This window comes from Giraffa tippelskirchi, chromosome 4 (genome assembly GCF_054371585.1).
Source record: "Giraffa tippelskirchi isolate mGirTip1 chromosome 4, T2T-mGirTip1v1.2.pri, whole genome shotgun sequence".
In the NCBI taxonomy this organism is placed as follows: Eukaryota; Metazoa; Chordata; class Mammalia; order Artiodactyla; family Giraffidae; genus Giraffa; species Giraffa tippelskirchi.
Genome location: NC_137278.1, coordinates 121,715,837 through 122,292,552, shown reverse-complemented (window position 1 = coordinate 122,292,552; position 576,716 = coordinate 121,715,837). Strand labels below are relative to the sequence as shown.

General features: G+C 37.9%; 5 long non-coding RNA genes across 8 annotated transcripts; 2 read left to right on the top strand and 3 right to left on the bottom strand.

Moving 5' to 3' along the window:
* The first annotated feature begins 77,409 nt into the window (after nucleotides 1–77,409).
* LOC145546658 (uncharacterized) lies at nucleotides 77,410–106,752 on the top strand. The gene is made up of 3 exons (XR_014083129.1): nucleotides 77,410–77,537; nucleotides 78,244–78,376; nucleotides 105,333–106,752. It is a non-coding gene; the product is annotated as an uncharacterized LOC145546658 (long non-coding RNA).
* A 17,531-nt stretch (nucleotides 106,753–124,283) lies between these two features.
* LOC145546656 (uncharacterized) lies at nucleotides 124,284–211,391 on the bottom strand. Its single transcript, XR_014083126.1, has 4 exons — nucleotides 211,129–211,391; nucleotides 185,018–185,116; nucleotides 124,480–124,560; nucleotides 124,284–124,383 (listed from the first exon to the last, which is right to left on the bottom strand). It is a non-coding gene; the product is annotated as an uncharacterized LOC145546656 (long non-coding RNA).
* Nucleotides 211,169–450,930, top strand: LOC145546654 (uncharacterized). 3 transcript variants are annotated; one of them, XR_014083123.1, is made up of 7 exons: nucleotides 211,497–211,796; nucleotides 311,970–312,027; nucleotides 317,284–317,331; nucleotides 323,243–323,254; nucleotides 323,460–323,645; nucleotides 324,027–324,133; nucleotides 325,765–326,031. It is a non-coding gene; the product is annotated as an uncharacterized LOC145546654 (long non-coding RNA). The 3 variants fall into 3 exon arrangements; XR_014083125.1 differs by lacking the exons at nucleotides 311,970–312,027; nucleotides 317,284–317,331; nucleotides 323,243–323,254; ... (1 more) ...; nucleotides 324,027–324,133; nucleotides 325,765–326,031 and adding exons at nucleotides 211,169–211,449; nucleotides 447,943–448,057; nucleotides 448,326–450,930 and having other exon boundaries at nucleotides 211,721–211,796; XR_014083124.1 differs by lacking the exons at nucleotides 311,970–312,027; nucleotides 317,284–317,331; nucleotides 323,243–323,254; ... (1 more) ...; nucleotides 324,027–324,133; nucleotides 325,765–326,031 and adding exons at nucleotides 247,703–247,868; nucleotides 249,883–251,302 and having other exon boundaries at nucleotides 211,492–211,796.
* LOC145546657 (uncharacterized) lies at nucleotides 276,155–311,586 on the bottom strand. Of its 2 annotated transcripts, none has more exons than XR_014083128.1 (3): nucleotides 311,457–311,586; nucleotides 290,077–290,881; nucleotides 276,155–276,334 (listed from the first exon to the last, which is right to left on the bottom strand). It is a non-coding gene; the product is annotated as an uncharacterized LOC145546657 (long non-coding RNA). The 2 variants fall into 2 exon arrangements; XR_014083127.1 differs by lacking the exons at nucleotides 276,155–276,334; nucleotides 311,457–311,586 and adding exons at nucleotides 283,857–284,019; nucleotides 291,805–295,249.
* Nucleotides 434,813–441,426, bottom strand: LOC145503588 (uncharacterized). The gene is made up of 3 exons (XR_014051578.1): nucleotides 441,176–441,426; nucleotides 437,460–439,548; nucleotides 434,813–435,789 (listed from the first exon to the last, which is right to left on the bottom strand). It is a non-coding gene; the product is annotated as an uncharacterized LOC145503588 (long non-coding RNA).
* Nucleotides 450,931–576,716: the final 125,786 nt, after the last annotated feature.

Sequence of the window (576,716 nt, the reverse complement as noted above, 5' to 3'; positions counted from 1 at the left end):
ATGTTTCTAAAAAGGCTATAAATTGTTTTAACTGCTATAATAACATTTAAGTTTGCCCACTGTATCACGGATTTTGTTATCAATAAAGCAGAGATGGAGGGAATCCAGGTCATGACAAAAAGAAAGATGGGTGAGGGAAGCACATTTCTTCAAGCTTAGAATATTATGAGAATAGGAAAGGAGACAGTGATAGGGTAGGCAGATAGAAACATGTGCCTGACCTTCATAAATATGTCAGATAGATTGATGGGGAACCTAGAACAAAAAGATGAGCTTTCTACTCAAAACCCTACCAGGTAGGCTTGCAAAAGCCAAACCTATGGGATGATGGTCCAGCACAGCCAAGAAAAGTGTTCAGATAGATGAGAATTAAGCATCGTTTCTGGATCTGCACAGACTGCATGTACCATAGATACGTCCTGCTTGACTAAGACGAAGTAGAGGTCTTCAGATGGTCAGTAGGCTGGAACACAGAGACAAAAATGTAGAAACTTTGTGTCAGAAACAAACAGTGAAGACTCCAGACTCCAGTGATAAGAATCAGTATGATGCCTGAAAATAAGATACTTCACTGGGCTTCCCTGGTGGCTCAGATAGTAAAGAATCCACCAGCAATGCAAGGAGCCTGGGCTCAACCTCAGCATTGGGAAGATCCCCTGGAGAAGAAATGGCGACCCACTCCAGTATTCTTGCCTGGAGAATTCCATGGACAGGGGAGTCTGGTGGGCTAAAATTCAGAGTTGCAAAGAGTTGGACACGACTGAGCAATTAACACTTTCAGTGGTCATTAGTCAGACTAGATTGATTCACTACATGAAGTAGTAAAGAGGATATGGAAGGACATTAGCATCCCATTACTGCTGTAACAAATGATCACAAACAATGGCCTAAGCAATAGAAATACATTGTCTTACAGTTTTGAAAGTCAGACAACCAAAGTGGATCTTACTGAGCTAAAATCAAGGTATCGAAAGGGCTACATAACCCTGGAGGTGTTAGGTGAGGATACATTTCCTTGCCTATTACAGCTTAAAGAGACTGAGCACATTCTTTGATTCATGGTCCCCTGCTATCTTTAGGGATTTTTCACCCTACATCACTTGGACACTGACTCTCCTGCCTCTCTTTCACTTATGAGGACCCTTACAATTATAATGAATCCACCTAGATAATCCTGGATAATCTATTTTAAATCAGCTGATCAGCTCAGTTTAGTTCAGTTGCTCAGTTGTGTCCGACTCTGAGACCCCATGGACTGCAGCACGCCAGGGTTCCCTGTCCCTCACTAACTCCCGGTGTTTGTTCAAATTCATGTCCATTGAGTTGGTGATGCCATCCAACCATCTCATTCTCTGTCGTCCCCTTCTCGTCCCGCCTTCAGTCTTTCCCAGCATCAGGGTCTTTAGCAATGAGTCAGTTCTTCCCATCAGGTGGCCAAAGTATTGGAGTTTCAGCTTCAGCATCAAATCAGCTGATAAGCAAGCTTAATTCAATCTGCAATCTTAATTCTTATTCTGTAACTGAGTACATTCATAGGTTCTCTGTATTATGGGTATTTTGGGGGGCAGGAGAATTATCAGAGCTGTTTTTTTTTTTTTAAATCTTTATAAACCAACCTACATACCCAGGCACCATCTTGAAGAGAAACAGGGAAATGTGGAGGTAATGTAAAAGATAGACTTCCTCAAGAAGAGAAATGCCATTGATTGCCTTATTGAGAATTTCTTTCCCCCTTTGCTCCTCGCTGCAGCCACTTCCACTTTCCAATCCCTTTCCAACAGAATAGAGCCTCTTGGGGAAGCTTAGATCAATTACAAAAACAAAGCAGCTCATCTTCCTTTCACATAAGAGGAGTGTGAGTTAAAATTTTGAATCTGCAGCATTAGTTATAACTAATCACAATAATTCCCCCTAATAATAAACTTCTAAAACATAACAGGTTTACTTGACACCACACAGACTCTTCAATAAGAAATTCAAGCATTATTACTTGACAGAGGAGGCTCTCAGGTGCTAACAGACTCTCCAATAAAACTAAATAACAGAAGAGTTTGAAGAGAGGACAAGAACTCTGAGTCCCTGGCCTCTAAGCTCAGTGTTACTGTCCTGAGCAAAGGAGTTAAACTAATTTTCCCAGAACTTATTATATATACTTATAACAGGTGGTCCTGTTCAATTTTCAGGAAACCTGTCACTTTGTTTACCAGATCTAAACAACAGAGATGGAAAATTAAACATTAACCAAATACATAGCACAGTGCCTAGGCCTTCCATAGATACTTACTTGAACGTATATATGAAACTAATAAGTAGAGAAAAGTAATTGAAGAGCTAAGTACAACCTAAGATAATGTCAAAAGAGGTGCACTTCAAGAAAAAAAATAGAGGTACTGGCAGTTTTCTGAAGTTATTGTGGATAGAAAGTTAAAAAAGAAAAAGTAGTTCAGAAAATAAACTAGAGAGAAAATTTCAAAGTACTAAATCCAAAGAGTGGCACTGAACTGTGAAATTAAGAAGAAAAATTTCCAGCAGCACATAAAAGAGTCAAAGTGGTAGTAATGGGGCCTTATTATCACCCGGGTTTGTACTTGAGTACATTAACGTGATGGAAAGGTAGCTGCAGCATATCTGTGATGCTGGTACAGGGAAAAGATAGAGTGCCACTTCCTTTAATTGGTAAATTAAAGGCAAAAAGGAAAACAGTGTTATCCATTTTTAACCACTTTCTTTCACTGCACAAGGACTTTTACTCGAGTAGCAATCCATCAAGAGAGAGAAAATAGGACCCAGATTCTTAAAGACTGCCAAGGTAAATAATAGCCACAGAGAAAGATACTTAAAATCATGTTACAATTAATGAATCTTAAATCAAATTAAAAGCATTCTAAACTGTGATGAGAGAATAAAAGTATATTCTAGTACCTGTGAGATGCATAACAAAAATAACAAGTTTTCCTAAGTCCCACTTGTTAGTAATCCTCTGCAGTGACTTGAAAGATGTGAGTTGATTTTCAGAAGACCTCATGCGGAAGCCATTGCAGAAAGCGTTATCCGGTCTTAATTTAATTACTCTTTGAGCAAATACAATTTATGAGTACTCCAGAGCTCTCCAAAGATGGTCCTTACTCAGGACCACTTTTTACTTACAATGTAGCCTTAGTGGTTTTATTCACATATCACTATACTCATTTTCTAATTTTTGCTTTTTCATACCAAAACTTTAGTTGACAAGACATCACTGCTACAGTTACCCTATGATCTTTTTATTAATACAATTTGACCATGTGATGAAAAGATATTCTGGAGGTTTATGATTTTTCTGAAAAGAATAAAGTTATATAAAATGTTTGGAGATTTTTTACTTACCCAGAGAATTATCATATGTAAGAGATATTCAAGTTGAAAATATTGTAATAAACACAAACTGATTTAGTATTATTTGTTTAGAAAAAAAACCTAACATTTTTTGTTCTCATGGTATTTGCAAGTATACATTGATATCTAATAATATCTAATATTTTGTATAAGAGCATTAAGTACATTATCAAATGCACACACACATGCATACATACACACAGGTGGAGTGTTGTCAAGGAAGGTTTATGAGAAGAGAATGCTTGAGCAAAAACTTGAAGAAAGTGAGTGCCTGAGCCAGGTGGATATATGGGATAAGTGCCCTACATGCAAAAGGAAAGATATGCAAAATTCCTATTCGAAATTGGTGCTCAAGAAATGAATAACTTCTTAGCTGTTTAGCCAGCTCAATTCAAGCAATAACTAGCTCAATTCAATCTTTTGACAAGTCCCTCAACCTTTAAGTTTGCTTGCTATAAGTAATAGGCACTGACTCTTTTCTGTTTCTTAATGATGCTATGAGAATCAACTCTATGACATGTAAAGCACATGTAGTGGGAGCAGTCAGAAAAAATATCACCCACTTCCTACATCCTTTCTATTAGAGTAATTCTTTAATCAAGATGAGTGTCTTTTTCCTCAACCAGAGAATAGCCATTAATGTCATCAGTATAGACTTTAATTCTAGGAGCAATTATATGCATTACACAACTTGAAATCCTCTGCCTACATTTACCTAGAAAGGTTATTTTATATATAACAGTAATTATAGTAAGACTGTCTTTTATACCCCTTTGATTGATGAAATAATAAAAAAGTAAAATGCAACAACACCAAATGTTAGCAAGGATGTGAGCAACTGAGACTATCTTACACTTAATTGTTGTAACAATTCTCTCTGAAAGACTATCATTTCTCCCTTTTATTCATAGGGAACTGAAGCACAAAATGGTAGGTAACTTGGCCAGTGTCACATAGCTAATAAATTGGGGCACTAGAATTTAAACCAGAGAGTTTGAGCTTTCAAAGAGTCACAAACAACCCTTGGTAAATGTGTTTATATTAAAATTCTCACAGGGTCGAGCAGCACCAGCATCACCTGGAAATTAGAAATGCAAGTTCTTGAACCTCACCCTAGATCTACCCAATCAGAAACTCTGGGACTGAGTTTAGCAAATGTACTTAAAGCAAGCCCTCAATGTGTGAAATTGCACAGTCTGCACAATCTGCAGTCCTATAGATGCCACTAATGGGAAACTAAGAGAAAATTAGAATGTATCTTTCCCCACTGTTTTCACTTCAGTTGAAACCTGATGCTACTTGACTCACACTTTTAAATTGTGTAAGCTGCAGAAAAGTTTCAAGAACAAATGTATCTACTTGGGAATAAAGTAAAGTTTTTATGGTGAGAGGGCAGAATTTTCTAGAGAGCGAAACTTGAGAAAGAGGATACATGGAGAATGTGTTAAACTGAAGCTAGGAGACTCAGATTAACATAAAGATGAGATTCCCTTCCCTCCTATGAATTTCAATCCATAGATCTGTTAAAAATTAATAAGCAGAAACCTCAATTAAATATAGTTGGAAAACCAAAAGGGAGGGTGCTCTTCCTCTAGCAGAGCCCAACAGGAAGGAGAGACAGAAGAGAGATTCTTCTTTCCTAGCAAGGACTCAGCCAATGAAAAGCAAGGACTCTATTTGCTATAGCTTTTATAACATTTTTTCTCTATATAAAGTACTTCTTTCTCTTACTTTGTGAGGATATGCACCTGACTCACCATGGATGCAGACCCAAAACTGTAATTCTCTGCTGATCCCCAATAAACCCATTATTTTTGCTGGAGAAATATCTGGCAGCATGTTTCAGGACAGCAGATCTTTTTTTGTAGGAGATTTAAGGAAAACCACATTAGTGCAAATCAATACCTTATCCTATGAACCATAAACATTTCGGAATTAAACTATTTTTTTCAATAAAGAAATGTGCATTTACGAGTTGAATCTGATCTGGCAATGTTGTAAATTTTGTGGAAACAATGTGGTGAAGAAAAAGAGTATTGGAACTTCACAATCCATCCCCCCTACTCTTATTCCATAAGTTTCTAAAGACATTGCCCACTGAGTGTGCTAAGGTGTGGAGTCCTACATAATGAAATGTGGTACTGAAAGTGAGATCAAGTTTAGAGAAAGGTCTATGAACCCAGTAAAGCATTCAGGTAAGGACACACACCAGGGAATAAATTCAACTATTGTATTGTTCCCATGAGTTATAGAATGCTGGAGTGGATTTCCCATTTGTGTTTAGTTTTATGTAGCATTACACCAGCAGAGTTAGGTTCGGAGGGTTCGCATGGGCATGGACTGTGTGGAAAAAAAGAAAAATAAAAAGGAATTTTATTCATGAGAGATTTCTGTTATTCAACAATTGTGAAAATTTTCAAAGTGGGGGGCTCATAACTTAATCTCTCTGCTTTCAGCCACATTACTGTTTTATTTGTGTATTTATTTTTGTTGTTATTTTTAATGGCTAAGATATGAATGAGAAGGACAAAGGCTTTCTATCACCGTAACCTCACTTAGTACCCATTTAGATAAATACATTTTAAATAGATTTACAGTGAAAATATTTAGCAGATAATTCTGTCCAAGATAAGCATTCTTTCTTCTCTCCAACCTTTGCAAACACTTAAGTGTATTAACAGGGCCTGGATAAGATTCTGTCCGAAGAGATAGTGGTTCAAAAACAAAACAAAACAAAACTGTCTTCTAGAATTATTCCCACTTTGCCTTGGGCACCTGCTAGCTTCAATTTGTGCCTACTGCAATCCCTTTCCCAATACAGATTTATCTAGTTAATATGATTGTTTAAATGTGAGTGAAAGTCCTTGCATCCTTTTGAAAATATGGTATGATTATACATAATTTGTACAAAAACCTTGGGTTAGGGTTGATTTGGCAATGCTATCTTCAGGCTTTTATTCTCTCCTAACTAATGTAGGGAAGAGGAGCATTTTGTGTCTTACTGTTTATTTGCTACTTTAAAATTATTCTCTTCCCTATGAAATTTTATTATCTCTTAAGAGTGTTCCTTTGACTTTTTTCCTGAATGTTTATTGAGTGTTAGCCAAACATGTCTATCATATTACTAAGATAGATATGATTCAAATGGATGATTTGCTAAAGACCATGCAGCCTGAAAATGCTAAAGATGGATTCTAGAGCCAAGATCAGGATGGCACATTCTGTAGTCCTCTTTATTATATCACACCACCTCTTGGATGAAAAAAAACAAAACCAAAAAATTAGTACTGATATCAAAACACATTTTAGGATCCCAAAGACCAATAATAAGGTAAATTAGCCTTTGTGTCATGAAAGTAAGCTATAACATTTCCATTTTTGGCCACTTTTTTGATGACCTAGTTACCAATTTGTGTCCTAAGCAGGGCTATACAATTTCTCACTCATGATGAATCTTGTGACTTGACCTACCGTGTATGAGACAGTAGGAAGAGAGAAGTTGGTTTATGAAGTTTCATGTTTCTTTCCTTGAAAACATGTTTATCTAATGGGTATATTCTGTAATTGATTGATCCTGTAATATTTATTGTTAGTTAGAAGGTAAACATTTATAGGAAAGAAAATGTAGAGTGATGCAATCAACCTCTAGATAAGTAGACTTGGATTATAATCTTGACTCAACTTCGTAGCTCTGTGAACTTGGGAAAGACCTTCAGATTCTTCATTTGTAAAGAACTTGAAAAATATACCATTATCTGCCTATTACATGGTTAAAATGGGGTTATATAAAATAGCTGAAAAATGGACTATACATTTAAAGAATTAACATGACTTTAAAAAATACCACTCTGCCACTGTTTAGGATGGACTAGGTTCTTTCTGCTTTTTAAAAGTTATATATTATCCTAAAGCATACAAAAATGGTAATAAAAACCCACATGTAAAAAACCTCGTACCTACTATGCAGCTAATATTTCATACACAAACATAGATAAAACACAATTTTAGCCTCTTGCATATCCTTCCTTATCTAATTATTTTCTCTTATTCTCTGAAAAAAAAAAAACATTGTCATGAAGCAGAGTACATCGTGAGAAACGCTGGGCTGGAAGAAGCACAGCTGGAATCAAGATTGCCAGGAAAAATATCAATAACCTCAGATATGCAGATGATACTACCCTTATGACAAAAAGCGAAGAAGAACTAAAGAGCCTCTTGATGAAGGTGAGAGAGGAGAGTGAAAAGTTGGCTTAAAGCTCAACGTTCAGAAAACTAAGATCATGGCATCTGGTCCCATCACTGCATGGGAAATAGATGCGGAAACAGTGGAAACAGTGTCAGACTCTATTTTGGGGGGCTCCACAATCACTGCAGATGGTGATTGCAGCCATGAAATTAAAAGAAACTTTCTCCTTGGAAGGAAAGTTATGACCAACCTAGATAGCATATTAAAAAGCAGAGACATTACTTTGCCAGCAAAGGTCCATCTAGTCAAGGCTATGGTTTTTCCAGTAGTCATGTATGGATGTGAGAGTTGTACTGTGAAGAAAGCTGAGCACCAAAGAATTGATGCTTTTGAACTGTGGTGTTGGAGAAGACTCTTGAGAGTCTCTTGGACTGCAAGGAGATCCAACCAGTCCATCCTAAAGGAGATCAGTCCTGGGTGTTCATTGGAAGGACTGATGTTGAAGCTGAAACTCCAATACTTTGACCACCTCATGCGAAGAGTTGACTCATTGGAAAAGATCCTGATGCTGGGAAGGATTGAGGGCAGGAGGAGAAGGGGACAACAGAGGATAGGATGGCTGGATGGTATCACCTACTTGATAGACATGAGTTTGGGTACACTCCAGGAGTTGGTGATGGACAGGCAGGCCTGGTGTGCTGCAATTCATGGGGTCGCAAAGAGTCGGACACGACTGAGCAACTGAAGTGAACTGAACTGGAGGATCTCACCCCAGTACAGGTTCTCAAACTCTTACTAATATGTATAAGCATCATTTCAGTGTCATGCTATTACAATTAATGTTATGATAAACCTTGTACAATGCACACAGCAAAAGTTTCCCTAAATCTTGCTAGTCCATGGATTAGCAGCTTTGACCTCAACAGGGCGCTTGTTCTCAGGCCGCACTCCAGGCTTTATAAACAGAACCCGCATTGCTCCATTGGAAAAATATGCAGATGCACAATAGAGCTTGAGAAGAACTGTTTTAGGGTATATAAAAAGGAGTGTAATTGTTGAGAACATGTACTCCTTCAAAAACTTTATTCAGTTGAGTTCAGTTGCGCAGCCATGTCCGACTCTTTACGACCCCATGAACCGCAGCACGCCAGGCCTCCCTGTCCATCACCAACTCCTGAAGTTTACTCAAACACATGTCCATTGAGTTGGTAATGCCATCCAACCGTCTCATCCTCTGTCGTTCCCTTCTCCACTTGGCTTCAATCTTTCCCAGCATCAGGATCAGGGTCTTTTCAAATGAGTCATATCTTCGCATCAGGTGACCAAAGTATTGGAGTTTCAGCTTCAGTATCAGTCCTTCCAATGAAAATTCAGGACTGATCTTCTTTAGGATGGACTGGTTGGATCTCCTTGCAGTCCAAGGGACTCGCAAGAGTCTTCAACACCACAGTTCAAAAGCATCAATTCTTCAGTGCTCAGCTTTCTTTATAATCCAACTCTCACATCCATACATGACTACTGGAAAAACCATACCTTTGACTAGACAGACCTTTGTTGGCAAAGTAATGTCTCTGCTTTTTAATATGCTATCTAGGTTGGTCATAACTTTCCTTCCAAGGAGAAAGTTTCTTTTAATTTCATGGCTGCAATCACCATCTGCAGTGATTGTGGAGCCCCCCCAAAAATAGTCAGCCACTGTTTCCACTGTTTCCCCATCTATTTCCCATGCAGTGATGGGACCAGATGCCATGACCTTAGTTTTCTGAATGCTGAGTTTTAACCCAACTTTTTCACTCTCCTCTCTCACTTTCATCAAGAGGTTCTTTAGTTCTTCTTCGCTTTTTGCCATAAGGGTGGTGTCATCTGCATATCTGAGGTTATTGATATTTCTCCTGGTAATCATGATTACAGCTTGTGCTTCATCCAGTCCGGCATTTCTCATGATGTACTCTGCATATAATTTAAATAAGCAGGATGACAATATAGAGCCTTGACGTACTCCATTCCCTATTTGGAGCCAGTCTGTTTTTCCATGTCCAGTTCTAATTGTTGCTTCTTGACCTGCATACAGATTTCTCAGGAGGCAGGTCAGGTGGCTTGGTATTCCCATCTCTTGAAGAATTTTCCTCAGTTTGTTGTGATCCACACAGTCAAAGGCTTTGGTATAGTCAATAAAGCAGAAGTAGACATTTTTCTGCAACTCTCTTGCTTTTTCGACGATCCAACGAATGTTGGCAATTTGTCCTCTGGTTCCTCTGCCTTTTCTAAATCCAGCTTGAACATCTGGAAGTTCATGGTTCATGTACTGTTGAAGCCTGGGTTGAAGAATTTTGAGCATTACTTTGCTAGTGTGTGAGATGAGTGCAATTTTGTGGTAGTTTGAGCATTCTCTGGCATTGCCTTTCTTTGGGATTGGAACTTTATTAGTACTTTATTAGATATTCCAAATTGTTCTCCAAAGTGGTTATATAAAATAAAATCCCACCAGAAGTCAGATTTCTAAATTTTTACCAGGCAGCTGGATATGAAATATTATGTCATTATTGTTTGATTTATATTTCCCTATTTCTCCTGAGTTTGAGCACGTCTTTACAACTCTGTTGCCCATTGGTGCCTTCTGTGAATTCCCTAGTCATTTCCTGTGCCAAAGATTCTGTTTTTTCCTGTTTGTATTTTGTTCTTTTATGTCATGTCCAAGCATCCTAAGGCAGCCTTTTTATCTTTACTTTCCCTTTCCTTCATCCTTCCTTCTCTCTCTTTGCTAGAAGAGGTTGCAGGGTATGGAGGTTGCTCAACTATTCCAGTTGTCATGATATCAGATGTGAACATTCATTACTAAAACACTTCATTATTATCTTCTTGGGCCAAGACAAAATAATAGAAGAATAACAACAAAAACAATTTTAACTTGTCTGTATGTGAAAAGAACAGAATTTGAAGACAGTCCTGCCTGATCAAGGTCTGTGCTCAAAAGCTCTTTCAATTTCCAATTATTTCTTGAGATCAAAGCATTATGATTATGTTATAGCTGAAATCTACCACTTTTTCCTCTCTTTAACATATAGTATGTTAATATCTAATAATGTATAATATGTATATTATATACATGTTTAATAGACTATATATAATATATAGCATATATTGCATTTATATATAATTCATGTAACAGTATAATCTTTTTATAACATCAATGGATAGCAAGGTTAACCTCTGAGTTAGCCTTCAATAATGAGCAGGTATGAGTTCTAAAGCAATTCAAAATGTTGTTATACCATTATCCTTCCACTAATATTTTAAAAAATTATTATAGGAACATCAGCAGCATCTGATTAATAAATAATATTGTTTATTTGCTTGTAATTGTTTTACTAAGCCATTCCCCTGAAAATTCTGATTCTGTAGGTCTGGGCTGGAGCCTAGATAACTGTAGATATCTGAAGTTGTACAGACATAGACATAAGTGTTTTTTCAAAAGCAAGTTTGGGGAGAAATTTTTCACTTCTTAGGTCATAGATATATCTGCTCCCTCTCACCTGAATAAGCATAATTCAAAACATGTGTAGGATCAGTGCAGTGAGGCATATGTTTTGGAAAGAACATTTTGGTCGATTTTGCTAAGGGAGGACATATCCTCCAGGTCTCAAGGGGTTATCTTCTAGGCAAATGTCAAGGCAATCCCAACTAGGACCCATTTAAACACTGCACAGCTTACTGCCCTGTCTCACAACACTGATCAAGTGTCCAAAGTGCTGACTCTGTTTATGAGCCACCCACTCTCCCTGCATAGCTGCCATTTCTCTTATCTCTGTGTGACCTCTAAGCCAACTGCAGATGAGGGAGGGATTCAAGGCAGAAGCAGATCTGGGCTCTACCAGGTCTCCTGGCAATAGTCTGAGCTGGGTTCACCCTTTTCGCTTCAACTTTACTCTCGGTCCACGTGGCAATTTTAAGTTCTAACATCCTGGCTACAGTCTCTGCACATCTGTAAACTTGTGCCTTATTTTTCATTTCAAAGTTATGAGATTCCTATTTTGGAAAATAAGGATAATTGAAAAAGCAGTGAATTTGATTTGATGTGACAGAAGAAAGCAATTGGAGAGGATATTATAACTACTCAAGCTTGCAGGAACTTTTTTATTGCCAGTGAAGAACTTTCTCAATTTGGACAAAGACACAAGCATGATGTGTTCTTGATAAGTGCTTTTCTTTCCAAAAATCTAAAAATAGTTTACAATTAGCCTGTCATGCATTTATAAGGGTGCTGGTAAATGCTGCATTCCTTCAGGATAAAAGAAAAGGTGGTGAGAAAAGAAACACACACAAGTTGAAGAAGAGAGGATTTCCAGGTATAGAGCCCCATACCCATTAATTGAGCAGTAAATATCCATTCAGTAACAAACAAAATAAAACACAGTACTGGCTGCTGAAAGAATGAACGATAGGGAATGTAAGATAGTAATGGTTTGATACATAGGTTGTTAAAAGAATCGAAGGAATACACATGAAAGCGTGTAGAACAGAGCTGGATACACAAAAAAAGCTATCAGTAAACGTCTGTCATTTTCATTAATTATTTTCCTTTAAGAAACTAAAGATAAACATATGCAAAGATACCTAATAGTAATATACTCCAATACTAGAAGAAAGTTTTATATATGTTAATTCTTTTTTGCATCCCTAGCAACTAACTTGGGAGGGATCAATAACGTACAGGATTCAGCTGCAGACAGCATATATTAACTACAGATCAATGCAAGAGGCAGTAAATATATAAAACAATGGTTAATTTTTCCCCAAATCACAGGGAACATTTAGCAATGTTTGGAAATATTTTAGGTTGCCATCACTTGGAGGGAAGGGGTTACCACTGGTTTCTGGTAGGTAGAGGCTAGGGATGCTGCTACACACTGTACAATGCACAGGACAGCGCCCACCCCCAACCCTCTGCCCAGTTAAGAATCATTAGGTCCAAAAGGCCAACAGTGGCAAGGAGTCTAAAGACTTTGGGCCTCAAGATTAGGAGACATGTATTTCAGACACAAGAGAAAAATAGGGGAGAGGGAAATTCTAATATAAAAAGCAATAATAAAAGAATTAAAAGCCCACAAGAGGAGTTCAGGGAACAGTGTAAAGCACACTTTGGATTGTATGTCCCCATCTCCTGTAATTACAAGTGTGCATTTCTCCTCCACATTCCTTTTGTGCTCTGGATCATTCAACAGAGCATCTAGTCATGTGACTCTGATCCAGGAATCCACTCCCACAATCAATTCTGTTTACCTTCAAGAAACTACAGTTTCTCCTCTTGGTTTGCCTGTCTGTAACAAATACAACTCTCGAGTTCTTTAAGACAATTTCATTCTCTAGTCCCCATGCTTTGCTTAATGTAGACATATGAAGAACTCCCTTACTCTTTAATACCTATTTCACTCGACAAGGGGAGAAGCACTTTACATTTCTCTGAGATGTCCAAATGTCCATTAAACCCATTTCAATAAGTCACCTGAAACTAAGTGTAGAAACGAGGATGATTATCAGATCTTAAGGAATTTCCATTTTCAGCCGTATACATTAATATGAAGCAAAATATATTAGGCATATGTCATCTCAAGCCATTATCAGAGACACATTCTTTAATCAGTCATTTCTTTGAGTATATGTGTTTTCTCTGTCAAGTGGTAAAAAAAGTGAGACCTTGTTCCTACATTTTGAGTTCTCACTTGTAAGAATTTCATTAAAAAAATATCAAATGTTTGAGCACATTTCTTCCATTACTAGGATCTTATTACTATCTTATTTTCCCCTTCATGTCCAAATATTAAAGAATACACTTAAAGACAAAGACAGTGCTTGAGGAAAAACCAAATTAATTAATAAAACTTAAGGAGTGAGGATTAGAGGGTATTTTCACGATTAATACACCTCTGGTTATCAATGTTTGGTTTTAATTCAACTAAAAAAATGACATTTTTCGTATGTCTTGCTATTTTAAACATTCTAGTAATTTTGTGCATATCTGATAGAGAAACCAGAACCACAAAATTGAAAGAATATGAAAAAAAAAACAACCTAGCAGCTGCCCAATATAATAACCCTGAAGCAAAGAGGTTGGTCAGGAGTGCAATTCTTTTGTTTACTTTTAATTTCCTTCTAGCTTTTAAAAATATATCTTGTGTTCAGATAAATGCTACATCAAAGCAGTCATAATAAATAATTAGAGTGTTATCAAAGACCATTTTGTTCTTCCAGCTGCCGGACCTGTTTTATTTACGTAGTATTGTGAAGTGATTCAAAAACAGCTGCTATTTTATGTGAGCTATTCCATGATTTGATTTGAAATGCTTTCCTCAAATATAACCAATGTCATTTTAAGAGCAATGACAGACTCATGCAAAACAGTTTGTGGACTGTCGTGCATCTCAAAAGGAAAATAACTGTGATCGATGGATGAATGTTGTGAATGGAAATGTATGGTTTCCAAAGGGAAGTGTTAGCTTAAAATTGCATGGTCTCGGGGTGTGTGTGTGAATGGCACAACTGAGGAAAATGTGCACAGGTCAGACACCTAGAAGACTTTCTGGGAAATTCATCCTGTCTAGGAACAGACAGTTCACATGCTAATTTAATTTACCTTGTCTCTGGAGTCAGCTATTCTCCCACACCATGTAACAACAGAAATAGTAAGATGCGTGTGTAAATTCTCCTGTATAGAAGTTAACATAAGCAGGACAGGCAAGATGAGGAAGAGAAAAACAAAAAACAACAGAAAAAGTAAAGCGCACCAGCACAAGAAAATGAGTAAGGCAAAGAAAAAAGAAAAAAAGGAATAAAAGAAAATAAGGAGGAGAGGAAAGGAAACAATATTACCCCAACTGCCTCATTTTTCCCCCTACTCATGGCCATTGAGTTCCTTTTAATTTCTTTGTTAATATGGGTGCCTGGGTTTCTTTGTTGATATGGGTGCCTGGTTGTTTGATTTTCTATTCCCTACACCATAGAAATACTTCTTGTTTCTCTCAGAGAGAGGGACACAAGTTGAGTAGTACTATAGGATTTTTAATTAGAGCTAAAATATGCTATGAGGTAATGTAACAGGAATGACCAAGGCACCTCAGGATGTCACTTATTAATTAGGAAATTTATCTACTTATTGATGCCCCAACTCAAACTCCTTTAGTGAAGCGAAATTCAAGCTATGTTCCAGAGGTCTAATAAATATTTTTTTCCCCAATCAGCTTGTCACAAATTTATTATTGATATCACTTAGGAAATCACAACTCTGTCTATGTCAACAACTTCTTGCCACCTACGTATTTTTTCAGATTCTTTCAAGATATTTTATCTTTGGGAGATATAATGCACAGAATACATAAACTGCTAAGTTTTTTCATGTCATAAAATCATATTGAATGATGTGTTTAATATAACCTTAAAGATATAAGTCCATAATAAATAAATCATAATTTTTTTCAGTTCATGATTATTACTAAGTGCCTGTGTTTGATTTTTCTATTCTTTGTTGATGTATAACGTATATTTATTTAAGATATATACTTAAATAGAATGCCCATGAGTAGAGATTTGGTTAATTAAATTCTGAAAAGTACATTAAATGGAATATTATATACCTATTAAAAAGACTGAATTACTACATTTGATAAAGGCTTCAGAAAGAACAACAAAAAAGAGATGGAGAAACTGGAAACCATAAACTAAATGAAATGGGAGCATTGAATATGAAATAGAAAAAGTGAAACAAACTAGAAAAAAGATCATAATGTAATTCAGTCGTGTTTTAACATGGCTGCTCATTAGAATCACATCTGGAGTTTGGAGGAAAAAAAGAAAACCTAGACATTTGTATTTAATGTTCAAAATTCTCCAAGCCAGGCTTCAGCAGTACGTGAACCGTGAACTTCCAGATGTTCAAGCTGGTATAAGAAAGGGCAGAGGAACCAGAGATCAAATTGTCAACATCCGCTGGATCATTGAAGAAGCAAGAGAATTCCAGAAAAACATCTATTTCTGCTTTATTGACTATGCCAAAGCCTTTGCCTGTGTGGATCACAATAAACTGTGGAAAATTCTGAGAGAGATGGGAATAGCAGACCAATTGACCTGCCTCTTGAGAAACCTGTATACAGGTCAGGAAGAAACAGTTAGAACTGGACATGGAACAACAGACTGGTTCCAAATGGGAAAAGGAGTACATCAGGCTGCATATTGTCACCCTGCTTATTTAACTTATATGCAGAGTACATCATGAGAAACACTGGGCTGAATGAAGCACAAGCTGGAATCAAGATTGCTGGGGGAAATATCAATAACCTCAGATATGCAAATGATACCACCCTTATGGCAGAAAGTGAAGAAGAACTAAAGAGCCTCTAGATGAAAGTGAAAGAGGAGAGTGAAGAAGTTGGCTTAAAGCTCAACATTCAGAAAACTAAGATCATGGCATCTGGTCCCATCACTTCATGGGAAATTGATGGGGAAACAGTGGAAACAGTGGCTGACTATTTTTTGGGGCTCCAAAATCAGTGCAGATGGTGACTGCAGCCATGAAATTAAAAGACGCTTACTCCTTGGAAGGAAAGTTATGACCAACCTAGATAGCATATTAAAAAGCAGAGGCATTACTTTGCCACCAAAGGTCTGTCTAATCAAGGATATGGTATTTCCAGTAGTCATGTATGGATGTGAGAGTTAAACTATAAAGAAAGCTTAACACCAAAGAATTGATGCTTTTGAACTGTGGTGTTGGAGAAGACTCTTGAGAGTCCCTTGGACTGCAAGGAGATCCAAACAGTCCATCCTAAAGGAGATCAGTCCTGGGTGTTCATTGGAAGGACTGATGTTGAAGCTGAAACTCCAATACTTTGGCCAGCTGGTGTGAAGAGCCGACTCTTTTGGAAAGACCCTGACGCTGGGAAATATTGAAGGTGGGAGGAGAAGGGGACGGCAGAGGATGAGATGGTTTGATGGCATCACTGACTCAATGGACTTGAGTTTGAGTAAACTCCAGGAATTGGTGATGGACAGGGAGGCCTGGTGTGCTGCAGTCCATGGGGTCGGACATGACTGAGTGACTGAACTGAACTGAACTGAACTGAATCACAACAGTAAAAGACATTTGTCAGTTTCCACAGTCAATAGCCAGACAAAAAATAAAAGATTATTACAACTGCAAGCCATAATGGAAACTTGATTAACCTAACACTATAACATATTACGTACAATTTGGGGAGTTAAGTAGGCTGATGTGGTAAGTAGAAAGTGCATACATGTACATGTTTTCATTTTACTCAGCCAGTCTATGTCTTTTTTTGGTGCAATTAATCCATTTACATTTAATGTAATTGGGGGCTTCCCTGATAGCCCAGGTGGTAAAGAATCTGTCTGCAATGCAGGAGACCCCGGTTCAATTCCTGGGTCGGGAAGATCCACTGGAGAAGGGAAAGGCTACCCACTCCAGTATTCTGGCCTGCAGAACTCCATAATATAGTCCATGGTGTCACAAAGAGTTGGACATGACTGAGTGACTTTCCCTTTACTTCATGATCCTATTCCATCTTCTTTATTGTTTTGATTTTTTTTTAAACAAAATATTTTACTTCTCTATAGAAGGTCCTTTTGCATTTGTTGTAAAGCTGGTTTGGTGGTGCTAAATCTCTTAATATTTGCTTGTCTGTAAAGTTTTTTATTTCTCTGTCATATCTGAACAATATTCTTCCTGGGTAGAGTATTCTTGATTGTAGGTTCTTCCCTTTCATCAGTTTAAATATCATGTCATTCCCTTCTGGTTTGTAGAGTTTCTGTTGAGAAATTAGCTGATAACCTTAAGAGAGTTCCCTTATATGTTATTTGTTGTTTTTTCCCTTGTTGCTTTTAATATTTTATCTTTGTCTTTAATTTTTGCCAGTTTGATTACTACGTGTCTTGGTGCATTCCTCCTTGGGTTTATCCTACCCTTGAGGCTTGCTGGGCTTGCTCGACTTGGTTGACAATTTCCTACCCCATGTTAGGGAAGTTTTCAGCTATTATCTCTTCAAATATTTTCTTGGATACTCTCTCTCTCACGTCTCCTTCTAGGACCCCTACAATGCAAATGTTGGTGCATTTAATTCTGTCCCAGAGGTCTCTTAGGCTGTCTTCATTTTTTTTTTCTCAATCTTTTTTCTATAATCTGTTTTGTGGCAATGACTTACACCATTCTGTCTTCCAGGTCACTTGTCCATTCTTCTGCCTCAATTATTCTGCTATTGATTCTTTGCAGTGTATTGTTCAGCTCTATTCTTTAAATTTTCTAGGTCTTTGGTAAACATTTCTTACTTCGTCTCCATTTTTTTACTAAGATCCTGGATCATGTTCACTATGTCTATTCTGCATTCTTTTTCTGGAAGTTTGCCTAAAAGCTTTTGTATAGACACACACACACATATAAATAGTATGTATAATACAATATATATTTTAGAAAACTTAGTAGTTTTTGCTTCTCAAAAATGTTCATGACATTTTGGTTCCACTTGTTTGACTAAGTATGAATAGCATGCTAGATTTCTAATTTACATTCATTCAAAACTTTGATACAGTTGCATTTATTCTGGCATTTAGTATTACTGCTAAAAGTCTAGAAAGCTTATTATTTTAGTAATTCAAAACAATTGAATGAGGCTTGAAAGTTCTAATCCAATTCTGAGAATATAAAGAAATACTATGCTGTTAAAAACAGGAAATTGACATGTGAGAGAGTACTATTGACTAAATTAGAAATTTTGTTCAAATTTCACAAAATTTTATGCTAGTGTCTATTTTCTGTTTTCACACCTTATTCAAGATTCCACACTGTATATAGTTGCACTGAGCAGCTTCAGCTCCATGCAATAAATTCTGATAAATTCTCTTTTCATTTTTATTCTGTTACAAATATTTTCGAATATTCCTTGCAATGGCATCTTAGACACATCTGTCATTTAAAAGTGGGCATTTAACTTCCAAATACATGGGTTTTTAAAGTATATTTGATATTATTTCTCATTTAAATGCCTTCTTCTCTGCAATAACCATCTGTGTTTTTTTCACTCTTCTAAATTTATTGAGGTTTTCAATGGCTAGGTCAAAGATTTCTCTTGATAAATGTCACATGACACATGAAAATATGTGGATTATTTTCAAATATTTTTGATATTGATTTTTAACATAACTCCACAGTGATAAGAGAACAAACTCTGTATGATTTCAGGAAATTTAGACCTGAAATCTTTGCACATTGTTTTATGTCCTTAGATATGTTCCAGGTCTCTTGGTTTATAGTCTATGGGAACTTGAATAGAATTAGTATCCTATTATTGTATGAAAATTTTATGAATATTAACTATGTTGAATTGACCTGTAATGCTTTTCAGATCTACTACATCCTTCTACTTTTCTGTCTATTCATTCTATTAATTTTTGAGAGTTTGATATTGAAATTCCAACTAAAAATCTTAATTTATCTACTTAAAAAATAATTGTAATAGAGAGAGGATCTATATGTAACCTTATTCTGTATTCTCCAAATCTCATTTAAATGTTATCATACATTCATAATTTTAAAAAAATGACATTAATATTTGGAATACTAAAAAAAAAGAGAGAGACCGAATTCAATCCTTATGCGGTGCTGTGGTGAAATCAGAGTAGCATACCTAACATTTCTGCATTAGTTTTTAAAAAGAAAAGCAAAGAAAAAAATCAAGATGAATGCATTTCTATGAATGTTTTTGTAAACAAAAAGGAATATAAATGAACTCAAGTTAGTCCTGGAGCATCAAGGAAGAATAAAAAAGAGAAATTCAGCTTTTTATTTATCAATTCAGTTCCGTTCAGTCACTCAGTCATGTTCACTCTTTGCAACCCCATGGACTGCAGCACGCCAGGCTTCCACTTGCTCGAACTCATGTCCATTGAGTCTGTGGTGCCATCCAATCATTTCATCATCTGTCGTCCCCTTCTCCTCCTGCTTTCAGTCTTTCCCAACATCAATGTGTTTTCAAATGAATCGGTTCTTTGCATCAGGTGGCCAATGTATTGGAGATTCAGCGTCAGCCCTTCCAATGAATATTCAGGACTAATTTCCTTTAGGATTGACTGGTTTGATCTCCTTGCAGTCCAAGGGACTCTCAAGAGTCTTCTCCAACACCACAGTTCAAAAGCATCAATTTTCTGGCACTCAGCTTTCTTTATAGCCCAACTCTCACATGCATACATGACTACTGGAAAAACCATTGCTTTGACTAGATGGACTTTGTTGATAAAGTAATGTCTCTGCTTTGTAATGTGCTTTCTAGATTGGTCATAGCTTTTCTTCCAAGAAGCAAGCATCTTTTAATTTCATGGCTGCAGTCACCATGTTCACTGACTTTGGAGCCCCCCAAAAATAAAATCTCTCACTGTTTCCATTGTTTCTCCATCTATTTGCAGTAAAGTGATGGGACCGGATGCCATGATCTTAGTTTTTTGAATGTTGAGTTTTAAGCCAGGTTTATCACTCTCCTCTTTCACTTTCATCAAGAGACTCTTTAGTTCTTCACTTTCTACTATAACGGTGGTGCCATCTGCATATCTGAGATTAATGATATTTCTCCTGGCAATCTTGATTCCAACTTGTGCTTCATCCAGTCTGGCACTTCACATGATGTCCTCTGCATATAAGTTAAATAAGCAGGGTGACAATATACAGCCTTGACATACTCCTTTCCCAATTTGGAACCAGTCTGTTGTTCCATGTCTGGTTCTACTGTTGCTTCTTGACCTGCATACAGATTTCTCAGGAGGAAGGTAAGGTGGCCTGGTATTCCAATCCCTTCAAGAATTTTCGAATTTGCTGTGATCCACACAGTCAAAGGCTTCGGCATAGTCAATAAAGCAGAAGTAGATGTTTTTCTGGAATTTTCTTGCTTTCTCAATGATCCAAAATATGTTGGCAATTTGATCTCTGGTTCCTCTGCCTTTTCTAAATCCAGCTCGAACATGTGGAAGTTCTTGGTTCACGTACTATTGAAGCCTGGCTTGGAAAATTTTGTGCATTACTTTACTAGCGTGTGAGATGAGTGTAATTATGTGGTAGTTTGAACATTCCTTGGCATTGTCTTTCTTTGGGATTGGACTGAAAATTGACCTTTTCCCATCCTGTGGCCACTGCCGAGTTTTCCAAATTTGCTGGCATATTGAGGGCAGCACGTTCAGAGCATCATCTTTTAGGATTCTAAATAGGTCAATTGGAATTCCATCACCTCCACTAGCTTTGTTCATAGTGATGCTTCCTAAGGCCGACTTGACTTCACATTCCTGGTTGTCTGGCTCTAGATGAATTATTTTATTTAAAGAACTGTTCGATTTTAGTTACCATTATCATGTGCTGTAGTTTTATTTTTATAGTTTTAAAAACAATAAAGTTTAAACAATTGAATAGACTATGTTTTAATAAATTTGTTGGTGTTTCTTCAATATATTTCAGTAGTGTAATTAAATAGTAAAATATGGAAATTATATTAAGACCATAAATATATACTTTTGCCTAACATAACACATTAGAATAATTTAGTTAATACTAAAGAGTGTTAGCATCTTGTATTTACAATTAAGGTTTTTAAATTTACTGTTTGCAAAGAAAATGCAAAGTGTATTATACGCTATCTCATTTACTACTTACAACAAGCCTAAAAGCACTCCATTTTTAAAAATTAGAGAGCTAAGGCAGAGGCCAATTTCTGGGTTAAAAAAAATTGGATTTCTTAAACCAGCAATGACAAATGCTGCTTTGTTAAAATAAAAGAGCAGTTTAATTAGTTATTGTCTCAAGGTCCAATTATATACCTTATGAATTTCAATGCAATAATTTTATTCTTCTGTTTTTCAAAAATATAACACTCATATGATTTCATGATGTTTTTGTATGCTTTCTCAAATAACAAACCAATTTGCAAAATTAAAACTTTTATATATAATGATACATTAGGTGGTATTTTAAAATCTGACCAAAAATAGTGAAAAGTAAAGAATTAGAATAAATGAGTTAATCATCATATCACTTAAATTTGAAGAATTCACTGATATTGAGAGCATAATCATGATCTTCACACACATGAGTGCATACTAATATTCATTTAATAAAATATTTTCTCATAGTATATATTAGTTAACGGCCACCAGGTAGATGAAAAGATGCTCAGCATCACTAATTATCAGTGAAATACAAAGCAAAATCACATCAAAATGTCAGTTCTCATTTGTTAAGAAGGTCATTAAAAACAACAACAGAAATGAAACAAAAAAGCAGAAAGTAACAAGTGTTGGCAAACACATTGAGAAACTGGAATTCTTATGTACAGCTATGTACGCTCAGTTGCTAAGTCGTGTCCAACTTTTCTCAACTCATGAACTGTAGCCTGCCAGACTCCTCTGTCCATGGAGTTTTCCAGGCAAGAATACTGGAGTGGATTGTCATTTCCTCCTCCAGAGGATCTTCCTCATCAAGGGATAAAACCCATCTCCTGCATTGGTAGGCAGATTCTTTACCACTGTGCTACCTAAGAAACTGATTTTGAAAAGCGATTTTGGACCCCAAGAAAATAAAATCTGCCACTGTGTCCAATTTTTCCCCCTTTTATTTGCCATGAAGTGATGGGACCAGATGCCATGTTGTTAGTTTTTTGAATGTTGAGTTTTAAGCCACCTTTCTCACTGTCCTCTTTAACCTTTATCATTAAAGTGGTATCATCTGCATATCTGAGGTTGTTGATATTTCTCCTGGCAATCTTGATTCTAGCTTGTGATTCATCCAGGCCACCATTTTGCATGGTGTACTCTGCATGTAAGTTAAATAAGCAGTATGACAATATACTACCTTGTCATATTCCTCTCCCACTTTTGAACCAGTCAATTGTTTTCCTTTTTAACCTTTACCTAATAGAACTCACAACCTGGACACGGCTTATCATTGCAACTGAAATAATACTTTGAAAGTGTCAAGTAGAAACCATCCATTTTCTCTTAAAATTTGCTTAGATAAAATCATCTCTTTGAATCCCAAATATAAGAGAATTGCTTCATACTTGTCACCATAATCCAAATCCTCATCATGAACAACTTTAATATGCATATAATATACATGACATTACAAAGAGAAGTTAGAGTAATATGTAGTTCTGTCCTACTATAACTTCTTTTAATAAATATCTTATCAAAGTACTGATTGCTTTTCTCCAAAGCTGCTTTATGTGTTCAATTTTGTTGAAAATATTGTGTTTTTTCCAAGTAACTTTCTATAATTATCCTCCACTGAATTAGTAATACCAAAGGAAACTATTTTACTTGGTCTTCAGGTTTAAAGTGTCTTGTTTTGCCTTCTTAATGTGAAAGAGAGCTTTTCCAGGTGCCAAATAAACTCAATTTGTAAGGCTCTAATGATATGTCATTCTGAAGATATTACAGGAAAATGCCTGAGGTTCCTTTTAATATCTCCCTCATCCCTCTGGATGATCATCCTTAATGTCATCACTCTGGGATTTATCACTTTGATAATGCTGCTCAGATTATTTTTCTTCAGATTTTCAATTTCTGTTCTTTTAATCTATGTGATTAAGAATTTGGCAAACACTAAGTGGATAATACTCCAGGAAAATCATCTGTAAAAAATACCATTTTCACAGATTTCTAATACATAAATTATAATTGTTTACTGATTAAGAAATCCTGAGCAATGATCATTGTAGTTAACATTATCAAATAAGCTGATATCTATCATTGATAAATAAAATAATGCATTATGCTCACACTGACACTTTTTTTTTATTACCTAGTGGTTGTTTTGTTTATTTAATAATATCCTTAGATGCTTTGGGACATCAGCATGTTACTAAAAACAATTAGACTTGAGAGTAAAATTCTAAGAACAGGATAAAATTCTGGCAAAGGCTTAGACATCAGCTAAATTAAAGAGTATTTAAAATTCAAAACACAAATGGTGACATTAGAACAGTTCACTCATTAGCCAATTGCTGATGGACTGTGATCACAAACATATGGTAAGCCTATCAAATTGCATACCTACAGGTTTATAAGGATATTATTAGTTATATATTGATCTTTTCACTTAATCTAGTATTAGGTATAAACTGAAATTCTAACACTATTCACTAAGGAAATTGCCCAGTTGGTATCTATTTTATTATTTAATGTCCGTAATATCTTCTGAACTTTCAAATTTTGTATTTTGTAGGACAACAGTGTTTTTACTCTAGGCTACAACTATTGGAGACATTGGCCTACTTTCAAAAACCTATTTTAGAGAAATGTTAAAAAGATTTTTAAAAACTCTTAGGGAAGACAATGTCATCAAGCTTTAATGAGAATTGAGCTATCTCTGGTTGGAACAATCTAGGTCATAGCCAGACCTTAATTGTTAATAACTTACACTCTATAAAAGCACAATGCACTTATCCAGAACTTTCCTACACAGCCTCTCATTTTATATCCGTGACAACTGGGAAAGAATCTTCTTTAGGAGATAAATATCCTCGAGGCAAGCAGAGTAACTTGCCCAAAGTTAAGCAATAAATTTGAAAACTTGGAACCTAAGTCTCCTGAAAAAATCATGCACCAAATTATAAGAGATATCAGATGAGAACACAGGTCCCCTGATCCCAGGTGTAATGCATGATCTAAGAAAATAGATTACCGTTAGACATTCACTGAACCTGTCACTATGGTTCAAAATGTGCAATAAAGTTTGGAGATAAAATAGTGATGAAAACAGAATTTGACATGAATTAAATAACTGCATGAACCAATGTCAATTTACAACCCGATCCAAGTGTTAAGAAGGACAGGACTAGGGTCTCGATAGAGGCAGAGAAGATTGTGAGGATGACTTATCCTGAATCTGTACAACAGAACACCAAAAAATGAAGGTGAGATGGATGGGAGGCAGAAGAATTTATTCCAGAGGGGAAACAGCATGTGCAAATATTCTGGGGCAGGAAAGGACATAGATGATTTGAGGGACTAAAAGTCCAGGATCACTGAAGTGCAGGGAAAAGAGGAAGAAAAGTTTGAGATGAATCTGAAGAAGTTGAGATCACTCATGCAGGGTTTTGTAGGCAATGTCAAAGATTTAAATCTTTCTCCTCGGGGTAATAGGAATGCATTGTGGAGTATAGTAGAAACTGGCCAACTGATACATGACACGATTTGCATTTTAAAAATGTAACTCAGGCTGTAATGTCAAGAATAAATATGGCAATATCAAGCATGGATTTGGGAGATCGTTTAACAGGCCATTCTACTTATCTACATGAGATATGACAGAGGCTGAGACAGAAAAGATTTTGATGGCAATAAAAAAAGCGACCATATGTAAACATTTGCTAATTTTTAAGAAACTTACTGTTAACAGGACTTGGTAATGCTTTGGACACTTAAGTGAGAAAAAAAGAGGTACCAACAGTAAGTATGAAGTTTTTTGTTACTGAGTAGATAGTAAATGGGCTTCCCTAGTGGTTCAGATGCTAAAGAGGCTGCCTGCAATGCAGAAGACCTGGGTTCGATTCCTGGGTCAGGAAGATCCCCTGGAGAAGGAAATGACTACTCACTCCAGTATTCTTGCCTGGAGAATTCCATGGACAAAGGAGCCTGGTGGACTACAATCCATGGGGTCACAAAGAGTCAGACACAACTGAATGACTAATACACACACACACACACACAGATAGTAAATAGGAGTGATTAGATTAATAAGATTAATACAACTGTTCAGCTGCATGTATGTATTTGTGAAAGGAAGCAAGCCAGCTGGGCCAAGCATAACAGTAGCTAACATTCATAAACCTCTGTGTGTAAGCACTAATCCAAAACTTTATTATTCCTTTGGTTCTACCAGCAATTTTATAGAGTTGGTACTATTATGCCCACTTTAAGTGAGGAAACTGAGGCACAGAAATTTGAATATCTTGCTCAAGGATACACAGTTAATAAAAGATGGAGCTGGAATTTGAAATCAAGCAGTCAGTTCTAGACTAAGTTCTCTGAACCACTACATACACAGTAACCTCATTATCAGAGTAATTTATCTCTGTTGCCAATTCCTGATATCAGCTGTGGAAATAGATGAGCATGATTCTTCCAGTGAAACAGGGTATTCTATGCTAAAAGCCTGTATTGATGTAAAAGTAAAAAATAGATTTATCCGAGCTCAGTATTAGGCCTAATGAGTCTGCCAGACTACATAGTCACACATTTTCTAGTACAGATAAACTTCTCACATGTTGAATACATTGTTGTCATTAGTCTTCATCAGGCAATTCAATTCAAGTCATTTTGGTTCTCCTAGTTTCCCTGACTTGTTCAAATATATATATGTGTGTGTATATATATATATATATATTACAATGAGCTCAAATCTTCAATGATGGCTTCACAGTAACAGTTTCAAATTGCATCAGACAATACTCTACATTCTTCTCTCTGGTATCTTATGTCTTGTTGGCACACATCAATCTGCATGTTCAGTGGGAAGAACTGTAGTGATAAAAAAAAAAAAGGCAAAGGACTCATTTGCTCTCTGATATACTCTATATAGAGGCTTCCCTTGTGGCTCAGCTGATAAAGAATCTGCCTGCAATGGGGGAGACCTGGGTTTGATCCCTGGGTTGGGAAGATCTCCTAGAGAAGGGAAAGGCTACTCACTCCAGTATTCTGGCCTGGAGAATTTCATGAACTGTATAGTCCACGGGATCACAAAGAGTCGGACATGACTGAGCGACTTTCACTTTCAAACTCTATGTAGAGAACTATACATAAAACTTACAAAATCTAGCAGAGGAAAAAAATGATACCTTAATTTAGCATTTGAATTGTAAAACTATTTTGGAGGAGTCTCTTTCTCTTCTTTCTTCCTTTCCATCTTCCATTTCCCCTTCCTCCTTCTTCATCAATATTCTTTAGATAAAAGGGGGAAGAAAGAAACTTTCATATTCAAGATGACCACAGATTTATCCTCCTGCAAGCAGAAATGTCCTGCTTTTGTCACTGTCAAAACTAAGTGTTCTGATTGCAGGAGAAAAACTTGTATTGTATGAAGACAACATGTGATTGGGGAGTAACAATATAGAGAGCATTGAATGTATCTTTGTGAATGGAAAACTAGCCATTTTTTCAACGAAGAGTTTGAATTTCAATAGGAAATCCTTACTCATTTTTAATCATCAAATCAAAATTTTAAAAAACTTCTTTTAAAATCTACTTTGAGAAATATAATAGCATTTGTTGCTTTGTAACCTACTAGGTGCCACTTGCTTTCAATATAAAAGCATTTAAATACAAAAGTGATTTAAATATATTATAACAGTTAATCCTCAGGTTATATTATTACTCTTTATTTTTAAAAATGAAACAATTAAAACTCAAGAAAAGCCAAGTATCTAGTGCACAGACAGAAAGATGGAACTAGAAATCAAAAGCAGTGCCAACACTGTCTATGAAACTGTTTCCTATACACTTATAAGATGAGAGAGTTAAAACTTTTCCATATGCACTCATTTCTAACATGTCATTCTACACTTTCACAGTATTGAGTCTATTGAATAGGTTTAAAATTAAGATGCATCTTGTTATTGATTTCAAAAGAAATTTTGCAGTTACCAAGTTTAAGGGAACATGACTTTCAGGTCATCGCCTGTGCATGATATTGGCTATATTTCACATATATTAATTCAATTAAATTATTTGCACTATGGAATGACATAGATTGCAATTTAACTTAAAATTGTAATTTAACTACCAGTGAAAATATCTTTCAAAAGATTGCATTATGATGTACCTTTAAAATGAGAAGTTACTGGGTTCACAAAGATTGCCTGACACACTTCTATAATCTCATAGTTTTAGAGATTTCTTTTGAATTAAGAAACCTCTAAAACTATGAGATTATAGAAGTTCAAATCAAAGAAACAACTGACATGCATCATGAAAAGCTATCACTTATGCATTGAATATCTATCTGCCTAAAGCTGACTTAAAAGAGAAATTGTCTCCAAAGGTGCCTAATCCAATTGAAGAAAGTATAAATGTATCAAATATGACAGAGAGATGGATCTTAGGTTTTCTTTAACATGACTTTAAAGTAAAGCTATGACTGTGAATTTGGCAGAGAAGGATATGAGTATATATTTAAGGGCTCATATGTAGGAGATACACCTTTCAGTATGGAAAGCTAACAGTATTGAGTAAATGTATAGACAGCAACTTGAGAGCCAAGAAACCTTTCTGAAAGTTTGCCTTTAGTGATCTCCTAAAGCTTTGCCTATGGTTTCTTACAAGACAATTTGACTCTGTAAATAGAAACTTGATTTTTGACAACTGTATATGTAAAGATGATTGTCTTTTACATGACTGACTTTCAGAACTCAGTAACTTTCATAAACGATTATAACTCAAAAACCTTCACTGAATCTGACATGCCCAGAGCTTAGTGTTCCTTCCTGTACCTGAAAACTGTGATCTAGGAGAAGAATACAAATAGCAAAGCTAAGACAGTGTTTTTCTCTGTCTCTTATTCCTCCATAAAAGTGAATGTATTCAGAAAGGTTTTGATAGATTGCAAACGTGTCACAAATTCAATCAAGTGTTTTTAGGTACCAAATAGGCACAAAGGAGCACAATAAATAGCTGTTAGACAAAAGAGAATGATGGACACCATGTGGAAAGGGATTATGTAAAGGGGGCTGATGCTACTCAGCATCACATAACTGTGGTTAGGGCCAAGATTGGGACCCACTGATGACATATTTCCTGCTTTATTGCTTATATATTTTTCCTCAATACTCCAAAGAATTCAGCAAACTTTATATTAAATACTCTGATCTTTTGTTGGCTCAACTAAACAAACAAAAACACTCTCCATGTCATTAAACAAAAAATGTACCTACCAGACAACGTTGGGACTTCTGCCACTTAATGATACACAGTGTAGAATTTGGGGGTAAAATTCTACAGTTAATTAGTTTTGGGAAAACAAAGTAAAGATGACACTGCTAAGAGGCAGAGTTGGAAGGCTGGGCACAAAGAGAAATTCTGCATATCTCAAGCTTTGGTTTAGGGTTTGGAGTGTCCTGAGACATGGAGGAGGACCATGTCAAAATTGTCAGAAAAAGAGACAAGTGAAGGAATCAAGAGAAGAGCCTAGAGTAGACTTATAAATGTAGAATCAGATGCTTGGGGAGAAAGCCTACAAAGGCAATGAGTAAAAATGTCACCACAATATCTGAGACAAAAAAAGTGAAGATCGTTTGTCATCCTTAATATTAAACATCCACAAATGTTTATAAAACTAGAGTTTAGAAAAGTCTCTGGATTGTATTAAGTACAATTATGTCAGGCAAAACTGCTAAGGAGAAAAGGGCACCACTAATTCACTGACTGGGATGCCCCCATTCTACTCTAACACACATTTATGAAAATGAATCATTATGCTGAGTATTTTGCTGTTAAATTAAGTAGGCTTGGCATGCTGCCTCTGGGGAGAAAGTAAACCCTGAAGTTTACTTAACCTTATTTCTCCTCTTGATTCTATTCTGCTCAGACTAATTTACCTTCCTCCTGAAGAGTTCCTTATCTTCACTGTCTGAGTATTCCCCTGATACACCTTTGAAAACAGGCAATAAATGTATCAATTCTATGTGGCTCTGATTCCTCTTACTATCTCATGTTTCATTCAGAATAAAGTTATTGTTTAATATCATTTATAACAATAAAGAGAGCATCCTGATGGTTTCCAGATGTTAGTAGCATTTTAAAAAAAGTTGCTTCAAACACTACAATTACAGACACTAGAAATAAAGCTAATTTCCACAAAGCTACAATAAATATCTCTATTCTGTTTTCTTTTCTAAAATAAAATTTCGTTATAAAAAAAATGCTTGCTAAATCATAAAGTATTCAACTTGTATTTAACTATAGGAAGTAAGAAATGAAATTCTCCTTAAGTTTGTCTACCCAGACTTCAACCACCCCACCCCTCACATCTAGATAACCACTATTAACACCTTATAATATCTCCTTCAAGGATACATGTTATTTTCTTTGTATGCATTACATATATGTAGATGATAAACAGGTCAGTAGGTTGATGGAACAATAGGTTGATGTTTGCAAACTAAATAGCATCATCTCCTACATTCTGTTTCATTATTTTCAAATCTTAATAACATCGACACAGACATTCTCTTTCTAATTAATAAAGTTTGCACAGTATTCTATTATATGGATGTTCCATTGATTTAACCAACTCACTGTTGGTAGAAAACTATTTAACATTTAACTTTTTTCCCTTCAAAACGGGAGATGAAAGGAAGAAACTTTAAAGTACGATTGAATTTTAAACCTCAATTTAAAAAAAAATTATGATTATAGTCATTTTTTAAAGCACTTGTCTGTTTTTTAAACTGTTTTTATACTCTCAGTTAAATTATTGGATGGATGCCTTGAAAAGTCGAAGTGATCAGTAATGCAAATTTGTCATAAAACGCCTATTTCCTTGGCATAAATTAATGAGTATATCTTCATTTGTTTGTTTTTTTCTCAAATATTTATTATCAAATTCAACAAGAATCTATATTAAATAAAGACCAATGAATGAATAATTTGATCCCAGATGAGAAAAAATGGATATTAACATTGAGTATCTTGGCTGAGAAGTAATTTACAAAATAATAATGACTGTTCTCCAAGCATTATGGTGGGAAACCAGAAAAGGAAGCAGATAATTATAATCTTAAAGTTAATCCTATTTTATTAATTTAAGATGATTTTGGGAAGAAAAAAAGTACAGTGCTTCTTTTTAAAATTAATTTTTGTTAGAGCTTAATATTCTACTGTTAAAATTCAAAAACAAAACAAAAAAACCCTCATGCCTCCTCTTCAGTCTTTGCATTCGAATATCTTCCATTAACTTGGTTTGGTTTGTAATATCTGTAACTGACCAGTATATAGGGGAAGAATGTGAAAAATAAAACCAACTTTCTTCCAACATGGTGGATTTAGCATTCTATGTCTATTGAACTGAACTTTGCACCTTAAAATTTAATTGACTGTAGCAAAATAGTGTTTCTTCAAAGAAAAAAAAATCCATCCAGCTTCAAAACTTTGTATGGCAAAACTAATACAATATTGTAAAGTAAAAAATAGATAAATAAATAAATTAAAAAAAAAATGTTTTAACCATAAAAGCTTTGTTATTCAACTATACATTTAAACCATAGAGGACCAGTTATATTACAAAAATTATATGATCCCTTCATGAAAGCAGATGACCTCAAATATTAAAAATTTTGCTGAAAAGCAATATATATGAAATATAGCATATGAAATAGAAATATAAAAAATATGTATTTAAAAGCTTTTCAATTATGTATTTAATGATCCACAGTCATAGTCTGTGTTTTACTACTATTATTCTTTTCTTAAAATTAGAGTAACTAAGCAATCAAAACAAATAAATAAATAAATATATATACAGAGAATGGAGCATAGACAGAACTGTCCAGGGAATTAAATGCTTCATATTTATGTATCAATAAATTCAAAAGAGATGACAGACAAATGGAAAGTGTAAAGCTATAAAGTATAAAAAAGCATAAGAGAAAACCTTTGGCATTAAGATCTAGTGAAAGAATTCTTACACATGACATCAAAGCATAATAGTACATAAAATTAAAAGGTTTTAAATTGAGCTTTATCAAAATTAAAAACTTTTGATGCATAAAAGTTCCTATTACAGAAATGAAAAGATACAGAAGAGGAAAAAGTATTTATAAAACACATATCTGACAAAGGACTGGTATCTAGAATACCTAAGAACTCTGAAACTTGAGCAATAAAAAAAAAACCAAACAATCCAACTGGGAAAAAAGGGAAAGACATAAAGAGCTATTTTACCAAAAGAAACATTCAGATAATAAAGAACTACTTGAAAAGATGTTCCACATCTTAGTCACTAGTAAAATTCAACTTAAAGGGGCAATGAGTAACCACAACTCATGTATCACAATGACTTAAACAAAAAATAATGAAAATACCAAATGCTGGTCAGAATGAAGAGAGACTGGATCTTTTATTCATTGCTGATGGGAGTGTAAAATAATAAATTCACTCTATTTTTTTAAAAAAACAAAACATGCAATTGCCATAGTACCTTGAAATATGCATACCTATCCCGGAGAAATAAACACTTGCATTCACACAAAAACCTAACACAAATGTTTACAGCAGCATTATTCATAATAGCTCAAATTTAACAACAATCCAGATGCTCTTCAATGAGGGGATAGTTGAATGAACTGTGGAAACTCAGTATCAGGCAGTACCATTCAACAATAAAAACGGAGGAACCTAGACAGCTCTCCATAGACTTATGCTGAGTTAATCTCTATAGGTTACATACTGTACAAGTCCTCTCGTATAAAATTCCTGAAATGACAAATTTATAGAAATGGAGAACGTATTGCTGGTTACTAGGGATGAAGGAGGGAGAGAAGTAAGTGGCTCTAAAAGAACCATTGTGAAGGATCTTCATGCTAATGAAAATATTCTAAATCATGACTGTATCACTGTCAATACACTGGTTCTGTATTGTATTATTGTTTTGCAAGATATCATTGGGAAAAACTGGGGAAAGAGTACATGAGATTTTTTTCTGTATTATTCCTTCCCACTGCACTACAATTATCTCAAAATGAAGTTTAATATACAGTAAATGATGCTTTTAGAATTATATCTGATACACAGCTTGGCTTAGCAGTATATTAGCTTATGACAGCTACTCTAAACAACTTCAAACTACAAATTTAATAGACTGCTGAAATTCAGAAAACCAATACATGATTGTTATTCTGTCCTATTAGTTGAACTTGAAATTTTGATTATTTCTGTCATTAGAAATAATGCTAGTTCAGTATTTTTGGAGAATGGTATCTTGTTAACTAAAATTGATACTAGGGAAATTCCCACTTACTTTAATTTAAACAAGAATCATTTTTTTCACATTATATCCCAGTGGTTCTTCTGCTAAAAGGAACATAACTTTGATGTGACCTTTATGTTTTTTGGTCTAGTGTGGACTCACGTAGTGGTCTCATATAAACTTCTGATGCATTAAACCTATACAACTCCAAATAGCCTACCCCTATGATCTTTAAAAAGACTTCTATTTATTGGAAGGTTTTTCACCAGGATGAAAAATTAACGTATTGAAATACAGTTAATTTTTATATTTCATCTCTAAGAAAACAAGAAAAGGTATGTTCCTAGGGAAAAATATCACACACACACACACACACACACACACACACATTAAAGAACTTTTGATGAGAATATTTTGGGACAATAAAGTTAATTCTAAATTATCAAAAATAGAACTAGTTATAAGCATTTTAATTAAAATAATACTTATTAACATATACTCTGAATCAAATCATGTTAATTAGTATAATCTCCTTTTTCCTTGAGTTTTTAAAGATAACAATCCTTATCAGTTTTAGAGATTAAAAAAAAAAATTTAGACAGGTTATATAACTTACTTTGTCCACAGCAGCATAGTAGTGATACAAATAATCACTAAAATCATTGATAAATTAATATGTCTAATATTAAGTGTTTTGTTTTCAAACTGTGGTTTTGGAGAAAGCTCTTGAGAGTCCTTGGACAGCAAGGAGATCCAACCAGTCCATCCTAAAGGAAATCAGTCCTGAATATTCACTGGAAGGACTGATGCTGAGGCTGAAACTCCAATACTTTGGCCACTTGATGTGAAGATCTGACTCACTGGAAAAGACCCTGATGCTGGGAAAGATTGAAGGCAAGAGGAGAAGGGGACAACAGAGGATGAGATGGTTAGATGGCATCACCAACTAAATGGACATGAGTTTGAGTAAGCTCCGGGAATTAGTGATGGGCAGGGAACCTTGACATGCTGCATTTCCTGGGGTCGCAAAGAGTCAGACATGACAGAGCGACTGAACTGAATATTAAGTGCTTTATTTTCAATTTAAACATTCAAAAAAACTTATGTGATAAAAACTACTATTAAAAAAACTTATGTGATAAAAACTACTATTATTTTTTAATTTTAACAGATGAGAGACTTTAACTTATACATGATCTTGCAACTGATATGTGATAGTGTCAGGATTCAGTTCATTTAGCCAAAAATTCTAAAGCCTAACTCATTTGATCAACATTTTCTACTAAAAAGTGGCAGATCCAGAATTCACTTCTCCTTGCTCAGGGAAGGATTAATTCCCATTTAGATACACAGACACACACACACACACCCCTACCTCATCTAAATACATGGGATATTTTTGTGCTTCAAATCTATTCATCTCATTCTAATATGCTCCTGATAGAAAAAGTTTCAATCTTATTTATGTAAATTTTCGTATTAATAGTTGTGTTTGTTAGCCTACGCTGCCTTACCAAATACCATAGAATGTGTACCATAATCTTTTTAAAGTATGTTTCACAATTATAGAGGCTAGAAAATCCAATATTAAGGTGTGGACAGAGTAGATTTCATTCTAAGGCCTCCTCTCTTGGTTTATAGATTGCTACCATTTCATCGTGTGTTCATTTGACCTCTTCTTTGTGGGCACACAGGGACAGAGTGAGCAAGCTCTCTGGTTTTCTTTCTACAAGGATGCTTATCTCATCATGAGAACACCTCTCTCATGACCTCATCTGACTCTAATTATCCCCTCAAAATCATGTCTCCAAATACCATCACACTTGGGGTTAGTGCTTCAACATATGAATTTTGGAGGGACAAAAACATTCATTTCATAAAAATAGTTTATTCTTACTCATGTTTGAAACATACAAAAGACCAAAAAGTATGTAAATTTGAAAAAAAAACTAAAATTGCATTCTTCCAAATTCTACTCCTAAGATATTTTTTCTTTTTAATCTGACAAACACATAGGCTTCAGATTAAAAATCATATGGAATTGCATTAACACAGCATTCAGTTTCAGAAAAATTCTTCAACTGAAAATCAAAATTGTAAAATAGCCCAAATAAAATTTTTTTGTTTCTAGCCAAGATAGGAAAACGCGCCCTCATTTAACAATTTGAAAAATGGATTAAATCTATAAAACACTTATTGTCATGCATTTGACAACAGGCAGTTTAGGCCTGTGATTCCTGAATAAACAGAAACAAAAAAATTGATCCATATGGTTACACCAGCTTATTGCTTCCATGAAATATTCATGATGTAATGCAGGAAACAATAGGACAAACAGTGAGGCATTCTTTCTGCCTTGAGTGACAAATCACATTTCACAGGGACCAAAGTGTCTAAAAGGAGAAGGCTTCAGAGAAAGAATTACAGAAAAAGGCAGAGAAATCCTAGCAAGTTATTGGCAGAGTACTCAACTATATACATTTGAGGAAAAAAAAAAAAATCTAAAGCCAGAAAAAGAACCACCTAGAAAAAGCAGGTGGTTCTTTTTCTGGCTTTAGATTTACATGCTAGTAAAGTAATGCACAAAATTCTCCAAGCCAGGCTTCAGCAATATGTGAACCGTGAACTTCCAGATGTTCAAGCTGGTTTTAGAAAAGGCAGAGGAACCAGAGATCAAATTGCCAATATCCGCTGGATCATCGAAAAAGCAAGAGAGTTCCAGAAAAACATCTATTTCTGCTTTATTGACTATGCCAAAGCCTTTGACTGTGTGGATCACAATAAACTGTGGAAAATTCTGAGAGAGATGGGAATACCAGACCATCTGACCTGTCTCTTGAGAAACCTGTATGCAGGTCAGGAAGCAACAGTTAGAACTGGACATGGAACAACAGACTGGTTCCAAATAGGAAAAGGAGTCTGTCAAGGCTGTATATTGTCACCCTGCTTATTTAACTTATATGCAGAGTACATCATGAGAAACGCTGGGCTGGAAGAAGCAGAAGCTGGAATCAAGATTGCCGGGAGAAATATCAGTAATCTCACATATGCGGATGACACCACCCTTATGGCAGAAAGTGAAGAAGAACTAAAGAGCCTCTTGATGAAGGTGAAGGAGGAGAGTGAAAAACTTGGCTTAAAGCTCAACGTTCAGAAAACTAAGATCATGGCATCTGGTCCCATCACTTCATGGCAAATAGATGGGGAAACAGTGGAAACAGTGTCAGACTTTATTTTTGGGGGCTCCAGAATCACTGCAGATGGTGACTGCAGCCATGAAATTAAAAGACGCTTACTCCTTGGAAGAAAGGTTATGGCCAACCTAGATAGCATATTTAAAAGCAGAGACATTACTTTGCCAACAAAAGTCCGTCTAGTCAAGGCTATGGTTTTTCCAGTGGTCATGTATGAATGTGAGAGTTGGACGGTGAAGAAAGCTGAGTGCTGAAGAATTGATGCTTTTGAACTGTGGTGTTGGAGAAGACTCGTGAGAGTCCCTTGGACTGCAAGGAGATCCAATCAATCCATCCTAAAGGAGATCAATCCTGGGTGTTCATTGGAAGGACTGATGTTGAAGCTGAAACTCCAATACTTTGGCCACCTCATGCGAAGAGTTGACTCGTTGGAAAAGACCCTAATTCTGGGTAGGATTGGGGGCAGGAGGAGAAGGGGATGATAGAGGATAAGATGGTTGGATGGCATCACCGACTCGATGGACATGGGTTTGGGTGGACTCCGGGAGTTGGTGATAGACAGAGAGGCCTGGCGTGCTGCAATTCATGGGGTCGCAAAGAGTCGGACATGACTGAGCGACTGAACTGAACTGAACTGAACTGAAATTTGGAAAGAAAGAAGTTACTAATGATATTGTGAGCTGTGGTAGTTACATAGCCTGTGATGGATATATACTAGTCTCAATGTAAATAGCAGCAACGTGTCTTTTAGAAGTATAATAACCTCCTAAGAGGATAATAAGCATGATGTTATGTGACTTCTTTTCCTCTTTTTTACATGCTGTCTTTTCTTTGCCAGGGGCTTGTCTTACCAAACTTTAAAGTTACTGACCCTTGAGTATAGTTCTGTTCTGACAGTATCAGCCAAGTCTCCTGTACTGACATTTTATGCTATTCTATTCTCTCTTTGCCAAACTGCATTTAGTAATGTTACAACTCATTGATGACACAAGAAACTGTTTTCTTGCCTACTCATCAATTCTCTTGAGATAATGATAATTCATAATTGAAGTCAGGAATTCCATTACATTTACTGCTAATGCCAGCAAGTACTGTATATTTCTTTTAAGTAGATGAAGCAAAGAGTTAGACGTTAGTAACTGATAATGCTTCAATAATACATTATACAAGAGAATTCACTATATCTCTCTAAATAATGGACATGATGCATGGAAGCTGTCATATCTGACTCTTTGCAACCCCGTGGGTTGTAGCCTGCCAGGCTCCTCTTGTCCGTGGAATTTTCCAGGCAAGCATACTGGAGTGAGTTGCCATTTCCTACTCCAGAGGATCTTCCTAATTCAGGGTTTGAACCTGCACCTGTTTCATCTCCTGCATTGGTAGGGAGATTCTTTACCACTTGTGCCACCTGGGAAGCCCAGTGGACATGGTATCTATGTGCAAACATGAGTTCAAAATTATCACTTTCATTTGCTGCAAGGCAATGTGACATATGTGAAGGAACCAACTGGAGAAGGTAAAACAGATGTCAAACAATGATAAACTCCAATATACACCCCACAGAATTGCAGGAAAACTGTCATAACTTTGAGTCTTCAACTGTAAAAGTTATGTTTGCAAAATCATTTTTATTCCCCAGTGCTTCAAATTATGCTGCTATGATTTTGTTGCATAAAGTGCTTCATTATTTTAGGCTGCAACAGGATAGAAATAACAATAAATTTCTCTAAGCAGGACAAAACAGTTGCTGTTCATAGTGAAAAATAATAGTTAGGGGTCTGTAGGGCAATCAAAACTAAAGTGATTGGCTAATTTGCATTATGTGTATACACAGGCTCTGTCGTATTTCTTTTTTAAAAAATTAATATATTTATTTTAATTAGAGGCCAATTACTTTGCAATATTGTGGTCTTTGCCATACATTGACATGGATAAGCCATGGGTGTACATTTGTCACCCATCCCAAACCTCCCTCCCACCTCCCTTCCCTTCCCATCCCTCTGGGTTATCCTAGTGCACTGGCTTTGAGTGCCTTGTTTCATGGATTGAACTTAGACTGGTCATCTATTTCACATATGGTAATATACATGTTTCAATGCTGTTCTCTCAGATCATCCCACCCTCATCTTCTCCCACAGAGTCCAAAAGTCTGTTCTTTATATCTGTGTCTCTTTTGATGTCTCGCATATATGGTCTTCATTACCATTTTTCTAAATTCCATATATAGGCATTAATATACTGTATTGGTGTTTTTCTTTCTGACTTGCTTCACTCTCTATAATAGGCTCCAGTTTCATCCACCTCATTAAAACTGACTCAAATGTGTTCTTTTTAATAGCAGAGTAATATTCCATTATGTGTATGTACCACAACTTTCTTAACCATTCATCTGCCAATGAATATCTAGGCTGCTTCCATGTCCAAGCTATTGTAAATGGTGCTGCGTTGAACACTGGGGTACATGTGTCCCTTTCAGTTCTGGTTTCAGTGTGTATGCCCAGCAGTGGGATTGCTGGGTCATATGGCAGTTCTATTTCCAGGGTTTTAAGAAATCTCCACACTGTTCTCCATAGTGGCTGTACTAGTTTGCATTCCCACCAACAGTGTAAGAGGATCCCCTTTTCCACACACCCTCTACAGAATTTACTGTTTGTAGACTTTTTGATAGCAACCATTCTGACCAGTGTGAGATAGTATCTTATTGTGGTTTTGATTTGCATTTCTCGGATAATGAGTGATGTTGAGCATCTTTTCATGTGTTTGTTAGCCATCTGTATGTCTTCTTTAGAGAAATGTCTGTTTAGTTCTTTGGCCCATTTTTTGATTAGGTTCATTTATTTTTCTGGTATTGAGCTGCATGAGCTGCTTGTATATTTTTGAGATTAATTCTTTGTCAGTTGCTTCATTTGCTGTTATTTTCTCCCATTCTGAAGGCTGTCTTTTCACCTTGTTTGTAGTTTTCTTGGTTGTGCAAAAGCTTTTAAGTTTAATTAGGTCCCATTTGTTTATTTGTGCTTTTATTTCCATTACTCTGGGTGGTGGGTCATAGAGGATCCTGCTGTGATTTATGTCAGAGAGTGTTTTGCCTATGTTTTCCTCTAGGAGTTTTAAAGTTTCTGGTTTTACATTTAGATCTTTAATCCATTTTGAGTTTATTTTTGTGTGGGTGTTAGAAAGTGTTCTGATTTCATTCTTTTACCAGGTGGTTGACCAATTTTTCCAGCACCACTTGTTAAAGAGGTTGTCTTTTCTCCATTGTATATTTTTGCCTTCTTTGTCGAAGATAAGGTGTCCATAAGAGCATGGATTTATCTCTGAGCTTTCTATTTTGTTCCATTGTTCTATATTTCTGTCTTTGTGTCAGTAACATACTGTTTTGATGACTGTAGCTTTGTAGTATAGTCTGAAGTCAAGCAAGTTGATTCCTCCAGTTCCATTCTTCTTTCTTAAGATTGCTTTGGCTATTTGAGGTTTTTTTGTATTTCCATACAAAAAAGAAAATACAGGCCAATATCACTGATGAATATAGATATTGTAAGTATTTCTAAGAAGATTATTATTTTTAAATTTAGTTTCACAAAGCCAGCATTAAGATATTTCAGCTGCATATGAAATAGAGATAAATTTTTACCAAATTAAGATTGGACACAAAGAATGATAATCTTATGTAAATATGCGGTAGCCTACAAAAAATGTTAATAGCCTAGTGTTGCATACTATTTGGGTATAGACTGTCTAATTATGTGAAATATAGAGTTACTATTTTTTTAATATATACATATTCAATTTTTCAATCTGTATGACCATAGGATGGTTAACTACTCATGGATTATGATTATTGAATTCGATCAATCTTGAATTGGTCTGTTCTTCGGTTTGAATACTAAAGATTTCATATCAGTACAAATCTCCTGCATAATTTGTTTTTTTATTTCATTGTTATTGTCATCAAGGGAATGACAAAGCCCACAATATTATATTATGCTTATGTCTAAAATCACCCAAATACTTTCTAGTTCTTACAGCTTAGTTTCACACAGTTGAAAGCTATTTATTTTTACTAACAAAAGTAGTACTTAATTGCTACAGAATATTTAGAAAGCACAGAAATTTGTAAAAAAATTTTAAAGAACAAATAAAATAAGGTACCATTTCAAAATTTATACAAAATACTATTAACATTTTTCTGTACTTCTTCTGTTCTTACACACATAGTGACACACAAATATACACATACAAATAGAATAAAGGATTCATGTGCACAAACTCACTCTATAATATTGGAATGGAATGGCTCATCCAGTGTCAATATATTTAGGAAATTAGAGGCTCTAGGAGATGGGTCAGTGTAAATGAGATAAACTTGGCTTTATATGATATTCTAATATCTGGTAGTGCTAATCCTTCCACTGTCTTGTTGCTGTTTTCTCTCTTTCTCAGATTCATGTATAGGTTATAGAATTTAGTGTATTTATACTTGAGATGGGGATTACCAGTTGGCTCAGTGGTAAAGAATCCTCCTGCCAAAGTAGGAGACATAAGAGATGCGGGTTGGATCCCTGGGTCAGGAAGATCCCCTGGAGGAGGAAATGGCAATCCACTCCAATATTCTTGCTTGGAAAATTCCATGAACAGAGGAGTCTGGCCATGGGCTCACAATGAGTTTGACACAACTGAGCATGTATGGATGCATACTTGAGATACAGACTTTATTTGCTTGTTTACCATGTGTGCTCTGATACCTGTATCCATGCCTGGTAGAAATTAGTTGCTCAAATATGTATTGAACGTTCTCATGCATTTTCGAATATTTACTGAAAAATAATCTCAAATAGACGTTTTTCTTCAGAGATGCTTGCTGCTGCTAAGTCGCTTCAGTCGTGTCCGACTCTGTGCGACCCCGTAGACGGCAGCCCACCAGGCTCCGCCGTCCCTGGGATTCTCCAGGCAAGAGTACTGGAGTGGGTTGCCATTTCCTTCTCCAGTGCATGAAAGGGAAAAGTGAAAGTGAAGTCGCTCAGTCGTGTCCAACTCTTAGCGACCCCATGGACTGTAGCCTACCAGGCTTCTCCGTCCATGGGATTTTCCAGGCAAGAGTACTGGAGTGGGGTGCCATTGCCTTCTCCGTCAGGGATGCTTAGAAAATCAGAAACAGCACAGAGAATTCAGCTGTTTGGATTCATCTAGGATTGGAAATTTTCCATATTAGTGTTTCAGAATGAAAGCATATCAAGGGAAAAAAACCCAATATTTGCAATAATTTATCATATTGATGATAACTCTAAGCGGATACACACACAACACAGGTACACACTGCACACAGGGGAGATAAGAGGAGGCTGACACAGAGATGATGTGCTGGACTGACAGTCTACTGAGGATAAGGAACCCCTGAGATAGAGGTACTTGAGCCACTAAGGAACTAAGAGAGCAGAGAATTAAATGGCTAGTTAGGTTGAAATCAGTCAGGATAACAGTAGAGGGTTGAATGGAAAGAGCAAAGTTGATGTGAAGAGGGATGCTTTGGGACAGATACTAATATCTTTGCTAAATAGAGAATACTTAGGTGTTCAGGACATTAGTATGACAAGAAGGAAGAAAGGAGGAAAAGCTAGTGGTGAATCACAAATAATAAAAGGATACAAACAAGAAAGAAGGAGTAATAAATTGGAAGTCACTGTCTGATAGGCTGCAGAGGGAAGGAACCCCTAGGACAAAAGTCAGATATCCACTTAGTCAGAGAAATAAAGAGTCTTAAAAAGTGAGACTAAAGATAATTAATAACTTCAGTTCAGTTCAGTCGCTCAGTCATGTCCGACTCTCTGTGACCCCATGGACTGCAGCACGCCAGGCTTCCTTGTCCATCACCAACTCCCAGAGCTTGCTCAAACTCATATCCATCAAGTTGGTGATGACATTCAACCATCTCATCCTCAGTCATCCCCTTCTCCTCCTGCCTTCAATTATGAATTCCCTTCAAGCCATAAGGGAAGCCCATTAATAACTTACTGACCTCAAATCAGGATTTCATTCTGTTTTTTAATATAATTTGATAATTTTTGCTGGGTAAAAGAACAATGATAAGAATTATGGGAAGATGCATGGAATTTCTAGTTCCCCATTTATGTAATTATTTACAGATAATATTTATATGCACAAGCCCATAAGTAAATAAGTTGATATGAAAGCAAACATAAAATTTGCCAAAAATAACAGTGAGTTTACAATATAGGACTTTTGCTACTGAAGGAATTCACACCATCGTCCAGTCCTCTCTGCCAGAAAAATGTTTGGCTGAGCAAGAAATAAACATCTATCACTGGTGAGGGAGTAAGTTGTTAAAAGTCTCAATTACCTAAACATCAGCACAGCCTTTCATGTAGCAACTGTCTCACATCTGCCTTCTTTTGTGCTTGTCTTCTTACTTCCTTTTTTTATATCCCTAAAGAAAACTAAAACAACAAAAAACATACTTCCATGTGTATGTGCTAAGTCGTTCTAGTCATGTCCAACTCTATGATCCTATGGACCATACCCCACCAGACATCTCTCTCCATGGGAATCTCCAAGCTAGAATACTGGAGTGGGTTGTCATGCCCTTAACCAGGGCATCTTCCCCACCCAGGGATAGAACTCAGGTCTCCTGAAATGCACACAGATTCTTTACCATCTGAGCCACCAGGGAAGCACAGTGAACAACAATCCTTTAGAAGGTAAACGGCAGAAAGTGAAGAGGAACTAAAGAGTCTCTTGATGAAGGTGAAAGAGGAGAGTGAAAAAGCACACTTAAAACTCAACATTCGAAAAACTAAGATCATGGCATCAGGTCCCATCACTTCATGGCAAATAGATGGGGAAAAAGTGAAAACTGTCAGATTTCATTTTCCTGGGCTCCAAAATCACTGCAGACAGTGACTGCAGCCATGAAATTAAAAGATTCTTGCTCCTTGGAGAAAAAACTATGACAAACCTAGACAGCATATTAAATAGCAGAGACATCACTTTTGACGACAAAGGTCCATATAGTCAAAGCTATGATTTTTCCACTAGTGATGTATGGCTGTGAGAGTTGGATCATAAAGAAGCTGAGTGCTGAAGAACTGATGCTTTTGAACTGCAGTGCTGGAGAAGACTCTTTGAAAGTCCCTTGGACAACATGGAGATCAAACTAGTCAATCCTAAAGGAAATCAACTCTGAATATTCATTGGAAGGACTGATACTGAGGCTCCAATACTTTGCCCACCTGATACAAAGGACCAACTCATTGGAAAAGACACTGTTGCTGGGAAAGACAGAGCAAGAGGAGAGTGGGCGACAGAGGATGAGATGTTGGATGGCATCACTGACTCAATGGACTTGAGTCTGAGCAATCTCAGGGAGATAGTGAAGGACAGGGAAGCTTGGCGTGCTACAGTTCATGGGATCACAAAGAGCTGGACATGACTGAGCAACTGAACAGCCACATAAGTTGAACACTTTCAAGTTAGGCTGAACAAAGCATTTGATTGTGGTTAGTAATCATGTAGCGGTAGGGGGCTAGTCAGAATGGTAATAAAGAAAGAAGTAATAACGTTTCTCTATGTTTAGAATCAAACCAAATCTTGTGGATTCTCAGTTTCAGACCAAATTTAAATTGTCTTGTGGAGTTTGTTTACCCTTGGGCACATATGACTTCCTGTTTCTCCAGGGTAAAAACAAGCTTTTCACAGATCTAAAATAATCTCATAAGGCTTGGGGAACAGTTTTCCTCTTACAAAATATTTTGGTGAGTTAAGGGAATCAGAATTGTAAAAATAAATATTAAATTTTGTGTCCAATAGCATGAATTTTATGAGATTACAAAATTTATGCAAAATTTATCTCAAAAACTGATGAAAGGATTCTGAAATGAATCCTAAGCATGCATATGCAACATTTCTAACATATTTGATTTCTAACTTTCAGTATATATATTTTAAATATTCAGGAATGACATCTAGCACCCTTTTTTAGAAGTACACCATAAGATAACATGTCTGTCTTATTCATCAGTTCATTCCAGGGATTAGTACACTGCTTGACCAATTGTAGAAATTCACTGATTTTTTCCACTATTATAAAAACCGTGGGCTAATTTTATCTGTAGAAATATATCATTTATCCTTATACTCATTTATTTTAACAAACGGCGTTGGGACAATTGGATATCTATACGCAAAAGAATGAGTTAGACTATGACCTCACAACAAATACACAAATCAATTTAAAATGTATTCAGGAAGTTCAAAAGAGAGGGGACATATATATACCTATGAAAGATTCATGTTGATGTTTGGCAGAAATCAACAAAATTTTGTGAAGCAATTATCCTTCAAGTAAAAAATAAATAATTAAAAAAAATAAAATGCATTCCAAGACCTGAAAGTAAGAGCTAAAACTATAACACCCCTAGAAGAAAACATAGGTGTATATCTTCCTGTTCTTGGTTTAAGCAATTTTTTTGATATGAGACCAGAAGCATAAGCAAGCAAACAGAGAAAAATAAATTTAACTTCTAGCAATAACAAAATCTTTCATGCTGCAAAGAACACCATCAAGACATGAAAGTCAACCCACAGAATTGTACAATTTAAGCAGCTGAAATGTATGCTATATACATTATATTTTAATAAAGCTGTTAAACATATGAAATATAGATCAATTTAGAAAAAAAAGTGAAAGACCTGAACAGTAAATACTATAAAACATTTCCAAAAGAATAAAAGGGTTTCTAAACAAATGAAGCAATATTCGTAGATTGGAAGATTGAATATTGTTAAGATGTTAGATGTTCTCTGCTAATTGATCTATAGCCTCAAAGAGATTCTAAGTAAAACCTGATTAAGTTTTGTATGTTTGTTTTGGTAAAGACTGGCAAGTTTATTTTAAAATTCATGGGGAAAAGCAGAGGGACTAGAATAGCCAAACAACTTTGTAAAAGAATACAATGGAGAACTAAGATGACTTCAAGATTTACTGTAAAGTTACAGTTACTAAAAAATCATAGTCACAAAGAGATAGAATGTTTTTAGACAGAATAGATATAGAGATATACTTACACATAGATAGCTATTTTATTTTTTAAAGAGTGTAAATGAAATTTATTGGAGAAGGCATTGTCTTTTTAACAAATTGAGATATCTATATGAAAACAATTTAACCCATAACCTGTTATATGATAATTAACTTAAAATGGATAACTGACATAAATGTGGAATCTAAAATTATGTAATAATAAGAGAGAATAGAATATAACATCAAAAACATGATCTGTAAGAGAAAAACTTGATGAAATGGATTACCAAATTAAGACCTTCTGTTCTTTGAAAGATACAGATAGGGAAAAATATTTAGAAATCACATAACTGATAAAAAATTATGTCTGCAATATATAAAGAAAACTAAAGACACAATAATAAAAAATTTTAATAGACAAAATTTTCTATTCAACTTCTAGGTGGAACAATGGGAAAAAAATGGTTGCATATGTTTGAGAAAGGACTTTTTTAGTAATCTTAATTGAAACTTCATTCATGATTTCTCCCAAACTAGAAAAAAATTAAAATATCTACCAACATGAGAATGCATTAACAAATGGTGATATCTTTATCCAGTAGAGTTCTATGATTCAAAATAAATATATAAACAAGTTACTGATATATACGATGACTTAGATGAATCTCACAAATACAAAAAAGCACATAAAAGAATAATGATTAATGACTATGTGGAGTTCAAGCATCAGGAAGACTCACTGAAGTTATATAAATGTAAATATAACCTTCATAGCTGACTACTGAAAGGAAATGCATCACAAAGAAATTTTCTCAGGTCATGGAAGATTTTTATAACAGCTATCATGGTTCCAATTTAAATATCATATGACTAAAAGACCCAAACTCTTTATAAAACCTCTTTTAAAGATATAAGAATATACAGAAAAATGAGAACAATTTGCAATGCTAACAGTTAAGATTGTTAAAAGAGCTGGAGAAAATTTTCATCAGCTGTAAGCTAATGATACTGGATAGATAAAACCAGTCTGGTTTATTAAGCGACACATTCTAAAGTAGTGAAGCCATAACTGCCAAAAAACTACTATTTTCTTCTCTAACAGATATCCTTTTGGTTGAAAAATCCAAGGATTATTGCTAACTAGAATAGTGAATGCTTGTAAAGAAACAATTTACTCATTGGTATCATACTTTTCCACCATTAATAGAAATTCTAGAAATGAAAATTCTATAACCTAAGTTTCAGTCCTGGCCAAATTGAAATTTATATCAAATGACAGTACCAGTTTAAATAAATATCCAAATAAACTTCTAAAATACATAAGTCTCATAAATTGTGAAATTCATCTTGAAAAACATTGCTGTGTGAGACACACCAACACATCAATAGATGTGTCATATTAGGAAATCAAGTAGAGGAAGATTTTATTAAGAAAGATTTGTGGTGTAGCAATTAATAAGCAAGGTAAATAGAGAGTTAAGCCTAACAAAATGTGTATAAACATTGTTGCAAAGCCAAATACTGTCCAAAGTAATTCATAACCACTAGAACTTTAGGGTAAAATCATACTTGGAAAATGAATATTTAACTTCTAAAACAATATAACAAAAATGGAGTACTTGTACAAGTGTGTGGACATTTACACTATGTGCTCATGTGTGTGTTACAGGCAGAGCGAAAGAGAAGGTGTACTTCAGGAAGTGAGAAAACTAAGGAACATCAACTTTATCAACTCAAACAGGAGTAATCTAATATACTTGGACATGAATATTCAGTAAGTATGTACAGAAGAGTAAAATTTTCTCCTCAAAGAATACAAAACACGAAATCAAAAACATGAGAAAGTTTTCTCTTAAGAAGAAAGGTTGTGATTAAAGAAAAATTATAAAACAACCTTTGGACCTTTAGTTTTTTTTTTTTTTTCAAATGAAGTATAATTACAAGGCCTCATCTCCCAGAAGATTAAGGTGGACATTAAAGGCTCAATTCAGAATATCTTTTGTCATATTCTTTTTTTTTTCTTCATGGATTATTATCTTTTCTCTGTTTCCTGGAACATAGGATGCAGAAAAAAAATATCTTTCTCATATTTATTAAAAACATTGTCTTTATCATTTTAAAATAAAATATGAATATAGTCATGTCAAGTGTTGTGAAATATGTTTTTAATAATACGTAACATCATAAACTACAGGCAATGTAAGCTAAAATAAAAGCTTATTATTTAGTTCCGTGTTTTTTAAACTTATAATAAATTTATGAAAAATTATAGATTTTTCTTTCTGACTTCCCCTGAGTATTTGTTCCCTAGCCATACACACTATAAATACAAATTTCTAAAGTTGATGAAGAAATTTAGTCCACTGAATCTCTCCTTCTTAGCTGAATAGATTAAATTTATATGTGCCTCTGGCTCCAATACTGGCCATAACAAGGTAACTACCAATGGACAATTAGCCTTCCTTTCATACATAACTATAAACCTGCATGAGTATGAGGTAACTGTTAGCAGTCACGAAACAATGGGCAGCAAAAGACTAAATTGTTGAGAGAAATGAAACTCAAGGTGAATCACCCTGGGACCTTTACAAAGGGATAAAGTAGGCAATCCAAAGGGAAATCAACCCTGAATATTCATTGGAAGAACTGATGCTGAAGCTGAAGCTCCAATACTTGGGTCACCTGATGTGAAGAACTGACTCATTGGAAAAGACTCTGATGCTGGGAAAGATTGAAGGAGGGAGGAGAAGGGGGTGACAGAGGATGAGATGGTTGGATGGCATCACCGACTCAATGAACATGAGTTTGTGCAAACTCCAGGAGATGGTGAAGGACAGGGAAACCTGGCATGCTTCAGTCCATTGGGTCGCAAAGAGTCAGACACAGCCGAGCCACTGAACAACAAGTTCTTAATGATTGCGCAAGAAGACAGAGACCAAGCAAAGGACAATGAATTGTGGAGCTGAGGAGGCTCCACAGAATCAGAATTCTGTCCTGCTGAGGCAGCTGTAATCTATGAGAAATGGCACCAGAGAAAAATGGAGCAATATGTAAGTGGGGTAATACATCAAGATAAAGTGGAGTTTATCCAGGAAAGCAAGGTTGGTTTAATATTCTAATGTTAAAATTGATTATATTAACAGAATAAAAGAAAAAAAATTATTTTTTCAACTCAATAGATGCAAAAAATATACTTAAAAATAGCATCTATTCATGATAAGAAAAACTTATGGGAAACTAGAAATAAAATGGAACTTCTGGAAACTGATAACGAGCATGTATTAAAAACCTACAGTTAACATTATGCTTAATGGCAAACTATTGAATGCTCTCCCTCTAAGATAGGAAACAAGGCAACCTTACTCCTCAGTGTTTACTAAAGAAAAATACAAAGGCCCACAAAGTCCCATGAGCATTAATGTTTATGACATTTTATTTATACTAGACAAAAACTGGAAACAGCCCAAGTGCCCGTCAATAGGGAAGTGGATAAAGAAATTGTGGTATACTCATAAAGAGGGATAATACCCATCAATAAAGAGCAATTAACTCTGATAACAACATGGATGGATCTCAGAAACATTATGCTAAGTGAACGGAGGCAGATATAAGAAAAGCGTATTTTTGTATAATTTCCTTTAGATGACATTCTGAAATAGTTAAAGCTAACTCATACTGAGAAAAAGTAATTCTATGGTTGCTTAGTGACAAAGATGAAGGGGAGCCTGTTTGCAAAGTGTCTGCTGGGAATTTTCCTGAGTGATAGAAATGTTGTATATGTCGACTTAGGTAGTGATTACATGAAGCCATACATTTGTCACAACTAATTCAGTTCTATACTAAAAATGTATGCTTTCCATTGTAAGTAAATTATACCTAGATAAAGTTAACGAGAAAAAATAAATATAAAACTTGTGCTTTTTTGCAATATTTTGAACTTAAACATAACAACTTGGTTTATTTTACCTTGACACAATCATCATAAGAAATGGAAGCAGTCATACTTTTTAACCTAGTGGCTCATGGAGAGATTTTTGGGTCAGGCAGACACAGTTCTGCCCAATAATTATTGGGTATCTTTCATCTGCCTAGAATCATGCAAGAAACCCAGGACATAATAATGCACAGGACACAGTGTCCCCAGGAGCACAAAGTCTAATGAAGAACTAGGACATTAGGACATTCAGTCAGTAATTGAAACTTACTAAGATGCAGTTTCTACTAAAGCAAACTGAGGATATTAATACTTATTCCCCTTGATGCTCTAAGGATACTACTGCTACTACCAAGTCGCTTCAGTCGTGTCCGACTCTGTGCGACCCCATAGACGGCAGCCCACCAGGCTCCGCCGTCCCTGGGATTCTCCAGGCAAGAACACTGGAGTGGGTTGCCATTTCTTCTCCAAGGATAAAAGTAGGTAAAATACATAAATCAGTAGTTCTACATAATAACAAAGACTCAATAAATTACAGTTTGAAAAAATTACTGGAAAAAATAAAAGCAAACAAAATAAAGCCCATATGACAAAAGGAATAATAAAAATTTATTTTAAAATTGTAGAACAGTGTAAAAATAAGGGTATAAAACATGAGACAAGAAACACTGACACAAGTAGATGGGCATAATCTTTTAAAACTTCCACAGTAGAGTATATTACTATCATGCTATATAAACTTATGGAGACTATAAAATAGTAGAAATTTCCTAATTCAATTTGCTAAGCTGGTATGACTCTGAAACTAAAACCTGATTAAGATAGAGTACAAAAGAATAAACAATAGTATATATTGACCTATAAGTATAGATGTATTCATTGTAAGTAAATTATTAGCAAATCAATTCCAACAGTACGGTAAAACAGTAGAACTTGCTGAGGGAGAGTTTATTCTGGGAACAGAAGGCCAGTTCAACATTAGGAAATCCACTAATGCTTTTCTTGACATTAATAATTTAAAGAAGGAAAAAAAACTTATGATCATCTCTAAAGATTTCAAAAAAAAGCAAATCATAAAATTCAACATTCATTTTGGTTTTTAAAAGCTGTTAGTAAATTAGAAGTTATTCAAAATTATAACCACCACTACTTTAAGTGATATTATTTTATGCCTAGAAAACCTAACATAATCTCTTGAAAGATATCCAGAATACTGAGTATTCCATTACAAATATCTATGTATATGATAAATATGTCCTTGGAAATTATTGGTTATTTTCTGTGCCAACTGCTACTTTCCAGAAAAAATAATTAAAGGACAAGATATAAAAATTGGGGGGTTTCCCCAAATATGGAGACTTATATAAAGAAAACTGAAAAACCTTATTTAGAAACTTATAGAAATGAAGAAAAGAGAAAAATAATATTACAATGCTGAATATTTTCCAAATTAATTATTCTTCCTGAAATTACTGCTTTTCATGTACTACATACTAATTCCTAACATTGTTTTCTTTTTTTTTTTCTTTTAATTGGAGGCTAATTACTTTACAATATCGTGGTGGGTTTTGCCATACATTGACATGAATCAGCCATGGGTGTTTTCTATTAATAGTTCTTCCATAGGCAACATCTATGTAGCTTTTAATACCAAGGACAAATTTCTCCCCTTCCTAAATTTTTCACTGAAGTCTGTTATTCTGTTCTTTGGCCTTCCACAGCTCTTTTCCTAGACAACTTAAATTGCTGCTGATTTTTTGTTGACAATTTTACGTGCTTGATATTCTCTGTTAACCAAGGTCATTAAAAAAGCCTGCGATATGGTTGGCACAGACATTGAATACTTTTTTGCTGATTAAATATTTAGTTCATAAATCCATGTAAAAGCATTTTGAATTATTGGTGGGCAGCTTCTAACTTCAATTATTTCTGGAAATATGTGAAGTACAAACAGATTATATTCTGTATAGTTAAATGAGAATACTTTCAAATATTTGCTTTCAATTTTAAATGTGTAGATTTCTTATAAAGAATCTCTGGGTAGATGCAAAATGTATTCATCTAACCAATGCAGAAAGCCTCAACATGTGCACCAAATGAAGCCTCAGTTTCCCCAGTCATGGAATTCAACATATCCTTTTATTTCTCTTCACAAAAGCTCCATTTTCTCCCTATAGTTGCAGATTTCTGAGAATGCTCTGCCATCTTCCTTTGCTCACATCCAAGTTCACCTGAAGCCTAGGTAGACAATTATCTACATGCTGAGTCTTCCCACCTCAGTGCCTCTCTGCCTCTTACCTGGAGGATTCTTCTGATACTAGGGGAGCTTGTTGCAGGGGCATCTGAAGGTCCTGGGTCAACTGTCAATCAATGTTGCAGCCCTCCTCAGCCTGCCATGGGAAGCCCTCCAAGGGAAAGTCCAAATTCTCTCTCCCACTCTCTCTTTTAGCTAGATTTGCAAAGTTATCACATCAAAAATGTCTTTGACCAATATAAGCTTACTTTTTATCAGCCTAATTGAAATGTGTGACATTAAATCCATTGAAAACATAAAACTGAGGCTAGAATAGTACACTCTGTTAACCAACTTTCTGCCCACATGTAGACTATAGCATGCTAAAGAATTACATTTGGCTTATATCAATGAAGAAGAAAACAGTCTAAAGTCCTTACATTCCTATATATATGTTGCATGTATGTGTATACAGTTACACAAAAATCTTAAAGACTAAGTCCAAGAGTCAGTTTTAATGTGTTAGCTTGATTTGAGGCATCTTGTCATATTTTTTATATTTAACCTAAAATCTCAGAATAATTTCATCCAAAGTATTTTAAATTTATGACAATACATTTTGCATTTGATGAAAACACATTTCTGAATGGTGTCAAAAATAGCTATCAATTTTCTTTTCAATAGAGTGCAAAACAAACATTCCTAACTCTATTCTTGAAGATTCTTTGCCAGTTTCCTCATTGAATTTTTTTCTTTTGCCCAGTCAATTAATATTGACAATGTGCCACCAATAGAGTTCTTACTATTACAAATGCTTCTACTATCTGGCAGAATTCAATACACCTACTGCTTCTTAGAATTAAATCTGCCTCCCCATTTATGAATAGCAAAATATTCTTTCTGAAGTTTACAATGCTCTTTAAACCTAGGTGTCAGAATTACTCTTTGACATTCAGAAGTATCACAGAGTAAACAAAGCTTTTATATTTCTGCTTAAATGGTCATATATTTTGAAAATTTTCTACTTAGACTGATATCAGGTAAAGCAATAATAAATTTAACTGTAAAAAAAAGCCACTAGACTAATTAGTTTGAAAGAACAGAAAATACTCTTCTTTATTAGTAAATTGTTAAAGTCATGGACTACAAAGCTTCACTAAAATTTGGGTGAATTATTTTGTAGCTGCAGCAGGTTATCTGTAGTTTTTCACTTTTTTTCTTCATCTAAATCATAATATCTATTGAGTACTTAGTTTCAAATCCTTCTCAAAAATGGGATCAATACAATGTCACACTAAATTCAGGAAGATTTTCTTATTAGTAACTATTTTTTTTTCTATGTAATTTCTAATAAAAGAACATTAAAATATGAGAAGCTGGAAAATTAATGGATACTACTAAGAGAATTATTCTTAAGTACCAAGGATGTTCTCTTGGTTTTCTCTTGTATCAGACTATGTATCCTTCATGTGAGCTATTCTTTCTTGAGAGCTGTTCCCTTGGATTTCCTCTTTTCTCATATACTATTAGAACGATATGAAGACGATGGTCTCCATACTAAGAAAACAAGCCAGACAAGCCAGACAAGCCAGGATAGCCTTTTAAGAAAAAAAAAAATTAAAGAGGAAAGTTGCTGAAACTTTTTTATCACTAGAGAGCAGACTTCCTTTTTTGTATTATTATAATCCTTCACCTATAGTTACTGTATTATATAAGATGCCCTGAAGTGAAAACTAGAATATGGGTTTAGACAAGTACCAGTCTACTCAGCCTGAGCCTAACCCCAGCTTTATGTGACAGCTATAAAAGAAGTCCAGTCTGGTTCACCAGAGCAAGAGACCACACAGATATTTGAAAGGCAAAGCCAAAGCCATAGAGCAATGTTCTAAAAACAAAGCCATTTGTCAGAATTGCCTACAGACCCTTTTCAAAAACCCAGAATCTTAAATTTGTTCTAGCAAATTAGGTCTTCTGAGAATTGGACAAAAGCAGCTCAATCAAAAAAAACAAAACAAAACAAAACCAACATTGAAAATGATTCAGGTATGCAGGCAGGATGAGGATAACTGGTCTATTTATAAAGAATATACATTTTCACTAAATGATGTTTTTCCATAAAACCCCCATGGAAGTTTCTATATAAAATATTCTTGAACCTGATATGATAGTAGGTATTTGAATGAAATTCTATGATAAAATAGAATTTGATTTTAATAAACTTTTGTGCAGCTGGTTGGCTTTAATATCTACCTATAATTATCATGCTATAATATACTCACAAGGTCTGGATACCAAATATTGAATCTAACCTCACTGATTGAATTACAAAATATAAAAAAATGAAAAAATGAACTCTAAGACACCATATAATTTTAAATTATATTCTATTTTCTGTGGATGCTTTTAATGTAATAGTTGCATTATTTTTAAGTAAAGAATAAATTAATTTTATTGAAATTTAACCCAATTTTTATGATGATTCATGATGTCATTTCAAATATCCTTTAACCCTTTCTTTTCATTTAGGATGAATTTTTGTTGTCAGCATCCACTGTATTTGTATTTAAAATTTTTACCTTGTGACTCTCCTTAATTAGGAGAGTCAACAGTAACAATGATAAAGATAACATATAATTTATTATCAAAATTGTGGCATTATTTATATTTATGCCAGGACCACTATGCTGGACAACAGGGACATGCAGTTACCCAACAAGTGGTCCTAAACAAATGCCTAAATCCCTAAAGAGAGTACCTATCTTAGTTTTTTAAAAATAAGTAGAAAAATCTTTTTTGAAGCAAATAAGTACTCTTAATATGTTTTCCTTAATATTAATAATTGAATATTGATTTTTCAAAGTCTGTTATTGTTCATTAAATAGGTGGTAGCAGTAACATATAGGTTAGACACAACTTTTCCTGATGTCACCAATCCTTTTATATTTTTGTTAGTTGTTTTCTTACTGACAGTGGCCAAAAAGGACACTCTCTACCCTCACTGGGGGAAAGTGTGTGTACACATCTTAGACCAGAGTTACACAGGCTTTTATTAGCAAGTTTTCAGCTGAGAAATTTACAATACCATATGTAAATAGATAGCCAATGGGAATTTCCTGTATGACTCAGGGAACTCAAACAGGGGCTCTGTGACCGGCTGAAGGGTGGGGTGGGGAGGGGGATGGGAAGGAGGTCCGGGAGGGAGGGGACATGGCTATACCTATGGCTGATTCTTGTTGATGTATGACAGAAAATCACAAAATTCTGTAAAGCAATTATCCTTCAATTAAAAATCTAAAAAAATAAAATGAAAAAAAAGCAAAGAAATATGCTGAATTCACTAGTCCAATTAAAAAAAAAAAAAAAAACTTCTGACAAACTTTGAAATAGCTGCCAGTTCTTGCTAAGATCTTTCAGACCACTGTAAGCCATTCATCTCTGAAAATTTCTTCAGCTTGGTCAAGGAAAGAATGTGACATCTAAAGTCATTTTTATTTTCACATATTGGGAAGAAAGTATCTATATCAGACACAGACATATATTACTTGATAGATTCCATCTTAGCATTGGCTATTCCTATAAAAATACATATTTTTGGACATTTTAAACACCGTTATCATGACTTCAACCAGTTTTTCAAAATAACTTTACAGAACCAGAAGTTGAGTCTTTACTCTCTACTGATCTCCATGTGCTTACAAAGTAAATCATAATATTTATTTTTTTCCAAAGATATTGAGGATGGAAAGGTGTCTGGTAACATCCAGACAAAGTCCTCTAGGGCTGGAAAGATGTTTAAGAACCAAGGGGTAGAGGCCTTAAGACCTAAAATAAAAAATGCCTGACTAGCCCAGCCATGCTCCTGGAGGCAAATCCACAAACCTCAGTCTGACACAGATCTTGAAGCCTGTCACCCAGCCCCAGCCCCTCTCAACCACACTCCTTCAGAAGTGATTTTGATGTCCCAGCACCCAGAGGGAGACATGTCCTAATGTGCCTCCAGAGGCAGCTTCATTGACATTAGCCTGATTGTGAATCCTGAAGTAACCGTGTGGCCCAACAGCAATCCTGCTCAGCCATGGTCTGGGGACAGTCCTGCCCAACCAGGAGCCTGGCAGGAGGCACACCCATCCATGTCGTAGGGGACAGGCTTTCAGAATTGTTCTCAGCAATGGATTCTGAAGCAGCCCTGTGACTTCGTTCTAGTCCTCAGCTGTTGTCAGGGGCTACCTCTGCCCAGCAATTTATACTTAAGATCACACCCAGAGAGAGCTGCACACATCCTTGTGCCTGGTAACAAGCCCACCATCTGTGAACCTTAAAGCATACCATTGTTCTAGTGCCAGCACTACTGACCAAGGTTTTAGAGGGAGTCCAAGGACAAACACAATGCTTGCGAGCCCAAACCTCTGGTAACAGGCCTGTAAATACATATCCTACTACAGGCCCAGCAGCAGTTACATGACTGGCTGCAACCCAGGTCTACCATGATTGGAAATAGTGCCATCATCCTGGAACTTGACAGAAGAAATCTACTTGCTAACACCAGTAGGTAAACACAGGAAGATGTATTCACTTCTTCAGGTGTGCAAAGCAACACAAGGCTACAAGTATCATGAAGAAAAAAGTGAATGTGACACCACCAAAAGACACTAGCAAAGATGTAGTAACCAACCCTAAATTTAAAAAATTAAAATATGTGGAAAATTTAAAAATATTTAGAAAACAAGCATGACATTCCTGAACAACTAATGAATCAAAAAAGAAATCAAAAAGAAAAACCAAAAGCATCTTGAGACGAACAAATGGAAACACTGCATACCAAAACTTATAGGATGCAGTTAAAGCAGTTCTAAGAGAGAAGTTTTTGGTGATAAATACCTAAATTAGGAAAAAATAAAGACAGCAAACGAACAACCCAGTGTAAAACCTCAAAAAACAAGAAAAAATTAAAAAATTGAGCCCAAAGTTAACAGAAAAATTATTACAGTGAAGATTGGGGCAGAAAAAAATGAAACAGAGACCAGAAAATCACTAGAAAAGACCAATGAAACTAAGGATTTTTTAAGATAAACAGAATAGACGATTTTTAGCTAGACTAAGAGAAAATGCGAGGGCACTGAAATAAAATTAAAATTTAAGAAGAAACTTACAAATGATGTAGAGAAATGCCAAAAATCATTATATGACAACACATTTGATAACCAAGAAGAATGGATAAATTTTTAGAAACCTACACCTCCAAAACTGAATCATGAATAAATAGACACTCTGAATAGACTAATAACAGGGAGTTTGAAGAAATAGTCAAAATCTCTCAAAAATAAGAAGTCCAAGAACAAAAGGCTTCCTAGGTGAATTTGACCAAATATTTAAAGAATAATTAATGACAATCCTTTCAAATTATTCCAAAAATCAGAGGGAAACACTTTCAAGTTCATTTTACGAGGTCAGAATTATCCTCTAACAAAGCCGGATAAAGACACTACAAGAAAAGTATAAGCTAATATCTCTGATGACTATAGATGCAAAAATTTTCAAAAAACCACTAGCAAATTCAATTCAACAGCACATTGAAAGTATCATACACCATGATAAATAGGATTTATCAAATTACACGAATCAATAAAAGTGGTATACCATATTAAAAAAGAATAAAAACCATATGATAACCTCAGCAGATACATGTATGCATACTAAGTCACTTCTGTGATGTCTGACACTTTGCAACACTATGGACTGTAGCCCACCAGGCTCCTCTGTCCATGGGATTCTCCAAGCAAAAATACTGGAGTGGGTTGCCATGCCCTCCTCCAGGGGATCTTCCCAACCCAGGGATTGAATCAGAGTCTCTTAAGTCTTCTGCATTGGCAGACAAGTTCTTTACCACTAGTGCCACGTGGAAAGCCCTCAGTAGATGCAAAAAAGCATTTGACAAAATACAACATTCTCTTGAGATTAAACAAAAAAAAAACTCTCAACAAATTAAGTACTGAAGAAATGTACCACATATAATAAAGGCCATGTATGATAAGCCCATAGCTAACATTGCAATCAATGGTGAAGAGCTGAAAGTTCTTCCTCTAATATCAGCAACAAGACAAGGATGCCCACTCTCACCACTTCAATTCAAATACAGTACTGGAGGTTCTGCACATAGCAATTAGCATGACGAAGAAATAAAAGTTATCTGAAGAAGTTAAATCGTCTGTTTGCAGTTGATGACATCTTATTTGTGAAAGTGAAAGTGTTAGTTGCTCAGTACTGCCTGACTCTTTGCAACCCCATGGACTGTAGCTCACCAGGTTCCTCTGTTCACGATTTTCCAGGCAAGAATACTCATGTGGGTAGCCATTCTCTTCTCCAGGACATCTTCCTGACCCAGGAATTGAACTGGTTTCTCCCACATTGCAGGCAGATTCTTTACTGTCTGAGCCACCAGGGAAGCCCCAAGAATACTGGAGTGTGTAGCTATTCCCTTTTCCAGGGGATCTTCTCCACCTGGGGATCATACCTGAGTCTCCCACATTGCAGGAAGATTCTTCATTGAGCGAAAACCCTAAAACCACCATCAAAATACTGTTAGAACTAATAAGCAAATTCAGTATAGTCACAGGATACAAAATCAACATACAAGAATCAGTTGCATTTCTATACATTAATAGTTAAATATCTAAAAAAGAAATTAAGAAAATAATTACAATAACATCAAAAAGAATAAAACATTTAGAAATAAATTCAACCAAGGAGGTAAAAAATCTGTACACTAAAACCATAACACATTGATGAAAGAAACTGAAAGATAAATGGAAAGATATTCATCTTCATTGATTAAACAAATTAATATTTAAATGCCCATACTACTCAAATCAATCACAGATTGCTTCACAGAATTCTCCATTAAAAATTTAAATGGCACTTTTCACAGAAATAGACAAATGAACCCTAAAATTTGTATAGTACCATAAAATACCTTGAATAATCAAAGCAATCTTGACAAAGAGCTAGAGGCATCACATTTCTAGATTTTAAGCTATATTATAAAGTTATAGTAATCTAAATTGTATGGTACTGGCATAGGAGACTTCCCAGGTGGCCCTAGTGGTAAAGAACTCCCCTGCCAATGCAGGACACATAAGAGAGGTGGGTTCAATCCCTGGACTGGGAAGATACCCCGGAGGAGGGTATGGCAACACACTTCAGTATTCTTGCCTGGAGAATCCCTATGGACAGGGCAGCCTAGTTGGCTACAGTCCATAGCGTCACATAGAGTTTGACATGACTGAAGCAACTTAGCATGCAGCACACACTGGCATAAAAATAACCACACAGATCAGTAGACCAGAATAGATAGCCCAGAAATGAACCCAAACAAATACGATCTGCTCATCTTTGACACAGACACCAGCACCAACAACAAAAAATTCACTAAAACAAACAAACAAAGAAACAACTGAGTACCTGAGAAGAGAGAGGATCCAGAAGATGAGTGAGAAAAGAGGTGATTCTATTCACAATGCGACCCCACTCACCCATAACTCCCAGCAGAAACTGAGAAGTTCTTTATCCTTATGCTGAAGCTGAAAACTTTAATACTTTGGCCACCTGATGCTAAGAACTGACTCACTGGAAAAGACCTGATGCTAGGAAAGACTGAAGGCAGGAGGAGAAGGGGACGACAGAGGATGAGATGGTTGGATGGCACCACCCACTCAGTGGACATGAGTTTGAACAAGCTCCAGGAGTTGGTGATGGACAGGGAAGCCTGGCACGCTGTAGTCCATGGGATTGCAGAGTCGGACACGACTGAGTGACTGAGCTGAACTTTATCCTTAAACTTTCTTTCTGGCAGCATCCATCTCTGTCTCATGCTAAGTGTTTTGAATCAAGGCCAGAGATCAGCTTGCCACTGTTGTTGGGCAGAAAGGCAAAGAGAAATTATTTCTGAGGAAAAGAGGAAACTTAACAATTTTATTTATCTTTAAATTCAAGATTTTAAAGATTTGTGCCTTCCTTGTGTTAGAAGAAAATCTGCTCTTACTGTGCTAAGTGTTAAGACTCTGTATAAAATTGTCCAGTATGTTTGCCAATTTTATGCTAAGAAACAAGCCATTTTCATTTTGGAACTTATTAATGAATTCTGAAAGGTGTTTGAACTTGTATACACAATTTTAAAACCACATAATTTGGATTGCTGATGTATGAAAGAATCAAAGAAAAGAAAATTATCTCGAACTGAAAGCTTAACTACTATGCTTCAAACTGGATGTACTTTTTAATCAGAAACTCTAATGGATCTTTGACAATAATGTTAGGAATAAAGTTGCTTTAACACAGGAGGGTACCTGCTAAATGAAAGAGAACACAGTTAATTGCATGCTAATTGCTTTATATACAGTACCTGAAACATGGTATTAGTCATTATGGATGATGACAGATGGGTCATAATGCTTTTGCTCACTTTAGCACTGCAATTGCCAAGCAGGATTCAATTAATTTCTACATTTCCATATGAATGTTCTCATTTATAGCATTTAATAAACTTTTCCTTTTATCTGATTTTATATGTTGTTTACCTCCTGCAAATAATACATTGGGAGGAGATAATCAATTGAAAATAAATGGTAAAAAAATATTCTGGAAAATAGTATTTCCTCAAGTGGACAGATAAATGAAGTTTAGCTCTGATCTACTCTACTTAAATTCAAGTATTCCAAGATGAAGCCAATTAAAGTGGGTGGTTCACATTGTTTCATCTTAATTCTCCCTCTTTTGGTGAATTCCATGACCCTAATTGATCAATAGCAACTTTTTAATGAGTTATTTCTTGGAAGATACAGATTAGTGTCCTATGGCAGGCTCTCAATGTCACATTCTCTGGTATTATTCTCTTGCAAAGACAAGAAACAATAAGAATTATGACCAGCCTGAATAAATAATAAATGCCAAAAAGCAAAAAGTGACTGCTACAGTTCACAATCTTTTGCAAACATTATTTCTCAAAACTAAACTACGAGGCAAATAAAGATCATTATCTTTATGTTATCACTGGATCATTGAAGCTCAGAAAAGTGGTAACTTGACTTGTCCAAAGTCATACAACCCACAGTGAATGAAAATAAAATCAGAGCACATAGCCTTTGGCTACTGTTTCAGGATATTTTCCTTACACATCATTTAATCTTTATTAATTTTTAAATTGCATTCTATAGCAAAAAATAATTTGACAAAAAGGAAAAAGGGATGGGCTAATATTTGTTTCAATAGGCACTATTCCATGCTGGTTACGGGAATATTTCCCTTGAAAATTTTTTAAAATCGCATCCCTATGAGATACAAATTTAGAAAGCACATTTAACATAAGATCAAACAACTCATTTCCCTTTTAATTCTATAATTTTACATGTCAAACTTACTAGATAAACCTTAGAAACCCTTTTCCTTTGTTTACTAATTTCCAAAATAATGAGTTGATTCCTTTGCATCTTCCAGAGGCGACTAATATGATATTTTCTTGCTTTTCCTTTTTTTTTTTTAAATATGAACTCATAGATTTAAATTTTATTTAGGTGCCTTAACTAATTGCAGTTATTATCCATACTATTGATTCTCAAAATGACCCAAATGAGCACTATAGTTGTTCATTGCTTGTATTAGTCCAATAGGATATGTCTATATGTTTATCTATAGCATTTACCTATCTAACTACAGAGATTTATTATAAGGAATTGGCTTACACAATTATGGAACCTGAAAAGTCCTATGATTTGCTGCCTGCAAGCTGGAGGTCCAAGAAAGATGATGGTGTAATTCGGTCCAAGTCCACAGGCCTAAGGACCAGGGGAGCTGATGGTATAAATCCAATTGTGAGAGCAAAAGATGAGATGAGATGTTTCAGTGCAAGAAGTAAGACATAAAAAAAGGGACAAATTCCTCCTTCCTCTGTCTTTTGCCTTGTGGCTATTGTTCAATCGCTAAGTAATGTCCAGCTCTTTGTGACCCCATGAACTGGAGCTCCCCAGGCTTCCCTGTCCTTCACTATCTCCCAGAGTTTGCTTAAACTCATGTCCATTGAGTCAGTGATGCCATCCAACCATCTCATCCGCTGTTGTCCCCTTCTCCTCCTGCCCTCAATCTTTCCCAGCATCAGGGTCTTGTCCAATGAGTCAGTTCTTCGCATCAGGTGGCCAAAGTACTGGAGCTTCAGCTTCAGCATCAGTCCTTCCAGTGAATATTCAGGGTTGGTTTCCTTTAGGACTGAGTGGTTTGATCTCCTTGCAGGCCAAGGGCCTCTTAAGAGTCCTCCAGCACAACTTGAAAGTATCAGTTCTTCGGAGCTCAGCCTTCTTTATGGCCCTCACCTCTTTATACCTCTCATCTCTGTACAGTCTTTTGCCTTATGATTACTTAACATACTTATGGTTTCAAAGTCTAATCAACAAAAGAATGTATACTTAATGAAGTCTGACTAGTATCTTATTAACTAAGCATTTTTAAAATTATAAGCATATAATGTAAGGTAACAGATGATACACATGTGGAGATAATGCTTGTGAATCTTATATAAGCAACAGCATAGTATACACACACTTCTCCAAATTGTTTTATTCACTTAATAATATCCTTAGTGGTATTTAAAGAGATTCCTCACTCCCATTTATAGTGCATGCATGTATCATAGCTTATTCAAACTGATTGAAAGGAGTGTGTCAATATTTCCTTGCTCAGTTGTGCTAGTAAATAGACACATGTAACAATCCTATTTTGAGAAGGCCATGGTGGCCAAGAATTCATATCCATAATGGATAAGGATCTAAATCATATTAGCAGGAAAGCCACTAAAAGCATATTCTGATATGTTAATGCCCTTCATGGGTCTGCTGCCTCATCTTTACCACCATGAAAATCATTCTCCGAGTCCAATATTCTCTTATACTAATATGCCTGTGAGAAGTCACACTTTGGATTGTTTAGCTTTTGGAGGACATACAAATTTTCCTTTGACTTCTAGCAACCATGCATTGGTAGACACAATATTCTCCTTCAACAATATGTGATTCAGTAACAAATTATTGATTGATTCAATCATCCATACTTTTTCATCTCCTTTTACATTCTTTGCCTATTTTTGTTGTTATTATGTATTTCTGGCAGTTAAGTTTGATCTCAAGATCACTGATGCAGTTTAGGGAATTGTGGTACTACCCTCTTTAATTTTTGTTAATCTCCCTTTTTTTCATCTTCCTCATTCTTTTCATATTCCTCATTCTTTTTATCTCCCTCATTCTTCAGTTCTGTTCAGTTCAGTCACTCAGTTGTGTCTGACTCTTTGCAACCCCATGGACTGAAGCACACCAGGCTTCCTTGTCCATCACCAACTCCTGGAGCTTACTAAAATTCATGTCCATTGAGCTGATGGTGCCCTCCAACCATCTCATCCTCCACTGTCCCCTTCTCCTCCTGCCCGCAATCTTTCCCAGCACCAGGGTCTTTTCAAATGAGTTGGCTCTACGCATCAGGTGGCCAAAGTATTGGAGATTCAGCTTCAGCATCAGTCCTTCCAATGAATATTCAGGACTGATTTCCTTTAGGTTGGACTGGTTGGATCTCCTTGGAGTCCAAGGGACACTCAAGAGTCTTCTCCAACACCACAGTTCAAAAGCATCAATTCTTCCGTGCTCAGCTTTCTTTATAGTCCAACTCTTACATCCATACATGACTATTGGAAAAGCCATAGCCTTGACTAGACGGACCTTTGTTGGCAATGTCTCTGCTTTTTGATATGCTGTCTAGGTTGGTCATAGCTTTTCTTCCAAGGAGCAAGTGTCTTTTAATTTTATGGCTGCAGTCACCATCTGTAGTGATTTTGGAGCCCCTCAAAATAAAGTCTGTCACTGTCCATTGTTTCCCCATCTATTTTCCATGAAGTGATGGGACCAGATGCAATGATCTTAATTTTATGAATGTTCTACTTATGTTTCATCCTTTGCATCTTGGTTCTGGATCCTTTGGGGCTAGTTATTTAACCATTTCCAGTAACAGTATCTGCACTGGAAATAAAAGGTTGAGAACTATGTTATAGACTCATGGGAGGATTAGAAATTGTAAAAAGGAAGGTGCCAGAACAATGCTAAACATACTTGACTTTCAATATACATTATCTTCATCTCCAGTCACTAAATTCACTATAAGACTGAAATAAGTATATATATATATATATTTTTGACAAATGTAAATTTTAAAATAATAAAAATTGAGTGGATCAGGTCACACCATTCTAGTTTTAATGTTCTGTTTCCGTGTTTTATATTTGAAATAAGAAAAGAGAGGGGAATAGTTTTTTACTAATGATTTTATCACTATCAATAATAACAAATTTAAATTTATTTAGCACCTAAAATGACACATTGCCAAGTACTTTAAGGTCATATATCTAAATTATTATGTTTAACAATAAAAAACTAAATGTGCATGGCACTTTACAAATTACTTTTGTTTAACTTGCCTCATTCTTTAATTCTAAAATAGTGTATGAGGACATTACATAAACCACTTGGCAAAAAGTATTTTTTCAAAATGATAAAACTGTATCTCACAAATGCAGCTAGTAAAAGGCAGATCTTGGATTTTAATCTAAGTGTTTTGGCTCTGAATCTTATTCTCTTTCCATTCCACTTTGTAATTTTGAATTGTGCTGGATACTCTTCAAGCCCTTTGCATCTGCAGAGGCAATTTATTTTCCCCACACTATCTCTACTTTTACACCATCACCCTCAGCTTGAAGTATGGAGGGAATCACTGAGCCCTGTTCCAGGAATCCAGTTCAGTTTTGCCATCTTTCCAGTGTCCTGCCCTCTATTCCACTGGTTTACAAACTCTCTAAGCCTCTTGCCTTGAGGTCACTTAAGAGCACTTCCTTTGTGTTTCTGTCATAGTTTAACAAGTTGTTCCCATATTTGCACTTGGCTTTGGTATTTCTGCTTTATCTCCAAAGACCTGCCCTAACACTTTTGACTTGTTCTGGTTTTCTCTAAGACTTCTCCTGAGACTTCAAAAATTTAATAATGCATTCCTGATGATGCAAATGACCAAAATTGGTATTCACTATCACAAGCGGCTGAGCAAGCGTAGACAGAAAAATTTATAGGACCTAGGAGGAAAGCAAAGCTGGAAAAACAGAATTAACCAAATTGAGACTGATACTCAAAAGGCAAAGTTTTACATCTTTATACACTTCACTCAGTTTATATCATTAAGAAAGTGAGAGAATATTCAATAGTTAAGTTTTCCAATAAGCCACAGGAGAAGACTCAGGACTTACAAAGCAGTTTACAAAGCTAAATTCCTGATTTGAGATCTACCAATGGTAATAACAATGAAGCTCGAAAATAACTGCAGTTTGGAATGGTCCTTTCACCATGCTTCCTGTTCATTATTGCCAAGTTTTTCTAACTATGGTCTGTAGGACTAAACCCTACAGAGCCATTCTGAATTCTAATGTTTTCTTGGATTGCAGCTACTTCCTTCTTTGACAGTGTTTCCAGTATTCCTCAGCAGAGTGCACAATAGTTAGGCAATGAAAATTTTCACAACCAGAGTCTGCCCCAACCATGCACATATTTCTAATATTTAAAGATTACTCATGATTAGGATTTCAAAACTTTGACATGAAAGAATTGCCAAAATGATATCTAAAATCCAGAGGTAATAAACCAAAAATTCAGAACAGTTTTAAAGATTTATTAGCCTGAAAATATGACATTAACTTCACTTATGGATAATACCAAGAACATAATCCTGGGAATTGAAAAAATATATAAGAAAAATTGTCTATTTTGTTTGTGTTAATTTCAAAATAAGGTCAGGTGGTGGAACTTAAAGCTGACATTTAAGTCATAATTCATCTTATCATATTCTAGGTTTTTTATTTAGCAAAAAATATTTAACTTGTCTGAGCTTCAACTCCCTTTTTCAGAATCTGAATAAATCTCTTCTAATTTCCAGGGATAGGGAGATAATTAAATAAAATATATAAACATCTCTAGAAAAATGTATGGATGTGAGAGTTGAAACACAAAGGCTAAGTGCCAAAGAATTGATGCTTTTGATATGTGGTGCTGGGGAAGACTTCAGAGTTTCTTGGACAGCGAGGAGATCAAACCAGTAAACCTTGAAAGAAATCAACCCTGAATAGACATTGGAAGGACTGATGCTGAAGCTGAAGCTCTAATACTTTTGGCCAGCTGATGTAAAAAGCTAACTCATTTGGAAAGGCCCTGATGCTGGGAAAGATCAAGAGTAGGAGAAGAAGGGGTTGACAGAGAATGAGATGGTTGGATGGATCATGGACTGAATGGACAGAAGTCTGAGCAAACTCCGGAGATAGTGAAGGACAAAGAAGCATGGTATGCTGTAGTACAAGGGGTCGCAAAGAGTTGGATATGACTTAGTAGCTAAACAGCAGCAAAGTGAATAAGAAATAGACAACAGTAATAGAAAAGGAAAGATATACCCATCTGAATGCAGAGCTCCAAAGAATAGCAAGGAGAGCAAATGCAGTAAGATTAGATGTCAATTACAGGAGAAACACAATTAAAAACTCCAACATATGGAGGCTGAACAACACACTGCTGAATAACCAACAAACCACAGAAGAAATCAAAAAAGAAATCAAAATATGCATAGAAATGAACGATAATGAAAACACAACAACCCAAAACCTATGGGACATGGTAAAAGCAGTGCTAAGCGGAAGATTCATAGCAATACAGGCTCACCTCAAGAAACAAGAAAAAAGCCAAATAAATAACCTAACTCTACACCTAAAGCAACTAGAAAAGGAAGAAATGAAGAACCCCAGGGTTAGTAGAAGGAAAGAAATCTTGAAAATTAGGGCAGAAATAAATACAAAAGAAACAAAAGAGACCATAGCAAAAATCAACAAAGCCAAAAGCTGGTTCTTTGAGAAGATAAATAAAATTAACAAGCCATTAGCCAGACTCATCAAGAAACAAAGGGAGAAGAATCAAATCAACAAAATTAGAAATGAAAACGGAGAGATCACAACAGACAACACAGAAATACAAAGGATCATAAGAGACTATTATCAGCAACTATATGTAAATAAAATGGACAACTTGGAAGAAATGGATAAATTCTTAGAAAAGTACGACTTCCCAAAACTGAACCAGGAAGAAATAGAAAATCTCAACAGACCCATCACAAGCACGGAAATGGAAACTGTAATCAGAAATCTTCCAGCAAACAAAAGCCCAGGACCAGATGGCTTCACAGCTGAATTCTACCAAAACTTTAGAGAAGAGCTAATATCTATCCTACCAAAAGTCTTCCAGAAAATTTCAGAAGAAGGTAAACTTCCAAACTCATTCTATGAGGCCACCATCACCCTAATACCAAAACCTGACAAAGATGCCACAAAAAAAGAAAACTACAGGCCAATATCACTGATGAACATAGATGCAAAAATCCTTAACAAAATCCTAGCAAACAGAATCCAACAACATATTAAAAAGATCATACATCATGACCAAGTGGGCTTTATCCCAGGGATGCAAGGATTCTTCAATATCTGCAAATCAATCAATGTAATACACCACATAAACAAATTGAAAAACAAAAACCATATGATTATTTCAATAGATGCAGAGAAAGCCTTTGATGAAATTCAATATCCATTTATGATAAAAACCCTCCAAAAAGCAGGAATAGAAGGAACATACCTCAACATAATAAAAGCTATATATGACAAACCCACAGCAAACATTATCCTCAATGGTGAAAAACTGAAAGAATTTCCCCTAAAGTCAGGGTGCCCACTCTCACCACCACTATTCAACATAGTTTTGGAAGTTTTGGCCACAGCAATCAGAGCAGAAAAGAAATAAAGGGAATCCAGATTGGAAAAGAAATAGAACTCTCACTGTTTGCAGATGACATGATCCTCTACATAGAAAACTCTAAAGACTCCACCAGAAAATTACTAGAGCTCATCGATGAATATAGTAAAGTTGCAGGATATAAAATTAACACACAGAAATCCCTTGCATTCCTATAAACAATGAGAAAACAGAAAGAGAAATTAAGGAAACAATTCCATTCACCATCTCAATGAAAAGAATAAAATACTTAGGAATATATCTACCTAAAGAAACAAAAGACCTATATATATAAAACTATAAAACACTGGTGAAAGAAATCAAAGAGGACACAAATAGATGGAGAAATATATCGTGTTCATGGATCGGAAGAATCAATACAGTGAAAATGAGTATACTACCCAGAGCAATCTATAGATTCAATGCAATCCCTATCAAGCTACCAACAGTATTCTTCAGAGAATGAGAACAAATAATTTCACAATTTGTATGGAAATACAAAAAACCTTGAATAGCCAAAGCAATCTTGAGAAAGAAGAATGGAACTGAAGGAATCAACCTGCCTGACCTCAGGCTCTACTACAAAGCCACAGTTATCAAAACAGTATGGTACTGGCACAAGGACAGAAATATAGATCAATAGAACAAAATAGAAAGTCCAGAGATAAATTCACGCACCTATGGACACCTTCTCTTTGACAAAGGAGGCAAGAATATACAATGGAGAAACGACAATCTCTTAAACAAGTGGTGCTGGGACAACTGGCCAACCACTTGTAAAAGAATGAAACTAGAACACTTTCTCGCACCATACACAAAAATAAACTCAAAATGGATTAAAGATCTAAATGTAAGACCAGAAACTATAAAACTCCTAGAGGAAAACATAGGCAAAACACTCTCTGACATAAACCACAGCAGGATCCTCTATGACCCACCTTCCAGACTATTGGAAATAAAAGCAAAAATAAACAAATGGGACGTAATTAAACTTAAAAGCTTTTGCACAACAAAGGAAACTCTAAGCAAGGTGAAAAGACAGCCTTCAGAATGGGAAAAAATAATAGCATACAAAGCAACGGACAAACAATTAATCTCAAAAATACACAAGCAACTCCTGCAGCTCAATCCCAGAAAAATAAATGACCCAATCAAAAAGTGGGCCAAAGAACTGTATAGACACTTCTCCAAAGAAGACATACAGATGGCTAACAAACACATGAAAAGATGCTCAACATCACTCATTATCAGAGAAATGCAAATCAAAACCACAATGAGGTACCATTTTACTCCTGTCAGAATGGCTGCTATTCAAAAGACTACAAGCAATAAATGCTGGAGAGGGTGTGGAGAAAAGGGAACGCTCTTACACTGTTGGTGGTAATGCAAACTAGGACAGCCACTATGGAGAACAGTGTGGAGATTCCTCAAGAAACTGGAAATAGAACTGCCATATGACCCAGCAATCCCACTGCTGGTCATACACACTGAGGAAACCAGAATTGAAAGAGACACGTGTACCCCAATGTTCATTGCAGCACTGTTTATAATAGCCAGGACATGGAAGCAACCTAGATGTCCATCAGCAGACAAATGGATAAGGAAGCTATGGTACATATCCACAATGGAATATTACTCAGCCATTAAAATGAATACATTCGAATCAATTCTAATGAGGTGGATGAAACTGGAGCCTATTATACAGAGTGAAGTAAGCCAGAAAGAACAACAGCAATACAGTATACTAACACATATATATGGTATTTAGTTAATCGGTAAAGATAACCCTGTATGTGAGACATCAAAAGAGACACAGATAAATAGAACAGTATTATGGACTCTATGGGAGAGGGCGAGGGCAGGATGATATGGGAGAATGGCATTGAAGCATGTAAATTATCATATGTGAAATGAATCGCTAGTCCAGGTTCGATGCATGATACAAGGTGCTTGGGGCTGGTGCACCGGGATGACCCGGAGGGATAGGATGGGGAGGGAAGTAGGAGGGGGGTTCTGGAAGGGGAACACATGTACACCCATGGTGGATTCATGTCAATGTATGGCGAAACATATACAATATTGTAAAGTTAAAAAATAGATAAATAAACTAATAATAATAATAAATAAAAAACCTTTGCAAGTGAACAATGCAAAGAAATAGAGGAAAACAATAGAATGGGAAAGACTAGAGATCTCTTCAAGAAAATTAGAGATACCAAGGAAATATGTCATGCAAAGATCGGCACAATAAAGGACAGAAACAGTATGGACCTAACAGAAGCAGAAGATATTAAGAAGAGGTGGCAAGAATACACAGAAGAATTATACAAAAAAGATCTTCATGACCCAGATAACCACGATGGTGTGATCACTCACCTAGAACCAGACATCTTGGAGTGCAAAGTCACGTGGGCTTTAGGAAGCATCACTACAAACAAAGCTAGGGGAGGTGATGGAATTCCAGTTGAGCTATTTCAAATCCTAAAAGATGATGCTGTGAAAGTGCTGCACTCAATATGCCAGTAAATTTGGAAAACTCAGCAGTGGCCACAGGACTGGAAAAGGTCAGCTTTCATTCCAATCCCAAAGAAAGCAATGCCAAAGAATGTTGAAAATATTGCACAATTGCACTCATCTCACATGCTAGCAAAGTAATGCTCAAAGTTCTCCATGCCAGGCTTCAATAGTATATGAACCGAGAACTCCCAGATGTATAAGCTTGATATAGAAAAGGCAGAGGAACCAGAGATCAAATTGCCAACATCCATTGGACCATTGAAAAAGCAAGAGAGTTCCAGAAAAAACATCTGCTTCTGCTTCATTGACTGCACTAAAGCCTTTTACTGTGTGAATCACAACAAACTAGGGAACATTCTGAAAGAGATGGGAATACCAGACCACCTTACCTGCCTCCTGCAAAACCTGTATGCAGGTCAAGAATCAACAGTTAGAACTGGACATAGAACAATGGACTGGTTCCACATTGGGAAACAAGTACATCAAGGCTATATAATGTCACCCTGCTTATTTAGCTTATATACAGACTATATCATGTGAAATGCCAGACTAGATGAAGCACAAGCTGGAATCAAGATTGCCAGGAGAAATATCAATAACCTCAGATATGCAGATGACATATCTGATATGCAGATCACCCTCATGGCAGAAAGTGAAAAGAAACTAAAGAGCCTTTTTATGAAGGTGAAAGAGGAGAGTGAAAATGGCTTAAAACTTATCATTCAAAAAACTAAGATCATGGCATTTGGTCCCATCACTTCATGGCAAATAGATGGGGAAACAATGCAAACAGTGACAGACTTTATTTTCTTGTGCTCCAAAAATCACTGCAGATGGTTACTGCAGCCATAAAATTAAAAGATGCTTGCTCCTTCGAAGAAAAGCTATGACAAACCTAGACAACATATTAAGTGGAAGAAAGTGAAGTCACTCAGTTGTGTCCGACTCTTTGTGACCCCATGGACTGTATCCTACCAGGCTTCTCTGCCCATGGGATTCTCCAGGCAAGAATACTGGATTGGGTTGCCATTTCCTTCTCCAGGGGATCTTCCCGACCCAGGGATTGAATCCAAGTCTCCCGCATTGCAGGCAGACGCTTTACCCTCTTAGCCACCAGGGAAGTCCCAGACAACATATTAAAATCAGAGATATTACTTTGCAACAAAGGTCTGTCTAATCAAAGCTATGGTTTTTCCAGTAGTCATCTATGGATGTGAGAGTTGGACCATAAAGAAGACTGAGCACCAAAAAATTGTTATTTTTGAACTGTGCTGTTGGAGAAGACTCTTGAGAGTCCTTTGGTCTTCAAGGAGATCAAAGCAGTCAATCATAATGGAAATCAATTCTGAACATTCATTGGAAGGACTGATGCTGAAGCTGAAGCTCCAATACTTTGGCCACCTGATGTGAAGAGTCAACTCATTAGAAAAGACCCTAATGCTGGGAAAGATTGAAAGCAGGAGGAGAAGGAGGCAACGGAGCACAAGATGGTTGGATGGCATCACTGACTCAATGGACATGAGTTTGAGCATGCTCCAGGAGATGGTGAAGGACAGGGAAGCCTGGTGTGCTGCTGTCCATGGGGTTGTGAAGAGTCGGACACAACTGAGCAACTGAACAGCAACCAAAAAGAATAATGGTTTGGTTTATTTTAAGTAATGTTTGCAGTAATATTACATGTGCAATGTATTATAGCTACATATTCAAGCAAATTTGGCATAAGTCCTTATTTTTTATTGTCTCTCTCTTAACTCCCATGCCTTTTGTATATGTCTTACAGCATTTACCATTCCGTGGCTTATATTACTGTTATTTATGTAACAAATACATCTTAACTCCCATGCCTTTTGTATATGTGTTACAGCATTTACCATTCTGTGCCTTATGTTACTGTTATTTATGTAACAAATACATCTTAGTTAAGACATTGAAAGGGACAAAAAAGTATTACTGAATGTCTGTATGTATTTGCTGGGCTGTCATAACAAAGTACCAAATATTGGGCAGCTTAAACAATAGAAACTTCGTGTCTCCCAGTTGTGGAGGCTAAAAGTCTGAGAGAGAAAGGTGTGGGTAGGGTTGGTTCTTTCTGACAGCTCTGAGGATGGATCTGTTCCAGGTCTCTCTCCTTGGCTTATAAAGACTGTCTTCTCTCTGTGTCTTCACAGCATCTTCCATTTGTCTGTGTTTCTGTCCACATTTCTCTGTCTTATAAGGATAACAGTCATACTGGATTAGGGTAACTGTAATGACTTCACTTTAACTTATTTACCTGTGTAAAGACTATATCTTCAAATAAGATCAAATTCTGAGGTACTGAGTGTTAGGGATTAAACATGTGAACAGGGGGCATGGTGCATAATTCAACTCATAGCTGCTCTCTCACTGAAAGCTGGATATTTTCTATAGAAGTCTTCTTCGGGTTATTTGACCCAACAGGGGCCTGCATCTTTCATTGTCTTTGATAATTTACAACTTGAGATAGACATAGACATTAACTTGAGGTCTGATAGTGACACAAATGGTTCCTGTTGATAGAAATGGAATAAGTTTGGTCTTTTTTTATATATAGATTTATTTTAGTTGGAGGCTAATTACTTTGCAATATTATAGTGGTTTTTGCCATACATTGATATGAATCAGCCATGGGTGTACATGTGTTCCCCATCCTGAACCCCCCTCCCACCTCCCTCCCCATCCCACCCTTCTGGGTCATCCCAATGCACCAGCCCTGATCACCCATCTCATGCATTGAACCTGGACTGGTGATCTGTTTCACATATGATAATATACATGTTTCAATGCTATTCTCTCAGATCATCTCACCCTTGCCTTCTCCCACAGAGTCCAAAAGACTGTTCTATACATCTGTGTTTGGTCTTTTGAAGATTAAACTGATTTACACCTTCATATAAAGAGACCTGTGTGTCTGTGTGCTAAGATGCTTCAGCTGTGTCTAATTCTTTATGAACTCATGGACTGTAGCCTGCCAGGCTCCTCTGGGATTATCCAGGCAAAAACACTGGAGTGAGTTGCCATGCCCTCCTCCAGGGGATATTTCCAACCCAGGAATTGAAACAATGTCTTATATGTCTCCTGCATGGGCAGATGGGTTCTTTACCCCTAGCATCACCTGGGAAGCTTAGGTGAACTGCAGCACACCAGGCTTCCCTGTCCTTCACCATATCCAAGGGTTTGCTCAAACTCACGTCCACTGACTCAGTGATGCCACCCAACTATCTCATCCTTTGTTGTCCCCTTCTCCTCTTGTCTTCAATCTTTCTCAGAATCAGGGTCTTTTCCAAATAGTCAGCTCTTCACATCAGATGACCAAAACTTTGGAGCTTCAGCTTTAGCATCAGTCCTTCCAATGAATATTCAGGACTGATTTCCTTTAAGATTCACTGGTTTTATCTCCATGCTTCCCAAGTTACTTTCAAGAGTCTTTTCCAGCACCTCAGTTGGAAATTTGGTGCTCAGTCTTCTTATGGTCCAATTCTCACATCCGTACATGACTACTGGAATAACCATTGCCTTGGCAACATGGACCTTTGTCGGCAAAGTGATGTCTCTGCTCTTTAACATGTGTCCAGGTTTGTCATAGCTTTTCTTCCAAGGAGCAGGTGTCTTTTAATGCTGTGGCTGCAGTCACCATTCACAGTAATTTTTGAGCCTAAGAAAAGAAAATCTATCACTTTTTCCACTCCCCCCATCTATTTCCAAAAGAAATATATCTGTAACATTTAATCATTCAATTAGGCTGTAAGCACCTGAGAATAGTAACTAGGGGTGTCAGAAACCTTCTGAACCAGTAGTCAGGTAACATAATCCTCACACTGTCGTGCAATGTATTAGATTTAAGTGCAAAGGGCCAGGTCTCTTATCACCTCAGTCTTTACATAAGTACAGTGGAAGGATCCAACTCTACGATCATTATTATCCTTTCATTTTGGAATATTCATTATAGTACATGAGACACTTAGCCAGCTAAAGGTTTTTACTGGAATGGTCATTCATCCCAATTTTTGGTTCACAAATAGAAGTAAATAGCCTTTTGTAATAGGAGAATTCCTAGAGATAACTCAATGTATGGTCATGGATTCAGGTACTTGTCCAAAGTGAAACAGCCTATTTCCCTACCTCTTTATGAAGGATTGGGGGCAGGAGGAGAAGGGGACGACAGAGGATGAGATGGCTGGATGGCATCACTGACTCGATGGACATGGGTTTGGGTAGACTCTGGGAGTTGGTGATGGACAGGGAGGCCTGGCGTGCTGCAATTCATGGGGTCACAAAGAGTCAGACACGACTGAGTGACTGAACTGAACTTATATATGTATGCTCCAGATCACACTCCTTAGCTACTAATGCCATACATGTTCAACAGGCAGGGTTAAAGTGGCCTAAGGATTAGGCTGGGAGATGCATGTTACAGCTTCGTAAGTGAGGTTTAATTCTGCCATCTCTGACACTGAGGAAAACAGAGCTGAGACAGCTCCAAAAACAAAGTCTCAAAACAACAGCTGGTATCTTCAGATCTCACTACCCAGAAGAGTAGATAATAGTAAATAACATTTACTGTGCACTTACATGCTAAGTTCTTTACATATATTGACTCATACAGGCTTCTCAGGAGACTCTGTGACGTACACAGTGAGGTATTATTTTCACTTTATGTCTTCAGAAACTAAAAAAGAACAAGTCAAGTAACTCCCCCAAGGCCACTCTCCACTCAACTAACAGAAGAGCCACGGTTCAAACCCACACGGTCCATCTCCAGAACTTCCCTCCCAGTGATGATGTTCTCATTTTCTAAAATAAGGAGGCCAACTTATTACTCTGTTAATCTTAAACAACTCTACATCTTGACCTGTCTAGACACACATGCAGTTGCTGTTATTAAATAGTATCTACACTATAAACAGAAAAGTTCGAATGTATTACAAATGTGGACTCGTGTTTTATAGCTCCATTTGAAACTACACTGTGTTGTCTGACACATCCTCATAGTGTATTACTCTAAGTCAGCACTAGCTCCTCATGTGGTACATTATATCACATTGTTATATACATTGCTATATGTATAATACATCCCATATATATTAGTTACATTTTATATATTATTAAGAGGTTTAATTCCAAATGCACATTCACCTACACATTCATGCACACATATTCTCTCTTTTACACACATACACATTCACACAAACACACCTACACATTTCCTTGTGCTACTCCTTCTTTAAGGACTTTCAAAGTATACTGGTAGAATATTGAGTATTTCCTGATTGTGGCTTTAAATTATTCCCCTGGCTTGGCCAAACACTGAGAAGGTAGGTATCTATTCCTTCTGGGAACCCCCCAGTGTATTAAAAAGAACATTATTAGAGAATTTAAAGTAGAATTTTGCACACCTGCTTGAAATCACTGAATGCCTGATGGGTTTGATAATTTGCTACAATGGCTCACAGAGTTTAGGGAAACATTTACTGACATTTATCAGTTTATTGTAAAGGATGTTACAAAGGACACAAATGAATAGTGTGATAGAGAGGTACATGGAGCAAGGTCTGGAAGGGTCCCGGATACAGGAGCTTCTCTCTTCTCCACATAAGGTGGGATGTACCAGCAGATGAATGTGTTCACCAACACGGACGCTCTCAGCACTCCACTGTTTAGAGTTTCTATGGAGGCCTAATTATATAGACATGATTAAATCATTGGCAATTAGCCAATACCTCAGTCTCCAGCCTCTTTCCTCTCCCCAGAGGCTGGAGGGTGGAGTTGAAAGTTCCAACCCTCTAACTGTACCTTTGTCTTTCTGGTGACCAGCCCCAATCCTGAACCTATCTAAGGACCCCAGGTACTAGCCATCTCATTAGCATTCAAAAACACTCTTGTCAATCCAAAGATTCCTAGGGTCTTAGAAGTCCTGTGCCAGGACCCAGGGAAAAAGAAAAAGTTATATATTTCTTGCTGCTGCTGCTGCTAAGTCGCTTCAGTCATGTCCAACTCTATGCGACCCCATAGACGGTAGCCCACCAGGCTCCCCTGTCCCTGGGATTCTCCAGGCAAGAACACTGGAGTGGGTTGCCATTTCCTTCTCCAATGCATGAAAGTGAAAGTGAAGTCGCTCAGTCGTGTCCGACTCTTTGCGACCCCATGGACTGCAGCCTACCAGGCTCCTCCGTCCATGGGGTTTCCCAGGCAAGAGTACTGGAGTGGGCTGCCATTGCCTTCTCCGACTTACTATGTCACAATCATCACAGTGGGCAAATAAATTTAGTATATGTGGAGCTAAAAGGGATTTTGTCTATTATGGAGAATCCATTCATACTCAAGGACTTGTGAACAAAGAATCATTTATTCAAGATTTTGAAGAGAAGAGAGATAAGGAGTACACATAACACACATTTTACTCAGAAAAGAATTTCTGTACAGTCACCTACTAGATGTAGCACATGCCCCAACTCTCCAAGTCTTTCTCTTTCCTTTCCAAAATTATTTAGGTCTTTTCAACTTCTGATTCCAAATTTAGATTCCCTGAATCCACTATCTCATACACTATGGAAGAATTGTTGCTGATAGTAATAAATATAAAGATTCTGTTTGCTGTAAGCAAACAAAAGATGGGCTTTCCTGGTGGCTCAGTGATAAAGAATTCGACTGCAATGAAGGAGATGCGGGTTCAATCCCTGGGTCAGAATAATACTCTGGAGAAGAAAATGGCAACCCACTCTAATATTCTTGCCTGGGAAATTCCATGGACAGGGGAGCTTAGCGGACTATAGTCTATGGGGTCGTAAAAGAGGGCTACAGTCCATGGGATCACAAAAGAGTCATGACAACAAACAATAGGTAATCCATTTATTACTATTTAAAACTTCCTAAAAGTGACATAAATAACTATACATTTTAAAATTATGTTATCTATATATCAAATACATAAGAAGGATGAATAATCCTGTAAGAGGCAGACTGCTGAACAGGAACTAAAAATGCAAATGTATAGGGAAACAAGAACTTGCTCTGTATAAAATTTTCAGCATATTTTGGGCATCTATATATGCTAAGACTAAACTATCTCATCTCCCAGGAAACTTTCTTATTCTCCATTCAATACTCTACAAACTCCTTAATTCTAGAGAACATATCTCCAAAGATCTGGCAGAATCAAAATTTCAAAAATGTGGACCCCATAATTTTGAAGATTAAAAAAGATGATATCTTGTAGGAAGTGAACACTCAATAAATGTTAATTATGATTATCATTCTTGCAGTCCGGTCTACTTTCCTTCATGCACAGAGGATGTGGGGGCAGGACTAGGAGGGTAAGAGGAAAGGTTATTAGATCTCTCTCTGTAGGATAATCTCCAGACAGACATGTGACTGATTTCACTTCCTACTATGAAGGACAACCCAAGGAGAAGTTGCCTAACCTAGCCATAACTCAGGGTAGACTGAGGATAGCAGTGCATCATTTCTGACCAAATCCCAAAGACAAAAAAAAAAAAAAAGTCAGAATGAAGCAAGCAACATGTCCAAGAAACAAGCCTAGAAGCCAATTCTGTGAATTGGAAGCATTTTAACTGAAAGTAAAGCCAAGCCCAGATGAGAAAATGGACACAAAGCAAGCAAGGCTGTCATGGGAGCCATCATGGAAGGGAAGAGAGAAAGAGAAAATAAACATTAATTCCAGATGCAGGTAGGGGCTTCTGCATGGTAAAGATAGAAATGGGTAATAGTCAACAGTTAATAACTTTCAAATTCAGTCTCACATTCTAGAGTAAACATGAAATCTGTTTGTTAAATTGATAAGTATTTAGTAACTGTGATCCATCTCAGTCAAAATGTAGCTGCATGCGTAGGATAGGGGGAGTGAGTAACTGCATTAGGAGAACAAAATTACGTTGCTTAGTTTGGCAATTCAGAGCTTCAGTAATTAAACCAAACCTCATCTCTTGTCAAACTGGTAAAGTGAAAGTGAAAGTCGGTCATGTCTGACTCTTTGTGACCCCATAGAATGTATAGTCCGTAGAATTCTCCAGGCCAGAATACTGGAGTGGGTAGCCAGTATTCTCCAGGGGATCTTCCCAACCCAGGGATCGAACCCAGGTCTCCTGCATTGCAGATGGATTCTTTACCAGCTGAGCCACAAGGGAAGCCCCAAACAGGTAAAAGAAACACCATTTTCTGGTGACAGTTCCAGTTTGAATTGACATTTAAGTAATGATGTGAACCTAAGTTCCCATGGGTACCTTGTCAGGTATTCCCAGATATTTAATCTGCTTCCACAGTCACTAAATAGATGAAATAAATAATATTGATGCCTGTTTTTCTGTCAACTTTCCATTACTCACAAAGAATGTGCTAAATAAATGTACTGTTAAAGTAAAAAAAAAAAAAAAAAAAGGAAAAACAAAAACTAGTTGCTTTCCTTCTTTCTGCCCCAAAGTAACCATATTTGAATGTTTTTTGATCCTGAGGTTTAATCCTGGTGATCTCTCCATTGTCTGGTATTCTTCTAGAATGAGTCCAGCAGCTTGCCCATAAGTAATTACCCAGTATGTTCATTACTGGGCTCCCCTACTGGCTCCAATGGTAAAGAATCTACCTGCTAAGCAGCAGACCTGGGTTTAATCCCTGCGTCAGGAAGGTCCCCTGGAGAAGTAAGTGGCAACACACTCCAGTATTCTTGCCTGGAGAATTCCATGGACAGGGGAGCCTGATGGGCTACAATCCATAGGGTCACAAATAGTCAGACACAACGGGGCGACTAACACACACTCGTGTTCATTATCATAGATAAAGATCTCTGATGCTTATTTTTAAAAATAACATCCAAGTATGGCCAAAGCTGTATTTGCTCTCTCTTTACAGCACCAGAAATGTTAATGATTGCCTGAAATACATCCAACTAAAGTGGCATTCATAGCAATGCTGCCTTGTCATCTATGTGATTCCAAGGTTTGGGGCAAGATCAGATCTCCTGTTTAGTCCTCTTCCTCAGTGGGTAGGTAAACTCCTAGGCTGGTAATTTCTCCTCATTTCTGACCTGTGGGTGGGTTGTCTCTTTAAATATCTTCTTCATGGAGCTTAAGCTCAAAGTTCTGGTTCTGGATGAAGCTCCGGGTGCTGGACTAGGCAATCAGACTGATTTAGAATTCTCCAACCACACAGGATAAAGACAAGGAAAACTCAATACACTGCCCACAGATAAAACAGGAAATGTAAGGCAAGTATATGATCCACCAAATGCTCAATGGTAGTAACTGGGAAGAGATGGAAAATTCACGTGAGCATCCAGGTTTAGAATGTAGCTTTGGAGTGCAGGACCTCACAATTTTTCTGAATCTGGAAAAATGAGGTTTGAGTTCTCATCTATGATTTGAAAAAACACCATGAGAAGTATCAGGTAAGTTTGAGCAAATGTGGTTGATTGGGTAACAATGAAGTTAAGACCACCCAAAGGTAAATTTTTGTGCTAGAGAAGCTCCAGCCAAGATTCTTCATATAATAATTGTTACCTGACAGAGTTGTATTACACACAATGATCAGAGCAGCACCTTTTCACAAATGATTTCTAAAAGTTGTATACACCCTATGAGAAAAAAAAAAAAACAATAAAGAGTGCTCATATTTTTAAGTGAGGTTTCAAGTTATTCAAAGACCAGTGCTTAAAAAAAATGACAGTTTGGAAACTTTTGTCCTCATTTTATGTTTCTGGTTACATGGCATGCGGGATCTTAGTTCCCCAGCCCGGGACTGAACCTATGTCCTCTGCAGGGGGACAGAGGCTTAATCACTGGACTGCCAGGGAAGTCCACGGAAATTTCTCTCTTTAAAACTGTCCTTAGTCCAAAGACTGTTCTCTTTGTCTGTGTCTTGATTCCTGCCCTGCACATAGGCTCATCCATACCATTTTTCTAGATTACATACATATGTTAATACATGATATTTGTTTTTCTCTGACTTACTTCACTCCGTATAATAGGCTCTACATTCATTCACTTCACTAGAACTGACTCAAGGAAGGAGCGGGTGGGATGAGTGAAGAAAGTAGTATTGAAACATATACATTACCATATTACCATATGTAAAATGGATAGCTAGTGGGAAGTTGCTGTACAACACAGGGAGCTCAACATGGCACTCTGTGACACCTAGAAGGGTGGGATCGGGTAATGGGGAGGTTCCAGAAGGAGGGGACATGGTATACTTATGGCTGGTTCACGCTGCTGCGTGGCAGAAGACAACACAATACTGTAAAGCAATTATGCCCCAATTAAAAGCAAATTTTAAAAAACCGTCCTTTCCTGTCACTGAATTTTGCTATTCTATATGTTAAAAACCAATATGCAGAAATTACACCATTTATAACACATGCACATACACACACACATTTTGGGAGACTTTTTCAGTGGAACTTAAAGATAGGCACCCCAGGTCTCCATTTATGGAGATAACTCAAAAGACTAAATTCTCTGTTTCTTGATAAACCAGGATCCAACTCATGTTTTTAATTTATACAGATAGATGCTACCATTGCTTTTCCATCTGCTGAATTCAGGGAAAAGCCCACACCTTTTTAATCCATTGTAGTTAAATTCATTAAAAATCATAGAAGCAAACTTCATTAAATAACATTTTTCACCTACTCATAAAAATCACCAGTTATTCCTTTTCTTTTTAATTCAACTGTGCTTGAAAACTCCAGTTCAAATTATCCTACACAGTTGGGTAGGTCATGGTTACCAATTTGCATATAGATGACTTTGTTTAAAAAATGGGCTTGACACAGCCTATGAAACAGCAAAGTAGGGAGCAGGGTACTGTCCAGATTGATTTTCCTGAAGGGCTTAGGGAATTATACCTGCAACAATAACTCATGCAGGCAACAAGAAGCCTTGGAAAAAAAAAAAAAGGCTATATTTTTTGAGTAAACAAATTATATATATATTACAGTTATAAAAATGTCTTAGCACATATGTTCAAAATTCTTAGTCATAAAATCTAACTGAAAAAGTCTTTTACTATTTACCAAGCGGCATTTGCGTGTTATTTTCACAAAGGAGAAAAAAGATCCTAAATGTTCTGTGTTTTATCTTTGCTGTGGGTCACAAAAGACAGGTAAAACCTATACTTCTGATTTTAGATTATTTTACAATGAATGCTGGATTAATATGTCATTTAAGAAAAATCCTGACCTGAAGAATGCAGCTTATTTTGTCTGGCCATCCTGGAAAACAGTACTTTACCAGCAGTTTTCATTTTCACCTGGCTCAGATATTCATCTAAATACTCCTTGATATGCTCTGAGTTTTTATCTGTTTATTAGTTTTAAAGCAGCTTATTTACATATCATATAATTCACTCACTCTAAATGTACTATTCAATGATTTGTGGTAAGTTTACAGAGTTGTGCAGTCATTACCACCATCTAATTTTAGACCATTTCCTAGACTCCAAAACTAAACATTGTGTCCATTTGTAGTCACTCCTCATTTTCACACTCAGCCCCAAACAACCACTAATCTGTCTTCTGTCTCTATAGATGTGCTCTTTCTGGATAATTCATATAAATGGAATCATATAACATGTGGCATTTTGTATCTGGCTTTTGATGGGTTCATTGATGGTGGCTTTTAAATAACAGTAAAAGTATTAATTGAGAATAATTCAGCAGTCCTCTCTGTCCTGTGTTCCATTCATTTAGTATATACATATATATGCAAAGTGAAAGTGAAAGTTGCTCAGCCGTGTCCAACTTTTTGCAACCCATGTATAGTCGATATATAGTCCCATGGATCGTCCTCATGTACGGTCTGGAATTCTCCAGGCCAGAATACTGGAGTGGGTAGCCTTTCCCTTCTCCAGGGGATCTTCCCAACCCAGGAATTGAACCAGGGTCTGCTGCATTGCAGGCAGATTCTTTACCAACTGAGCTATCAGGGAAGCCCTGTACATATATTTATATATATATGTAAAGAGCCAAATGAAGATAAAAACGCATTATTAGCCAAAGATTTTCAGTTGGGACACAGGGATAAAATTCATATTGTGGTGTGGACTGTCTCTCCATTCTCATCCCCAGGCAAGAGAGTAGATCCTTTGGACCTTCCAAGTTGAGCTAACAAAAGAAAACTCTGGCTCTTTCATATGTCCCAGTTTTCGTGAAGACTCCAAAGTGGTAAAGAGGATGCATGACACCACCAGCATCCCTCACAAAATTCAGAATGCGCAAGCAGTCATCTAGGTTAGGGGAGCCAGCAGAGCTAGCTCACAGCAAAAGCATGCTTTCAGAACCCAGTTAACAGTCCAGAGGCAGATTTCTGATGCAAGACAAAGCCAGCAGATAGAGAAAGAAAGCATTAAAGAAAGAGAAATACATTATTTCAGCCACATGTTTGTAATCCACAGTCTGGAATGTTAACCACATTTGGGAAAATTTTTGTGACATCACACCTCCCACATTCAGGGCAGAAAGCTGTTTCTGCATTAGCCTGTGTGTCACACAGTAGAATCTGACCCTCTCCTATCTTTGAAAAGTGTGGACAATTGCCATGGTGGTGCTCCCAGTCTCCACGACTTACTCGAAGCTCCTTTCTTGTTTTGCTGTCTCCCCACACAGCAAAACAACATCATTTCAATATTCACCTTTAAGTTTTTCATTTCTGGCTTACAACTTGAACTGACCCTTAACTCCATTTAGAAGCCAGGCACTCCATAATTAAAACAGGAGAAAAGAGTTTTTAGGCTGAATGTCTTAAATTCTATGGCTGCTGTATCTTCTACTGCCATTCTCATTAAGATCACAAGTTATTATCAGACAATGTGTGTATATTTTACCATAGACAGTGGCTATTATCATAGAGCTTCCCTTATAAAGTCACTGAGGGGTAATTACCTAAACAAATTCCCTCACATTAGCTCTCTACACATTTCTTGGTCTTAGTTTGATGTTAGTACTCAATGAGCCTATGCCTTCAGAGACCATTGAGATCTTTGCTATATTTTTTCTCAAAACTTACCTCTTCTTCACCAGTTAGTTCTCTTAAGCTTGTATAATCTTTACTACTACTCTTCTGTTATTCCAAATTCTAACTGCTGTAGGAAAATAGTTAACTTTGTCCTGACTTATGGATACAGGAGGAATAATGGAAAAACTAGAAGTCTAGATATCAAAGCAAAGTCTGCTCATTATTTCTCTTTTGCTTTTATGACCAAGGTTGGCCCTAGGAAATCCTTGGAGAAATGAACCTGCTATTCTATACTAAGTTTCCTAAGAGAGATTCCTAATCTGAGGAAAGAAATTCTCTCTCTCTCACTGCTCCAGACAAGATCCTGGACAAAGCTTTCTGGACCATTTTGAAGAGACCTCTTGCTAAACACAACGTTAAACTTCTGTCTGGGGACACAATAGAAGCTGTACACCTAACACCTAGTAGCCCAGTCTTCAAAACCAGCATGCTGTGCTTAGTCGCTCAGTCATGTCTGACTCTTTGTGACCCCATAGACTGCAGCCCACCAGGCTCCTCTGTCCATGGGATTCTCCAGGAAAGAATACTGGAGTGAGTTGCCATGCCCTGCTCCAGGGGATCTTACCAACCCAGGGATCAAACCCAGGTCTCCTGCATTGTAGGCAGATTCTTTACCCTCTGAGACACCAGAGAAACCCAAGAATACTGGAGTAGGTAACCTATCCCTTCTCTGGGGATCTTCCTGACCCAGGAATCAAACCACAGTCTCCTGCGTTGCAGGCAGATTCTTTATCAGCTGAGCTACCAGGGAAACCAGCATGCATCAGTTAAAACCAATTTCCCAGCCAATGGGAACCAACCCCACTGCAACTAAATGAAGTCTATCCATCCTCCCATGGAATAATTTGTTCCGCAAATAGTAATCCTTATTTTTATTCTAAAAGATACCTACCTTGTGCACCATGTGTTAAAATGGGAGGCACTGATTATTCCTCCCACAAATTCTAGTCAGTTGAAAGACCACAGAAACATTGCCGAGGGGTAAGTTTACAATATCTTCTTTAGGTGGAGAATATGGAATAAGGAGAGCTGAAATATGCTCGGGTCTGTTAGACTGAAGCTCAGTTTTCTCACTTGCTTTACAGAGAATGGAAATAAGATAAGACCTTATATAGCCTAGGAGAGAGGCAACAATACCAAGAGAGCAAAAAAGATAGATTTAGGAGGACGCTACACGTGAGCCATAATCTTTAACAGAAAAATGAAGTTGGATAAATTACCTCTAATGGAAGGAGTAAGTGAGAAAACAGAGAAAAAGACTCTACCTCTCTCTGTTTTCTCAATAGCCTAGGAGGTTTGTGGGAAATTTTCTTATGTAATGGTTAAAATAATATGAGAAGAGAAAAAATAGGATAATTCTTAGATTCTTTGGAATGAAAACCTCATGCCACCCACCTTACTTTATGAATAATTAAGTGTGAAGTTTAAAAAGTGTACCATGGCAATTATGAACATGGGCTCTTGAGCTGCACTATTCAAAGTCTACTTCTGTCACCTACCATTTGAACAGCCTCAGATAAATCATTTAAACGCTTTCATTTTTTCTGTAATAAAAGGTGATGATAGGGTCTACTTTATAGATACTAAGTTCACAAAAAATATTTAACAAAATTCTTCAGTGTCAGTTATGATTATTATTATATGTGACAAGCATAAAACTATATAATATTACTAATTAATTTTACATTAAAGAATTAGAATAGCTCTCAGCAGTCTCTCTCATCTAGGATAATTATGCCCCCTTTATCATCAACTGTTGCTAATCAGATCTTATTTTTATTTATTTATAATTGCTAGCCTTTGCATCTTTACTTGGCCCATGTCATTACAAAGAATACTTGCTTCTTCCAAATGCTCTGCAAAGTATCTTTGCTGAGCTTCCCTAGAAATAGATTTATAGCTCTATTTCTTGGTAAGTTTCTATATTTCTACCATACTATAATACCAAAAGGAATTTTTATAGCCATGATGCTTTAGTCAGGAAAAATTATGTGCAGATCAATACTCTTGAGGAGAGGATTCCCATTTGAGTAGAGTCATGGTTTCCATGATTCTTTCTGCATGCTACTGTCAAAAATAGTTTCTCTAACAACATAAGTTTTTAACTTAACTCTGCCACGCCTGCTACATAACCCAGTAGTTTTCAAATACTATCTTAGGTCAGCTATAGTAGAATTACCTGGGGCAAGTTTCCAAAATGTCAAATTCCTTAGTTCTTACTTCCAAAGATTCAAACAAGGCTGGAGTGAAGAGGAAAAGTGCCTATGTTCTGTGTATTTAAATTATACTTCAAACATAATTGGTGACAGTGTTTGTAAGACATGTAAAAAGGCTAATTTCTCTATCATACAAAAAATACAGAAAAGGCTAACAATATGAAAGAAAATGGGTCAAGAAGATGAACAGATGGCACACACATGTGCACACACACAAATGGCCAACAAATATATGAAGAAATGCTCAACCTTATTCATAATTAAAGAAACACAAGTATAACCAGGAACAAGATGCCAATTTTCACAGTCAAGATGGGCCAATATTACAGTTGGAGATTACTTCAGTAAATGTATGTGTAGTGCATCAGTAACTTTCAATTCTCCCTGGTGGGAATTCAGATTAATCCAAAAAACTCTAAAAATCAATTGCAACGTCTTATCAAAATTTTAGGGCTTCCCTGGTGCCTTAGGCAGTAAAGAATCAGCCTGCAATTCAGGAGAGGCAGGTTGGATCCCTGGGTAGGGAAGATCCCCTGGAAAGGGGAATGGCAATCCATTCCAGTGCTCTTGCCTGGAGAATTCCATGGACAGAGGAGCCTGGCAGGCTGCAGTCCACAGGGTCACAAAGAGTCAGACATAACTGAGCGACTAACACTTTCACTTTCATCAAAATTTTAAAAGCATATATCGTTGGAAGCAACAATCTACCTACTCTAATACAACCCTTAAATACATTCAGAATAGTATGGGAAAATAAATATGTAAGGATAAAGATTAATAATAGAATGACATTTGAGTTTTCTATATAAGAGCAAAACAAACACAACACCCATCCCCAGGGAAACAAGAAAAACTAATAGAGACCTGGTTAAATGAACTATGCTTTCACATACTTGCATATGCCAGACCCAATGAAAAGACAAGTGGATCTGTGTGTGATAATATCACACCTCCAAATGATTATTGGGAGGAAATAAAGAAAGTACAAAATAGAATGCATAGGCTGATCTTATTTGTGGTGGTGTATATCTCATGGAGCATGTATCTCCAATACTTTGGCCAACCGATACGAACAGCCGACTCATTGGAAAAGACCCTGGTGCTGGGAAAGGCTGAAGGCAGAAGGAGAAGAAGGCGACAGAGGATGAGATGGTTGGATAGCATCACTGATGCAATGGACATGAACTTGAGCAAACTCTGGGAGATAGTGAGGAACAGGGAAGCCAGGCATGCTGCAGCCCATGGGGTCACAAAGAGTTGGACACAACTTGGCAACTGAAAAACAATATCTCATACACTTCTGGAGCCCTTACATGTTACACTATGGAAATATTTAGTTTAGTTTAGCTTAGCTTTTAATTTCTAAGAATTTTCTCCTGGTGAATTTGGTCTGTTGTCAGATTTGGAAATAACTATTACAGTATCCAAATTGAGTAAATACTACATTGCTTCAGTTAATCACACATCTGGTTAACACAGAGTTATCTCACTGGGCTGCTAAAAGATTAAATAAGATAATAAATGAGAAAACACTTTGATTCTAAGAGGCTCTTGATGAAGGTGAAAGAAGAGAGTGAAAAGGCTGGCTTAAAACTCAACATTCAAAAAACTAAGATCATGGCATCTGGTCCCATCACTTCATGGCAAATAGATGGGGAAAAAATGGAAACAATGGTAGATTTTATTTTCTTCGACTCCAAAATCACTGCAGCCATGAAATTAGCCATGAAATTAAAAGATGCTTGCTCCTTGTAATAAAAGCTATGACAAACCTCAACAGCATATTGAAAAGTAGAAACATCACTTTGCCAACAAAGGTCCAAATAGTCAAAGCTGTGCTTTCCCAGGCTTCCCTGATGGCTCAGTTGGTAAAGAATCTGCCTGCAATGCAGGCAGAGTTCAATCCTGGTGTTGGGAAGATCCCCTAGAGAAAGAAATAGCAACCCACTCCAGTAATTTTGCCTGGGAAATCTCATAGACAGTGGAGCCTGGCAGGCTACAGTCTATGGGGTCACAAGAGTCAGACATGACTGAGTGACTAAATCACCATGGTTTTCCAGTGGTCATGTACGGATGTGAGAGTTGGACCCAAAAGAAGGCTGAGCACCAAAGAATTGATGCTTTTGATTGGTGATGCTGGAGAAGACTCTTGACAGTCCCCTGGACAGCAAGGAGATCAAACCAGTCAATCCTGAAGGAAATCAATCCTGAATATTCATTGGAAGGATTGATGCCGAAGCTGAAGCTACAATACTTTGGTCACCTGATGGGAAGAGCTGGCTGATTAGAAAAGACCCTGATGCTGGGAAAGATTGAGGGCAAGAGGAGAACGGAACGACAGAGGATGAGATGGTCGGATGGCATCACCAAATCGATGGACCTGAGTTTGAGCAAGCTCCAGGAGATAGCAAAGGTCAGGAAAGCCTGACATGTTGCAGTCCTGGGATCGCAGAGTTGGCCACAGCTTAGTGACTCAACAACAACAAAGCATTGTGTAAATTATTTTTATCACATTCAAGATTGGTTTAACATCTTAATCATTACTATACTGACTACAAACAGAGACATACAGCTAAATAACACAAATGACATGACCTTGAGATATTTACACTCTAAACATGTAAAGAAAAAAAAGCGGGACACACTATACCACCACTACAAAAGAGGCATGCAAAAATTACCATGTGAGCATGGTTTGTTGCACAAAAGAAATACTTAACACAGAATGTTAAAATTTCCTCAGGCAAATAAAAGAAAAGAGGACATTTACAGGAAAGGAAAGATACCAATCAATGAGTATATGAATGCATGAGAACATGACTTACTCAGAAAAATGTGAATAATTCTATGTAGTGGACATATGGAAGGTACTATTAATTTTTCATCAAATTTTTTATTAAATAAAATACACTTGACAGTACTGGCCACATTCTGATCTTTGTGATAATGCTGGAAATACTTTCATATCCTACTGTGCATGTTGATATGCCTGTGTCAAAGAAGCAAAAGGACTGATCAAGCCTGGGGTTAGGATGGTGAGTAAATCAGCATTTCATGAAATTACAACCTAGCTTCTGAGGAGCTTTTAATTTGTTTTCTATACAAATCTATTACAGGAAAACCAATGACTATATTTGTTACATGCTTATGCTTATGTTATTGTACAGCTAGTCATCTGGACACAATGAGCAGTAGAGAATAATTACCAAAAAACAGACAGAGCATTGTGGGGAAAGACAATGCTAATGGGTGGAATATTTGTGAGTCTAATTATATTTGTAAGTAAAAAGTATTTTCCATCTTCTTTTTTGGCCCATTAGAAAACGTTTTGACATTGAAAAAAATACTCTCATAATGTAATTCATTTTTGCTTGGAACATTTTGTATTTCCAATTCACATAAATGATTATTTCCTTCCTTCCCCTGCTCTCTCCTCCTCTTATTTTGGCATTGTTAGTACTGCTGTTAAATATTTGGTCATGAATATCTGTTTTGTGGCTGGAGTCAACAGGAAAGCTACTTTTTCATTTAATAGTGTTATGTATAAACTTTGAAAGTCACTGGAGAATTCTTAATTTTGGCTTACTTTGTCAAAACAGCTCACTACTTGAGTGACTCCAGGTTTGCACTTTGGTAAGTCGGATCCAATCTGCAGGTTGAGACTCATGACTATTCTTTCTTTCTAGACTAGAACAGACATTCAATGGTTCTTAGTCAAACTGTAATATATTTCCAAAATACATTTCCAAATTTTCATGACAGAAAAATCGTACTAACATGTATGACACATTGCCAGCATTACTAATATTGTGTGCCCTCTTTCGACAGGAAAATGTTTACATTATATACATTCTATAATAGCAATGCTACATGATGTTTAGTTATGTTGACCAATACACTGCTACTGCTTTGAAAAATGAGGCTACTGCCAGTAGGACTAAAGATATTCAGTCTTGACCTTTCATTTTTAAATTTTTAATATTTTTTTCATTTATCATTCCCTTCATATTAAAAAAATGGTTCTAATTGTTCTCTTTCAGTTATCTACCTTCCTATATATTGAGAAACAAGAAAATGAACTAAAGTTTAGTAAAACTTTTCCAGAAAGTCCTATTAATAAAACAAATTCTCTTTTAAGTTATATGTCTCTTCCTCTCTCTCTGATATCACTCTTCAGTAACAAAACTCAAATAATTCTGCATTAAAATTTTCCCATTTCATACTAATTTGTATTTGAACCAACCTTTATTTTGGATATCAAAGATTTGTATTATTACTGAAGATACAATTGGTAGTCATTCCAGGTTTGCTTTTTTCAGATTTTCCATGAACTTCATGCTTTGTTTTGAGGTATAGAATTCTGTTTTAGTAAAACGGAGTATGTTTCTCTTCTTTTAGAATATCATCTAAAAGGTTTTAAATATAAGTTTAAAACTAGTGCTACTATTGAGAGCTGAGTACTTTTTCTATAAGGTAATCTACATTATAGAAGGTGAGATACTAGTTGGTTGGAACTAAATTCTGCTTCTTCGTAAACATACAAATTCCATACTCACTTTCCATCTTTTTTTTTTTTTCCTGGCCAAGAATAATTTATTTATTTCTCCCCAAAATAACCTGAGAAGGTTGTTCATTGCTGGTATGAGGGATTGATGTCATTGGAGATCCAGACTGCCTTCCATTTCTGTTCCTCTGCGACCCCTAGGGGCTTGTTCCAAATTGAACATGGCTTCTCATGGCACCCACATTTCAGCCTGTGAGACGGAGAAAATCAAGAGCGGAGGGAGACAAAGCCTTGTAAGAGATAATCTGGAAGTTGCATCAATAACTTCTGCTTAAATCTCATTGTCCAGAGTCTAATCACAGGACTACAGCTAATCGCAAGGGAGGCTTATAAATAGAATCTTTATCTAGTTAGCCATGTAACCAGCTAAAGCTTCAGTTACTAAAGAAGAAAGTGATAAGAAATATTATGCAGACTCTCCACATCCAAAAATATTATCTTTAGTATCGAACAGGTGACAGTATTCCAGGTGCTTAGAAGATCTCATTTGATTTCCACGACTCTGCAAAGCACACATTTAATAGATAAGGAATCTGATACTCAGAGAGATTAAATGACTTTCCCAAGCTTACACAAGAGTTATACGACCAGGGATCGAGTGATACTCTATCTAAATCTAAATAAAATCTGTGATCTTCCAAGAATGACACCGTGTCCCTCAAATAAATGTAGGGGTGGCAATCTGCTTGGTAAACTCCATTGTCCAATATCCATTTCTAGTATATTGTGATATTAAAGAATTAAAAGTAGAATAGAAGAAATGTGATTCTTTTACTACTAGGGTAAAAAACACAACTCTATTTTTTTTCACTATTTTAAAGTCCTTAATGAGGTGCTTAAGATTCAGGGACAATGTATTTCAGCTTTTTCTTGCACTCCAGAGAACCTAGCATTATACTAAACACCAATCAGGCAATCAACATAAACTCTTCACAATCATATGAACCAAATGCCTATGATGACTGTCATTTTTCTCACTGTTAATGATGCCAGCATGCAGGAGGATATGAACTTGACTATCAGCTCTTTGAGGGAATTTGTACCTAATTTATCTTTGCAATTCCAGTGATTAATACATCTGGCCCTTTGTATGGACTCAATATTTGTTCCAGGAACTGAATTGGATATCAAAGATTCAGACAAAGGGGAAAGAATGTAGTTACTTATTCAAAGTATTGTGAAAAAAACTTTAATAGGTATATTTCTGACAACTTTGCAAAAATATATTACACTTTTAAAACTGAACAATGTTCTTAATTTTGTTTGCTGAGTCATTGGTAGTGTTCATTATATTTATTCAATATGTATTTTATAAGAGGGTAAATTTCACGTATTCCAAGTATTTTGTTTGTTTTCTTTTGGTTTTGAAATAAAATTAATATTTGGTTTAATATGTTTTTTGATTATAGAAAAATATACTTTTGCTTTCCTTGACAACTGTATATAATAGTAATGATATATTTCCCCTGCCTCTGCATTTTGCTGATGATTTTTCAAAAGTGTAATATCTTCTTATCAAACAATGACTAATGACTGAAAACTAACCAAATTCAAAAACATAATTATTATTTAACATCTCATGAAATATCCAAGAAAAAAGCACCATAAAGAAGATATAACGAGTGGAGACAATCTAGTGTTTTTCTGTATGATAATTCATTATTTATCTTATGTATTTTGTTTGTATTCTATTTAACTGTCCTTTCAAATTTAGTCATACATTAAATGACTAAAAAGAAGAGAGATAGTATTATAAATCTGTCCAAACTAATAGAATGTACAACACTAGGGGTGAATTCTCATGCAAACTATAGACTTTGAGTAACAACAATATGTCAGTGTAGGTTCATCTATTGTTAACAAATGTACTACTCTGGAGAGGATTGTTGATAATGGCAGAAGTTATAGATGCAGGGTGGAGAAGGAGACATATGGGAAATCTCTGTATCTTATCCTTCTCCTCAATTTTTTTCTGTGAACCTCAAGCTCATCTAAAAAATTCTTTATTAAAAAGAAGAAGCAAAGTCCAGAGTAGGAGTTATAAGTTCCAAATTCTATGTTCAACTCTGCTGTTAGTTTACAGGGTATTGTTTACAAGTCATATAAGCTCCAGATCTCTGTTTCCTTATCTGCAAAATGATTATTGTATTAGTATTCTACTGCTGTGTAATAAATTATTGCACACACACATACTTGTATCTCCCTCCTAGTTTCTGTAAGTCAAAAATCTCATCATAGCTTAGCTAGTTCCTCTGTTCAGGATCTCAATAGGCTACAGTAATGGTGTCGGGTGGGCTGTATTCACTTCTGCAGGCTTGACCAGAGAAGAAGCTGCTTAAAAGGTCATTGTGATGGTGAATAGAATTTATTTCCTTATGGTTGTGTGACTGAGGGATCTGTCTTTGTATTGGCTGTTGATTGGAGGGTTGTTCAGAAACTGTCCACGGTTTTTTGACCATGTGACCTTTACCACAGGCAGTTCACAACGTGGTTGTTGGCTTCTTCCAGGACAACTGAACAGTTTCTCTCTCTGGCTGGCTAAGACGTCATCAGATAACTAAATGTAGTCATGAATCTGACATCTCATCACCCTTCTCATTTTCTATTTCATAGAGGCAAGTCACAGGTTGCACCCTTTTCAAGGAGAGAGGACCATACAAGGGTATTATTCACTGAGAGTCACCTGATGACATATCTGACACAAAGATATTGAACCAGATAATCTTTTAGATTTTCTTCCAGCTATACCATTTTATGATTATTGAGGGAATACTGAGAATCCTTTGGTTCTCATTTTTTAAGTCACAGCCTCTGAACTCCCAAGGTTCAGAAAAATCTCTGATTCCTTCCAGCTCATGAGCCAGAGTACATAACATTTTTCATGGGACCAAAATATAAGCAGAAATTACTATTCAAAAGAGCCAGTGGCTATAAGATGATAAGAACAACCCAAGCCAAAGCATCCTGAGAAAAGCCAAGGGAAGGAAGCTTTTGATGACAAGAGAGGTCAAATGGGAGACCAGGAGCAAAAATTGAGATAAAGGTCATAAAAAACAAGAGCAAAGTTAAGTAAAGGGTAAATCAAAATGAGTGAGGGCTTAGAGGGTGAGAAGGGTATTTTGAGTGAGCTCTATGACATCAACTGCATGTTGATGAAGGACCGGAAACAAGGCTTATGTCAGCTTAAATTGGTGACTCTCAATTTTGACCACACATGGTTGTTGTTCAGTCATTCAGTCATGTCTGACTCTTTGTGATCCCATGTACCACAGCACGCCAGGCTTCCCTGTCCTTCACCATCTCCCAGAGCTTGCTCAAACTCATGTCCATTGGGTCAGTCATTGATGCGATCCAACCATCTCATCCTCTGCCGTCCCCTTCTCCTCCTGCCTTCAATTTTTCCCAGCATCAGGGTCTTTTCTAATGAGTCAGCTCTTTGCATCAGGTGGCCAAAGTATTGGAGCTTCAGCTTCAGCATCAATCCTTCCAATGAAAATTCAGGATTGATTTCCTTTAGGATTGACTGGTTTGATCTCCCTCTAGTCCAACGGATTCTCAAGAGTCGTCTCCAACACCACAGTTCAAAAGGATCAAAAGTTCAAAAAGTCAAAGCTCAACTTTGACTGCACATTACACTTTCCTAAAGGATTATATAAGTATCCAAATGTGCAAGTCACTTCCTGGTCATATTAAGTCAGAATCTCTGAGGAAGGACCCGGCTCTCAATATTTTTTAAAGCTCTCTAGTAACTTCAATGTGAAGCCAAGGTTGAAAATCAACTATCTCCTCTCACTATTCAAAATGTGGTTGGAGGGCCAATCAGCAAGATTGGCATATCTGACAATGGTCTTATTAGATATGCAGATACTTATTACTTTCTCCAGGCTTCCCAAGTGGCTCTAGTGGTAAAGAACCCACCTGCCAATGCTGGAAACAAAAAGACACCAGTTCCATCGCTGAGTCAGGAAGATACCTGGGAGGAAGGCATGCAACCCACTCTACTCTTCTTGACTGGAAAATCCCATGGACTGAGGAGCTTGGCAGGCTTACAGTCCATAGGGTTGCAAAGAGTGAGACATGACTGAAGCAACTTAGCATGCACACACGAATTACCTTCTCCAGACCTACTGAATATGAATCTACACTTTTATAAGATACTCAGGTGATCCATATGTGACTAATCCAGTTAAAGATTTAGGGCAAGGAACAGTACCTATATCTAGCATTCCACATGATTTTTCCTCCATAAAATTTTCATAGACTCTTTCAGCCCATTTTTTGACAATTTGAGTAAATAATGAGTAAATGAATGGGTTGTGCAAAATGTACTACTTAAAAAAGGCAGAAAAATGTGAGGCTCTTTTTTTTTTTTTAAGGATTATACTAGTTTGTTTAGAACAAAGATAGATATTTGACTTTCTTATGCCAACTCTGATTGGTTGGAAATGACTGCCTGGAGAACTCTTATTGAGAAATAAGAGTCTAACATCTCTTTGGCTGAGAAGAGTACCCTGACAGATTAACTACGTCTCGGGGAATGATGGCTGTTGTACTGCATATTTGCTGAACTTGCTCTAGATTTTCTTATGGAATTATAACTCTCATGACAGAGCCCACCCATTCTGAAGACACCTGACTAGAATTAAAGAGATATGGTCCTGCAACACATCTGTACTGATTAACTCATTCATTCTTTCATAAATTTTTTCATCTACTGCTTCAATAAAAAGTTACCCTGTACAAGTTTTATGTTGCAGATACTCACCGTGCTGGGTGTCAGATTTTTGTGGCATTAGAATGACCTCACCCTTCAATATAAACATGCCACAGATCTCTGAAATTCCATGAGCAAAGCAGCCTCACATTGCCATCAATCATGCTCAAGACCAATGAGGGAACTGGTTTCACCAGAAGGTCTTGATTATTCCACATGTCAGAGAGATGCTTAGCAGGAATCACACACATGATGTTTCAATTCAAACAGCTTCCTGCTGAATTTTAGAGAACTGCAGAGTCAGGTTAGCTTCATTCTGATCTTCAGAAAATCCTTTTTATGAAAATTTAGTTTAAGCACAGGTTAGAAATAGTTAATCCATAAGGAATATATCGTAAGTTACTAAGCTGTTCTATAACAAATTTTTCAGGAAAAAAAGGATGGTTATCTCATCTTTTTAACACTAAGAAAGTAAAATGCTGGTAGGTGGCTATCTTTAAAGCCCCATGTGAGGGAGATTTTCCACTTTTATTCCTTTCAGTAATAAAGAGCTGCTGGAAGCACTATAGAAATGTTGTTTTTCAGTGACTGTGCCAATATACCTAGGCTTTCTTTCAAGCAGTGAGTGATTCCTTTGAATTATGTCTCAGCCAAAAATAGCGTTACTCATAAAATGCATGAATACCTTCCAGCTCATAATTGCCAAGTTCCGGTTTTGGATTTTAGTCATCAAGCCTAAGCTCCTTTTATTTTCTTGAAATCTCATGTTGATACAGCTTTTTTTTTCCCTATTTTTCCTTCCCAGCAGCAACCACCCCATTCTTCCTTTATTAGCTTTGGATAACACACACACACACACACACAGAGAAGGTACACGGAATTGCATTATCCATCACAGAGGATTACACACAAAGATTGTCTCATGTGATGAGCCATTGCTGAACATAAGGCTTCGATTTGAATGAAATGCTTTCTCATCACATTAAAAAAAAATCCATTGGCAGTTACTGATAAGCTCAGAATTATTTCTGTAGAAAAATCAGTTTCAATTCAAGATAAATATATAGAGACTGACAAGTAATTAAGCAGGAGGTTTTTTTTGTTTGTTTTTGGTGCTACTTGTCAGATATTTGAGGAAGATATTTTAGGAAAACTGCTTTTGGTAAACAGAAAAATTATACTGGCATTTTCCTCTGCCATTCTGAACTTTAATACCTTTTTTCTGAAGCATACAAACGATGTAGTTATTAAGTACAGTATTGGAAATTTTAAAAATTGAGAAAATTACAAATATTCAGTAAATAATTTGCACTCAGATGAACAAAATACTTTTAACTTATAAAATAAGAAAATTGAACTCCTTTAGAACAGTAAAATTTCATCAGACATAGCTGATTTTCACAGTAAAAATGCTGCATTCTTTTAATCAAAACAAAGAGCTCAGTCAACATTCAGTATACTTTCATGTACAAAATTAATAGTGTTCATACATGGAGAAAATGGTCACCTGCTGTGTTCATTAATGGACTATCCAGTTCCTAGCAACATAAATTTCTCTACCTTCCAGCCTCAAATTCATATGCATTACCATATTAGAAAAACTTCAGTGGGAGATGTTGGACCAGACAGAATACCATGAGGATACCAGAAAATTAGAAGGAGGTGAAAACTAATAGAAGCATCAGTAAATTTCCAATTTTCTCCAAAGCTGGTTCTGAGTTGTTGTTGTTGTTGTTGTTTAGTCACTAAGTCCTGTCTGACTCTTTTGCGACCCATGGCCTGTAGCCCACCAGGTGCCCATGGATTTCCCAGGCAAGAATACTGGAGTGGGTTACCATTTCTTTCTCCAGGGGATCTTCCTCACTCAGGGCTCGAACCTGAGTCTCCTGCATTGCAGGCAGATTTTTTCCACTGAGCCACCGGGAAGCCCATTCTGAGTAACATACATCATTTGTTATATACAGAAAAGAAAGTAAATTTAGAAAAAAGAACATTAAGATAGTACAGATTAATTGTAGATATATCATCGATCCATAAGAAATACATGCTTTTTCTTTTTTTTTTTTTTTTTTAATTTTTTTCAGTAACTTTATTTTTTTTTTTTTTTATAAATTTATTTATTTTACTTGGGGGCTAATTACTTTACAATATTGTAATAGTTTTTGCCATACATTGACAAGAATCAGCCATGGGTTTACATGTGTTTACATGCTTTTTCTTAAAAAATCTACAGTGCCAAACAAATTGAAGTTGAAAAGATCCTACAGTTATGTTTTTTCCAGACATTTGGCTTTCTATACATTCAGTTGTATTTAAGTGTCAGAATATTTGTTATATTTATAATATTTAGGATGAAAATTTTCTTTTCCTCTTCTTACACATGCTGAGATATTATTCTGCTGTTCAAGTTAAGCAGACAGGTATCCAAAGGCAAGTGCACACTATTTATTATTGTAATGTGAAACCCCTAGCTGCAGTGAAGCCAATGATACAGTACTTTTTCTCTCCTAAAAGCCTAGACTAAAGGACTCCCTTCCCCCACTCCCAACCAGTCCTCTTATCTTGGCTCTCCAGCTCTTCATAGATGTTAAAAGAAGTATACAAAGCATAGAAAAAGGCATCCCAATGGAAAAGAAAAAGGCATTCCTTGAAACCAAAATTATTCATATTTTGGTCTTTTCAGAACAGGAAAAGAAACATAAATAAACTGTCATAACTGTCTAATGATAGAGAATTAAGAGATAGAAAAAGAGTGAATATCTCTCCTTACCAAAACATATATTATATGAAAGTATAACACAAAAGCAGCAGATTCTAAGGAAGAGTAAGAATTATACTCTCAGCAGTTTTAGCATTTTACTTAATAGTGTGCTTGATCTTAACCCACAGTGGTTGCTCCTTTTTTAGAGGGTTTAATTTCCTATCAAAGTTAAAGTGTGTTATTAACATCTCCAAAATATGCTGCACTTAATGCCCAGACAAATGATTCGGACATATAGGCTAAGCAGGAGACTGTACTGTTTTTAACCGAAGCTGCACTACACAAATTAGCACAAGTGACCATGAAAACATCAGGTTGGTGCAAAAGTAACTGAGGTTTCAGACTTTGAATTTTAAATAGTTATAACTAGGCTCAGCCTATTAATGAAAATAGGAACCATTATAATCAACACAATTTTGCCAATGAGAAATAAGTTTGTTTATTCTTGTAGCATAAAAATCTGTGCTTCAGGATCAAATGAACTCTTGGAAAGCATTTTCTGCATCCTGCTGGTTGTGGAAGCATTCTCCCTGCAAAATTGTTGTTGAGATGCTTGAAGAAGTGGTAGCTGGTTGGTGAGAGGTCAGGTGAATATGAAGGATGAGGCAAAACTTCATAGTCCAATTCATTCAATTTTTGAATCATTGGTTGTGTGACATGAGGTTGGGCATTGTCACGGAGAAGAATTAGGCCCTTTCTGTTGATCAGTGCTGGCTGCGGGCATTTCAGTTTTCAGTGCATCTCACTGATTTGCTGAGCATACTTTTCAGATATAATAGTTTTGCCTAGATTCAGAAAGCTGCAGTGCATCAGACCAGAAGCAGACCACCAACAGTGACCATGACCTTTTTTTGGTGCAAGCTTGGCTTTGGGAAGAGCTTTGGAACTTCTTCTTGGTCCAACCACTGAGCTAGTCATCGCCAGTTATCATATAAAATCCACTTTTTGTCACATGTTACATGCCACGATCCAATTGAAAAATGGTTTGTTGTTGCATATAGTAAGAGAAAATGACACTTCAAAATGACAATTTTTTTTCCCATTTTTGCTGGGCTCATGAGATACCCAATTATTGAGCTTTTTCAGTTTTCCAATTTGGTTCAAATCCCAAATGACCATAGAATAGTCCACATCAAGTTCACGGACAACTTCTCGTGTAGTTTTAAGAGGATCAGCTTCGATGATGCTCTCAATTGGTCATTGTCAACTTTCAATAGCCGGCCACTATGCTCATCTTCAAGGCTCTCCTCTCCTTTGTAAAACTTCTTGAACCACCACTGCACTCTATGTTCCTTATGAGTACCTGGAGCAAATGTCTTGTTAATGTTGCAAGTTGTCTCTGCTGCTTTATGACCCATTTTGAACTAGAATAAAAAAAATTGCTAGAATTTGCTTTTTGTCTAGCACCATTTCCATAGTCTAAAAAATATATAAAATACATAGCAAGCAATAAGCCATTAGCAAAAAAAAAAGAGCAATAAATGTAGATTAAAATTATGTATAACATAACCGCATTTAAGAATGTATTCCAATATCAAATGGCAAATATCAACAATGCAAACACTGAAATTTCCTTTGCACCAACCTGATATCTAATAACAAATTGCTAACACAGCACCACCAAATATGTAATTTGTCTTCCTTACAGTCTTTTCTTGTGATAAGGAATTCTTATTCTTCCTAACTGGATGGCTGAATGGATGGATGGATGAAGCATGTATTATAGATTAGAATGTGCTGATTTACCTAGACATGCTTCCAGAATGAAGTCAACTAATTTGAATCTAGACTAGGGCTAACTTAGAAGACTACACCTAACTCAGCTTACTCAGATTCCTAAAGATGCTGTAGAATTCAAAATACTGTGAGGCCTACAAAGATAAGATTTGATCAGAACAGCTAAAACACATCCCACCTGTACAAACAGTTTCCCAAAGCTCAGGACCTTTCCAAAGTAATTTGGCAGACATTCTGTTTATAGCAGAATTTTTAATAGCATTCCAGAACAATTATTTCAAATGAGTTTTTTTTAATTGAACATTAGAAGAAGAGAGGAATACATTTACTTTAATGCAGTGTTTGACTCCAAATCTTTTCAGTGACTTCTGTTTCATTTCATCTGGCTCCTGTATACTGGAGTGGCAAAATACTAATTTGAGCAGAATCAGTTTTTTTCTTATGATATAAAATGCTATGGCAAGAAGATGTGCCAAAACAATTGAGACACTAACCAGACTGTTAAACTCTTATTTTGAAATAATGTATTTGGCGTGACCTACTCCCTGTTGCAAGTAACTATAGCTTTCAGAAGTTTCCTTTAATAATCTTGACACTTTCTTTTAACTCTTATCTATTTTAGCTACTCAGCAAAAATAAGTAAGGATGCTTATACTAAATAAAGAACTAGAGCCACTAGCCCTCCACAGCACATCATTTATCCTTCTTGGAAATTCAGGATAAGGATTAGGGTCTCAGGAAAGATAGATAATGTAGAAGAGTACACGTCAGGTTGTGGAACAGGGAAGCTGTAAAGATATCACGTTGGTTATGAGATCTGACAAGGCAGGAAATTTAAAACATAAAGTATACAGATTCTAAATGTTTTCTTGACACAGCTGAATTAAAATATAGTGCTTTCATTCAACAGAGTATTTTATATTGATTATTCAGTATAAGAAACAGCTCCAAAGAAACAGTGATGGTCAAATACATAACAGATTTTGGGTGGGGGGGGCACTATGCCACTGGGCTTGTGGGATGTAGGATCTTAGTTCAGATGAGGAATTTAATGCAAGCCCTTGGCAGTGAAAGCATGGAGTCCTAACCAATGAACTGCCAGGGAATTCCCACACAATAGATTTTCATTCAAAGTTCTTCTCTGATGAGCATTTATTAAATACCCATTATGTAAGACACTGCTTTAGATGAATCAAGGCAAAGCAGAAACCAAGATTTGTTGTGTTAAAACTTTTACCTAAAAAGCATCATAGCTTTGTACATGAATCATCACTAAGCTTTATTCTGATTCTGTTAGTATTAAAGGTATGTTAGTTTTCTATTGCTGCTGTAACAACTAGAATCTAGTGGGTTAAGGGCTTCCCCGGTGGCTTAGCAGTAAAGAATCTGCCTGCAGTGCAGGAGATACAGGCAACAAAAGTTTGATCCCTGGGTCAGGTAGATGCCTTGGAGGAGGGCATGGCTACCCACTTCAGTATTTTTACCTGGAGAATCCCATGGACAGGGGAGCCTAGTGGACTACAGTCCATACGGCCGCAAAGAGTAGACCACGACTGAAATGACTTTGCACACACACACTCACAGCGGGTTAAACATCGTAAATGCATTACCTTACAATTCCATAGGTCAAAAACCTAACAAGAGTCTCACTGGGCTAAATTCAAGGTTTCAGCAGAGTTACATTACTTTTTGGAGACTCGAGGGGAAAAAAAAATTTCCTTCAATTATAGGACTAGGATCCCTGAGTGCCTAATAGGTATCAGCTAAGGGTACTTGCCAGCTTCTAGAGACCACCCACATTATTTTGTTCATGGCCACTTTCCTTCATTTTCAAAGTCAGTAACAATAGGTGGATTCCTTCTCAGTTCACATCTCCTGATCTACTCTTCTACTTTCTTCCTTTTGAGTGGCCCATGTGATTAAATTAGCCCTGCCTAGAGAATCGATGATAATTTCCCCATCCCAAAGTCCTTAACTTAATCATATCAGCAAAGACTCTTTTGTCCAGTAAGAAAATATTCACAGGTTTAGGTCACTAGGTGTCAGATTCTGCCTAACACAAAAAGCACTGTAAGATAGATGCTTTCCCAAACATCCTGAGGCATTCTTCTTGGAGAACATGTATTAGCACACCAACAAAATTTTAATTTTTTTAGAGACTAAATTTAATTAAATTGAGTTTTTAAAAATTTATCCTCGTAAAATGTGATATGTTTCTGATGAAAAAGATTTTGCAAGTAAAAAAAATTCATTTCCTCTGCCCATGACCTTTATCCCATCATAGATCCTAATTATTCTTTAATACCTGGCTCAAATACTGTCAACTTACTTTTTAAAAGATTTCTTAAGCAATATAATTATGAATATAGGGGAATTTTAAACTGGGAAAATGTTATATGAAACTTTTATTTTTAAAGTGTGACTAAAATAGACAATTTTCCAGAGAATGTAATTGATCCAAATATAAAATATAGGATTGCTGAAAAAAACTATTTCCAAAAAGACATGGGGCCTACATGATTTAGAGATTATTTATTTTAGTGCTAAATTGGAAGAAAATGGAAAGCTACTCAACTTATTTTATGACACGTACATATTCATGGATTCCAAATATGACAAAAATATACCCCTCCCCCCCAGTACTAATCAGTTCAGGCTGCTATAACAAAAATGCCATAAAGCAGGTGGTTTAAACAGCATTTATTTCTCACAGTTCTAGAGGCTACTAAGTCTAGAATACAAAGCACAGGCAGATGGTGTCTGATGTCTCTCACGTCTCTTTCTATAAGAGCACTAATCCTATTTCTCTTGTCTCCACTCTCACGAGTTCCCAGACTCCACTTCCTGATACCATCACCATACAACTGGGGGGTTCGGATTTAAGTATATGAATTTTAGGGGACATACCCATTCAATCCATAACTCATCTTCAAAAGATATAGCCAAATCTCACATATGAATACAAATGCTAAAATACTAGCACCTCAACTCCATCACTATACTGTAAGACTACTGTGAACAAGTACAGTAAAAATAAAAGGATGTTTAAATTTTAGAATAATAATTAGTCATCTTAATAAGTAAAAAGGTAAAAAGAATGCAATTGTTTCAATAGATTATTAAAATTTATTAATCAAACTTCTGTTTATTCTTCTAATAAACTAATACATCTTTCTTAAACTTATCAGCTTCAAACTTAATGTTGGAATGAAAAACTAGGGTGATAATACAGAGTTAATTAACCACATTATTTTCTCCCAGGGGTCCAGGTATATGCAAGATGAAATTTACTTGCTTTCCAATGTTAATGCATTCCCATGAGTGTCAGAAATAAGTTAAAGATGTCTACATCTATCAGTAATGACTTAGCATTGCTCTGGTTGCTTTATTCAATTAAATAACATAGAGGGAAATGATTATATGTAAGTTCTGTCAGTTGTTTTACTTGGTTGGAGTTTACAGTAGCCCTAAGAGCAAGAACAATTTTTCAATTGTGTTGATTTTTACTTAAATTATATTTTTTCAAGAGGAGTTAAAATTGCTGCATTTGTTTATTGTTTACAGTTGACATCTGAACAATGAAGATTTGAACTGTTTGGATCCACTTTATATGTATAAATAATTTTCAGTAGTAAACATGGCATTAGGCTATATTAAGAAAAAAAGAATCAATTTAAAAAGTAGAAGGAAAATTATAAATGTACATCAATTCAATTAGATAAAAGTTTTTAAGCACTAACTTTTTATTTTAAAAATTGTCTGAGGTTTAGAATTCAAAACTTCAGTTCAGTTCAGTCGCTCAGTCGTGTCCGACTATTTGCGACCCCATGAATCGCAGTTCACCAGGCCTCCCTGTCCATCACCAGCTCCCGGAGTTTACCCAAACTCATGTCCATTGAGTCGGTGATGCCACCCAGCCATCTCATCCTCTGTCATCCCCTTATCCTCCTGCCCCCAATCCTTCCCAGCATCAGGGTCTTTTCCAATGAGTCAGCTCTTTGCATGAGGTGGCCAAAGTATTGGAGTTTCAGCTTCAACATCAGTCCTTCCAATGAACACACAGGATGGACTAGTTGGATCTTCTTGCAGTCCAAGGGACTCTCAAGAGTCTTCTCCAACACCACAGTTCAAAAGCATCAATTCTTCGACACTGAGCTTTCTTCACAGTCCAACTCTCACATCCATACATGACTACTGAAAAAACCATAGCCTTGACTAGACGGACCTTTGTTGGCAAAGTAATGTCTCTGCTTTTAAATATGCTATCTAGGTTGGTCATAACTTTCCTTCCAAGGAGTAAGTGTCTTTTAACTTCATGGCTGCAATCACCATCTGCAGTAATTAGAAGCCCCCCAAAATACAGTCTGACACTGTTTCCACTTTTTCCCCATCTATTTCCCAAGAAGCAATGGGACCAGATGCCATGATCTTAGTTTTCTGAACGTTGAGCTTTAAGCCAACTTTTAACTCTCCTTTCTCACTTTCATCAAGAGACTCTTTAGTTCTTCTTCACTTTCTGCCATAAGGGTGGTGTCATCTGCATATCTGAGGTTGTTGCTATTTCTCCTGGCAATCTTGATTCCAGCTTGTGCTTCTTCCTGCCCAGCGTTTCTCATGATGTACTCTGCATATAAGTTAAATAAGCAGGGTGACAATATACAGCCTGATGTACTCCTTTTCCTATTTGGAACCAGTCTGTTGTTCCATGTCCAGTTCGAACTGTTGCTTCCTGACCTGCATACAGGTTTCTCAAAAGGCAGGTCAGGTGGTCTGGTATTCCCATCTCTTTCAGAATTTTCCACAGTATTGTGATCCACACCGTCAAAGGCTTTGGCATAGTCAATAAAGCAGAAATAGATGTTTTTCTGGAACTCTCTTGCTTTTTCGATGATCCAGCGGATGATGGCAACTTGATCTCTGGTTCCTCTGCCTTTTCTAAAACCAGCTTGAACATCTGAAGTTCACGGTTCACATATTGCTGAAGCCTGGCTTGGAGAATTTTGAGCATTACTTTACTAGCGTGTGAGATGAGTGCAACTGTGCAGTAGTTTGAGCATTCTTTGGCATTGCCTTTCTCTGGGATTAGAATGAAAACTGACCTTTTCCAGTCCTGTGGCCACTGCTGAGTTTTCCAAATTTGCTGGCATATCGAGTGCAGCACTTTCACAGCATCATCTTTTAGGATTTGAAATAGCTCAACTGGAATTCCATCACCTCCACTAGCTTTGTTCGTAGTGATGCTTTCTAAGGCCCACTTGACTTCACATTCCAGGATGTCTGGCTCTAGGTGAATGATCACACCAACGTGATTATCTGGGTCATGAAGATCTTTTTTGTACAATTCTTCTGTGTATTCTTGCCACTTCTTCTTAATATCTTCTGCTTCTGTTAGGTACATGTCATTTCTGTCCTTTATCGAACCCATCTTTGCATGAAATGTTCCCTTGGTACCTGTAATTTTCTTAAAGAGATCTTTAGTCTTTCCCATTCTGTTGTTTTCCTCTATTTCTTTGCATTGATCGTTGAGGAAGGCTTTCTTTTCTCTCCTTGCTATTCTTTGGAACTCTGCATTCAAATGGGAATATCTTTCCTTTTCTCCTTTGCTTTTCGCTTCTCTTCTTTTCACAGCTATTTGTAAGGCCTCCTCAGACAGCCATTTTGCTTTTGCTACAAACTAGTTTTTTCTCAGATTTTTGAGAATTGTTTGAGATGTCTCTTCATTTGTCAGCCTGTGTATGGCTTCCTTGCCTAAAAGATCTAATTCAATCTGATTCAATTCCTTAAGCAAAGAGTAAATTAATTACTTAAGGAAATAGCATGAGTCAGTTTTAGGAATTTTCTATTAGTTATGTTTTTCATAGCAGATGCCAATATATTAGGTAGAATATATTATAGCAGATCTAATAAAATTAATCATTGCATTCTTAAGACTTATTCTGCTTTGCATTTATGATGTAAAAAAGCAGCGGGGTACCTGCAGCTCATTCTTTTCAACATATCACAACACACCAACACCTACATCCACCAATGAATTATTATCACTATAAACTTATATAATTTTAATTCCAATGTGTATTATTGTGAGGCTACAAAGCAGGGGCAAGCACCCAATTTAGGGGCAACAGTAGAGGCAGCAGTGATACAATGCAGATAGAGAGGATAAGAAGAAAAGGAGAAAACTATAGCAGGAGGGAGGAAGGACTGAGCTGGAGAAGAAACACTGTTAAGTATTTAAACTCAAGCAAAATGACCAAGGGAGAAATGGACTAATGAAGACCGGTGCTCATCAGACTGGGAATAAAGTAATGACTCAATAAGCTTCCCAGGTGGTGCTAGTTGTAAAGAACCTGCTTGAAAATGCAGCAGATATAAGATGCAGTTTCGGTCCCTGGGTCGGGAAGATCCCCTGGAGGATGGCATGGCAACCCACTCCAGTATTCTTGCCTGTAGAATCCCATGGACAGAGGAGGCTGATGGGCTACAGTCCATAGGGTCGCAAAGGGTTGGACACAATTGAAGCGACTTATTAGCACGTATGTATCTTCGTGCATGCAATAACTCAAACGGGAACACTGCAGCAGAGTTAAAATTGTAGCGCAGGTAATTCCTGAGCCATAAGATCCTGATGTAAAAAAATGCTTATGTACCTCTTGCTTGAGGCTCTGGTTGGTTTTACGGACCTAGGAACAAAGTGAAATATTCTTGGCTTTGAAGAAAAGAGAGATATAAACCTGGGAAATTAATACTCTTTTGTATTTGTGAATTTAAAGATATATACCACCAGAACCTGGAGTTCCTATATCAGGTCGTCTTCAATTTCCTTTTTTAGAAAAGCTAAACAAATAAACAAATGAATAGTCCACTGAAGGTATTTCACTAAGAAATTTTGCATTCAGCATAAGTATTCTTATACATATCTTTCTGTCTTTTTACACAGTTCATAGGATTCTCACTCAAATATAAGAGGATCCTCCTCTAGTGGATCACATTTTCTCAGAACTCTCCACTATGATCCGTCTGTCTTGAATTTCCAGATGTTCAAATTGAGTTTAGAAGAGAGGAACCAAAGATCAAATTACCAACATTCACTGGGTCATAGAGAAAGCAAGGGAATTTCAGAAAAACATCTACCTCTGTTTCATTGACTATAATAAAGCCTTTGACTGTGTGGATCATAACAAACTGTGGAAAACCCTTAAAGGGATGGTAATATCAGACCATCTGACCTGTCTCCTAAGAAACCTGCATGCCACTCAAGAAGCAACAGAACTTTGTAATGGAACAACTGACTGGCTCAGGATTGAGCAAGGAGTAGGACAAGGCTGTTTATTGTCATTCTGTTCATTTAACTTACATGTAGGGCACATCACACAAAATGCCAGGCTGGAGGAGTTACAAACTGGATTCAAGATTGCCAGGAGAGATATCAACAACTTCAGCTATGCAGATGATACCACTCTAATGGCAGAAAGTGAAGAGGAACTAAAGATCCTCTTGATGAGGGTGAAGGAGGAGAGTGAAAAAGCCAGCTTAAAACTCAATATTAAAAAAAAAAAAACTAAGATCATGGCATCTGGTCCCATCACTTCATGGCAAATAGAAGGTGAAAAGGTAGAAGCAGTGGCAGATTTCCTCTTCTTGGGCTCTAAAATCACTGTGGGTGGTGATGGCAGCCATGAAATTAGAAGACAATTGCTTCTTGGCAGGAAAGTTATGGCAAACCTAGACAGAGTGTTAAAAAGCAAAGACATCACTTAGCCAACAAAGATTCATAGTCAAGACTATGGTCTTTCCGGTAGTCATGGACAGATAAGAGAGCAAGAACATAAAGAAGGCAGAGCACTGAGAAATTGATGCTTTCAAATTGTGGTGCTGGAGAAGACTCTTGAGAGTCCCTTGAACTGCAAGGAGATCAAACCAGTCAATCCTAAAGAAAATCAACCCTTAATACTCATTGGAAGGACTGATGCTGAAGCTGAAGCTCCAATACTTTGGCCACCTATGTGAAGAGTGAACTCATTGGGAAAGACCCTTCTGGGAAAAATTGAAGGCAGAAGGAGAAGAGGGCAACAGAGGATGAGATGGTTGTAAGGCATCATGGATTCAATGAACTTGGGCAAACTCCAAGAGATGGTGAGGGACATGGAAGCCTGGTGAGCTGCAGTCCATGGATTCGCGAGGAGCTGGAAATGACTGAGTGACTGAACAACAGCAACAATAAATACTTACACTTTCTCAATGGGAACAATATTTCCCTCAAGGGAGCAAAACACAGTTCTTTGGGCTGAAAAGTCTTAAGTCTTTTTATGTGTAAAGCACAGATACATATACAATACAGGCATAGATTTAAAGTATAACTGTGATGTTAAATTTTTATTGTATGGTGCTATAGACTGAATATTTACACCCCTACCCCCATTCATATGTTGAAACACCCAATTCCCAGCAGGGATAGTATTTGAAGGTGGGGCTCTGGGGAGGCCATTAGGTCATAAGGGTGGAATGGAGATTTTATAAGAGAGACCCTAGATCCCTAGATATCTTTTCTGATTCTTGTGAGGTTACAGTCACAGGAAGCAGATTCTCACCAGGTATCAAATCTACTGGAGCACTGATCTTGGAATTCACATCCTCAAGACTTGTGAGAAATAAATTTTTGTTGTTTATAAGCTATCTGGTATAGGGGTGTTAGAGAAGCATGAAAAAAATCTAGACATGGATACGGTAAAGAAAAAATAATGTCTTAAAAAGTTCTTTGTGAAGGTTAGAGTGAAAAATAGACTGAGAAGACATATGAATTACTTCCTGGGGTTATATACATAAGAAAATTAGGTAAGATCATATAATAAATGAGTATGAGTACAAAATAGTACACTTTAAAATGAAATGGTAGCTTTAAAATGAAATTAAGAGCTAATAATAGACTGTTTGAAATATATTTTCATTAAATTATGTATTTAAAATGATAACTACCTACCAAAATTCCTGCTATAGATACAGTGATTTGTACTTTATTCAATGTCATAATAACAGCTTAATAAGCATTATTCTCTTATCTAGAAGATGAAATTTTAGTATACAAATAAACTTCTCAGAAATACTTAATTTCACCTTCTTAAGATAAGCACCCTATTATATCTTCTCTATTCAAGGATAATACAAAGATATCAGTCTATATATTGATCGCAACTTCTACTTTTAAATGGTGTGCGCTAAGTCACTCAATCGTGTCCAACTCTTTGCAACCCTAAGAACTGTGGCCTGCTAGGCTCCTCTGTCCATAGGATTTCCCAGGCAAGAATACTGGAGTGGGTTGCCATTTCCTCCTCCAGGGGTCTTCCCAGCCCAGGGATGGAACCTGTGTCTCCTGCATTTGCAGGAGGATTCTTTACCACTGAGCCACCTGAGAAGCCCATTTTTAAATCTATGTGACATTATTTTATTTACAAGTCTTCTATGTCTGGCTGTTGCATTCCCCTGTTGTGCCTGCCTCCACTCCCTCAAAATTCTAATCCATGCCTGATGTTCCTTTTACATGCCTCTTAAGTCGCTTCAGTCGTGTCTGACTCTTGGCGACTGTATGGACTGTAGCCCGCTAGGCTCTTCTGTCCATGGGATTCTTTAGGCAAGAATACTGGAGTGGGTTGCCATGCCCTTCTCCAGTTTACATAGGTTACCCTAATTTAAACTTTCAAAGGGAAAAAAGAAATCTTTTGAAAAACAAATCCACTAGATCAAAGAAGAGCAATATCTCAGAAAAACGAATGATTTTTCTCTTGTTGCCCTACAAGTAGTAGCTGGCCTTCTGTAAAGAATCGATGAAGGAAAATAAATTTCTGGTTTGCATGCTTTCAGAGTAGATGCCTGATGGCAGTTTTCCCTAAGCTTTTCTGCATTCAACAGACTTTCTGAGCTGAATACTTATGTAAGCCAAAACTTATTCCAATGAAGGGTGGTTCACAAAATAAAAGTAAAGATCAGTTGTCTTGCTAATTAAGAGAGCAAGAAAATCAATAAAATGATGACATTTATATTCTCTTTATTTACTAGCGGTGTCTATTCCAAATGAAGCCTTGGCTCTTATGAATAAAAGTAAATCATTTTGGCAGAATGTACCTTTCTCCTAAAGGAAGAGAGGGAGAAGGAGTGGGGAGAGAGGGAAGGTGGGAAGGAGGCAGGGAAGAGTGTAACTTCTAGAAGATGGTTGCAACTGCAGATTGTGAATAACTATAAACTTTTCATTAAGAAGTTCCTTAAATCAATTAAAGAACAATTTAACTCAATCCCATACTTGGAAACCGCATTTGACTCAATCTAACAAGATTAATAAAAGAACATTCAACTTTTTGTCATTTATAACACATTCACAAATTAATATGCATTCCTAGCTTGGAAAATGTGACCATTACTATCATAAAATGATTAAACAAATATGGAGGGAAATAGGAAAAATAAAGTGATGAAAGGGTTTCCATCAGTCAAAAAAACAAAAAACAATGCTTTATTGATTTTTTATCTTCCTCCAATTTGGAGTAGAGTGGGACTAAATTCTAAGAATTTTTTACTTTGATTCTTTTCCAGACTACCTGAAATGGGCTTCCTTAAACAAAAGCTCATGATTTTTTACAGGCCTCATTATCATAAGATGATTTTGTTGTTTTTAAGCAGCAGGAAAAGAAGAAAATAACCAATTTGGGGGAAGTAACTGTTTTCACACAAATCTGGACTCTATTGAGGCTTTCCTTTCCAATATATTAAATCTTTTGGCCACAAAATAACATGATTATTGTATTAACGTTACCTAACCAAGAATTCTAGGTCAAAAGTAGCTATTTTACAGAATTTGCTTCTTTAGATTTATTTTAGAAGTGCATTTTGCCAAGTGCTCTGACATCCCCAAGTTCAGATGCATAGCAATAATTCTTAAATGGTTAGAAACAAAATCCAACCTAAATTTCATTTTATTTTCAAGAGTCCAGTCACTTGTTGGTGATGAAGGAAAGTATGGAAAAGAAAGCAAAAATATAAAGAAAAAATACCCCATGTTTTCTTCCCAGTCAATCCTAAAGGAAATCAACCCTGAATATCCATTGGAAGAACTGATGCTGAAGCTGAAGCTCCAATACTTTGGCCACCTGATGCTAAAAATCGATTCACTGGAAAAGACTGATGCTGGGAAAGATTAACGACAGGAAGAAAAGGGGCCAACAGAGGATGGCATCACTGACTCAATGGACATGAGTTTCAGCAAACTCTGGGAGATAGTGAAGGACAGGGAGGCCTGGTGTCCTGCAGTCCATGGATCACAGAGTCAAACATGACTTAGCGACTGAAGAACAACAATCAATAAGTAGCAATAATATTAATACAAATGACCAATAAACGTGTAAAATGTTCATCTTCCTTCATCAATAAGAAAAAATATGGAAGTTAAGCTATAGTGACAAAGATTTTAGTGAAAAAAAAATGAAATGATAGACAAAAGTCATCACAAAATCTCTGCATGGTAGATTTTTCTTTATCATTTTTCATAATTTCCAAGATTTCTAAAAACAATATATGCGCTTTAGAAATTATAAAAAAGCAAATATTAAAAAATATAATCCATTCCTACTGCATAAAATAAGACTGTACAAAATATCTCATATTTCTACTTACCATTCAAAGGTATCTACTGATCAGTTTTTATACTTCTGATCATTTTACTATTTATTATCATAATTAAAAAAACATTTTGGAGTTTGTTCTGTAAGCTCAATGTTACATCTTTTTTTCTTTGATATGAATATCTTCCTCATACAATTTCTTCCCCGAGTATTTAGATTAGACTATATGAGATTTCTGGCTATCTCATAGCCGTAAGTTAAAATGATTAAATATCAGCAATGTCATATGGTTCAAATGAGTAGTTGTAACCTAAATCATAGTGAGAGCCACAAGTAAAAGAAAGCAATAGCCCTTTCTAGAACAATATATATTTTATTTTTTATGTTTACCTACAGAAATATCATAGATGTTTAAACATGAAAACATTTAAAACAAATAGACACCAAAGTTCTATACCCATTCATTTCCAGAGTTTTGTTGCTTCAGAGGAAACCTTGGAAAGTCAGTTACATAACCATGGATGAAACCTTGTTCTGTGACCATGGTAGTGTGGCTTCATGTCAAAACTGAAGTTCAAATGCTGGTCAGGGATATGGCAAAGATCCAAGCTACATTGAGGATGTCACTTTCAGTCATTGCTATGTCTCAGTGACTGGGTGCAACCACAACATGTCTGCACTCTGTAAATAAAACTGAATTCGGCTAATCGGCAAAGCTAACCAGAAACATAGTATAGAGTACTCAGTAGTTTATCTCTTTAGGATCATTTGAGGGGTGCCAAAAGCCCAGTATTCAAAAATAGCTTTCCTGTGTTTGTCTAACTTCGCCATTATTGTTGACTCCTTTCTTTTTGTTTTTTAAACTGTTTAGTCTGTGGTACTTTAAAATATAAATATCACTGAGGGTAACACATTAAGACAGAAGTTAAGTGCTACCTCTTTTCTTTAAAAAAGGCAAACAAGGACATGAGTCATCAGAAAAAAAGTAGGTACAAAGTTCACAAAGGGGAGGTAGATCATTAATGATCAATTTGTTTCCTACACAATTTTCCCTAATGACTGTTGCCTTACATTTCATTCAGTGATAAACCATTTGATCTTAGATTTTAGAAGCCCAGACAACACCCAAATAATATTTGGGTTATATTCCAGAAAGATCTCTGACTGAACTCAGAGTGTATCATATAGAAATCCTAAACTACTCCTAACTGTGGTAATATTAGAAATCCTTATGGTATATATTGTTAAGGCTCCTTGCCTAGTCCATACTTTTCCATATTTCACAACTGCCCCTTTACATGCAGCTGGAGTCTAGCAATATGCCTGCATTTCATATCTTACACACCATTTTACAGCCAACTGAACCAATGATAGATCACCATTGATAGGCCAAAGAAGGATTCATTAGAATCTTTCTTCTAGGAATATAAAACTGGCATTTAGTCAGGTTAGTTAATCTCTGACAGTGGAAGAGCTAATGTAAGCTCAGGAAGTGTATCCTGACCAAGACTGGGATACCTTGGGAGAAATAAAGACAATCAACAAAGGGAGACATACAGAGAAAAATAGACGAGAGGCTATGTGGTTCCCAAGACTGATTAAGACAAAGTCCCCTTTGGTGGATTTCTAGTTCCTGATTCCAGCACTTCATCAACGGTGCTTTACTGTACTTTGAGACTATGGATCCCATGGGTACCATTGATACCTTACAATATATTTCCACTTAACTATTAAGTTAACTTGAGGATATGGTTAATAACTGAAGCTACAACAACAAAATCAGCAGAACAATACTAGCAAACATCATAGAGTACCTTTAAACATCAGGTAGTACTCAAATCTGTAAGATTTTCTATTTTACCTTCACAATGACCCTCCAGAATATGTCAGGACCATCCCCAAATTCATATCTGGCAGCATCAGAGTATGAGCTCAAGCACATGACAATGGCTATATAGTGTTTAACTATAGAGTGTATGCAGAGTTCCATACAGTATAGCATCAGGCCATCTGTATCTGATTCAAGTGTCATTAAAACAAAAGAACAACAAAAATAACAACAAAAACAGTTCCTTGGCCTAGACATGTCTACAGAATTACAATTCCTAGAAGGTAGAAATTTATAGTTATTTCAATAATTTTTATGCATATTTTGAAAACCAATGATCTAACCAGAAGATATGGGTTGAGGGCTGCTATCAGGGTTTTGGTGGCAGTATCAATAAATATTGCTTTTGAATTGCAGTGCTGGAGAAGATTCTTGAAAGGCCCTTGACAGCAAGGAGATCAAACCAGTTAAGTCTAAAGGACATCAACCTTGAATATTCATTGGAAGGATTGATGCTGAAGCTGAAGCTTCATTACTTTGGCCACTTGATGCGAAGAGCCAACTCATTGGAAAAGACCCTGAAGCTGGGAAAGATTGAAGGCAAAAGAAGGGATTGAAGGCAAAAGCAGAGGATAAAATGGTTGCATAGCATCACCAACTCAAAGGACATGAATTTGAGCAAACTCTGGGAGACAGTGGGTGACAGAGGAGCCTTGTGTGCTATAGTCCATGGGGTCACAAAGAGTTGGACATGACTTAGTGACTCAACAACAACAACAATCAATCAATAAGTATCGGTGTCAGAAGTGGGTGTAGGTTTAGGGGAGGGTGTAGGGTTAGGGGAGAGCAACAATACACAGTGGATGAAGGATTTCACTTCCATTGCAACCTCCTTGGTTCTTCAGTATCATTTGATATGCTATCACAGAACCTAATTTGGGGGAATTCAAAGTATGGGAAAAAAGTGGTGGGCTCACCAATGAAAGGAATTTAGACTGTCCTGGGGGCCAATGTCAGTTGTCTAAATCTTCAGTCCCAATAGAAGCATACAAATTCAGTTTTGAGAAATCATAACCTAGAAAAACAAGGGACTTCAAAGTAATAATTTCCTATATCGTAACATTCCATTCTGAACATGGACACCATGCACATTTTCCTTCTCAAATACATAATTGTGATTTTCTTTTTTTTCACAACCACAGGGATTTTCCGACACACTTATCATTTGTGCAGATGGAACCATTTCTTTCCTAAAGAGTGGGAAGTCTTTCCTGTCATATTTTATTGGTTCTTCTGGTCATTAAATTTGACAGGCTACAAATCCCCTGTTTACCATTAAACAGACTGTGAATAACAAGATAGTATTAAGCATTTCTGGCACACAGATTGCAGTTGAACAATCAATAGGACCATCATTCCAGGAAAATTATTGCTGTAATTGAAAGGGAGGGATGATCATCAAGAAGAATTGCATGTTCCCTTTATATGTGAATTTAGGGGGGGGAAGCTTAAAAATAAAAAATAGGACAGTTCACAGTTGCAAACATTTTGATTAATAATAATGATAAAGGAAGGCAGGAAATAAATGGCTGGGACTGAGACAGAAGATGGGGCCTATCTTCAGGATATTATTTTCTCAACAGTATAAAGGCATGGGAAACATTACATCTAATATAATAGCACTACTTAATCTTAAGATCAAATGCACAAATCACTCATTAATTAAAAAAAATTGTATATTGTAGTGTTTATCTATAAATGAGTTGATTATATTTTTAGAAATCATGGAAAATGTGTAGACGCTGATGTCATTGTACTTTGGCTTTACTAAGGATGCTTATTGTGAACAAAGTTGTTTCCTCCCTTGGCTCCGACACTAGACTACTGCGCCCTCCCACACCAGCCACCTACTGACTCCCTCCCTGAGACACAAACACTCTAGATCATAAGGAAAATATGTTTCTAAAGATTTAAATCTGCTGTCTTTATTGCAGACAAAATTAGGTTCTTAACTAAGAAATTTCAAAATCCTCTGTATTTTTCCTACATGGCTCCTCTTATGAATGGAATGAAAAAATTATTTATAATTATTAATTTCATGCTTGTGTCTGTTTTACATGAGCTCCATGAGCGTGAAAACTTTGCTTTTGATTTTGTTTTTTTCACCTCAACAACTATGAACCCTAGTCCATTGAACAATGCCAGGAATCTGGGAATTAACAAGTATGTGTAAGTGCATTGTGTAAATGTGTGTATATATGTATGTATATAAATATATTATTTTGAATGATGCATTCTCATCTGACAATCTTTTACTCACTGTCACTGGATGCTTTTGACTTAAAAAGATGTGATGACCTTTTTTAATAGTTCACTTAATTTAGCTTATTCAAATATTTATGGGAGCCAGAAGATTTCTATTTTCTCTCCAATACACAAAAATACATGGATTTAAACACACCCCCCCAAAAATAAGTCCATTTTAAGTTTGTTAGGGCACAGTGCTCTAACTCTTTCAGTCTTTATTATTATCCATATCTCAGTGACCCTAAGAAATCCCAAACCTTTGTGTTTTTGTTTCCTTGTTTTAAATTACTTTTCTTTTGAATAAGCTCTGTCTCTTCCCTTAAGGCCAACTCCCAATGTTTCCAGTGTAGCTCCTAGGCCTGTGTCTATCTCCCTACAGAATCACAATATCTTAAGAACAGAGGTTTTATCAGGCACCCCAGAGAACACTAACACACACTTGCAGAGTCATTACTGAATGGTCAAGGCAGAGTGTATGGAAAGGGGACAATATTTACAATTAGTATTTCCAATACTGACATTCTTTCATGTTGTTTTCCTACTTACCTTATTTGTCAATGGCCACAGGATACTGGATAGGTAGGAGAGTGCACTTCACAAACGAGTTTCGCAAAGTTTTCCATGTTTCCTTGCTCAGAAGCTTTGATTTCTGTTAAGCCATGTGTAGTTCCATTAAGCCATCATTCACCACACAGAGTATCCCTTGGGATGTCCATTACTTGGGGTCAAAGTTGTGAATCAGAGGGCTGGGTACATGGTTTGAATTAAATGCCACATCTAGACATTTCAGTGGGATTAAACCATAGAAGAAGAAGACAGCAAGAAATGACAACTCTTCCTTTGGTAATCACTTAAAATTTCTTAGCATTCTACCAAGTATATATTAAAAAGTCTATCAAAGAACATAATGAAGTTAATAAGTGTATGGACATATTTATTTTACTTGTATATGACTTCCCTGGTGGCACAGATGGTAAAGCATCTGCCTACAATGCAGGAGACCCGGGTTCGATCCCTGGGTTGGGAAGATCCCCTGGAGAAGGAAATGGCAACCCACTCCAGTACTCTTGCCTGGAAAATCCCATGGATGGAGGAGCCTGGTAGGCTACAGTCCAGGGGGTCACAAAGAGTCGGACACAACTGAGCAACTTCTCTCACTTAATTATAATTGAAAAAATTCAGAAATATTTTAACCACTTTCTGTCAAAAAAATTCAAAATGATTGTCCTCCAGTAGCTTAAAAAAGAGGAGATAAAGGAGAAAGGTAAAATTAAGTAGCACTTTGAAAACAAGTAAGAGATAAATGATAGAGAGAGAAGACATAAAAAGGAAAACTACTGAATAAAAAATATACTACATTGTATGACTGACAGAAAATAGAGAGAAACAAAAAGCATAGTCCCAGTTTTATGAGAAAAGTAAATCTCTACAAAACTTTGGCATGAGATTAGAGTTACGAAGCACTTTAATTAAAAACTCTGTAAACACAGAATAGAGGCATATTTTAACGTGAAGATTCAAGGAGAAGTCACAACTCGTTTCTCGGCTTCATGGGGTTTTCAAGCCAGAAAGTGATGATTCCAAGATTTCTAGAATCTTGCAATAATCATAGAATAGAGGAAAGATAAAATCTCACCTTTCTTCTCTAATGAAGTTTACAGATTCTCATTGTTCAAAGATGGAAGCCTCCCTGCTCTTCTTGGGCCTGACACAGAATATATTATTCAGGGACATGCATGCCCATACACAAAATTCATGGTAAGAAACTGTTATTTTCTAATTGATGCTAGCTGAAGAAAGAATTTTAGTCCTTTAAGGGCAATGAAAAAGTCTCCTTTATTACAGTGCCCCAGAGCATTCATGATATAGAGGTGAGTTAGCATATACTTATTGGACAATCAAATTTAAGTCAAATAAACTGCTTTTTCTATGACTTAACATCATTTATTCCCTCAGAATTTCAGAAATCTCAGGTCAGCCATTCTCCAGCAACCAACCTACAACTGAGGTGCCATAGAAGGACATCTGTCTATACTTCGCTTTTCCGAAAATAAAAATCATGACAATGCCTAGGGTAAATTATCCAGACTCCATTTTGATAGTCTATATTGTTTTAATTCGGAAAATCTATTCCAGTGGACTTGAGTTAATAAACATTTTGAGCTGTTGTTACCTTACATTCCACATTATTTGGCTAATGAGTGGTCATTTTTTCACCCAACACACGTAGAGGGTTCACTGATGGCAGCTTTAATGTACTTTATCTAGGTTAATGTCAATAAACATCCTGAAAAGTATAAATTCTCATCATTCATTTTCAGATAAAGAAACTGAAATTAAGTGTTTTCAAGTTAGAGTCTGCTAGTAACATTTCCAGTTATTTTTCTTCTTTTTTATTGAGGAGAATACTGATGTTGGTTTTGGAAAAATTCCCACCTAAACACCATTTTTCAGACTCCTGTACTGATATGGATAGTCACGCAATAATATTTCTGGACGATAAAATATAAGTGGATTTATTTGGAAGGATTTTTGGGAAAGCACCTTAAAATAGGAAATGGATTCATTCAATACCGCAGGTATCCTCTTTGCCCTTGGGACATTTCCCTTACTCCCCGCCAGAAATGAAGAGCTCTGGCAACCATCTTGAGCTGGCTATGAGGGAAAAGCCAAGAAAATCAGCCTGACTTCCCTGAGACTTCAGACTACCTACTTCTGAATTTCTTGCTTTGAGGCAGTAATGTAACACCTATGTCACTTAAACCACTGTTCTAGGATTTTCTGTTACGTGCAGCTGAACTCTGTCCTTAAATTTTACATCCAGTGATAAGCTAAAGGTTCTATAGCTATAAAATAATGTAACTTCTTCTGATTTCATATTCAATAAAGAAAACTAAGAGTAGAATTTCTCAATGCTAAAACAGCCAGTCAAAGTATTGATCATATTTAAGGGCTTACATGCAGGGTTAGAATTACCCTTTAGACATTGGTGTCCCACGATGCAAAAACATTTTCCTACTGCACTCCTTGTTTGTATTCAAGCATTCATCAAGTATTATTAAAAACTTATTAGCAACAGATAATATGTTCCAAGGACTAAAAATGTGACCACTACCAAGACGCTTACAGTCTAGTTTGATGGATATCTCAAATAATTAAGTGAAGAATTATTGTAATTGTGATCAATGCTATAAAAATAATGTTACTGTGATAAAACATAATAAAGAAATCTATTCTAGTCTATTGTATCAGAGAAGGCTTTGGAGATGTTAAAAAATAAACTGAGGCACATTAAAATTTTCAGGAGTTTATTTGAGCAAACATCAATTCTAACTGGGTAGTATCAAACCAAAACTGGTTAGGAGCATTCTGCCAACAGAAGCTAGGGTAAAAATTGTTATGGAGAAGATGCAGAAACAAAGCAAGACAATTATTTGATTGATTATACCTTAGTGTTAGTCACTCAGTCGTGTCCAACTCTTTGTGACCCCATGGACTGTAAGGCAGGCTCTTCTGTCCATGGGGTTCTCCAGGCAAGAATACCGAAGTAGGTTGTCATTCCCTTCTCCAGGGGTTATAGCTTAAACCGTTGCCTTAGTTAAGAAAATATGTTTGGCTGTTTGTGACTGTTCTTAGGTTTAGATTTCTTCACCTTGAGATATTTTCAGGAATTTACTCTGTTTTAGGTTTTAGTTTGATTATTTAGATACTAGGGCACTAGAGCTACATTAGTCTCCAATGGCCTTTTCAGCTGAATTACTTTAATAGTGAGAGTGTAACATTTGTGCCGACTTCTGAGAAATAAATGTTTATGAGCCAAGTGACTAGAGAGAGAAAATATTCAGGCATGAGAAATAGTATGTGTAAAAGTCCTGAGATTTAATAAAGGTAGGGAGAAGTGGTTCACAGTTAAAATGGAGAAACAGGCTACAATATAGGACCTTTTAGGAGATTCTGAGATTTTACACTTTATCACAAAAAATATTGGAAACCATGGAACACTATGGAGGTGGGTCATAACCAAACGACTTTTGGGATAAAAAGGAAAACACCCTAACTGAAGTATTTAAACAAATGGTTTGGAGCAAGACAAGAGGAACCCGTACAATTCGTTAAGATATTATTATTATTGTAGTAGTTCAAGCAAAAAATAACCATGGTGAATTAAATACAATGGTAACAGAAGAGTGGAAAAGTAGACAGATTTTATACATATTGGGGAGGAAGTTGCTTCTGGATACAATGGCTAATTGGATAGTAGAGGGCTAAGAATGAAGATAGGAGTGACTTCCTTCTTAGTGGGTATTGTCATAAAATATCAAGATAGAGATTGCAGGAGAAGGAAAGATTTTTATGGGAAAGAGCTTTAATCCAGTGTTGAGTTTGAGGAATGTGTAACACATGCAAACATAGATATTGAGGAAGCAGTTGATAAAAAGCGCGAGAAGTCTGCGGTGGTGTTCTAACTGGATGTGACCACATAGAATGAACAACATTATATATGTTTACTGACACACTTACTTCTTTTGTTAGAAGCCCCTTGTACTATCAGTTAGCAGGGTTTCACTAATGAGAATTAGGGAGAGCATTGTATCTTCATCCATCCTACCAGTTTTGCATAATGCTCCCTCTCTTGATAATTCCAAACATGTACTTAACAAGCTAACTCTCAGAAAGCACTTTCATCTTTGAGCATTGTATCCACCTCCTATAATCTCTTACATAATTGTTAGAAGAATCACACCAGCAATTTGATGAACACATAAATGTTCCAGGAACTGCTGCATTCTTTGTATATGTAATTCCTAACCATCTGAACAGTTCCATGAAGAAATATTTCCAACACCATTTTTTTAAATTTTCACCCTGCTTATTTAACTTACATGAAAAAGAACGTGCATATATGTATAACTGAATCACTGTGGTACAGTAGAAATTAACACCAACATTGTAAGTCAACTACACTTAAATAAAATGATTTAAAAAAAAAAAGAAAAAAAAAAGCCAAGGGTGTCAGTAGGTGCATTATTAGTAATGTTTATTCTGGTTACTTACTTAGCCTGCATTTCCTGGATTTTCCTACTTTAAACATACAATTCTTCCTTAAAGAATTAAGCTGAGAAGATACTTTGAGTCCATGAAAATGTCATGACCCCTCAACTCTCCCTCAGCATTCACCATATATTCAGCCAATGACGAATTTTGGCTGAATTATTTATGACAATGATGGCTGCCATATGGCACTTTTCTGTCAATCTGTCTACATTTGTGAGTTGGCATTATACTGCAAAATAAGAGCTTTCCCTTCCTCCAATCTATTTTATATCTAATCAGAATCAGTATAAACTCATGGATTTTTAAATTTTTTTAAATTTGTAAAACTCAGCAGTGGCCACAGGACTGGAAAAAGTCAGTTTTCTTTCCAATCCCAAAGAAAGGCAATGCCAAAGAATGCTCAAACTACCGCACAATTGCACTCATCTCCACACTAGTAAAGTAATGCTTAAAATTCTCCAAGCCAGGCTTCAGCAATACATGAACCATGAACTTCCAGATGTTCAAGCTGGTTTTAAAAAAGGCAGAGGAACCAGAGATCAAATTGCCAACATCTGCTGGATCATCGAAAAAGTAAGAGAGTTCCAGAAAAATATCTATTTCTGCTCTCTTGACTATGCCAAAGCCTTTGACTGTGTGGATCACAATAAACTGTGGAAAATTCTGAAAGAAATGGGAATACCAGACCACCTGACCTGCCTCTTGAGAAACCTGCATGCAGGTCAGGAAGCAAGAGTTAGAACTGGACATGGAACAACAGACTGGTTCCAAATAGGAAAAGGAGTACGTCAAGGCTCTATATTGTTATCCTGCTTATTTAACTTATATGCAGAGTACATCATGAGAAACACTGGGCTGGAGGAAGCACAAGCTGGAATCAAGATTGCCGGGAGAAATATCAATGATCTCAGATACGCAGATGACATCACCCTTATGGCCGAAAGTGAAGAAGAACTAAAGAGCCTCTTGATGAAAGTGAAAGAGGAGAGTGAAAAAGTTGGCTTAAATCTCAACGTTCAGAAAACTAAGATCATGGCATCCGGTCCCATCTCTTCATGGCAAATAGATGGGGAAACATTGGAAACAGGGGCTGACTTTATTTTTCTGGGCTCCAAAATCACTGCAGTTGGTGATTGCAGCCATAAAATTAACAGACACTTACTCCTTGGAAGGAAAGTTATGACCAATCTAGATAGCATATTAAAAAGCAGAGACATTACTTTGCCAACAAAAGTACATCTAGTCAAGGCTATGGTTTTTCCAGTGGTCATGTATGGATGTGAGAGTTGGATGGTGAAGAAAGCGGAGCATTGAAGAATTGATGCTTCTGAACTGTAGTGTTGGAGAAGACTCTTGAGAGTCCCTTGGACTGCAAGGAGATACAACCAGTCCATCCTAAAGGAGATCAGTCCTGCGTGTTCATTGGAAGGACTGATGCTGAAGCTGAAACTCTAATGCTTTGGCCACCTGATGCAAAGAGCTAACTCATTTGAAAAGAGCCTGATGCTGGGAAAGATTGAGGGCAGGAGGAGAAGGGGATGACAGAGGATGAGATGGTTGGATGGCATCACCGACTCAATGGACATGGGTTTGGGTGGACTCCAGGAGTTGGTGATGGACAGGGAGGCCTGGTGTGCTGCGGTTCATGGGGTTGCAAAGGGTCAGACACGACTGAACGACTGAACTGGATTATTGTTGTAAAATGTGGGGTTTAAAACCCTCAATCCTCTGTTTATGGTTACTTATGGCACTTCTAATGTGATATAAACTCCATCTCAGAGACTCATTTTTTGCTAGGTAGTCTGCAAAATTTAATTTTAAAGATGTTTTTAACATAATGTCCTCCAGAATTAAATATGATTAGCTTTTGGATAAAAGACTGCTTTGGAATACCCAAAGCTTCCACCTATTGGGATGGATACTTTGAGCATGGTTGCTGAGTGAAAGAGTGAATTTAGTCAGAAATATACAATATAAACTTTGTGCAGAACATTCTTAGTGTATCTAAGTCTTAACCTTGGTTCTTCATTTTTTTAACTTATTTTTGTTTTAGTTGAAAGAAAATTATTTTACAATATTGTGCTGTTTTTTTGCCACATACATCAACATGAATTACCCATGGGTGTACATGTGTCCCACCATCCTGAACCCCCCTCCCACCTCCCTCTCCACCCCATCCCTCTCGGTTGTCCCAGAGAACCAGTTTTGAATGCCCTGCTTCATGTATCCAACACCATTTTGCAGGTAAGGAAATGGAGACTCACAGAGGCACATTGATCAAGATATTCCTAGGGTGAGTGGGAAGCTTGTCTTCCTTCCATCCTCAGTCTCTCAGACTCCTACGGTGTCCCTATCTGTTCCCACTGAGGAGCTGATAAAAAATGTTCCATGGTAGTGATGGAAACAAGTACCAGCTCTTAAATTAGCCCCAAATACTACATGCAAATATTCCACAAGTGTTTCAGAGAGTGTTGAGTTTCTTTCCTGAGGAAAGTTATATTTAGAGATAAGATATGGGTGATGTTCAGAATGTAACGGCAAGACTAAATTTTATATTTACTCCCTTTGTTTACCTTATAAGGGAGATGAACAACAGAGGCCTCAGTTGTATTACTTTAAAAACTAGTTTTTCAAAATAGGCCTAAAAAGTCCGTCTGTTTTAATAAAGATCTCAGTATGATAGTAACTTAAGAGTAGCTGTGATGAATGGCAACTTAATTTCTACAGAAACAGAAAAATGCTTTGTGCATAGTATGATACCTAGGTCATGATTCAGTGCTTACTGCCTTCAAAAATTTGGCATATTAATGAGACAGGTGCGTGAGGTGAAGAGAAACATCCTTTAAACTTCATCTTGATTTTACCCCAATCATTTCACTTTTGGGGGGGGGCAAAGTCTTACTCTGATTTTGTTCATTTTTCACAAATGATACAGCCGACAATGAATGCAATCTTTCCTTAGCAGATTCTTTAAGCACATAATATAAATTAATGATGCAAACTATATATTTTAAAAACATTCTAAGCAGTGTAGAGTAGAAATAGAAATACTCTCATATGCCTTGAGCATATTTATTTTCATTCAAACATGTTTCTTGTACACTGTTTTATATGATAAAATAGATCTTCAAAATGACATTTTAATAATTTTATTTTAAATACTTAAAAATAAAATTCCTTTAAAAACAAAATCTACTAGTTTCCCCTGAATAAAAATTAAAAATTTGAAAAACATGTAAAGATATTAATTTTTAATAGCTATATTTACTTCCAGGCTCTTTTCATTTCTTGACTATGATTATAAGATACATACAGTTTGTGTTTTGATAGTCTAGTGTTGTAGTGTGATAGTTTTAAGTAATTTTTTTGCTTGTGAAAAGTACCAAATCATATTGTGAATTAGCTTTGGAGCCTCTTATCAGTTCAACATGCTTCTGAGAAAATTCACAATATATGAACTTGAAATTAGATTAACAATTTGATCAGTGCCTGCAGCACTGAGGCAGGGATTCTAGGAGATCCCCTGGAATGATACAAACCATTAAGTCCATTATCTTCCCACAAGTCTAGTCTAAAGTCCTCCAGAATCAAGGATCCTCTTTTCCTTCTATCTCAAGTAAGCATGTCTTACTGGCAGACTCTACCTCAGAGCCATTCAAGGAAAGAGATTCTGGGAAAAGTATTTCTGTGAGAATGTGGTTTGATGCAAGGTTAACAGCAGACTTCCTAGCATATTATCTTACAGAGAAGTTGAAGAGGCTGAAGACCTCTGTTTCCATTTTAAAACATTATTACTTCTTCTTGTCTGTAGATACTCCCGGCGCTCTGAAGTTCTAAAAGAAAGGAACTTACATTTGGATTCTACCAAAAGCAATGACTAGGGTGGAGACTGAACACAGTCTAGGCCTGGATCTCTTCCTTTGCTATCTTCATTTACTTTCTAGGTATTCCAACATAGATGGGTGGCTTGAATTATCATCTACAATGACAGCTCCCAAATCTATATTTCTAGCCTGGAACTCTTCCTTCCTATCATTAAAAAAAAAAAATATTTCCATAATCCAACCAATGCTCATCTCCATGCCTACCACCTTAATCTAAGATAAACATAATAAACTATCTACTTCTTAACTAGATTCCCAGCTCTGGACTTTAGCCTTTTATATTCAACAAAGTAGACAGAGTATATATAGGTGATTATTTTAAAATGACATGTTATATCACTCCTCTGCCCCAAAACATTTAGTACCTTCCTTTCTTGAAAAACAAACAAAACAACAACAACACCCCCCAAAATAACAACAAACAAAGGCAATATCCCACAAGGTCCTTGGATATCTGGCAATCATTTTCTTCCTGACCTCATTTTCTATTACTCTCACAGGCATTTCCTTTGCTTCAGTCCCACTGACTAAATTTACTATTTCTCTGCTACATCATTCATCCCTATCATAGTCCTTGAACTTGCTTTTCCCTCTGTTTCAAGTACTTATTTAACTCTTCAATTGTTACCTTTGCAATAAGGCCTTTCCTGACCTCTGTGTATTAATAATATCTCACCCAACCATGCCACTCCCTCCCTCTCTATACTTAAATTACTGACAAATGCCGACATGTAGAATGTATTTATTTGTTTTTGTCTTTTCCCTCCACTGGATTTGAAGTTCCATGAGGGTGAGAACTGTAACTCACTGCTACATCCATAAAACAAAGAACAGAGTCCAGCATTTTGTATTGAATAAATACTGGATAAGTAATTGGTGAATAAATAAATAAATAAAATCTGAGTAGTATAGAGAAATGGTGACAGATAAATGTGATCATCAAGCATTTGAGTTTAACCATAATGGGTAAGTGCTCTGTAATATCTACAAAGAAGATTATCTACTGCATAGTGAAGCTCATTTATGTGAAATGAGAACCAGCAATTCTTACTTAATTTGGTATGTAGTCAGTTGCTTCTCGGAAAAGGCAATGGCACCCCACTCCAGTACTCTTGCCTGGAAAATCCCATGGACGGAGGAGCCTGGTAGGCTACAGTCCACGGGGTCGCTAAGAGTCGGACACGACTGAAGCTACTTAGCAGCAGTTAGCAGCAGTTGCTTCTATTTTATTTCATTCTATATTAACATAATATGATCTCTGGCTGTGGACAAGTCTTTCTTCATATAATGGCACAAAAGCTCCAGGTTCTGTAGAAAAATGAGAAGATTATGCCATTTTTGATTTTCGAAATAAATATTACCAAAACAAAGAATTTACTTATTTTATGATAACTGGAGACTTACTGTGAACTGATATTTCACTGGCTTTGCAACCACATTTCAGTTCAGTTCAGTCGCTCAGTCGTGTCCTGCCTCTTGAGAAATCTGTATGCAGGTCAGGAAGCAACAGTTAGAACTGGACATGGAATAACAGACTGGTTCCAAATCGGGAAAGGAGTACGTCAAGGCTGTATATCGTCACTCTGCTTTGCAACCATATCTCCCAACATTTTCCACTGACAGTTTCTACTTGAGTTTCCTTTCTTCCTCCTCCTAGACTTTGCACATTGTCTTCCCTCTGCCTGAATGGTCTTCCAGCATTGATGTGCTTATAAAGTTTTTCTCTGCTTCTGAAACTCATATGAAGTGCCAATTCCCTAACCAACCTCTCCTTGACTCACATAGGTAGATCAAGGTGCTAATTCTTATGCTCTTATTGCACCACAAACACAGATCTTGAAGGAAGATCTGTATATATATATATATATATATATATATATATATATATATATATATAAAATAGATATCACTAGTGCCTTTGATACAGCCTTACCAGAATATATACTTACTTAATAAGTAAGTATAATATACTTACTAACTTGAATGAGTGAATAAAAGCATATAGAGAAGACAAACTGGCATCCAAAGAGTGGGAGTTCCTGAATTCTCACATTTAGTATTGTAATCAGACTCTTCTATATCCCAGAGACTCAGAGACATAAAATTCTGCACTGAGGGGAAAAAAGCATTACTCTTTGTAATGTCATATACCTTGAACTCTAAGGGATAGAAGATATATAAATTCATAATTTAGAGACATTAAACTAGAAAATGCCTCATTCAAGTAATATGCTTTATTTTTACCCAATAAAAATTTTATAATACATATTAGTATCTATAAATTTCCTTTCCAGAAAACTAATGAACATAGTAAAGTTTAATCACTCATTTATATACATGCAGGGCTTTCTTGTTTGTTTTTTTTTTTTAAGTGAGATTTTGCTTCTTAAATCTAGAAGAAAGAAGAAAAAAAATGCTCATTCTTAAGTCCATCACCTTGAAAACTTACTCCCTCTCAGTTCTTACTGGCAGGTGAATATTTCTTCTTTGCCAAGTGAGTCACTTGAAATGGGAACATTACTTTATTACAACCTACTTGGGTCAAGTTAATTTGAAGAAAATGTAAGAAAGAAAGAAAAAAGTTGCTATACCATATGAATACAGAAAAGTATATGCAAAAGTTATATAAACGAACAGCATTGAAACAAATTCTTTAAATAATGAAAAAAATTTGATAGACCCTACTAACTTTAGTATTTAAAATGTATACTGCTAAAATGGCTGCTTCTCTAAAAACTATCTGAAATGCCAAGAAGCTGGAAAGCTAAATATGAGTTTGAGGGTTTTAACAATATGTCCACAAATTCTTTGATATTCCTCTCCTTGAGAACTGGAGCTTAGCTCCCTCCTCTTCTACTGTAAGATAGTGGGATTTTGATGTTGTTTGTTGTCCAGTTGCTAAGTCATGTCTGATTCTTTGCCACCCATCTGCCTTCCCTGTCCTCACTATCTCCTGGAGTTGCTCAAATTCACGTCCACTGAGTCAGTGATGCCATTAGTTAGGTAGTTTATCTGCTCAGTCATGTCTGACTCTTTGAGACCCCATGGACTGCAACATGTCAGGCTTCCCTGTCCATCACCAACTCCTGGAGCTTGCTCAAACTCATGTCCATTTTGTCAGTGATGCTATCCAACCATCACATCCTCTGCATCCCCTTCTCCTCCTACCTTCAGTCTTTTCCAGAATCAGGGTCTTTTCCAATGAGCCAGTTCTTTGCATCAGGTGGCCAAAGTATGGGAATTTCAGCTTCAGCATCAGTTCTTACAATGAATATTCAGGACTGATTTCCTTTGGGATTGACTGGTTGGATCTCCTTGCTGTCCAAGGGACTCTCAAGAGTCTTCTCCAACACCACAGTCCAAAAGCATCAATTCTTTGGTGCTCAGCTTTCTATATAGTCCAACTCTCACATTCATACATGATTACTGGAAAAACCATAGCTTTGACTAGACGGACCTTGGTCGACAAAGCAATGTCTCTGCTTTTTAATATGCTGTCTAGGTTTGTCATAGCTTTTCTTTCAAGGAGGAAGCATATTTTAATTTCATGGCTTCAGTCACCATCTGCAGTGATTTTTGAGCCCCCCAAAAATAAAGTCTGTCACTGTTTCCATTGCTTCCCCAACTATTTGACACAAAGTGATGGGACTGGATGCCATGATCTTAACTTTCTGAATGTTCAGTTTTAAGCCAATTTTTTCACTCTACTCTTTCACTTTCATCAAGAGGCTCTTTAGTTCTTCTTCACTTTCTGCCATAAGGATGGTGTCATCTGCATATCTGAGGTTATTGATATTTCTCCCTGCAATCTTGATTCCAGCTTGTGCTTCATCCAGCCTGACATTTCACATATTGTACTCTGTATATAAGTTAAATAAGCAGGGTGACAATATACAGCCTTGATGTACTCCTTTCCCAATTTGGAATCAGTCTGTTTCTCCATGTCCAGTTCTAACTTTTGCTTCTTCATCTGTATATAGATTTCACCGGAGGCAGGTCAGGTAGTCTTGTATTCCCATCTCTTCAAGAATTTTCCACAGTTTGTTGTGATCCACACAGTGAAAGGCTTGGGCATAGTCAATAAAGCAGAAGTAGATGTTTTTCTGGAACTCTGTTGCTTTTTTGATGATACAATGGATGTTGGCAATTTGATCTCTGGTCCCTGTGCCTTTTCTAAATTCAGCTTGAACATCTGGAACTGTCAACACCGTTCACAGTTCACGGTGACTGGCCATTGAGCCATCTCAACCTCTGCTGCCCTTTCTCCTCTTGCCTTCAATCTTTTCCAAAATCAGGATCTTTTCTAATGAGTAGGCTCTTCGCATCAGGTGGGCAAAGTATTGGAGCTTCAGCTTCAGCATCAGTCCTTCCAGTGAATATTCAGGGTTGATTTCCTTTAGGACTGACTAATTTGATCTCCTTGCAGTCCAAGGGACTCTCAGAGTGTTCTCTAGCACTACTATTCAAAAGCGGAATAGACTTACCCATACACTACTGGCGGAGGGTGGGGGGGAGAAGCAAAAACAACCAAAAAACCAAAAACTATAGATAGATGGGCATCACTTCCAATATTAGGTTATACAAGGATTTGAGCTGATATTTTATGCACAGTCAGCCTCAGATCTCTGTGTATCTGTGTCTCTGTCTCTCTCTGATAAGGCTTATGCTGGATCTGTAACTGGCTTTGGAGGGTGTGTGTGCGTGCTCAGCCACTCTGAGCAACCCCTACTCTGCAACCCCATGGACTGTAACCAACAAGGCTCCTCTAGCCATGGAATTTTTCAGGCAAGAATACTGGAGTGGATTGGCATTTTCTCCTCCAGGGGATCTTCTGGACCCAGGGATTGAACTCTGCATCTCCTGCATTGGCAGGCAGATTCTTTACCACTGAGACACCAGGGAAGTCCTTGGATAGTATGCACAACTTAACAAATATTAGCATGTTGAATTTAGAAACATATTAAAAGGATTCTCCATCACTATAAAAAAATTCACCCTTGGGATGATGCAAGGATGGTTCAAGATATGCAAATTTAGAAATGAGATATACCACATTAAAAGAATGAGATAAAAATTACATGATCATCTCAATAGATGTACAATAAACATTGGACAAAATACAACATCCTTTCATGATAAAAACCCTTAACAGACAGGTATAGAAGAAACATACCTCATGCCTCATAATAAAAGCCTAATATGACAAACCTATATCTAATGTTCAACAGTAGAAAACTGCCAGCTTTTCCTCTAAGATCAGTAGAAAGACAAGGATACTCATTCTTACCACTCTAATTTAATACAGTATTGGAAGTCTTAGTTAGAGTAAATAGGAAAGACAAAGAAATAACAGTCATCCACATCAGAAAGGAAGAAGTAAAATTCATTATTTATAAATGATACAATTTTATATATAGAAAATCCCAAAAGCTCAACAAAAAACTTTTGTAACGAATTAATTCAGTAAAGTTGCAGGATATAAAATCAACATGCAGGAATCAGTTGCATTTGTATACACTAACAATGAAACATCTGAAAAAAGAACTAAAGAAAACTATTCCATTCACAATAGTGTAAAAAACAGTAAAATACTTCGGAATGAATTCAACCAAGAAAATAAAAGATCTGTACACATGTAAACCCATGGCTGATTCATGTCAATGTATGGCAAAAACCACTACAATATTGTAAAGTAATTAGCTCCCAACTAAAATAAATAAATTTATTTAAAAAAAAATCTGTACAATAAAAACTACAATACTTTTTGAAAGAAAGCAAATAAATAAATGGAATGACATCTTGTGTTCATGGGTCAAAAGAAAAAATATATTCTTGTTATAATACATGTTCATTATCTGAGAGTTTCTGTGGATCAGAACCCTCTGCTGAGGGTTTCATGAAGTGCAATGAGGCTGAGCTGAATTTCTTTTCTGGAGCTTAGGGTACTCTTCCAAGCTGCTAGTTATGAGAATTAATTTCCTTGTAGCTACAGAATTTCATAGTGGCTTGCTTTTATTAAGGTCAGCAGGAGAGACTGTTTAACCTCTAGATTCATTGTTAAAAGGGTTCACCTAAATAGACAGGCCCATCCAGGATAATTCCCATTGATGAATTTAAAGTCAATATAAAAAAATCTTTAACTGCATCTGAAAATTCCTTTCACTTTTGCCATTTGCTATTGATTAGGAGGACTATATAAAGGTATAGATACCAGGAGTCAGAAATCATGAGGGCTTATCTTAAAATTCTGCCTCCAGAGACCGTATATCAGAACAATGCACCTAAGCTGTTCTTTTTCCTAACTCACATGAAAAAATTTATATGAGAAATTTTATATGAGAAAATTAATGTTTGTTGTATTAAGTGGCTAAGTTTGGGGCTGTTTCATTACATAGCCATAGGTAACTAATACAGTTAAAACGTGTGAATTACATTCAGGGAAATAGTATACAATATCATCCTCTTCTTGATTCAGAAATCCCAGTTTTGCCCACAGTGGATATTGAAAAAGTACTATATTAAGATAGAATATAATCTTTATGTTTCACACAAAGACCTTACTGGAAAAATAGCACAAAGAATCAGAATATAATCTTTGTACTCAAAAACTAATTTTGGAAATTGATACAGAATTGGCACTAACTCAAAGTTGTCCTTTTAAAAAGCCTTAATATACTAATACCATCTTGAGGTCAAAGTAGACCTTGAGGCAGAATAATCATACAGCCAAATCAAGTTACCAAAAATTTCTTACTAACACATCAGTAATTAAAATTCTTTCATACTGAAAAGTATAAAATACTTTCTTTTCATTGAAAATGAATGCCCATTAAATGAAGTTCTGTTTTGTAACAAATGGTATTAAAATAGTTTCTATAAGATGTATTATGTAACATTTCTTATCACTTAATAATGGTAACTACTAAGAGTAGTGGCATGTGATATGTGTTTTATGTAAAATAATGATCTCAGTAAACATGAAACTGAAAGTTAATGAAAATAAGTCTAACCTTAAATTCTCAAAGATGATTTCTGTATAATCTCTCTTTTCCAGTATTTAACTGCTCTTCTTGAGGTTAGTTTCATTGTGTGTGAATTAATTATGTATTACTCAAAAATTATCAATTATATGTAGATCATCTTGCTTTTGGGGCTTCCCGGTGGTGCTAGTGTTAAATAACCTGCCTGCCAAAGTAGGAGAGCAAGAGACACATCCCCAGGTCTGGAAGATCCCCTTGAAAGGAGGGCATGGCAATTCACTCCAGTATTCTTGCCTGGAGAATCCCATAGACAGAGGAGCCTGGGAGGCTACAGTCCATAGGGTCACAGAGAGTTGAACATGAATGAAGCAACTTAGCACACATGCATTCATCTTGTTTTTCAAACACTTGTTACTTAATTTGCCATTTATATAATTTTATTAGTATCCTAGAACATCAGTTTTAATTAAAACAATTAATTCAAAGGGATAAAATTAAAAAATAGCTATTACCTCTGTGTTTGGGGGAAAAGCCTCAAAAGCTAGAGAAGACAGCTCTGCTTTAGTGAGATCATTTATATCAGTCAAATAGATGGTGGAATTTATCTACTATTTCAAAAGTGGGGACAGTTGAGGAACTAAGAAATATATATAGGAATGTGGATTGTGAGTTCAATTACACTTCGTCTTTATTATTTTGGAGAATTTTCAGTACAGTAGTGATGTCTTTATTCATATATAAGAATAAACATGTTTAAGTCAAAAGTAAAGTAATTTTGGTCTCTTTGCCTTTGGCTTATTATATAGATTACCATTTTGCAACACTAAGAATAATGAAGAGCTGATCCCATGTGCAATCCTACATTCTATCTTCATGGCCAGCAGCACAGCTTCAAAGGAGAAATGATGAAAACAAGAGAGCAGGAAAAAAGAGTAAGCAATCAAAATTCCTTCCCTGAGGAGAAAGAAGCCTCTGATAGCCAACTGGTGATAAGGCAATTTATGGATATAAGGATTCCAGAAAGTAATTTTATAATATCGCCTTAAAATAATAAAGCTCTAGAAACAGGGGACTTAGGGCAATGTTACATGAAGGAATGAGCTTCAGAAAAGCACTTCTATACCCATTCTTTTGTTTCTCCTTCCTAAGTTCCCAGTGAGTGACTAAGGCAGGAGATATCTCTGCTTATTGCAGATGAGAAAATTGCGTATCGGGAACATCATTACTGGTTCAAGTTTCTCTGGCTATTAAATGGTAGATCTAGGAATGAAATCCAAGGCTTAGGACTAGTTTTCTGAGTTTTTTCCACTAGGAAATATTGCCTTGACTCATCCATTGACGACATCTTTAAAACTGAATCTCCATAAATTAGTAAGAGCCCAAAAATCTTAATTTCAAAAAAGAATATTAGAATTTTATAACTCTCAGACTCATAGAAATCCCATAGAGTTTAAGAGACTTAGCCTTGATGATACTTTGATCAAGAGCTTTGCATGATAGGTTTTAGCACTTTATAATGAGAATAATCTTATTATGTAAGAAAGGTCCGTCTAGTCAAAGCTATGTTTTTTTCCAGTAGTCATGTATGGATGTGAGAATTGGACCATAAAGAAGGTTGAGTGTTGAAGAATTGCTGCTTTTGAACTGTGGTGTTGGAGAAGACTCTTGAGAGTCCCCTGGGCTTGTGTGTTGGACCTATTTTAGAACTCTCATTTTTATATTCCACCTAACTAAGAGTCTCCTTTCCCTGCCACTCATCCCACTATAATCAAGGATGATATTTTACTTAAAAATTGAGATAGAAATTGAATGAAAAAATTGAATTTATAGAATGCTCTGACTCCCTCCAAATATCATACGTAAGATAATTTTGCCTTCCACATTGGGCTGTGGTTGAATTTCTACTATTTGTTCTTCCTTGCCCTTGTCTCCAGATTTCTTATGTAATAAAAATGTATGTATATCTCACCTGTTTGCCTTAAAACACTAATTTGGTTTAACAGTTGCAAATGGTTTTTTTTGAAATATTAAGGAAATATTTTTTTCTTTTATCAATAGACTTTATTTTTTGGAGCAGCTTTAGGTTTACAAAAATTAAAGATAGTACAGAAAATTTCTATACACCCCCTTGTTACTTCCTCACAGTTCACACTATATTAACATCTTGCATTAGTGTAGTATATTTGTTACAGCTGATAAACCAAAACTGAAACATCATCATTAACTAAATTCCACAGTTCACATTTGGCTTCCTTCTTTGTGTTATAGTTCTACAGATTTTAACAAATTCAGACATCATGCACCCACCGTTACGGGTTGGGGGGGATATTTCTGCCCTAAAATTCCCCTGTGCTTCACCTAGTTAACTCTTCCCTCTCCCCCTGAACTCCTGAAAACAACTAATCTTTTTACTACCTTTCTAATTTTGACTTTTATAGAATGTTAAATACTGAGAATCACATAGTATGTAGCCATTTCAACTGAATTCTTATGTTAAACAATATGCAATTTAAGGTTCCTATATGTCTTTTTGTGGCTTGATAGCACATTTTTATGGTATGCAGATGACACCACCCTTATGGCAGAAAGTGAAGAAGAACTAAAGAGCCTCTTGATGAAAGTGAAAGAGGAGAGTGAAAAAGTTGGCTTAAAGCTCAACATTCAGAAAACTAAGATCATGGCATCTGGTCCCATCTCTTCATGGCAAATAGATGGGGAAACAGTGGCTGGGCTCCAAAATCACTGCAGATGGTGATTGCAGCCATGAAATTAAAAGACGCTTACTCCTTGGAAGGAAAGTTATGACCCACCTAGACAGCATATTAAAAAGCAGAGACATTACTTTGCCAACAAAGGTCCGTCTAGTCAAGGCTATGGTTTTTCCAGTGGTCATGTATGGATGGGAGAGTTGGACTATAAAGAAAAACGAGCCCCGAAGAATTGATGCTTTTGAACTGTGGTGTTGGAGAAGACTCTTGAGAGTCCCTTGGACTGCAAGGAGATCCAACCAGTCCATCTAAAGGAGATCGCTCCTGGGTATTCATTGGAAGGACTGATGTTGAAGCTGAAACTCCAATACTTCGGCCACCTGATGCCAAGAGCTGACTCATTGGACAAGACCCTGATGCTGGGAAAGATTGATGGCAGGAAAAGGGGATGACAGAAGATGAGATGGTTAGATGGCATCACCGGCTCAATGGACATGGGTTTGGGTAAACTCCGGGAGTTGGTCATGGACAGGGAGGCCTGGCATGCTGCGGTTCATGGGGTTGCAAAGAGTCAGACACGACTGAGCGACTGAACTGAACTGAAGATTTTATTGCATAGATACTTCAGTTTGTTTATCCATTCACCTTTTGAAGGACATCCTGGTTGCTTCCAGTGTTGTACATTTATGAAATCAGCATTCATATACAGGTTTTTGGGTGGACGTAAGTTTTCAATTTATTTGGGTAAACATCTAGAAATGTGACTGCTGGACCGTATGGTAAGATGATATTTAGCTCTGTAAGAAACACAAACTGTTCTTCAAAATGGCTATACCATTTCACATTCCCACCATCAATGAATGAAAGTTACTGTTGATCTCCATTCTCACTAACATTTGGTATTGTCAGGTTTTCTTTTTTTTGCATGTTGGCCATTTTAATAGCTGTCAATTTTTTTTTTAATGTTTTCTTTTATATTATTTGTTTCTCTTTAAGTTTCACAGCTCATTGAAATAATAGGCTGTATTCCTGCTAAGTTAAAATCAAACTTAAGCTTTACATGTGTCTAATTTTTAAAATCCATGAATATAGAAACTGCAATAAGTTTGATAATAAATCTAAATGAGGTAGGAATGAAATACAACAAAACTCTTTCAAATCCACAATATTATGCAATCTGAACTTAGAAGAGACAATAAATATTACCAGTTTGAAGGAGATATTTATGTATTATGTTATTTCTACTATGAAGAACAAGCCATGCCCAGCCTGAACATAAGAAAGAGGAGGAATGAATGCATATAATTTCATCTTTTTAGAATCCATTTCAAAGCCACTAAAGTTATTTTTGCTGAGATGCAAGCAAGGTTTCAGATACCTGTAAAGCACGTGATTTATTTTCAGTAAGAAAAAGGTGATAAGTAGCTTACTAATGGTGTACATAGATTTCTTCATAAGGAAAGGCTTAGAGAAGAGATAATTTCCATTTTAATAATTTAGATATTTCTTGAATAAGAACACATTATGTGGATTCACACCACACTTTGGAGAAAGAAACAATCAGGAGTTTGATGGGAGTCCATAGAAAGCAAAAACATAAACAATAACTAGTGTTTTCTTCTCCTAAGGGGTGGAGGATGACACTTGAAAAGAGGATGAATTTTACAGACTGGTGGACTTAGGATCGAAAGATCTGCTATCTGGTACATAGCATATGCCCAGGAGTTTTGCAGAGGCTTTGAGGTAGCTACCATAAGTTGCAGGTTGTGGTTTACATGAAGCAGATTCTTAGAGATTCCTAGAGACAGAGTTCAGTATACATGACGTTTATTAGGAAGTGTCTGGGAGTAACAGCTGTGGAAGAAAACAGAAAGAAGCAAGATTGAGTAGAGGGAACGGAGGGTTGCCAGGCCAACCCAACAGCACCAGCCAAACCCCTGGGAGTTCTAAATCTGGAAAAGCCCTCGAGAGTTGCTTCCCTTTAGGCTGAATAGACTAAGATTTTCTACCCTTAGCTCCATCAGTCTTTGGATGTGAACCACCATAGAAGGGCATGATCTTGGGGAAAATGGATCTCTGTAGCTGACAAATATCAAGACACATTCAAGTAAATCCTAGATGTCAAAACATATTTTTCCCTGCCTCCATCAACTAATAGCAGTTTTACCTCCTCCTGATGAACGATCATTTACCAGATGCTTGCCAATCTGTACAGAAGGAGACTAAAATACCCAGGCAGTTTTATAGTTTAATAAGCCTAGTTCTTTGTCCTATAGCTGGAAAAACCCCTCTTTTGGAACAGAGATTTTTAACCATGCAGAGACCAGACTTGTGAAAATGGGATAGCCAAATTCTCCCGTAGACTCATTGGGGATGATGATAATTGAAGCCATTCCTTGTTCTAGTATTAAGTTTCCAAGTCCACATAACTCTCTATTGGGGGCAGAGCACCATAAAAAAAAAATATTTTGACTCCAGGTGTACACAAAAAATATGGAGGATGGTGTCCCATCACCAAAGGGTTGACTATGAGCTCTGTGTACTTTAATCTGGGTCATACAAAATGTGATATAAACAGTGAGCCCCATGATGGGAAGCTCACTATTTTGCTGTAAAGTGGCTATTTATTGGGAAACAATATTATAAAGGATCCAGTGCTAGTAGATCAAAGATTATCTAATATTTTTGAGAGTGCTATGAGGCTGAGCAGACAAGAAAGGCAAGCTCATGTAGAAAATATGTGTCTATACTATTGGAATGGATGTCTGTCGCCTCTAGATTCAAAAAGACCAAACCAAGTGGCAATTGGGTTCCTTGAGAAATGGTACCTTACTAGAAGATCAGCACTGATCTTTGTTGCTGGCAGTTTGGACGTCTGGCACTGGCAGGAGCTGTATCAGTCTTGGTAAGTGGGAGCTCACCAATTTTTGTCAATCTGTTAACAGTCTCTTATCTCTGCCACTGTGGTTACTTCCTTCACGTACCCCTTATGCCATTGCTGGGGTGCTCAGTTGCTTCAGTCTTGTCCGACTCTGCGACCCTGTGGACTGTAGCCTTCCAGGCTCCTCTGTCCATGGGATTCTCCAGGCAAATATACTAGAGTGGGTTGCCATGCCCTCCTTCAGGGGATCTTCCCGAGCTGGGGATTGGACTCGCGTCTGCCTGTGTCTTCTGTTTCGCAGGTGGATTCTTTACCCACCGAGCCACCTGGGAAGCCCACTGCTGGGGTGACCAATGTCAAAATCTATCTGACATCAACTGGCTAAGTCATTTTGTCCTCTTCACTTTTTAATACTTCTTCTGTGGTGAATAATGTCTAGTTAACATGTAATTCTAAGATATTCACACTGTGTTCATTCTCTCATCTATCCATCCATCCACATTTCTCTATCTCACATCCCATTGTCCCTATTCTTCCCATCTTTCTTCTTCCAGTTCATTACCTTTTACTGATGTGTAGTTTTCTATTGTATGTACAGTCTTTTCTTTTTTTCTTGAATGACTACTGGGGTTGTTTCTAGTTTGGGGAGATTATAAATAAAGCTTGTATAAATAAAGCTTGTACCTTTCACATGCGTGGTTTTGTGTGAACATAAGTTTTCATTTCTCTTGGGGGGAAAAATCTGTCTTTTTAATAAACTGTGCTGGATCAATTGGATATCTGCAGCAAAAATAAATAAATAAAATTGACTTTTCTCTTACCATACACAAATATTAATTACTAGTAATATGTAGATTGCAGTGAGGGAGACCTGGGTTCATTCCCTGAGTTGAGAAGATCCCCTGGAGAGGGCATGGCAGCCCACTCCAGTATTCTTGCCTGGAGAATCCTTGTGGACATAGGAGCCCGGTGGGCTATAGTCCATGGGGTTGCAAAGAGTCAGATATGATTGAGCAACTAAACATACACAGAATGTAGACTTGTTGTGAAATATTTATCAAGCAGGGTATAAAAATCATTAACCATAAAGGAATATTTTATTAAACTGAATATATTTAAAAAATTGTATTTATCAAAAACACTATTAAGTAAAAAAAAAAAGTTTCAGAGGGAAGAAATATATAACACAAATGACCAACAGAGGGCTCCTATTCAGGCTTTATATATTCTTTTTAATCAATTAGAAAATTCAGAGAGCTTAACTGGGGGTTGGTGGCAAAGAGACAGTGGGGAATGGACAAGAAAGTTGACCAGCAACATTGTTGTCTTCAGAGTGTGCCTAGTGGGTGTGTGTGTGCACGTGTTAATACATCTCTTCCCTGCCTCCCCGGTTTTGTTGAGAATCAGTTTCCTAAAGTCTTGCTGTCTGCTTGCTGTCCTCCCTCTCTCTCTGTTGAGAGAGAGAGGTGGTTACCTGATTAGGAAGTTTGGAAGAACGAGGCTTACATAACATAGTCCTTTCCTCTCTTGAAAGAAGGTAAGGAAAAGGGATATTAATTATTTAGCATTGTTGAGATCCAAATAGCATATATAAACTCTCATATGGAATTTTAAGTTCATACAATTTTAATTAGTTATTTTCTTAAATGTTGTTGTTATATTCTAAGTTTGATATTAGAAATACATTCACTTGCTACCTTCTCTGTGTCAAAAATGTTTTTTCCTCAAGTTTTCACTTCTTAGTATTTTTCTTAAAGGGCTCACTGAGGCCTTTCATGTTCTTTAGTCTGATATCTTAGGAAAAATGAAGCACTGGAGGAAAAAGAGAAGGAAAGGAGAGTAGAAAATATTAGTAACACTGTCTGCTTATTAAGTGCTTTTTATGTGTCTAGCACTTAGTGCTTTACATGTTCCGGATTTAATTCTCACGACAAACTCACTTTATAGGTAAGGAAACCTAAGATAATAGAAATTAAACAAGTTGCCTAACACCACAAAGCTTCATTTGTGTAAACTTCCATGTCATTTTCTGACTATTTTTTACCCCGATCTTTCCATCTCTTGTTGTATGGTACTCTCATTTTTTTCTACACATTTCCTGTCTCATGTAATCAATTATTAATCTCTTTAAAACACAGATTATTTCTCATTTCAATCTCTAAACAATGCTCTGGATACATTAGATGTCCCATCAATGTTTGCTGCTTATGACATAAGAGCTCATAACAAAAGAGACCATAAGACATCATTGTACAAGTTCTGGGGATAAAATAGAGAATTTAGTCTCTATGTCATGTAAGCTGTACAAGGCTATGTTATCTATAAATAAAATGTGTAGTGAAGTTTTTTTTAAAGACTTTAAAGTTGGGGATCTAGCTCTACTGCTTACTGGCTGTGAGACATGGAACAAATCCTCAGCCTCTCAGAGATTTTGTTTACTCTTCTCAAAAAGGAGTCACATCTCCCTAAAAGGGTTATGAAGAGTTAATAATAGCCTGGGCAGACTGAAGGCTATAATAAGATGATACTATCAATTTACATTAGTCATTTGATAATACTATATGATATACATGTAGAATGTGATATACAAGGTGCACAATATCTACATGCAGAATATGATACACAATATACATAATATTGAGCTTTCCCGGTGGCTCAGACAGTAAAGAATCTGCCTGCAATTCAGGACACCTGGGTTCGAGCCCTGGGTTGGGAAGATCCCCCGGAGAAGGGAATGGCAACCCACTCCAGTATTCCTTCCTGGAGAATTCCATGGACAAAGGAGCCTGGCAGGCTACAATCTACGTGATCGGAAAAAATTGGACATGACTAAGCAACTTTCACATGTATAATACGCTACACATATAAAACAGATAATAAGGATAGCACAGGAAACTATACTCAATATTTGGTAATAAAAACCTATATGGGAAAAGAATCTGAAAAATAAGAAATTATGTATAACTGATTCACTTTGCTGTACACCTGAAACTAACACAGTATTATAAATCAACTATACTCCAATAAAATTTTTAAAAAATAAAATATATGCTGCATCATTTATAATATCATAGAGTGTTATACTGTCATTTTATAACATCTGTTAATTTTTTGGTCATAGCCCAGGGTGAGCTCTCAATAAATATCAAGCATTATTCTCTAGACAGAGAAAATGTTAATATTGCCACTGATGTGAAGTTGCTGTCTCTTTCCTCTGTCTTCTTTATTTCCCTCCCTATCTGTCACTTCTGTCCTGAGGCATATATCCGAGGCGTATGTCCTGTCAGAAGTATGAAATATTAATCAACTCCCTGAATTGAAAGTTTTTCGTAGAACTTTTTTTCCACCTAACTTTCCAAGCCCCAGTGAATACCTTTTTCTTTCTCAACCTTAATCCTAGACTAAAGATTCTTGAGTTCAAGGTGGCAAATTGTTGGGTGGTAGGGTCCATATTAGGTCATCTTCAGGTCCCTGAAGCAGCATAGATTATAGCATGTGCATTCAGTACATGATTGAGAATGCTTATTGGTTGGAACTTAACTTTATCATAGAACACACTCACCTACATTACCTTTTTCGGCCTTTCACAAAACTCTTTATGTCTAATGTAATTGTATCTTCCTGAAGGCAAACTTGTAAAAGAAGATACTCTCTCCATTGAAATTCTTTGAGTAACACAAAAACCTTTTTTAAAAAAATATGCTTGTGATTTTAGAAGATTCAAAGAAGATATGAAATAAAACCCCCAAAGCTCCCATGATACCCCCTTTATCAGTGCAAGAAATAATTCTCATGTATAGTTCCAGAAACTAGCTACACAAACACAAATACACACCAGTCTCACACATCTTCATACTCTCTGTACACACACTTATCCACACACTATAATTTGTACATTTATACATTTATTCATTTTAAACACATAAAGTATATACTACTCATACTTTCCTGCAACTTAAATATCTGAAATAATTATAATTAAAATAATTGTGTATTAGACACAGAATCGACATTATTTACTTTCCTTGTGTTCACAGAATTTCTTGAATGGGCATTCTATAACATATGGTGGAATTTTCTTATTAGCAAAGATTTCATCCCTCTTCCTTTTTTCATTATAAACAGTGCTGCACTGAATATGGTTTACTTTATTATTGCCAACTTGGGTCAGCATTAATATAACCACAGGGGGCATACAACAAATGGACATGGTTCAGTTAAATAAAAAAGCTTTTGTATTTTAATAGGGATTTTTTCCCCCAAAGTTTGACTGGTTTATATCCCCAACAAAAGTGTATGTGAATGTCAGTTTTATAGTTGATTAAAAAATGACAACCTATTACACTGCTATCTTTTGTGTATGAGTGTGTAGTTCTGTATGAGTGAAGCTGATCATTTTTTCCATTGCTTTTATATTGTTAATGGTATATGAATGCAACTGTACTTTGCATTCCCAAATTTTTCCTGCCATAATACATGCACTCTAAAACAGTAGCAGTCTTGTGTGAAAGGAGAGAGCTTAACACACTAACATATACACAGTAGCTTTTTAATGTTTTGCCTCACCATCTTTTCTGCATCCTTAAAAACAATTGAGACCCCAAAGTGTGGTGCTGAAGACTCTTGAGAGTCCTTTGGATGGCAAGGAGATCCAACCAGTCCATCCTAAAGGAAATCAGTCCTGAATATTCAGTGGAAGGACTGATGTTGAAGCTCCAATACTTTGGCCACCTGATGCGAAGAACTGACTCCTCGGAAAAGACCCTGATTCTGGGAAAGACAAGGCAAGAGAAGGGGACGACAGAGGATGAGATGGTTGGATGGCATCACCAACTCAAAGGACGTGAGTTAGAGTAAGCTCCAGGAGATAGCGAAGGACAGGAAAGCCTGGCGAACTATAGTCCATGGGGTTGAAAAAGATTCAGACACAACTTAGTGACTGAACAACAACAATGTAGTGCATGTGTTTATGTGGGTTATATCTAGTGATATTTAACACATGAAAAATTAACACTAAAATGTATTTGAGATTATTTAATATAATCTGAAACCCTTCATAAGTTAATGAGTAAGTGATTTTCATGAAAAGTAATAATAGCTTAAAAATAGAAAATAGCTAAATTCTAGTGTCTGCTTCTGATCTAATTTATTATGATATCAAATATGTAGCCTCTGGAAAACTCCATGATACTCTGGTGAGATAAAGACGGTTAAAAGGGCAAATAAAGACCGAGTAGTATTACAAAAGAAGTCTTTAACTTTGTGTCCCTGAAAACGTCTCTGTGTACCAAAAGATACATGGACTGTACTTTGAGAATCACTTTATCAGAAGAATTTCTGTCCTAAGAAATAAGCAAGGATATCCTGTTTGCTCTTTATGTCCTTTGAGCTTGAGTGCCCAGGCTTCAACAATCAGCTAATCACTAACACTGAAAACACCACCAAGATATCAAGAATTGATTTATTAAAACTTTTTTCCTCTTTGGCTTGATAGTTATAGAAAAATAAATCCTCTGCTCTGGTAAGTCTATTCCAGAAAATGTGGGGCTTAAGAAAGTTTCAAAATTGAAGCTAACTCCACACGTGCTTCATTATTTGATTTCTGTATCTTCAATTATAATTATGTCTAGTGATTAAATCTGATATTTACTGTGCCTGGGCTCAATTTATTATATTAAAAAGTTTTTCTTTTTTTTTCTGACAAGAATGATAGTTCAATTTCCGTATGAGAATATGCGCTAACAAGCTTTTCCCCAAACTGTTTGATCTGTTTCCTTATTGCTATTCAGAGCCCTGTACTATCATTTTCTTTTATCGCCTTACTTTATTACATTCACAAATAAAATCTGCACACATTCATAAATGTCATTTCATACATGTGAACTTCTCTTTTGTCTGCCTCTTTCAACTTTTTATCCTCTTAATCTTTCATGGCATTTCCCTTCCCAATAGCCCCAAGTAATTAATTTATTCTTCATGTTTATTTTCATGTTCCATAATAATATACCTCCTATAAACACATACACTTAAAAGTACAATTTTTTCCAAAAAATATTATCATAATATCGACATCTTTCTGTATTTTCCTTTTGTTTCACTCTGTAATTATCCATGGGGAATACCAACAAAAGAATGAGTATATTTTTAATTAATCATTCTTAAGGGTTGCATAACATTTTAAGTTTATTCAACCATTTTATTATCTTGTTATGGGCATTGTCATTGCTGCTAATTAGTTTTTAATTAATTAATTATTTTTACTATTTTACATCCTTGCCATCCTGAACAATGCTGAAATACCAATACATATCCTTGATGACATATATACTAGCACTTTCATTTTTACAGGAATAAAAGGACAGAATCGCAAAGTGGAACTGCTGGGTTAATAGGTTTATAAGTTAAAAAAATTAATAGAAGTTGCAGATTGTTTTTTCAGAAGGGATGTAGAATTCACACTTCCATCATCAAGGCATAAGAATATCCTTACACTTGTTAAAAGTGCAAAATTTTACACTTACTAAATTTTAAAAGTCTGACTAGTATAAAATAATTTCTTATTATATTACTTAGGATTTTGAATGTATTTTTATAAACTTTGATGAATTTTTGAAGAGTTCTTTGCAAAAAATCTACTTAAACTTTTTTGCATACTTTCCTATGAGTTTTTATAACAGGATTTCACATAGGATTCTTCTTGCATAGAGCTTTAGCTGTGACTGCAGTTTTGAGAACAGTAGGTGCTATTCTCACATTTCAAATCAAAAGGCCAACTTTTCTATACAGGTCTTAAAAAGGAGGTATCAGAAACTGGTTTTTCAATAAACAGTAAACCATCATCCACATCGAGGATCTATACAAAGAGCTAAAACTGTATCAAAAGTTCAACAGATTAGCAATAGAGGACATTGCAAATATTAGAGAAAAAGTGCTTCCCCTTCCCTAAAGCCAAGCAAGGAAGCTTTGATAATGGTTAAACACATATCGCCTGGAATTTGAGGGATATGGAGATCAGCATGTGACTCACACTAACAAGTGTGAAGCAGAGAGACTGGCTAGAATGGCATGCCCCTGCTGGGCAGAACAGAGACAACAATGGAATTTCCTACAAGCTAGATTAGATCCCTGTGTCAGAAATCCAGTCTGCAGCTATTTTAAAAGATGAAAATAGCTAAACTGAGGATGGGTCATGAGGAGCCACAATATGGCCTGGGAAACCCTTGACTGCCTAAGATGGGACAAAACCAGCATCAGGTCCAAAAATAAGCAACACAATGTCCCTCAAGAGAAAAAGCTGCCATTTGAACATCTGTCTCTCCCAGATGTGCCAACACAAGACACAACTGTTCAACTTGTCTTGCCCCTTAGCCCTACTCCTGCCCTGTGCTTCAATCCTGCTGCTGCTAAGTCGCTTCAGTTGTGTCCTTCTCTGTGTCGCCCCATAGACGGCAACCCACCAGGCTCTCCCATTCCTGGGATTCTCCAGGCAAGAACACTGGAGTGGGTTGCCATTTCCTTCTCCAATGCATGAAAGTGAAAAGTGAAAGTGAATTTGCTCAGTCGTGTCCAACCCTTCGCGACCCCGTGGACTGTAGCCTACCAGGCTCCTCTATCCATGGGATTCTCCAGGCAAAAGCACTGGAGTGGGTTGCCATTTCCTTCTCTAGCTTCCAGTTTTTAAGGAGGACCTTAAAAAAAGTTTTGGCTCCAGTTTCATCCACCTCAATAGAACTGATTTGAATGTATTCTTTTTAATGGCTGAGTAATATTCCATTGTGTATATGTACCACAGCTTCTTTATCCATTCATCTGCTGATGGGCATCTAGGCTGCTTCCATGTCCTGATTATTATAAACAGTGCTGCGATGAACATTGGGGTACATGTGTCTCTTTCAATTTTGGTTTCCTCAGTGTGTATGCCCAGCAGTGGGATTGCTGGGTCATATGGCAGTACTTTTTCCAGTTTTTTGAGGAATCTCCACACCAATACAGTATACTAACACATACATATGATATTTAGTCAATCAGTAAAGATAACCCTGTATGCGAGACATCAAAAGAGACACAGATAAATAGAACAATATTATGAACTCTATAGGAGAGGGCAAGGGTGGGACGATATGGGAGAATGGCATTGAAGCATGTAAATTATCATACATGAAATGAATCGCCAGTCCAGGTTTGATGCATGATAAAGGGTGCTCGGGGCTGGTGCACTGGGATGACCTGGAGGAATGGGATGGGGACGGAGGTGGAAGGGGGGCTCTGGAAGGGGAAAACATGTACACCCATGGTGGATTCATGTCAATGTATGGCAAAACAAATACAATATTGTAAAGTTAAAAAATATAAAATAAACTTAATTAATAAAAGAAAAAAAAAACCAGTTTTCGGAGTAGGGGAAGTGGAAAGGAGCAGACAGGAGCACACAGGCAAGGTGAACACATACAGAAAAGATGATCACACTCCTATACTGGTTTCCTTAGAAGAGGTTTTTTTTCTGACTTTTCTGGATGATTGCTGATTTACTTTACTTTTCATTATTTATTATTATTATTTTTACTATTATTTTGTATTTCATTATTATTGTTTTTCATTATCATTATGGCTATATCTTTATAGTGAAATAGTGGTAGATAAATATGATTTAGATAAATGCAAGATTTTATACTGCTCTAATTTTTAGCTTGGATAATAGTTTCCTAAGAATTTACTACATTATACATAAATAATTGAATTAATTAAGTGACTAAGATAATAGAGGGTCATAACAGAGGTTGACAATATATATGACCCAAATCCAAAAATAATGAAAAGTATCTGCTTATAATACACTACATTTGAATCTTTACTGATATGCCACTCTTTTTTTCCTGTGCAGTAGCTATCTATTTTTATGTAAGAAATACTGTTTCATTTCTAATACTTTATCATGTTTTAATATGCACCAGATAAGTCCTCCTTCATCAATCTCATTCAATATAGGCAGTCCATATTTTACATAATACTGTGCTAATTGTAAAGCATGCAGCTAAAGCTGTATTCTCAAAATGCACAACTTCTCAGTTACCAAGAAACTATGCAAAGTAAGGACACAGTTCCGATATATACAAGTTTGAGTTAATACTACACAATGCAGAGTAGAAATACCTGTATTCCTCCAGCTTCCATCCATACAATCCGTTAGATAAATTTTGAAATGTATCAAGTTAAAAAATGAAGTATTAATATAAAATTTATAGATTAATTGGGAAATAATAGCCATATCTCAACACTGTATCAGAACTATTTTAACAAATAAAAAATAATTAGTAAAGTTGCCAGTTCTAAAACAAAAATACATAACATAATATTTGAGGCTATGTCAAATATAAAACTCTATCTGATGGAACTGGAAGTTAAACTTCAACAATCGACAGAGGTTTTTTCTCTGCTGTTGGGCAGAGGCATCTTCTAACCATTATAATCTGATCAGCATGCTTCTTAACTGATCTGGAATGTTCAAGGCATAGAAACAGATTTCAAGTAATAGATCTTGATTTGTATGGGACAAAGGACTTCATGGGAAAATATCTGAGTGGAAAACAAGTCTGATAGAGCAGCATAGCCTGAATTGGAAAGAACAATAATGTTTTCAGGGTGAGTATGAGAACTGGGATCACCACCCCCTAACACTGCTCCTGGGGAGGCCTCTATGTCTAAGGAAGAGAATGATGTAGGAACATGGAAGACTCTATCAGAGGCCCAACCTACTCACTATGAGAAAACAAGTGAAAAGACTAGACACATAAAGAAAAAACATCTTTTTCCTGGATGGTCAGAGGAAAAAAAATAAACATCAAAAATGAAGATTGTGTGGGGCAATACTTACAGTTACATGACCAAGAACCCTTGAGCAACAGAGGTCAGGGCTGACCTGACACTGGAAAAGAAGTTCTCCATAGCTGCAAGAAAAAAGCTCTGTTCACATCAGAATTTTGCCTCTCCAAGGACTTCCAGAAGAAATTACTCAGGAAAATTGGAAAAGGGAAATAATCTGCACTTGTAAATCAGTTCAGTTCAGTCGCTTAGTTGTGTCCGACTCTTTGCGACCCCATGAATTGCAGGACGCTAGGCCTCCCTGTCCATCACCAACTCCTGGAGTCCACCCAAACCCATGTCCATCGATTCAGTGATGCCATCCAGCCATCTCATCCTTTGTCGTCCCCTTCTCCTCCTGCCCCCAATCCTACCCAGAATTAGGGTCTTTTCCAATGAGTCAACCCTTCGCATGAGGTGGCCAAAGTATTGGAGTTTCAGCTTCAACATCAGTCCTTCCAATGAACACCCAGGATTGATCTCCTTTAGGATAGACTGATTGGATCTCCTTGCAGTCCAAGGGACTCTCAAAAGTCTTCTCCAACACCTCAGTTCAAAAGCATCAATTCTGCGGTGCTCAGCTTTCTTCACCGTCCAACTCTCACATCCATACATGACTACTGGAAAAACCATAGGCTTGACTAGATGGACTTTTGTTGGCAAAGTAATGTCTCTGCTTTTAAATATGCTATCTAGGTTGGCCATAACCTTTCTTCCAAGGAGTAAGCGTCTTTTAATTTCATGGCTGCAATCACCATCTGCACTGATTTTGGAGCCCCCCAAAATAAAGTCTGACACTGTTTCCACTGTTTCCCCATCTATTTCCCATGAAGTGATGGGACCAGATGCCATGATCTTAGTTTTCTGAACGTTGAGCTTTAAGCCAACTTTTTCACTCTCCTCTTTCACTTTCATCAAGAGGCTCTTTAGTTCTTCTTCACTTTCTGCCATAAGGGTGGTGTCATCCGCATATCTGAGGTTACTGATATTTCTCCCGGCAATCTTGATTCCAGCTTGTGTTTCTTCCAGCCCAGCACTTCTCATGATGTACTCTGCATATAAGTTAAATATGCAGGGTGACAATATACAGCCTTGACGTACTCCTTTTCCTATTTGGAACTAGTCTGTTGTTTTGTTGATTTGTAAATCAAGAAAGTACAAATTTAGAGATTTGAGTTCTGGCATATCGCTATAAAGGAGCAACTAGGAACCATATGGATGACCCAAAAATCTATAGCTTTCCCAGATGTGATATGATAGTATTATGCTAAATTAACCAGAATGTTCTTGTTCCTCTGCCTTCTTTAACACCAGTGGCAACATTTCCCTCAAGGAATATTTGGCAATGTCTGGAGACAGTTTTGTTTGTCACACATGAGGGTGGGTGCTAGTGGCATCTAGCGGGTAGCGGACAGTGGTGCTTCTGTATATGGTAAAATACAGAGGACATCCTCTCACAACAAAGAATTATCTAGTCCCAAATGACATTAGTATCAAGGCTGAGAGATCCTAGTTTAAGATATTTATTTCTTCACTGTCCCAGCCTCCTTAGTCTACAACCTCAGTACAGTATTTGTGTTATGTCACTTTTAAGTGACATTCTGCAAGTGTCAAACATAAAACAGAAATTGTGATTATTTCATTTCTTCCTATTTATGTTAATATACACCACTTCTCACTAACACTTTCTCGTGCTTGTGAATATATTTGTGTCACTCTCCTAGGTTAATCCATGACAGATACATACTATCTTTAAAAACTTGGCCATCCATCAACTCTGAAAAAAATAAACAAAACTCATGTGAAAAGCAAACTGGTTGCAATTATAGCTTCATCCAGTCCCCTGGCAAATATCTGTAATGCTGATATAGTACTTCTGATAAGTGTTTCCTCAAATGCATCTCTTCAGCAGCATTACAAATAATAGCTGAAAGAAATGGGTCTTTCCAGTTTCATTAACTGTAGTTGGAGAGTATTTTAAATTAAATTTATTGCTAGAATATTTGTAATGCCCAAACATTTGATATGTATAACTTGTATATTCCTCTGCTACAGTCCTGGGTGTTCATTGGAAGGACTGATGTTGAAGCTGAAACTCCAATACTTTGGCCACCTGATGCGAAGAGCTGACTCATTGGGAAAGACCCTGATGCTGGGAAAGATTGAGGGCAGGAGGAGAAGGGGACGACAGAGGATGAGATGGTTGGATGGCATCACCGACTCAATGGACATGGGTTTGGGTGGACTCCGGGAGTTGGTGATTGACAGGGAGGCCTGGCATGCTTGCAGTTCATGGGGTCGCAATGAGTCAAACACGACTGAGCGACTGAACTGAACTGAACTGAGGTACCATGCTAAAAAGGATTAACAGATAGGCATGCCATTAAAAATAGGATTGTTGTTTTTTTCTTTTTTCTGAAACTCCAATTAAAGAAGAGAAGCAATTAAATAGCTGTTAGGAGAAGCTGCCTGGAAAGCTATCTCCCCCAGTTGCAGATTGTTATCTATATATAGCTATCTGGGTTCAGGCTCTGTGAAAAGAGCAAGTTTTAATATCTCAACTATCTTCCTGGTAAGAGATGAAGAATCATAGTTTACGCTTAGTATGAAGAGTATGACCTTGAAATGTTTTTGCTCATGCATCAAGACTCCGTTCATGCATAAGTATGCCAAGAGAGTATTAAAGGTAGCTGTTTTTGTCTTCCTTGACTGGTGGGTGTTATTACCCAAATCAAGCACATTAAACATATTGTGGAGGAGATAGGAAAAGAAACGAACCTTTAAGTATGTTTTTATTTTTAACTTGGCAGTCTTCTAACAGGGAATCATTTTTTCTTTTGATGAGCAAAGGATGGTCAGTATCAGTTATTTGTCAGAATATGAGTTGAAAAGAACATATGACAGGCACTTGATTTTGAAAGCAACTCTGTTTGTGAAAAATAAAAATCTTTTTACAATGAAAACTTTTTTATACCATAGATAAGATTACTCTATTCAGATACTGCTGCTGCTGCTGCTGCTGCGTCGCTTCAGTCGTGTCCTACTCTGTGCAACCCCATAGATGGCAGCCCACCTGGCTCCCCTGTCCCTGAGATTCTCCAGGCAAGAACACTGGAGTGGGTTGCCATTTCCTTCTCCAACGCATGAAAGTGAAAAGTGAAAGTGAAATTGCTCAGTTGTGTCTGACTCTTAGCGACCCCATGGACTGCAGCCTACCAGGCTCCTCCGTCCATGGGATTTTCCAGGCAAGAGTATTGGAGTGGGGTGCCATTGCCTTCTCCCTATTCAGATACTACATAATGTCAAAGCATTCAAAAGATTGCTGGAATTTATGGCAGAAATGCAACAGCTTTTGAGTAATGAAAAACTCTTTGCTTACATGATAGAGAGCAAACTAAAAGACAAGAGTAATCTCATGAATTTGGCAAAATAAATGCCTTTAATTTTATCTAGATACTCATAAATTATTTGACACAATATCAAGTTAATCATTCTGTTTACAGGAAGATGATGTTTTAAATACAAGGGAACTTTTTTTTCCTTCCTAGTAAAATGCAAGATAAGAGAACAATCTTTCTATTGTGCTGCAGTGGAATGATTAGAATAAGAAAATACATATACCACTGAAAAAGAATCTAACTTTTATTTTCTGAAGAAAATAAACAAAAATGAGGCTATTAATTCTACCAAAGTTTGTTTCTCCTGATGACTTGAGATTTCAAAGTATATTGGAAAAACTTGACTTTGGTCTAGGATTCTGGCTGGCATTCAGACTCTCCTAATATTGTGAAATCTTATGAGACAGTGTAAACTAATAAGAGATTAAATGTATTCCCATTATGCAATTGTAAGGCCATTAATTAATAGCTGATTTTGTAACTAAAACTCACTTTTCCCACCCAGACTCTATTTAGAGTAGAAACTCTACGTCATGTAAAACCAGTCCAGGGATACTGGGGCCCTGACTGCCCCTTCCTTGGCTTATCTGTAGGATGAAAGTTTTGTGCCTCGTTGTGACAATGAGAAAGCCCAAAGTAAATTTAAAATGGCTAAGAGGATATCTAGCATATGAATCTGATATAGGATCTGTCATGTTCTATGACTGGTTTGAAGCAGGCGAAAATTCAGAAATTTGTAGTTGCCCAGTTCAGAAGAGTTGAGACAATTGGTGTAGCAGTAGAAGCCTGGGCTTGCAATAAAGAAGCTTCAACAGTATGATGCCCTTGAGATTAGACTTCATGGACAATGTCAGAAAAACTTTAGGGATATTTGCCATTACAACTTTAAGTTAGCTAAATTCTCAGAGACTGCAAGCACAGATATGCAGATTAATGAATTAAGACTAATCTACCTGATGGTAGCTGAGGTGAGCTGAGAAATACAGGCCAGAAAGCATAACAAAGCTCCACCTCTCTGAGACCAGAATGTATTTAACCTTCCTCTGTATCCAGACACTATTTCAGAAAGGACCAGGGAAGCAAAGACAGACTGCTAAAAGGAAAGAAAGAGACCTGATGAGGAGTGAGGGCTCTAAAGTAACTTAAGGAAGTTTTTTTAAACATTAAGAAACTGAAATATTTTTAGCTGTCAAGTTTATTATTTTTTCTGCAAAAAAAGAGTCCGATGAATGTGTCATCAGTTACAGAAAAATTAATGCTTTGTTTTTGTAGGCAAACTGCTACACAAAATTTAAATATTTTATATGTAAAATTTTACCCAGTTTTAATTCATAAAAATCATATTCCATTTTACTAAAACTATTTTACTAAAACTATTTAATCACTGCAGATGGTGACTGCAGCCATGAAATTAAAAGATGCTTGCTCCTTGGAAGAAAAGCTATGACCAACCTGGACGGCATATTAAAAAGCAGAGACATTACTTTGCCAACAAAGGTCTGTCTAGCCAAAGCTACGGTTTTTCCAGTAGTCATGTATAGATGTGAAAGTAGGACTATAAAGAAAGCTGAGTGCCAAAGAATTGATGCTTTTGAACTGTGGTGTTGGAGAAGACTCTTGAGAGTCCGTTGGACTGCAAGGAGATCCAACCAGTCCATCCTAAAGGAAATCAGTCCTGAATATTCACTGGAAGGCCTGATGCTGAAGCTGAAACTCCAATACTTTGGCCACCTGATGCAAAGAGCTGCCTCACTGGAAAAGACCCTGATGCTGGGAAAGATTGAAGGCGGGAGGGGAAGGGCACAACAGAGGATGAGATGGTTGGATGGCATCACTGATGCGATGGACATGTTTGAGTAAGCTCTGGGAGTTGGTGATGGACAGGGAAGCCTGGCGAAATTCAGACCATGGGGTCACAAAGAGTCAGATATGACTGAGCGACTGAACTGAAGTGATTTTAATAAATGCCTTTCACATCTCTTGGCAAAGAAGTTTCTTCTGCCTCTCTTTAGTCTGAATTTCTACATTAGAATCTTTAATTGAATTAAATTTGCTCTTATTTAAGATTCATTTTTTTCCTAAACACCTGACCAATTGTTCCACCTTTTTGCACTAAATAACTCAACCCTGATTCACTGATTAATGCTTCTACTTTATTATATATTAAATTACCTAAAATAATTTATTTTTTGTCAAATTACCTATTTATATTTTCATACTGATTTAATAACTATAGTTTCAGAATATGTTTTAATATCTAAGATGGCTAATCGCATTCAACATTGTTCTTTTCCCTTGTACTTAGATACTTGGATATTTTCTACTTTTTCTCATGTAGATAAATTCTGAAATCATCTTGTCAAGATTTAAAAGGAAAACATCAATGTCATTTTCACAGAAATTGGATTAAATTGGTGCATTAATTACTGTTGTTCATCTGCAATGTGGCGTATCTCTACATTTATGTATTTTCCACATGTGTCTGAGTAATGTATTTATTGATTTGTGTGTTGTTTGCACATACAGGTCACACTAAGTTGTTTTTTTTTTTTAAAAGATAATAGTTATATTCCTTCTCATTTATTTTCTGTTGTATTTGTACTGGTACATAGGAACTGTATTAACTTGCTGTATATTTTTTATATACATAGTCATATACAGAGCTCTTAACAGTTTTAACAGTTTTATGAGTGAATTGTTTTCACTTTTCAGTTGGTTCATGTATTTTACTTAGAATCACTTCCTAGTTTACACTAGACTTGCCCTGTTTTCTTTCTCTCCCAGAGCAAAAATCAATGCTGCTTCTGCCTGCCTTAATGATAGGGTACATTTTTAGCTTGCAGTCATAGTGCTTTCTTCTCCATGGACCTCAAGGATGACAGTGTGCATTGGAACAAAACAAACAATGTCATAAATATGTATTCCTTATACATATTAAGTGTACTGGTTAACATTATCTGTGCTTGAAAAAATCAATTAAATGAGATTATATATTCTAGCAGTGCCTGACAACCATAAACTATAATTTGTGGTATCAGAACAAGTGATGAAATACACAAACAGCCTACGTCCTGGTCAAAGACTCTATTGCTTCCAACAGATCAGCTACTGCTTGTAACTCGAAGACTTACGATAACTTCTTTTGAGAGTAAACCAGGTCCAGGTATTCCAGGTAGCCTCAGCATCTGGAAGGAGCCAGCCAATATCTCCTTAATTTGATCTACCTGAGTAGGAGTAGGTACTCTGGGAGAACTTAATCCTTTTAGAGGAAATATTATTTTTTCTTGACCTCATAATTACCAAACAGATACTCTTAACTAGGTAAGAATTCCTCCTGCTGCAATATTTGAATGCAGGGGGAAGACCATTCAGAGAAATAGGAGAAAGGTGTATGTTATCACTTTTTCTGTGCAGGTTCTCTGGAATCAGATTCAGGGGTTCTGCCTATTTAGGTGAGCCCTGTCTCCACTATGCTGAAGGCATCAGAAGCTTTCTGTGGTTACCATCCCTAGGACTCTATTGTTACAGAGTTCCCCACAGGGTTGTTGTCAGTTGCCTTTCCTTTGTTCCTGCCTTTTATCGCAGAGCCATTGACCTGATGCTGCTTTAGCTGAGATAAAATAACTATACATGTAGATATTCACAGGGGTCTGAGTGGGAGGCTTGACATCATAGTAACTTGGAAAAAAAGATAAAAGGTGGAGCTGGAAAACAGCAGCGCACACAAGCTGCAACTTTATTTGGAGTTGCTATAGTTGAACAACAAAGGAACCAGGTTGACTCATTTGGTTTCAATTGTACTGGAGCGATGGGGTTATTTTAGTGTGTGTCCTAGCTCTTCTTTCCAGAGCATCAAATAGAAATGGATTGGTTCAAGCCCTAGTGAATACATTTGGTTCATAATACAGTTTGCCTTTAAATCAAATTTATAGTTGCCTAAAATAGACTCTCCAACTGTGCAGAAGTCATATAAGTAGCAGTTGGAATGATAAGAGTACATTTGCCATTCATTCAAAAGCACATAAGTTGCTAAAGATATACTTTTCAATTGTTCTCTATCCTACTGAGACTATTGTTAAGGATTCAGTTTCTTCTCAATTACACTAAAATGATGCACTTTTGTCTGCTGCTGTTTTGAATCCCTATTATCTCTAAATGTGTTTCCCTTTAATACTAAAAGGTATCAAGTAAACACCAGAGAGCTCAAAAGGTTATTGTTTCTTTCCCTTTCTGACATCTTCCCCCTTACCTTTTTTTTTTCTCTTCTTTTTCTGATGAGTCACAGGTATTGTTGTTGTTTTAGTCGCTCAGCAGACCCCATGGACTATATAGCCCATCTGGCTCCTCTGTCCATGGGATTTTCGTTTCATTCTTCCATAGCAATGGTTGTCAGCTGGAGAAATTTTGCTCATAGGGGACATTTGGCAATATTTGGATGTACTCTTTAGTTGTCACAACTGTATGAGGGTTGCTACTGGGTAAAGGTCAGAAATGTCTCTAAACATTCTACATTGCATGGCACACCCCCCACAGCAGAGATTTATTCACTGCATGTGCCAATAGGGTCAAAAACCCCTAAAAGAAATAAGATTGATCAGGATTAACTTTTATATGATTTTTAGAGATGGTGAATTCACATATTTTTACTATATGACTTTTGAATTTAAATAGGGGGGTTAGTGCCCACAGAGGACTTCTACAGACAGAACTTTCCATGAAGTCATTTTTGTTGTTCAGTTGCTAAGTCATGTCTTACTCTTTTGCGACCCCATGGACTGTAGCTTGCCAGGCTCTTGTGTCCATGGGATTTCCCAGGCAAGAATACTAGAGTGGATTAATGAATCATTAAAATTCTTACTTTTTTATTAAATCCATCGTTAGATTTATCTCAAGGTCTGAGTTTACTTTTTTATTTCATAGTGTCCTCTTATATATCCACTGATGTGTCTAACTAAAAGATTTTCTTCTGATAGAAAAATAGCACTAAAATTCCTTGAAATTACATTTATCTGGCAAGGGTAATATTTAAAACAATTCTAAGTTTTGAATGTTTCTGAAAATAATACATATTTATGTATATTTTAATTCTGTTAATGTAAAATAAGACTAATAAAAGCTATCCAGTTAATTTCATATATTTTTCTAGTTACACTTGAATTTCATTCTTGGTTTTAATATTTTTACTTTTCACTCTCAGTTTTTACAAAGGTTCAGACAACAAATTTCAGTCTTTGAAATTTTAAATAAAACTTACCTACTGTTACAGACTGAATGTATCACTCCTGTAAGTTGTATGTTGAAGCCCTAATCCCCAGTATGATGGTATTTGGAGATGAGGCTTTTGGGAGGTAATTGGGTCATGAGATTGGAGCCCTCTTGATGGGGTTAGTGACCTTGTAAGAAGAGACAAGAGAGAACTTGCTTGTTTTCTCTCTCTCTCTGTCTCTCAGTCTTTCTCTGTGTGTCTGTCTCCATCTCTCTATATGCATTTTAGAAACAGTTTGTCAATCAGGTTGTATCAGAGACCAGAAAAGAATGCAAAAATAGATCAGCGGACAACAAAAAACCAATATGATAATGCAGAACCAGCATAAGGAAAGAGATGCTAACCCAGAGGTGAATATCACGGTTATTTCCTTAATCATTCTAAAACCATTCTTGACTAAGAAACTCCCTCAGGAAGGGTTAGTGCTTTATCCAGAATAATCTCATATATCAATACAGTATTATCAATTAATTTTTAAATTCACAAGTGTCTACTCAGTGTTGAACATGTTCCAAACAATGATCTGGATGCTGAGGGTCCAAAATGAAGATATTAATAGATATATTTCTTGCTCCTTCAGTTTACATTTTGTTTTAATTATACTTGCTAGACATATGAATTATTTAACAAACTAGATAGAGTTTCTCTCTTAGTTTGAGATGTCATTCTCAACTAAATTTTGTGTTTACATCTTAAATAGAAAAAAAAAAACTTTAAGTGTTGGATAGGGGAAAAAGTGAACAGTGTGGACCTTGCTGATTTTTCATAGTCACTACTACCCTAAGTGGATAAAACTGCTCAAAATAGTTCCTAAAATGACATCATTTCATTGGGATATGCTCCTAGATGGAAGGACACAAATACAGCTTCTTGTTTTTTGGAGGTTTCTTTTTGTTCTTGCAGTACTTCAATCATTATAAAAAAAAAAAAAAATACATCTAAGTAACTGAAACAAAAATAGGTATAGTCAGGTTTGGATGTAAAAGAAAAAGAGAATACATAAAGATAGCTAAGTTATTGACAGTACTATTGAAAGATGGTTTAAAAATTTTCCCATCCTTTTAAGATTTAGTTTTAGGTTTAATATAGTTGGTTTGAGTACCAAAATATTTTGTAGACCCTGCAGTTCCAGTGTGCTATATTGAAATGGAAGTTTGGGGTATATTACAGTTTCAAATATATATCAAGAAGTAACACTACACCCTTGGGCTACCCAGGTGGCTCAGCAGTAAAGAATCTGCCTGCAATGCAGGAGCCGCGGGTTCGATGCCTGGATCGGGACTATCCCCTGGAAGAGGGAATGGCAACCCACTCCAGTATTCTTGCCTGGAGAATCCCATGGACAGAGGAGTCAGGTGGGCTACAGTCCACAGGGTTGCAGAGTTGGATGTGACTGAAGTGACTAAGCACACACCAACACTGACCTTTCAGAATCAACAAATCAATGCCAACAAAGTAGCACAAAGGGGAAAAATGGAAAAAGGAGGAGCTTGGAAAGATAAACATAGAAGAGGGAAGAGACTAGAAAGCTGCCAAGAAGGGAAGACTTTCCTTTTCCAACCTCAACCATCTTTCCATCTGTAGCAGGATCTGGATGTGACATATTGCTTTTTGTAACTTAATCACATTAAACCTATTGTGCTTTGCATAATAATCATTCCATAAATGAAGATGTTGTTTAAGGTAAAAGAAATATGAATTAAGCCGTGAAACTGATTTAACATTCTTGAAATCATCAGGAGCCTTTGCTAGAAGTCATCGTTGATTTTACATGGCCAGAGGGAAAGAAAACAATAAAGGATCAAGAATTTGTAATCAATAATATAATAATAATAAGTGAATAGTAAGATAATAGCAATTGTTGATTTCTCTCAAAAGGGGACTTGGGATACTTGGGGGCAGGGGAAAAGACAGAACAAGTCATCATACATTCAAAGAGATTATTTGATAAATTTATTTATTCTTCCTATGGTAATATCGACAGACATAATCACATGAGCTCTGAAAAGTAAGTGAAATAATTCAGTTCAGTAAAACTATACTAACTGAAATAGATATGTTAGAAATATAGAACTACATTTTGTAAGAAGCATCCATGTCTGTAGGAATTTTGGAGTGGTTTAAACAAACCAGTGTATAAGGTGTGTATAGATGTGCACAGCTCTACTGTTGAATTGCTATCTTGCTGGAAGCTCAGCCTATAGTATTGCATCCTCTCAGTAATTCACAGTTTTTAGGATGCAGCTGCCCAAACTAATGAAAGTATAGGATTTGGATAAAAACCAAGATTCTCTTTCCAGCTGTGCCTCCCTGACCCATCTGGAAAATGCAAAAATGGTCCTTCTTTATAAAGCACTTTGCGGCCTGACCCTTCTCTGTCTTTTCTTTCTCACTAGTTGAACATCAGTACATTTACACATTGATGGATAACAATGCCGTTAAGAAGTAAACTCCAACTAGTGAGCCCAGAAATAATTAAGATCATGGAAAAGTATGAAGCATTGAGGCTGACTTCCTAAAATCACAACCCAAAATAACTTCTGTTACTACCCACATGAGCTTCCAGACTATTCTGTCTGCCCTCCTATTGCTGACCTTTTTTCCTAAGAATGTGAGGAGCCAGGGGTTCCAGAATTGAGAAAGACTGTGGGAATGGGGGAAGGGAAATAAACTTTTGGTCAAAAGACAAATGGGGATTGATGCCTGGGTCTCAGATGAGGGTGTGGGAAGCAAGTAGAGTTCAAAAATTGAGTCTAAATGGAAAGTGGAGTCCAGAGCCAGGTATCAAGAAAAGTCTCAGGAAAAGAACAAATAAGGCAGTCAAGGCAGGTGTGGCAGGCAAAGCACAGACAGATTCCTGAACACAGTGGGATACACAGCACTGAGCCCTTTATAATGTGCCACAGTTAAGCCTGTGGATGGAGTGGGAAGCATGAAGCTGAGCTGTTTTTCACAGCTCTAAATATTCAACTGTGGGCTTCCCAGGTGGCTCTGTGGTAAAGAATCTGCCTGCCAGTGCAGGAGATGTGGGTTCAATCTTTGGGTAGGGAAGATCCCCTGGGAGTAGAAAATGGCAACCTACTCCAGTATTCTTGCCTGGAAAATTCTATGGACAAAGGAGCCCAGGAGGAATTGCAAAGAGTCAGACATGACTGAGTACTCACGCCGAAATATTTAATTGACTCCTTAGATATGAAAGCTTTAGAAATACAAGGTAGAAATAAAATAAGTGTTTCACAGAAAATGGCAATATGAAAAGAAATCTAATTTTCTCATAGAAAAACAAGGAATGTGCACCTTTAAATGCAAAAATACATGAAGTCTCTGAATTAGTCCAACTTTAATAAGTCAAAACGTTATCTGGCCTAAATCTCTCCCAGAGTTTATGGACACTGAAATGGATTTATCATTCTAGGGAATCCTGTTCCTCTTCCACCAGTGTAAATAAAGCCTGTTATTGTTAAAGCCTGCTTATCCTGTGGTGGTTTTATTAATCAGGATAAACTAGGTTATTCTTTGGTAATGAATTAACCCTGAAATATCAGTTACTGAACACAGCAAGTGCATATTTCTTTCTCATACTATATATGCAAGGTAAGTCAACAGATCAGCAGTTTTGTTTCAAATAATCACATGATGTAAGGAGAGGTTAATAGGATCCTCCAGTCAGAGTAGAGCTGGTAGTCATGATAGGGAAAAAAAATCAGATTAAAATCGTATTCATATACATGTCATTGGTCAGAGCTGGTCAACTGGTCTACCTAAAAGAGGGTGGGATGAATAATCTCCCCTCAACATGAATGGAAAGGAAAATTGGGTGTTTTGTATACTAGTGATGTTTACCACATCTGGTATCATAAAATAATCATACAGTTCTGGAAAATCACCTTCGTGAAGAAAAGAAAGGAACATAAGAGGAAGAAAAACCTAGGAATACAGATGTAATCAAGAAAGAACAACTGAAAGATTTGAATAGTAATCTGAAATTAGGGTATTTCAGATACTTCATAAATGTGCAATTTCTGTACACTTGAGGTTTCCCTCAAACATGAAAAAAAATATTGCTTGGACCTATTAAAGGTAAAATATATTTTTTAAAAAACATAGATGGAATTCTGCTTTCTGAGGCCTCGTAAGATCAAAGAGAGGCTAATAGAGAAGCTAATGTCTAGTTGGAGCACACTGCTGAGGTTTCTTGACCAGTAGGTAACTGATGTGACATGTGTTTGGAGGACTATAAAACCTGAAAGAATGAGCCTCATTCTTATCTCGTAATAAGTAAAACCAAATAAACCTTGAGAAAGGTGAAGGTACGAAATCTAAAAGGCAAACATGAATGATTTTTAGGTCTGTACAGGACTGTATTCTCCTTAGAGTTGTCAAGAAGGAAAGGGCCTGGGGGAGCCAAGAGTAATTATGTTGAAAGGATAACACACTTGGGATTCAGAGGAAAAGAGAAGATTTACAGAGAAGACCAGGAAGCCTCATCTGAGAAGAAATAGCAATCCCACTGGGCAATTGGGAATCTACTGAGCTTGGGATTCTGAAGAGCTTGATCTAGACTATAGACTTGGCAGGTCTCACTTTCAAAGTGAATGAGTCAGGATGGGGATTCTTAGGCTGACAGCTCCATTTGCATTTTATTGTAGACTAGAAAATCCAGCATTAGTATTACTTTTAAGAATTTCTCCAGCTTTTAATCATCCATATTGTTTGGAATTTTAAAAATATCTTTATTCCCTTCTATGTTTGCAGTTAAATCATTAAGGCTCCCAAATAAGGCTCTGTGTTTCAGAAAGTATAGCTGGGGAGGTGTTAAAAATCAGGCTGAATGGCAGTCAGTGACAATCTGGAATAATAGTAAATAAACAAGATGCTATAGGCCATGGAAGCAAAGAGAAGATGAGAGGGTCAGTCTATGGTGTAAGTAGAGCCTGATAGGAGGCTTTGGCCTGCCTTATGATGACTGATTCAATTTAGGTGGCAAAGGTTACTGGGATTTCCATTTCTTCATACAAAATCATTCACAGCTTCTTCAAGTTATAGCAAGATTACAAGGTAGAGAGAGTAACTCAGGACCTGAGTCTGTTCTCATCATAAATATTAGCATACATCACAGACATTCTAAGCATACTTTCTATTCCAGTATCCAAGCCACTGATCCAAATGTTAATTGGCCCAAGAAGTAACCTCTATGGAATGCCATTTGTTGTGTCTTTCCAGGCTGACACTGAACCACTGATAGTATCTGTCAGGATGAGACACTTCAACCAGCTGTCACTTCTCAAAGCACTTTCACGCACAGTTGTTGATGAGGAATTAAGACTGTAACAGCAGGGACAGTAAGGATTAGGTTTGACAGTTCACTCAGACAAGTGCATAGGTCAACTTTGTCCAAATCAGGATGGCTTTCTATTTTAAAAGCGGATGATTTCAGTTAATAAAATTTAATTTAAAAAGAGCTGAAGATAAAGAAATGTGGAAGGCATTTGAATGACAAAACAGAAGAGCACATAGGATTGCTGATCAATGCTTTCCAATAAAAAAAAAAAATACAAAACAGAAACAAAGGTTTCAATGATTAACACAGAATTAGAGGGTAAGAAAAAAAATGCTTGTAAAATAAGAATATCAGGCCAGCTTTTTGCCAAGGTTCAAAAGAATATAGGACAGAAACAAGGGCTTCACTATATTCCTAGAAAAAGGAAATGTTAAGAAGGAATGAGACAGATACCTTGTTTTACAATCATAGTGAAATCATGCTTCTTAAAATGACTGTTGAGATTTTCTTCAATAGAATGTTTATTTTTTTCTAGCTTCCTAGAAATATGGTTTTATGACTGAAACAGATGTGCTATTTAGCTCTTTCTCCTTGACCTTTTCACAAGTATCCTAATTCTAATCAGGTAGTGAACAGCTGTTAAAATAAATCTGCCCTTGAGCTTTGCAGAGAGTGATGAGGCTTCATTCACTGCAGCTTCATCCCTTGCATCACGGTTTAGGTCAGAGATTATAAACTCAGTAATCCAGAGGATATGACAAACACTCTGATGATACTGAGAAAAAAGCCAGTCTAACTGCCCTCTTCCCACAGGGGGTGGGAGAGACAGGAGGTGGGCGCTGAGGTTAGGAGGCCACATTAGCAGCGAGCATATTGAGTCTTCAGATTATCTGGAGACAGCAGACTTGGTGTTTTGGGACTGGTACACACAACTTTCAGCCCCGTCGATTCTAGCATTTGTGCTGTGGGTTGGAGCCCCAGGCTGTGTCCTCATGTCCTCAACCTGGCACTTCCAACGTGAAGAGCATCTAATGCAAAACTGACAGAGTAGATCAGGACAGCTACTCACTTACCCAGTCTGGTAAAGCAATCTCTTTAAAAGTTGATGTTTGTCTTTAGACCAGGAGTATATGCAGCCATGAAGTGTGCTTGGTAATTCTCCCATTGAGTATAAAAAGATAACTGAATTTACTATTTTTAATCTCAGTATTTTAAAATGATATTTTCTGTGCATTTTAAAATATATGTGACAGACTAGACTGAAGCAACCGAGCACACAGCACAATATACTAGAACATGGGATTGAATATAAAATAACAAATAAGTAAAGAAAAGGAGAAAAGGAAAGATAAATCAATCTGAATGCAAAAGTCCAAAGAATAGCAAGGAGAGATAAGAAAGCCTCCCTCAGTGAACAATGCAAAGAAAAAGAGGAAAACAATAGAATGAGAAAGACTAGAGATCTCTTCAAGAAAATCAGAAATACCAAAGGAACATTTAATGTAAATATAGGCACAATAAAGGACAGAAATGGCATGGATGTAACAGAAGCAACAGATATTAAGAAGTGGCAAGAATACACAGAAGAACTATACAAAAAAGATCTTAATTACACGGATAACCATGATGGTGTGATCACTCACCTAAAGCGAGACACACTGGAGTGTGTGGTCAAGTGGGCCTTAGGAAGTATCACTACAAACAAAGCTAACGAAGGTGATGGAATTCCAGCTGAGTCATTTCAAATCCTAAAAGATGATGCTGTGCAAGTGTTGCACTCAATATGCCAGCACATTTGGAAAACTCAGCAGTGGCCACAAGACTGGAAAACGTCAGTTTTCATTCCAATCCCAAAGAAAGGCAATGCCAAAATTGTTCAAACTACCACACAATTGCACTCATTTCACATGCTAGCAAGGTCATGATCAAAATTCTCCAAGCCAGGCTTCAATAGTATGTGAATCATGAAATTTCAGATATTTAAGCTGGATTTAGAAAAGGTAGAGGAACCAGAAACCAAATGACCAAATCCGTTGGATCACAGAAAAAGCAAGAGAATTCCAGAAAAACATCTACTTCTGCTTCATTGACTATGCTACAGCCTTTGACTGTGTGAATCACGACAAACTATGGAAAATTCTAAGAGAGGGAAATATGAGACCACCTTACCTGCCTCCTGAGAAACCTATACGCATGTCAAGAAGCAATGCTTAGAACTGAACATGGAACAAGACTGGTTCAAAATTGGGAAAGAAATGCATCAAGGCTGTATATTGTCACTCTGTTTATTTAACTTATATGCAGATAACCTCAAGCAAAATGCCAAGTTGGATGAAGCACAAGCAGAAACCAAGATTGTTGGGAGAAATACCAATAACTTCAGATATGCAGATGACACTACCCTTATCGCAGAAAGCGAAGAGGAATTAAAGAGCCTCTTGATGAAAGTGAAAGAGGAGAGTGAAAAAGCTGGCTTAAAACCCAACATTCAAAAAACTAAGATCGTGCTCTCCAGTCCCATCACTTCATGGCATATAGATGGGGAAACAATGGAAACAGTGAAAAAACTCTATTTTCTTGGGTTCCAAAATCTCTGCAGACAGTGACTGCAGCGATGAAATTAAGATGCTTGCTCCTTGAAAGAAACTTTGACAGTGCTTTAACAAGCAGAGACGTTACTTTGCCTACAAAGATCCATCTTGTCAAAGCCATGGTTTTTCCAGTAGCCATGTATGGATGTGAGAGTTGGACCATAGAGAAGGCTGAGTACCAAAGAACTGATGCTTTTGAACTTTGGTGTTGGAGAAGACTCTTGAGTATCCCTTGGACTGCAAGGAGATCCAATCAGTCCATCATGAAGGAAATCAGTCCTGAATATTCATTGGAAGGACTGATGCTGAAGCTGAAGGTCCAATACTTTGGCCACCTGATGCAAAGAGCCAACTCACTGGAAAAGACCTTGATGCTAGAAAAGACTGAAGGCAGGAGAAGAGTATGACAGAGGATGAGATGGTTGGATGGCATCACCAACAAAATGGACATGAGTTTGAGCAAAATCCAGGAGATGGTGAAGGACAGTGAAGCCTGGTGTGCTGCAGTTCATGGGGCTGCAAAGATTCAGACATGACTGAGTGACTGAACAATAAAGAAATCCACATAAATGGAGCTATATGCTCATTGTGTGTGTGTGTGTGTGTGTGTGTGTGTGTGTGTGTGTGTGTGTGCATGCAAGGGCACATGCGCGTGCATGTTCAGCTGCTCAGTCATGTCCTATTTTTTGTGACCCCATGGACTGTAGCCCACCAGGACCCCTGTCCATGGGATTATCTCAGAAAGAATACTGGAGTGGGTTTCCATTTCTTCCTCCAGGGGATCTTCTGATCCAGGGATGGAACCTGAATTTCTTGTGGCTCCTGCATTGGAAGCCAAGTTATTTACTACTGAGCCACTTGGGAAGCTGGGCTACTATAACAAAACACCATAAAGTGGGTGGCTTATAAACACCAAACATTTCTTTCTCATAGTAATGGAGGCTGGAACATCAAGATTCGTCATCTCGTGAGGGCCAGCCTCTTAGTAGTCCATTTTTTTGTTAAAAGCTTACATGTGGCATAAAGGATCTCTTTCATAAACACACTAATTCCATTGCCCTAATGACCCCAAAACTCTACCTTCTAAATATTGTCACCCTGGAGTTCATAATTTCAACATATGAATTTGGGGGCCACACAAATATTCAGGTCAAAACACATTTAATTTTTTTTTTTTTTTTTTTTTACTGGTAGTGGCACATATAAACAAGAAGTGTTACAGACCACTGTTCTAGGTTACTCCCCTCCCCCAGCCAAATGTTCACAGGAAACAAAGTACATTGGCAAGGCACCACTTCACAGTAACTTTCTAAAAGTTACTTAGAATAAACTTTTTGACTTAGAATACTGATCAGACTGATGTCACTATAGACCATAGAGAAGGAAAAATAAGGGAAGAGAGAAATGAGAAATAAAGTTTCTTTCCTCAGGTAACATCTCTCTTCAATAATAAACACTTAAATAAAAGACCCAGACTGTTGACCTTCCTTATCCTTACATCCATGGCGTACGATACAAACTTTGGTGTGAACCATGTAACTCTGGTGAATAATGTGGTAAACCCAAGGAATAAAATTCAGACCAAGGGTACCACCTTGGGGAGGGTTTGTTTAGCGAGTGGAGGATACCAGGCACAGAAATTCAGGAAGATGTAGCTGTAGAGTGTGGTCATCAGGTAGTTTTCTTGTAAGGTATAGGATGGTAAACAGAGGACACTGACCTCACAAACAAAAACTGAGAGATCAAATTCAAGACCATGGTTTGTAAACAGGTGGTCCATGGCCAAATCCAGCCTATAGACCTGATTTGGTCATGTCTAAATTTTGAATTTGTTGTAAACATTTAAAACTTGGGAGATTTCACACCAAAAAATATCCATATTTATGTCTTCTCTTGATAAATGAAAAATCTGACAACACATGGGACCACATGCTTGAACTCATCTCCATGAGTTGGAGATGAAGTATGTTGCTTATGGAGAAAGAGCAGAATCTCTTACTTTTATTTCACCCCCTGAAAATGGCTGTTTCAGACATCTATGTTTATTCCATTGTTCTCAGTTCAGAGAAAGCAACAACACAGAATGCTGAGAGAAGTTAGGAAAGCAACCAGGAAACTCTGAATGATCAGCTCCTTGTTATATGTCCTCACCCTGCCCCACTGCCTACCACTTGCCAGATAATGCTCTAGGAATCAGGGATGGGAAGACTCAAAAGAAAACAGAAAAGATGAGGTGCCTCTTCCAACTGAACTTCTTTCTATTCTAGCTGAAAGAACTGGAAAATAAGTCATTAAGTATCAGTTATCAGTGACAATAATATCTGAAATATTTTGAATGCTTTATGGACCAGTCACTGCTCTTTCTCTTATATGCTTTGTGTTTTTTTACACATATTAATTCCCACAGAAACTCCATGAAAAGGAAATAATTGCATCCTATTTTTTAAATAGGAAATTGAGTCATGGAGACAAGCAAACTGCATGAAGTCCCACAGCTAGTAATGGGGAAGTAAGAATGGGTCACAGCAGTCTGGCTTCAGAGGTGCGGCATTTAACCCCATATCACACCGTTAAGTGCTAAGCAGAGTGTTAAAATAGGCTGATGTGACAGAGAGAGATTTGGCAGCTACTTTAGATTTGAAAGTTAAGAAAAGCCATTTTAGGAAATGACATTTAAACTGAGATCTGAAGGATACAACCATGCAAAAACTTCAGAAGTAGACTAAGGGGACGATTAGTGTAAATGACTAAATTTGGAAAGAGCTTGGTTTATTAAGAATCTGATACAAGTTGACCAGTCTGCTGCAGCTTGATGTGAGAGTGAGAATGACAGAGAAAACTACAGAGATCAAGTTGAAGAGGAAAGCACAGATCATTCCCCAAGATAGGCAATTTAGATTTTATTCCAGTTGGAAGTCACTGAAGGATTATAGGTTGAGAGATGACATAATCTGATTTACATTGGAAAAACATGGCCATGTTCACGTTTACCTAAGCAAGGTGTTTATAAACTGATCTTAATGTATGTTTCTAGCTTCTTCTCCCATTCTTTCTCCTCCATGCATGCTGTGCTTTAACACCAGCGTTCAAGTAGCTAATGTTATGCTGGAAAACTGATTTAATGGGAACAAAATCCTGATTTGCAGCATTTGTTCATTTCTGTGGTGTAAATACTTTCATGATAGAAGATTTTATTTATTTATTTATTTATTTTAATTGGAGGCTAATTACTTTGCAATATTTTAGTGGTTTTGCCATACATTGACATGGATCCACCATGGGTGTACATGTGTTCCCCATCCTGAACCCCCCTCCTACCTCCCTCCCCATCCCACCCCTCTGGGTCATCCCAGTGCATTAGCCCCGAGCACCCTGTCTCATGCATAGAACCTGGACTGGCAATTCATTTCTCATATGGTAATATACATGTTTCAATGCCATTCTCCCTATTCATCACACCCTCACCCTCTCCCACAAGGTCTGGGTCATATGGCAGTTCTTTTTCCAGTTTTTTAAGGAATCTCCACACTGTTCTCCATAGTGGCTATACTAGTTTGCATTCCCACCAACAGTGTAAGAGGGTTCCCTGTTCTCCACACCCTCTCCAGCATTTATTGCTTGTAGACTTTTGGATAGCAGACATTCTGACTGGCAAGAAATGGTACCTCACTGTGGTTTTGATTTGCATTTCTCTGATAATGAGTGATGTTGAGCATCTTTTCATGTGTTTGTTAGCCATCTGTATGTCTTCTTTGGAGAAATGACTGTTTAGTTCTTTGGCCCATTTTTTGATTGGGTCGTTTATTTTTCTGGAATTCAGCTGCAGGAGTTGCTTGTATATTTTTGAAATTAATTCTTTGTCTGTTGCTTCATTTGCTGTTATTTTCTCCCATTCTGAAGGCTGTCTTTTCACCTTGCTTAGAGTTTCCTTCGTTGTGCAAAAGCTTTTAAATTTAATTAGGTCCCATTTGTTTATTTTTGCTTTTATTTCCAATATTCTGGGAGGTGGGTCATAGAGGATCCTGCTGTGGTTTATGTCGGAGAGTGTTTTGCCTATGTTTTCCTCTAGGAGTTTTATAGTTTCTGGTCTTACATTTAGATCTTTAATTCATTTTGAGTTTATTTTTGTGTATGGTGTTAGAAAGTGTTCTAGTTTTATTCTTTTGCAAGTGGTTGACCAGTTTTCCCAGCACCACTTGTTAAAGAGATTGTCTTCTCTCCATTGTATATTCTTGCCTCCTTTGTCGAAGATAAGGTGTCCATAAGTGCGTGGATTTATCTCTGGGCTTTCTATTTTGTTCCACTGATCTATATTTCTGTCTTTGTGCCAGTACCATACTGTCTTGATGACTGTGGCTTTGTTGTAGAGCCTGAAGTCTGGCAGGTTGATTCCTCCTGTTCCATTCTTCTTTCTCAAGAATGCTTTGGCTATTCAAGGTTTTTTGTATTTCCATACAAATTGTGAAATTATTTGTTCTAGTTCTGTGAAAAATATCATTGGTAGCTTGATAGGGATTGCATTGAATCTATAGATTGCTTTGGTAGTATACTCATTTTCACTATATTGATTCTTCCAATCCATGAACATGGAATATTTCTCCATCTGTTTGTGTCCTCTTTGATTTCTTTCATCAGTGTTTTATAGGTGTCTATATATAGGTCTTTTTTTTCTTTAGGTAGATGTATTCCTAAGTATTTTATTCTTTTTGTTGCAATGGTGAATGGAACTGTTTCTTTAATTTCTCTTCCTGTTGTCTCATTGTTAGTGTATAGGAATGCAAGGGATTTCTGTGTGTTAATTTTATATCCTGCAACTTTACTATATTCATTGATTAGCTCTAGTAATTTTCTGGTGGAGTCTTTAGGGTTTTCTATGTAGAGGATCATGATAAATTATCAATAATTTAACAACCAGCTTGAAACCTTCCTAAATGTTTAACTATCAGCTTTTGAGAGCTGGTTCCAGCTGGCTTCAACATGGCTATATCCCAAATATCTTCACCTGAAACTCATCAGGCCCTTATATGTATGCCTTTCTGTTCTCTCTGATCATACAATTTAACCACTGTAGAGCTGTGTAGCACCGCTAGTTTCAGATGGACTCAGATTCAAATCTCAGCTTTATAAATCAGCCACATGGTCTCAGGAAAAGTTTAATTTCTCTACACCTGTGCTATCCCATTTATAACTTGGGAGTCATAATAGCCCTAACCTAAGGTGTTGTTACAAGAATCAAATAAAATTAATTGAAAGCTTTTAGCAAAGTATCTGGAGTATTAGATTATGTACTTTAAAAGCAATTTTAATTTATTTATCTACTTACCCACCATAGGCCTTAGCTAGGAGTTGGGAAAAGCTATGATGTTTGACAAGTGTACCCTTCAATATCTTGTCTTTTGAGAGCTAGGTCTCCTGCATGGCTCTAAGATGCTTTCCAGGATTCACACAAGAATCTTTTTCTCTTATGTGGTAAAGAAATTACTCAATGATATAAGACATATTTTACATATAACATAAAAATAAATAGCAGCTGAAAGTACTAACATCTTTTTTATAGTAAGGTTTCGATGGCAGGAAAGACTTCAATACTCTGGTTGCAGAAGCATCTTGCCATTGAATTGTATCTTGATATCGAGTAATTTGTGATTTTTTTCTGTAGAGGCAGACATTTGAGGTAGATAATTTAGCCTTAGCTTCCACCTGCCAATTTTTATCCACTAGAATCCTGTGAACACCTAATTTAGTGTTTAGTTGTATCAACACCAAGAACAGCTTTATTCAATGACTATTAAAAATGTAGGTTCTAGTGACAGCTTGGTTCTACGTTTGTGACCCGAAGTCTCAAACTCTCTGAGATTTAACATTAGAATGAATTCAGAGTCTATATCTGCTCTAAAATTCATTGAGTCTACCTACTGAAATATTTATAAATTTCAAAAGCACCTTCAAAGCCAACAGGAAAAATACTTTTGGCATCATTCTCATGAGATTAACATAAATAAACCTAGGTCTCTATAGCAAATCAAGCAGAATATTGAGGCAATTGTATGAGTAATTCAAAAACAAAATAAAATAAAGCAAAATAAGAACTTGTAGCTCTAAAGGTATGAGAATATGCTTAATTTACAGTCCTATTCAAAAATCACTAAAATGCAGTGCAGAGATCCCATATCAAATACCAGCTTAAAGGAATGTTATAGGTCAATATCAAGTAAAAAACATGTAAAGGCAATCCAGGTGCACTTGCTTGTTTCCTCATCAAATTTACAAAGATACTTGAAAATTACTAGAACTAAAGAAATCAGATGAGATGACTCTATCAGTCCTTTAAACGTATGATGCCTTAATCAATATATTTATGAGCCTAAACTCTGAAAGAGTGCTTGTCCCAAAATATGTATCTTATGCACCCCAATTTAATATTTAAGATCAAAGATTGACATCAGTATGTTCTAAATTATCTTGATATACTGCCAACTCATTTAAGGGAACCATTTTGTTAGCTCCTGAAAGCTAATACGCAGGCTATAATGCACTCTGAGCAGTGTAACCAATGAGGCTACTGCCATTTGAAACGCTAAAGTGGTTGAGTATCACTCATTAACAATGCAAGGCCTGAGTCCAAAAGAGATTTTGGCCTACTATTAAGCATTTTATATCAACTAGTGAATAATCACCATGAATAACACCAAAGAATTTTATCCCAAATACATATTTCAGGTGAAAATAAATAATAAGTCACCAACATTGCTTGTTATCTCCAAGCCCTAATTCAGATAAATTACAAACAGAGATTTTCAGGCATGGCTTAACAGCTCTGATGATATTTCCAGATTTGCATTATGAGATATATGCAATTTATATTATCAATCACATTTTTGTTGACTGAACTTTGCATACCTATGATCAGTTCAGGATAAGACTTACCAAAATTGAAACAGTGAAAAAGCTAATCTGAAAAGGCTATGTACTATATGATGCCAAACATATGACATCCTAGAAAAGGCAAAACTATGGAGACTGTGAAAATACTAGTGGTTGCCAGGGGTTAGGAGGGAGGGAAGGATGAACAGGCAGAGCATAGAGGATTTTTAGGGCAATGGAACTCCTCTGTTTGATACTATAATGACGGATAATGTCATTACACATTTGGATAAACCCACAGAATGTGCAACACCCATGTAAACAATGGGCTTTGGGTGATTATGCTGTGTCATGTAGATCCATCAACTGTAACAAATGTGTCATGGTGGGAGATCCTGATAATGGGGAAAGCTATGCATGCATGGGAGGAGAAAGAAATTGCACATTTTTGTGGCCAATGGCAACACACTCCCATATTCTTCCCTGGGGAATTCCATGGACATAGGAGCCTGGTGGGATACAGTTTATGGGGTTGCAAAAGAGTCGGACATGACAACAATGAAACAACAACAACAAGGCATGTATGGGAGCAGAGGGTCTATAGGAAATCTCTATACTTTGTTTTGCTGTGAATCTAAAACTGCTCTAAAAAGTCATGTCTTTGCAAAATAAAAATTGAAATAGAATGTTCACTTCAGTTCAGTTCAGTTGCTTAGTCATGTCCGAGTTTTGCGACCCCATGGACTGCAGCACACCAGACCTCCCTGTCCAAAACCAGCTCCTGGAGTCTACTCAAACACATGTCCATTGAGTCGGTGATGCCATCCAACCATCTCATCCTCTGTCGTCCCCTTCTCCTCCCTCCTCCAATCTTTCCCAGCATCAGGGTCTTTTTAAGAGTCAGTTCTTCACATCCGGTCGCCAAAGTACTGGAGCTTCAGCTTCAGCATCAGGCCTTCCAATGAATATTCAGGACTGATTTCCTTCAGAATGGACTGGTTGGCTCTCCTTGCCATCCAAGGGACACTCAAGAGTCTTCTCCAACACCACAATTCAAAAGCATCAATTCTTCAGCACTCAGCTTTCTTCACTGTCCATCTCTCACATTCAAACATGACTACTGGAAAAACCATAGCTTTGATTAGATGGACCTTTGTTGGCAAAGTCAAGTCTCTGTTTTTTAATATGCTACCTAGATTAGTCATAAATTTTCTTCCAAGGAGCAAGCATCTTTTAATGTCATGGCTGCAATCACCATCTGCAGTGATTCTGGAGCCCCAAAAAGATAAAGTCTCTCACTGTTCCCATTGTTTCCATCTATTTGCCATGAAGCGATGGGACCAGATGCCATGATCTTAGTTTTCTGAATGTTGAGCTTTAAGCCAACTTTTTCACTCTCTTTCACTTTCATCAAGAGGCTATTTAGTTCTTTGTTTTCTGCCATAACTGTGGTGTCATCTGCATATCTGAGGTTATTGATATTTCTCCTGGCAATCTTGATTCCAGCTTGTGCTTCATCCAGTCCAGCGTTTCTCATGATATACTCTGCATATAAGTTAAATACGAGGGGTGACAATATACAGCCTTAATGTACCCCTTTCCCGATTTGGAACCAGTCTTTGTTCCATGTCCAGTTCTAACTGTTGCTTCTTGACCTGCATACAGATTTCTCAAGAGGCAGGTCAGGTGTTCCCATCTCTTTAAGAATTGTGGTTATCCACACAGCCAAAGGCATTGGCATAGTCAATAAAGCAGAAGTAGATGTTTTTCTGGAACTCTTTTGCTTTTTCAATGAGCCAGTGGATGTTGGCAATTTGATCTCTGGTTCCTCTGCCTTTTCTACATCCAGCTTGAACATCTGGAAGTTCACAGTTCACATACTATTGAAGGCTGGCTTGGAGAATTTTGAGCATTACTTTGCTAGTGTGTGAGATGAGTGCAATTGTGCGGTAGTTTGAGCGTTCCTTGGCATTGCCTTTCTTTGGGATTGGGGTGAAAACGGAGCTTTTCCAGTCCTGTGCCCACTGCTGAGTTTTCCAAATGAGCTCGCATATTGAGTGCAGCACTTTCACAGCATCATCTTTGAGGATTTGAAATACCTCAACTGGAATTCCATCACCTCCACTAGCTTTGTTCGTAGTGATGCTTCCTAAGACCCATTTGACTTCACATTCCAGGATGTCTGGCTCTAAGTGAGTGATCACACCTTGATTATCTGGGTCATGAAGATCATTTTTGCATAGTTCTTCTGTATATTCTTGCCACCTCTTCTTAATATCTTCTGCTTCTGTTAGGTCCATACCATTTCTGTCCTTTATAGAATGTTAAAAAGATTTAAAATTTTAACATCTTGAATGTTGAAAAAATATGTGTCCATAAAATGGGGACAATTTGATAAATCTCTCACCCATATTATTTCACTTGCATTATTTGCTCGATTCTATAAATTCTACAAAAACAAGTTAACTTTTAGGTTTCCTGAAACTTCCTATATTTTCCAGGACAGCATCTTCACAATCTCAACTGAGTCTGATAATTTTAGAAAATTGGTTCATAAGTTAAGTACTCATCTTATCCTACGTGCGTAGCAATTAGGATGCCATGAAGTCCTTTACATAAATCCAAAATACACAACTGCATCTGCAACATGTTCCCACCTGGATTCCCAAAAAGGGAGAACTTACTTTAAAAAAAAAATTTTTTTTTAAACAATGAAATCTGGATACTCTAAAGATCAACCAAGGCAGTTAAATGATTCATGATGCTGGATAAAACTGCTAAATATGGCTGGCTTGTTTCTCTATACAGAAAAGTTCACCAGAGGCCAAGAAAGGCTACCCTCATATACTCAGGTATTTTTTCACAAGAGAGTGAAAAAAACCTATCTATCCCATGGAAATGCTCAAATTGGCCCTGGAGTAAGCACTGAATCCCGATGGATTTCACACTGAGAAGGTAATATCTACTACCACAGGCCTTTGAAGAGGCCCCAGCTGTGCCTGTTGCCATGGGTGAACCGGAAAACCTGCATTACCCAGGGTTTCCGGTGGTTTGACATTCTCCCCTCAGGCTTCCCTGGAGAGGTGGCCACAGTGTGAGTCAGCTGTAAGCCAAAACCAGGCCTTCCTCAGTCCAAAGGGGACGACTGAGGGGAAAGGACTGAATGTTTGCTAACACAACTGCCATCTGCCACTGTTAAGTCTGATGGTGACAGAGTGCACGTTAATGCCAGATAGACAAAAAGCACTCACCATCTGTTCACTGCCCTGAAATAAAATTAACTAGGTCATCTAGATTTGGAAGCCTATCTGGAATTGTTGACATCTATTCCAAACATTGGGGATGGAAAGTTTACCCCAACTTACATCATTCAAGTTACCCAGAGAAGTATTTTTACTCTAAACCTTCTAGTGGAGAAGGTACAGTTAATAGATCAGATGTTAACAACAATTTACGTGTAAACAATATATAAGGGATTTTGTAGCCCCTACATTACTATATATGTAAGCAATAGTATTACAAATTGCTATCCAACTGAAAACTTCTAAAAGGAAAAATGTGTAATAAATTTCAAAAAGAGGGTGCCACATTTATGTGGACTTTAGTCCTTCTTGACCAGTGAATGAGACACAAATTTCCAGACAGTCAAACTAAAAAGGGAGAAATAAAGAGCTATATTTTAATCTTTCCAATTACTAACAAATTTGAACAGTGGCAACAGAACCTAGGATATGACTGAAAGGGTAGTGAAATATATTCTTTTTTCCCAGGAGAAGCAAGAAAAAGCTTTGGTTCAATTTCTCTACAGGAAAACCTGCCCCTAATCTCCCTACTCAGGCTCTCTCACTTTCCAAATAAACTCATCATTTTTCCCTCATTTCTCTCAGACTAGTATTGGTCTCAGCCAGTATTGGTCTAGAAGTGAATTTCAGCTATGACACAGGAGAGAATCAAAGAAAATAGAATAAATAATTGCTTTCAAATCTTTATACCAGTCCTACCCTGAAATATGGTTCTATTACAGAAAACCTTAACAGATTTTATTTTCAAGAGTCAATTTAAATTAACTTAGAGGAAAAGTTACTGCTTTTAAGAGTTTATGGACATCAATAACAGGAAATAACACAGTTCACTTAGACAACCTGTAATGTGCTGACTTGAAATAAATCCAGTGGTGCAATTTGTAGATCCCAAGAGATTCAGTTTTAAAATGGGCTTTTGTGAGTCAGATTACTGACCAAGCTCAGTTATTTGCGAAGTCTATAAGCAAACATTTCTCCAGCCTCTTACTTAAGCCTTAAGCTTTTAAGAATTTGAATAGAATATATTTCCAACCAATTACAAAGGATATAATGAGTGATCAGCATTGGATTTAGAGCTCTGGAAAGGCAAAGGAGTATTTAATACTATCCCCTGTGTTCATATAGGTTAGATAAACAAGACACAAAGATGCATATTAATTATGCATTAAAAATATGCATTAAAATATAACAAAATTACCAATGTGTATGAAATGTGCCAAAGAAAAGGCACTCTGACACTATAATCTAAAGAAGATCCCTACTTGTTCTCTCACATACCACTTTATACTGTTTTCATAGCTTCAATCACTTTCTGTATATATTATTTACTTATAGGATCCCTTAATATCTATTTCTCTATCCCAACCCCACACCTACAAGCTATATGAGACTGGGCTGCATATAGTTGTGCTAGTGTGCCATATGTGCTCAGTTGTATCCGACTCTTTGTGACCCTCATGGACTGTAGGCTGCCAGGCTCCTCTTGCCATGGAATTTTCAGGCAAGAATACTGGAGTGGGTTGCCATTTCCTCCTCCACTTATCTTCCTGACCCAGGGATCGAACCCAGGTCTCCTGTGTCTCCTGCATTGCAGGTGGATTCTTTATTGCTAAGCCACCAGGAAATGTGTCCAATTATATTCCTTGCTTTATGCTTAGTGCCTAAACCGGTGTCTGAGACATAGTAGGTGGTAACTAAATATCTGTTGAATTCATTTTGAAATACACTGTATTCACAGTCTACTGGGAGATAATGGAAAGCCAACAGATCAGTGTTACATTCTTTCCCTCACTGATTGATCTATTTAAGTAGTGTTTACTGAATCCCTGCTATATCAACACAGTCCTTAGAGATGCAGCTAGGTTAGTGAATAAATACATGATTACTGACCACATAGAACTCACAGTGCAGGGGATCATTATTAGATAATAATATCATCAAATTAAATAATTACAGGTAAATATATAATTGTAAAATGTAAGATCACCATGAAGTAAAAGTTGTAACAGATTTGGTTTATTCTTAGGGGTCAGAGAATGAAGAAGGAATGAGTCATATAAATAAGCAGGAGAATTATGATTTTACAAATGAGAGAGATCGCTGAGGCCAGCCAGGAAGGAATAAAATTTATTTCATGGAAATTTCACAGAAAAGTAGAGCTAGTGCTGGGTATTGATTCCTCCTATCCTTCAAGACATAATTATGTGTACAGTAGCATCCAATAGTGCTTACAGTTAACATGTCAACTACATCTGTATGATGTACTTCTCAAGATCCTTTATTTTCAAATAACTCAGACCTGAGTCTTTCGGTTTTGAAATTTTGTTTTATTTGTTCCTTTTCAAATTAAATATATTAACATTGTGCCATCTTCGTTTTTGCGACTATTCAATATATATTACAAAGTATTTTACTTTAAGAAGCATCAAGATTCAGCATTTCTATTTTCAAGAAATTAACTCCACATCTCTTAACAAAACGCCGGAAGTGATAACAGCAGCAAAATAGATGGGAGAGATAAGTACAGTTACTTGAACCCAACTGTTTCCAAATAAACAACTTTTTAAATTTTTCAAGAAGAGAATATATGTCTTAAAAAAATATATCAGGTACCTATGAGTGACGACAGAACCGTTACTCTATGAAGGATGTTGCTTTAATATAGATTTGTTAAATATTTGGGGGAGGAAAATATTTCCATGCAAGAGCTACCAATGTATAGAGTTGCTATTATAATTTTAAAAGGCAGCATGCTATAAACTACCAAAACAGCAAATAAACTGATTGTGTTTATTCTGAAGACAGGCGCACACCCTATCAAAGCCAATAAAAGTGGACAATGATCATGAATCCAGTTCCAAAGCTGAGACACAGAGTGCTTGGGTTGTGGCAGTTATTATTTCCTGAATAAGACTTTATGCCGGATTCAAAATTCACTCTGCCTGACTCTCAGCCAAGAAAGGAAGTAGCGTGGGTGACCAAGTTTAACACTTGCTCTGGGGATTTCTCTCTAGCCAAAGCTAAAAGGAGACTATAATTGGGTAGCCAGGCCTGTCTTTAGCACATTCTGTATTTAGGCAGCTTACCTAAGCCCATTAGACAGCAAAATCACTCTGCCCTATGCCCCTACAGACTTCCAAAAGAAAAAACTATGAGGGGGCTGGGGGTTGGCTCAGCCAAGATAAAAAGGGATGAGGGGGAAGTGAGAGGAGAAGGAAAAGGGGCCTGATCTGTGTCTGTAGGCATGGAAATAAAACAAACGAGTGAAAACTCCAGTTCCACTGTTCACTGGCTGGGATCATTTACTATCTGAGCCACCAGGGAAGCCCAATATTAATTAAATTACACCCCCAATCTGAACCTCAGGTTCCTTAGTTGAAGAGTGTGCGTAGTTAGTAACTGCTTCACAGAGTGGTTTACAGTGGCTGGCAGATAGGAAACAATAAATGTTAGTTTTTGTTGCCACTGCTATTTTTACTTCTGTAATGCCATCTTTGAAGAGGGAAAAGGCATAACCTATAGCTGGATTTTAAAGTTGCCCTGTTTCTTTTTGCCACCTCTAAACCTCTCCCTACCTCATTTAACCTTCACTCATTTGTATAATTCAGGTAAGAAGCAAAGGAGCTATTTGGCATAGAAAAAGGTTGATCAACCTGCCCTAGGACTAATAGCTGTTTCCAATCAGATAGTTGCCAGGCATGCCCAGAACTATTTTTTTTTCTTTCAAAAGTAATTTGAGTAGGTCACTTGGGGGAGGCAAATTAAAAGAATCTTTTTAACTAAGTCAAACCTCAGCTCCAGATAATTTTAATACATTTTTGTAAAGTGCTCTTGAAAGCACTTGCAGCTAAAATGCCTCATACCAGAAAAAGAAAAAAGTTAAAGAAAAAAAAGAAAACAAGTGAACAGTGCAGCTTGAAAATTGATTGTAGCACTGCATTTCAGAAATAAAAATAATGTAGATACACAATTTCCTTCAAAAAAGCATTCTGGATATTGGACACCAAGGCATATGCTTCTAACAAATGGGGGAATTTTATTATTCCCTATGGAAGTGACAAGACACATAAAGATATTTTCTTTTTTTGGGGGGGGGGGTATCAGTGTACTAAGCTTCCAGGGAACTTTTCTAACAAGATATTTTAAAGTGAAAAACCATATTTACTTTTCAGAAAAATTTTTTTTTCCTCTGGCAAATGAGAATAAAATACTGGTCCTACAAAATACCAAAGAAGAAAGGAAAATAACTTTTACCTTAAGAGAAAGAATGAAAATCTGCAATGAGGAGGGACGCAGTGAGAGTTCAAATCTTCATCAAGTCATTTTGAATTCATCAGATAATGGGGAAAATGACTTTAATTGTTAACATCAACCTTCCTGATTTTTCTGTAACTTTTTGAAAAGACCCGTTTCATAGTGGAATGTCTCTTTACTAACTTTTCTCAACTGATGGTATGTATTGAAAAAGATTCCTTTTGGTATTCATACAGCTTAATATCCTTCACAAGGTCTCAGGTATTGACCAACAGAGACTAGATGTCTTCCCTAATCCTCTCTACTTGGAATTGTTACCCTATAGCCTTCTCTACGGAGAAGGCAATGGCACCCCACTCCAGTCCTCTTGTCTGGAAAATCCCATGGATGGAGGGGCCTGGTAGGCTGCAGTCCATGGGGTCACGAAGAGTCGGACACGACTGAGGGACTTCACTTTCACTTTTCCCATTCATGCATTGGAGAAGGAAATGGCAACCCACTCCAGTGCTCTTGCTTGGAGAATCCCAGGGACGGGGGAGCCTGGTGGGCTGCCGTCTATGGGGTCGCACAGAGTCAGACACGACTGAAGCGACTTAGCAGCAGCAGCAGCAGCCTTCTCTACTTCACAATACACATCCATGTGTGATAGGAACAAACACTATCCTATGTTACTCTTATACTTGATGCATATATTCATCTACTCATCCTGTCTTATTGCACACCTACTATGTTCCAAGTGTTGCACATAGTACGTAGAAGGTGGTTGTAGAAATAGAAATAATAAGAAAACAGTGTACTGATCATGATATATTTCAATTGTAGTACCAGCAGGACTTACATTTTTATGGTGACCAACAGAGTCATCAAGAATGACCTCTAGGTATCTTTCGTGAGGAGTAAATGGTAGTCTCATAAATTCAGATGGAGAAGTTAGATAGGAATAGATCAGAGCATTTAACGAAATCAAAAGTTCTATTTGGAGTCTGGATTTTTATGTTTGTCCAGTGGTCAGTTGAAGGTGATATGCAATTAGAAAGACTACTAAGGAGCCTATGGGATGGCTAGGGTTAGAAAGATAAATTTGAGGGTCACCTGTTTACAGGTAACATTAAAATCCATGAGATAGCAAGTAGAGAATTAGAGAAGGAAAGGAGGAGGATTCAGAGTTATGCCCTGGGACACTCCAACATTATAGAAAAAGGATGTAGCAAAGGAGAATAAAAAAGAGAAGGCAGTAAAGAAGATAAGCAAGAAAGTGGTGTCCAAAAAATCAGTTAAACAAAGTATATCAAAAAGGTTCACTATGTCAAATTCTGGTTGCCGAGAGATGGACTAAGAAGATGGGTACAGACTTGGCCTTTGGGTATCATTGGATTTGACAAGATGGGAATTGCTAGAAATCTTGAGGAAAGTGTTCTCAGTGGAATGGTGTATGCCTCTTAATCAAACTGCTTCATTATGGCCATGATACAGATTAGACCATGAGTGCATGGAATGCAGAACATGAGTCTTATTCATCTCTGTATTCCTAGAACTTAGCACAGTGTCTGACCTATACTAGATCTTTAATAAATATATATTGAATACTGACATCTGGCTTTGATCAGTGCTTTATTTTCTGTTGTCTGTGACAGATAGTATACCTCTAAAAGTCAGAAAAAGTATCCCTGCATTTATCCCTGAATTATGTTTTACACTTTCCTAGTACATTTACAAATGTGATTTGATGCTTAATAAAATGTTTATAATGGAAAAGGAAAAATATAATGGCTGAAGTAGTGAGTTAGAGAAAGTATTAGCATCCCTATGAAGAATAGACAGGAGACCAGATTAATGAAGACTGTGCAGGTTTTAGGGCTCCCCAGGTGGTGCTAGTGGCAAAGAACCAGTCTGTCAATGCAGGAGACTTAAGAGACTCAGGTTCAATCCCTGGGTCTGAAAGATCTCCTGGAGGCATGGCAATCCGCTCCAGTATTCCTGCCTGGGAAATCTCATGGACAGAGGAGCCTGGTGGGCTGCAGTCCACAGGGTAGCAAAGAGTTGGACAAAACTGAAGCGACTTAGCTCACAAGCACTTGCAGGTTTTAATGATCACAAATTCTTTGGCACTTCTCTCTCGAAAGACAAGCCTAATTCCCCTCCCTTTTAATATGAATTGATCTTAGTTATTTGCTTCTAACAAATAGATGGCTGAGGAAGTATTACTAGTTGACTTCCAAGACTGAGAGACAGCTGCTGTCTGGCTAGCTCTTTCAGGACTCGCACTTTAAGCATTGACTTGCCATGGTCACCTTACACTTCCATGTTGGAGATACCACATGAAGAGCACCTAGAGAGAGAGAGAGCGAGAGAGACAGTGAGAAGCTCAACTGCTCCCAGACTACGTGTCAGACGTAAGAGAGGAAACCTTCAAAATGAGTCCAGCTCCAGCTACTGTCTCACTACAATGGTGCAGAAGATTCTGAGTGAGAACCACTACCCTGAGTCTAGTCAATCCCTGAAATCATGAGTGATAATAATAACTGTTTAATGCCATTAAGACTAGGTTGTTTTGCTACACAGCAATGAATAATGAAACAGACAGCATTTTTATTCAACCAGGAAAGAAATAGGCTCAAATAGCAAAACAGAAAAAGATACTTTGTGATCAGCCTTAAAAATGTGCATGAAAGAGAGAGGATTAGAAGAGCTGCTTGAATGATCCCTATTACTTTTGACTGAGAAAACAAATTTAAGACCTGAACAAAAGACTCGGCAATATTTTAAAATAGGTCAGACCTCAAAGGCCAATGAAATGAAAATAAATGAAATGAATACATGAGTACACAAATTATTTCTCTAGTCTGTGATGCTATTAATGCCTATAGATGGCAAAGGAGGCATTCCTCTGGGCTGAGCTGCTGTTCATGGATAGTTATTTGATCTCATGGCACTAGTGTGATAGCAGACAAGCAACACAAGAAGTATTTGTTGATCAAGTCAACAGGGTGCTGTTGAAGTAGAAGTTCTCTTGTCTTCTCTTTTTCTGCTCATGGCACATTTCTAGTTCATTATCTAAAAAGCTTTCATATAGTAAGGAATGCACTGTGTTCTAGAAGCCCAGAACTATGAGTTTGTTGCTGTTCATTCCCCTTGAATCTTAGGAACAGCAAGTTGAGGAAATGTTAACACATGAGCATCTTCCTTATTATCACAATGAAGTTTCACATAAGCTGTGTCACCTGGAACCAAGACTGAATTCTAGATTTATGATGTCTTGTTTGCCATGGTTATATAATCCAAATGCATAACACTTATAAATCACCTTGTTAAAAAAAAAAAAAAAAAAAAAAAAGCTACTTCTGAGCTTTTATTTCCCTCTCCATTGCACCACTGGTCTGATTCGAGAGAGGCTGCAGTGAAGGCCCCCAGTCTACAACCTATCACACCTTTATCTGATAGTCCTCAACCCATCCTAGATAAGGCTCCAACACTTTTATCCCATGGAAAGCAGTTTCACCTCCTTTTTATACTGCCATTTATGCCATGTACTCTTCTGAACCAGAAAGACTTCTCCCTCCTCACGTTTTCCCATAGGTCTTCCTTCTCCATCTACTTGAAATTCAAATAGTTATCTCCTTAGATAAGTTGCATTCTAACATCTCATTTTTATTTTCATGTCTTGAATACACTGAACAAGGCCTTAATGTGGCATTCTGCTGTGCTTATTTTCTATTATTTGATACAAGAAAAACACCAATACAGTATACTAACGCATTATATGGAATTTAGAAAGATGGTAATGATAACCCTATATGTGAGAAAGATCATAAACTTTTTGAGGACAAAGTCAAGGCCTGTTGAATCTCTTCTTGAGAAAGAGCAATACAGCACCACATCAAAACAAGTATTTGATAATGATTACTTAGGAATGATCATGGTTATCCATCCTTTCCAATTAAAAAAACAAACAAAACTAAATCACTATATTGAGTCCTTCCTCATACTGTTTTACACTCCTCCTTCTTGCCAATATTTAAATTTCTTCAATTAATTTCAAGTCCCAAACTTTAGTCTGCTTCTAAAGAGTCTTTGCTACATAAGATACAGTATAGCCCTGTTAAACTGTTTCTCCTTTGCCTTTTTATACAAAATGAATGTGGCCATATAAGAAGAAATAAAACTCCACAGGGAACCAAAGAAAGAAACTAATCAGCCCTACTTAATGACCTAAAGGAAGGGACAAGAAAATCAGGGATAAAACAAAGCTCCCCCACGAGCCCAAACACATCCTAGGTTATACTAGCTGTTGGGAAATGTCACCGCTTCAGCTAAAAAATAGTAATATGGGGAATCCATTTTACGCTTTGTGTTAAGTCCACTGCTGTTTCTCATTCCCGGGACTCAGTCACTGAGCCACTGGCCTTTATTAGAGGGACATGTGGCTTTGGATAGCACTTTTGGGCATATGTGTTTGCCTTCTAACTGCTGGCCATTAGATAGCTTGGTGGACTATGGCAAACAAACAGAATTGTTTTCCACCAATTCTGTTTTCAGCAAAGAATTATTTTTAATTCCCCTGTCTTGTGTGTTGCCAAAATTCTTAAAATACTGTTCATGGAGATTTTTTTTTTGTTACCCGCCTTGGAGCCCAGAAGTAGGAATCGAGCCAATGCAGCTGGTGTAACTTGGCTGACTCTCACAGATAATTCAGTGTTTGAACAGTCTTCCTTTTTTTTTTTAATGTTGTTATTATTTTGGAAAATTCTGGAGTAAATGCTTATGGATATAAAGTGTAAAGGTTGAGGGACTAGCTGCTGCTATATAGGCTAAAAGTCTCCTATTTGTCTTTCCTATAGGGACTTCATCAAGCTGGGCACACACACACACACACACACACACACACACACACACACACACACTCACATCACAGCTCTTTCTTCAAATGCTATTCCAAATGTGCCCCTGTGCTTCAGAGACAGGCTTGTCAGGGGAGGGAAAAGAAGAGGGGATATACTCTTTTTACTTTATCTTTTTTTTAATGAGACTTTATGTCATGAATATAAACATATCAAACCCAACACCAACATGTTAAAAACAGGGAAATCTTAGGAGTGAAAATACTCATTCAGAAGTTTCAACACAAATCCTAGTGATACTTAGGACAGAAAAACTGATTTTATACTAGGCTTTACTTCTGCTAAATTCTGGTACCACATTTACTACTTACAAAGGAACTACATTTTATAGCTGACAGTATATTATACCAACATGGCACAAACATAATATTAATCTCTCTGATCTACATTCCAATTTGGATTCTTCCATGAAATATGATGTAATAATAATTGCAGCTATTAGTTGAGGGCTTACCGAATTGTGCTGTGTGTGTTACTTGGCTTAACTCATTTAACCCTCTCAATAAATGAATGAAAAAAAGGTGCAATTACTATGCTGATTTTACCAATAAGGAAACTGCAACCTAAAGAGTTTAAGTGATTTAACTAAGAACTCACAGAAAGTAGCAGAGCTGGGGTTTGAGCCTAGCCATCTATTTCCAGAGCCTGCATCAGAAACACTACATTCTGCCACCTTTCCAAAGAAGGGATGGGATGAATCACTGCTAAGATACAGGGATCTGCACACTACTGGCGTGCACACAGAAGAGTGTTTTGCTTTTAGACATTATCTATTAAGTATGTCACAATGAAAAGAGCTCAAGAAACTGACTACTTAGCTATGCTATGAATTCCTTTCCTCCTAAAGGAAGACTGCCTATTTATTTTGCTTTCTCTTCGGACTGGCTAAACTGATAATAAACAAAAGAAAGTGGTATGAATGACTTGTAATTATTTGATGTGTATCCCTTCCCTGATTCATGTATGTTTCATCAGAAACCATCAGTGCCTTAAGCTCAAGGGCTGAGTAATGTGAGAAACTGCCATATCAGAATTAATTGCAGAACTCAATCTTAGTTGGGAGGTTATTTCACCACTATTCAAATACATCTTTCTCTAAGCTACCATCTACTCCACCTATGCAAATAATTAGCTAAATTTTGAGACAAATCATTAAAATTTCCTGGGAACTGCAGATTTTAGAATTTCCAAACATTTTTGTTTTTTATTTCTTTAATAACTCACAGTGTTAAATATAAAACAAGCTGAAGTACCCTCTCTCATTTATTTCTAGAATGGTGTAACACTCCCTTCTAATGCCCCCTAAATTCTAACAACATGCTACTTACATGAATAAAGCTGTTTTCAAAACTTAAAAAGCTGTAAGCTCCAAGCAGGAAAAAAAAGGCAGCATTTTAATAACAAAACATGCTCATACTAGCTAGAAAGTCTAGTACTGCACCAAATTTTCCAGGCCATTTGGAAGTGAAAAGAAAGGCATTATGAGATAATATTGCCAATGTGAAATGGCTTACATGGCTGGAAAATATAATGATGTACTCTATTTTGAGGGTCTTAAAGGTATTTTTTAAAGGGTATTTAAAAATAACACCAACAGGTCTCTCCCTAAAATGAATTAGTCATGTTCCTATCAGGAGGCAAGCTGTCTCTGAACCTTATGAATATAACTTGTGCAAATACAACATAAAAACAAAGGCAGGAGAAGGAATGGATCAAATTTTAGGCAGGAAAAAATGCAGAGCTATGTTCCAAATATGTAGCCTCCTCCAATATGGACTATTTTGTACATGTTGTTATTGCAAAAGCCATTAATGCTACGATATGTCCTGGAATTTACGTGTCAGATAATAAACACTCAAGTTGGAACTGGAAATAACGATACATCATGAAATCATCATGATATGACACTAAAACATTAGTGGACACATCATGAAATAATCACAATTTGCACTGAATCTCTCATTTTGCAAAGGACTTGGCAAAACATGACTCAACATAACGCTGTTTCTCAGGGGGACCTTGGGAAAACAACTGGAGTGAGCAACAGAGAAAGGGTTACAACATTCATTTATATGCATGTGGAGTGTCTTAGGATGATAATTAAAATCTCACATTTTTCTGGTTTTTAGTCAGCAACTTTGCACTCATCTAATATAAAACATAAGTGGAAAAATTTCACCCATGTTCATAAAAAGCAAATATCTTGAAGTACTTGAAGAACTCAAGCACAGTATATTAGTGCAGGCGTGTTTCAAAAATAACCACTGAACCATTCCCATTACTGGGAGGACTGCTGCACTCTATAATTATGTTTGACAGTTTTTTTTTTTTCAGCTCTTTTCTCCTCCAAATTATCTGAATTTGAGTGAAAGCTAGAGGGCTATCTTGAAAGTTGATGGAAAAAAAATATAAATGTGCTCTTCTAAGGTATCAAACCTGATGTGGCAAAAGCATGGGACTCTGGTAAACATGAAAAACAATGTCATAAGCAAAGAAATATTGCGTGAAGTAGTAAATAAGCCTTTAGTAAATAAGACCTCCTCATTGACACTGATGTTCTCAACTTAAAGCTATTTATTTAACCAATGCCTGTTATCTCCAGCAAATATTCATTCGACCAATCTTTGGAAAATTGTTATGTGGTGAGCACTATATGCAAAGAACTAAAGATAAAGTCTCTTGTACTTGAAATGTCCCTTCTACTGTAGAGACCAATATATACTACTTAATAAAATATAGCATCACATTGTTCATCAAAATTTTTAAAAATTTGGTGAAATAATCATAATTGCTTATAATACAATTCTCCAAATTATGTTCATATGTGTTCTTCTTGTATTCAGTGAATCTCTAGTGAGTTAAATTTTAATAACTTTTAGTTTAAGAACATTATTACCTATTTATTCATCTGCTGATATTTGATAAAGTTTCTGCCTCACATATTCCCTTGGCTCTTGGAGAATACTATCTCTGTTGCAGAAACAAAAATTTTAAATACTTTAAAATACCATTCCCATTATTATTCCTTACCCGTAGGTAGAGACAATAAGGAATAGAGGTATTAACACAATATATAGGAAGCAGAGAGTACTGAGAAGGGAATATACAAGCATGTCACAAACTAAAAAACATGCAGTTCATCTCCTAGCATATTTGCTGAGAATCAAATGGAGACATTCACAACATCAAGCAATATCACATGTATGAGTGAAATTTACATTCTGCAAATGAAAATATTTCATTTTCATTTAGACTTCAGGGTCTACATTTCAGATCAAGTTGTAATTTTTCCGTCTAGATAGTTCATTAAAGATTAAAAATATGTTTTTAAACTGTGCTTGTCCTTTCCTCACGTATCTAGGGTTTATTATTCCAGTCATAACACTGCAAAGACTTCTAAATTCTCTAGCACATGTATTTTGGGTATGTGGGGACAGATTTATTTCCTACAGCTTAATTTTTCTCAGTTCAGTTTTTCCCCTATATTTTTTTAAATTTATTTTTTACTTTTATTTAAAAAGTCACTAAGTATACATTAAAAAACAAAAATGGGAGGTCAAATAATTTCCTTATATTTTTAATGTTTTGGGTGAAGTAAATAAAAAACAATATATACTTGTCAGTGTGTAATGATAACAGTTATTATTTACTGAGCACTTACTCCACAAAGCTCCTTCCCATGTCTGATGTTTCCTTCCTGTGGTGGTGGCAGAATAATATAACTTTGAGTCTCTCTCTGAGTGTTTCTCTCACTGTATCCCTAGGAAGAAGTGGGGGGGGGTAGTCACTTATGAGACTGTAAATCTGGAAGGAATAATTGGCATACCCAGCTCAACCCCTTTCTCTGAGGCCTGAGCCACGGGCAGAGAGCACATGACCATCCTGCTGAGAGCATGTGACTGCAGTGAGGGATGCCTGAGGCGGGATGGATAAATAGGCCTCATTCTGGAGCTTGGTTAAAGAGTTTAGTTCACATATGCCTTCTAGCCTGGGCTTTATAATTAACATAGAAACTATTCTGACCTCTATCTTTTTTTTTATTTACTTGATTTTCTTAGCCACGACATCAAATATGAGGTTGCTGAGTCCACAGCTAAATAATACCCCTCTTCTCTGGCTGGATTCAAAGCTAGTTGAGAACCCCGCGCCAGACACAGAGCCAAGTGTGTTATACACATGATCCCTGTTTATTCCTCACAACAGCATGATAATGACTGCTCCCATTTTGAAGAGGAGGAAACTCAAGTTAGGACAAGTTAACACAATTATCCAAGACTGCAGTGATGGAGCTGGGCTGCACACCCAGCTTCAACTCTGGGGCTGTAAACCTAACCATTATGCTATATGACTATACTGAAATTCCCACTAGAATAAAATTAGTAGAACCAAAGAATGAATCAATGTGCAACTTTTCATCCAGAGTCAGGCATCACAAAATAATAGATGGCATTATTAAAGAGGACACCATCAGAAGCAAGCAGCGATTGCAAGTAGAATGACTGACCACTACTTTGATTATAGTAGTCAACAACTTGTCCTGCCTTTGGGTTACAAGTCAGTATTCTGGCTACTTTTCCAAGATTTAAAAAACAGCAAGTTCAAAATGCCAACTGTTTTGTCAGCCCTAAAGCACAGTCCAGGTAGAAGGCAGAAATAAAATAACCTGTAAGGCATTTCAGCCAGGTGAGTGACAGGGCTTAAATCTGCACATCATTTCATCTACTAGTTCTCTTGTCTATTTCTTATAAGATATCTTCCAATCACATAAGGAGATCAGACCTGGAACCAGGGAGACTGAATATTCTTGCTAGTCCATTCTCTGCCAGAATGGCAAAACACTAGCTTAGCTACTTTAAGCAAACAAAAACACGTTTGGCAAAGACTTACGAATTTGAATTACTTTAATTCCCAAAATAACTTGATACCATTTTACTTCTCTTCTTTCCTTTCTACCTGCTTATTTATATCTGGTACACTAGAATATTCTTCCCCAAATAAACTATCTTATTAGAAAGAAAAACCAAGAACTTCCTCCTTTTTTACCACCATCTTTTCTTTGTCAGTTCTCAATAATTTGTGGTCATCTTAAATAACATAAATAAGAAGTCCCTTTGATGCTGATGGAGTCTCAGTTTACCCCAAATCACTCTCTGTTGTTTATTTTTTCTCTTTGGCTGATTTGTTATAGATGATTAAACTAAATTTGTAAGCCTTAGAAGTAAAGAGGAGCTGAACTGGAACAGACGAAAAAAAATTCCTAAGTGTGTGTAATTTGCCATAGGAAATGATGCATGGGTAAGGATGATTAAAATAGTCACAAGGAAACTGGCACAACAGCAGCTAATACTGTTAAAATAACTACATAGTAATATGCAGCTCTTGTTGAGAGCTAAAACTATTCCTGGAAAATTCATTTTTCATTCAGTATCCTTAGATTCAAAAACCTTTATAGTGGGATTTTATTTGTTTATTTAACATGGGTTAAGTGCATCATCAAATGTTTTGAATATTTCATATAGATTAAATGATGTTTCTGGGTTTTTTCTAAAAGAAGGTTTGTCAACTTTTTAAAAGTCTATTTCACTGCAAAGAGTAACTAGAATAAAATATTCTCTTGAGAAGGTATCAACGATTATTCCAAATAACTTTTTATGAAAAACACAAAATTGGGGGAATGTAGGAAAGAGGGGAATAAAATATCAATCTCATTATAATGTCCAAGAAGTCACTTAGTCGTGTCCACCTCCTGGCGACGCCATGGATCATAGCTACCAGGCTCCTCCATCCATGGGATTTCCCAGGCAAGAATACTGGAGTGGGTTGCTATTTCCTTCTCCAGATGATCTTCCCGACCCATGGATCAAACCTGGGTCTTCTGCATTGTAGGTAGATTCTTTATTGTATAAGCTACCAAGGAAGCCCTAAGATTATCTTTTATTTATTGATAAACACTATAAAATCTAGTCTTCCACTAAAGTGTGAACTCAATTAACATATTGGGTCAAGTGGTTTACAAATCTTCATTTCATGTTTCAAATTAGTTGCACATCACTTTATTTTATAAGTGATGTCTTAGGTTGGTTTCCCTGGGAAACAGATATTGCGACTCTCAGTCATGCACCTACAGGAGTTCACTGCGGAGGACTGGGGAACAATACCTGTAAGCGAGTTTGGGGAGCAGGGTTAGGCAGAGTGTTAGTCATATGTATGACCCACAATACAGTTGCCGCAGAGATTCATTCTCCCTGAGAGTTCTGGCAATAGGATGATCCTTCGGAGATGTTTCACAAGGAGACAAGGAGGTTGAGTTTTTGTAGTCACCCTTCCCTGTTCATTTCTACACTGAACAATCATTGGAGGCAAACACCACCTGTTCAAGAGAGTTCCTTTTGGCTGAGGGTAGTTCTCAGAGAGGGTCTCAGTAACCAATACTCCAAGCTGCTGAGAAAATAAATGCCTTGCCACCAAAGGGAGATCCAAGCAAAGCACTACACGATCTATACCACCAGAGAATGACTGAAAAAAGAGATGGGATAATTTGATTCATTTTAGAAATGCCACATTTTCAACCAAATTTGGATTGGAATTGTGGATGGTAGCGTAATACTATAGTTTTCAAGTGGGTGTTCCTTATATATTTAAAAAGTAACATAATATGTTGACATTTTTTATACTTTTGTCTAGAATAATGCTCAGGGTCTTCAGTAGGGAATTTATAGCACAAGGACCAGATGTGGCTTTGTGCTACTATTTTATACTGAAAGCATTGCCCATTCACTTCACCAATGCTGCATTTCAAAAATTTCTATTACTTCTATTGAGCACTTACTATGTGACAGGATCATGACAGGAATGGGAATAAGAACAATAAAAGACAGTTCTGTTTCCTGGAGCTCACTGGCTACTGAAACAGAACACAACCGAACAATACAAGCGCCTTGCTAGAGGTGTCTTACGGTGCTATTGCTGGTAAGAACTATCTAAACCACAACAGATCTGTATTTATCCATGTAACCTTAGGTGAGGTATGGTAAGGCCAGGTGCAGACACAGAAAGAAAACCAGCAAAGAGTTTTCTAGCTTTGCTATATGCACAGTTTCCTGGGGAGAACACAGCATGCCACTCAGGGTCACTCAGGGAAAGGACCTGGACTCGTCACATGGCAGGAGGAAGAAGATGAAAGAGCAGAGCAAAGCAGTTATTCTTAGGACTGGGTCATCTGACTAACTCCAGAGAACTCTTGGAAATGGGGGTTGTCCTTGGTTGTCGGGTACTTGGTCTTAGAGCAATTATGGTGTGTGTATAGTAGCTCAATAAGGAAGATGGCTGGGAATGTGGCCTTAATCAGCTTTTCAAGAAGGCAAACTGACTGGCATCTACAGGCCCTCAAAACTGGGTCAAGGCAGTATTTAAAAAATATGTATATATTATGGCATGATTTGGGATGAGGGAGATCTTAGGGATGATAGTTTCCCAGAAAGTCTCACAGAAGCTGAGCTTTGAAGGGATGTTAGTGTGCCTCCTCATTGCGCGAGACAGGTTTACAATATTCATCATCTACTAGGAGACACAATAATGATGTAGACATTAGTTAAAATTTAACCTCTTAATTGTAAAGAAGGATACAGATGTAAGATATCAGTATTAATGCTAAAATAAAACACTTGCTCTTTTATTTTGAAAGACTTCTGCAATTTTTCTACAAAATTAGTTGATGTGATCAGCTGTAATGTTTGACACTAACGATTGATATAAAAGAACTAAAATGTATGAATAAGTATTCAGTTTCTCCATTGTTTATTTACCTAGGCAAAGAACTCTGTAACAATACTGATGTGAAATTAAAATTAAAATGAAAACTTCGCTGTTATTACATTATTGGAAAGATGGCCGGCCATTGATAAAACCATCAAAAATTAACAGGATCACCATTTCTTCCTGCTCCCTCATATAGCAAACCCTAGTCATTATTCTGCATTCTCTATATCCACCGATAACATTTTCTTCCAAAATATTCAATTCTCTTTGTTTGTCTTTTCCTCTTGTTCTGTCTCTCTTTCTATTCCTCCTCTACTCTGTTTACTTCTATTGTCACATATTGATTCAATCTTCATAAAATCTGTCAAATTAAAACCCTTACCTTGGTTTTGCCCTTCTGTGTCTCTATAATATAGATCCTATAAGCCTCCTAATCAGTTTCCTGCCTTATTCTGTCTCCTCTAAAATCCATGCCATATGTGGCCTGGATAAACGTGTTAACTGACAGACTGCCACATTTCAAAAAACTTAGATGGCTTCTGTTTGAGGGATCTCCAAAGAGAATCCAATTTACTGGCATTAAAAAAGAAACCATTAGAATGCCTACTTATTTTTGTCTGAAGACACTTAGAAATATTAAATGCAACTAATTTTAAATTCCATTATTCACAATATCCCAACATGATCCTAAAAAACCTTGTGATAGGGTTCAGATGACACCTCATACCTTCATTTACTTCAGCACATTGCAGAGTACATGGGGGTATGTAATATGCAGTTATTCTTTTTTCAATGACCAATAGCAGCCTCTTTAAAACAGTTTGTAATGAGGTTAAAGGGGCTATGAAAATTATATATATAATACAAATGTTTGTTGGCTATTTCACGCCAGAGCATTTGAAAGAGGTACAGGACTTCCCTGGTGGTACAGTGGATGGGAGGTCTGCCTGCCAATGCACGCAGGCAATCCCTGATCTGAGAAGATTCTGCATGCCACAGAAACTAAAGCCCATGTACCACAACTACTGAGACTGTGTCCTGCAACTACAGAAGCCCACTTGGCTACAGCCCCTGCTCCACAACAAAAGAAGCACAATAAGAAGTCTGTGCACCACAAAGAAGAGTAGCCCACTTACTGCAACTAGAGAAAGCAACCCACTTACTGCAACTAGAGAAAGCCCATGCAGAGCAGTGAAGACCTAGCACAACCAAACATAAACAGATAAATAAATACAAAGAAAAACAGAAAGAATACTTTTTAAAAAGAGGCACAAAATTTAAGGAATATATATATGTAGCTTTCTTTTATAAAGAAGACTCATTTCCAAATAGATTACTCCTCTTTTCAGAAGTTGTTGCCCATTAGATATTGAAGGAATAAATATACTTAATACATCCCCCAAGGTAAAGTTCATGAATTAACAATGAGTGAGAAAGCAACTCCTGTTCAAAACAACGCATACTATGTAGAGGGCATTTTGAAAATGGATACTTGAAAATATCTGCCCACATATGATTTTCATTGCTAGAAAAAACTGTCCTATTTGCAAAAATTTAAACAGCAGAAAAATGATATTCTTACGTGTTAAAATGCATTCAAAATTCAAAACTGCATTAGGCTTACAACTATTATTTATAGAATAAGAATAAAACACCTTCTTAAAAACTGGGAAGAAGAAATGGTTAGTATTATGAAAGATGGAAATTTACTTCCCAATTCAACAAAAATCTCTACAAAATTGATGAATAGCATTTATTATGATTATAATGATTTAATAAGCCTAGAAAATGGCATGCTTTTCCACTGCTCTCTAGATTACTTTGTGAGATTTTCAACTTCAGCAGTGGTTAAAACTAAATAGAAGCAAATTTAACAGAAAGCCAGATTTTTTAATAACTCCAGAGAACTCTTGGAAATTGGGGTTGTCCTTGGCTATCTGATAACTTGGTCTTAGAGCAATTACGGTGTGTACAGTAGTTCAATAAGGGAGATGGCTGGGAATGTAGCCTTAATCAGCTTTCTAAGAAGGCAAACTTACTGGCATCTACAGGCCCTCAAAACTTGGTCAAGTCAGTATTTAAAAAAAAAAAAAGTTACAGCATGATTTGGGATGAGGGAGATCTTAGGAATGACAATTTCCCAGAAAGTCTCACATAAAAAGTATCACATAAAAAGTCAGCTCAAGATTTTATAAGCAATGAAGAAAATTCATTCATATTGTTCTCACTTAGAACTGCTTATTTATAGAATAAGAATAAAACACCTTCTGAAAAACTGGGAAGAATAGATAGTATTATGAAAGATGGAAATTTACTTCCTAATTCAACAAAAATTATATTTAATGATGTAATAAAACACGAATAATATTTTGCGATAAAATGGGTCATATATGACTAATAAATAAAATAAAACAATGCATAAGGTTATTTAAATATTGATCTTATGTAGTGACATATGTATATACATAGCTGCATGCTTAACTTTTTTTTTTTTTGCTGATGAGGTTCAAAATTTAACAAGTTTTAGGTTAAATTTTGGTTTCTAAGTCTTTACACTACTGATATTTTGGGGCTCAGATGGTAAAGAATCTGACTTCAATGTATAAGACCCAGGTTCGATCCCTGGGTCGAGTCAGGAAGATTCCCTGGAGAAGAGAATGGCAACCCACTCCAGTATTCTTGCTTGAAGAATCCCATAGACAGAGGAGTTTGGCAGGCCACAGTCCATAGGGTTGCAAACAGTTGGACACAACTGAGAGACTAACACCTTCACTTCACTTAAAATCTTTGTTGTAGGGAGGGCACTATCTTTTGCCTACTAAGATGTTTAGCAGCATCCCTGGTCTCTACCTACTAGGTAACTATAGCACACACTCACACAGTTATAATGCAAAATGTTTTCAGATATTGTCAAATATCTTCTGAAGGGCCAAGTTAAAAAACACCAGTCTATAGCATAAGCCCAACATTAGAGTCTTACACTATCTTAACCCAGCCTATATTTTTGATCTTATCCTCTAATATCTATATTTCTAACATTATCTTCTACAACTTTGCTCTCTTGTCATTCTCATCCCTTTCCCATCCCTTACTAGTTATATCAATCCTGCCCTTCATTATTTACCTCTATGTTTTTGCTCATAGCAGGAGTGATTTTTCCCTGATTTCTTTATGGACATATCTTACTCATTCTTTAAAATCTGTCTTGAATTATGCCTCCTTTCTAGGTTTCCTTTAAATTCTCATGTTATAGTGAACCTGCTCTTTGAGTACAAAATACACCTCTATTTTAGTTTTTATTATAAGCTCTCTTGTGGGGCTTCCCTGGTAGCTTAGATGGTAAAGAATCTGCCTGCAATGCAGGAGACCCAGGTTCGATCCCTGAGTCGGGAAGATCCCCTGGAGAAGGAAATGGCAATCCACTCCAGCATTCTCGCCTGGAGAATTCCATGGACAGAGGAGCCTGGTGGGCTACAGTCCATGGGGTCACAGTCAGACAAGACGGAGCAACTAACACTTTCACTCTTGTTTCTCTCTCTTTGGTATTTTTCTTTCTTCTAAAACTCGCTCTAGACTTTTGTAAAAATTGTGTACAAATTAAAATAATTGCTAATACTATTTGTAGTGTGATTATTCATTAATGAAGGACAATGAGGGACTACAACGCAGACTTTGAGAAGAAAATGACAGAACTCTACGTCATGAGAATGTGTTCAAAATATATTGCTAACTGAAAAGTGTAACTCATAGAATACTACATACATTATGATTCCTTTGAGGGAAAAATACATAAACATTATGCTTATACATGCAGGAAAATTTTACAATAAGATACACAAGTAACTATAACAATGGTTCCTTCAGGGAAGTGAGAAATGAGGACTTACTTCTAACATTATCTTTATGCAGAATTTGGATTTTTATCATAAATATGAAATACTTTTAAAATTCAAAAAGTAATTACAAAACTGATGTGCTGCCAGCCACACAAAGAGGCTAGATCAAAAAATAATTTAAAAGTTACAATTTTCAGTGTACTTTTAATGGTTTACTTGCACATTTCTTGTAGAAATTTACTTCCCTGGAAGACTAAATTCCTGAAGGGATGAAGTTAGCCACCAGCTGTGCATGATATGGTACCCATTTTTAGGACTGTGACCTTTTTACACTGCCCTTCTCTCAGGCTTATCTTACCTGAGTCTTGTTATTTTGACAAAAGCTGTTTCTAGATCACTACTGGTCAGTAGTCAATAATAGTACAGTCCCCTGGCGGAATAGTTCTCTACAGATATCCAGAGAGATAAACTTAAATTCTTATCACAGAGAAGCAAGGATATTTCTTGGAAGCAAGGGTAAAAGTTTAACATTCAAGTTAAAACCTTTGTTTTCTGGTTTTAGGCATAAGAAAAGAAAAAAATTAATCAAGAAGATGGTCTGGCTTTTCTAAGGTCTTCTTTGTTACCTGAACTAGGTTACCTCACCAGATCTATGAGGTTATTAACCGAACCTAAAGGGCACTTAGAGTCCTCTGCTTCAACTTTTTAAAATAAAAGAAAATAAAAGGCAATGATTCAGCTATGTCTGCTGCAGGGATGCAGCTAGTTCCCAGCTCTTATTTTTCCATGCCACGGCTAATTAAATTGGTCAATGGTTCATAGTCTTGGTCACAAACTTCTCAACTGCCTGCTCTGTGTATTTGGGGTGGGAGAGATTACTGAGCTGCCTTTCAGGATTAGTAATGGAAATACTGAGTGCTATGGCCCCAAAGAATCTTATATGAAAATTTCAAGTAATATGGAAAAAAAAAAATTAGGAGAACTTTCAAAGACATACATAATGAAAAGCTACTTGAAAAACCCATTTCAGGAGCAAGAACATTTTTGCTGATTTTTACTGCAAATTGCCACAGATAACAGAGTTGGACTATAAAGAAATCTGAGCGCTGAAGAATTGATGCTTTTGAACTGTGGTGTTGGAGAAGACTCTTGACAGTCCTTTGGACTGCAAGGAGATCCAACCAGTCCATCCTAAAGGAAATCAGTTCTGAATATTCATTGGAAGGACTGAGGCTGAAGCTGAAGGTACAATACTTTGGCCACCTGAAGCAAAGAACTGACTCATTGGAAAAGACCCTGATGCTGGGAAAGATTGAAGGTGAGAGAAGGGGACGATGGAGGATGAGATGGTTGGATGGCATCACCAACTTGATGGACATGAGTTTTAGCAAGCTCTGGGAGTTGGTGATAGACAGGGAAGCCTGGTGTGCTACATCCATGGGTTTGCAAAGAGTCAGACACTACTGAGACACTGAACTGAACTGAACATGGTAATTACATATGCTTAAAATAGTCTAATTCTGAGTCATTCACTGAGGATTAAAGAAAAGACGATAGTGAAAAAAAATCTATTTGAAAATCTTGTATAGAAATCCTCAAAGTAGCATCCCAACTTTTCCTAGAGGAGTCCTTCTTTGTTCAGGATCATCTGATTGAAAAGCTGAGTTTTCTAAGTATCTGTTTGATTTCTTAGAGGAATCATGAATCTTTAACTTATTAAAAGACCACAAGCTTAGAACAAATATAGGAAGTTATGAGATAGAGTATTAAAGGAGCATAGATATTTAGAGGGCATGATCATATTTTTATAAAAAAGTAAAATTGTGACTTAGAACGTATGAACACAGAAGTAAGTGGAGGAATAAACAGAATGTGGAAGACAGTGCCAGGGAAATGTCTAGGAGGAGCCATTAGGAATACTGCAAAAGCAGAATTCAGAGAGCATCTTATTAGGACCCTGATTCAAAAATCTTTCTTTTTAATTCAGCACAAAGACAAAAACAAACTTTGAGACCAGATTAAGGTCCATGTTCCTATTAAGAGTTACAAGCATTGCCAGGCATTTAGTACTTGTGCAATCGGTGTTTACTGCATTTAAGCAATACAGGCTGATAAAAGCAATGACCAATTGTTATTGCAAACAGCCTGGTATTCCAGGAATTTCCTGACCTAGAGGGCAGAGGTCTTCCATCTTTTGACACTCTCTTCTCTTAACTGGAAAACATGGCATTTCTTCCACAGTGGAGAGGGAAACAAGGAAAGTGGCTTTTCTTATCAGCTTCCCCTTCTCCCTTCTATTTAGGAAATAAAAACACTTGAAAAAAAATTTAAATGGAAGCCCTTTCACACAGCTATGAATTCTAAGAAAGCAGAACGTTGTATTTAGAAAGAAATTTTGGTTCTCTTTGACTACCCTTAAAGGAATTAAGAAAATGCCTATTTACTCCTGACAGTGACTACAGCCATGAAATTAAGACTCTTGCTCCTTGGAAGAAAAGCTATGACAATCTAGACAGAGTATTGAAAAGCAGAGACATCACTTTGCCAACAATGGTTTGTCTAGTCCAAGCTATGATTTTTCCAGCAGTCATGTATGGATGTGACAGTTCTACCGTAAAGAAGACCAAGGAATTGATGTTTCCAATTTGGTGCTAAAGAAGACTCTTGAGAGTCCCTTGGACAGCAAGGAGAACAAACCAGTTAATCCTAACAGAAATGAACCCTGAATATTCACTGGATGGACTGATGCTGAAGCTCCAATACTTTGCCAACTTGCTGTGAAGAGCCAACTCACCAGAAAAGACCCTGATGTTGGGAAAGATTGAAAGGAGAAGGAGGCAGCAGAGGACGAGATGGTTAGATAGCATCATGAACTAAATGGACATGAATTTGAGCAAACTTCAGGAGACAGTGGAGGACAGAGGAGCCTGGCACGCTACAGTCCATAGGGTCTCAAAGAGTTGGACTTGTTACAATTTAGAGACTGATCAACAACAATCTATTTCTATATCCCTACTAGCTGTAAGCATGAGAGGGAGGTTAGGGAGGAAAATCTCTGTCTGTTTACTATTGTAGTTTCATAGTTTTAGAACATAGAAAATAAATATCTATTTGTAGAATGAATGGATAAGTATTTAGATACTGAAATGCTTATAATATTCTGAAAGAGATGGGAATACCAGATCACCTGACCAGCCTCTTGAGAAACCTGCATGCAGGTCAGGAAGCAACAGTTAGAACTGGACATGGAACAACAGACTGGTTCCAAATAGGAAAAGGAGTACATCAAGGCTGTATCTTGTCACCCTGCTTATTTAACTTATATGAAGAGTACATCATGAGAAATGCTGGGCTGGATGAAGCACAAGCTGGAATCAAGATTGCCAGGAGAAATATCAATAACCTCAGATATGCAGATGACACCACCCTTATGGCAGAAAGTGAAGAAGAACTAAAGAGCCTCTTGATGAAAGTGAAAGAGGAGAGTGAAAAAGTTGGCTTAAAGCTCAGCATTCAGAAAGCTAAGATCATGGCATCCAGTCACTTCATGGCAAATAGATGGGGAAACAGTGGCTGACTTTATTTTTCTGGGCTCCAAAATCACTGCAGATGGTGATTGCAGCCATGAAATTAAAAGACACTTACTCCTCGGAAGGAAAGTTATGACCAACCTAGACAGCATATTAAAAAGCAGAAACACTACTTTGTCAACAAAGGTCCATCTAGTTAAAGCTATGGTTTTTCCAGTAGTCATGTACAGAATATGAGAGTTGGAGTATAAAGAAAGCTGAGCACTGAAAAACTGATGCTTTTGAACTGTGGTGTTGGAGAAGACTCTTGAGAGTCCCTTGGACTGCAAGGTGATACAACCAGTCCATCCTAAAGGAGATCAGTCCTGGGTGTTCATTAAAGGACTGAGGTTGAGGCTGAAACTCCAATACTTTGGCCACCTGATGCAAAGAAATGACTCATTTGAAAAGACCTTGATGCTGGGAAAGATTGAGGGCAGGAGGAGAAGGGGATGACAGAGGATAAGATAGTTGGATGGCATCACCAACACAATGAACATGAGTTTGGGTGGGCTCTGGGATTTGGTGATGGACAGGGAGGCCTGGAGTGCTGCAGTTCATGAGGTCGCAAAGAGTCGGACATGACTGAGCAACTGAACTGAACTGATGCTTATAGCAATTCCCAGAATGCTGGTAGCTATGTGGAAAGTAAAACCGTTGTCTTTGAAGATAAAACACTGGCTCATATTCAATACAAATACAATCCTAATGTAGATTTTGATTAAAGGAATAAGTTCAAGATCTTTAAGACTATGTGAAAAAATCTAATCTTTATGAAACGGTAAGTTGTTATACAGTCATTGGGGTTTGTACTGCATATAGTATCAAATATAGCAAAATCCTCAAATTTATTCTGGATCAACAAAAATTGAGAATCTAGAATATGCAAGTTACCTATTGTATATTTGTCAAGGTTCAGAAGAGGAACAAATCCAATAGGAGGTATATCAAGGGATTTCATATAATGAAATGGCTTACATGACTGTGTGGGCTAATACCTAGATAAGGCTGAAATCTGAATCACAGGCTCTTCAGCATGTGGTGGAGTTTCTATCCACATGTAGAATTGCTTCTTTAGTGAAGCCTCAGCTCTGCTCTTAAGTCCTTTCAACTTAGTGAATTAGAACCACATATTATTTACGATAATCTCTCTTTCATACATAAAGTCATGAACTTTAATCATATCTACAAAATACCTTCACAGAAATATATGGGTTGGTGTTTGGCTGAAAACTGTGCATGACAACCTAATGGAGTTAACACATAAAACTGATATGGTAATTTATTTAGGGGAAAGCAAAATATGCCTCTTCTTTTTCAAGAAGTTCATTAAAAACATAATAAGATATCTCCTGTTCATTACAGCACTATTTACAATAGCCAAGACATGGAAGCAACATAAATGTCCATTGACAGATGCATGAATAAAGGATATGATACACACACACACACACACACACACACACACACACGATGGAATATTATTCACCAATAAAAAAGAAAGAAATGCTATTTGAAGCAACATGGATGAGCTGTGAAGTCACTCAGTTATGTCCAACTCTTTGCAACCCCATGGACTGTAGTGTGCCAGGCTCCTCCATCCATGGGATTTTCCAGGCAAGAATACCAGAGTGGGTTGCCATTTTCTTCTCCAGGGAATCTTCCCAACCCAGGGATTAAAGCTGGGTCTCCCACACTGCAGGCAGACTCTTTACCATCTGAGCCACCAGAGATCATCATACTAAATCAAGTAAGCCAGACAGAGAAAGGTAAATAACATATGATAACACTTACATGTGCACTCTGGAAAAAAAGAAGATACATGTGAACTTATTTCCAAATCAGAAACAAACTCACAGATATGAAAAACATATGGTTACTAAAAGGGAAAGAGAGGTGAGGAGAGGGATAAATTAGGAGTTTGGAATTAACATTCACACTCTACTGATGTAAAATAGATAACTCACAAGGACCTACTGAGGGAACTATACTCAATATTTTGTAATAATCTACAAAGGAAGAGAATCTGAAGAAGAATATATATATATAAAGAATATATATATATATAATATACTGAATAAATAACTGTATAACTGAATTGCTATGGTAAATACTTGAAAGTAATGATACCGTAAACCAACTATACTTCAGTAAAAAAATTAAAAATAGAAAAAAGATATCTCTTTAAACATAAAACAGCATGCGGCTACTTCCTCTAGAAAAAATTTAACTGAAATGCTGCAGGGAAACTCAGGATACAGGATCTCAAGACTGAGATGGCATGTGGGTAGCAGGATTGAGACCTCAGTGCTACTTTCGCTAATAACTATATAACTTTGAAATAGTCATTTAATCATTTTTGAACCTCAAAATGATTCTTAAATGAGGATCATGTGCATGCCCTGCTTAACGTACAACAGTTTTTAAAAATTAAATGTGAAAATGGAAGTGAAAACAATAAATAAAACTTTATAATATTTATGTCATGTGACACTTTCTCTAAACTTTGATATTACAGTAAATTGAATAATGGCTTTCAAAGATGTTTACCTTCTAATTCCCAGAACCTGTGACTATGTGGTTACTTTAAATGGCAAAAGATGTGATTAAAATTAAAAATCTTGTGATGGGGAGATTATCCTCATGGGCCCTGTAGTCACAAGGGTTCTTATAAGAAGGAGGCAGGAGACAGAGGAAAACAGAAATGATGTGATGAAGAAAGCAGAGGAAGATGAGGAGATACAATGTCAGAAGCCAAGGTTCAGCAAGAGTGATCTGATTGCTTGCTGGAAGGGTACCAAGAGCCCAGGCTTGTGAGTGGTCTTTCTAAGCCAGAAAAGGCAAGGAAAACATTCTTTACTACAGCCTCTTGAAGGGACATGACCTTGCTAACACCTTGACTTCAGTCAATGAAATCCAGCTTGAACTTCTTGCCTCCAAATTGGAAGACAAATGTGTGTGTTTTGAGCTATGCAGGTCTGTAGCAATTTGTTAGAACATCAGTAGGAAACTAGTATAGATATACTGTCTGGAAGGTATTTACTGTATAAGAGAATGCTGCTTGTCTCCAGTGTCCATTCTCTCCTTTGTCCATCTTTAGCTTAGAAAACATTTAGAATAAAGATTAAATTTCCTTTCAAGCTAGGATGGCAGATAACTAAGTTGCTGCCTGTGCTACATAAGGGGAAAAGGGGTAAGCAGCTTCTAAAAAACAACCTTGAAGAAACAGGTCTTTCCTTCATCTCTCCTTTCTCCTTCCTGCTGGCTGTAATTAAGACATGATGAATGAAGCTACACTGACACTCTGACCTTGAGACGGAAGCTAATACTGAGGACAGCAGAGTAAAAATAGAAAAAGCCAGGGTCCCTAACTGTGGAGTCACCATATTAACTCTTGACCAAGTATTCAGTATTTTGTATGAGAATTTTGTCTTGTTTAAACCTCATTATTTTGACTTTTCACTTTCAGCAAGACAATTTTGCCTACTATTGATATATTCATATTTCTAAATTAACTAGGTATTTCTTCTGCATGAATAATAAAAGTGTTAGGTAACCTGCGTACCCATTAAAGGCTAAGTAGAGTTTCATTAAATGAAGATATTAGAGGATAGAATACCAATAGAAAAAAGACCGTAACTAAAACAACAGAATCCAAAACTATATACTTCCTTTTTCAAATACAAATAGGCTGGTATATTTTAAATAAAAGATAAATTTACTGATCTTAACTATTCACCATGTGCACAACCACATCCCTATTACTATTTCTTTAAATAATCACGATCCATCAATAAATACTGGGTTTTTAACACTGCAAGGATATTTAGTCTACTGGGTATTTAAAGAAGTAGTCTCTCTGCTTAGAATCTTATTTTGTAAATCAAAAGATTTTAATGCAGATAAGCTTATAAAAATATGCAACCATTTTATTTTGGCATCATGTTACAGAGACATACATTTAAGATTCTTTTATAAGTAAATAAAGCCAATAAAAATAGCATAATCTTCAACTCACATATCTGAGTAAGCAGAGATAGTGACAGTCAACTGGAAGAGATCAGTCAAATTTATGCAAAACTATACTTTCATTAATTGGTCTTGACATGCTGATTTGCTCATTAAATGAAATTTTTCACTATTATTGATATTCATTATTATTATATCCTTTAGTAAGGAGTATGCCTGGTGTCAATACAACCCATTTAACAAAGTCTGTGAAGTATTTAATAACTGACAGGAAAAAATAAAGCACTTCTGGTGAATGACTCTTAATAGCTCTCCCATTCCATCAATGGACTGGACATTGACATGAACAGACAATGTGATGGGATTGAACCAGCCAATCAGTAATTTCAGAATAGCAAGATTATTTCATTTTCTCTTGAAAAGGCACACTGATTTAGCAATTACAATTCTGTAACAATATTGAAAAAGTGCTAATATCCAGAGCTAAATAACTAGTAGATTATACTCTAAATATCAACCTCATGTTTGTGTTTTGAGAAATATTCAGATAATTCCCTCCAAACAAGCTGAAAGGGGAAGAAGCGTATTTCTACTACTGCATATTCTCTTTTGGATTTTTTAAAAGAATCCTTAGATAAAAAACCAACTGAGTCAAAAGATAAGTAAGGGATAAAGAAAAAGTAAAGTATGACCTGTGAAATATTTATATAGAAAAAATTAAACAAGAACAGAAGAAAAAATATGATTATACATATTTTACAAATACAAAGCAATTGCCACTTATATTGGAAATTTTACTAGAAATCCTAATCAGCACAAGGCAACAAAAAAGTAAACTAAAAGTAAAATAACTAGATATAAGAAAACAAAGCCATTGCTATTCAAAGTTAATATGATTATTTACAGAGAAAAGGAAATGAATGTACAGATAAATAAGAATAGAGTTTAGCAAGTGTTCTAGATACAGAAATTAAATGCAATTTTATACACTATCAACAAATATTTAGAAAAGGTATATTTAAAAGATATCTAAAATAGCACAGAAAAGAAAATTCCTAGAAATGGGCAAAACTTTTATAGGGAAAATATATAAAATATTGTTGAAAAATAAAAAAACAATCTAAATAAATACTGAAATAAGTCATGTTTATGAATTTGGAGACTTAATACCATGAAGATCACTGGAGAGTGACAGAAAATTTAAATCATATCTGGTAAGAAAAGTGGTTATAGCACATAATTTTAAAATCAATTCCTAGTGAATAAAGATTTCACGGTTAAGTAAAAAATTATAAAATTTTAGGATACAAGGTAAAAGAATAACTTTTTTTTACATCAGGGAATAGAAAGATATTTTAACAACATACAAAGAAAGGCAAATCACAAAAAAAAAAGTGATAAATTTTGAACTTGATAAATATAAAGCTTTCTTTTAAAAAGACAAAATTTTGAAAAAGGCATTAAAAAACTGACGATAGTACTGAAATGAATGAAATTAATATTAAATAATACATGAAACAATTAAGTATTTGTATTAAAAAATACTGGGTAGAAAAAGCAAGTCACGGAGAATTGTTCCATATTATTCTTATTATATATAATTTAAGAACAAAGAAAACTACTTGCATGTTAGTTTGATTGGCTGATTGCAACAAAGGTCACAAATTCTTCCCATCTCTATCTGCACACCCTTTTGTAATGTGACTGTGCAGCTGATCTTTTCAAGGCAGAGATTCTATTTTTCTCTACTCCTTGGATTTTTGACTTGGTGACATGACTTACTTTGGTCAGTGGACATTAGCAAATGTGACGCAATCGGAGACTTGAAAATCTTTTTTACTTTGACACTTGTTCTCCTACTGCTCTTGGAACTTCTTACCACCACATGAACAAGTAGGGGTTAGCCTGGTCTTTGATAAGAGACATGTGATCCAGGATCCCAGCTGAAAAGAACCTATTATCAGATAGGTGAATGAGACCATCCTGGACAATCCAGCCCTAGCAGAGCCATCAGACAACCGCAGGTGAGATGACCCAGAACAGAAAGGCAGAGCCTTTTCAAGGAACTGCCTAGCCAACTCAGAGAATCACAAGAAATGGTGCACATTTATTATTTTAAGCCACTACATTTTGGGATTTGCTGGTGTTCTGTAGCAAAACTAACATATTGTTATTCCAACTTGTGGTAAAATTATAAATAAAAGAGAACAATAAATTCAAATGATCTCTATCTCTGAAGAGAATGTGGATATGACGAACTGGAAAATTGATAAAGGAACTTCAAAATTAATGATAATGTTCTCTTTCTTAAACTAAATAGTGTGTACTTTGTTTCCTTTTTTCATCCTTTACAGATATTTTATACATATTCTCTTTTAACTAGTTAACATAATAGTTAATAATCATAAAACGCTCATAAGGATTGGCTCTTTTGAAGTCGCTTTACTTTATAAAATCATTATGTGTAATAATATTATAGAACCAGTGCTGAAACACACCTAGAGGTTACCTATTAAACCAGACAAAATTCTGGTGACTAGTAGATTAAATCACCTAGTCCCCTAAATTAACATGCTTTAAAACCTTATGTCCGTTTATGCAAATCATGTTCCTGGTCACTGTCTTCTTTAGCTCAATCTTCAGATTAAATACCATTTCCAAAGCACTCATTATTTGTTCATGAGGACATTTCTTTCTATTAGACAGAAACATTCTTCTATCTACTCTCTTTGACTAGTATTTCTAGGAACCCATTTGGATTTTGAATTTTGCCTGGTCCATGTATCCTTTGGTTTCCAAATACCAAAGAACTATCCAAACCCTAGTTTTTAAAAGAACAATATTTCATGCAAAGTATTCATGAAAGAATTATCTTTACATGTTAATGACAAAATATCTACTACTTTGGTAACAAGTCTTTGAATAAATGTTTGATTTTCCAGGAAAAACACACCAACTTGTGGATTACACAATAACAAAGTATCACTGTCATAACCAGACAGACCTTCACGTTCTCTCCCATGGAAGGGGCACTCTGAATTTCAGAAATGAACAGAGATAGACCCTCTCGTGGTATAATGACTATTAGATAATTCTTATCCAACAGAAGCAAGGATCAGCTTTAAGAGTAAAACCCAAAACACCAATGATATGTAAGGATCACACAGTAACACATGTAAATAAGTTATTTTATCATGATAAGAAATAAGATATTCATGCTTGTACCTTTGCAGTCTCTGAACTATTCATGAACCTGGGATGATGAGACCCAAAATTTACAAGATTCTTCTGTTTATCTCGAAATATGCAAAGACATTATGTATTTGACATAAAGTGATCTCATTATTAAAGAAAAGAACAAGGGAGAATCCTCAGGAGCAATTTTTGATTTTACTACTCTGGCTGGCTATTTACCTCTAAAGTGGCTCAAGATCTCTGTATTTCACAACGTTATCATTATCACCAAAAATTCATTAACGTACAGTGTTCCTATACCTGTAATTCAATTGGTGATCTTTTTATAAATTTACATAATAACTGCCAGCTTCAATATTGTAGTAAATTATTTTCAACTGTATAAAATGGGAGATCTCAGTGATGTGGGAAGTTTTCATTCTGAACTAATCTACTGAATGACCTCTCTTCTGTGCTTAGTATCCTCATGTGGCCTTTAGGACTGCAGCTTCCTAAATTCCTACCAGAATTTGAGCCACTCAAGATATACTACATGCTTTAGACACTCCCTCCTACTTTTAAGGAACAAGAGAGGGACAGATAAAAGGATGGAGGAAGAAGAATGATAGATAGATAGGTAGATAGACATTAATAGAGTTAAATAGATGATAGATTTATAAAGATATTGATAACATGAAACTAGAGATACTAATAATATAAGGTCATTTCAAAGAGACCATTTTAAATGATAAACATATAAAATAAAAAAAATAATTTATTTTTCTTATCCATCCATTCATTTATTCAAACTCTTATTATTTACCAATTGTTACGGAAGAATCTGGGGATATATAAATAAGTTTGTGTCCCCACAGAAACTATCATAGGAATGACAGAGCTGTAAGTAATTACAGTTCCATGGGTTACACACTGTAGTAGCAGTATGTCCAGGAATGAAGGTATCACAAAAGAGGGAAAAATCAATTGTGCACAGGATGGAGAAAAAGAAAAAGAAGCAGAGATTTCACAGAGAGATATGTAAGCTAAACCTGGAAGGCAGGATGTAATTTGGAGGGGTAAATTCTAATGAATCTTCATTCTTTGACTCAACAATTATTTATTAAAGCACCTTTAAGGTGCTAAACACTGTGGTAGGTACCTGAGGTGTAAAAGAAACAAAAAAATAGTTCCTAAAATCAAGGAACTTGTAATGTGTGTTGAGAAAGAGGTCCATAAATAAGGAATGAAATTGTAAAATTCAGGACAATATATTTTACACACATGATTAAAAAAAGAACCACAAAGAACAACAATTCTGTCTCTGAGAGGGGGCTGGGAAAAACTTTCCAGAGGAGGTGACATGTGAGACTGTAAAATTCCTCATAAAAGTTTTTTGTCCATATTATTTTAATGTATATAATTTAGGGATAAAACTTATATTTATAGTGTTCACACATTCACCACCTCAATGTCTCTAAAATGTAATTATAGTCCTATGTGTATTTTCAGAAATAAAAATATCTTCACCTTCATTCTTTTCTAATACCATGTCATTCCGCCTGCTTTACAGAGTTTTTTTTAAAGTAGTTTGTGTCAGGCTGTGATATTTTTTAAAAGTCTTTAGATTTGCTAATATCCGCTGTTCTTGAATAGCAAATGTGTTCTTTCTTTAGTAATAGGGAACTGTGTAAAGTTTTAAAACAATTTTCTAAAGAATGGGTAGTATAGTATTTCTTATGACATAAATATTGGTAATAAAACTACAGAAGGGTTTAATATAGCAGACAATTTAGTAAATCTAGATGTTGATTATGAAACCTAGATCATATAAGCTTTGTTTTAAATTCTGGTGATAGGCATGCTTGATGTAAGGAACTAGATATTAATTTTTTCCTTGGAAGTTCTGCAAATGAGTCCAAATACATTTTAATTCAACAAGCATTGACTGATCATTCATTGTAATCAAGGTATTACAAAACATCAAATCATTAACAAATATGATTGCTTCTTAAGATGTACACCTCAATATTTAAAATAAAACACATATGTGAATGGGTTAATACAGTTAATTTTAAAATCACTACAAAGAAGAAAAGAAGAGCTTATGTCCAAAGTGAAGAATGTGAAAGTATCATAAAGGAAAAGATTTCAGTGCTAGGTCCAATAGATAGATGGTGGTGGTAGTACTTAACAGTTGGGGAAAAAAAAAAAAAATCACATAAGCAAAGTCTTTGAGTTAAGAAAGAGCAGAATTCAACCAGGAAACACTAAAGAGTTCAATTTGATCAGATTATACTTCTGAATCATCAAAATTTCTATTTCCCATAACCAACTGGTTATAGATGTCTGAAGTTATAAAAGATTATATGACTGTATGCAGGTTCAGTATGAAAAAGTGCCAAGAGTAATTAGCCATGCTGCTATGAATGAGGAAGAGAAGAATGGCAGCTCAGGGCCCATGTGTTTGCTAATTAGGGAACAAGATATCTATCAGAGGCATAGTGAGAGGTAAGGATAGACAGTTAAAGTAACTCAAGCTCGGAATCCAAAGGGCCTTAAATTGCAAGCCAAGGGGTTTGTGTTTTATTCTTCTTTCAAACTTTAATTAGAGAAATAATGTAAAGCTTGTTGTAAAGCATTTTTAAAGCCCAAAAGTATGTATAGAAAAGTGAAAACCTCCTCCTCAATACTAAATTGGTATATATTCTTCCAATTTTTATACATACACATACAAATGGGTGTAAAAATATATACTGCATAAAAACTGTCTCAATACAAAAATAGATTCCCATTACACATATAATTCTACAACTTGTCTTTTTATGTATACATCATTTCCTTAAAGTGTATAAAGATGTATTTTATCTTTTTTAACTGCAATATAACATTTTATTGTATAGTATATTACTGACCTATCCTTTAGCTAGTTGGAAGCCATTGAAATGTTTCAGTGGGAAAAGGAAATGATTATAAAGTTTTAAAAATCTGAAAAAAGTTGAGATGATAAGTTTCTAAAAGAGAAATAAGAGACAGAGAAAGCATTTAGATTATTACAAAATTTTAAGTAAGCTCTAATAATGAGAATTTGATGTAAGACTAACTACAAGAATGTTTCAGATAATGTAATTAAAAGAGTTGATAATTATCCTGGTTTATCAAGTGAGAATAAGAAAGATCAAAAAAAGGAAAGGCTCAATGGGGATGATTGAGGAGATCAGGAAGCTGTCTGCAGAGAAAAGTAACAGAAGGAAGGGAAATATTTATTAGAGAATGGTCTCCTCTTTCATCCCTGTTTTCTAGCCTCCCATCTTGTCAGTTGCCAAGTTTCATCAATCTGATCACAGTAGTATTTCCCCAATGCGCCCTATTTTCTCTCTCCCTGCCATCACTATCCCCATTAATGCCCCCATTTTCTGCCTCTCAGCACTCGTCTCCCTCTAAATCACCCACAGTGCTGTTGGATTAATTTTACTGTGAGTCAAAAGTCAAGATGGTTCAGCTGGGTAACGCTTACTAACATGCTAGACATCTGCTACATGCTGGGCACTCTGTCTGCCTTTAATATAAGGTTGTTTGTCATGGAATCCACACAGAAAGCCACTTTTTGGTTTTGTGACTTTGGTGAGACTATTTAACCTCAAAGTTAAAGAGTCAGTTTCCTCATCTGTAAAATGGGGGCAACGGTATCTGCTTCATCCATCTGCTGCATGAAAGGTATTAACAAATGTCATTCATTTAGTATGATGATGCTGCATAGTAAACATTGGGAAGGTCAGCTTTCACCAGCAAGAGTTCTCAAGCATACCTCAAACTGCCTCTATATACTGCCCAACTTCACAACTTTCTTGTCCATTATATGTTTCTTTATATAACCCAGGCTTTCACATCTCACTGCCTTAACTCATCAGAGAAGGCAATGGCAACCCACTCCAGTACTCTTGCCTGGAAAATCCCATAGATGGAGGACCCTGGTAGGCTGCAGTCCATGGGGTCGCGAAGAGTTGGACATGACTGAAGCGTCTTAGCAGCAGCAGCCTTAACCCATACTGTTCTCTTTAACTAGAATGCCTCCCTTGACCTCTCTATTTCCATACTTGTACATTTTCCTCACGCTTAAAGGTCCCAGTCACATGAAAACATTCTGTGATTTTTTTCCCATCTCTCACCTGGCTCTATTGCCACAGCACTGTATATGTAGACTTCCCTGGTGGCTCAGATGGTAAACATCTGCCTACAATGCGGGAGACCCAGGTTCGATCCCTGGGTTGGGAAGATCCCCTGGAGAAGGAAATGGCAACCCACTCCAGTACTCTTGTCTGGAAAATCCCAGGGACAGAGGATCCTGGTAGGTTACAGTCCATGGGGTCGCAAAGAGTCGGACACGACTGAGCCAACTTCACTTTTTCACTTTATAACATTTTTCTCTTGAATTTTTTATACATATTTTTATTTATATGCCTTATGCACATGGCTTACACTTATAAGGTATATACATCTTCACTTATAGGCTCTGAGCTTTTATAAAAGTTGGGGGCAGGATAAATTATTTCTTTATAAAACCTAAAATGATAATTTTACATGATAGATACAACATAAACATTTGTTGAAGTCTACACTAGATGATTTATTTTTGTCCCTCCAAACATCATCCCACTGTCTGCACTGGCAAGCTGATCCATGGATCCCATCAGTAAACAATGGAGAGGAACAGGCAAAGGGTGAGAGAGGGATTAGGTTCTGGCCTGCTCATCTTAGAGTCATCTTGAGTTGGCTGAACTGTTCCACTCACTCAAGCTGGCCAATTCTACAGAAACTTCCTTTTTCAAAACCCAGTAGCTGCTCTATTCAGTTGTCCCTTTGGGCCTAAACACTAGCCCTGAGCTACCCTGCAGCTCCTACATTTGTAGAGTTCCTTGAAACACTTGTCTTTGAATTATTCTGCGTTATGCCCTTTTTTCCCCTTTTTTTCTTGCTGGGGTCATCTGCTGAAAACTTGGGAAATTTTTAAAGGAAATAAGATTTGGGAAAGAAACTCCTTAAGTTCTGTACCATCAATCAAGTAACAGGGAAAGTCTTTAGCCTGAAAAAGATAATAGTGTGGTTGAAGGTTGGAGGGAATTGAAAAAGGATTTGAACAACTGCTGAAGAAAATGCTTTGGGAAGTGAGTTAATGGAGAATAAAAAGATAGCAGAACAACATGGAGGGCCTAATTGCACAGAACTCAATTGGCAAGCTCGCCTGAATTTCTCCAGCAGTGCTTCACAGAACAAGATCAAGAGTTGTTAAAACAAAACAAGACAAAACAAAACACAAGTGATAGGGTTTGATTAAATCGGGAATGATGGGAGATTAAAGAATCATGGAATCAAAATGTAATAAGAAAGGTCATAGCCAAGACCAAGGTAGAAGTCTGAAGCGAGATAAGCAAAGCCAAGAAAAGGTTAATGGGTGATCTTTCATTTAGGGTTCATTTGGAGGAAACATCAATTAGACTAATTGTGTAACATAAGTGATGGCAAAAGACACACTGTGTTTTTTAAAATTTTACAGCCAGATACAACTCTGCTTACTTGCCATATAACTTGCATGCCAATAGTCAGGCTGCTTGTAATTTAAATTACCTTTTAAGATAATAGGATTTGGATAATGTACTTGTTATTATTCAGAAATTCCTCTTTGGGCTCCCTCTGAAAAACTGATTTCACAAACGTATATTCACTTTCTGAAATTTGAATATTTAAAACTTCCTTTTCATTTTGCTTCAGTTCTTACTTTGCATCCAAGAATTTGCACTTCTGACAAATAGAGAAGAACAAGAATTTAGACCTTGATGTAAAACAAGCACAAGGGGAAAGAGAAAAAAGGAGAAGAAACGCAAAATAATCACATTAAGGAAAACAATCAAGTTCTTGATCGCAATATGAAAGCAGGAGAAACTGCTGTGCTAACTCAGAAACTCCACACAAAGGTTGCCAGGGGAACGATACTTGCACATTTCCTGGTTCTCAAAAATGCACCCATGTAATGTTTGTGTCTGTCTCTCTTCTTTCCTTTCTGAAAATCTCAACTGAAAATCTCCTCCAAGCTTGTGAATTCTTTGTTATTCACCTCGTAAATTCATTCTTTAGAGCTCACATCACAGAGTCCACTAAGTTGGCAACATAAAAAGGCATTGATTTTTTTTTCTTCTTCAAAAGTTATCAGTGTCACTTGCAATGAAAATTTCTGCTCTCCCTGGAGCCTCTAAAAATAGCAAAGTGCAAATTGGTTTTGCCTCCAACTATTTTTCATTTTGTTTAATCTTCCTACTTTTAGATTATAAGTTCCTCCAGGGCAGGCACTAGATCTACAAATTTATGTAATTCCCCACAGAAATTAAAACAGATATAATCCTAGAGTGGGAAGTAGATAACTCTTTTCAGCTAGTATTACATATAAGATTTAAAAAGTAGTTTTGGAAATTGTGAATTGGTTTTTCAATTTGTTAAAATTAACTCAGGTCTTAGGTATTTACCATCAGTAAATAATCCCATCTAAGGAAAAGGCAGGGGAGGGAAAAGTGTTTTTCTTCCATAGGGGGTGGTATGAGATGCTCCTATCCTGGTTCAAAACCTCTGGAGGCAGACTGGAAGGGAATGGCCATTTCTACTGCTTATTCTAGCCATTGTCTCTCAGTGGTGAACGCTGCCCTTCGCTTGTGTGATAAAACAAACCAAATGGATTAGTCATGAATAACTTTACGACTATAGTTAGGAATTTATTAAGACTAATATCAAATCATAAACTAAGAATTGGTCCTAGGCATTTACTGTTTATGAAAAGAAAATGAATTTTTATAAGACAAATATAATATTTTTAATATGAAATTCTTATAAGACAAATATAAATTAATTGACATGCGAAATATAGACACATGGATTTTTAAAATATTAATTAAAACATTTATACAAATTCACCATAATTAGTGCGTATATAAAGAAGATCTATTTACTTTCCAGAAGCTTAAAATACATTTTTTTATTTCTCATGGAAGAAAAGTATTTACTCTTTCTATATTATCCTAGTCTCAGCTGGTTTATACATGGAATTCCAATTTTAGATACGGCTAAAACAAGACAACAGGCCCAAAATGGAGTTACTCATGCTAGGCCCAAACAGACTGGGCTTAATCACACTTTTGGTTCTCCCAGAAATGGAACCTTAAACCAGTCAGTGAGGAACCAGCTGGTCAACACCAGTGGGGTCATCTGCCTAAAAGACCCCTGCCAACCCCTGAAAGAAAGTAATTTTGCATTAACCAACTGTTTCCCGGCCTAGTGTATTTTCATTTCTTCTCCCTTCTATTTTAGTGTTTCATTTCAAACAGCTTCCGGAACTCCTTTATATCTGCTAGACTCGACGCTAGATTCAAATTGATTTTTTGCTCAAATAAACTCTTGAAATGTTTAGTTGTGCCTCAGTTTACCTTTTAACGGTTCTATATGTAAATGTAAGAATCGGGAACCGAAGGAGACTCCGTGGGTCCCATGAGCAACCAGCAACCAGATATGGCACCTGCTGAGCCCGGAACTCTGGGCATCTCCCGCCTCAGAAAGAGATGAGTCTGGCGGAGCCTCAGCGGATTTTATCTTAGGAGCTTTCAGCGTTCATTTGAGAATTTCTTTTCCAGGCCGGATTTGGAAACAGCCAGAGTTGGAGCGGGTCCGACTTAGAAACCAGACCGGGTCTAAGTTTGGACCAGTGCGACTTAGAAAGCCGACCGGGTCAAGGGTCGGACCACAGACAGGTAAGAAACTAGATTGGTTCTGGCCCTGACTGGTTCCGGCTTAAGCCAGAGTAGGCCCAGCGTAAGATACAGTTTTGGTTTGAGGCCGAGCAAGCATGTTAACTTTACTGAAGATAATCCTGAATTACAGCGGCCACAACAGAGAACTTGTAACCTGGGTTAGTTTACGTGCTTAGGAGGCGCCTAAAAGAAAAAGGGGTCTCAGCTGAACACTCAATATAAAGCATAGAGGAAAAACGATTTTCCCTCCTCTTCAATTTCTCATGACCAGAATGAGACCTGCCGGCACACCCCGCTGGCTCCAGAGTCTGCAGCATCCTGAGGAAACTGACAGAAGCCCGCAAACAGTAAGAATTCTTATCAAAGTCAGCTCTTCTAGGGCTCTAGATATCTATAGTGCCTGGTTCAAAGAGGAAGGGAGAATTTCATGTTGTCTTTTTCTTTGAGATTAGCAGACAAAAAACATGTGTAAGAATTAAATCTTTGAATCGCTACTTGTGAATTTGCTTTCGGATACCCATTGGTTGCTGAACCATTCTATCCCAAGGACAATTACGCATTCTTTTCTTTTTTTAAAATTTTTATTGAAGTATAGTTAATTTACAATGTGGTTAATTCCTGTATGTTCTTTTTAAATATTCTTTTCCATTATGATTTATCATAGAATTTTTTTAAATTGTAGGATAATTGTTTTATAATGTTGTGTTAGTTTCTACTGTACAACAACATGAATCAGCTGTGAAAAGTGAAAAGGTAAGTGTTAGTCGCTCAGTTGTCTCAGACTCTTTGCAGGCCTATGGACTGGAGCCCACCAGGCTCCTCTGTCCATGGGATTCTCCAGGCAAGAATATTGCAGTGAGTAGCCATTCCCTTCTCCAGGTGATCTTCCCTACCCAGGGATCCAACCCTGTCTCCTGTAGGCGAATTCTTTACTGTCTGAGCTACCAGGGAAGCCCCTGACTCCCTAATATAGTCAAAGGAGTACAACTAATTGACTCCTTAATATAGCCAAATCAATACTAGTTTGACCCACCCTTAGATAGTGGTTTGAGAGACAAGTCAAAGTCTCAAGTCATCGTTTTTATACTTAGTTCTATTGCAAAATGGCTGCTCAACGGTAAGATAGGAGCAAAAAGACATCACTGTTCTCAGTACCTGATTTTCTAACTACCCTACCCCCCCAGTGTTAAAACTTATACCAGTTGAAATTTACATGCATTTATCATCATACAGTATTTGATTTTACTAAGAACCAAATCCCAGTTTTGGTTGGGATTTGGTTAATGTAACATACAGGAAAGATCACAGACTTTGGGATAAATCAGAGGTTCACTTTCTAGATAAGTTAGTGTGGGCAGGTTACTCTTTGAGAATCAGTTATATCATCTGAAAAAATTGGAAATAATGTAACATCCATCACCATAAATAGATATAATGTTTTTCATGTGATGAAAACTTTCATGTAATATAGTATTAACCATAATCACCATGCTGTACAGAACATCCCCTTGATTTATTTATTTTATAACTGCAAGTTTGTACCTTTTGACCCCTTTACTTATTTCACCCACCTACCCACCCATTTTTCTGGCAACCGCCTATTTGTTCTATAAGCTAAAGGTTTGTTTGTTGTTTTGGGTTTTTTTTTTTAAGATTTCATATGGTATTTGTAAGATTATATGGCATTTGTCTTTCTCTGTTTGACATTTCTTTTAGTGTAATACTCTCAAGGTCCATCCATGGTGTTGCAAATGGCAAAATTTCATTCTTATTGTATGAGTGAATAATATTCACTTATTTCATCTGTGAGAAACAGAATTCAAATTCAACTGTTCTTTTATAAACTAGTGATTTTGTATTATTATACCTATCATATGGATAAAATCTTAAAATGAAATCTGTAAGATGTGTTTCTGTGTGTCTATGTATGTCTATGTGTGATTTTTTTCTACTTCCATTTGCATCACCAAAATTAATTTGTAAAGAGGTCTATTTAATTGGCTTAAAGACAAGCATTTATGTAACTCAACTATACTCTCAAAAATGTAGAAACTAACCCAAATATTTTTCAAATTCATGTAATCTAGGATAATCTTCAGAAAATAAAAGCTAGTTTGTTTGTTGATTTAATTAAACCAGACATGACTTTAGAGTTACCAGCATTAAAAATAGAACTTTTATTCTAAATAAGTTTACTAAAAGTCAAATAAGCTCACATTGTCTCCGTTACAAAATTTGCCAGTAAGAAAGATAAAGTGGTGGATAACTGTTTAACATCTTATCAGATTTTCATAAGTAAACATAGCTGTTAGGAACAAGTAAATTAAATAAATTTAACTAAATTTATAAATGAACTATTCAACAATAATTATGCCTTTTGGTATGTTTACTTAAAAATAGTTTCCAAAGTCTTTTTGGTAACTTGAAATCTTAAAGTGATACTCAGATAAGTTGAATGACGGATAGTAATTGAATATCTAGATTATTTCCAAATAAGATAAATACTAAAATATTAACTGAACATAGATATATCTACTTTTGATTTCCTTTTTATATAGGAAATAAGATATTTGAGTTTATTGTTGAACATATTTTTTGCCACATTGGAAAATTTACTATGAGGAAGAATATACATTATAAAATGTATTTATGTTTGGTAGTGCACATAATACTGTAAAAGACAACCCTCATTTGCTTATGTCTTAGTTTTTTCTAGCGATTAAGGATTCTAAGGCTTAAGACTTATAATCAATATATGTAATGAAGACTGTTTAAAATGGGGGAAAGAAAACAATAGTGTATCAAAAGTAGGTAAGAAAAGTAGAATAATTGATTGTTCCAGAATGAGAATAAAAAAAGAGTAAGGAACAAAGGACAAAATCTGAACAGATGTGAAAAAGCTATAGAAGGTTTGTGGGAAAGGAATCTTGGGAAAGGAATCATGTGTGGTCAAGCTGATGAATATGTGTGGTCAAGCTGACTAATATTGAAGTGGATTTATTTAAGTTTTTAAAAAAATGCATATTCATTTTGAAAGTACACTGGTCCAAAATTAGAATTGACCTGACTCTTGAGAAACCTGTGTGCAGGTCAGGAAGCAACAGTTAGAACTGGACATGGAACAACAGACTGGTTCCAAACAGGGAAAGGAGTACATCAAGGCTCTATATTGTCATCCTGCTTATTTAACTTATATGCAGAGTACATCATGAGAAATGCTGGGCTGGAGGAAGCACAAGCTGGAATCAAGATTGCTGGGAGAAATATCAATAACCTCAGATATGCAGATGACACCACCCTTATGGCAGAAAGTGAAGAAGACCCAAAGAGCCTCTTGATGAAAGTGAAAGAGGAGAGTGAAAAGGTTGGCTTAAAGCTCAACGTTCAGAAACCCAAGATCATGGCATCCAGTCCCATCACTTCATGGCAAATTGATGGGGAAACAGTAGAAACAGTGGCTGACTTTATTTTTCTGGGCTCCAAAATCACTGGAGATGGTGATTACAGCCATGAAATTAAAAGACGCTTACTCCTTGGAAGGACAGTTATCACCAACCTATACAGCATATTAAAAAGCAGAGACATTACTTTGCCAACAAAAGTCTGTCTAGTCAAGGCTATGGTTTTTCCAGTGGTCATGTATGGATGAGAGAGTTGGACTATAAAGAAAGCTGAGCACCGAAGAATTGATGCTTTTGAACTGTGATGTTGGAGAAGACTCTTGAGAGGCCCTTGGACTGCAAGGAGATCCAACCAGTCCATCCTAAAGGAGATCAGTCCTGGGTGTTCATTGGAAGGACTGATATTGAAGCTGAAACTCCAATACTTTGGCCACCTGATGAGAAGAGCTGACTCATTTGAAAAGACCCTGATGCTGGGAAAGATTGAGGACAGGAGGAGAAGGGGACGATACAGGATGAGATGGCTGAATGGCATCATTGACTCAATGAAAATGGGTTTGGGTGGACTCCGGGAGTTGGTGATGGACAGGGAGGCCTGGCGTGCTGCGGTTCATAGGGTCGCAAAGAGTCAGACATGACTGAGCGACTGAACTGAACTGAACTGTACTTGGTTTACAGTATGTGTTTCAGGTATCCAACATGGTGATTCAATATTTATACATTATACTCCCATTTAAAGTTATTGCAAAACAATGGCTATATGTCCCTGTGCCATACAATGTAGCCTGTTGCTTATTTATTTTATACATAGCAATTTTTAACCTCATAATTCCCTATCCTTATCGTGCCACTCTCCCCTTCTTTTTCCCCACTGGTAATCCCTAGTTTCTTCTCTATATCTGTAAGTATGTTTCTTATATTCATTTGTTTTATTTTTTAGATTCCACATATAAGCTATAGAGTATTTCTCTTTCTCTGATATATTTCACTAAGCATAATACCCTCCAGATCTATCTATATTGTTACAAATAGTAACAACCTTGCCAACAATTGTTATTTGTAGATTCTTTGATAATAACCATTTTGACAGGTGTAAGGTGGTATCTCATTGTGGTTTTGATTTGCCTTTCTCTGATCATTAGTGATGTTGAGCATCTTTTCATGTTCCTGTTGGCCATCTGTATATCTTCTTTGGAAAATGTCTGTTCAGGTCTTCTGCCCATTTTTTAATCAGATTGTGTTTTTGAGTTATATGGGCTACTTATATATTTTGGATATTAACCTCTTATTGATCATATCATTCTCAAATATTTTCCTCAGTTCAATAGATTGTCTTTTCATTTTGTTGGTGGTTTGTTTTGCTGTGCAAAAGTTTTAAGTTTAATTAGGTCCCATTGAGAAGAATACATTTTTATTAGAGTATTGGTCTGCTCTTTGTCTTTATCAGGTTTTGCATTACTTTAGAAAACCTGGTCTTTTCAATATTTCAAGAGCTAAATTCTGTTTACAACTATGTAATCTTTATTTGCCTTTAAAATTATCTATTGCCACTTTAGTAAAATAGATAATTGTTATTTCATAATAATCTGTGACCCTGTTCATTCAAATGCTCAAACCTTTTGATGTTTTGACAACTTCTCAAAATCAAATTTTAAATGGAGTGAGTATTTTTCACCTCAAATTAACTTTGAAATTTCCCAGTGGGCCCCTGGAGAATGTCACACAATTTGCCTCTCTCCTTGTAAAAGAGAGATGCTAAGTTAGAAATGTTGTATTTATTTGGTATGTTAAATGACACAAGAAGAATTGTCAATAAGTGATGATGTGTTCTTATGTATTTGTATTTATATTTGTATGTTTGCAGGTCACCAATAAAAGTGGTCTAGAAATTATATGAAATTTCTAAAAATCTGATGTATTCTGATATATTCTCAATCACCATTCCAGTTATTATCTTAACATATTGCTTGTCACAGAAATAATCAAATTTCATTGTCAGTTCTATTACAATGTATTCATTAAATCTTTGACCATGGACATTCTTAAGTCTTTGTCATCTGCAGAATGTTGTCCTTTTACTCGAATGCTTTTGCAAAAGTAAGACTTATGGAAAGAACTCTACCAAGCACTTTTAACCAATGACACCGCTGCCAAATTATGAGTTGAAACTTCACAACTGAAGACGTACGTTCCACCTGACATTTGGTCTTGTACAAATGCTAGAAGCCTCAATATCAAATTGCCTAGGAAAAAGTAGCTGACATTGAGTTAGACTATTTCCTCTCAAGACTTTCTTTCCATTTCTCCTTCCCTCTCTGACCATCCTTTTCCTAATTTGTTTGCCATAAAACTCTTAATAATTCTTTTGTTCACCTTTTTTTCTTCCTCTGGCCTAGAAAAATAATGTCACCGTTCACATCTCAGGCTATTGTAAGGCTATAGGTAATCCAACCCCCAAATGACATTTGGGTCTGCCACAATACTAGTGATCCTGTAGTTCTTCCCATCACAAGCTTCTCCCTAGTTTCCAAAGTCTCCGTTTCTCTGGAACAAACTCAGCTTCCTCTCTATCATGTCAAACTCCTAATCCTTATGGTCCATTCCCCTGTCTCTGGTTAAAAACTCAAACTAACAGAACCTTGCATTCAGGCTGTGGACAAAGAGGGGATCACCAGGCAAGAGTAACCAGAATAAAACCACCAGTGCAGTCTTAGAGCCTTACACTTTACTGACCTCCACGGCTGTCACCTTTCCAGTCCTGAGACACAGACTCAAACGAGAATTACCATGAAGCATAGATGTTTCAAAATTAGTTTCCTTTGACAGATCTCTACTGTCTTGGCTAGGAGTAAGTACAAATGAAGCTGTAATAAGGAATCTCTCTCTCATTTTTGAATATATTGCAGAATCTTCTGGTAAAGCTGTAGATCCCTGATAAAAATCCCTAGACTCTCTGGCCAAAGTTATTATTGATAATAGGATAGCGCCTGACAATCAGATATCTTTGATCAGAGCAAGGAGGTGTTTGAACTATGGTCAGCACTATGCTGCACTTGGACTGAAACTTCTGGGGAAATTGAGACTCAGCTACATAATCCGCCTGCAATGCGGAAGACCTGGGTTTGATCCCTGGGTTGGGAAGATACCCTGGAGAAGGGAACGGCTACCCACTCCATTATTCTGGCCTGGAGAATTGCATGGTAAGAGGAGCCTGGCAGACTACAGTCCATGGGTCTCAAAAGTTGAACACGACTGACTGACTTTCACTTTCTTTCACTTTACGTAAGATTACTGAACAAGTCAGCTGGCTTAAGCAAGTGATTCCTTCATTGGGGTCTTTCTTTGATTTAATCTAATAGTTTAAGTCTTAGGGACCATGGTTCTGAAGTACACTCCAGAAACTGAGACTTATTCTGCTTATAATCATCACAGTAGTCTTCCTGATGTGCTCTATTTTCTCAAAAGCTTTAAATGCATATTTGCAGCAACTCACCCCAAGCAAATAGTCTCCCTAAGACTAGAACATTAGGGGGAAAAAAAAGAGAGAGAGAGAGAATGACCAACTTATAGAATGTGAACTCAGCATCATGGTCTGTGAATGCCACACAGAGATTCAACAAAAACTAAGAATGCCAGAGTAAAGAGTAAAGTAACTTAAAGTACTGAGTAAATGCTCAGTAACTTTAGCTGAGAGTAAAGTTAACCCCTTAAAAGTTGATCATATCTCTGAGACTGAGAGGCTGATAAAAAGGGGAGAATTTTTAAAAACAAGACAAGTGATGCAAAATAGAATTCCTTTTGTTAAATCCCACATCACCAAACGAGGCTCTAATTATACTTTAAATTCTCCCAGAAATAGCATTTTAAACTAGTCAGTCAGAAGTTGCCTGATTAGCACTAGTTAGGTCATCTGTGTAACAGGTCCTTGCTATCCCTAAAGGAAGGTAGCTTTGCAGTAACCAACCCTTTGCCTGATATAAATTCCTTGTTCCTGTTCCCTTCTGCCTGTAAAAGTCTTTAATTGTGTACAGCTCCTTAGAGTTCCTTTTTATCTGCTAGATTAGATGCTGCTTGATTCAAGTTTATTTCTGCTCAAATAAACTCTTAAAATCTTTAATATGCTTTAGTTTATCTTCTAACAATACTATTGTTAAAGAAAAAATTATCCTGACACTTGTAAAAGTAGCAAGAAAGGCTTTGTTCAAGGCTATTTCAATAGATGTCAAGACTATTGTAACAGGGGAGAGAAATCAAGCTCAACACCAAATATAGCAGAGACAGATGGGGATTTATAGTCAACAGCAGAGTGAGAGGGTTAGTGGATGGAAAATTACTGAGAGGAAACATCGAGGGCAGGGGAATTCTTGCTAACCTGACTTAACAGAATTCTTATGGAAGGCAAGCTAGGATTATCAGATATCAGTCATGGGAGATAAGGAATTTGATCATATATTGAAGGTGGTAGGAGTCTCATTAAACTGATTTAAGCAGGAATTTAGCTACCACTAGACTATACAGCCGGAGAAGGCAATGGCACCCCTCTCCAGTACTCTTGCCTGGAAAATCCCATGGACGGAGGAGCCTGGTAGGCTACAGTCCATGGGGTTGCTAAGAGTCGGACGACTGAGCGACTTCACTTTCACTTTTCCCTTTCATGCACTGGAGAAGGAAACGGCAACCCACTCCAGTATTCTTGCCTGGAGAATCCCAGGGACGGCGGAGCCTGGTGGGCTGCCGTCTATGGGGTCGCACAGAGTCGGACACGACTGAAGCGACTTAGCAGCAGCAGCAGCAGCAGCAGCAGACTATACAGCCAAAGACAACACCCAAAGTCGAGGCCTTGTTGAGAAGAGGGCTCAGAGGTGTTTGTCTAAAGTTTGATTAAAACGAGTGTCACTACACTGATGCTGCTTTGCTAAATTGTTAAGAGTCAGAGTATCTTCAAGTCAACTTGCATGATTGTAAAGGCAACCATGCATGATGTACCAGGAAGCCCTCTGATGATTTTGAGACTCAGCCCTCCCACTTACCTTCTTGGGTGGCTAGGGTATGTCACTTTTCTGCTCATGGCCAGTTTCCTCATCTGTAAAATAGGAAAATATCTGCATTAATGGACTCTTTGTGTAGCAGATAAGATGACTTATTGAAAATGCCTTGAAAACTCTAATTTCCTATGCAAGTGAAAGGTACTTTTATTGTCAAGAATGCCTGACTCTTCCTTATACCAGTGAATCAAGTCACTACTAGCCTGATGCCATCCATACCACAAATTTAAGGAGCTGCTACCTGCCGTAACTCCCTCTGTATTTTGTTAATGACTGTATTGCAGCCTTTATGATTTTGTCTTGCAATTATCTAGTTACACAGCTTTTCATTCCACAGCTCTTTCCCAAGACAGGCAGCTTACGTCATTCTTCTTTGTGTTCTTGGTTCCTGTGGCACATATTTCAGCTTCAATGAGTCTTTGCTGAAAAGACAAATACTTATTTCTTGGTTCCAAGAACATCTACTAAGAGTTCTTTGTTTCTCTGGTTTTCCTAAAGCAGCATCCTCCAGTAACCACAGAAATTCTCTTCCTGGTTCTCCTTTTATATTAGCAGACTAGAGTGAAATCACGTATTGCATAGAGTTTGTATTCAAGAAGAGCATGTTAAACAAAAATCATATGTAGTCAAAATTGTCTTTGAAAAAGGCCTTGAGTAGCCCTTTGTTTCTCTTTTGCAACCTCTTTCATTAGGTCACTGAAAGCAAAATAAATAAATAAATAAATAAAATGAAAGAGAATTTCCCATGAAATCTTTTAAGTAAGCAAAGCTATTTATTTCTGTAAGTTAAATGTATATATGCTGTTGTTGTCTTGTACTGTTGGGTCCTACCTAGTTCCCCTCCTCTGATTTTTCTCTTCATCTCAGCTGGAACCTTGTCATTCTTGTTTTCATTTCAAACCTACAATAGTTTCTGTCAAAGGCAAGAGAACTCAATGTTATGGTTCACTATGTGGGCAACTAGTAGCAAATTGTTGTCCCAACTAATTTAGCCAGACCCTGATTATTGGTCCCAATTACATTAATGAATTTTTACTTTCTTCCCAAGGCCACATTCTCTGCCTCAAGCTTCATGAATTAACTGCATCCCTGCCTTTCCCTTGATGCATCAACTTCTGTGTGAGGAACTGCCCAGGACCCTGTTCCTCTGGGAGGTGGCAGTGGACTTACAATTGCTAATCACCTCTTCCTCATAAAGGAAGTTACCTTTACCTACATTGTCAACAAACCCATCAAGTGCCACTTCTTAAGTTGTAAATGGTTCTCTCAGCCTCAAGCCCAACAGCTGGGTCCAGGTCCTCATTTTCCTATCATGCTACTGTGAATCTCATCATCATATCATGAATCTAACTCAACTGAAGCTCAGATGATAGAGTGACTTTTTAGAGAGACCAGATTATATTGACAACCACCACTCATATAGTATAAACAGGACTAAACCTTTTACACAAGAATTGTGTATTAAACAATAGCAGATTTCCTCACACATCAACTGTCTGGTGGATCTTCTTTTTATGAAAGTGAATAACCAAAAATTTGTCTTCAAAGCATTAATTCTTTGAGTCATAAAGAGATATTTTAATTAGGGAACAGAATCCAACATTGGATTTAACTCATAACCTTCCGGTATACTCAAAAGGTGTTCCCGAACGGTCTCTCTGTTAGGAGAAGATGAGGTGGAATGACAGCCAGACTGTAGTCACTATGAGATCTGTTGAAGAAAAGAGATTAATTTCAAAGTCTGACTCACAGATATGAGATTGATGGCCTTCAGTTTGTAATTTTTATGTACCATATCTGTACTTGTAGAAGAATCGTCATGTGAAAACAATGACTTATCAAGCAATTTAATTTTCTGTTTTCTTGGAGAGTTTCCAGCAGTGTATGATTTTTTTAAGAAATACATATATACACATATGTACTGCCCTGTTATCTTGAATTAAATTTTAAAAGTGTTGGAAGTAGGCTACAAAATCAGATCCAAGAATGAGGTGATGGTGAAATTTTAGACTTATATGACAGACCAAAATGAGAATTGGCTCATTTGTGTAGTTTCAGTCTCGGAACACCTGAGCTATGATAAGAAATATGCCTTATTTTACACAAGAACATGATTTGAATTAATTCTTTCCTACTGCCTGTTTCTCCTGCAGGCAGTTTCAATACATTTGACCCAACTGCACAAACATAGCAGAATCATTGAGTCTTTATAGGCTCTTGGTTGTGTAAAGAAGCAACAATAAAAATCAAAGTGAGCTTAAAGAATGTCATGTGAAAGACTGGCCACATGTTGAAAGGTATTTGCTTTTTTCAATTCAAAACCATTACTTCTAAGGGGGAAAAAAAATTGAGACTCAAAAAACATGATTGTATTTCCATTGATGTCTCATTATTACTAAGAGTCCTGTGTACTCCTAACATTCACTACTTTGTTGTATGAGTTCATGGAACAGTATAAACACTTTGATGCTTAACTCAGGCTCTTATCAACCATATGCATGCCTTTCTAGTCTGATCTGTTATCAACAAAGAAATTGAGAAACAAAGGATTCAATAACTAAATTTAATTAATTTATCAAATAGGTTCAAAACGTGTATAGTTAGAGGTATTTGGTAGCAGATTTATTCTGTGCACTTTATAAACACAGAAAAACAGCATTGTTCAGGAAGTAAAAGGTTGAGCAATGTATTTTCTGAGGTAATGGTTCAAAGGGGCCTGGGTCAGAGGAGAGGAAAAAAAACAACAAAGATTATGTACAGCATGATTTTTCCTTGAAGCCCTTTTCAACTTTTTACAAATCGTGACAATACTTTACTAATCTGCTTTCCTGATTCTGTGGTCTTAGCTTTTAAGTCATACACTTAGAGAATAAAATATATATATATATATATATATATATTCTACTGTTCTCAATCTTGAGAAAAATTCTGTTGCAAGTTTACTGAAGTTGTTGTAGCCACGCGTTTTGGGAAACAAACTCACTCAGGAGGACAATGCAGGTAGTGGAGTGCAGTTTATTACACCGATGGGCCCAAGGCAGAGTCTTCTCTTAGCCAAGGACCCCGACCAGCATTTGTGAAAATCTTTTATACCCCATGTGTACGTGTCCGAACTCACCACCCCAAATTCCTTGAGACTTACATAAACAAAGGAAGGGTAAATACAATCACAATAATCTCATCATTTATGTGTTATGTGTTCAAACAGTTAAACAATTGGCCAATAATCAATAAGCCCAAGGTTACACTCCAATAGGTACAGAAAAATTTATGGCCTGTCCAGAGACAGGGGTGATTAGTGTATGTTTTCTCTTAGGCGATGAGTAATCTGGATATGATCTTCAAGGTTCCCCTGTCCGGCGGGGGTCTTATTCTTTTATTGCCATTTCCATAGGCACTAAGCACAGAGTTTAGAGTTCATTAGAGAGGTGGCCAAGCATGATCAGCATAAACAGGCCTAAGATGGAGTCCAGGTCCTATGAATTCCCTCTTCAAAGTCATTGGTATTTTGATGCAGATCAGATAAGACTGTATGTTCCTCATGAAGATGCAGTGTGAAAGCACAACATGTACAAACTCATATTAAGAAAGAGTTATCTATTATCTATTGATATAGTTATCTATCTGAAGAAAACTGGGCTTTCACAAACATCAAAACAGGAAGACAATGGTATAAAAGTAACCTAAGAGTCAATCACGTTTACTGGGGGAAAAATGCCTTCTACTGTTACCACTATCAGCCCACTAGAATTAACAACAACAAAAAAAGGTTGGTTTTTGTGTGTGTGTGTGTGTGTTTTCCTGTGAATACTGTTGACAAGGGGAAGAAAGCTTGTTCAGTTTGTCTAAGATTAGCTTTTTCCTTTTTGTTTTAATTGCCTGAGAATCAACCATCATTTCATTTCTGGATTCATTCCACTAATTTATAGCCTAGAAGCACACACTGGGCTTAATTCATGGAGAGCTAAGCTAATCTCCCATCTGAGCTCTCTTAACCTCATAATTCAAATTCACCCAATGATGGGGAAATTTAAAGGACAATTATTTTCTCTTTATTTCTATGATTTTATGCCTATAAATTCTCTTCATATTTCTTACATGATTTCATAAATTATATATAACTTCCAAATTGGTTTATAATTTACCGCACTCTTGCAAATAAAGTCATTTGCTTAAAAGTCCCTCAAAATGACATATATTAGACTAGTTGTAAAAGAATTTGAGAGGCATGGGGTTGTTTTAAATCACCTGTGCCTTGCCTGGGATAATAGAGAAAGTAAAACAACAATAAAGAGAGACCAGGAGAGATAGCAAGTGGAAGATTTCAAGAACTACTTTTCCTTTCAATGACTTTTTTCTTATGATTATTTTACACACACACATAATCTGCAAAAATTCACAACTCTTCTCAGTAACACAGTCCCCCAACTCCACCTCCATAACCCCTGTGCTGCCTGTGTCCATTTTGCCTCTGAGAGATGTCTTAAATTTGAAAACTGTGATTGCTTAGTATTTGCCTTACAATTCTCAAGAAATTTTCAAGTTCAATACTATTTCTTTTTTTTTTTTTATAAATTTATTTATTTTAGTTATGGCTGATTCAAAACACATGTAAACCAATACTATTTCTTTAAGAGTGAGAAATGGAGTATTTCCTGCCGTTATTAGTCAATAAGAATGTCACAGTCATTGGTTGATTCCAGCCTTTCCATTGTGAATTCCTGAGCCCTAAGGGCACTCAGGGTGGAGGAGAATACCTTACATTTCTGGCAGCCATGTGGCTGCACCCACTCCTTACTGTGAGCACTGGGGGAACTCAGGATGTGAGAAACGCAGGATATTGGCCCCAGACAGCTGAGATGCATATGGAAGTAATAATTTCAGTGAGCCCAGACTCTTGCATCTTCCCATACATGGAAAAGCACTAAATTCCTTAACTTGGGATATCTGGTTTTCTTTCATTAACAATAATCTTTTTGGTGTTCAGTCTACCTGCCCTTTGTTGCAAGACTTCTGTATAACCTGGGTCCTCCCCTCACCTCCTTGGAGCAGTTCTCCCAGAGTTATTTGAGATGCTGTCTCCCAGGCTTAAGTACTAAAACTTTTCACTGAATAAAACGTAACTCTCAACTCTTAGGTTATAACCATTTTTTACGTCAATAAGAGCATGTCATCAATTCCAGAATGTGACTGTATACAAATGACCCTAAACTAGTTCTTGATTTACAAGATTTATATTTCTATATAACAGAGAGACTATATTTTCTAACACCTTTTCTATAGTCATCCCTAACCATCTGGATTTTCTAATACTCTATTTTAGAAGCAGTAAGATTATTAGATACTAGCTATGTAAACATATGTTTAGAATATGACAGTTTTATATAATAAGTTTAATCAAATCTATAAATTGAATATATTAGTAACTGCAATTAATATTACAAAATCCCCACAGTTCAGTTGACATATGGCTCCCATTGATTAGAGCTTATCTTATATCAATAAAGAATGAAACTCATTTAGCCAAAAGTTTTGGCAATATATGTCTACAGTAAGAATGGCTCAATTTTTACATAATTATATAATCCTGTATAAATGAATGAAAAAGCAATTTGAGTTTTATTTTTGAAGCTTTTGCCCTTTTATACACAAGAAAGTTAATTCAATGGTTAATAAATACAAAAAATAATTATTATTCATTCAAGATTGTCTATATAGCTCATCATCTTTATAAAGATACATCAGCCATCAATATATTTCAAAGCTATCACAGACAAAATTACTTAAAAAAAAGTTTCCTTGCTAACTAAAGTTAATACTAAATTACTTGTTATTGAAGTGGTAGAGAAACTAAGTCTTTGGTGAAATAAATTCAAATATTTTGATATCTAAATAATAAGTCAGATTGACTTCAAGGACAAGGACAGGGTATAAATCCTAATTGTCTGTTTTAGGGCAATTTTTCTTTTAATATTGTGCTTTTGTAGTTTTCATCTGTCAAAGTAACTTATGATCTGTAAATTGTCAGCATAAACATGTTAGCAATTCTTTGCAAGTTATTTATGAAAACTTTGGACAAGTTATTGTACAGATGTGAATTCAGATACCTTATGATAAGCCATAGAATTTTTAACATAGAAGTGGCATTTAAGATGGTATATTACATATGATCTTTGCTTCCAGGGTCAAAATTCGCTTATGCCTTTCAGTTGCATTCTTGTATTGCAGAGATCAGAAAGCTAAAAATTTTCCTGATTCTCAGGGAGCTCCCCAGTGGCTTAATGTTTAGGATTCTGGGCTTTTGATGTCAGGGCCCAGGTTCAATTCCTGGTCAGGAAACTAAGATCCTACAAGCCACATGATGTGGCCAAAAAAAAATTCCCGATTTCCCTATAGCCATCACTCTAAATGGGATTTAATTTTATATATTCAGATGCACTGGTGCAAGTTTTGAATTGATTTTGTGTTCAGTGTGTGTTCAATCTCTCAATTGTGTCTGACTCATTGCAATCCCATGGACTGTAGCCCACAGAGCTCCTTGGTCCATGGAATTTTCCAAGCAAGGATACTGGAGTGAGTTGTTACTTTCTCCTCCAAGGAATCTTCCCAGTCCAGAGATCAAACCCACGTCTCTTGTGTTTCCTGCATTGGCAGGCAGATTGTTTACTACTGCTCCACCTGGGAAGCAGAGGCACTGATGTAAGATTTGAATTTAATTCAGAACTGAGTTATTTAGAACAAAAGGGAAGACATCCATTTTCAGGTGTAGACTATAGTAAATGTAACATTTCATAATAACTTTACCAATGGCTGAAAAATTTGACTTCAAGCCTTCTTAAACTTAGTGATGGTAGTGAGACGCTGGAACTGATAGTTGTAGAAGTGATGTCTTAGCTACACCAGGAACAGCATTCTGCTCATAGCAGAGTTGCTGCTCCTATAATGGTGTGGTTCTGTAAGTTTTAATTTCTACCGCAGAGTCATTCTTCCCAGAGAACACAGGTTTAGGGAGTCTTTGTCCAACTCAGACACACCTAGAAAATCTGGTCAGGTGTTGCAAAATGACACATGTGAGCTACAGCCCGGTCAAAGTTGCCTGTTAAAACAAATAAAGAAACTAAGCTCAGAGAGGTTAAGGACCTGTCCTTGGGTCACATGACAGGAAATTGCTGTAAGAGAAATTCAAATTTAGTATGGCTCAGGCCAGAAGCAGAGAAGGCGATGGCATCCCACTCCAGTACTCTTGCCTGGAAAACCCCATGGACGGAGGAGCCTGGTAGGCTGCAGTCCATGGGGTCATGAAGAGTCCAACATGACTGAGCGACTTCTCTTTCACTTTTCACTTTCATGCATTGGAGAAAGAAATGACAACCCACTCCAGCATTCTTGCCTGGAGAATCCCAGGGACGGGGGAGCCTGTTGGGCTGCCATCTGTGGGGTTGCACAGAGTCGGACATGACTGAAGCAACTTAGCAGCAGCAGCAGCAGGCCAGAAGGCAGTAGTACATCAACACTAGTGGTTAAAATATTGAAATATTTCTGTAATGATTGGTAAATAGGCACTGCTTTGAGTCCCCTGTATGCCCCTGACCCTTCTCTTAGGACCCAGGGGACTTTCTAACCAGCTAGAATTGAATAAATAATGCCCAGTACAGCAGAGGTCATTAGAATTTTAGCCATTTCTGCTTCTATGGCTTGTACCATCTAAAATTGCTAAATATTTGTATTTTTCACTCCTGGGTATAACTCGGCAGGCAGGTGCTTTCTACCACACCAGGTTATGTCTTTTCTTAATACTTCATTGAATTCAACAGAATACTTAGATTTCAAACTGCAATAGCGCAATGTTTTTTCTTACCTCTGCTTAGAACAATAATGCCATTACTGTTTGTGGAGGAGGGAGACACTTGGCAATCCTCTTGTCATCAAAGGTAGCTTATCCAAAGATGTCAATCTATAAAATTTTATTTTTGACAGGTGGATAGCAGTCATATAGCTCTGGTGAAATGCTTAACAAACTGAAAAATGAATTTGAGAGGAAAGCCAATTATCTTGGCACTAATAACAGATACAGAGTATAGTCCTGAATACATAAGATTTTATAATTTTCAGATTTGTAAAGAGTCAAGAGAAAATAAGCTAAAGGCCATTAAGCTATTCAGTGCTATGCAGCTGAGTTATTTTACTTCAGGAAGCACTAGGCGTTATGACACAATTCTTTACATTATACCTCTTGGCACCTGGGTTTGACAGCTGCATTTAGCAATAAATGTACAGAATAACTCTCTTCCTACTGTTGCTTTTGTTATCATAAATTACTCCCAAATTGTGAAAATGTAAAATTCCCCAGACTTTCTAGGCCCTTGATCAATAATGAGTGAGTCATTACACAAATACTGCTGGGATGACCAGCCTTTGTCCGAGAAGTGGAAGATAGATTTTTCTATCTTTCCTGGCACCTAATTCGGCTGTAAAATAAATGTGTCATAATTTATTTAAAGTTCAGGGAAAAGAGAAAGCCCAAGAGTTCCTGAAGTGTAGTGTACTTACCTCATGGAAAAATTATAACTGGTGGATAACTGCTGCTACTGATTTTAAAAAGTAATACTAAACATGATAGCATAATGGATGAGAGTAGAAGCTGGAGAAGCCATACAATTCTCAAAACAAAATACAAGTGTTCCCATCTCTAGGTTTCACGGTTTTATTAGGAGAACTAAAGAAAGAGTCAGAACAAAAACGTTTTTTTAAATATTAATATAGTTGAAAAATAATGCTTGATATTTACATAAGCATGGCAAAAATGAAAATGCACATTTATTCCACTCTGTCCTAAAACCCTGTTAATATAAAGAGTATAAGTAAAAATAAAGGGTGCTGCCCTCATAATCAAAAAGAATGGGGAAAGAGAAAATAGAAAAAGTTGATAATAAAAATTTAGATGATGGAAATAGGAACTAACTTAGCAGAGTGATGAAAACTGAAACTACGTACTTACATTTATCATTTACTAAATATAACATTTATTGCCAGGTGGTGCAGTGGTAAAGAATCTGCCTGCCAATGCAGGAGACACAAGAGATGCAGGTTCTGTCCTTGGGTTGAGAATATTCCCTGGAATAGGAAATGGCAACCCACTCCAGTATTCTTGACTGGGAAATCCTATGGACAGAGAAGAGCCTAGCAGGCTACAGTCCATGGGGTCGCAAAGAGCTGGACATGACTGAGCATCTGAGCACACAAATATTTATTGAGCACCTACTATGTGCTAGGCCCTGTTGAGGGAGAAGCAATAAAGCAGTGAATTAAAAAGGCAAAATTATGCCCTTATGGAACTTAGATAGAAGAAGCTGCTGAGAAGAAAGTTGATTTGTATTGCAAAACCATAGAGAAGCTGAAAACAAATTTAGGGCATAGAGTGACCCTGTGGCACTGAAAGTGTAAGTGGGGGAAGGTGCTAAAAGTAAGGGGAGAGAGAAAAAGTCAATTTAAGGGACAATTCAATTATTAGATTCTTTCTCCTACTCAACATAACTAGTGTCTTGTATCAACCTTCTAAGTGTAAGAAATATGTCTCCTGCTTCCCTTCCATCTTCCAAACTTTGAGCAAAACGATTCGTGCTATCAGTGCCAACAGAGAACCATATCAAGTAGGGCATTCTGGGAAACGTAATTTCAGTGTAAGTTGATACATTACCAAGTCACAAAGAGAAAGGTTTGAGATTCAGAAAATAGGGGACCCAGAAAGGAGTGAGGAAATAGTAGTTTGAGGATAATAAAGGGACATCCAAGGAAAAAACAACTGAGTAGAATGCCTAGAAATAAATCAACCCAGATTGGAGCAAGAGGCAGAGGGCTTCAAGAAATATGGATTTAAGAAAAATATGAATTCAAGTGAACTGATTAACTCAGGTGTTTGTTTATAATCAAAAGTGTTTTTAAGTTCTTGTTGGAGCACAATTAAAACTACAGGAAAAAGAATAAACGTACAAGAAACAAAGTGTAATCATAATATTCTGCACTGCTCAGCTGTTAACATTATTTGTATCACTATAATCCTCTCTTCATTGAGTGGTTATTCAACAAAAATTAAGAAAAAATATATGGAGAGATAAGGAAAAGTAGTATTAGAAAATGAAAACAGTTGTATTCATGGTAGGGAGTCAGAATATAGCATGTAAGCTCTTTTAATTAATAGACTTTAAGAATAGGGGTTCAGTCCCTGGGTTGGTAAGATCCTCTGAAGAAGGGAATGGATACCCACTCCAGTATTCTTTCCTAGAGAATCCAAGGACAGAGGAGCCTGATGGGCTACAGTCCACGGGGTCACAAAGAGTCAGACACATTGAGCAACTAATACTTTCACTTTACATTGACAAAAAATTGAGCTTATAGTACAGAATTCTCAAGAATCTCTCACACACACATACAGTTTCCTCTGTTATTCATATATCACTTTAGTATATGTGTTACAATTAATGGACCAGTACTGATGATCATTACTAACTGAAGTCCATAGTATAAAATTGACGCTTTGTGTTAGACAGTCCTGTGGGTGAAGGAAGAGGGTAAAATGTGTAATGTCAAGTATCTGCCATTACAATATCATAAGAATGGTTTTCCTATGCTAAAATACCCCCTATATTTCACTTTTTTATCTCTTTCTCTATCACCCAAACCTCTGACAATCACTTCTATGTATATTGTCTTTATATTTTTGACTCTTTTAGAATGTCAAATAGTTGGAATCATACAATAGTCAGCCTGTTCAGACTGGCTTCTTTCACTTAGCAATATGCATTTAAGTTTTCTCCATGCCTTTTTGTTGTTTAATAGCTCACTGATTTCTTTTTTATCACCAATTAATATTTCATTGTAGGCATATACCATAGTTTCTTCATTCATTTACCTATGAAATGACATTTTGGTTGCTTCTCATTTGAGGTAACTGTGAGTAAGCTGCTATAAACATTTATGTACAAATTCTTATATGGACATAAGCTTTCAACTCATAAGGATAAATACCTAGGAGAATGATTGCTGTGTAATATGTTAAGATTATGTTTAGATTTGAAAGAAACTGCCAAACTTTTCTAGAGTGGCTGGACAATTTGCATTCCTACCAGCAATGCATGAGACCTCCTGTTACTCTGCATCCTTACCAGCACTGGCTATTGTGATATTTTGAATTTTAACCATTTTAGTACGTGAGTAGTCATATCCAATTGCTGCTTTAATTTGCAGATCCCTTATGACATGATGCTGAATGTCTTCATATGCTTAGTTGCTATCTGTGTATCTTCTTCAGTGAGATATCACCTCACATCTTTTCCCCATTCTTAAATTAGATTGTTTTCTTATTGTTGAGTTTTAAGAGTTTTTTTTAATTATTTTAGAGGTAAGTCCTTTATCAGGCATGTGTTTTGCAAATATTTTCTCTCAATCTGTTGCTCATATTTTATTTTTCTGAATGGTGCCTTTTATAGAGCAGAAGTTTTTAATTTTAATACAGTCTAACATACATTTTTTTTCTTCAAGGATTATACTTATAGTGTTGTATCTAAAAAATCAAGTTCACCTAAATTTTCTCCTTTTGTTTTCTAGAAGCTTCATAGTTTTTGTTTTGCATTTAGTTTCCTGATCCTTTTGGATTTAATTTTTGTTAAAGATTAAAGTCTGTCTGGATTCTTTTTTTTTTCTTTAATGTGGATATCCAATTATTCTGGCTCATTTGTTGAAAAAAGTTGTTCTTTCTTCATCTAATTGCTTCATTCCTGTGTCAAAGATCAATTGACTATATTTGTGTGGGTCTATTTCTAGTCTCTCTTTTCTCTTCTGCTGATCTATTTGTTCATTCTTCTCCAGTGACATGCTGTTTTGAATGTTGTTTAGTCACTAAGTTATGTCTTTTTTTTTTTTTTTTTTTTTTATATTACTCTTCTACTACCAGAGGCTCTAGGCTTCTCCCTCCAAAATTTTAAACCATGAGCAGGTCGCCATATAATCTCTACAACATCCTTTTTTTTTTTTTTTTTTTTTTTATACATTTATTTATTTTAGTTGGGGGCTAATTACTTTACAATATTGTAATAGTTTTTGCCATACATTGACATGAATCAGCCATGGGTTTACATGTGTTCCCCTTCCTGGACCCCCCACCCACCTCCCTCCCCATCCCATCCTTCTGGATCATCCCATTGCCCCGGCCCTGAGCCCTTGTCACATGCATCGAACATGGAATGGTGTTCTGTTTCACATATGATAATATACATGTTTCAATGCTATTCTCCCAGAACGTCCCACCCTCACCTTCTCCCTCAGAGTCCATAAAATTGTTCCATGCATCTGTGTCTCTTATTCTGTCTCGCATATAGGGTTATCGTTACCATCTTTCAAATTCCATATATATGCATTAGTATACTGTATTGTTGTTTTTCTTTCTGGCTTACTTCACGCTGTATAATGGGCTCCAGTTTCATCCATCTCAGTAGAACTGATTCAAATGTATTTTTTTTTAATGGCTGAGTAATATTCCATTGTGTATATGTACCACAGCTTCCTTATCCATTCGTCTGCTGATGGACATCTAGGTTGCTTCCATGTCCTGGCTATTGTAAACAGTGCTGCGATGAACATTGGGGTACACGCGTCTCTTTCAATTCTGGTTTCCTCGGTGTATATGCCCAGCAGTGGGATTGCTGGGTCATATGGCAGTTCTATTCCCAGTTTTTTAAGGAATCTCCACACTGTTCTCCATAGTGGCTGTACTAGTTTGCATTCCCACCAACAGTGTAAGAGGGTTCCCTTTTCTCCACACCCTCTCCAGCATTTATTGCTTGTAGACTTTTGGATAGCAGCCATTCTGACTGGTGTGAAATGATACCTCATTGTGGTTTTGATTTGCATTTCTCTAATAATGAGTGATGTTGAGCATCTTTTCATGTGTTTGTTAGCCATCTGTATGTCTTCTTTGGAGAAATGTCTGTTTAGTTCTTTGGCCCATTTTTTGATTGGGTCGTTTATTTTTCGGGAATTCAGCTGCAGAAGTTGCTTGTATATTTTTGAGATTAATTGTTTGTCTGTTGCTTCATTTGCTATTATTTTCTCCCATTCTGAAGGCTGTCTTTTCACCTTGTTTATAGTTTCCTTTGTTGTGCAAAAGCTTTTAATTTTAATTAGGTCCCATTTGTTTATTTTTGCTTTTATTTCCAATATTCTGGGAGGTGGGTCATGGAGGATCCTGCTGTGATTTATGTCGGAGAGTGTTTTGCCTATGTTTTCCTCTAGGAGTTTTATTGTTTCTGGTCTTACGTTTAGATCTTTAATCCATTTTGAGTTTATTTTTGTGTACGGTGTTAGGAAGTGTTCTAGTTTCATTCTTTTACAAGTGGTTGACCAGTTTTCCCAGCACCACTTGTTAAAGAGATTGTCTTTTCTCCATTGTATATTCTTGCCTCCTTTGTCGAAGATAAGGTGTCCATAGGTGCGTGGGTTTATCTCTGGGCTTTCTATTTTGTTCCATTGATCTATATTTCTATCTTTGTGCCAGTACCATACTGTCTTGATGACTGTGGCTTTGTAGTAGAGCCTGAAGTCAGGCAGGTTGATTCCTCCAGTTCCATTCTTCTTCCTCAAGATTGCTTTGGCTATTCGAGGTTTCTTACATTTCCATACAAATTGTGAGATGATTTGTTCTAGTTCTGTGAAAAATACCATTGGTAGCTTGATAGGGATTGCATTGAATCTATAGATTGCTTTGGGTAGTATACTCATTTTCACTATATTAATTCTTCCAATCCATGAACACGGTATATTTCTCCATCTGTTTGTGTCCTCTTTGATTTCTTTCATCAGTGTTTTATAGTTTTCTATATATAAGTCTTTTGTTTCTTTAGGTAGATATATTCGTAAGTATTTTATTCTTTTTGTTGCAATGGTGAATGGTATTGTTTCCTTAATTTCTCTTTCTGTTTTCTCAATATTGGAGTATAGGAATGCAAGGGATTTCTGTGTGTTAATTTTATATCCTGCAACTTTACTATATTCATTGATCAACTCTAGTAATTTTCTAGTAGAGTCTTTAGGGTTTTCTATGTAGAGGATCATGTCATCTGCAAACAGTGAGAGGTTTACTTCTTCTTTTCCTATCTGTATTCCTTTTATTTCTTTTTCAGCTCTGATTGCTGTGGCCAAAACTTCCAAAACTATGTTGAATAGTAGTGGTGAAAGTAGGCATCCTTGCCTTGTTCCTGACTTTAGGGGAAATGCGTTCAATTTTTCACCATTGAGGATGTTTGCTGTGGGTTTGTCATATATAGCTTTTATTATGTTGAGATATGTTCCTTCTATTCCTGCTTTCTGGAGGGTTTTAATCATAAATGGATGCTGAATTTTGTCAAAGGCTTTTTCTGCATCTATTGAGATAACCATATGGTTTTTTTTCTTTCAATTTGTTAATGTGGTGTATTACATTGATTGATTTGCGGATGTTAAAAAAACCTTGCATTCCTGGGATAAAGCCCACTTGGTCATGATGTATGATCTTTTTAATATGATGTTGGATTCTGTTTGCTAGAATTTTATTAAGGATTTTTGCATCTATGTTCATCAGTGATATTGGCCTGTAGTTTTCCTTTTTTGTGACATCTTTGTCTGGTTTTGGAATTAGGGTGATGGTGGCCTCATAGAATGAGTTTGTAAGTTTACCATCTTCTGCAATTTTCTGGAAGAGTTTGAGTAGGATAGGTGTTAGCTCTTCTCTAAATTTTTGGTAGAATTCCGCTGTGAAGCCGTTTGGTCCTGGGCTTTTGTTTGCTGGAAGATTTCTGATTACAGTTTCGATTTCCGTGCTTGTGATGGGTCTGTTAAGATCTTCTATTTCTTCATGGTTCAGTTTTGGAAAGTTATACTTTTCTAAGAATTTGTCCATTTCTTCCAAGTTGTCCCTTTTATTGGCATATAGCTGTTGGTAGTAGTCTCTTATGATCCTTTGTATTTCTGTGGAGTCTGTTGTGATCTCTCCATTTTCATTTCTAATTTTGTTGATCTGATTCTTCTCCCTTTGTTTCTTGATGAGTCTGGCTAATGGCTTATCAATTTTGTTTATCTTCTCGAAAAACCAGCTTTTAGTTTTGTTGATTTTTGCTATGGTCTCTTTTGTTTCTTTTGCATTTATTTCTGCCCTAATTTTTAAGATTTCTTTCCTTCTACTGACCCTGGGGTTTTTCATTTCTTCCTTCTCTAGTTGCTTTAGGTGTAGAGTTAGTTGATTTATTTGATTTTTTTCTTGTTTCTTGAGGTACGCCTGTATTGCTATGAACCTTCCCCTTAGTATTGCTTTTACAGTGTCCCATAGGTTTTGGGTTGTCGTGTTTTCATTTTCATTCGTTTCTATGCATAATTTGATTTCTTTTTTGATTTCTTCTGTGATTTGTTGGTTATTCAGAAGCGTGTTGTTTAGCCTCCATATGTTGGAACTTTTAATAGTTTTTTTCCTGTAATTGAGGTCTAATCTTACTGCATTGTGGTCAGAGAAGATGGCTGGGATGATTTCAATTTTTTTGAATTTACCAAGGCTAGATTTATGGCCCAGGATGTGATCTATCCTGGAGAAAAGTTCCATGTGCACTTGAGAAAAAGGTAAAATTGATTGTTTTGGGGTGGAAAGTCCTGTAAATATCAATTAAATCTAATTTGTCTATTATATCATTTAAAGTTTGTGTTTCCTTGTTAATTTTCTGTTTAGTTGATCTATCCATATGCGTGAGTGGAGTATTTAAGTCTCCCACTATTATTGTGTTATTGTTAATTTCCCCTTTCATACTTGTTAGTATTTGCCTTATATATTGTGGTGCTCCTATGTTGGGTGCATATATATTTATGATTGTTACGTCTTCTTCCTGAATTGATCCTTTGATCTTTATGTAGTGTCCTTCTTTGTCCCTTTCCACATCCTTTATTTTAAAGTCTATTTTATCTGAAATGAGTATTGCGACTCCTGCTTTCTTTTGGTCTCCGTTTGCATGGAATATGTTTTTCCATCCTTTCACTTTCAGCCTGTGTGTGTCTCTAGTTTTGAGGTGGGTCTCTTGTAGACAGCATATATAGGGGTCTTGTTTTTGTATCCATTCAGTAACCCTTTGTCTTTTGGTTGGGGCATTCAACCCATTTACATTTAAGGTAATTATTGATAAGTATGATCCCGTTGCCAATTACTTTGTTGTTTTGAGTTCGTGTTGAAACATCCTTTCTGTGTTTCCTGTTTAGAGAAGATCCTTTAGCATTTGCTGGAGAGCTGGTTTGGTGGTGCTGAATTCCCTCAGCTCTTGCTTGTCTGTAAAGCTTTTGAATTCTCCTTCATATCTGAATGAGATCCTTGCTGGGTACAGTAATCTGGGTTGTAGATTATTCTCTTTCATTACTTTAAGTATGTCCTGCCATTCCCTTCTAGCCTGAAGGGTTTCTATTGAAAGATCAGCTGTTATCCTTATGGGGATCCCCTTGTGTGTTATTTGTTGTTTTTCCCTTGCTGCTTTTAATATTTGTTCTTTGTGTTTGATCTTTGTTAATTTGATTAATATGTGTCTTGGGGTGTTTCGCCTTGGGTTTATCCTGTTTGGAACTCTCTGGGTTTCTTGGACTTCTGTGACTATTTCTTTCCTCATTTTAGGGAAATTCTCAACTATTATCTCCTCGAGTATTTTTTCATGGCCTTTCCTTTTATCTTCTTCTTCTGGGACTCCTATGATTCGAATGTTGGGGCGTTTCATATTGTCCCAGAGGTCCCGGAGGTTTTCCTCATTTCTTTTGATTCTTTTTTCCTCTCTGCTTCGTTTATTTCCATCATTCTATCTTCTACCTCACTTATCCTATCTTCTGCCTCCGTTATTCTACTGTTGGTTCCCTCCAGAGTGTCTTTTATCTCCTTTATTTCATTATTCATTCTATATTGATTCCTTTTTATTTCTTCTAAGTCCTTGATAAACGTTTCTTGCATCTTCTCAATCTTTGTCTCCAGGCTATTTATCTGTAACTCCATTTTGCTTTCAAGATTTTGGATCATTTTTATTATCCTTATTCTAAATTCTTTTTCAGATAGATTCCCTATCTCCTCCTCTTTTGTTTGGCTTTGTGGGCATTTCTCATTTTCCTTTACTTGCTGAGTATTTCTCTGCCTTTTCATCTTGTTTAGATTGCTGTGTTAGGCATGGCCCTTCTGTATTCTGGTAGTATGAAGTTCCTCTTTGTTGTGGAGGTTCCTCACTGCGGTTGGGGTTGGACAGGTGGCTTGTCAAGGCTTCCTGGTTGGGGGAGCTTGTGTCGGTGTTCTGGTGGGTGGAGCTGGATTTCTGCTCTCTAGAGTGTAATGGAGTGACCAGTATTAATTTTTGAGATGTCTATGGATTTGGTGTGCCTCTGGGCAGCCTGTATATTGATGCTCAGGTCTATGTTCCTGCGTTGCTGGAGAATTTGCTTGGTATGTCTTGCTCTGGAACTTATTGTCTCTTGGGTGGAGCTTGGTTTCAGTGAATTTATGGAGGCTATTGGATGGTCTCTTATTAATTAATGTTTCCCCTGGCTTTCAGTCTTATTCTTGCAGTAGCCTCAAGACTTCTGCTTCCATACAGCCTCAATAATAAAACTTTTAGGTTAATGGTGAAAAGATTCTCCACAGTGAGGGATACCCAGAAAGGTTCACTGAGTTACATGGAGAGATGAGGTGGGGGGGCTGGGTTGAGGTGACCAGGAGGGGAAGAGGGGAATTCAAATGTGGAGAGAGCAATCTAGCCAGTAAGCACTTCCCTCTGTGCTTTCCACAGTTTGGAACCCTCAGAGTGATTCACAGAGATACATAGAGAGGGGGGAGGAAGGTAACAGAGGTGAGCATGAGTAGAAAGGGAGGAATTAAGAGGGGAGAGAGAGATCTGGGCAGTATCCTGTTCCTGAAGTGTTCTCTGGTACCCAGAACACCCTCAGAGATTCACAGAATTGGGTTGAGAAGAGAAGGAGGAGGGTGGGAGATAGAGGTTCCCTGAGGGAGAAGAAAGAGCATCAATAGGGGGAGAGAGTGATCAGGCCAGTGATCACACTCCTGAGTAAAAATGGGTCCTAAAGATTGGGTTCTTAAATGTACAAAATTGATATCAAATATGTAAAACAAAGATTAAAAATCTAGAGTAGAGGTTAGACTCTTATAAAACTTACAATCTAAAAAAAAAAAAAAAGAAAAAAAGGAAACAGTGTAAAAAGAAAAAAAACAGTAAAACAGTAAAAAAAGAAACAGTAAAAAAATGTAGAACAGGAAAAAAACATTAAAAAAAAGAAAACACAAAAGGTATAAGATATATGTATGTAGTTTGCTTCAAAAATAGGGTTTTTTTTTTTTTGCAAGTTAATAGTGGGTTATGAAAATGAAAGTTAAAGGTGTAATAGAGGACTTGAAGAAAAAGGAAAGAAGAGAAAAAAAAATTTTTTTTTAATTAAAAAAAAATTAAAAAAAAAAAATAATAATAGTAAAAAATATATATATCCCGGACTTTCTCTGGAGCTGTTGTGAGCAGTGTGGGATCTGCTCAGTTTTAGATAGATCCTTATTCCTGCTTATACTTTTCAAGATCTATAGGTCCTTTTCAATGCAGTCGGTATTAACTACAGGGATCTTAATCTGTTGGCTTGTCCCTTCCAAAGCGCTTCCCTCTGTTTATTTGGCTTCTGTTTGGAGATCTCTTCAGTATCTAATTTCCGCCCTGCAACAAAGCGGTGGAGGTGATCTCTTTAGGTTCGCTTGTTCAATCGTGCTGTGGGGAGGAAGGAACACTGCAATTCTGGCGTGTGTGTGGTAAGCTCGCAGTGTCTCGGCCGCACTGGGTTCGCCCCCGCTCACGGCGTGTGTGCTTTCCCCGTCTACCCTGCTCAGGCTTCAGGTTACTCGGCCGGGGAGCGGGCCCTGAGCTGCGTGCACTTCCCAGGTCTAAGCCGCTCAGGTTCAGGCTCCCGGTTACTCCACAAAGGCGCAGACTCGGTTTCGCCCGCGGCTTGTGCCGTTCCCGGTCGGAGCTGCCCAGGCGGCCAGGAGTTTGGCGAGGGCGCTCTCCCCTGTTGGGGCGGTACGGCTTATCACCTCCCTGGTCCCCGCCTCGGTTTACGGGCGCGCCCGGCTCCGGTGTGCTTTGTGTCGGTTCTGGGGAGCTGGTCTCTGGCTGCGACCCTCCCGGCGGCTGTCGACCCTCCGGGATCTCAGGCAGTCTTTGCTTAGAAACTGGGAGCCTGTTTGCAGTTTGGTAGGGGGTGCCCTCTCTGGAGCCGAGTTTGCCCCTTTCCGGCTCTGGCGGGCCCCGCCTGCCCGCTGTGTCCGGCGGGGGATGGGGCGGTCCGCAGCCGGCTAGCTTTCCTCTGGTATCGCTCAGTCCTTTGTTCTGTGAGCGGGCCGGCAGTGCCTTAGAGTTGGGCTTTTCGCGGGATAGTTCTCTCTCTCTCTCTCTCTCTCGCTGTCCCACAGTTTAGGTTACTATCTCACGTTAGCTCCCTCAGATTGCCCTCCGGGCACTCGGGCCCGGTCCTTACCCTAGGCAATGCCGCCCGCTCCTCTCCGTTCAGCCCCCACTTGCTGGTGGCGGATGATGCGAGCGTCTGGGGTTCTTTGCTGGGAGTTGCTTTAGGCACGTAATCTGTGGATTTTATTTATTTTTTCCTCCCAGTTACGTTGCCCTCCGAGATAAAAAATACTCTCCCACACCCGCCGGTGAGAGGGTTTCCTGGTGCTTGGAAATTCCTCCTCTTTTACGACTCCCTCCCCGGGACGGGTCTCCGTCCCTAACTCTTTTGTCTCTCTTTTTATCTCTTATAATTTCTCCTACCTCTTTTGAAGATAATGCGCAGTTTTTGTGGAAGCCTGACGTCCTCAGCCAGCCTTCAGAAGTAGTTTTGTGAAGTTTGGTCAGCGTTCAGATGTTCTTTCGATAAATTTGTGGAGGAGAGAGTGGTCTCCCCGTCCTATTCCTCCGCCATCTTAGCCCCGCCTCCTAAGTTATGTCTTTAAAGTTAACTCTTTGCGACCCCGATGGACTCCTCCAGGCTCCTCTGTCCATGGTATTTTTCAGGCAAGAATACCGAATGGGTTGCCATTTCCTTCTCCAGAGGATCTTCCCAACCCAGGGATCAAGCCCACATTATCTGCATTGCAGGCAGATTCTTTACTGCTGAGCCACCAGGGAAACCCACTGTCCTGATTACTATAGCTTTAAAGTAAGTCTTTAAATTCAGTGATATCATTCCTTCAATTTTGTTCTTTAGTATTGTGTTGGCTATCCAGGATCTTTTATCTTTTCAAATAAATTTTATAAGCAATGTGTTATATTCAAAATAACACATTGGCATTTTGATTGGGACTGCAATGAATCTGTAAATCAAGTTGAGAATAGACATCTCAACAATATTACCCTCTTACCCATGAACATGGAACATCTCTCCATTTATTTTGATCTTCTTTGATTTCTTTCATCAACGATTTGTAGTTTTTCTCAAACATAGTTCCTGTACATTTTTTGTTAGACTTATGTCTAACTATTTCATTTTATAATGCTACTGTGAATGCTATTATATTTTAAATTTCAGATTCCAATTTTTGTCAATTTTAAATTTCAGATTCCAATTTTTGTATATTGGATAGCATTTGACTTTTGTATGTTTGTGTTCTACAAACTTTCTATAATAGTTTATTAGTTTCAAAGATTTTGTCTTTTTGGTCAACTCTGAGATTTCTGTGTATATAATTATGTCATCACCTAACAAATGCAATTTTATTTCTGCCTTCCCAATCTATATACACTTTGTTTCTTTTCCTTATGTTGTTGCATTCTAGTACAGTTCTGAATAGGAGTGCTAATAAGGGACATCCTTGCCTTATTTCTGATTTTAAGGGAAAAGCGACCTTCACCACAGAAGGAAGTCAGAATATAATGTATAAAAATCTTAAAGGCCATAAGTAGACTGTTACACAAGTTATTTTAAAATATAGAGTTAAGTATCAGATAAAACTGTCAAAAATAGTTTGCCACTGTGGAGTGGAATATTGATAATGAGGAGTGATGAAGGGGCCTGTTATTTATTACCTTATCTTCTATACTTTTTGACTTGCAAAACATATGTTACTATGAGTATTTTAATAATTTTCTTCAAAAATAATATGAGTAATTTTGATGAGGCCTATTTTGGAACCTAACTAGGGACAACTTATGTAAATCAGTTAATAGTTTTTGGCACACAGAAAGAAACCACTGAATGATATTAACTGAAAAGAAATTTTTGATGATTTTAATAGCAATCATATTAGTGTTACTTTCATAATAGAGTATTCATAGAGAATACCAACTGAAACAAAATTGATAAATTTAGTTGAAATTCATGAATGGATTTTAAAGGACTGATGGTAGGTAGGTGGTAACTGGTTACTTAACAAATCTGTATAGACAATAGACAAACTTACAAAAGATTCATTCATTTGATTTGGTTATGAAAGTCTTACCTTACTGGAGTAGGTGAGCATTATCTTCTGATAGGCAGAAGAGGAAAAAAAAATTGGATTAAATATTGTTTGTTTTTTCTCTCTGTTCATTGGTCCAAAAAAGAGAAATGCAAAGAATCTGTGAAGAGTGAATTATTTTGACAGTCTCTCTGGACACATCTTTTTAGTTCTTTCCAAATAATATTTAATTAAATGTTATTTCTGCAATGCTAAAAATTTAATTCATGTCCTTCTCCTTTCTTCTTTCCATTTTTCTCATTGGATAGTGAATCAATATAAAGTCAATGTTTTAAAAATGTAAGATCAGTATAATTCAACACACACCTTTCTCCCATCTAAAAACTGTATCCTTCCAAGAGAAGTCTTTTCTTCTCACAAAAAGTGATATGCACTTTAGACTCTATGTATCAGTCATAAAACACATCTTTTTTTTTCCCACTTCGGTGATAAGAATTGAATATGAGGACTTTAGCTTTAAAAAGTAAGGCAGACTAGACACTGAAAGACCATCCTTCTATTGGAACTAGGTCCTTGATAAAACGTCAGTACACTTTGAGGTATGCAATAAATGAAAGAAAATTTCTAGACACCTCTCAGATTCTCCATCTTAAACATACTACCTCCTACCGCTTTGAGAGGAAAAAAAAAAAAAAGACTACAGAAACAAGGGCAGGGAGCCCTGAAAAGTGAGGCATCAAAGGGTGATCTTTCTAGAAGGAAAACTATACTCTCAGACTGTGTTTCTTTTTTGTGCTGCATAACATACTACCACAAATTTAATGACTTAGAGCAAAATACATTTACTCTCTCACTGTTTCTGTGAATTGAGAGTCTTAGATTAGCTGAGTCCTCTGCAAGGTTGTAATCAACAAGGTCCAGGTTCTCTAGAAGCTAATTGGAGAGGGTTTGTTTCCAGGTTCACTAATGTTGGAAAAACTCATTTTCTTGCAATTATGAGACTCATAACAGCTTCTTTCTTCAAGATCAGCAAGGAGAGCAAGATTTTAGAACAAGTCAGCTAAGATAATGAAGTCTTATATAATGTAATATAATGATAGGAATGGCATACAGTCACCTTTGCCATATTATGTTGGTTGGAAAAAAGTTACAGATTGTGCCCATACTCAAGGAGAGGGAATTATACAAGGACATGTACACCAGGAGGTGGGATCATGGTGGTCATCTTAAAATCTGTCCACCATAAGACCTATTGATCAGGATTCTAAGGACAATGGAATGGACAAGGGTGGAACTTGAAATTCCTTCATTTGGCCAACAATACCAGTCAGTTTAATTCAGTTGCTCAGTCCTGTCCAACTCTTGGGCTCCAAAAATCACTGCAGATGGTGACTGCAGCCATGTAATTAAAAGACACTTGCTCCTTAGAAGAAAAGCTCTGACCAACCTCGTCAGCATATTAAAAAGCAGCACACCAGGCTTCCCTGTCCATCACCAACTCTTGGAGCTTGTTCCAGCTCATGTCCATTGAGTCAGTGATGTCATCCAGCCATATCATCCTCTGTCATCCCATTCTCCTCCTGCCTAGAGTCTTTCCCAGCATCAGGGTCTTTTCCAGTGAGTCAGTTCTTCTCATCAGGTGGCCAAAGTATTGGAGTTTCAGCTTCAGCATCAGTCCTTCCAGTGAACATTCAGGATGTATTTCCTTCAGGATTGACTGGTTGGATCTCCTTGCAGTCCAAGGGACCCCTCAAGAGTCTTCTCCAACACCACAGTTCAAAAGCATCAATTCTTTGGAGCACAGCTTTCTTTATAGTCCAACTCTCACATCTATACATGACCACTGGAAAAACCATATCTTTGACTAGACAGACCTGTGTCAGTAAAGTAATGTCTCTGCTTTTTAATATGCTGATGAGGTTGGCCATAGCTTTTGTTCCAAGGAGCAAGCGTCTTTTAATTTCAGGGCTGCAGTCAACATCTGCGGTGATTTTGGAGCCCAAGAAAATAAAGTCTCTTACTGTTTCCATTGTTTCCCCATCTATTAGCCATGAAGTGATGGGACTGGAAGCCATGATCTTAGTTTTCCAAAAGTTGAGTTTTAAGCCAACTTTTGCACTCTCCTCTTTCACTTTCATCAAGAGGCTCTTTAGTTCCTCTTTACTTTCTGCTATAAGGGTGGTGTCATCTGCATATCTGAGGTTATTGATATTTCTCCCTGAAGTATTGATTCGAGCTTGTGCTTCATCCAGCCTGGCATTTCACACAATGTCCTCTGCATATAAGTTAAATAAGCAAGGTGACAATATACAGCCTTGATGTACTCCTTTCCCAATTTGGAGCCAGCAACTCCAAAGAGCATAAAAAGATCATCAACTGTCTAACACTATACAACTTCTTGTAAGGAAACATGGAAAGAGGTATGCAAGTCTTTTCAGATGTTTAACTATATAAGAATCATCATATTGGTCCCAAAGAGCTTATACTAATTTATACATCAAAGCCATCTCTTGATGATAACTTCTCAATTTACGCTTCCAGAATTCATACATAATATAATCAGTGAAACCTGAGTTTATTGTAACAAATGCAAAGAAATACATAAGGAAGTAAAGTGAATGAGATTCTGCAAAGTTAACAGTTATGCTCCCATAGCATTGAATTATTGAAATTATCAGAAATAGTTTATAAACTATAAACTAAATATTGCAAAAATAAGATTTTATTTTAAAATAACTTACGAAAAAATAGCAAGCCATATTGTAAAAAATAAATAAATTTTTCATGAAAAATTATCGAAGTCAGAGAATCAGGTAAAGAGTTAAAAAGCAGATTAGGTACCACTAAGAGTACCTAAAAGAGAGAATTAAAATACATTGAAAAATAAATTAAAAGAAGACACACAAACTAATGCATGAAAAGGAAAGAAGATGAGAGATATATATTTTTTAAATGACCTTAACAATGGGGAAAACAGAATGAGATAGTATAAGGTATACTTTACCAGAGTCTCAGGATGAAAAGGTGGATAGTATGAAAGAAAAGTTATATTTGGAGAGATAAAAGCTGTGATTTTTCTCAGATCTGAGGAAACAGTCTACAAAGGCAAGAGATGAAATTAATCTAAAGTAGAATAATAAATAAAATGAAATAATAAATATCAATAAATAAAATGAAACACACCTACATCCATTGTAGTAAAACTTCAAAATACCAAGGTGATTTTAAAACTTATATAGAATAGCAAAGGCCTGAGAGGAGCCAAGACATTACTCAAGATGAAGAACAAAACAAGACTGTTGCTCTACCGTGTATTAAGTCTTGTTATAATGCTATTTTAATTAAGGTGGTGGTGTAGTTTTGTTGGAAAGGGACTGGTGGAACATGCACACACATACACTCACACACAAAGAGAGAGCCCCCAAATAGAGCCACACACATATGAAAACACAGGGTATGACAGAAATAACCTTGCACACTATGAGGAAATGAAGGAATAATTTAATAAGTGATGCATTTATCAATTTGGATAAAGTTAAGTTGCACCTTGACCACACACCACACAGAAAAATGTATGCCGGATGGCTATGTCCTTAAATGTAAGAGGTGAAGCATTAAATTTTTGATGAGAATTGTATGAGGACAACTTCTGATTTGGGGGTAGGAAATTATTTAAAACACTGGACATAGGAAATAAGATTGATAAATTTTGCTGTATTAAAAATTAAGAAATTCTGTTTATAAAAAGGCACCATGAAGAAAGTGCACATCAACCCAATGTTGTATATAGTATTTATAATTTATGTATTTAGGGTCACAAAGAGTCTGACATTACTTAGCAACTGAACAACAACATATGTAACCAATAATGAAATGGTATCTAAAGGAGAAATAACACAGCTCATTAAGAAAACATAAAGTAATCCAAGGAAAAATGGCAAAAAACAGTAGTAGAGATATCACAAAAGAGAAAACATGAAGAGACAATACACATATAAAATTATATGATCTTATGATCACAGCAGTGCAAATTAAGTCACAGTAAATTATCATTTTGTACTACTTTTTTGGCCACAAAATAAGTCTGCCAAGGATCAGAGATTGAAATATAAATTTATAGAAGCACATTGGAAATAATTTAGTCCTGTCTTAGATGATTGAATATAAAATCCCTACCATCTGGCAATTTTATTCAAGGTATCAATCTGGGAAAATTCTTGCATTTATGTACCAATAGATTTTTTACAAAAAAGTCATAACATCATCATTCATAATAGAAATATGAAATGAAAATGACATAAATGTTCATCAACATGAAAATGTATCAATTATAGCATGTTCACTCAATGGAAAATTATACAACAGCACATCAGTGATGCTTAAAAGTATAATTTTAGGTTAAAAAGTCAGTCATAAGAGAAAACTAGACATAATGATTCCATTTTTGTAAAGCTCAAAACCAAGCAAAAACAGAATATTATTTAGTAATGTGTGTGTTACTAATCACAATGATGATAATAATGATTAACAAATAAGATTGTCACAGTGCTTATCATATGCAAGGCCTCTTTTTGCATGCTACAAATGTATTAGCCAGTATCATTCTTATATGAGATAGATACTGTTATCAATAATTATCCCCAAAATAATAATTTGGAAACTGAGGTAAAAGGGGTTAATGTAGACCAAGAGTCAGCATTCTTAACCATTATGCTATACTACACAGAAGTGATAACTAGATGTATGTAAAGCAGGGAGATGGGATGGGGAGGAGCACACAGTTTGATGCAAAAGTATTGGTAACATTTAAGTTTTTGGTCCAATGCTGAGTGATAGGCACACATTTTAATATTTTCTACCCTAACATTCATATATATTATACATATTGTGCTTTCAAATGTATACAAATGTTTTTGAAAGAATAGAATTTGATGATCATTAGGCCATCACCTGACTATTTGCTTCCAGTATCTTATTAAATTTAGCCATCTGCTTTGCCCTACGATTCTACTTACCAGTGGGTTTCTTGTGAAAGAAAGTGAAAGTGAAATCGCTCAGTAGTGTCCGACTCTTTGGGACCCCATGGACTATAGCCTACCAGGCGCCTCAGTCAATGGAATTTTCCAGGCAAGAATACTGGAGTGGGTTGCCATTTCCTTCTCCAGAAGATCTTCCCAACCCAGAGATTTAACCCTGGTCTCCTGCATTGTAGGCAGACGCTTTACTGTCTGAGCTGCCAGGGAAGTCTGCCAGGGTCTCTTGTAAGCATCACCAATTCTGTACTTTGCAGTACCAAGCATTGTCCTAAACATTTTATATGCCTTCTTTCTCTTATTGTTCACAATAATCTCATGATGTAGGTATTTTTATCAGTATTGTTCCAATTTTACTGTTAAAAAAAGGAAAAAAATGTATAGAAGAAAGTCAAGTAACTTAATCAAAGTCACACAGCTAGGTAGTACCAAAGCCAGATCTTTATCCATCCTACCATAAAATCTGTTTTTATGAGCACAGATTATTCTGATCTACCTAAAGCAGAATAGTAAATTAATTACAAAATAGACTTGTCCAAAGTTACATACATGAATTTTTTGTTAGCTATTACTAAGCCAGTGGTTTCTAAGCATCATTTTATTTACCCTTTGTTCAAGGCAATGGCACCCCACTCCAGTACTCTTGCCTGGAAAATCCCATGGACGGAGGAGCCTGGTAGGCTACAGTCCATGGGGTCTCGAAGAGTCAGACATGACTGAGCGACTTCACTTTCCCTTTCCACTTTCATGCATTGGAGAAGAAAATGGCAACCCACTCCAGTGTTCTTGCCTGGAGAATCCCAGGGACGGGGGAGCCTGGTGGGCTGCCGTCTATGGGGTCACACAGAGTCGGACATGACTGAAGCGACTTAGCAGCAAGGTAAATTTATATACATTTACAGAAGTCCAGTATATAAAATAGATAAAAACAAAACTTCTCTGGTTGGAGTAGATGAAAACCCACCTATATTGATTTTCAGAAGCTCTGCCAAATCTATTTGTAAAACTTACAACAGTTTTTAGACAATTGAGTGTTGGTGATAGATTGGATTGTTGTGTCCCTTTCTATTATAGAAATGTATATACATGCTCTTTGCCAATATATTTAGGCATACCTAGCTTTAATGTAGACAGAATATGTTTTCCTTCCTTGTCTGTCATGCTCCTTATCTGTCACTGTTGAACTTGGCCATGTGGCTTACCTTTGCCAATAGAATAGTAGCAAATGTGACATAAGAAAGACTTTAAATACTGCTGTGTACTCTGGCTTGGATTCTTGTGTTTCTGCCATAGCAATAAGAAGAGCATGCTCTGAATAACTATTTGTTCTACAATGAAATATGTGGAATAAACCCAACCTGACCTGCAGATGAACTCACTGAGCCTGATTAAGCCCAACCAGGAACAGTCAAAATTCACTTGACCCACAGACATAGAAACAAAAAAAATGTTTGCTACGGTAAGCCACTGAGATTTAGGGATTGTTTGTCATATAGCATTATGACAGTAAAAGCTGCCTAACACAATAAGTGTATTGTAATTCAGAAAATAGTATTAACAAAAGCATAGAAGTATAAAATATAGCAAGCTCTTCAGCATTTAAAACACTTCCATGAGAGTCAGTACCATGCAGTGAAAGAATAGCCTCCAGTGTCTGGCAGACTTGGTTGAAGGCTGAAATTACTGAGTATCTGGACCTCAGATTCCACATCTGACAGTTGGACACATGGGTTTGGTGTGTGTGTGTGTGTGTGTGTGTGTGTGTGTGTATACATATATATGTGTGTATATATATATATGTAGTTTAGAGCATGTAGACATTTAACAAATGATGGTTTATTATTGTATCATCATTATTAAGTAATGGAGACACAAGAACCTCTTTCCAAAAGAGCATCTTGAGAACAGAGATATATTACTCTATTTTATCCCCATTTTTGTTCCAAGCAAAAGAGAGTAACAGAGCCACTGTATCTATGACACATACTTAAAATTCAATGTTAGGAAAAAACCCAAACTGTGCCCCAATAACTTGAGAACTTTGTCCTGTTTCTTATTTTCCTGAGAGTAATGCCAGCAGAGGAAAGGGCTTGTTTATTAAACTGTGAACCCACAGTGCCTATTTGACAACAAACATTTAACTTTCCATTTCCTTATTGTTAAAGATTCTGAAGATGCATGAAGTTTCATGTCAAAAATTTACTTATCTATTATGCACCACTAAATTTGTGTGGTGTTCTACATTTGAACTCATCTTCTACAACACAGAATCTTTTGAAAAATATCTCTTTTTTTCCATGGCCTTCATGATACAATGACTCACTCCCTTGTGGGTGGTAGGTAACTCGGCCCTCGGTCACTGAGTGAATGATTTGGAAAGCTTCTGTGGCTGAACGTATTTGAGTTAAATGATGCAGTAGGAAAGATGGGGGTCATGGAAAGAGCATGGCACTGCAGATTGTCAAATGATGCGTGACAGCCTTCTGGAATGTGGTGCAGATGGAAAGGCTGTGAATATGTTTCAGGTACTGCAGAAATTAGAACAAGCAGAAATCCACACAGGTTCCCCCTGGACATTGGGATCTGGTGTCAGTGTTCTTAGAAATACAGATGGTATTACAATACACCTAATAGCCTTAACTCTGACCATCTGGACCCTAAAGAGACTGCTTGCTTGGATTCCCTAATCAGTGACCATGTTTTACTGCATGGGAAGCAATTAGACATAATGTTTCTGTGCTTTTATTTTTAACTGATAACCTTGGCATTCCTATTTTCTTTCTGTGAAGTGATCCCTCCACCCCTGTCATTTCTAACCCTCTCTGCTCTGAGCTGATTGGGACACCTGATTCCAAGTAATTCTACTCTGTCCCTCATTCATCATATGGGAACAAATTTGTAGATGGGGACTCTGAGCAGCTCCCATCCTCCAAGATAAGGTGATATGCTCATAAATAATTTGGTTCTGTCAACAAGCAGCAGAAGAAACATCGGACATGAGCTTTTAACGTTGTCTTTGTTGCATGACTTAAGAGGAAGGCACTACCTCTCTGAGCTGCGGCAAAGCCAGTGCAAAGCAATCACTCAAGATACAATCCCATTGGAGTGGCAGGGTAATTCTTGGTGGTATTGATTTGTGTTTTTCTCTCGTGCCTGTTTTAAAAGAGTACCCAGGCCCCCATGTTCATGTTTGCCTCAGGAGAACTTCATGTTATCAGGTTTTATAGCTGAGGCTGCTGGGTTTTACTCCTACAACTGAGTTTCTGGAAAAACTACTAGTGAGCAATTTAAAGAGCAGCGGGGAATTAAAAAAAAAAGCACTGGTTAAATTCTGTTCCCCTAAAAGATGTATTGAAGCCCTACCTCTCAATACTTATGAATGTAATCTAATTTAGAACCTTTGCAGTAATCAAATTAAGGTGAGGTCATACTGGATTAGGATGGGCATTAAATCTAATGATTAATGTCCTTAGGAAAAGGCTATGTAAGAAGATGCAGACACATACAGGGAGAACACCGTATGAAAAGGAGGCAAAAACTGTAGAGATACAGCTGCAAGTCAAGGGACACCAAGGATTGCCAGCAACCACCAGGAGAATCACAGGACAAATTCTCCCAGCCTCCAGAAGAAACCTAGCTTGCTGACACCTGGATCACAGACTTCTAGCCTCCAAATTTGTGAGAGAAAACATTTTTTTGTTGTTTCAAGCATCCTAAATCATCTGCAGTGTCTAAAATTTATCATTTTCCTTGTACTCAGTTACCAAAAGCTAGTTAAGATTAAGTAGGAACGTCTTAAGTATCTTACTGACATAACATGGTACATTTCAACAAGAAGACCTCTATCAGGTTTCTTACTATGAAAAATAATGATCAAAAAATACATTTTATAATTGTTGTACTTGAGTTCATAGTTTGTTCCTGTCTCTACATTTTCTTTTTCTTTTTTTTTAACCAGCACAGTTAGTGGGGTGGAAAGGATATGGCCCTAGAGAAACACCCTTCCTAAGCATCATCCTGCAAGTTCACTTTTTTCTTGGCCTACCTGTACTTTCAGAATGATTTGCAGTTAGATTTTCTATGATGATCTGCATTTGATTTTCTCAGATGGAATCCATGACCTGAGACTAATACAGTCATTCCACTGAGGTAGATAGGACTCTTAACAAGATTAGGAGAATCATGGCTAATCTAGTCCTTGGCTAGTAAGGTTGGCAGAAAGTTAGGAAGAAAGATCATTTGCATGTGGTAAGGGATAATGAGGATCAGAAAATACATTGGGTTCCAAACTTATTGCATAAATGCCAAAGTATTACAGGTAGGTAACCCATGGCCAAGAAGAGTCCTATAGAGAAGATGTAGATTGAGGGAGATAAAATTATTATTAAATCCCAGGATTCTACATAATCTCATTTCTGCATCCTGTGATTATTCCTATTATGTGAAGTATCTATGAGTTGGATGGCAGCAACTCATTAAGAAGAACCAACCTGGCTTAATAAATAAGACTTTGGAAGATATGTCATTCAGTTACATAAAAGAGTTTTTCATTTCACCTAAAGTTACCTTCTTGAACTTTGCAGGTGCAAATGATAGTAGATTGTACATTGAGCACTCATTATTGACACAGATGGCTTATTTTTAGCAAAGCAGCTCCCAGAATACTTTACAGCACCTACACACAGAAAGAAATCTACATCTTAAAAAATACAGCGAGGCTGTCAATTTGAACATGTAGTTGCATAATAAACTCTATCAAGAACTTATTTCAGAAAATAGGGCTATATCCCAAGAACTTTTCCTTGATGCTTTCGTGTAGACCATTTTGACAAATCACTTCTCCCCAGAGATGTTTTTATTAATATAAAATGCATAAAATACTTTAAGCATTTACCTGGTATATTTGTCCAATAATTATGAGGAATTTAATATTTATAATATTATTTCCCAGGGAAAAAAGAGACTGAAATTCTTAGAAATATTTAGAATGTGATACTTTATATCATGACAGTCTAATCAGAAAAAATTAAATTTAAATGGAGAAGGAATTGACTACCCACTCCAGTATTCCTGCCTGGGAAATCCCATGGAAGAGGGGCCTGGCAAAAAGAATGAAATTAGAACACTTTCTAACACCATACACAACAATAAACTCAAAATGGATTAAAGATCTAAACGTAAGACCAGAAACTATAAAACTCCTAGAGGAAAACATAGGCAAAACACTCTCCGACATAAATCACAGCAGGATCCTCCATGACTCACCTCCCAGAATATTGGAAATAAAAGCAAAAATAAACAAATGGGACCTAATTAAAATTAAAAGCTTTTGCACAACAAAGGAAACTATAAGCAAGGTGAAAAGACAGCCTTCAGAATGGGAGAAAATAATAGCAAACGAAGCAATGGACAAACAATTAATCTCAAAAATATACAAGCAACTCCTGCAGCTCAATTCCAGAAAAATAAACGACCCAATCAAAAAATGGGCCAAAGAACTAAACAGACATTTCTCCAAAGAAGACATACAGATGGCTAACAAACACATGAAAAGATGCTCAACATCACTCATTATTTAGAGAAATGCAAATCAAAACCACAATGAGGTACCATTTCACACCAGTCAGAATGGCTGCTATCCAAAAGTCTACAAGCAATAAATGCTGGAGAGGGTGTGGAGAAAAGGGAACCCTCTTACACTGTTGGTGGGAATGTAAACTAGTACAGCCGCTATGGAGAACAGTGTGGAGATTCCTTAAAAAACTGGGAATAGAGCTGCCATATGACCCAGCAATCCCACTGCTGGGCATACACACTGAGGAAACCAGAATTGAAAGAGACGCGTGTACCCCAATGTTCATCGCAATACTGTTTACAATAGCCAGGACATGTAAGCAACCTAGATGTCCATCAGCAGACAAATGGATAAGGAAGCTATGGTACATATACACAATGGAATATTACTCAGCCATTAAAAAAAATACATTTGAATCAGTTCTATTGAGATGGATGAAACTGGAGCCCATTATACAGCGTGAAGTAAGCCAGAAAGAAAAACACCAATACAGTATACTAATGCATATATATGGAATTTGAAAGATGGTAACGATAATCCTATATGTGAGACAGAATAAGAGACACAGATGCATAGAACAGTCTTATGGACTCTGAGGGAGAAGGTGAGGGTGGGACATTCTGGGAGAATAGCATTGAAACATGTATATTATCATATGTGAAACAGAACACCATTCCAGACTTGATGCATGAGACAAATGCTCAGGGCCGGGGCAATGGGATGACCCGGAGGGATGGGATGGGGAGGGTGGTGGGAGGGGGGTTCAGGATGGGGAACACATGTAAACCCATGGCTGATTCATGTCATTGTATGGCAAAAACCACTACAATATTGTAAAGTAATTAGCCCCCAACTAAAATAATAAATTTATTAAAAAAAAAAGTAATAGCATCAAGTGGTTGCAGTAGTTGTAGAATTGAGGACATATGGACAATTTATTTCCCTTTAATATGGTTATTATCCATAATTTAAAATAAATATTACAATATATGCTGAAAAATATAAAATGCTTGTGATATTATCTTGGTCAAAATATGCATATTTTATACAATTTTTAGTGTGTAAACATATGAAAAATGAATGAAATTATTGTAAATAATGTAAAACTTTAAAAGCAAGGAGGATTTAGTTCACTTTAATCTTGTTTGAAATTATCTATTAAACAAGAAATTATCAGTGATGAATACATTACAGTTCAGACTTTAAGATTTTATGTCATGAATAAAAATTCAGTAATGATCCAAAAAAAAAAAAAAAGAGGGGCCTGGCAGGCTACAATCCATGAGGTCACAAAAAAGTCGGACACGACTTAGTGACTAAACAACAACACCACAAAGGAGAATCAGTTGAATTTGTTTAAAGTCATACTGATTTTTCTTATTTGAAGATTTCTTAGATCTTTTTTTTTTTTTACCACGTTCAAACTATGTGCAAATAAATGGTAAATGAAAGCCTAAGAAGCAATGTCTTTAATGTATTTCTTAGCATTCTTTTCAGTAACCCATACGCTGCACCAACCTGATCTTCATAAACAATGACACCTAGCATATATGAGGTCCTCTAGAGTACAGTTGTACAACTTATACAAAAATACCTTTCAAAAATACATATGGAATTGATCTCTTCCCTTTATATCTGCCTTGGAATATTCTACAAAGACTAAATTCTAAAGATGTCTTTCCCATCCTTCTCTGAAAGGAAAATCCAGCTCATAAAAGAGAACCCAACTTAAGTTGTCATTTTTCTGTTTTCACAAAACACACATTGAGTTTTGTTGTAGAGATTTCTTAGAACACCTCTTGACATTTTCAGAAATTCTGTCCTTACACATTCAGACAGAGGTCAGATTCTCCTGGTCCTAATTCTCAATGTTTGGCATCTTAAGGCTTCAGTTAATGTCCATCTCTTTCAAGATTGCTAGGTGAAATGAGTCAAGATTTTGCAGTTAGGAATAAGAGTTCCCACTTAATTTTCACTCAATGTGTTATTAAAATCTAAGCTACTGTAACAAAACCACCTCAAAATACAATAGTTAAAATACATAGCTATTTATTTTTCCATGTTGTAACAGTTCAAGAGGGTAAGCAGATTCTATTCCATAATGTTATCTGGGGACCCAGGCTGGTACAGCATTTCTTCTGTCTCCAACAAGTGGCCTCCAAGCGTGCCTTATTCATGATTCTTTATACCATGAAAATCAATGTGAATCCAGTTCTGTCTATCCAGTGCAAAAGGGGAAACAGAAACTGTCCAAGATCACCAATATTTTTTTTAATGAGGTATAATTTGTATACATCACTTACATTCACTTTTCACCAAGGAAAATTGATTTATGGATCTGCACAACTGCTTAGCAGGCTGTTAAATAGTCTTTCAAGACAGCCATGAAGGAAGATATTATTAGGAAAAGCTAAGAGTTTGCACACTGAGAAGTTCATAGCAACAATATTTATAATAGCCAAGAAATGGAAGCAACTTAAGTGTCCATCAACAGGTGAACGTATAAAAAAGAAATTCTCCATAATTTAAAACAACATCTTCTGCCAACAATTGTGAATAACTTAGCCAGAAATCTATCTGGGGGTCTGGATCACCCATATAAGGTCTAAATGTCTTACTTCTGATGCTTGAATATGTACCGCTTTATGATAGAATTAAATTTTCTACGAGATTCAATTTTCCATGACCATCCTGTTATCTTCAAACAAGATATTAATTGCCTTACCTCTTTGTTAGTGCCAAGTACTATAAAGAAATACACCATAACATTAAAGGCTAAAAATACATAGTAGTTCACTGAAGGTACTGATTTCTGTTCATTCTCTAAACTTGTTAATTTAAGTTATAAGGGCAACCTATTGATGCATGTGCTTGATTTCCATAAAGTACGAACAAAACTAGAGGAGGTGGTGGAATTCTAGTTGAGCTATTTCAAACCCTAAAAGATGATGCTGTGAAAGTGCTGCACTCAATATGCCAACAAATTTGGAAAACTCAGCAGTGGCCACAGGACTGGAAAAGGTCAGTTTTCATTCCAGTCTCAAAGAAAGGCAATGCCAAAGAATGCTCAAACTACCGCACAATTGCACTCATCTCACACACTGGTAAAGTAATGCTCAAAATTCTCCAAGCCAGGCTTCAATAGTACTTGAACTGAGAACTTCCAGATGTTCAAGCTGGATTTAGAAAAGGCAGAGGAACCAGAGATCAAATTGCCAACATCCATTGGATCATAGAAAAAGCAAGAGAGTTCCATTAAAACTTCTACTTCTGCTTTATTGCCTATGCCAAAGCCTTTGACTGTGTGGATCACAACAAACTGAAAAACTCTGAAAGAGATGGGAATACCAGATCATTTGACCTGCTTCCTGAGAAATCTATATGCAGGTCCAGAAGCAGCAGTTAGAACTGGACATGGAACATCAGACTGGTTCCAAATAGGAAAAGGAATATGTCCAGGCTGTATATTGTCACTTTGCTTATTTAACTTATATGCAGAATACATCATGAGAAATGCCAGATGGATGAAGCACAAGCTGGAATCAAGATTGCCGGGAGAAATATCAATAACCTCAGATATGCAGATGACATCACCTTAATGGCAGAACACAAAGAAGAACTAAAGAGCCTCTTGATGAAACTGAAAGAGGAGAGTGAAAAAGTTGACTTAAAACTCAACATTCAGAAAGCTAAGATCATGGCATCTGGTCCCATCACTTCATGGGAAATAGATGGGGAAACAACGGAAACAGTGACAGACTTTATTTTGGGCGCTCCAAAATCACTTCAGATGGTGACTGCAGCCATGAAATTAAAAGACACTTGCTCCTTGAAAGAAAAGTATGACCATCCTAGACAGCTTATTAAAAAGCAGAGACATTACTTTGCAACAAAGGTCCATCTGGTTAAAGCTTTGGTTTTTTTCAGTACTCATGTATGGGTATGAGAGTTGGACTATAAAGAAAGCTGAGCACTGAAGAATTGATGCTTTTGAACTGTAGTGTTGGAGAAGACTCTTGAGAGTCCCGTGGACAGCAAGAAGATCCAACCAGTCCATCCTAAAGAAAATCAGTCCTGAACATTCATTGGAAGGACCGATGCTGAAGCTGAAACCCCAATACTTTGGCCACCTGTTGTGAAGTGACTTTTTGGAAAAGACCCTGATGCTGGGGAATATTGAAGGTGAGAGGAGAAGGGGATGGGCGCAGCAGAGGATGAGATGGTTTGATGACCATCACCAACTCAACAGACATGAGTTGAGCAGGCTCCAGGAGTTGTTGATGGACAGGGAATCCTGGTGTGCTGCAGTCCGTGGGGTCACAAAGAGTCAGACACGACTGAGCAACTGAACTGAACTGAACAGCCTTCTCAGATCTGATCTTAGTCATAATTATGGAAATAAATGCTATTAAACATGACAGACTGTATACTTTTCTCTGGGTATTGCCTGATACTTTCAGGAAAACAAAGACCACAACTTCTGGTGGTGAGATAGTAGCTTCACTTAAAACATTAGACTAAAATTCATGTGGGAAGAACAGATTATGTCTGATTCTTGTTTGTACCCCAGAATGCTGCATAGCACCTGATACCTTATAAGTACTCAAAAAGTGTTTTTTTAAAACTGTGCTAGACTCAAGGTGGGGGCTTGGCTGGTGGCTCAGTAGTAAAGAATTCACCTGCAGGTTTGATCCTAGGGTTAGAGAGATCCCCTGGAGGAGGAAATGGCAACCCACTCCAGTATTATTGCCTGGAGAATCCCATGGACAGAGGAGCCTGGTGGACTACAGTCCCATGGGGTCGCAAAGAGTTGGACAGGACTGAGCAACTAAACAATAACAAGACTCAGGGTAGTTGTGATAGGCAGACTAATGCCCATCCACCCAAATGAAGATATCTATGTCCTAATCCCTGGAGTCCATAAATGTGTTAGATTGCATCCTAATGTATGACCTAAAATAGGAAACATTGTCCTAGATTATCTGGAAAGTGCCAGTATAATTGCAAAATAGAGATGAAGGAGACAAAAGAGTCAGAATCAGAGAGATAGCATTCTGAGAAAGATAATGCCTCTGCTGACTGTGAAGAAAGAAGAGAGCCTGGAGCCAAGGCAGGGGGACAATCACTAGAAAGAAGCTAGAGAAGGTAAGAGAACAGATTCTTGTCTAGAAACTCAGGCAAGAAGCACATCTCTGGTAACGTCTTCATTTTAGCCCAGTGCAACCCATGTTGGACTTATGACCTCCAAACTATAAGATGATAAATGTGTGTGTGTGTGTGTGTTTTCAGGCATAAAGTTTGTGGTAATTTGTTACAGCAGCAGTGTGGAGCTAACACATAACAGAATGTTACAGGGCTATCCTTTGAGGTTATATTGTGTGTGCTAAGTCCCTTCAGTAGTGTCTAACTCTTTGCGACCCCATGGACTGTAGCTCGCCAGGCTCCTGTGTCCATGGAATTTTCCAGGCAAGAATACTGGAGTGGGTTGCCATTTCTTCCTCAAGGGCATCTTCCTGACCCAATGATTGAACCCATATCTCTTTTGTCTCCAGGCAGGTTCTTTACCACTAGCGCCACCTGGGCCCAGATTTAAATGTGGGGTCAGCCATCATCTACTTGTGTGACTTGGAAGCCACCTAACTCTCCAAGTTTCAGTTTTCTCAAGTGTCAAATAGGATAATTGTCCTTAACCACACAGGGCTTTTATAAGAATTAAATAAAGCACTTAAAACAGTGTCTGGCACAACCTGTTTTTTAAAACGTTTGCTATTTTTATCATTGTTTTGTAATTATCATAATGTTATTTTAGTAAGGCCAGCTATTTCACCCCCACCTACCCACCTCATCTCCAGCTTCATTCGTGAAGAATTTGAAAAGGCTTACAGAAAATATATATGAGGGATTAATAGAAAGCAAAAATTAAGACCTTATGAAATACAAATTATAGTGTAAGCACCAGGAACTAAAAACCAAAACTCTTGTACTGAATTATCCTCCCTAGTTGTTGTGGTTAGGTTCATGTCTCATAGAGAAACCTGTTCATAAATAACTAGAATGGAGAAAAAGTGACATGAATCATTTAAGGCTTGAACAGTGTACTTTGACAATTGTCACCTAGGTAGATCATGGCCAAGTTTCAGGAAAGTAGAGGTAATTAGAGTGGGCCTGAGAAAATTATCAGGATTTAAATAAGTGGACAATGGAAAATAACAGAGAAACAGACATAAAGAGCAGATCCTTTCCATAGAACCCATCAACAGCATACCTCAACACAGCTCTCAGCAAGCTTACTCTTTTCTAAACAAAACCACCCACATCACACTCTATCCCACCTCTCACATATCTTCCCAAATGTACGCTTAGTCATTCAGACTGACTCTCATCTAAATTCCTTTTCACTCTCCCCAGCTGTATATAAATATTTCCTCAACTACAAGGCTTCCTGTTGCACCCTGCTCCTCCTCAGGCGTGCTTGCCTTGAAAGGTTGAATACTTGCCTGCTCAGGAAATCAATCAGCGTTGCTGTATCCCTTTGTTCAGAAAAGTGGACTTCCTCAAACCTTGTAGTAAGTCCCTTCAACCATAATTCTCTAACCCTTCAATCATAATTCTTATAAAAGAAGTGGCAGCATCTTCCTGGACTTAGCAGTTGTGATAAAATATACCCCTCTCAAAATTACTGAGAACCTTCTCTTAGAATGTGAAAGAGCAGACTACTGAATACAGAAATCTTGACCCTTTAAGGTTATAAAAATTGCCTACAAGAAACTTTGACTGCATGATACTTAGGTTATGGAAAATGCACCTACCTTCCAAAGTATCAGGCCTTCTTGATAGTTGAGTTAAATAAAGCCTAGATTCTGGATAATTTCAGAGTGATTATTCTGAGGTCCGGTAACACATATAATAAGAACATGTGAGACATTTAAATTTAGCCCCAAAGTGACCTGGAAACAGTAAGTTTTAATGTTTGTTTTACTCTTGGCAAGAAAAAGGAAAAACACAAACACACACACACACACAGTAATTTCAAATAGTCCTGCTTGAAGTGTTACAGTCAATTTATGCATTCAAGAACTATTTCTTGAGCTTTTACTTCAAGAGAATTTGAATCATAAAAGTTAGAAAAATACAAAATCATTCATTCTTATACAAATGAGTTCTCAATCTACTAGTGAGGTAGAACCATGAAAAATTTACAGCAGACAGGTGCAAGATCACAGCTAGAAACAAACTGTAACAAGTAGGGAAAAGTAGGAACCATGGAGTAAGGTGCTCTTGACGGACCAGGGAAACAAATTTTTTTTTTTTCAGAAGTAATAATTGACTATTTTTGTGGGAGGGGATTCTTTGCCCCTTTATATTTTCTCCTCTACCCATGCATGTGTGTGTGCTCATGAGCAAGGGAAAAAAATCATGGCCAAGCTTCCATCTTTCTTTACCCATGTCTTGGCAGCTTTTAAAGAAAAGAACTGTTAACCTTAGTAATCAAATTCCAGAATATTCACTGGAACCTGCATTCTAATGCAACAGTTCCTGAGTTATAAAAGGCATGAGACCATACTCCTAGCCTACTCTTTCTTCCATTTCGTTTCTCTCACTTTCTGCTCCTATGAGGTCAGCATGGGAACATGACCGCTCTCATTCAGACAACTATGCTGATAGTTCAGATATTCTAGAGTCTAGAAATGAAGTCAGAAGCCCCTTTTATTCTAAACTCAAGCTATGTGCTATGTCACAAGTCACCAGAGATGATGGATAGTGGAACAATAGAGGGTAATTTCCCAGAAATCAAGATAATATTTCCCCATTTGGCTATAATTCCTTGTTCTCTCACTTTCTAATACAGAACTTCAAGGAGGAGGATGAGTAGGTGTTTGGATTCAGGGACAAAAACCACCCCAAACTCCATTGTCAAAAACAGCTTGAGCTGAGTCTTAAATGAAAAGTAGGATTTTCTAAGCAAGGGGTAGGAGGTGGGGGTGGGAGGTAGCTGGAACCGGCAGCATATGGAGAGCATTTGAGAGCTGAGCAAATGGCATCAGCCAGACTGTGATACAACTTCAAGACCATGGAGAAGAGCAAAAGATAGCAAGGCTGGATAGGCCTGAGTCCACGTCAAGAAGATCTGATTGTTATGCTAATATGTTTGGAATTTATTCTGTAGGCTATCGGAAGCAATTGAAGGAATTTAAACTGAAGAAAAAGATAATAAACCAGTCTCTTGAAAAAAGTATCTTTGACAGCCATAAGAATAATCAGTAGGAGAAAAATGAGAGCAGCTAGGAAATAACTGTGATAATCTAGGTAAAAGAGAGCAGTGATGCTATGGACTGAACGTATTCTCCCAAAATTCATATGTTGGAATTCAAATATCCAATATGATGGTTTTTGAGATGGGATATTTGGGAGGTAGTAAAGTCTTAAGGTTAGAGCCTGCATGAATGAAATTAGCCCCTATAAGAAAAGGCATGAGAGAGGTGTTCTGTCTGTGTCAGGTGAGGATAAAGCAAGAAGGTAACTGTCTGCAAGCAGGAAGAGAGTTCTCAGTAGGAACTTGCTCTTGGACTTCCCAGCCTCCAGAACGCTGAGAAATAAATTTCTGTTATTCAGGCCAACCGGTCATTGGTATTTTGTAGCAGCCTGAGCAAATTAAGAAGAGTGGCAAGGGAGGAAAGAATGGAATTATCTAAGTATCTGATGTGTAATGAGAGTCAATTGATCTGGGCACTTCAAACCCATTCACTTTTTATTCCTCAAAAAAACGCTGTAAAGAGAGAATCACTCTCATTTTGACATAAGGAGAGTCAGGATTAGAACCCATGTCTGCTTCATTTCAACTCACTGTCTTTTCACACAGACCTATCTTTCATGCTGGAGGGAATGAAGAAAATAATATAGACAAAAGAAATTAGGAGGTCAAAATAATGGAAAAATGAATGATACAGTAGAGATAGAATAAAGGAGGAGCCTTTGATTTGTGACTGAGACAATAAAATGAATGCTGCTTCTCATGGAAAAACCAAGGGGAGATGCCCAGTGTAGTTGGAAGCTGATATGGAGACCACCAGAGAGGCCTGTGCTAGAATGTACACATCACACAGAGGAAGGAAAAGCAGAGAGAATGAGAGAAATATGAGTACAGATGAAGTATCCGTCAAGATCCACTCAGGAGACAGAATACACACCAATTGGTTGTTTGTTCATTTGTGGTTATTGTTTTTTGACAGAAAGAAATTAATGTAAAGATTTTTTAATTAGTGTTGAGGAAGCTATCAAAGTGGAAAAATATAGTAATATTGAAGAAGCAAAAGCACAAAGTACCTACCAGCCCTAGGACAGGGAGAATAGGAGAAGTGGGGATTATTAAAATCTAAAAGCTTAAAGAAGGGGTCTTGAGGAACTACTTCTCAGACCTGTGAGGAGGGGTATGTTTGGTGTCCCCAAGACTACCCTCATTCTACATGATTCACTAGAAGGACTCACAGGACTCAGAAAGCTGTTATACTCAGTTATGGTTTATTAAAGCAAAGTGATAGGGATTAAAATTGATAAAAAGGAAAAAGTGCATGAGGAGAAATCCCTGATAAAAACAGATACACATTTCCAGGTGTTCTCTCTGTGTAGAGCCACATAAATACAATAATTCAGGCATGATTGTCAATATCTGTGAGGTGGTGACAACCAGAGAAACTCACCTCACCTTGGGGTTATTGGATTACAGGTTATTGGGAGTATTTAGCAGGTTTAATAATGCACCTCTATAAGTTATGTCCAACGCCTAATTGGTACTTGTGAACTTGGCCTTATTTGTAAATAGGGTACTTGTAGATGTAATTAAGACTTCCAGGATAATACAATATTAGATTTAAAACAGGTTCTAAAACCAATTACTGGTGTCATTATAAGAAAAGGAGGGGGAACAGGGACACAAGAAAGAAGGCCATGTGAAGACAGAAGAAGGATTCCTCCCTGGTGCCTTCAGAGGGACCATGGTCCTGATTTCAGCATCTTGATTTCAGACTTCTGACCTCCAGAATTGTGAGAGAACCAGCTTCTACTGTTTTAAGCCACCAAGTTTGTGGTAATATTTTTTTTCAACAGCCCAAGGAAGCCCTCACAGATTTTGGCACCAAGAAGTGGGGCATTTGCTACTGTAGCAGATAGCTAAAAATGTTGCTTTGAGATATGGTAATGGGTAAATATTGGAAAAATGTTGAGGTACATGATTTTCAGTTCAGTTCAGTCGCTCAGTCATGTCTGACCCTTTGCGACCCCATGAATCGCAGCACGCCAGGCCTCCCTGTCCATCACCAACTCCCGGAGTTTACCCAAACCCATGTCCATCGAGTCAGTGATGCCATCCAACCATCTCATCCTCTGTCGTCCCCTTCTCCTCCTGCCCCCAATCCTTCCCAGCATTAGGGTCTTTCCCAGTGAGTCAACTCTTCGCATGAGGTGGCCAAAGTATTGGAGTTTCAGCTTCAACATCAGTCCTTCCAATGAACACCCAGGACTGATCTCCTTTAGGATGGACTGGTTGGATCTCCTTGCAGTCCAAGGGACTCTCAAGAGTCTTCTCCAACACCACAGTTCAAAAGCATCAATACTTCAGCACTCAGCTTTCTTCACCGTCCAACTCTCACATCCATACATGACCACTGGAAAAACCATAGCCTTGACTAGACGGACTTTTGTTGGCAAAGTAATGTCTCGGCTTTTAAATATGCTATCTAGGTTGGTCATAAGCTTCCTTCCAAGGAGTAAGCGTCTTTTAATTTCATGGCTGCAGTCACCATCTGCAGTGATTTTGGAGCTCCAAAAAATAAAGTCTGACACTGTTTCCACTATTTCCCCATCTATTTGCCATGAAGTGATGGGACCAGATGCCATGATCTTAGTTTTCTGAACATTGAGATTTAAGCCAACTTTTTCACTCTTCTCTTTCACTATCCTCAAGAGGCTTTAGTTCTTCTTCACTTTCTGCCATAAGGGTGGTGTCATCTGCATATCTGAGGTTATTGATATTTCTCCCGGCAATCTTGATTCCAGCTTGTGCTTCCTCCAGCCCAGTGTTTCTCATGATATACTCTGCATATAAGTTAAATAAGCAGGGTGACAATATACAGCCTTGACATACTCCTTTTCCTATTTGGAACCAGTCTGTTGTTCCATGTCCAGTTCTAACTGTTGCTTCCTGACCTGCATACAGGTTTCTCAAGAGACAGGTCAGATGGTCTGGTATTCCCATCTCTTTCAGAATTTTCCACAGTTTATTGTGATCCACACAGTCAAAGGCTTTGGCATAGTCAATAAAGCAGAAATAGATATTTTTCTGGAACTCTCTTGCTTTTTTGATGATCCAGTGGATGTTGGCAATTTGATCTCTGGTTCCTCTGCCTTTTCTAAAACCAGCTTGAACATCTGGAAGGTCACGGTTCACGTATTGCTGAAGCCTGGTTTGGAGAATTTTGAGCATTACTTTACTAGCGTGTGAGATGAGTGCAATTGTGCGGTAGTTTGAGCATTCTTTGGCATTGCCTTTCTTTGGGATTGGAATGAAAACTGACATACATATTTCCACCAACTTTCTCTTTAAAGAATTTTAGACATGATTTTAAAAGTCTGCAGTTCTTTAAAGAGAAAGTTGGTGGAAATATGTATATTATAAATGATTCTGATGAGAGCTCAGAATGTGAGGAGCATACAGTGTTTCTATCATGTTAAAGAATACATATATGGTCATGAACATAATATTACTGGAAATATGAGCTTTGGAGCTGTTTCTGGTGAGATCGCAGGAGGAAATGAAGAACTTGGTATTGGAAACTGGAGGAAAGGTGATCCTTAAACAATGTGGCAGAAAATGTAGCTGAACTGTGTGTGTTTTGCTGTTGAGTGAAATACAGGACTGATAAGCAGTGAACTCGAGTATTTAGCTGAGTAAATTTCCAACAAGGTGTTGAAGACACAGTCTGATTTCTCCTTGCTGCTTAAAGTAAAATGCAACAGGAAGAAGAAAAATTGAGAAGGGAACTTTGAAGCAAACAAAAAAAGCACTTGATGATTTGGAAAATCCTCAGCCTGTCCAGACTATAAAAGATGCTAAAGTGTGCTCTGGAGACAGAACCAAGGGTATGGGTGGACATAGTTCTGCTAAGGAGATTAAGGGTGGGACTGACGTATCCAATCAAGCAACTGAGCAGAAGTCAGGCATAGAGACAGAATCATACAGGAAAGATCTGTGGAAGAACCTCCTGTCTCATGGTGTAGATCCCCTGACTCACATAGGACAGCCATGGTTTTTGAGAATGCTGTATCACCAAAACCACTTTCAGCCTGGAATGAAGGGGACAGAGATGAAATGAAATGAAGAAAGACTATCAGATTTCTGGAATTCCACAGGGGAAACAGACTGGTAATCTTCCTGGGATGCAAATGTGATATCCTTCAAGAAAACAGAAAAATGACTTAAAGGGCAGAGCCACTGTCCTGATGGGACTGCCAAGGGCCAAGGACTGAGTCAGCCTTTTTCTGCTCAAGGGAGACTGCTTGATTAATGCTGGTGTCTCGAACTCAAAGAAGAGCTCTAGGCCTCTGAGAAAAGGGTAACTGCCAATTGGTGCTAGAATCCCAGTGGGGGGCATATACAGGATTATTGTATTCATTTCTATTGCTGTGTAACAGAGTACCACAAAATGAACACTTAAACCAGCACCCATGTATTAGTGTGCAGTTCTCTAGGATTAAAGTATCTGCTCAGAAGGCTGTGAGGCCAGAGCTGCTATTTCATCTGAGGCTCCAGGTTGCCTTTCAGGTTCATTGATTGCTGTTAGAATTCTGTCTCTTGCAGTCCCAGGATGGAGGTTCCTGTTGCCTTACTGTCAAATGTGAGACATTCTCAGCTCCTTGGGACTGCTTTCATTCTTCACCACATGACCCCTTCATCTTCAAGACCATCAACAGAGAATCACCATTGCGTTAACTCCTTTTTCAGCTTCTAATCTTTCATGCCGGGAAGGCCATGTCACGCTTTGAAAGGTTCACCTGATTAAGCCAGGTCCAACAGTAGTCTCTCTGTTTTAACGGTGACCAATTTGATCGAAAAAGCAAGAGAGTTCCAGAAAAACATCTATTTCTGCTTTATTGACTATGCCAAAGCCTTTGACTGTGTGGATCACAATAAACTGTGGAAAATTCTGAAAGAGATGGGAATACCAGACCATCTGACCTGTCTCTTGAGAAACCTGTATGCAGGTCAGGAAGCAACAGTTAGAACTGGACATGGAACAACAGACTGGTTCCAAATAGGAAAAGGAGTACATCAAGGTTGTATATTGTCACCCTGCTTATTTAACTTATAAGCAGGGTACATCATGAGAAACGCTGGGCTGGAGGAAGCACAAGCTGGAATCAAGATTGCCAGGAGAAATATCAATAACCTCAGATATGCAGATGACACCACCCTTATGGCAGAAAGTGAAGAAGAACTAAAGAGCCTCTTGAGGAAAATGAAAGAGGAGAGTGAAAAAGTTGGCTTAAAGCTCAACGTTCAGAAAACTAAGATCATGGCATCTGGTCCCATCACTTCATGGCAAATAGATAGGGAAACAGTGGAAACAGTGTCAGACTTTATTTTTTGGAGCTCCAAAATCACTGCAGATGGTGACTGCAGCCATGAAATTAAAAGACGCTTACTCCTTGGAAGGAAGCTTATGACCAACCTAGATAGCATATTTAAAAGCCGAGACATTACTTTGCCAACAAAGGTCCGTCTAGTCAAGGCTATGGTTTTTCCAGTGGTCATGTATGGATGTGAGAGTTGGACGATGAAGAAAGCTGAGTGCTGAAGAATTGATGCTTTTGAACTGTGGTGTTGGAGAAGACTCTTGAGAGTCCCTTGGACTGCAAGGAGATCCAACCAGTCCATCCTAAAGGAGATCAGTCCTGGGTGTTCATTGGAAGGACTGATGTTGAAGCTGAAACTCCAATACTTTGGCCACCTCATGCGAAGAGTTGACTCACTGGAAAAGACCCTAATGCTGGGGAGGATTGGGGACAGGAGGAGAAGGGGACGACAGAGGATGAGATGGTTGGATGGCATCACTGACTCGATGGACATGGGTTTGGGTAAACTCCGGGAGTTGGTGATGGACAAGGGAGGCCTGGTGTGCTGCGATTCATGGGGTCGCAAAGAGTCAGACACGACTGAGCGACTGAACTGAACTGAACTGAATTTGGAACCATAATTATTTTTTCAGAATCCCTTCACAGCAGTACCTAGATTAGTATTTGCTTGAACAACTGGGAGAAAGTGTGTGTACATCAGGGGATGGAAATTTAGAGGCCAGCTTAGAATTCTGCCATCCACACGGGAAGTATTAGAATAACTGCCAAGAGCTGTTTCTGTGAGGAACCAAAACTGCTAAGTGAATAAGCTGTATTGCTGAGAGACCCTGGGAAGAACAAGAAATCGGAAAGTAAAGAGCAACAAGAAGCAAACAGGCAGAGGAATCAAAGTGAAAGAAGCTAGTCGCTTCCCCTCAACACTAGCCTTCTAATCTTACCTCGTGCCCCCTACCGGCGGAGCCAAAATGTGCCTTGCAAAGCGCTGACCCCTCCCAGGTATAGTAGGGTGGGTGTGAAGCTGAGAGACATTTATGTAATAATTTAATGACTGTCCCAGATGGTACTGCAGGACGCATCAGCACTATTTGCCCAGATGGAGAGAGGCTGAAGGGCAAGGAAGGCAGGATATGCAGGGCCAGCTGGGTGTGGGGGAGTGCCAAAGGAACATCTAGAGGGCTAGAACAAGAACCAGGCTGTTTGGGAGAATCACTGTTGCCCAGAGATATCAATCAGTTAGAGATACCAAGGGAACATTTCATGTGAAGATGAGCACAGTAAAGGAAAGAAATGGTATAGACCTAACAGAAGCAGAAGATATTAAGAAGAGGTGGCAAGAATACAAAGAACTAGGCAAAAAAGATCGTCATGACCCAGATAACCATGATGATGTGATCACTCACCTAGAGCCAGACATCCTGGAATGGGAAGTCAAGTGGGCCTTAGGAAGCATCACTATGAACAAAGCTAGTGGAGGTGATGGAATTCCAGTTGAGCTATTTAAAATCCTCAAAGATGATGCTGTGAAAGTGCTGCACTCAATATGTCAGCAAATTTGGAAAACTCAGCAGTGGCCACAGGACTGGAAAAGGTCAATTTTCATTCCAGTTTCTAAGAAAGGCAATGCCAAAGAATGTTCAAACTACCACACAATTGCACTCATCTCACACACTAGCCAAGTAATGCTCAAAATTCTCCAAGCCAGGCTCCAACAGTGCATGAACCAAGATCTTCCAAATGTTCAAGCTGGTTTTAGAAAAGGCAGAGGAACCAGAGATCAAATTGCCAACATCCACTGGATCATCGAAAAAGCAAGAGAGTTTCAGAAAAACATCTACTTCTGCTTCATTGACTATGCTAAAGCCTATGATGTGTGGATCACAACAAACTGTGGAAAATTCTTAAAGAGATGGGACTACCAGACCACCTGACCTTCCTCCTGAGAAACCTGTATGCAGGTCAAGAAGCAACAGTTAGAATTGGACATGGAACAACAAACTGGTTGCAAATTGGGAAAGGAGTATGTCAAGGCTGTATATTGTCACCTTGCTTATTTAACTTATATGCAGAGGACATCATGCAAAATGCCAGACTGGATGAAGCACAAGCTAGAATCAAGATTGCAGGGAGATATATCAATAACTTCAGATAGGCAGATGGCACCACCCTTATGGCAGAAAGTGAAGAGAGACTAAAGAGCCTCTTGATGAAAGTGAAAGAGGAGAGTGAAAAAGCTGACTTAAAACTCAACATTCAGAAAATGAAGAGCATGGCATTTGGTCCCATCACTTCATGGCAAATAGATGGGAAAACAGTGGACACAGTGACAGACTTTATTTTCTTGGGCTCCAAAATCACCACAGATGGTGACTGCAGCCCTGAAATTAAAATATGCTTGCTCCTTGAATAAAAGCTATGGCCAACCTCATCAGCAAATTAAAAAGCAGAGACATTACTTTACTGACACAGGTCTGTCTAGTCAAAGATATGGTTTTTCCAGTAGTTATATATGGATGTGAGAGTTGGACCATAAAGAAAGCTGAGCTCCAAAGAATTGACTCTTTTGGACTATAGTATCGGTTAAGAGTCTTGAGGATCCCTTGGACTGCAAGGAGATCAAACCAGTCAATCCTAAGAGAATCAGTCCTGAATATTCATTCGAAATACTGATGCTAAAGCTGAAGCGCCAATACTTGGGCCTCCTGATGTGAAGAGCTGATTCACTGGAAAAGACCCTGATGCTGGGAAAGATTGAAGGCGGGAAGAGAAGGGGATGACAGATGAGATGGTTGGATGGCATCACCGACTCAATGGACATGAGTTTGAGCAAGCTCTGGGAGTTGGTGATGGACAGGGAAGCCTGGCGTGTTGCAGTCCATGGGGTCACAAAGAGTCAGACACGACTGAGTGACTGAACTGAACTGATCCTATTACCCAAACATCAGGGAACTCTTGTTGATCTAGATGTGTTTTAACTATTTTTTTCTGTTGCTGTAATGATCCAAAGTAAGCCTAATTATCATGTTACAATGGAAATAATGTGGAATGTTTCCCTTAGATTTTCAGATGACTTCATGGTAGAAGGATAATGTGTTTGTTTATGTTTCTGTGTAAGAGATTCAAATGAGATGGATGGCCTCTGAATGATCTGTACAAAACTACAAGGGAATGTAAGAAGTTGTGACAGAGATTAAGAGACGCTAGAAGCAGACAGAAATGTTCATTCCCAAATTTGTTAGGAGGTAATGAAGCTCGCTTTTTTGGAGGATGACAAATTGCCTTTAATTTTATTTTATATAATAGTTTAAGGCAATAGTTTTTGAATTTCAGACAAATTGTTATTTTTTTCAGAGGTTAATATATTTTCCAGAAAGCAATTAGGGCAGAGAGAGAAGTTTTGAGAAGGAAATTGAGAGACATAAGATAATATCTAGGGAAGAGTACCATCATTCAATACTTACTACTTATTCAATTTTTTTAATTATATGCTTAACTAGGAATAAAAGCACAAGACAAACAAAAAAGCTTTGCACAGCCTACTTTTAATTCTAGAAATTAAATTTTATTTATTTATTTATTTATTTATTTTTTATAAATTTATTTATTTTAGTTGGGGGCTAATTACTTTACAATATTGTAATAGTTTTTGCCATACAAAATTTTAAATTTTAAAATGTACATATGATAGTGTCACATTTTCCTGGAGTTTAATGAATTCCTACTCTCTAGAACTTCTGGACACATGCAAGTAGAAACTCAGAAATTTATGTCCGCATAATCCTCTTCTTAACTGAAGAGGAGGTGATTTTTTAAGATAGTAATGTGATCTCTGATTATGTAATCTCTCTTGCAAGGAACAAGTGCTGTAGGGATGAAAACCTACCATTAGATGACTGACTAGAAAGAAAGATTTTAGAAGAAAAGTCAGCCACAGATTAATCAAAAATGTGATTAACATTTTAGATTTCTTATGAAGATTGTTAGAAATCAAAAAATTGAAGGTTCTCATACTGCTTCTTTAATCTGCCCTTCAACCTTACATTGTAGCCTGCTCCTTTTTCCAACAAGAATTAATTGATGCTAGCCATAGTAGCTTCTCTGCTCTTTCTAAATGCACCTAACAAGTTCCTTCCTCGGGGCCTTTGCATCTGCTTTTATAGATGCCTGGAGCATTCCCTGAGTTCAAAGCTCTATGTAAATGGAGCTTATGACACTTACAGCACTTATCTGGTAATTCTATGTAAAATAGTCATCCCACTTCTATGCCCATCTCATCTTTCTTCATTGCTTTACCTGCTTTATTCTTCATATTCAGTCCCCAAGCTATAGCATAGCTATTCATCTGTTTTTCTCTTCACTCTGAAGTGAAGGATCTAAGTGAGTAGGAACCTTTCTGTTTAGTTTATTGTTGTATCCCTAGAACCTAAAGCAATGCTTGACTTTGAAAAACCTTTCACTAAATATTTGTTGAAAATTGTTCACCTAATCATATTATTTTTTGGCCTGTTTCAGTCTTTATTTTCCCAGGATCAAATGTAATGCCTTGATGATTATAACAAGAATAGTTCATACTTATTAAGGTCTTACAGCGGAGAAAGCGCTGGATGAAGCACTTTACAAATGTCTCAGTCCCCAGAAGCCTGTGAAGCAAGTATTAGCATCCCCATTGTATGTGTGTGCTCAGTCACGTCCAATTCTTTGCAACCCTATGAACCAAAGCCTGCCAGGCTCCTCTGTCCATGGGATTTTTCAGGCAAAAATACTGGAGTGGGTTGCCATTTCTTTCACCAGGGGATCTTCCCAAACCAGGTATTGAACCCAGGTCTCCTGCACTGGCAGGCAGATTCTTTGCCACTGAACTACCTGGAAAGCCCTCTGCATTGTATTGATAAGCAAACAAAGCCAGAGAGAGATGGATTCACTTGCCCAAGATCACTGCAACTTGCACAAAACTAAATCAGGATCTCGGCCCAGATCTGGCTGACTCTCACCACTTACTTGGGGTACTCTTGCAGCTGAACTGAATTCTATAAAAAAAATAAACAAATTCAACAACTTCCATGTTCTTTGAAGCTGTATGCTATCCTACAGTGATATGCTCCCTTTTACTTCTTCCCTCAGGGCCTTTGGTAGTCGATGTAGCACATTTGTTTGATTTAAAAGGAGCACCCTCTAGGTGGACCAGTTCGAAAAAGCTGTCTTCACGGGTCAGCCCAGACCTAGGAGCAGAAAATGCTTTTGTTCAAAGAGAAGGGTTCCTGTTTTCTTCAGGCCGGCCCAGTCTCTCTCTAAGAAACATGACTTGGTTAGTGGCACTTTAGATTTCAGCACCCACGTGCCTCTAGATTGATGCTTGTTTACCCAGCACAAATGCACAACTTCCCTTGTCTTCTGCATTTTTTCCCCTTGCTTACTCTGCAGTACCTACATTTATGTTTCTGTTTTTCCCTTGAATGCTCCAAGCATAGTCCATTCTAGGTCCTGTGCATTTGCTACTCCCTTTGTTTGAGAAGTCTCTTTCCCCAGATATTCTGATAACTCATTTGGGCTCTATGAAAATAACACTTTTCAAAGAAGTCTCTGACTATCTTATATAAAAATGACACACTGTTATTATTTTTTGCATGATGCCACTGCATTTTTTTCTTCATACCACTATCGACCTGATACTAGATATTAAGAATACATCTAATTTTGGGGGCAGAGGGAGAAGATGACATTCCCATATTGTTTTGTCTGAGGAGCCACTTCTAGTAGCTCATTTTTCTTTGTGAATTGAAGTTTTTACCTTATCTATACAGTAAGTCTTTGAGGTAATTTTACCTTCAGTTGTTGCAAGTATATCATCTGTGTTGTAAGTTGACCTCATTCTTTACTCATTTGCCTTGGACAGTTGAAATAAAGCAAATGCTGTCTCTGTCATAAGTGCAATGTATTTGAATCTAAGATATGTATATATTGTAGAATCAGTTCAGTTCAGTTCAGTCACTCAGTCCTGTCCGACTCTTTGCAACCCCATGGACTGAAACATGCCAGGCTTCCCTGTCCATCATCAACTCCCAGAGCTGGCTCAAACTCATGTCCATTGAGTCGGTGATGCCATCCAACCATCTCAGCCCTTGTCGTCCTCTTCTCCTCCCGCCTTCAATCTTTCCCAAAATCAGGGTCTTTTCTAGTGAGTCAGTTCTTCGCATCAGGTGGCTAAAGTACTGGAGTTTCAACTTCAGTATCAGTCTTTCCAATGGATATTCAGGAATGATTTCTTTTAGGATTGACTGGTTTGATCTCCTTGCAGTCCAAGGGACCCTCAAGAGTCTTTTCTGACACCACTGTTCAAAAGCATCAGTTCTTTGGTGCTCAGCCTTCTTTATAGTCCAACTCGCACATCCATACACAACTACTGGAAAAACCATAGCTTGACTAGACAGACCTTTGTTGGCAAAGCAATGTCTCTGCTTTTTAATAAGCTGTCTAGGTTGGTCTTAGATTTTCTAACAAGGAGCAAGTGTCTTTTAATTTCATGGCTGCACTCACCATCTGCAGTGATTTTGGAGCCCAAGAAAATAAAATCTGTCACTGTTTCCATTGTTTCCACATCTATTTGCCATGAAGTGATAGGGCCAGTCAAGGCTGTATATTGTCACCTTGCTTACTTAACTTATATGCAGAGTACATCATGAGAAACGCTGGGCTGGAAGAAGCGCAAGCTGGAATCAAGATTGCCAGCAGACATATCAATAAACTCAGATATGCAGATGACACCACCCTTATGGCAGAAAGTGAAGAAGAACTAAAAAGCCTCTTGATGAAAGTGAGAGAGGAGAGTGAAAAAGTTGGCTTAAAGCTCAACATTCAGAAAACTAAGATCATGGCATCTGGTCCCATCACTTCATGGGAAATGGATGGGGAAACAGTGAGAACAGTGTCAGACTTTATTTTTTGGGCTCCAAAATCACTGCAGATGGTAATTGCAGCCATGAAATTAAAAGACGCTTACTCTTTGGAAGGAAAGTTATGACTAACCTAGATAGCATATTAAAAAGCAGAGACATTACTTTGCCAACAAAGGTCCATCTAGTCAAGGCTATGGTTTTTCCAGTGGTCATGTATGGATGTGAGAGTTGGGCTGTGAAGAAAGCTGAGCATCGAAGAATTGATGCTTTTGAACTGTGGTGTTGGAGAAGACTCTTGAGAGTCCCTAGGACTGCAAGAAGATCCAACCAGTCCATCCTAAAGGAGATCAGTCCTGGGTGTTCATTGAAAGGACTGATGTTGGAGCTGAAACTCCAATACTTTGGCCACCTCATGCGAAGAGTTGACTCATTGGAAAAGACCCTGATACTGTGAAGGATTGGGGCCAGAAGGAGAAGGGGACGACAGAGGATGAGATGGCTGGGTGGCATCACTGACTCGATGGACATGAGTTTGGGTGAACTCCAGGAGTTGGTGATGGACAGGGAGGCCTGGCGTGCTGCAATTCATGGGATCGCAAAGAGTCGGACACAACTGAGTGACTGAACTGAACTGAACTGATAGGACCAGATGCCATGATCTTCTTTTTTTGAATGTTGAGTTTTAAGCCAGCTTTTTCACTCTCCTCTTTCACTTTCATTAAGAGGCTCTTTAGTCTCTCTTTACTTTCTACCATAAGGGTGGTGTCGTCTGCATATCTGAGGTTATTGATATTTCTCCTGACAGTCTTGATTCGAGCTTGTGCTTCATCTAGTCCAGGGTTTCTCATGAAGTATTCTGTAGACGAGTTAAATAAGCAGGGTGACAATATACAGCCTTGACATACTCCTTTCTCAATTTGGAACCTGTTCATTGTTCCATGTCCAGTTCTTACGGTTGCTTCCTGATCTGCATACAGATTTCTCAGGAAGCAGGTAAGGTGGTCTGGTATTTCCATCACTTGAAGAATTTTCCACAGTTTGTCATGATCCACACAGTCAAAGACTTTGGCATAGTCAATGAAGCAGAAGTAGATGTTTTTCTGAAACTTTCTTGCTGTTTCTATGATCCAATGGCTGTTGGAAATTTGATCTCTAGTTCCTCGGCCTTTTCTAAATCCAACTTGAGCATCTGGAAGATCTCGGTTCACCTACTGATGGAGCCTGGCTTGGAGAATTTTGAGCATTACTTTGCTAATGTGTGAGATGAATGCAATTGTATGATAGTTTGAACATTCTTTGGCATTGCCTTACTTTGGGATTGGAATCAAAACTGACCTTTTCCAGTCCTTTGGCCACTGCTGAGTTTTCCAAATTTGCTGGCATATCGAGTTTAGCACTTTCACAGCATCATCTTTTAAGATTTGAAATAGCATTTTCGAATATACTTAGTTAATTTTAATGTCAACTTGTAAACACAAAATTTTAAATACTCATCAGTGACTTTTGAATAACTCATTTTAATTTCTCCACACTTTTAAGAATATGAATTTTCAAAGTTTTAATAAGAATAAGTGAGGAAACAAATGAGTAGAACATAGTAAATGAACAATAAATGTGAGTCCTGACTTTGTTCCCCAAGACCCCCCCACACACACACACACATACATACACTGAGACCATAATATATACTTCCATTTCATTATCACAGACTATTTTTCAGGAAAGGCTGGCTTTTTTGCCTCAATGATTACAAGTCTGTGGTTAAAGTAAATGAATAAAAGCAGATATGTTGTAAATTAAGCTCATAGTTTTATTTCTTAGTATTTATCCTGAAGTTACCAGTTCTATAATTCTTAATCTCTCAATTGCCAACATCTTTGACCCCATTGCTTATAGGTTTTCCTATATTTTTGTGAGAACACATAAATAGGTCTTTCAGAATTTCATAAAAGCCATTCTTATTTCTCACACAACAGTGGAAGGAAGTTAAATTTAGTTCAAAATAATTTAAGCAAAATATAAAAAAACATATGGCAGTTTATTTGCTGCCTAGCACATATCTGTGTCCAGTGTAACTGAAAAGATAAAAACTCACATTTTCATAGTTTTGTCGCTATAACAAGTGTGACCAGAATAATTTTTTTCTTTTTAAATATAATGTAGCTTTTTCAATGATTTCAAATTATGAGAAAAATATGCAGAATGAAGATTTGTGAAAATTTCTAGAAAAATATCAAGTATTCTTTAAGAGCTAAAAATATTTTGCAGCTGGTGATGGGCGTTTAAATGCTATTATTTCTCTTAAGTTTTCTGCAATCAAAATCTCTTTGGTTAGCCAATTTTGCATAAATGTCAGTTAGTCAATACTTTGATGATCTTTTAATTATTTAGAACTAAAATGAGGTTATGACCTCTGATGCATCCAGTATAGACTTTGTTATTTTCTGTAGTATATGCTATGATGCTAGTGCATTACAGACTATAAACATGAATTTTAAAGAGGAAACTTGGCAGGGGGAAAGATGAATGGGAAAAAAAGCATGGCTTATAGTAGAATATAATTACAGAATTTTCATTTACTCCATGGGTTAAAATTTATTCTCCTAAGATCAGCTATTACAAGTCTTTATGAGAATTTTCCCTTTGCACATAAATATCAATACTTCACTCTACTTTGTTACCATGAATAGTAAAGCCAAAACTTACAAATTATGTCTTGGTAGACAAGAGTTAAAGCCTATTATAGCACATATTTACTGGAGCTGAGACAAATAACTTGGGATGCAAACAGAGGATCTTGGTCTCCACTGCAGATACAAACCAAACCAGATATTTCTTTTTGTTTCTTGACACAAAGATAAAGAAAAGCTGCATTTCATTTCAGACATCCAATAAGTGAAATTCTTATTTTAATGTTTTAGAATTATACATGTATTATATATTATATATTGAATAGAAAGCATATGCAGTAGGCTCCCCCCACCCCACCCCTGTTAATTGGTGGGGAATACATTCCAAGAGACCCAGTGGATGCCTGAAACTGTGGGTAGTACTAAACTCTGATTTTCATTCATGTTTCCACTCACAAGTTTAATGCTTTTTTTCCATCTTAGCACTTCTCATGCACTGTGGCTGTAACTTCTGCAGTTTGAGGTGCAACCACACAACTAGCACAGATTTCTTTTTCTTTTACACAGTTTCACATACAGAAGATTTGTTCCTAACCTAGACCTTTGCAACTCAGCATAGGATATTTTTATTTGTCTATTAATAGAGAACTTTCATCTCTTCTCTCCAAGGGAGCATTTTCTGACTTCTCTTTGGCACATCCAAACTGTCAGCATCACTACTCTTGTGCTTTGGGGCCATTATTTTGTAAACCTGAACACAAGCACTGAGATACTGTGACAGTTGACGTGATAAGTGACTAAGGTGGAATAAGCTGGACAAAGGGATGATTCATGTCCCAGGAAGGGGAGTATTCTTGCCTGAGAATCCCATGGGCAGAGGAGCCTAGTGGGCTGTATATAGTCCATAGGGTCACAAAGAGTTGGACATGAGTAAAGCAACTGAGCATGCATGCACGCATGTATATTATATAATTTTATATATGTATTAAACTTCTGTAATATAAGACACCCCAAAACAGAGTGGCTTAAATATGATAGATTTTTATTTTATCTCACATAGTAGTCGCAGAGCTGGCAGGGTAGTTTAGTTCCCCGAGGTTTTCAGGGACAAAGTCCCTCTATCTTGTGGCTTCTTTATCATCATGGACATTGTCTTTAAATGCAGAGTGGAAGCTGACAGCCTTCAAATTCCTGTTCTTCCCTATGGGAGGAAAAAGAGAAGGTCTAGGAGAAAAACACCATATCTTTAAGAAGATTAATTGAAAGTTGTACACATTAGTTATGCATTCACATATTAATGGCAGTTGCCAGCCTCACCCAGCTGCAAAGCTGACTGAAACATGTCTGTAGCGCAGTGGTCATGTGGCACTTGGCACCATATCAGCAGTCTGCATTTCCCCCTTTTCTTTTGGTAATACTTGAAAGATTTTATTGCCAGCACTTAACCAATCACAATCACAATGACCAGATATTCTATCATATATATATTTCAGCTATCAAAGAATAGAAGTGTCCTTACTGCTCAACTCCTGTAGATTTTACTTTCATAGATACTTTTACACTGAAACAGTAAGTACTTCTTATGAATGTACATACCTACCCTTACCTTTTCAATGAATAGTAATTGAGTGCTAAGTGGATCCTGGCATCAGATACTGAACTAGGATAAAGGAGTGAATGTTACAGACATAGTTCCAGCTTTCATGAAATTAATACCAATGGGTGGCATGAGATAATCAAGAAACAAAAAAATCTAGAATAATTGAAACCAACACCTATATGGTTGAGGAGTCCAGCTCTAGGCCAAAATCCTGAATGTGATCTTCTAAGCCCAACTATAGGCAATCTGAAAGACTTTACCCAGTAGGCTTCATGGGGGAAAGTTGCCCTCCCACATCAAGACTTGGTACAAAGACACTGCACTGCAGTCTCTGGAGGGTGTTGCAGTCAAGGATACAGCCTCCCCTGGTGGCCATGTTCTTCCATATATCTGTGTTCTTAGCCCAGGAGCCTCCATTCCAGAGCCTGCTTAGCGAGGGAGCATCAACCACAGCCTTTCTCAGGTGTCTATTGCGATCATCTCATGGACGTGAGGGGAGGAAGGGGGAGGCTTAAAGATACTTTTTTCCACTCTGACACACTAAGTTGGACATAACTTAGAGAGTAAAACAGCTGTGAAAGCAACATTATAGAGCCAAGGAATGGCTCTCTGAGGATGTGACTTTTAGCTAAGATATGAATAACAGGAAGAAACAGAGACTGAGAAGATACAGAAGAAAAAATTCCAGGCTGAGGGAAGTAGAAAAGGCCTTTACCAGAACAATCTGGTGTGCTCTGTGCACTGCAGGCGAGGGGTGGGTCTGGAGCCTGCCTGGGAGCACGCAGTAGAGGGTGGGGGACGAGTTGGAGAGTTGAGAGGTTACCGATTACAGGGCTTTGAAGGTCATTGGTGAGAATTTGGTTTTATTCTAAGTATAATGGGAAATCATCAGTTTACAAAGGGAATCTATGACATATCTATTTTTTTACAAAATTACACTGTCTTCTGTGAGTACATACATTTAATAGAGAAAAATTCAAGTAGGGACATCAATGAGATTAATTAGGAAGAGGGAAAGAGAAGGTGCACATTTCAGTCAGAAGAAAGCCATGCACAAAGGCAAAAAGTTGATAAAAAAGCATGGGGACCAAAAGAAGGTACAAGTCCTAAAGAATGACTAAATTATTGGGTGCAAGTTGGTGGGCAGCTAGTCAGAGAGACTGAGAAATTTGTCTGCATGCATCCAAACCTTCCCCAGGCCTTGATAAGAAGTCTGGACTGAGAACAATGATAGCACATCAATATTTAAAAGAAAAGTAAAGGTTTTTCTTTTACCAAACCAAATCTACCCCTTAGAAAGGGATAGATGAAACAAGAATGTACGGGCAAAAGGTAGGTCATACCCCTAATTCTGCAGCCATCCTCCAGGCAACTCCTTATGAATAGGGCATTACCATCCCTTGCCCAGAATACCTGAAAGTGCTCATGACCATAGACTGGCAAGTTTGTTCCACTGACGGAACCACAGAATCTTGACCTAGTTGGCAGGATATTCAGTTCAGTTCAGTCACTCAGTCGTGTCTGGCTCATTGTGACCCCATGGATTACAGCACGTCAGGCCTCCCTGTCCATCACCAACTACCAGAGTTTACGCAAACTCATATCCATTGAGCTGGTGATGGCATCCAACCATCTCATGCTCTGTCATCCCCTTCTGTTCCCACCTTCAATCTTTCCCAGCATCAGGGTCTTTTCAAATGAGTCACTTGTTTGCATCAGGTGTCCAAAGTATTGATTGGGGCTTCAACTTCAACATCAGTTCTTCCAATGAATATTTAGGACTGATCTCTTTTAGGATGGACTGGTTGAATATCCTTGCTGTCCAAGGGACTCTTGAGGCTTCTCCAACACCACAGTTCAAAAGCGTCAATTCTTCAGCCCTCAGCTTTCTTTATACTCCCAACTCTCAAATCCATACGTGACTACTGGAAAAACCACAGCCTTGACTAGACAGGCCTTTGCTGGCAAAGTAATGTCTCTGCTTTTCAATATGCTGTCTAAGTTGGTCATAGCTTTTCTTCCAAGGAGCAAGCATCTTTTAATTTCATGGCTGCAGTCACCATCTGCAGTGATTTTGGAGCCCAAAAAAGTAAAATCTGTCACTGTTTCCCGTATTTCCCTATCTATTTGCCATGAAGATGGGACCAGATGCCATGATCTTAGTTTTCTGAATGTTAAGTTTAAAGTCAACTTTTTCACTCTCCTCTTTCAGTTTCATCAAGAGGATTTTTAGTTCTTCACTTTCTCCCATAAGGATGGTGTCATCTGCATATCTGAGGTTATTGATATTTCTCCCGGCAGTCTTGATTCCAGCTTGTGCTTCATCTAGTCCAGCATTTCTCATGATGTACTCGGCATATAAGTTAAATAAGCAGGGTGACAATATACAGCCTTGACGGACTCCTTTCCCATTTTGGAACCAGTTCATTGTTCCATGTCCAGTTCTAACTGTTGCTTCTTGACCTGCATACAGATATCTCAGGAGGCAGGTCAGGTGATCTGGTATTTCCATCTCTTTAAGAATTTTCTACAATTTGTTGTGATCCACACAGTCAAAGTTTTTAGCATAGTCAATGAAGCAGAAGTAGATGTTTTTCTGGAGCTCTCTTGCTTTTTTGATGATCCAATGGATGGTGGCAACTTGATCTCTGGTTCCTTTGCCTATTCTGTATCCAGCTTGAACATCTGGAAGTTCACGGTTCACGTACTATTGAAGCCTGGCTTGGAGAATTTTGAGCATTACTTTGCTAGTGTGTGACATGAGTGCACTTGTGTGGTAGTTTGATCATTCTTTGGCATTGCCTTTCTTTGGGATTAGAATGAAAACTGACCTTAACCAGTCCTGTGGCCACTGCTGAATTTTCCACATTTGCTGGCATATTGAGTGCTGTACTTTCACAGCATCATCTTTTAGGATTTGAAATAGCTTGGCTGGAATTCCATCACCTCCACTAGCTTTGTTTGTAGTGATGCTTCCTAAGGCCCACTTGACTTCCCATTCCAGGATGTCTGGCTCAAGGTGAGTGATCACACCGTTATGATTATCTGGGTCATGAAGATTTTCTTGTATAGTTCTTCTGTGTATTCTTGCCACCTCTTCTTAATATCTTCTGCTTCTGTTAGGTCCATACCATTTTTATCCTTTATTCTGCCCATTTTGCATGAAACGTTACCTTGGTATCTCTCATTTTCTTGAAGAGATTTCTAGCCTTCCCCATTCTATTGTTGTCCTCTATTTCTTTCTATTGATCCCCGAGGAAGGCTTTCTTATCTCTCCTTGCTATTCTTTGGAACTCTGCATTCAAAAGTATATATCTTTCCTTTTCTCCTTTGCCTTTTGCTTGTCTCTTTTCACAGCTGTTTGTAATTCCTCCTCAGACAGCCATTTTGCCTTTTTGCATTTCTTTTTCTTGGGGATGGTCTTGATCCCTGCCTCCTATACAGTGTCACAAACCTCCATCCATAGTTCTTCAGGCACTCTATCAGATCTAATCCCTTGAATCTATTTGTCACTTCCACTGTATAATCATAAGGGATTTGATTTAGGTCATACCTGAATGGTCTAGTGGTTTTCCCTACTTTCTTTAATTTTAGTCTCAATTTGGCAATAAGGAGTTCATGATCTGAGCCACAGTTAGCTCCCAGTCTTGTTTTTGCTGACTGCATAGAGCTTCTCCATCTTTGGCTGCTAAGAATATAATCAGTCTGATTTTGGTAATGACCATCTGGTGATGTCCATGTGTAGAGTCTTCTCTTGTGTTGTTGGAAGAGGGTATTTGCTATGACCAGTGCGTTCTCTTGGCAAAACTCTCTTAGCCTTTGCCCTGCTTCATTCTGTACTCCAAGGCCAAATTTTCCCATTGCTTTAGGTATTTCTTGACCTCCTTATTTTGCATTCCAGTCCCCTATAATGAAAAGGACATCTTTTTTGGGTGTTAGTTCTACAAGGTCTTGTAAGTCTTCATAGAACCGTTCAATTTCAGCTTTTTCAGCATTACTGGTCGGAGCATAGACTTGGATTACCGTGATATTGAATGGTTTGCCTTAGAAACGAACAAAGATTCTTCTGTCGTTTTTGAGATTGCATCCAAGTACTGCATTTCGGACTCTTTGTTGACTATGATGGCTACTCCATTTCTTCTAAGGGATTCTTGCCCACCGTAGTAGATATAATGGTCATCTGAGTTAAATTCACCCATTCCAGTCCATTTTAGTTCACTGGTTCCTAGAATATCGACGTTCCCTCTTGCCATCTCCTGTTTGACCACTTCCAGTTTGCCTTGATTCATGGACCTAACATTCCAGGTTCCTGTGCAATATTGCTCTTTACAGCATCAGACTTCACTTCCATCTTCAGTCACATCCAGAACTGGTTGTTGTTTTTGCTTTGGCTCTGTCGTTTCATTCTTTCCGGAGTTAGTTCTCCACTGATCTCCAGTAGCATTTTGGGCACCTACTGACCTGGGCATTTCATCTTTCAGTGTCCTCTTTTTGCCTTTTCAAACTGTTCATGGGGTTCTCAAGGCAAGAATACTGAAGTGGTTTGCCATCCCCTTTTCCAGTGAACCATGTTTTGTCAGAACTCTCCACCAAGACCTGTCATAGTTTCATTGAGTTAAACAAGGCTGTGGTCCATGTGACCAGATTGGTTAGTTTTCTGTGATTGTGGTTTTTAGTCTATCTGCCCTCTGATGGAGAAGAACAAGAGGCTTATGGAAGCTTCCTGATGGAAGAGACTGACTGAGGGGGAAACTGGGTCTTGTTCTGATGGGCGAGGCCATGCTCAGTAAATCTTTAATCCAATTTTCTGTTGATGGGCGGGGCTGTGTTCCCTCCCTGTTATTTGACCTGAGGCCAAACTATGTTGGAGGTAATACAGATAATGGTGACCTCCTTCAAAAGGTCCCATGCAAGCAGTGCTGCACTCAGTGCCCCCAGCCCTGCAGCAGGCCACCGCCGACCCACGCCTCAGCCAGAGACTCACAGACAAGTCCGGACCAGTCTCTTGTGGGGTCACTGCTCCTTTCTCCTGGGTCCTTGTGCACACAAGGTTCTGTTTGTTTCATCTCAGATTCTATTTCCCAGTCCTGTGTAAGTTCTGGCAGCTCACCTGCCAGAATGGCGACCTGCTCCAAGAGGGCTTATGCTATACCCAGGTCTGCTGCACCCAGAGCCCCTGCCCCTGCAGCAGGCCACTGCTGACCCGTACCTTCTCAGGAGACACCCAAACACAGTTCTGTCTCTGTCTCTGTGGGGTCTCTGGGTCATGGTGCACACAAGGTATGTTTGAGCCCTCTGAGCATCCCTGGCAGGTATGGGGTTTGATTCTAAACGCAGTTTCGCCCCTCCTACCATCTTGCTGGGGTTTCTCCTTTGCCATCGGACGTGGGATATCTCCTCAAAGTTGCTCCAGCAGGATATTAAAGGTTGGTATACCATGTACCTGACTGGCCTTAAACCCAGTCTGGCTTTCCTGAGGCAAACTTTGCCTCCTTCTGCCTGCAGAATTTCAGATTTATTTCTAAATCCTGCTTTGTTTGTGTAGGCCCTAAAGTAAGATCTCTGTCTTGATTTTCCAATTACATTTGCTTCGCCTGCTGAGACAGAAGTGTTGTATACTCCAGGAAGCAAGGAAGGAGTCTGGCTGCTGACCTTTGTTTCAAAGGGCTATATATTCTGCAGATGAATATCCCTGTTTTTGTCAAAAGAACTTCTTCAAAAACCACTGTGAAATAACAATAACAACATTTCCTCATTTCCCATATCTACTCAACACTTGGATACTCTGGTGACTTTGTACTCTTCAACCAATAATCAATCTCTATACAGCCCTAGATCCCTATAAGCATGCCCATCATTCCCTCTCCCAATGACCTAGCATTTTATTTACTTTTTTTTTTCCATGGGAAAGCACTTTATTTTAAATATAGCAGTGTGTACATGTCAATCCCAAACTCCCACTCTATCTCCCCAACCTTTACCTTCTGGTAACCATAAATTCATTCTCTAAGTCTATGAGCTTGTTCTGTTTTGTAAGTTCATTGGTATCATTTTTTGTTTGATTTTGCATATAAATGATATCGTATGATATCTCTTTGTTTGATTTACTGCACTTACCACCCATCTGGATAGTGGGTGAATAGTCATATGGATAGTCCATCTATCTTGTCACAGATGGCATTATTTCACTCTTTTTAATGGAGTACTATTATATTGTATATGTGTACCACATCTTCTCTTAGCATTTTAAACAGCCATACTTCTCAATCCATTTTATTAACCTGGTAGCTTTGGGGAATATAGTTCTAAAATAGGTCCAATCTCTTTCCCTTTAACCAAGAACCCATTACATTTCCTGGACATTTTATGACTTTCAGTTACCACAGACTTTGTTATTGCTGACTAGTTTATGTTTACATACTCTAAAATAATCAGCATTTCCATCTAACCATATGAAAAATATCAAACAAATCCCAGTTAAGAGATATTTTTCAAACTACCAAAATCAGTACTCCTCAGTACTGTCAAAATCATTAAAAATAAGGAAAAAAAAAATTTCAAAAACTGGTTACAACCAAGAGAATCCTAAAGAGGAAGATGTGTTGTGGTATCCCAGATGGAATTCTAAAACAAAAAAAGGACTTTAGGGAAAAACTGAGGAAATGTGAGTAAAGAATGAGCTTTAGTTAAATAATAATTATCAATATCAGTCCATTGTGACAAATGAACTGAACTTATATAAAATGTTAATTAGAGGAAAACTAGATGTAGGGTATGTGGAAATTCTCTGTACTAGCTTTATAATACTTCAGTGATCTGAAACTGTTTTGAAATTAAAATGTATTTTAAAATAAGCAATGTAATAGTACAATGGCTATATATTTTGCTTTATTCTAGAAAGTATGCTCCTTGCCATAACTTTTCAAACTTATTTTATTATTTCTTTGGTTAAATTCAATTCCCTTGTTTCTTTTAAAGATACATAAAAATCTCCCCCTTTTTCCTGAGCACATTGATGAGGTTATTTAAGGTCAGGTTGTGTCTATAAATATTAGGACTGGCCTCATTTCAGGTTGAGAGGAGAAGCTTCATTTGGAGTTGAAAGGCGAACACTTAAAATCATTTTTAATTATTTATTACTGCAGTTTCTGATTCTTCCTTTTGTATATCGATTTACATGAGCATAAGCAAACTTCTTGAATGCTTTATAAAGGTTTTATTATACTTCCTTTCTCTATCTTCAAAATGCATCTTCTCAATTGACCCATTTTCCATCATCTAAGCACCTGTAGAGAGAAGATAATATTCTCACCTTTGGCATTGATGATAATGGAGCATATGGCAGACTTAGGAAAAATAGAAGCTCCACCACTTAGTAGCTTTCAACCTTGAACAAGCTCTGCTGCTTAACTTCCTCCATTACTAAAGCAGAAATAACACTAGTAATGAGCTCATATATATGATAAGGATTAAATGAGATAGTGTATTTAAAATGTTTAGAACCCACCACATGAATTCTCAATAAATGGTAGCTATTGTTTTTAGGGCTGTGGTTTCCTATGAGCCCATATGTGACAGAGAAGGCAAATCACTCATCGTCAAGCAGTAAAACATAAAAGTCCAGTTCCTCCTAAGACTGGCAGAACAAAATGAGAAAATACAGTAAAAGGTTTATATACATAAATATGGGAATTATGAGCAAAGTCAAGGAAGCAGATGGGAGGATAGAACAGCCTGGCTTTTGCTACAGCTTTATAATGTCCCTGCAATGCATGATGACTATTACCAGGTCAGCTACCTTTTATAAATAGGTCACCAAAGTGGTGGTTTTAATTTAAGAGAATTTCATTATTGTTGAGAACTACTCTGACCTCTGGGGGAAACAAAAAGAAGAAAAGGAAATGTCATTACCGTTTGTTGCTGTTTAGTCAGTAAGTCATATCCAACTCTTTTGTGACCCCAGGCCCAGGCCCAGGCGCCTCTATCCATGGGATCTCCCAGGCAACAATACTGGAGTGGGGTGCCATTTCATTCTCCAGGGTATCTTCCCAACCCAGAGATCAAACGCACATCTCCTGCATTGGCATACACACACACACACACACACACACACACATTCTTTTTCATACTCTTTTTCCATTATGGCTTATCACTGGATATTGAGTATGGTTCCCTGTGCTATACACTAGGACCTACTAGTGTTTATCTACTCTATTAATATATGTAACAGCTTACATCTGCTAATCCCACTCTATTCTTCCCCTCTCCTCCCTGATCTCTCCCCTTTATCGAAACTGAAGTTATCTCTGGAGACCACTCACAAAAATAAGTAAATAAGTATTTGTTGAATAAATTTATCCTTGGGAGGCAACCAGTAACTGTCTTTTTATTAACACTGTGTGTATGACATGCATTCTATGTGTCTCAACATTTTTTATTATTCACTACAATCCAATAAGATAAATTTGCATCATCTTCCTTTTAGAAAGATAGAGTAAAACAAGAGATCCTATAGCATGTCCAAAGTCACTCAGCTAGGAAATATGATGGGATGCCAGGTCTCTCTAAGTCCAGATCAATATTGAAATTAATATTCCTTGTGCAGGCACTAGAGTCACAATAGTGCATAAGATACCGCCCCTTCCCTCACGGAGCTGAGAGTCCAGTGAGGAATACAGGTGGTGTAGGTGAAGTGCAAGTGCTGTGGGATCACACAGGCAGAGGCTCTAACCCAGAGACAGATGTTCAGCATTCATAGCTCACATCAAAGCACATTTTCTCACTTGGTTCAGATACGTGTGGTCCTTAGCAGCAAAGATTGTATCTTATCCTTGAGTTATGGGGCAGAAGAGACAGTGGTTTAGCATACCTGCTTTAGAAAGAATGCAGTAGGCTATAGCTGCAGCAGGTTTGGTGGCACTTAGAATAGTGTCTGTCACATAAATATGTTTGACTCCTCCCTCTTCACAGGGCTTCCCTGGTGGCTCAGATGGTAAGGAATCCTCCTGCAATACGGGAGATCTGGGTTTGATCCCTGGGTTGGGAAGATCCCCTGGAGGAGGGAATGGCTACTCACTCCAGTATTCTGGCCTGAAGAATCCCATGGACAGAGGAGCCTGGCAGGCTACAGTCCATGGAGTCGCAAAGAGTTGGACACGACTGAGTGACTTTCACTTCTCTTCACAGTCAGCACTATGCCTAACTATGTAGGCCCTCAATCAATGTTGTTAAGTCATTGGAGTGGTTGTGGAAACTCTGACTTTATTTTAGACAACACTGTAAATAAACTAAACTCAGACACAATGGGGAAAAAAAGCCAATTTGGCATAAAAAGAATAAATAAGTAAACCAATAAATAAATAAGTACTCTCTTCTGCCAGAGCAGCAGGTAGGTATGAAAATTTAGACAAGTGCCAGAAGCATATGCATGGCAGAGTTTTATCAAGAAGTCAGCCAGTCTTCTTTCAATTTCTGTATCTGTGCTTCTATCCCTTCTGCTCCTTCACGACCATCTTACTTCTCCTCAGCTTTTGGAATTATCCAGAAAATTCCCTGTCCCTTTGGCAAGGATAGTGTGGGGTGGTAATTGTTGTTCTCCACTGAGTCAAATCATAGCCTTGGATACAGGCAAAAAGTTCCAGACGTGCTGGCCCATGATTTAGGTTTCCATGAATATTTACCTATGGCTAATTGTCTCTTAACTTCTCAGAGGAACAGATCCTTTTATTCTGACTAATTTTATTCTCCTAATATGCACTACAATAAAAAGGATCAAGAGAAGTAAAACATAATATGGGAACTATAATTGAGATAAGATCTATCTGGATTTTATAGTTTGATTAGAATAGCAAGTGTCAGAAAACTCAAAAAAGTTGCTTGCAAGATTAACCCTAAAGCTTGTTATTTTAATATTTTCCCAGTGAAGAAATGAGAAAGCATGTTAACACTATCACTATGATAACAATCTAAAATTTTCAAATAAACCTAAAGATAATAGTAGAAATGAGGGAATTCCCTGGTGGTCTAGTGGTTAGGACTGGGTTCATTTCCTGGTTGGGGAACTAAGATCTTACAAGCTATGTGGTGCTGCTGAAAAAAAAATATTTTTAAGGAAAAAACGTGCTTTCCTTTCTAGAATGACCCAAACTCTAATTTCATGTCTGAGACTCATAAAACAAATCATAATGGATTCATTTAGCACGATTACACAGTGCAGTTCAATTCTTCAAATGGAATTTTGTTCTGTGGTAATTTTGTTCCAGAGCACTATATCATTAAAGTGAAATATTAATGATATTTTTATTACAATTGTCAAGAAAATTATGGACAGGATTCCAAAAACATAAAAGCTTATAGTTGTTTTAGAAACCTACATTTTTAAAATGTGCTATTCAAAGACATTCAGCTTCTTAAGAAAATAATTATAATGACTCTCATTTATCATGGGTATTTATTATTCCAAAATTACATAAATGCTAGGCTGAACCAAAGAGCAGCAGTGAAAGAATTTATATGAAAGATTAATTAGAATTAGAGTATTTCCCTTTAGAACAATTCTATAGGAACTCAGTGTGTTGGTGTTCATTTTAATTAGAATTTGTATTTCTTTTAAAAAAGTAATACTTTTTTCACAACTATATCTGCCCTGAGAAAAAGATACTTTCAAATCACAGTTCTTTGGGGAATATTAAAGTAGTGTTTTTGACTTCCAAAATGACTATGTGCAACCTAAACCACGAAAATGTGTCTTGTTTTAAATTCCCATGGACAAAATTAGTTTGAGTCCTGAACCACTGTTTCCTGTGGAAAATACTAGCCCACTACTGGGAATAAGTTTTCCTCTAAAAACTCGCTGATATTATAGAACAATTTTGACAACATTGCTGCTAGTAGCAAAGAGTTTTGGTTGTTCTTTATTAATTTTTATGTCAGTATAAAGTTCAATAAACTCTATCAATTTAGATTTTGAACAAAATTCTTTGAGGAACACATTTCTGTAAAAATAGATTAGGAAATAAAAAATAGATTAAGGAAAGTTTGTAACAGATATTTCTTTTCTATCTTTATATTTCTTTCTGAAAAAAAAAATAACAGATTAATGTAGTCTGGAGATTTAATAGGTAGGCGTTAATCATTGTAAAAGCTTCTCTCCAGGAGAGAAAGTTGATGTAGAACCTCAATGAAAAACATATACTTATCGATAAAGTCAAAGTTTGTTAATTTAGATATCCTTGACTTATCCAGAGTTCTTTCATCTGATAGTACCAAGTTCATAATATAGTTGGAATTGGTAAGGGAAAAAATTGAGTATCTTGGATGTCACAAAATTTTTTTATTTAATGTCACATATTGCATTCAAAGGGGGATCATCTTAGGGCTTTAATTATAGTGTTCTTTATTTTCAAACTGAGGTTAACTCATCTTGATTTTCATATTATCCAGGCTAAGGAGAATCTAGAAGATAATGAGTGTTGTCCAGGGTGGCAAAAAAGAGAGAGACTATAAAAATAAATCCTAAACTAAAAAAAAAAAAACTGCAATGGATGACCCAATTATTGTAGACATTGTCTGTTCATGAAAATATCAACTTTGGGTTGAATTGTGTAATATGGTATCAGAAAATTATAAAAAAAAAAAAAACACTTAATAAGTCCGTTGAAGATTAACATGATGTGATATCCTGAGATGGCTAAGTTCCCCTAATATTTGACCCTCCTGAAGGTAACACTTCAAACCCTAGACAAAAGATATTTTATAAAAATAGCCTGGAAGCATTGAAGAAGGTTATAAAACAAGCAGATTCTAGAGGAAATTTGAACTTGGAAGAATGGATCATAGGAAGTGAGTTGCCTATTGTTATATTTATTTTTTAAATTCCAGTGGGAAGCATGCAGTCTTTCTGGTCTGAAGTTTTAGACTACAGAATTTGAGGCAAAAAATGATCTTGAAAAATGAGGAGATAATCCCAGAAAAGAGGGCTCTAGATGGGTGGAGTTTCAAATTTTGTTTATAAATTTATTTATTATCTGACTGACCAATGAGCTGTGTGTGCACAAGATAGCTTCAAAGCAGTCCAAAACTTTCTTTAAAAATGAACTGATGGAGGAGAGGATGAGATGTATGGAAAGAGTAACATGGAAACTTACAGTACCATATGTAAAATAGATAGCCAACAGGAATTTGCTGTATGGCTCAGGAAACTCAAACAGAGGCTCTGTATCAACCTAGAGGGGTGGGATGGGGAGCAAGATGGGAGGGAGGTTCAAAAGGGAGGGCATATATGTATACCTATGCCTGATTCATTCTGAAGTTTGACAGAAAACAACAAAATTCTGTAAAGCAGTTATCCTTCAATAAAAAAAATTTTAAAAATAAACTGAAATTTGAGCTGTAATCTACAAAATCAAGTTTTTATCCTAATAAACTAAACGCCCACAAAGACGAAATCCTTAAAACTCTCTGGAAGAATAAGTTAAAAAATTAGAAGTTTCCATAATATGACAGTCACGTTGTCTAAGTTTGCATGTGCATCAGTTGCTCAGTTGTATCTTGACTCTTTGTGACCCCGTGGACTAGTAGCCCACCAGGCTCCTCTGTCCATGAGATTTCCTAGGCAAAAATACTGGAGTGGGTTACCCTTTCCTTCTCCAGGGGATTTTCCCAACCAAGGGATTCAACCCGCGTCTCCTGTGTCTCCTGCCTCAAAGGTAGATTTTTTACCTGCTAAGACATCAGGGAAGCCCCCAAATTATTTGAAATCAGATGATCTGGAAAAATATCCATTTTCAAAAGGAAAGACAATCAATAGCAACCCTGAGGTGACTTAAGTTTTAGAATTTTTAAAAATTATTATTGGAGTATAGTTGATTTGCAAAGTTGTGTTAGTTTCATTAGTTCCAGGCATACAGAAAAGTGAATGTTATGCATATACATTTTTATCCTCTCTTTGTTAGATATTTTCTCATATGGAATGTTATAGAATGTTGAGTAGAGTTCCCTGCAGGATTTTAGAATCATAAGGTAAGGTATATTAAGCAGCTCCTATAACTCTGCTCAGTGAGACAAAAGAAAATATGCTTGTAATGATGAAATCTCTGAGGAGAAATAGAAATCATATTAAAAATGCAAATTCTAGAACTGAAAAGCTATATCTGAAATAAAATATTAACTGAAGGGAATTAATAGAATAAAGAAGGCAGAAAAGTTAGTGACTATGAAGACAGACCAAAGAAAATATTCACCTGAAGAATACAAAAGGAAACATTAAAAAAGGAAATTTTTGTTCAGTTGCTCAATGGTGTCTGACTTTTGCGACCCCATGGACTGCAACACTCCAGGCTTACCTGTCCTTCACCATCTCCAGAGCATGTTCAAGCTCATGTCCATTGAGTCAGTGATGCCATCCAACCATCTCATCCTCTGTCATCCCCTTCTCCTCCTACCTTTAATCTTGCCCAGCATCAGGGTCTTTTCCAATGAAGTTCTTTGCATCAGGTGGCCAAAGTATCGGAGCTTCAGCTTCAACTTCAGTCCTTCCAATGAATTTTCAGGATTGATTTCCTTTAGGATTGACTGGTTTGATCTCCTTGCAGTCCAAGGGACTCTCAAGAGTCTTCTGCAACACCACAGCACAAAAGCATCAATTCTTCGGCATTCAGCCTTCTTTATGGTCCAATTCTCACATCCATACATGACTACTGGAAAAGCCATAGTTTTGACTAGATGGACATTTGTTGGCAAAGTAATGTCTCTGCTTTTTAATATGCTGTCTAGGTTGTTCATAGCTTTTCTTCCAAGGAGCAAGTGTCTTTTAATTTCATGCCTGCAGTCACCATTCGCAGTGATTTTGGAGCCCAAGAAAATAAGATCTGTCACTGTTTCCACTGTTTCTCCATCTATTTGCCATGAGGTGATGGGACCGGATGCCCATCTGGTGGGCATGCCCATGATCTTTGTTTTTTTGAATGTTGAGTTTTAAGCCAGCTTCTTCACTCTCCTCTTTCACCTTCATCAAGAGGCTCTTCAGTTCCTCTTCACTTTCTCCCATAAGGGTGGTGTCATCTGCATATCTAAGGCTATTGGTATTTCTCCTGGCAATCTTGATTCCAGCTTGTGCTTCATCCAGTTAGGCATTTCACATGATGTACTCTATAAGTTAAATATAAGTGAAAAAAAAATAAGTTAAATAGTAAGTTAAATAAATAAATAAATAAGTTAAATAAATCATGGCAGATTTTTAAAGTTGAAGAATCATGGCAGAAATAAAAGAATGTGACAAAACAATATTTGAAGGTAGAGTAAGTAAAATTTCTGAATCTTGGAGAAAAAACATAAACTTACACATTAAGAAATTCAACAAATCACAAGCAGGAAAAATACAAAGAAAATCAGGAACAAGTATGCTGATAATGATAACTAAAGATAAACAGAATATCTTGAAAATAATTAGAAGAAAATAACAGTGTGCATTCAGAGAAGCAACTATGAAAAATTACTAGATTCTTTTGAAAAACTGTAGAGGCCAGAAGAAAATGAAATAAATATCTTTAATGTGATAATTTTGGGGGAAGGCAGTCCAAAATTATTTACCAAGAAATAATATTCTTCAAAAATTGATAGTAAAGGCATTTTCATATGAAAGAAAGCAAAAAAAAAAAAAAAAGTTACCAGAAGACTTATACTGTAGAAAATACAGATTTCAAGCTAAAAGAAAATGATTCCAGATGGAAATTTGGATTGTCAATAAGAAGTAAAGAACAGCAAAAGTGTTAAATGTCTACAAAATTTTAAAGGACATTTTTCTTTTAACATCTTTAACTATGTACATCTATTTAAAGCAAAATCATAAAACTGTTTTGTGTTCATAATGTATGCAGGCAGCTATAACATAAACAAGGATGGAAGAAAATGAACTCTCAAAACTGCAAGTGTTCTATACTTCTTCCAGAATTGTTACAATATTAGTTTTCAGTAGACTGAGAAAAATTTGTCAATTGCAATATTTTGTTGTTGTTATTGTTCAGTCACTACGTTGCATCCAACCATTTGCAACTGCATGGACTATAGCATACCAGGCTCCTCTGTCTTCCACTATCTCCTGGAGTTTGCTCAAATTCATGTCCATTGAGTCAGTAATGCCGTCCAACCATCTCATCCTCTGGCAGCCCATTCTCCTTTTGCCTGCACTCTTCCCCAGCATCAGGGTCTTTTCCAGTGAGTGGACAATACTTAGAGCAACCACTAAAACAATAACCTAACAAGTTATAGCTAAGCAAGGCAATGTAGTTCAAAAAATAATGAATAACAAAGAAGGAAGCAAAGGTTCATATGCACTTAAAATAGATCAACCTAAATCAAATCATAATCAATAATTGCATTAAACGATTATGGAATAAGCACCTCAATTAAAAAGCAGAAATTGTTGGCGTAGATCAAAATAGAAAGAGCCAAGTAACTGCTGTCAATAAGAGATGCACTTTAAATATAAATACAGATAAAATTAAATTTAATCATTGGCAAAAGATATACCCTGAAAACAATAAGTATAAGATAGTTATTTTGGCTGAAAAGATATCAGGCAGTATAAGCTTCAAAATAAAAGAGTATTATCAGAGGAAACGGAGAAGGCAATGGCACCCCACTCCAGTACTCTTGCCTGGAAAATCCCATGGATGGAGGAGCCTGGTAGGCTACAGTCCATGGGGTCGCTAAGAGTCGGACACGACTGAGCGACTTTCCTTTCACTTTTTCCTTTCATGCACTGGAGAAGGAAATGGCAACCCACTCCAGTATTCTTGCCTGGAGAATCCCAGGGACGGTGGAGCCTGGTGGGCTGCCGTCTATGGGGTCGCACAGAGTCGGACACGACTGAAGCGACTTAGCAGCAGCAGCAGCATCAGAGGAAAAAAAGGCCCCATCATAATAATGAAATGGTCATTTCATCAAGGAGGTAACCATTACAAATAAGATAGTACTTAATAATGGAGCTTAAAAATGTACAAAAATAAAATGAACAGAATGAAAATGAGAAATAAATAATTCAACACTGTTGGAGATTTGAACAATCCTCTCTCAACAATTGATAAAAGAACAAAGACAATCAGTAAATACATAGAGGATTTGAATTAGTCCATTAACCAGATTGACCTACTTGTTATTTTTAAACACTGTACATACCTTAGAATTGTAGAATATAGAATATACCTTCTTTTCAAATGCACATGGTTCAAATGTTGAGATAGAAACATGTTGGATCGTTAAAGGGAGTCTCATTAGATACAAAACGATTGAATTTGTAGGATATGTTTTTTGACCACAATGGAATTAAATGCAGAATAAATAATAAAATCTAGAATTACCTCAAATACATTGAAACTGAAAAATTCTGCTTTGGGGGTTGGACTCCAGTTTCAGAGTTTTTTAAAAGCTCCTCACATGATCCTAATTGGCCAGGGAGCTAGTGATGGCCTAGGAGCTTGAATGAATGAGGGAAAGAAGGATGGCTTTCACTCGTCATGTGAGTGAAGTTGACAGTGATGTAAGTAAGTAAACTAATTCTCTCTATTCCTAATTAACTCCTCATCCAAGCTTTACATAAATATAAGTTGTAAGGCAAAATTATCACAAGAACTTTCTTGGTGGTTTAGTGCCTAAGACTCTGTACTCCCAATGCAGGGGACCCAGATTGATCCCTGATCAGGGAACTAGGTCCCACATACTGCAACTAAGAGTTCACATGCTGAAACTAAAGATCCTGCACGCCACAACTAAGATCTGGTGCAGCCAAATAAATAAACACTTTTTAAAAACAAAGCAAAATCGTCATAGATATCCATGACTCCTTTTTAGAAGTTTCCATTTTTAAATAAAGGAAAATCCAACATTTCTGTCATTTGTCATGAATGAACGTTTCATAAATATTTTTCTTCCTAATACTCTTATTCCATTTGTAGTTACTTGATAATATTACATTTTATTTTTTACTAATTTTTAATTAAAAAGTAAAAACAACAATAACCCTTATCCTGTTAGGTTAAAGAAAATCTATGAAATTCATTTCAATTAGTTCTCACTTCCTTAATGTAAATGAAATGTCTGTATAGAAAATCTTGATTTTAAAAGGAAGTGTCCTAAAATTAAAAAAATAAATATATTTTAAAAAGAGCCTCCCCCCATCTTACTAATAGACTCATTAGAGAGAACGGAGAGACTCCCCTTTGGTGGCTTAATGAATACGTCACCATGATGGGGAAGCACACATGGCAAGGAACTGTAGATGAGCTCTTAAGAACTACAGGTGGCCTCTAGTTGTTGGGCAAGAAATAAAAAAGGAAACAATGAACGTTCTCAGTCCAGCGTCAGCAAACAGTTGATTAATACCAGTAGCCATGGCAGTTTGGAAGAGGACCCTGAACTTCTGGTAGGAAAGCAACCCTAGTCAACACCAAGAATGCAACTTTGTGAGAAGCTAAGGATCCAACTAAGCTATGCTCAGTCTCCCGATCCACAGAAACAGTGAGAAAGTAAATGCAATGCCACAAAAGAAAAAACACTTCCAAATAATCCACTGGTCAAAGAAGGAATCAAAAAGAAAATTATAAAATGTTTTGAATGTAAGGATAACAACAGAAGTGCAGCTTATTGAAAGTTGAGAGATGCAGCTAAAACAGTGATTAGAGAAATTCATAACTAACAATAGAAAAAAAATTTAAAAATTGATTATTTAAGAAGACCTGGAAAATTGACAGACTCCTACCTAGAGTAATCAAGGAAAAAGAAGGAAAATCCATTTCTATATAAAGAATAAAAAACAAGGACCAACACTGCAGATTCTACAGAAATTAAAAGAAAGATAAGAGTAATATAAACACCTTTATGGCAACAAATTAAACAATTAGATCAAACAGGCAATTATCTGAATAATAAAACTTATCCAAAGTGACAAAATATGAAACAAAATCTGATATCTATTTATTTGTATTTATAAATAGATAAATAGATATCTATTTATATCTGTTTATATTTATCCCTATATCTGTTAAAAAGATTGAATTTTTATCAAAAATTCCCCTACAAAGAAAATTTCAGTCTTAGGTGCTTTAAATGTTGAATTCTATCATACATTTAAGAAAGAAATATCAATTTTACACAGACACTATCAAGCGATAGAAAAGGTTATACTTTTCAGCAAAGACATAATGAAAATGAAAGTTCTTTCCTTAACCAATATCCCTTCATGAACAGATGCACAAGCACTTAGTAAAATGGTAGCAGTTGAGTGTGAAGCATATGAAAGGAGACTGTATCATCACCAAGTATAGTTTATTCCAAGAACGTAAATTTAACATTCACCCATTTAATTTACCTTGTTAATATATTAAGAGAAAAAAAAGACACGATTTTCTCAATAAGGCAGAAAAAATCATGCATCCATGATAAAGATTATTAATGATTAAAGAGTGAATGTTGTCTTCTTAGGTTTGGTTGTTGTTCATTTGTTAACTCATGTCCGACTCTTTGCGGCCTATGGACTGCAGCACACCAGGTTCCTCTGTCCTTCACTGTCTCCTGGAGTTGGCTCAAACTCACGTCCATTGAGTCAGTGATGCCATCTCGTCCTCTGTCCTCCCCCTCTCCTCTTGCCCTGGATCTTTCCCAGCATCAGGGTATTTTCCAGTGAGTCGACTCTTCTCATCAGGTGGCAGAAGTATGGAGCTTCAGCTTCAGCATCAGTCCTTCCAATGAATATTCAGGATTGATTTCCTTTAGGATTGACTGGTTTGAGCTCCTTACTATACAAGAGATTCTCAAGAGTCTTCTCCAGCACCACAATTTGAAAGCATCAGTTCATCAGCGCTCAGCCTTCTTTATGGTCCATCTCTCACATCCATACATGACTACTGGAAAAACCATAGCTTTGAATATACGGACCTTTGTTAGCAATGCAAAAATGCCTGCCCTCATCACTTATATTTGACATGATACTGGAAATCCTAATAATTGCAATCTGGTGGTGATAAAATTAAAGTCATAAATATTAGAAAAATATTTAATGGCACCATATATAGTTTGGCATAGAAACAGAACCATATGGTATGTATTCTTGGTGTAAGGCTTGTATGATAATGTTTCGATGTTCCTTCATGTTGATATATGTATCAGTTATTTGTTCCTTTTGATTATTGATAGGTATTCCATCAAATTAATACCTACCATTTGTTTATCATTATCCTATTAATGGATAGCACCTAGCTATTTCTAGATACTTAGCTATTGTGAATAAGATTGTTATAATTGTTGGACATATCTTTTTATGAACATATTTTTTTATTTCATTCTTTTGTGACTGGACCTCTTTATAGGTTAAATATGTTAGTTTTTTTAAACAATTTTATTTATTTTTGGCTATGGTGGGTCTTCATTGCTGCATGGTCCTTTTCTCTACTTGAGGCAAACGGGGGCTACTCTTCATTGCAGTGTGCAGGCTTCTTGTTGTAGAGCACTGGCTTCAGGGCACTTGGGGTTCAGTAGTTGTGGAGTGTGGATTCAGTAGTCACAGATCCTGTGCTCTGGAGCATAGGCTCAATAGTTATGGCACACGAGCTTAGTTGCTCCATGGAATGTGGAATTTTCCCCCACCAGAGGTCAAACCCATGTCTCCTCTATTGGGAGGAGGATTCTTTACCACTGAACCACCAGGGAAGCCCCTATGTTTAGTTTTATATGAAATCTTTTACCAAAATTTGTGGTAGCATTTTAAAGCAAAAGTGTGTGAGATTTCAATCTGCTCCAAAATCTCACCAATCTTTGGAGTTGTCAGACCTTTTAATTTGTTGCTACTTTTGTGGACGTGTAAGAGTACCTCATTGTAGTTTCATTTTTCTTCCATGAATTATGTAGAGCACTTTTTCATGCGTTTCTGGACCATTTGTTTATCTTCTTTGGTTAAGTCCCCAGCAGACTTTTCTGTAAAATTGATGAACTGTACAAAGGCCTGAAATTTCCACAGCAATCTTAAAAATGTAAATAAGATATTATAATGTAGTGTAACGTACTTAATGATAAATGTAACTAATGTATTGTGGAGAACAATTAGAAAATTTGCTTCTGGGTGGGTGAAGCTAGAGAATGAAACCTGAGGAATTGAAACCTGAGGAAACTTTCAAGGAAATGGGAATATTCTAGAATTTAATAGGTGTTTGAGTTACATAGGTGCATACATTAGTGAAAACTTAGCTAATGTACCCTTGAGATTTGTGCATTCTGTTGTAGATAAATTTTACCGTAAAAGAGAAATAAACTATAAAATAGATAATGATATATATACTGAAGTATTTGATGGAGAGTGTACTGATGTCTGCAATTTACTTTGAAGTGAATCACATATAAGATGCCTTAATAGTTTGGTGGAAGGAGGAATAGATGGAACAATACATGCTTTAGCTCCTGTCATAGCATTAATAATAAAAGCTATGTGTTATATATAGGGCTAGGTACTGAATTCCTACAAAATTCTTTAAACATTGCTATGCATTTAAAATTTTTCATAATAAACTTTTGGGAAACAAAGAGGACCAGAAGTGGAATAATACATTTTTGAAATATTTCAAATAAAAATAGAAATAAAATTAATTTTGGCACTTAAAGAGCAGCCATTTTACATCTCTGAAAATTCAATTTATAGAATAACTTCTTTTCCTTTATTTCTGAATAAGTAAAAGCTATTCTTTATTAAATAGAGAATCTTTCTAAGGAAATCTTTCTTATCTTCAACTCACTGAAGCATTTTCATAAATAGATTAATTCCAAAATGGCTTTCATTCAGTTCAGTTCAGTTCAGTTGCTCAGTCGTGTCCGACTCTTCGCGACCCCATGAATTGCAGCACGCCAGGCCTCTCTGTCCATCACCAACTCCCGGAGTCTACCCAAACCCATGTCCATCGAGTCGGTGATGCCATCCAACCATCTCATCCTCTGTCATCCCCTTCTCCTCCCGCCCTCAATCCTACCCAGCATTAGGGTCTTTTCCAATGAGTCAACCCTTCGCATGAGGTGCCCAAAGTATTGGAGTTTCAGCTTCAACATCAGACCTTCCAATGAACACCCAGGACTGATCTCTTTTAGGATGCATTGATTGGATCTCCTTGCAGTCCAAGGGACTCTCAAGAGTCTTCTCCAACACCACAGTTCAAAAGCATCAATTCTTCGGCGCTCAGCTTTCTTCACCGTCCAACTCTCACATCCATACATGACCACTGGAAAAACCATAGCCTTGACTAGACAGACTTTTGTTGGCAAAGTAATGTCTCTGCTTTTAAATATTCTATCTATGTTGGCCATAACCTTCCTTCCAAGGAGTAAGCGTCTTTTAATTTCATGGCTGCAATCGCCATCAGCAGTGATTTTGGAGCCCCAAAAAATAAAGTCTGACACTGTTTCCACTGTTTCCCCATCTATTTCCCATGAAATGATGGGACCAGATGCCATGATCTTAGTTTTCTGAATGTTGAGCTTTAAGCCAACTTTTTCACTCTCCTCTTTCACCTTCATCAAGAGGCTCTTTAGTTCTTCTTCACTTTCTGCCATAAGGGTGGTGTCATCCGCATATCTGAAGTTATTGATATTTCTCCCAGCAATCTTGATTCCAGCTTGTGTTTCTTCCAGCCCAGCATTTCTCATGATGTACTCTGCATAGAAGTTAAATAAGCAGGGTGACAATATACAGCCTTGACGTACTCCTTTTCCTATTTGGAACCAATCTGTTGTTCCATATCCAGTTCTAACTGTTGCTTCCTGACCTGCATACAGGTTTCTCAAGAGACGGGTCAGATGGTCTGGTATTCCCATCTCTTTCAGAATTTTCCACAGTTTATTGTGATCCACACAGTCAAAGGCTTTGGCATAGTCAAAAAAGCAGAAATAGATGTTTTTCTGGAACTCTCTTGCTTTTTCGATGATCCAGCGGATATTGGCAATTTGATCTCTGTTTCCTCTGCCTTTTCTAAAACCAGCTTGAACATCTGGAAGTTCACGGTTCACATATTGCTGAAGCCTGGCTTGGAGAATTTTGAGCATTACTTTACTAGCATGTGAGATGAGTGCAATTGTGCGGTAGTTTGAGCATTCTTTGGCATTGCCTTTCTTTGGCATTGGAACGAAGACTGACCTCTTCCAGTCCTGTGGCCACTACTGAGTTTTCCAGATTTGCTGGCATATCGAGTGCAGCACTTTCACAGCATCACCTTTGAGGATTTGAAATAGCTCAACTGGAATTCCAGCACCTCCACTAGCTTTGTTCGTAGTGATGCTTTCTAAGGCCCACTTGACGTCACATTCCAGGATGTCTGGCTCCAGGTGAGTGATCACACCATCGTGATTATCTGGGTCATGAAGATCTTTTTTGTACAGTTCTTCTGTGTATTCTTGCCACCTCTTCTTAATATCTTCTGCTTCTGTTATGTCCCTACCATTTCTGTCCTTTATCGAGCCCATCTTTGCATGAAATGTTCCTTTGGTATCTCTAATTTTCTTGAAGAGATCTCTAGTCTTTCCCAATATGTTGTTTTCCTCTATTTCTTTGCACTGATTGTTGAGGAAGGCTTTCTTATCTCTCCTTGCTATTCTTTGGAACTCTGCATTCAGATGGGAATATCTTTCCTTTTTTCCTTTGCTTTTCGCTTCTCTTCTCTTTGGCTTTCATTACAGAATGGCATATGTATGTTGTCCTACACTGTTCTCATTAAAACATTTAAAAATATATAAAGATACTTTATATGTCTATAGAATCTTTACTGGTGTTCTATTTTTAAAACTGATAATGGTTATTTTTGCCTACTCCTTTTTTCTTTGCAAATCTTGCTTGATTTTAGCAATTTGTTAATCTTTTCAAAGAATTGAATATTTGCTTTTTTGTACTCTCTGATATGCACTTGCTTTTTATTTCATCAATTTATTCCTTTATTGTTATTTTCTTCTGTTTTTTGTGGGGAAGGTAGTTATCTTTTCTTGTTTTTTTCCCGCACTTCTTGGAATGGACACTTAATGTATTTTAGACCTTTCTTTTTTCTCTTATATCTACATTTAGGTCTATAAGTTCCTTTAAACTGTATCTCGCTTGTTCTGATGTAAAATTTTAATTTATTTCAGTTCAAAGTATTCCACTGATCCCCTCTTTGCCCGGTGGATTTCTTAAAATTATATTTCCTGATTTTCAAAATCATCCACTGTGGTCAGAGCACATACTTCATTTAATTTTAGGACTTCAAAAATTCTTGAAACTTACACTTTATTGCTCAGCCTTTTAAAAAATCTTGAATATTTATTTCAGCAAAGTCAAAAGTTAAATACTAGTTTAATCCCTATGCCACACAATATGGACTTCCCTGATGACTGAAATGGTAAAGAATCTGCCTCTGGTGCAGGAGACCCCAGTTCAGTCCCTGGGTTGGGAAGATCCACTGGTGGAGGGCATGGCAACCTACTCCAGAATTCTTGCCTGGAGAATCCAATGGACAGAGAACCCTGGCAAGCCACAGCCCATGGGGTCACAATGAGTCAGACACAACTGAAGCAACGTAGCACACACTAACACCACACAATACAAAGATCCTGGAATATTTTAAAGATGATCAATTCCCTGTATACTTACATAATATTTTTAATATTTTTATTTCCTTTTTTATCCTATGTGAAAGTGTTAGTTGCTCAGTCATGTCCAACTCTTTGTGACCTGGTAGACTATAGCCTGCCAGGCTCTTCTGCCCATGAAATTCTCCAGGCAAAAATACTGGAGTGAGTAGCCATTCTCTTCTCTAGGGGATCTTTCCAATCCAGGAATCAAGCTTGAGTCTCCCACATTGCAGGCAGATTCTTTACCATCTGAGCCACCAGGGAAGCCCCTAAATACTAAAGATTATTTCATGTTTTATGTTAGCATTGTAGATTAAGGTTAGTTACATATTAGCCTTTTATTTTGTCACCATTTATTTCATTTCTGGTTGTCATTTTGGGCTTTTATTCTTTGTGAATTTATATTCTTTTTAAAAAAATTAAGACAAGGGATTGGTAGGGAAGTCTTTCTGTTTTATTCACCTGAAGGTATAATATCTGCCATGCTTTTGGCAGGCAAACATTCCATACACAGAACACAAGAAGCACTAGCCATTAAGTGATGAGATTTATAAAGTTGATTTGGTTATAATCAGAAGCATTATGAAAAGTTTATCAATAGACCCCAGTGAATAAAAACATAAACAATAGAATGTGTGACAAAACATTCACAATACATGTGACCAACAGTAAACTAATACCCAAAGTATATTTTTAGGTGCCTGGGTTTACCTCTGGACTTTCTATTTTACTCCATTTATCTATATTTCTCTTTTTGTGCTAGTACCATACTGTCTGGTTACTGTAACTTTGCAGTATAGTCTGAAGTCAGGGAGCCTGATTCCTCTATCTCTGTTTCTCTTTTGATCTGAGAACATGGAATATTTCTCCATCTGTTTGTGACGTTTTGATTTATTTCATCAGTATCTTATAGTTTTCCGAGTACAGGTCTTTTGCCTCCTTAGGTAGATTTATTCCTAGAACTTTTATTCTTTTTGTTGCAATGGTAAATGAGATTGTTTCCTTAATTTCTCATTCTGATCTTTCATTGTTAGTGAATAGAAATGCTAGAGATTTATGTATATTAATTTCATATCCTGCAACTTGATCAAATTAGTTGATGAGCTCTAATAGTTTTCTTACTGCACCTTTAGTTTCTACATGTAGCATCATATCATCTGCAAACTTTTAAAACAGAAAAATGCCAGCAAATCAGGAAGACAGAGACTTCCGGAAGACACAAGAGCACTTTCCAAGAGCATAGGAAATATTGTTGCATCTCATTTGGCATCAAGGAAATACAAATTAAAATCACAAAGAGATACAACTAAACTCCAGAGAAATAGTGAAAATTTAAAGAGTGACAGTGGTAACTAATGGCTGCCTATGATTTGGAACAATTTAAAAACTTCTACAACCTTGTGATTTGTGCAATTATCTGTATGTGAGTTTTACTCAAATATAATTAGTTATTTTAAAATCCCTAGGAAAGCAATTATTCTCCAATTAAAGCAATGAATCTTTTAAAAGTGCATAGGGAATTCGCTGGTGGTCCTGTGGGGTAGCGCTCCAAGCTTCCACTGCTAAAGACAGAGTTTGATCCTGGATGGGGAGCTAAAATCTCTCAAACCACACAGTGTGGACACCCCTCAAAAAAAAAAAAAAAAAAAAACCATAATAACATTTTAACATAACTACCAAAAGATAGAAATACTGTGTACATCTTTACATGCACAGTTTTGGAGGTGACAAATAGGGTTAGATGGGGCATGAGGGTGGAGTCCTGGTCTGATGAGATTAGTGACTTTATAAGAAGAGGGGATGTGCTTGTGTGTGTGTGTATTCTAAACTCTGAGGGAGACAAATAATATAATGATATTAAGAAAATTAATCAACCAGATAGTATTTGGAGGGGGGAAGAAAAATTCTGATTTACATTTTACTTTAAATACTAAAATTAATTCCAAATGGATTAGAGTTATAAAAATGGAGAAGAGGGAGAAAATATGTAAGTTCCTCAAGAAAAAGATGAATAATTTTTTCTCTAACCCAAGATTGAAGAAAATCTTTTGAACCATAATTCAAACCCAGAAGAAAAATAGGATTAATTGAAAAAATCTACAGTTTATTTTTATTGCCCTTGAAGGAAGAAAAACAAAGCAAAAACAAAATAATTAAATAAGAAAAAGCTTTGTATAACTTGTGCCACAAACAAAGCACTAATAACCCATTTAAGAAAGCTCCAGAATTAAGCAGAGGTAGATTTTTTTTTTTTTAATTCCCTTGCTTATTCTATGATCTAGTGGATGTTGGCAATTTGATCTCTGGTTTCTCTGCCTTTTTTGAATCCAGCTTGAACATCTGAAAGTTCACAGTTCACGTACTGTTGAAGCCTGGCTTGGAGAATTTTGAGCATTACTTTGCTAGCATGAGAGATGAGTGCACTTGTGCGGTAGTTTCAGCAATCTTCGGCATTGCCTTTCTTTGAGATTGGAATGAAAACTGACCTTCACCAGTCCTGTGGCCACTATTGAGTTTTCCAAATTTGCTGGCATATTGAGTGCAGCACTTTCACAGCATCATCTTTTAGGATTTGGAATAACTCAGCTGAAATCCCATCACCTTCACTAGCTTTGTTTGTAGTAATGCTTCCAGGGCCCACTTTACTTCCCACTCCAGGATATCTGGCTCTAGGTCAGTGACCACACCATCGTGGTTATCTGGGTCATTAAAACCTTTTTGGATAGTTCTACTGTGTATTCTTGCCACCTCTTCTTAATATCTTCTGCTTCTGTTATCTCCATACTGTTTCTGTCCTTTATTGTGCACATCTTTGCATAAAATGTTCCCTTGATATCTCTAATTTTCTTGAAGAGATTTCTAAGTCTGTCCCATCCTATTTTTTTCCTCTATTTCTTTGCATTGTCCACTTAAGAAGACTTTCTTATCTCTCCATGCTATTCTATGAAGAAAAGATAAATAAATAGCATGATATAAATAAGGGGAAAAGATATTGACATGAATTTCAAAGAAGATGAAAATGATTCTTAATCATCTGAAAAAGTTGTCAATTCATAACAGAAAAATACAAATTGAACTATGTCTTATTTTCTATTTGTCAACCATCAGATCAGCAAAAATCCAACTTAAAAATCTGAGTTGGCCATGGGAAGACAGTCATTGGCATCCATTTTTAATAAGAATATAAAATATGAAAACCTCTGTAGAAAAAAAATTTGATATATTTAGCTTAAATAGTTGGTTTTAAGAATTTTAGGAATCAGTGACCTAAAGTGGACTGGAATGGGTTAATTTAACTCAGATGACCATTATATATACTACTGTGGTCAAGAATCCCTTAGGAGAAATAGAGTAGCCATCATAGTCAACAAAAGAGTGCAAAATGAAGTACTTGGATACAATCTCAAAAACAACAGAATGATCTCTGTTCATTTCCAAGGCAAACCATTCAATACCATGGTAATCCAAGTCTATGTCCTGAGCAGTAATGCTGAAGAAGCTGAAGTTGAACGGTTCTATGAAGACCTACAAGACCTTCCAGAACTCAGTTCAGTTCAGTCGCTCAGTCATGTCCAACGCTTTGCGACCCCATGAATTGCAGCACGCCGGGCCTCTCTGTCCATCACCAACTCCCGGAGTCTACCCAAACCCATGTCCATCGAGTCAGTGATGCCATCCAATCATCTCATCCTCTATCGTCCCCTTCTCCTCCTGCCCTCAATCCTACCCAGCATTAGGGTCTTTTCCAATGAGTCAACTCTTTGCATGAGGTGGCCAAAGAATTGGAGTTTCAGCTTCAACATCAGACCTTCCAATGAACACCCAGGATTGATCTCCTCTAGGATGGATTGATTGGATCTCTTTTCAGTCCAAGGGACTCTCAAGAGTCTTCTCCGACACCACAGTTCAAAAGCATCAATTCTGCAGCGCTCAGCTTTCTTCACCGACCAACTCTCACATCCATACATGACCATTGGAAAAACCATAGCCTAGACTAGACAGACTTTTGTTGGCAAAGTAATGTCTCTGCTTTTAAATATGCTATTTAGGTTGGTCATAACCTTCCTTCCAAGGAGTAAGCATCTTTTAATTTCATGGCTGCAATCACCATCAGCAGTGATTTTGGAGCCCCCCAAAATAAAGTCAGTCACTGTTCCCACTGTTTCCCCATCTATTTCCCATGAAGTGATGGGACCAGATGCCATGATCTCAGTTTTTTGAATGTTGAGCTTTAAGCCAACTTTTTCACTCTCCTCTTTCACTTTCATCAAGAGGCTCTTTAGTTCTTCACTTTCTGCCATAAGGGTGGTGTCATCTGCATATCTGAGGTTATTGATATTTCTCCCGGCAATCTTGATTCCAGCTTGTGTTTCTTCCAGCCCAGCATTTCTCATGATGTACTCTGCATAGAAGTTAAATAAGCAGGGTGACAATATACAGCCTTGACGTACTCCTTTTCCTATTTGGAAGCAGTCTGTTGTTCCATGTCCAGTTCTAACTGTTGCTTCCTGACCTGCATACAGGTTTCTCAAGAGACAGGTCAGATGGTCTGGTATTCCCATCTCTTTCAGAATTTTCCACAGTTTATTGTGATCCACACAGTCAAAGGCTTTGGCCTAGTCAAAAAAGCAGAAATAGATGTTTTTCTGTAGCTCTCTTGCTTTTTCGATGATCCAGTGGATATTGGCAATTTGAACTCTGGTTCCTCTGCCTTTTTAAAAACCAGCTTGAACATCTGGAAGTTCACCATTCACGTATTGCTGAAGCCTGGCTTGGAGAATTTTGAGCATTACTTTACTAGCATGTGAGATGAGTGCAATTGTGCGGTAGTTTGAGCATTCTTTGGCATTGCCTTTCTTTGGCATTGGAACGAAGACTGACCTCTTCCAGTCCTGTGGCCACTGCTGAGTTTTCCAGATTTGCTGGCATATCGAGTGCAGCACTTTCACAGCATCACCTTTGAGGATTTGAAATAGCTCAACTGGAATTCCATCACCTCCACTAGCTTTGTTCGTAGTGATGCTTTCTAAGGCCCACTTGACTTCACATTCCAGGATGTCTGGCTCTAGGTGAGTGATCACACCATTGTGATTATCTGGGTCATGAAGATCTTTTTTGTACAGTTCTTTTTCTAGAACTAACACCCCCAAAAAGATGTCCTCTTCATTATAGGGGACTGGAATGCAAAAGTAGGAAGTCAAGAAACACCTGGAGTAACAGACAAATTTGGCCTTGGAGTACAGAATGAAGCAGGGCAAAGGCTAATAGAATTTTGCCAAGAGAACGCACTGGTCATAGCAAACACCCTCTTCCAACAACACAAGAGAAGACTCTACACATGGACATCACCAGATGGTCAATACTGAAATCAGATTGATTATATTCTTTGCAGCCAAAGATGGAGAAGCTCTATACAGTCAGCAAAAACAAGACTGGGAGCTCTCTGGCTCAGATCATGAACTCCCTATTGCCAAATTCAGACCTAAATTGAAGAAAGTGGGGAAAACCACTAGACCATTCAGATATGACCTAAATCAAATCCCTTACAATTATACAGTGGAAGTGACAAATAGATTCAAGGGATTAGATCTGATAGACAGAGTGCCTGAAGAATTATGGACAGAGCTTCCTGACATTGTACAGGAGACAGGGATCAAGACCATCCCCAAGAAAAAGAAATGCAAAAAGAAAAAATGGCTGTCTGAGGAGGCCTTGCAAATAGCTGTGTAAAGAAGAGAAGTGAAAGGCAAAAGATGAAAAGGAAAGATATACTCATTTGAATGCAGAGTTACAAACAATAGCAAGGAGAGACAAGAATGGCTTCCTCTGTGATCAGTGCAAAGAAATACAGGAAAACAATAGAATGGGAAAGACTAGTGATCTCTTCAAGAAAATGAGAGATATAAAGGAAATTTTCATGCAAAGATGGGCACAATAAAGGACAGAAATGGTATGGGCCTAACGGAAGCAGAAGACATTCAGAAGAGGTGGTAGGAATATACAGAAGAACTATACAAAAAAGATCTTCACAACCCAGGTAATCATGATGGTGTGATCACTCACCTAGAGTCAGACATCCTGGAATGCAAAGTCAAGTGGGCCTTAGGAAGCATCACTACGAACAAAGCTGGTGGAGGTGATGGAGTTACAGTTGAGCTATTTCAAATCCTAAATATGATGCTGTGAAAGTGCTGCACTCAGTATGCCAGCAAATTTGGAAAATTAAGTAGTGACCACAGGACTGGTTAAGGTCAATTTTCATTCCAATCCCAAAGAAAGGCAATGCCAAAGAATGCTCAAACTACCGCACAAGTGCCCTCATCTCACATGCTAGCAAAGTCATGCTCAAAATTCTCCAAGCCAGGCTTCAACAGTCCATGAACCATGAACTTCCAGATGTTCAAGCTAGGTTTAGTATAGGTAGAGGAACCAGAAATCAAATTGCCAACATCCGTTGGATCATCGAAAAAGTAAGAGAGTTCCAGAAAAATATCTGTTTCTGCTTTATTAACTATGCCAAAGTCTTTGACTGTGTGGATCACAATAAACTGTGGAAAATTCTTAAAGAGATGGGAATTCCAGACCATCTGACCTGCCTCCTGAGAAATCTGTTTGCTGGTCAGGAAGCAACAGTTAGAACTGGACATGGAACAACAGACTGTTTCCAAATAGGAAAAGGAGTACATCAAGGCTGTATATTGTCACCCTGCTTATTTAACTTCTATGTAGAGTACATCATGAGAAATCCTGGGCTGGAAGAAGCACAAGCTGGAATCAAGATTGCCGGGAGAAATATCGATAACCACAGATATGCAGGTGACACCACCCTTTCTTCACAGAAAGCAAAGAAGAACTAAAGAGCCTCTTGATGAAAGTGAGAGAGGAGAGTGAAGAAGTTGGCTTAAAAATCAACATTCAGAAAACTGAGATCATGGCATCTGGTCCCATCTCTTCATGGCAAATAGATAGGGAAACAGTGGAAACAGTGACATTATTTTGGGGGGCTCCAAAATCACTGCAGATGGTGACTACAGCCATGAAATTAAAAGACGCTTGCTCCTTGAAAGAAAAGTTGTGACCAACCTTGACAGCATATTAAAAAGCAGAGACATTGCTTTGCCAACAAAAGTCTGTCTAGTCAAAACTATGGTTTTTCCAGTATTCATATATTGATGTGAATGTTAGACTATAAAGAAAGCTGGGCTCCTTAGAATTAGTGGTTTTGAACTGTGGTGTTGGGGAAGTCTCTTGAGAGTCCCTTGGACTGCAATGAGATCAAACCAGTCCATCCTGAAGGAAATCAGTCCTTAATATTCATTGGAAGGACTAATGCTGAAGCCGAAACTCCAATACTTTGGCCACCTGATGGGAAAAAGTGACTCATTTGAAAAGACCCTGATGCTAGGAAAGATTGAAGGCAGGAGGAGAAGGGGACGACAGAGGATGAAATGGTTGCATGGCATCACCGACTCAATGGACATGAGTTTCAGTAAGCTCCAGGAGTTGGTTATGGACAGAGAGGCCCACCATGCTGCAGTCCATGGGACTGCAAAGAGTCGGACACGACTGAGCGACTAAATTGACTGACTGACCTAGTTGGTAGTATTTGATTATGCACTTTCACCCCACCATCTGAACACAAGAAAAAAAAAAAGAAAGAAAAGAAAAAACAGTTACTGATTGTGGAATTTTTTTAAGAGTAGAATTTGGAGACAATCCAAATGTCCATTAGTCGAGAATTGGCTGAATAAATGACATTCACTCAATAATATCCTATACCACAGTAAAAAGTAATGAGGTCATTCTTTATTCCCTGATAAGACATGATCTTCAGGGTTCATGATTAAGTAAAAGACCAAAAATCTAGATGCAGAGCAGTGTATACAGTTTGCTACCTTTTTTGAAAGAAAGTAAGGAAATGCAGCTTTCTGTGTATAAGTGTCGCTTATATTTGCAAAGGGATTTCTTACAAGAAAAACCCCAAACTGAAATGATTACATGTAGGGTCAAGACATAATAATGGTGAGGAATAGTAATGAAGAGTTCTCTTAACATACCTTGCTACATAATTCTATTTTGGAATTTAGAAAATATTGACATCTTCCAAAAGTAATATAAATAAAAACAAACACTGAAAATTGAAAACAGATAGAAATAAATGAACTTAACCATCTATCAAGTTGATGTTATAACCATATCAAGAGAAGAATTATTTTATATGACTTGGAAACATGTATTTTGATTTCAGACCCTTGGCAGTATCAATGCTGCAAATAAATAGAGCTATTAAAAAAAACTCACTTCACTAGTTTTGATATAGTTTTATATGTAGCAGGATCAAGTTAATAAGTGACTATACTGTTAGGAATGTTGCTAAGAGCTAAGATCTTCAGAATATTGAAAATAATCAGTAGAGAACTGACTGAATAAATAATTTATTAATTATAAATAAATAAGTACAATGTATTTCTAATTAGTTTATTATAATTATTCATTAAACATGGATTACTCTTAAAAACACAGTATTGAGTGAATAAAAACTCAAGCCTCAAAAGATGTAGATGGTAAAGTGACATTTTTATAAAACTTGAAAATAATTATAATGAAATATACATAGGTAGGCTCTGAGATGGGCTTCCCTGGTAACTCAGACAGTAAAGAATCTGCCTGCAATGCAATGCAGGAGACCACAGTTCAATTCCTGGGTTGGAAAGTTCCCCTGAAGAAAGGATAGGCTACCCACTCCAGTATTCTTGGGTTTTGCTGATGGCTCAGGTGGTAGATAATTTGCCTGCAATGCAGGAGACCTGGGTTTGATCCCTGGGTTGCCAAGATCTCCTGGATTTTTGCCTGGAGAATCCCATGGACAGAGGAGCCTGGCAGACCACAGTCCATGGTGTTGCAAAGAATCAGACACGACTCAGCAACTAAGCACAGCATGTTACAGGCTCTGAGATAGCCCTCCTCCTTCACCTCCTGGTGTTCATGCTCCTGTAATATCCTCCCTTAAGTAGGGGCTGAATTTGCTGACCTGCGTCTCATAAATAGAAGACAGCTGAGGTGATGGGATTTCAATTCTGAGCCTAGGTTACATAAAATCTATGGCTTCTGTCTTGGGCTCTTGCTCAAATTTTCTCACCTGCTTGTTATGAGTTGCATCATCTCCCCTGCGAAAAAACTGATGGCCTAATCTCCAGTATCTCAGAATGCTGTCTCTTTCAGAAATAGGGTCATTGTAGATATAATTAGCCAAGATGAGGTCATACTGGAGTAGGATGAGCCCCTAATCCAATATGACCAGTGTCCTTATAAAATGATGGTCATGTGAAAATAGAGAAGAACACGATGTGATGGTGAGGGCAGAGACTGTAGTTATGTAGCTGCAAGCCAAGGAGCACCAAAGTTTGCCAGCAAGCCACCAGAAGCCAGGAAGAAGGAAGGAGTCCTCTTCAGTTTTAGAGAAAGCAGGGTCCTTCCAACACCTTGAACTTGAACTTCCAGAATTGTGAGAGAATACATTTCTGTTTTATGGCACCAAGTTTGTGGTATTTTGTTACAGGAGCCCTAGGAAACAAATATGTTTGCTCTGATTTTTGACCCACAGATATGGAGATAATAAAAGGTTGCTATTTATTTTTAGGGTAATTAAAAAATTTGCTATGTAATCCCCTGAAGGAGGAAATGGCAACCCATTCCAGTATTCTTGCCTGGGAAATCCCATAGACAGAGGAGCCTGGCAGGCTACAGTCCATGGGGTCCCAAAGAGTCAGACATGACTTAACAACTTCACCACCACCACTACCACAATTGTACACATGCTGTTTTAGACTATATAAATATGTGACCATTCTAAGAAGATTCGATTTGGGAATGGGTGGGATCTGGACACTCTGAGAGAAAATGCAGTAAGAAACACATAAAACATCTTGTAGAAAGAACAGTCTGACCTTTACATTGCCATTGCCACTGAGATAAATAGACATAAACACATTTTGTATCCTTGCATCATTTACTCTGCATTCACAATCCTAGAAAGCTTCCAATGGGCAAAGTTAAATTGTTTCCCCACCACTGACTGTATCAGGGAATTAGGGCAAAAATCTTGACCTTTAGATTTCTAAGGGGACTGAGTGGGATGTATCTGGATTTACCATCATATAAAAGCTATTCACGTTTGGGGTAGGGTCATTACTCCCAAAGAAACTGAGTTATATTGGCATGGGGCAAAGATTTCAGGGACCCTCAATCCAACATATAAATGTCCTCTAAAAGAAAGTGTTTGAAGAAATAACAAAAATGGGTTGATACCATGATAGATGAAAAATCCCAACTGTCAAAACAGAGAAGTAGCTCAGTGAACTGACAAGCCACATTCTATGGGCCTGTTTTGAATTCTTCCTCAAATTCCTTTCACTGGAATTCTAGGTGTGGCATTCATCAATTCACGTCTTAAGGAAGAGGAATGGCAAAAGGAAAGCTTCACTCAAACTACCCTATGCACTCTTTTCTTAAACCATCTTAAAATGCTTTTGCTTAACTACTAAAAAATTTTATTGATCCCTATTTTTATTCTCTTTCTCTCCCTCTCTCTCTCTCACATACATGCATACACACACACACAAACACACACAGACACACACAGGCAGAACTGATTACACACAGCAGTTCAACAAAAAGTAATCAGACTTGTAATGCACACACCACTCCCAACTTAATAAAACATTGCACTCAAACACATTGTAGATCATTTGTTTTTCATCTATTTTTCAGAGAGAGGACAGCATGATTGTGCTCACCTCATTATAGGAGAGTGAATCTTCTGCCTTTAATAATTACTGCTTTAAAGTTTGTTGGTTTTTTTTCCCCCCAATTTGGAGTATGTGTGTGTGTGTACATGCACATGCATGCTTTTTATAACAATTAAATAGCTAAGCAATTAAGCAGTTAAATAAATAATAGAAGAAAAAGGAAGATAACATGGTTAAACCACTCTCATAAAACTTATTACTGGTTACTTTTCTCAAGTTAATGTACCACAAGCTTATAAACTCCTGATGCATTGCTGAAAACGGCATTCTAATGAAGTAGTACGCACCCCACATCGGTATGTTCCGCAGGCAGCTGCTGCCTTGCAATTCTGTAACTGACGTTATAGATGTTAATATCCTAAACCAGTCTTTAAAGGCTTCTCTGCTTGCATGTCAGCTGCCCAGCTCAGGGAAAGGACCGTGTCCAGCACTCTGGCAGCACAAGTGGATTTGTCAGTTCCGGTGTTCTCTGCCGAAGTCTGTACACACACACTGCGCTTTTCCAGCACTTTGCTCTGGATCTTCCATCCCTTGAAGGCTACCATAGTTCCGATCATTACAAAAGTACCAAGGGAATGCACTAGCCCTCTGGAATTGCAGATATCTAGCAGAATCACACTCCCCAGAGAGCTGCTTATTGAAGTGACATGAGACAAAATCCAAAGCCTGAGTATTTCGTTGCAGAGGGGTATTAGTCTTGGCCCTTTTATTCATTGGTCCTCTCATTTTTAATCTGCACTAACTAAAATATAAATGTTTTTAAAAGTGGTAAAATATTCATAGCCTTCTATATTTTACAGGTTGTCATCTGCAAGATGTTTCAAGAAGAAATTCCAAAACCCTATGAAGCAATCCAAAGTAGGGAGTGCATGGGGGAACTATGTTCAGGGAACTTATTTTAGGGGCAAACGCCTCACTTAAATAGTTTAAACTTTTAGAAAATGGATGAAAAACTAGTCAGCCTAACTGAACAGAGAACTTTTGTTCAGTATCTTTGAAAAAGACAGAGTAATACTCATTGTTTTGTTCTTTTCTCAGATGTAGCAGTCTCTTTAAAGTCAACATACCCTCAACCAGGGGCTTCCCTCGTGGCTCAATGGTTAAGAATATGCCTGCCAATGCAGAAGATGCAGGTTCAGTCCCTGGGTCGGGAAGATCCCCTGGAGAAGGAAATGGCAACCCACTCCAGTAGTCTTGCCTGGGAAATCCACTGACAGAGGAACCTGGCAGACTACAGTCCATGGGGTTGCAAGAGTCAGACATAACTAAAAACAAAACAAAAACCCAACCCAACAAATAAGCAGGTATTTCTTTCATGTTCCCTCAAACCTATAAGTCCTATTAACTTACTATCTCAGTCATAGAATCGACATCTCTTCAGTCATCTAAGTTGAAAATCTTAAATCTAGAAAGTCAGCACAAAAAAAGAAAAAATTGTCCTCCATCTCCTTATCACAATGATCATCGAGTTTTGTCAATTACACTCCCTTTGGGTGCTTCACTCTCTTTCCATCTATCACTGTCAGAGCTTTCGTTCAGGCCCCTCTCAGGTTTGCTGGATTGTAATAATACCTCCACCCTCCAAAAGCATCACTTTGCTTCCAGTCTCTACTCTGTACAATAATTCATCCTCTACATTGCTCTCAGTTATTTCTTCTGAAAAACAGAAACAAACCTGTCACTCTCTTGAAATTCTTACCATAGTAATCACACCTCTTCATTCTTCAGCTCCAGGCTGGTTGTTGTTCAGTTGCTAAGTCATGTCCAACTCTTGAGACCCCCAGGCTCCCCTGTCCTTTACTGTCTCTCCCGGAGTTTGCTCAGATTCATGTTTATTGAGTCAGTGATGCTTTCTCCAAAATTCCCAAAATAGGACCAGTGAAATAGGAAAATGTAGATCATGTCTCCACATATGCTATGATCTTTTCTACAGATTGGTTCATCACTTTTTCCTCTTTTGTGATTTCCTTTCCCACCTTTTCATCTGTCTTCATTAAGGCTCTCTGTTGTTGGAACATAGAGACACATTAACTCTAGCTTAATTAAAGGAGATAAAGTGGGGTCTCACAAGGCACCAAAAATGGAATTTGGAAAATTATAAAGAAACATAGTAGAGAACAATTAGCAGATAACAGTTCTTGCTGTCTCTCTCCCTCTCTTTCTCTCCTGCTTTCCTTTCCATTCTTTTTATCTCTTCCTCTTGTAAAATCTTCACTGTTTCTTTACACCTAGACCAGCCTTTTCTGCCTCTCTATGTCAACAAAGGTCCATCTAGTCAAGGCTATGGTTTTTCCAGTAGTCATGTATGGATGTGAGAGTTGGACTGTGAAGAAAGCTGAGTGCCAAAGAATTGATGCTTTTGAACTGTGGTGTTGGAGAAGACTCTTGAGAGTCCCTTGGACTGAAAGGATATCCAACCAGTCCATCCTAAACGAGATCAGTCCTGGGTGTTCATTGGAAAGACTGATGTTGAATCTGAAACTCCAATACGTTGGCCACGTCATGCAAAGAGTTGGCTCATTGGAAAAGACCCTGATGCTGGGAAGGATTGGGGGCAGGAGGAGAAGGGGATGACAGAGGATGAGATGGCTGGATGGCATCACTAACTCGATGGACATGGGTTTAGGTAGACTCTGGGAGTTGGTGATGGACAGGGAGGCCTGATGTGCTGCGATTCATGGGGTCACAAAGAGGTGGACATGACTGAGCGACTGAACTGAACTGAACTGATGAACGTGGAAAGATCATAGAGAGATCATCACCGTCACCTTAAACTCTAAGTTAACTTGTCCTAACAGGTCCAGCACCTGCTGCTAACTGCCAGGAAGTTTAAAGTCTCAGCTATAAATCTCAGGGAGAGAGAAACTGGTTGACCATCTTGGATCAGGATATCAATTCAAATCCAATCAAGTGTGATTGGTGGGCTGAAGCAAAGACCTGATTTGTTTTGCTTTCCTCTAATAAGTATCTCTCCCAACAGCAAAAAGAGGAAATCAGTTTAACAGAAGGAAACTATGATTTAAATCAGAAACTTCAGTATTTACTGTATTCTACTTCTGAATTCATATAGCTTTTTGGCCCAGTTTGAATGCACTCCATTGGCCAATCTTGCCCAGATCCATGAACCAAATTTACTCACTCCTGGATACTGTGCCTCTGTCATACAGTTTACTTCATTTATTCTTATTACATACTTTTGCTTATGTATCTATCTTTTCCAACCATGTGATTCATCTTTGTGTCCCCTGTAGTACTTAGACTAATACCATTAGATGGTTGTGTGCATGCTATAACTGGCACTCAGAAAGACTAAATGAAGAAAACCATTATTTCTTCCTTTGACTAATTTTTTTTGGTCTCTGAACATGTATCATGCACCCGTTTATTACTTCAGAAATTATTAAGCACATATTATCTTTCAAGCAGTGTGCTAGACACCATATACATGATGATGAACAAAATAGAATTGCCCATGTGAATCTCTCTCTGTTATAAAGCTAAGTAGTCAAGCAGGTAAATATAAAGCTATAAATTATGATTAGTGCTATCAGAAAATGTGTGTTTTATGTCAGTATAATGAGGAAACCTAATTTAAACTGAATAGTCAGGGAATTCCTCTCTGAGTAAGTAACCTGTCATCTGTCTAGAAATCTTCCAGGTGAATAGTTCTGGGGGGAGAAAGGGGAAGATTTTGTCAGGAAAAGGACAGCAGATATGAGAGTCCCAAAGTGGGAAGGAATTTGATGTGTCTCAAGAATGGCAGAAGGTCAGTATGCCCAGAGTCTTCAGCAGTCAGATGAAAGGAGCAAACTGGCTGAAGAGATATGCCAAAGTCAGCTTATAGACAGGACAGTGGTTAGTGTTTGATCTTGAGAGAAATGGAGTGCTTTCAACAGGGCAGGGTCACGATTCAAGTTTGAATTCTTAAAAGAACACTCTAAATGCAGGTTGGACAATGGATGAGAAAGAGGAGACTGCAAAAATGGAAGCAAAAGTTCACTAAGACAAATGACACATGCATTTAAACTCTTTGAAGGCATCTTTCCCTACTTATTAACCTAGACAGCATATTAAAAAGAGACATTACTTTGCTGACAAAAGTCTGTCTAGTCCAAGCTGTGGTTTTTCCAGTAGTCATGTGTGGATGTGAGAGTTGGACTATAAAGAGAGCTGAGTACTGAAGAACTGATGCTTTTGAACTGTGGTGTTGGAGAAGACTCTTGAGAGTCCCTTGGAATGCAAGGAGATCAAACCAGTCCATACTGAAGGAAATCAGTCCTGAGTGTTCATTGGAAGGACTGATGCTGAAGCTGAAGCTCTAATACTTTGGCCACCTGATGCGAAGAACTGACTCATTGGAAAAGACCTTGATGCTGGGAAAGATTGAAGACAGAAAGAGAAGGGGCCGACAGAGGATAAGGTCATTGGATGGCATCACCAACTCAATGGACATGAGTTTGAGCAAGCTCTGGGAGTTGGCAATGGACAGGAAAGCCTGATGTGCTGCAGTCCACGGAGTTCCAAAGAGTCAGACACAACTGAGCGACTGAACTGAACTGAACTGAACTTCCCTACTTATACTGCCAAATTTCTCTTTCTGCCTTCACCTTAAGGAGTGTTACTCTCTCAATGACTTCCTTTCTGCCATCTCTGTGGCTGAGCCATGGATTCCTGACATTTTTGTGTCTTTCTTCCATCTTCTCCTAAGCCAATCTTCTGTCCTCTTCCAATGACCACTCCTATATTTCTCTCTTTTTGGAATTTCAGTCAGCCTCAGTTTAGTCAAAATCCTTTTATTGATTCATATAATTTTATGAATTGTGACAGACTCGAAGTATGAGTGGTCACTGGAATTATTTAGGAAGCTTCTTCAAAATTTTGATTTCTTAGCCTTACTTCCAAAACTCCCAATTAGCAGGCACATGGGAGTCTTAGATGTTTATATTTTTGAAAGTTCCCCTGAGCAAAACTGATGATCATCTGTGTTTGGAAACATTTGTTATTAGACTGTTATCCAATTCATATCATAATGGCTTGGTTATAAAAATCATCTCTTAAAGTTTCCAGAGGTCACTTAAGAGGCCTATTGAAATTTCAGCATTTGAAGTAATAATCCAATCATTTGCCAATGACTTGTCCAAGACTGGCAATGTTCTTTTCTTGTGACAACAGCTCCCCTGTTATATGCCTGTCCTCAATGACAGAGAGTTATATCTTAGATGTAGAATTACATGGAGGATTTCTCTGGATTCTGCAGCCACATTTTATTAACAATTTGATACTAGTTGCATATGATCCTAGTAGTAGCAATAAACATTTTGATGCTGTGTCATAATAGGAAAAAAAATTACTGTTTTTTTTTTTTATTACCTCACTCACTTAAAAAGGTTAAGATATCAGCTCATGTGAGAGAACTGAAAACTATAAGCTTATGTGATCTGCCTATGAGAAAAAACAAGAGCAAATTCAAAAACTCTGAGCTCCCAAATTTCCAGTCTTCTGTTTCTCACCCAGAGCCATACTACCTCCCACATTGCACATGTTGTAAACTTTATGTGGCCCATCTGTTAAAGAGTTTATTTTCCAAATTTGCAGGGCCTTGGCACTTCTTGACCAAGTATCAGAACTAAGTGTGACATGCATTTTTTTTTACCTTTTTAATAATTTTGAATTGCAAGGACACTGGTGTTATAAAGGATCTGGGAAACAGAGGAAGTAAGCTTTATATACAGAAGCAGTACAACAGGGTTAAACGTCATGGCTTAGACAAAGGTATACTTAACACCCACCATAATGACAGCAGTAGCAATGCTAAGGGGTATATTGAATTTCCAGGTTCAGTTGTGGGCTGAATGTGGGCACAGTTTGGCATTTGAAATTAGGCAGATTCAGACCATGATGTTTTCTCACAGTTAATATAGAGACCATAGATAATAATTATGTTGCTGAGCTTACAGAGAATCTTTACAACTGATCCTCTATTAAACTGGCAAAACAAGAGGATAATGTCTCCAGCACTAACAAGTTGGCAGGGAAGTAGCTGGCAACTCCTCCCACTAATATCCCATCTGTGCGAACCCTCAGTATGATCCAGGAGATTGTTTCCCCACACAGGTTGTGCCTGCAGTCTAATCAAGAAAGAGCAAGACCGACCGAGCAGAGGTATCTTTACTGTTTTTGCAAGTCACTGCCATCGGAGGGGGGGCAGTGCATGGGATTAAACACTAATGCTGTTATGTCATTCTAAGGAGAAGTATCTATGTGGGCATATTGACAGGGAAATAACCATTTCTAAGTGCTGACTTGTCCCAGTGACATAAAAGTCACAGAACAAGAACAGTTTCTAACCAGGATTCATTTGAGAAAAACCTTTTGTTTCTTTTCATGGAGACTTGGAAAACCACTTTTGTTTAAAAATATCTTTTCTGTTGATTGCTAACACAGTCCGCGGTACTTTCCCAGCCTTGACTCTCCTCCAGCATCCTGGGTCGGTTGGCTCAGATTTTGCTCTAAAAGTGCAGAGGGGAAGGGAGAAAGGCTTGTGAAAGCAAAGGGGAGGGCACAGACCAGCTGTGGCAAATCCTGATTCTCACCCCTGAAGTGATGTGTGTCATCATACCCTTCCGATGCCACCCAAGAAATAGTCCCTGGGCATTCCAGGCAGAAATAGCATCTGCCTCCTCTGATCTTCTAAGCATTCATTTAATATTCCGTGTGTACAGCTCAGTTTTAAAAATATTGAACTGTACAGCCTGTTTTTCCTTTTGTATGATCCACAGTGCCTCGAACAGGGGCCTCATCTAACACGCTTTGTATCATGACTAAATAAGGGAATTCTAAGCTGTCCTCATTGAAGGCCATAACAGGGAACCATCATCAGGTTACTCACCAATGAGGAGTATCACCCATGCCTCAACTCCACCTCGGTGGACCCTGTGGATAGTAGGTAGTGAGAGCTAATACTTTGATGTTTTTATGTGCTGAGCTGGTTCCAAACAACTTTGTTTAAATCATTTAGTTATTACAATAGGAAGTAGCTATTATTATTTCCATGTTACATATTAAAAATAACTAAGGTCCCAAAGACTGGAACTTCTCAGGATTTTACAAACTAATACTGGAAATGTTGAGACACGAACTTGAGTGATCTGTCTTCAAAGTTCAAGTTCTCAAACACTATACTACTGCCTCTGGATGGGATTCCTAAATGTTTATAAGGGACATGAATATACCATATTTGCATCATCCCTGAGACCTCAAGTATGACAGAAATTTAGAGGAGGCAATAAAGCTTTTAATCATTTGCTTTCTCATGTGCTCTTGTGTGTTCTGCTTCATGGAATTCACTTTGAATACATGTTAGGAGTTTGAAGAAGTCTGGGAAGTTACTTCCTTCCATCTTCTCTTCATCAATTCATACCCATACTCCTACCCTACATTTATTCACTCCCCTTCTTCTCCACCAAAACAAGGGAGAGACAAAGAATTATAAAATATTAATGCTACCAGAGACATAAGCAAATACCAAGGAAATTCTTCCCTCTCTGGAAGGTTCCATCATTACCTGATTCATCAAGCAACTCTTGTTCATCCAAACATGGTTTTGGCGAGGTGTTTCTTTACCTGTAGGCAGCTTAAGTGCCTCCCACAGTTCTTTGTTCATAGCTACATCATACTGATTATCTTTTTAGAAGCCTGTTATTTATTTGCACTCAAATCTCCCCTCCTAAGCTGTAAAATCCTTGAGAATAAAGACTAGGTCTTTTATTAATTTAATATTCCTAGCTCTCTGCATTATAGCAGACACTTAAAATGGATGTTCTGAATGAATTAATGAATCCAATTCAAAGTCCTCATTTTATACAGGAGGAAACTGCAGTGCAGGTGGAAATGTAAAGTGACTGCTCACGATCATATAACTACTCAGTGGAAAAGCTGACTTCAGGTCGGCTGCACTTTCCATTATGAATGCCAACTGTTCTCCCTCAGCCTGAATCAAACCTGACCTCCTTAATACCTGAAAACAATAGCCCAGCACTAACAGCTATCTCCTTTGAATCTTAGAATGCTTATAATCTATAACACTCACTTAGCTATTCTGCTACTGCCCTGGATTTTCCCCTAGGTGTGCATGTCTGTGTTTACTCTTCCCTGCCTGGATGATAATTATTTGAATGTTAAGAATGTACCTTTTTTAAAATTTTCACAATGTTTTGATTGTTTGGGTATTTGCACTTGGAAAAGAGGAATTAATCATCTCATCTACTCTCACTGGTTCTATCATCACTTCTAGCTACAGCACCAGGCACATGCTCAAATTCCAGACTTCTGTTTCCAAATATGTATATAGTTCTACATCTCTGTATCTCCCCTACAACCTTCAGAACACTCCTCTGGACAGCTCTCAATGGTCACAAAACCAAAATGAGACCATTCTGAGATTGGGTTAAATGGGCTTCTTGTTTTCCCTTGGAAGATCTCTTGGAATGGCAGAGGATAATTATCCTGGATAAAAACTTTTTTGTTGTGCAACTTACAGAGATTCTTCAGAATATCTTTAAGGAGGGTGTCTGCAAGTGCAGGAAACTCTCTGGGCTTGGAGGAGTCAGATCTCAAAAGCTGTCAGGAAGCAAAGCAGTTATTTTGCCAGTTTCCCATTCTCATTCTCTCTCCTCTTCCCCTCTCCCTCCCTTCTTCCTTCCCTCTTTCTCAATCTCTCTCTCTCTCTTTACCCCCCTTTCTACCTTAAGGAACATGTGGTCTTTCATCTGCATGGCTGCTTTATCATTCTCTTTCCAGATCTTCTGTCTTTGTTTGTCTACATGTATACAGGACAGTCATTGCCCTATATCTCCCAAGTACACTCTTTCAAGTTATAGGCATCTCTGAATCCCACTTCCAAGGTCATTAAAGAGCCAGTACTGTACCAACTTGGGTCAGGCATTCACCCCCACCACCATGATCTGTTCAGCCCAGGCATCATGGTCATGTGCAATAGACGTGAGTTTATATCATCTGATATGACCTCGGCAGGACACCATGGAGAAATAAAGAGATGAGAAAAAGGGAAATTTTACTTTTAAAAACTTAATAGTAAGCTGCAGATCAAGACTAAGCAACTTTTTTATGACCTCTATTATCTTTGCTGAAATCAAGAAATACAGAAAGTATCTTCATTATTTGGTCAGAAAAAATGGAGGAACAACTGTCATTATCTTCCACAATATTTCACCATTACCCACATCTCAAAGATTCTATCAATGCCCTCTCTTCTATCTAAAGTAAACTCCTTTACTTAGGATGGAGAAAATTAGAGAAAAGTTTCAAGACCTCTTCAAGATCCCTGTAACACCTTAAGATACGGCCACCTAGGATGTGACCCCCAGCTTCTAGGGTTCAACACTATTATTGTATCTTTAAACATCACACCAGCATCCCAAGCAAATAGGTAAATGAAGAGACTAAGAAAGAACCACTACCTCTCTTTTAAGGATACTTATTCGAGATTCCATGAAGCAATTCATTATCTCATTAGTCAGATTTTGTCACAAGATCACACTGAGCTGCAAAAAGATTGAAGATATGTAATCTTTTAAATGAGCTTAATTATATCTAGCTAAGGAATCCATTCATCTATTAAAAAATAAGGGAAGAATATTTTATAACTTATTAATAATCTGCCATAGACTTTAGTTCCTGCCCTCAATCTGTTTCACTTGTTTATAGATTTTGATCCTGATCATTTTTTCCTGTCTCTTTCAAAGTGTATCCTACCCTTGAATATTGTGATCCTCAACTATGTTTACACCCCTTCCTTTCTGATTATTTTTCTAACTTTTCTACTTTCTTCAATTCCTCAATTTCTTTCTACCCTCCAAGTGTCCCTAGGACTCTGTCTTTTCTTCTTTGTATCTGCTTTCATCCACCCCTATCGTTTTAACTATCAACACTATATTTTCTAGCTCTTTGTCTCTCTTCTAACTTCTAGGAGCATATTTAGGTTAATTACTAATCACTTTTAATTGATTATCCCACCAATTAAAAACTCCAAAAATCTAGTGAAGTCTAAGAAAACAATTAAAAATGTGATCGAGAGAAATTTCAGCAGGGAAATTCTGACTCCCCCCATCAGATAAGGTCGCTCATTACACACCTTCATTCTGCCTTGAAGTTCTTCATCAGGCTTAGAACAGTTGTGAAAGCTTTACTTGTTTTAATTGTGCAATGATTTTTTCAATGTTTGTGCTTCCTACTAACATACTAGATCTTGAAAATAAGAAAGATATCTGTCTTATCATTAAACTATATTTCCAGTGATTCACACAGTATCTTCCCTGTAATATTCATTCAGAAAAACAAATAGACAATCAAATGAATAAATAAAAATATCATTTGGTCTACTTCCCAAAGTCCTCATGGGGCAACATTACCTTGGTCCTTAATGTATTCCTTGAGTTTTTAAATAGACTACCGGTTTAGTGCTCTCAGGTAGAATCAACTCCCACAGTCACTGTGTCTGTATACCAAATAATTTTCAAAGATGGATACAAATACCATAGTATATGGAAGAGCTGTGTCATCTAGTCAAGGTTAGGAGACCTACATAAGAAGCCTGGTTACATTCAGAAAGTTCTTTGATGACCACAGAATCAGAACAAGGGGGCACAGTCAGAGTCAATATTTAGTGTACCCAGGCCCAGATATGCTGACATATACATCCTCATAATAAGGATAACTTTGATGATGGGATAAACATGTTGTCTTATACTTCTTCTCCCTTCCATACTTCTTAAGAGATTTGAGTCTGGAAAAAAAAAAAAAGGAATATTGTTATCTCTCCTTTGGGCATTGTTATAAGGATTAATAAAAATATTTAGCACAATTTCTCACACTGAATAAGCACTCGATAATTGTAAATTATTACCCCCCCCCACCCAGTCTTCCATGGGTATAGAAGATTGATTCCATCAATCTCTTTTTTAATTAACCTATTTCTTTAGATATGTAAAGTTAAATCTCAATCCAGTTGGTTAGGGAATCCATTTTTATATCTCTGTTCTAAAACATTATGTGTTGACTTAACTTTCAGAGACTCTTGTTACCTAAAACTCAGATATCTAGACCTCATCAACTTACTATACCAAAAAAGTCATAATGATAGTGATAATAATTTACACTTCCTAGTTCCTATCTCCATCCACTAATGACAGACCTCCATCTCCCAAGAGAGCTCCCTCTATCCACCCAAATACTTCTAAAAGTCCCCAGAGTCAGTCTCACAAGGGCTCAATCAGTATTTCTGCTGCAATGAGTATTTTTCCTTTTCAACTATCCTCTTGCTGTTTTCCTTTGTTTGTGGTCTTAGCTTGCCCTCTCTCTAGCAATAATCGACTTAGCCCAGCAACAAGACTGAGGAATAAACCCCATCATGTCCACCATTTCTCTTTTCCAAGTGCACTTTCACCATCATCTTTCTTCCTCTTGAGCCAAAACCCCTGAAAGCTCTCATACTTATCAACACATACACATGGACCTCAGATGATCAGAGAATAATCCCAACTGCTGCCCTGTAATCTCAGTCCCTGCTTAGATTCAGTCAGGACATCCTATTGACTAAACTATATTCTTTTTTAAGTTGTTATATCCTACAACAATGTAGGTTCTATCTACCTATAATTTACTCTCAAATAACTTCTCATTCTGTGGTCTATATTTCTGATAATGGTACCAGGCTCAAAAAACTCAGAGTAGTCTCACGTCCTCTCTTTTGTTTCTCACAGTCAATTCTAATTACTGCAAACTTTGGGCTTCCCTGGTGGTTTAGTTGGTAAAGAATCCTCCTGCAATGTAGGAGACCCAGGTTTGATCCCTGGGTGGAGAAGATAGCATGGAGAAGAAAATGGCAACCCACTCTAGTATTCTTGCCTGAAAAATCCCATGGACAGAGGATGGTGAGCCACTGTCCATGGGGTCATAAAGAGTCTGACAAGACTTAGTGACTAAACCACCACTACTGCAGATTTTACCTCCACAAACTCTCCTGTTTTTATCTCCTTCTTTCTCAATCTCACAGGTGCCAGCCAAGGTGAACCATTATTTACTCTTGCCTGGATTGCTGTTTGTCTTTTTGCCTCTCACCTTACCTCCCATCTACACAACAATTTTCTGATCTACAGAGTTTGAATACTGGACTAAATCTTGCAGCTCTACAAGCCATTGAGTCATGAAAATCAAGTTAAACTATCCAGACATTTGTCTACAATTTATGGCATTGTTTCCTTCCATTTTAGGTAAATGCAATGAACTAGGTCAGGATTTTTCCAGTTCAGATTGAAAACAAATTTTTAGAAACCAAGCTCTACTTCCTTTTTAAAAACCAAAAGTAAATGTTCCAGATTTCAAATATAGAAATTACAGAGATGTACACCAATCAGTGGGACTGCTACAGGACTGCTTTTATCTTAAATAGAAGAAAGGTAAGCCTGAGAAATTGTTGAAATTATCCATAACAAACTATGGGCAACTGCCATAGTATCGAAGCAAAAGTAGCGTGCATGGCATACTTGCACAAAATATAAACCCCATGAAAGCAACATGGTATCTGTCTTGTATCCTCGGTGTCTAGACATAGAGCCTTGTACATATTTATTAGATAATTATTTATTTAATAGATAAATGAATGAGTATCTTTCCAAAGCACAATTCCAATATTTGATAATACTTATAAATTGAAAGTTTCTTGAGAGCATGGGCAGCATCCTGTTTGTTTTTCTATACCTAGCAAAACACTATGCAGTACTTTTCACTGACCACACATTCAGAAGGATTGAAATTATTGATTTTTTAAACATTTCTAGTGCATTCCTGCATGTCACCAAAGTAAGTATTGCTCTCAACATGGCAATACATAAAAGAATCTGAAAATGGAAGAACAAGCCATAGAGGAACTTGTGAAGCCTTTAAGGTAAGGATTTCTCGATAAATTCCTTTACAATCAGGCCAGAAACTTTGTTAAACGCGTGAAGTCACTCAGGGAGAAGCAGGCAGTCCCTCTCCGTAGGAATACCCATTAAGAAGGGAAGTAGTAGCTTCTAAGCTTTGTCCATACCATCTTCAAACTTTTTACCACTCCACTGATAAACTTTAAAACAAAGAAAAATAGCCCTTCTTTTTCTCAACAAAAATAGGAAAATTATTGGTGAAAAGATGTTTGCCAAAATTAGAGTCAGATGACACAGTACTCTTTACCTGAGTGCTTTGAGGAAGTTCATATACATTTCAGAATTCAAATGTCATGTCTATCAAATGGGCTGATAACACTAACCCTATCCTCCAAAAACCTTTGATCAGAGAATAAAAGAAAATCATGTATGTTAAAGTGCTTTTTAAAACATGAAATAGATAAAGAAGGCATGGTGTGTATGTGTATGTATATATATGTACACATATCAGTTCAGTTCAGTTGCTCAGTCGTGTCCAACTCTTTGCAACCCCATGATAGCAGCATGCCAGGCCTCCCTGTCCATCACCAGCTTCCAGAGTTTACTCAAACTGATGTCCATTGAGTCTGTAATGCCATCCAACATCTCATCCTCTGTCGTCCCCTTCTCCTCCCACCTTCATTCTTTACCAGCATCAGGGTCTTTTCAAATGAGTCAGCTCTTCGCATCAGGTGGCCAAAGTATTGGAGTTTCAGCTTCAACATCAGTCCTTCCAATGAATATTCAGGACTGATTTCCTTTAGGATGGACTAGTTGGATCTCCTTGCAGTCCAAGGGACTCTCAAGAGTCTTCTCCAACACCATAGTTCAAAAGCATCAGTTCTTCGGCACTCAGCTTTCTTTATAGTCCAACTGTCACATTCATACATGACTACTGGAAAAACCATAGCGTTGACTAGATGAACCTTTGTTGGCATACATACATATATATATTATACATTGGAATGTTATTCAGCCATAAAAAATGAAATTTTGCCATTTGTGAAAACTCTGGTGCATCTGGGGGTTATTATACTTAGTGCAACATCAGACAGAGAAAGACAAATACTGTGTGTTTTCATTTATATGTATATGTAGAATCTATAAAATAAAGCAAATGAATAACAAAATAGAAACTAATTCACAGATACAGAGAACAAACTGGTGGTTACCAGTGGAGAGGGGGAGCAGAGGGACAAGATAGGTGGAGGATTAAGGGTTACAGACTACCTGGTATAAAATAAAATAGTTACAAGGATGTAATAAACAACCCAAGGAATATAGCCAGTATTTTATAATAACTTTATATGGAGTATAGTCTATGAAAATATTGAATCATATTATACTCATGAAGCTAATATTGTAAGTAAATTGTACTTCAATTGAAAAAAATATGAAATGAGACACGTTAGGTATTATAATTGCTTCTGCTGCTTTTGTTATTGTTTTATATCTCGGGAACTCTGGTTTGAATTATGGGGATACTTGAATATCAGTAATCTGGTTGAATTATGAGGATACCTAAATACCAATAATCACCTGAATATACAACCCAAAGGTGTAGTTTCTTAATATTGTTACAAAGAATGCTGTAATCATGAAATTCTCTAAACAGATATTCATCTTGGAACACACTATATCCACATAATTCCAGGTGCAAATTCAAAAGCATTTGAATGGAGTAGAGGTATTTAAGATTATTTTAATTTAATGAAGCAAGAAAAAATATCAAAAAAAAATACTTTGGTATCGCACAGAAGGAAAAAAATGAGAAGAGAAATGAGTTAAACATCTTGGATACTGGACACTTCCAATTTTATTAAATGGAAAAAAAATCCAATCTCACACTGTCTTGATTATCCCAAATAAAATAATATCGCATTCTGGTTTTATTATTTAAAACTCAACCCCCTACTCCAAGACTAGTTTCTTATTCATCTGCTTCAATCTGCCATTCTTTATCTCTACTAGTGCTTTCCCTCTGTCCTTTTATGTTTGATGATTTCACTAGTTCATATGTAGTTCAAAGTTTTATTGTCTTTTATTTCTTGCTTAAAAGTTTTTTTCTTCATGCTGTCTTATCTTTATATCAGTTGTTCCATTTTCTTTTACTACCCATCATTTTTAATTTCCACTGCTTTTGATCTGCTCTTTAGTTCTCTCCATTTCATTTGCAGGCTGTTCTGGTGTGTCTGCCTTCTACTGATGTTTCCTCTGTTGTTTCTCCCTTTTTTCTCTTTCCCAATCCTACCCGTCTTACTTTTTATTATTATTATTTTTTAAAACATGGGTGGGTGGCCTTAAAATACTGCAGGAACGATTTGTTTCTAAGATATTTAGGGGGGATAAAACCACAGCAAACATTTATTCTAATGAGTCTGTTTCCCCGAGTGGGTGGGGGCAGATGGTTGACTCAAATCACTAGGTGGCAGTAGTCCAGACAGGATTCTCATCCGCTGCCTGTACCTCTCCCCCTTCTTCCTTAATGTTTGTGTCCTGTACATGGATTTTTATTCAAAAATTCATTCGGTTCTCTGCAGCCTCAACTTTTGAAATCTAGGACATGTCACATCAGTTCTCAAAAATAACATAACTTAACACTTACAGGTTTATCAATGCTGATTTGACCCTAAACTGGGAAGAAGATGGTTTGGTTGATGGGCTTTATTTGCATGGGAAAAAAAAGAAGTAAATTTAAAGAACTTAATATATAAATGTGACAAATGTATAAAATTCCAAATACCAGTCCCAATGTTTTGTTTGTGAAGTAAAATGTTTTATGAGCATTTCATACAAACATACCTTTCAAGATCTTTCTTGATTATTAGGTAATTTAAATAAGCTATTTTGTGTTCTGTTGACTATGTAGTGCTCACCTGCTGCTTTTTCTCTACCCTATGCCTTTTTCTTCTGCAACCTGACCCTGCTCTATTTATTTACTAACTAGGAAATTTTAGACTCATTATGAAACCTCACTGCGCCTTAGTTTTCCCATCTGTAAAATGGGAATATTAATGATATATACCTAATGGAGTTATTTAAAGTTTGAATGTGTTAATATGTACAATATTTAGAACAATAAGTGGCATATAGTAATTTTTTGATGATACCTACTATTTATTCAAGATTTCCTTAGCCTACCTGTTATTTTTAAGTATTAGATCAGGGAATAAAGGTTAATTGGGAACTGTTCTTTGTAACTTATAAAAAATCAAATATGGAGTGGGTTGCCATTCCCTTCTCCAGGGGGATAATAATTACAATACAGTCCATGGTAAAGGTGATGGGGGAGGAATTCTCTGGAATGAAATAGGATTGAGTGACTTAGTGTTGGGTTCAGGAAGTAGAGAGGGAAATCCTGCCAAATAATGGTATATGTCAGTTGAAACCCAAGAATGAGAAAGTTTGACTGGATGAATTGTTGGAAAGAGAAGGTTGAGAAAAGTGTTCCTCTTAGGAAAAGAATGAACATATTCCCTTCCTGCAAATATGACTAAGAAGGTAACACTAGCTTTACTTGAGAATTAGGCATTCTTTTCTTAATGCTCCTAGGGATCTGTGAATAATTCATTCTGATTCTCTATAAAGCAAAAGCGAAGAAGTTATTTCAAGGGCCAAGAAGAAACTGTTATATAGCCTGAACTACTGAAGTGTGACTGTGAAATAATGAAACAGATTTTTAAACAAAATGTGGCATGAATCTTTTCTCAGATAATATTCCGATCTCCTCCTATAAAATGCTACTAAATTTGAATAAGGAATGCATTTATTAATTATATTTTCCAACAGTGGTGATGGATTTATACTGAGTCATCAATTATCCCGTCCTTTGGGTCAATTGTATGAATTTGCAAATCAGCTTGATATGGAGTGGGAGAAGGGCACAATCTGGAGCTGGGCACAAAATGAAGCCACTGAACATAAGAGCAATAAAAATCTTAATTATTGTTTTCTTTACAATCAACTGACCTTAGGTTTTGCTCACTGAAATGAGAACACCAAAAATGGGAGCTGGAGGAAATGAGTTCCCCATAATTTCTAGCCCCAGAAAGATGTAGTCTTGATTTCCCAAATGGATGAAACAAACTTCCTATAGAATGCAAAACCTGAACTGGTTTTGCTCTTTTTAAAAATCAAACAGCAGAAATGTGGAACAACAGAAATGCGCTTAACCATTCAGAAATTGAGTCAGGAGAAAAACCTACATATCCTCACAGGAAACATATTTCTGAGAGGCAGAGAATTGTGGACACTTTGTGTGGTGAAATATCTAAGAAGAGCCCCAGGGGTCTGTGTGTGGATGTAAAGTGATTAAATTGTGCACTTACTGTAATTGCTTTATACCATTTAGTCAAGTTGTGATTCAAATGGCAGCCATGCCATCTGAGCAGGAAAAGGGTCAAGTGTATTCCTAGTTCTGGGTGTGTCCTTCCAGTCTTCAACTCTTCCTTTTATGTTCCTCCTTTCATGCAAAACCCTTTTTATTAACCTATCAAACTTGAAAATACCAGCATTCATGCTTCTCTTCTCTCTCTCTCTGTCTCTTTCTCTCTCTGTCTTTCTGTCTGTCTGTCTGTCTGTCTCTCTCTCTCTCCCCCTTAGGACCCAGATTTAGACTAAAGATAGTCAGGGACCATAAGTAGCTCTTTCCTGAACTAGAGCAATGAAGGACTTCAGGTAATTGTGGGTGGGTGAGATGAATTTGAGAGAATGTTCCCCCAGCCCCTGCCTACCAGTAGGTATATGGTTCCCATAAGGCACTTCACATCCTGAAGGTTAGCTGTCGGCAACTACTGAAGAATTTTCCCCACATAAAAAATTTGCCAACCAAGAGTCTCATCCATAAGCAAAGCCCCCTTTCAGTAATCTTAATTCAGTAAATATTTCCACACTTCCTCTTCCTCTTCCTCCTCCTGTTTGGATTGTGGAAAACCCTTTCACCTCTTTTGAGCAATTTGTGCCACCTTATTTTTCAGGAATTTCCTGGAATGGAGAGTGAGTGGTTAGTGATGCTTCGCTTTTTTTAGATTTCCCCATCATACTGTGTAATATCATGAAGTTATAAGACTGATGCAGTTAGCAGAGATTCTTCTCTCATTCCATAAGCCTGATCATAGTATTTGTACTTCAAAAAGAAACTTATCAACACCAATCATTCCCTTTTGATTGATTTTCATTTTTTTATTCCTAATTTGTTACAGTACTGCATGTTCTTTATGTCTCATAAGCTCACATATCATTAAATATTCTACAATGCCCACCAATAGCACAATGATACATATGTATTATTTCATCCATTTCCCCACCCTTATCCATTCTTCCATTAGTATTTAATTTTACCCTTATTATTTAAAATAAACCCGTTCATCTATTCCTTGTCTTTTTCCCACTTGAGTTACTGACATTGGGATGCATACACATGACTTCTTTTCCTATAAGTTTCCACTCAGCTTGACTTTGAACATATCATTTTTTTTACCTTGCTTGGCTAACTACGTAACTCCGTCAATGATCACCCTTCTACTTTTTCATACCCTCAGTCCAGTCACTTAGAATCTAAAAACTGTTTGGCATTTTCCTATCCATTGCAGCTCCACATCAAAGCCCTTGTAAACTTGTCCATCTTGGAAAGGAATCAAGGAAAATTCCAAACCAGTAGAGTATATTAGAGGAAAAGTTGTATATATACACACATATATATATGTATATATATATGTATGTATGTATTTAATTATATATATAGATATAGATATATATAATGAGAACGTTTTATATATATATAATGAGAATGTTATCTTATGATGTAATCAAAACATTTCTAAAACATCATATATTGGATGTGGGATGTGGCAATTCAAAGATAAATGGCGAAGGGTAGCAAGGTAATGTGCATTTGCTATGTGTGTATATGATGCTGTATATTGGAAACTAAAGGCTAACACATCTGCGCTTAATATGTTGAAGTTTTTCAATAATAGACAACCCACTGTATACAAGTTAATCCACTACCTGGGAAAATCAATGTCTATCTCATGCAATCTGCTGCCTTGTAATAGCAGTTACATTCCAAAGGAGGTTTGAACTTAGGTATTTGACCTTTTTGTCCCACTCTAGGTTTTTAGAAACCACACTTTTACGATCATGATTTTTACCTTGATCCTCTTTCTTCATGTTGTATAGTAACATGAGGCTTTTAGTATGACTCATCAAATAGTAAATATAGCATCTTAGTAAACTGCAGTTTTTTTACCCTCTGAGATAGGACAAAGACAATGAAAATGGTCATTGAATCACGCTTGGCTCTGAAGGAAAGCTGTCTTCATATTTACTGGGAATTACACTATACTTCCTTCATATTTTCAATATTAATTGAAATATTAATATTGAAATAACTTATAACACTTCAAATTTTATCCCAGATCCTAAATTAACTGAAATTAAAAATTGTCTTTAATCCCAAACCTCCAGACTCTATTTCAAGCAGAAATTTCAGGACAGATATGGTCTTCTAGTGGAGGAGGAAATGACAACCCACTCCAGTATTCTCACCTGGAAAATCCCAGAGACAGAGGAGCCTAACGGCCTATAGTCTATGGGGTTGCAGAGATGGCTTCCAGGAAGTCAACTGTGTTCAAGAGCAGACCTAAACTAGGGAGCTATTCTGGGATTGAATTCCGAGAGTCATTCCAGCTCTCTTCCTTTTGCCCAGCCTCCTCCTCACCCTCTCAATCAGCCTCAAGGATTCTGAAACCTGACCAAGCAGTTCTAGTCACAGCGAGCTCATCCTTGAGCTATGGGGAGAGAAACTAGCTTCTCTGGGCCCTCACCCCATGGCATTTGACTGGCAGCAGAGTTTCCAAGAATAACTATTTTCTGTGGTTTTCTCAATCCCTACTCCCTAGGGAAACCAGGAAGTATAAACTTTTTTGGTACTAAGGTTCAAACATCAGCAAAATGTTTACTTTGAATTTTAGCCAGCATCTTATTTCATCCAAATAAATTCCCAAATCTCAATTTACACAAACCAAAATGTCCACCAGACAGATCAGTACATTTCTATTCTGTAACATTAATAGGAAAAGAAATAATTAAAAGAAGGCTAAGTGACCTTCAGAAAGAGTATTCTGTTGAGTGGCAGATGGGGCAAGTTAAAGCTGAAAGCTAGTACCTCAGTCTCAGATTAAAGCATTATTTTGAGTCACAGTTGATGTTTATTAATAGCAAAGGGAGCTTCTTTGAAATTTAAGAAGGAAACAGAGTATCTCTGAAAATTCATTTGTAATGGAAAATGAACAGCAGGCAGAAACAGGCTTTCCCTAATGGCAGAAAGCAAAGAGGAACTAAAAAGCCTCTTAATAAAGGGGAAAGAGGAAAGTGAAAAAGATGCCTTAAAACTCAACATTCAAAAAACTAACATTATGGCATCTAGTCCCATCACTTCATGGCATATAGATGGGGAAAAAATGGAAACAGTGAAAGACTTTATTTTCTCAGGCTCCAAAATCACTGTAGACGGTGACTGCAACCATGAAATTAAAAGATGTTTGCTCCTTGGAAGAAAAGCTATGACCAACCTAGACAGTTTATTAAAAAGCAGAGAAATTACTTTGCCAACAAACGTCTGTATAGTCACAGCTATGATTTTTCCAGTAGTCATGTATGGATGTGAGAGTTGGACTATAAAGAAAGCTAAGCACTGAAGAATTGATGCTTTTTGAACTGTTGGAGATGACTCTTGAGAGTCCCTTGGACTGCAAGGAGATCAAAGCTATCCATCCGAAAGGAAATCAGTCCTGAATATTCACTGGAAGGACTGATGCTGAAGCTGAAGCTCCAGTACTTTCGCCACCTGATGCGAAGAGCCAACTCATTAGAAAAGACCATGATACCAGGAAAGATTGAAAGCAGGAGGAGAAGGGGATGACTGAGGATGAAATGGTTGGATGGCATCACCAACTCAATGGACATAAGATTGAGCAAGCTCCAGGAGATGGTGAAGGACAGGGAAGCCTGGCATGCTGTAGTCCATGGGGTCACAAATAGACACAGCTGAACAACAACAGCAACACATGAACAGCAGGGCAGAGCACTAAGCAATACATTCAGAGCATTATTCAACCCCAACGTGTAAATAATCTTTTTGAGGAAATTGTTTTCACTACTGGAGTCAAAATTAGAGGTATAAACAGAACACTTATGAGTATCTCCATGAACTTGAAATTTGTCATAATTCTTTTGGTTCCTGATTAAACAGCCTAAGCTTTCACCTGTCATATAGTCAGGAAGAGCATAGGATAGCAGGAAGGAGCACAAACTCTGGGGCCAAGATGGTTCCATATCCTCCTAATTTACTGGTATGATCTGGAGAAGCATAGAAAGATTAGGTACTTTTCTCCAGATTACACAGTTACAGTCAAGATGGAATGGCCTCGTTTCCAAACCTAAGCAGTTTCGCTGAACTGAAATCATGCAGTCTGTCAGCAAGACCATCCCTGCTTCAGAAACTTTGAAGGAGAATCCATCCCAGCTTACTCCAGCTTCCAGTGACTACCAGCACTTTGGCTGGTGGCCGCTTTATCTGAGATCCTAACATCAGTTCATCTTCCCTGTGTGTGTGTGTGTGTGTGTGCGCACACGCGCGTGTGTGAAATCTCCCTCTGGATCCTCTTAGTAGAATACATATGGTAGCATTTATGGTCCACCTGGATGATTCAGGATAATCTAACCGTCTCAAGATCCCCTCCTAACACAGAGGCATAAAGTCATTATTCACGTTCCCAACAATAGACATGTCTGCCCATCTGTCCTACTGATCACAGGGTCATACACAATATTTACAGCCTAGGGAAAAATGTGCATCTGCCTGCACTTCTATCTTAGGAAAAAGAGATTTTCCACTTCCTCAAAAATTATTAACCCATCCAAAGATACCTAAGGTTATCTTCAGCTTTTCTCTCACTAAGGCAAAGAAAGGAAAAAAAAAAAAAAACTTTGTGAGACTTATGGACATTGGGAGAAGGGAAGAGAGGGTGAGATGTATGGAGAGAGTAACATGGAAACTTACATTACCATATGTAAAATAGATAGCCAACTTGAATTTGCTGTATGGCTCAGGGAATTCAAACAGGGGCTCTGTATCAACCTAGAGGGGTGGGATGGGGAGGGAGATGGGAGGGAGGTTCAAAAGAGAGGGGACAATAAATGCTGGAGAGGGTGTGGAGAAAAGGGAACCCTCTTACACTGTTGGTGGGAATGCAAACTAGTACAGCCACTATGGAGAACAATGTGGAGATTCCTTAAAAAACTGGGAATAGAACTGCCATATGACCCAGCAATCCCACTGCTGGGCATATACACCGAGGAAACCAGAATTGAAAGAGACGCGTGTACCCCAATGTTCATCGCAGCACTGTTTACAATAGCCAGGACATGGAAGCAACCTAGATGTCCATCAGCAGACGAATGGATAAGGAAGCTGTGGTACATATACACAATGGAATATTACTCAGCCATTAAAAAAAAATACATTTGAATCAGTTCTACTGAGATGGATGAAACTGGAGCCCATTATACAGCGTGAAGTAAGCCAGAAAGAAAAACAACAATACAGTATACTAATGCATATATATGGAATTTGAAAGATGGTAACGATAACCCTATATGCGAGACAGAATAAGAGACACAGATGCATGGAACAATTTTATGGACTCTGAGGGAGAAGGCGAGGGTGGGACGTTCTGGGAGAATAGCATTGAAACATGTATATTATCATATGTGAAACAGAACACCATTCCATGTTCGATGCATGAGACAAGGGCTCAGGGCCGGGGCAATGGGATGATCCAGAAGGATGGGATGGGGAGGGAGGTGGGTGGGGGGTCCAGGAGGGGGAACACATGTAAACCCATGGCTGATTCATGTCAATGTATGGCAAAAACTATTGCAATGTTGTGAAGTGATTGGCCCCCAACTAAAATAAATAAATTTATAAAAAAAAAAAAAAAAAGAGAGGGGATATATGTATACCTATAGCTGATTCATGTTGAGGTTTGACAGAAAACAAGAAAGTTCTGTAAAGCAATTCTCCTTCAACAAAAAAATAAATTAAAAAAAAACTTTCTGCAATGCCAAAACAAATAGGTTCTAATCCGTGCAGTGAGGTAGTGTGAAAATCAGAGAGCAGACTATAGAGATCAGCCTATCCTTCACTTTGATATATTTGAAGATAATTTTCCTCTTGTTCCCCATTGCAGTATACAGAAATTTAGTCCCCTACCTTCATGGTCAATGTGCTTTTTGTTCTAGGCGTGTCCATTTAGTTTATGTTATGATTCGCATACTTGGCTGTTAGAAAGAGAACCCAGAGGGTTGGGGTTCAGAGTCCTGCTCAGCATTTTCCTAGCCATGTAGTCATGGACAAATTACAAAATCTCTTCTCCATACTTGTCTCTGATTAGTAAAATAAAATATCTACTTATTGTCTATTATGAAGATTAAAAAAATTACTAAAGTGCTTAGAATGGTGTCTAACACCTACTAAGCTCACAGTAAATTTTAGCCATTACTGTCTTCTTTCCCTTCTTTGTTCTTTCCATGTAGAAATCTCTCATGCAGTCATCCCCCTCATTCACCGAAGTCTTTGGCACATGGTTCTCAGGCTGCCTTTCTACTTCATGGCCTGGAGCCACGACAGATGATTTTCCCATCCTCAGTGAAGACTTGTTTCCAAGCTTTTAAATCTCTGGGGGTGAATTTACCTTGAAACTAATGAAACTGAAGCTTCAAGGTCATCCCTCATTTGCATATGCCCTGTCCAAGGCTTTAGTGGCTACCTTGTCATTTGTATTCTGTATTTTTAAAGATGATCCTCCCCCAGTGGTATAAAGTCTAGGTCCCATAGGACCTGAATCCATGCCTGCTTTTCCCAGTGATTTTCTGCATCTCGATCACGTTCTCCAGTGGCCACTCTGGTAACTGGGAGCAGCCTAGCCTATACCTGCATTGAAATTGCCTTACCCTGACCATATTACCCTAGTTCTTCCAGCTTTCTATCTAGAGATAAAATCAGTTTTTGACCACATAATTGTTTTGATATTCATAAGTTAGTAGTTATGTTTTCTTAGGTATTATAGAATTATGTGATTTTGTATTTTTTAATCCACAGATAATGTAAAAACTCAATTATTCTCATAAGTAAGTGTATGCTAAGTTGCTTCAGTCACGTACGACTCTTTGCAGCCCTATGGACTGTTGCCTGCCAGGCTACTGTGTCCACGGGATTCTCCAGGCAGCAATACTGGAGTGGGTTGCCATGCCCTTCTCCAGTGGGTCTTCCCAATCAGGGATCAAACCCGCATCTCTTATGTCTCCTGCATTGGCAGGTGGATTCTTTACCACTAGCACCACCTGGGAAGCTCATTATCATACGTAATATACTCTAAAATATTTCAAACATGAAAAATCAACCCTTATGCTCGAATAATTGGGGAACCTTTCACTGAAGTTATTAAAGTCAAGATACAAACCAGGTACTCACTTTGAACTGTAGATCATCAATTTCCAATGTCTCTATTTATATTTTAGGAATTTTCCTTGCCATGTTGGTGGTCAGTGGAGTTATATTCACAAGAAAATTATGTTCAAGAGCCTCTATATCCACAAAAATTACCCAGTGTCACCTATCTCTAAGAGCTTTGGGTCAGAAAGGCAAAAAGATAGCTCATATTTTTGTCTATTTTCTTGCCTTGGCCCCAAACCTAATATTTCAGAATCTTAACCTTCAAAAAATCTAAATTCAAATGTTAGCAAGGAAGATAAAAGGTGACTGATGTTTAATGAGCATCAGAGATTTGTCTGCATTTCTTTGATTGTTCTAGATAAAGTATTAATAAGGAGGTAGTACAATGTTAGTCTTCAGAATTCACACTGCTGAATTTTAAATTCCTGACCTGCCAATCACCAGTTGTGAGACCAAAGTCAAATTAACCAATCTTTCCTTGCTTCAGCTTTCTCATTTGTAAAGTAAGGATATTATAGTATCTACATCATGGAAATATTTTGAGGTTTAATAAATAAATTAAGATGTGAAATAGTACCTGACTCATACAAAATGCTGTAAATGTTCACTATTTTTATTGCCATATGTCATTTAGATAAGCAGGCCATTTGTCAGAGTAGAGAAACATTTCTAATGGTACTAAAATTTTGTGTAGGTTTTTACTATGATCACATTTTTATCTTAGATTTTACCTTCAATGTAGATTAGGATTTTTTTCTCCTGAAATAAATCATGAATCATATGAAATAAATCATAAATCATATGAAATAAATCATAAATCATATGGGAGGACAGAGGACCTTATGGTCTTGCTATCTAAACTTTAATGATATAACTTATGAAATAAAATTTCTGATTGAATTGTCTTTGAAATATGAATTTACACATGGAATATAAGCCATGAACTTCAAAGACTAAGAGTACATTCAAAACTGTGTGCCTTGCCACAGAAGAATGTTTTTGGAAGGAGTATTCCCTCATCAAACATTTATTAAGGATGACACTGATAAAATTAAGTTAAAATATTAATAAAAATACTCTTGTGAGCTTGCAGTCTAGTAATATTAATATATAAAGTTAACTAAACACACCTTTAGAATAGTGTGTGATTGAACATATAGGGTTTTAGAGTATTTGAGCTTAAAGTTTCTCTTAATTACAAACAAGCCATGTTACCTATATTAGACAGCTTTACCATTTGTTTTCATGATTGTCTTCATTTTGGACTCTTTGTTTCCTAATGAATTTACCTTTTTGCCATCACTACCTGAGACCAAGCAAATATGTTCCATTCTGTTCCCTTGATGAAGTTTTAGTGTCAAAAAGTTAATATACTGGTTTATTTGCTCCTTAAAAGAAATTAAATACAGAAGGATTCAATACTACTTAATGTAAGTATATAACCCAGAGTCCTGTTAAAACATAATTAAACCCGTATGTCCTCCTTACCAAATCAGCACCCAGGATGATTGGTGTGAACTTAAATCAGATACATGGCAAATTCTGCTCCCGAGATAGGGACTGTCTTTCAATCAGTCAAAGCACTGTCCCTTGCATTTTGACACCAAAAGTGGAAAGTCAGAGAACACAGTTGGTTAGGTCTTTGAAGGCTACTGATAAAGTAGAAGTGTCTCATCTGAGTCATTTCTCTGTGCTGTGTCAAGAAATTGAGGATATTTCCAAAGGTGCTAAAGGATGTGGAAGTCATTCTCTCACCCACTAGGTGTGGATGCAACAGTGTCTGGCTGATGCTTCACTAGGTGAGGCTGGGTTCTGATGCAGCATAAGTAAAGTTCAAGCAATGCAATTGCTTGGGTAGGACCAAATTCAACCCCATGTCAGGATCACAGCACTCAGTAGTACCTCTCTCTATTTCCCAAGGGTAGAAATCAAAGCGACTGGTAGAATGCAGGCATTGAGGGTGGGAGAGCAGGAATGTGGAAGTAACGATCTCCCCTTTATAGTCACAGAGGAGTCTATAAGAGAAATGTATGTGAAATGAATTATACATCTCAACCTCCTTTACTCTTATCTGGAATAAATACACTGCTTTGTCATACTGCTGCCTGAGGCTAATCCTCCACCCTCCCAGTCTTCTCAGCCTGAGTACCTTTGAAGCCAGGATTTAAAACCCTAAAAATAGAAGCAGAATTACTGGTTGCAAACTGCTGAGGAAGGGGCGGGCATGGGGCAGGATGTACAGTGGCATGAGGAGGGATGAATGGGGAGGGACAATGTCAATTTTTAAGAGAAATGGTAAACTCTAATCTAGAACAGTATTTGAATAAATCACATTTCCTGTCAGAAATTTTGTGGATTTTCACAATTAGAAATTACATGCAGTCAATATGAGTCTTTATTTATAAGATGTCCTATTCTGTTCCACCAATTGAAATCATCTCTGAATCACAGCCCAAGCAGGCTTACAATATCCATCCACCAATTCTGCTGACTCATTTCTTGCCTGGGTTTTCTGGTTGACATCCCCACTCAGTCTACACTTCTAGGATTGCATATACCATCAAGAAGGATAATCACTGCCATGGAGACAGGGTCTGGCAAGGCACCACATGCCTGTTGAACAGACAAGCCTTATACATGCTTTTATACATCCAGACCTTCTAGGTTAGCATAGCACAGCAAAGGCTAATAAATATATTTTAATAATTACATTTGATACTAGGTCTGGAATTGAGAGTGAATGAGATTCTTATGGGTACCTGAGGTCTTAGGGCTATTCACAAATATTTATTTCCACATCCTGTCAGTTACTATTAGGGAGGTACTGCTTCATCCTGATGAACTCAAATGTGGCCATGTGGTTTTCTTTGGCCAGTGAATGGATGTTACGGATGTCATTTCCAATCAGAAGCTTTAAGAGACACCATACATATTGTCACATGTTCTATTGCCTCTCCCGCAGTAATTGGCAGTGTTTCAGAGGAGAGGCTGAGTCACCAACAAAAAGGACAACAGTGTGGGAACAGAGACCACAGTCAACTCTCAGTGGAGACCAATAAACCTCTGTTTTAAGGGAGTGATGTTTGAGGGGTGTTCGTTACTGCAATGTAACCTCACCTATCCAAACTGATACATACCATACATTGCTTCTGGGTTACTAAGTTGTTAAATATCATGGTATTCCACTTTTAAATATATCTTTTAAGGAGTCTTATTTTCACTGAATGTCTTCAAAGTAATTTTACACATCTTAAAAGCAGTCAAAGGAAATGAAAGTTAAATCTAAATCTAATGAAGTCCTGGCAGAGTAAGAAACACGGCTCAAAGCCTCCGCTGTCCACCAGCTTCTATTATATGAATGTTTTCATAAGAAAAAGATTTTTCCAGAAAAATTAAGCACAGTCTTCCCTTTGAATCTTCACTAGGGCAAAAGCAAATTTGGTACACATCAAGTGTTGGAAAATAAAGCTTATTCTTAGTTCATCAACAGTAGTCTAAATGATATTATTAAGCTGAGATAAATAAACACAAATGTTTTTGAAAACAGAAAAGGTGACTACACAGAGAGTTCCATCTCCACCTTAATGACACCGTAGCACAAACAATTCAACACTCCAAGGTATTCCAATGTAATAACAACTTATTAATATATAACAACTTTTCTTTTAATCCTAATGGGATTATTACTCTAATCATTTCCTTTGTCATTAATTGAAATATTTTTCATCTGTTTGCATTTTTTCTCCTGGGTCTATTTTATTTTCAAATTCATTATATTGCAATTTCCTTGTGAAAGTGTTAATAAAGTTAAACAAACATCACCTATTCATTTGCCAACTATGACTTAAAACTTGAAATTGGTCAATGGTAAATATGTTTGTTTCTCCAAAAACAAAAGACTAATTTCAAAATCCCATTCGAAGTTGCATAACTTAACTCCATAGCATTCGAACTTCGTTTATGTAAGTTAAGAATAACAACCCTACCTAATCAAGGTCTCCCTAGCAATAGAGCCAAGAGCAATAGGCATCTTCAATGTAGCAGAACTTTCCACCTATTCCTTAGGGTAGATATTCTCCTAGAAATTCACAGAGAAAGGTAAAGACTGGATATTCCTTAGTGACACAGACTGTTGTCACTCAGTCATATCCGACTCTCTGCAACCCCATGAACTGTAGCCCACCAGGCTCCTCTGTCCATGGGATTTTCCAGGCAAGAATACTGGAGTGGGGTGCCTAGAGCCAGCTATTTTGAAATAGTAAAAACAAAATTGGAGTGTGTGTTACACTGTATATCTCCCGTACACCAGTTGCCTGGTCTCTGTGGAACATAGTCAAACATTTTTACAGTAATGGTGACTTCTCTGTTTGTGGGTCCAAAGACAACTAGCAAGACCTTCCACTCATTTTTTTTTCCAGCTAAGATTGCTACCAAGAAAAAAAAAATAAAGATAGAGCTACAGTACTTAGCATTTTACAACTGTTTTTCACATTTTTAAAAAAATATTAAATGAGTGACTCCTATGTGATTGTCAATGTACTAGTCTTTAAGAATCTAATGATAAGTAGAATCTACACTGACCCTGTCCTGGAGAAACATACATTGTAGTGAGCAAGACAATCAAATCAATAACAATATAAAAGATGGTAATATAGAGTATTCCAGAATAACAAGAACATATAGTATAAACAACTAGTCTTGCACAAGAAGGAAAGCAGAGGGAAATGCAGAAGACTTCTAACATATTACCACCAGAAATGAAATTAGCCATGCAAAAGCATGCAAGCATATCTCAGGGTGTTGGGAGCTAGAGAAAGTACCCCTCAGCACATGATTCTGACCAGAATCTTTGGAAAACTAAAGTGGGCCTACTCTGTGCACACGAAAAGCCCTGTCCCATTTTTGGCTCCACAGCTCTAAAAGCATCAGAAATGAAACTAAGGAATGGAGAGAAGGAAGCAGAGGACCATCAAGTCAGAAAGGAAAGGATCAGAAAGAATTGTGGAAGCAATATAAAAATGCACTAGCCTATTTTCTTGGGCTCCAAAATCACAGCAGATGGTGGCTGCTGACATGAAATTAAAAGGCGCTTGCTCCTTGGAAGAAAAGCTATGACAAACCTAGACAGCATATTAAAAAGCAAAGACATTACTTTGTCAACAAAGGTCTGTATAGTTAAAGCTATGGTTTTTCCAGTAGTCACGTATGGATGTGAGAGTTGGACTATAAAGAAAGCTGAGTGCTGAAGAATTGATGCTTTTGAACTGTGGGTGCTGGAGAAGACTCTTGAGAGTCCCTTGGATTGCAAGGAGATCAAACCAGTCCATCCTAAAGGAAATCAGTCCTGAATATTCATTGGAAGGACTGATGCTGAAGCTGAAGCTCCAATACTTTGGCCACCTGATGCAAAGAACTGACTCATTGGAAAAGACCCTGATGCTGGGAAAGATTGAAGGCAGGAGGAGAAGAGGATGACAGAGGATGAGATGGTTGGATAGCATCACTGACTTGATGAACGTGAGTTTGAGCAAGCTCTGGGAGTTGGTGATGGACAGGGAAGCCTGGCGTACTGCTGTACATGGGGTCGCAAAGAGTCGGACACAACTGAGCAACTGAACTGAACTGAGGAGTCAGGTGAGCTAGGCACTGGGTATTATGACTGTAATCTATAGCCCAGCCAACATACTCACTCCTGTGATTAGCCTTCTAGATGCATTAAGTCATTCAGCTGTCACTGTAAAGCATTAAGGATATCACAGACACCCCACTCCAGTACTCTTGCCTGGAAAATCCCATGGACAGAGGAGCCTGGTAGGCTACAGTCCATGGGGCCGCGAAGAGTCGGACTCGACTGAGTAACTTCACTTTCACTTTTCACTTTCATGCATCGGAGAAGGAAATGGCAACCCACTTCAGTGTTCTTGCCTGGAGAATCCCAGGGACGGCGGAGCCTGGTGGGCTGCCATCTATGGGGTCGCACAGAGTCGGACACGACTGAGGTGACTTAGCAGTAGCAGTATCCCATCTTAAAGATAAGTAAAATGAAGCTTAAATAGGGTAATAAGTTATCTATTTCTGCCTCCCAGTCCTGAACTCTGAACCACTAAGCCACTGCCCTTTCAAATTAGTTTCACATACAAAGAGTTTTTTGAATGCCAGTGTCCAAGCTCACTCAGACCAACTAAATCAAATTCTCTGGGATAGGACTCAGAAATGAGCATTGTTTTAAGCTTTGACTCTAACGTGCAAAGAAAATTGAGAACCATTGTGGCCTTTGCTTTTGAGCCACCAGGGAAGCCCTTCTAAGCCACTAGATGGATTTAAAAATATATACATTTTTTTTTCCACTCAGGTTCTTATCAATAAAGCAAAGAACTAAGACTAGATTATTCCTGAGGTCCCTTTCAAGTCATTCTTCAGTTCTGTACAAAGAAATTCCTATTTAAAAAATGTTTCCAAAAGGTTTAAAAAATGAGTAAGGGACTGAACGACAACAACAAGGGAATTTTTGACCTAAGTAGGCCATTAATTACATAGACCTCATCTTGTCAATAGCTAAAATCTTGATGTATATTTATGAATCATCAAAATCCAGAGTCTTCCTTAGCAAATAATCCCCTCTCTCCAGCCTTAGTCCCCGTCAGCCACTGATCTCTGTCACTCTGGTTTTGCCTTTTCTAGCATTTCATGTAAGTGGAATCATATAGCATGATTTTATGGCTTACTTTTCCCACTGAACATAGTGCTTTGAGATCCAACCATGTTGCTGCATATTTTAATAGTTTCTTTTTATTGCCAAGTAGTATTTCACTGTATGGATTTACCATAATCTAATTAGCTAACCACTAGTTCATGGGCATTTAATTGGTTTCTGGTATTTGATTATTTTGAATAAGGTTTCTCTGAACATTCATGTACAAATGTTTGTATAGACATATAGTTTCACTTTGTTTTGGTCATATGTTAAATGTGTGCTTGACTTTCTGACTAACCATCCTCTAAAATGGTAAACTTCGGGAGTTGGTGATGGACAGGGAGGCCTGGTGTGCTGCGATTCATGGGGTCACAAAGAGTCGGACACAACTGAGCAACTGAACTGAACTGAACTGAAAATGGCTGTAAAAAACTTGCACTGTTACCAGCTATGAGAGTTTCCATTGTCCACATGCTTAGCGTGTACTGTCGTCATTCTTTTTAATTTTAACAATTTTTAATTCTGGTTTTAATTTGCACTTTCCTAATAACTAATGATACTGAATAAATTTCTATGTGCTTACAAAAAAAAAAATTCAACGTCTTCCAGTATAATGATAATTCCACCATTGGAATGCAGTAAGTGAGCGAGCTAATCACTCCAGCACTATCTTCTGTGATGAATTAGAGAAGACAGGAAGAACTGAAAGTCAATTCCAGTTAGTGATCTTAGATAATATACAAGCCATTGCAGTACCAATTATGTAAAATTATGATGCTTATTATTTTTAAAATTAGTATGCAGCCTATATGCTTTTTCTTCCCAGAAGATCCCTCTAATGTGCAGTTTCAGAGAACTGCTAAATTGATACAGCTATGAAACAGAGCTGAATGTTTGAGGAGGGAGAAGCAGAAGCTGGGACCTAGTAATAAGAAAGGGCCTGCTAAGATGAATAGAACATTTTTGCATGTTTAGCGAAGCGGTCCAAAGAAGAAGAGAATGAAAAAAAGAGTATATAAGCTAGAGATAAGTGAGACAGAACTCCATGTGGATTTATAATTTGGAAAATAATAAATTAATGTCTCCAGGGGTACTGATTAAGCCCATGGGAGAGAAAAGTAAAAATAAAAAATCTAGTTTTAAGAACCGAAGAGGAGACTGAATAATAAGCTGAAAGGAGTGCAGCACTGTGCAATTTTTATTGTTTCAAATTTCCTGCAAGCTTAAGAGCCATGCCATGGCACCATGTTCAGTTGCTTAATGATGGGGCAGAAAAAAAAAAAACTGTTCATAAAAAAAAATTCAGGCTCTGTTAGTCTCAATAAAACAATAATTGAGCTTTTAGGCATAATTAAATGCAATCTCACTAGTTAAAAAATAGCCACAACTGTCTATGAGGCTTATTCATACAAAATGTGTCTGAAGTTGACCTGAACTTTGGATTGCATGTACCTTAGTCATGGGTATTGAGATGTTGAATCGCTAATAAACAGCTTCTGATGTTTTGAATGTTTCCTGTGAATGTTGCTTTTTCAGCAGCAAACTTCGAAAGGCATTAGGGAGTCAACCACATTCCTCATCATTTGAGCTCAAAGTTATAAGTCAGTATACCCTCTTGCTTCCTAAACAACAGTCTATGTACATATGCACAATGGATGAGTGTGGTGTAAAGCTTGGTCCACCTCACCTCACCTCATAGTAGCTTTGCAAGTCACATTTTCACCAGCCCCTCAGGCTAACATGCAAAGAGAAGAGGCATGGGAAAGATAATATATAAAAGTCATTAAATAGGTAGAAAAAGGAAAAGGAAGACAGAAAAGAAGAAGAAGGAGAGGGAGAAGAAGTCGAAAGGATATAGAAGTAAAAGTAAGTATGTGATAAGGGGTGAACAGATGCAAATATCCCTGAACTAAATTTGGTAAGAATCTAGTTCAGTTCAGCAAGTATCTACTGAGTACTAATCAAGTAGCAGACCCTGTTGGACAGATCTAGAGATAACAACATACACGATCCAGTTCATTCTTTAAGGAGCTCACAGCCCCTTGAGGTAGGTAAATACACAGGTCTTTATGCGTGTGTACGTACGTGTGTGTGTGTGTGTGTGTGTATAAATAGTAACGTTTTTAATATCAATTGACAAACTATTTACTATGTACCAGACATCATCCTAGGAGCCTAGCATGCAAATATCAATGTAGTCTCAGAAGTTCTGTACTAGCAGTAAGAGTAAAATACCATAGGAATGCAGAGAAAAGAGGGATGACTTCAATAATGAGGTTATAGAAGGCTTCAGAAGTGTCAGCATCACAAGCCTGGGGGCCAATGCTTTACACTTACCAGCTATGTGACTTTGAACAAATTTCAAAGTCACCATCTCCCTCCACAATATTATTAGAAGAAACAGATTATTTTTATCCTATGACAACTCTAATAATAGTGTATGCACATTCAAATTCACAGATTAAAACTATTGGAAAAACAATCCTTCTCACTCCACTATCCACAAGGGTAACTCAATCAGATTTTTTCAAATTTTAGTCTGTAATTAAGACAGTCTATGCTGATCACATTTCTAGATGAAGTTTAAGACCAAAAGAATATGTGAAAGAAATCGAGTACCTGCTCTTTGCCCATCAAATACAGTGATGACAGGTCAAAGGGACATAATTAGTCTGGACACAGTACCCTAATGGTCACTGTCATAGCTGTCCACTCCCACACTATTTATGGCACACTGAGATGAGTGAATTCAAAATTCTTCATTTTGTGCAGGCATAGGACGCTGAACCTGTTATCTAACCTAACTCCTTCCATTAACAGACAAGAAAACTGAAAAAGTAGAATGATATTCCCAAATTACAGAACTTGTTAATATCTCATGTAAGTAGTTCAACTCAGGCAAGAGAATGCTTAGATTTTGACAGGGGGTGAAAAATGGTGAGGTTGTATAGGTATGCCTGTTTCTGTTCTGGGGGAAGATGGGGTGATACTGAAGACAGAATAGAAGAGGGTTACTAAGGAAAAAGTAGCAAATGACGGGAGAACTCATTAGCCCCCCCCGCCCACACACACACACACACTTAGTATTCAACATCCATAACCCATCCATTACTTTGGTACATTAAAGGAAATAGTCCAGAGGAAATAACTCTTATGCCAGGCTTTAAATTTAACAGTTTGCTTTTCTATCTTAACAACTCAGTTTCTTCTGTATGGCTGACATGTTACCAGTTCATGACTAAATAACTAATAAACAACTGCAGACAAGTAAACCTCAAGGGGCCTCCAAGGCACAGCTTGGATGTTAGTGTTAGTAAGTCTAGTCTCAAAGTAGAACTGGCAATCTCAAAAGAAAACTGAACATTCACATCTCCACCCATTGTTTTGCTAATCCTAACCACCACCTTATAATGCAGAACGGAATCTGGGCATGTTTATCTTGGTTGAATGTTTAAAATAATGGCTGAATATGACTCAGAATGCTCTATTTTATCTACTAGAGTTCAGTCTAATAATTGCCTCCAATCAAACCAGCTCTTTAACAACACTAATACTAGAAAATTATTTGTCAGTGTGCCTTCCCTCTTGTTTGGTTATGTATTAACAGCTCCTTACCAGTAGATCCTAGCTTATTCTGTATATGATGACAGAGGGGAGAATCAAAGGGAAATTAAGGAATCCCAGTTCCACTAGGATTCAACATAAAGGATACAATAATTTACTTGTTGATTAATATGGTTGTTCATTTCTCCCATCATGTGATATTCAAAAATGATCTGTGTGTGTGTATGTATATGTATGTATATGAACTGAAAGTGAGGGAAAGACAATAGAGAGATGGTAATGGTAGAACTAGGAGAAGGCAATGGCACCCCACTCCAGTACTCTTGCCTGAAAAATCCCATGGACAGAGGAGCCTGGTAGGCTACAGTCCATGGGGTCGCTAAGAGTCGGACACGACTGAGAGACTTCACTTTCACTTTTCCCTTTTATGCACTGGAGAAGGAAATGGCAACCCACTCCAGTGTTCTTGCCTGGAGAATCCCAGGGACGGCAGAGCCTGGTGGGCTGCCGTCATTGGGGTTGCACAGAGTCGGACACAACTGAAGCGACTTAGCAGCAGCAGCAGCAGCAATGGTAGACCTTAGAAGTACTGTCTTGAAAGGTGTGTCTCAAACCATGAAAGTGATAAAACTTGGCCACCTCACACCCATTTCTAAATGGGTTGAATGAAGTCCAAAATCCTCTATGACTTTACCTGCACAAAATGGACAAATGAACTAATGAGAGTTAACGCTTATTGCCTCCCAGATTATCAACCTCTTTTACATCTAATGCTTTATCCATTTATAATTAACCAGTGACTTCGAAAATGCTGTCCACTTACTTTTGCAGATGTTTCACTATCTCAATAGATGATAAACTCCTTCAAGTCATAGTCTATATCTGCTCTGCTTTTGCTGCTATTTTTTATTACTACTTTGTCCCTTGGCCCACTCGCTGCCCCACCACAACCACTCATAGTCACAGCACCTAGAACGTGAGCAGACTCAATAAATATCCATGGCCTGAACCTAAGTTGTAGCATTTTTTCCCTAATTTTTATATTCACATTTTCTTCCCTGTGTCTTATAGCCTCAGAGTTGTTTTTTTTAATCCAGTTCTGCTGTCTCAATAACTGTTCTGATTGACTCCACTCTTTATCAAAATGTACAATCAGAAAAATCTTTACCTTTCATTCCTAATTATATTCTAAAAAAGAATCCTTAATTTCTAAACTGATTTTCCTTTTACCCTTAGCCTTATAAAATTTTTATTATTTGAGAATACAGTGAAAAAACACTGGACTAGGAGTAAAAGAACATTAGTCTTGTCTCTGTCTTCTTGGTGCTAGAGTAGTCTCAGTAAGTGGTTACTATATTCATGGACTGATACATGAATTAGTTAACTGAGTGAATGAGTATCACAATTTATTAATCTACCTATGACAAATCACATGGTCTTTTGGAAACTTGGTTCCCTCATCTATATAATAAAAGTGTTATAATCTATAATCTTAAAATTAAGAGAAATAATACAAAAGAAATGAAACCATTATCTCAGAGAGAGATCTATATGCCTCATTCATCACAACATAATTCACAGTAGCCAAGGTATAGAAGTAATCTAAGCATCTGCCAAAAGATGAATGGATAAAGAAAACACGCATCCATACACAAGGGAATATTATTCAGCATTTTAAAAAAAGGAAATCCTGTCATTTACAACAATATGGATGAACCTGCAAAGTGAAATAAGCCAGACAGAGAGACAAATACTGCATGGTAACACTTACATGTAGAATCTTAAAAATAAAAGTTGAACTCATAGAAACAGAGAGTAAAAAAAGTAGTTGCCAGGAGCTGTGGAGTGAGGAAAATAATGCAGAGAAACAAACTTTCAGTTATAAGGTGAATAAGGTCTGAGGATCTAATGTACAGCATGGTGACTGTAGTTGATGACACTGTATTGTTTAATATTTGCTAAGAAAATTAGAACTTAAATATTCTCAATAACAAAAACAAAAATTATTATATGAGATAATGAATGTGTCAGGCAATTCAAAGAGAATAATCTTTTCACAGTGTATACATACATCAAATCATCACATTGTGCACCTTAAGTATCTTGTGCTTAGTTGCTCAGTCATGTCTGATTCCCTGGGAGTTCATGGGCTGTAGCCCACCAAGATCCTCTATGCATGGAATTCTCCAGGCAAGAATACTAGAGCAAGTTGCCATTTCCTCCTCCAGAGGATCTTCCCAATCCAGGGATCAAACTCACCTCTCTTGCGTTTCCTGCATTGGCAGGCAGATTCTTTACTACTAGTGCCAACTGGGAAGCCCTTAAAAATGTTACAACTGTATTTGTCAGTTATGCCTCAATTTTTAAAAACAGTACATATTTTAAAAAGTAAGAGAAATATTAGGTACTTACACTGTGCCGGGTATTTTAAAATACATAAAGAGCTGCAAATATACAGATAACGAATCTAGAGACAGTTTAGCCATTACCACCCTAACCCTAACCCTAGCCCCATTTTGTATGGGTAGAAAACTGAAATTCACTGAAACTATGTAACTAGCTGAAAGTCACACTGTGAGAAAGTGGCAGAACTGATTTTTTAATCTCAGATCTATGTGTCTCCAACATCAGTGTTCTGACTCCTCTGTCACACTACTTCACTTTATTTTCCTAAATTCTCTATCTCTGTAAGAACTCCATCTTGCCAGTCTGTAGCTAATTTGGATAAAGAATGCCCTAAATCTTAGTAACTTCAGATGCTTGTCAGTGTCTTTAAAGAAGGCATGCCATTCAGAAGAGATAGGGGCTCTGTCCTATAATTAACAGACCAAAGAAATAGTTGTGTTACAAGGGACACAAATAGGTATCTCAATTTAAAAAAACAAAAATTACATACCTTCTCAATGGTCATTCACGGTGTATATTTTGAAGTCCTTTGTTGAATGACATTTAAAACTCTGCAGACTAATACACCATGTTTCAAGACATGCAAACAGAGCCTTCCCTTTTTCTCTCCCTGGTTTACTGAAAGTTCAATTATTCTAATAGTCTGACATGTATCTGGATTTTCAAGTAATCTCTTAAGAGTGCCCTGCACCCATTTTGCTGTGCTCTGAAGCTACCCATTTCTGTCTGCTAAAAGAGTGCAGTTCAGCAACTTCATTTATTTTAATGTTTTCTTCAATCTACAAACCAGAAGTTAGTGACAAGAGGGTAATTTAGACTGCAAATTCCTTAATCTTTTCTGCCTCTGCCCAACAAAATGTAGCTTTAAAAAAATGGTGGCATTATTTTATACTTTAAGGAAAGGGCTCTATATGCCCCAGTTATAACATTGTGATGATTTCATCATCATTTTCCAGACTTTGTTCACAAGCTTGCATATTTTCCTTTTTATCACAGGGAGTTTAGTAACAGAAGGGAACCCTATTCTACTTCCTCAAAGAGGTGATCTCATGCAAAACTATAACAAATTCCTTAAGATTTTCTATTAAAAATCTGTCTTAAATGATAAGTGTTCATTATTGAAGGTTTTGTGGTCAGTTATCAGGAAATTACCCCAAAGCATAAGCCCAGGTATCTAAAACAAAACTGTTCCTGCTCTGGTCATCCTTCCCATTTGCCTCAGTCTTAGCCATCAGCAACTATACTTAGATTATGGATGTTTGGAATGATGATCCAAGGACTTTGTAAGATCAGAATCATCAAGAAAGTCCAGGTGGCATTTAAAAATCATCCTCCTAATGACAGGAAAGCTAACTAGCATATTTTAGAATGCCTATTTAATAACAAAGATTGAAATAAAATATAGTCGTAGAACTCTTAACCAGAAATCCAACTAAATAGAACAACCCATTTACCAGGAAGTCTGGTTAATCATATATTCTAGTGCATTTTGTACTTGAATTTACAAGGTCAGGAATATACAGCTCTTTCCCCAAAGTTAATTTTGGGTTGATTCATGTATAAACAGGTATTACAGGAAAACCAGGCCAAGTGTTCCTGCAGAAAGTCGGTGGATTTTTGTGGCTGTTCTTCCCACATGGTGGGAGGCAGGAGGGGATGAAGGATAAAAGGAGGCATAAAGGCCTCTGGGGTCAGATGCCATGTTGCATCAAGGTTCAGTTCCCACTGTTCCACTTATTCAACCTGACTTCATCACAGCAGAGAACACAATGCCATTCGCCAGATGTAAATATTCCCTCTTGGAGCTGTCAGACATTTTTGGTGGTTCACCAGTCTGACCTTCAAAATCATGTACATGACATTTATCTCAAGCCTAAAAGTTTTATGCCAGAGAATTTAAATGGTGTGAGCATAGAAATAGCAGGTTCTTACAACACAGTTCAAATTTTTAAGAAAAACAATAACAACCAAACTTTGTCCCTTCATTCCTAAATCCTGGCAAGAGAAGGGAAGATAGAAAATATTGTCTTGTTTCCCATTGTTATTTCATGACATCAAATTATACAATTGAAAATTGAAGCTAGAGTACTAAATAATTAAAATGAATTTATCTTTTCAAGAAAAATTATATAAGATTTAGTTTTTCACCATTTCAAATGAGGTAGGTTTTTTCTGTGTTTTCCATTTATTTTGTGTTCTAAAAGGCATCTGAAAAACTCAGTCATAAAAGTGAAGTATTTAGTGATATTTTTTTCTAAGTACCTTGTGTTATAATAGTCAAAGCTGTCCGTTGTTCTTTTCTTTACAGAACCGTGAATTCTGAGTTAGCCTGTAAATAAGACAGACAGTTTTCCCTTAAGTGGTTCCATTCTGAGATAATAGGTACATTTTGTAAAAGTAAGCAATATAATACATTTGGCAAAAAAGAGAGAGAGAAAAGGAAAGAAAAAGACAAATTTACCTATACCTCAAGTAGTTACAGTTCAGCTCTCCTGGAAATTTCTCCTACTAGTTTGTCCTTCTCCAACTCAGATTTGTCCTTCTTTAACTATGATTATACTTTCAAACAGGTCAACAGTAGACACATAAGAATTTTCTAATGTTTCGTAATGGTTCATATGTGCTATCTCCCTAAGCAGCCACATCTTAAGAAAGAATTCTTGTCTTTGTCTCCCTTTGCATCTCCCACAGTACTCGGCTGGTAAATATTTAAGAAGCACTTGCTGATTTATTACTTGCTCAAAACTGCACAGCTACAGACACACAAGAAAATTGTTCTACAACAGAAGTGGGGGCTTTTTTGTCATATGACAAAAATAATCCATCCAAAGAAAAAGGTTCAAAGGCTAAGCGTGAATCTAAGGTATACTTCTCCAGACACTAAAAAAACTGTCACAGTGTTCTCTGTAGAGTCAAAAACAATGAGGTTTTAGTGACACTTGTGCTTAACACCTGCAGGCCCATCCCACTAAGTGGGCCAGAGAATAAAGCAATTATCCAGGTGACTCATGGAAATAAGCCATTTTTAGCTGAAATAACTAAGCCGTTCAGGCTAAAGTAGGCTGTTACCTGGGTCATTCAGGCAAAAGCAGGTTGGTTTAAATTTTCTGGGAGTAGAAGGCGGCGTGGAGGCCAACAGAACTGAAAGATCAGCCAGGAGCTCTCCCACAGCCCTGGAATTGCTGCTTATGGTGTGACAGGCAGGCTTAAGGAACTACTGGGAAGGGGAAGGAACTTACATTTTTGTGATCTCATACTCTACTGCATGCATACACCAATGTAGTCTTAATATAAAATCAGGAGCTTCGGGTCTTAAGAAACCTTTTACCATCATTGATTGGTGGGAAGAGAAACACTTGATGGTACAGATCCTGACTCTTCAAGCACTGAAAAAGCACTTCCCAGACATCAGTTCATCTAACAATAGATTCTGACGTCAAAACCATAGTAATGTTCCTGGTCCATGTAGAAATAACACTGAAGATCTGTGTCATTCACGCTGTACACAATACTGTTTCCTGGCCATGTCACCTGAAGCACCTGAGTCCTTTACTCATTCTACCAAAGGAGTGATCAACGCCTGCCACCTGGGTGCTAGCCCAGAGCTCCCCCATCTGACGTCTGCCCAAGAGCTTTGTTGAAAAGCTACTTCTCTCCATGTCCAGTCTATTTCCAGCCAGAGCCAGGAATCATTTTGCTTTTTTGGCTCTTTGTAGTTTCATTGCTTCTACCTGTGTCTCAGTGGCATGTTCCATGTTTTATTTGCCTATTCTGCTCACTGCAGCTCTAAAACCATAGGCCCTGCCAAAGAAAGTATTGTAAGCCATTGTGTTTTTCAGACCACAGCAAGCTCAACTTCAGTGAAAATGGACAGAGAGTGATGAAACAGCGTGGAGTACAATAGATAAGATGCCCCAAGGAGTAAGGACATCATACAACCTCCAGGGACATTTCTTAGCCATAGATTAGTTTACCTGTAATCCCCGTGAGCATTAGTGGTTCACAGTCCAGCCAGTCCTCTATACCTGTCATATCACATAGGATCGGAGGGCTGCCTGGACTACAAACCCAAAACATTTTTTTTTTTAATTCAGAAAATTTTAAAAAGCAAAACTTTTTTAACTGCACCCCAGCAACTATCTACATGGAAGTTACATTTGTATTAGATATTATAATCTAGAGTTGATTTAAAGTATGTGGGAGAATATGAGTAGGTTATAAGCAAATGCTATGCCATTTTACATAAGGGAATTGACCCAAGGAGGGGTTGTGGAACCACATTAATCCTTAGTGAAGACTGTTTAGACTCTGGAATCAGGTTAGGCAGGTGTAGAATTCTAGTTCTTCTATTTACTGATGGAATGACTTTAGAAAAGTTGCTTTAGTCTCTGTAAATCTCAATTTCTTCATCTCCAATATAAGAGCATAAATATTAAACTAGCCTTACATAGTTGTTAAATCAGACAATACCTATAAAGCACTTAGCACAGGAATGGCAAAAATAATAATAATAATAATAAGCTTTCTAATATAGTAGCTGTTTGATCACTGTCATCATCATTTTCTTCTGCTGCTTTAGGGATTGTCCAACCTACTGCTCTTCATGAGTGATGCTTATTCCCTAGACCATCTCAAAGTGAAACATGATTAATATCTTTCCTTCTTTCATAATCCCACATTAGATTCATGGAATGATTGACATTTTCTAAGATATTTAACCAACATTTAATATTAAGAAAGCCAGGAATGAATTGCCTTCCACATATTGCATGGGTTTTCATGTTTTTGGTATTTTGGTTCCCTTAAACATGGTCATAACCATTCATGAATTTGTATAGCTGGGCTTAGACTGAGGAAAGAGGCATCTTCAAAGAGAAGAAAAAAACGAAGGCAAGTTGTATTGAACACTTAGTTCATGAATCAGGGTTCTAGGGATTTGAGCTCAGGTTTTCAGAATGAGATAGAAGAGAATAAATTATAGCTGGTGACAGCAGAGAAGAAAGGAATCCTGATGCGCTAGACATAATGGCCATATTTCTTAAAACAAGAGTTAATCATGTCTTTGTCTAAAAAGCACCAGTGTACCTAACATGCAAGAGAATATTTATAACAAAACTGTCCTGGAAAATCTGGACTTAGTGGTTACTATCAGCTAGGACAAGTCTTGGACAGTCCTTCATATATATTAGAATTTGGACTATTTGTTTCAAATCTAGTATGAAATGCCTTTTTATAGGACCTCCCTGTCTAATAGTGAATACCTGTCTGCCTTGGACTGAACAAAATATCCAAGTAGCATTATCAGCCTTTGGAAATTTCACTTCTCCCTTAGAACTGAAAAATCTCTGATACATGTTTTTTGGGTTTTGTAAGTATTTCCAGACATTTTGAAATACTCACCTCAATTTCATCCCAGTTACATATCACTTTTTTATTAAAAAAAAAAAATTCTTGGGTTCCATTTCTGATATTTGATGTTTGGTCACTGATAAGAGATCTAGCATCTCTAAATCCCAAAGTGACAGGTAACTAAATTCAGCAGATTTGCTATTTATAAATCCTTACCCATCACAGTGGGTTAATGGTTCAAGTTAAGGAGAATGTGGTCCTTCAATTACATACAAATTATCTTCTTTGCTATCTGCAAATCAAATTAAAATTAAATTAAATTGAAAAATGTATGTCTTCAGTAAGGAAAAAAACATCCTGAAGAAAAATTACTTCCATCATTAATAGTATGTTTTATTAAAATTCCATTAAGTTGCCTTGTTTATATTATCACTTTCCTCTGTGAAGTTTCTCAAAGACTCCTTTCCTTTCTGTTGAGTCCATGATGACCAGCATGATTTATCTATCCCCTTCCTATCTCTACAAACTTACTTTGTGCCCTTCTCCCCTGTTTGCCTTTCTCTAACCATGAAAGCCTTCATTCAGTCTTCCAAAGGTCTACATCCCTTCCTACCCCAGGCCCTTTGCATGTGCAGATCATCTCAACTTGTGTGCTCTTATTTCTCATCAGCCCCCTACCGCCACTGTTTGTTTATTGCAAATGCTCCCACCTCAATATACTCATCCTTCACAGTACTGCTGCTGCTCAGTTGTATCCAGCTGTTTGCAAACTCCTGGACTATAGCCCTCCAGGCTCCTCTGTCTATGGAATTTTCCAGACAAGAATACTGGATTCGTATGTCATTTCCCACTCCCAAGGATCTTCCTGACCTAAGGATTCAATCCACGTCTCTTGTGTCTCTTGCATTAGCAGGTAGATTCTTCACCACTCACCACCTGGAAAGCCCATCCTTCATAGAACATGCTTATAATTGTAATTAATTCATTATTGGAGTGCTGTCTCTTTCCCGGCTGGATTTAATTTCCATGAGAATAGACACTGTAGCCTTCTTATCATAGCTCTATCTATCTTAATAAGAAAGCACACAGAATAGGTGCTCGCTAAAAGTTGGCTGCTAGAATAAATACTACAGATTTTAGAAAAACTTCTCAAGTTATCACTTTATAGCTTCTTCCTGGCTTAACTAACAATGTTATAGGTCTTCCTAGAAGCTGGCAATCTTCTGTAGGTTCTATAAAACTACTCAGAAAGCAGTTAATGTCAATAGTCATTTTTTTAAGTCCCTAAGGAAATTAACAGTTTATAGTGGGCAGAAATGCCTTTACTCATATCTGCCTAAGATGAAAGTACCTAGTCTTTTCATTAAAATTCCTTTCCCATTTGTCTGTTAATTTCAACTAGAATTCTTTCCTAACCAAGCCTTTTGTAGATAAAAAGATTTTCTCTTGAACCATATGGTTACATCTTTATCTTCAAAAGGAAAATGCTAACAACTAAAAACCTGATTCTTTATCAAATTCTTATCCATTTTCCCTCTTTCATTCTTTTTAATTAGTGTGATGTCACTGATCAACTCTAGTGTCCCAGCAAACGCTGCAGACCAAGAACAGAAACTACTCTGCAATTGTCCAAATTATAGTGAACATCAGATAAAAGGTTTGCTATCTCCTGTTCTCTATTTTCAGGAGCCATAAATAACCCAGCACAAGCAGAGCTCCCCTCTGCAAACAACACAATACATCCTGGAATTTTGAATAGAGGGAGAGCAGTCCTGCAGTTTCAGTAATACAAGTGGAAGGCAAATAAATTATCTTCTAAGCAATCCAAGTTGACCAGAACACCACGACCAGCCAAGCCCCATCTTGTGCTCTGTGTTTCCTCCAGAAATGTCTTAGTATACAGTGCTGCCACTATTTGCTGTCCATGTGTGATTAACACTAAAATAGAGAGGTGAAACAGCATTTCTATTGGTGTTTGTAAGGCTTGTTAATAATTCACACAGTAATCAAATAATTCTCAAGCTGGCATGTCCTGAGATTTAAGACACAAGACCCATTGAAATAAAGACAATAGAAAAGTTATCTGACTGTCCAAAGGGAGGAAGGCTGATACTGGTTTCCTTTGAGCGGTCCTGTGATTAAATGAAGGCTGCAGCACGAGTGTCCTCGGGCCTTGGAGAGGATTAGCTCAGGGAGCAGTATAGTTTACCCAGGATCAGCTGCCAAAATGTGAACTTGGACGGGGCTCCACTTCCCTTATGACAGTAAAGAATGGAAAGTCTGGTCACACTGGAGATTCAGTTAAACTTGATTCAGATATTTAGGCTATGACTACCAGGATGCAGCGCGGTTGAAATAGAGTTAATTTGACTAATGTGTTCCCTCTGGCCCCTGGACCTCATCCCTCCCCGCCACAACACACACATACAACCTTTAAAGTTGACCATCTCCTTCCTTTGCAGTCCTCTTTGAGTCCATCTCATGCCCTCAACTCTAGTTAACTCCTCGTCCTCTGTGTTCCCACAGGATCCTGTGCTAACCTCTGCCAAATGACTCACCATTTGGTTTTAATTACCTATTTGTTTGGTTTTTTTTTAACCTTAATAAGACCCACGAGCTGCTTAATGGCAAGAATCTTGTTTTATTTCTCCGTGTATTCCCAGCACCTAGTTCTGTTCCTGGCCAATAATTATTTGATAAACTAATGAATTAAGGAGTTATACTAAAAGATTCCCTGTGACTAAAAGGAGTCACAAAATGCAAGAACCAAGGAAAATCTTTATCTCTTTACTGTTATTCTGAAATACACAGACTAAAAGTACCAACTCTGAGATTTCCAGAACTGTCCTCAGAGAGAGTGCAATGGCTGAGGAGCACCACAGTTGGCTATGTGCAGTGACAAGTTAGAAATTATGAGGAAAATCTTGTATCCAGAATACTGGCCCCACTTCAACTTAACTTTTTGAGGATGCGGTCACTTCTCTCTAATCCTGGTATGGGAAAGCCTGCTCCCCTGTAAACAATAGGCCTGCCATATCGAGGAGACAGAAAATGCGTCCTTCTTCCTCACAGTGGTCCTCCTGCCTTGTTCCACCAAATTTACTGCTTCTTTGAAGCCCTCCATCTAATGAGCTTGCTCTCTTACTCACGCCCTCCATCATCTATTGATATCCATTGCTCCATCCGATATTGATTGAGAATATTGAAACTTGGCGTATAGTTTTTCTCTTCCTCTAATTCCCCACCCATTATCTTAGGCAACTCCACTACCCACACTAAAAAGTCATTTTAACTTCTTATTCCTTGACCTCCTCTGATCCAGTGTTTGTATCTAAGTACCAGAGTCTCAGTTCTTCAGTTCACTTACCCCACTGGCTGTTTTCTCCTGTGTAGGGCACTGATTAGAAAGGGGGAGGATGGATGAAGACAGGGGTTTGACTTAGGCTGAGAACCCTAAGCAAAAGAGAAATTGTGACCCATGTAACATGGTAACTCATCTTGGACAAGCAAGAGCAAGACAGTAAGGATGAATCCACAATATCAAGCACAACAAAGGAAAGTAAAGTTAGTCTGATGGGTAGAATCTAGAATCAAAGTGTTTAGCACTCTCATAGCTGCCTAAAAGGACCCTGTAGTTATTGGTTCATCTTTCCCTCACATTTCCCCATCTTATCCTCATCTCCACCTTTGGAAACAAGCCTGACTCTGCCAGATCTGTTCCAGGTCTTGTGTAGTGCAAATGAAAGGAAAGAAAGTTCTGAGGAGACTAGAGAAGGGAAGGAATGAATTGACATAGTCAGGAGCTGTGCTTAGTCACTCAGTTGTGTCCAACTCTGTGTGACCCTATTGACTGTAGCCTTCCAGGCTCCTCTGTCCATGGGATTCTCTAGGCAAGAATACTAGAGTGGGTTGCCCTGCCCTCCTCTAGGGGATCTTACCAACCCAGGGATCAAACCCACGTCTCCCACATTGCAGGCAGATTCTTTACTGTCTGAGTCACCAGGGAAACCCAGTCAGGAGCTGGGGCAGAGTAATAGGAGGACATCATCAGGACAGGCTCCCCAGGACTGGAGTAATACAGGGAAGAATGGGACCTGGAAATAGGGGGCTCTGACTATACAATTACAAAGGAAAGAAAACAACTCCAAAATTAGATCCCATTTATACCTTCCAAGAAACACAAATGGAATTCCTTAGTGTGTGTGTATGTGTGTACTCACACATGTGTGCATCTGTGCATGTGCATGTGAGTTATCACATAAGTTATAGTCTCAATTGAATTACTTTGGAATTCAATGTGAGTGGTTGATAATAAGACAGTGGACCAACTGAGCAAGGACATTTAGGATGCCTAGAATTCTATGAATGCTACTGACTAGCCCCTGAGTGAGCAGAGAGCTGTGGAGGCACAGAACCAAGATGGGCAGCCTTGAACTCCCACTACTGCCAGTGTGCAGAGTGCCAATTCCTAACCCGGATCAACCCAACCATCTGTTTCTGTGGGCTTGCTCCCAAGCTACCAAATGCAATCGGAGGAAATTGGCTCTAAAACCAATTTATAATGTTCGAGCTCAGCTGGACTGTCAGTGCTGCTCAGCAATTCTTTTACTTACCCATGATTGGTTCCCTTTCTCATTCTCAATAGCAGCTGTGCCAATATCTTATCATTCTTTTTCAGGGCTCCAATCCATACTCTCCATTCATATGTGCATTCAGCAGTCATTTATTGAGCATTTACTATAATCCAAACACTTTCTAGGGGCTTGTGGAAAACAAAAAATGGTCACAAATTCATTGAAGTTTCTCTCCCTCTAAAATATGGGGCCAATTTTCCTACCCTGTTGTGCTATTTGATCTGCTTTGGTGACTAGAATAGAGCAGAAATAATGTTGAAGTACTTTCAGACCAGATCTCAAGAGTCCCTGCAGCTTCCTCTCACCCTCCTGGAACTCTGAGACCACCATGCTCTGAAAAGCCCTAATCTAGTCTCTGTGAGGTTGAAAGACCACAAGGATAGAAACACCTCCTCAGTTCAGCCATCACAGCTCAGCCCAGCTACCAGCCAGCCCACCAACTGAAGGCAGCTATGAGGAAGCCCCTCTGGTCTTTCTCCATTTCCTTCTCTCGATGCTTGAAAGAAGCCAGTTGTTGCCAGATTTCATCTCTTTCATGTAATGATCGTGGCAGCTGATAGTAGCCAACGCACACTCACTTTGATTGTTCAAATCTGCCTCCAACCTGCTCTTCTGTAGCAATCTACTCCACTATTCGCCACATTTATCAAGCCTGTGTATGGTCCAGGGCTCTGGATTGCTCATTATTTTCTAGAGATGCCCTATTTGTATGTTCACAGAGCCCTTGCCTTTGCTTATCATTGATGATTAGAACTCTAGATGTATTTTCAAGGTTCTGCTTAAGTATATTTTTTTGTGAAGTCCACAACCTTATCCATCCAAAAACTGTGTCAGAGTAAGTGTCTTCTTCCTCTGTTGTCCCAGAGTAGTTTTTTGAATCCTAGTAGAATGCTACAGTGTTTTTTTTCTTTTTTATACAGAGTGAAGTAAGTCAGAAAGAGAAAGACAAATATTGTGTATTAACGCATGCATATGAAATCTAAAAAGATGGTACTGATGAACCTGTTTGCAGCAGCAATGAAAACGCAGACATAGAGAACAGACTTGTGGACACAGTGGGAAAAGGAGAGGGTGAGACAAATTGAGAGAATAGCATGGAAACATATATATTCAGTTCAGTTCAGTTCAGTCACTCAGTCGTGTCCGACTCTTTGCAACCCCATGAACCGCAGCACGCCAAGCCTCCCTGTCCATCACCAACTCCCGGAGTTTACCCAAACTCATGTCCATTGAGTCAGTGATGCCATCCAACCATCTCATCCTCTGTCGTCCCCTTCCTGCCCTCAATCTTTCCCAGCATCAGGCTCTTTTCAAATGAGTCAGCTCTTCACATATATATTACATAATATATATGTAATTACATATGTAAAATAGATAGCCAGTGAGAACTTGCTGTGTGAAACAGGGAGACCAACCTAGTGCTCTGTAACATTGTTTTATAGTCATAGTTTATATATTTTTGTCACCCAGTCTGCATATTAACCTTTAGTTACTAGAGAATGGTAATTTGGGATCACAGATCTCCGGTATGTAATATAGAACACAGTGGGGCTTAATGTTTATTATAATTAACCATATATATACAAAGCTAACAGTATTCTAGTCAGTTGAATAATTCTGTGCACTCACATCTCACCAATCATCACTGCCAAGTTAAGTATACAACAGTCTCCTGTGATAGTAACTCAACCAGAATGACCAAACTAGCCATGGGACAATCAGATCATTTTACACCGAGAATGCCATTTTAATTTGTTCAGAGCATTGAAAGGGAGAAGTTCTTAATACACAGATTGCATAAAAGATACAATGCACTCTGTTTCCAAAGAGCAGGCACTTTATTTTCTTCTTGCCACCAAGAGAAGACTCATTATCTAATTTTGTGCATCAGTCTTAAAGTTGTTTATAAATACAGACCATTACTTTAAAAGGACAATTTTTGGTAGCTGTTTAGAACTACCTCATTTAAATGCATGAAATCCTGAAAATGTAATACATTTTCAATTCATGAAATCATTGAAAAATGCACAGAAGCATAGAAAAATTGATATCTCTTAGAAGATTCTAGTTCACACTGCTTTATATTTCTGCTCATAGCACAAAGCTCTTGAGAAACATATAATCTTATTTTGTGAAGGTGACAGATATGTATGTAAAATATTCTATTACATGCCTTTTATTTTCCACTCATATTTATTTTTATGATATTTCAAATCTTAAGCATTTCACATATGCTTTTTGGTGGTGTTTTTACATTTTTTTCCCCCTTAGATTTGTGGCTTGTTAAAGCTAGAACGAACCTGAAGTCATATAGCCCAATTCCTTTATTGTACTGAAATTCAGGAAGGTCAAGTGGCTTACCCAAGTTTACAGAGTAAGAAAATGATGAGGTCTCCAGAGCCCTCTAAAAATGGAAGCAATATAGAAAAACTAACGTTTAACGAAGTTGTTATAGAATCTCTGAATTCCACTCTCAGATGAATTAGACATTTTTTCATTTGTAAGAGATTGGAGAGAAAATGTAATCCTGCTTTTTCTAAACTGACAGAGTGCAACACAATGCATATCAACTATAATTCTACCAGAGAATCTGTAACTTTAAAAATTCCTCTTCTTGGTCAGTCTGATTAGAGGTTTGTTTTATATTTCAACACAGTTTGCTTATACACACACACGCATGTGCACACATATTCAGTAGCCTAGCTTTAACTGGAAGATGCCTACTTAACTAATGTGTATGCCTAACCTACAGTAATGAAAATCTTACCATGCCTGAATCCCTCAGATGCATCAGTCACTTTTTTCGTGGTGATTTAATTGCTTCCTTCCATTTAATTACTTTGCGGATTAACTGTGGCAAATGTATTCCAATAATAGGTTAATTTACAAAGAGCAGGAAGCTTTCCTCACAGTCCCAGGGGAAATTTAGCACTTCCGACTGTAATTCTGCAATGCAGATCTCATGTTTCTTTTAGCCCTTAAGCCGTGTGTGTCACCTTACTTGTTTGGGTGTAAAAAAAATGTCATGGGATGCACTGTTTACATGCTAGCATTTGTACACAATTTCTGGCAGGAGAAAAGATGGCTCTTCTTAATCCAAGCCATACAGGAAGCCGTTTCTTTCCAAATCAAGTCGTTAATGCTAAACAAGCAAACCATGCAGCCAAGACAAAAATCAATTTGCAAAAAAGGGAAGCTTTTTTTTCAGACACTCCAGCAGTCACTGGGGAATGATGCTTTTACAGATCTAATGCTTGAGAGTATTACAGCATTAAGTTAGATTGATCCTATTTTTCTAGTTGGATTTATTTTATTTGAGAGTCAAGGTGATTAGTAGTACTGAATACTACCAGCATTGTTTTCACTACAGAAGAAATACTTTTCCTTCTGAATAATAACCATAGAATTCAGTCCAGTGACCTTTATTTGACCTTTGGGGCACTTGTATCTGGGCATCTTCCAATGGCTAGAGGCTCCGTAACAGTGGTCCCCAAACTCTGTCACACATTAGAATCGCCTGAAGAGCTTTTAAAAATCCAAATGCCCAAGCTACACCAGTCCCAATTAAATAAAAATATCTGCTGAGTGCAGCCAAGCACTAGTACTTTTTAGGTCTTTTTTTTTAATTTATTTTTTATTGAGGTATAGCTAATTTACAATGTTGTGTTAATTTCTGCTGAGAAGCAAAGTGACTCCGTTATGCATATGTGTGTATTCTTTTTTATATTATTTTTCATTATGGTTTTCCCATAATAAATGGTTTATCCCAGGATATTGAATATAGTTCCCTGTGCTATACAGTAGGACCTTGTTGTTATCCTATTTATATGTAATAGTTTGAGTTTGCATTTGCTAACCTCAACCTCCCAATCCCATTAGAATTTTTAACAAATCTTTAGATGATTGCAAACAGCAGAAAAGTTTGGAAACTACCATTCCATGATATTTCTGACTCACATTTCTTTCCAGTAAATAAAGTCTCAGAACAAATTTGTGTGTGGAATTTCCTTCTCTGTCCTGACTTCTACTTTTGTAAAAACAAGAAATCTTAAAGATGTATGTAGTTGGAGGGTATGTTTATTAAAATAGAGGAAAATTAATGTTCATATTATGAGCTAGGAAACAGTTTATATCCTTAGATATACCTATTTTAATTTATGAATCTATTTTAAAGATAAAATATGCAGATATGTGTACATAGATGTACATGCAATGTTAAATATAACTTTAAAATATTTAAATAGATGTTTTTACTAAGGTATCATAACTTAATGAATTATGAAGCAACTACATGGAAAACATTGTGCTTTCATTCAATATTTTAATTAAATAATAAAATCTTTCCAATACGTTGAGTATAAAAGTTTGACCCAGATGTATATATCCATATATAAAAATATTCTCTATATATCAAATATATGTCCATATATGTGCATAAAATATTTGAAAGTATGTACATGGACAACTATGCCTAAATGCAAAAGGATAGGTCTGGAAGGTCACACCTTAAACTGCAAACAGTGTTTACTCTGGACAGGTTAGTAGGGCTGGGTGAAGGAAGACTTTCTCTTTGTATTGTATTTGTTTGTGTTTTTACAAAGTTATGATGTGTATCATTAAAATTTTAAAATTAAACAGAATTTAAAAAACAGAAAAGTAAACTCTCATATATATATATATATATATATGGAGAAAAAAAGTTCAACAAAATGTAAATATATCTGATTTAGCCATGTTGGATGGCATCACCAACTCGATGGACATGTTTGAGCAAGTTCTGGGAGTTGGTGATGAACAGGGAAGCCTGGTGTGCTGCAGTCCATGCGGTCACAAAGAGTCAGACACAACTGAGTGACTGACCTGAACTGAACTGAGCCATACGTGCGGGTTTTTTTTTTTCCCTTTGATACACTTTCTAGGAATTCTTCCCCACTGTTTACTAAACATCTAGTATAGTTAGAAAAATTAAAAATGTTACACCTTAGGAATAGATCATTAGAAAATTGATTCTCAGATTTGACAGGATTCATTCACATTGCAAAGACATTCTCACCTTGCTGGACAGGTGAGGAATGATATTTGTATCTCACTTAGTTTTTACACTAACAAGTTTAAAAGCCCTTTAGAAAGCACTATTCAGACCTTGCTTACTCCATCATTTCATATTGTCTTTAACCTATTTCAAGGTGCCTTTAACAGAGCAGTCACTCTGTGTGCTTAGCAGTTTAAAAAAGAGGAGGGAAACTTCTAACTTCATTTTGATAACAAGAGATATCAACATGTTTCAGATCATCTAGATAGTCCCACAGCTGAAGCTTAAAGTTCTTCACATGGGGAAAATCGTAACTAACACAAGTGCCCACCAAAAAAGGAAAGTGTAAATTATACCATAGCTGTTTAACAAGGAAACTAAATGAACAGTAATCTACATGTGAACTAAGTGGGGTAAATGAAGAACAGCAAACACGGAGGGTAAAAATCAGAGAAATCGGGCAAAAGAAGGTCTAGAAACTTTTAAGACAAGTAAAGTAATTCATTTGGAACTTATTGGTATAATTTCTATCAACGAAACTTGATTTTGAAGACTTTGTCAATGAGGCTGGTTTGAGGAGGTAAAAGTCCTTTGGTTTGTTTGCAAATTGACCTAAAACTTGCAAAGAAGGAAGGGATAAAATTAGCCAAGAAGTCAAACAACACCCACCCCTCAGTCTGTAGCAGAGATTTGCAAATTCCTGAAAGTTACTAAGGATGAAGATTGGATTTAGTGAGAAAATATAAACAAAAGGTTAGAGAAAAAATATTATATCAAAAAGCAGATGAATCTTTAGGGCCTAAACTGGCTTAATGTGCATGCCCTTTTTGCTCAACTAGAAATCCCAAGAAAACTGATCACTGAATCCTATGTCCCCAAGTAACTTATCTTCACTAATGATCTGAATGCACACAATATTTCTGGTTTTTGGCCATATTGCATGGCTTGAGGATCAGTCTTATTTCCCCAACCAAGAATCGAACCCAGGCCATGGCAGTGTGAGAGCGCCTAGTCCTAACCACTGGACCACCAGGGAATTCCCGTGAATGTAAATAAAAATAATTAAATATATAAGGCACAGTCTACTGCCATAATGTCTGCTATAATTAAACAACCCAGAAAATATTAGTGACTCAACACCATGGAAATGATTTCCTTGTTCAAGGGTAGGTTCAATGCAGGATCAAGGCAGGAGCTAGAAGGATGGCCTTCCAACCAGTGATTCAGGGCCCCAGACTCCTGTCATCTTACAGCCAAATCCTCTCCTGCAGCCTAGAAATATTTGACTTCCACTAATAAACAGTGAAAGAGTAGGCGGAGAAGAAAAAGACATCACTTCTGCTCATGTTCCATTAGCAAGAACTGAACACAAGTTTTCCCTGAGGTACAGCTGCCTCCTGGGCAGGCACATCCTAGCTACACTGCCTTGTTAAAGAAGGGGAGCACAGATCTTTGAATGTCAGTGAGGCAAGTCGTCTGGACCACAAATGCTTCTTCAAATATCAGTGATGGTCTTATCAGAGGTCCACTTCTCAATGGCCTAATCTAAACATATTTCCAGTTGTACCTATTTGCTCTAGCTTATAATTGTTCTCCAGATAGAACAAATATGCATTTTTCTAGTTCCCAACTGGACAATCAGAGCAGGGACAACCGTTTCTCAAACTTTTAAAAAATTCTTTCCTGCTCAAAATTCTGAAAGAGCAACAGTTATGCTCAACTAATGGTGACGCTGGATAAACTCCATTAATTTCCTTCTTCAGCCCAGTCTGAGAGACACGGAGCAGCCTCTGTTTTCTCTCATACCGCCCATAGGTTCTGAATGAATTATTAGGGTACTTTCACTTTGTAAGACAAACTAATAGCTCCTAAGTAATAAGCCAACCTAGTTTTAAGGTAGGTAGATTTTAAGTTTAATTTAGACTCTTTCCATTGTCATTTATGTCTTATCCTCTTCATCTCATCTTTCTCTGATGCAACACTTGCTTCTTTCAGCATTTTACTCCCCTTCTCATCAATTTTTTTTGAAGATTGTACATTTTTTAATCTCTTTCATGGCAGACTCATGTGTCACCAGGGTTAGTTGTTACATTTAACTAATATTTTGCAATAAATGATATATGGTTAATGAAAAGCCATTTACTTCATTTCCAAAATTCTGAACTGGCGTCTATATCTCGCTTTGTGGAATTATTAACCTAGTATGGTGATTTACATTCTTTATATTTTAATAAAAATAACATCTGCATTTAAGTTTTTCCTTAATTATAATAATCTCACCAGTCATTTCGTACTTGTAGAAATAGGCTTTGTAATTGTTCCTTTCCTCTCCATTACTGCCCATAAGTCAGATGCTACCTGTCACAAATCCCCAATAAACATGAACATGCCCCCAGGGACTGCTGCTGGGCAAAGAGAGTAGAAATGGATCTGGGCAGACCCATTACTGTTACTGTAAAAACACATGCCCTCCTGAGAGTGAGTCACATATTAAGACCAGTCTGTTTTTGTGTCTTTATTCTTATAGCCTAGATGAATCTGGTGTAACTTTATTATAATAATGTGAACCCTGTTGTCTAAGTCCATTATCATACAGTGTTGTTAAGATAGAATTCCTTTGGTGGTATGGAAAATATCTAAAAATATTGTATTTGAATGGTGACCAAAAAATATACAAAATAGTTTTCTATTTTTGTAAGTCAGCCAACTGTTCTTTATTATGATCCCTCCCATTCCTTACTAGTAGCTAAGAAAATTCAATACCTAGATGTTTCTTTGATCTACTTTGCCTTATGTCTTCTAGCCAGAGCTACAAGCTTTTCTCAATTGTGTCTGAGAAAGAGGAAAAGAAAGAGAAAAACTGTGATCTGTACACGTGCTCTTAAGTGGCACAATCAAAGCTTTGGTACTGCTTTGCTTTCTTTATTATAGAACTCAGTAACAGATCTATTATGTCTTTTAATATACCCGTAATATACCCCTATCCAAAGCCAGGGGGGCTTCCCTGATAGCTCACATGGTAAAGGATCCGCCTACAATGCAGGAGACCTGGGTTTAATTCCTGGGTCAAGAAGATCCCTTGGAGAAGGGAATGGCAACCCACTCCAGTATTCTTGCCTGGAAAATCCCATGGACAGAGGAGCCTGGCAGGCTATAGCCCATGGGGTCACAAAGAGTTGGACATGACTAGCAACTAACTGGTTCACGCATTCATCCAAAGCCATGTTATAGTCATTATTTACTACAGTATTCTTAAAAGTTGTCCCCATTAACAAATGTGTAATCGTCACCTCTGATGTGTAAGGCATTGGGTTAGGTAACTGAGTGGCAATGGGGTATGGAGAAGATAAAACTTCATTATTTTAGCAACCTGAATTTTAAGGTTAACAGTGAATGTGTAATCTGAACATTGTCCTACCTATTAAAATAAATGCAGCTGCAAGAAATCTTGATTCTTCAAGGCCTTTGCTATCTATCGCCTTCTTATCAAGGCCACCAATCCTGATGTCCTTGATCGATTACAGAGTTTCAGGGTTTGAGGTTGAAATTACCTCTAACTTGAAGCACTCGAATAAGACCTCACAGTCTTACCAAACTTTTCTTATCTTAATCTAAAATCATATATCAGTTCAGTCACTCAGTCATGACTGACTCTTTGTGACCCCATGAACCGCAGCACACCAGGCCTCCCTGTCCATCACCAACTCCCAGAATCCACCCAAACCCATGTCCATTGAGTCGGTGATGCCATCCAGCCATCTCATCCTCAGTCGTCCCCTTCTCCTCCTGCCCTCAATCTTTCCCAGCATCAGAGTCTTTTCAAATGAGTCAGCTCTTTGCATCAGGTGGCCAAAGTATTGAAGTTTCAGCTTCAGCATCAGTCCTTCCAATGAATATTCAGAAAATCATATATAACTGCATCTATATAATTTTGTTCAAGCTATTCCACATAGAGCCCTCTTTTCTGTGGTTCTCCAGCTTCAGGATATATATATCATGAGGAGTTTCAGTCTGGTTAAATTGTAGAAATATCATCTTTTCTGACCTATTTATATAGACTGCAATGACACTGTAGTATAAGTCTCTATTCTTATCAGCAGTAGAGTATTAGCCACTCATAACACTAATAAACATTTTTGCTAAATATAAAATCAGTTCTGTTATCATGCAGTTAGAGCCATCACTTTATAGATTCATTCGCTGGGTAGAACATTTCCGGGGACTGCTGTTTATTGCTGATAAATATAGCTTGCTTATTTAAGCTCTTTACCTTTTTCTAACCCTGCTGAGAGATCTTCTGAAGCAGGAAGCTTTAGAATGACATAGGTAGGTAATGTGCTGAAAGCATCGGACAACCTCTTATTGGAGGCACCATGATCAGATAATAAAGCAACCAGCGTAACTCAAGGTCAAATGATCCTTAATCTAAAAACAATCTCTAAATGACATAAGAAGGGCTTTAACCTTAACATCCACTGCATTTGAGGCCTTATTTTATCTCCCTGCAAAGTCAATAATATGAGAATCATAAACCGAGCAGGATTGCAAATCCTCTTATCCTACCTGCTAGAAATCAAGCAAGTGGGGAAAAGCATTGTTTCACTAATGCAAAGAAATTAAAAAAATAGTTCATAAGATGATTGTTTAATATAAGCAGTGGTCAAATAATGTTATTTGATGGGAATTTTTTTCTCTGCTTGCTTCCTGAGTTCACTATTTAACATTGTAGAAAGTCATTCTGTTGAAAAAAAGTCAAAGATATGCAAAAATAAAATTAGGCTTATTAATCATTTTGTAATTAGACAACTTGAAAAAACTTTTTATTCAAAGAGAATCTTAACTCTACCATATACCTTGTGTATTCAGAATCTAATACAGAAATTAAATTCAACAATTCATGTTTCTATATTGAGTTTTATGCTTCGGAATGCTTATATTCATACTTATTCCTACAGCAAAAGGGATGAAGCAGTCATTTGGATAGTTTTTTAATCGGATTTTAGTTTTATTTTGTTAGAGAAAAGATTTGTGGAGTAACGCTTCTGAAACTTTAATAGGCACGCAAGTCACCTGGAAACCTTGTTAAAATGCAGGTTCTAATTCAGCAGGTTTGGGGTGGGCCTGAGATTTGGCAGTTCTAACAAGCAACTGTGTTATGTGGGTGCTCAGTCGCTTCAATTGTGTCCAACTCTTTGCCACCCTATAGACTGTAGCCCACCAGGCTCCTCTGTCCATGGGATTCTCCAGGCAAGAATACTGGAGCGGGTTGCCATGCCCTCCTCCAGGGGATCTTCCTGACACAGGAATTGAACTCGTGTCTCCTTTGTCTAGGGGTGCCAATTCTGATAGTCCAAGGCTCATGCTTTGAGTGGTAAGATCACAGAATTTTGTGTTATTACTGCACAATATTCAAAGAGAAGGTGAAAGGAGACTAAAAGTGAAGATGGATTTTCTGGAAGTTCGCATTCTTTGCTTTCCTTTGCATGCATAGATATGCCTAACATGTTTTAAAAAGCAAACAGAGTACATGTTTTACCCTTTGTAAAACATAATACAAATGCAGAATTAGCACTATTATGATGTATACTAAACTTTGTATCAACATCTAAAGCACTTCTTATTAATTCATGGACTACTAATTTAATCTTTCCACTTTGAACGGTCATGAAGTAAACAATTACAAATGTAAATGTAACCAATCAAAATATTCAGTTAGGTTCCACTGAATAGATTATAAATAATATTGTAAAAAGATTATTTTATATTAGAAATGCACTGAAAGTAACATTTTTCTTTGTTGAGCTCAGAAATTAACATATTTACTTAAAATGCTGGCTCAGCCCTTGGACAGATTCCTTGACTTCACTGAGGAGTTCAAACTATGTTAAATCTTTTAATAAAGCTCTGGGGAAAATTCCATTGCCATACAATGAAATTCCATTACGTATTACTTATTTTTGGCTCTCCAACTGATAATAAAACATATCAAATGGCATTTCCCTTTATTTTTTCCAAAAGTTTGGTTATTGTGCTACTATTAATGTATTCTTCAAGGAGAGTGTTTCTGCTTAAAAATATTTAAATTTTATTTTTCAAGAAGTACTAAAATTTGTAAATTTTGTTATTGTAATTACATCATAGTATATTAAAAATTATGAATTAGCAATTATCCTGCTTAATGATTCCCATAAATATTCTGCCATGTATAGTGTTAAAATGCCAAGAGATACCTTTACGGCAGAAAATATGTATTTTCTAAATGTCTTCCACATAGTTAGCATCTAATAAATATTTATGTATGAACTGTCGCCTGATTCTTTGATGGCTGAGCAAGAACTGCTGCAATGGGTCTGGACTTTCAATTTTAAGGGAAGGAAAAATGTACATTAAAAAAATAGAGTACTTTATTCCTATCAAGTACCTATCACAAAGCATGCCTTTGATAGGTGTTTGATGGTCATGGTATTGATTATAAACTAACATTTGTAGAAAGTTTTACAGTTAACAAAATAATTTCACTCACAGAACCCTGTTAAATATGTGAGAAACAGAGATATATGGCCCAGATCCCTCTTAGACCAATGACATTTTGCCCCCTTCAGCATCAAATCAGTGATGTCTTTTGAAAAATGGTCTACATCCAATGACACATAGAGGCAGAGGTATTGCTACAGACTAAATGTTTCTGTCCCCCCACTCCTCATTCCTATGGTGAAACCTAACCCGGAATGTGATCATGTTTGGCCGTGGGGTCTTTGGGAGGTACTTAGGTCATGAAGTTGGAGCCCTCATTAATGGGATTAGTACCCTCATAAAAGAGACCCCACAGAACTCCCTAGCCCTTCTGACTGTAGTCCACTAGGCTCCCTCTGTCCGTGAGGACACTGCAAGAAGACAGCTGTCTTTGCCTCAAGAAATGAGCCCTCACCAGACACTGAATCTTCTGGCACCCTGATCTTGGACTTCTAGCCTCTAGAGCGATGAGAAATAAATCTTTATGTTTTAAGCCACCAAGTCTATGGCATTTTTGTTATGGCAGCCCAAAATGACAAAGACAGGTTTAAAGGTCCAAGGCACTTTGGATTAATGAAGGGCCACCTCAAGCTTGATTTTGCCCTTTACCTAATTCTGATTTTATAACCCTTGTTTTCATAGGAGTTAATCCCAAGAGTCTCCCCAACCTGGCACAATAGGCATTGTCATCCTTGTCTTATAGACTAGGAAAGAAAGGCTCAAAGATGAGGAATGAGTTGCCTGAGTTTGGCAGTTTAGTCAAATCATGAGCTGAGTCCTACTCATTGCAAATCTTACTTCCTCTACCATACAACTCTTATCTCTGTGGCCTGTCAGATCTTTGAAATAGATTTTATCTACACTTCAGGAGATGCACTGAACTAAAGCAACTTGTTGTTTATTCTCTTTAGTCATGTCAGTCTCTTTATTCGTGTCTGACTCTTTTGTGACCCTGTAGACTGTAGCCCTCCAGGCTCCTCTGTCCATGAGATTTCTCAGGCAAGAATACTGGAATGGGTTTCCATTTTCTTCTCCGGGGAATCTTCTCGACCCAGCGCTCAAGCCCGTGTCTCCTATGTTGGCAGGTGGATTCTTTACCACCAAGCCACCCCAAAGCATCTTGAAGTCCCTTTAGTTATTTTCCAAATGTTTAGTGCCAGATATTCCTTCTCTCCACCTTTGCCTCAAGAAGTACAATGGAAACTAGAATACACTTAACACTGTCTATTCTCAGGCTTGCTGCTCTAAAACTCTTATATCAAATTCAGAATGCCCTGGGACCCCAGCCCCTTGTCTGGAAGAAAGGGTCAATATTGAGACAGAGAGTCTAGGGCAGGGACAAAGATAGGCATAAACCAGTGGAAAGCCAGGATTCACAAAAAAACGGCAAAGATGGGGTTAGAGCAAGGGAAACGTCAGGGCAGGGAACGGGCAGGAAAACTGAGACAAAGAAGCAAGAGAGGGCAAAAATAGAGACATTCCTTCCCAGGTTTCTGCAGCTGCTCCGTCTGCGAGCCCTCAGCTCTAGCAGATACTGGACATGCTTCAAAAGATCTGCCTTTTTACTGATTAACCGGTTTTCTCTTCTCTAGCTATCCTGCTTTAGCCCCAGGGGATGGGAGAGTCCTTAAAAGCTTGACATGGAGCATGTTCTATAGCTGTGAATAGCTCTGAGTGTGTCATAGTACTTCAAGTCAAACCAAACACCAGCCATAACTCAAGCATACCATGGGCCTTCATTACGAGAAAGTGAAAGTCTCTCAGTCGTGTCAGACTCTTTGCGACCCTAGGCCAGAATACTGGAGTGGGTAGCCGTTCCCTTCTCCAGGAGATCTTCCCAACCCAGGGATTGAATCCAAGTCTCCTGCATTGGAGGCAAATTCTTTACCAGCTGAGCCATAAGGGAAGCCCAAGAATATTGGAGTGAGTAGCCTATCCCTTCTCCAAAGGATCTTTCCGACCTAGGAATCGAACCAGGGTCTACTGCATTGCAGGCAGATTCTTTACCAACTGAGCCATCAGGGAATCCCCTTCATTATGAGAGTCATTATCAAAGAAGGCATTTTGCAAAGCAAATCTATGGTCTTGATTATTTTATTTGATGGGGCTTCCCAGGTGGGTCAGTGTTAAAGAATCTGCCTGCCAGTCAATGCAGGAGACACAGGAGATGCAGCTTCCATCCCCGGGTCAGGAAGATCTCTTGGAGGAGGAAATGGCAACCCACTCCAGTATTCTTGCTTAGAAAATTCCATGTACAGAGGAGCCTGATGGACTATAGTCCACAAGGTTGCAAAGTGTCGGACATGAGTTAATGACTAAGCACACATTTTATTTGATAGCACACATTCCCAATAGAACAAGGAAAAAAATAAGAATTGTTCCTTTGCATTTGTTATAATAAGAACTGATCAGTTTTTCTAAAGAGAAAAAAATGTTCACTGGCGATTTTTTCAGTCTGTTCTTGAGGATTTAAAATTGAACAAAAAGGAGAGGGAGCTCAGGGTGAGACTCTAAGCATGAAACCAGTGTCAAATGTACCTAGTAATTCACACAAGAAAATAATTAAAGAGTCCATAGAACATGGCACTTAAGTCCTAGTTGCCTGAATACCAATTACCGAACATATAATGTGAAGTTCATGCAAGAAAACCAGCACATGCACCCCACAGACATTACTGCATCTTGTCAAAATAAGAGTCACAAATGGCAATGCTTATGGAAAGCGGCACACTTCTGTGTCAGGAAGATATATACCTTTGTGAAATTTTCAAAATCAGGGATGGCAGAATGATAAACAACATCTGGGTAGAGATTAAAGGAAAAAAATCACAACGATATTACTGTTGGAGAGGATGAGATAGAGGTTATGGTTGGTAAATTAGCCATTCCAGGCAGAATGAAGGAATGGATGATCCCTTCCTGACACTGATCATACATCTGGCACAGATACAGAGGCGGGAACAGAAGCAATGCAGAATTGTGCTTATCTCGACATCTCCAGAAAGTCTGTCAGCTGAAAGTGTAGCAGTGGATACATGTCACTGACAACAACTTCATCTTTTAGAAGAAAGGAAAGGTAATGAAGGGAATTTCTGCATAGGACCCAATCCTGACAAGCAGAGAAAGTACTGGTTGGCAGAGTAAAAATGATAGCATCCTTGAGAAGGAGCAAACCAGTATGAGCACCTTATGATCTGTGATACCAAACGCTTCAAACCCTGAGTGAAGCTAGATATTTGGCCTTAAACTAAAAGAAGACAGATTTCCAAAGGTTAAAAAAAAAATAAAGTATGATCGTATGGCCAGAGACTGGGCACACAAAAAGGACTCTATGCTTTTTTAAACACCCAGTTCCAAGAATCTAATCATGAAGGTGAGGGAGAGGTAGCTAAGGAAACAGCTCATCCAGCTGTTACAGAATGGAAGGACCAATGTGTAAACACAAACAAATGAAAACTAATACCAAGGGAATGAAATAAAGCTTGTGAAAATTGCCAAAGATAAAAATAGGTTTCCTAGAGATATGAAGGGAGCAAGAAACAGATATGGGAAAATACCACGAAGTTTACCAAAAAGAGTCAAAAGCAAAACATTTCAGGTCTTTCCTCTGTTGTAGACGACCTACATTTCTCTGTCCCATATCTCATGAGGTTGCAGTGTGCCTGTCAGCCACATGCCCAGCCTGCCCTGGCCATGGCCATGAACACATAATCAAATGGGGCCAGTCAGGTGTTCCCCATGAGATTTGAAACACAGATACTGAGAATGTGTTTCTCTTCCTTTTGGATTTGAACCAAGCCCATGAGCTATCTGGAGAAGGCAATGGCAACCCACTCCAGTACTCCTGCCTGGAAAATCCCGTGGACGGAGGGGCCTGGTAGGCTACAGTCCATGGGATCGCGAAGAGTCGGACACAACTGAGCGACTTCACTTTCACTTTCCAGTGTTCTTGCCTGGAGAATCGCAGGGACTGGAGAGCCTCGTGGGCTGCCATCTATGGGGTCGCACAGAGTCGGACACGACTGAAGTGACTTAGCAGCAGCAGCAGCAGCATGACCTATCTTCCCAACCGTGTGGAAAGCCCATCCACGAAAGGAATCAACTCAAATAGGGCAAAAAATCTAGGCTTCTGATGACATCTTCTGAATCCCTGAAGTCAGCATGATTGAAGCAAGCCTTACCCCTGAACTCCCCAACTATGTGAACTAAGGTATTCCTTTTTATCACAAGAGTTTAAACTGGGTTTTTTTTAATCAAAAGAGGCCTGACTAATACATTGGTTGAGAAGGTTAACTGTCAGATTAAAAAGGAGAAGGCAAATACTGGGAGAAGGAAATTAAAGTCCAAGCAAGGAAAGAGGTTAAAAAATACACATTTCAAAGGACTTTGGTTCCATTCCATAAAACTAAAAGAAGGCTCAGATGACATCAGTGAACTGTAAATAGTCATCTTTGAAGAACTATGGGAACAGAAGTCTTCTGGCAGGTGGAAAAAGGGCAAATAAATGTTTCCATTTTCAAAAAGGTGAAAGAAGTTACAGTCTTTAAACTACATGCCAAAGAGATTAGACAGATCCCTAGCAAAATGTTACAATATAAAATGTGGGTAAATAGTTAAAAAGCAAAGAGGTAATCATTAGGGACCAGCACAGGTTCATGAAGTTCAGTGCCTACTGGGATTATATTATTTCCTTTTTCAAACTGCATATCCCAGAGATGTTTAATGGAATTACTCATTATGCCAGGTACCGTGTGAGGCACCGCTCTGATAGTATTAGGTGCAATGTTTGTAGTCATAATTGGTTTCCCTTGTAAAGTGTAATAACGTCTGCTGTGTATTGACAATCTAATATGTTCCAAAATGCACACATGTACATACAGCACTGTACACATACATTTATTCACACATAACATGCACATTCATTCATACATATATGCATAAGCACACATATATGTATACACCAAAACATGTACATTTGCACATATGCACAATATACACAGGCATATACACATACACATAAACACACTTGCATGTGCACAAATATACAAAAGGCACAACAGGTGTACACACATATACATATGCACATACATATATGTACACACATATACATATGCACATAAATATGTCACACATATACACATATTTACACACATATACATATTTACACATATCAGTCATAATATAAGTGCAGCATACATATATACATGTAGATACACATACATATATATGCATACTCACACCAATATAAAAATCTAATGTGGGCAATAAAAATCCCTATGATACAGGAAAATGGCAGTGAGGCAGTTTGTCCAAGGTCACACATTAATAACAGCAAAATATGTATATGAATCTAAAATTTTCTGATTCTTAAACTAATATTGTTTGTCAACAACAGCTATTTATGCACACCATAAAAAAAAAAGCTAATTAAAAGAGAGATGGCAAGCTGAGGAAAGGTCTGAAGTATCTTTGACCTCTTCACCTTTCAAAAATTTGGATGACAAACAGGAAGAGCATTACAGTCAAATCTGAAAATAATTCAGAAATATATGTAATATGTTGTTGAAAGAATTGGAATCTATACTGAAAACAAGAAGAAATATATTTATATATTTTTATATTAAATATATATATATATGTTTTGTTGTTAACAAATAAGAAAAAAATGATTTCTCAGACTCAGGCTGCACACAACACAGGCACCTTAAGGAGAATTTTACTTGACTGTCAGCTCAAGGAATTAACAATGAGAAGTTGCTGCTGAAATAATAAACTCATCCCTAGGCTGAATTAACAGCAGTTTGAAGTTCAGGAGGAGGGAGGAAATTCTCCTTTTTAACCCTCTCTGGACTAAATTAACACAGTGACACAGGCCCAGAGGAGACTACCCACAATAATGATGAATTTAGTCACGTACTAGCTAGATAAGAGAAAGATGACCACTGTGTTTGATGAGAGAAGTAAAGATTACACCATGGGTGTGTGAGGAGAATTCATTACATATTCCTTCTATCATCCAGAGAGCTTTAAAAGGCAAAGTGGGAATTAATGGAAAATTTCTGTGAGTCAGATTTCAACACAATGTAAATTTAAGAGTTCCTGTTACAGCAGAGATTAAATGCAGTACTATGGAAAGCAGAGATCAAAACTTTTAGTAATATGATGCTTTCCTGACGTAAAGGAAGTCAGAGGACCTTGCAAGACATCTTTTTGCTCCTGGACAGAATGACTTGATAGGTCTCATATGAAATGTAGATAAGGTGGGCATCCATTGCCCAATTGCCCTAACAGTCCCCTCAACAAAACCCACTAAACAATCCCTGTGGAAAGAATTTGATCTACCAACACAAAATGTACAAGTTTCTCTGGGGAAAAAGGAACTTGGATCCCATGGCCTGTGTGTCCCTGGGTTTGAATTTAGAGAAATCTTTAAGTGAGGGCTGAGGTGACTTTGACCCCAAAGGGAGAGTGCATCAGGAGGAAAACGGGAACCATGTGCTAAGCTCAGCACATAGGATGTTTGCGGAAGAGCTAGTTGTAGCACAATGTGTGACTGAGGCTGAAAGGTGCTTGGGCTGTAGTTCACTGGAGGTTATGTTTGAAGAATAATTAATGAACGTGCATGCAACCACCTTGGCATGCAAGCATGACATACCAGTTTGACATGTGTGGGGATATGGACCAACAAGGGCATAACCTCAATGAAGCAAACATCAGTTCATCTGTGCAAGATCAGTCTTCAACAGGACACCATGTGGCAGGCAGCAAACCACAAAAGCAGAAGGAATGGATACTCCTCTCCATTCTTTTTCATCTCTACTTTCAGTAGCACAAACGACTACCTTGCCTCTTTCACTGTCTAGTCTCTGGGATTCTTGGACAGGTGGATTTGGATGGTAATCAGTGGAGAGATACTGTGCTTCTGTTATGAAGGATTATTGTTGCTCAGTTGCTAAGTTGTGTCTGATTCTTTGAGACCCTGTGGACTGCAGCACACCAGGCTCCCCTGTCCTTCACAATCTTCCAGAGTTTGCTCAAACTCATGCCCACTGAGTCGGTGATGCCATCCAACCATCTCATCCTCCCCCTTCTCTTCCTGCCCTCAGTCTTCCCCAACATCAGCATCTTTTCCAATGAGTTGGCTCTTCACATTGGGTGGCCATTGTATTGGAGCTTCAGCTTCAGCATCAGTCCTTCCAATGAATACTCAGGGTTGATTTCCTTTAGGATTGTCTGGTTTTATCTCCTTGCAGTCCAAGGGACTCTCAAGAGTCTTCTCCAGCTACCACAATTAGAAAGCATCAATTCTTTGGTGCTCAGCCTTCTTCTGGGTCCAGCTCTCACATCCATACATGACTACTGGTAAAATCATAGCTTTGACTAGATGACACTTTGTTGGCAAAGTTTGAAGGATAGGTGGGTGCTTATCTGTTCAGTATTAGAGGAGGCTTCCCTCTATAACCAACATCAGCTTTGATTCTTCTAATTACTAAAAAATGGAAATTAGAGGACTGAAGAAATAGAAATTAGTTAAGTATTTTCACACACATGTATTTTTTTTTTTTTTTAATCAAGACAATGCCAGCCCACTTGAGTATTCTTGCCTGGAGAATTCTACGGACAAAGGAGCCTGGTGGGCCACAGTCCACGAGGCCAGAGTCGGACGCGACTGAGCGACTAACATATACACACACTGCTTTGAAACCTGTGCCTGAAACTGGAAATCCTTAAGGGTTCTAAAAGTCCCAAGTTCCAAGCCTTTGTATCTTGCTTTTAGGGGCAGAAGAATAGGAAAGGGCATCTGCAGCTGAATTAGCTTCCCATTACCATAAACTTATTGGCTTAAAACAACACAAATTGACTGTTTTATAGTTCTAGAGGTCAGAAGTCTGATGTGGGTCTCAGGGAGGACACAGTCAAGGTGTCAGCAGAACTGCTTTCCTTCTGGAGGCCCCAGGAGAGAATTCATTTCCTTGCCTTTTCCAGCTTTTATAGGCTGTCCGCTCGGCTTGCTTTGTGACCACCTTTGAACCTTACTCCGACCTCTGCCTCCATTGTCACATCTTCTCTCCACTCTCATATCTCCCTCTCTCCCTTCTGATTACATTGGGTCCACCCAATGGAAACGAAAACCTCCCCATTTCAAGATATTTAACTTAATCACATCTGTGTAACATAGTCACAGTTACCAGGGACAGGGACATAGATACCGCTGGGGCCATAACTTCACCTTCCACCTATAGCAGCCTATAACAGGAGTTCTGAGCTATAACTACAGCAGCTGGAAGGAATGTTCTGTTTGCTTTTTTATGGACTTCCCAGATGGTGCTCATAGAACAGAACCTTTGTCAAAACTGAGAGGATAGAGGTTTTAGTCTGTTGATGAAATATCCACAAGCTTAATCCATTGGACTTGGCAGAGGAGAAAGTTTCAGAGAAATTCTTAAATGGACAGAGATCCCCCAAACTTCATGACGGCAAGTGATACAGAGAATCAACAGAATTGCTTAAAAAAAAATTCTCCTCCTCAGTGTGTTTCTGTAAACACCCTGTAGGAAGATGACAATAATCTTTGGCTTACCTGGTTTGGGGAACTGTTTTAATTTTAATATTTTCTATTCCTGCCCCCCAAAATTAAAATAATTATTTAGCAAAGTATCAAGGATTTAGGCTCTTATGAGAAAATTTCCTCCAAATCTCCCTTACCAGTGCTCAAGAGGTTAATAAGGAAAGTAAAGAGACAGTGGCCTTACTTGAAACCTAACTTGGTGAAACAAGTCACAAAAGCTACATGAAGAAAAACTTTAAATTTAGTACAGTTTCTAAAAACATCTGCCTCTTTCTAACATGTTTCTCATTTCTGTTTCTGCCAAGTTCAGGCAGAAGCCAATCCCGCGTTTTTTTTGTTTTTTTTTTTCACTTTATGCTGATGCCAAAAGACTAGCCAATGGTGCCTATTCCTTTCTATGGAATCAACTTGCTTGTTAGAAACTGTAGTTACTATACCCCATACTCAGACCAACCCAAGTCTAAAAGTTGGAGACAGTTTAACTGGCAGGCACAGCAACTATGTATGTAAGGAAAAAATTTTTACTTGTTCCCCAACCAGTGCAGGCCAATCATTAACCCCTTATCTAGAGGTAACTCAAGTAACTCAGTATCAATAACAGGAGCATGAATGCCTAGCAAGGTCAAGATAGATACTCAAAAATGCCCTGTCTGCAAATAAAAGTTGGTATCTTTCTTATGACTATACTACCTACAAATAAAACAAAATGTTTTTATTATTGCTATCATATTTTGATGAAGCTAATCTATTTCTTCTTGTTTTAGCAGCAAAAAGTTGAGATTGTTAACTTTTGATTTTAGCAGTCATAAAATGGGGACGTCAATGCAAGGTGCCAAGAGAGAGAAGTGCATCTGTTAGAGACATATTGAATTGCCATAGATGAAATTAATCATGAAGCAATGACTTCTAGAACCTTCTATAATACTTTCATAATTCGTGTTGTACATCTCATGGAGAAATATATTAAGACTGCATGATGTCAATGTTTATTTTTTCTTCATTAGACATATAAGAATTATTAATAATGGAATTTATTTTTATTTAAAGATAATCTATGAAGATACAAGAAGACAGATATGATGCCAAAGTTAAATTAAACCTTTGGACCCTCCATCTTCAATTTTGCCAAATTGATTCAGCCTATAACATTGCTGTGACTGGATTTATCTATACTCCCTCCTAGAGTGTATGCAACCACGTGCATACACTGTCTGCTGTATCTATGACTACTATGGTTTCATTAAGTCTCAGTTTCACAGTCTATAAAGTGGAGAAATAATACTTTCAGATGTCTCCAGACATTGTCAAATGTTTTTTGGGGAGGCAAAATCACCCAGGATAAAAATCATTGATTTAAGCAAATTGGTGGTTGTGACTCTTTTAAAAAGCCCATGTTGCTCAAAAGTTGCTTGAAGTTCTTTTTTTCCTATACCGCTTGCTAATTTACAAGACATTCTGCCATTTTGCTTGAATAGATTACAGGGGGGTTTATTTTTAGCTTTTTTGGATAAAGACTCAAGGAAGAAAAAGTCTAACAGGACAAAATATCTTTTTAGTTTTCACTTTTTGATTTGCTAAAAAAAAATGGTTAATGACTATAGCAATGTTGCCTTTTTACCCACAAAAATTCACACACACACACACACAGAACATTCAAGCTAAAAATATTTTGAGTTTAGAATTATTTAAATACTATGTTTAATTTTATTCTTTGTCTCATTCCAAAAAGAATGATGTATCTTTTTAAAAAACTATTTCTTATTAATATACTTTTCAAATCTTAACTTATAGAAAAATTAGTTTGTAAAAGTGTTTGTCATTTTCATGTCTTGGGTGTTTGACTGTGAGGTAGAAAACCACATTGATGTATAAGCAGATGCATTGCACATTTTGACTTTGAAAAATTGTCAACCAGAATGAGTTAATTTACAATGTCTCTATCTACAAGTAAAGTGTTATTCCTATGAGACTACTTACCATACACAATCAATGAGTCTATTCATATACCTGATATTGTTGTTGTTTAGCCACTCAGTCGTGTCTGACTTTTTTGCAACCCCATGGACTATAGCCTGCCAGACTCCTCTCTAAGGGGATTTCCCAGGCCAGAATACTGGAGTGGGTTGCCATTTTCTTCTCCAGGAGATCTTCCCAACCCAGGGATCAAACCTGATCCCTTGCATTGGCAGGCGGGTTCTTTACCATTGAGCCACCAGGAAGGGATTATGGTAATAGCATCCCCGAGATAACTGAAAGGGTATCTCCTTCTGCCACCACTCCCCCTCTCATCTGGGGAGCTGTTAACTGCTGATACTGGGGACATAAAAGCCCAGGCATGTTCTTTACCACTGAGCCACCTAGGAAGCCCCTACCTGGTATACTGGCTTAATAAATAAACATTAAATTTTTCATTGTTTATAGAATAAAATCAAAGCTTACAATCCACTATTCAAAAAATTGCTTCAGTCTATATTTATTGATCTGAAATAATATCCAAAAGATATTAAAGAATGAGCTCAACATTCGGAAAACTAAGATTGTGGCATCTGGTCCCATCACTTCATGGCAAATAGGTGGAGAAACAGTGGAAACAGTGACAGACTTTATTTTGGGGGGCTCCAAAATGACTGCAGATGGTGACTGCAGCCATGAAATTTAAAGATGCTTGCTCCTTAGAAGAAAGTTATGACCTACCTAGACAGCATATTAAAAAGCAGAGACATTACTTTGCCAACAAAGGTCTGTCTAGTCAAAGCTTTGGTTTTTTCAGTAGTCATGTATGGATGTGAGAGTTGGACTATGAAGAAAGCTGAATGCTGAAGAATTGATGCTTTTGAACTGTGGTGTTGGAGAAGGCTCTTGAGAGCCCCTTGGACAGCAAGGAGATCCAACCAGTCCATCCTAAAGGAAATCAGTCCTGGGTGTTCATTGGAAGGACTGATGTTGAAGCTGAAATTCCAATACGTTGACCACCTGATGCAAAGAACTAACTCACTGGAAAAGATCCTGATGCTGGGAATGATTGAAGGCGGGGGGAGAAGGGGAGGACAGAGGATGAGATGGTTGGATGGCATCACTGACTCAATGGACACGAGTTTGAGTAAACTCTGGGAGTTGGTGATGGACAGGGAAGCCTGACGTACTGCAGTCCATGGGGTTGCAGAGTCAGACAGGACTGAGGGACTGAACTGAAGTGAAATGAACTGAACTGAAAGAAGGAGCATAAATGGAGAAAAATACAAACCAGACTGAACTAGGGAAAGGACCTAGAAGTAGGGGAGAAAACAAAATAATTTAGTGAAAAGAAAATTTGCTCAAAATGAGTATTCCAAGTTTCATATGTATTTGCTATGTATATGTAATTCATTTAAATCTAATTATTCCTTTCTTCCATATTCATTGTAAGGAAATATGTAACAATCCAAATGGTCAAAAACTGTTATAGTTGGTTAAAATAGCATTTAAAATATGGTTCCTATATATAGATTAATAGCATATGCATTTAAAAAGAACATTAGAAAAATATTCTGTAGAACATTCATAATGGATATCTCTGGCTGAATCATGAGTGTAGTTTATGTTATTTTTCTTGTCTGCACTTTATTTTTTAATGAATATGTAATGCTTTTATAATGAGGGGCTAAAAATAAAGGAAAAGGATCTGAGGAGTGGGGAGTGGGATGAAGAAGCTGTTGACTTTCCAGAACACTGAAAAAGTATGTCAGAAAGTGCTGTGTGAATAAGTGGTCTTTAAATGCGTAAGATCAGTTTGAGATTTATCTCAGAGATACTTGTCAAGAACTGCTGGAGGAACTGAGTCATACTTTCACAGGAATCTCTTAGTAAAGGAAGGGATTGAATTCCAGAAGATAAAAACAGGTTGGTGGAAAATGGCTCCTGGGGATTTGTTCTCTTCTGGTTATGGGTCATTTCAGTTCAAGACTTTTTGATTATATATGGATATAGGAATATACCCTCATGTGATTAGAAAGATAATTTATATGGGATTAAATCCAAGAATTCATTTTCCATTTGAACAAACTTCCTAAGAACTGGTGCCACTCTGCACTTCATCATGCGTAGACCTTAGTTGGAAAACAACTGGTGTCCCAGGAATATAAACGTAGCCTTTGAAGTTGTGTTCTCAGGATTGGAGGTGATGCTTTCCTGGCTTGTTTATTCTCTTGGTGCACAGACTGCGGTTGTCATTCCCTTCCTTGCCTTTAGTTCCTTCTCTTCCTTCTGCTTCTACCTCTGCAGAGCTGACAAGCTGTTCAAAAATCCATGACTTTAAAGATTGTATATGATATGTAAGCCTGCAGGGCCTTCAGAGATTTTAGGATGAGCTTCCCTGGTGGCTCAGATGGTAAAAAATCCGCCTGCAATGTGGAAGACCCAGGTTTGATCCCTGGCTCGGGAAGTTACCCTGGAGAAAGAACAGACAACCCTCTCCAGTATTCCTGCCTGGAGAATCCCACGGACAGAGGAGCCTTGCTGGCTACAATCCTTGAGGTCACAAAGAGACACGACTGAGCAACTAACACACACACATGATTAATTTCATATTATTATTGAATTACTCATATTATTTCCAAATTTTTATTATCTTTTCTTCTAAACACCTTTAGTTACAACAAGACTAAAAGGTGAAGCAATTTCTGCAAGGAAGTATAGAAAGTCATGAAGATGCTAACAAAATTGAATTTAATCTTGGACTGCATTTAAGAGAAGCACAGAGAGAAGTTTAAACTGGAAGTTTCGACTGTGGTCAACCCATAGAGAAGATATTAGATTCCAAAGGCAGCTGTTAGACCACTGAGTGGAAGTTTCTAACTTAGCAACCCAGGATAGGTTTGAAGAGTTTAACCTCTGCTACACTTAAAGAGATGAGAATACCAGACCATCTTACCTGTCTCCTGAGAAATCCGTATGCAGGAAGCAACAGTTAGAACCAGACATGGAATAACTGACTGGTTCCAAATTGGGAAAGGGGTACAACAAGTGTGTATACTGTCAACTTGCTTATTTAACTTCTATGCACAGTACATCATGTGAATGAATCACAAGTTGGATGAATCACAAGCTGGAATCGAGACTGCTGAGAGAAATATCAACAACCTCAGATGTGCAGATGACATACCACCCTAATGGCAGAAAGTGAAGAGGAACTAAAAAGCCTTTTGATGAGAGTGAAAGAGCAGAATGAAAAAGCTGACTTAAAGCTCAACATTCAAAACACTAAGATCATGGCATCCAGTCCTATCACTTTCTGGCAAATAGAAGGGGAAAAGTGGAAGCAATGACAGATTTTTCTTTTCTTGGGCTCCAAAATCACTGTGAAAAGCCATAAGACAAACACTAAAAAGTATGCCAGAGACATCACAGAAGAAAGAAGCTACTAGTGATACAAATATACATATATTTGGTAAGGTGAAGAAATAACCTTTCTTCATCACATGGGTGAATATACTCTCATGTATACATACTTTGCTGACACATGTGTGTATAGTCAAAGCTATGGTTTTTCCAGTAGTCATGTACAATGTGAGAGCTGGACCACAAAGAAAACTGAGCGCCAAAGAACTGATGCTTTCAAATTATGCTGCTAGAGGACTCTTGAAAGTCCTTTGGACAGCAAGGAGATCAAACCAGTCAGTCTTAAAGGAAATCAACCCTGAATATTCATTGGAAGGACTGATGCTGAAGCTGAAGCTCCAATACTTCAGCCACCTGATGCGAAGAGCTGACTCATTGGAAAAGACCCTGATTCTGGGAAAGATTGAGGGCAGGAGGAGAAGGGGACGACAGAGGATGAGATGGCTGGATGGCATCACTGACTCAATGGACATGAATCTGAGCAAACTCTGGGAGATAGTGAAGGACAGAAGAGCCTGGAGTGCTGTAGTCCACGGGGTCACAAAAGCTCAGACACGACTTAGCAACTGAACATCAACAACCACCACCTCTGCAAGGGAGATATATAAAAAGGTATAGGAGTAGTAAATAGATTTCTGAAGAGATTTGGGGAGAGAACTGCTTTAGCACTGTGAGTGTCCCCTTCTCACCCGCACAGCAGGATGTGGGGTACTTAGCCCCAAGCCAAGAGAGCAGGGCATCAGTGCATCCTCAGGAAGGTTCCTATGTGTCCCCTAGAGTTGGGAGGCACACTGTGCTGGTCCCGGAGGAGCCTGGGGATCCAGAGGTGTGAGAGCAGAGCAAGGAGAGAGATGCTACTGCACTGGGATTTGCCTGCACAACCTGAGTTTTGTCAAGATAAAGAATAAATAATAAAGGATAAATATCTCCTGGGGACCAAATGTGGGCCAATTTAAATGAGATTTTGCCTAAGAAGGCATCACTCAGAGGGGTAAGGGACTTCCATTGAGTGTTTTTATGGAATGAACTCTGGTAAAACCATAGCTCGAGGTTGGGGCAGCAGCTGAGAAAATTATTGCGTCACTTTAATCATGAGTATTCTGATGGATCATCAGGGAGATATCTGAAGAATCCTCCAAACTTTCCGGGAAGGAAAAAAAAAGAAGTTTCACCATCTTTCAGACCCAGAAATCATCCATTACGAGAGTAACTGTCAAGTAAGAAATAATCCTAGGGCTTCCCTGGTGACTCAGAGGTTAAGAATCTGCCTGCACCGCAGGAGACATGGGTTCAATCCCTGAGTCAGGAAGATCCCCTGGAAGAGGGCATGGCAAACCACTCCAGTATTCTTGCCTAGTGAATCCCATGGAGAGAGGAGCCTGATGGGCTACAGTCCATGGGGTCGCCAAGAGTCGGACACAACTGAAGCAACTTGGCACAGCACGCATGGCACTACACAAGAAATAACCCTACCATCTTACCTCTATAACTCCTCCCTCTCTACCTGCCCTAACTATACTATAGTAGACCCTGAAGAAATCAAAAACAGTAACTAGTGAGTTGATGGGGAAGGAGGTGAGCTGGAGACAAATAGCCAATCACAGTACTTCCAGAAAGTAGCCTACTTACCTGTAGTCAAGCCCTAGGTCAGAGGAGGAAGAGAAACATTGAATGAAGATGTAAAAGTTGATATTTTAATTACCAAATTAAGATGGACAAAATGTAATGCTAAATAAGGAGACATATATAATGCAGTATTTAAAAACAAGTGTTTGTAGTTATTTTGAATTGTCTTGTATAGCAATATATTTCTTGTTATTAGTTGTTCCAGCTGAGTCTGGGTGGCATTTGTCATGGTTCTTACATGGAGTATCTAAAATTAATCATTTGGTTCTACAAATTGTCAAAGATCCATTTGTTTTGAAGCCAATTTGCCAAATGACCAATCCACCAAATGGCTATTTCACTGAAAACCAATTCATCCAACATCCACTTGCCACATCTACTTGTTTCCTTTAATAATTTCATTTTAGTTGACTATTTCAGTTTTTCTTCATAAGAGAACATTCTTAAGGAATATTTAATTGATTGCTGCCCTCATTCCCTAGGGTCTGAGAGGAGAAACTGAGGAGCAGAGAATAAACAAAGTTTCTGGGTATATGTGGACATGTGTAGGTAATCTATAAATACAATACATAACATATACATCATATACAATACTACATCATATATACTGGGTGTATGTATATATTGGGGCTTCCCAGGTGCTGCTACTGGTAAAGAACCCGCCTGCCAATGCAGGAGACATAAGAGATGTTGGTTCATTCCCTGGGTTAGGAAGATTCCCTGAAGGAGGCCAACCCACTCCAGCCTTCTTGCTGGAGAATCCCATGTACAGTGGAGCTTGGCAAGCTATGGTCCTTGGGGTTGCAGAGAGTCATACACAACTGAAGCGACTTAGCACGCATACATATATATATTATCATTTACCTCATTCAGTTGACATTATTAAATTACATATATACTCCCTTCTTGTTAAATTATAAACTCCTAAACTTTATTTTTGGGGGCTCCAAAATCAGTGCAGATGGTGACTGCAGCCATGAAATTAAAAGATGCTTACTCCTTGGAAGGAAAGTTATGACCAACCTAGACAGCATATTACAAAGCAGAGACATTACTTTGCCAACAAAGGTCTGTCTAATCAAGGCTATGGTTTTTCCAGTAGTCATGTATGGATGTGAGAGTTGGGCTATAAAGAAAGCTGAGCGCAGAAGAATTGATGCTTTTGAGCTGTGGTGTTGGAGAAGACTCTTGAGAGTCCCTTGGACTGCAAGGAGATCCAACCAGTCCATCCTAAAGGAGATTGGTCCTGGGTGTTCACTGGAAGGACTAATGTTGAAGCTGAAACTCCAATACTTTGGCCACCTCATATGAAGAGCTGACTCATTTGGAAAGACCCTGATGCTGGGAAAGATTGAGGGCAGGAGGAGAAGGGGATGACACAGGATAAGATGGTTGGATGGCATCACCGACTCAATGAACATGAATTTGGGTAGGCTCCGGGAGTTGATGGTGGACAAGGAGGCCTGGCGTGCTGCAGTTCATGGGGTCGCAAAGAGTCAGACATGACTGAGTGACTGAACTGAACTGAACTGAAAGTTAGGAACCACATTTTTAGGCCATCAAGTGCCTAAGTGTCATGACTGGTACGAAGTTAGATAAATGAGTTAATGAATAAATGAGCGAATGAATGAAGTACTCATTGAAAACACTCTCAGCAAAGTCGCCAGTGGAAGCTATAAGTCTCATCTGAAAAAAAACAGTGGTCCAGAAACCCTGGGTACTCACCTAAAAATCAAACTTATCAAAGTCATTTGTGGTTTTGAGTCATTCTTCACCTAGATGCCTGGAGACCCGGGTTTAATCCCTAGGTTGGGAAGACTACCTGGAGAAGGGAATGGCCATGCATATTTATATACACACCCAAAGCTGAAATAGCATCCTCCTTAATGATATTTTTAATCTTACTTCTTTCACCAAATTCATAAGCCCTATATCTTTCCTTCTTTATAATTCTTCTGTAGTATCTCATAGTTTATCTTCATGGCATAAAAAATTTTACCCCAGTCTAAATTTTGTTTTTAATGACTCTCATTCCTCTTTTCACCCATTTGAGGTTAATTTATTTTCTCTTTATTTGCTCTAACTCTTTACACTTTCCTGAAATAAATCGCCTAAAACTCTGTCAGATTTTTTTTTTTAATAATCAAATCAAAAACAGAAGCCAAAAGTTCTGATTTCTACCAATTCTCATAGATCTATTTAACAGAAAAGTCCAGTACATGCTGGTAAATATCATCTACACTCATAATTTGCCTATCTATTCAAGGAATTATAAAAAAAAATTAGCATTGACATCTTTGTTGTTGTTGTTCAAATGCTATGTCCAACTCGTTGCAACCCCATGCACTACAGCTTTCCTGTCTTTCAGCCACCTCCCAAAGTTTGCTCAAACTCATGTCCACTGAGTTAGTGGTGCCATCCAACCATCTCATCCTCTGTCACCCACTTCTCCTCCTGCCCTCAATCTTTCCCAGCATCAGGGTCTTTTCCAATGAGTTGGCTTTTCACATCAGGTGGCCAAAGTATTGGAGCTTCAGCTTCAGCGTCAGGACTTTCAATGAATATTCAGGGTCAGTTTCCAATAGGACTGACTCGTTTGATCTCCTTGCTGTTCAAGGGACTCTCAAGAGTCTTCTCCAGCACCACAGTTTGAAAGCATCAATTCTTCAGTGCTCAACCTTCTTTATGGTCCTTATGGTCCAACTCTCATATCCATACATGACTACTGGAAAACCCATAGCTTTGACTGGATGGACCTTTGTTGGAAAAGTGATGTCTCTGCTTTTTATTATGGTGTGTAGGTTTGCCATAGCTTTTCTTCCAAGGAGAGTCTTAAATCCATCCTCCATTTTACAATGGAGCCAATAAGGTCCAGAGAAATTGTATGAGTTCCCTAAGATCACACAGCAGATACAGATAAAGCCAGCACTGGAAGCCAGGTCACTTAAAGATTCTATGTTCTTTCTAGTCCAAAATATTGCCTTCCTTACTAAAGACAAAAATATAATATCTAAGGTTGGAATTCTACCAAGACAGCCCCCTCTCAGAGCTACATTACAGGAAGAGCATATTATTGGGGTTCTTTTGTGGTACAGGTGGGACTTTAGGACATATATGACACAACAGTAATATTGGGGACAAAATTCAAAGGTTTTAATCTATTGTTGCTACTTTATGCTTAAAATAAAAAAATTATTTGGTTGAGCTAAATACTATAAAATATAATTATAGTTCTTCTTAGTAACAACTCAGCAGAACTGGAGCTATATTTTTCTGTCTTAGCTCACCAAAACCCTGGAAGATATTCAAAAAGAGTTGATTTCATCTAGAATTAACTGGTTTGATCTCCTTGCTGTCCAAGGGGCTCTCAAGAGTCTTCTCCAGCACTGCAATTTGAAAGCATTGTATAACAAGTAGCATACATCATTTCCTTTAGATTCTAGCCATCAGTGATCAGAAAATGTGGCCAATTTGGACTCATTAATAATCAGTGTCAATTGCCAAAGTTTAATTGATCTTGTATGTATTGAATAAAGCTGGGCACTAATTATTTATATATATATATATATATATATATCATAAATACTTATGGTTTATCATACTGTAGCCTATATATTTCTCTCTTAGGGAGATAAAACTACTGCTCTAAACCACCAGCTTTTCCAATTTAATCTGAATCTGACTCTTTGTCATCTTTATTTTTAGTTTATAAACTGCTCGAGAAGGGATTTTTTTTCCCTCATGTTTCCTGGCTGGAGTTGAAACTGAGATTACGGAAATACCTCAAGTGGTTATTTCTATCCACACTGAAAGGAGAAATTTAGGGATATTTAGCTGAACATTCAAATGTTGCAGCTCTTATCCTTCACTATTAATAATACCATCATCTGTCTTTCACAAAGAAAAAATCTTTCTTTAACTTCAACTTGAGAATTTTATATCTGTTTCATTTCTTTCCTTATAGAGGCTTCCTGGAGTGAGTCATAAAAATGGAGGTTACAAAGTGCACCCCAAAATATGTGTATCAGTCTTGAAGTGGGATCACTAAACATCCAAACTGAAGGATGCCTGGGCTCAGGGTCTTTCCAAAATCCTGTTCCCATTTAGGACAAAAGGAGAGGGACAAATTCCTTATAATCTTAGGCTCTGATCCTTATCTCTACTCTGTACTATAAGAATTCAGTTAATTTGATAATGGTAGGTGGTAGTCACAGAAAAGTGGTCTAAGGCTCCAAAATTAGCTTTTAAAAGCCTTCAGCTTTTAATCCTAAGTGACTTTTCACTCATCTTAACAAGTTTAAATTTGGATATGAGCATTTAAAAAAAAAAAGGAACTGTAAATTACATAGCCAATATGGTGTTACTAGCATTCTACCAAGTTACTCATTTTCCGCTCATAAAATGAGGCGATGGGTGGTATCATTTCCTGTGTGGGTGTAGCTAAGTTAAGGTGGGGTTTCAGAGTTTTACTTTTATCCTTTAACATCCTTCTATCATCATAGGCATGTTCTTATCTCACTGTCTTCATAAATTTCACTTTAGACTCCTGAACATAAAGATTATCTTACTAAAAGGAACAAAGAGTTGCCAAGTTTCTTTATTTTCAAGTAGAATTCTGATCAAAATGCTGAGTTTTTGCTGAAACTTAGCAAAAAATGTATTTTGGTTTATGGACGTCTCTGTTGGAATAAATGATTCAGTTGAGAGTCTCAAATCCTTGTGTGAATTCACAAGCCGCTTTGACCCTTCACCCCCTCTTCTCTCTGCCTTCACCCTTTCCTGTAATAGTCACTGACTCACACAATTTTCAGGCTGACATAAACCTTAGAAATTGGTCATGGAGTCCAGTTCTTCACTTTACAGAAAAGGAAAGCGGAAGCCCACGAAGTTTAAGAGATGTTCCCAACATGACCCAACTAGCTAATGGTAATGTCTTTTTTTAAGAAAACTTTAGCTAAGTTTGACACCTACTTAAGTTAGCCACTTTCCTATCCATTCTTATAGGGTAATGTAATCTTCTATCATAGCATTTATAATATAGCATTCAATCTATTTGTTTATTTGATATTATTGTTTTCTAGGACTGCTACAACCAAGTACCACAAACCTGGGGACTTTAAAACACATAAATTTATTCTATCATAGCTCTGAGTGCCAAAGACCAAAATCAGTGTTTCAGCCGGGCCGCACTCCCCATTTCTTGCTTCTTGCAACTGCTGGTGGTTCTTGGTGTTCCTTGGCTTATAGTGCGTGTGCTCAGTCATGTCCAACCCTTTGTAACCCCATGGACTGTAAGCCCACCAGACTCCTCCGTCCATGGAATTTTCCAGGCAAGAATACTGGAGTGGGTTGCCATTTCCTACTTCAGGAGATCTTCCCAACCCAGGAATTGAACTCTTGTCTCTTGCATCTTCTGCATTGGCAGGTGGATTCATGATCACTGTGCCACCTGTGAATCCTGGCTTATAGTAGCATAACTCTGATCTCTATCTCAGTCTTCACATGGCCTTTTTCTCTGTGTATTCTCCTCTTCATATAAGGACATTCTAAACCCAGGAGGATTTCATCTTAAGATTCTTAAATAATTATTTCTGCAAGGACACTATTCGAAAGTAAGATCACATTCTGAGGTTGCTGGTGGACATGAATTGTGGGTGGATACTATTAACTCCAAACACTTTTCAGTTTTCTTCACTGGATTATAAGCTCTATGCAGGAAGGAATTATATCCACATGGCCATCACCACAGAGTCAGCTTGGCACATAGCATACACTTAAGAAATAACTTTGGAAGGAATACTTTCCTTTTTCTCAATTTTTACCAAGATTTTCTATCACATTGTCATTTTCTCCAGCAACCTCAGTGCTCACTTCCACTTAATCCTTGAAAATTGACTCATGCTTCAGCCTGAAAACTAAATAAGGAATATTGAATCACCTGGAAGAAATCCCATCTCACATTAATAGTCACATAGCTCTTTACCTGATTTGTTAGTAAGAAATTTACATCCTTCTAGCTTATATTATACTTGAGTATTTCTTTTATAATTCCTTTAAGAGCAAATATTATATCTTTTTATCTTTATATCCCCCTAGAAGAGAACCACAACTCAGCATAGATTTTCATTAAGTATTCATTTAATATGTAAATCTGGATTATTTACTGATTTATATATTCAGCTTTATTAGAAAGAGTTAGTTCAGTTCAGTTCAGTCGCTCAGTCGTGTCCGACTCTTTGCGACCCCATGAATCGCAGCACGCCAGGCCTCTCTGTCCATCACCAACTCCCGGAGTCCACCCAAACCCATGTCCATCAAGTCGGTGATGCCATCCAACCATCTCATCCTCTGTCGTCCCCTTCTCCACAACTCAGCATAGATTTTCATTAAATACTCATTTAATATGTAAATCTGGATTATTTACTGATTTATATATTCAGCTTTATTAGAAAGAGTTAAGTTTATTCAAATTCAAAGAAGTTAGCTGTATTCCTTTTTACTTCAGAAAAGCAAAAAAACCCAAAACTTTCTTCCTCAAAGTGCTAACAGGTATTTCTGTTCTTTGATTTAAAATTTTCTAAAACCTGTAAATGCCAAAATCTTTAAATTTAAATACCCTACAAGTACTTTTTATAGGTTCACTTGTTTCCTTTATTCCATTGAATCTGTCTTCACGTTAAAATTCAGCAATGTTATCCATATATATATGTGTGTGTGTGTGTGTGTTTGCATATATATTATATATATAATCAATATTTGTTATCACTAATTTTTTCAATGCCATTATTAATCTTTTTCATGTAGACACGAGTGCTGCCAAGATAATTATACTGTATTCACATATTTATATCATAATGTGTTATCAGCATTTCATCAGGAAAATAAAATATTTTAGGTATTTTAGGCAGGAAGATACTTAACCAAACTTTTGTGCTTACAAAGCTGACGGAAGGGCAAGGGCCAGAGAAGGCTTGACTAGCACAGCTCTACCACGGATTCAATCAGAAAATTGCTTCTGTGACCCAGGTTAGGATTTTCACTTAACTGCCTCCAGTGTTCACAGATGTCTGCAGGTCTGAGACAAGTGATGATAAGCAATGGAACATCCAGAGATCATTGCAAAGCCTCACTTCTATCACTGCCCAATTATTTGCCTGCCAATACGAGTGAAATAATAGTATGGTTTCTACCCAGTTGTATGCTAAAATTATCTAACAACTGACTCACTGGACAGGAATAAAATGCTGATTTGTAGTACTTACCAACTTACTTAAAGTAAATACTCCCACCACGGCTGACTTAAAGCTCCCAGACGCAGAGCTGGATCAGTTCAGTCGCTCAGTCGTGTCCGACTCTTTGCGACCCCATGAATTGCAGCATGCCAGGCCTCCCTGTCCATCACCAACTCCCGGGGTCTAGGATACACAATTGGCTTCTTTGAGCTTTATGATGCAAGTCAGCACACCTCTGCCTCTTTTCTGCCTTACAAATATTGTAAAATGTATCTTACTGACAGTCTTCCCTGGTGGCTCAGTGATAAAGAATCCACCTACAAATGCTGGAGACATGGGTTTCAATCCCTGGGTTGGAAAGATCCCCTGGAGAAGGAAATGGCAACCCACCTCAGTATTCTTGCCTGGGAAATCCCATAGGCAGAGGAGCCTGGCTGGCTACAGCCCATGGGGTTGCAAAGAGTTGGACACAACTTAGCGACTGAACAACAATAACAAAAATCTTAACTGATGGGACTTAATACAAACTCAGAATCCCGTTGACAAAAAAGAGAGAGAAATGTATGTGTCTTACACTTCCAGGCCCTGCAGTTCAGGGTAAAGCAAACAAGGAGGTATAAAGTGAGGCAAAGGCCAACACAGATTTGTCTAGTTCACAGTACAGACATACTAATGTTAGATGCCATTTTTCCTTTTCATACGAATGACAAAAACAAATCCTTGGTGATTTCATCAGCCTCATGGCTCAGTTCCCAAATGATGTTAGAGCTTTGCATGGCTCATTTGAAAATTAGTGTTTAAGCAGGCACATCAACATGAATTTTGGCTAACATTTATGGAGTAGTTATAATGTGCTGTGTTAGTCACTCAGTCGTATCTGACTCTTTGCGACCCTATGGACTGTGGCCCACCAAGCTACTCTGTCCATGGGATTCTCCAGGCAAGAATACTGGAGTGGGTTGCCATTTCTTCCTCCAGGGAATCTTTCATAATATGCTAGAATAATGTGCTATATATAATATGTTAGGTTTTGTTTTAAGCTTTACATGCATTATTTCATTTAGTCTTCACACAATTTCATGTGATAGGCTTACTATTATACTAATTTCACAGATGAGGAAACTGAGATTATATAGTTAACTAAAATGCCCCATATCACAGGTATTGAAGAGCAGCATGTTTCAAACTCAAGTAGTCTGACTCCAGAGCAGCTACACTTACCTTATTAAAATATTCTACCTTAAAAATACATTCTTTTATGTATTGTTTTTGCTTCTGAGCACCATGCTTGGTATGAGATGCCTGAAAGTATCAAGTATGTCTTAGAATCTCCATACTGAAATATTTTTAGTACTACGTTGCATCTTAGCAATCATCTGATGCTATTTGGAAATACTGTAATAAGCATCTGTCTAAAAGGGAAAAGAAATGTGTAGTTTGCAATAATTTGACCATGAAGTATCTTCTTTTTCTGTTTCTCTCATTGCTACCTAAAAGTTTGATCCTTTTCATTCTTCTGATTTAGATGAATATATTCTCTTAGTCCATAAGTTGGGCTTCCCTGGGTGGCTCACGTGGTAGTAAAGAACCCTCCTGCAATGCAGGAGACCTGGGTTCAGTCCCTGGGTCAGAAAGATCCCCTGGAGAAGGGAATGGCAACCCACTCCAGTATCCTTGCCTGGAGAATCCCATGGACAGAGAAGCCTAGTGGGCTACAGTCCATAGGGTCACAAAGAGTTGGACACTACTGAGTGACTGAGAATGATTATAATTCTCTTATTAATAGTGTCAACGAGCTTGTAGTACATGAAAGAATTTAAAAATATGCATAATTTTCAAAAGGGAAAAAATATGGTGGAGAAACAGGATTCCATCTTCTTTTTAGTAAATGCAAATTTACTAAAGACATTTTATGTTTCCAGGTGTAGGGACTGGTTTCCATGTATAAATTGTGTCTTTACACATTACTTAGTCACCTCTATTTTTTTCTAGTGCTTTGTCATGCTTAATGCAGCAAAATATCACTCTGCTTTCATGTCACACTCACATGTCTTGCATTCCCTTTTCTTGATTCTGTTTTGAAAGCGAGCAGGCATCTCTCTTTATTATAAACCATTAAATGATAATTCAGTCAGTGTGCTTTTTACCTGTGTAATTTCAAGTTAATTGGATGGCTGCATGTTTGTTCAAACCAAAGTAATTGTGCTTTCTCTTTCCTTCAGTCAATCTTCAAGTTAAAAATGAATAAATAAAAGGACATATTTGTGGGAGAGGAGCTGTCTTCTAAAGAGTGGTGGGCTAATTTCAGGGGCAGGTGCTGTCCACGTGGCATGCCATATCTAGTCTGGCTATACTTTTGCCAAGGCATGAAATATTTGTGCCAACTCACTGCCTCTAATGCTCTCAGTGCTTGTCAAACACAACAATGTGTTTCTCAGCTATCCAATAACCTGGTTGAGACCAGTTCAGAGTTTCAGATGTACCAAAATATAGCTAGATATTGAGAACCCTGAGGTTTGTATTTCTTTGACCAACTTCAATTTGATGGTCAACCCAATTGTCCGGTGATAGGCTAAGACAGAAATTCTGAATAATCGTTACATTTTTTGAAAAAGGAAAAAACATAGCACTGTGCTATTTAATTGACCTGTTTGCCAGAAGACATTCAGAATTTTAAGCATCAGAGACACTTTTCTCCTGAGCACTAGAACAAGCAAGCTTTTCTTCTCTTCCAGAGGTATTTAAAATTTGCTGGGTTTCTCTGATATCTCAGCTGGCTGAGATAATAGCTATTTGGTGTTAAACCAGGTTAGTTTAATTTAATTTGACATTCATATTATAAATCATTGTTGAAGGTTGAAGAAAGCAGATGTGAACTATTGAGCACGAAAGTCACTAAGACTGACAAACCTGTTTCAAATGCTAGCAAAAGTTAATCTCTAAGGCAGATGACACCAAGATTAACCCCAGCTGATATTAATGCACACAAACACACACAAAAAAAATGAAATAGGTTTAATGATGGTAAGTAGTGTCTCCTATCTCATCACAAACTGCTGTGTCTGGGAATAAATGAGTATTTATCATTTCTTGAATTCTTCTCTGGCCAGTGGCCATTGGAGAATGTACATCAAAATTAGAAGAGATGGGAGGTGGGGCTTGGTTCCAAATTGATCTGAATAATGATAGCAAGCTTAAAAGCTGCTCCCCGCCCCCACTTTTAAGGTTTGCTGTTGTCTACTTTCAAGGGTAAAAGAAAACATTCAAGCAAATAACAGGAAGGCAGTCAACAGCTCACAGAAAATCTTGCTTGATTTGATTCCTTGACAGCATTGCATTACCGTCTACAGAATGCGGAGCTCACCCCTGCCAGACACTGAAATGCATAAAATGGAAAAGAGAAGGGAAATAAATGCCTTTGCCACACCTCTGTTCTGTCTTAGGAAATATCCTCAGTGCTTCTGCTTGCTGTCTTACCCAGAGCCTCTACGTGACCACATGCCATGGAGAGTCAAACCTGAATGTGTGCTGGCTTGACCCATCTCTTAGCAAATCCCAGATTTGTTTCATTTTAATGAAACACCTACATGAAGGATATCTATGGCTTTTCAAACCCAGAGTCACTTGCTCCCTAATCATGTTATCTTCCTGGGAGTTTTAAGGCGGCTTTCTGCAAAATGCCATCAAGTTTACTGTTAGCAGAGTCAGCAAAATGCATAGGTTAAGAAAATCTATTCTGGTGATATGCTTCCAAAACACAGTGATAGGACAGATATTGGATAGATATTCTGAGAGGGGAAAAATGGAAGAAATAAAATTTGTAACTGGTCTAAAACAAGTTTCAAACACAGAACGGCAAATTCTATTAGATTTTCAAGGCTTGGAAATGACCCTCTGTGGCTCAATTTTTTGTGTTCTGTTCTTTGGGCCCTCCAGAGTCATTCTCGATGAGCTCCCTGTCTTGGAAACATAGCATTCCACTCTCTGCTTCCATCAGCACATGTGCTCTATATGCATTTATGTATCTATGTTCACATTTCCCATTACTTATAAAGACACTAGTTGTTGGATTAAGGCCCACCCAAATCCAACATGACTTCTTCTTCACTTGGTTCTATCTGCAAAGGCCCAATTTCCAAACATGGTCATATTCACAGGTATCAGGAATTGAGACTTTCACATATCTTTGTGGGGAACACAATTCAACCTACAATAGACAAACACAAAGGAAAAATGAGAATAGTGATATAATATGCAGCCAAAGAAAAATTGTTGCAAAAAAATGTCAAATTTTTCTTCTACTCTCATAGATAGGCAGTAAACTTAATTATCAACATAAAAAGGAAAATCTGATCATTTGCACAATCCATAGTGTCCATAAGATTAAGAAAAAAAAAATAGTGCTATAAAAAGCACAAGTATTGCTAATACCAAGACCAGAAAGAAAGAAATGTCTAATTAAAGAATGTGTAAGATTACAGACATATCTTGGTTTATTATGCTTTACTTTATTGCTCTTCACATATATTGCATTTTTTTTAATATAAATCGAAGGTTTGTGGCAGCCCAGCATTGAGTAGGTCTACTGGCACTATTTTTTCCAAAAGCGGTTGCTCACTTTATGTCTCTGTGTCACATTTTTTTAAGTCTCATAATATTTGAGGCTTTTTCATTGTCATTATGTTTGTTGCAGTGACCTTTTCTAGCCTTCCATCCAGTTGTGGATCATATAGCAGCCATGTTTTTTTGTTTCTTTTTTTAACTCTTAACCAGGTGCAAAATTTCCCTCCATACTATCCAGGGGCCAGTCAATCATGTTCCTCCTGGCTTTTGTAGGAAATAAAAATAATCCATAAGGCAATATGCCTCAAATGCCATAGTTTGTAATTTTTATTTTTAAATCTGAATTTCTAGATCCTAGTCCAAAGCTGTCTAAACAGCTTGGTTTCTCCTCCACACCAAACCCACCCTGATTTACATCAGATTAGACAAATTTTCAGAAGTTCCCTGGTTTTCAGAGCTACCACCTCATCTGGGTAAAAAAGTGAATTGGACATTACTGGCCATATCTTATCCATCCTGCCCAACTGTCTCTCCTGCCTCTGCATCTGCTTCCCTGGATCCCTACCTTTGGCCTGCCCAGCCTTGAGCCACTGTAACTTAGGCTTCAGTGAGTTCCCTAAAGCCAGCAATCCCTAACAAAATCTTATTCTCTTTGAGATTTACATATGCACATGTACCAAAAAAAAACAAAAAACAACTTTAACAAGTATTTATTCTTGAGGCACAAAACACAGGTGTGCAGAAACCGAAACGTCTTGATGTATTACAGTTAAAAGTAACTTAGGCCTTCAGCCTTCATTTCTGCTAATGGTGGAAAAGGCATTCTTCTGTTTTTAAACTCTGTCTTTTAGCAATTGCTCTCTGTGCTCATCCCTGGTTCTTCTTTCTCCTAGGAGAGACAGAAGTTCTCAGGGCTTATGTGTCATCCTGGCTTGTAGGGCAGGGGCATCTGGTCTAAGCCCCTCCTCTGTCCTGGTCTGCACACCCTCATCTTACTGCCTTAGGTGTTAGCTCCTTTCTGCTGCATCCAGTTCCCAGGTGGTGACGGGGCTCTGATCAAGTATCTATCCAGCTCTGTTCAGGAAACTCTGTGGTCTTGCTGGCCCCTCAGCACTTGCTACAGCTGCTGATTCTCTGAGGCTCTCTCATCGGAGTCTCTGCTAGGGGGCCCCTCCTCTTAGCACCATGCTGACCCCATCAGAGAGAATGTTCACGGTTCTCAACTACATTTCATAGTCCCTCGAATATAGACAGTGTTTTGGAATTCCTAAATGCACCCAAGGAGGAGGGGATTTGAAGGTGAGGCAGTGGAAGACATTCTCTGTTTGAATCTTTGTCCCACTGTCTCCATCTACTAAAGCAGCCCCACACAGACATGGGAACTGAGAGGTGTCCCTTCCAGAATGCCACACAGGAAGTGAGACACCAGCTCCTCCTCTTTTCAGAAACGTCAGCCCTCTCGAGGTCTCAGTCTCCTACCTCTGGCTTTCATGCAAAGAGAGACAAGAGTAAGACCCTCTCTGGCATCTACACTCATGTTCTTCCTTGAATATCCTCCCTAAGTGCCTCCCTTCATTAAGACTGAGAAGAGTCTAAAGGCCCTCCATGTCCAGGTGGGGAAGGAAAGCTGACCCTAGGGTTTATGATTCCTCCACAGTCTCTGATTCAGGGTGTAAACTCGATTCTTCCATCCCAAGGTTTTGCTATTAGTTTACCAAGTCAGATTTTTGAATTTCAGTGAAATCTTTTTTTCTTCCAAAGTGGCTCGTAAAAGTATTATGGCTTTTAGAGTACTGTGTCTGCTGTGGACTGCAAAAAAAAAAAAAGACAAAATATGAAACTGAGCCAGGACAATCTTTTTCCCAATAGTTATGTCTTGCCTTCCTTCCTTCAGAAGAAACAAAATGCCACTCTTTCAATTACAGTGGGGGCCTTGGACCATGATTAGGAATTACTAAAAATGAAAGAAGCATCAGTCAGCATTTTAAAGACACTGTATTTTGCAGCATCATGTAAAATTGTAATCTAGGCTTATGATACAGTTTATAACTTTTTATAATACCATTATTATAATGGCATCATTTGGAGCTTTCTTTAAAAAGATAGTACTTAAATTCCTTTGTTTACTTTTGAAAATCAAACCAACACACTTATTTGTTCATTTTGATTTAAAAGTCAAACATTTAAAGTCTTCTATAATGTGGAATATCACAACTAATAATATTATTCAAAAAGGCATGTGTATTTTGCAGATTACTTTATTATTTTTATATTTCAACACATTTCTTGTTGAAATAATACCATGCAATATTTAATAAAAAATTTTAGAATCACTCAGCTTCATCATTTTATGTGGCTAAGGGGTACGCTGCTGCTCCTGCTGCTTAGTCACTTCAGTCGTGTCCAACTCTATGCTACCCTGCACTGTAGCCTACCAGGCTCCTCTGTCCATGGGATTCTCCAGGCAAAGAATACTGGAATGGATTGTCATGCCCTCCTGCAGGAAAGGGGTATGCTATAAGTTACTAAACTAATTCCACATTACCAGATATCAATCCAGTGATTTTTCTAATTATGCCTGGCTATGGATGATGACTTAATGAGTAACTTTGCAAGCATATGTTTTCTTTATAAGATTACTTGTTTGTGATCAAGTACCAAGTTTTTGATTATTGAGTCAAAGTGTAGAATTGGATCCAAATAATTTGTCTCCGCAAGATACAAAGGTTACCCCTGTGCCTCTCCATTCTAAACTCAATGCCTGGTAATACTGCCTCTGAGTACTTTAATTAAGATAACTGCAATAAAAATATTTTTTATATGAAAGAAGGCATTACTTTTTTTTTTACAAGAAAGTGACCTTTTGCTTTTTTTTCCTGTTTACACAATGTATTATAAAACAGCCTCAGAAGCTGAATGAGTTTAAACCCAGTAACCTATAATGATATCTACAGTCATTTTTTCCAATGGTTTCAGGGTTCAAGTTAACTTATTGCTACATAATATGAGTCAGAGTGCAAAGTGAGACAAGTTCTACATGTTGCCTTTTATGTAGATAAAACCTTAAATGAGCATATTGGTGCTACCTGGGGGGCCTCATAACTTAAAATAGAGGCATGTATATTTTGCAGATTACTTTATTATTTTTATATTTCAACACATTTCTTGTTGAAATAATACCATGCAATATTTAATAAAAAATTTTAGAATCACTCAGCTTCACCATTTTATGTGGCTAAGGGGTACGCTGCTGTTCCTGCTGCTTAGTCACTTCAGTCACATCCAACTCTATGCTACCCTGGTCTGTAGCCTACCAGGCTCCTCTGTCCATGGGATTCTCCAGGCAAAGAATACTGGAATGGATTGTCATGCTCTCCTGCAGGAAAGGGGTGAAATTATAAAATGAGATTACCTCTATAATTCGTTCTATTTAACTTGTATTGCTGTAGTACATGTTACACCTGAATAACCAGGGGAAGTATTGGTTAAGTTCTGTGTCTGTTTATCTGTGTGTGTTTTCAAACATATAGGTGTCCTAGAAACTTGAAACATAGCCTTTTGTGTCAACACTAGGGTTTTCCAGAACTTTTCAGAGTGTATTTACTCTTAACTGCATTATGCAAAAAACTATTGCCATATATATATAAAGTCATTAACAGGCAGACCGGTGTCACAATGACCTTAATACTGTTATTTTAGAAATGTAGCTGTTGATTTGTAGGGTTTTATGAAGAACAAATTAGTCAAAATAGAAAGTTACTACAGCTACTGCATATGCTGTATATTTGTATAACTGCTGCTGCTGCTAAGTCACCTCAGTCGTGTCCGACTCTGTGCTACCCCATAGACGGCAGCCCACTGGGCTCCCTCGTCCCTGGCATTCTCCAGGCAAGAACACTGGAGTGGGTTGCCATTTCCTTCTCCAATGCATGAAAGTGAAAACTGAAAGTGAAGTCGCTCAGTCGTGTCCGACTCGTAGCGACCCCATGGACTGCAGCCTACCAGGCCCCTCCGTCCATGGGATTTTCCAGGCAAGAGGACTGGAATGGGGTGCCATCGCCTTCTCCGATTTGTATAACTGAGAGACGCTCGATTAAGTTAAACCACGTAAAGGAAGTATCTCATGTCCAGTGAAATGAATTCTAGGAAACTAAACTCTACAAAATTGGATTAACATCTGAGTTCTGCTATGGAAGACAAGACTTTGCCTCTCTCTGGACTTCAGTTTGGACATCTGCAATAAATAAGAAAGAGGCACACAAGATATCTTCTAAGACCTGTTCAAAACTAGTAGTGCTGTCATGCTATGCAAAGGACATCAACAGCAGCAAAGCTTTAGCATGAAAGGATTCAGTGACAATAACCAATATACTAAGTTGTAATTTATAATTACCAACCAAATGTGCAATATACACAGACATTCCTTTATTTCCTTCTTTATGTGTAGGCAGTATCAGGGGTAGCCAAATATTCATAGTATTAAAGTCTGTATCATGCTTTTATACTTAGTCATCAACAAAATAGTGGATGTTGTTATTACACAGCCCAGTCATTAAGTTCTGGGCCTCTAGGATTGTTTTCTCAAAACCATTCCCCAAAATAGAGCTTTATAGACCAAGAAGAAGAAGAAAAATGAAAAGCTGACTTCAAAATCAGAAGATCACATCATTTACTTTGTTCGTTCTCTCATTATATTTCTGATTCTCCCTCCCTTATGAAGCCTTTTCTGATGTCTCCAACTCGGAGTTCTCTCTCTCGCTCTCCCTCTCTCACTCTCTCCCTCCCTCCTTCTCTCCTTTTCTGTGTCACTTTTCTTTAATTCTACTTCCTTCATGCACCTTATAATTTCAAAGCACTTAGCTTTCCTCTTTTTAATTAGCCCTGGGTAATTCTCCTAATATCTCCTACCAAATTTTAAATCTTTTTTTGAGGGTAGGATTTTCTTTTATCATCTGCATATTGCTCAAAATACTTCATATCTTAGCAGTAAGCATTATGTTACTTGTTGAATTGAATCAATACTAATCTAATTAATGAGCTCAACATTGTTATTTACTATGAGAGTATTTATATGAGTGAGTGGTGGTGATACCAAGCTACCCCAATCGGTCTTAAGTGATGCAATTACACAGGAGCCCAAAATGCAATACACATTTTTTTATTTGATTCTCATGGTACATCTGAATGACATAAGCTATGCTTATGAAGTCATGGGAACCATGAAAACACTTGTACCAGTGCACAAAGATGATCCTGTGACATGCCTCTCCAAGAGATTAAATTGTGTGCTTCTTTCAGATTGTCCCCTTGCAAAATCACAACAGGTGAAAAAAGAGCATATGCCCACATCTGCTGCTCTCACAGAAACAGTTGTGTTTACCCTGAACTGCGTGGTCTACCGGAGAAGGCAATGGCACCCCACTCCAGTACTCTTGCCTGGAAAATCCCATGGGTGGAGGAGCCTGGTAGGCTGCAGACCCATGGGGTCGCTAGGAGTCGGACACGACTGAGCGACTTCACTTTCACTTTTCCCTTTCATGCACTGGAGAAGGAAATGGCAACCCACTCCAGTATTCTTGCCTGGAGAATCCCAGGGACAGCGGAGCCTGGTGGGCTGCCATCTATGGGGTCGCACAGAGTCGGACACGACTGAAGCGACTTAGCAGCAGCAGCAGCGGGGTCTACCTTTCTTACTCATCTCTACTCTGTAATATCTGGATGAGCAGGAATCTTGGAGGTGACTTTTTGTGAAAAGCTTGAAAAAGACCTTTAAGGCCACAGAGAGCATACAAATAAAATAAGGGTCACAGTTTTCTAATCACAACATTTCTCCAGGGAATTTGTTATTCTTATACAAGTCGTAGGTTCGATCCCTAGGTTGGGAAGATCCCATGGAGGAGGGCACAGCAAACCACTCCAGTATTCTTGCCTGGAGAATCCCCGTGGACAGAAGAGCCTGGCAGGCTATAGTCCCATAGGTTCACAAAGAGTTGAACATGACTGAAGTGACTTAGTACACGTGCATACGAGTCAAAGCAATTCAGTTATAAAACATTTCAAGTTGCTAAAATTAAACCTGCCTTTAGCTATAATGTTAGGCAATATTTTATTAGGACATTTTGCATAAATAACTCAATGAAGTCATGAATTAAAAGGCCCAACCTGTGTTTTGCAGATAGAAGTTTATAATACTCCATGAAGAAGAAAACAATATTTTGCATCAAATATAAAATGTAATTTTCACAAATCTTTGAAAAAATGTCTTTACATAAATTAAAACATAATCTATAGAACATTTTAAGTGAGTCAATTTATGGTCTTTATGGACTTTATAAGGTCTCATTTAAACCACTTTGGTTATATGTTGTTTTACGGTTAAGTTTCACTTTCAACTCCGGAGAAGGCAATGGCACCCCACTCCAGTACTCTTGCCTGGAAAATCCCATGGATGGAGGAGCCTGGTAGGCTACAGTCCATGGGGTCGCTAAGAGTCGGACATGACTGAGCGATTTCACTTTCACTTTTCCCTTTCATGCACTGGAGAAGGAAATGGCAACCCACTCCAGTATTCTTGCCTGGAGAATCCCGGGGACGGCGCAGCCTTCTGGGCTGCCGTCTATGGGGTCGCGCAGAGTCGGACACGACTGAGTTGAATGAAAGCAAAACTCTGACCAACATACCTGCCAAATTTTGCCCCAAACTGAAAATAGTGTAAGTTTTTGGACTGTCCAAAACTTGTTTGGCCTGCTGTGGAGGACTTTCTGAGTTATGAGTAGAGAAAATGTTAGGAAGGTTACAGCCATATGGTTTGCATACCCATGGAATGATAAAACAAAGGACCTTACTTTGTATTTGTTATCTAGGAGCTTGATGAATCTGTATTCTGTTGCTAAGCTAGACCAGACTGAGGAGTCTTATTGCTTTTGAATCTCTCTCTCATGCTAAGTGCAATTATCTGTATATGTTAGATAGTCCTGGTTAAATGAAAGAATGTAATAAAGCTCAGATAATAGGAAGAGAATCTAATTAAGACTAAATTGGAAACACCTATGAATCATGGGCAACATCTCTGATACCTCACTTTATCTGTATCTACATAAACCTTCTCCACCATCAAAATTTAATGCCAGCTTACTTCCTTTACACATCTCTCCTGACCTCCTTTCTCAAAATTTCTACAAAGTTTATGCGCTTCAGACTGTACAATTTAGCAAAATTCAATGGGTATATTATTTCTTCTTCATCTGTTTTGTCTTGCTCCACATTTGGGGGGATTATAAGTTTCTTGAAGAGAGACAATGTCTCTTTGCTGTGTGTATTTTTCAAAGTGACTAGCATAGAGTGCTGCTGCTGCTGCTGCTAAGTTGCTTCAGTTGTGCCCGACTCTGTGCGACCCCATAGACGGCAGCCCACCAGGCTCCCTCATCCCTGGGATTCTCCAGGCAAGAACACTGGAGTGGGTTGCCATTTACTTCTCCAATGCATGAAAGTGAAAAGTGAAAGTGAAGTCGCTCAGTCGTGTCCAACTCTTCGCGACCCCATGGACTACAGCCTACCAGGCTCCTCCGTCCATGGGAGTTTCCAGGCAAGAGTACTGGAGTGGGGTGCCATTGCCTTCTCCGTAGCACAGAGTAGTACCCTGTTAAATATATAAATTCAAACTTCCTGAAAAGAAATCATGTTTTGGTAAAATGCTCTCCAAGTTATTAACCTTTTTTATTAGTAAAAATCCACGTACCCATGGGATATCTTATTTGCAGTAAATCTTAGTGGAATATTCGTGTGATTTTAATGACTACCTGAGGTCTACGTTAGCTAAGATGCATCATGACACAAATACATGGAGTGGGGAGAGAAAGGTAATTATAAGCTTCAGGTGTTTTGTACGCCTTTTCTTGCATGCACCTGCTGTTATCTCTACTTATCATTGATGTATCATTTTACATTCTGGCAGCAGTGATTATTCCTAATTATATACAGGAAAATAAACTGTAATATGTGTTTAATACAAACAGTCTATAGTTTGGGTAGTCATGTCAAATGGTTAATCATGTTTAAGACTAACAGTACCAGGTTGAGGGGCAGAAATCTACTGGGAAAAGACAACTTCCTCTTTTCTTAATCTTGATTAAAATGTAATCTGAAGGTCAGAAAAAAAATGGCTTCAAGATACATGTTAGCGTTTTTACTGAAGATTAGTTTTTCCTTTTACATGAAGAATTCTTTTGGATTAGATAACACATCCACCCCTGCTTGCTTGGGTTTCCCTGCAGGTAGCAGTATCCTCCGTTTACTTCTCGTCTCCCATATTCAGCCACTTACCTCTTGTCCCTTGGTTAGAACAAGGCAAAAGAATCCAACATTTGTGCTGCAGCTCAACCAATTTCTAGCTGACAAGAAATGCTTAGCAGTTTTTTTTTCCCCCAATTTCTCTGGTAAGGGTGATTACTCTGGTTTTACCCAGGCTTAACTCTGCCTTGCAAGTAAGAACTATTCCTTCAAATTAGTCCAGTGAAATTAAGTACATTTAAATATATATATATATATATATTGTTTTTCAGTCTGCAATCAATGTACTAGGAAGAATTATTTACCTTGAGTAAGTGGGCAGGTAGCTGTTTTAAAACAAGCTTGGATAGTATTGCTTCTTAGCCAAATGTCATAACTGTTAATAACTTTGGAAAGAAAAATCAAAGAGGGCACAAAACTAATGGTCACATCTATGGTCCCTCAAAATATTTCCAGACTTGTGCAAATCTACCTGTGATTACATGGCAACTACTCATTTGCAAAAGCTTATATATTTTATGAGGAAATATTAGGGTTCCCTAATAGAGAAAGCAAGGGAATTCCAGAAAAATATCTACTTCTGCTTTATTGTTTGCAAACAAATTTCTGTATAGTCAAAGTTACCATTTTTCCAGTAGTAATTATTATGGATGTGAGAGTTGAACCATAAAGAAAACTAAGCACCGAAGAACTGATGCCTTCGAATTGTGGTGCTGGAGAAGACCTTGAGTCCCTTGGACTGGAAAGAGATCAAACCAGTCAGTTCTAAAGGAAATCAATCCTGAATATTCATTGGAAGGACTGATGTGGAAGCTGAAGCTCCGATACTTTGGCCACCTGATGCAAGGAGCCAATTTAGTGGAAAAGACCCTGATGCTGGGAAAGATTGAAGGCAAAAGGAGAAGGGGGCAGCAGAGGATGATGTAGTTAGATAGCATCACTGACCCAATGGGCATGAATATGAACAAACTCCAGGGAATAGTAGAAGACAGGAGCCTGGTGTGCTGCAGTCCGTAGAGTCTCAAAGAGTCAGACACGACTTAACAACTGAACAACAACAATTAGGGTTCCAGTTAACAGCTACAACATTGTCAGCTGGGGAGGTTCCTAGAAGGTCTGCTACAACATTGTCAGCTGGGGAAATTCCTAGAAGTTCTGCTGTTTTTCTGAATCTTTCAGTGACTCCAATGTCAATTGCAGATCTCATTCATACCTCGCCGATACTTTGAACATCATGAAAGTCAAGCATTTAAAATTTTAATACTCTGTAGTAAAAAATAATAATAATAATGGGAGTCTCATCTTACTAGAAGCTGTGATGTGTAGTGACTTATATCAGCAATGAATTGTTTCTCTTCCACACCAAACTGGAAGAATGCCAAAGAAATATGCATGACTGAATAAATCATCTAGTATTTCAGGAGAATGGGTATACAGACAGAGGCTAATTGTGGAAGAACAGGTGAAGGAAAATCTGGTGTGTGTTAATAGGGGAAAAACTAACCACAATTTGGGCTGAACAGAGGAGAATCATAAAAGGTGTCGGCAGGGTCTGATCATAAGTGAACATATTTCCAAGGAATAGAAGACATTGTACATCCAAGAACAGAAGAGAAAAAAACCGACGATTATAGTCCAGTAACATGAAGTCGAGACCCTGATACTTTGCTGCTGCTGCTGCTAAGTCGCTTCAGTTGTGTCTGACTCTGTGCGACCCCACAGATGGCAGCCCAGCAAGCTCCCCCGTCCCTGGGATTCTCCAGGCAAGAATACTGGTGGGTTGCCATTTCCTTCTCCAGTGCATGAAAGTGAAAAGTGAAAGTGAAGTCGCTCAGTCGTGTCTGACTCTTAGTGACCCCATGGACTGCACCTACCAGGCTCCTCTCTCCATGGGATTTTCTAGGCAAGAGTACTAGAGTGGGGTGCCATTGCCTTCTCCCCTGATGCTTTAGGGTCCTGTTATTCCCCATGACCACTCACCTATTAATAAAATGTCAAAAATAGAGAAACAGAGACCACATTCTTCATCTCTATAAGTTGACACAGCTATTCATCTTTAGTGAGATGAAGGTCATAGAAAAACCTGGTTTTATGAGCAAGAGGAGTCAAGAAATAAACACTCCATTTACCATTATCCATTATGAATAAGGCAGAAAAATTAATTTATTTTAATGTTATACCCAAGAGGCACATGTTTTCCTTTCTATGTGATTATGAAAATACTGAATTCCCCCTGAGGAAAGAAGTCCTTTTTTTAGACTTCAAGAACAGACAACCCAATTTTCTCTGAGTTTGTTCTTTCTCCTTTGAGAGCATACTTAATTTGTTAATGCAGGAGTGCATTTGTCACCAATAAAATTCATCTTCACTCTATAAACAGACTGCCTGAAATTAGTCCTGATCGAGAGAAAGCTAGAGAGAGTGTATTTGGTTGTGTGTTATGAAAACATAATTCAATGGTTTAATTTGTAATAAAATTTTTTTACCTCCAACCATTGCACAAGTAACAGAAAAAAATATACTGAAAGACCATGCTTTTATTCACCTTTTGGCTTTTATGATTATGAATCAAAAAAAGCAAACTTTTTTCTTTAATAGAGATTTCGCTGATGTTAAATGGAGCCAAAGGCTGTCAGTGTACATTGCTTTCAACACTGTTATTTATCAACAAGGAGTGAAATCGTGGCTGTTTGTAAGGCACTATGTTAAGAGTTCGGAAAGAAATGAAAAATAAATGGGACAGGGCAGCTGCCCTCAAGTAATGTACAACCTACTAGGGACATCCACACTGACATCAATACTGCCTTACAAGGCACAAGGGAGGAAGTGTCATAAGTGCATTTGGTTAGACTGCATATAACAGAAACCTAAGTTAAACTAGCTTAATGAGAAGGAAATCTGGTGTAATGCAAAAGATGAAGTACAGAGTTGAGGCAGGCTGCAGGGGTTCAACTGCGTCATCCAGCATGCACGCCCCCCCCCGCCCCCCCACCGTCTCTCTCAAGCTGCCAATCACAGCATCTGTTCATCCTAAGGCTGCTGACTTTGCTGGAAAATGGCTGCCAGTACCAAGCAGAGCAACATGCTTCCTTTTTTATCCAGCAGGAGAGAAAAACTGAGTTCTTCTCCAAAATCTCTTTCTTAGTATTGCACTGGCTCATGTCCACACTCATGGCTGATAAGAGGGATGGGATTACCTTGAATGACTTAGACTAATCTGTAGGGTAGAAGAGAGGGTGGGGGAAGCAAGGACGATAGGAACCAAGGTATAGCAAAGGAATTAGACCTGAAGCCGATCCCCAAACTCCTGTAGCTTCCTTGGGGTTTGCTGGGTTATCTTGAAGTTCAGAACTGCCAGCAGAATAGGCAAGAGGCAATACTTAGTATGGGGAAAATGTTTTCAAAGCCTCTGAGAGATGATTCATTATGCCTCTGTGACATTTCTAAATCTGGGTAAGAGGAATACCTCAATATTCTCCCAAAGTCAGATAATCATTCTAAAGTGGTTGCCAAGCAGCTTTTAAACTGATATTTCTAGCTCCTTCCAAAACAGTCTGTCACTAAACTCACCCACTCTACATAGGAGGGGAAGAAGTTGCAGTGATATTACTTTTTATAGAGACGTTAATTCTTCAGTTTTGTCAGCTTTTGAAGGGTAATACAATGCTTTCAATCTTATCATACCTCTTGTCTGTGGGTACCCTACCCTATTCTGAGTCCATACCTGGTCCTTTGCACTGAACTATAAGATTGCTTGTTTATTTTTTAAATCTTTAATGTTTACAATGTGCCACGTGCTGGTATAAGCTCATTACAGGTGTTAGAAGCTCATTACAGGCGAAACTCATTTGATTTTCATAACAAGCCCTGAAATAGGAATTATAGTATTCTAACTTTACAGGTGACACAACTGAGCCACAGAGAGACTGAGTAACTAACCCAAGATCACAGCAGTCAGTGGCAGAGCTGGGATTCAAATATAGACATTCAAGGCCCAGAGTCTATATTCTGACCTATAATACCACAGAATTACACATAAACTATCGACTTTCTTTGCCAAACAAGAAGTAAAATTTCAGTGATTGATTCACACTTACCTCAGGTACTGTCAAAATGTCACCATTTTGAACTCTTTAGTCAGAAGATAGGACTGAAAGGAAGTAACTGTGGCCAGTGAGTGAAGGATGGGGGGGTACAAGAGACTTGAGAAGGGCTATGCTGAAAACTTTAAACTTTATCCTAAGTGTGGTAGGTAATACTTTCTGAAGGGTAATCAGAAAGCTTAGATAACAGCATTCAAATAAGTCAATAATGCAATAATGAGGAAGAGAGTATCGTTTCTGTGAAAAGTTGGAGGAGAAAGGGAAAAAAACATTTGTTGAACACCCAGTGTACAAAGGGATAGTGCCTGATGCCGTGCTCGTGATTCATCATTCAGCAAGAACTTTTCAAGGTTTAATTTCCCCCAGTAGAGAGCTTAGAAAATTTAGGTAACCTGCCTATGGTCTTGGGAAAGACCTGGAATTTGAAATACATCTGATCTCAAAACCAACACCTTTTTTTGCCCACCACCCATTAGGAAGCCCCCAGAGCTTCTCCATGCCAAAGACCCACAGAGAAAGGATTCCTTCCCACACACCATTATTCATCCTGTGACATGATAGCCTCTTTAAAGAAAAATAATAGTTGTATATAAGAAAAAACTAAGTATCACTCTGAGAAACTTCTCTCAGATCTTTTAATTACAGACATCAGTGAGTAAAAACCTGAATATATGAGCAAAAGAACAAACGAACGAACGAACAAAAACCACTGGATAGCCAGCCAGGACAGAAACTTGATCACCACTGAAAGTATCTTCTCTGCTTCCCTGAAAAAGGAGGAATTAAACACCACCCCCTACCCCAGGCACCATGTGCCCAGGGAGAGCACAAAATTCCCTGGATCTCCCTTGAGTTGCTCAGGGCATCATTGTATATACTTGCAAAGTACACCAGCCCTAAAGGATGTGAGGTGCATTTCTGTTTCTGACATGGTGACCTTGCATGCCTCGGCTTCTAGCTGGAGAGCAAGCTTAGGGAAAAGAAAGCTCATTACTCATGAGGTCTAAGTCTTTGTTTGTTATGTTCCCATGAATAACTTATAGCTGTATGGCCTCATGAACAGCAGCCCTGACAGGGCTGACGTGACAGTCATACATCGAATCCTGATCCACCCTCCCAGGAGAAAACGGAGTATTTGCTCGGTTCATGTTTCGCCAAGAGAGGCTCTTCAACTATTTATAAGTTGAATCGAAATTTCCACTACTTCAGCTGACACAATGGCTCTATCTAGCAACTGATAAGAGAGATCCAGCTAGAGCCTTCAGGAAGCCAGCTTTGGCAAAGGGCAGTAATGATGGGGAAGGGGACCAGATCATCACCAAGGGAAGTTCTCCTTCAGCAGGCTCTGCTCCCCTCCTCCTCACTCAGTCTTCTCCTGCTCCACCGCAACTAAGACCTCTAGACGGCTTGTCTAGAATGGACATTGCCACTATCTTTTTGCAAACATGCCTATAGGCAGGTTCCTGTGCCTTATCAATGCTTACTGAGGATACACTGAAACTGATACTGATCAGTATCTCAGTGTCCGTCTTTTTCTGGAAGGAGGGCTGTCACCTCTAATTTGGTCCTATCCAATTCAAAACAGATTCGCTGAGGACCTTCAATGTACTGGTTCTGGAATATTAAAGATTACTAAAATTCAGTCCTTTCCCTCCAAAGGCTTAAAACCTTATAGAGAAACAGACACACTGGAAGTATTGTCTGAGATACCTGTTCTGCCCCAGAAAAAACACAAGGAGCCGAGGAGGTCACTTAACCCAAGTTGGAGGATTACTTTATGGATAACATGTGCAGACCCAGTGCTGTGTACATTCCTCACCTTATGTAATCCTCACAACAGCCCTCCCCATAAGTCTAGTCCTACTACTAAACTGATTTTTCTGGTCAGGTCTCCCAGGCTCAGAGATGTTAAGTGATTTGATCAATCTGACAAAGCAAGTGGCAGATATAAGATTTAAACAGCCCAGACTAACCACAAAAACCATGCACTTACTAATAAAACTGTATTGCCTCTCAACAGCAATTACAGACTTTAATGTTCATGACTGTATTAATTTACTGTTCAAGAAATAGTTGCCAAATCTCTCGTATGTTCAAGGCACTAAAAGGAACAAAACAGCACTATGGGCGGTTCTGGACCTCTGGTTCTTGCCTTTGAAGATCATCCTAGGTGAAGAGTTTTGAATGACAGCATTCAGTCAATCTGAATATTCTGGAAATATTTGCAGAATACTGTTTTGTACCAAGTGCTATGCTTGATTCTGAGAATATGGAGTGATCTTTAAAAAAAAAAAAAAAAGATCTCTGTTCTCCTGGAATTTATATTTTGGAATATATGCAAATAAAAATGTTGAAATATGTTGAAGATGGTAAGGCTATGAAGAAAAGTCAAGTTGAGCAAGGGGCTGAGGGCACAGTGAGTGACTGAATGAAGAGCTTAGCATTCTGAATCAGCCATTCAGTGAAAGCTTCTCTGATAATTGGAGGAGAAACCTAAATAAGGTGAAGAAACGTGTTATGTGATCATCTTTGTGAAGAGTACGTATGGCTAGGCAGAAGCAACAGAAACTGCAAAGGCTCAAAAAAAACAAAACAGATTTAGAAGGTACCAGGAATGGCAATGTGCCAGATTGAATTGAGAGAGACTGGGAGCATTAGGAGATAGGTGGGAGGTCAAAGGACAGGTTATCCAGGGCTTTGTCAACAGTGGAGAACTCTGAATGGGAGTGGTAGTGTCACGCTCTGATTAAATTTTTAACCTCATTCTGGCCTCTCTGTCGAGAAATGATTATGGAGACAAATAAGTACAAACAGGAAGTCCAATTAGAAGATCATACAAGGCTAAATTTGAGATGATAGTAGGTTGAACTAAAGTGGAAACCGTGAAGGTTGTCATATTGGGGGTATATTTTTCATGGTAGTGCTGACAGACTAGATTATATGTGGGCTGTGAGGAAAAAGAAGACTGAACGTGCTTAAATCACTGGAACAGTGCCTGGGACTGAGTTTGTTCTCAAAATGCAGGAAATCTGCCTCCTTACCTAGGGGAAATAGGTCTCAGACTAACTAATCACACACAGAGTCCATAAGAAGAGCCCAGCAGAAGTCTAACCTCATGGCCACCACCCACACATGAGCAAGTAGATGATATTCCACCTCAGTTGCTTTGATCAAATTGCTAAGTAGCTTCTATTTGGGTTCAAATAAACCAATGTGAAGAATTACTAAAAGAAATTTGGTTTTATCAAGTGTGAGGGAACTCCTTGGTAAAACTGTTACTACTGTAAGTAGAACACAGTTCTATTTATTGTACAATTCAAATATTGCTTTACAAGAGAAGTCTTCCATAGACCTCCTCCAACTAAGTTAGGTCACCTTGTTACAGCCTTTCAGCACTTCTGTATCTTTCCAGCACAACTCTTGTCAGTTTGAAATTTGGTGTATATATAGTCGATTAATATTTGCCCCCTCGCAAACTACCATCCCACCCTTTTTAACTTTGAAGCATTTGCCTAGGGAAAAATACAGTGAGCACTCAAAAATATTTGTTGGAAAATGAATTAGCACTTCCACATTCATTGCAACAGTATTCACAACAGCCAAGAAAAAGGAACAAAAAACTAAATATCTAGAAACAGATGAATGAATGAATGAAGAAAATGAATATACATGCAATGGAATACTATCAAGCCTTTTTAAAAAAAGGAAAGTCTATAGTAAGCAGCAACATGGATAAAACTTGAGAACATTATGTTGAGTGAAACAAGCTAGTCTCAAAAAGACAAATACTACTTGATTCCACTCATATGAATCATCTAAAATAGTCAAATTCATAGAACCTAAGAGTGGAATAGTAGTTGCCAGGGGCTGGGAGGAAAAGGAAATGAAGTGTTAGTAATCAACAGGCATAAAGTTTCAGTTAAGAAAGATGAATAAACTCTGTACAACATTGTGCCTATGTTCAATAATAATGTGTTTTACACTGACAATTTTACTAAAAGTATAGGTCTCATAGTAAGTGATTTTATAACAATAACATAAATAATTATTAAAAAATAATAAAAGTGTGTTTAAAATATATTTCATTTTTTAAACAGAGAGAAAATGACCTATGAAGAAAACTAGAATGAAATTTAATAATTATGAGCACTTAACTCAATTTTAAAAATTCTATTTATAATCACTAATTATCCTACTAGAATATACAGAATTCATTTCAACAGAGCCAGAGCTGCCACAGAGAAATGCTTCTTCCAAGCCATCTAGGACTTTAGGCTGTGATAAAACTTTACGGCTTTGGTATCAGGGTATTTGAGATTGATTGAGTACTGATTCAGAATAACTGGTCTCTATAGGTATACAAATGAAGTGTCTCACCTAGATTTCAGCTGTAGCTTCCCAACTGTTTTCTTGCTTCCATCTTGCCCTGTTAAAATTTTCAACACAGCAGCCAGATTGCCTCTTTCAGAATACATCACTCTTTTATTCCCCCACCCCCATCTCTCTCAGAATAAATGCTAATATCCTTATAATGGTCTCCAAAACCTTTATCAATCAGGGACCTGGAAGGAAAATAGATAGCAAAATCAAACTGGTAATAGAAGGGAGTTTAATAAAGGGACTATTTACAAAGCTGAAGATGAGGTTTAAAAAGCTCACTTATAGATAGTGCACTACCCTGAGGCTAGCAGCCATGGAGAGCTATCACCATCTCTTGTCTTAATGGGGCAGGAGGAACCCAGGGGAGTAGCTTGGAGAGGGCTGCCTAGCAGGAGTGTGGCATTTGGTAAAAAGGTAAACTCACTGAGCAGCAACCCAGCAGGGAGGAAGCCAGGGGGATGAATGTCCTGACCCTGGCATTCTCCGGCCCTTGCATCTTCTGTCTGGAACTCACATTGGCTGAGCCCCACTGGAAGGTGACAGGCCAAGGAGTCTGTTGATATAGTCCATACACGTCTCCCTTCCAGGGCACAGAGCATGGCAGAGAAGAGAGAATACTGGATCTGGAGAAGCAAAGGGAAAAGGTTCAGCTAATGTCCTGTGTGATCTTCCCCTTGCCTCTTCTTTGTTCCTCCTGCTGCAGTCATTCTGACCACCTTTATCCTGACACTCTAGGCACTGTGCAACTTCAGAGTTCTTGTATTTATTATTCCCTCGCTTGGAACACTTTTTCTCTATTATCTGCCCAGCTCATCCCCTCACTTACTTTAAGCTGAAATGCTAGCTTCTCCATGCTACATACTTAAAAACCTATTTAAGGTTATAAATCACCTCCCCCAATATCCTAATCTCCTTAACTCTCTTCTACCTTTTCTTTTTCCCATAATATTTATCACATACTATATCATATATGATCTAGGTTTGTATACTTCATTATGTAACTTTTATTGCATCTATTGTTGTCAGCCTTCCTTGCTAGAATATAGGCTCCAAGGAAATGATCTTCATTGTGTATTTTTTTTTTGGTTGATATATTCTAATGCCTAGAAATAGTACAAAACAAAACACATAAACGAGCAGAGGGAAATAATCATCTTAAGTGCACTATTCAAATACTCTCACAAATAGCATGTTGAATTTGGTTTATAAAGACAGGTAGAAGTAAATAGCTGTATTAAAATCAAACAATACTGCTCCCTTTTCTACCCTCAAGAGATAGATTAAGGTTAAATCTCGACCTTGATTGAGATTAAGTCTGACCAACTGTTGAATGAATCTTTGTCCCTCTGTAGATAGCTGCACATAAAACTGTTCTTGAGTGGACACTCATTCTTTTACATTTCATTAAACTAATTCAAGAAAGGATGGTAAGCCAAAGACTATATTCTCTTGAGTCTGACCTCTTTCAGTGAAGGTGGATGGAACCATATGAAACTCTGGTTATACCCTTTGAAAATACTAAGAATCATCAGAAAAGAATACAGTGAAGTCATTGTCTAGGAGGTGCTTAATTGCACTGAAAGACGAATAAAACCACTCATATAGTATATAGTTGTACATCTTGGTAATCTCTCAAAGAAACCTGTAGATTTGTGAAGTAACAAGCGTTCTAAAGAGCATAGAGATAAGTACAGTACTATCACTGTGAAGACAAGGAGACTGAGGTTCTCAAGTCCACTGTCTTGGTCATAATCAGAGTGTGCAGCAAGGAAGTGGTTGGAGTGAGATGTAGAAACCAGGTCCCCACTCCCCGGACCAGAGCCCTTCCTACCATATGATTCAAAACCTTTAAAAATCAAGAGACCAAAGGCCCTTGCAGTGATTCTATTTAAGCATGTCTTCAATCTATACTAAACCAGCATGAAAAGATTTAGAACCAAAATAAAATGTTTATCCCCGTAAGTGTATGAAGATAGGAACATTCCACCAAATATATATGATTAAACAAGAATTATTTTTTTAAATTTCTTTATAAGCACACTTATGTGTCTAATAAACATATGAGAGCAATAAAATGGAATATAGCAAACCTACAGTTAAGGAAAGTACTTTTTATTCAGGCTTTTGACAAATTTAAAACAGGATAGGAGTGGGTAATGATCTCATCTTTCCCATCAGATCTTCCCCCACAAAGCAGGGGACTCTGGAGCTATGCAGATGTACAAATCCTCTAGAGTTCTTAAAATGAAGGCATATTTTTATAGTGTCATCAGTAGCCGTAAAAGCTTTGCCAGTAGTATTTATGTGCATCATGGTAGCATTTTCAAATGTTAGTTCAGACTCTAATAAGAAATTATAAGTAGGTAGTGTTTAAAAGCAGAGAATTGGTCTTCTTGAGCTATCTAATTTATTTGCAAGCCAAGGGAAAACATTTCTCTTTAAAGACAATATCACAACATTCCATTTAAAGTCACCTGAAATGAGAAAAGGAAAATCTAACTAGGGAGTCATCGACCTCTTAATAGAAAGGAACTTCCTTTAAACTCCCCATTAAAGGAATATTTTTAAAGCAGGTTAGGTATATCCTTGAAACAAGAAAATCTCTTCAGATGTCTGGTTTTTGTACCCTTCCGGCTATTGTGCCATTCAGCTCACTTTATCCAATTCGCAGAGGTCATGGCTTCCGAGAGGAGATGTGGTTAGATAAAGGGTCGCTTCTGTAGGTCTTTGCCTTCCTACATTTCCACCTCAGGCAGTTCTTTTACAAGCTCACTCCTTGGATAAAAATCTACAGAATCAACCCAAAAAATAAAAGATGGCTTGAAATTAAGTGTGTTCTTTTTTTTCTTTTCTTCTGACCTCATAAACCAGACAGTGGTTTTATATGTATGCAAACATCAAGAACTATGACGTGGCTCATCAAGGTCAGACAATGTAATCTGAGTTGCTAGGTAGGCAAGAAAATCATAAGAAGAGGAACAAGCGTTTCCGACATGTGTGCAGAGGATCTGGGAAAGCTGGCATTTCACTTGATATGCTGTCAATAGACAGAGAAACCCTAAGACCAGGTATTGACCTATAGAAACCCCTAGGAATTAGAATTTCTTTTCTGCTTTTAGAGAATTAGCCCAGTAGAGTCCTTCCCACACAGGGGGAAAAATATACAGATCTAAATATTTAACTGTGCCTTGACCAACTGTGAAATAAATGTGTTTATTTGAAGATTCATTTTCCTGTCACTTCAACTTGTGTTATGACGCCGAGGGCTTTGAAGTATGAGCCATAGGAGTCCTTGACTTTGGAATGCCTTAAGCTTCTATGGAAAACTTGAACCATTCTTTGAAAAGGAGTTCTATTTGATATAATCAATATTTTGTAAACACTTATGGAAATAAGCATTATAGAATGTAAACAGCAGCACTAGAGCTAAAGTAACAAGAAATGTTGACAGTCTATGGAAAAGTAAATGCAATTTACTAGCTAAGCTATGACAATTAAGATGTAATTTCCATGCAGAGATAATAATGTCAGTATTGTTCATTATTATATTTCTAACGCCTAGAACAATGTTTGGCCCATTTTAGAGGCTCAATAAATAATGTTTATAAAATAATTGAATAGTATAATAGATGAATAAACAGTCTTCCAAATCCAAATAAAGTATTCCCAGAAAACAGAAGACCAATTTGTGAAGAGGCAGTTCTAGAGAGATGAAACTGTCCTTTAAGAACAAATATTTCCCTTCACTCTTAATATACTTTCACCAAGGAACCACATAGACCATAATTAGTTCTCTTGTATTGCCACGCTCACAGGGATAGTAATTTCTAACTGATTACAAGTTAATAAATTGTCTTTCTGACATAGATTAGTTCCATATCCCATGAGGTGTAGGTTGTATGAACAGGTCTTCCTAGGGTTTCTTCAGAAGGCTTACCTTAAGGAAATTTCACAGTTTCTGGCCCTGTAAGCCCTGAGGTAAACAGCCAGCCCACTGTACAATATCATGAAAAGATGTAACTTGTGCCTTGTGGACACTACTTTCACCAGAAAAAGGATATCTGTCATAATTTCAGTGTCCTGATACATTCAGGAAACTTGAGCCAACTCTTATTTTCCTAAATTTTCACCATACAAAGACTCAATGAATATATATTTGATCATCAGTAGTACCTGTTAAAGCATAAATTTTGTGTCATCACTACCATCTTTCCTTGAAGTTGACATTGTCCTAAGGAAGAAAATTGGAAGAATGTTTTTTTAATCATAAATCCCTGTTGAAATCCACCCTAAATTGTATGCATGCAAGCATTTATTCTTTCATTCAACCGGTGTATTTGATGGCCTGTTGACAGCCTATGGACACTTAGCTTCAGTTATAATATTAAACATACGGAGGTGAGAATGTTGGTTAGTAATAGTTTGTTTGATAAATTCTAGCTAACTGTATTAGTTTTCTAGGGCTGCCACAACAAAATACCACAGACATGGTGGTTTAAACAACAGAAATTTTTTGTCTCACAGCCCTGGAGGCTGGAAGTCCAAGATCAAGGTGCCAGCAGGGCTGGTTTCCCCTAAGTCTCTCTTTCTGGCTTGCAGATGGCCACCCTCTTGCTGCCTCTTCATGTGATCATCCCTCTATCCATGTGCATCCATTGTGTCTCCTTTATGTCCAAATTTCTTCTTCTTGTAAATTCACCAGTAAAGTTGGATTAGAGCCTACTCAGCTTCATTTTAATGTAATCACCCCTTTTAAAGCCCTGTCTCCCAATACAGTCACATTCTGAGGTATTGGGGTTAGGACCACAAGATATGAATTGTGGGGGTGCACAATTCAGCTCATGACACTAACATGATGTTGTACTAACACAGAATGATATAAAGTTTTTATTAGAAATGTCAGCTTGGAGAAACTGTAATAGAAGTATAAAGCAGAGCCATATCTGTGTGAATTAGGTAGGACAGAGAGTAGAAATCACTGAAGGCAGACGTGGTGGGTTGAAAGATTGGTGTTGGAAGAAAGTGATCAGTAAAGACAAAGTTGGCTCTACCTTGAATACCAGAGATCCCTAAAGAAACACTGGGTCAGCAAATGTGGATATGTTTTCACCTTTGTCTTTTATAAAGTAGACCATTTCCCACACACAGATAAATTTACCACAGAATGTATGAAGTTCAACTTCAGTGCCCCTCAAGGCTCTTTCCAAGGCTATGGATATAATTGTATATTCATAGCTTTGTATTTTCTTAAGAGGATCTTGGACTCCAAATAATTTGGATCTGTTCCTTATTGCAAGTATTAATACTTTCAGCCTTTTTCAGAGGGAGAGGTTTGGGGCATTTGTTGAGTTAAACCCTTAGAAATGGGTATTTACTTGGAACAAATATAACTCATAAAGTATAACTGTTGAGTAATAGTCTTTCAATAGTCTTTCAACCTGCAATAACAGTTACTACAATCAACATTCTTGGGAATTTGAATCTTCAGCTTACTTTTAGGTCATAGATACTGAGAAATCTCTGGTCATGTACTAGTCTATCTCTCTGTCTCTCTGTCTCTGTCTCTCTGACTCTCTCTCTCTCACACACAGACACACACACACACCATACACACATTTATATTTGGGCCAGCAATCCAAATTGGGCAACTAAACTGTATAATCAATTTTAAAAGTAAACTGTGTATGTTTAATAACAGTAGTGAAAAATATACTTTTGAAGTCTTTCCATTTTCCTTTCATGGGAAGCCATCCTTCTCGCATATCTTCTCATACAGTTGCAGTAACAATTCCCTGTACATTCCCTGGCTGTGCACATATCAAAACCCAGCCAATGTGACATTTCCTTACTTTGACATTAACCACAAAACAATTTCTTTATTTTCTGTGAAAAAAAAAAAAAATATATAAACATCTTAAGTGACTCAAAATTCCACTGCCCAGTGTACCTTTCCAGAGCCATTATATGTGGTGAGAACCGTTTTCGTACTGTTCCCTTTAGAAGATATTCTGCATTTCCTTTTTGAGTTTTGCATGTAGCTCTTCCTAGCAACAGCCTTGGAACTGAAGACAGAAAGGTAGCTTTTGGTTGGAAAGCAAAAGAAAAAGTGAGATGAGATCCATGAAGCAAGACAGTTCAATTTGCCTAACAAAGCAGAATTCCCGAATTGAGTTACTCTTAAAGCACTGTAATCAGCCGTGCTTCTTAAAACGCCTGGGTTATATCTAGCCCCACTCACACTATGGTAATTATCAGCTGCCACCACACAGAAGTGCTGCATTCCCTGTTACTTTTTTTTTTTTTTCAAAATGTCAGCTTGTAATCTAAAGGAAAATTACAAACCCTACTTTTTTTTTAGGAATGTTTAAAATAAACCCACAAAAGCACCAAGTCTGTTACAATTACTGTCCTGCTTTAAGGGAGAAATATCCCAGGTGGTGTTTTATCTCTGCAGCATCTATTTCTAAAGTTTAGCCACAATGAAAGGACCAATAGTGCCTTATATAATAGACCAATGCCAGTTTTTGGATGAAGCCAAAACTTCTTAAAGAAGCTTTGAGACTTTATTCTAGATACACATAAACAACCTTAAGGATCATCACACCTGTGTTTCTTTAATAAAATATCACAGCACAAAAATTTGTAGTATCAATCATCATTTGTGTGGTGCTGATAATAATGTGTAGAGGTTTGCTCTTTCTTATTTAATAGTAACACGAAACTCATACCAAGTGAAATGGTTTATGCTAATAGCCGCATTTCCAATTAAATTGTCAATATAAATCGCTCTGACATGCCATTATTCCTTATTTTAACAACTACTTTTACACCATACTCCTTAGAGCCCTTGTATCATTTGACTTGTAAAAGAAAAATGAAATATCAGTCAAAACATAATGGGCAGAACTCTACTGAGAAAACTCTTTAGCATAACATAATCCACATGAGTTCAAGGCACCCGAGGTTTACAAGGAGAGTCTGCTCAGAATACCAAAAATCCTCTAAATGATGGGAGCAAGTCACTGAGAAATCCATAAATTCACCTTTGTTCATATACGTGGAGCTATGCCTAGATGAGTAGGCCAAGGACTAGGAGGCAGATGATCAGGTTGGGGTCCTGGCCCAGCAATGAACAGTCTAGATGATATCGAGCAAATCTCTAGGCTCAGTTTCCAAAACTGAGGTTCCCTAAGGCATCTTCTGACTCCAACTTTATACAACAACAAGTTCCATAAAAGATGAAGAAAAACTAGGTCACTTCATGAACTCAATGCAATTCAGGACCCAATTTCCAATAATAGCTTCCTCCTCACCCTTATAAAATATACCTCATCCCTGTGTTTGTCCTGTTTATACATCCAAAAAGGAGAAAGAGTTTGAAAGGAAGAGATGAACTCATGTATTCCAGCTGCACTTCTCTGGTAGCTATGTGACCTTGGACAATGTACTTAACTTCTAAAATTCCAGTTTCTTCATTTTTGAAAGCAGGATGACATTTCTATCTTTGTGTGTGTGTGTGTTAGTTGCTCTGTCATATCTGATGCTTTGCTACCCCATGGACAGTAGCCCTCCAGGCTCCTCTGTCCAGGGGATTCTCCAGCCAAGAATACTGGAGTGGATTACTATTCGCTTCTCCAGGGGATCTTCCTGACCCAGGAATCCAACCTGAGTCTCCTGCATTGCAGAAGGATTCTTTACCATATGAGCTACCAGAAAAGGGGATGATAATTACAGTTAGTATTCCTAATCCATCATTCATCATTCCTTCAATCTAGTAGCATTCAATAACTTGTAGTTATCATATGTGTGTGTATATATATATATATTTACACACATACACACAATCCCAAAGAAAGGCAATGCCAAAGAATGCTGAAACTACTACACAGTTGCACTCATCTCACACGCTAGTAAAGTAATGCTCAAAATTCTCCAAGCCAGGCTTCAGAAATACATGAATCATGAACTTCCAGATGTTCAAGATGGTTTTAGAAAAGGCAGAGGAACCAGAGATCAAATTGCCAATATCCACTGGATCATCGAAAAAGCAAGAGAGTTCCAGAAAAACATCTATTTCTGCTTTATTGACTATGCCAAAGCCTTGACTGTGTGGATCACAAGAAACTGTGGAAAATTCTGAAAGAGATGGGAATACCAGACCACCTGACCTGTCTCTTGAGAAACCTGTATGCAGGTCAGGAAGCAACAGTTAGAACTGGACATGGAACAACAGACTGGTTCCAAATAGGAAAAGGAGTATGTCAAGGCTGTATATTGTCACCTTGCTTATTTAACTTCTATGCAGAGTACATCATGAGAAATGCTGGGCTGGAAGAAGCACCAGCTGGAATCAAGATTTCCAGGAGAAATATCAATAACCTCAGATATGCAGATGACACCACCCTTATGGCAGAAAGTGAAGAAGAACTAAAGAGCCTCTTGATGAAAGTGAGAGAGGAGAGTGAAAAAGTTGGCTTAGTAGTGGTGAAAGTGGGCATCCTTGCCTTGTTCCTGACTTTAGGGGAAATGCTTTCAATTTTTCACCATTGAGGATAATGTTTGCTGTGGGTTTGTCATATATAGCTTTTATTATGTTGAGGTATGTTCCTTCTATTCCTGCTTTCTGGAGGGTTTTTATCATAAATAGATGTTGAATTTTGTCAAAGGCTTTTTCTGCATCTATTGAGATAATCATATGGTTTTTATCTTTCAATTTGTTAATGTGGTGTATTACATTGATTGATTTGCGGATGTTAAAGAAACCTTGCATTCCTGGGATAAGGCCCACTTGGTCATGATGTATGATCTTTTTAATATGATGTTGGATTCTGTTTGCTAGAATTTTATTAAGAATTTTTGCATCTGTGTTCATCAGTGATATTGGCCTGTAGTTTTCTTTTTTTGTGTCATCTTTGTCTGGTTTTGGAATTAGGGTGATGGTGGCCTCATAGAATGAGTTTGGAAGTTTACCATCTTCTGCAACTTTCTGGAAGAGTTTGAGTAGGATAGGTGTTAGCTCTTCTCTAAATTTTTGGTAGAATTCCGCTGTGAAGCCGTTTGGTCCTGGGCTTTTGTTTGCTGGAAGATTTCTGATTACAGTTTTGATTTCCGTGCTTGTGATGGGTCTGTTAAGATCTTCTATTTCTTCCTGGTTCAGTTTTGGAAAGTTATACTTTTCTAAGAATTTGTCCATTTCTTCCAAGTTGTCCATTTTATTGGCATATGGCTATTGGTAGTAGTCTCTTATGATCCTTTGTATTTCTGTAGAGTCTGTTGTGATCTCTCCATTTTCATTTCTAATTTTGTTGATCTGATGCTTCTCCCTTTGTTTCTTGATGAGTCTGGCTAATGGCTTGTCAATTTTGTTTATCTTCTCGAAAAACCAGCTTTTAGTTTTGTTGATTTTTGCTATGGTCTCTTTTGTTTCTTTTGCATTTATTTCTGCCCTAATTTTTAAGATTTCTTTCCTTCTACTGACCCTGGGGTTCTTCATTTCTTCCTTCTCTAGTTGCTTTAGGTGTAGAGTTAGGTTATTTATTTGATTTTTTTCTTGTTTCTTGAGGTACACCTGTACTGCTATGAACCTTCCCCTTAGCATTGCTTTTACAGGAAGAATTAATATAGTGAAAATGAGTATACTACCCAAAGCAATCTATAGATTCAATGCAATCCCTATCAAGCTACCAATGGTATTTTTCACAAAACTAGAACAAATCATTTCACAATTTGTATGGAAATATAAGAAACCTCGAATAGCCAAAGCAATCTTGAGAAAGAAGAATGGAACTGGAGGAATCAACCTGCCTGACTTCAGGCTCTACTACAAAGCCACAGTCATCAAGACAGTATGGTACTGGCACAAAGATAGAAATATAGATCAATGGAACAAAATAGAAAGCCCAGAGATAAACCCATGCACCTATGGACACCTTATCTTCGACAAAGGAGGCAAGAATATACAATGGAGAAAAGACAATCTCTTTATCAAGTGGTGCTGGGAAAACTGGTCAACCACTTGTAAAAGAATGAAACTAGAACACTTTCTAACACCATACACAAAAATAAACTCAAAATGGATTAAAGATCTAAACGTAAGACCAGAAACTATAAAACTCCTAGAGGAAAACTTAGGCAAAACACTCTCCGACATAAATCACAGCAGGATCCTCCATGACCCACCTCCCAGAATATCGGAAATAAAAGCAAAAATAAACAAATGGGACCTAATTAAAATTAAAAGCTTTTGCACAACAAAGGAAACTATAAGCAAGGTGAAAAGACAGCCTTCAGAATGGGAGAAAATAATAGCAAATGAAGCAACAGACAAACAATTAATATCAAAAATATACAAGCAACTCCTGCAGCTGAATTCCAGAAAAATAAACGACCCAATCAAAAAATGGGCCAAAGAACTAAACAGACATTTCTCCAAGGAAGACATACAGATGGCTAACAAACACATGAAAAGATGCTCAACATCACTCATTATTAGAGAAATGCAAATCAAAACCACAATGAGGTACCATTTCACACCAGTCAGAATGGCTGCTATCCAAAAGTCTACAAGCAGTAAATGCTGGAGAGGGTGTGGAGAAAAGGGAACCCTCTTACACTGTTGGTGGGAATGCAAACTAGCACAGCCACTATGGAGAACAGTGTGGAGATTCCTTAAAAAACTGGGAATAGAACTGCCATATGACCCAGCAATCCCACTGCTGGACATACACACCGAGGAAACCAGAATCGAAAGAGACATGTGTATCCCAATGTTCATCGCAGCACTGTTTACAATAGCCAGGACATGGAAGCAACCTAGATGTCCATCAGCAGACGAATGGATAAGGAAGCTGTGGTACATATACACAATGGAATATTACTCAGCCATTAAAAAAAATACATTTGAATCGGTTCTACTGAGATGGATGAAACTGGAGCCCATTATACAGAGTGAAGTAAGCCAGAAAGAAAAACACCAATACAGTATACTAATGCATATATATGGAATTTGAAAGATGGTAATGATAACCCTATATGCGAGACAGAATAAGAGACACAGATGCATAGAACAGTCTTATGGACTCTGAAGGAGAAGGTGAGGGTGGGACGTTCTGGGAGAATAGCATTGAAACATGTATATTATCATATGTGAAACAGAACACCATTCCATGTTCGATGCATGAGACAAATGCTCAGAACTGGGGCAATGGGATGACCCAGAGGGATGGGATGGGGAGGGAGGTGGGATGGGGGTCCAGGAAGGGGAACACATGTAAACCCATGGCTGATTCATGTCAATGTATGGCAAAAACTACTACAATATTGTAAAGTAATTAGTCCCCAACTAGAATAAAAAAGAAAAAATAAAAAAAATAAAAAATAAAAAAAAGTTGGCTTAAAACTCAACATTCAGAAAACTAAGATCATGACATCTGGTCCCATCACTTCATGGGAAATAGATGAGGAAACAGTGGAAACAGTGTCAGGCTTTATTTTTGGGGGCTCCAAATTAAAAGACACTTACTCCTTGAAAGGAAAGTTATGACCAACCTAGACAGCATATTAAGAAGCAGAGACATTACTTTGCCAACAAAGGTCCATCTAGTCAAGGCTATGGTTTTTCCAGTAGTCATGTATGGATGTGAGAGTTGGACTGTGAAGAAAGCTGAGCATAGAAGAATTGATGCTTTTGAACTGTGGTGTTGGAGAAGACTCTCGAGAGTCCCTTGGACTGCAAGGAGATCCAACCAGTCCATCCTAAAGGAGATCAGCCCTGAATATTCATTGGAAGGACTGATGTTGAAGCTGAAACTCCAATACTTTGGCAACCTCATGCGAAGAGTTGACTCATTGGAAAAGACCCCGATACTGGGAAGGATTGGGGGCAGGACAAGAAGGGGATGACAGAGGATGAGATGGCTGCATGGCATCACCGACTCGATGGACATGAGTTTGGGTAAACTCCGGGAGTTGGTGATGGACAGGGAGGCCTGGCATGCTGCGATTCATGGGGTCGCAAAGAGTCGGATATGACTGAGTGACTGAACTGAACTGAACACATTCATTCACATGTAATACACACTCTATCAGCCTTGGAAAATATCTCCTTCAACTCTAACCAGAGACGGGACTCAGAAATTCTCATGTCATTAAATCAAAATTAGAAGTACATGTTGCTGTGGTTCCGTTCATAGTGGTATGATCAGATTGATGCTGTAGCACACTAGTGTAACACTACAATTCTTTTTTATTCTCTTCATTACCACTACCAAAAGCCCAGCATGAACACTGTCTATCTAGCTAAGGTGTCCTCTCTGTCAGGTAGAATGACCCTCGAGGTCTAGACTGCCATTCCATAGCCAGTTTCAATAATTTAGAAATGGAATTACATCATTTTTCTACAGCAAATCAGAAATCTGGCTCAGTGCAGATTAGAATGCATCTGCTTCCATTTCATCTCATTAGCTCACCCAGCTTGTTTGATCTAGCCAAATATAGACCAAAGCCTGCAGAAACCTACATACTTCATAAATAGATCCTGGCCCAGGTCTCTGAAAATTCTAAGAAAGTTTTCTAATCTTTGCTACCCCCTCAGCCTAAATGATCTATTACCTTGCTCTTTAATTTTGCCACCCAACTTCTCTTCAGAGCAGTCTGTGCTCACAGCTTTCAGTCTGGTCTCCCCCATACAACTTTTCTAAAGTTGTCCTTGTGATGATCATCAGTGATCTCCTATGGCCAAACCCCCAAATCCTTCTCAGCTGCCATTTACTTCAAGCTTTCCCAGGAAATTGTAACCACGGTCATTTAGAATCATTGTCCTCCACAGCTACATTAACCCTGCATATTCATGGTTCTTCTGCTTTTCTGACCTCCCTTATTTTTATCAGAAAAATTTTCCTCTTACCACCCCCCCACACACACCAAATTTAGGGGGTTCCTAAATTTTACTTATTCTTCTATGATCATTCAATAGTAATTTTCTATACCCCAGCATTTTTAACTATGACTCCATGCAAGGGACTCCCAAATCTAAATCTCCAGCACTACTCACTCTCTGAAAGCCTCCACCTGGATTCTCAACATGAGTCCAATTGTAACTCATTATCCTCCTCATGAACCTGTTCCTAATACTGTGGCCCCCAAGTTCTTTCAAAATCGCCCCCACCTTTGTGGTCATCCATGATCCAAATCTCTGCATCCATTTGCTCACTTTCAAATTAGTTATTCTATGTCCATTCTATGTACCTTCATAAAATGTGTTTCCACCTCTTTCATCCCACTAAAATAGATGCTCTGTTTTATGGCATTTGTAAAATAAATTTTAAAGAAGACAGAGTCCCCAATTCTAGGTGCCTTCCACTTGAAGCTCTCTGACAAATTAATCCTAAATTAAACACAGAAGACATATCTCTGATCATTTTCATCTCCTGCTCAAACACCTTTTATAACACCATTTCTTTTAAATTAAACACTAATCACTAGAGTAGATGATAGGTATTAAACATTTGTTTAGTAGGTCCTAGGTAATATGTCAAATGCTGTCTACCTATTATCTCACTAACTATTATCATAGATGTGATTTTACAGTTATTTGTGTGATTATATTGATAAAATATCTCTCCAACCAGATCATAAGCTCCATGAGGACAAGGACTTGAAAAACAGGCACTCAAGTGCTGTCTACTAATTGATGAATGAATGAGTGAGTGAATGAATGAATGAATCCCTCTTTGACCATCAAAGCCAATAAAGTACTCTTTTTTTCCTCTTTGAAATGACATACCAATTTCTTATGTCCTTTAGCATATTATATATTGTAATTACTATTCCTGTATTAAATTTGATTAATGGCAACAAATAAATTCCAGCTGGGTGACTTCAGTTTCGACTAAGGAGCTGTGCAGGAATAGTTCAGTATCAGCACAAACAAACCTGGCAAAATTTGACAATAGAAATATTGATGCTATGCAGTGGCACAGGAAAAGTAACAGTACAAATACTTTGCCTCCATATATAGATCTAATATTTAACATTTGGTGGAAATCTTTCTGCTGATGCCCTCTCTCAAGAAATTTAAGCAGTTCTGAAGTAATAAGCTAAGCCTTCAATCCAAGCATATGACCAGGTTACAACAACCAGCCCATTCATTGTCTGGATTAATTTATCTGATCTTCCCGACTAAGCAAGATTTCCCATCCTCTGTCCCCTCCCTTGTACATCTCTCAAATTCTAGTTCTTTTTCTTTGACCAAAACTGATTAACAAGTGTTCTCCCTTGCCAGAACCTGGAATAAAGCTTGTTCAACCAAGCACTGATTCAATAGAGCAAGATAGATCCCAATATGAATCAGACATGCATCTTGGCTTCAAAATGCTTACAGATTGAAGACAATAAAGCTAGTGCTTAGGTAACTGTAATTCCTAAAGAATGGTATAGGTGGCATAAGTTATGGGCAGCTAAACTGTGATGGAAATTCAAGGCAGGAATGTATAAGGTTGTGAGATTCCCAAAAGACTTTACAGAGAATTTGTATATGATGCAGTTTCTGAAAGATGAGTAAGATTGAGCTGTTCAGGGATGAGAAAAAGCATATATTCCAAAAGGAAGAGATTAACAAAGATTTGAAAGTCTGAAAAATCTGGGATATATAAGATTATATATCATATAAAAGATAATATAAGATTATATATTATATAAAATCTGGGATATATAATATTGGGTAGCAGAATGTAATCATAATTATATTATTCATGTTACATTCCTTTTGAAATATTCAACTATATGATGGTTCTAGTCTCATTTTTAAAAGGAAAAAATAATTATTTATATAGAGTCCATTGGTTTGCTGACTTATTACATTGGTGAACTCCTATTTTTACTTCAATAATACCACTTTGTAAATGTTAGTCACTGATCATTGTTTTTGTGTTCAGCAAGTCTACCCTCCTTGTCACACACTAAAGCCTAGGGATGTGGAAATGTCAAATTGTATTGAGCAACAAGAGGATGGATTTTGCATAAATACTTAAATCTCAGACACAAATTCATAACTCTTGGCACTGTAGACAACTGAGGTAATTGGAATCTCTCTAGGTCAATTTTTAGTCCAAATCTTGTTTTTAAAATAGTCTGAGAAAACTTAACTTTGGGGCTAAACATCTCTGAGTTGATATTTTGCTTTGTTTTCCCTGTTGGGTGAGTTGTTATTTTAGTTGATTTTGGTTTAAGTTTTTCCCCCTTGGATATACGCTATAAATCAGGCTTATGGCATTTTGCATTCCAAAGATGCCTTGTCTTGGCTGTACAACTGTTATCTCATCTAAACCCCACAGCTGTGTCACTTCCTAACGACCACCATCTCTGCAAGACAGCTGTTGCTCTTAATTGGCAGGAATGAAACAGATGAGTAATAAGAAACTAGCCTGAGTGATATACTACACAAAGAATCCATTTACATTTTTTCCCAACTATTTGAAGCTAGGAAAGGTAGGGCAGGAGCCTCCATCAGAAATACATGGAGTCCCTTGGCCTCTTGTCCAGAAATTTACAACTGAAATTGCATAGAGCCAAGCTGCCTCTTGGCCAGTCCAAATGAGAGTCCCACCCACGAAAACATTGAAAAGTAATTTGAAATCTCTAGCAAATTTTCCTGATGAGTTGCCAAAGAAGAATTCTGTCATAAATCACAGTGAAGCTTCTTAAAATCCACTTTTTCCATCCAATCTTCCACAGCACACATATTAACTGCAGCTACCACAGTATCTACTAACTTGCTACTCAAAGTGTGCATGGGCACACCAGCAGCACTGGCATCACCAGGAGCTTGTTTAAACACTCACACTCTTGTTTAAAAACCCACTTCAGACCTATTGAATCAGAATCTGTATATTAACAGGACTCTAGGTGGTTTATATGCACATAATATTTCAAAAAACACTGCTTTCATCAGATGGTTCTCACACTTTAGCGTGTACATAAGAATCACCTGAAGATGCTATTATAGGGAAGATTCTTGGGCATTACTCCAAGTCTGAATCAGTAAGACAAATATTTGGATACCATTGTCGTTTGATAACCAGAACCTCAGATGATCTGAGAACCACAGTTTGATCTTAGTCCATGAAAACTAAAGATCTCATCATCTCACCCTGCACTGATTTTTCTCAGTCTCCTTCCTTCTGGATTATCTTTTTCTCTGAACTTTTTAACATAGGGCAATCTAGCATGTCAGAACTTATGTATGTTTATTTGTTACTCTCTTATAATTGTCCCCTTATAACAATCTCATGTTGCCAGCCTTGCGGTCTGCTACTCACTCAGATTTTCTCAATCTTTATATAATGAAAAGTACTGCAAAGCTCAAGTCTGAATTAGATACTCAGCCTTGGAACTCTTTTAGGTGACTCTGTTGCTGAACACTTATCAAAGGTATGCAAACCAAAGAAAAAGTGGTGATTAATCTTTTAAAGAATAATAGAACACTTTATTCATTCTGTCCTCCCTTCCCCTATGGCTACTGAATCAACATAAAAGTTAAAGTTTCAATTCAAAGTTAATCAAGTAGAAGAGGTATCAGCAAAACAAAATAGGAATACAGGGAATGGTGATGAAGACACACTCCTGACAGTAAGATACATAGATAGATAGAAGTAAGGAAGGACTGAGGTTTCAGAGAAAGAGCACTGGACTTGGAGTCATAGGATGTAAAATCAAATTCTTTATCAAGTCTTCCCAAACACTGTGGCTTTGAACATAAATAACCTCCAGAGAGTTCAGATTCTTGCCTATAAAATGCAAGTAACACCTGCAGTACCCACCTCACAAGGCCTTTGCAAGGTCCAGGGATCCTTGATCAAATCAAGTCTTAAATAAGGTATTAGTTGCATAAATACTTGCTGAATGAATCAAGTTGATGCTGTAGACATAAAGGAATGAATAGGGCATAGTCTTACTTTCAAGGAGCCCACTGTCTAATGATGAATACAGATACACAGATAACAGTTAAATGGATGAATATTAGGCTGAAATAGGAAGGGGCTCTGAAGGATGAACACATTTTAAAAAGGATGGGTGTGGGAGGAGGGTGGGAGGTAGACATCCCCATCATGAGTTTGTAAGTTCTTTCTGGTATTAAGTTGCAGTTCTCTATACCAGCTAATTCTGCTGGAGTAATGATAAATATTGGTGATAATAATAACATTTTGAATTAATCTAACAAAATTTTTGTATTATTAGTTTGATGAAGAAAAATGTGCTAGTAAGTGGGAAGTGTGACAGTTTGATGAGGGAGGAATAAGACAAATTCTGAGTGGTTGAGAGGTATTTTCTCATTTCCCTACACTCAGAGATATCAACATCAGTGAATGTTTAGCATGCACTCAGGCTTCATTCCAAAAGAAGAAAATACTAAGTCTTCCATTCGAATATAAACTCTCATTATAAGCAAAGGGATTGTCTATTTTGTTCATTGCTGTGTCCCCGGTGGCTAGAATGTTACCTGATTATGTCAGTGGAGCTCAATAAGTATTTGCTTCATGAATGAATGAAAAAATTAGTTCTGTATGAAGCTAATGACTAGCCAGTTACACGTGCATATGTGTTCTGTTCTTCACGTGAACAGTTTATTTGAGGACAATAAATGATATTCTAGGTTTCAAACATGGGATAACTTTGACAAATTATGAACATTTCCAAATTAGGATTTATACTTTAAAAAATGAATCCTTACCTAGCTATAATTCGAGGTAAAGGAAGTAGAATTTTAAGGCTCTCTTGCTAAAAGTGTTTACTGAACGATGAGTATTTTAATTGCCTTCATATCTTTTCCCATTTTTCTCCAGAGTGCTGGTAATATACAAAGTTAAATAACACTTCAAAGATGAATGTCTGTGACTTTTCATCTTAACACATTTCTCTAAGTAATAGTTTCTCTTGACTTTTCATATATTGCATTATGTAACTTCCAGAGTCACTCTCATCTACAGAATGAAGGTGTTGGGCAAAATGATGATGGGCAACTCCAATATTATATGCATCCTGTACTTCCTGTACTTTTAAAAATTCATATTTTTAAAGGGCTCTGGAGAACAAAAAGCTTAAGTAAGCACTTGAGTAATTGTACAGTTGTTTCCTATCTTTCATCTTAATTTTATGTAGCTTTCATTTTGTTAAAAAAAAAAAGAGGAGAAAACTACAAAACAGATTTTTTTTTTTAAAGAAAATTTTATTGTAACTACTTTGGATGGAAAGGAGATAGTTGTACATAATGACAAAAATTAAATATGGGTGAATATGCCATACCTATCATTAGTATCACAAATGCTCTCCTTTATCTCTTATTAAAGAGAACCTTCTCTTTGGACCCCAGTTTAAAGGATACTTTATTTCATATAACTTCTTGCAATTTGGCTACTCCCAAAAGTCCAAAGCTAATGGTACACATGTAAGAGAACAGTCATAAAATCAAGGAAGTTATTGCCTCCTCTTTGCAAAAACAAACTTAACCCAGAAATCTTGTCATAGAAGATTTTCAGAGAAAAGTCAAATAACCATAATTACACTCACCCACACTCACCCTCCACTAAAAAAAAAAAAAAAAAGCTAAAGCAAAATAGTATTTCTAAAATCTTCCACAGGAACTCAGATATAACAAGGGAAGTAATTTAGGAATTTAGGACAGCAGGGTAGTATCCAGTCCTCAGCAGAGCTCTTAGGTCTGAGGTGTCAAGCATAGAATGTAGTACCTTGTCTGCAAAGATGGCTCCCAACAATTCTTTCCATTACTTTTCAATTGATTCCCCCCTCTCCTTGAATCTGAACTGACATGTGACTTGTCTGAAGAAAAGAATTGGGGTAAAATTGAGAGTTCTTGTGTAAGGAACCTGACAGCTTCCCTTTCCCCCCTCTTAAATCCTTGAATCAAGTAAGAAGTCAAGTATCCCACTAGAGAAAAGCCTCATGGACAGAGGCCCTGGAAGACGAAAGGAAAAGAGAACCACCTAGACCCCAGCCTTTTCTTCTACTCCAGCTAGAGCCATTTGGGATCTTCCAGCCCCAGCAGAGCCATCTCAGCCAAATCACATGAAGCAGGAAGAGCTCCCCACCAAGCCCTGCTCAAATAGCAGAGTCATGAGCAAATAATTCAAATAACCAATAACTAAAACAAAGAACAAAAGCTTAAAACAGTAGATAACAAAATCTGTGAATATTCCAGTTCTTCACTCTGTGAAGTATATCCCGACCCTTGGGCATATGGCAGGGCACAGAAGACTGAATAGAATGGCTGCCTTCAGAGTGCCCACAAACAGTGGGAGTGACACTCACATAAACAAACCTCTGGCAGGGAGTGTGAGAAGAGCTGTATGAGAACCACACTCCTGGTGCTAGGGGAGGGTGTGCCCCTTCCAAGCAGCTACCCCCCCGGGGAAGAGCCAGAGAGGAGGTGACATTTCAGCTCTGCTTTGAAAACTGAGTAGGAGTTTCCCAAGCCAGGATGTGTGGCTGAGAGGGAGGTACATTCCAGGGAATCAGTTTCATTTGTGCAAGAAATTTAAGCTTCCTAAAGGCTGAACTACTTGTATTGGGTCTGTGAGTATCACCTGCTAAGAGATTCATAATTTCCCAGAGTTAGACAAGTAAGAGAAAGTATATTCTTCTTTGTGGTAGAAACGTATTTGTTGGTTGCCTGAACTCTCTCTCTGCTTCCAACTTTATGACCTGTAAGTAGCCAAGAGAAAGAAACCCATGTGACAGCAAGACAGGCTGTTAAAAAACAAAAATGTGCACGCTGTCTTTCTCTTATCTTGTTATAAACAATTGTTAAATAAAGGAGGTTGTTTGATTTATCTTTGTTCAAAAACAACTCCCAATATTTTTAATTGAAGGTATAGAGGCATTTTGCTCTTTATTATGAAAGAGGAAAAAAATCTTTCCACTGACATTTGTGATTTTTAAAGGTCAAACATACAAAACATCTTTTATTAAAGTGGGCAACATAGATTTATAGTTCATATTCAGTACTAGGTAACCTGGCAGATGAAGAAAACTAGAACTAGGTAAAACTAGTTGGCCTCATAAGTTGCTAGAATGTTTGTGGACATTTGTACTTTGTATTAATTCTTTGTGTATTTGCAACTGCAAAGTTCAAGTTTTTGAAGGCAGCTGCAATCTAGAAGCTTCTGGAAAACTTAGGTACCAAAACCCATCCTTTCAGAAATGAGTCCTTTTCCTCCTCTTTTCACACCGCATCATACACATTTTCTTATTTCTCAGAGTTGAGGCATGAGAATCATGTGGGTTCAGAGCACTCTCAACCTCGCTGGATGCCTCTTGAAAGGGACCAAGGGTCCTGCAGGAAGCGCACTGTGTAGAGTTTGTCACGGAGTGCTTTATAGGCTTTATCTCATGTCAATTCAAAACCACTCTGCACTAGATGGTAATGTCCCCATTTTACAGATAAAGAAACTAAAGCTCAGAAAGATGATTAAGTATGTTTCCCAGGAATACACAATTGATAATCACACCTATCTGATTCCAAATCCTATGCTGTTACATCCTGTGCTACAGTTTCTCCTTTAGGACATGTGAGATTCATTTTACTTCTAGAATGCTTGTTAAATCTCTGCACTCAAAAAAAAAAAAGAGAGAGAGAAACATTTTTAACAAAGTCAGAAACTTTGGGCATAAAAGAATACGCAACATTTGACCCATGCTTTAAGATGACTAGGTTATGTGATGAAAATTACCAAAAGCATATACTATAGAGGAGGCAGGGAATCAGGTAGAAATAGCATGACTTTTAAATTCTCTTTAAATCCCAGTTTGGGCTCTTGCTAATTTGTGACCTTGAGCCATTTATTTAGGCTCTCTGAGCCACGGTTTCCTGGATTATGAAATAAAAACATTAGCACTTGCTACACCTCTTAGGTTATTAGGAGTACTAAATTACATAATTTGTGTAAAAGCACCTAGCACAATGCTGCCTCATTTTTGGTACTCAGAAATGTCAGCTTTTTTCCTTCACTACAGAAACCAGAAAAAGAATACTCGTCCAATATTGTCACTTGCAAGTAAAAATCTCTAGTTTGAAAGGTGAGCAAGAAATGAAAGATCAGGAAATCTTTTCTATCACCATAAAAATATTTTCCAGCAATGGTTGAAGGCAGACACTTGCTTTCCAATATGCTGAGACCACACTGTATCATCATATTGAAAGCAGTTTAAGGGAGCATGTTAATGGATAAGGAAGTCAGATGGGTGGGGTTGGCTCAGGCAAGAAGACTGAGGGGAACAGGCAGGCCTGGTCAGTGCTCTGGACAGTGAAAAGGAAAAATGTGCAATGAGTTAAAGCAATGCATTCCTCTCCTCGGCCAGAGTGGGACCAGCTGCCTCATGGGCACCACCCAGCAGGCCCGAGCAGCTACCCCGTTACTCAGACTACAGCACTAATGGATATTCATTGCACGCTTGCTATGGGTCAGGCACTGTGCTGGGCAATGTAGAATCGTGGTGAATAAAATCTAATCAAATATATCTAGGATGATACGGGTTTTGGTTCACTGAGTGGGTGGAGGTGAGTCATAAGAAACTAATTAACCTGCAATATTGATCCCTGAAGTATGACATTCAGGCAATTTCTTGCACAGCAGAAAGGAAGGAGAACGACAGAGGATGAGATGGCTGGATGGCATCACCAACTCAATGGACATGAGTTTGGGTAGACTCTAGGAGTTGGTGATGGACAGGGAGGCCTGGCATGCTGCGATTCATGGGGTCGCAAAGAGTTGGACACGACTAAGCGACTGAACTGAACTGAACTGAAGAAATGACAAGTTTTGAGAATCTATTATGTGCAAGGCATTATCTTCAGGGCTCTATGTACATTTCTTCATTTAATACCCACAGCAAATCTATGAAGTAGGTACTGTTATGTTCTCTGTTTTATAGATGTGTAAACCAAGGCTTGAGGTTTCCCAGGTGGCTCAGTGGTAAAGAATCTGCCTGTCAATGCAGGAGACACAAGTTCGATCCCTGGGTCAGGAAGATCCCCTGGAGAAGGAAACAGCAACCCACTGCAGTATTCTTGCCTGTGAAATTTCCTGGACAGAGGAGTCTGGAAGGTCTGCAGTCCTTGGGTCGCAAAAGGTTGGACACAACTTAGCACCTAAACAACGATAACAATAAATGAAGGCTTAGAGACGTGGAGAGACTTGCCAAAGCCACAAGGATCTTAAGTCCTGGAACTGGGGTCTGATCTCAGAATCCCTAATTCCAGAGACTGAACTCACGGTGAAAAAGACTCGTTGTAACACTCCATAGAGATTTTTTCTGTTTTAATTACATCTGTTTCCTATAAAAGGATTAATTATCTTTTTATTCAGAATCAAGAATTAGCCGCTAGCTCTTGCTTGAAGCCTTGGTCAGTGACAGAATGATGTAACAGAATCTGTATTCTCTTTCACACGTTAATTTATAAAGGTCTTCTGGCAAGGCCAGCATGCTTTTTAAAGTACATGCTGCTCCTTTGCTGCTCTGTATAAAGGCATTTGTAAATTATTCTAGTTATCTTTAGAAAACTTAAAATTGCTCTCTGGCATTTATGTAATCAGCAAGAGATAATCAGATGATTTTTTTTTTAAACAATGAGCTGCTTCCTGTTCATTATACTTATTATGTTTATTTATGGCATAAAACCCATTTTCTCTGTTGAAGGTCACCTGTAGGTTGGTGTGGAGGATTTCTTTCATCCTATTTAAACCACTTTACCAGTTTTTGGCATTTGTATGACTGTTGATTAATTATGGCCTTGTCTCAATCATTCATGGAAGAAATAATACCCTATGGTTCCTTTTACCAACCACTGAGTTATTCATGGCTTAAGAAAATAGTACAAAAATTCTAAACTTCTTACACATTCAGGGCCTTGTAAATAGATAATCCGTACCTATGTTATGCACACCCACTCATCTCAGAGGAAGGCAAAATGTTTAAAGTGAGAAGCTACCTGACATCAGAGGCCCAGAAGAGTTAAAAGACTCAAGTCACATATCCAACTCGTGGTTGTACTTGATTGGGAACCAGAACCTTCCAAAATACCAGTCCAATGGCCTCATACCACCTTCCCCTTTATACAGTAAATTTGTTGGCTTTTACATAGGAGAAACAGACATTTCCTTTGTTAGTCTGTAGTGAAAGTCTGTACATTTCATTCTGCTGCTGCACCTGCTGCTAAGTTGCAGCAGTCTTGTCCAACTCGGTGCAACCCCATAGATGGCAGCCCACCAGGCTCCCCCGTCCCTGGGATTCTCCAGGCAAGAACGCTGGAGTGGGTTGCCATTTCCTTCTCCAATGCATGAAAGTGAAAAGTGAAAGTGAAGTTGCTCAGTCGTGTCCAACTCTTCGCAACCCCATGGACTGTAGCCTACCAGGCTCCTCTATCCATGGGATTTTCCAGGCAAGAGTACTGGAGTGGGGTGCCATTGCCTTCTCCAACATTTCATTCTACTTGCATCTAATATAAAAAAATGAGGGAACTGTGAGACACCTTTCCATCTCAGTGTGAAAGAGCTTATTGCCCATTTCAGAGGATTTTGCTGGGGTTTGATGCCTTACATCCACTTTCTTTCCCTTGACAATGGTATTCTGAGTTTTGTTCAAGGGTACTATCCTCTCTCTTTCAATCAATGTGCTTCAAGAAGAAACTAATCCCTCGCTTGTTTCAGGAACAGGCCTTGAATGGCTTCAGCCAATGAAGAGATCCTATTTACATGTACTTATTGATTGATTAGACACGGGACTATGACTCAATGCAGACTAGTAACATGTAAGAAAATACTTTGTGGAGGCCTCTAAAAAAAATCTCATGCTCATCCACTGACACACTTTTCTTGATGCATATCAATAACGACACTTATAGCCTCTAGAAGCACTGATAGCCGTCTGGCATTGAGAGAAGCCAGTTATGGTTGAGCTTCTGGATCCAGCCTTATCTGTTCACTATTTGTGCCTTTACAGTCCCAGGAGCCAATAATTCTTTGCTACGTTAACTATTGAGTCATATTCTCTGTTATTTACAATGAAAAGATTCCCAGCAAATATATCTGTAACCTTGATCACAATTAAGCAATAACCATGCAACCATGCTGCATTATGAAATTTCACTTTATGCTTTCCTCATCTGTTGAATTCTCCTTGCATTTTATAAAAGATTCTTTGCCCAGCTCATCTGGCAGATGCCAAATACTGCCAATGTGAGATAATTGTGTACCTGTTGGAAGAGCATACTCAGTATCAGGCCAGAAAATTGTACTCTGGAAGGATAAAATGCAATAACTCTAGACAATTTGTTTTTCCCACTGATGTTTAGACTATCTAAAATTAAAACAAGAAAGGCCATAAAATATTTGGCTCATATCATCTATTGGGCATTTCCTTTTGGATTTGTGCTTTCTGGGAGGTTTAAATTCATTAACATTAATAGTTAATTATAACTTTTTTGGTTTTTTTAACAAGAGAATTCAGGGTTAAGCAGCAACTAAATTAAATCATACTATTTAAGCATAAAAATCATTTATGGTTCATATAAGCCATATATTCGATATGAATCACATATAATCCCATAATCATAAACTGTTGCTTGTTCTTCTCTAGGTTCCAAAAACAAAATGAACTATGCCAAGAAGCTTATGAGGGAACTTTTTAGAATTTTTTGATATTCTGAAAATTCCATCTTGCTTTCTATTATCCTCATGCAGCTATAGGCTAATTAGATTCATATTTCAATCGTCTCTATGAGCAATAACCTGCCAGCATTCAGTGGAGACCCTATCAGCTCCTAGGCAGAAAGGGGGAGGAGGTATGCCTGTACTGGCATCTGTGGCTCTCTGGATTTTTCTTTCCCTCTCCTCTTGCATGGCCTTTTTTCTCTATTCTCAGAAACACTGCACACCATTCTGCCAAGGACATCATCCTGACCTGAAACTATGGATCCCATCCTGTTTTTGTATTTGCTTAACCCAGAGATGGCTGTGAGAACCAGCCCTAGTGTCTCCTTCACATTTGCCTCCCAGATCACTGTGAGGAAAAACTACAACTTTATTATTATGTTCAACTCTGAATGCTCACAGCCTTGGTCTTCAACAGTGATTTCTATGTTATCAACTACTTTCCATCCTTTTCCCTCCTTAGAAAGCACCCTTTGTCCCCCCTGTTGAATAAATTCCCATCTTTTTTACTTTTTTATCACCTTCATCAGAGTCATTTATCACCTCCAGCATTAGATACATCCACCTACATTATTCTAAGTCTTTTATCCTAACTGTTTTAAGAAATATCAAATTTAAGTTAAATTTTGGTGTCCTTTTACACTGACCTTTTTGTGATTTCCAGGGCCTAGGAATACTGGTATAGCCAACAATGATATTGTAGATTGAGTTTGATGTTCTGAAAATACATACATACAAGTTGCCATTTTTATGTCATTCAACTGTGTGTTTTGATAGGAAATGGCCTTCATGATCACTATCAGTTGACCTTTGGGGATTTCTTTTTACTCTTAAAAAAACACAGAAATAATCAGCAATTATATTTGATCTTGCAACACACTCTCCAGCAACACTCTCAAGTTCCTAGCTATTTCTAATTTAACAAATATTTACAGAAACGTCCTACTGAAATGCAGAGACACTCTACCTGGAGGTGGTGGGGACAATGCAGGGGAACAAGCCCTCAAGCAATAAATTCAGTGAAAGTTGAGTTAAATGACACACAAGCAAGAATTATTTACTGAATGAAAAAGAGCATTTGAGCATCAGCAAGTGTCCTATGTATTTTTCATATAAACATATACAGCTGACCTCCATATCCATGGTTTCTGCATTCATGGATTCTACTAACAACAGATCAAAAATATTCAGGAAAAAAGTCCAGAAGTTCCCCAAAAGGAAAACTTTAACATACCATTTACATTGTGTTGACAAATGTTTATATTATATCATGTATTAGAAGTAATCTAGAGATTACTACATACATGTATGTATGTAGCTTGTATGCAAATACTATGCCTTTTCATATAAAAGATTTGAGCATCCACAAATTTAGGGGCCCCTGGAACCAATCCTTTGTGGATAATAAAGGGCTACTGTATTTCTATTCTCAGATGCCGTATTATCACAGTATGGAAATATAGGTGTGTCTTTCCCTGATAGCTCAGTTGGTAAAGAATCCGCCTGCAATGCAGGAGACCCCAGTTCAATTCCTGAGTCAGGAAGATCTTCTCCGGTATTCTTGGGCTTCCCTTGTGGCTCAGCTGGTAAAGAATCCACGTGCAATGCAGGATAACTGCGTTTGATCCCTGGGTTAGGAAGATCCCTTGGAGAAGAGAAAGGTTACCCACTCCAGTATTCTGGCCTAGAGAATTCCATGGACTCGTATAGTCCATGGGGTCGCAAAGAGTCGGACATGACTGAGCGACTTGCACTTTGTTTGTTTTGTGGCTAAATGCCTTCTGAGAAGGGGATTCTCTTTCAGTGAGCATACTGCATAGGAAATCAAATTAAAATCACCCTATTCACATTTCATGGCTAAAGAAGTCTTTTCTAATGACCAGTCTCTCCCAGAATAATTCAAGCCCCCCCACCCCCGTCATGTTTCCAAAGTACTCTTCTTTTATCATCAAGCCACTCTCTAGATCACTTGTTCAGGGCTCCCCCCAACAAGAGAGTGAGCCCCATGGGTGCAGCCATTGCATTTGTCATGTCCAGTGCTGTGTTCAAAATGTGTGCCGTGGTGCTCGGCACATAAAAGATCCTTAATCAACATTGGAAAAAGCAGAGGTAGGAGGGAGGGCAGAAAAGGAGAGGGGAAAGTTTGGTTCTTTGCCTCATTTATTACTTTCTGCTGTGTCTGTGTTAGTCACTAAGTCATGTCCAATTTTTTGCAACCCATGGACTGTAGCCCACCAGGCTCCTCTGTCCATGGAATTCTCCAGGCAAGAATACCGGAGTGGGTTGGCTTTCCTTTCTCCAGGAGATCTTCCCAACCCAGGGATTGAAGCCAGGTCTTCTGTATTGTGGGCAGAAAGCTACCTGGGAAGCTTTCTGGGTACTTTGGGAAGCACTTTCTGGTACTATATATCAAATCACCCCAAAATTAGCAGCTTAAAACAACACACATTTATTACCTCACAGTTTCTCTGAGTTACAAATCTGGATATGGCTAGGTCCTCCAGCTCAGTGTCTCTCACAAGACTGCAGTCAAGTATCAGTCGTCTCAAGGTTCAACTAGAGCTGGATCTGCCCTCAGCTTACTCAGCGGTTGTCAGAAAGATTGGCTCCTTGCAGGTTGTTTGACTAAGGGCCTCTATGACTTGTTGACCATTGACCAGAGGCTGCCCACCCTCCCCTCCTTGCCTCATGGGCCTCCCCATGGGGCAGCTCAAACCGTGGCAACTGCCTTCATCATAGTGAATGGAATAGCCTGAGAGCAGCAGTTAGACAGAAGTCACAGTCTTCAGAGCCTAGTCTCAGAAGTGATATCCCATTACTGTTGCCGCATTCTGTTTGTTAGAAGTTAGTCATTAAGCCCACCAACACTCAAGAACAGGGGGTTACACAAAGGCATGCATACCAGGACTTGGGAAAAACTGAGGACTATCCTATTAGGCTACTTAGCACACTTAAGCAGGGAATCCAAGTCAGAGGAGTTGACCAAAAAAAATCTCCTGTTCAATAGAATTGGTCAGACTCTGGTAAGTGAAGGAAATCTGGACAGAAGACACACATTCCAGTAGGAAGCAAGTGTGTTTGTTACACTCTCCATATTTCTCCTGATCCACAGGGCACGCTGTGTGGTCTGTAAGAGAAAAACATGTAAATGTAGGCAGAAGTCCTGAATAAGCCAAAGAAACTATTTGTGGGTGGCTTAAAATGGGTGAGTCTCTTTCCACGAAGGGATGGGTGTGCCACCGTCTTGACCAGCAAGTACATCCTAATGGAGCCATCTATATCTCTGTAGTCCAACCCCTGCACGCTAAACAGGCAACCAGGATAATATTATATACACCCTAGCCTTACAATCTGTTTAGATCATTTGTCCTTTCATTCTCTCTGGAACCTGTCAGGTATTTAGATGAGACCAAAACAAGCAGTCACGTGCAAGTCCTTAAAAACTCTCTGATGGCATACCTCTTTAATTATTAAGCTTCTTCAGAGGATTTAAGCCAGAGAGAAAAGAATCAGAGCCAGTTACTGTGTGTCCCTGTGGCTCTGAAAATCCTTTGGCTGCTGTAGAGGTGCTTGGAGTTATCCTGAAAGCTTTATCATAATCCAATCATCCTCCCAAATTTGGAGTTGCTTTTATTCAGGCGCATTTGGAGGTCAGCCTGTAATCAAATGTCACTGCAAAGAGAAAAGGCCTGATCTTCTTTTTAAAGCCCAAACTAAAACCACAACATAGTAATTCAGGCAGAGCATAAGGACCGTGAGAGGCCATAAAGCAAAATCCAACATCCCAAATAATCTTTCAGGATCTCCACTAACACATTTGCTGTTTGCAAAGGCTAAATTGCATTTAAATATTTGATGCCGCACTGTCCATGAGACTGCATCATGACATGTACAGAGGAAAGAGCATTGTTAGTTTACTAACAAGCTTGCTTTCTAAAGGGTCCTTCTTACCCGTAATTATTGCTGCTCTGCAACACCATGACTTATGAGCTGACCATCCTTTAATAGGCTCAGAGGAGCAATTTCACTGATAAATCATAACGTGCCAGCCAAGCCATTAACTTAATAACTCAGGGTGATGTTCCTAGGTGGAACATGGGTGGAAGCATCTGTAAACTGCTGGACAACAGCAGCACACACCAGCCTCTCAGATGAGAAAGTCCCTCTTTCAAGTCCCAATTTGAGCAAGGTAGACTCCATTTTGCTGAAAACAGTCTTTCAGACACTAGCTTATTCTGTACTCAGACCTGGATTCTGACAATCTATTTCCAGATGAACCATGCATTATCATCTCATCCTGTTTTTTTTTTCTTCCCTTACACAGAAGACCTAAGGCATATTAAAAAAAAAAGTAAGCAAAATATCGAGGACTATTTGCTTTACATTCAGTAAGACATACTCAAATTTTGAGCCCCTAAAGAATACTTTAGAAGGGATCCTGCCAACCACCCTCCAATTCCATATTTTCTCCTATTTTGGTAAACTCCTTATCCACCCTGGGAAGGTCACCTTCCTCTGGGATTAAAAGAATCATAAGCACACGTGTATGCACGCAAACCAAGTTGTGAAAGCGCAGGCAGTATTACCATGGCTGAAGAACCCACCACTATTTAGAAACTATTACAAAGTAAAAACCTTAGTGTAGAAAGTTAGGATATGACTTATTCATATTTCTAAGCCTCAGTTTATTCATCTATAAATGGGTATGGTAACATTAATCTCGAGCTGTTGGGAGAAGTCAATGGGATCAAGTGTGTATAGCACACAACACTCAGTTCATCTCTTTCTCTCTCTTCACACCCATACTATAAAAGAGTGACATGTTAGAGCACTCACACGCATTGTGGTCAGGAAGCTCTGACTAGAATCCCAGTACTGCCACTTACTATTTCTATAAACTTGCACAATCCACCTAACCTCCCTGCACCTTGGGATTGTTATCTGTAGATTGGGGATAATCATTCCTATGCAATTGGATTTGAGGGAGAAGGGCTAAAGAAGAAGCTTACCCTCTGCCTGCCATGTAGAAGATGCTCAATGGAAGTAATCTCCCTTTATGGGCAGTAAGAGGATTCCATTTCCCACCCCTTGGGATAGAAATTCTTAAGCCATCAAGGCAGCACTTCAGCTATCCCCAGGTTATCTCATCTGTTTTGTTACTGTGGCCCTGAGAAGTTCAGGGAAATGGATAAAATGAGAATGCCTAAACTTAATACTGTGGTCTGGATCTGGGAAGTGTGAAACCTCTGAATCTGAGGACATTGTTGCTGGGGTAAGATGATACAGGCTTTTCAGACAGCAGTGATATCTGCCCATCACCCTTAAATACAGAGAGAGGATGTTTCCATGTTTCAGCATTCCACAGATAATTATCAAGTGCATAGGATAAGCTCAGCATTATGCCAGAGTTTTAAGAATAGTATCACTGCTTGTTTTCTTCTCAAGAAAAGGGAACAACAGCATCTGTATCCATTTCCACAGCATCTCCCTCCCCTTTTTTGCTGTAGCTAGATAATGATAAAAATAATAATACTACTTCCTGGTTGGGATTATATTCAAACAATTACTTTTGGCCCCAAACATCAATTCCAAGAACCATGCCACAACCTCCAGGGACTTCAACGTGCAATAGAAATGATCTTCTTCAGATGTCTACATGAGGCCATCCGTTAGAGAACATTTTGGATTCTGTCTGCATTTCCATGGGAGTGAGACAAGCCCAGGTAATCAGCTTAGAGTAGCTGATCTACTCAGCAAGAATGGGCAAAGAATAGAGCAGCTCAGCCTAGTATAACATAACTCAGGTCTCTGGGTTATTATTCAAAATCTTTAAATGTTATAAATGAATGTCAAAATGATGCTCCCCAGAAAGATGCTCCCCGGAGTGCTCAGTTTGCAAGCATCTGAAAACTTAGTTTCTGTATGTGATAGATGAGAATAACAAGCTTATTATGACCATCAAAGTGAATGCTCTTTATAGGAAGCTTGTTCCTGGTCTCCTCCAGACTTTACCCCACCTTTATCCTTTTGGAGAAGGGAATGACTACCCACTCCAGTGTTCTTCCCTGGAGAATGCCATGGACAGAAGAGCCTATAATAAGCAGGAAGTTAGGAATGGCGAGAATGGAGAAGGGGCATGAAGGCTGAGAGATCAGAAAAGAAGATTTTTTAAAAATCTCTTGCTTTATGTCTCTGGAGAAGCCAACCCTTACTGCAGCTGGTGACTAGGGTGCCAGATTGTCACACGAGATTCACATGCAATTTACTGAGCCACTTCATTAGCCTCCCTAGGTGCCACACTTCTCATTAGTCAGGGAACTAACCAGCCCTGGTGTCAAAGGTGGCCAAATGGCAAGCAGAAGGGGCCAAGGAAGTGTGCCAATGGTGTGCAGCTACCCAAGGTAGAGCACGTAACTGCCAAGAAGCAACAGCCGGGCCGTCCAACCTGGTCTGCAGCAAGCAGAAAAAGAAGAGCGTCTTTGGAACAAGGGAAGCCTGCGGAGCATGAGGTGAACAGACAGTGTCACACGCAGGAGGTACGACCGAGAACAGCAGAGAGTCACTCCAGGGCTGGGCCCTCAGGAGGGGGGACACAGAGCACAGGGTGTGCTTTAGTCTTCTCAGTGACACTTGTCCACATGGATGGACACACCATCTGTGGTGGCATTTTTACTGTCACTGTATTGCTTTGTTTGTTTGTTTTATGAGAAGCAAAGAACTATATATAGTCTAGATATAGATATATAAATGCATATACATACACACACAGACACACACCACACATTGTGCTATTGCAAAATACAGATTTAATACCTCCACTGAACTCTGCAAAGTTTTTTTTTTTTTCTTGAATTTATAGCTGATTCCCTTGGCAAGGAATCATTTGCTTTCATAACTTCGTGGAATATTTTCAGATCACAATGTATCCTTTTGTTTTCAGGACCACTTCATTACATACATCAGTGAGGTGGCATGTTTTTACTTTCCGTACTCAACAGAAGCTGAATTTTTAATAGAGAGAAAATGGAAAAGTAGAGCACCATTAAAATACAGAATTCCTTTCCTGACTGGGCTCCCGTATTTCTTTGCCCCATCTTGGGAATTGTGTTCTGCAAGGGAAAAGATTTTGGTTTCTCTTGGGGGAAACTTAACAAGTACCAGAGTTGCAAAAACCAAATAAATATATGATCCTGTTGAAACACAAAAATCAAAATGGCATTTTCCACCCTCTCTTTAAAAACTCACTTCTGCTGAAATACTGCACCAACCTTTTGCCAACCTTTGTCAGATAAACATATGACATTTCCATTCCCACATAGACACTAGTGACTCTGCCAGATCTTCTGAGGCTCTTGGTAGTATGATAACATTTCATAACATGACGCTTCATCTCCCTGGTCTTTATTATGCAATAGCAACTTTGAACATTCATTAAATATATATGTCACTGCATATGTTCTCTAGGCCTATAGATTGGTTTTGGAAAAATACCCCAAAAAGTTCTCCAAAGCTTTGTTTCTTTAGAGAAATACCTCTCTTTAATATAAAACACACACAAAAGAAGAGAAAGATCTTACTAGAATAATCTAATCATACTAACCTAATTGCCTTTCTTGTCAGATCCAAGTAATCTTAAGAATATAGTTAATGCCTTTATGCTTGTTCAATCTTGATAATGCCAATTTATCTTGACTATTTTATCAAGGCTTCTAGTCTTGCCTCACAAGGCATGTTCTCCAGTTTACTGGGAAACTGTCTTAGCTAGTGGAACTGATTTTCAGCCCTCTAATCCAGTGATCCCCAACTTGTTTGGCACCAGGGACCAGTTTCATGTAAGACGGTTTTTCCATGGACTTTGGGGTGTGGGGATGGTTTCAGAATGATTCAAGTGCATAACATTTATCATGCTGCCACTGATCTGACAGGAGGTGGAGCTCAGACAGTAGTGTGAATGATGAGGAGTGGCTGTAAATACAGATAAACCTTCACTTGCTTGCCTGTGGCTCACTTGCTGCTGCACAGCCCCATTCTTAACATTCTGTGGTCTGGTACCAGTCCGTGGCCCATGGGGACCCCTGTTCTAATCCTCTGCATTAATGAGATGGAAGCCAAGAAACTAAAACCCAATCAAGGAAATTTTCTTTCAAGAAAATGTATTGAAAGATTTTGGAGATGCCCCATTTCAGTCTCAAAGATGACTCTAGTATCAGCATCTCCGTTATCACTAACAATGATGGTAATTGTGCACTTGAAATAGCAAACATGTTGACTGATAGCTGTGTTTCTCCTGGGCCAGTTATTCATTAATTTATTCAACCAACAAGTATTTCCTGAATGAATATTACATGCCAGGTATTGTTCTAAGTGCTAGGCGTACAGAGATTAATAAATTACCATCGCTTCCCTTGAGTTGCTTATAGTTTTAGGACAAAAAAAAAAAGTGCCATGGCATTCACAGCATAGACTGATGCTATAATACATGTATCCAAATGCTTAGGCACTCAGTCATGTCTAACTCTGTGTGTCCCCATGGACTGTAGCCTGCCAGGCTCCTGTGTCCATGGGATTCTCCAGGCAAGAATACTGGAGTGGGTTGCCATTCCCTTCTCAGGGGATCTTCCAGACCCAGGGATCAAACCCTGGTCAACTTCATTGCAGGCGAATTCTTTACCATCTGAGCCACCCGGGAAGCACTCTATTCATAAGAAGGGGACAAGCAGTTGGTCATGATTGCTTGGAAGGCTTCAGAGAGCAGATAACAGTTTCATATTCGAGTGGGGATTGAAAGGGTAAATGAGGAGGCAGAACATTCATTTCTTCGTTCAACAAATATTTATTGAATGCCTGCCTACTGCACGCCAGGTGCTGTGGATACAGCAATGATCAAACAAAAACTTCCTGCCCTTGTGAATCTTTTATTATAGTGAAACGAGAGTAATTTAAAAATAAATACATAAATAGGTAAAATATGTGGTTTTTCCATGGATCGTAAGACTTATGCTTATGAAAACAAACAAAGGGAAGGTATCAAGAGTGGGAGAAGTAACTAATTTAAGTAGTGTGACCAAAGAAACCTTCTCTGAGATAATGACATCTGAGCAGAGCCCTGAAGGAAGTAAGGGAATGTGCCATGCAAATAACTAGGGAAGGAGGCTTTCAGGCAAAAAGAACGTATGTGAAAAGTCTCTGCGACTTAGACCCGGCTGCCTTTTTTTCAAAACAGAAAAGAAGCCAGTGTGGCTGGAGCAGAGTGAAGTGAGATCCAAGTTGGGTAGCACCCTGGAGGTTTCTCTAAGGACTCGGACTTTTGCTGTGGATTCTTCAGGAAGCCAGTGGAGGTTTGGAACAGGGTAGTACCATTCCCTTCCATTCTGAAAGTATTGAGAACAGACTGTAAGGGGGCATGGGTGAAAGTAGGAGGACCAGCTGGGAGGCTGCTGTGATAATCAGAGGTGTTCAGTTGCTCAGTCGTCCCATAGACTGCAGCACACCAGACTTCCTCGTCCTTCACTGTCTCCCAGAGCTTGCTCAGATTCATGTCTTTTAAGTCAGGAATGCTATCTAACCATCTCATCCTCTGCCGCCCTCTTCTCCTTTTGCCTTCAGTCTTTCCCAGCATCAGGATTGTCTACCAGTGAGTCGGCTTTTTGCATCAGATGGCCAAAGGATTGGAGCTTCAGCTTCAGCGCTAGTCCTTCCATGAATATTCAGCATTGATTTCCTTTAGGATTGACTGGTTTGATCTCCTTGCTGTCCAAGGGACTCTCAAGAGTCTTCTCCAGCACAACTTGAGGTGGAGGTGAGGTGACTCTTATTCCAGGAAAGCAGAGTGAAGGTGGTGAGAACTGGTTGGTTTCTGGATAAATTTTCAAGGTAGAACCAACAGGACTTCTTGATAGATTGGATAAGGGTTATGCAAAGAAGGGAGGCAAGTGTGTCTCTGAGGACAGTTTTAGCCAGAACTAGAAGGACAGAGTTGGCAGTCTTCAACTCACCTCAGCTAAGAGAGGATGAGAACATTTTGAGCATCTCTATGTGTTAGGGTCTGCATGGAGGTGGGAGGGTAATTAAACACCACTGTTCAGCATGACCCATTTGTACCACAAAGAGGCATTTCTCCACAGCTTAATGAGAACAAAACTCCATCCTCAGCAAAGACAGAGTGAGATCTGCTCAGTGATTCAGAGAGAAGAGAAAATGCCCTAGGATGTCCAGGACTGCCCTAATCCTCCTTCCCCAAATTTCCAAATACTCTAAAAACTAAAAAGTAAGAATCAGAATAGACATAGCTTAAATAAAGGTAGCAGGGAACAGAATGTATACAGAGAAAAATAACAAATTGGGTTAAGTTAATTACAATAGGAATGCCTACAGTGACAAAGAGGGAGAAAAAAAAATCTCAAACTGGAATGTAATAGCAAGGTATAAATACAAAAGAGCATTGTGCCTAGAAAGGAAATCACCTTGAACTAGTAGTTGAAAGGTCTCGGTTCTCTTCCTAGTGTTGGTCTTTGGGAAAATTAGTCCACACATAACTTTCAAACAGGGATATTTTTAACCCCCAGGGTATGTGCCAATATGCTAAAGAGTAAAGGCTAAATATTGCATTTAAAATGGTATTTAAATCTCAGTGTGGCTAAGGATAAGAGGTTTTCCTTTTTAAAAAGTCAAACAGATATAGTTATATACTGCAGTATAAAAATAAATAAGATTTACCCCCAATTTATTCAGGCCTTATTTATTGAGCACCTACTATGAACCAGTCACTATGTTAGGCAATAGGTACAGCAGTGAAGAAGATGGCTGCAGACCCGGATTCCCAGGGCCTGTTATCTTATAGTGAAGACAAATGCTGGACAAGTAATTGCAGGATGAAGCATAAGCTCCCCATAAACCTCTGACTTGTGGCAGGCCCCAAACCACCAGAGATGAAGATCACACATCGATTCTCTTCTAAATTAGGAGTGTATTTGGAAAACGTTCGATGAAAACTAACTTAAGCTATGAATCTCCATATCTTGGAATGGAGAAAGTATTTACAACCGTGTTAATCTGATCCTCTAAAAAACAATCAAGAAGGTAATAAACATGCAAGCTCTTCATTAGGGCTAATGTCTATAAAGAGAAAACCAGGAGGAAGTAGGAAGAAACAGGAAGAAACATCAGATCACGATGCAAGTCTGACCCCAGTGAAAGAGAGATGGACTAGATGGAGGGCTGGGTGCAACCATGCAGTCTAAGGAATTTTTGTCCTTAAGCCACATCCGCCTGTGTTATCATCCATGCTGCCCACAGCTACTGGCTGGAGAGTCGCCAATAGGAAACACGGCCTCTGTAAAAGTGGAGATAGCTCTCAGAGTACAGCTGACAACGGCAGCTGGGTCTTTGGTCACTGACGCTGGGCCCTTTGGCCTATTACACTCCCTGTAGTGGAGGGTCTTTTCAGGGCATTCTCATGGCTGCTGAAAGATTTCTTTTTTCTTAATAAGGGTAGTCCTTGGCGTCTGAAATAACCTTAGTTGACTCCAGTCTCAGCCACTTAATAATTTTGTGACATTGGGCAAATTACTGATGAGTTTCATTGTAAAGGTTAAATGAAATAACACCTGTAATGTGCATCATACGCTGCCTGGAACATAAAAGGTGATCAGTTTTAGACCTGCCCTTTTTCCCTCTTGACTGTAAATACGTTAGTTGGTTCAACATGCAGTTTTGAGGATCTTCTATTTTCAGTGTAAGAAAACACAGGGTGAATATGTGAAGGGCCTAAGATACAGAGAGACTCTTCCCCTCCAGATTGCTCTACTAAAAACTGTAAAAGCATGAAGTGCTACCAAATACTAAAATGGAATAAGAAGCAGGATCTTCAGGAGGGTAGAGGAACACTCATCTTACTACTTGAATTGTTGCTGAAGTTGATGGCTCAAAAATTCTTAGAGGAGATTCCACCTTCCCTAATGCTGTGAGTTTTTAATGCTTGGAATAATTTGTTGTTATACGGAGCAGGGTTTATAAATTTGACACTTGGAGTATGGATGGTACATCTTCATATATCCAGCCACTTGCCATCAGAATGCCCAGCCACTTGCCATCTGAATGCCTAGCTTTTCTAAACACTTGTGCTGTGCCTAGCAGCCCTCCTCTAAAGTGTCTGCACGTTACATTGGAGAGAGTGCCATGTGTCAGGTTGCCTCGCACAATGCTTCCCCAAAGCCCTTTCAGGACCTACTTATTGGCAGGGCAAAGCACTTATGCTATTGCTCCAGGCGTGTAAATTTGTGCTTAGCGCATCCAGATGGTGCCCAATTGAAATCAATTTAGATTAGGTTTGATTATATTTCAGTGGTGCAAGAACTACCTTTCCAAGAATATAGAGAACTCGGTGAATGTTTTAGGAAAATAATTATAATAATGCTTGCTTGCTTGCTAAGTCACTTCAATCATATCAGACTCTTTGGGACCCCACGGACTGTAGCCTGCCAGGCTTCTCTGTCCATGGGATTTCCGGGCAAGAATACTGGAGTGGATTGCCATGCTCTCCTCCCAGGGGATCTTCCCACCCCAGGGATTGAACCTGCAGCAGCTCCTGCAGCTCCTGCATTGCAGGCAGATTCTTTACCTCTGAGCCACCAGGGAAGCCCCAATTATAATAATAATTAATCAAATAAGGCTCCATTGGAGCTTAGAGAGCCAACTTCAGTTCTTAGTAGGATTACAGACTTGCTGTATGACATCAGCAAAGTGATTTATCTGCCTTGTTTAGGTCTTATGTCTGCACCTGTGAAATCGGTATGTGCAGGGCAGTCAGGGAGGAGGTGGTGAAAAAAGGCAACTGTCAGTGACTGGGCACCGAAAATGTATCCAGTACTAAGTTAAGAGCTACGCAGTCATCATCTCAATGAATTAATCATCAAACAACCTTTGAGGGAGAATCATTCATTCCTTTAGCAAACTGAGCAGGTTGCCCCCTTCCTTGTACCATGATTACCATTTCACAGATTAAGACTTGACACTTAGGGACATGAGGAACTATGCTGCTAGCTGGTGGATGAAGACTCCAAAAAGCTTCTGACTCTAAAGAACAGAGCTCCTTCCTCTCCAGCCGCCAGTGCTTCTCAACTTTTTAAAAATAGTAATGAAAACCTCCCTTCCCCAGATAGCCTTTCTAGATATGTTTTCCCCTAATGGCTTCCCCCACACCCATGAAATAAGTACTAATATGTCACCTTGGTCTGAGCCTTGGCAAGTTTAGATTGTAATATCTAAGACATTTTCACCTGTACCCACAAAAACTAATTTTTATCCAGTTGAGCGTGATATTCCTCCTGTTGAATGAGTGTTCTAAACCACATTTGTTACATATTTATTAAAGGCAGCAACCCTTTTCCAGGTCCTATGAGCACTGGAGTTTAAAGAAAAACTTCTTTTAAAGTATGAGACATGGTCCCTACTCTCAGTGAAATTACAATCTCTGTCATGCCATCAGGTTGACAAAACTCCCAGTTATAAGATTCCATGATTGCAATTATTTTTTTAAATTTTTTATTAGAAAATAATCGCTTTACAATATTGCGCTGGTTGCTGCCACACACAAACATGAATCAGTCACAGGGATACATATGTCCCTTCCCTCCTGCACCTCCCTCCCAACTCCCACCCCATCCCACCCCTCTAGGTTGTCACAGAGCACTGGGTCGAGCTCCCTGTGTCACACAGCAAATCCCCACCGGCTATCTATTTTACATATGATAACGTGTATGTTTCCTTGCTACTCTCTCAATTCATCCCATCCTCTGCCTCCCACATTGTTTTCACAAGTCTGTTCTCCATCTCTGATCTCCATTGCTGCCCTGCAAATAGGTTGATCAGTACCATCTTTCTAGATTCTATATTTAGGATTACTAGATGGAAATTACAAAGAGGAAATGAACTACAGATCTACAAAATGTTTCTGAGTAACATTGGTTCCTGAGTAACTATGTGGGTGATCATGCGTGCATTCAGCTAAGTCATTTCAGTCATGTCCGACTCTTTGTGACCCTATGGACTATAGACCACCAGGCTCCTCTGTCCATGGGATTCTCCAGGCATGAATACTGGAGTGGGTTACCATGCCTTCCTCCAGGGGATCTTCCTGACCCAGGGGTCAAACCCATGTCTCCTGTGTCTTCTGCATTGGCAGGCAGGTTCTTTACCACTAACGACCCCTAAAAAAACCAAGGTAGATGCTTTCTTGTCTTGGAAATTGAAGAGACTGGATCTGTTAGCAGCCACTCCCAGTGGATTTTCATTTCCTCCTCTCTGTGTCTTTTTATACCCCCACTATCAGCACAAGGGCCTTAGTGAAATCATTTGGCTCACAAATGGGCCCATCATAAATAATATAGATCCTTCTCATATCACTCACCTCCTCCACATTAATGACACTGAATGGGTACCATTAAGGGCTCTTCTTTTATTCAGAAGAAAAGATTTTGATGAATCCATTGCTTACAGGCAGAAATTTAAGAAAATTCAAAACCACATTTTGAAATTAAACCTTCTGTGGTCTGAACAAGCATGATTGTCAGTTCTTTTATGCATTTCCAACATTGCCACAATTAATATTTTACAAGGAGCTTCACCAGTGACATATTTAGAAACAGAAATCTTAATATTCTTTTCCCGGTAGCCACATTCCATTGCTCAGCAAAGCGGAGGGAGCCCTGTCAAAGTGGCAGGAGCCCTGCCAGAGGGAACTGGGTGTAGGACCACGGGGGCTTACGCTTGAGCCTCTGCAAAGCCCTTCTGCCATTTGCCTCTCAGCGAGATGCCCAGGGAGTAGAGGAAATTACCCTCCTCTCAGCCCCTCCACCAGGCTTATGCCTAGCTCTGCAGTTATTTATAGATAATCCCCTCTTGGAAAGGTCAGATTTTATGATGTGTTTATGACCCTCTTTGACCAAATAAGTTCATTTGCATTGGATTCTGGGAGGAGGGGTTCCTTTTAAGCAGATTCAATTCATTTCTAAAGTTCTGTGCCTGGTAACATCAGGAGAGTTTGGGTTCTGTTGCCAGTATCAAAGGCTTGACGCTTTCAGGCCCACTTTCACCCCTCCTGTCTGTTCTTCCCCTTCATTAGAGTTTACCTGTCTCCACCCATGGGTTCTCATTCCTGCATGAAGAACCTGAGAAAGGATTCTGCACATTGGTCCCTTTCTGTGTCCTTTTTGGCCAATGAGGACACCCACTATCACAAATCAACTTGAGAATATATACCGGGGATGGGCATGGGATCCTGGATGGCCAGCCCTTGTCCAGGCTGAGTCAAGAATCAGTCTGTGGGACTGGACTAACCCTGTACTATACTCATAGATGCCATGCTTATGACTTAGCCCTCACCTCCAGTCAGACGACGTCCATAGGTTTCGCTCCAGTTCCCACCTCTCACTCAAGCTCTGGAGCCACACTTTCAACTCATTGCTCAGTGTTGTGGGATCATCAAGCTCTTTATGTCTAAACTGAACCCTCAAGTTCATACCTCCTAAAACAAATCTGCATGTGTATATCTCTACAAATCACTTCTCTAGTCACCTAAGCTCAAGAATATACAATATTCTTTGATTCCCCCTTTAGCAGCCTTCCCATCCCTGCCCATCTCCCCTCAGCTAGTGGTTTCACTTCCCTCTCCATGTCCTCCAGAGTATCTCCTCTGTGTTGTCCCAGGAAAGCACTTGAGGACCTTCATCTGTACGTTTGACCCAGCCCATTTCCCACCTCCTCCAGGCTTGAGTCCATCCATTACCTTCCTCTCTTTAAATTCTCCCTTTCCTGCCAGCTCCATATTAAATTGGGTTTGGTATGTCTGTCTGCATCATGGCTCTGTATTTACCATCAGAGCTCTTTCATCTTCCCTAAAATTAGAAATAATATCTTCCTCATAGGGGTGTGGTGAGGATAAACCCAAATACCCAACACAAAGCATCTGGCTTATTGTAGGCACTTAAATTCACTCATTGAACAAAATCCTTATTAGTTTGCAAACACTGCGCCAGGCACTAGGACTAACCATCAAGAGCATCTATTGGCCCTTGGCTCTCCCTACTTGCCAGCCACTGTTATTAGTGCTTTTCACATATTAATTCATTTAATAATCATAACAAGTCATTACAATTATTATTCATTGTAGAAGCAGTTACAATTGTTACGTTTAGATGAGTTATAATTATTATTATGTCCTTATATCAAGGTATGGAGAGGGTAAGAACAAGTCAAAGTCAAGCTCAGACAAGTCTTAGCCACCACAGGTACTTTCTCTAAGAACGTCATAGTCCCTGACCTCTCACGTTCTATACACAAGTAAACAATTATAACACAGCATAATAAATGCTCTAATTCTAGAAGTCCTGGGGTGTGATGGGAACATGAAGTTAAGGACAAATATTTACCAAGAGATCATTACAGTTAAGCTTTGAAATATAAATATTAGTTTCTTGTACTTTATTAGTTTCTTTGGGAGTCTTTTTCTATCCAGTAACTCTAATCTCATTGCCTTAATAACCAAAGTGCAGCTCTGATGTTATCATTCTCCTGCTTAAAACCTTCAGATTTTCATTGCTTATCCAATAAAGTCCATACTCCTCAAATTGGCTTTGCTGTCTTTTCCTCCCCTGGTGTTCACATCCTTATGTATGCTCCTGCATCTTCTTTCTCCAGGAGGCCCTTGCTCCTATTCATCCCTGTGCCCAAATCTTCCCTCATTTTCAAAACTCAAACCATTGCTTTTCTTTTAAGCCTTCAGTAGATTTTCATCTAAACAGCATCTCTCTCTTCTGAAATTCCATGACCTCATTTCTTTCCCTTTTGTTTTAAAGATTTTTATGTCCACATATAATCTCATCTACTAGATTTGCAGCTCCTTGAGGAAAAAGAGCTTCTTTTGCATCTTTATGCAAGACACATGCTAAAACCGTGTTAAACGGCCACCCAGAATCTTCCCAGACTCCTGTTTCTCATGTCTCTGCCCGTCCCTCCAGTCCAATCACTCATGGAACCCTATCCTTGCTTCCTCCTAAACAGCTCTTGTACTACCTACTCATCTCTATTCCCACTACCCCAGCTTTAGTTCAAGTCATTAAGCTTTATTACCTTTACTCTGGCACTTTTACTGTCAAGAACAAGAGAGCAGATAGTTTTTCTCTGTGCTACATACAATCTGTGTAGCAAGTATTCAACTCTGCCCGTGTATGAAAGCAGCTATGTTGTTGTTTAGTTGTGAAGCCATGTCTGACTCTTTTGCAACCTCCTGGACTGTAGCCCATCAGGCTCCTCTGTCCATGGAATTCTCCAGGGAAGAATTCTGGAGTGGGTTGCCATTTCCTGAAAGCAGCTATGGACAATACATAAACAAATGGGTGCATCTGTGTTCCAATAAAACTTTATTGGCAAAAACAGATCCTTGCTGGGCCTGTATTGGCCTGAAGGTAGTTTGGCAACCCCAAATTTAAATAAATACATAATTGTTTCCAGCACTTGCATTCAAATCCGTCATCCAGGTAGAATCAAAATGATGTCTTTAACTGCAAATCTGGTCATGTTCCCAGAGATATAATGCACTGACCCTTGTCTTTATTACAAATCTCATTTCCTTTCATGCCCTTCCCTACAACCCCACCTCCACTGTCCCTGTTATCCATCTGACAATCTATACTTATTTTTGAAAATGTCAGTTCGGTTGCTCAGTCGTGTCCAACTCTTTGCAACCCCATGGACTGCAGCATGCCAGTCTTCCTGTCCATCACCAACTCCCAGAGCTTACTCAAACTCATGTCCATCAAGTAGGTGATGCCATCCAACCATCTCATCCTCTGTTGTCCCCTTCTCTTCCCGCCTTCAATCTTTCCTAGCATCAGAGTTTTTTCCAATGAGTCAGTTCTTCGAATCAGGTGGCCAAACTATTGGAGTTTCAGCTTCAGCATCAGTCCTTCCAATGAATATTCAGGACTGATTTCCATTAGGATTGACTGGTTGGATCTCCTTGCAATCCAAGAGACTCTCAAGAGTCTTCTCCAATACCACAGTTCAAAAGCATCAATTCTTTGGCTCTCAGCTTTCTTTATAGCCCAACTCTCACATCCATACGTGACTACTGGAAAAACCATAGCTTTGACTAGACAGACCTTTGTTGGCAAAGTAATGTCTCTGCTTTTTATTTTATTTTATTTTGGCTCTGCTTTTTAATATGCTATCTAGGTTGGTCATAGCTTTTCTTCCAATGAGCAAGTGTCTTTTAATTTCATGGCTGCAGTCACCATCTGCAGTGATTTTGGAGCCCAAGAAATTAAAGTTTCTCACTGTTTCCATTGTTTTCCCATCTATTTGCTATGAAGTGATGGGACCAGATGCCATGATCTTAGTTTTCTGAATGCTGAGTTTTAAGCCAACTTTTCACTTTCCTCTTTCACTTTCATCAAGAGGCTCTTTAGTTCTTCTTCACTTTCTACCATAAGGGTGGTGTCATCTCCATTTCTGAGGTTATTGATATTTCTCCTAGCAATCTTGAGTCCAGCTTGTGCTTCTTCCAGCCCAGCATTTCACATGATGTACTCTGCATATAAGTTAAATAAGCAGGGTGACAATATATATCCTTGACATACTCCTTTCCTGATTTGGAACCAGTCTGTTGTTCCATGTACAGTTCTAACTGTTGTTTCTTGACTTGCATATAGATTTCTCAGGAGACAGGTCAGGTGGTCTGGTATTCCCATTCCTTTAAGAATTTTCCACAATTTGTTGTGATCCACACAGTCAACGGCTTTGGCATAGTCAATAAAGCAGAAGTAGCAAGTGGAGATCTCTTGCTTTTTCAAAAAGTAGCTCAGAGCTTAAGTCTTCCAGAAAGTCTTCCCTGTTCACCACTGTGTTTTTCGTCTCTCAGCCATGTCCCACTCTTTGCAACCTCATGAACTGTATAGCCCACTATGCTCCTCTGTTCATCAGATTTCCTGGGCAAGGATACTGGAGTAGGTTGCCATTCTCTTCTCCAGAGGGTCTTCCTGGATTGAACCTGGGTCTCCTGCATTGCAGTCAGATTCTTTGCCAAAACTGATTACATATTCTTCTCTATCTCTATACATAACATGAGTTTCTTTGGATTTGAGAGTCTCACAAATGGAAATGACCAAATTTACTCTCATGGTAGTCTTACCTACTAGACAGAGACCTCTATGCGAAGAGCATGATTGTCTCATCTACCTCCATGTCCTTTCATTCCTGGTATATAATACACGCTCAACAAGTGTTCTCTGCTTGTACAATGACTATTGCCAATGGAAAAATGCATTCACTTCCTCAGACCCAAAGATATGTTTGTCTCAATGTTGGTCAGATAACATCAAGCCAAGAAGCCAGAGAGTGGCTGAGGATAAAAGACAGCAGCCAAGGCTTCTGTTCAGGAAGTGGAGAGCAGTTCTTTGTGAAACAGCATGAGGCAATAATTGCTTTTTCATTGGTTTTCAAAAAGAATGGAAAATCTCATGTCTTGCCAAATGGCCTTGTAGATATTTCCTCATTCAGATTACCCTCTTGGAGAAACCAAATTGTCGGGTGGGCACTAAAAGAGGTGAACTTGAATGGGATTGTATGCAGATCACGTTTGTTGGTGCTGAGTTTATAAGGAGAGAAAAGAGGGGAGTCAAGGAAGGTACAATGAGTTAATCCAAGATAGAATGGAAGGAAAGCAGTTTGTTCCTTTCTAAAGCCTGTGACTTTTGTCATGCATATCCGTAGAAGGGTAAGACACAGTCAATGAGAATTAGAAGTGATCATAGCAATTTCTTCCTTTTATTTATAGTATGTATGGGAATCTCATTCAATCTGTGTGTGTGTGTGTGTGTGTGTGTGAGAGAGCGTATGTGTTGGAACGGTTAGATAAGGACGTGACAGCATCACTTTGGCAGAAAATCAAATAAGTATAAGATGCGTGTGTGCATGCTCACTCAGTCATGTCCAACTCTTTGTTACCTCATGGACTATAGCCCGCCAGGCTTCTCTGTTCGTGGGATTCTCCAGGCAAGAATACTAGAGTAGTTGCCATTTCCACCTCCAAGGGATCTTCCCAACCCAGGGATCGAACCTGCATCTCCTTGCATTAGCAGGCAGATTCTTTACCACTGAGCCACCTGGGAAGCCCTCGGGTATAAGACAGATAAATCATCAATTGGTCACAGACATATCCCTTTTTACTCTAAACAGTGCCTCTAGAGATTAAAGAGCAGGGGCAGGGGCAGAGGACCCATGATGAAAACCCCCAGACAACTTGTAAACCACAAGCTCACCCATGAGATAGGTTCATTAGAAGATTCCTATCTATAGAAATTACATTTCTGCACACTTTTCTTTTTTAAGTTATAAATTCTATGTATTTCTAGGCCTCTAAATGTCAAAACGTGAAAGCTAACTCTAGCACTGCTTTTACATTATAGAGAAAAAAAAAATCAGAAAAATAAAAAGTCGTGTCTATCTTTAGGTATGAGTTTTTTGATTTGTAGGGCATCAGACATCCATGTTCTGTCATACCTTCTCTGCACGCAGGAAAGAGCCAGCTCAGCAGCTTTCTCATCAATTAACCACGACAGAACTGTATGGAGAATTCAAGCAAAAGGAAAACCTACTCAACTGGCCTGAAATAACCAGATTGAATTTCTATGCTGGTTAAATTACCCAGATGAGTCTCTAATCCCTTGTCTAAATGCTATGAATATAGAACCGTGGCACCATTGCATCCAGTTATAAAGGAGAGCTCACTCATTTAAATAACCAGCACTTGTCCCTTAATCTTCACCGCAGTTCTGGGCATATGGTCCAAATGCCAGGTAACTGACCTGGGAAGAACCATTGCTCATGGGTCATCTCCACTGCAAGATTCAGCCCCGTGGGCTATCTCTGCTAAAAGATTCAGTCAGAAGAAATGTAAATCTAGAATGCATTCTTTGAGGATTACTGCAGAGTTGAAGAAACAAGGTTTACCCAAAAAAATGAAAAAGAGGGAGATACTAGAACCCAATATATATAATCACCTGCTAGTGGTATTGTGACTGAGAGAAGACTAGGAATCAGAGCTGATTTTGTTCTTCTCACCCCATTGATCCATCTCTAAGGAATCTTGGGTTAATTTCTATTAACCACAGTAAGCCTCTGTTTGCTTATCTAGAAAATGGAACACTTATTTCTTTGCCTATTCCACAGGTTATGGAGGCAATTAATTTATAAATATGTGTGACAGTGCTGTGAAGCTTGTGAGATATCATAAAGATAATACAAATATGTGAATTATCCTTATTTTTAGTGATACATTATAAAGAGGAAATGATTGACATAAACAAGAAAAGTCAGATGTCTTACGGACCTCTAACCTCAGTGATATCAGGAGTAAGCCTCTTGTATACTTGGGCAAGTGTTGGCATGAGGATACAACCAGGTTCATCCACTATGTAAGACAGAGACTAAGCAACTTCTGAGGTTTTTTCCAACTCAGATTTCAGTATCATTGTCTCCCAAAACATATTGTTCCCATTAGGGGACCACTCTTGTAAGAATGTTTTTATAAAGTTGAGTGAGAAGTTTTTTATTTTTGGCTATGATGTATGGCTTGCAGGATCTTAGTTCTCTGACCCAGGACTGAACCCATGACCCCTGCAGCAGAAGGATCACCAGTAAATTCCTGAGAAGCTGCTTTTCAGTCATACCCACCCTCTGACCCCCATCACTTACTGGACTACAGCAGGAATAGGGATGGGGTAACCTACATTATTGAAGCTTGATTAACTGTTACTTTCTCCCGAAATATTTTTGATACCCTTAACTATCATGGGTACCAGGGCCTTCCCTGGTGGCTCAGACAGTAAAGAATCTGCCTGCAATGCAAGAGACCCAAGTTCAATTCCTGGGTTGGAAAGATCCCATAGAGAAGGAAATAGCAACCCACTCCAGTATTCCTGCCTGGAAAATTCCATGGACAGGGGAGCCTTGCGGGCTACAGTTCATAGGCTTGCAAAGAGTCAGACACAGCCAAGCGACTAACACTTTCACCACGGCTGTGTTAAAATTCTGAACTCTCTTGGCTTCCACCTCACCATCCTTTCTTGGTTTCTTTCCTAATTCTTGGGACATTCTTTAGTTTCCTTCTTTGGGTCTTTTCTTCATAAATACCCCTATATATTATATCCCAAAGCTTTGTTTTGGCCTTCTCCCTTTAAGCCCTAAAGTTATCACTGAATGATTTTAACTAGGCTTATGTGATATATACAACCAAAAGGATGATAAATGACAAAATTTTTGTCACCATCTAAATAATCTCCGCCTTGTACTTCCAACTCCCTACTGGATATCTCCATACTCTTTAAGTATGGGGCTTCCCTGTTGGCTCAGACAGTAAAGAACCTGCCTGCAATGCAGGACACCTGAGTTCAATCCCTGGGTTGGAAGATCCCATCAAGAAGGGAATGGTAACCTGCTCCAGTATTCTTGCCTGAAAAATCCCATAGGCAGAGGTGCCTGGCAGGCTACAGACCATGAGGTTGTGAAGAGTCAGACACAACTGAGTAACTCAGTGCACACATACTCTATAAGATCCAAATTTCTTAGTAAGGAACACAGGTCTCCTCATATCTGACATTCCTAAATTTGAAGCTTTATCTCCTGCTGTGGCCTCTGTGTGCCCTAAGATTCAGATAGGCATCACATTTTAGTGAGAAAGGCCTGAATATCAACCCCAGACTAATCCATATTCAAATCCTAGCTTCACTGTTTACCAAATGTGTAGAAATAACCAAATCACCAAGGCTACTTGAGCCTTCTGTTCCTAATCTATGAAATGTTTGTCATGAGAATTAAATAAGATCATATATATTAACCTAGCTCAGGCCCTAGCACAACTTAGTTGCTTAGCAAATATTGATTCCTTTCTGTTCCTCTCCAGAAATGTTCCAGTATTCAGATTTTCTTAAACATGCCATGATTTATTTTCCACATAACTCTTTTTGCACATGCTATTCTTTTGGCCTAGAATGTAGCCTCTTCACCACCCTAGCCCTCATGCTTGCCAGGCAAACTATTACACAACTCTTAAGAATGTTTTTATCTGGAAATGTTTTCTCGATAAGACCACACTGCAGTCAAATCCAGGTGCTCTTTTCCTCCAGGCCTTGGGAGCATTTTATTCCTAAGTCTATTACTTTATATCATAAGTGGTTATTTATATCTGTCTTCCCCCACTAGGCTGTGAGCTCACTGAAAGTTCCATGTATTCAAAATCAAACCATCAAATGTCACAATTCTAACGAGATTGCAAACCACTGAGCTCATATAGGCTATGTGCAGGTGACATAAGGGACACAGGTGGGATCCTTGGGTCAGTAAGATCCCCTAGAGGACGGCATGGCAATCTACTCCGTTATTCTTGCCTAGAGAATCCCATGGACAGGGGAGCCTAGCAGGCTACAGTGCATAGTGTCACAGAGTCAGACATGAACATAAATAAAAATAAGTATTGTGTTAGTTAAACTGCATGTGGTAGAGACACTATTTATATGGGATAATTCATTTATTCAATTTCCATTTTAAGCACTGAGAACACAAAGATACTTTAGATATTGTCCCTTCCTCTCATGAGTAAAATCTTAAATGGGCAAAGATTTAAATTTTAAATTAAAATAAAATTTTCATTTATACTTATTTGTTTTTTTCACAGAAAAAAGTGTAAACATTGCATGGATTTTAAGTTTCTCTCTTTATCCCCTGTTTTCATCACTGAGAGGAAAGACTTGTAGTATTTATATGTGTCAAAATGGTTTTAGAAACAAGTGCCTGAAAACCAGTAAAGACACGTATTGGTTCAAGTATATGGCTGTCTGGTGAAGAGCAGACATCACAGCAGTTTAATCCAGCAAGTTGATGATGTCATCAAGGACCTAGATCCTTTCCTTCTCCCCAGCCTAATGACGGCAAAGTGAGTGAAAGTCACTCAGTCGTGTCCGACTCTTTGTGACCCCATGGACTATAGAGTCCATGGAATTCTCTAGGTCACAATACTGGAGTGGGTAGCCTTTCCCTTCTCCAGGGGATCTTCCCAACCCAGGGATCGAACCCAGGTCTCCCACATTGCAGGCAGGTTCTTTACCAGCTGAGCCACAAGGGAAGCCCAATGATTGCAAGGGAACTGACAATGATAAACAAAGCTACATGCTCCTTTTTTCACATGCAGAGGAAAATGAAGTGTGTCTCTTTCCCAGTCATGGAACAAAGGTCCTTCCTCAATCTGATTGTTCAAAGGTGCTCACTAAAGGCACCAGGCAAAAGCTGTGTAAAGATTGGCTTAGTTCTGGGTTCTCAAAGTAATCACTAGCAAAGGGCATGAAATTCAGCCAGTTAGAGTCCACCTTGGAGCGAAATTCAAATTGCACTAATGCATATACTGGGAGAGGATGGAAAAAAGTATCAAAGACAACATCCACCTACTACTTTAGTATTAGGGAGAGAAGAGAAAAGGCTGGTGAATCTGTACCATACGGAGAGGCCCAGGAAGACAACTGTGTTTTAACAGTTTACTACTGGTTATTTATTACAGAGGAAACTGAAGTGCATTTATAAGTTCTTTTACTTGATTAATTTTCTCAGTGTTTCTTCTTTCTCATAAAATACATTTTCAGAGTATCTGGAGTTTTTCTTTTTCCTTTAATTTTTAAACTGAAATCCACTTTGAGTGCCAAACATCATTTTGGCTCCAGCGTCATCTCTTTATTAATTGTCAAATGTCTGCATTAGCTAGCTTTATTTAAAAAAAACAAACAAACACACACCTCAATGTCCCAACCATTATTACAGCTTATTCACTGGAAGTGCTTTTTCAAAAACTTTATAAAGTTTTCTATTTAGTGAGGAAAGTGCTTTCTCTTTTCCATCCTTCTCTTCTCTCATGTAACTAAATTTGAAAATTTTTAAAGTGTGGTTAATCTGTTGCTTTGATTCCTAAGAAACACTGTTAGTGAGAAGGAAAACTATACGCTTAGAGAAATAAAAGATAGAATCAAAAAATAAAACTTGCTTTTATGTGGAGAACTATCTTTTTCCTACCCTAATTCAAATCCACCCTTACCTTCTTTACCACCAAAAAACACACATGTGCATTCACACACAAAACTCCAGTAATAGGAATAGAATGTTCTGTTCAAAAAAACAATGTATTGATATTCTAAACTCAAAGCATGGCATTTGCTGGATGTGAAAGTAAGTGTTAGTCACTCAGTCATATCTGACTCTGCAACCCCATGGACTGTAGCCCACCAGGCTCCTCTGTCTATGGGATTTCCCAGGCAAGCATACTAAAGTGGATAGCCATTCCCTTCTCCAGGGCATCTTCCCCACCCAGGGATTGAACCCTGGTCTCCTGCGCTGCAGGTGGATTTTTTACCATCTGAGCCACCAGGGAAGCCTTTTCCTGGGTATATGAGAATGCAACTCTCAGTTCTTCATTGGCAAAAAAAAGAGGAGTGAACCATCAGGCCAATTTGAGCCACCTGATTTGAGGTGTGCAGTTCCACAGCTGAAGTCCTAGGGTTACAGGTTGGGGAGTTAGAGTGAAGAAAAGATCAAATATCTCCATACTTTCTCTTCCCTATTAAATGCCTTTGGAAAATCAGTGCTATTATATACAGTCTGTGACCTTCACCCTATGAAGACCTCATATAAATTCCCTAGAGTTTATTTTTTAACTTTTATTCTCCTTATGACTGTTGAATTGTTATCAATGATCAGTTCTTGCTGTTCCCCTTGAACAATCTTTCTGTTTCTAAAAAAGAACATTTACTAACAGCAAGGTCAGAGGGTGCCAGGTTTCTGGTTTCCAGCCGGGTGCTATCACTCACTCATTCCATTTTCTGCTATTTATGTTCTAGCCTTGACCGAGGCTAGTATATCAGCCGAGGGAGTCATCTCAACTTTCTCACATCTCGATTGTGAAAGAGGCAGACTAAAGAGGCAGACTTAGTCATTAGACTCATTCTGTAGGAATCTCGACAGGTTACTACTGCCGTGGGAGAAACACAGAGCTAAGTTTTCAGAAGAGGAGGTACTAATCTTTCTTCTCCCTTAACAGGAAGGAACATTTTCTCCCACTGTTACTCTCAGTCCAGCTCAGAAAGAATTATCTCCTCGAGGCTAGCTCCCTCATCTCAAGTGTGCGGACTCACTAATCACAGAACTGAATGCCCTAACAGAGGCAATATCAGACTAAGAGAAGTCTACCAATGTGTGTCAAAATACATTACTTAACAGTCTGGTATCTTCCCAGAAGCTATATGGGACATGTCCTGCAGGGGTTTGTTGTGAGTGTTGAATGAGCTAATTTATGTAAAACCCTTTGAATGATACCTGGCATACAGTGAGTGCTCAACTATTATTATTATGATATGAGACAACCTGGTCTTGCAGAAAAAATGATGATCTAGAAAGCAGGAGATCTAGGTTGGAGTCCTGCTTCTTGTATTAATACATTCTCCTCATGTGACACTGGAAAAGTCACTCAAGTTCTCTGAGCTTCAACTCCTGACCTAGAAAAGGGGAATAATTTCATCTCTCATGCAGATTTTTCAAGGAATGATAGGATCAAATGCAGTAAAGGTTTTGAGAACCTTTCATAAATCACGAAGTGTGGTAAAAATCTTAATGATCGCTGCAAGCATATGATGGCAGAGACCTTCTTTGGAATCTGATTGAGCACCCATTATCAGAGTAAGCACTCAACAATACTTGCTACATGGATCATAGTTTCCCCAGCAGTATCACTATGATGACCATCATTATCTTTTCTCACTCATTTTGCCCTTCCTTCTTGAATTTTTTTCATTCATTTCATCACTTTCAGTATATGGCTGATAATATCAGTGAGGGTTATGTCCACTGGTAAATAATGACTAGCCAAGATTTTATTTATTTGAATACTTGTTTTATATTTACTGTTTGAATACCAATAATACTATATGGCACATTATAACTTTTGAAAACTATTTCTGAAATATTATTATTATTAATAAATATTCCTTATTTATTATTATTAAATAATAAATCACTACAACACTCTGAGGTAGGTATTTTTACTATTACCCTTACTTTGCAAGCCCAAGAACAAAATGACTCCTGACTGCCTGCAAAATAAAGTTGACATCCACTCACAGGGTCGTCTCATGGTTAAAAGCACAAACTGTAAAACCAGAGAGCCTAAAATTCACATTCTAGCTCTGCCATGTACCTCTGTGTGACCCTGGGCAAGTTATTTAAACTCTCTGTGCCTCAGTTTCCTTACCTATAAAATGAGTAATAACAGTACTTACCTCATAAGATACTTGAAAGGATTGTCAAAATATGTAAAACATTTGGAAGAGTCATGCACTCAATGAATATTAGCTATTATCATAATTTAATCTGATATTCAGTGTCCTCAACAGCAGAAAGTCAGTCTATCTTTCCAGACAGCTCTCCCTTCTGCCTTGGCACACATCCTGCTCTCCAGCCATCTTCATTCACAGTGAACCTAACATGATGCATGAGATGTACAGTTGCTTGATAAATGGTTGTTGAAAAATAAATGACAAAAAGATGCAGACTGGGAGAAAGGAAGATAGGGAAGGAGGGAGGGACAGACAGAAGAAGGGAGGGAAGAAGGGAGGGAGAAAAAAATCATGTTATTTCATGAAAGAGGAAACTCTTTCATACCCCACTCCCTTCATCAAAAACATTACAGGGTTTTCATTTTCCTCAAGAAGTATAAAGTATGATAACTTTTTGTAGAGTCAGCAAAGCCAAGACTTTTTTTGCACCTAGTGTGACCTGCATTTTCCAAATTACTTCTGCTTATCTATATATTGCCACTATACAGGTTTTTTCCATCATAAACTACCTTTGAATATTGTGCAAGATATTTTGTATATATTGCAACATAATGAGATGCCACTGAATGAATTTAATTTCTGTTCTTGGTATATATGCATAAACAGAAGTGGGTGTGACTCAAAGCACTTTCTGAAGTTTTCAAGCCTTGGAGAGAATTGCACTCTGTCTCTCTGCACAGGGTTAAGGTCACTGTGCTGTCCAGTGCTGAAAAACAAAGAAGAAAGGATAAAAATCACGAACACTGTAATTTACCTATTTCTTCCTGTGTTTTTAGAATTTGTGTCCCTTCAAAACCTGGTTTTGATTACATTCTTTAAGGAAAAATTTCCGTATTTTTAATCATTCTTTAGCTTTCCTTTGCCTAATCCCTTCTCTTTATATAACATTTGATATATATAATAAGTATGTCAATATGTTATCAGCAAAGATTATTAGAACTTTTTAAATAATCAGTATTTTTGTACAGTTTTTAACAGCATACCCATATGTTTCCCTATAGGCTTCCCTTGTGGCTCAGCTGGAAAAGAATCTGCCCACAATGTGGAAGACCTGGGTTCAATCCCTGGGTTGGGAAGATCCCCCAGGGAAGGGAAAGGCTACCCACTCCAGTATTCTGGCCTGGAGAATTCCATGGGCTATAGTCTATGGGGTTGCAAGGAGTCAGACACGACTCAGTGACTTTCCCTTTCCCTTTCCTTATATGTTTAATTTTATTATGTTTATAGATAGACTATCCAAAAGAAAAATTTTAATGTCTCTTAGAATTTTAAATATTTGCATTGAGAATATCAGGAAAAAGTTTATGTTACCATATTTTTCCCATAGGATTTCAAATCCAAGCCTTAGTTTTGGTTTTTGACTCCTTTTTAGTTGAATATTACATGTTCCCAGAAAGAAAATTTCTCAGCAGGTGGAAAGAAAGGGAGGCATTTCAATATTTTATTCATTTCTTCTCCCACAAATGAGATGACATTTATTTCTAGTTTATTACATGAAACAGACTCAAATTAAGGGAATCTGAATCAGTGTACAATACTCAAGAACATCCTAGAAATTAGTTGAAGAAAATTGATATCATGCTATCATTCATGCCTTTTTTTTTTTGGTATCTTCTTTACCCAGTATTTCTTATACTACAACTCATACAAATAAACATTCTTGGCCTAAGACATAGTTTAAGTCTTAAATTATAGTCAGTATGCTCCCATTATTCCTGATTTTAATATAGCTTATTTAATTGCTGCTACTTGTTATATATCTGATAAAATACAGGACCAAGGCCTTACTACCACATTGTGAACCTGAAGATTTTTTTCCTCTGTTAGGGTTTCTTAGGGAAAGGGTTTTCTCTTTCTCTATTGTCTCTTTACAGTTTTCTTCTTTCCTAAACCAACACTTCAGCAATAGAGCTACCCAACGTGCTGTGTCTAGCTACTTTCCAAAAAGTGAAACATACAACCTTATAAAGAGATGTTCTATTTATTCAAAATGCTTATTCTAAATGTGCTTTAGTTTGATTTATAATGTTGTGTTAGTTTCTGCCATACAACAAAGTGAGTCAGTTATATATATACATATATGCACTCTTTTAGATTCTATTCCCATATAAGTCATTACAGAGTATTGAATAGAGCTCCCTGTGCTATACAGCAGTCTGAGATGGTATCTTTCTCAAGGATCCTACAGAGAAATTAAATAAAATGTAATAATGTTCCTGTGACAGAGGAGAAATTTTTCCATTGTCACTAGAGTTAAAATTGTGAGTGTACCATAATGGCTGTGTTGGCTGGGCGTTCCATTGCTCTCCTAGTAAAGGTATGGAACAACTACTTTTCATAGTTCCTTGGTTTATTGGCTAGTAACATAGTCATAAAGTCCCTTGGCAAGGAACTGGTTTTCTTCTTTTAAAATTTAGTCAAGAATCTATGGTTTAAAAGGAAAAAAAGGTCACTTCCTGGAGGCCTGCCTGGTTAAACAGGTAAAGCAGTATATTTTTTATGAAGTCAAGTAAGTGTGAAGGTAGTGAAGTATCATGGCTCATGTAGCATAATGAGTGAAGAAAACTTCTTGCTCAGACTTGTTCCCCTAAGCTCTGTGCATTATCCAAGGGACACCCTGAGTCATCTGAATTCAATCAGTTCAGATCCCAAAGGTTGGTTAGAGATATACATGAGGTAGGAGGTTTAAAAATTTGTCTAAAAAGTCAAATTGAGTTAAATTCAATATAATTTTTATGTTAAAGAATCTTTCACCTCACCAGAAGTGTGCCTGCCTCCTGAATTAATGGAAGAATGACTATAAAGAGACTCAAAGAGATCATATCACAAATGAAAAGGAAAGAGTAGAGCTGCTGCTAAGTCACTTCAGTCGTGTCTGACTCTGTGAGACCCCATAGACGGCAGCCCACCAGGCTCCCCCGTCCCTGGGATTCTCCAGGCAAGAACACTGGAGTGGGTTGCCATTTCCTTCTCCAATGCATGAAAGGGAAAAGTGAAAGTGAAGTCGCTCAGTCATGTCCGACTCTTCGAGACCCCATGGACTGCAGCCTACCAGGCTCCTCCATCCATGGGATTTTCCAGGCAAGAGTACTGGAGTGGGGTGCCATTGCCTTCTCCGGAAACAATAGAGAGTTTTAGTTAATTGCCAACTTCACAGAGCAAGTCAATAGCAGCTGGAGATGAACAGAGCTAAAATGTCGACTCTTTCTTTCCATTGCTAGGTTCCAGTCTCCCATACTCCTAACACAGACTGTCTGTATAAAGCTTCACCTGTCTCAAAATTGTGTTTGGTGTGTCATAGAGGTGAACAGCCCTCCACAGCTCTCTTCAGATGTGGGAATGTGTGCCACTCGTTTCCCTGGATTACAGGGAATCAAGCCCCTTCTTTAGCCTTTTAATTGTCCAGTGGCCACTAAGTGCTCTCTCTGGAGTATTGCTAGAGTTTGTCTTCATGAGGTGGCAGAATGATTCACAGGGGACTTCTGAAAACAGATCAGACAAGGAGTCAGCTGCTATGTTAGAGTAGCCAAAAATGCTAGTTGGTCTCCAAGATGGGGTAGTGGTATGGGTTTTCTAATCAAATTGCACTAGGGCATTCATGAGACAAAGGTCTGTACAGTCAAAGCTATGATTTTTCCAGTAGTCATATATGGATATGAGAGTTGGACCATAATGAAGGCTGGATACCAAAGAATTGATGCTTTTGAACTGTGGTGTTGGAGAAGAATCTTGAGAGTCCCTTGGACTGCAAGGAGATCCAACCAGTCCATCCTAAAGTAAATTAACCCTGAATATTCATTGGAAGGACTGATGCTGAAGCTGAAACTCCAATAATGTGGCCACCTGATTTGAAGAACTGGCTCATTAGAAAAGACTCTGATGCTGGGAAAGATTGAAGGCAGGAGGAGGAGATGTCAGAGAATGAGATGGTTTGATGGCATCACTGACTCAATGGACATGAGTTTGAGCAAACTCTGGGAGATAGTGAAGGACAGGGAAGCCTGGCATGCTATGGTCCATGAGATCACAGAGTTGGACACGATTTAGTGACTGAACAACAACAATTCATAAGAGGACCCTGAAGGCTGTCCTATTCCTGAATCAGTAACCCTAGCACCACCAACAATTTTAGAATTAAGAATAGGTATTAGAATTGTCCCCATCCCTGAGCTTTGCTCTTCTTTTCCTTCTCCCCCAACTCTTCCACTTCCTTTAAAAAAAAAAAAATCATTTCTCCTCACCATCTACCTCCATCTCTTTTTACTCTGACACAAAAGAATAATTCATGCTATTTCTTTTTACCAAGATTAGAATTTAAGGAAATTTCAGGAAGCACTCAGGCATTAAAAACTCAACCCCTGCATTCTTTGGAAGACCATTTATTCCTCAGTGTTAGGAATATTGCTTTTCATCTACCCCCTATGCTGTGAAATTTTCAGGGAGGAGACTTCTTGCTACAGCAACGAGAACAAAATTCTACTTAGGTTCTCAGCAAGTCACCCTCCTAGTTATCTTTGATAAGAAGCATTTGAGAGGGAATGAGTCCTGCATCTAAAGAGAATCAAACTCTCTTGTTCCTTCAAAGGATGGGTGGAAAAATAAAAGAAGGAGCAGAGAAGGAATGGAGGGAGGGAGAAAGAAGGAATGGAGGGAGGGAGAAAGGGAAGGTAAAAGAGAGAAGAGAGGGGTAGAAAAGGAGAGGAGAGAAAAGGAAAAAAAGGAAAAGATGGAATGAGAAGGGGTCTCAAGAGAGGGAAGGAAGGAAAAAGGGCAAGAGAAAAACAAAATTTTAAATGTGTGATAGGATACTTTAAAAGTCAATTCTCCAAATTTCTGGGCATCTTTATTGTGGGAATATGACAAGGCAAGCCTTGTTGTAAAACAGTAAAATAATACTGTAAGTTCCAGATCATAAAAGAATGCCTTTGGTGAAGCTTATGACAAGCCACATGCCCTGAGAGTTGTAAGGGGGTACATTTAACTTGGTGATCCTGCTGACGTAGTATGTGGTTGCACACCCAGGGCTGCTCTAGGGATGATGATGCTGTTGGAACCCTGCCAGTTGACTTTTGAACTCAGAGCCTTTCTAACCTAGTTCCTTATTCACTAAACAGCCGGCTCCCTCACAGGCAGTCTGTGTGTACCTGTTATCTTGTCTGGACCTATACAAGATTCTGTTTTCAGAGTTGGGTTCATAAAGTCTTTGATGACAACATGAATTCCTACCAGATAAGAACAAAGCAAACTCGTTGAACTTATGATATGAATAAGGCAGCAGATCAAGTTTGCTTTATTAAAGCTTTACTCATAGACAAGTAGACCATGATTTTGGGGATAATGATTAGAAATGTTGATTTCCCTGGTAGGACTGACTAGGGATTCACTAGTTTCCTATAGGAAATTGGTCATGTTCCAAACTAGCAGAGACTAGCCATTTCAGTCTTCCCAACTGAGATGTTTCTTGGAATACGGGACCTCAGTCTCAACAGTGGGAATGTCCTAGGCAAACCAAGAGGAGTTGGTTACTCTTTGGTAATCACTCATCATTCCCCTGCTTGCCCTCTGCAGACTTGCAGCTTGAAGATGACTTAAGCAATTCTCTAGAACTGAGTTTCTATGAAAGGGTTTTACGAAAACTGCCCCTCCAGAGAACCCGAGGGCTGATGCTATGTCTCATCCATTTTCATGTTCCTGAAGCCTGGTACATCGTGTGGCACTGAGAAGAACTGAGTCAGCTGAGCAACTGAATTGATCTTCTGCAGAATATGTACTGAATGGGAACTGTGATATCCTCGGGCAAGAACTGTATCTTCCGCACAGTGAATGCTTCAGGCTCCCTAAGTGGAACTTAGCTTGAATAGGAACAGAAACCCTTTAAAAAGATTCATCTTCCCACATTAAACTACGTGGTTTTTTAAACACACTCAAACAGTGGCTAAGAGCACAGGTCAAGAATCAGACTAATGAGTTTAAACCCAGGCTCCACCATTCCACCAGGCTCTGTAACCTTAAGCAAGTCACCTAACTTCTCTGTGCAACTCTTTCCTCACTTATATCCCTCATAGGTGAGAGAACCAAATGAGACCCATGTGTGTAGCACCCTTAGCTCTTAGCTGTATGGTAAGAACCTAACACATAGTATTAACAATTCACATTACAACTGTGCTTGGAGTTTTCTTTCTAAGTACCAAGGGGGCAAAGATGAGGATAATTAGAAAACGACATGTATAATAATATCTCCCAAGTTTCATTTAAGCTCCAAGACCCTACACCATGGATTTTTATTTTTTAACACCAGAAGTGCATCCTTATAGTGATAATCTGCGTATGACTATAATGAGCACAATATTATCAAGTGACAGTCACCAAAAACTCTATGTACATGGAGTGGGACGGTGTGGGGTGATCTTCATCTCTCCACTACCCCATTTTATTACTTAAACTTCCTATTACATGAGCCATTTACTCAATTTTCACTGAACTTTTCACAACTAGAAAGTCACTGGACTTGGTCCAACTCCTATAAAGTTTTACTGCTCTCTTAGTTATTGCATAATGATTCCTAAGAGTTAACGTTTTACTTTTCTTCTAAAAGAAGGGATTTGCTTAAAGGGAGACATCTCATTACAAGTACCAATGATCCCGAATTCAGTGCTTTATTGCTCCAGTAAGAACTGATAAATTATCTGAACAAAGTTTAAAGTTATGAGTAAAGCTCAGGTTATTGGTATAATATTACATTTTCTCCTTCTCCTTCTCTTTCTCCTCTTTCTTCTTATAACTAATTTTTTAATATTTATATACTCAAAAAATGTATCATTTTCTGGAAATGGAAATTAGGAGCAATACAGAAATAGCACTTTATTTAGTGATAAATGCTTAAAGTACTTTTTAAATGCTTAAAGTACTTTATTTCTTCCAAAATTTTTTGTTAAAATCTGAGTATTGATACTGCTATGATAGGCATTTCTAGTGTCATGTCATATCAGTACAGTTTCAGTTCAGTAGCTCAGTCATGTCCGACCCTTTGCAACCCCAAGAACCACAGCACACCAGGCCTCCCTGTCCGTCACCAACTCCCAGAATTTACTCAAACTCGTGTCCATTGAGTCGGTGACGCCATCCAACCATCTCATCCTCTGTCATCCCCTTCTCCTCCTGCTGTCAATCTTTCCCAGCATCAGGGTCTTTTCAAATGAGTCAGTTCTTCACATCAGGTGGCCAAAGTATTGGAGTTTCAGCTTCAACATCAGTCCTTCCAGTGAAGATTCAGAACTGATTTCCTTTAGGATGGGCTGGATGGATCCCCTTGCAGACCAAGGGAGTCTCAACAGTCTTCTCCAACACCACAGTTCAAAAGCATCAATTCTTCTGTGCTCAGCTTTCTTTATATTCCAACTCTCACGTCCATACATGATCACTAAAAAACCATAGCCTTGACTAGATGGACCTTTGTTGACAAAGTAATGTCTCTACTTTTCAATATGCTATCTAAGTTGGTCATAACTTTCCTTCCAAGGAGTAAGCGTCTTTTAATTTCATGGCTGCAATGACCATCAGCAGTGATTTTGGAGCCCAAAAAAATAAAGTCAGCCACTGTTTCCACTGTTTCCCATCTATTTGCCATGAAGTGATGGGACCGGATGCCATGATCTTAGTTTTCTAAATGTTGAGCTTTAAGCCAACTTTTTCACTCTCCTCTTTCACTTTCATCAAGAGGCTCTTTAGTTCTTCTTCACTTTTTGCCATGAGGGTGGTGTCATCTGCATATCTGAGGTTATTGATATTTCTCCCGGCAATCTTGATTCCAGCTTGTGCTTCCTCAAGCCCAGCATTTCTCATATTGTACTCTGCATATAAGTTAAATAAGCAGGGTGACAATATACAGCCTTGACATACTCCTTTTTCTATTTGGAACCAGTCTGTTGTTCCACGTCCAGTTCTAACTGTTGCTTCCTGATCTGCATACAGGTTTCTCAAGAGGCCGGTCAGGTGGTCTGGTATTTCCATCTCTTTCAGAATTTTCCTCAGTTTATTGTGATCCACACAGTCAAAGGCTTTGGCATAGTCAATAAAGCAGAAATAGATGTTTTTCTGGAACCCTCTTGCTTTTTTGATGATCCATCAGATATTGGCAATTTGATCTCTGGTTCCTCTGCCTTTTCTAAAACAAGCTTGAACATCTGGAATTTCATGGTTCATGTATTGCTGAAGCCTGGCTTGGAGAAGTTTGAGCATTACTTTACTAGCATGTGAGATGAGTGCAATTGTGCAGTAGTTTGAGCATTCTTTGGCATTGCCTTTCTTTAGGATTGGAAAGAAAACTGACCTTTTCCACTCCTGTGGCCACTGCTGAGTTTTCCACATTTGCTGGCATATCGAGTGCAGCACTTTCACAGCATCATCTTTCAGGATTTGAAATAGCTCAACTGGAATTCCATCACCGCCACTAGCTTTGTTCGTAGTGATGCTTTCTAAGGCCCACTTGACTTCACATTCCAGGATGTCTGGCTCTAGGTGAGTGATCACACCATCGTGATTATCTGGGTCGTGAAGATCTTTTTTGTACAGTTCTTCTGTGTATTTTTGCCACCTCTTCTTAATATCTTCTGCTTCTGTTAGGTCCATAGCATTTCTGTCCTTTATCGAGCCCATCTTTGCATGAAATGTTCCTTTGGTATCTCTAATTTTCTTGAAGAGGTCTCTAGTCTTTCCCATTCTGTTGTTTTCCTCTATTTCTTTGCATTGATCGCTGAGGAAGGCTTTCTTATCTCTCCTTCTATTCTTTGGAACTCTGCATTCAGATGGGAATACCTTTCCTTTTCTCCTTTGCTTTTCACTTCTCTTCTTTTCACAACTATTTGTAAGGCCTCCTCAGACAGCCATTTTGCTTTTTTGCATTTCTTTTCCATGGAGATGGTCTTGATCCCTGTCTCCTGTACAATGTCACGAACCTCTGTCCATAGTTCATCAGGCACTCTGTCTATCAGATCTAGTCCCTTAAATCTATTTGTCACTTCCACTGTATAATCATAAGGGATTTGATTTAGGTCATACCTGAATGGTCTAGTGATTTTCCCCACTTTCTTCAATTTCAGTCTGAATTTGGCAATAAGGTGTTCATGATCTGAGCCACAGTCTGCTCCCAGTCTTGTTTTTGCTGACTGTATAGAGCTTCTCCGTCTTTGGCTGCAAAGAATATAATCAATCTGATTTCAGTGTTGACCATCTGGTGATGTCCATGTGTAGAGTCTTCTCTTGTGTTGTTGGAAGAGGGTGTTTTCTATGACCAGTGCGTTCTCTTGGCAAAACTCTATTAGCCTTTGCCCTGCTTCATTCTGTACTCCAAGGCCAAATTTGCCTGTTACGCCAGGTGTTTCCTGACTTCCTACTTTTGCATTCTAGTCCCCTATAATGAAAAGGACATCTTTTTTGAGTGTTAGTTCTCAAAGGTCTTGTACATTCCCACTAACAGTTCTTAAGAGTCCCTATTCTCTACATCCTCACCAGCATTTATTATCTTTTTCATATTTTCCACAATGGCCATCCTAACAGATGTGAGGCAATATCTCATTGTGATTTTTAATTTCCTTTTCTCTGATGACTAGTGATGTTGAACATCATTTCATGTACCTATTGGTCATTGTATGTCTTCTTTGGAAACATGTCTATTCAAGTCCTTTGTCTTTTTTTAATTGGGTTGTCTTGATTTTTGTTTTGCTTTGTTTGCTATTGAATTGTATGAGTTTCTTGTATATTTTAAATATTAACCCCTTATCAACTATGTGGTTTGCAAATATTTTCTCTCACTCTATAGGTTGTTTTTTGTTTTGTTTGATGGTTTCTTTTGCTGTGTAGAAGTTTTTTAGTTTGATGTGGTATTATTTGTTTATCTGTGCTTTTATTGCCTTTCCTTTTGATGTCATGTCCAAAAAAAATCAATGTCAAGACCAACATCAAAGGAGCTTATTCCTTATATTTTCTTGTAGGAGTTTTATGGTTTCAGGTCTTACATTCAAGTCTTTAATCCATTTTGATTTGATTTTTATGTATGATGTAAGATAGGAATCCAGCTTTATTCTTTAGCGTGAGGCTGTTTAGTTTTCTAACACCTTTATTGAAAAAATATCCTTTGCCAGTCATATATTCTTGGCTCTTTTGTCAAAAATTAATGGACCATATACGTATTAGTTTATTTTAGGACTCTCTATTTGCTTCATTTAACTATGGGTCTATTTTTATGCCGACCCCATGCTACTTTGATTTCTAGAGCTTTGTAATATAGTTTAAAATCTCAAAGTGTGATACCTCCTGCTTTGTTCTTCCTCAAGATTACTTTGGCCAAGCAGGGTCTTATGTGATTCCATATACATTTTAGGTTTAAATCTTCTTCTTCTGTGAAATAATGTCATTGGAATTTTTATAGGGATTGTGTTGAATCTGTAGGCCACTTTGCACAGTATGAGCATTTTAACAACATTAATTCTCTCAATCCGTAAAAACAGTATATTTTCCCATTCATTTGCATCTTCTTCAATTTCTTTTATCAGTGTCTTACAGTTTTCAGTTTTAAGTATACAGTTACATTACTTCCTTGGTTAAAGTTGTTTCCAAATATTTTATTCTTTTTGATGCTTTGTAAATGAGATTGTTTTCTTAATTTCTGTTTCTGATATTCATTGTTAATGTATATAAATACCAATAATTTTTATATATTGATTTTGGATCCTGCAACTTCAATGAATTCTGAATTCATTGATTAGTTCTAATTGTTTTTTGGTGGGGCCCTGAGGGGTTTCTGTATATATCATGCCATACACAGAGACAGTTTTATTTCTTTCCTTCTAATTTGAATGTCTTTTATTGCTTTTTCTTGCCTAATTTCTCTGGCTTGGACTTCCAGTACTGTACTAAATAAAAGTGCTAAGAGTAGCCATCCCTTTTTTGTTACTGATCTTAAAGGAAAAGCTTTTAGCTTTTTACCATTGAGTATTATGTTATCTGTGGGTTTGTCATAGGCTTAGCTTGTCTCTTTTGTTTTTTTCTAGCTTCTTGAGGTGTAAATTTAGGTTGTTTATTTGTCATCTTTCTTTTTTCTTAATGTAGGCAGTTATCATTATAAACTTTCTTAGAACTGTCTTTGCTGGTTTCATAGATTTTAGTATATTTCATTGTCTCAGAATTTTTTTTAATTTTTCTTTTGATTTCTTGTTTGATTCGTTGACTGTTTAGGAGCATGTGGCTTAATCTCCACATGTTCGTGAATTTTCCAGTTTTCTTCTTGGAATTGAATTTTAGTTTCAGACCACTGTGGTCAGAAAAAATATTTGATACGATTTCAATCTTCTTAAATTTATTCATGCTGTTTTGTGGCATAATCTATGTTGGAGAATGATCCACGTTCATAGGAGAAGACTGTATCTTCTGATGTTGTTGGATAGAATTTCTGTATGACTGCTAGGTTCATATGGTCTAACATGTAGTTTAAGTCCAGTGCTTCCTTACTGTGGATAAGTGGGTGATGTTCATGCCAGGCCAGATAGGTACTCTCTGTTGCTTGTTTGCCAAGATCTGGGGGTCAGTGATGTACCAAAGGCCTCAAGGTAGAGCTGCAGGCAGGAAGTCCAGCAGTGTCACCTGGCCTGCCCCTCTCAGACAGGTATTCTAAGAGCCCAGAAATCCTTTCCTGTGGTACCCAAAATACATGTTCATCTTTATAAAATATTTATCAGAATAATCTCATTTAAAAGGACACGTTCTCTAAATATTGGTTCTGTTTCCAAATTTTCTTTTATAATGCATATTGATACAATGATATTGTCTTATTTTTTTTGGTTTTAGAAATTTTTATTATTTTGTAGCTTCAAATTCATGATGCAGTGTTTAGTAAATCAATGAATAGCTTTTACCTTATAAGGAGTAATTTGGAGTACCTTTTAAGAATAAAGGCACAGAGAAGGTTATGTTACCCTGATACACAGAATCATAACTTCCTTAATTATGAATATATTATTTTGTTCAACTTTTTATGTTTTTAATATTTTGTTCAACTTTTTATGTTTTTAATTCCTGAATTACTATATTCAATTTTTGCTTTAATTAAATTGTTCTGCAATTGTTACTTAAAACTTTCCCTTTCATTCTATTTTTCAGAGAATCTTATTAAATACACATTACAACATCAGTTTTTTTTCAATTTCACATTTCTTTTTGTCATTTCTATCTTTGTCATTCTACATAGAGTGTTCTTTGGATACATCTTCTAGTTCTTTTTTAAAAATTAATTTATTTTAGTTGGAGGTTAATTGGAGAAGGAAATGGCAACCCACTCCAGTGTTCTTGCCTGGAGAATCCCAGGGACAGTAGAGCCTGGTGGGCTGCCGTCTATGGGGTCCCACAGAGTCGGACACAACTGAAGCGACTTAGCAGCAGCAGCAGCAGCAGCAGTTGGGGGCTAATTACTTTACAATATTGTGGTGGTTTTTGCCATGCATTGACATGAATCAGCCATGGGTGTACACGTGTCCCCCATCCCGAACCTCCCTCCCACCTCCCTCCCCATCCCATCCCTCTGGGTTATCCCAGTGCACCACCTTTGAGTGACCTGTTTCATGCATCAAACTTGGACTGGTCATTTATTTCACACATGGTAATATACATGTTTCAATGCTATTCTCTCAAATCATCCCACCCTCACCTTCTCCCACAGAGTCCAAAAGTCTGTTCTTTATATCTGTGTCTCTTTTGTTGTCTCACATATAAGGTCATTGTTACCATCTTTCTAACTTGCATATATATGTGTTAATATACTGTACTGGTGTTTTTTCTTTCTGACTTACTTCATTCTGTATAACAGGCTTCAGTTTCATCCACCTCATTAGAACTAATTCAAATGCATCCTTTTTAATAGCTGAGTAATATTCCATTGAGTATATGTACCACAACTTTCTTACCATTCATCTGCCAATGGACATCCAGGTTACTTCCATGTCCTAGCTCTTGTAAACAGTGCTGTGATGACCATTGGGGTACATGTGTCTCTTTCAATTCTGGTTTCCTTTGTGTGTATGCCCAGCAGTGGGATTGCTGGGTCATATGGCAGTTCTATTTCCAGTTTTTTAAGGAATATCCACACTGTTCTCCATAGTGGCTATACTAGTTTTCATTCCCACCAACAGTGTAAGAGGGTTCCCTTTTCTCCACACCCTCTCCAGCATTTATTGTTTGTAGACTTTTTGATAGCAACCATTCTGACTGGCATGGGATTGTACCTCACTGTGGTTTTGATTTGCATTTCTCTGATGAGGGATGTTGAGCATCTTTTCATGTGTTTGTTAGCCATCTGTATGTCTTCTTTGGAGAAATGTCTGTTTAGTTCTTTGGCCCATTTTTTGATTGGGTTGTTTATTTTTCTGGTATTGAGCTGCATGAGCTGCTTGTATACTTTTGAGATGAATTCTTTGTCAGTTGCTTCATTTGCTATTATTTTCTCCCATTCTGAAGGCTATCTTTTCAACTTGCTTATAATTTCCTTTGTTGTGCAAAAGCTTTTAAGTTTACTTAGGTCCTGTTTGTTTACTTTTGCTTTTTTTTCCATTACTCTGGGAGGTGGGTCATAGAGGATCTTAACGCAATTTGTGTCAGAGAGTGTTTTGCCTATGTTTTCCTCTAGGAGTTTTATAGTTTCTGTCTTATGTTTAGATCTTGAATCCATTTTGAGTTTATTTTTGTGTGGGTGTTAGAAAGTGTTCTGATTTCATTCTTTTACAGGTGGTTGACCAGTTTTCCCAGCACCACTTGTTAAAGAGATTATCTTTCTCCATTGTATATTTTTGCCTCCTTTGTCAAAGATAAGATGTCCACAGGTGCATGTATTTATTTCTGGGCTTTCTATTTTGTTTGATTGTTCTATATTTCTGTGTGCCAGTACCATACTGTATTGATGACTGTAGCTTTGTAGTATAGTCTGCAGTCAAGCAGGGTGATTCCTCCAGTTCCATTCTTCTTTCTCAAGATTGCTTTGGCTGTTTGAGGTTTTTTGTATTTCCATACAAATTGTGAAATTATTTGTTCTAGTTCTGTGAAAAATACCATTGGTAGCTTGATAGGGATTGCATTGAATCTATAGATTTCTTTGAAAAGCATACTCATTTTCACTATATTGATTCTTCCAATGGTATATTTCTCCATCTTTGTGTCATCTTTGATTTCTTTCACCAGGTTTTATAGTTTTCTCTATATCGGTCTTTTTTTCTTTAGGTAGATTTATTCCCAAGTATTTTAGTCTTTTCATCACAATGGTGAATGGGATTGTTTCCTTAATTTTTCTTTCTGTTTTCTCAGTGTTAGTGTACAGGAATGCAAGGGATTTCTGTGTAATTTTATATCCTGCAACTTTACTATATTCAATGATTAGCTCTAGGAATTTTCTGGTGGTGTCTTTAGGATTTTCTGTGTAGAGAATCATGTCATCTGCAAACAGTGAGAGTTTTACTTCTTTTCCAATCTGGATTCCTTTTATTTCTTTTTCTTCTCTGATTGCTGTAGCTAAAACTTCCAAAACTATGTTGAATAGTAGTGGTGGGAGTTGTTACCCTTGTCTTGTTCCTGACTTGAGGGGAAATGCTTTCAGTTTTTCACCATTGAGGATAATGTTTGCTGTGGGTTTATCATATATGGCTTTTATTATGTTGAAGTATTTTCCTTCTGTGCCTGCTTTCTGGAGAGTTTTTGAGTTTTTATCACAAATGGGTGTTGAATTTTGTCAAAGACTTTCTCTGCATCTATTGAGATAATCATATAGTTTTCTTGAGGGGGAATAAATCTTTCTGTAATTAGAGTTTACACACCAGAAAAACACAGAATATTTGAATTGTCCTACAATTAACTTTGTAACATTCAGTCTCAATAAAACACTGAATTGCATTCTCAGTAGCATTATTTCAAGGCACTTCATCATCATCACCATCACCATCTCTTCATCATTATAACTACCATTTCCTTAACACTAACTATACGCTAGGTTAGCATATGGTGTTCCTGGAGAAATATATTTTTGCATAATGTTTCTACCTTCCCCTCTTTTGAGGAGAACAAAAAAAAAGTTTAGTGGATTGTAAATAAATCAAAGTAAAAGTATAATAAGTATTACTTTTGATTCATGCCAATTTAGATAAAAAGTAAATTGTTCTCAAACTTCAGTACCATATACTGCTTACAAGTTACTTGAAATCTAGTCCATCTCACTGTGCTGTAATAACTGTTTACCTGTATGACATTGGCCTCCATAATTCTATCAGTAAGAATAGGAACCGTGTCTATTTTATGCACCCTTGTAGACTGAAACTCGCACATAGCAGGGCCTCAGGTCATATTTGTCAAATGAGTTAGTAAATAAATGAATGAATAAGTGAGGAAATAAATCTCACAAATGATCACATTGTACCCGGACACAGTAGCAAGCCATTCTACTAAAAGCAGTTCATATTTTGTCTCATTTAATTCTCACAAAACTCCTCTAAGGAAAATATTGTTATTCCTATTTTACAGATAAGAAAATTGGAGCTCAGAGTGCTTAAGGGACAGACCCAAGATGACATGGTGAGGAAGTAGAGTTAGGAATTCAGCTTCAACCTAAAAGATTCCAAAACCCTAAATCTTTTTACTTCCCCAGCCTCCTGCCCCTGAGCACTACACTGTAAACCTAAGAGTGGAGAAAAATGTAAGCTGGTGGGAAGTTCCTCCCTTTGTAAATGGAGAAGGTGATCTCAGAGTCACATACTGGAGCAAGGAAGCTACACCCTAGAGCAGAGTAGCTGACTTTCAGCCATTAGTCTAATTTTAAGGAAAAAGTTAAAATGTGCTCACATTCACACACATTTGCCATTGTATAGCTGTTTCATTCCAAACAGATCTTTTTCTCTTTTTAGTCATATTTCTGAAATAACAGAATGTTGTATTCTGTATTAAATCTCACCACAGTTGCACATAAAAAAGTGCACCTCAAAGTTTCTTATTTTAAAAAGAAATGGAAATATGAGATTCTAGTGAGTCTAAGTATTTCTTTATTATGTCCTCAGGTTGTGAGAAACAATTTATTCATCTCTTTCTTTTCCTAGGGCTGTTAAACATGGTAACTCTGTTCATTCTTACCTTCATGATTTTTCTGGAGTTTCAAATTGTATATGGAACCAGCCCCAGGATTGCCTGTTCTTTATAGGATACCTACAATTAGGTTAAATTTGATCCTTTTTCAGGGGCAGAAAAAAAAGTATAGGTATTTCTCTTGCACATAGCAAAAGTAAGCTTCTATTATCAAGAGGATAAAAATGGGAAAAGAAATGATGATAGTCCTTTATTAATGAGTATTTTTAAATTACTTGCTTTTTACTAGTTATTAATGTTTCCCAGATATTTGTCCCCAAGAAATATCTTCGGGACTATGAAGGCAGATACAATATCATAATGATACCCATTATCAGCCTCTTCACCCAGTAAATTAGTTGGTATCTATATAACACACACACACACACACACAAAAACAAATAGGTGAAGGAAGCAAAAATAATCCTCTATTCAAATATTAGAAATTAGTTAAAAGTCAAATATCCATTTATTCTCAAGTAAATGCGCTCCAATAAATTTTAAATTAGAGAATATCTTTTCACAGATGGAGCTTCCCTGGTGGCTCAAATTGTGAAGAACCCACCTGCAGAGCAGGAGATGTGAATTCAATCCCTGGGTCAGGAAGATCCCTTGGAGAAAGAAATGGCAACCCACTCCAGTATCCTTGCCCAGAGAATTCCATGGACAGGGGAGCCTGGCTGGCTACACAGCCCATGAGATTGCAAAGAGTCAGACACGACTAAGCAACTTTCACTTGTTTCATAGATAGAAGTCAATGCCACCAAAATTTTTTTTGTATAATGTAGAGGTATATTTTCAAGAATTTATTTACAATCCAGGTGGATTTTTGTTCCTGATTAGGAAATGAGGAAAGGGTTTCCATATATAACAAAATAGATACTATTCCTTTCCTCATTTGTTAATAAACCAAAGAGCCTGATAATTAACTATATAATGACTATCAAATATATATTTGAGATCAACTCTAAAGCAGTTAGACAGTTAAATGAGCATACAGAAATACCAGTATGTTACCAAAAATGTTCCTCTCTCTTCTCTTTAGCAATCTATCATCACCCCCTGGTAATCAGATTATTTGCTCATTATTCAACTTGTAGAGTTATCAAAGAACCCCTTTTGTCATTTGTATGTACTAACATCATTCCTCTTTCTTTTAGAATCTTTAAAACTCATAGCCTCTGTGAAGCATTTTATCAGAGAATATGAAAATCACCCCTTTTGCATAAAATAATTATTTTTAATAGAGTAAAAAATTAGTGATCTTTATTTCCTCTGTCAGCTTTAGATTAGAACTATATTTTGTCCCTGTTTTGCACGGTATTTTGCCATGCACACAGGGGAGTTGAAGAGATAGTACTTGATGATAATTATGATGCATCCTGTGCTTTTTCACAAGGGACATTTGCTAAAGATTGAAAGTAAATTCACAACTAATTGACTGCCAGCCATAAGCTATCCTGCTGGGACTTCCCAACTACCAACTGGAAAAAAATGACTGGGCAGATCTTATCAAGGACCAACCCAAATATTAAAAACCATTTTCCTTCTCAACTTGCCTCCAACACAACAAATCAGATGAATGGCAGCTTCAGTATTTCTGTAATTTTTCAAAGGGTCCAGTTCAGGAAGCTAACCTTTAGTTTAAGTGTTTTCATTTGCCCCCCTAAGTTGTCCCTTTCAAACCATCCGGTGAACAAATACTTACTGAGCACTAACTATGTGCCTTGTGTTTGTAGACTCTGGGAATGCAACCATAAATAAGACACCCATAATTCTTTCCTTTGTGGTGTTTACCCTAACAGGGAAGGAAAATAGTAAGAGACTTTAAACAGTGACAGAGAAAGATGAGGAAGAGAATTATAATGTATTTCAGTGTCAGAGACAGCTCTGTTTATTTCCTAATTGTCACACCTCCCTAAAGTTGAAGGCAGATGTTTTTATACTTCTGTGCCTTGTGCATGAGAGAGGATCCAGGAAACCTTAGTGATTATCCTTCTCAATGAAACATGATCCATAATGGTATAAGAACAATCAACTTACTAATGAGTCATGTGGATGAGCAATAGAGAGGTATTGAGAAGATGAGGCTGGTTTTTTTGTTTTGTTTTGTTTTGAGGGCTTAAATTCTGCCTCAGAACAGGACTTGACCTTGCCAGAAGAGCCCTGCAGCTGAGATTTTTTTCTTTGTCCTTTTTACATTTTTTTTTTTTTCTTTCTGGACATTCTATTCTCTTTCCTTAGACCTCTTATCTGCCATCTTCTTCCCTTCTTTCACGAAGCCTGAAGACATAGTGTCTGGTTGTGTGACAGGAGTTATCAGTGTTCACCAAGGTCAAATTCTTTTCTGCTTTGGGTTAGTCATTTCCATGACCCCCACTGGAAGATAGGTGTGGCCATGTGATAGTTCTGGCCAAAGGAATGTGAATCGCACCCTGGATTAGGCTTTCTATGGCTTGTGTTTGGCTTGTGCTTCACATCTCCTACTGTGGACTCTGAAGCTTGGTGAGTGAAGGGCAGTGTCATGGATGCTGGAATTTCCTTTAGCTTTAGTTCCTTTGTGACTGCCTATGTGGCACTAATGGTAAAGAACTCGCCTGCCAATGCAGGAGATATAAGAGATAAGGGTTTGACCCCTGGGTTGGAAAGATCCCCCAGGGCATGGCAATCTACTCTAGTATTCTTGCCTAGAGAATCCCATGGACAGAGGAGCCTGGTTGCTATAGTCCATAGGGTGGCAAAGAGTCAGACAAGACTGAAGCAACTTAGCATGTGTGCACTATGTGACTGTGATAAGTAAAACTCTCCCTGATACTGTGAATGAGAAATAATTTGAAATTTGGAGGTTGTTATCACAGCATAATTTGGACTGTTCTGACAGATACAAATAAAGAGGAAAGTGACTATAACAAGCATGCACAATCATAAGAAAGCTGGCAACATAGTTCATTCATTTAACAAGTATTTACTGAGGTGCTGCTCTGTAAGTGCTAGAATCTACACTGGGCATATGGAGAAAAGACAATAAACTCACTGCCCTCAAAATGCCTGTTGTCTAATAAAAAAAGCTGACAAATATATCATTATGATAGAAATTGACTGGAAAACCTTTTTTTAAAAACGTCTGTCAAATCTGTTTGCCACTGGAAGTTAGGAGTGCAGCCCTCCCAAATTTTTGTAATTCATTACTGTTGTTATTATTATTGCCATCAACCTATTTATTATTACAGACCATGTGGCAAAACACTGTCTTAAAATGAAAGATAGTATTCCTTCTTTTTAGATTACTGAAATGTCATTAATACTTAATAGTACAGAACACCTAGGTACTCTTCAGGCAAGTTCTAAGTTCTTAGGGCAAGAAGAACATCTCAGGCAGAGTATTTAGTGGAAAGGCCCCTGCTGTGCTTTCAATAGTTGTGTACAATGAAGCCACTTCCCTAAGCCTTGGTCTTCTCACGTCTGTCATTCCAGTGGCCACTGAGCATTCACTGTGTGCCAGGGCCTATCCTAGACTCTAGGGGACCTAGAGCTGGCAACAATGCATGCTGCCTGCCCCCTCTACAAGCCAGCAAGGCATGAACTTTAAACTTTAAATATCATGATTATTCATTGCATAACAAATATATCATGTGCTATAAAAAGAGAATTTTATTGGACCATGTTGGTTGAGGGACCTACGTGAAGAGTCATCCAGGAAGGCTGGTCATTAAACTGAGTTTGAAAGAATCTGTAAATGCAGCATGATAGTATTTACCTGTCAGGGGGTTCTAAGAAGTTTTTTAAATGTAAAATTTCTGAAAAGATAGTTGGTTTTCAGTAGATGCTAGTTATTGAACAGTGTCATAGAAACCTGTGTTTACATGATCAAAAGCAAAGTATTAACAAGGAAAAAAAGGATGCAGCTCCTACCCCATATTAATTCATATTTTATTACTACCATTGTCAGTATTAAAACATTTCACTGAGCTGTTTCATAATCTTATTTTTGTGTTTCCCCTGACATCTCTCAGTTCAACCACTGGGGAAGCCCCTGTCTTCCTGTCTGCCTTGTTTTGGTTTTGTTTCATGTACCTTTCCTGGCAACGGGGTCCATTTAGTTGACTGGTTACCATAGAAGCCTACTTATTCTGAAGGGCAGAAAGTATTCTAGGGAAATCAGCAACCTACAGGAAAGGAAAGACTGAAAGTCTCTTCCCAGATTATGAGTCAACAGGTAAATTTGACTCACTTTATTCCTAATTACTTCTAGGTGGAGTCTAATCTGGGGTGCAAATGGCCACTTAAAGGTTTTATTGCTTCAATGTAGGTATTCTGTCAAATCATTTCAATCTTTATTTGCATGACTGTAAATGGTTTAAATAAATAAGTCTCTTGATTTTACCACTTTATTTTATGACTAACTTTCTTATGTGCTCATGCTCACTCACTTTGGACTGTAGGCCACCAGGCTCCTCTGACCATAGCATTCTCCAGGCAGGAATACTGGAGTGGGTTGCCATTTCCTCCTCCAGGGGATCTTCCTGACCCAGGAATCAAACCTGAGTCTCCTGCATTGCAAGCAGATTCTTTAACGCTGAGCCATCAGGGAAGCCCCAACTGTCTTACATTGCTTCAAAAATGAACTTCTTGGTGTTTTTAGCTTAGTTCCTACTGCATGGGGAGTGAAAAGAAATTTTGAAAGTATGTTTGATGATGATAATTGTAAATGACATACAGAACCAGACTAAAAGTCTGCCTGCCTGATAGTTGGCATATATAGGGAGAAAGATATTGAACATCTGTATCCATGAGATTTTCATAAATGCATGATCAAGGGCTAAACTTAAACCAACTTGAGTTTCAACTGAGCAAATTGTTTTTCATTTGTAGAAATGGGAAACTAATATATACTTTGTCAAAAACAATTATTTCATTTAAAACTCTCAGTAATGCTTTGATCATATTATTGTTATTCCCATTTTTTAAATGAGGAAATTGTAGGTCACAGAGACAGTAAATGCTTTTTATAAGAGCCCTAAATCCCTCAGGAACAGAAAAGCAGTAATTTTATTATTTCAGTTGAGTTTATGAAGTAAATTAAAATTTAAGTAGTTCCTAGCAAATTAGAAAAAGTGTGACTTTTAAAGACACAAAGAAGAGGATAACTGTGTCATCCATTGTGCCATAAAAACAACTTACATCAGGACAAGAGTACTGAAAACCCAGGCTTTTTTTCTGCCGTTTGTTGCAAAGGAAGCACTGTTATATTGGCAAAAACAGCCCTGCACTTTCATTCAATGGAAAGAAATCAGCAAGTTCTCTGGAACAGGTTTGCGCTTAGTGGAAAATCATGTCCTGGTACAAAAGTAATAGCCTTTGTAGATAAATAACCATTTATAGCTTTTTATCTTAGTTAAACTGTTATCTTCCAGTCTGTAAAAGATAATTTGGGTTTGCCGAAGAGCTTTTTGAAGAAAACACTCTGCCTCTTATAAAATCCATCTCCCCAAGCTCTGCTCCAGAGTTTGCAGGCATGCTGTCAGTACTTTGGGAAGAATGTCTCTGAAAAGCAGACTGCTAGCCCTGAGTAACATCTCCCTCTGTTGAATTATATTTTCGTCGCCTAACTAACAGGTAGGGTTTGAAAGCAAGAGGATGTCCCGGCAGAGACATCACTGAAACCTGGGCTTTCCGTCACTGAAACCTAAAGACATGCTTTAGGAAAAGGCAGAAGTGAGGCATCTAAATCAATTTAACACTTAATGGAAAAAGTGAAGAAGCACTGGAACAAAACAGCTGATAAAGCACTAGATTACAACCTATATGCACGGTGGAATGGCCTCAAGACAGAGGAGCTGAAAGCCACATATTAAAATCCTTCACTGAGATTCCTAAAATTAAAGTTTACTCCTTGATATTTTATCCGCAAGAGAAGAGTTTTAAGGATTTACCAACTCCTGGTTGTTGCTATTACAAAGCTGAAATAAAAAATTAAATATAGGGAAACTGCATATGATAATATTTCTTCTTTATTATATTAAAATACACATAACATAAAACTCACTATCATAGTCATTTTTAGGTATACAGTTCAGTAGTATTATATACCTTCGTATTGTTGTACAACCATCTCTACCAACCATCTCCAAAATAGTTTTCATCTAGCAAAACTGAAACTCAGTACCCATTAAACAAAAACTCTCCCCAGGACCCCTCTCCCCAGCCTCTAGCAACCACCATTCTACTTTTTTTATGTCTCCTTTTCCTTCATGTCCCAGCCCTTGGTAACCACAATTCTAATCTCTGTAGCTATGAGTTTTTCATGGGGGAAAGGGGGTTGTTTTTAACATACACCACATTTAAGTGGGAACATGGAATATTTGTCTGTGTCTGGCCTATTTCACTTAGCATAATGCCCTCTAGATTCACCAATGTTGTTGCAAATGGCAAAACTTTCTTCTTTTTTAAGACTGACTTATATTCTTTTATTTAAATACATATATAATTCTATTATATGTATACATACTTCATTTTCTTTATCCATTCATCCATAAATAATACTTCATATTACAAAATGCTTTTCATTTTTAGAAATTGCATTATTTGTGAATAATATTGCAATATTTGTGAATAGTTTCACTAGTCACATATTAGCAATGAATGTTAATGACTGGAGATTCTCTTAGCAAAGTATTTACCAGCTCTTCTCTATATACAGTAAGGTTCCACTCACACTAATAAATGGAGATTTCACAAATCATAAGGTGCATAACCTAGCAGAATATGGTTGGGGAGATCTTAAGATCAAGTACAATTATTAAACAGGCAGAACCAAAAAGTTCCGTGCCTGCAAACACTTGGTATATAGCCACAATATAAACAGTTGACCCCAGAAGTCTATTGTTTCTCTGTATCTTGTATACTCTTTGCAGTTAGCTCTGAATCATTATTTCTAAAGAAAAATCCCAGTGATTCATTCTCCTCTAATCTTAGTGGAAAGCATTTCCACACCTCAATGGACTTTATTTTTCCTTCCACTCTCAGCATGGAGTAAGAGACCAAGCAAGGAGCTTCCTTTCTTATCCCTCCTCTGCTTCAGATTACCTCCAAGACCTTAGTAAGTCATTTCTCATCTGAGCCTTCCTTCCTTCATTTGTAGAGCGGGGGGGTTGCTGAGCAGGAAGATTTCTAAAGTCTTTCCAACTTGAAGATTCTGTGACAATACAGTGTTGTTCCCAGGTGTCTGGCAAAACTCCTAGTTTCTGTCTCTGTTTTGTCCCAATGTACATTTAAATTATGGGTCCCTCAAGTAAACTTCAATAAAAAGCCGCCTAAACCAGGGTTAATTGCAAGTTTTAAAAGGGGGAAGGGGAGAACCCACACAAAGAGCTGTTGAGAGCCCAGAGATTGCTACCAGGATTAGAATCACCACTTTTGTCTTGCCAAAATTCCTCTCTGAAGTCCTCTAAATAAAAGAGACAGGTTCAGCTGGAATTATCATGCTCAGCCTAAAAATGATGGAAATTTGAAGACACTGTTAAGTTGCTACCACATGAAATTTAAGTTTTCTTTTAGTTAGGATTGCTAGCATCTCTTGCTAGGGGGCAAAACCAAAAACAACAAACTTTTAACAGAAAAAATAGTGTTTATTTAAACCCAAGAAGCATGTATTGCTTGCCCTCAGTATTCTCCAGGATCAGGGTCACACCAAGAGCTCCATCGGCCCCAAATCCTCTTACTCTGGACATCCTGTCACACATCATATCAAACACATTAATGTACATGGACATCTCATCCATAATATATATCATGTTTGTTTACATTGTAAGAAGGTGTTCATCATCTTTTTGAAACTGTTTTATTTTTAGGTTTCTTTCTCTTATTTTGTAACTTATAATTTCTATTTTTAGATCTTAACATTTCCCTGGCTTTTTAAACATTTCCCACCTCTGGTGTCCAGTGAATTAATATCTCCATGATTTGTCCCTCATACAACATTCTTCTGAAAATCCGCCAGGTCATCAGAACCGGGCCACACAGTAACAGCACAATCTGTAATGACTTCTCTAGATACCTCACAGGCCAGCTACATCTCCTGAACCCAACTATGCTCTGGAGCTTCCAAAGCCATCAGGCTGAGTTCTGATTTGAGGCCAGCACCCATAGCCTCACTAATAATCAAATTCAGGAAAAGAAACAGAAGTAAATGAAAGTTTCCCTTCAGAATATCAGCTTGAGAACCATTTAGATATGGCCTTAGGACTTTATACCTTCCTAGAAGTTGGTTCTTCCTGCGTCATTATAGTCTGACCTTTGAAATAGAGCTTTGCCCATATGTTGAGGCTGTATTGAAATAGTGCTAGCTTCAGGTTCTGAGCATGGGAACTTTCAGGGAAACCAGCCTGGCCCCTGGGAAAGCAAGGATTGTAAACCCGAAACTTTGGACTGTACTTAGCATTGGAAAAATAATCAGTCTGCCAGAACAGACATCTTCTGTATTCCGACACCTCGTATCTAATCTAGAAAACATTCTAATTGTTCTCATTTTTTTTCCATGACGAAACACAAGCTGTTGCCTCAAGAGGGGAAAAAAGGCCCAGATAATCTTGATTACAGGGTCAAGGATCCATTTAGGACAGCGGCTCTTTTTCAGTGTTGTTTGGCCGTAAAGAATGCATTTTGCTAAAGCCCTCCTTGGACATTTCAAAACAAAATCACCTTAAACATTCATGAAATGGACTAAGTCAGTGGAGTCCATTGATAACTGAAAAGCAAATCCATTCAGGAATATGCAGTTTAGAATCATATGTTTGAGAAATTTCTCCTTTAAATGCCCTAGACCTCTGGTACATGCTATACTTTCACCAGATCTAACCCAGAGACCGCCTAGGTACTTAGAAATGTTCTGAGGTAAATGGATCTTCTTTTCCTAACCAACAACCAGAATGCATGCCTGTCAGTGAAACAAAATACGTAAAATCCATGTTTAGTCACTAAGTGACTAAGTCACCAAGTCGTGTCCGACTCTTGTGACCCCATGGACTGTAGCACACTAGGCTCCTCTGTCCATAGGATTTTCCAGGCAAGAATACTGGAGTGGATTGCCATTTCCTTCTCCAGGGGATCTTCCTGACTCAGGGATTGAACCTGGGTCTCCTGCATTACAGGCAAATTGAGCCACACATCCCACATATTGATAGGGACTTCCTTGGCGGTTCAGTGGCTAAGACTCCAAGCTTCCTCTGCAGAGGGAAATTAAGACCCTATATGTTGCACAGAATGGCCAAAAAAAAAAGAAAAAAACTAATAAAAAATAAAGTTGCAAATAACAGGCTCAGATACTATCTCTGTATGGTCCAACTAGCCTTGACTATTAGCAGTAAGTATAAAAAAAATTCATAGTAAAATGTTTTTCAGTTCGTAATTGCAGTGTTATTGGCTTAGGTACATATCTTTACCACAATAGTAATTCCATCTCCAAGTAAATGTCTCCAAGAAATATCTAAAACATGATTTCCCTCCCAGAGAGGATGACTCTAGGAAATGATTTCGGGAGGATTAGAGGATAAGATGACTTTCAGAGTTATATTCATTTTCCACTGATAAATCTGTTTCTTCTTTCTCCAGTTCAGTTCAGTTGCTCAGTCGTGTCTGACTGTTTACAGCCTCGTGGTTTGCAGGATGCCAGGCTTCCCTGTCCATCACCAACTCTCAGAGATTACTCAAACTCATGTCCATCGAGTCGATGATGCCATCCAGCAATCTCATCCTCTGTCGCCCCCTTCTCCTCCCACATTTAATCTTTCCCAGCATCAGGATCTTTTGCAAAGAGTCAGTTCTTCCCATCAGGTGGCCAAAGTATTGGAGTTTAAGCTTCAGCATCAGCCCTTCCAATGAATATTCAGGACTGATTTCCTTTAAGATGGACTGGTTGGATCTCATTGCAGTCCAAGAGACTCAAGAGTCTTCTCCAACACCACAGTTCAAAAGCATCAGTTCTTCAGCACTCAGCTTTCTTTATACTCCAACTCTCACATCCATACATGACTACTGGGAAAACCATAGCCTTGACTAGATAGACCTTTGTTGGCAAATTAATGTCTCTACTTTTTAATATGCTGTCTAGGTTGGTCATAGCTTTTCTTCCAAGGAGTAAGCATCTTTTAATTTCCTGGCTGCAATCACCATCTGCAGTGATTTTGGAGCCCAAGAAAATAATGTCCCTCACTGTTTCCACTGTTTCCCTATCTATTTGCCATGAAGTGATGGGAACAGATGCCATGATCTTAGTTTCCTGAATGTTGAGCTTAAGCCAACTTTTACACTCTCCTCTTTCACTTTCATCAAGAGGCTATTTACTTCTTCACTTTCTGCCATAAGGGTAGTGTCATTTGCATATCTGAGGTTATTGATATCTCTCCCAGCAATCTTGATTCCAGCTTGTGCTTCAGACAGCCCAACATTTCACGTGATGTACTCTACATATAAGTTAAATAGCAGGGTGACAATAGAAAGCCTTAATGTACTCCTTTCCCAATTTGGAACCAGTCTGTTGTTTCATGACCACTTCTAACTTTCTTGACCTGCATACATATTTCTCAGGAGACAGGTCAAGTGGTCTGGTATTCCCATCTCTTTCATAATTTTCCACAGTTTATTGTGATCCACACAGTCAACGGCTTTGGCATAGTCAATAAAGCAGAATTAGATGTTTTTCTGGAACTCTCTTGCTTTTTTGATGATCCATCAGATGTTGGCAATTTGATCTCTGGTTCCTCTGCCTTTTCTAAAACAAGCTTGAACATCTGAAAGTTCACGGTTCACATATTGCTGAAGCCTGGCTTGGAGAATTTTGAGCATTACTTTACTAGCGTGTGAGATGAGTGCAATTGTGTGGTAGTTTGAGCATTCTTTGGCATTGCCTTTCTTTGGGATTGGAAAGAAAACTGACCTTTTCCAGTCCCGTGGCCACTGCTGAGTTTTCCAAATTTGCTGGCATATTGAGTGCAGCACTTTCACAGTATCATCTTTGAGGATTTGAAATAGCTCAACTGGAATTCCATCACCTCCACTAGCTTTGTTCATAGTGATGCTTTCTATGGCTCACTTGACTTTGCATTCCAAGATGTCTGACTCTAGGTAATTGATCACACCATTGTGGTTATCTGAGTCATGAAGATATTTTTTATATAGTTCTTCTGTGTATTTTTGCCACCTCTTCTTAATATCTTCTGCTTCTGTTAGGTCCATACCATTTTTGTCCTTTATTGTGCCCATTTTGCATGAAAATTTCCCTTGGTATCTCCGAGTTCCTTGAAGAGATGTTTACTCTTTACCCTTCTATTATCTTCCTCTATTTCTTTGCATTGATCACTGAAGAAGGCCTTTCTTATCTCTCCTTGCTATTCTTTGGAACTCTGCATTCAAATGAGTATGTCCTTCCTTTTCTCCTTTGCCTTTCGTTTCTCTTCTATTAACAGCTATTTGCAAGGCCTCCTGAGAAAACCATTTTGCTGTTTTGCATTTCTTTTCCTTGGGGATGGTCTTGATCCCTGTCTCCTGTACAATGTCATGAACCTCTGTCCATAGTTCTTCAGACACTCTGTCTATCAGATCTAATCCCTTGAATCTATTTGTCACTTCCACTGTAAAGGAAAGGTCATACCTGAATGGTCTAGTGGTTTTCCCTACTTTCTTAAATTTAAGTCTTAATTTGGCGATAAAGAGTTTATGGTCTGTGCCACAGTCAGCTCCCGGTCTTGTTTTTGCTGACTGTATAAAGCTTCTCCATTTTTGGCTGCAAAGAATATAATCAATCTGATGTCAGTGTTGACCATCTGGTGATGTGCATGTGTAGAGTCTTCTCTTGTGTTGTTGGAAGAGGGTGTTTGCTGTGACCAGAGCATTCTCTTGGCAAAACTCTGTTAGCCTTTGACCTGCTTCGTTTTGTACTCCAAGGCCAAATTTTTCCGTTACTCTAGGTATTTCTTGACCTCCTTATTTTGCATTCCAGTCCCCTATAATGAAAATGACATCTTTTTTGGGTATTAGTTCTAGAAGGTCTTGTAGGTCTTCATAGACCTGTTCAACTTCAGCTTCTTTAGCCTTACTGGTCAGGGCATAGACTTGGATTACTGTGATATTGAATGGTTTGCCTTGGAATCGAACAGAGATCATTCTGTCATTTTTGAGATTGAAACCAAGTACTACATTTTGGACTCTTTTGTTGACTATGATGGCTCCTCCCTTTCTTCTAAGGGATTCTTGCCCACAGTAATGTATATAATGATCATCTGAGTTAAATTCACCCATTCCAGTCCATCTTGTTTCACTGATTGTTAGAATGTCGACATTCACTCTTGCCATCTCCTGTTTGACCACTTCCAATTTGCCTTGATTCATGGACCTAACATTCCAGGTTCCTAAGCAATATTGTTCTTTACAGCATTGGACTTACTTCCATTACCAATCATATCCACAACTGGGTGTTGTTTTTGCTTTGGCTCCATCTCTTCATTTTTTCTGGAGTTATTTCTTCACTGATCTCCCACAGCATATTGGGCACCTACCAACCTGGGGGCTCATCTTTCAGTGTCCTATCTTTTTTGCGTTTTCATGCTGTTCATGGGGCAAGAATACTCAAGTGGTTTGCCATTCTCTTCTCCAGTGGACCACATTTTGTCAGAACTCTCCACAATGACCCGCCCATCTTAAGTGGCCCTACATGGCTTGGCTCATAGTTTTATTGAGTTAGACAAGGCTGTGGTCCATGTGATCAATTTGGTTAATTTTCTGTGATTGTGGTTTTCAGTCTGTCTGCCCTCTGATGGATAAGGAGAAGAGGTTTATGAATTTTTCCTGATGGGAGAGACTGAAGGGGAAACTGGTCTTGCTCTGATGGGTGGGGCCATGCTCAGTAAATCTTTAATCGAATTTTCTGTTGATGGGTGGTGCTGTTTCCCCTCCCTGTTGTTTGACCTGAGGCCAAACTATGGTGGAGGTAATGAAGATAACGGCAACCTCCTTCAAAAGTTCCTATGCATTCACTGCTACACTCAGTGCCCCCAACAGTGGCCACTGTCAACCCACACTTCTGCTGGAGACTCCTGGACACTCATAGGCTAGGTGGGTCAGTCTCTTGTGGGGTCACTGCTTCTTTCTCCTGGGTCCTTGTGGACATAAAGTTCTGTTTGTGCCCTCCAAGAGTCTGTTTCCCCAGTCCTGTGCAAGTTCTGGAAGCTCTATGGTGGGGTTAATGGCAACTTCCTTCAAGAGGACTTATGCCATACCCAGTTCTGTTACACCTAGTGCCCCTGCCCCTGTAGCAGGCCACTGCTGACCCATGCCTTCACAGGAGATACTCAAACAGAGTTCTGGCTCAGTCTCTGTGGGGTCTCTGGGTCCTGGTGTGCGCATTTGTTTGAGCCCTCTGAGTGTCTCTGGCAGGTAGAGGGTTTGATTCTAAATGCACTCTTGCCCCTCCTTCCATTTTGTTATCGCTTCTCCTTTGCCTTTGGACGTGGGGTATCTTTTTTTGGTGGGATCCAACATTCTCCAGTCAATGGTCGTTCAGCAGTGAGTTGTAGTTTTGGAATTCTTGCAGGAGAAGATGAGCGTATATCCTTGTACTCCACCATCTTACACCACCTATCAGATCATGGTCTCTTCTTTATCAAGGATGGAGGGAATTGGCAGAGAAGGAATGAGAGTACTAGCAAGGGACTTTGCCAGTCCTCTGAGTTCTTCTCTTCTCTAGGAAGCACACTCACTGCAAAGAAAGGTTATTTATGAGCGAAGCCAAACAAATTTCAGTTATTTCTATTTCTTCTGCCTACTCTTGGTTGAAGGTCATAGTGGTGGTGGTGGTTTAGTCACTAAGTCATGCCTGACTCTCTGCAACCCCATGGACTGAAGTCCACCAGGCTCCTCTGTCCCTGGGATTCTCCAGACAAGAATACTGGAGTGGGTTGCCATTTCCTTCCTCAGAGGATCTTCCTGATCCAGGGATAGAACCCTCACATCTCCTGCATTGCAGATGGGTTCTTTACCAACTGAGCCACCGGGGAATCCTGGAGGTCATAGTATACTATATTTCAGAAGTGTGCTGCCTGGCCTTTTCCAGAGTGAAGAATAAATCCATAGGAGAAACTAATAGAAATTTCTTGTGTTTTTTTTTTTTTTCTTTTACTTTTTCACTCCGTATGGTCTTGCTGACCTTATTGGACTTGGAACCTGTCCTGCAAACATGATTCCCAGGTATCTCCCTCCCATATAGTCCTGGTGGGCCGAGGAATGATGTCAGAGGTCCCGGGAGATGTGGCTTTAGGGGAACTAGCAAGTGTGTTCAGGAGAGGAATTCAGTCTGTTCAAGTCAATTCAAGTCTGTTCAGGAGATGTGTCTCACACAAGTCTCCGCAAGGCCCAGACCTGGGATACGGCTCCCAGCGAGCCTGGCGGCCAAAGCAGTATGATGAGCGCATGCGCACTCTTCCCCCACCCCCATCCCCAGCCCCGCCTGCACTCAGGCATCCAGGAACTCCAGGCCTGTGTGCAACCCGTGTTAGCTCAGAGCAGCAGGCCATCTTCCTGAGACCAGCAGTTACCCACCTGATGCAGAGTGGGGAAGGTCATTTGAGCCAGACCTTGTTATGACTCTGTGCCAGGAAGGTACACAGGGCCTTTGAGGGAGTCAGGTCTCCCAAGCGTCTCTCGTTAGCAGACTTCCTGGCATTGCTAAGAAATTTCTAGAATTTAGAGGGAACTGGCCCAACTTCCCTTGTTCATGGGGGTGTAGTTTTTTGTCTTTTTCACTTGGAGACAAGTATCAGATAAAATATTACTTCTTATACCTGATTTTATGCCAAACAGCAGTCTACATATCTAGTGATTTGTCTTTTAAATCTTCTAACTTACACTCTTATGTGAGTGTTGCTGATTTGGTGATATATTAACTGTTCCACAACCTCTTTTCTACACATTGTAAGTTGAACTGGGCAAAATTCCTGGAAGAAACAAAATACTGTGGCCCAGGATATTATGGTTTTCAAGTAGGATATGACAAAAAACAGGTAAGAATACTCTCTAAGAAGAGGCCTGTATTGGAAGAAAATTAAGTTAGGTGGCTTATTAGGATTTTTATTGAATTTTAAGAACTTTCTGATTTGTTTTGCTCCTAGAAAGGGCCCATCCATTGTCCTTTGAAAGCATATTATGTAGTCTGTAACCATATCCTCCGTGATTAACATTTTTGAAAGAGTTTAATTTTCAAATGGACTTGGGAGCTTACCACTGGGACTGTTTTGAAAGCCTATTAGGTATTTCATGACCTGACTATTACAAAAATTTTAGTTATTGTTCTGGCTTTTGATTAGAACTGTGTATAGAACTCCTTCATTTTAATTAATATTTTCTCTTACTCATTAAGAAGCTGAGGGTCAAAGTTATGAAATGACTAGCCACACTGCTATTTAGCAGCAAGAGACAATTTCAAGAGTTCTTTCCATCACATGGGGTACTTTGATATATTTTAGTAATTTGTATTAATTTGATTAGATCTTTGGCGGAAACCTGAAGTTCTTGCAGTGAAGTTATTACTTTTATCCTCTAATGAAATATTTGACAATCCTGAAATTAATTGCCCATTTATTCTTTCGACAGATGCTATTCAACCAAGAGATTCTCAGTGGCTAAGGAGGAGGGGAGTACAGTGCATAAAGCGTGGTCTCACCTTCAAGAAGGTTATGGTCTGGCAGGGATGATAATCTACTTGGGCAATTCTCAGGACTGCCCTTCCCACTGGACACAATAGACACTGTTTAGAGCCCACAGTTCTTTCAGGATCCATGAAATCTTTTGATTTCAGTATCTTTTCAAATCAGAAGAAAAAATGAACACATCTAGTCTGTATTACATTTGTATTTACACCACACAGTCATTTAATATCATTTTTACCAGTTTTTAATGGAGAAAAAGTCCAAAAAAGGCAAAAATGCCCAATACCCATGAAAGTCATATTACAGCTCTGGAAATGCTACCCCAAGCATAGAAATCTGAATGCTTCATTTGCCCTACTTACCATCTCAGAAGCTTTATATATCTACCTTTTGTCTCCATTTCTGTATAGCACTCTTGGGAATTTTGCTTCAGGCTAAAATTTCCTTTGCAGAGGTTCAAAGATAGCTCTGGTGATAGTAGAGGGTGGTTTTCTGAACTCTGGAATCAAGTAGGCTTTCTGTACATATATTCTAGAAATAAAACACCATAATCTTAAATTTATGCCATTTTATGACCCTGACAAAAACCTCTGAAACAGACTAATTTAAGGTTTTCCAAACTATATGATGATCATAGATGTTCCTGGAAAATAATGGGTTCTATGACCAAATGATTTTGAGGACTGCTGTATATAATATTCCCTGTTCTTGTTGGTTATCAGTGAGCATATTAAATGTTATCAGATTCCCAACTGTAGACAAATCTGGTTAACTTTGTTTAATATAGCATTTTCCAAACTTATTTGAACAAAGAGCCTTTTTTCAAGAATGTTTATTAACATTTCATGGGAAACTAATGTGCCTTGGAACATAATTCAAGAAATACTGGTCTATAGCAGGCATTGGCAACCCTTTTATGTAAAGGACCATATCATAAATATTTTAGGTTTTATGGGCCAGGTAGTCTCTGTCAAAAGTAGTAAACTGTGCAGAAGAGTATCTATAGACATTGCATAAGCAAATGGGTGACTGTGTATTGCAGTACAACTTACAAAACAAGCAGAGGACTGGATTTGGCCCAAAGGCCCTAGTTTGCCAACCCGTGGTCTATACTTTCCACTCAAACCTTTCAGAACAGCTATAGCTCCACCCAGAAAGGTTCCAAAGCTGCCTCACAACATGTCACAGTCGAAAACAACCAATCCACCCTAAACTTTTATTTGGAAAGTATCTTTTTGGCCTAAAACTGATGTCAACCTAAATAAATAAATACTCTTTTCATCAAAGGTGTTAAAAGTACTTGCCAGAAGACACAGAGGATATTCACTAAAAGGTGAACAGTGGATATCACAGGATATGGAATTACAAGGAATTTTGGTTTTCTTAGTTTTACTTTTCTGTAGCATTTATAATCAGAACAAAGACAGCAAGAGGCATTTTAAATAACTCTCCTGTAGTTCAATATTTTTCAAAGTCCTCTTGTCTTAAGAATCGTGCCACCTCATAATTAACAGTACTTGGTGGTTCCCATTGCCTTGCATGCGTGCATGCTAAGTTGCTTCAATCGTGCCTGACTCTTTGTGACCCTATGGACTGTAGCTGTCCAGGCTCCTCTATTCATGGGGATTCTCCAGGCAAGAATACTGGAGTGGGTTGCCATGCCCTCCTCCAGGGATCTTTCCAACCCAGGAATCGAACCCACATCTCTTCCTGTGTTGGCAGGTAGGTTCTTTACCATTAGCACCACCTGAGAAGCCCTCACATTCCCTTATATGGTCTTTTCTCATATCCCTCTCCCAGTCGTCCTTCTAATTAAAACAGGACAAATGTAGGTTCTGCTGTCAGCTTTCCTTGGTCTCTTCTCTGTGTTCTTACTCTCTCTTTATGGCTATTTTCTAAATTTATATTCCTCAATCTGATCCAGGTCCTTTTTGTCAGACTCACCTTGGAATTTACTAAGTATGTAGATTTCTAGCTCCACCTGAGACTGAATTAATAAAAATGCTCAAGGGTAGAGCCTCAAGGATAGGTGTATTTTTAAAAGTCCACAGGAATTTAGGTGGTACTCCTATTTAAAAGAAAAAAACAAAAACAAAAAATGCTGATTTTGAGAGACTTAATTGTATATATATTTTTTTCCTGGCTTATTTTTTGTACCAGATTCTTAAAGCCTTGTTTAAGAATCCATCCATCACATGCTCAGTCATGTCTGACTCTTTGTTACCCTATATAAAACTGTAGCCCACAAGATTCCTCTGTCCATGGAATTTTCCAGGCAAGAATACCAGAGTGGGTTGCCAGTATTTCCTCCTCCTGGGTTGGAATCTTCCCAACCCAGGGATCGAACCCACATTTCCTGTGTCTCCTGCACTGCAGACAGATTCTTTCCCACTTGAACCATCAAGGAAGCCCTGTTTAAGAACATGGTTTATTTATCTTCTCATATTTTTTATAGGTAGCCACAAGTCATATATGGATGTGAGAGCTGGACTATAAAGAAAGCTGAGCCCAGAAGAATTGATGCTTTTGAACTGTGGTGTTAGAGAAAACTCTTGAGAGTCCCCTGGACTGCAAAGAGATCCAACCAGTCCATCCTGAAGGAAATCAGTCCTGAATATTCATTGGAAGGACTGATGCTGAAGCTGAAACTCCAATACTTTGGCCACCTGATGCAAAGAGCTGACTCATTTGAAAAGACTCTGATGTTGAGAAAGATTGAGGGCAGGAGGAGAAGGGGCCAACAGAGGATGAGATGGTTGGATGGCATCACTGACTCAATGGACATGGGTTTGGGTGGACTCCGGGGGTTGGTGATGGACAGGGAGGCCTGGTGTGCTGCGGTTCATGGGATCGCAAAGAGTCGGACACAACTGAGTGACTGAACTGAATAAGTCTAATGCCCATTGATACATAAGATGGATCCCATTTTAATCAGCAAGACATATAAATATGTAGTAAACTTAAAGATGTATTTGTATTTGCTTGTTCTGTCTTCTTACCTTCCTTATACTTTGAAACCCATTATATTTGCATTTTTTTCTTCTGCCACACCACTGACATTTTCTCAAAGATCATCAACAGCCTTTTACTTGTTAAATCCAAGAGACACATAAGTACTCATTTCTTGTGTTCTCTCTCTGACTTTTGGCATTGATAACCATTCTCTGGTCTTGAAATGCTGGTAATTGCTGTCCTCTTAAATACCCCACAAATACTGCTGGTTCTTACCCCAAAATAAGCCCAACCTTATGGCCACAAATGTGTGCTTCCTTACTTTGTTCCTCCTCTATCTGAGTGATACCACTATCCACCTCATTTCCCAAATAGAAACCCAAGTATTTACCTTAATTCACCATTTTGCCTATTCCATCCACCTTAGACAATTAATCACCAATTTTACTTACCCACATTTCAAAACAAAAGACTCTAAAAGCTCAAAGATTCTCTATAATTCACTTGGCAACAAAACCTGCTCTGAAGTGAAGTGAAAGTGAAAGTGAAGTCCCTCAGTCGTGTCCAACTCTTTGTGATGCCATGGACTGTAGCTCACCAGGCTCCTCCGTCCATGGGATTTTCCAGGCAAGAATACTGGAATGGGTTGCCATTTCCTTCTCCAGGAGATCTTCCCGACCCAGGGATTGAACCCAGGTCTCCCACATTGTAGGCAGACACTTTACCATCTGAGCCACCAGGGAATGGAAGGTTATTTATAGTCTTATTTCATCTCATTTATTGTGAGTATTTGTATGCTTTACTGTGAAGATATTGATATATTGATTAATGGCCTGACCTTCCTGAGTGTACTATATAGTATGTTTTGTATATATTATAGTATCTTTCAAGAAATATCCAAAAACTTCTTAAATCAAAAAAAAAAAAAAAAAAAGCTGGTCTCAGCAAACCCTGGGGATTATGAACTTGTACATCCCAAATAACTCTCCACATCCTCTCACTTTCTCCAACCCCTTCTCTCTTGGATAAAGTGACTATCATCTGTTGCCAGACTGCAATAGCAGCTCCCTAAGTATCCCCCAGTTCTCATTGTTGCCTCCTCAAATCCATTTCCTACCTGCAGCCAAAATAATCTTTCTTTTTTTACAAAAATGCTAATCTTCTCCCTTACTAAAGCCCTTTGATGTCATGTTTTGCTTCTACCTTAAAGTTCAGATTTAGAACATGGGCTTGAATTCCCCAGCTGATGTGGCCCCTGCCTAAATCCTCAGTCTTATTTCTCATCACTTCCTGCCCTCAACTCAGCCATAACAAAACCCTTCCAGTTACTCCAGGTCCTGCTGTTTTTCGCATTTAGTCTTGGAGTTGAACTCATTAAATATTTGTTGAGTGAATAAACAAAATCTAACTTACTTTCTGGGCTCTCAAGAGAGCCTGTAGGTATTTTCTCTGAGCACATTCCCATTTTTTTCTTTTCATTCTCCTTTTGAGAATAATTGTGAGGGATGGGAAGTAGACATAACAATGACCATAATGAATAGCATTATTTAATAAAAATAATGGTGTGGACAGGAGCAAGCTAAATGTTATGACCAAACACAAATATCTTGTTGCCCTAATGACATTTCAAAAGTATCTCCTGGCATTTGAGCCATTTTCTTCCCCCCCCCCCCATTTTATTTATTTATTTGTTTATTTTTGACTTCACTGGGTCTTCATTGCTGCACGCAGACTCTCTAGTTGCGGTTATGCAGGCTTCTAATCGCAATGGCTTCTCTTGTTGTGGAGCATGGGCTCTAGACTCGAGGGCCACAGTGGTTGTGGTGTGTGGGCTCCGTGGTTTCAGCTCCCAGGCTCTAGGGTCCAGGCTCAGTAGTTGTGGCGTATGGGCTTAGTTGCTCTGTGGCCTGTGGGCTCTTTACCGACCAGGAATGGAATCCTTGTCCCCTACATTGGCAGGCATATTCTTAACCACTGGGCCACCAGGAAGTCCTTGGGCCATTTTATACTAGTTGCTTTTCTAACTAACATTTAACATTCACAGTAGTTGAACCTCTGATTAACATTGTTAAACATCTACCATGTGCAAAACACTTTATATACAGTATGTAAATGACATATAATCCATGTAATAAACATAAGGTGGGTATTGTTATCTCAGTCTTAAGGATCAGGAAACTAGGCTCATAGAGTTTGATGGATTTACCCCAAGGTCACAGATTCGACAAGTGGCAGCAGTGGGATTTGAACCCATTCCTCTTCATCTTCTAAACTGTCTCTGCTCCTGCACTCTGTCTTTGGGGCTCATACTGCTGGGCAAGCTCGAAATGATGAATCATGGGCAATCAGGAGGGAAACTAGTGAGAGGGGCACATGGGAAAGACAGACTAAACAGGAAAGAAGGAAAAAGCATAGAACGTACAAACTCCTTAATTATAAAGATATCTGGCTCCATTATAAATTCTATCAAGGAAAGGTCCACTTTTACGTTATCTCTCCCAGTGCCTAGGACAGAGCAGGGAACAGAATGAATACTTAATGAAGACTTATGAATTGGTATGAATTGACTACTTATTAATAAGATGTTGACAATGTTAACTGAGTATCATAACATTAATCACTCTCTACTTTTTCCCACCCTTCAGGTAGAGTGTAGTTGAGGTTATAAGAAGGTGTGGTAGGTGCAGTGAGGCTTATCAGTAGAAGGCATTTTAATGCCTGTAAAGATCTCATTAAACTCTCTGACCTAATATAATATTTGAAAAATGCCGATTGCCAAAGTCCTGTGTTTGACTTTCAAGGAACAAGTTGTATTTCTGTCAATGAACTGTTTAGAAACTGTATCTTATATCCACAAATATTTATTAAGCACTTACTCTAAGCAAGGCAATGAGTAGGCATTATGCACGGAAACATCCAAATATCCCAATGTATACAATTGAAATACCCTTAAAATGCCATTTTGTTTGCCAAAATAATCCAAACAAAGACCTTCTATGGAGAGAAAAAAAGCCATCTTGCTTATTTCAACTATCATGTTGTTTTCTTAACTAAACACTTCCAAAGAAGCACTGTAAAAATTAAAAAAAAACTCATTTTCCCTGTGTAGATGATGCTGTGTCTAAATTCCGATTCTTGGTGAGAAAGCTGCTGTGGTTCAGCTCTGGAAGGAAAAGCCTTCTGCTCCTTTTGGAAGTCTCAGTGAGGGCCAAAGCCTCTGTCCAGGGTGTGTATGTGTGTGTGTTTGTGTGTATTGATTTCTAGAAGATGTAGAGCAAGATGAGCCAAAGATATGTTAACGTGGTGCCTCTGATGTGCTTCAACCAGAATTTTTATAGGGCTGTGGAGCCAGAAGGAGCTCTCCATTTTCCTAGCGAAAATTAGAGTATTTTATACCTTAGCCAGAGGACAGAAGCAGGATCCAAAGAGAAGATATTATAAGTGCTTGGAGATGGAGGATATGTTACAGGCAACTGGTCCAGTAATTCCTAAATCCTGTTGCCATCAAAAACATCTGAAACAATTATCTGGGATTTTTATTTGTTTTAAATTTTTTCTGTTCTTTCTCAAATTCTTTCTCCATATAGGTTATTAGAGAATATTGAGAAATTTCCTGTGCTATAAAGTGGGTCCTTGTTGATTATCAGTTTTTAATACAGCAATGTGTACATGTCAGTCCCAAACTCCCATTCTCCCTCTCCCCTCATCCCTTCCCTCTGGTAACTATAAGTGTTCTCTAAGTCTGTGAGTCTGTTTCTGTTTTTGTTGATCAACTCATTTGTATCATTTTTTAGATTCTTAATATAAGTGATATCATATGATATTTGTTTTTCTCTGCCTGATTTACTTCACTTAGTATGATAATCTCCAAGTCCATCCATGTTGCTGCAAATGGCATTATTTCATTCTTTTTTATGGCTGAGTAATATTTCATTGTATATATGGGGAAAAACAAAGTAATTGTTTTGAAACAATAAATAAAAAATGAATTCAAACTCATTAAACTGTTGATCATATTAAAGAAATAATAAAATAATTTTCCTCTGGTCAAAAAAAAAAAAAAAAAAAACCACATGAGAGGTTTCCTAAAAACTGAAGACTTTGGCCCCAATCACATATCTAGATTTTCCAATGGGTAGGAGCTGGAAATCTGCTCAATCAAGTCCCTAGGTGACTATAAAGATAAAAGATGACAAATAATCAATGACAATTGTCAATTTTTGAGTATTTAGTTTGCCATAAAGTAGGGCTTTTCAGAAAGAAAGAACTCCATTACAGGTTGAAGAAGTCAACTCAAAGAAGAGTATAACAGAGATTACAGCCTTAGAAATACATTCTTACTACAGGGTCAAAAATGACAGTGTGTAGGCCCAAACCAGTGGATGCGAAGTCCAAAGACCTGCATTCTTCTCTGTCTTAGGTATATGAACTCAGGGAACTTATATGGCTACTAGCTGTCTCCTTAAATAAACTAAATAGAAACACCATGTCTAAACATAGGCATCACCAATGTGTTTAAAGTTATCTGAGTCTCAGTTTTCTCATCTATAAAATGGGGGTGCTCATATGAATTCGTTTAAAGACTAATTTTCTCACTGCAAATGTAGAATTGAAAGTTTTTTTCCCCTCTTATTGAGCAAGTCTTTACATACAAACACTGGTTTATAAAAAATGTATTTTTTTTTTAATCAATTTTGCTTTGCTCCTGTCTTCCAGAGACACTGTGGGGAAGAAAGTAGAGGCTCTCTATTCAAAAAGCAGGTTTTTGTTACATTTTCTCACCATTCCTGTCTCACTTTAATTTACATCAAAATAGGAAAAGAGTAAATGTTATGGGTTGAATTGCGTCCCCCCTAAAAGATATACTGAAGTCTTGAAGCTCAGAACCTGTGAATGTGACCAAATATGAAAATGGGGCATTTGATTTAATCAAGTTAGGATGAGGGCAGTCCGGTGGGCCATGACCCAATATGACTGATGTCCTTATAAGAAGAGAGAAAATTTGGACACATAACACGCACAGAGAGGAGAAGGCCCTGTCACTGACACTGAAGAACCATATGATGAAGGAAGCAGAGACTGGGATGTTACAGCTGCAAGCCTGGGAACTCAAAGGATTGACAGCCACCACCAGCCACTAGGAAGAAGCAAAGACTGAATTCTACCCAGACTTTCGAGCAAGTGTGGCCGTGCTAACTCCTCAGTTTCAGCATTTTAGCCATTTCTGTTGTATTGAGCCTCTCAGTTTGTGGCGCTTTGTAAAGGCAACCCTAGGAAACTAATACAGTGAGTGAAATTGTCTGTATCCTTGACACAGCCATGTCTCCTCTCATCCTATCAGAGGAAAAAGAGGACTTCCATCCGTCTTGGCTGGCACACTAGCAGTGGTAATTTGGGGGCATGCCCTGAGGCCCCAAGGAATACCCATCAATCCTTCCCTGCGCGGAGTGCCAACACCTGGAGTGGCATCACGAGGAGTGTGGCCCCGCAAGCCAAAATGGGCTGGCAGGGACTCTGTAGCTCTCCAACCTATTAAAGTGAAAGTGAAGAGTGAAAGTCGCTCAGTCGTGTCCGACTCTTTGCGACCCCATGGACTGTAGCCTGCCAGGCACCTCTGTGCATTGGGATTCTCCAGGCAAGAATACTGGAGTGGGTAGCCATCCCCTTCTCCAGGGGATCTTCCCAACCCAGGGATCGAACCCAGGTCGAAACAAAATGAAACATGGTGTTAAAAGCTGCAGCACCCATTCATTTCAAAAGTGATGTTAGTACCTGAAAGTTGACGTGCTGACCACTACATAGCTTTGTACTTAAGGCCTATCAGTTTCACATACTTTATGGGACAGTTTGATCTGTCATTATATTACATACAGTTCATACATTTCATTACAAAGTAGCATTTGCCTGGGAAAACCAGGGCCTTGAGAAAGAAACTGTGCTCGAGCACCTTCCCGAGATACAGCCCTGCATTGTTGTCCTGAAGATGAAATATTAAAATAGTGGGTTTGTAAACCAAAATCATTACCCCACATAGGTATTGCAGCTGTTTTTTTATCAACACAGTCTTGCATAATACAAAGAAGGTTTATTATTCCCATTAGTTCACTGGTGGAAATTAAATAACCGGGCCAAGAAAAGCCATATATGTTCTCACTGACAGATATGCAAATAGAGTGTATGAAGAACTATCCCTATTAACTTGCTGTCTGCCCAGAGAACCAGGCCTGACGTCTGACATCCATCCACTGCAGGTTAATTGGGGAGGCTGCTTGTTTAAAGAGCCTAGCAATTATTCTGAGGAACTGACCAGCCAAATCTATTCCATTTGATTATGAGTGAAAATGAAGAGCTTAACTCTTCTCTAAAAACAAAAAATAAAACATGTTTTGAAGGTGGGAGGAAGGAAATCTGAATTCTGCCTGACGCTTGATGCTGACATTTCATTCTGTCAAGAATATTAAATTGTCTCGTTCAAACAGCTTTTTAAGCCATATATTACAAATAGGTGAGCTAGGGTGCTCAGTACAAGGCAGTTCCTGCACTAACTAGGGAATTCAGTGATTCTGAAATATTCTAGGCTCATGGTCTATTTCACTGTCCCTGTAGAATCTTCTGATTAAGTGAGGAAGCCCAGGAATACAGACATGAAAAGATTTTATTTTTAGTTGTTGCCTTTGGCAAAAGTTCTCTGCCTAAATGGAGGGGATTTATTCCAAAAAATCAGAGTTCTCTTTTTCTACCACATAAATAAAAATAGCAAAGGCCTCATAAATTATCATTCCTCAATGTCAGGATGTCTAGTTTTGGAGCCAATTGTCAGGTGAGGGCTGTTCACTCTGCAGGCAAGAGTCCCCTGCCTGTTTCCTGATGCTAAAATGACAACTGGGAACAGACAAAGAGGCCTTTGGGCAAAAACATTTTTTTTTCCCATGAACAGGTACAGGTTTCAGAGAAGGCCAGTGATGACATAGACATTCTCATCATTATCATACACCTCCCTTCCACCAGCAAAATTCTCTATGTCAAGAGTACTCACACGCCTCTTGTACCATCCCTCAAGGATGTCAGGATCTAATCAGCTCATCATGTATAAATGCTGGGGCTGCTTTTTCCTCACTCCCGGAAGCCACCTTGCTGGTGATCTTTCTTCAAGAGGCCCAGAATGAGTCAGGGTTGGTGATTTTGTTTGGTCACAGCCAACCCTAAATCCACAGTTCACTCTATTTGACCTAAAGCTGGGGAAATTTCAAGAGTTCAACACACTGGATCTTGGTCGTCCCCACTGTTGCCTTTATTCTAGTCATAATGGCTCCCTTGCATGCCGGGCCAGATTCTAAGACAGCCTGCTCAAGATTTCTTCCCTTTTCCCCAGGACTGTTCCCCAGGGGCCTGATATGATGGGATATCATGCCCATGCTCATGTTACTTTACATGGAGAAAAGGGGGGGGCTTTGCAGTGCGATTAAGTTTAGGGATCAGTTACGCTGAAATAGGGAGATTGTTCAAATGGTCCTATTCTAATCACATGGGCCCTTTCAAAGCAGAGAGTTGTAGCCAGCCAGAGAAATTCAGAAGGCAAGAGGGATTTAATATGAAGGAAGTTCTCCATTGCTGAGTGACCAGACATCTGTAAAAGGCACAGGGATATAGTGGTGAGCCCAACAGGTAAGATCTAAGACTTTATATTCTAGTGTGATCCTTACATGCTAGAGTCATTCCATAAGATGTGTGGATTTATTGCGATTTTGAAGTTATCTTAAGACTTGGAGTCATAATAACATTACCTCCAAAATGTATGGAAATGTGATCAACATTATTCTTGCATCAAAGAATAGCAAGCACTGTCTTTTACATCTGATAACTACAACTTAGTATTTCTTTTGCAAGAGAAAAGAAAAAAGGTAGTAACTTTTATGTGGCAATGAAGTGTTCATGTTATACCTCAGTGAGTTAATGAAAAAAAAAATCATTTCATTTCAGAGATTTGGGCAATTAATCCACAAAAAGAAAGCAAGGCTGTGGCCAAGGCTGGAAGTACTATGGAAGCACATAAACAATTTGCTGGTTAGATCTCAGACTAGGTATGCCTCCTGATTAAAAGAGGGGGAAAAATCCTCTTGCTCTCCCATTGGAAGCAAGCCCTGACTCTCACTGGAGACCATTTTGCAAGCCAAAAAACTCATGCCAGAGAACACTGAATTTATCTCAATGTCAGTTTATCACAGAGGGTGTCAAGGCTAAACAGCATAATTGCATGAAATGCCTGTGTGTATTAGACCAATCCAAAGCCATGGGTTCTGTAAGGCAGAGCCCTTCACAGAGGTGTTGGCCCAACATCATCAATATCACTGTTTACTGCTTGTGCTGCAAAGAAGTAAATAAAAAGTGAAGCTAAAAAAGAAAACAGACTCTTCATTGAGTTGCCTCCTATTTACCAGTAATCCCACTGAGGGTTTTTTTTGGATTAGCAAAACTGAGCTGTACATGTTTATATTGGTAACATTTTCCAGTAGGTTCTACCAAAAGGTATCTGAGTACCTTGTGTTGTGAAATTCAGGGAAATGGAAAACATTAAAACAAATAAGCCTTGTCTCCCAGTACAGCCTCCTGGAAAAGAAATTCTACCTTTCCAAGGGCATCAGCCTAAATGAGGCCTCAGTTTTTAAATTCTTCAATCAGTTGCCTTAGAAACAGCAGAATATGGTAAGCACCTCCAGTTAGCAAAGTAATACAGTGATAGGTTTAATCACCTGTTACTGGCCAAATGCACAGTTGAGAGAAGGTAGAATTGGTATTATTCATTGTGACTTATGTCTTGCACTTGCAGATTTTGTATGTGAGTTAGTCGCTCAGTCATGTCAGACTCTTTGCAATGTACTGTAGCCCACCAGGCTCTTATGTCCATGGGATTTTCTAGGCAAGAATACTGGAGAGGGTTGCCATTTCCTTCTCCAGGGGATCATCCTGACCCTGGGTCAAACCTGGGTCTCCTGTGTTGGCAGGCAGATTCTTTATCATCTGAGCTACCAGGGAGGCACATCAGATCTTTGGCCCTTACATAAAATAAAAAGTCTATCTCCTATATGTAAGAGCTATTTTCCCTAGTAGCTCAGTTAGTAAAGAATCTGCCTGCACTGCAGGAGACCTGGGTTGGATCCCTGGGTCGGAAAGCACCCTAGAGAAGGAAATGGCAACCCACTCCAGTACTCTTGCCTAGAGAATTCCATGGACAGAGGAAAGAGCCTGGCAGGATACAGTCCATGGGATCACAAAGAGCTGGACATGACTGTGTGACTAACTTTCTTTCTTTCTTTCTTTCCTACATGCAGAGAAAGAAGGAAGGAATGCTGGGTACACTGGGATTAGGAATTCTTGTTTATTAGCCATCGGTGATTTATCTCAATTGGAAAGCACTCAGAAAAAGTGCAATATAATCCTGTTCAACAAATTTTGTATTGAATTCCTACTATGTGCAAGGCATGTCGTGAAAACCAGCAACAGATTATATTTACTCTTATTTCTGAAGAGTATCAGGAAGTTTCCAAAATAAACTGATAATACACTATGATATAAATATGAAAATGGCATGAGAAAAATGTTCTTTCATTTATTCAATTTTACCAGGTGAAGACAGATACTGAGTTTATAGGTAAACTAAGGAATTAGAACATTTTAAAATTAAATCTTTGAGACCTCCAAAACTGTTCTATCATGCAAAGTTACACATATAACTACAAGTAAAGATTATAGTTGTGGATTCTGAAATCAGTGCCTAATTCTATCTGCAAAGGGTTCTGACTAGCATCTCTAAATGAAGACTCTGCTAGTTTTCAAAATTTTCATCTGTGTGTCCCTCTCTAGACTTATTCCAACCTTCTTTGCCCCAAAATAATGATCAGTTCTTCTATCAGGGCATTTAATTCTGAGCTCTTGTGCATTCTAAGTCTCTTCAGTCATGTCTGACTCTTTGGGACCCCATGAACTGTAGCCTGCCAAGCTCCTCTGTTCATGGGATTCTCCAGGCAAGAATACCGGAGTGGGTTGGGCTGCCATACCCTCCTCCAGGGGATCTTCCCTACCCAGGAATCAAACCCCAAGTCTCTTATGTCTCCTGCATTGGCAGGAGGGCTCTTTACCACTAGCACCACCTGGGAAGCCCAATTTCTATGCTCAGTTAAGTTCAGTTCATTCGCTCAGTCATGTCTGACTCTTTGCGACCGCATGAAACGCAGTAGCCAGCCCTCCCTGTCCATCACCAACTCCCGGAGTCTACCCAAACTCATGTCCATCGAGTCGGTGATGCCATCCAGCCATCTCATCCTCTGTCGTCCCCTTCTCCTCCTGGCCCCAATCCTTCCCAGCATGAGGGTCTTTTCCAATGAGTCAGCTCTTCACATGAGGTGGCCAAAGTACTGGAGTTTCAGCTTCAACATCAGTCTTTCCAATGAACACCCAGGAGTCCAACTTGTGCGTCTTCCAGCCCAGCGTTTCTCATGATGTACTCTGCATAGAAGTTAAATAAGCAGGCTGACAATATACAGCCTTGACATACTCCTTTTCCTATTTGGAACCAGCCTGTTGTTCCATGTCCAGTTCTAAATGTTGCTTCCTGACCTGCATACAAGTTTCTCAAGAGGCAAGTCAGGTGGTCTGGTATTCCCATCTCTTTCAGAATTTTCCACAGTTGATTGTGACCCACACAGTCAAAGGCTTTGGCATAGTCAATAAAGCAGAAGTAGATGTTTTTCTGGAACTCTCTTTCTTTTTTGATGATCCAGCAGATGTTGGCAATTTGGTTTCTGGTTCCTCTGCCTTTTCTAAAACCAGCTTGAACATCTGGAAGTTCACAGTTCACATATTGCTGAAGCCTGGCTTGGAGAATTTTGAGCTTTACTTTACTAGCGTGTGAGATGAGTGCAATTGTGTGGTAGTTTGAGCATTCTTTGGCATTGCCTTTCTTTGGGATTGGGATGAAAACTGACCTTTTCCAGTCCTGTGGCCACTGCTGAGTTTTCCAAATTTGCTGGCTTATTGAGTGCAGCACTACCTGCTAATTTTGACTTCCCTGGGGGTTCAGTGGTAAAGAACCCACCTGCTAATGCAGGGGATGAGGGTTTGAGCCCTGAATTGGGAAGATCCCCTGGAGAAGGAAATGGCAACCCACTCCAGTATTCTTGCCTAGGAAATCCCATGAGCAGTGGAGCCTTGCGTGTACAGTCCATGGGGTCAGAAGAGGGTCAGATACAACTTGATGACTAAACAACAACCTGCCTATTTAGATTATGGCAGCTTTACAGAATATTTTATTATCTATTACATATAATCCCTCCTTACTATTCCTGTTTTCTTAATTTTATTTGCTCCTCTAAATACTTACTATTTAATATAAGTTTTAAATTATCTTATTAAATTCTCCCCCAAATATCCTTATTTTTTTAATTGGCATTGTACTGAATTTATGTATTAATTTTGAGAGCATGGGTGTTTTAACATTTTAACTCTTCTCATCCAAAAATATGGCATATTGTTCCATTTGTTCAGAGAATTTTGTCTTTATGGAGTAATTTCTTTTTTTTCTACCGTATGTTACTATATTTTTTGATGAATTCTTTCCTAAGTATTTCATAGATTGTCACTATAGTGAAGATAATATATTTTTAAATTTTCATTTCTAGATAAATTAAATTCTGATACATTGAAAAACTATTGCTTTTTTCATACCTATCTTATTTCATCAACTCTGAAACACATTTTAACATCTCTGAAAATGAGATGTGTCCTATGATAATGACATTTTAATTATAACTGGCAACTTTTTTCCTTCTTTGGATTATGTAAAGTTATAGGATATCTTAAAATTCATGGCATCTTAAATTTTTTGAAATATGATATGCCAATAAGTTTACCACATTTTCCTCTTACTTCTATTTGATATTACTTGAATTTCTTAGGTTTTTCTAAATACATAAAAATGTTTCCAAGAGGGTTTAATTTTATCTTTTTTCAAATTTATGCCAATTATTTCATTTTCTTGTTGAGGGTAAATATTGCTGTGCTGTTTTTATGTTATGAAATGGTTAGCATGAACAATTTTAATTTCTTGTTGTTGGCTTTTTAGAACTTCTTACTTATGGGTAAGTAATTTCTTTTCCTATTTCATGTAGAGTTTTTATTGAGAATGCCTGACAAATGTTAACTACATTCTAAGCATTTTACCCTTGTGTAACGATCACATGATTTTGCTCCCTCAGCATATAAAATTACACTAATAATTTTCATAATTTTGAACCATTCTTGCATTTTGGGGATTAATTCTACTCATTAATAGTGTATTTTGTATTTTTTACATAATGCTATGTTCAATTTGATTATAAAATTTTTTGCTATTGTATTTATAAGAGGTTGAATTGCATTGTTTCACCTGTACTATCTTTAGCAGGGGTTAAGATTAAGCTGGTGCTATGAACTATGGAAAGATTTACAACTTTTCCTATGATGTAGAATAGTTTAAATACTTGGATGGATGATTTCTAAGGATCTGATTAAACTTAGCCACAAAGGCATCTGTCCCATTAACTTCTTTAAGGGCTTCTTTTTATTCACCTTTCTAGTACTTTCTAAAGCATTAAGTATACCTCCTTTTGGATCAAGTTTAGTGATTTACATTTGTTATAATATCAGTTTCGTCTGAGTTACCAACTGTGTTACCACACATTTTCTTAGGTCTTTTAGTCTCTTCCACAGCTCTAGTTATGACTCTTTTCTCCTTTCTCATCTTTTATATTTTGCTCCTTCTCTTTTTCCTTTAATCAGGCTTATAAGAGATTTGTTTATTTTATTAACCTATTTAAATAGCTGGGTTCCATGTTTATTTGCTCCCCTTGTGGCTCAGCTGGTTAAGAATCCTCCTGCAGTGCAGGAGACCTGGGTTCGATCCCTGGTTTGGGAAGATCCCCTGGAGAAGGGAAAGGCTACCCACACCAGTATTCTGGCCTGGAGAATTCCATGGACTGTATAGTCCACGGGTCACAAAGAGTCGGACACAACTGAGCGACTTTCACTTTTGCTTTCACGTCGATGTTTATTTAACTTTTCTAGCTTTTTTGTTTATTTTCTATTCATAAATTTTAGATTATATATTTATTAGTGTATTCTGTTTTATTTCATATATATCTTAATTTCTTAGAATGACTACATGGTACCTTCATTTTTAATCATCAGTTAGTAGCGATGCCGCTTAAAGCTATAAACTTCATCTGAGTGTAATTCTTTTTCTATGTTCCATAAATTTTGAGTTCTATGTCTCATTTTTTACTGCCTTGAAGACAGTTTGTGATTTCTGTTTTTATTTTCTCTTTGATTCAAGAGTTATTAGTTTCTTAATGTGCAAATTTATTATATAGCTCTCAGGGAACATGATTTCTTAAGTCTGCTAAGCAGTGCAAGAAGGTTCAGCTGTACGCTCCCTTCTATCTGAGCAGTGTAAGTAGTTTGACAAGAATGTCCTTATCTGTCCGATTATTTTATTATTACCTATGCACTGGAGAATCAATGTGTCTAATGGTTAAGACTATGGGCTCTTAAGTCAGACTGCCTGCTTTCTAAAATCTGGTCCTGTCACATAAATTACTTAACTTCATTCAGCTCTGTTTTTATTCCTAATATATGGGAGATAATGCAGAATGCCTCATAGCATTTTGTGACAATCCAGTACAGGGATCCATAGAAAACTTGGAGTCAGGAATGTAGTATACATTCAATAAATGTATACACTCAATAAATATTACTTATATTATAGTTGGACTTCCCTGGTGGCTCAGACAGTAAAGAATCTGCCTGCAATGTGGGAGACCTGGGTTCTGTCCCTGGTAGGATAGAAGGGAAAGTCCCCTGGAGGAGGGCATGGCAACCCACTCCAGTATGCTTGCCTGAAGAATCCCCAAGGACAGAGGAGCCTGGCAGGCTACAGTCCATGGGTTTGCAAAGAGTCGGCATGACTGAGCGACTAAGCACATATTACAGTCAGTTCTTTAAGCTCTAAGATCACGTGTGTAAATATGCTTTGAAAAGACTGTAAAATTAGGTAGAAATGTAAATCAGTATTAGTATTACTAAAACAAATAAGAGCAATGTGAGGGTTTCCAAAACATAATTACGCTACATATAATTCCAGAGAATAAAATTATTTGAAATTATATACAGTAAAACAATACTAAAAATTAAGTTGAAGTCCTTCAAGGACAGGGTTGTGCCCCATCCCACAGTAAAGATCCAGAGTTTGAAGAACAGAGCTGGACACAATGGAAAATAAAGCAAAATGTTTTCTTGACTTTCTATGATTAAGTACTATTCTCAGTAAATTGTTGCTGAACTACACAGAATCGAGATTCTAATTTGTTATCTCATATCTCTCTGCTACAAAAAGGGTGCTCTAAAATTACTTATGAAAACACTTTCAAAAATATCACTGGAGTAGTATAAGTCATGATTCATTATCCACAAGCTAACACACACACATACACAGAGTAATAAATCAAAAACCAAGCAACTTGACACATTTTGAAAGACATTTAAAGCTCTGCCTCCATTTCCTAATATAAAGAAGAGGCTTATTTTTTTAATATTAGAATGTCTCCATTTCCTTGGCATTTTGAATCCCTATGAGTCAATAGCTTTTGCAGCATTATGCAAAGTGGTCTAAAAAGAGATTTAAGAAGTGGGGGCAGTGGTTTTACATCTCCTGCCTTGTATGAGTTTAACTCCAGCTTCAGATTCCTGGCACACACTTAAAAACTTTTTCAAACCAACATATAACAAGTGCAATCCAGCATAATGCAAACTGAGTACCTGAGCACTGAGGGGAAGAAAATTGAAGGAGCTATTAGCATGAGAGAAAACTCACCACTGATCCTCTGAGCTCCCCAAAACCAGTAGTTTTAAGACTTTGGAATGCTTACAAATTACCAGCAGAACTTGTTAAAATGCAGGTTTCAAGCTCCAGCTCCCGAGATTCTGATTCAATAGGATTGTGATGGGAGCCAAGAATCAGAAGTTTTATTAGATTCATAATCAGAGGAAGCATATAATGTCTCTGTTTTTCTTTCTCTGGAACATGAAACACAAAATACTGTGTAGCATGTAAAGACAAAGCATTGCCTTACTTTACCTCACCAAATGGGGAGGAGGAGATGAGACAGTTCACGGAGACTCCTCTAGCTCTGTGATGCATATGTTTGTAAAAATCCAGGCCATGTGTATTACACAGACACTTCTTAAATGTAGCAAAGATCCACACTGTCTAGATTTTCCACTTAGATATTTACCATGGTGGTCGTTTAGTCACTAAATCGTGTCTGATTCTTGAGACCCCATGGATTGTAGCCTGCCAGGCTCCTCTGTGCGTGGGATTTTCCAGGAGAGAATACTGGAGTGAGTTGCCATTTCCTTCTCCAGGGGATCCTCCGGACCCAGGAATCGAAACCGGGTCTCCTACATTGCAGGCGGACTCCTGCATTGTAGGCGGATTCTTTACCGACTGAGCTACATTTTCCATGAATAAGACCTCATTTATGGGCTTCCCCGGTGGCTCAGCGGTAAAGAATCCGCCTGCAGTGCAGGAGATGCAGGAGACACAAGTTCGATCCCTGGGTAGGGAAGATCCCTTGGAGAAGGAAATGGCAACCCACTCCAGAATTCTTGCCTGGGAAATCCCTTGGAAAGAAGAGTCTGGAGGGCTACAGAACACGAGATCACAAAGAGTCAGACGAATGAGTGACTGAGCACTATCTACTAATTTATGGTTACTAACACCATTGCAAGTTGTGTCATCATCACAAATAGGTTAAAAGTCTACCAGCCAACCATGAAATATTTGCAAACAATAAGACATTGAAAGTCAGTATAATTAATGTAGAGAAATTATTTAGGAAAAGCATTAACCCTAACTAAAAAAAGAAGAAGGGAAAAGAACATAAGACACTGTGTAGTGCAAGAAAAAAACGGGTCAAAAATCCTATGGAAAACATTCAAATTCTCTTAATATTTAAAGAAAAGCAAGTTAAAATAAGGATTTCAGTTAGCAAAAAATGTTTAATGATAAAACCTCTCCTTAAGGATACTATGAAAATGGACACTCTCAAACAGTCCTGGTGTTGGTTTTTAAATATTTCTGAAAAGTAGTTTGTAACATATATCAAGAACCTTTAAAAATTCAGATTATTTTAGTAATTCTTGTCTAGGAGAAAATGCTAAAGAAATAATAAGAAATTCAAGTAAGTATTGGTAACAATGCTCATTATAGAATGATTATAAAAACAGTAAGTTAGAAAAAATCTACACATAAAAATGAGGTTATGCATAAATTATGATATACTCATATTGTGAAAATAGTATACAGCCATTAAATTATGTTTGTTTTTGAAGAACAGTAAATGATATAAGAAAATGTTCAATATAAAATAATAAGCAGGGAGAAAAGGATTAAAACTACATATTTGGCAAATATCCCCAAAATTTATCTTTGCATACTTCTGTGTGCAAACACAAATGGAAAAACATGCATCAAAGTCTTGAGTGTTTCTCCTTATAGTTCTCTACGCTTTCTGAATATTCTACAATGTATCTGTGTTCCTCTCATGTTGATAACTGAAAAAATTAATACCAGGCATATCAGAGGTTCACAGGGAAGAATCTGTTTCACAAATAAGCACTTCAATTTCCAACCAAAAGCAAATTTTACATGTATTTTAATATGTATTACTGGTGTGTGTGTGTGTGTGTGTGTGTGTGTGTGTGTGTGTGTGTGTGTGTGTGTGCGCTCAATCGTGTCCAACTCTTTGTGACCCCATGGACTGTAGCCCACCAGGCTCCTCTGTCCACGGGATTTTTCAGGCAAGAATACTGGAGTGGGAACCCATTTCCTTCTTCAGGGGATCTTCCCGACCCAGGGACTGAACCTGTGTCTCCTGTGTCTCCTGCATTGGCAGGCTGATTCTTCACCACTGAGCCACCTGTGGCTTCCCTACATATAACTGAAACTAGGGCTAAATCAATTAAAGTTCCCATATCATTAATAGAAATGATGAAATCAGTGTGAAGACCTTCATGTACTGTCAATATTTATATATTCAGGAAAACCTCAAGCCATAATTCTTTAAAGCTAATTCATCTCTCTTAAGAACTGAGGGAAAACTGATATATGAAAAAGTTGGGGGCCAACCAGAGAGAATGCCATCCCAGCTTGATTCACAGAGTTTTCTCCTGTGGCCTACACTGTGCTGAACAACCCCTGTAAGAAGTATACCAGGCTTCTCAGCCTCCCTCAGAGGCAAAGAGAATAAACATGTCTGTAATATTTAAAGCCTAGGTGGAAAATCAAGAATTGGATGGATGTAAAATCTACAAGCAGGAAAGACAGGAAAGACTTTACTGGTTCATAAACCTAGCCACACATAGAATAACCTGGGGAGCTTGTTAACTATTGACTCCTGACCCCAGCCCTAGAGAGTCAGAAGACTGAGATGTGCATTTTGAACACATATCCCAGGTGATTCTAACGAAGTCTAAGTCCCAGGACCAGCATTTGAGAGCCACTGACCTAATACCAGGGCTTCCCAGGTGGTGCTAGTGGTCAGGAACCCGGCTGCCAACGCAAGAGACATGAGACACGGGTTTGATCCCCAGGTCGGGAAGAGGAGGGCATGGCAACCCACTCCATTATTCTTGCCTAGAGAATCCCATGGACAGAGGAGCCTGGCGGGCTACAGCCCATAGGGTCACAAAGAGTCAGACACAACTGAAGCAACTTAGCACACATGCAGGCATGACCTAATACCAATGAGGCAATTTAAGCCCCAAAAGATAAAGATCAATTACTTAGTAACAAAGCCTCTGTATGCCTTGCTATATATGACCTAAATAATAACAGAAAGGAACAGGAATGTTCTTTCCTGAACATAAGCTGTAATTAGTTTGAAAGGACATGAGGGAAGGGCAAGGGGCTAAGGAGGAAGAAAACTTTCTGTTGAGTATGCACAGTGTGGGCAGGTACCCACCTGTAAATTGACCAGGAATTTGTGTGGATCATACCAAAATCTTGAATGTAACAATGTTTCCTGTGATAACTTAGATAACTTAGAACCCAGCTCAAAAACTAAATAGCCACATATGGTGAGACTTTGGGGTGGTTTATATCTTCCCATTATCATTTTTTACAGACCAGCTTACCAAAATTTACTAAAAATGCATTCGCTGTGTGATATTGCAGCTATTCAAACAAAATAAACATTGACTTTTTTTTTTTTTATGCTAAACATTGACTTTTTATCCAGCTCTTTTATCCTTGGATGGCTTCACTGCCTGAGCTTGTAAAAAATGGGAATTTAATAAGAGAAAAACATCACACAACAATATCATTATGAATTTTCATATATCTAAGCAAAGGAATAATTTTTTTTTAACTAGGCACCTACTATGTGCCAGGCACATTTAGTTAGTCTGCATAAATCTTGTTAAGTAAGCCATTATTATTTCCCATCTTACAGATTAAGAAATAATAAGAATGAAAAAAGATCAGATATTTTATTCAAGGGCACTAAACCAGAAAATGGCCAAGTGGGAATCTGAATCCAGGACTAACCTGTAAGCTCAGGTTTTCATCAATATAAGATATTTGAATAAAAAATTCAAAATGTAGGTGATACTCTATATGCTCAGCTTCCCCAGTGGCTCAGCAATAAAGAATCTGCCTGCAATGTGAAAGATACAAGTTCGATCTCTGGGTCAGGAAGATCCCCTGGAAAAGGAAATGGCAATCCACTCCAGGATTCTTGCCTGGGAAATTCCACGGACAGAGGACCCTGGCAGGCTACAGTCCGTGGGGTTGCAAAAGAGCTGGACAGGACTGAGCAACTAAACCATAGCTTTCTACATGCTAAGTTTTTGTCTGTACCTTATTAATAACTGTAATTCTTGATTCACTATGTCCTTGCTCTGGAGAAGTAAAAAATATATTCTGCATCAGATTTTTTAAGTTATTATATAATTTATGCAGAGACATTGCAGATATAAAATCCCCTCCTTGGTATTTTAGTCCTTGAGTGACAATCTAAATTGGGCACTTGTTCTTTTTAAATAGCCACTGATTACAGGATTGAAAAGGCTTTGTTATATCAGAGTGGTCTAATTTTTTGAAATTTTCCTGTGGGTCACTGTATTCTCACATATGGTAAAATCTTTCTGAGAGGATTGTGCTGAAATCACAATGGAAGTTGCAACAGGAGTCTTATCAGTTGCTGGTTTCTTTTTGGGTCCAAGCGCTACCTGGGAAATTTCTCTCTTGAAAATCAGTCGGGTTTGGAACAAGAAGCGAAGAAAGCCAATGACGCAGTGGTTGTAACCAAGAAAGCGTGAAGTGAAGACAGTTTAGATATGTGTTGTCTTATCAGACTACTACCTCTATCCAATTTAAAGCAGCAGCATGTTCTAATTAAAATTGAGGGGAATAGCATGGGAACAATTGTACCATGAGGGAGATCCTTTTTAACACTAAATCATTATTTATAATTACTAGTTTTATTATCATCACCATATTCATGAAACATCTGAGTTCTGGAGAGGCTTTCAAAAGCATATTTCTTTGCAACATCAAGAGTCGTGTTATATTAACCCCAGAGTCTATAGACTTTGAACTTATTCCCAATAGGCTATTGTTACTGGAACTAAAGACAAAAAGCTGCCTGAATGTACAGTGAAATATCCATAGCTATGCACATCCTGGGCACTCCCAAGTTTTTGTCATTAGTGCTTACGAGGTCCCGGTGAAGCAGAAGCAGGGGTGCTGTATCCAGTAATCAGATTTAAGAAAACAAAAAGCAAAAGTTGGGGAGTGTGTTTTCTGAAGTCACGTACTACCCCAAGAAAGAGGGACCTCGGTTCTTGACATATTGACTACAATGAGGATTCATTCTAGATCCAATTGTGTGCAGAACAGAGTATGACGATGAGGTGGGAGAATGAGTAAATACAGATGTGTCCTACCCTTCTCCCCTCTGCTTTTCCTATTCCATATTCCCCAAAGGAGGAATGAAGGAATTCTAAACAGCCAAAGCAGAAGGGAACTGTGGAGAAGGTTACAGTTCTTGGCTTCATATAGTATTATAAACTAACAAAATAGGTTATGTCTTTTGCTAAATTTGCATATACCTCCAGTGACCATTCAGATGTAATGATATCTCTAAGCATTACTCAAGTGGGCCATTAATAGACCTCACTTTTCCATTTTCAGCTGTTTCCTCTATGTTTCCCATTCTTAGAAATGTATCCACTTCTATCCAAAGCGTAAATTCTCATCTTTACCCTGCTGAACACAGATTTTATATCTCCAACACTAATTTTTCAGTTAAGCTTTAATTCCATGTTTATTTCGAGGAAATAAAATGCCAACAGGACATTTCTACCAGACTATTTTACTCTAACCCTAAGTGTCTAAAAATCAATTTAAGGCACGCCCACCTGAGCAAGCTTCCATGTGCAGCTCCATTCGCCCCCACCACATTTTCTGAAGTACTCAAAAGCCTAAAACGTAGACTCATCTCCAAGTCTTTTCTCTGCTGCTGCTGCTTCTCTTCAGTTCTGTCCAACTCTGTGCAACCTGCCAGGCTCCTCTGTCCATGGAATTCTCCAGGCAAGAATACTGGAGTCGGTTGCCATGCCCTCCTCCAGGGGATCTCCCCAACCCAGGGATCAAGAGCAGGACTCCTGCATTGCAGGCAGATTCTTTACAACTGAGCCACCAGGGAAGACCAGTCTTTTCTCTACCCAACCCTTTACCGTCAACTGCCAGTTTCTAGTATCATTTTCTTTTATGATCTTTTTTGGGGCTCCAAAATCACTGCAGATGGTGATTGCAGCCATGAAATTAAAAGACGCTTACTCCTTGGAAGGAAAGTTATGACCAACCTAGATAGCATATTAAAAAGCAGGGACATTACTTTGCCAACAAAGGTCCGTCTAGTCAACGCTATAGTTTTTCCAGTAGTCATCTATAGATGTGAGAGTTGGACGGTGAAGAAAGCTGAGTGCCGAAGAATTGATGCTTTTCAACTGTGGTGTTGAAAAAGACTCTTGAGAGTCCCTTGGACTGCAAGGAGATCCAACCAGTCCATCCTAAAGGAGATCAGTCCTGGGTGTTCATTGGAAGGACTGATGTTGAAGCTGAAACTCCAATACTTTGGCCTCCTCATGCAAAGAGTTGACTCATTGGAAAAGACCCTGATGCTGGGAAGGATTGGGGGCAGGAGGAGAAGGGGACGACAGAGGATGAGATGGTTGGATGGCATCACCGACTCGATGGACATGAGTTTGGGTAAATTCCGGGAGTTGGTGATGGACAGGGAGGCCTGACGTGCTGCGATTCATGCAGTCGCAAAGAGTCAGACATGACTGAGCAACTGAAGTGAACTGAACTGAACTCTTTGTGGCACTGTGAACTGTAGCCCACGGGCTCCTCTGTCCATGGAATTTCCCAGGCCAAGACTACTGCAGTGGGTTGCCATTTCCTTCTCTAGGGAATCTTCCTGATCCAGGGATCATCTGAAGCCACTGAGCACACACAGACATATTTATCCCTACCTTCCATTTCTTCAAATCTAGGCCTTTATCTTCATACAGAGTTGCAGTTTTCAACAAATTTTTAATAATAAACTTTCTAGTATACTAAACCCTACAATAAATTCTCTGATATACCAAAGCTAAGTTAATCTTTATAAAACCTTTGATATCATTCCATTTACTTGCTTATAAATCTATACTCTTCCACTGTGGCCTTTCTAATCAAGTCCAAACTCCTCAGCCCAGCATGTGAGATTTTCTATTATCTGCCCTCACCTTGCCTATACAACTATGTAAATCCCCATTAGAACATGATTTGTGAGTCTGTATCTTTTGCTTCAGTCAGAATTCCCTCTAATGCTTCCTTCTCCTCAAAGCACACTCAGTATGCTCATTCTAGACTTAGCATTTAGCCATGAATTCCCACTAGGATTGCTTGACCTTCCATTACCTAAGTGCTACAACTTGTGAGACTCAATTCTAACATCATTTTTATCATAAAGCTTTTCCTGATAACTTCTCTACGGAGTAGTTATGTGCTTCTCTAAATGTCTGCAACATGGACCATGTGAATCTGATTACAGACCATCATGTGTTGTGTTTTTAGCCCCCTTATTTTGTAAACTCACCTCCTCCTGGATCGCAAGCAGTGAGGATCTTGACAACAACAAGAGGGTTTGTTTGTTTTAGTTGTTTCTCTGAAAGTCAGAGAACAAAACAGTTGCAAGGCTATAGGTTATGTTTGACGTTATCTTAATTATCATAATCTAAAATCTCTTTTTTAAATTTTAAGGGTCTTATAAAGTTGTTAACCTCATTTCTGATCCTGAAATTTCATTGCCCCCGCATGAGGCCTGAGATCATTTGGTTAGAGACCATGGAGACAGTCACAAATTGTCCCTCACATGGGTCAGTTTTGTTCAAATCTCTGTTTACTTTACCCCTGTTCCTGGCTCAATGTTTAGTTAATGTGTGTGAGAGAATGCTGACGTACATTTGTAATTTTATCACCACTTTTCTAAAAACAAAAGAAAAATGCTAGGTCAGTAGCACTTTTCTCACATTTGGAAAGTGAGCATATGAAGTGCATGAAAACATTGAGCAGAGAGCCTAGGAAAGATTACTGAAAGAATTGCTTAATACTCCTGACTGACAAAGCAGAAAGGTTGATTTGACATATCTGATTGCTCTAGACTGGGTTCTCTGGGCCACAGCCCCCGGAAATGAGGATTTACATGCAAATGACACATTAAGGAAGGGCTCCAGCAGAAACTCACAGGGAGTAGAGCAAGCAGGCCCTGGAAGAGGCAAATAGGGCCTGAATTTAGGTGGTCTCAGCCTCAGGGTGATCCCAGAAGGAGCTCTGGAGGTAAATTACTCCTTCACCAGTCAGTCCTTGGCTACAGCCTGATCTAGTCGGTCATCAGGTCCCAAATACTTCCATACGTTTGTACCACTAAGCCCCTCTAGTAGCCCAAGGACAGCCTACAGGAAACAAACCGAGGCAAAAGGATGGCCAGAGCTGGTAAACAGGCTGCAAAGTGTTCTGGTGGGCAGAGTTTGTTTACTAGTGTGTTCCTAGTTCTGTAACAGAAATAATATACATAATATGCTGCTGCTGCTGCTGCTGCTGCTGCTAAGGCACTTCAGTCGTGTCCGACTCTGTGCTACCCCATAGACAGCAGCCCACCAGGCTCCCCTGTCCCTGGGATTCTCCAGGCAAGAATACTGGAATGGGTTGCCATTTCCTTCTCCGATGCATGAAAGTGAAAAGTGAAAGTGAAGTCGCTCAGTTGTGTCCGACTCTGTGCAACCCCATAGACAGCAGCCTACCAGGCTCCTCCATCCATGGGATTTTCCAGACAAGAGTACTGGAGTGGGTGCCATCACCTTCTCCGATACATAATATGAATGCTCATTTATTTAAAATGCTTGTATGTGTATAGAAAAAATGTTAACAGATTAAAGTTCAATTATTAACTGTGGGCTGTAAGATTGGAGGGAGGAAACTTTCACATTTTACTTTCCACACTTCTGTATTGTTAGAATTCTTACAATAAATATTACTTCGGTTAGAAAAAAAAAAAAACTATTAGCAAAGCAGATTTTTCTACCAAAAGGTTAATGATGTATTCTTTAATTTAATCACATACTGCATTGTTTTTGTTGCTAGCACTCTAGGAAGATAGCACCATCTGAATAAAAATTGATTATCTAAGCTGTTAAAATTCTTGAGTCCATTTGGTAATTAAAAAATTGCATTCTTACCCAGTAAGAATGATATTCATGGTGTGCCCAGAAAGAAAAAAGCCTTGTTAAGGTTTAATTGTAGAATGGGACTCAACTGGTTTTGCCATCTGTGGGTACTAGAAGTTTGGCTCTTAATTGTAAGATATGGTCCATTCATTCTATTTAGCATCATTTATATATATATAAAAAAATTTAAAGAAAACAATTTTTGTTGCCTTCAGAAATGTATCTTAAAAGTACTTTTGGAATTTCAGCTGAAAGGTAGAATCACATTTGGTTAAATCCTTGCCTGCTTTGGATATAATTAGATAATAGCAATTGGTCAGGCCAGTGCATTAAGAAGAGTAATCCAGGGAATCCTCTGTCAGTCCAGTGGTTAGAACTCTGTGCTCTCACTACTGGGGTCCAAGATCTCTGGTCAGAGAACTAAGATCCCATGAGCCACATGATGTGAGCAAAAAAGAAAGAAAGAAGGAAAGAGTAAGCTGGCAATTATATATAGTGTAAATTAGGGGAGTGAAAGAGAGGTAAGCAGGAAGGTCAGTTAGAATGGTACTAGAATGAAGATGATAAATAATGGTAAATGAACAAGAATTCATCATGTCTGTCCTACATGAACCAGACTAGTATCCAAACAGTAAATGAGAACAATGATGATTTTAAAATTTAGAACACATACATAAATTACCGTGGAGATAAAAATTAGTAGAAACTACTATATTTAGATAGAAGGGCTGAAGGAGAGAGTGTGGTCAAAGATGACTAGAAAAGATAGTGACTATTTTAGCGAGACAATGTTGAATTTGTAAAGAAATGCTGAGTTTTGAATATAGGTGAATATAGACATAAGGATATTCAGTAGGCAGTAAAAATAAGTACCTGGAGTTATGAAAGATTTAAGGACACAAAGGATCATGAAAAGCAAGAAAGGAGGCCAGGCCTGGGAAGTGTCAGGAAGATGAAGGCAGAAAATTCTATTTATTTTTCACTGTTTGTTAGGAAAATGAAAGTTATAAAACAACCCTATTTCTATCAATTTTCACAGCTCAACAGAGTCCTAGAAGAAATTGAAAGTATTTTTCATTCTAATAACTGAGGAATTAAAAAACTCAGAAAGAAGCATTGCATTTTATCTGGCTAAACTTTCCCCAGAGACTCCAGCTCTATCCTTACTCCATATTTATTCAAATTACCCCATTTATCCTCAGTGACAAAATAAAAAATTCTGCAATCTTTGGACCATCCAGGGAAAGAATTAACCTGTCCTCTTGAGTCACTCAAGAGGACATTCAAGCTCAAGATTTCATGAGCTTAAAGTATAATCCAAGGTAAACCCACCCAATAAAGCAAGTGATCATGATTTGGGTCAGGTAACAGGCATGGAGAACACAACTGAAGTGAGCAAATGCATGAAGTTAGAGGAGGCTCCAGGCAGACTGCCCCAAGTAACAAGCCATGGTTAGGTACAGAAGGGAACACAGCCTTGAGAAAGAAGGAAAGTCAGTCTAGCACCTGAATGATCTTCACGGCCTTGGGACCATGACACGCTGGTGCTCTCACTTGCTCTACTCCTAGTCCGGGGGCTGGCTCACTTCCCCAGAGTCTTGAACTGGATTGTCCTAAATCTTTAGTCATTACAACTTCCAGGGGCCTTTAAATTTAAGTATTCAATTTATTAATTATTTTCAAACTAATATTTGTTCCTGTTACCTGTTTTTTCAAAGAAGCTTATACCTAATCCAAAATTTATACTTACTTATATTTATATACACACGCACACACACACGCACTCACACTTTAAAGATAGTGTTCTAAACTGTTTTCAGAAATCAATTAAACCTTAGGCCCTATATTTAATTTTTTTTCTGTCACCATTAAATTGTTCCTTGGTATAAAATGAACCCAGATTTTCAACATAAAATATATTTGTTATCCTGGCTCTTTGCAGTTTGGGAAACCATTTTCACTGCCCAGTGACTTATATGACTTATGTCATATCGACAGCATTTGTATTATCTTAAGCACCTACACACAGTCCTGTTATGATTACAATGATTAAAATAAATACACTTTCTAAACGTTTGAAGAAACTTAATAACATTGTTCCTGAAACAACTATCCACATCCTAGACTCTGTGTTTATGCTGCATGGAGCGGGCTACTCAACTCTTATACTTGAGAGTTGAATCATGCCACCCACTTGGCTGAGTTTTCAGACACATAGACTGATCGTTGCAGCTGATCCTCACTTCACTCTAGAGTTCATACATTGTCCTTGGCATTCAGTATTTTCAAGGAATCAGCACCACTTGCTCTACACAATATGCTCCTTTCTTTTGAGAAGAAAGTGGGAGGGAAAGGGGGATTTTCCCATGGTATTGTCCTAAATTAAATAAAATCAATTCTATGTAAGCCTGAGAATATGTAATAGGATAAAATTATTCCAATCATTGGCTGCTTTGGTGGGGACTATCAATTTTTATAGGGTATACTGATGTATCACTGACTTATGTGTCAACTGTTTGTCATATGGAGCCATCAAGAAGCTTCTTTGTGGGAGAAAAAGTAAGTGATAGGTTGGAGAGGATAGTATGAGTCTGCTCAGTAAATTAAAGTTTTAGGTGATCGATTTCTCGTGGTATAGTGATTCGCAGTGAACAGCAAATCTCTGCTAATTTTCCTCCCTTTTTCATTGATAGCCTCACACCCTCATCAGCACATATTTCACCTTTGCATGTGTGACAGATTCAGGACACTGCAAGCAAGAATTAAGCTCATTGTATCTGCTCACTGTTCTTTGCGCTATGAGAAGGCAGAGATTATTGATACAACCTCTGCCCTCAAGTAAATTATAATCTTATGAAAGTAGTTGAATAGCCAGACTCTAACACTAGGCAGAATAAAACGCATTTTAACACAGATATAGAAACAACATGCTGCCAAAAAATAGAAACAGAGACTTTAATTCTTAATGAAAGGAATTAAACGCTATTTAATCTTTGAAGATGATTTGCTTTCCTAATAAGGACCGTAAATACTGATCTCTCTGTAAGTCTTTGCAGATGACCAGAACAACTGAGCTAAATTTCTGTATTTCATCTGACGTGTCATTAATCTCTGTATTCATTCATGTAACAAACCAATACTGAGCATCTATTATGTGCCAAGGATGTCACTGGGAATGATAGTGAATATGATTTAGTCCTGCCTTCAAGGAGATTACAGTCTGGTAGACAGAGGAAATACATGAAAATTAATACATTTTTTAAATGTTAGACATTTTGAACAGAACATACCAAGGCAGAATGGAAATAAAAAATAAAGCAGCCAATTCTTTTTCCTAGAACTGGGAGGTTAAGTTAGGTCAGAGACAAAAAGCTAATAATGGAGATGGAGACTTAGTTTAAGGTTGCTTTCCCTTTGATTAGCTCCCAGAACTTCCAACTAGAGCGCAATAATATACAAAAAATCAAGGGTACAGATAAGTAGAGACTGCTTCAAATGAATTGCTTATATCTTAAGAAGTTCTAAACTTCGCTGTGCTTAGTAAGAAGAAATTGCAAGGCCAGAGGAGCCCACACCCCAAGGTCTCAGATGTTCAAAGTTTTAGGCAACAGAAGGGACTGCATCATCACCCATGAGTTCAGCCATTTACCATACAAGAAACTCTTGATGGACCACAATTATGTACCTCCTAACTGCATTATCGGGCTTCCCTTGTGACTCAGCTGGTAAAGAATTTACCTGCAATGGGGAAGACCTGGGTTTGATCCCTGGGTTGGGAAGATCCCCTGGAGAAGGGAAAGGCTACCCACTCTAGTATTCTGGCCTGGAGAGTTCCATGGACTGTATAGTCCATGGGGTCACAAAGAGTTAGACACCACTGAGCGACTTTCACTAACTGCATTATCAGGCCTACGTCAGACTTGACCGTGGCCTGCTGCCGGGAGCCAGCTCACGAGATCCCCACTCATGACAGGGTCATGAGAAAGAGGACTGATTTGAGCAAGGCTTCTCAGGCCTCAGGGATTCTCGGAAGGCTGCCTCAGCACTCACCTTAAAGATATCTGTCTTTCTGATGTTTACTATAATAAACCTCTTCTTATTTTCTATGACTTAAGTAAAAGGCCTTTCCTGATTCCCTTCTAAAAAAGATCGTTCTGAAACCTCATATCAACAAGGCCCCTGGAGAGTAGCACCCTAAATAAAATTATCTGGGATATAGAGTATGCTGATCTAAATTCCTTTTGCTAACATATTGGTTTGTTTAATAAATGTACCTGTGCCTTTGGAGCTAATGTGCATGACTATTCCTTAATAATAAAACAGCATTGAGAGCCTCCGCACAGAAAGCCCCTATGGGCACAAAACCCTTCACAGGAAAAAAGGCTTGTTAGGAAATACAAAAAATAGTGCCTTGTGGAACTGTTAATTAATCTATATTTACTCACTATGTTTTTACTCTTAACGTATTTAGCTTATATAATGAAAGCATAATAGTTAGAGATTTATATAAATAGAAGTTTAGCTTTAATACAAATAATAAGACAATTGTTGATTTAACTGATGATTCTTACTTAAAGCTGAACTTCAGCTTGCTGTTCTTTGACTTTATGGAACTACATTCTTTTCTGTTAAGCTCAAGGCATAGAGTAAATTACCAAAAAACAGGTTTTACCTTAAAACTTCCTGTTGATGAATTCTTTCCTGATGTGCCCTATACAAAAGTGTTCTGATTGATCAACCTTTATCAATGGAGAGTCACAAGGTGTTAGCAGGCCACCAGGCCAGAAAATGATGTAAACAAAATGAGGCTTTTTGTAACTAAAGACATGCAAATGGCTTCGATGAGGGTCGAAGCTGCTGGCGCATTGAGCTAACTTGATAGGCCCATTAAGATATACCCATTAAGCTGAATCGGTATGTCCCTTAAGCTGAATTGGTATGACTCTATACTTCACATTTGTTTCTATATACCACTAAAAATATAAAAGCTGTCTTAAAAAGCAATAAAGTTGGGAGACACTTGGAAACACCAAAACTCGCTGTGTCTTCTCATTCGCATCACTGACGCCGTCCATCCTGAGGGAACCCCTGGACCTGCTGGAGCTGGACTCCGGCAGCCTGCAATAGAGATATTGACCTCTGTTGTTAGGGCATTGAAAGTTGAATACACATATGTATCACCATCACCACCCAAACCCATCTAGAATTACAGTAAATACATTTTTTTGAGTTAAAATCAAAAACAGAAAACCACAAGGACAAAGAAAAAGAAAGTAAAGACAATAGTTGATAAGACTTATCTTCAAAATCTTGGAAAATGGAGAGAGATAAATATGAGTTAGCTGACACTGCAGATCAAAGAAAAGTTAAAAGTGCTTATGCAGGAGAATAGTAATGAGTAGGCCAAACCCCAGAAAAGCTCAGGAAAGAAGGTATCAATTACCACTCAGGAATCTGCAAGCTGAGAGTAAGGGTGAGGCATTGTACAGAACCCAAGGGAATCCAGGGAAATTTCATATTAGAAAAGATGAGATTCTCTAAACTCTTTCATCATCTACCAGTTTCCTGGCACCAGGGATTATACTGCCAGGTATTACCTTTTATCTCCAGAATATAAGAATGAAATATTCCTCTCTGCAAAGAGGAAAAAAAGCCTAAGGGTACTGATATTGGACTGATCCAATTATCCAGCATCAAAGCTCCCCATTTAACAAGCACAGGTATTCACACATGCATACATTGCTTCACTCTTCATTCATAACAACCCTTTGAAAGCATATACTGGGAGGGATGAGTGAGCTAAGCCTTGTGAAAGTGAAGTCCCTCAGTCCTGTCTGACTCTTTGCGATGCCATGGACTGTAGCCTACCAGGTTCCTCCGTCCATGGGATTTTCCAGGCAAGAGTATTGGAGTGGGTTGCCATTTCCTTCTCCAGGGGACCTTTCCTGACCCAGGGATCGAACCCTGGTCTCCCACATTGAAGGCAGACACTTTTACCATCTGAGCCACCAGGGAAGTCCCTAAAGTGAAAGTCGCTCAGTCATATCCGACTCTTTATGACCCCATGGACTATGTAATCCATGGAATTCTCCAGGCCAGAATACTGGAGTGGGTAGCCTTTCCCTTCTCCAGGGGCTCTTCCCAACCCAGGGATCAAACTCAGGTTTCCTGCATTGCAGGTGGATTCTTTACCAGCTGAGCCACAAGGGAAGCCCAAGAATATTGGAGTGGGTAGCGTATCCCTTCTCCAGCAGATCTTCCCGACCCAGGAATCGAACCCAGCCCTCTCCCAAAACACACATGCCAACAAACACACAATCACAGAGCCTCTAATCAGTTCTTCATGGTGCCTCACTCTAAGATAGGAATATACTTTAAAGGTGCAAAGCCTCTAACCTGGAAGAGAGAAACCAAGACAGACAAATAGAAAAAAATAAAATAAATTTAAGAAGCTAGAGGTAACAGAGATAATACAAGGAACACGAGGAAAAACTAAAATAAGAAAAGTAAAACTGTCCTTAATATTCTCAGAGAGCTATTCCATCCATAAATTAAAAGAAGATAGAATTTTTAATGAAGCATTAAGAGAGTTATAAATCACTCTTAGAAATTAAAAATATAATTTAAAATATTTCAAGTCAATAGATATTTAGAAGGTACATTGAGGAAACCTAGAAAAGAAAAGGTAAATACCAGGGAAATAGGAAAATAAGGACAAAATTAGAATAGCAATTTAGGGAATATGACATCCAAAGAGTAGGACTTCAAGAAAAAATGATTAGAGAAAATGAATGAAAAGAAGTTAGTAAAGAAATCATAGAAGAAAATTTCTCGTATCTAAAGCAAATGAGTTTCTTAATCAAAAGAATCCACCATTTATCTCCAGAAAAATGAATGAAAAAGACCCATACAAGAATATATAACTGTGATATTTTGGATCATTATGTATAAAGACCTCAAAAGCTTTCAGAGAGAGTGGGGGAAAAAAAATCAGGTCATATACAAGGAATCAGAAATCAAAATGGCATCAGACTTCTCAACTGTATCTTTAAAAGGGAGAAGAATTTGGAGCAATGCCTTCAAAGTTTTGAGTGGGAACCATCCAACCTGGAATCCTGTTAATATTAACATATCAGGCAAACTATTGAGCAAGTGTGGGAGGGTGGGTATACGAAGCCATGAAAAGGATGGGGACCACATTCTAGTCAGAGGGAGTGGTGAGGCATGACTAGTCATCATGACTTGTTATAGATTTATTACCTGGGGAGGGAAGGCAGAGGCATACCAGGGGAGGCCTTTAGCTGGAGAGTTGTTCATTTCCCTACCAGCCCAAGAAGTCACTGAGGACTTCAAGAAAGTGATGAAATCCAGTTTCTATTTGGCAAGTCTCAGCTGCCAACATTTGGGAGACTAGATAAGAGTTGAGGATTGTTAGTGGCAGAGATAAAAAGTATTTGTAGACAAAGATTGATATGGATCTGACTGAGGGCAATAGCTGAGACCAAAGGACTGACGTCCAAGCAGTTGCAGAGTAGACTCATCATTAAGTGTCTGATTGGACGTAGATATTCAGTGAAAGTGTCTAGGATGATTCCCGGCTTTGCACCTTAGGTGACTATATCTTTGATAACATCTTAGAGAAAAGAAGAGTTCAGATTAGAACATGCTAATTTTGTATTACACTCCACTCTACTTCTCTTACATCTTTGTGCTCCTATACTTCTGTTATATGTTCTACTTGGAATTCTACCTACTCCTTCCCTGTTTTATATAGGCACACCTCAGAGATACTGCAGGTTCAGTTCCGGACCATTGCAATAAAGCAAACATATCAATAAAGCAAGTCACAGGAATTTTTTGGTTTCCCAGTGCCTATAAAACTTACTTTTAAACTATACTGTGTAGTCTGTTAAGTGTGCAATAGCATTATATCTAAAAAACAATGTACCTACTTTAATTAAAAAGTGCTTTACTGCTGAAAAATGCTAACAATCATCTGAACCTTCAATGAGTCATTATTCTTTTGCTGATGAAGGGTCTTGCCTCAGTGTTGTTGGCTGCTGACTGATCAGAGTGGTGGTTGCTGAAGGTTGGGGTGGCTGTGGCAATTTCTTTAAATACAAGAGCAAATGATGTTTACAGCATTGACTGACTCTTCCTTTCACAATTTCTTTGTAGTATGCAATGTGGTTTGATAACATTTTACCACAGTAGAACTTCTTTCCAATTTGAGTCTATCCTCTCAGACCCTGCTGCTGCTTTATCAACTCAGTTTATGAAATATTCTAAATTCTGTCTTGTCATTTCAACCATCTTCACATCAAATTCACCAGGAGCAGCTTCCATCTCAAGAAATCACTTTCTTTGCTCATTCATAAGAAACAACTCCTCATCTGTTTTTTATCATGAGTTTGCAGCAGTCCAGTCACATCTTCAGGCTTCACTTCTAATTCTGCTTCTCTTGCTATTTCCACATCTGCAGTTCTTTCTTCTACTGAAGTCTAGATTCCCTCAAAGTCACCCATGAGGGTTGGAATCAAAGCCTTCCAAACTCCTGTTAATGTTGATCTTTTGACATTTTTCTGAGAATCACAAATATTCCTAATGGCATCTAGAGTAGGATGGCAATAGGTGAATAGGAGAGGGTAGTTGAAAAGATATTGAGTCCTTTTAAACAGGTTTTCAATTTACTTTGCCCAGATCCATCAAAGGAATCAGTAACTATGGAAGCCATAGCCTTATGAAACGTATTTCTTAAACAATAAGACTTAAAATTTAAAATTACTGCTTAGTCTATGAGCTGCAGAATGAATGTTGTATTCAGTTCAGTTCAATCGCTCAGTAGTGTCCTACTCTTTGCGACCACATGGACTGCAGCATGCCAGGCCTCCCTGTCCATCACAAACTCATAGAGTTTACTCAAACTCATGTCCATTGAGTCAGTGATGCCATCCAACCATCTCATCCTCCGTCGTCCCCTTCTCCTTCCACCTTCAATCTTTCCCAGCATCAGGGTTTTTTCAAATGAGTCAGCTCTTCACATCAGGTGGCCAAAGTATTGGAGTTTCAGCATCAACATTAGTCCTTTCAATGAAGATTCAGGACTGATTTCCTTTAGGATGGACTGGTTGGATCTCCTTGCAGTCCAAGGGACTCTCGAGAGTCTTCTCCAACACCACAGTTCAAAAGCATCAATTCTTCGGTGCTCAGCTTTCTTTATAGTCCAACTCTCATATCCATACATGACTACTGGAAAAACCATAGCCTTGACTAGATGGACCTTTGTTGACATAGTAATGTCTCTGCTTTTTAATATGCTGTCTATGCTGGTCATAACTTTCCTTCCAAGGAGTAAGCGTCTTTTAATTTCATGGCTGCAATCACCATCTGCAGTGATTTTGGAGCCCAAAAAAATAAAGTCTGCCACTGTTTCCACTGTTTCTCCATCTATTTGCCATGAAGTGATGGGACCAGATGCCATGATCTTAGTTTTCTGAATGCTGAGATTTAAACCAACTGTTTCACTCTTCTCTTTCACTTTCATCAAGAGGCGCTTTAGTTCTTCTTCACTTTTTCTCATAAGGGTGGTGTCATCTGCATATCTGAGGTTATTGATATTTCTCCCAGCAATCTTGATTCCAGCTTGTGCTTCATCCAGCCTGGCATTTCTCATGATGTACTCTGCATATAAGTTAAATATATATATTAAGTTATAAGCATGTAAGTTAAATAAGCAGGGTGACAATATACAGCCTTGACGTACTCCTTTTCCTATTTGGAACAAGTCTGTTGTTCCATGTCCAGTTCTAACTGTTGCTTCCTGACCTGCATACAGATTTCTCAAGAGGCAGGTCAGGTGGTCTGGTATTCCCATCTCTTTCAGAGTTTTCCACAGTCTATTGTGATCCACACAGTCAAAGTCTTTGGTATAGTCAATGAAGCAGAAATAGATGTTTTTCTGGAACTCTCTTGCTTTTTCGATGATCCAAGAGTGTTAGCCATTTGATCTGTGGTTCCTCTGCCTTTTCTAAAACCAGCTTGAACATCTGGAGGTTCTCAGTTCATGTATTGTTGAAGCCTGGCTTGGAGAATTTTGAGCATTACTTTACTAGCGTGTGAGATGAGTTCAATTGTGTGGTATTTTGAACATTCTTTGGCATTGTCTTTCTTTGGGATTGGAATGAAAACTGACCTTTTCAGTCTTGTGCCCACTGCTGAGTTTTCCAAATTTGCTGGCATATTGAGTGCAGCACTTTCACAGCATCTCTTTTAGAATTTGAAATAGCTCAACTGGAATTCCATCTCCTCCATTAGCTTTGTTCATAGTGATGCTTCCTAAGGCCCACTTGACTTCACATTCCAGGATGTCTGGCTCTAGGTGAGTGATCACACAATTGTGATTATCTGGGTCATGAAGGTCTTTTTTGTACAGTTAGCAGTCATGAAAACAATACTGATCTCATTATGCATCTCCATGAGAGCTCCTGGGTAATGAGGTGCATTGTCAATGAGTAGTAATATTTTGAAAGGAATCTTTTTCTTCTGAGTAGTAGGTCTCAACAATGGACTTAAAATATACAGTCAGCCATGATGTAAACAACTGTGCTGTCATCCAACCTTTGCTGTGTCATTTTTAGAGCACAGGTAAAGCAGATTTAATGTAACTCTTAAGGACCCTAGGATTTTTGGAATGGTAAAGGAGCATTGGCTTCAACTTAGAGTAACCAGCTGTTTTAGCCCCTAAAAAGAGAGTCAGCCTGTACTTTAAAGCTTTGAACCCACACATTTATTTCTCCTCTCTACCTAAGAAAGTCCTAGCTGGTATCTTCTTCCAATAGCATATGCTATTTCATCTACATTGAAAATCTGCTGTCTAGTGAGCCGCCTTCAATAATGATCTTAGCTAGATTTTCTGGATAACTTGCTGCAGTTTCTACATCAGCACTTGCTGCTACACCCTATAAAAGTAGAAAGTGTAAGTGTTAGTCACTCAGTCATGTCCAACTCTTTGTGACTCCCATAGACTATAGCCCACCAAGCTCCTCTGTCCATGGAATTCTCCAGGTGAAAATACTGGAGTGGGTTGCAATTCCCTTCTCCAGGGGATCTTTCCAACTCAAGGATTGAACCCAGATCTCTTGCATTGCAGGCAGAGTTTTTACCATCCAAGACCCTAGGGAAGCTCTCTTCACCCTGTACTTTGATGTTATGGAGTTGGCTTCTTTCCTTAAACCTCCTGAAGCAACCTCTGCTAGCTTCAGACTTTTCCGCTTCAGCTTGTCACCTCTCAGCTGTCACAAAACTGAAGATAGCTAGGGTGATGCTCTGGGTTAGACTTTGGCTTGAGGGAATGTTGCGGCTGGTTTGCTCTTCTATCCAGACCACTACAACTTTCTCCATAGCAGCAGTAAAGCTGTTTTGCTTTTTTATCATTCATGTGTTCACTGGAGTAGAGTTTTTAATTTCCTTCAAGAACTTTTTCCTTGCATTCACAACTTGACTAACTCATTGGTGCAAGAGGCAAAGTTTTTCACATACTTTCTTCACCAGTTTACTCATTTCTGACTTTCGATTTAAAATGAGAGAAATGCGGCTCTTTCTTTCACTTGAATACTTAGAGGCCATTAATTGGCCTAATTTTATTATTGTTGTGTCTCAAAGGAAGCAGAAACCTGAAGAGAGGGAGAGAGGGGGAATGGCCCAATTAGTGGAACACTTAGAACGCACACATTTATTAAGTTCACCATTGTGTATGGGTGCAGTTTGGGGTGCCCCATAACAATTGCAAAAAAATCAAAGATCCTTGATCACAGATCACCATAATAAATATCATCATTATAAAAAAGTTTGAAATATTACAAGAATAACCAAAATGTGACACAGAGACAAGAAGTGGGAAAATGGCGCTGTTAGACTTGTTCAAGGCAAAGTTTCCACAAACCAATTTGTAAAAAATGCAGTATCTGCAAAGTGCAATAAAGCAAAGTGTGATAAAATGAAGTCTACATGTACTAGTAAAAACTCAAATCAACATAAGAAAAAAATCATTCACAACCCCAATTATATTCACTACGTAACTTTACATGGTTATAGAGATGCAGTATTATGCCCTGCTTCTTTCACTTAAAATATTTTTAAGCATGCTTCTCTGCTATTCCATAGTCTTTATAATTACCACTTTTATGACTACATAATATTAAATCACCTGGTACTTTTCTTATTTTACTGGTTATTTCCATTATTATTGAACTTATAGGAAGCTTCTATCTTTTCCACTATTTTGCTGAATAATGCTATAATGAGAATCTTTGTACATGTGTCTTTTTTTCATTCTTTTTCCTGCATTTTTATCTTTGTGGATATTAGGAAACAGTGATTTTTCTTTATCCCCAGAGAGCTAGTACTGTGACTCAAAAATATAAGAACATTTATGGCTGCGTTTTGTTTTGCACAGACTCCGGAATATTTTTTTCATGCCAAATCCCTGTCCCTCCTGGGTTTCTCTCTGCTCCCTGCCAATGCCACCGCATAATAAATGGTGGTACTGCTTTCTACAGGCCCAGGGCCTTATTCCAGGCTCCACTGCCCACCTCCACCACTGCGCCCTGCTATAGACCAGCATCTCCCCACCCCTTAACCTTTCAAGCCGGTGAGACAGCTAAACACTCCATCTGGCTTTGGTTCTTCAGAATCACTATCATTGGAAGCTGTAGCCTAATGAAATCTATTTCTTAAATAGTAAGACTTGAAATTCAAAATTACTGCTTGATCTATGAGCTGCAGAATGAATGTTGTGTTAGCAGCCATGAAACCAACATTAATCTCATTCTGTATCTCCATGAGAGCCCTTGGTGACAAGGTGTATTGTCAATGAGCAGTAATATTTTGGAAGGAATCTTTTTCTTCTGAGTAGTAGGTCTATGACTAGTGTACTACTACTAGTAGGTCTAGTGTTTACCATCTGAGGTGCACACTGGTCTACAGAGTACCCTAGTTGGATGCAGCTTGTCAGTAATCCTAACCTGAGACTAAGGCCAAGATAATCTACCCAGCTTGGGTCCAGTTGCCTGGATTGCAGTGTTTAAGAGGAGGAATCAGACATAATGATATAATGAGAACAGGGAGACCTGCTCAAAATTTTACTCCTTCTTATGCAAACTGCCCTTCCAGCATTTCCCTCACTGCAGTGGTTAAGAGCATGGATTCCACAGTCAGATTCAAAGTTGTACCCCCTTGAGCAAGTTTGTTTAGCCTCTGTGTGCTTCAGTTTATTCATATCTGATACGGCGGTATATATGTAAATGCTTAGGACAGCACCTGGTACATGGGAAATCTTCATAAGTATCTACTATTATTAGTATACCCTCACGACTCTGGGGAAATCAATATAATTGATAAATTTCCTTGAAAAGACATAATCCTCATTCAGAAGTAATAATAACTAAACATGTATCTGAATATTCATTGGAAGGACTGATGCTGAAGCTGAAACTCCAATACTTTGGCCACCTAATGTGAAGAGCCAACTCATTGGAAAAGGTACTGGGAAAGATTGAGGGCAGGAAGAGAAAGGGGAGGCAGAGGATGAGATGGTTAGATAGCATCACCAACTCAATGGACATGAGTTTGAGCAAACTCTGGGAAATAGTGAAAGACAGGGAAGCCTTGCGTGCTGCAGTCCATAGGGTCTCAAAGAACTGGACACAACTTAGCGACTAAATAACAACAAACATGTAAAGCACTTGTATGAGAAGCATTGTCCTCAGGACTCTAAACACATGGTCTATTAAAACTTCTCAGCACCACCTGAGGCAGGTGCTATGATCCCCACTTAAAGGTGAGGCACAAGAGTGTTAAGTGCCTGCCTGAGGTCTTACACTGAGGTCAAGATACAGGGATTCAAATTTAGCAGTAGAGTTCCAAGGATGCACTCCTATCTGCTAGACATATGGCCTCTCTGAATAAAGCAACAGAAATTTAGTGGTTCATGAAGAAGGAGAGAGTGGCTAACAAATTACCTAATCTTATCAATGTGATTCCTCTGTTGCTGCTCCAAGGGAAAAAGTTGAGTTCCAGGGCACTAAAAACTATTTACAGCCTCTGCCTCCCACTTTACTTGGTGCTTTGAACCGCATCCAAATTGAATTCAACACTTACGGTTTTCTAATGCCATTGTGAGTTAATGGTTCTTTTAATCTGCATCTTATCTCCCAGCTGTAGTCTTTGTGGCTGTCCTTAACTCTTAAAGTGTCAGATCAAGGGATATGAGACTTCAGTAAATCCTTCAGAGTTTAAGATTAATGAAAAGGAAAAAATGTCTGATGTCAGTTAAATGTTAATCTTCTTTAGTTCTCTTTCAAACTTCAGAATTCAGAAATTTGTTACTAATGAAAGAAAAAAAATGCCATGTCCTGTACTCATTATGCAAATCAGAAACAGTAAGGACACATCTGTATAGTGAGAAGATGAGTGCCCAGAGAGGACCTCTGTGAATGAGGGAATTGATCATGTTCTCTCCAGTATGAGTGTATTGCTGCTAGATCACGACTGGCAAGGACTATGTTGTGTTTGATTTTCTATACTGATAATGCGAAAAATGAGGAGATGCTATCATGGATAGAGGACAAGACAATGCAATAAGTTTTAGAGGCCATAGCTGCCTTTGAAGAGAGCATCTCAAAAGCTCGGGAATATATGTTAAATGGAGAAGGAAAGACAAGAGATGAGGAAGCTGGAAAGGTGAAAAGAAACCAGGTTATAACTTTATAAGGTGATCCAATGTGCTAAAGAATGTGAATATTTTCCTGTAGAAAATGGGTAGTTAAAGCTATGGTTTTTCCAGTAATCATGTATGGATATGAGAGTTGGACCTTAAAGAAGGCTGAGCACCACCAAAGAATTGATGCTTTCAAACTGTGGTGCTGGAGAAGACTCTTGAGAGTCCCTTGAACCGGAAGAAGATCAAACCAGTCCACCCTAAAGGAAATCAGTCCTGAATATTCATTGGAAGGACTGATGCTGAAGCTGAAGCTCCATTACTTTGGCCACCTGATGCAAAGAGTTGACTCATTGGAAAACACCCTGATGCTGAGAAAGATTGAAGGCAAAAGGAGAAGGGAGTGGCAGAGGATGAAATGGTTGGATGGCATTACCGACTCAGTGGACATGAGTTTGAGCAAACTCCAGGAAATAGTGAAGGATGGGGAAGCCTGGCATGCTGCAGTCCATGTGGTCACAGAGTCAGACTCAACTGAGCGACTGAAAAACAACAAAATGATTTTATACTGGAGTGACTGCATAACAGCAAATTAGATTTCTGATTAACAATTATCTTTCTCAACTTCTGTGTAGAGTAGAGAGAAAGGAAAGGAAAGGATGAGACTGGATGCCATAAAAGGGTAGGGTACTATTTGCCAATAGTACCACAGATCAGGGAAATTACACTGCAGAGGGACCCGGGACTCAAGCAGCAACAATGAACAAGAAAGATCTGGAATGTAGGAAGGACAAGTTTTAAGTTACATATGTTCTTAAAGGGATATTCTAGAAGAGTGAATCTCCATTTTAATTCATGATTCCTTTTTCATAAATAGAAAAACCTTACATTTCTCCCCAACAAAATTCTTATGTACCCCTCTAGTGAAATATGTCCCACCCCACCACTTAAAAATCAACTTCTCTTTAGTTTATTCCAACTAACCAGGAAATATTTTGTCAAATTTTATTTATATAGTTTTTATTAAAAAACAACAGGATTTTTGAATATAAATTTACATTTTATTGTAAAATAGAAATATTCATCTACAGAATAACTTAGAGAGACTATAAACTCCCACTGTCCTCACTGGAGTCAGTGTGCTTAAAGAGCTCCTGGGCTTCTAGATCTGAGCAAAAAGGTCAATTGTGGTTCTTAAATAATACGGAGACTATAAGAACAGAGGTTTAGGAGAGTGAATATTGAGTTTAAAGTGAATCAGTGTGATTTGCTAAACTACAAACCACCAGACAGCAAGGACCATTTCTTAGCCCTGAATAACCTGAAAGAGTAAGTGACTGGCTCCTGTCTTTAAAAACAAATTTTTGATAAAAAATGTGTGTTGATGTGAACTAAGATGCCTGCTGAACATCAGGAAGGAGATAGTAGGAAAGGGAGAGTTAGAGCTGTGGTGAGCAAGCTGAACAGAGATAGTATTTGGGGGTGATAATGGCAAAAATAAACATGATTTTTAAACTTTTATTCATGATTTTGCTTAAAAAAAACTAACGAAAACTATCAGTTTTTCCCAGTATGTGTACATATACAATATGTGCATACAGTTATCCTCTAAAAGTCTTACTTTAGAGTTTAAGTTTACTCTTACCTTTAAGAGTTTCCAGAACACAGATCAAGACTCCACACCAGTGACAGTGGGTCTTGGGTTAGGTCTCTCCACTCAGGGACAGAGTAGGAAGATAATGAGGCTAAGAAGAGAACTTGGAGGAGTGTCCATGTTTATGAGGCAGACAGAAGATAATCTTCTAAAGGATGAGCATAACAGTCATAAAAGTAGCAAGAAATAGGAATGATGAGTGTGATTAAGTCCAGGAACGAGATTCTTTCAAAGAAGAGGAGACAGGCTAACGTAATGTAGAGAGGCAAAGTACGATGGTGATAAAAAACATTATTTGGATCAGTGGATGCTTGTTGGTTGCCCAGTGTTTATTCTTCTACCTTCTGGGGAGAGAATTCCAAATTTCCTCGGAGAAATAAATCCCTCATTTCACCCATTTTCAACCATATGAATCATGTAAGATTAACCTAGACCTAGTTTCAGAGGACTGCATCTTCCTGCCTCTGTGATGAGTCCAGAGATAGGTACATAAAGAAGGTCTGCTGAATCTTAAGATTTTATTGAAAATCCTGGGACATGGAGGCTTTGGATATGAACAAGAAAGCAAATGGCCTTGGGATCTGCTGGTGGACAGCTCTAGGCAGAAAGCCAAAGAAGCCAAGCCATTGGTCACCTTGATAGAGCACTGAATCAAGCCTTTCCTAAAGCTAATCTGCCTCTGAAAGTTTCCATTTCATGAGCCCATTTAAATCAGATCTGCTGATACTTTCAATAGGAAGCATCCAAACTGTTAACACTCTTTGTAGAAACTCAGTACAATGACGGTGACAGAAATAAGACTGCTGTTGTCTAACAAATAACTGGGAGATGTAATGCTTTGGCAATCCAAACTACACACTTTATTTCTACAGCAAATTTATTGTGGTCATTTAAAACAAAACACAAGTGTTTTTGTTTTGTGTGTGTGGTTGTGGTTTCTTTCTTAATTTTTATTTTATATTGAAGTATAGTTGATTTTTAATATTATGTTAGTTTCAGGTGTATAGCAAAGTGATTCAGTTATACATATACATGTATCTATTCTTTTTCAAATACTTTTCCCATTTAGGTTTTTACAAGTTATTGAATAGAATTCCCTGTGCTATGCAGTAGGTCCTTATTGGTTATCTACTTTAAATATAATACAGTGTATATGTTTTTGTTTTTGTTTTTAATTCTTTTCATCATATGGGCTTTAGGGAACATCAAAGAACAGTGTATTCTATTTTGACTCTTTGTCTTGGACACAGATGGTAGCTCAAAATCTTAGAAGAATTTAAGTGATTCTGCCCCTGGTTTATTAAAATACTTTGGTCAGCCAACATTGAAACTTACCCACCACTTTTCCTTCCCCCTTATGTTAGGCTATGCAGTGTACTGTTGACTTCAGACTTTCCTGCTCAAAAAAGTAAACCCAGATGTTCTGAAAACTCCTTATCCAAAACTCATCATTTCTTGCCTCGACCATTGAAACTCACACTCATATGCCTCCTTGTTTCATTCTTGGGAACCACTTTCAGCCTGGTCTCTACACAGCAATCAGAGAAATCTTTTTTTTTTTCCTTTTAATATAAAGGAGAGCATATTCAGAATCACCCACTTGCTTCCTACTGCATTTAGAATTAAATGTTTAATAGGGTTGCTTTGAGAATAAAATTAGATTATATTTGTAAAAAGCTTAGAATGGTGCCTGGAACATATAAGCACTGAATAAGTGTTAGCTTCATTAATACTTGCTGTTGCCTCTGCCTGAAAAAATGTCCTCCCCTCATGTTCACTTAGTAAAATGTGTCTTCCTTAAGATTCAATTCAAATATATCTCCTCCCTTTTTCTAAGCAAAGGACTTTCTCCTCTATGCTCCCGAGGAATCTAGTTCATACCTGTGGGTGATGAAATGTGCTGAGTTAATGTACAACTATTTATTTAGTGATCAGCATCAGTAAACTCTGGATAATTTGTGTATCCAACAAAAGATGTCATTTTGTGGCTTACATGTTCTACAAATAAGCGAAATTATGTTCATTGTTATTTATTTGTCCACAGGCTGACATATCCCAAATCAGTTCAGTTCAGTCTCTCAGTCTTGTCCGACTCTTTACAACCCCATGAATCACAGCACGCCAGGCCTCCCTGTCCATCACCAACTCCTGGAGTCTACCCAAACCCATGTCCATTGAATCAGTGATGCCATCCAACCATCTCATCCTCTGTCATCCCCTTCTCCTCCTGCCCCCAATCCTTCCCAGCATTGGGGTCTTTTCCAATGAGTCAACTCTTCGCATGAGGTGGCCAAAGGATTGGAGTTTCAGCTTCAACATCAGTCCTTCCAATGAACACCCAGGACTGATCTCCTTTAGGATGGACTGGTTAGATCTCCTTGCAGTCCAAGGGACTCTCAAGAGTCTTCTCCAACACCACAGTTCAAAAGCATCAATTCTTCGGTGCTCAGCTTTCTTCACCGTCCAACTCTCATGTCCATACATGACCACTGGAAAAACCATAGCCTTGACTAGACAGACCTTTGTTGGCAAAGTAATGTCTCTGCTTTTCAATATGCTATCTAGGTTGGTCATAACCTTCCTTCCAAGGAGTAAGCGTCTTTTAATTTCATGGCTGCAATCACCATCAGCAGTGATTTTGGAGCCCAAAAAAATAAAGTCTGACACTGTTTCCATTGTTTCCCCATCTATTTTCCATGAATTGATGGGACCAGATGCCATGATCTTAGTTTTCTGAACATTGAGCTTTAAGCCAACTTTTTCACTCTCCTCTTTCACTTTCATCAAGAGGCTCTTTAGTTCGCTTTCTGCCATAAGGGTGGTGTCATCTTCATATCTGAGGTTATTGTTATTTCTCCCGGCAATCTTGATTCCAGCTTGTGTTTCTTCCAGCCCAGCATTTCTCATGATGTACTCTGCATATAAGTTAAATAAGCAGGGTGACAATATACAGCCTTGACGTACTCCTTTTCCTATTTGGAACCAGTCTGTTGTTCCATGTCCAGTTCTAACTCTTGCTTCCTGACCTGCATACAGGTTTCTCAAGAGACAGGTCAGATGGTCTGGTATTCCCATCTCTTTCAGAATTTTTCACAGTTTGTTGTGATCCACACAGTCAAAGGCTTAGTCAATAAAGCAGAAATAGATATTTTTCTGGAACTCTCTTGCTTTTTCAATGATCCAGCAACATGTTGGCAGTTTGATCTCTGGTTACATCCCAAATGTTATATTTGGTTATATCCCAAATATTAGCAGATTATTTCCTCCTCTTACAGATCCCACATTCCACCTTTCCTAGCTGAGTCTATTTGTTACCATGGGTTACTGACCGTTAATACCTACCCTTTGTTACATTGTCCAACACCTGACAGATGTAAAGGTGATCTTTACCTGTCAGCAGTCTTAATGTCACTTACCATCTGTAGTGCCTATTGCGCCAGAATTTCTAAGATGATGTGGCAGTTCTCTTGAACATGGGTAGTTAGAAGGCAGCGTAACTGAAGAAAAGAGTCACCACCAGGATTTGGGGAATTCACTGCTGTCTCTAAACTTGGTTTCTTAACTTTTAAAACTACTCTCAGAGTTGGTGTACATTCAAGTGGAGTAAAAGAGATAACTCCATATGTATGTCAAATGATTATATATTTTACATCAGCCATACTGAACCTTGACTATCTAGCTCTGCACTGTCTAATATGGTAGCCGTGGACTACATGTGCTATTGAGCACTTGAAATATGGCTGGTCCAAAATGAGTTGTGTAAAATTTGGTGTGTAAAATGCACACCAGATCGCAAAGACCTAGTGTGGAAAAAGGACTGCAGGCTATCTCTTTAATAATTTTTATGATGAGAATATGTTGAGAGTCAGCTTCCCTGGTGGCTCAGACAGAAAAGAATCTGCCCGCAGTGCAGGAGAACTGGGTTCTACCCCTGAATTAGGAAAATCCCCTGGAGGAGGGCATGGCTACCCACTCCAGTATTCTTGCCTGGAGAATTCCATGGACAGAAGAGCCTGGGGGGCAACAGTCCACAGAGTTGAAAAGAGTCGGACATGACTGAATGTCTAAGCACACATGTTGAGAGTATTTTGGATATCATGGGTTAAACACAATACTTTTATTTCCCCCGTTTTTTACTTTTTATGTTGTTATTAGGAAATTTTAAATTGTATATTTGGCTCACATTATATTTCTATTTCTACTGATCTAGAAAAGGACTCCCAACTCCTCATGCATCTAAAAACATGTTTCTATGGCTTTGATGCCAGGAACAGTCTGCTAAAGGGCACTTCAGATCACTTTTCTGACTTTCCTTCAGAAAGGAATGGAGGATTTATGTTGTAACATACTTGTGGCTACCAGTTCTGCATTCTCAAGAAACCTGGTGAAGAGGAAGAGGTGATACTATAAAAGTTAACTAAGCTTGCCAGCTCACCCCAGGAATACATTCCATCCCTGAGCTTGTTTGCTCACTAGTCAGAAGTGTTTATGCCCTTTCTTGGCTTCTGGCAACTCCCATAATATCTATTCCTTGTAGGGGTAAAATTATTTCTAATTCACAAATAGAAAAGTACCTTTGTGTTGCTCTACATAGGCATAATTAATACCCCAAATACTGATATGCTGGTAATGAAAGTAATGTTTCTCTCTTATTTTACTAGAGCTTTGTTAAATGTCAGCTGAAGTACACGTGTTTTCTGGTGGCTACTCTCAAAATTGTCCTACTCACAGCATACCTCCCCCAAGCATGAGCTCGTTTCCTAACCAAAATTAAAATGGAAAGCCAGTCACTCTGCATTTTTCTGTTGGACATAGAACTGAAAATAAGCTTCCGAGGAAAGCCATGGAATAATGATCCCACGGAAAGAACATCAGTGGAGGGTCGAGTGTCAGACCTTCCTGATGAAAGGCAGGGCTTCATTTGCTGTCACAGCAATTCCACTCAAGAGGAATTATAATTTTTTAATTAAAATGTTAGCAGAGAAGCATGGCTCCAGAGAAACTGAAGACATCTCAGTGACCAAAGAATGCATGCTCTTAATCATCACTGTCATCATATTATTGCCCGAGTAGTTGAGAGAAAGAGGAAAAGAGTGCAGTGGGGGAGAAGTATATGTTCTGGGTGTGTTTGGGGTTTGTTTAGCAGTGTGTATGTGAATATCCTTACACCTAGGCCATTTCTTTAATTCATTTACTCAACAAATATTTATTAACATCCATTACGTACTAGGGGATATAGCAGCAAACAAAGTCTCTATACCCAGGGACCTTACGATCTAGCAGAAACTCCCGAGAGAGCTGTGTACCCGATATGTGCCATCTAAATTTCTCTTAGTACCTTTGCTTCAGTGGCCTGCATCTCCCACCCTTCTATCAACTCCACACCCACACTGGAGTCATATGAATTAACATATCACATACATAGAACCCAGTTTTAGAATTCAGAGGAAAGCGGGGAGGGAGAGGGAGACTCAGCTCTGAAATCCCCTTCTAACTGGCCAAGCCTTCAGAGTGCCATAAATAACTCCCACTGAAAGAAACCTTTGTTCTTTCTTTAAGACTGATAAGAAAAGGTAGCCCTTGTTACAGCTGGGTAAACAGCAATCGCCTTGTTCCTTATCTTCCTCCCTCCTTTCACATTCACTCTGTGTGCTCTCTCTGCTATCTGCCTCCCTGGCAGCAAACACGATGAAAACAGAGCTGGAGGATGCACAGTTGAACTGTTGCACTGTCTCTGTGTGGGGAGGGCTTTTCCATGTGAGACAAAGGTCCATTTCAGAGAGGAGTCCTGCTTCTTCCACAAACTAACTATGTGACGTTGGACAAGTCACTGAGCATTCTTAGGCCTAGTTTTCTCTTCTGTTAAAGTGCAGGTACTAGACTAGAGCCTGGAGTGAGAAATGGCAACCCACTCCAGTATTCTTGCCTGGAAAATCCCATGGACAGAGGAGCCTGGTGGACTACAGTCTGTGGGGTCGCAAAGAGTCAGACATGATTGAGCACACACGCATTACAACTGTTGTTCAGTAGCTCTTTGCGACACCATGGACTGCAGCACGCCAGGCTTCCCTGTCCTTCACCATCTCCCAGAGCTTGCTCAAACTCATGTCCATTGAGTCAGTGATGCCATCCAAACATCTCATCCTCTGTCATCCCCTTCTCCTCCTGCCTTCAATCCTTCCCAGCATCAGGGTCTTTTCTAACAAGTCAGCTCTTCACATCAGGTAGCCAAAGTATTGGAGTTTCAGCTTCAGCATCAGTCCTTCCAATGAATATTCAGGACTGATTTCCTCTAGGATGGACTGGTTGGATCTCCTTGCAGTCCAAGGGACTCTCAAGAGTCTTTTTCAACACCACAGTTCAAAAGCATCAATTCTTCAGCACTCAGCCTTCTTTAGGGTCCAACTCTTACTGGAAAAATCATAGCTTTGACTTGGTGGACCTTTGTCGGCAAAATGATGTCTCTGCTTTTTAATATGTTGTCTAGGTTGGTCATAGCTTTTTTTCCAAGGAGCAAGCATCTTTTAATTTCATGGTTGCAGTCACCATCTGCAGTGATTTTGGAGCCCAAGAAAATAAGCCTCCTCTTAGTCTTACGCCCTCAAATAATTAGTGTAACACAAATAAGTAAAGATGGAGAAGTCAGAAAGTGGAGTAAAACGTCAAGCAGGAATTTGTGGACCTTAATTGATATTTATCAATAGCAATGGAAGATCAGTAACCAGAGAGAAAAGCAGCATATCCTCTAAAAAGAGAATTGAACAAGGTCACCCGGTGAACAGAGGATTTTTTTCCTGCAGTGTCTTGCCTTAGTTTTCAGTAAGGCTCAATCTATTACGTTTGGCAGTTTCTCAGCTGGACTTGTCGTATCTATATAAATTAGGCTACAGCTGTAGCCAGCTGTTTTGTCAGAAGTAACAGAATCTCCAAGTATATTTCCTATCAACCAATATAAAGGCTGAATCTGGTGTTTTCTAAAAACAGCTTTTTGCCCTGAAACCACAGACCTAAGCTAACATTGCCATCCTTAAACAAAAAGGGCAAACACACTGAAGACATTTACCCTGGAAATTTTGAGGGGTGTTACTGCTACATGATCCATATTCTGATTAGTGACCCAAAGATTGGGTAAAAATATGGCAGGAAAATTTCTACATTTTTCCTTTCCTCCGCCCCCAAATTGGAAAATATTCACATGGGGAATCCTTAGAAATGAAAAAAACAGTTTAGAAAAATAACCTAATTTTTCCAGTCCTTCACATTTCTAATAATGGTGGGCCTGGCAGGTTCCACTAATGTTTTCCAAACACTACACAGACCACATAACTGATATAAATAGAACTAGGTCTAAACAACTTATGAAAATAGCACTCAGGGCTCCTGCAGAGGCCATCTGTGAGATGATCCTTTCCTAATGAACCTGTGACTTCAGGGAGTCACAGATTCACTCATTTTGATCCAATCCTTTTGGGGGGATTGAATAACACATTTTTTTCTAGGGGAGGGGACCCAGCAGAATTAGAAGCAGGGGAAGGGATGAGGATTAGAGAATGGCCAAAAGGAAGCCTGGGTCTAGGTTCCAAAAACTAAATCATTATCAGAAGCGAAGACAGTTTTTGTGATTGAATCCTTCTACCACTGAAAACACTCCATTCTTTGGTCTCTTCTCCCTGTAAATACTTGTAAATACTTGACATTTAAAATGTAGCATTTATTAAGACATCCAGTATTTACTTAGCCATCCGCTCTGTTTATTAGGCACATTCCCTGATGGAATTGGCATAGCATTTTGCTTGCCAACACTGTTTATCATTTCTGGCCACTCACTGATCAGAGAATAAACCTAAGAGCCAAAGGAAGATGGGGGGAAAGAGGGGAGCAGCTGACAGTCTGCGGGTGAAGAGTAAGGGGGAAGAGAAGCCAGGGAGGTGAAATCACTCAGTCGTGTCCGACTCTCTTCGACCCCGTGGACTGTAGTCCACCAGGCTCCTCCATCCATGGGATTCTCCAGGCAAGGATACCAGAGTGGGTTGCCATTTCCTTCTCCAGAGGATCTTCCCAACCCAGGGATTGAACCCAGGTCTCCCGCATTGCAGGCAGACTCCTTACCTTCTGAGCCACCAGGGGAGTCTGAAGCCAGGGAAGGGCTGATTAAAATGGAGGTTCTCTCCTACAAATTTGAATGGCCAGATCAATGGAGTCACTCAAAGCTAAAAGTAAACACTTGAGTTATCTTTATGGCTGAATCACTATTTTAACCATTTTGTACTTCTTCATACATTTGGTTACTCTGTAAACTCTGAGAATTCATTATAAACAATCTCATATCAAATAACTAACCTTATTAATTCCTCTGAAAATGCTGAGTACTTAAAATATCCTTAAACAAGTATGTTTAGTTTGAATCTTGTTAAATGTTTCTGAAAATTAAACATTTGCTTCTAAATATGTCAAGATGGAAACTGTCTGTGGGCATTTCCATAAGGTTTTGAAACTGTACACTCAGAGGCACATGGCACTGATTACTGGACCTAATTTATAGTAACATACATTTAAAAACCTGAAATTTTAAAAACTATAGCAAAATCTGGAAAATGGATAAAGAATCAATGAGATGTGCACATATACAGAAATAAATCTGAATTCTCACTACCTTGAAAGGTAGTAATAGGAAAGAGAGCCATAGAATTCTGTTATAAACTCACATCCATAAATGATAATCATTTAAAACTTGAAAAAGAAAAAAAACCTAGGATTCTCAGGAAAAAGGCACTACACAGAACACTTCAGTATTTGTACATCTTATTTTTAATTTTTTTCAAAATTTAAAATTATATACCTTTAAAAACTGATTGTATTACAATAAATTCAACATTATTCGAAACTCTTTCCATTAGAATTATTAAGGACCCAGGTGATGTAAAAATGTCAAAATAGAAAACTCTGTGTAGGACCTTCTCTTAATTCTTGTTCTATCTTCCCTTTACGGCTCAATGCCCTCCAACCACTGAAACACTTTCCCCATCCAGGGGAGGCTTGCCCCCCACTACCTCTGCACTAGCCACATTGCCTTAAGAAATGTGGGGAGGGTCTAGATAAGCCCACCATGCCATCTCAGGTGATTTTGATGTGTAGTCTCAGTTGAACACAATTATATTAATAGATGAAAAAGTTCCCTGCGCACATAAGTTTGAGAAATGCTCAACGCTAGTTCTCTCTGATTTGCATAATACACATTGCCAGCATATGACACGTTCTAGGGAATCCTGCTTCAATACACTTCTTTAACTTTGATGGTTTTGTACATTGCTTTAGAAAATTTTTAGAAATTTTAGAATTTATATCACTTTAGAAAATTTATATACATTTTCTCAGCGAACCTTTGACATAGGATTAAGAACACTGAGATACAGAAAAATTAGGCGATTGCCTAAGATCTCTGACAGTAAATGGCAGAGTGGTCCAGAACACAATTCTTTTGACTCCACTTTGTCAGAAGATCCCATTGGTCTCATTGCCCCACAGCAGTGATTCAGGTAGTATAAGAACCACATAAAAATGCAACAATGAATTCCATTGTTTCTAAGTTTCTTTTATAGTTGTTTGTGTTTTTCTTTTGAAGTATTTCCTTTGAACTGATTTCTCTACCACTATGAAGAGGAGGGGGAGGGTAACACCCCAGAACAGGTGTTTGTCATAATGGCAGCTTCCCACCACCAGATGACCCTTATGATCTCCCATCTGTCACAGACCTCATTCATAGAGAAGGAGAAATAACACATTTTAGAAAAAATTCCTTCTATGTGATATGTTCTGTTGCCTTACTTCATTGACACTTTAATCGGCATTTTTAATATCTGTATGATCTAGATGATGTCATACAATAATAACTCCAGAACAATTTTAATGGACGCCAAAGAGACAGGGGCACAACTATCCATGCAATACTCCCACTCAACAACAAAGCCCTGTGAAATGGACACCATAATGCACTTCACCCTCTGGCCACCTCTGTGACCGTCATGCAGACCAGGTATAATTATTAAACCCATTTAAAGGTGGTAGATGTGTGTGTGTGTGTTAGTCACTCAGTCATGTCCAATTCTTTCCAACCCCATGGACTGTAGCCCACCAGGCTCCTCTGTCCATGGGATTCTCCAGGCAAGAATACTGGAGTGGGTTGCCATTTCCTTCTCCATAAAGGTGGTAAGAGAGTAATTTAAATGGTTAGTTTTAAAGGAACCAGTTAGTAGCAGGTCTCATTATGAGCTAGCTAACCAAATAACTTCAGTTGTTTTCAAAACATTTATAAATATAGTCTTTCCAAGTAGGAAAAGAAAAAACTTCCACATATATATTATCTCACAATAACCACGTGAAAATTAAATAAGAGACCCAAAGAAACTCAGTGTCTAGAAATAACTGGTTCATCAATACTTAATGCAAGTTCACCGAACTTCTGTCTCTACATTCTTTTATCCCTAGAGACAGACAAGATCAAGATACCTGATTATTTCAATGCAGATTATTTAGAAATTTGGTGGAGAAGAGAACATTTTTTATAAACATTTTTTATTATGTATCTCCTAATATTTTGCATACTCGTAAAATATTTTTGATATGTGTCTCACTATTAACACATTTAAAAGAGAGTAAGCTTATTTTGTTCTATCTCTTATTTGGGGGCTTCAGTGACTTCATGTCAAAGAAATCTCCTGTGTTATTATGTTAAGTTTTCACCAGATATAGTGTTCTAAATATGGTCATGCAAAGATGTGCTTTTGAAAGTTTTTGAAAACTTTCAGAAAACTGGATCATATTACAAAGTGCTCTAAAAATGTTTGGTATGAAAAGGAGACTGGTGATCACTGATTTTATAGAGCAATATATCCTGTTTTTTCTGAGAGGTTCTGCAAGACTGACAGCAGAGTGGGGATTACCAAGGGTGTTGTCAGAAGCAGATACATTACAGGGCATAGCATCAGGTTAGCAGGAAGAGAAAGTCAGATAAGCCAATGCCCGTTCCTTGTGAAGCCCAGAGAATGGACCTCACACAAGAGGACAGATGAGGAAAAGAAAGAATGCATCAGTAAGACAAAAGATCTAGCCTCTATTTATTCATCAGGCACTTATTAAGAACATACTGTGTTTTTGGTAGGCTTCCCAGTAGCGGTAAAGAAACTGCCTGCCAATGTAGAGCCCTAAGAGACTCAGGTTCAATCCCTGGGTTGGGAAAGATCCTCTCGAGGAGGAAATGGCAACCCACCCCAGTATTCTTGCCTGGAGACTCCCATGGACAGAGGAGCCTGGCGGGCTACAGTCCATAGAGTCGCACAGAATCAGACATGACTGAAGCGACTTAGCGTGTATGCACACATGTTTTTAGTAGTGGGTACAGACTACACAGACTACTAGATGTAGAAATAAAGCTGTGAACAAGAGAAAACAGAAGTCCTGACTTCATGGAAATTACTGTCTTATCCAGTGTTTTTCAGATTTGGAAAACATAAAGATCTCCTTTTTATGGGCAAAACCAAATCCTCCCAGACACCTAGTGTTGATTTAAATTAATTGTATTACAATGTTATATAAAACTATATAAATGTAAAACTTGATATGAATACATTGTACATCTGGCTCATGCATTCACAAAATATATCAAAATTATACCATTGATGGAGGCAGAACTTCAACACCAGTAAAATTCAAATTAGCATCATGAGTATCCTAAGAGCCATTCTTTTGAAACCAATAGTGACTCAAATGTGCTCCAGTACCATAAAAAAAGTGTGCTCTTTCCCACACATGTTCTCTGCATGAACACCTATGAATATTTAGGTGGCATAAATGTGAAACTATTTGATCATTATTTGGCACAAATATTGGGATTTACATGTTGAGATCACCTCTCTTCTACTGTCATTAACCCATGACAACTCAAGGGCCATTATTTGGTGTCAACATAATTGGAAAAAATATATATATATACACATCTGTATATGTATGTGTGTATGGTTATAATCATACAAAAATACAAAATTTAACTAATCTTGATGAAAACTGATAGATCCCTCCCCCAAGAATACATCCATTCATCAAAGGATGGGTAGGATGAGGAACATAATTAAAAGGATATTGTTCTGATGAGGATAACAGACCCTAAGCTGTTAGGGATATGGTGGGCTTCACTCACAGGGACAGTGTTATGAGGACATTCAGAGAGAACACTAGCTAGGCCTTCAGTGGATGGGCACCTTTTGAAGAAGTAATAGTTAAGTGAAGTGAAGTCGCTCAGTTGTGTCCGACTCTTTGCAACCCTACAGACTGTAGCCTATCAGGTTCCACCGTCCGTGGGATTTTCCAGGCAAGAATACTGGAGTGGGCTGCCATTTCCTTGTCCAGGAGATCTTCCCAACCCAGGGATTGAACCCGGGTCTCCATCATTGTAGGCATTGTAGGCAGACGCTTTTACTGTCTAAGCCACCAGGGAAGTCAGTAATAGTTGAACTGAGACTCAAAAAGAGAATTTTATCTTAACTGGGAAGAGAGTCGAGATGAAGAGAGGGCTAATTTTCAACCTGTTAACGGTAGGATATCTGTGCACCACTTCAGATCTGTCACTGATCTGGTGGGACTAGTTGTTAAATAATTTCCATTTTCCCATCCACTGAATCTTCATATATGAAAATAGGAACTATAATACCAATGGCATCACATTCTTGGGCGCATTCAGTGAGTTACACTACGCTGGTACTTTGTATAGTGCCTGGTGTGGAGTAAGCACTTTTAATTTGGAATTGCAGTCATGTTGCTGACCATAATTAGAATGATCCTTAGTAATTTACTTAGAAGTATATACTGATAAAAATGATGGTATATTTGTTAACTATAAAAGCAAAGTTTAGTCTGTGTCCAGGGCCTGTTTTTCCATCTTCTCCATGAATGAGAAGAGGAAACGGGACTCCACTATTTCATTTTAATACACATTTCAGAACACTCTTATGCAGAATTTGGGAGAGAAAAGTAGAATACGTTTTTGCCTCTTGGAAGACAAGTGACAACCAGTACTTAGGACAATATATTTCTTAGTCTATATAAAACAGTTGCCCTCCATGTTCCCTGTCTGTCTCAAGGGAACAACTAAAGAACTCTGATGGATCAGGACCTCTGTCCTACAGATAATGTGTGTCTTTTAGCTAAAGATCCACAATCCTTTACCCTCAAACAAGTCCCTACATGCTGACTGTCAAGAGACAGAATATAGGTTCATATACTTTGATCCCGTAGTCTCAGTAGGCCCCACCCCTCTGACCCACACTCATGGCAGCCCTCCTTGTTTTGGTTCGTAAAGGATGGTTCAAGGACTCTATGCCCAGATTCTAACCCACACTTAAGAATCCTGGTCTTGAGTGAGGACAAGAGTTGTTTCCACATTTCTAATGCCAATAACTTTAGACTGTTTCTTATAGACTGAAGGTTGGCAGTCAAATCAATCATGAAAATAAACTCTGACTTCTAAGTTTAAGACTAAAAATGAATAAATAAATAAGCATGTAGACATTATCAGTGGTATCCAACTCTTTGTGATTCCATGGACTGTAGCCCACCAGGCTCCGCTGTCCATGGAATTTTCCAGGCAAGAATACTGGAGTGGGTTGCCATTTCCTTCTCCAGGGGAGTCTTCCGACCCAGAGATTGAACCTGGCTCTCCTGTATTGCAAGCAGATTCTTTACCATCTGAGCTACCAGAGAAGCATGTAGAGTCATAGCTAAATGGGGTTTTAGATATAGGAAGATTTCAGCGACAACAAAGATGGGACTCTGTTTAGAATCTGAATATGTGATCTATAGTCTATTCATCCCAGAAGCTCATCCTTGTGGAGCACAGAACAGATTCTAATAGTAAATGGATACTCAAAGTCAGTTGTTATACAACTACTTGACTGTACCAATCCTTTCATTCTGCCATTGATTTCTTGGTACAAAATGACCTACTAAAGGTCAGTAAGCTAGTTAGCTTCTATACTAGGTTTATATTACAGCCTTTTTGATTCTCAATCCGGTGATCTTTCTGATGCTTATTGTTGCTCCCTGCTTTCCCATATGATCTGACTATAGATAACATTTTAAAATCTTCCAGAATTTGTACCAATTTGCATCCAGGAATCTTTCTATGCTCTGCTTCCCAAACCTGAACTCTCTGTGTCTCTGTTGCCATTCCTTCATGACTGGTTGCATTCTTGCTTTTTACCTTCTTTCTTTGGTCTGACATATCACACCTCCCTTTATTACCTCTTTTATTCACCCAGTACTTTAGCATCAGTCCTCTTGGCTCAGTGCTCGAAAGCCAAGCACCCTTAATTGAGATCTGGCCTTTTACTTCCAAGTAGGCACAAAAATAACCTCATGCACTTTCTAACCCATTTCTTCTCCCAGAATTTAACTGCTTCATCATATGATAAATAGGAAACTCAAGGCCCTAAAATTCAATACCAGCCTGAATGATTCTGGTTAAATTCTTGGCTTTGTACCTAATGTCTGCATCCCATGGTGAACTCTGCTCATTTCCACTAGAGTTGATGCCATGTCCATTGTCTCCTGACCTTGACTCGTTTCTGACTTCTGCTACTTCCTTGGCAACCTGTCCTCTCCAGAAGGGACATGGCTATCAGAGGATCCCAAAAGCAGCTGGCACCTGACCCAGGCTCTTGGCAAATGCATTTTCTACTGGCCCACCACACTGGTGCACAAAGAAGCATCTTGGGAGGAGAATGAGGTGGCATTCACAAATGTAAATGTAAGTTATGTGAGTTTGGCAGGCCTTATGCTTCTAAAACACAGACTTCTGTGATAGAATTAGATAAAGTTTTATTTCAAAGTTGCATAACTCAGCATTATGCCATGTAAGTCTTCATGCTTTTAATATCCTGCTAAATTTCATGGTCCAAAAAAATCAACAGATGCTGAAGAAAATTACATTTATGTAAAAGAGCTTCTAATTCAATATGAAAATAATAAAAGAATGAAGACCTACTCAGGCAACTCAAAAAAATCTGGGCAGAAGTTTGAAGTCCAGGAGCTTCACCCAGGGCATACTAGCCATGACAGTGACTACATGATACTGCCGCAGCCCTCCCCACACAGACATCTCTTCCCCAGCAGCACTCACTGTCTTCACAGCATTCCTCTTCACCCCTCTTCCAGTGATTTAAGTATGCATGGAGCTCTTCCCATCATGGTCCCATCTTTGATTTTTATCCACTCTAAACAATTACATTTGAGAACAAATATTTCAAAAACATAGCTTTTCTGCTGCCAACCATCTTACAAATCAATGCTATTGGACTCAAAGCAAACTTGTAGAGTATTCATATCTGTATGGGTTTTGATACATAACAGAGCACTCCAAACTCAGTGTTTAGAACAACCACAGTCATCATTTTCTCCCTAAAGATACTGTGAGCTAATTGCCTCAGCTAAGCAGTTCCTCCACTCCACATGCTGTCAGCTGGGGCTGCACTCCAGAGACTGGACTGGGCTGAGATCCAAGATGGCTCACTCACACGCCGCTGGAAGCTCAGCTGGGGTCTGTGACTGAGCACCTGGGTTCTCCTCCACATGATTTCTTCATGTTTCTTGGGCTTCTTACAGAGTTCCAAGAGGTATCATTACACAGCATCACTTCCACCACATTCTGTCACCAAAATATATCAAGATCAACTCAATTCAAGGAGAAGGGAAAAAGGCTCTCTCTTCATGATCCATCACAGTACCAAATTCACTATATCTATAGAGGAGAAATAAATCAAATGTTTTATTGTTGGGGCACTAATTCCATTGTTTACAAAGCCCCTTCCCTCAGTAGGTTCAGTCCCACCAGAGACCAGAGGACCTGATGCCCTGCTTTTGGATCTTCTTTGAGGCAGGAAAAGAGTGAGAACTTCTCGGATGCTCAGGTTGGATTCTAGCTTCAAGGTGGCCTAGGGCCCCTTGGGACTGTTTAAAGATAAGGGGGCTATGTAGGTTTGAAAATACCTTTGGTTTATAACCCTACTGGGGATTTGCTACTGCTGCCGCTAAGTTGCTTCAGTCGTGTCCAACTCTGTGCGACCCCATAGACGGCAGCCCACCAGGCTCCCCCGTCCCTGGGATTCTCCAGGCAAGAACACTGGAGTGGGTTGCCATTTCCTTCTCCAATGCATGAAAGTGGAAAGTGAAAGTGAAACCACTCAGTTGTGTCCGACTCGTACTGGGGATTTACCTTGAACTATATAAATGTCAAAATAACCTAAATAATTTTCCAACAGATTCTTCCAAATGAAAGAATAGTGGGTCACTTAGGTATAGTTATTAAGAGAGAGAGGACTACACTGATGTCCCTGTCAAAGGGTTAAATTTAAACATGATTTCTAAATCCACCACTCATTGATATTGCTCTTACATTTTACTGGAATAATGACTAGAGAGGACAAGATTGTGGATTCAGTTCCTATGAGAAAGGTCAATCTTTGTTTTCACTATACCTCTAAGCCAAACTGGCTATAGTGTAAACCTGCACCTTGACTTACCAATAGATCTGAAAGGAAGAGTGCAGATCAGTGTGACCCCTTCCTTGATCCTGAGAACACCTCAAACCATGGGACGTTTCCTTGAATGCCACTTAACTTCTTCCTACTTCTCTTTAGCCTAACCTCCCTTCCCCATTAAAAATAAGGAAAGAAATTAATCATTATTGAGCTCTTATTATGTGTCACCCCTGTACTACAATTTTTTTCTTTTCTCTTTTATTAAACTAATATTGTGTCATTCAGTCATTATCATACAGGATTTTACATACTACCATCATTTAATAAACAGCTTTCTTTTGACTTGCTGAGATAAGTTATGAGGCTGGTGACCAACCATGACATTAGCAATGTTTCACTGGATGAAAAATCTCACACATTTTTAGGGACAGCCTCCCTTGGTTCACAAGTACAGAAGCTGCATATCCTTTCCAGGCCTAGAAGTATATTATATTTGGCTAATATTAGCACAGTATATGATATTAATTTACAAAACGTGGTAATAAAACCCTGAAGAAACAGAAGACATTTTCATAATTGTACTTCAACCTACGTGAGATATTTCATCATGAAATATCTGAACAAAATGCCATTCAACCATGATTTGGAGATGTTGCTTATTGCAAGCATTTTACAAGCTAATTTTGGATGAATCTACTACTTTAGCAAATTTGCAGTTCTCAAAAATAGGAATTCCATCCAGAATGGAATGGCAATTTTCCCTCAGGGCATGAATGATCATTCTCATTTTGTTGAAATATTTCAATATGCTGAATTTAATCAAAGTGGTTTTAATTATCCCCTTCCTCTGGCCCCACTTCCAGTTCTGCCTTCACCCCTGAATCCCAGATTGTCTTTAGCTGAGTTTAATATCCACACATTTTTTTTTTCTTCAATTACTGCTAATTTTGTCTACCCTTGAGTTTCTGAGGAGTTGAGAAGAATTTTCAAATTAGGATGAATCACCTTTGAAATCAAAAGACATTTTAATGATAGGACAACTTACCTGGCCTTTGGAAAATGAGATTATATTAAAGAAATCTACTGATCAAGAAGACAGAATGGAAGCATTCAAACGGTGTTTATCACCAATATCATGATGTAAGTCAAGATAACATGTGAAGGAAGAAAAGGATGAAGAAAATATCAAATTACAGAAAGACTTGTTAGAGGTTCACAAAAACAAGATATTTGAACATAATCCTATCTTGGATAAAACATCAACATTATTTGCTTACTTGAATCAAGATTTTCTTCGTAAAGAATTCTGTTGTCTCATTTTTGTGTTTAACAGTATCCTGCCCTCTAAACTAAACCATATATTCTGATTAATATGGATTTTATTTGATAGGTTTATTATGTATTATTCCTAGATGATTGCTAAGTACATGAAGATATTTCAGTTCAGTTCAGTCCCTCAGTCGTGTCCGACTCTTTGTGACCCCATGAATTGCAGCACGCCAGGCCTCCCTGTCCATCACCAACTCCCGGAGTTTACCCAAACCCATGTCCATCGAGTCAGTGATGCCATCCAACCATCTCATCCTCCGTCGTCCCCTTCTCCTTCTGCCCCCAATCCTTCCCAGCATTAGGGTCTTTTCCAATGAGTCAACTCTTTGCATGAGGTGGCCAAAGTATTGGAGTTTCAGCTTCAACATCAGTCCTTCCAATGAACAACCAGGATTGACCTCCTTTAGGATGGATTGATTGGATCTCCTTGCAGTCCAAGGGACTCTCAAGAGTCTTCTCCAACACCACAGTTCAAAAGCATCAATTCTTCGGCACTCAGCTTTCTTCACCGTCCAACTCTCACATCCGTACATGACCACTGGAAAAACCATAGCCTTGACTAGACGGACTTTTGTTAGCAAAGTAATGTCTCTGCTTTTCAATATGCTATCTAGGTTGGCCATAACCTTCCTTCCGAGGAGTAAGCATCTTTTAATTTCATGGCTGCAATCACCATCAGCAGTGATTTTGGAGCCCAAAAAAATAAAATCTGACACTGTTTCCACTGTTTCCCCATCTATTTCCCATGAAGTGATGGGACCAGATGCCATGATCTTAGTTTTCTGAACATTGAGCTTTAAGCCAACATTTGCACTCTCTTCTTTCACTTTCATCAAGAGGCTCTTTAGTTCTTCTTCATTTTCTGCCATAAGGGTGGTGTCATATGCATATCTGAGGTTATTGATATTTCTCCCGGCAATCTTGATTCCAGCTTGTGTTTCTTCCAGCCCAGCGTTTCTCATGATGTACTCTGCATATAAGTTAAATGAGCAGGGTGACAATATACAGCCTTGATGTACTCCTTTTCCTATTTGGAACCAGTCTGTTGTTCCATGTCCAGTTCTAACTGTTGCTTCCCAACCTGCAAACAGATTTCTCAAGAGAAAGGTCAGATGGTCTGGTATTCCCATCTGTTTCTGTTTGTCGTGATCCACACAGTGAAAGACATTGTCATAGTCAATAAAGCAGAATTAGATGTTTTCCTGGAACTCTCTTTCTTTTTGGATGATCTGAAAGATGTTGGCCATTTGATCTCTGGTTCCTCTGCCTTTTCTAAAACCAGCTTGAACATCTGGAAGTTCATGGTTCACATATTGTTGAAGCCTGGCTTGGAGAATTTTGAGCATTACTTTACTAGCATGTGAGATGAGTGCAATTGTGCGGTAGTTTGAGCATTCTTTGTCATTGCCTTTCTTTGGGATTGGAATGAAAACTGACCTTTTCCAGTCCTGTGGCCACTGCTGAGTTTTTCACATTCGCTTGCATATTGAGTGTAGCACTTTCACAGCATCATCTTTTAGGATTTGAAATAGCTCAACTGGAATTCCATCACCTCCACTAGCTTTTTTCGTAGTGATGCTTCCTAAGGCCCACTTGACTTCACATTCCAAGATGTCTGACTCTAGTTGAGTGATCACACCATCGTGATTATCTGGATCATGAAGATCTTTTTTGTATAGTTCTTCTGTATATTCTTGCCACCTCTTCTTAATATCTTCTGCTTCTGTTAGGTCTATACAATTTCTGCCCTTTATTGAGCCCATCTTTGCATGAAATGGTCCGTTGGTATTTCTAATTTTCTTTTTTCTTTCTAGATAATCCATAAACTTCATTAATAATCCTATGAAGAAAGGAGGCCTGGTTTCTGTTTTCTTTCATTTTACTTCTTCTAACTTGAACTCTTTTTTTAAAATTTATTTATTTTGCTGCTGCTGCTGCTAAGTCGCTTCAGCCATGTCCGACTCTGTGCAACCCCATATACGGCAGCCCACCAGGCTCCTTCGTCTCTGGGATTCTCCAGGCAAGAATATTCGAGTGGGTTGCCATTTCCTTCTCCAGTGCATGAAAGTGAAAAGTGAAAGTGAAGTCACTCAGTCATGTCTGACTCTCCACGACCTCATGGCTGCAGCCTACCAGGCTCCTCCGTCCATGAGGTTTCCCAGGCAAGAGTACTGGAGTGGGTTGCCATTTCCTTCTCCATTTTAGTTGGAGGCTAATTACTTTACAATATTGTAGTGGTTTTTTTCATACATTGACATGAATCAGCCACGGGTGTACATGTGTTCCCCATCCTGAACCCCCCTCCCACCTCCCTCCCATCCCATCCCTCTGGGTCATCCCATTGCACCAGCCCTGAGCACTTGTCTCATGCATCGAAACTGGACTGGCGTTCTGTTTCACATATGATAATATACATGTTTCAATGCTATTCTCTCAGATCGTCCCACCCTCACCTTCTCCCACAGAGTCCATAAGACTCTTCTATGCATCTGTGTCTCTTTTTCTGTCTCGCATCTAGGGTTATCATTACCATCTTTCAAATTCCATATATATGAGTTAGTATACTGTATTGGTGTTTTTCTTTCTGGCTTACTTCATTCTGTATAATGGGCTCTGGTTTCATCCATCTCACTAGAACTGATTCAAATGTATTCTTTTTAATGGCTGAGTAATTTTCTTGAAGAGAACTCTAGTCTTTCCCATTGTATTGTTTTCCTCTATTTCTCTGCAGTAATCACTGAGGAAGGCTTTCTTATCTCTCCTTGCTATTCTTTGGATCTCTGCATTCAAATGGGTATATCTTTCCTTTTTTCCTTTGCCTTTTGCTTCTCTTCTATTCACAGCTATTTGTAAGGCCTCTTCAGACAACCATTTTGCTTTTTTCCATTTCTTTTCCTTGGCGATGGTCTTGATCCCTGCCTCCTGTACAATGTCAGGAACCTCCGTCCATAATTCATCAGGCACTCTATCTATCAGATCTAGTCCCTTAAATCTGTTTGTCACTTTCGCTGTATAATTGTAAGGGACGATTTAGGTCATACCTGAATGGCCTAGTGGTTTTCCCTACTTTCTTCAATTTAAGTCTGAATTTGGCAATAAGGAGTTCATGGCCTATACCACAGTCAGCTCCCGGTCTTGTTTTTGCTGACTGTATAGAGCTTCTCCATCTTTGGCTGCAGATAACATAATCAGTCTGATTTCGGTGTTGACCATCTGGTGATGTCCATGTGTAGACTCTTCTCTTGTGTTGTTGGAAGAGGGTGTTTGCTATGACCAGTGCGTTCTCTTGGCAAAACTCTATTAGACTTTGCCCTGCTTCATTCTGTACTCCAAGGCCAAATTTGCATGTTACTCCTGGTGTTTCCTGACTCCCTACTTTTGCATTCCGGTCCCCTATAATGAAAAGTCCTGTGGCCTTTTTTTCGTATTAGTTCTAGAAGGTCTTGTAGGTCTTCATAGAACTGTTCAGCTTCTTCAGCCTTATTGGTCAGGGCATAGACTTGTATTACTGTGATATTGAGTGGTTTGCCTTGAAATGAACAGAGATCATTCTGTCATTTTTGAGACTGTGTCTAAGTACTGCATTTCGGACTCTTTTGTTGACTATGATGGCTACTCCATTTCTTCTAAGGGATTCTTGCCCACAGTAGTAGATATAATGGTCATTGAGTTGAATTAACCTATTCCAGTCCATTTTAGTTCACTGATTCCTAAAATGTCAATGTTCACTCTTGCCATCTCCTGTTTGACCACTTGATTCGTGTACCTAACATTCCAGGTTCCTATGCAATATTGCTCTTTACAGCATTGGACCTTGCTTCTATCACCAATCATATCCACAACTGGGTGTTTTTCTTGCTTTTGTTCTGTCTCTTCATTCTTTCTGGAGTTACTTCTCCACTGATGTCCTGTAGCAAATTGGGCACCTACTGAACTGGGGAGTTCATCTTTCAGTGTCCTATCTTTTTGCCTTTTCATACTGTTCATGGGGTTCTCAAGGCAAGAATACTGAAGTGATTTTTTGCCATTCCCTTCTCCAGTGGACCCCATTTTCTTAGAACTTTCCACCATGACCCATCTGTCTTGGGTGGCCCTACACGGCATGGCTTATAGTTTCATTGAGTTAGACAAGGCTGTGGTCCATGTGATTAGATCTTCATTACCTCCACCTGTAGTTTAAGTGAAGTGAGTGTAGTCGCTCAGTCATATCCAACTCTTTGCAACCCCATGATCTGTACCCTACAAGGCTCCTCCATCCATTGGATTTTCTAGGCAAGAGTACTGGAGTGGGTTGCCATTTCCTTCTCCAAGGGATCTAGGAAGAACCTGGATCTTCCCAAGAGATTGAACCTGGGTCTCCCACACTGCAGGCAGATGCTTTACCAGTCTGAGCTACCAAGGAAGCCTGTAGTTTGGTCCCAGGTAAATAACAGGGAGGGAACACAGCTCCACCCATCAACAGAAAATTGGATTAAAGATTTACTGAGCACGGCCCCATCCATCAGAATAAGACCCAGTTTCCCCCTCAGTCAGTCACTCCCATCAGGAAGCTTCCAAAAGCCTCTTATCCTTCTCTATCAGAGAGCAGACAGACTCATAACCACAATCACAGAAATTTGCAATGGTGTGTTATAATACAATATCTTGGAATGGTGAAAAAATGTTCAAGGTAGTGCTTAATAAGTGTTTTCAGTCCTTTAAGTTGAATCTTGTTTCTGAGAGTTCAGAATTGAAATCCATCATCTAAGAATTACGAGGGCCTTTATAGATGTCTACATAGTAACTACCACTCAGTCCTTGAGGCCTCCTAAAAATAGGCATTCAGGTGCCAGGAGTAGCTTATGCAGGCATTTTGTGATGACTCTAACCAGGCCAAAGAATGCCTACATTTGTCCTCAATCTATTATGAGAAACCAATTGTCAAAACAGCCCACAACTTGTGGATCTGCCAGTAAACTCTGTAAATGGATGTTGCTTTATTTCTCTATCTTCACAAATATGTTGAGTACCATGTGCTAGCTACCAAAGAGATTACACAGAAGTAATAAGAAATAGGTTAGCTTACCCTTAGCTTGGTGTTCAAAATGAATCAACTTTTCACAGCAACCCATTTACTACATTCTTTATATCACACTGCCTCTACTTCTGGCAAATTTGTGGTCAAGATTTAAAGGCAGCCCTAAAGAAGATTAACGAACTCATATGAAAATGAGCCCATTACCATGTCTATTACCAATTTTTCTCCAATATCTATCCCATAATGTACAATGGAACCCTGTAGAATGTCTCTTCTACTCTCTTACCTTCTGCCTTTGTTAATTTGCCATGTACAGACATTTCATTTGTATAACAGGCTGAAAGAATGTATGGTTTTATGAATGGCTGCCACATTTCTTCTCAGCAGAGTTCTACTCTGTGTCAGTAGGCAGAGTGGCTCTCTTTTATTGACAGGGTCAAACTAGGCACATCACCAAAGAGGCGAAATATCTGTGGTACAAGCTTTAGATTAATCTCATTTTTAGTCAGTTACCATACTCCAAGGGGAAGATGGTCTCCAAAGCCAGCTCACGGCTCCAGTAGGATATCTATCTGCCCCAGAAAAGGCTCCCAGATGATGATCTAAAGAGGCTTTATAAGCAGATCCCCAGGTGCCCAGAAAAACAATGTGAAATCATCTATACAAGATACTAGGTTACGGCAACAAAACAAAAGATAGTACCAAAAAAAATGTATTTTCCCAGTGCTTTCTAATGTCTGACTAGAAATCATAAACGACCACTATTTTTGATAGTTAGTAGACTTGGTTTCCATATCCTAAAAGAAACAAATCTCTTAGTTATGTTTATACACTGAAAGAGTTAGTGCAAAAGACAATGTTTTCCTGATATCTTATATATCACCAGTAAGGCTAAAATCAAATATCTTCTCATTCCCTCTCTTCAATTGTATTCAGGATTGCAAAAACATTTAAGTTGCAGATAAAAGAGAATAGATAAGTATTTTGCAGCATAAAAATAAACTGTCTAGTAAGTATGATCTCATAAGTAGTATAAAATTTCTGTAAGCTGGTATATGTGTTACATGTTATTCAAAGACAGTCCATTTTCCCCCAATCTGGTTTTAACCTGCTGTTCCAAGGCCATAAACTCTCAAAGGGAAGGCCTCTGTAATTTTATATGGAATTTGATGACTTAGAGGCCCATGGCAGGAATTATGGAGAGAGAGTTTTCTCAACTCTAAAGCTCCGATAGAGACTAAAGCTCATTATCTGAATCTTTGACTAGTTCATTTTACAAAGCCACAAAAGAGCATAAGCTTTCTTAACTCCTTCAGTTTCATTCTTTGGGTAACGTATTCTATTCACATTCCTAGAAATGTATGTTAGAGGCAACTGAATAGAGGGGAAGAAAGGCTAAGTATTCCCAGAATATTGGAAGGACCTATAGTGGGAAATCAGAAGTTAGAAGATTGGCCTAGTTTTTCTTGAAGACAATCCTTCAAGCTTTCCCAGGAAATAAAAGGCTTCTAGTGAGAAGAAACAATAGACCTGAACAGCAGGAGTGTTTGGGACGGGAGCCAGAGAGCAAGAGTCACTAACAGAGTGGTAATTTGGAATGAATTGCTGTTTTGTGTTGTGAAGCACCAGGACACAGCTGGTGTACTGGCTAACCTGAGGATTTGTGGTGACTGCATTGAAATGGTAATGAAGTTTTTATTTTATGATTGCAGATGTTTGTGGATTATTGTTATTAAGCTTATTAGTGTAACAGTACAAATATGAGATTTTTATTTACTTGGTCCCTTATTTATGGGAGCTTTGTTAAAGTCTTTTTAATCAAAGTCAAGAAAACAAAAGCCATGCAATAACTATAATGTGCTGAACCATCAGGCAGGCCTTGCCATATGTGCGGATGCACTCAACCTAGGATTCTGCTACACTGGAGATAAATCTCAATGTTCCCATTGTAGTTGTGCCTTGGGTCATGTTGTCAAGTAATCTGCTCATAGGTAAAGTGATCAACCATTATATTAACTGTGGTTACTATCACTGATTCTGGAGTTGATTCCCCAGTTCTACTCTGCCATTGGCAAGTGTGTAACATTAGGCACTTAACTAACTTCCACATGCCTCAGTTTCCTCCTCTGTAGTTAGGTTTAAAAAAAAATCTTACCTTTTTCATAAAGTCATTGTGAGGATTAAATGACATTATATGAATAGAGCATTTATCAATTAATAGCTATTTATCAATTAGCACTTTCTTCCGGTAGTCATGTACAGATATGAGAGTTGGACCATAAAGAAGGTTGAGCACTGAAGAACTGATGCTTTCAAACCGTGGTGCTGGAGAAGACTCTTTAGAGTCTTTTGGACAACAAGGAGATCAAACCAGTCAATCCTAGAGAAAATCAGTCCTGAAGATTCATTGGAAGGACTGATGCTGAAGCTGAAGCTCCAATACTTTAGCCACCTGATGCAAAGAGCTGACTCACTGGAAAAGACCCTGGTGCTGGGAAAGATTGTGGGCAGGAGGAAAAGGGGACAACAGAGGATAAGATAGTTGGATGGCACCACAAACTCAATGGGCCTGAGTTTGAGCAAGCTCCAGGAGATAGTGAAGGACAGAGAAGCCTGGCATGCTGCAGTCCACGAGGTTGCAAAGAGTCAGACACAACTTCATGACTGAACAACAAATTAAATGTTCCCAAAAAGGTATTTTGATATAGAAGAACACCTAAACCTTTTATTCAAAAGCTTCGAGACAGAGAATTGTATTGGAAACTTTATTATGTTTCAGAGTGATCTGTTTGATTAAACAATTCAAAGAAGTTACACATAAGATACTAATATGGATAACTAGCTTTCAAGCAATATTATAAATAATATTGAGTTATTAGTTTTTTGTTAGGCATACTATGATCTCTCTTGATGATTCAGAAACTGTTAAAGAATCTTCAAATTTCTCAAGATATTGTCATCAGGGAACATTGAACAGTGTCATGGAATAGATTGAACAGTGTTCGTGGTTCCAGCTATAAAAATTCCAGGTGGTTTGCCTTCAGTATAGTTCTCTTCTTACCTAACTGTAAAGACACAGTAAATATATAGGAAAAGTAATGAGCATCTCCAAGGAATTCAGTTTCTAACTTGCTTGGATAATTTCCTTAGGTTAGAAATATCAAAATCCCTCAAAATATCCCATATGTAAAAATAGAGTCATTACCATTATGCACTTCAAAATTAAAATGATTACTAGTTGACCAATTAAAGAGAAGCTTCTTTCATATTGACTATTCAGCAATTCCTACCAGTTTCAACATATGATGTTTATGATTTAGAGCCAATTTGAGACACTAATGAAGAATCCTGTGATTCACAGTTGAATATATCTGCAGTCTAGTCATAAATTTATAGTAAAGTCGACAATTAATGAAACTTTTCAAATGGGCATATCTTCTGTAGTTGTTTTCTTTCTTTAACAATGCAATTAAAATAGGTTCATGGTTGGAGATTATAGAGTAATATAAGAATAGTAGTTTAAGATTTTTTCAAGGTTCCACTTAAACACTATAGTATGTAGTTATTATATTGTTGCCTCCCTGGTGACTCAGTGGTTAAGATTTCACCTGCAATGCAGGAGACACGGGTTTGATACCTGGGTCAGGAAGATCCCCTGGAGGAGAGAATGGCAACTCACTCCAGTATTCTTGCCTGAAAAATCCCATGAACAGGGGAGCCTGGCAGGCTACAGTCCATGGGGTCACAAAGAATTGGGCTCGACTGAACACACACACAACAACAAATGATTGCCTTAGTGGGTTGATAACCTACTTCCTTAAACCAAGGTGTTTCCAAATGATGTGGGAAGCAATAAGAAAACACTATATAGATTATTAAGCACTACTTCCAGTATGCGAGAATGTTAGGGAATTGGTAAGCAATTGCTGAGTTCTCAAGCACATTCATTCCTCTGAGGGGCAGCTTCCACTAGGAACTGTCATAGTATCAGCATGCACCAATACAGTAGGCTGTCATCAAGAAGATTTTTATGCAAAAGCAAGGTCTTCAGAAATTATATTTTGTACCTCATAATTATAAGTTAATTGCTTATGGTATAAATACTTTTCAATTAAAAAAAATTCACTTAAGTTCTATTCTCTATGGAGATTTTTTCCAAAGTGGAATGTGTAACTTTAGGTATAATGTAACCTGGAGCTGCACAGAGAAAGACTTTGTGAGAACAAACCTAATCCAGGAAGAGCTGAGCCAAGGGATGGAAAGAGACAGACGCTGGTGACATCATTTGAGGCCTCCAGATTCAACCATGCCTGTGATTCAACTTTGGTTCTATGAGCCAATAAGTTTCCAGTATGGCTTATGCCTATTGAAGCAGGACCTCTATAACTTAAAAACTAAGAGTATCCTGACTAACACAAGGGTCAAAAGTTTTGGAAGATGCTTCAGATATATTCGTTTCTAGCAGATTCACAATGTGCACTGATGTATTGAAAGATATGAGAAAACCTGATATAAAGAAACTCATTTATCTTTGTTAACCTACCGTTTCTAAACCTGGCTGTCAGTAGAACCCCTTTTTACCCAACAGAATATCTCTTGTGGTTCAGCTGGTAAAGAATCTGCCTGCAATGCGGGAAACCTGGGTTTGATTCCTGGGTTGAGAAGATCCCCTGGAGAAGGGGAAGGCTACCCACTCCAGTATTCTGGCCTGGAGAATTCCATGGACTGTATAGTCCATGGGGTTACAAAGAGTCGGACACAACTGAGTGACTTTCACCCTTCACTATGAATTCCACTGAGCACATTTTGGTAGATGATGCTCTCCTAGGGCAAAGAGGAAAGAAAGTTGTCAAAACTGTATAGGGACTACTTTGTTTGACCTCAGCAGTACTCCAGAGATGCATTGAACAGAAATCCATTAAGTGAAATAGCCTCTTCATAGATGAGCAACTCTCAGTGTGTAGCACCAGGGTGGAGATATGGAGACCTCCATCATCTCTTTAAATGGCACATCATGAGGTACTCACTGTAACTGTTGGTCCTTCCTCTGCCATTTGCCAATAATTTTGTTGTTTTTCTTGACTTCTTTCCACTCCAGAATGAAGTGGAAATGAACCTGTAAGATGAAGTCACGCTAGGCCATTTGGAACTTCTTTATTTAAAGTGGCAATGATCCTCATTTTCCAGGTTCCCATCACAGTTCCCAACCCTGCACTTGCCAGCTTCAACTTCTGAAATGAGTCTCAGCTCTCTTAACTTCTGCCAGGTAATGACCATCTTTTCCACAACCCCATTCAAATCTGAAGATCTGAGAACCAGAAGAGCTGATGGTGTAAGTTTCCCAGTTCAAGTACAGGAGAAAACCAGTGTCTCAGCTTGAAAATAGAGAATTCTCCAGTATCCTCCCTCTTGTTCTATGCAGGCCTCTGAGCGATTAGACAAAACCCATTCACTTTGAGGAACACAGTCTGCTTTGCTCAGTCTATTGACTCAAGCTAATCTCATTCCGAAACACTCACAGACATACCTAGAATAATGTTTAACCAAATATCTGAGCATGAATCAAGGCAAATTGGAGGTGGTCAAACAGGAGATGACAAGAGTGAACATTGACATTTTAGGTATCAGTGAACTAAAATGGACTGGAATGGCTGAATTCAACACAGGTGACCATTGTATCTACTACTGTGGACAAGAATCCCTTAGAAGAAATGGAGTAGCCACCATAGTCAACAAAAGAGTCTGAAATGCAGTACTTGGTTGCAGTCTCAAAAATGACAGAATGATCTCTGTTCATTTCCAAGGCAAACCATTCAATATCACAGTAATCCAAGACTATGCCCTGACCAATAAGGCTGAAGAAGCTGAAGTTGAGCACTTCTATGAAGACCTACAAGACCTTTTACAACTAACACCCAAAAAAGATGTCCTTTTCATTATAGGGGACTGGAATGCAAAAGTAGGAAGTCAAGAAACACCTGGAGTAACAGGAAAATTTGGCCTTGGAGTACAGAATGAAGCAGGGCAAAGGCTAATAGAGTTTTGCCAAGAGAACGCACTGGTCATAGCAATCACCCTCTTCCAACAACACAAGAGAAGACTCTACACATGGATATCACCAGATGGTCAACACCGAAATCAGATTGATTATGTTATCTGCAGCCAAAGATGGAGAAGCTCTATATAGTCAGCAAAAACAAGACCAGGAGCTGACTGTGGTACAGGCCATGAACTCCTTATTGCCAAATTCAGACTTAAATTGAAGAAAGTAGGGAAAACCACTAGACCATTCAGGTAAGACCTAAATCAAACCCCTTATGATTATACAGTGAAAGTGACAAATAGATGCAAGGGATTAGATATGATAGACAGTGTCTGAAGAATTATGGATGGAGGTTTGTGACATTGTACAGGAGGCAGGGATCAAGACCATCCCCAAGGAAAAGAAATGCAAAAAGGCAAAATGGCTGTCTGAGGAGGCTTTACAAATAAGAAAAGAAGAGAAGTGAAAGGCAAAGGAGAAAAGGAAAGATATACCTATTTGAATGCAGAGATCCAAAGAATAGCAAGGAGAGATAAGAAAGCCTTCTTCAGCAATCATTGCAGAGAAATAGAGGAAAACAATGGAATGGGAAAGACTAGAGATCTCTTCAAGAAAATTAGAGATAGCAAGGGAACATTTCATGCAAAGATGGGCTCAATAAAGGACAGAAATTGTATGGCCCTAACAGAAGCAGAAGATATTAAGAAGAGGTTTCAACAATACACAGAAGAACTATACAAAAAAGATCTTCATGATCCAGATAATCACGATGGTGTGATCACTCACCTAGAGCCAGACTACCTGGAATGTGAAGTCAAGTGGGCCTTAGAAAGCATCACTATGAACAAAGCTAGTGGAGATGATGGAATTCCAGTTGAGCTATCTCAAATCCTGAAAGATGATGTTGTGAAAGTGCTGCACTCAACATGCCAGCAAATTTGCAAAACTCAGCAGTGGCCACAGGACTGGAAATGGTCAGTTTTCATTCCAATCCCAAAGAAAGGCAATGCCAAAGAATGCTCAAACTACCACACAATTGCACTCATCTCACACGCTAGTAAATAATGCTCAAAATTCTCTAAGCCAGGCTTCAACAGTACGTGGACCATGAACTTCCAGATGTTCAAGCTGGATTCAGAAAAGGAAGAGGAACCAGAGATCAAATGGCCAGCATCCGTTGGATCATTGAAAAAGCAAGAGGGTTCCAGAAAACATCTACTTCTCCTTTACTGACTATGGCAATGTCTTTGACTATGTGGATCACAACACACTGTGGAAAATTCTGAAAGAGATGGGAATACCAGACCACATGACCTGCCTCTTGAGAAGCCTGTATGCAGGTCAGGAAGCAACAGTGAGAGCTGGACATGGAACAACATACTGATTCCAATTAGGCAAAGGAGTACGTCAAGGCTATTTATTGTCACCCTGCTTATTTAACGTATATACATAGTAAATCATGAGAAATGCTGGGCTGGAGGAAGCACAAGCTGGTATCACAATTGCTGGGAGAAATATCAATAACCTCAGATATGCAGATGACACCACCCTTATGGCAGAAAGTGAAGAAGAACTAAAGAGTCTCTTGATGAAAGTGAAAGAGGAGAGTGAAAAAGTTGGCTTAAAGCTCAACATTCAAAAAACTAAGATCATGGCATCTAGTCCCATCACTTCATGGCAAATAGATGGGGAAACAGTGACAGGCTTTATTTTGGGGGGCTCCAAAATCACTGCAGATTGTGGCTGCCGCCATGAAATTAAAAGACACTTGCTCCTTGGAAGGAAAGCTATGACCAACCTAGACAGCATATTAAAAAGCAGAGATATTACTTTACCACCAAAGGTCTGTCTAGTCAAAGCTATGGTTTTTCCACCTTGCAATGCAGAGGTTGCAGTTTCAATCTCTGGTCAGGAAACTAAAATCCCACATGCAGCAGAGCAACTAAGCCCACACAAGGCAACTAGAGAATCCATGCACCGCAATAAAAGGTCCCACATCATGCATCAAAGATCTGCATGCCACAGGTGAGTCCCAAAGCAGCCAAATGAATAAATATTTTTTAAAAATTTTAGTAAAGTAAAAATCATATTCACAGGAGCTTCAGACACTTTTATGAAATTTGCAATGTCCCTGTCCCGCATCCCTACTCAACATAATTGGCACTAAATATATGACTCTCAAATTTTAAAATGATATATAATTTACTTAGTACTTGTACTTTTTCGAGGTAAAGAGCCTTCAATAATTTCTTATTTGTTTGCATGCTGAGAGTAAGAATAAGAACACTAGACATCTGCATAATCTAAATTTGAGAACTCTTCAATAATTCCTCATTCAATTTATTTTATCTTTAGATAAAAGGTGAATCAATGTTAAGTGTTTTAATCAGCTGTTCAGAAAGGCATCATATGACTCCTCTTCTGAGTGACATAGGAAATAAGTATTTGGCTGCCATTAGTAGTCCTGAAGATTATTGTTATTTAAGAGCCTTACACAGTTCATTCTTTGGGTTTTCAATAAATGCTTGCTGCCTGATTGATTCTGAAGGGTAGAAATGTTCTCTTACTAGTGAGAAATTCTACAATTTGTTGTCACAAAATTTGTGTTCTGCTTTTTATTCCCTTTCCTTTTTTTTCTGAAAAGCCTTCTTATATTTGCTAGTACCAGCAATAGAAGCAACACAGAAGTTCAGGTCTGGAAATATGAGTCCTTAAGATGAACATAAAAAAAAGTATTACCAAATGGCATGTGGTATGAGTGTATGATACAGAGTCAAAATTAGTGAGTCAAAAATTTACTACATCCCCTAAAACCTGGAGAATCTAGGGTATATAGCTACTAATTAATAAATGTATTCTTGTGGCAACAATCATCTGAATGATTTTTACTAATCTGCAATTTATGGGTTGTAGTGAAATGTCAGAGGATGATTAGCACTTCCTTAGGCTCAATAAAAAAATCCAATTTGAAGTATCAGTAAAGACACAAGTCTTATTCAAAGTGGCAGTTATTCATGGCCTTTGTTAGACTCTGAGTGGTTTTTTAACACATAAACATCTTGGCAGACATTGCAGGACATCTCTGTTTCTAAGCAAGAATTCCACCTTGTTGCCCCTTGGCTTTATCTCTTCTAATCCAAGAACCAATTTACTCTCCTTTTTCCTCCTCTCTCCCCTCTCCCTTCCTTTCTCCTCCGCCGCCCCCCACCCCATCTCTTACACTCCTCCTCCTTTTCTCTCCACAAGAATTTCTTGAGTCTCTACAGTAGATCCATGTTGAATCTTAAAGATACAACGATGAATACTATAGTGCTCCTAAATTTAAGATGCTTATAGAATGTCTTAAGCACAGCATAAAAAGAGATGGAATTCAGAGTGTAAGTCACTGATTACCTAGGCAGATTGAAGCAGGTTATAAAATTTATCAGAATGGAAAAAAATTCAGCAAGTTTCAGTGATAGCAAAAAGCAAAGAAATTTACTCTGAAGTTGAAATTATATATGTTCAAATTAACTGAGGCTGATCAATTTCAATCACTTATTGAAATTGCTCAATTTCTAAGGCTTGACTACTTTATAATGGGAGAAAATCATAAAGCACACATTCATAATACCAAAATTCCTGATATATATTATATTATATTTGACTATCAGAAATACTTTATTATTTAAAATATAGCAAAGAATTTTACTACCATTTTGAATGTGTAACCATGTTTGAGTAACATTCATTTTTTAAAACTAAAATGCATACTAATTCTTTTCTGAATTTATAACTATGCTTTTATTATATATTCAAGAAATTTTTTCCCATGGTTAATTTATTTAACAAATATTCATTGAATATCTCCTTTCTGCCAAGCACTGTGTCTGCAATAAAATTAATAAAAAGACATGGTCTCAGTCCTCATAAAACTTGTATACTGGTAAATAGTCTCAAACAGTGCAATATAAATCATTGGCAAAACAGAGTTTCCTTCAGAAAAAAATGCATTTTATAACAAACTTGGCTAAAACGCAAATATCCCAGTAAATAGGGCATGACTGCCTCTGCTGTTTTAGAACCGCAGCTCTGAAACCACAAAGCACAGGCTTAAAGTGAAACGGACTCAGTTCACATTCAGCTCTGCACCTTCTTGAATCTCTGGCTCCATCTTTAGAAACAGAATAATAACCTCAACTTCACAGGCCTATTATGAAAATTACATGGCCGGTGTACAAGGATGATCTGACACCCAAAAAGTAATAGCTCGCAATACAGCTGCTACTCTGTTTGTGTTTTATTTTGTAACCAAACCAGAAGATTGAATTGAGGTCAAATAAAGCCTCAGTGCTTGCAAAGTGGTATGTCCTGGTATATTTGTGTACTTATGATTGACCTAGGGATATATGGATTTTTTAAATTTAAATACTCTTGTTTGTTAAGTCTTTCTAAGCTATAAGAACCATTATGCTTTAATACATTTAGTGTAGTCTGAGAATAATGTGGTATTTTCACGCAGAAGAAACTCTGGACCCTAAATTAAAGGATGCTGGATTAGTAATACTTGAACCTATGACTTTCGGTGTGTTTATGTGTGTGTATAAGGGGATGTGTATGTTTGAGGACCTTTCGGTGCCTCTGTGCCTGGATCATTATGATGAATTAATGGATTAGTAAGGAAGGTTATGACCAATCTAGATAGCATATTTAAAAGCAGAGACATTACTTTGCCAACAAAGGTCCGTCTAGTCAAGGCTATGGTTTTTCCAGTAGTCATGTATGGATGTGAGAGTTGGATGGTGAAGAAAGCTGAGAGCGGAAGAATTGATGCTTTTGAACTGTGGTGTTGGAGAAGACTCTTGAGAGTCCCTTGGACTGCAAGAAGATCCAACCAGTCCATCCTGAAGGAGATCAATCCTGGGTGTTCATTGGAAGGACTGATGTTGAAGCTGAAACTCCAATCCTTTGGCCACCTCATGCGAAGAGTTGACTCACTGGAAAAGACCCTGATGCTGGGAAGGATTAGGGGCAGAAGGAGAAGGGGAAGACAGAGGATGAGATGGTTGGATGGCATCACTGACTCGATGGACATGGGTTTGAGTAGACTCCGGGAGTTGGTGATGGACAGGGAGGCCTGGCGTGCTGCGGTTCATGGGGTCGCAAAGAGTCAGACACGATTGAGCGACTGAACTGAACTGAACAAAAATGTTAATACAGAAAGAGTCAAGCTGAAAATGAATTCTCAGGAACATACTCTGATATCTGTAATTGCTTTTAGAACAAATAGGAAGTGTTCCATGCATCTGTTAATGATGGTAAAATCCCTTATTTTACTTTTTCCCATTCATCAAAAATATCATAATCAATTACAAATTATGAGTTCCTATATTCCAGTTAAGATTCTTCTAAATGACACAAATTAACAACTTGCTCCTCTCCTACCCAAATCATTTGACTTTCATCGCAAAATGTTTGATGAGGATATTTAGAAGATGTTTGTTACTTCTGATAGTGGTGAAAGGATCACTTAAAATTAGAATTTAGGAGTGTCTCATTCACTTAAAAAGAAATGTAGTCTTAAAGCATTTAAGATGAAAATTATTTGGAAATTAGAAAAGACTAATAAGTGGTAACTTTTTCATTAGTTTGTACTACAGAATTTACTATTTTTTGTATATATGCTCACATATTCCTTTCTTTTTATTCCAATAAAATGTGTTAATTGTAACAGTTAATCAATTATAAAATTGATCAAACTAAAATTTCTAAAATGAAACTTTACATATTCTTTCTACAAAAGAAAACACTGAGTAACAAATCTTTAAAATCACGTATAAGAACCAATTTTCAAAAATTGAGATTTCTTTTTCCATCACATTTCCGGGTCAGAGCAGCCACATGTCATTATTTATTCATTTTTGCAAGACGCACATTTCACAGATGTTCATAGACTCTTTTATCCTTAAACAGCTTTATGAAAAGATGTATTATGTGTAAATCTGTATCATAAAAAAAATCTTTTACTTTCCTGACCTGATCTTTTCCCACCCTCACTTCCTTCATAAAGAAATTTTTAAGGAGAAAGGGTCACAGGAAATAGTTGTGGGGGTATTTCAAAAAAATAAAAAAGCAGTTCATCTAGCCACTGATGGTTGCTTATTTAGCATATAGGTGAGCAGACACTATCTAGACATCTATGTCTTACCATTGTCTAACACTCAGGATGATTTCAAGGGAGTACCTCATAGATGAGAGGTGTTATTTGTCTCTGAAGAGCTCATCCTGTTTGACAGGGCTTTTTTTGTTTGTTTAATAAATAACTTTTAAAGTACTCCTGCAAAAGAAAGCACAAATACAATATCTCTTTTTTAAAAGGCTGGGAGTCAGGAGGGGATGTGAAACCACATGAAGAGGCCAAGCCAAAGAACATGCTTACAGACTCAGCCCTGGAACTAGGATGCTGGTGTGTGTCTGTGTGTGTATGTAGTTGGATGTCCATTTCTGTCTTTACATCTCTGTTTCAGGATCCCACTGTTCTGTGCCTCTCTACCTGATTTCTTACTTTTAGTCCCTTCACCAATTCTTGGTAAAGCTAATGTCCCCTTCTCTTGCCTTGTACTTCTGAGGTGTTCATTACCAATTTACCTTGTGCA